This window comes from Platalea leucorodia, assembly GCF_965183815.1.
Source record: "Platalea leucorodia genome assembly, chromosome: 4".
NCBI lineage: Eukaryota > Metazoa > Chordata > Aves > Pelecaniformes > Threskiornithidae > Platalea > Platalea leucorodia.
The window spans coordinates 40,128,445-40,616,031 of record NC_138826.1 but is presented as its reverse complement, the minus strand read 5'-3'; the positions used below and the strand labels follow the sequence as shown (position 1 = coordinate 40,616,031).

The 487,587-nt window shown below is 39.7% G+C and overlaps 1 protein-coding gene across 4 annotated transcripts; it reads right to left on the bottom strand.

The window, feature by feature from the left end:
* Window positions 1–3,215: 3,215 nt before the first annotated feature.
* PCDH15 (protocadherin related 15) lies at window positions 3,216–383,385 on the bottom strand (the record flags this gene model as incomplete). Of its 4 annotated transcripts, none has more annotated exons than XM_082311053.1 (36): window positions 3,216–3,770; window positions 8,963–9,095; window positions 9,934–10,007; window positions 11,265–11,303; window positions 12,885–12,906; window positions 24,236–24,346; window positions 28,202–28,420; window positions 35,202–35,378; window positions 48,249–48,337; window positions 52,713–52,928; window positions 69,009–69,136; window positions 80,851–80,991; window positions 81,767–81,876; window positions 95,046–95,158; window positions 97,448–97,588; window positions 111,188–111,304; window positions 128,412–128,636; window positions 129,815–130,120; window positions 146,163–146,291; window positions 164,927–165,020; window positions 171,119–171,198; window positions 174,591–174,723; window positions 181,134–181,327; window positions 191,224–191,373; window positions 192,446–192,580; window positions 204,486–204,692; window positions 227,241–227,353; window positions 233,998–234,106; window positions 260,100–260,270; window positions 263,460–263,570; window positions 269,034–269,153; window positions 279,253–279,408; window positions 283,656–283,816; window positions 350,836–350,901; window positions 351,609–351,623; window positions 383,295–383,385. In XM_082311053.1, the coding sequence occupies 36 exons, from the start codon at window positions 383,383–383,385 to the stop codon at window positions 3,216–3,218; spliced, it is 5,151 nt and encodes a 1,716-aa protein (XP_082167179.1). The 4 variants fall into 4 exon arrangements, with proteins under 4 accessions (XP_082167179.1, XP_082167177.1, XP_082167180.1 ...); XM_082311051.1 differs by lacking the exon at window positions 351,609–351,623 and adding an exon at window positions 6,699–8,168; XM_082311052.1 differs by lacking the exon at window positions 3,216–3,770 and adding an exon at window positions 6,579–8,168.
* Between the last annotated feature and the right edge of the window lie 104,202 nt (window positions 383,386–487,587).

The following is a 487,587-nucleotide window of genomic DNA, read 5'->3' as shown; positions in this document are numbered from 1 at the left end:
CTCGGGCAAATCCTGGGTGCAAGCACTACCTACCATTAATGCATAAATATTTTAAGCTTCCTAACAGGTCCCCGACAGATCTGCGGGGCTTTCTTTGCAATCCTGTTCATAGTGGTATATAGTTAAACAAAGGGGGGGAAAAGGTTCTATTTTTCTCCCAATACTCCTTGTTCTGCTTCACAGTGAGCATTACACTGCCCTTCCACAGCCACAACGTTGGTCATTTGAACCTTGCTTATACTGAAAATGTAGCAGATGCCGTACTAAACCACAAAACTATCAGTGCCTGCTCAGAGGAGTGTACAAATTAAATCAATGTCAGGAGCAATGATTATCACCTTGATCGGTCAGCCGGTGAGTAGTTCTGCCACCCAGGGGAAAATGCTCATGCCTTGCATCAGCTTTACAAATTTCAGTGGTTAAATAGCTGTAAATGATATCCCAAGACCTGCATACTTTGTTCTACTTACTGTATCCACCAAAGCCATGCCAATACTTAACTTCCCAAAGGAAAAGCAGAAGTGAGCTTTTTTTACTGTACCAGTCTGTACTGTTATTGCTGCTGGTTCTGGCATCCACTGCCTGCTGACAGTCTAAAATCTGTATTAATTTACAGTATGGCATCCCCAGAAAATACAGACTTGAATTCTGTATTGATTTACAGTATTACATCCACAGACAATAAAAAAGAAAAAATACCCCCCCAAATCTTCAACACCTGTGAAAGATTTCATGAAGCCCTCTCTATGCCAACAGTATTCAAGATTTTGAAAGTCACTACAAGTTTAGCTAAAATCGAGTTAGATTTTAGATAAACCCCACCCACGGCTTAAAAAGTGAAATTTCTTATTTAATTTCTTATGCATATTGCATTGGGGGAAAAGTTCTGAGCACTTGGACAGCACAAAGGAGACAATATTGACGGGTTTTGCCTTTGATAAGCACACACAGCACTGCTGACCACCAGTGTAAGGCCTGACAATCCTTCACAGAGCTAGGGCTAAAGCTGGTACAGCTGTGAGTCTCTAGAAAAAGAAACAATTTTTTTTCCCCTCAGAAAATTGAGAGTAGCTGGGAGAAGACGTTTCTCTAAAAAGCATATGACCTTATCGAAGTATTTAGTAAGAACCAAACTGACAGATCTTGCAATAAAAATGATGTAGTGAAATAATAACAGTATCTTAAACAGGATTAAAATATAATATTTTACTAGGTATTTCAAAGAATAGATTTTTTTTTCTTCCATCATTCTTATCTATATGTTCAGACTCTAGCTAAACTCCAAACAGCTATTTTTTGTTACGTACCAAGTGCAAATATGCCAAGATAAAAGAGTTAGGAGAAAGAAATACCCGGTCTTTTTTTTTTTTTTTTTTTCCCCCTTGTGCAGTAGGCTACATTGTATTTCTCATGCCTAAAAACAAGCACCGTCTCTCAAAATATTTGGTCGTAAACCTCAGCTTGAAACGGAGGTATTTGACAGAAATGTCACATTTACATCAGCATAACATGCGAACAGCTTTTAAAGACAAACATTAAGAGGAATCTTGTGGTGGAGAACCTGTGCAAGGGGAAAACAAACACAATCACGGTAGCAGAAAGTCCATTTACTGCCAGGGCAGAACCAACAGCCATCGCCATCCAGATCTTGTGGTGAAAGCTCAACTATAGCAACAGGGAAAAAATGATGTCGACAACCATTTCCTTACTAATTGCACGTGTTTATCTGTTGACTCTTCCTATCTTTCGAGAGGTACCCATAATGTTCTCACAACTAGTTTGATCTTATCCTGAAAAAAAATTTTGCATAATACAGGACGCTTTTCTCATGTGAATACGTATCTTCTTTTTTTCTTTCCTATATCACATTAGAGAAAAGTACTTTGCTCTGTATTGCTAGCGTCTTTTAGGTATTGGTGATTACAAACAGTGCATTTCTCAGCTCCCTATTCAAGCTGTAACACAACACACTCACTCCTTTGAGGTACAAATAGAAATTATAAGCAGGTGCCAAAATTTAAGTAGTGCATTTTACAAGTAATGCTTACTTAAAGTTTTTGAAACAATTCTGTGTGTGTGTTCTGACACCCTTTGCCCTTCACAGATCCGTTCATGCATATTAGCCTTGTAAAATATTCACTTTTTATCCTCTTCACCATGATCCATTTGTCTTTTCAGCAGGTTTATGTTCAACACTATTGGAGTGGAATAGTGATTGTACCATTTAACCCAACAGATAGCTGGGCTGGAAAACGTATCCATCCTCTTCCTATTAATTACTCTTTAATGCCTATTTCCATCGCACAGACTCGTGTATCACCCTGGTTTATTTTGGAGGAATATAGCCATAGGATGACAATTATTGATGGAACATAAAAACTGGAGCTAAAGACCATATAAAGAAGAAAACAGAACTCATGTGGGAAGGGATGAAAAGATGAAAAATTGACTAGAAAAGAAAATTGGAATAAGCTAATTTACAAAAGAAAATGAACAAACCACGGCCAGGTAAGTCTGAATAAGATTAATTGCTACACGTTTCCTTCCTCTTTGCAATTTTTATCTTATTTAATCTTCTATTCCACTCTTCTATGTAACAGTGCTATACTCTTATAAACTCTGATTCCACTCTTACGTAAGTTTGCTAGCTGGGTGTTGAGCGAGATCCTCTGTTTGCATAAACTGGTATATCACTATCGACTTCGTATTGTTACTCAAATTTAAGCCAGCCGAGGATTTGCTCCATTGACTTTCATGGATTTATTTTTAATTTATTACTCTGAGTTCAGAATCAAGAGCTCTGGATATAAATCTTGAACATAAATAGACAATTTCCAAATCTAAACAGTATAGCCACAAGTACCATACAGAAAAACAAGCTAGGCAGGTATAGAACTGTCTGAAAAGTTAACCAAATGTTGCTGTGCATTTATTAGTAGTTTACTGTTTATTAAACAATAAATCAAGATCCAAAAAACCTAATTAATTGAAATGAAGTATTGTTTAGTGAAATGGGAGCCTGTCAAAAGAGTTGTTGGGGAGGACAATTAATTGGTACAAATATGAGTGCAAATTTTGTTTTTAAACTTTAAAGCGTGTTGTTTGTAGTATACAACGTATGTGCACAATACAAATTTCATACATTTTCCTCAGTGACAATAAAAAGCGCAGTTTATTATAAACTGAAGTAAAAATTAAAATAAAAAAAAATAAAATCACAGTTTTGTCATTGGTATGTGAAGGTTGTTCCAAGGGCCCATCCAGAGCTCCTCTTCATCTGACTGTGTGTGTTCACTGTGCGACTCCAAGGGCTCTTTGACATCCTCATTATCAACAACCGATTCTTGCTCTTCTGTGCTTTTCATTTTGGAGCCCCCTGGCTTTGTTACTATATTTTCGGCCCCTATAGTAGAGGAAGCAAATGAGACGCTGCAAGGTCTTGTGTTCATTTTATCACTAGAAGATGGTCCCTTTGACAATGTGTTCAGTGGGACATTCTCCTCATGTGTCACTGCAAGCTTGTCCAGCTTCTTGAATTGTTTCCCCAGCCTCACTGGAGATGTGACTTTTAAATTATTACCAAGGCAAACGCGACGGGTTCTGACAACAGAGCCATTCTGTGCAATGTAGATGTTACCGTTGATGTTGTTTTGAATATTCGGGTTATTAAGACGATTCCTCTGGCTGGAATCGGGAGCGCTGTCCTCTCCAGTGGAGCTGGTCTCATACTCTGGGTCAACTATCAACTTGATCCTTTTCTTTCTGGCCCACTGTTTGACAATAAATAGAAAGGTCATTAAATCTCAGCACTATTTCTTACAGTTTCCTGCCCTTTTTCTATCTGTTATCTAGATGCTCATATGAATTTTTATTAACTTGGTCTTTTGTACCTTGCCTTTTAGGTTGTACACAGACATTTCTTAATTGTTTTGATTACCACTGTGTGCCAGTTCGTGTGAACATGCAAACAATTCTTTGTACTAAAAAGTTAGAAGAAAGATAAACTCATTTTAGTTCGTGAACTGCATAATGCGAGTCAGAGTATATAAAAACCGTGATGTTTTTCTTCAGTTTGGAAAGTAGTGACAAATTTGTGGGTTTTGTTTTGGTTTTGGGTTTTTTTTTCCTAAAGATGCATTCAGCTGTGCTCCCATTAAGCCAAAGTGCACCTTCTTTGGAGAATTCTGAGGATGGAGACATTACTTTCTGAAAGAAAACTTCTGTAAATCACTACATTGTTAAGCCAGTCATATTTTGACAAAGCAGTATCTCAGTCTGTCTTACAAAGAGAGATGAAAACCAACTAGATTCATTACTCCTTCTAACAGAAACTGGAAGGCACTGATGATGAAGCCATTGTGTGAGCGATACTTCTAAGCAACGACTGTACTAATGGGTAAATGCTAGGAAGGCCTGAGAAGTTTTCTTCCAGAGTATTACTACATCGTAAATTCAGTGCAGAAATCGCACTGAGCAGATCTGTTTTACATGCAGAACACATCAAGCAGAGAAAGATCTGAGGACATACACAAGGGAAATTCTCAGGCATGATGTTGGCAAAATTGGCTGGTTAAAAAAAGAAAAGCTTGATATAAGGCTTTGTGCCAATTCCAATCTAGTGGGATCAGTGGAGATGCTTTGCTATTAAATGGAAGATGGTGGAGAAACAAGACTTCAGATTTTATATTATTTATACATCTTTTTAAAGAGTTAATGCAAACAATTTCCATGTTGCTGTGACTTTGTACTAATAGTGATTGCACAAAACCCATTACTTAATTTATAATTGATCTTTTTAAAATAAATGCCTCCTTGCAGTACACTGAAACAAGCTACTATCATTCTTGAATTAATAATGAAAACACTGTTATTTCACTCAGGCACCAGATACCATCACAGTTAACTCCCACTGCAATACATACACATGCACACAAGAAAAGCCAGTTTTTAGAGAAAGAAAATCATGCAAGGTACAAACAGGTGATGATTACTTTTAAGCTTTTGAGAAGTTACACTTTGTACACATTACTTAGAGGCCTACTGGTTTGTTCCTGATAAAGACATACAATTTTCTTCACACAGATATTTTCAGGTGGATGAAAAGACTGACTAGTTTAAATGGGATTTACGTTAAAACACCGTGTGCAGCTACAACTCTGTGCTATATGGGAATACAAAAAAAGTAGGTAAGTGATCATGAATCTAGTTCACATTTCAACTGGAATTAAAGACGATAGTTGAAAAGTTAGTATCACGCTTTGTAGCTCAACACCAATTGTCCTGCCAAGGTAACTCCACAGCAGGCTCAAGCATCTTAAGTATTCAAACATTTTTCTCTCCCTCATCTAACAGAGAATTCCTGGCAGAGCTTCGGTGCATATGCTAGAATTTGTACTGGCTTTAAAGCACTCACTCACAGGACTAATCCAATACTGGCTCAAAGCTTTAATTTTATTTAGGCTTCTTATGGCTTATCTGGATAAATCTAGTGGTTGAGAAACAGCTCTGTGGCTTTTGATACAAGGTAAATAAAGTACAGATAGCTTGTGTGTATACGAAGCTTGCATACTCTGTGTGCTGACAGCACAGGTAAGAGTTCCATGAGGAAGTACATCATGCAGAGGTTGAAAGTGATGGTTACCTTCTGCAACACTTTGTTGTTACGCATCTTTAACTTTTAAACAGATGTTTTAAAAAAAATATCACTGTACTGTTAAGTGGGAAGGGCAGACGTTGGAAAATGTAATCCATTTCCTTTTCTGACCAAGCTCCCTTTGTACACCTACCTCTGCATTCCTGTCTTGTACAGCACTGGTACTTGCAACCTGAATCCCATGATCCCAAAACAGTTTAATCCCAGCTCTGCTAGTAATACCCTGCAGTTTTGGGAGTGTTGCTTTGCTGCAATTTCAATTGTCCTCCCTGCAAACAGTGCTGATGTTTACAGCAGAGAACTCATTTGAAGATTAGCAAATGCTGTATGGTAGGGGAACATAAGGAACATAGGGGAACATGTATGACTTCTCAGTCTTTTCATCCTCATCATTATTCCTGTTCTTCACTGAATTCCATGTTTTGCCCCTTTTCCTTCCTGCAGTGTTCCATTCTGTGACAGACATAACCTGCATGAACATAGGGCCTTTAAGAGGTTTGTGCCATCAGGTTCATCAGGCTATCCATCACAGCTAATGAAAAATGCAATGTTACTTTGCTTCACAATGTGCATAATGCAAAAAGGATTAACTCTAAGAATCAGCATAATGCCTCTTTAACTACATTATTGAAATTAGCAGAGAAAAAGAAGTACTTCTTCCTGCCGTTGCTCGATGAAAATTAATCTTTCTATATCTACCACTAAGTATACCCGAGTAGTCTCTCAGAGGAATTATATTAGTTTGGTTTTCTACAGTTCTATCCTTAAGACAGCATATAGGGCTCAAATGCTGAAGCCATGAGCTTTGACATTTTCTTTTTGGCTGTCTCTAGTCACGTGTGTATTGCTTAGGAAAGACCACAGAGAAGGCACAGCAAACAAGATCAATCCTTACTGCAAAACGTCCACCTACTGTTGCTCCTTTTTAAAAGGATGTAGAATCACCAGTAGTCTCTGACTCGGTAACGGCAGTATCCAGGGTCTCATCTGACTGAGACTGACTGTTTTCCTGGGACATCTTTTTTCTTATTTTCTTTCTTTTCATGTTGGTGTCTGAACTTTGATTCTCAGTATCAGGGGAAGTAGCAGTTTTACCAGAAGTGGCACTAGCTGTGCTTTTTGTCCCTTCAGTACCTTTGGAAGTAACACTGATTTCACTTCCTAGGCAAGAAGATTCATTCTTACTGATAGTTTCCTCCCTCTCACTAGCATCTGTATCAACCTCTTCTGTGCTTTCATCCACGGTATCCTCACCATTAGTAGCTGATTTTCCTCTCTTGCCTTCTTCAGTAGGGGCAGTTTTTGCATTGGCAGATGTTTCAGAAACTGCCTTATTTGTGTTATCTGCCGTCTCATCGGGGCTTGCGCTGACTTGCTCCACATCCGCTTGTTCGTCTTCTTCTGACACCTCTTCTATTGTGTCTTCTATTTCAAGGCTGGCGGAGGAAGTTTTGCTCTTATGGCTGGATCCTGAAGTTTTCCGGTAGCTCGTGTCCCTGTCACTACCTGATGCGGTAGAGCTAATATTTGATTTCTGGCTGGACCGCCTCGCTCTGCCACGAGAGCTACCTCCCCTACTTTTTATACTGGACTTTTCAGAGCTTCTTTTACTGCTGGACTCACTAGTCCCTGATTTGCTGTACGAACTTTGTGTAGATGAGCTCTTTGACAGGCTACCATCTTCATCACTGTCAGAGTCTTCCTCATCATCATCCTCTTCAGATGAGTCCTCTTCCGATTCACTGCTAGAGCTGGATCCAGAGTCATCATCAGAATCCCCAAAATCGTGCTCAGTTTCTTCATCCGAGTCCACAGTACTTTCAGTGGCTTCATCCTGGTCCAGAGTTACTTTCAAGTAGTCTTTATCTTCTGACTCTGAACCAGAGCTACTACTCTTCATGGAGGACTCATCTGAGGTGTATTTTCTTCTCTTCCTTTTCTTCTTCTCATAATCACTATCCTCGTGTTCACTCTCTGCTGTGATATTTATTGAAACTCCTGATTTTGCTTCATCTCTTTCATATTCTTCCTCTCCTTTTCCTCTTGCATGCACTGAATCTTTGCTAATAGGCTCTTGGAATTTTCTGGAGACACTAATGCGTTTTAACACATGATTTAGTTTTCTCATCGAAGGTCTGTCATCTGTCGATTTCTGGAAGTAACTTCCCCTGATAATCATGCTTTTCTCACCCTCCACTTGGCGAGCTGACATCAACTTGGCATAACTGGAATCTTTCCTACCACCTTTCACTTTCTGCAGAATCATCGGGAATATCTTTGCTTTCTTCCATGGAGAACGAGCAGACTCAGTTCTTCCTACCGGTTTGTGAGCACTGACTACTACGCGACTTAAATGCATCACTGCTTTTAGTTTCCGTTTTCCCTGGCTGGTCCTATAGGGTCTTCCAGAACCATGTCTTAGATCCATCCCACCACCTAAAGGTCTACCTTGTATTTGATCCCCTGCTCTCTGGCTTATACCTCTGCTTGAAGGACCTCTGCCTTGACTCATCCCCTGCAAATTATGAAAATGGAACTTGATTACAATTTGAAAGATTGTTATTATGAAAACTCGAGCCCTAAAAGAAGTCAGTAGGAACAAACGCAACATTTTTTCCCAGCATCAAAACTAACTTACCTGGTTTAGAATAGCTTTTTATCAAAGTTATGGGGAAAATTTTACTTCTAGAATAGGCTGCAAGTGCAAGCAGCACTACCTACCTTACTCTGCAACAGGGAAAAATACTGGCTCAGAAATGTTACCTCTTCTCATGTAATTAAAACCCATGCGATGGATTAAAAGCCTAGTATTTCTCAAAGTTAGATTGAAAAAAAAAAAAAGGAACATTTACATCAACTTTCTTCTGGCTGCCACTGACATTTTAAAGTTTCTTTACATTCAGTTGTGAACTTTATGATAAATGAGTTTAGGTGACTGCTTTTCTCAGTGGAAAATCACCAGTTATAGGCTGAATATTAGTATTACCCTATTTGGTTAACAATGTAAAATGGAATTACCTAAGGCTACGTGGATTTTTCATTGAACAAGAAATCTACATTGAGGGAAAAATAGATGTGGCTATTAAAAGAAACTCTGCAATTTCTTTTTATTTCTAGAAAAAGGGAAAGAGGTGCTGACACAAAACTTTACTGGTCATCAGAAGGGCAAACAATGATTAGTATTGGAAGAGCTGCTTATTTGGTCTATACAGAACACAATATTCTAATCAACTACAAAATACCTTTGACAAGGTTTAATAGTCCTTCACCTTGTTGCAGAGATGGAATAAACACACCAGAGATGCTTACCTCTTCTGCTGTCGATCCATGCGGACTATAGTAGTAGCCACCATCATTCTCCACCACGACTTCCCCGTACTCATCGTACATCCCCGAAGGAGACAGCAATCGGCGGCGGCTCCCATACTGAGGCAGTTCATACCTGGCAAAAATACCGTCGCTTCTTCATAACGTGCACCAACATGTTCACGCATGTCTCCACACACAGCAACAAATGCACACACATCCCAAAAGGACAAGAATTTCTTTGCTCTCTTTTGTCTCTACCTTTGATTTTTTTTTTCCTTAGCAGTAACACAATCCAAACCCTCTTCCTATTGCAATTGGCTGTAAACCCGTTACAACTGGAGGGCGGCCCGCATTGCCAGGTCTCTGGGATCAGTCAAGAATCCCCCAAGTGCAATGACCTTCTTTCCAGGTACCTGATTTTTTGGGGTACCTTTTTTTAAATTGGGGGATGAAAGAGCAGGTTCCCTGGGATCGGTTCTGGAAATCCCTGCAAGCTTGTAAGAACAGCAATAATCCCTGAAGTGCTTGCAGTCAGACAGGCATTATCAGAACAAGGCAGGATGATGTTTTCTAGGTAAATGTAAAAGGCCAGACGCTGGCTGGGAACCGTGAGCAGAAAGTATCAGTCACTGAACTCAGGCTGGTGAGCCACAAAAGGGGAGGAGATGATGGAAATTAATTTCCAAGACAGCAGAAATATGCAAATAAAAAAAGTGAATACCAAACCAGCATGATAGATGGGGTATACACTCTGCAGCATAATAATTAGATTCTTAAAGAAGTAGGGAGTTATACAACGCCCCCTTAACTTCTAAAAAGAGTTTTGTTGTCAGCGCACACCTTCATGGACACAAAGATTAAAGCAATCCTGAGGTGAAGGAAAGTGTCCAGATTACATACTGTAATAATAAACATCACCAACCTGGAAAAGCAGCATGTTCAGAAATATATAGGAAAAAATGAAGATATACCCATGCTCATAACTGTAGTAATCTTGCCCATAGTATTCCTGCCCTGGATCAATTCCAGACTCCATACTTAACTCCTGTCAGAAGAGAAACACTGATTGAATGCAAACAGTTGTACACAGTAATGACTGATGAAAAAGGTGCAAAGAACAGTATCTTCAAGTGCAAACAAGCAAAATAAAAAATGATAATAATTTGAGGAACATTGACAACTGTCAAGAACCACAATGAGAAGCCATCAGGAGCTTTAAATGACTCCTTTCCTGGTGTATTCCCTGGGAGTAGCTGTTCTAAGTCAGCTAAACGCAGATGCTGTTCTGGTGTGGGACCCTGTCTCCCTTATCCTGTACAAAAACCTCATTCAGTAAACTGGACTCACAGCAAATACGCTGTCACTTCTTGCGCCTCTCTCAAAGGAAAAAGCTGCATTGAAAGATTAGGGCTATTTTACTTACAGTGTTTGTCAGGTCTCTTTTTTTTAATGTTTTCTTAACCATCAACAATCACGAGCAGCGTTCGACTAAGCTAAGTACTTGTCCGTATCCTACAAAAGCGCCAGCGTGTCCTTAAGCTTCTTTCACACACACTCTTTGGTATTAGGCTGCTCTGTGGAATACCTCTGAACTGCAGTATCGACACAGAGCACCAGGGCTTGCGTTTTGGCACAGGACTGCGTGTCATCTCTATCTTACAGCTTCCTAGAGGTTTTTCTCCGGTCCAATGAATTTAAAGTTGCGTCAGAGCATCTCGTCGTAATTCCTTATAATGACTGCAGAAACGATCACCATTCTGTACCACAAAAATACCATCAATAGCAATGTCTCACAAGAGCTGCATTTGCTCTATTGCTTATTTGGGAAACGGTATCGGGTCTAAAAGATTTGAAATAGAAAGTATTGGGTTTATAATCCAGAGCTGCCTTTGCGCTTCACAGCAGTGTGCTAATGCTTCCGTTACTTTGGCAGGCCAACTGCTTACTTCATCTCTAGGTACAACAATCAATTATCAGCTGACTGACATCTGAAAAAATAAGACTGCAGTTGGACAGCAAGAAAATTATTCTGTCTGTGACTCTGGACACGAAGCTAGGAGAGCTTTCAGTCTGTGTGTTGAAGTCCATGGGAACAACTGAAAGATGCTCAAGGGAAAAATACTAAGAGGCAGTATATTTAATTAAAACAACATAAACAGGGTAACAATGTCAGGACTTTCCTTTTCATCTAAAAGAGTCAGGGGGGGAAATATTACCTAAGACAGACAAGTTTTTATTAGGAACTTATGTAAAAGCCATTTTAGAAGCTGTAGAATAAATAAGAAATGAAAAATAGTGGTACCTCTGGTCTGAGAAGGGAAGGTCTCAGCAACTGCTGTTGCTACAAAAGAAAATTAGAAAGGAGTTAATTAGGCAGCAACGATTAAAGTGCAGGTCATTTGTGTTTGAGTTAAGATTGGAAAGAAATCCTAAGAACACAGGTCCTTCAGAGCCTTTTGTACGGCAGTCACCTGGATACTGCCGTACTCAGTGAGAAGTAGAACACTGATAAAGCACCTAATATAGTAAAATCACTTTACAGTCCACTATTTCTTTTGCCTAATATAAAATCAAATTCCCAGTTTATGTGGTGATCCTCTAAATTATTTAACTCAAGAACTTCCCTCAGAGCCCGAGAACTATTGTGTGGTGTATGTTGGAGGCAGCAGGGAGACAATGGCAGACAAAAAATTATCCACAACAGGTAGAAAGCAAATCTATGGGAATCTGCAGTAAAGTCTGTGATTCAGCTATTAAAAACCTGCAGTGATTTGATTTCTTACCCAAGCTTCTACTGCAATACCATTGCTTTAATTCTCTATCTATATTTATATACTTCTGTGGCTTTTAACCAAGTACCTCGCAACCACAGATATACTTTAATTCACAATACCAATAAGACAGTAAAGGATTATCTCAGTTGTTTTCTTTACAGCTTATGTTTGATTTCTTTCTGTATGTGGCCTGCAGGGAGAAAAGCATGCTGATGTGAAGGAAAAGACCCCGGGAGGCTGCATGGAGAGGACCGACAGGATGATATGGCTCCTCTCAGGTGTGTCACAGCTAAACATGAGTCATTTTTGGTAGTCATGTTGTTAATTACTCTGCAGCTCCAGTTTTCTGCAAATGACAGACCGATGCGCATCACTTGCTCTTTTGTAAATTAGGATCAGATTTACTCAGGAAAGTCAGCACCATTATCCCCACACTCCTCCCAAAACTTGGTGGCACTATTGCAGCCAAGTTTCTTGGCCAAAACCAAACCCTGAGAGACAGGGAAGTTCTGTATCTGAATTAAGAGACACAAATCATCTCTGCAAAGGGAGGAAAAAATCACAACAGAACAACAGAAAGCTTGCCGTTTGTAGAACACTCCTGAAGAAGGAGCAGTAGGCTCCAGACGCACACCTTAAGATTAGTAAAACCGATCCAACTCCCAGCAGTAAATATCAGCCTTTAGGATAGAAACATATTTTGGAGAACTTTCCAATTATTAAATGAGTTCATTCAGATTTCTGAAGGAAACTCTCCATGTTACTCATTGCTGGAGAAAAAGATGCTGCAAGAACGACAGACTACACTGAGTTGCAGAGAAGGTCTGTGTAGTGCAGTCCCAGGCCCATGACAGTGAGCCGCGGCAGATGATTAGACGTGCCGTAAGAAAGCACAGCAAGCACGGAGGGAAGTCCCTGGGAAAATGTTTTTGGCAGTTTGTTGAGCAGCAGCCTCCTAGCGTGGAGGTTACGTTTGTGCCACGATGGTTACTAGCCCCCAGTGAATCTATGCCTCGTGAACTTTTTGAACCACTTCATATTTCTGGCCTCTAAAACACCCAGTAGCAATGAGTTTCACAACATAGGCTGTATAGGAAAAGTATGTTGATGCGATTAATACTTTAAACATAATTGGGGAACAGCCTTACCTCTTGCTGTGCATATCCTCGCCTAGAAGTCAGAAAAAGAAAAAAAAAAAATTAGTACATTTCTGTGAGACTATATAAAGATGCATATAGCCATTCTTTCTGGAGAGAGGTGAAAAGATAATGTAATTAGAAATATTACTAGCAAGAAAAGAAATACATACCTACAATACAAAATATGTTTTTCTTTAGATTTGCTCTGGACATACGAATTATCGCATGAGAAAGGCTAGTGAATCTTTGGGATCTTTTCTTGCTTTAGATTGCAAATGAATGAGAAGAAATCCCCAATCCCCAAAAGCCAGAGAGCCAGTGCACCCAGTAGAACACAGCAAAGGGAAAGGGGATGAATGCTGTGTTTGGTTTTCCTTGTGTTCCCACAAGAGAGGTCCAGCCTAGTCACCTCCGAGGTCTCAGAGGCCATCTACAAAGAGACTCTTACTTCACGCATCTGCTTAAGCAGTGAAACAGTTTCTCTTCTACTTCTGGACTTTCTGTATCCATTCAGGACCTGCTAGAAATTGGCCTGGAGCTTCTATTACTAATTTCTTGTAACAACATTATTATTAAAATTACACATTCTCTAACATTTCCTGTGCAGGGGAGGAGTTAAATTATTTTTGCTATCTATGATTATTTTGCCACAGGCTTTGTGCTTTTGATCCTATTGGAAATTTTTTGTTGTTTTAATTCATTTTCTTGGAGCCATTCATATGCATGACAAATGCACTTATGTCTATCAAGCTCTCTATTTTCACATTTTGTGCCAGAAAATTAAGATGGTTTAGACGAAACTAGGGAACAGCAATTTAGGTCTTAGCATTATTATTAAAGATAAGCCTTGATTTTTTTTTTTTTTTTTTTTTTTTTTTTTTTTTTTTTTAAGAAGGAAAGGGTAAATGCTCAAAATTATGTTGAGCTTAACCCAGTACACAGACAGCAGTCTAGGGAAAGTCTTTAATTACACTTGAGTAAATAATAAAGAACAGAGTAGAAGTCCTTTTAATTCTTTAATATCATCATCTATAATAAAGTTTTCTATTAATATTCAGCACATGGAATTGATTATCAGCATTAAATTAATGCTGTTGCCCATATAATATAAAACTAATGAACAACTGAAATGAAGATTTATCATCAAAAGACGATCTGTGACTTTTGAAAGTGCACTTGAGGAACACTGTATTTAGTTTCCATATCGCCTACAACAATCTTCAGATAAAGAAGGTCTTGTGTTGCACAGAGGATAAGTAAGCCTATTATTCTTAATTGCTCTTGAGTAGTCGCTATATTGCAGATTAAAAGCGCAATGTAAGTAATTCTCATTCAATTTGGAATTCAACTTTCTTAAAAATAGCACCATGCTGTGTTTTGAGAAATGCTTATACTTCTCTTACAGTTTTGTGTGGCCATGATTAGAAGGAAAAAAACACCCCAAAAAACAAAGAATACCCATTCACTCAATACAGCACAAGGATCTATTCTGACAAAAAGGCAAAGGTCAAAACAACATCATTTGGTTCCAGGAAGGAATTAAAGCTCTCCACCGAGGGAGGAATTGCTTCTGGATAAACATTATCAGCCAGACTTCACTGCAGTCAGTCGGAGAGAAATCTTCAATGCAAAATGGGAAGCAAGGCCATAGTGCCTATGAGGATGTAGGATAATATGACAGCTAGTATACACTGCTGGTACTTAACATGAAAGATAAAACAAGAATGAAGTTACATGTACAAAATGTGCTGAACTTTCACAGGTCTGTATTGCTAACGCAGGTTAAGGGAACTGTGATTTGCCTAACGCAACAATTTTCGCAATTACCGGCATCCCAGCAGGCATTTGCTATTTCATACCTTATATCTGTTTTCATACTAAAAGCAAAAGCATCATAAAGCCCAAATACTACAGCTACTACTCAGAGGAGGCAATTGCTTATCAGTTTGCCCTGACTCTTAAAATGGAGGCTTCCTGCAGTTCATAACTGGAACTGAGGAGAAAGAATCTGGAAGGGAGATGAGTAATGATACGCTACTGCTCAATTTCAGCTTTGCGAACAGGTTTGCAAAGAAGCGCTCTCCACTGATGCAATCTCCGCTCCTGCTCAGAACTCAGTGAAGCTGCTGCTGAAAGGATGAGAGACATATCCAGGGTCACATCTGACCCTAATTAACCAAATCAGACAAACTGAAGAGGAGTCAATAAGCTTATATAGGCTCAACTTCTTACCAACTAATATATTGGTTGTAATACTTTGTAGTGCTGCAGAACTGCAGTAGCATCCAGACATCTCAACGGGACAGAGGATTAGGTTAAAAATACACACTACTGGTACAGTTTCTTTCCCGGTCTAATATAATGACTTTTTTAACAAAGCCTATTCAAAAAACCAGCAGGAGAACCAAGGCTGCATTCATTCCAGACAAAATGAAACTAGGTTTTGTAAACTTTCCAACTTAATAAAGGCTTCCAGAATGAGAAAGTAGGTGCTCCTCATTAGTGAGGAGCTGATTACCATGACCCCCACAGACTCTTCTGAGACTGATGAAACCAAATATTTAAAAAGGACCTCCTGTGTGGTGTCCATTCTTCCTGCTTAAGGAATGCCACAAATAATTGTAGCCAAATAAAACCTTTGGAGTTTACGCTGTGAATTACTAAACACCTACAGCTTTGCTGCGTGACACTATACACTACAAAATTAGGTCATATTTGTCTAATATTTCACTAGTGATGTAATGAACTTCACAAAAGCATCTGTTATGGGTCTACAAGCTCTAAAGTGGGATTTGGGTACTTAAATTCAAATCTCTGTCTTACGGGTTGATCCACCTTGAACATGCTTAGCACAATAATTTCTCATGCTCATCTCTGCACACTTTCCACTGTCCCGCTGTCTCCACGCCTGGACACACAGAAGCAAGTACACATGTCAGTCATCTTCCAATTCTGGCTCTTAAATCTTAAAAGTTTCTCTACCTACTAGCTGCTGAACTTTGACAATTTGCTGCTGGTGCTGCAGTAGTGCCACTCTTGGAGAATTTAGCATCATCGGCAGGTATTCTACATGCGTGCATCTCGTAAATTATACAAATTCTGTTACAGCAAAAATGCTATGATCGACAATCATTCCCCTCACACAATTAGCTACTATATGTCTTGCAACTAAAGTCTAGCCCCACAAGAGTTTTAAGCAAAGAAAAATTCTAATGTATCAGTGAAACTTGTAAGACCGAGTTCACGGAGTTTGGCTCTGGGACAAAGAAGAGAAACTACCTTCAGCAGTTTCTGACTGAAGTATCCGTACATGTCCTAACTGCAGATTTAAAAAAAAAAAGAAAAAAGAGAAAAAGCCAAGCACCACGGAAATGCTGAGTATCTCGAGACAGTCTGATAAATAATTAATTACCTTTTTGCTCAGAGTTCCAACATTTGATACTGAACTGGGTTTTTAGTTTTTCTTCATTATGTAATATTTGCCTTTCCCAATATGTTTTTTAAAATTGTCATTTTAAACAGGAATATTTTGAATTTTGGCACAAGACTGAAAGGAAATTTTCAAGTTGAACCAAACTAACATTCATTTAAATGCCCAAACTGCTTTTACTTACCATTTTTTTTTTTTTCAAAGGACAAGCTAATTTACTATAATTGATATATTTAATGTAAAGGTCTGATTTAGATGACTGTGAGCAAAAAAGTCAGTAAGTAAATCCATATTACATGGATTTTTACAAGTACTTGAAAAATCTTCAAATGGTGACACTAATCAGAGTGACTTTATTACAATTTAAGATAAGCGAGATGTTTCAGCTGTAAAGCTCATGGCATACTAGCATGAAAGTTGAAGAGAGACGCCAACAACATGCACATGCAAAATAAAAAACAAACAAACAAACAAACGCTTTGTACATTAAAGAAATTTACAAAATAACAACTTTTAACATGCAGTTACAATATAAAAAATGCAATGGAAGGCAGAACATAGGTAACAGGAGGGAAGACAGACAGGTTTACTGACAAATCAAGACAAACCCCTTCTTCTGACTTGAGATGCAAACGTGAGCTGAAAGAAAGCATGCCAGCATAGCAGAGCGCTGCGTCATCTCCCACGGAATAAGATGATGCATTACTGCAATAACTCCGGCTCACTATTGCTGAGCCTGCTTACTATCAGTACTTGCTTTCTTTGACATCCAATATTTGACAGCAAGATTCCTCCCAGGTGGTACATTTTATGGGCAAAGCAAGAGATTCCAATTACAGCTGCAGAAAAATCACTCTGCTTACTGATATTACCTACAGTGAAGGCTGCTTTACGTAAAGCAGCATGAAGCCCTCTGCCGTCTATGACTGATCCTTGGGTAAAAATGGACAGTTTTTCCCAAGAATTTTTGGTAAACAGACTGAGAACCAGCATCATAGAACAGTAAGATGTAGCTCTGAGAAAACAGCTTGTAGAATTGTTATACATTACAAATTTCCAAGTGAACAGGGAAGACAATGTCTCTCAATTTTGGGATTAGGACTGAATAAGTAGTGATACACAGCAGAGAAAGGGAAAAAGTCTGAATTTCTAGAGAGTCTGAGGCAGATACCATGTGCTGCATTAGAGTCATCTCACTCAAAACATTACATGCAGAAAACATCCAACTGTAAATATTACAGTGCTGTCGACTGAGATGGAAAGCGTTTCTCAAGCTCCTCCACAACACAGCTCAAGTTGCCATTCTGCTGGTTGTGCTCAGCCACAGCTTCTGGAGTTGGCAGCTCTGGTGTTGCAAACGGTTTGAGCTTAGAAACGTGCTTGGGCAGAACGTGGTTTTTGTCTATTTGGCTGTACATGTTGGCCACAGACTTTTCAATCGCTGCTAAATTCTGAATGTTTTTAAGAATACCTTTCAGCTCCCTACGGGGAGGAGGCTCTGGCACTGTGGCCGGTGGTGGTACAGCTGGCTGTCTGGCAGGGGATTTTGAATGCTTGGCAGGGGAGAGGTGCTGGGTGCTAAGAGGAGATGAAGAAGAAAGAGAAACTGTGGGCAGAGGCGGAGGATGCGGTGGCAACAGAGGGGGGGATGGAGGTGGTGGTGGAGGTGGCAGCAGTGGAGGTGGGGGTGGGGGAATTTTAGGTGGATCTGGAATGCTTTCTATAACTTCTTTGGTCTGAGGAGCTAGAAAACTTTGGCAAACTGATTTCTTTATCCTGAAAGATGGAGGAGTTGGTTTGTGAGTTGGTGGAGGAGAAAGTTCTTCAGGATAGTCGTGGTGAGTGACGATTACAGAGGGGACCGCGGAGGCCTCTGGTTCAACTACTTCAGCACAAGGTGTTGGAGAGGACAGAGGAGAAGAGCGAAGGCAAGGAGAAGCAACCACGCTTTTAGGAGACTGCTCTAGCACGTTCTCTCCTTCTTGGAAACAGATGCTGTGCGTTGGTGATCGGATGGATTTCACGTCAGGAGATTTCACTTGCTTCATTTCCTGCAAAGCCTGCTGCTCAAACTGTCTTGCCTTCTCTTTTACAGTTAGCTTGGGGCCACTTATATTTTGAAATAGTGGACTGCTAATGTCAACATTGCTATGTTGATTTTCAATTCCTTCATTCTCTGCTTTGAGCTTCTCCTGTTGCCACTGAATGGGGTCCATGATAACTGGCCTACTCAGAGAACCAGGCGCGTGCCTCTTGGTAACGTGAGTTGGTACTGTCCATGCACGGTGACTGCCTCCCAAAGAGGCATCTCTCAAGACTAGTCTTGAAGGAGAAAGAGTATCTAGAGTATCGTTTCTTTTCCGTAGAAACCCAGCAGCAGCGGGACTTTGAGTGACACCTTCCACATATAAGGGGTTTTGAGTAGTTAATGGGTTCTCATCAGATAAAAAAGTAATGTTACTTGAAGATTTGGGGAGATTATTTTTCAATGATCCATTGATATTAGATTGCTTGTGAGCCTCAATAGCACGGGAAGCAAAGCTGCTTATAACTCTCTGACGGTCTCCTTCTTCTAAGACTGACTTTTTTCCCCTGCTTTGTTGGAAATGGTAGAGAAGAAAAAGACTTGAAAGAAAAGAAGATAATCACATGTGAGGAAACATGCATGGACACAGATACTTATGAGAGAGAAAAAAAGAACTTATGATATGAATCAGAGCCATTAAATTACTTCTAGCAAACTACTACTATCCAACAGAAAATCACATTTACTAGACTACTGGGCAAGACATTTACTTTTACATCTTCTTTAGGGGAGAAGGACTTGAGAAGAAAGAAAAATCAAAAGAAGTTTTCAGCTACTCAGCAAGTTAAAAAATAAGTTAACCTAGAATCATAGAATCATAGAATCGTTAAGGTTGGAAAAGACCCTTAAGATCATCGAGTCCAACCGTTAACCTATCACTGCCAAGTCCACCACTAAACCATGTCCTCAAGCACCACGTCTACCTGTCTTTTAAATACCTCCAGGGATGGAGACTCAACCACTTCCCTGGGCAGCCTGTGCCAGTGCCTGAAAAAAACCTTGGATTTCAAAAGTATCAGTCAATACTGTACACCATCTCCCCAGTGACACAAAACATCAATGCTATGTAGCTATGCAATACAGTTTCTCTATGAGATAATACAGAATCATGATATGTATACTGTATGTATGTATAATTCTGTCTCCATCGTTCAAATGGCAGTGGCACTGTGCCATACTGCACACAGCCAACATAGAATATTCACAGGGGTTTTTACACTAAACCTATTCTATAATAATTGTGCATCAAAACTCTGCTATTCTATAAAACACATGTACGATTAGGCAGTATTTAAGTGTGCCTGCATTGCCTTCTAAGGACTGGCCATAGGTCACACACAAAATTAGAACTTGGCTCGAGCCAATGGTGAGCCTGAAACCGCGGCCCCAGGAGGAGTCAGAGGTGCACAGGGCACACCTGAAGTGTAGACCCGTAGGGTCTCTGCGAGGTGGCCAACGGGAGCTGAAGCCAGTCAGCTGAGATGCATATGGTACTCAGACCATTCTTCCGACACTGATTCTTAAAGAATTACCATGCTGGGCATTGTTTCTTGCATTTAAGATATACATACTGATGCAGAAATATCACTGTGTATAATTTCATTTCTGCACCATGTTAATCCAAATGAAAAACCCCTGCAGTTGCATTACATTGAATTTCTACCCCCAAAAGTCTCACCATTTCATGGAAATCATCTAGCACCTGAGTGCCTCATTAACCTACCTTTCTCAAGTATTTTTAATACCACAAAATTCTGAGCAGATTTTAAGATAAGCAGTATTTTAAAATCAACATCCCCAAACTGCCAGCTAGAAAAGTGTACCTTTAGAGCCCTATTTTAAATAATGCTTACTTGAGGCTGAAAAGAAACTTATTTCCCCCCAACGTGTGACAAATTTAAGATGTTGGCCAAGGTCAGACAGAGCTAAAACCAAAACCCTTATCCTTTCAACGAGATTACCCTCGTCAGCAATGAGGCCGAATCAAAATGCATTTCCATTGCTGCCATATACAAATTTATTGTAACTAAAAAGATGTGCTGTCTAGCACAGGGATTAAAAAAACCCCACCAAAAACAGTCTTAAAAAGGACACCTATGCTAAAAAGCTCTCTGAAATATTAATCTGTAGGACAGGCTATGGCGAGAATACGATGGTATAAGGGGACATTATGGTAGAAACAGGGTATAAAGATTGCATTCCACTTTTGTACAATTCACTTATAGCTTCACTACCTCTGCCTAATACTGGTACTCCACATTTTGAATGCCACACTTAAAACTTTCCTATTTTCTGCTGTTAAGCGATTGCAGCTAAAGTATAGCATGAGTACCAATGACTTCTGCACACACACACAAAAATCAAAAATACCATATAAAACTATTTTTAGTGCTTTTAAAAACTATTTAGTGCTATTTTAGAGCTGCCCAATATTTTCACAAAACCTTCTAAGTTAAAAATTCTAAGTCTTGCCTCTAACAAAATTGGAGTCATATTCTTTAGAATTTAGATAAAAAAGGGTTAGGCTTTATTAACAAAGGGAATAGGGGAAAAAATTACATTTTACGTGATTATGTGAATGCTGGAAGATGAAGTTTTAGACCTCTTGGTCAGATTGTTCCCTCTTTTTTGGTGCTGTTTTTTCCTATCTCAGAAAATACCAAATCTAAATTAATGGAAATGTAACCTCTGGTGGTTAAATATTCCCTAGCAAAACTGAAAAAGAAATTTAAATACCTAGATACTGGCTAGGAGTTAATTAAGAGATATTAAATCTCCTCTAAGTTATTTAATATGTAAAAGTCTCCTGAAGGCCTGTACTTAGTAATGAAACACACTTGCTTCTTAACTTTTGTTTCTTGTTTTGGCTAGGAGATCACCCACGCAGGGAAACTACAGCTTCCTAACGCTCACAGGGACCTGAGAGGACCGATGCGAAGAATCGCTGCCCAGAGTACAGGGATCACTCTCGCATTTGCAAATAACACCCAGCAAAGCCACAAAGGGTTATACCAGCGAACAAACTCTCCCCGAGCACTGCAGTTCTCCAAGAAACAGTATGCCTAAGGCTTGCCTTTGGGCAGAATATAACTGTATGAAAAATAATTGACTTCACACTAATAATAAACGAATTCTTTATTCTAAAGAAGCATACTTTGAGGTTGGTCAAGCACCCTCAGTCTATTTAGAGGCAAGAGAAAGAAATGATTCTGAACTTGAAGGAAACCCTCCAGCAGAAGGCTCATGCAAGATGACATAACCTTTCTGCTACTGGAATGGATTATTTCAAAAGCTTCTCAGTTCCTTCCTCGCTTCAGATGATGCCTCTCAGCGGTGAGGTCATCCTGCAATCTTTTTCTGTTTATGTATCAGTATTTTAATCAATGAGAAACATCAGCCCACCAGTTTGAAGCACGTTTCTGTAAAATGAAAGAAAAGTACCTGCCTTGCAAGGAATTGTAAATAGCAGATGAGGAAGATTTTGCTCGCATCGAATTGTGAGATCTTAAGTCCACAAACCGAAAGCAACACTACAGTGTTGGTTTTGTTTGGTTTTTTTTTTAAGGTAGTAGGACTATTTGGCTTTAGAAATAATACCATTCAAGTTCAGCAATCATACTTCGTCTCTACGTCCAAGAAAAGGATAAAGAAGCATAGAAGTATTGAAACTTCACAGTAAATGTCTTTCCTGTACTTGATCAATGGACAAATAAAATATGAGTTTCGGATTGCAAGGTTTAATGGGAATTACTGAAAGGAAAATTAACTACTGTTTCTACTAACTACAAATATTAAGACAATGAAATGAGCTTACTTACTGATGCCTACGTATCCAAAGACAGAGAAAAACGAAAATTATGAGATAAGGCAGATTTAAAACTGAAGAGCTTAGTTCCATTTCATTTGCTATAAACACCAAATTAAGAAAACAAGGCACAAGGCAGCACTGCAAATGAAAGATGACTGTCTTAGGACAACTAAAGACAGGAAACATTGTACTACAATTCATGAAAAAATGTTAATAAAAGGTATTTCCCAAAGAATAATTTCCTAAGCTATACCAGTACCTTGAAATCAAATATTTGACAGAAGAAAAAAAAAAAAGATCATTTGTAATTATTTTTATTGAAGCATGTTATTTTCTTTAAAATCCTAACGATTTCCATATATTTTATAAGGGTTTTTACTGTTTTATGTTTAATCAGTTCCTTAGCATGATGGATATGTGTACATCTTAGCTGTATGCAAAGACATCTGCGAGAAAATATTCCAAATATGACATCTTTATTGGTGCAATGAAAACTATTTTTAGTCAAAATGAACAGAAATCTAAGCCTCAAAGTCAATATTGCAAATGTGTAAATTTGCACCTATATGTTGCAGTACTAAAACATGAAAAAATCTGTGCAGGTAAAAACCCAGCACAATGAGCCTTGTTCTGGCTTTAGCATAAGGTATTCATCAGTACAAAACACAGATTCATTCACTCTGATAGCCAGTTCCCACAGATAATCAGCTTTATATCACCGCCAGTAAAAGCAGTAGCAGTGAGTCATTAATTTCAGTAGAAATTCAGGTAAATGCAAAAGAAAGAGGAATTTTATCCAGCAGGGCACCTCACTGTATGTGTAAGTGTACAGATGTGATCTCATGTGGTTCACAAGCAGAAGTGCTCACATTCAAAAATGCGACTATAAGCTACTGTCGAACATATATTTTTCCTCCCTTCCTGCCCAAGCAGTAACACTTCACAAGGGCAAAAGGCATGGGAGGAAACTCAGCAGTTAGGAGAAGCTATTCTTCCTTCAAGTATAGCTCCCCTATTTATACAGAAAAGCTCAAGCTCTGGAATTATTTCAAACGCAGAGAGTGCGCTCATATGGGCAAGAGTTAAAGCAGCAGTGATACGCTTTGTCATGCTCCCTTAACGTTTTATAAACTCAATCACAGCATCTGTAAAATTTCAACTTTCTCAGCAAAACAAATAATGATTGAAAATAGAGCAGAAGTTGACCAAAAAAATACCTGCCTCCAAACATATTATTAATGCTGTGCTCTTCAGCGTTACTTAGTTTTAAAATATAAACATAAACGAGTAAGTGTGGCAAGCTTATCAACAAAACCCTCCAGTGTGATAGAACTATTAATTGCCTATTCTCCACTGTAGTATTCTCATACTGAGAATTAAATTGTTGGAGTCCATAAACTTCAGATTTACAGAAGCATGAAAACATAGGCATCTTTGCACTATTATTATTTTACGAGCATATAATAGGTAAAAGATACATTCATTGAACTGCCAGTGGTTTCTCTATTTTGATAGTCCCTTTATCTTTAATTTCAATATTCAAATAGTTTCAAATTTAGAACAACCCCTCCCACTTTACCCAACAGAATATTTCTTATTACAGCACATGGGGACTTTGGGGCAGCAATGTCACTGAATGTGTTTAGTCAACAGCTTTGAAAAATGTGGCACGCTGGTCTGGATTTGCAAAGGCACTAAAGGAGCCCAGTCCTGGCTCACCCTGGTAGCAATGGCCTGCTGTAGGCTCTTGCTCTATAAAAAAACATCTGGTTATACTCTGCTTTTTGCCAACTTAAAACCTGTTGAAGATTCCCCCGTGCACTACAACAAATCCCCGTTAGCAGGTTAAGTTGTTTTTTCTCTCCTTAGTTGTCCTACTTATTTTCCGGATGTCTGAGAACCCCAAGCAGCTGGGAAAAGACCCCTTCATGAAGAAAAGACTTTTTGACATAGACTGCATGAAGCGATATCCCTGGAAAGTGAATCATGGCTGCAGTCACTAACAATGTTATTGATGTATCACAAGGAATACTCACATGGTGCTGTCACCAAGCTCTTCATAGAGGTTATTGGCAGTGGTGCTTGCTGGTTTGCCTGCTGGTAAAGCCATCTGGATTCTTGCAGTCTTTGCACATTCAGCCTGTCGCCTTTGGTAAGCCACGTAGGGAAGGAGAAATACTCATTAGAAACACTCTATACCCTAACATAAGCCAAGATGTAAAGTTTTCTATGCTTTTTTTCCTGCACTTTTCAAAACATCCCTGTGTTTTGTCTTCTTCAAAGAAATGTAGTAACAATAATCTTTTCCTGGCTTTTTCAGCTCTCCGTTACTTGTTCTCTCTTGGTGGAATCTCAGAGCTCCCCCTGGACAGAAACCTCCTGACGAGCCCTACGTCACTGCCGCGGCAGGTATTTCCCAGGAAATAATGTATGTAGCTAGCTTTGACGCTGCTCTCATTAGGAGGTTTATCTGTTCTGGCTGCCCAACACTACAGTGCAGAGAGTAAGCTCTTTGGTCAAGTGCTTCCTTCAAGTGCCAAGAAACTGTAATTTTAAACACAAAAAAAAGTCTCTGGCAAAGTTGAAGTTATCACTTACAATTCCTTTCTCATTAGAGTCGGCTGGGAATTCCTGTCTCAATGAACAGGTTTCCTGAAAAAACTATTTTCACTGTGAAACAAATTTCTGTTTTCTATGCAGAAAACAAAGCCTGTGGTCCCTCATGTGTGTAACTGAGGGAGTGCACTGAGGTGACATGAGTGATCTACCTCGCTTTGGTTTTGAGGATGGTCAATACCCGACCCTTTTTAGGGAAGTCTCTCTATGCGCTCTAGCCTGACACGCACTTGTTTGCTTGACGAATACCACACACATGGAAATACTTCCTTTTTTCTCTGCAGGAAAAAGGCGATGTCCTGAACCACTGTAGCTTTAACGTGTGCTAGCATGCAATAATAAAATGCACTGAGTAACCATATAAGTAACTTTTAACTTCACCATACAAGGTGTGCAGGAACAAGTTGGGGTATAGGAAGTAACTCTTACTGAATGTCAAGTACTCCCTTCTTCTTAAAAATAAAGACTGCTATGCTGTCAGTATTCCTATGCAATATGTTAGAAACAAAGCTGAAAATAAGTACTTACTCTTTGAATCTGTTTTGTTATGCAAAAAAAGATAAAGAGATGAAAAAGGCAGGTTAAATGAATTCTGTTTGCTACAATTGTCCTAAACAGTGAACCTAATAGGAGTAATAAACTAGATGCTACTTAATTATTCTACACATAAAATTACAGAATTAATGACATGTTTAAAGACTCATAATTTCCAGAGTTGAACAGTGTTTAGCTGCTATTTGTGATACTCTTGAAACAATTTTGCAATCAGCATAAACATGAATTACAGCGGGGAAAACTGCTTTGGGCTCACAGAAAACAACTCCCTGCCACACATACACACAAAGAGAAAAGAGTAAGACATGAATATAACTCGTAATATTTCTTTAACAGGTGGACTATTAGGGTGACATTTTTATAACTGTTTTTTCATTTTAACATGTTTCAAGAATGCTATAGAAAACATCTTCAACAGTGAAGAAGTATTATTTTTCATTTTATTTAGAAGATACCAGTCTTTGGTGATTAGCAAATAATATATTAGTTATGGTTACCTTATGGAATTGTACTGGATAGTGTATTTCAAAACCACTATTCAATAGAAAAGAATAATAATAGTTTCTGGCTTGTTTACAGTCATAAATGTAGGCACTGAGCTGCACTTTGGTAGTCATAATTTTATAAATTAAATGACTTTTCAGCAAGTATTATTTTTACAAAATTTAAGTAAGCTGATCACTGATCTGGAAAGCACTGAAAAATGGACCTATGGCACGTAAAAAGTTTTAACAGTGAGAAAATCTTAACATTTCCATTAAATGTGCTGTGAGTATGACAGTTACATTTATCCCGCTATAATCTCTACACTCAGTAGTAGACTGGAGCACCTACTTTGCCAGAATGTTATCAGGAAAAATACTGAAACTGCTTTTGAAAAGGAGAAAAAAGGCTGTAATGCAAAAACAAACCATAAGGCTCAGGATAGCTTTTGGTGTTGATATTAACACTAAAATTCCTTTTATTTTCTTTGGTACTCTTCAGTGATGTATTTTTCAGAAAAATATAGTTTATTCACATTGGACTGCTATGAATCCAACTCCAAGTCATACTTCCAGACAACAAAAATGTGATTTTTTTGATGAAATGAAGTTAGGCAGATTCCTTAAAGCTCTTAAAAGAGACAGATGATCTTTTGATAACCTAACAAATGTCAGGGAAAAATAGTGCTATTGGATTTCTTAAATAAACAGGCAATTCAGATAACAACAACAATATCAAACTCATTGTAGGTTGAACTGGTTCAGCAGTGTTTCACTGGAAGCAAATTTTATATACAATTTTGGGAGAAGTAAGGCAGCTTTGAGATGCACTGCCATCCCAATGGCGCAGAAGTTTGCCAAGCTCTTTCAAAGTGCTTTAAAATATGTATTCCTTTGGCCCAAATTGTTTGAGGAAACTCAGCTGTAAATATAATCCAAAGAATGTGCAGTAACCATCAAGAAATGGCTATCCTTGGATATTTTTCTGATGTCATTAAGGAGAGTGCTCTCAGGCAGGCCGCTATTTTTTCATGTAGGATACGCTTTTTAAATGATGACTAACATAGTGCTTTGCTAACTCCTAACTGCAGTGCAGAAAGGAAAAATGCACAGTTTAAATCTCACCTGGCATATTGTACCGCATTACATCTATCGCAGCGTTCAGATTGTAATTGCTGTAGTGTAATACATGTATATCAGCTCTTCCATGCCCTCTTCTCCCACAGACTGATGCAACGCTGCAGCGGGAGTCTGCAGAGGCACTAACACTTCATTGCCCTCAACACAATGAAGGGAGCAGATGCCAATGCATTTTTTGAAGAAACAAAAACAAACAAAAAAGAAAAGCAAACAAAAAATCCAGCAGGGCTCTGGGAACTCCTTCCTACATGGTCCTGTGGAGCACAGGTTTTCCATGATGAGGGTGTATCACATGCCAGCTAGTTCACCAATTTTTAAATGAAGACAGAAAGATATGGAGGTACAGACCAATACATACAGAAGTTGAATGTCGCCATTTACTGGGGAAGATGCACAGAATTATTTATATTTTGATTTTGTAAAGATTGGTAATGCTTTGAGTGCTCAGAGCATGCACGTGGAATTAGAAATCTTTCATGAGAAGAAATTAAATAAATAAATATGCAGCCTCTAAGACCAAATGCACTGATTTTAAATATGAGTGGACCTGAAAAGGCTTAGTTAAGAGGAACTTGTTAATGATGTTGATCCTTTAATTAGTCTATTAGCCTAATTACTTAAACCTCTTGAGTCTATGAGAGGTGAGTGGAAATATCAAGAAGGTTCTCTCTGGTATATTATGCTGCTTTAGTGCTAAAATGGCACAAAATCAATTCTTCATGAAACATTTGCAATTAAGAAGCGTACAGCTAGGGAAAAAATATAACTGTAAGTATTTTAGGATTTAAACAAAAGAAGCTGAGTCCTCTTATTTTGCTCGAGCTATACAATTTGATTTTTGATTCATTTATTGAAACAGCACCTTTTTCCTCCTTTTTTTTTTTTTTTTCTGGCATGGAATTCAGTTCTGAATCTACACTTGTGTTTCAAACATCTGGCTTTTAATCTTCTGTTTCGGCACATACTCTAAAACAGTTACTGCACCACAACTTTAGAAAGTATAGCAAGATGCACTTCCCGTGCATGTTCTCTTTTCATGCACAGCCCACATCAAGCGTTGATCAACTCTTGTGATGAGAGCGAAATTAAAAGTATTTCCCTGTATAATAATTTCCTTGCAATGAAGGATAATTTTCAAAACAGTGCGGCTAAGAAATGTAGCATCCCTACTACAACACTGCTACCACAAAAAGGAGGAGGAGTACTTACTGTCTGTAGCTGACCATAACTATTAAAATAGCTGGCATACAGCAAAGGATGATTATGACGGCCAGAGCAAGTAACGCGCCTTCCGTGTAGCCTACAGCTTGTGCCTGCTTTTTGACGTTCGCTACCACGTCTGGGGTGCGGATCTCCAGGATGCGTCCCCCCTGCCCCAGGTACGGCTGAAACTCTTTGTTGATATCCAGCAGTTTGCCATCCAGGAACCTTCAATGTCACAAAAGGAAACTATTACAGCCAAGTTCATTAACTGTGTTTGAAGTACTGCATAGTTGGGTTAATAACTGTGGTCTGATAAAGCAGATACCTCTTTTTTATGTGCTTAAGAATATTAGTAATTCCCTGTAATCCCTATGTTGGCGATAATTCCAATGTACTTAATACCAGAACACAGTTTAAACACTGAAAAGGAGAGGTGAGCTGAAGCTTATCCTCATTTCTAGGGGCAAAAAGTTCTCCATGCCATTGAGAGCAGCATGGCGAATGGCTTGCTTTGTCCTTTTTCCTTCGGTGGTCTGTTGCAGAGGTTTAACTAACCCTCCTGCACACATCCCTGAAGCCCACTCTGGCGTGAAGATCAACTTGATGCTGCTCTAAAAGCAGATAACTTTTAGAGGACTTTCCTCAGCTTCTTAGGGAAATTCTTTGGCTGGAGGGATAGCTTACAGTTTGTTCCCTTTTGACTTGCCTTTCAATATTGAAAAGAAAAGGGATTTGGAAAAACTATGCTTTTATTAATCTCCGCTCCCTTCCCCCGCAGCTGCATCAATTCTGAACCTCGTTCTTGTATCTGCTCTGTCTAGTTAGCTTCCAGGTCTCTGCTGTGTTCTTAGATTGTAGTGCTGGTATTACGTATTGAATTATTTCAGTAAGACCTTCCTCTTATAGCATGACTGTTTGATGGCAAGAGGAAAACACAGAGGGACAATGTTCGGATGAACTCATCTCCAGTGGGAGTGAACATCAGAGTAGCTGAAGGATGTGCCCTCTCAACGTTTGGCACAGCGCTGAGGGAGTTTATTCACTGGCTTCAGGCTACCTGACAGCATCCTCTCCATAACGGCAATTTTTGGGTGGAATCTGTAGCAACATTCCTGAGAGATGCAGGACAATTGTAACAAGGAAAACAGTAACATTTTAGAAAATGCTACATCATCTGTCCTCATTTCCTTAAAGTCAAATTGGAGGTCACAGAAGATGACAGATGGAGGTTACTGTAACCTGCCTCCTCTTTTCCTTTTTTTGTGAAGATGCGGGCCGTTTCTTCTGGAGTTTCACACCTCTTCTAAAAGCAAAAGCACTAAATGCTTACAATAAACTGTAATTTAAAATTCAAGGGTTCTTCAAACACTGCCAAATGCCAGAACAATCTTGACTAATATTACTAATTACAGGAACAATAGGCTATTTATACAGCTATCAGAAAAACACTGGCTTCAAGTAGGCCTATAAGGCACACTGTTAAGAGTTGGGTCCTAGGCAAAACTAGGGTATTGGCTAACCAAGAACCGCACACTGCTGTCACTGCTTGCAACCTACAGAAGTGTCCATCTTCCGTTTGTGCATCACCTACGAGAGGAACTTGGAATAACATAGTTACCAAGCAAAGGACTGGAACAGCCTCTGAAAAAGCAAATGCAGTGGAAGAAGTTCAGTTTCTGATCTCATAATTGGCAGTTTAAAGACAGGTAGCCAAATGTAAATCCTAATCAAATGACCTTATTTCCCATGTAATGGAAAATTTTCTATTGGATGACTTTTTGACAGCAAACAGTATATTTGTTAAAGAAATTTACTTCAGGAGTTTGAAAAAATATTTTGGCCAAGGCTTTAACTTGCAAAGGAAAACAAAAATTCTTGGATCCCTTTTGAAGTGAGGATTGACCGTCTCTCAAGCTGCCAAGTAGTAGGCTCCAGCTATAAAAATCAAAGTAGGAGGCACCCATTAGGATGGAGAAGGATCCTGCTGGCTCTTAGCTACAGCAGAACCCCAGACCCTCACGTGTACAGTGGTTCTCCTGGAGAAAGAAAGATGAGTGAAAAACACCGAGATTAAAAAAAAAACCAACAACAAAAAACAACAGCTAAAAAAATATTCTGAAAGGATTTCTGCATATAAACTCTGAATGTCTAAAGAAAGTCTGAAATAGCTTTTTTTTTCCTTAGCATGATCATGAGACAGAAATTACACTCCTGAAAGACCACTTCTTAAAGGCTGTTAATTTCTGACAATTGATTTCCTCTCAAATTAATTTACTGATAAACCCTCATAGCATTGTTTGGCCCTGGTTTTTTTTGAATTTTGGGGAGAATGCACTCTGATCTTTGTGCGTAACATATTAGCTGGATCTCATAACGTGCAGAACAATTCATCCTGAACAATGAAATGGTGCTGGTTTCATGATACTAACTTCAGAGAAGAGCAGTGGCTGCTCACTCGCAGACCCACACTCGCAAAAAGCAACCCAAGGCGTTTTGAAGAATAATTTCTCTTTGTATTAGTATGCTCTGCTGATATTCACAACCAATTCCTTGATTTCTTCTGCAAAACATTTTCTTGGAATTTGAGAAAAATCCCTTTTCACAGTTTAAAGACCTGCAATGATGATTCACAAGATATAAACCGAGTATAAACTGAGCTCTAATTCTTTTGTTGTACGCTAGATGTCACTGGTGCATGTTACACATCCTTGGAGTTGGCAAAAACATTCAAGTAGGACAGCATTAAACCTCTGGATAATTTTAACAATCTCCCAGTTAAAATTCTGTTAGCATTTTTCTTGACAAACCCTATTTTAACAGCTTCGTAACTCAACTGTGCACATTTACTCCATGATGAAACATGACACATTGTGCAAAAGATTCAGACAGGGTAAGCATTTTATTTTTAATGGTGGACGTTTTCCACTTAATATATATGCAGGAGAAATTTTCTGGATTCAACTGTTTTATATGCTCCAATAAATCAAACCCTCTTTCATATAAAAGATAAAAAAGGAGGCTGATCATTTCAGTCTGTAAAATTATCTAAGTGGCCTCAAAGCCTTTTAGGAGTTTGTGGTAGAGGGAGGAAATAACAAAGCACAGTTATATTCAGACCCATTTTTTTGTGTAACCAGACAGATTCCTGATTAATAAAGGTGCCAGGTAATCAGTCGTAACAGTCTTAAGGAAAAGTATGAATCTCTTGCTGCGTATCAGTCTTACAAAGTACAGGATAGGGAAAAATCGGCATGTCGTGAGAGACACATGGGTTTTCCCCAGCTGGCAGCGATGAACACAGCGCGGCTGTTACACCCATGACTTCTAAATCATGTCTTTGTTTTCCAGCCAAACGTTTTGCTTGACTGCAAATACGTGGGACTGGGCTACTCGTTTGTGACTTCTGGATGTGAGGCAGCCCATTCAAATTAGCCTGGTAGCGAGTATGGCACAGTCTGTGCATGTACTGTCATTGCGCACATCGGCATTAATCCAGCACATCCAGAGCACACTGCATTTCCTTGTCTCTCTTCATTTCATAAATGACTGTTGGACAGGACCTGATGTATTTGAGCGACATTTCCCAGAGGTGATTAGGGGAGCCTCAAACATTAGCTTTGGTTTAGTGAGGTTTACTTCTTGTAAAAATGCAGCTCTGTAGCTGGTCACAAGTGTGACTTTGCTCAGCTGCTGATGGGCATTAGCTGTCTTGACTATCCTTTCCTCCCAGCTCCAGTGTAAAGCCAAGCACCTTTGGGACCCCAGTGTTGCTCTGACTTGCGCCTGGCTGCCAGCACCAACCAGGATGAGTCACCAGTGGTATTTGTCTGTATCCCAGCAGCACTCCACTGGCGAAGGGGAACAGGTCGCTCTGCTCCACTCTGTCCTCAACTTACCTCCACATTCCTTAAAAGACCTTCGTAGATAATTGTGTTCAAACAGTGACAGGTTTAACATAAACTCTGTTAAAGTCAGGGCCTCCACTATGCTTTATAAGCAGAAACACAGCAGGGTGTTCCCAAAAAGCCCATTTAAAAAAAGCCACAGGTATCTTCCAATACCCGATAATTTTGTAAGTTGTGTTAAAATCACAACTGGCAGAATTCATGTGCTAAATCTGTGCTGTTGGTACAGTTCTCTCTTCTGTATACATCATGAAATTTTTGAACAATTGGACAATACTGTGGCTAAATGTTTATTCCTTATTGCTAATTAAGTTTTTAAAACAGGGGGCTCCATCTCTTTCTGACTTTCTAACCTTTCTCCCATCACATACAGTTTATTAAATGATCCTTTCTTCTACTGATCTCTTTTCTGCTAGGATCTGGAGCAGATTCCTGGCTGGCAGAAGGATGGTTGTGACTCTTGACAATCTCTTCCCAATGAAGGGACAACCATTGCTACTGTCTCCTGTGACTGGAGCAGGAAGAACATTGAGCTGTCACTCTAAAATCAAAACTCCAGGAAAGATGGTCACAGAAGGAATTGCTTGTTAGATTTGGATAAGTACCTGAGCTGAGCCAAATCTCTTGAGGTTCACCCACTTGGCTAGCAAAAACTTAGTTACTTCAGACGTCAAGCTACAAAACTCTCACTTCATTTGTCTCCTTACTTTAGTAAACTGACACTTACTCACCTCTACCCTAAAGCCACGAAAGCATTCCCCGGGATTTGGCTGATTTAAATATTTAAAAGCTTTTGAAGAGAGAAAAGAGAAGAGGGGGGGAAAAAAAAAAAGCTGAGTATGCAGGCACATGGAGCATTTTAATGAGGTTGCTTCTAAGCTGATACCCCATACATATGCAGACCAGGCAGATGAATAACCTTCCCTTCACTGCTTTTTTACCTATCTTTATTCTATTCTGTGTACTTCACTGGACACAAAAACATCCCTAAAAAGACATTCCTGTATTTTCAAAGGGCATCAAAATGAAGAGGAACACATTTTCTGACCACGAAGAGAGTCTGCATCAGAAAAAGATTCTTTTTATGGAGTTGAAAGAGCTAACTCTGGCAGTGGACAAGTGAACACAAACTCCCAGTGCATCACTGAGACCTAAAAAGACTGTACGACCATGGAGATATCTACAAACAAAAAGTGGTTCCTAGAAGGAAGGAGGCTGTATTGCCACCGCTCTGAAAGCTACCACTGCTAAACTGCATCTGATTTTTATATTCCTAGTTTAGAAAGTGATGCTGGAAGACTGGAGGGGGTTCAGAGAAAACTGTAGGTAATTAAAAGAATTAAAACATAGCCCAGAGTGCAGAGGTCAAGGAACTTTTCAAGAAAAAAAATTAAGAGGATGATGTGATCATAAGCCTAGACCTTGGTGGGAACCAGAAATTAAAAGCACCAATTGGATGCTTCAATCTAGCACCCAAAGTTATAATAAAACTCTATGACTGAATCTGGACAAATCAAAAAAAAAAAAGAAAAAAGGCCTAATTTTTTACTGTAAAAATATTTACTCTGCAATAACAATACAAAGGTTGTCGTTGATTGGATTTTCTTGAGTCGCTTTGCTGAAAGACACGCTCAAAGCAGAATTAATTTTGGGAGTGCCTATGGTCTTTATTATACTGGGTCAGACTGATCACAGTGATCTTTCCAACCTATAAACTCTGAATATATGCAGAGCTTTAGTATGCTATAATTCTGTACTAAATTAAGAGCTTGGGAGAACAAGCCCTTTTTCCATCACCGTCCACTGAGATGGCTCACAGCCATTTGCTTTTTAGGCTGCTGACTGACATGCTGCTTTATACCATCACGGAACAGTCTGGTCTAGTTTTCACCAAGATAAAAAGCAAACACAAAGGTGAAACGCATGCAAAAAAAACCTCAAAAGACAGCGGCTGCATTAGAAGAAGAGCCTGATTTGCATTTTCATTGTTTTGCATCATAAACAGAATGCTCAAACACAAAAATATAGTTTCTAACAAAATGATTCTACAGCCACATTGATACATCGGCAGCTGAATGGGTTGAGATACTAATTTTGTCTTCGAACCTACTTGCCGCTAGCGATGACTCAGAAAAACCATGTAAAGAGATTACCTTAATTTCATTTCCTTACCCATGTTATCTCTGGCTTCTCTTCTTATGCAGGCAGAGAGCAGAATTACCTCTGGCCTCCAAAGCAGTAGCGTGCCGGAGTGAGATCCCACCGGAGCTCTGCTAAGGTGCAAAAGCCCAGGCAGAGTGGCACCCTATCAAACCGCTCTGCTGCAGTGACCAGAGCTGGCCCATTCACTGGCAACATGCTGTGAGTATAATCAGTCAAGAAAAAGCTGTCTCTTACGCTTTATGCGACACTGGAATTTAACTGCTAATTTGGAAGTCGATTGAAAAGCCAAAACAATGTCAAATTATGAATATGAGTGGCCCGTCTACTGCTGTTCACCATCTCCTCTAGCAGCTGGTGGGATGGGCCCACGCAGATCTGTCCGCTCAGCCCACTGGGCACCTAAGCACTACTGATTTCCTGCATGTAGATATACACCTGGGTCGTGCCCTGTCTATGCTTCAGACTAGGTGCGCACCACCTCTCTTCCTTCCCCTTCCCTTTCTTCTCCTTCAATTTCCACAAAAAGGAAAAGAGATATGCTTTAAACGGAAACCGCAGAAAGCCTGAAAGTCAATGACTGGAGCACCAAAGCCCTTGCTTGGAGATCACATAGGAGTTTTGGTACATAGAAAGTAAATTCCTTCAGAGGAATTTAAACTGGAAGCTCCTTCACAGGGTGGACCAAATGCATTGCAAGCTCTCATGGTGACAGTGTCCAAATCACATGTACTGGGGCCGTTCAGCTCAAGGGAATGGACTGAATCTGGTAAAGCTGTGAACTCCCAAGCTGCACATCGGGTAGGTGTAAGGGCATGCACCAACTGCTTCATTAGATTTTTCCGTTCCTGTTGTGTTGAATCACTTGCTGAGAGAGACAGACCAACGGGCTTCCAAACAGTCCATAGAAACATAGGAAGAGCAACACATAATATACTTACTTAAAAAGTTCATTCCTCATTATAGCTCTATTTGTTTGCGGGTCGATTGCGTAGACCATGAGGTCAGACTTGGTGTAATCCTCTTCAGAGTACCCATCCCCAAACCTCCGCGCACCAATGGATTCCACCACGACCGTCGCACCGGGAATCTGATCTTGGACATAGCGTTCCAAAATCCTAAAGATGAGATGGAACCAGAAAGCTGCAGTGATTTATTTGTGCTGATTGAGACTGACAACAGCCCAAACAAGATACTAATAGACAAAACCCACAGGCTTAGAAGGATGGTAACCTTCAGAGCACTTTAAAAAAAATCTCTGCTCCAATATAACCTCTTAAATGCTGAACTCTGGGGAAAAGCTCAGCAGTGTTAGGAGAGGTCACTAGAAATAGTGTCCTTAAGTCTAGCTCTTTGTATTTATGACATCAGTTGAGTTTTAAATGGCTCATGGGAAACACCATCTATATTTCACAAAAAAACCCCTGTCATCCTTTTATTAAGCTATATGATTTCAGAACTCTTCAATTCCAGCCTTACACAGGGTGCATACAATAAATTTTCACCCACAGAAACAACTACTTCAACCATTTTCGGTGGGATATTTCATCTGGCCCTCCAATATAGCATCACATACCAGGTGCCAGAACACCTGCTACTCCAAAAGGCATGAGAAAGTTTTACAGCCATAAGAAAGTTGGAATATCGAGCTGACGCGTTTACCACAGGAAAAAAAGAAAATAAACTGCAGAAGTTCTACAAGCAGAAGAAAGATAGGTTGACAGAATTCAGTGGCAGCTATGCCTGAGATAACAAGGGCATAACAACTATAAACCAAAACCAATTGTTCTATTTTCCAAAGAGAAGGATTCATTACAAGCTGCCAGAGCAGAGGGTAGCACACTCTGCGAATATGTATATGAATTGCAATGTGTCAATACATGAGATAAATGCAATTCTGGGGAATTAAAATTTATTAGAGAAGATGACATTTACTGGTCACTTTATTAATTCTTGTCATGTGACCAATATTCTTTATTACTGAATATTCTTTTTTTTTTTTTTTTTGGACTACTGTCCGCAGGCATCTTAGTATGTGCTTTTGGAAGCCTTTGTTCTAAATTCAAAATCTGCTTATTTTTCTACAGTTTTCCATGCAGAACTGTTCATGGGAGAAGTCCTAACAAGTGATGTTACTCCTAAAATATTCAAAAAGGCAAAGGGAGAATGGCTGTTTGCAGAATGTCCCTCTGAACAAACAAAAAATACTTGTGCCTATGCCAGGCTGAAATGCCGTCAGCGTGCCTGCAGAAGCACCAAACCGATGGGGAAAGGACCTCACTGACCACCTGAAAAATTTGTGCACAGATAGCAAGCACACTTGTACCTCAGATATGGAGAGTTTATGGAAAGTCATAAGCATAACTCACTGCTGCTCTAACAAAATGCTTTAGAAAGGATGATACCTTAATAAAGTTTTAAAAAATATATTCTTTTCCTTCCTCCTTGTCTGGTCCGCTACTCTAGTGGGGCCCATGAAATTTGCTGAGTTCCTGTAGCAGTCTGCTTCTCTGTATCTGCTGCACTGTGCATCCAATGAAAAAAAGGAGGTTTAGAAGTATTACAGCTCAGGTGGATGACCTTCAAATTCTGTACGCAACGGGGAGAACTGGTACTCCCATCAAGACCGTAGCTGTGACCAGCAGTCAAGATGGTGGGGACCCCAATGCTGGCAAGAATGGATGGTGCCAGAATGAAAATGGAAAGCTGCTTACACAGTGTCATCAGAAGAACTTTAACTGTGGCTGTTGGGCAAGGACAGAATACATCTCAGAGAAAACGGGAAGAGCGTCTTTGCACACAGACTTGCTAACAGCGTGATGAGGTTTCCAAACCGGGAATGAGAAGGGTTCAGTTAAGGCCCACAGAGAACTTTATAAACAAAGGCATAAAAGTAAGTCTCATCAATACTAGATACAAGGGCAAAAAAGTATGGAGAAATAAACAAGAGAAGCTGGAAGGCTAAACACTCCATCAGAACTATGAGTTATGGGAAAACACAAGATTTTGTGGGCTAATTTATGTGATTGGAATATCAGATCAAAAAGCAATAGCTGAGTTAGGTGGCAAAAGCAAGGGAATGAAAGGGAACGTGCTGCCTGATATATCAAGGACGCACTACGGTGTGGAGGAAGACAAATCTCATAAAAAAGGACATCAATGACTTTAAGAAGTCACTTGTTGTTTTAAACAAAATCTTTTGCAGTTGCTGAGGCTACATTTTGCTGCTGTTTTTTTCCTGACACAAGATTTCCAAAGTACAGTAATGCTGTCAAAGCAGTATCACCATCTCATAATTTTTCAAGACCACTAATTCACATTTATCCATCCAGTTTCTCTGCTTTTTGTGTGAAAGCTTAGCGTGCCCTTAAAATAGAAGCTTTCCTATAAGATTTTGAAAAATCCAAGTCTGTCAGACCCCGGTCCTAGCCTGGCAGTGAATATACACTCTTAGTGCACAGCCATATTTGTAGGCAAAATAAAAATAGTAGATTGTCTGACACATTGCTAGTTGACCGGCGTCCTCTAAACAAGCACTCCTATTGCTTGCAGGTATAGTAAACTCTCCTCATCTCTGCTTCTGGCACGCACTTAACTGGCAGCTAGGGAGATAACCTGTCACAGGCACCTCAGTAACAATAATTCTGCCAGGTAAAACTTGACAGAACAAATCTGGGATATGCAGATTACTATAAAAAAACACCAAACATTATGTGAATGCAAGCGACTAAAAGAAACTGTAACAGTCTTTAGAATGGCGTTTTGCACAGGGATTCACATAGACCAAGTATGTAAAAGATTAACCTCTCTAATTAGTATACAATTATCTTCTGTTGCTGCAGGGGGGGATGCTTTTGTTTCCTTGCACAGAACTACTATTTCACCCAAGACAGAAATGGCCTGCAAGGTTGGAAGGTTATCACGTAGGTTCACTTCTAGCAAAATTGGTAACAACATTCCCTTTTCTCAGAAATTCCTGGCACGGCTTCTGCTGGAATTCATTGCCTGTGAAAATATCTTTGTCTAAAACATGATTAAAATTGAAGAACAACTAGCATACTACTTTGTGACTATGAGAAATAGGTACATTTTAGCCATTGCCTTTAACTGACATTGCAAGAAACAGCACAAAATATAGTGGAATGACAGCAATACTTAATCTGAAACACACAAATTGCATGTTTAGGTTGAAATATATCATAAAAATGCACCGAAGACAGAAAAGCAGCAATTAAAGAATGCACTTAAAAACAGGGCAGCTCCCCGTAGAGTTATTTTGAAAGTCATCCAGCTGAACTTGTGATGCCGAAAACACTGCAGTGTTCTAAAACTCTACGGAAAGTGGCCACCTGCTTGTAGTACAACTCACAAGAACCAATTTTTAAAATGCATACTTTAAGTAACAACAGCATCTGCCGTTCTACTGTATTTATCAGCAAAAGTTCACTTAAAATTAGTGTCACTTGTTAATGCAACAAGGGTAATTACCATCCTCCCAACAGCGGTGTAGTGAGAGGCAGAACCAGTAACTTAACAGGCGACGAGACTTTCCTACTGCTCTAACTCCATTTAGCTCTGCAGACGTAATGTAATGAACAGAAATGCCTCCCAGTGCATCTTCATTACCATTGCTTTCCAAACTCCCTTCAGTGCCACCAGTGAAATTAAATGAAGGACGAGAATTTTCGCTGTCATTGAGGACATAACGTGGCCCTAAATATCCTGAAAACTCAGAAATGATGCTTTTTCATCTTTAGATGCAAAAGAAATGGAAAGGCAAAAAAATACAGGTATGTTGATTTGTTGAGGTGTCCCTTGGCTGGTTGCATTCTGCTTCCCAGAACATTTCTGAAACCAGCAGACCAACACCCAAACTCTGAGATAAGGCACGACGTTCCTGGGCCGCACTCAGCGTTATGTCCATGAGCTGATACGCACACCTGAGGCATCATGCTGCATGGCAGGGCTGAGGTTGCTGCACCCCGCTACAGGCAGAGAAGACCCTGCTGAGCACAGGACTAAATTAAGGGGTGCACCCTGACTTCGCAACATCGTGCTGCTTTCTCCCCACAGCTACGTGAATCCGGCATGCCAGACACGGGAGAGATCCTGCTACTGGGAAAGACTCAAAGGACCACTTGGAAGCTTCTTTGGAAACTAACGTGAAAGTCCATACAAGTCAGTTAATTCACCTCAAAATATGAGATATGGAATCAGCCACATGAGACCCAGCAGCAATGGCAACTCAACTAGACTAATAGTCATCGGGTAAGACTTGGTAAGTCAGCAGCAAGGTTTAATGACCCTCTGTTGTCCCTGGTGGAGAAGATGCATGACACGGCCCGAAAGAGCACCGCAACGTTCCAGTAGTTTTATACCCTTGAGACGAATTGTTAAGTTGTATGCACATCCTCTGAATCAGCACACAAACAAAAGAAACAATTCAATTTGCAGAACATTTTAGATCCTCACCAGTACCTGAATTTAATTACTGCACAATTTTCTTAGCAGAAAATTCTATGGGAAAAAAATGTTTCCGTTCTCTAGTAATTTGATAGCCTGTTGTGTTTCTGGAGCACATAAAAATATTTTAAGAAATAAAGAAAAAAAAAAAAAAAAAGAATCCATTCTTTCTTTCAGGACTCTGAAATAACTGGTACCATAGACTTCGAGCTACAAGTGTTGAAGAGTAGATATCCTGCATAACTTTTGGCTCCTCCACTGAGAATTCTAGCTCCTCAAAATAACTTAGTAATAATAATGAATTTATATTCTAGGTATTTGAAAATGTAAGCACATTTGGCAACAAGTTGGCCAGGAGTGTTGATCTGCTGGAGGGTAGGAAGGCTCTACAGAGGGATCTGGACAGGCTGAACTGATGGGCCGAGGCCAAATATATGATGCTCAACAAGGCTCAGTGCCGCGTCCTGCACTTGGGTCACAACAACCCCATGCAATGCTACAGGCTGGGGGAGGAGTGGCTGGAGAGCTGCCTGGCAGAAAAGGACCTGGGGGTGTTGGTTGACAGCCACCTGAACATGAGCCAGCAGTGTGCCCAGGTGGCCAAGAAGGCCAATAGCATCCTGGCTTGCATCAGGAATAGTGTGGCCAGCACGACCAGGGAGGTGATCGTCCCCCTGTACTGGATGATCACTGGTGAGGCCGCACCTCGAGTACTGTGTTCAGTTTTGGGCCCCTCACTCCAAGAAGGACATGGAGGTGCTGGAGCGTGTCCAGAGGAGGGCAACAAAGCTGGTGAAGGGTCTAGAGCACAAGTCTTATGAGGAGCGGCTGAGGGAGCTGGGGTTGTTTAGTCTGGAGAAGAGGAGGCTGAGGGGAGACCTTATTGCTCTCTACAACTACCTGAAAGGAGGCTGTAGCGAGGTGGGGGTCGGTCTCTTGTCCCTAGTAACAAGCAATAGGACGAGAGGAAACGGCCTCAGGTTGCGCCAGGGGAGGTTTAGGTTGGATATTAGGAAAAACTTCTTCACTGAAAGGGTGGTCAGGCACTGGAACAGGCTGCCCAGGGAAGTGGTTGAGTCCCCATCCCTGGAGGCATTTAAAAGACGGGTAGATGTGGTGCTTAGGGAGATGGTTCAGTGGTGGACTTGGCAGTGCTAGGTTAACGGTTGGACTCGATGAGCTTAAGGGTCTTTTCCGACCTAAGTGATTCTATGATTCTAACAATGCACAGATGAGAGCATTCAGCTTTGCTGGTACACAGACTTTTCAAGTGTTTCATTTAACCCGGATACACTCTCTCAGTTTTGCTCAACTTCAGCCAAATTCTGGCTGTGTTGAGTTTTTGCAATGTTAATAATTGACAACTAAGCTGCTGGATTTTCAACTGTACTTTCACAAACAGAGAAGGACCAATTCCAGCCCCTCCTGTGCAGTCAGCGATAGCTTTGCAGGGGTGATGCCCTTGGGCCCCAGCCGCCTGCTCCCAGACACCTTATTACAACATCCATACAGCACGGGGAAGCTTATGCTACTTCTGTGGCCTCTGGAGAGGTGCCGAGCTGCTTTGGAGCTGCCAACACAACTCAAAAAACCCCTACTAGTCAGCTAAGTCAGCCTGCTTTGCACTGCAATGTAGAATAAAAAAGCCAGAACTGGGGTTTATTTCAAGTGTAAGACTATTCCTTCTTTATAAAATAGCCTTTTGCCAAAGATTATTTCTACTTCTATATCACACACAAGGCATCTAGCAGGAAAGAGCACCACTGAGCCAATTTACTCTGCATATATTAACATCTAAATTATTTAGAAAGCAACCAAGAGACAATGTCTTTATACATACTTACCCTAATCCTATAAAGGCATATTGGATTGCACACCATAAAGGAAATTTGCTTTCTTACATATCACTAAAGTTTCTTTTCTTCTTTTTGTGCTCATCATGTATAATCCTGTCCTCCAAAAAACCTACATGCACTCCAACTTTTTATTTCAGTATCATTTTTCCCAGTCGCAGAAAAAACATTACGCTACACTCACCCAAAGAGTAATACACAGAGGCATCTTGAGTTTGACCCAGAAGACATATCTTCAGATCTCAGCACAAAAGGGTTTTTACTGCAATAGTAAGCAATTTCAGAATAAAGCAGAAGTTTACAGCTTTATCTGAGAAGCCATGCACTGTATTACAGCGCTTCAGAGAAAATACATTAACAGAACAACATTTGGTATCATTGAGAGGAGGGGGGAGAAGGAGATCACTGAACCAGTGCTTCCAAGCTGACAGTGGAAGTAGCAAGTGGAAAAGCTGGAGCTGAATAAGCTTTGGTCTCTATTACCTAACTTAATAAAGGTAGCCTAATGTTACTAATCATCCTGATAACAGCGGAGGGAGGCTAAGATCAGCTAAGAAATGGAATGGGCTCAGTTAAACACTGTACAAAGCGAGAACTACAGGACATGCGCTCTCCAAGCAAAGCCAAATGTAGGGCGGATATGAAATATGATGCAGCCAGTTGGTGGCAAATGTCCCTCTAATCTCGTTATTTATTTATTTGCTAATTTTGCAATTTAATTTAGAATGACAATACAGGGCAAAGGAGTGAGAGGGGAAAAAGGCAGAGGGGAGGTGGACCAAAGGGCCAGGAGCAAAATGAACCCATATAACAGCGCCAGAGCGTGCTGAGGCAAAGAACAAGGCAGCTATAGCAGTACCTGTGGCTAACGAACATTTAATAATGGGGAGGAAAGTAAGTGCTAGCTGTGAAGAGTGCTTAATGGCAAGTTCACTGCCACCACCCCAATATGCAAGGAGTCCAGTCACCAGTCATTAGGCTTAATTCAGTAATTATGTGGCAAAAATCATAACGCAAGCAACAGAATGGTACTTCTCCTGTGGGAAAACTTAACGAGTCTGAGAGAGTTATATACTGCAACTACATCCAGCAGGAGAGACATGCTCATTTTCTACCAATTCATGGACTGAGGAGAAAAAAAACCACTGGCGCACTAAGGTTGAATATTTTAATACAGTCAAGAGTGCTTTCAGAGGCGCTGCATTTCTAAACAAGCCCCTCTAAGGGGGCCCATCCGAGGGGTAGCTGTGTCTGGCTTTACTAAACGTACCAAGAATGTTGGAATCACAGTGATGCCTCATAACATCTGATTTCATTATACACAGCCACATCTTGATAAATATGCTATGTTTCACAGGCATTCACTCATCCTCCCAATTACTGAACATGCCGCCATTCTAACAAAAAAGAAAGCAGGAACACAAAGAAATAAAATACAACGATATACACAAGTGCCACATAAAGCCCTCACATCAGCTGTCCCTTTTAAATGCCACCGACTGGCTTCTGCAACTGAGATTAGAAAACACCATTTGCTATATTGTCAACAGCAAACCACAACTGAAAGGAAATCATCCACATTCTGAAACGTTTCCCTAAAGAGAGGACTGTGCATTGCAGCTCCTAAATATAAAATATATTCTCTCATATACAATGATTATACATAAAATTATATATGATGTACAATGTACATGTGGTGTATATTATGATATATAATTTATAGGAATATATATTGCTATAATATATATTACAACACTTCTTTTAAGTGGACCACAGTTTCTATGCAACAAAGCAGAGCAGACACTCCTTTGAGAAATGATGGCAGTCAACTTTATATATGCAAACTATTAAGTTAGCGGGCTGAACATTCGTATTCCGAGACACTCACTCAGTATATCTCCGAGGATCAGCACTTGATTTTACATTTGGATTTTCTGCCAAAACACTGCCTGGTCACTTCTACATTGTGTTGGAGGTTTGAATGTGGATTTTCTTTAACCATGGAACTGCTTCATTTTCTTATGAGCATTAAGGTATTAAAGGATTGCAGCCTATAACAGGCCAAAATACACAGGAAAGAAAGTTCCCTGGAATTATCACATGTGCTATTTCCAGTAATTTTGTCTTGAAAAGTAGGGAATAACCTCTATTAAGATACACAAGATGCACATGAACATCCAGAAGACAGATAAAGTTGCTACTCAAGAACATCTGCACTAGAATTCCACCTCCAGAGGCAGGTCTGGCCAGGAGACTGCACTCACCTAAATTCCTCAGCCCAGGAGAATGAAAAATGCGAGAGCAACGCAGAGAGAAGGCAGGCTCAAAAGCCCACGCTATACAACTAGTACAAGCATTTTGGGACCTCTGCCTTTGCACTAATACAGGCACTGTGACTTGGCTGTTACGAAGTCAAAATATAAAAAAAGGGAATCACCACAAAGACCACACTGAAAATACAGGAGACATCACAAACTTCTTGATGTGGGAAGTCAAGATTTCAGTTTTTAAAAATTTATACTTATTACGTAATTTACTATTAAATAATAAAACAATTGTGTATTGTCATATCTATGCACATTTATCAGCAGTATGAGGTGATTCCATCAGATCTTCTTTTCCAATGAAAGATTTCTACACCACCATTAGGAGATGTTCTTCATATGGACGGAAAAGAAACCCTGTTCTTTCCAGGCTCATTTTTCACTACAGGGAGAAAAGCACAACACGGGAAACCTCATATGATTTTTGGAAGTGGGGAGACAATCCTCATATAGTTCTTTCACAACTCCAGAGCAGTCCAAGTGCAGCTAGATGTATTTTCTTTACTCACCTGATCGGCTCAGAAAGCACACACAATACAAGAAATATTAACATTGAAAATGATGCCCAAATGGTTTTGGCTAGCTCTAGTTCAGGAAAAAAGAGTTCCCTAAGCAGTATTATCTCTATTTTGTAGGGTTTGTAGGCTGTAGGGCAAAACCAGCCTTTTGAAGAGGAATGTCTATGGAATATTTCATCAAAGCACTCATTTTGAGCCACTCCATTATTCCATTTCAGAGAAAATGATTTGCCATCTATAGAAGCACGTACAGAGGAATTTAATTCACAAGACATTTCTATTACCTATGGGATGAGAGAAACACAGGTTTCTCTCGGTAACGTGACGTATCTGATTTTAGCTAGAGGTTTAAGTTGCAGTCACGTGAAAACCAAAGAACTAAATGCTCCAAGCGTGAAATTGGCTATTTTATTCTAGTTGAAATGCTGTTCCTTGCCCAACAAGTAAGCACTCACAAACACTGCCACGTTTAAAGAACAGTGTGTCATCTGCCTTCACCAAGTTTTCTGAAGAAGAGGAACATGCATTGAATTTTCCACTAAGCCTCACTCCGTTTTCTCTGTCATCTTCTGTAGCAGACATAAATGGACCTATCTGAACAGACATAATTAAAGTGGGTGAGAGAAATGGCAAATCTGACATTGATGTGCAGTCCAGAGGATATCAAAAGCTTGTTGATGAAATTAAAGCAGTTGGAGGAAAACTGAGGTGCTTACCGAATGACTGCAAAGGATCATGACACTATCAGAAATGTCAGCTGAAGACATACGCAGTGTATCCCTCAAAAAGCCCAAACTCCTAAGCCAAATAGATAGTGATGTTTTAAATCTTTCCTTCTGTGGTATGCTTCCTTTATTTGGACCATTAACCAACATACATCTCAAGGCTATGCTGAGTAAGCCTTCCCAGTGTGAAAGAACTGAACTAATTATATATTTCTTAATCTCTTGTATCTGCTCTCTAGTGAAAATTACAGGCAGCTGGGGAGAATCTGTTATAACTTATTCTCCAAAGTTGTTTAAATCACTATTTATTTCATTGTGAAAAATCACTATAATTTCAAAAATGACTCAACTACCCACTTCCCTAATATTACCCATGACCAAGTATTGCAATTGGTGGTTAAATGTTATATTTTCAGAGATTAATATTTACTGTCACTCCAGTGCCAAAATGAGAGGACAAAGAGACGAATAATCTCTGTAGTGACTTAGTTAATGATATAGTCTTTTCATCTGTTAATGAATTATACAAAGTGTTCTAATTTTATAAATTAGTGCATTATTTGAAATGGCTCAGAAAACTACTTGGGCAAAAGTACTTTAGCCTGAAAAGGTCTCCAAATTATTTGGTTTTCCCTTTGCCTGTGGTTATATCTTCTGTATAGTGCATAAAAAATCACAAATTCCTATTATTTTGGTTTTATGTCCTGCATGAATTATTAAAGACTTCATAAAAACAGGAAGATAGCATTCTTTTAAACTTCAGGAGGAAAATCCAATAAATTTGAGGATGGCAATGAAATAAATACATTTCCATGTGAAACACAAAAGTACACATATGCAAAATTATTTCTGAGACTTTTGCTCTGTGCAAATATTTTCAATAAGGGATGAGACAATTTCAAAACAAGCTAACGCAATCTCTTCCGGCAAAGGTTGTCCTTGAAAGCCTGTCCTTAGAAGTGAAATTCTTACGCTGTACTCGCTTGCTGGCTTCACAGTGCTCGTGAAGGTAAAGGCTTCCCAAGCTAATTTTGAGAATTCAAAACCTGGCCATGTTTTTTTATTTTCATACCCATTCAAAAGCTTCATTCACTGTGAAATATTTACACATCTGTCAGAGACTTCCATGCGCAAGGGCCAGAACAGCATGAAACAAGTTTTAAAAGATTCCAACCTGGCAGAAAAGAGATTTTGGGAGCATGGAGACTGAGGAACGTGGCTCTGGGCTGTTTTCCAAGCCTGTGGCAGGATATGCCAGCTATTCCTCTGGGCCCCGGAGGAGAAGAGTGAAGGTATGGTTATGGTACAATTTATTGCTGAGGTACTGAACACTGCTGAGACCTGCTGGGAGCTGGAAACAAGCTGCTCCAGTGTTTGCAAAAGGAGATTTTTGCAGGGATGGTGAAAGGGTGAGACGTGCCATGCCACCCGCTGCAGCATTCATGTGCTCAGTCCTACGACACATGTCATGCAGTTGACACTCTTCATTCAAGCCAGGCTTGTTCTACCCTGTTTTCAAACCACCTTCTGTAAGAGCCGTCTGTATTTTGCTGGTGGCTCCTTTGGCTCCAGGACAGTCCAAAACTGGGAGGATCTCAAACACAGCCTAAGTCCAGTTTAGTCATGTAAGTCTATTTACGTCATGTAGAAACACATGGTACAGAATATGTGTTCATCTTCTCCACTCAAGAAAACAGAAGCCCAGGAAGGCTACAAATTACTGTGCGAAGAAAAATTTGTGCAGTGCAGCATGCTGAGGTGAACTTGGAAGGCTTAGGAAAGCAGAAGCAAACTTTTCCTGTTACTGTCACTAAAAGATATATCGTTTTTCATCTCTCCAGCCAACACCAAGACCTGACACTTTTGCAAAGCTAGATCTTAAGTGTTAAGCAAGCAGACTCCTTTATTATTCTTAGCTCTAGGAAATGGAGTCCCTGTGAATCCAGACTATTGTCTGAACTACTTAGTGTTTCTGACCTTAGAATCTATCACAGCTAACTTACACCTGGCTCAAAAAAGAAAGAGGAAAGGGGAGCATGTCCTACAATCTCTGGAAACAAATCCGTCAATATTTTTTCCTAGCCTAATGAAGACATGAGCAGACATGAGAGACAACACACTTCTTTTTCAGTGAGTGATTATATCATCAACCCTAAGGTATTTCAATTTCTGTGGAGAAGTAAAGGTATGACAACAGTCGGGATGGAACAGACCTGTTGAAATCTGTGAAATGCCATTCATCACTGATTAAAGTGACAGAAGAGTACAAAGATTGTTTCTAAACTATTTCCTATAGTATTTTCTTCCCCATATTGTCTAATTCATGGTTATATGCCTAATGATGCAGAGTACAGAAAATCATCCTTGTCTTACAAAAACAAGCTAAAAGTGAAAACCTGACTCCTGGAAGTCGATGATATTGTGGGTATGAGTGCTATTAAAACATATTTTACCAAAAGGACTTTAGCTGGCTTCCAGTATGATAAAATACTTCGCTTTTATTGCAAAGCATTAATATTTCCAATTACCCGTCCCCCCATCACAACATTTTATACCTGCTAGGCCTGAATAATGACACTCTGTTACCAATTTTTTGTGATTAAAATTTTATGTAGTGATGCTAGTGGTATTAATTGTACCAGTATAAATGTTCGAAGTTCTGCTTTCCCTTGTAGCTACGTCACCCAAATAAAATCATAGTGAAGCAATACAGCTCACTGAGACACAATGCCTCAACTTTTGGAGATGTGCTTTATTTGTTTTACATCCTGGATTTTGACAGATGCAGGTTCTGTGCTCGGTGTTTGGAGGCTCCACTATGGTCTGTATTTGGGGCAGTTCTGAACCTAGTTTGAGCCTGCAAAGTGGGCAAATCTGCAAAGAACTGCTGTATCTCTGCCTTCTCCAGGAGAGGGTCAAAATGTGGATTTGGGGGGGCCAGTGCTGTCACTCAGCCAGTTGTGCTCCCCATCAACACACCTGCTTGCTCATTTTCAAGTCTTTTGGCAAAAAAGTAGATCATGGCATAAAGGAAGCACTCCTTGCTGAATCTAAACACAAAACCAGGGAATTGTCTGATATTTGTAGAGTAAATAAATTTATTACCCTATGAGTTGATCTTTGTTTTGTTCCACAAGGGTGGGAGGAACATTAGAGACGATGACTTGCATATCCAACTGATTGACCACAGAGACCTGGAAACAAAAGAGTGAAATTCAATTGGCACTCCCATGCATAGCATCCTCCCCATACAAAAAGAATGGAATAATTACTTTCCTGCTTTCACAGCCATGCCCTGATGTACGGATTTCTCATTTTAATTCCAAATAAGAGAGCTGGGAAATCGTGCTTTGCTTGGCAGCCAAAACCAATAAACAGTAGGTGAAGATTTAACCAGAACTGTAATTGCAGGACTGCATCAGAATTATAGATTTTTAAGGTGAGGACTACGAAACTTGTTCCTCATAGTTTAGACTTTACTTACAGAATCATGGATCTCCCACGTGCCATATTCAAAATCACTTATGAGCATTTTGGTATTTTTGATGACTTGACAGGAAAATCCAACCTTGGAAATATGCAGATTGCACTAATGTAAATGCAAATACCAGATTAATTCAACTAAATCGATGATAATATGTTAGAAAAATCACAAAGGAAATTGTTCATCTATTTTGAAGTCATCAGTGTAAGTTATTTTAATCTCCAATTTTTTTTTTTTTGCTTCTCCCTCTATATGGCATAAAACTGTGCATAACCACGTGCATTTTACAATTGCACTTTTATTTAAAAGAACAGGAAAAATGCCTCTTTAATACACTCAATACTCATGTGCTTTGTTTAAAAAAAAAAAAATTCCACGATTCCACGAAAGAACCGATTGACCTCAGAACAAATCTCTCGTATTAGCATTTTCTACTACAAAAGCAATGTAACTCTTCTGTTTCTCAATGGCAGGTTGGACAGTCAGGGTGCAGAAGGGACTACACATATGCATGAAATTCAGCAGATTTGGCAAACTCTGCTTCACATCTCCTGATCTAGTCTCCTCAAGCTATTTTTATCGCAAGAAAAGGCTGCCTTCCAGTAAAATGACTGCATGCTTTTTCCTCTCTTTTAAATATTTTTGCATTTTATAATAGCTGTCTCTTCACTAGCACAGCCAACCTCCCCTTAGGTTGTGAAAGGAACAGTTACTTCCCATACTGGTGGAGAAAATAAAACATTTCTTAAAACTTGGCTCATGTCCATATATGCACGACAGCAAACATTATACTCCAAACCACCTCCCTATGAGGATTCTGGAGGTTAATTTGGAAAAGTAGAACAATGTTAAACCCGATAAATTTAAAAATCAGAGTTAGCCGATTCAATTCTAAAAGACAAAACAACCCCTGTTTTTCAAAAGAGAAGTCTGAGCCCTGTAACACTTCAGCAGACATGCCATAATATACTTTCACATCAAACACTGATACACCAGCTTTGAAGCTTAATGCAACTTGAAATATTTAAATGTTCTTGAAATGTCATCAGATGCACTGATCAGCATGTACAGACTTCTGTGCAAGAAAAACAGAATTATAATGAACTCAAAATAAATTTTAGACTAAGATCATTGAAAGGAACTCTAAAGCAATACACAGTTTAATAGAATTAACTACATTAGCCAATTCAGGCAATGACTGTGCACCTAGGTACTGAGTACTGCATAAATGCAACACTTAAAAAAAGGCAATAGTTCTTCTGATAGTCAAGGAATCACAATTATGACTGCTTGTTCATATACAAAAATATGAACAAACACACATTCATGACAAGCTATGATAAAACAAGGGTGTTGAACAAAAATCAAGAAAAAGTTAAGGTTTCCACAGTAACATTAACTTGCTTACTACCCACATTTGTAAAGGCTTTAATTTTTCAATTATTAAAAATAGCATTAAGTTGAGGAACTAAGTCCAATTTAACTACATTGTAAGAAAAGCTGTGGGGAGAAACTGTTCCCTTCCACTTGAGGAGAGATGGAAACATGCTGGGAGCAGAGGTGGAAGGTGTGGGGAAACAAAGGCTCTTCCTGAGGCACCACTGTCACCACTCTCTGGAAGATTTTTGGGGCACAGTTACCAAAGCATCATCCGACCCACCGTTCCTTAGAAAGCTTCTGCTCCTTCCAGTCTACTGAGCAAAAATACAGCTAGGCCCTGTGACGCTAAACAGCAGGCACCAGCCTAAATTACAGGGCTGGAAGTCAGCATGTTCAGATGTCTCATGTCCCTAAGTATCTGAAGAATACATTGCTCAGAACTAGGAAAGTTCCATGTTAAATTAAGTAAGTAGCACAACAAACTGGAAGTTTGCAGCAGAGGCAGGGAAAGCATATAATTGTTGATAACCACTAGCCCGTTAATGATAATCCCTTTGATCCCAGTTTTCATTCACTAAGCATTTTCCAATTTTTAAACCAAGCAAGGCAGAGCCCACAACCAGTCTTGATCATTATATGGCACCAATGGATTCCTGGGAGTAGCTTATGCTGAGAGCTGAATGAGGAAGGGGCCTTGGGACCCCCCAAACCCCAACAAACATTTTATTAAAGATGATATAATCGCGAATATTCACTATCCACACTTACTTAGTACCTCTAAGTGCTTACTTGCAGTGAACTTATTTTAAAATGTAATTTCTTATTTCTTTTTTTTGTCTCACAGAGGCTAAAAAGGAGAATCACATGGAACCAAACTGTAGATCCACAGATATCTAACTTGAGCCATCCTGCCAGTCCCAGCCAGCAGGAGCAGACTGGGATCCTTCACACGGACCGTCCCCTACAGCATGAAGACATTTTACCAGTGGGTTTGGCAGTTTACGCGGCTCACAGAGCCGTGCCAGGGCTCTGAGGAAGCGTCCTGGCCCCAGTTCTGGAGGATACCTTGCTCTGCTCAGGTTCTTCACTGTACTGTCCCTCTGGTGTTGCCCCACCTCTTCTCTCTAGGCCTCCTCCCAATGCAATCTCATCTTCTTTCCCCACATCTTATTCTTTTGTACGTGAGTAATTAAATCAATTTCCCTTATCTATGTGCACTCCTTGAACTTGTATTGAAAGGAATTAACATCTCCCAGTCTGAGCACCTGACACCACAGTGACAGCAGGACAAATTCTGTTCAAATCATGAAGCCCAGGAACAGCTTAGTCTAGTTAGAAAGGATCTTCACGTATGGATCATGCCCAGTGCAAACCCAAACTTTCATGGTGGGATGGTGTCAGTCTATAATGGTATCAACAGCTACTCTAAGCTTTCATACCTTGCTCAAAAACACTGTACCAGAGTGCTCATCACTCACTCAGACAACCTAAAGATACCTCTATAAATTAATGAGACATACTTCACTTTCTAATTTTAATGTCGATACCCTCTGGCTATATTTTAATATACCATTACTGCATAAATTGCATGAGAATGCCCTATCATTTTGGGAGGTCAAGCATGAGGACATCAGACATTATGTTTATTTGCTGAATTCCTGCATAACTCAATATACCAAGTATTATGGCTATCATCTGTATCATTTGACAGTGTTCCCATGAACTAGATAATGCACTTCATCCCTATGACATTATGCTAATATTAATCCAATCCATCAAGTTATATAGGCTTTAAAGAAATTTAGCTTTGATGGTTTCTGTGACTGGACTAAGTCAATGTCCTTTACTCAGCACAAAAACATGAGCTCAAGGCCTAAAGCTGGTGCCGTTTTTGAAATGTGGCTTCCCTGAAAACTAAAGTACAGTCTCAGCCCAAAATTATTCCTTGCGCTTCCCTTCCAGACATGAGCAACAAAAACATGGCAACCTTGGCTTTCCCCAGTAAGTCAGCTGACTTCTAGCTTTCAGAGACTTTTTGCTCAGATAGTTGCCTGCACTGCAAGCCAGATACACCAGATCTAACTCTGACCCAGAACCTATGTACTCATGTTAACACAGAGTACAGCCCAAGTTAGGAAGCTTTCAGCTTGGCTTATTAACTGGGGTTTAATGCCATGCTAACTCCGCTTCACAGCTTTGATACGGGAGCTGGCTGCACCTTGCTGGCTCAGAGAACAGGTGGAGACGATCTGTAAGTGCTTGTGCCTGACCACGCAGATGTGACTTGCTTTATACTTGTAATGGACAAACCCAGTACTTTTATTCCTGCCATCTGGGTACAGAACATAACTTAGGTCCATGTTTAATGCAAACAATTAGAATCTAAATTGAACCATTAACAGTGGCTCATTGAATAAATAAAATATTGAACATCATGTCTAGCGTGGTAACTGAGATCAGTATCTCTGCCATGAAACATGTTTCATGTTTCACATGTTTCAGATGGTCATAAAAGCTTTTGTTTGTTTGTTTGTTTGTTTGTTTGTTTTTTTTTTTAAAAAAAAAAGCTTTAATTCAGTGACTTAAAAAGATTAAGCACACACAGTTTATGGCCTTCCTATAGGTCTGCCTGGAATTAAACTTTATGTAGTGTTTGAATTTCCTCAGGAATTATTCCATAAAGATAATGCCTGGCTCATACTTACAAGTACTTCTGCTTTGCTGCTCAGTCCTTTTCCATAATTGTCAGTTGCAATGACCTGAAACTTGAAATAGGATCTTCTCATATTTTTGAACAGCATAGCAGTTTTTATTAGCCCTGTGTAAGCTTCAATCACAAAACCTTCTTTACCATCCTTGATTGGAGGAATGATGAGTCTGTATTGCATGGCACTGAAATTCCCAGTGTCTTTATCATCAGCCTAATAGGAAAAAGAAAACAAGCAGAGGCAAATAAAGTAAATATGCATGCAAAGAATCATTAACCTTGTCCTTTAAATAAAGTTGCATATTGGTCCAGCAAATTTCTGCCACTGACGTTTAAAACATTAGATCCTGGAGAGCAGATATCGCTATTACTTTAAATGGTTCATTTAACTTTGCTGCATACAGTTTTGCTTTTCCAGTAATTTCTTTCTCCTGTGCTGGCACTAAACTGCTCAAAAAAACCCCCAAAACAAACAACAAAACCAAACAAAAAAAAAGAAAAAAAGAAAAAAAGAAGAAAAATATAAATGGGCTTTTCAAGTCTGCAACATACTAAACAGGTAAGAATAGTATAATTCTGAGACACCTCTACTGCCAAATTCTTGTTGACAAATATTGAATATCAAAGAAAAAAAAACTCAGCAATGCATTCACAAACTTGCACAACAAGAATGTCCTCCCTCTTCTTAGAGACATTCTGCACCCTCATTGATTGAGCACATGTATTTTTGGAGTAATTTTATCCTTTTTTATTTAAAAAAAAAACAAAAACAAAAAAGGATTGAGCGGCATTCCTGCAGTGCTGCACAATGGACCTGATGTACAGACCCAATGCAGGACACAAAGCTGCCCTGGCCTTCTCCCATTGCTGAGGTGCTGCAGAATTAGGATGCAGTCCTGGCAGCCCCAGGAACTATGTCATTTCACCTGCCTTGTGCCTGACAACCCTGCCTAGCCCCGTTCCGGCCTCTCCAGACCTACTCCTTTGCACAAATCATGCTCCTGTTCAAAAGGCAGTACCCATAGCCAGATGGGAGTGTTTTTGAGGACCCTTATAACGTTTTCAGGTGCTCCATCTAGGAAGGGGTCAGTGAGATGGTAGCTAATTACTGCCTGTACATTTGCCCACTCATTAGACTTGGGCACTGCCTCAGCATCTGGGACACTTCAGCATCTATTAGCAGGCTTTTATCAAAACATTGGCACGACTTTTTAAGCTTGTGGCTTCAGCTAATGTTGAAGAAAAAACACCCTTAACTTCAAAAAGGTGCTGGTCTTTGTGTAAAATCCATACCTCACCATGACTTAAAAACAAAAACAATAATCACAATCTAGTCAGGGTTTATGGCAGTGTGAAGAGCTGTTTACCATGACACACCACTGCTGTCTAAAAAAAGCATTATCTGTGCAAGGTCATTAAGCCTTCAACAGATGGCCGTTAATCATCATTAATTGCTTCCTCACCATCAGTGAACAAGATCTAGAAGGTGCAAACTTTTACTAACTCCTATTTTGTCTTTATTTTCTGATAATTTTCAGGCAATATCAGTGAGGAGATACAAGAAGCAAGTCTATGCAACATAGTGATTGCATTGTGCACCATCAAGAGATACCCATGCCAGACAAATGATCCCGGTACTCAAAACTGTATGTGCTTTCCATGCTACTCTGACTGCTATCAGACCAGATGGAATAGATATAACTATACAGCACTCGAGCAATAATATCTGGGCTGGTTTAGCTAGAGGTAGCAAACGTGTTTCACATAGCACACCGATGTGCTGCAGAGCTGCCCAGAAGATGAGCTCCCTTGATGACACTGGCTGCCACTCATCACAGAGACAGAACTGTTTAAAATGGTCCTTGCATCCTTTGTAAATGTTTTGGTTTTCTCTGAATTGACAAAGCTTTATCTAGCTTGGCTACGAAAAGCACAAATATGAAATGTGTTAAAGTGCTTTTGTTCTCTAGTTCTATAGCTTTTTTTAAGGCTTTTAAAATCAAGATTACTATGACTTTGGGTGATCTCAAACCCCTTTATTAGCATTTTTAGGAAAGATGGGGAAGGTTAAAAGCTTTCTGAAATTTACCCCTTTCTGTCAGTCAAAAGGTAAAGATATCGTTGAGCTTTTCCGGAGCACTCCTGCTATCCAACCGGCATGGGCTGTCCCCAGCAAACAACCCCAAAACATCACAGAGCCAGCAGACAGGAGTTTGACAGGTGGATTTTCAGGACTAGGCTCATTTTTGGCTTTCCTTTTGACAAGTAAATTGCTGAAGGAACAAATAAATGTGAAGGGATGCTATATGGCGCAAGGAAGTGGCTGTACCTAAAAATCAGGTCGATACACAAGTGCTAACAGTCATCACTATTTGAGACCTAAATGTCTGTGCTCAGCTCTGAGCTCAAGTCAGCCCTTTTAAGAAGTGCATAAATGCAATTTTAAGAATTGCACAACAGGATACCTTCATTCCTCCTGCAACTGTACCAACTTCAGTGACCTTATTGGACTCTCACTCCCACCATGGTTTCATCTGATGTATTCTCAAATTAGCATGTTGTGGTGGGTTGACCTTGGCCAGCTGCCCGAGGCCCACCCAGCCGCTCTCTCACCCCCTCCTCAACAGGATGGAGGTGAAAATAAGATAGAAAAAGCTCACGGGTTGAGATAAGGACAGCGAGCTTACTTATCAATCACTGTCATGGCAAAACAGACTCAACTTGAGGAAAACTAATTTACTTTACTGCCATATAACTAGATTTGGACAATAAGAAACAAAGACAAGAATTAAAACACCACCTCAGCTGTGCCTGGCCATGGGGCTGTTGGAACCATTAGTACCCGGCCCAGGGCAGCATCGGCCTCTCTTCACAGAGACCCCTCAGTGCCCACCTGGGCATGGGCGCCCTGTACACATCTGAAAATCAAATATTTCACTTCAAATACCTGTCCTTAACCAAATACAAAGGAAATCTTAAAATTACAACTAAAAGATTCCATGCGAGTACTATTACTACTAACATTACTCTTACTACTAACATTACTCTTACTACTAACATTACTCTTACTAAAGAAACATTTAAAACCAGCACGATAACAGAAATAAAACATCCTTGAAAATATGCAAACTATAGGTTACAGAGGCATTCAACAGAGCTTCTGTTGGTGCTTTTTGGATCAATTTTGGCTGTGTGTTCTAGGAGAGCTTTACATCCTCCATGTACTCAAAAAAGAGATCAGGAAGCCTCTGCCTGTAGTGGCAGGGGATAACATTTGGTACAACCCCTCCAGAAGACCACCTATGGGCTGCTCGAGAGACAAGAAGGAAACCTCTTTGAAAATTATTTCATGGTGATGCAGAGTGGCTATTAAAAATAATCACTTCTTTGCCTCATACCTAACAAATCACTGGGTGTGTGCATCTAAGACCAGGCAAGTACAAGTTGTACAACATAGCTCAGATTAAAGCCATGAACAACACAGAAAACATCAGTCTGGCAAAACCCACTGGCTTATCCTTACTCAACTTTGCATGTTGGTAATGGAGCTGGGGTGGAAAAAAAAAGTAATTCCTGTAATCCCGCACAGCATGTGTTTTGGCACATGAGGCATGCAGGCACAGGTAGTAGAGCACTATCTGATCTGGCTCCTGTGGGGTCTTCGGCGTAGCGAGACAGGATTTACAGCGACTGCCTGGCTAACTGTCAAAGGCTCTCTGGAGGTGCCCTGCAAGATGAGCACTACGCCCTTTCAATAAAAAGCCAATTTCTTTCTTAAAATGGATTTATTAGATTGGTTCAGCTGGGCCATAAGCCTATCTTTTTTCATATTAGCAAATTCTATCTCAATAGAAAGATACGACTTTAAATAGTAGTTTGTTTCAATAACAAAAGAAATCAATTTCACCTTCAGTATTTCACGCTTGTATATGTGTGCAACTACAGACAACAAAATTTGGATCCAAATTAGGGTATTAATATTGCAGGCACAGACATTAAATAAAGTCAGCCTTTCTGAACAAACATCACACTAGTGTAGTTGCTTAGAAGTAACGGTATGATAAGTCTTGCAGCTGAGTTTAATGCATGAAACCTCAGTGAAAGAGGCATTTTGAAATTATAAGCATTCAGCCTCTAAAATCCTGCAGTTCAGACGCCCAAAGCTGGTAGACAGGCTAGGAGCTAATTTTCAGAAGTTCTGAGAATTCAGTGGCACTCCAGAGAAACTGATGGCCTCAAAATCATTACAGTTCAGGCTATTTCCATCCCAGAAACCATCTACACGCAGATGAGCAAAGCCAGGTGCAAAACAGCCTGAGGAACTCAGAAGAATCATCAGATTCCAATTTCAAATATTTTAACTTCATTGTTTCCATTTCCCCCCTTTTCACCACTATTCATACTTTGATCAAACGTAACGACGCTCAGTGCAACGCTCAGCTTTGCAGGACCACCAGAGAGAGCTTGTGAGCTGCTGACATTAATGTAGCAACTTCTTTAATACAGAGTAAGGATGTTTGCTATTCTTGTAATTTGTCCTGAAGGTAAATATTTTTGACACTTCATTAGGAAGAGATATACGACATCTCAAGAGTTGCGTTATGACTGTCAAAGAAGAGAAAGAGCTATACTTAATCTTAATATTACAGCAGTATATCTTCCTTTTGTTATGTGCAAGAAATACAGATGTCTCCTAAATTCTGCTATGATTGAGTACTGATAAATATGTATGATTTTAGGAATTATCAGGCCAAATTCAACCCTCCTCTAACTGAGCGCAAGCTCAGGAACGGAGTGTTGTTGGCATCACCGTGCACTGCCTCCAGCCCTTACCCGTCCTCTCCCACGGTGGAAGAGGTGCAACTGCTGGGGTACTCCCTAACCCCACCACAAAAGCACATTACACCGTCCAGGTATCAGCTGAAATATGCTGCTCTAGGCTCTAACATTGAGGGTACTTACTACAAAGTCATTAACAGTTTTCTTTTTTGTAACTTTATTGGCAGCTCTCTCTCGGAGCAAAAAGACCAAAAAGCCAAGCGTTCTCGGTGACTACATCTCCCACACACGGACTGCCAGCACAACTCGCAGCAAGTCATCAGAAACGTTAACATTCTTGGCACCGCAGAGGCAGCAAAGAGACGGACACTGTCGGCACCGGGTTCATTCTCAGATAAGCGATGTCTAATTCAGGCCAGCACTGCAGCGGCAATGGGATGAAGGGTACAGCTGCTTTGCTGCCAACAAAAAGTGCTTTTAACACATCAGTTGCCTTAAAACAGAGAGGAAGCAGACGGGTACTTTGTTTTGGTTGGTTTTCAGCTTTAGGAGGACTGAGAGGGGAAAAAAGCATTAGCTCAAGTATGGAAATATATAGGACTCACTAGAGCTGAGTCAAGAGGCATGTCTAGAAGACAAGAGATGAAAATATATGAGCTGAAAACTAGGAGCAACAGAGATCCCTCTAGTGGTGCCTCTGTAACCAGTTACAGTTTGTCCTATGTTTTTTCTGGTGTAACTAATTAACACAAGACTTGGGTTGCATGTGAGCACTTCACACAGCAGCTGTCCCCTAAGGCCATCCAAGTATCTCACAGCTAAGAATTTGGTGGAAAGAAGTCTCTAAAGGACGGTAAGTTTGAGGAGCAGGTACCAGGAGATGCAAAGCTACAGAACTCTGAGGAAGTCTGGCAAAAACAAGCTGGTGATCGTGAGTTCAAAAGTGCTAGACACAGGTAACAGTATAGAAGAGCACAGCAGTGAAGAAATACAGAAAAAAAAGAGGAAAACTGCAATAGCTACAACAAACTTACTGGCTTAAGTGTCTGTAAATCACAAAGTAAAACCGCATCTAAAACAGTACAATGGCAGATGTAGCTTCAGAACTGAAAATATTCAACAATCTGTAAATTCCTACCGGCAAAAATGGTCTTGTTCTAAAAGCTGTTTTATGTGCCAGCAACTGATTGGCAACAGTTGAACCTGCCATCTGCTTAGTGGCACTAAGCTAGAAAGAAGAAAAACCAAACCAAAACAGCCCAGTCCCATTCATTTTACATGCCCTGTTAGCATCCTCAGGCTCATGATTAAGGGTGACCCTGCTAGGGAGACTGGAAAACATTTAAAATTAACAATTGCATTTAACTCAAAGCAGCTAGTTTGAATTTAGCTCACGCTGAGAATGATAAAAATTGTAATCATCTGACGATTATGCAATAGCTTCAGGACCTGTGGTTAATGAAGATTTTAATGCTCATCCCAAACAAGCCACCAAATATGTCATCCCACTGGCAATTTTGGTGACAGTATCAGAATGTTATTGCCACATGGCATTGCTTCTACAAGTCTCACCGGGTGAGGGGATGAGTGCCCTACCATAACACTGTGATTGTGCGGCCACGTGGTTGCGCCTCACGCTGCGATATTCCCTGCAGAAACGTGCAGATGTGAGAAACGTCAAATAATCACCTTTCATGAGGGCTGCATGGAGCCAAAGATAAATTAATTTACACTTTAAATGCATCATTTGTTAGGCATACTTACAAAGGTACTAGAATAAAGAGGAAAAGAATGGACTCTGCTAAGTATATTGCTGATCACTGCCCAGCCCACTCCGAGTAAAGCCCAGCTCCACGGAAACTTCTGAGAAATACAGGTAGTAAGGAAAACAAGTGAACGAGAATTGCTCACTTTTTCCTCCAATGGTGTCAAAAACCCAAAGTGTGGAAACATGGATCAATTTTGACAGGCTGTCTCATGGGAAAAAATGTTGAATAAGAGGTATTCCCAGACTTGTATTTTGAAAAAAAATTAGAAACATTGGTTTTTATAGCATTTTCCTGCTATGCCAATAGCAGTTAGTGCTCGATATACTAGGTTTATGCGTACGTGCTGCGAGGCAGTGCAGATCACGCGGTTGATCCTCCATGGGATGGGAATGATCCAGCATTGCATACACTCCAGGCATACTCACCCCTTCCAGCCCCTGCAGGAGGTACTTTACTCTGGAAGGCACATGCAGGACTAACAGTGTTAAAACTGTTAGAAAATAACATAGCAATTGAAATAATCTAATGTTACATTTAAAAAAAAAAAACATCACAAAGGGTAGTAGTTTTTCTGAATACTGCCAAAGGAAAACAATAGTACTGTTCTTTTACAGTAAAAAGTTTAGGAAGCCAACATATTATCTAGAGGTATGTTCTTTGAAAGAAATTACCTGTGTGCTTGGAATTACTGTAATATTATTCTTAGCAGGGCAAGCAGCTCCCTGTCAGAGGCCAGATGTTACAGCAGATGCGCGTTTGAGGCTGTGCTGCTGTCACTGCAGATAGGCTTCAAAGTAGATTTTTACTTCTACCAAGTATGTTTTCTCCCTACAGATTACTCTCTGCGATTCATAAATCATATTTTAACTAATAGAAGATTGTGACTGGCAAAGCAGTTCATTTTTACAAAGAAGGAACTTCTCTTGTATATATGCAAAAGTAAAATTACAGAAGGGAAAACTTTGTGTTTCAGAGCAGAAAGCTGTCTCAAGGTGCCAAGGGTTGAATCTCACTTTTACAGAACTTGCCACTGTGAAAATTTACCTATCACCCCAAGGAAAAAGGAAATACCAAAAGAAATCTAGAGGTTATAAGCATGAATATAAAATAACTGGAGATTTAACATGGATAAATGCATCTGGGCAAAAAAGTAATCCCAGTATTCTCTCTCTGTGTAACACATAACCATACCCAGGAATTTTAAACATTTATTCTATCAATTGCTTTAGACCAGTATGCAACCGCTAAGATAGATTGCTTTCAAGGATTATGGTTAAGTAAAGAGTAAATCCTGTTCCCCTGTGTGTCATTAGGGTAAAATCTTGTAGCATAAAATAGCTTTGTTTTATTTTGCTGCTCTGTATATTAAGATATTCGAACAGTAATAAAGGATGAAGTTACATTATGAAGCCTATCAGAAGGGGGCACAAAATACAGAAAAGGTCTGAAATGAAAATACGATCAACCGTATTGTAAGAATCGAGTTTTCTTCAGGTTGTAACTGCATTTCAGACTCCACTGGCTCCTATTATCATCATCAAACCTCTCTGCTGGCTTCATATTAGAGCCATTTCTATCAAATAAGGTCAGCCACTTTCAGAGACTTTGATTCACTGGCATTTATTTTGGCAAGCTTCCTTTTCTGCAAACATTTTCAGTACAAAAAATACCTTCATAAACTGAGGAGTAATTCCGAAAGAATCTCTCTCTACTAGAATCAGCATCACTGATATTTCCATTAAATGCATGTCAACAAACAAAACTAGAGAGATTAACACTGTAAAAGAAAATGTTTAAAAAGAGAGGGCTAATAACACACCATTATAGGGAAAAGTCAATTCCTGCTCGTAACTTCCCTAAAGATTGTGTTGATTTTGGTTTTGTTTTTATAGAGCAGATTGAAAATATTGTGTATGTGGCTAAAGGCAGTCTGGTTCTAATTCTGAGGGGAAAACCAGGAGTTATACGAAAATAACAGTGGCAAAGCAAAGCAACTAATTCTAATATAATGAAATGCAAAGCAAATCTCAAACCACAAAATTCATAAATTAGTAGTTATGAGTATTACATCTCTTTTTAATTAACATATCATAACAAAAAGCACGAAAAGGCCTTTAATCGTGGAAATGGGCTCTTATATATGTTGAAAATTCTGGGGGAAAAAAAAAAGAATTGCAGAAAAGGGGAGAGAACATAAAAGGTTATTATAACACAGTCCCCATCAGGACTGTCCAACACCTGAAACCTTTTTCTGAGCACGACCAGAACTGTAACTAAAGCGGTTATCCAGCCTGCTGTTCCAGCTGTCCCACCACTGCAGGCCCAGTGCAACGGCTGCAGAGTGCAAGGGAAACCCAGACAACCAGCAAGCAAGACGTCCTGCGGCTGTCCTACCACCACGGCTTCTGACCACCCTTTGGTCTTGCATCACATCATCAGCCTGGACTCAAGAGATCTCATCTGTGCGTTGTGTATCTTTGATAGGCTTTGGGGGAAATGAGTAGGCTTAAAAAGACGGCTGTGTGAAACTGCCTGTAGATTTGACATGCGATAATCAGCCTCAGCTATCGTTTCAAGAGAAATGGTATTTAACACAGCTCCGCGTTTCCTGCTGAGCTATTAGCAATATAAACATGGTCTTTAAGATGCAAGGACTAAAGCTTCGGTTAAAAAGTGCCATTTGAATGAATATATTCCTTTTTTTTTTTCTTAGAGACATTAGTACTTATCAGCTTTCACAGGACACTAGCCTTAAAACAATCATATTCATATAGAATAATTCATATGGCATATCATTAACCAAATTAATTCTAATTAAAAGAGACTTTTTGATAATGATTTGTGACATTCTTCTGAGCTCAAGCTTCCTTTTTATCTACTTATAGTAATCTTTCTAGAAACCTAGAGCAAGACAACACATTGCCCTATTCTAAGAGGATTTTATATTCAAATGAATATATTTAAGAGAGCGGTTGCTGCTGCCAGCAAAATTGCTGCACCTTATAAAGCTTGGAGAAGCAATCTATAGTATTTGGCTTAGTCACATACGTAACTGCTTTGATGACGAGAGAAGTGTTTATCCAGTATTTTATTGGCCTATTTGTCTCTAAATTCAATTTGTGTGTAAGATTATGTACTGAGTACTGGTTTTCTTCTCTCCCCGCATTTTCTTTGTGTTTGGCCCATGGCAGTTAGGTTATTTCTTATTCCCAGTGTGACTTACTAGGCTGTATAGCATAACCAGTGCCAAGACTGGGGTGCTTTACAAAATACTTTTCAAGAGGGGAAGAACTGTGCTTTGATGGGAGGGGTTAAATTTTGATCAAGCCACAGAGTACAAAATGATTTAAGCAATTGAAGTTAAACACAGAAATGTTAAGCAGTATATTTGTGATGAATTTATCTAAAAACGATTTACATAAATTGCTATATTAAAAATTAATGACTACAGCAAATCATTAAGTACTGTTAAAGAGGAACTGATTGTGTGTGTGGTTTTTTTTTTAATTTGAAAGCTGTAGCTTTTGCGTAGGGCAATAAAGCCTGTCATCTTATTTTTATATAAATTACACTCATCAAAAATGAGTCATTCTTATGTGCCAATAACATTGTACAAAGAAAGAGAGGTAGTTGAGAATAACCTATTAAATGCCAAACTGAGACAGAACTGGAGATCTGCCTACAGCTTACGGGAGTGTCAGCAGGACACTGATTACCTAGGGCAAAGCCTGAGCAGCAACTGCCCTGCACACACCCCTGCCTTCCTCTGGGAAAACGCAGGCGCACGGCCGGGAAGAGAGCTGCGGGCACTGTAACACATCCCTTGGCCTGGACAACTGCTGGAAAAGGCCAGTGTGGATCTTGGTGGGGTAGGGATCACCTGGAGGTGAGGATGTGGACATAAACACAAGCTGTTAATCCTATCCTGCAACATAAGCCTCTCTCGGTATTAACACCAACGCTGTTCTGACATTTCAGAGTATTTTTCTTTTCAAAATATTGCAAAACTAGATACATTTTTAAAAACTTAAAATAATGTTTACCTCTTGCTTAACATAACCCATATACTCTCTAAAATAAAGACACTGAATTTCAACCCAGATTGTAATAAAAATTTGGAACCTCCTTAGTATCTACACTGGTAAACACTGATAGTTTAATATTTCCTAGCTAACGTCTCTCAGCTCATCTTTTTTATTTCCTATTTGATGAAAAGGAAAAAACATATTAGGTTAAACTGCCACTAAATGATAACTGCTGGCAAGTGCCTGCCACTGTGATTATTATGCTTAACTAATTTGATTACAGCAATGGCAAATAAAAGCAGGCATACCCTGTAAATCACATCTAACTGCAGGAGCCATATCAATATCTAAATACCAGCCATGCCGATTACTGCAATTAACCCACACAACCATTGATCTTTTCCCATGATTATTGCACCAACAGCTACTGGACAAAGCAAACCTGTTTCCACAGGCCCACTCCAACCTCTTGGCAGACAACAGGAGCTGGGTTAAAGCACCGTGGTAAAGCAGCTCCACAGTGCCCATGAAGACCTGCCCGCTTGTAAAGCTGTCCCAGAGCTTCGGCAGACTGAGCTCTCTATCGGTGCAGCCATGCTACCATGGTCTCCCCCTGAGGTAGATATAGGTACCCAGATGATGAGTTGCTATCTCAGCTCAAGTTATTATGTACTTAAACCCCACCTTTGCTTTCAATAGAAATAAACTAGCAATGACCAGCTTCTTGCAATAAATCTGACCCTTATTTTCAACCAACAACATCTCCTTCTGCCACTCCAGAAAAAGGCATTTCTTGCTAACGGAACCAGTGCTGGTGTTTCCAAAATTAGGGCTTCCAGCAGCAGCAGCCTCTGCCAGCCTGCCAGAAGGCCCTTGTTGGGGAATTTTTATTGTAACCGTTGAGGCAAATTAAACACATGTTTGTGCTTAAAAATATAAAAATATAATTAATGAATGTGATTTATTTTCTCTGAAAGTCTGCTAAAATATGGTTAACTACTAAATTATGCTATAAAAGTTGAGTTATGCAAAACTTTTTGCTACTATATGAAGGCAATCAAATAGAGTGCCAAATGGTTGCCTGCCTTTAGTGCTTCCAACACTTGGGGCAAGTAGGTCACCTCAAAAAAGAGAACTTAGACGTATTTTATCACTTTCACATGAGAAAGTAAATGTAGGTGCTCATAATGTGAATTATCTTCATTCATGACTTAAATATACCTTTCCACGATCTAGCCCATCTTTATGGTACATAACAGTTACAAAATTGACGAAAGAGTCACGAGAAATAGATCACTGTTAATGGAGTTGCATTTCTATGATATAAAAGCAGAAGACTGATCCTATCTCACCTCTGATCAAGTGCTGGTTTTTTCCTTCTTATTCTCTCTTCACTGAATTGGGTTGTCCTCATTTCTCTTCTAATATGCCCTACTGTTTTACAGACTTCAGTTTATCCTCTCTCCCCTGTGCAATTTCTGAAGCATCTCATCTCGCTTAGAGAACCAAACCTTGACAACCACCTCTACACGTTGACAGCACAGTAAATGCCTGGTACAAAACAATGGTATGACTTACACTAGCCCTGTCCACAGGAGCAGGAGCTGACATAGGTCATTAGGAACACGGATATTCACATGAAGGGATATAAAAATAAGGGCCTTGGAGAGTAATGAGTAGGAGCTGGTATTAAACATACACACACACACACACACACAAAATGACTGACAAAGAAAAGATGGACTGTGAATTTTCAAACAAGTGACTTGACTATCCAAATCATCCACTAATAACAGAAGTCTTCGACTTTCAGGTTTTCAAGCAAAATCTGTCACATATAGATAAAAATCAAGAGAAAAAACAAAGAAGCTAGGAGTTAATCAACAGAGTCTTTGCTGTACCTCTAGAATGCCTAATTTTGTTTAATACAAGGAAAACACTGACTCAATTCAGAGTCCATGCTTTTTTCGGTAACAACAATCTTACACTTTAATTTAAAATAAACACTTTCTTCTTCCGTCAGGATAATGGAATGTACATAAGAAACCAATTTAAAAGTTAATGTAACTTCTACACATTTAGTACCTATTTATTGCCAGTATCTCCTTGAAGTACAGGGGAAAAAAAGGCAAGTTTGGGTCCTAGTGTGCAGGAAGTGTTGCATACTTTTCTACAACGGTGACTGTATGGCATTGCTGTGACAAATAAAGTGACACTATTCATAATTAGAAAATGTTGGTTCAATATGAGTCCGAATAACAATGATTTCAAGCACCTATGATATGCAGTTTTACATCTTCCAGTTGTAAAAATTTTTCTGCTAGTCAACATCATGTTCAAGGATCATCAAAGTTGTTGTCAGTGCCAGAAGAATGAGAATATGCTGAGAATATCAGTTTCTTTTCAAAATTACTCAGATGTCATGAAAAAATTTAGCAACTATTAATGAATACAGAAGATGAAAGCAAATGCATTTAAAACTCCTACTAAGGAGTTTTTTTATGAGAATAAAAATTTGAATAATAATAAAATATAAATCCTAATAACTTTTATTAGAATAAAAATGTGAATAATTTCTACAGTGCAAGCTATGCGTGTACTTTATTAATGTTCTTAAAAATTTCAACTTGGAAAACTACTCATTTAATTCTCCTTGCCCGAACTCTTCAAGAATTAATTTGATTAGTTCTTCTCAACACTAATTGTAATGGGTATCGTTATTTAACTAACAGAGCAATTACTTTTTTTTTCCTAAAGGACAGCAAATAAGCTAACTAGCACCGACTGCTGAAAATGCTTGGTGCTAGAACAATAAATTACAGCCTGATTTTCTGCAGCAAGCACTTCTTAACTGTTTCTAATTTTACTTTAACTAAGCACACAGTTATGTTTGAGGCCATCCACTAGTAACAACTTCTGTCTTACACCTTGTTCTATTTTGCCTGTCAGCAAAGTCGGGGAGAATTCTGTCATATGTTTTACCAGAAGAAGGTTAGAGACATAAAATGGTAATTTCTTGCGTGTCTTCCTTTGTGTCGTCCTTTTCTGTCCTCTAATCACCTTTCTTGAGTCAAATGTTTCTGAAGAGTAAAAGCAGATTCCCTTCTTCATCCCCGAATATCCCTTACCTGGATGCCTGCTCTTTTTCACATGTTTCTTATCCCCTTGACTGACACACACGAATATCTGTGCCTAAGAAATAAGGAATGCCTCTTTGAAAACCAGGTAGGATTTCACAGCCTGTTCAAATTCTGTATGATCAACTCAAAATGTAATTTTACGTTTGTGTCTTATGTTTCGTTTACTTTCACACACATAACACTTTATCTAAGTAACTCTGCTATTCACTATTCTTTATCTACTCCAGTATCTTTGTGCCGTTCTGTATCTTCAGCACTTCTAAAGTTCATGGATTTGACACGATTTTCTGCTTCCTATTTTTGAGTATGCCAGGGCTTCAGCAGCTATACAGTTCTAAGAAACAATAACTGGCAAAATGTCTGGAAAACCAGACATTAACAAAAACATTACCCCTGCCTTCAAAACTCTGCTCAATTATGGTCTCAGATTACCCTACCAGCAACACTACTGCAATTTCTTTCATTTGTGCATCTAGAATTTCCTTTTCATTGAATCAAGCAGACATCTGGTTATATGTCACTACCTATTTTGTAAGGAGCAGGAATCTGGTATACCTTAAAACTTCACTACAGAAGATGGAGAAAAAGAAATTTATAAGAGGAAATTTTGCAATTCATCTTCTGAATGCATTATTTCCAACACACGATGCTACTTTTTTGTTCACTTTGTAATTCCTTTATTCACATGCAAGTAAATCTTTAAAGTAAACACAGGCATTGCACATGCTAGATGACTTCTTTGGCTTCATTTACAAAGTCTGAACTGAGTCTTCACAGTTGATGAAGTAGTGGTAAATAAACATGCCTTTTCAACAAGCATTCTGGGCTAATCGCTCTTTCCAGTTACCAATGAACAGCTTTAATCTCCTCTCACTGTAATTCCTCCCTACACCTTCCGTGTCATTCAGGATTGCTACTTCTTACAACCACTCAGTGTTCTCCTAAGAATACTATGAGAGAAGTTGCACTGACTTTGATCTGCTGACTGATCTTACCTGATCTGGTTGCCCAAATTACCCTGCAGGTTGGGCACAGGTCTTTCCATCAGGCAACTTTGCATGCTGCCTGCTGAACAGCATCTCTTGCTATGCCAGGAACACACTTGGGGCAAAGCGGTATTAAGGCTCCTTCACAGTTTTGCAGTTGGGAGACTGGCAAGCACAAGCTCAGCCTTAGCAGCATCCCAGGGCAGCGTGTACGGTGAAATTCCCGACCAGCCCCATTCAGTAGGTCTGGCTCTACCTGCTATGGCCTCAAACACAATCTGCCTGCAGAGGAAGCTGGGAAGAATTGGCGTAGGGCAGATTTATACACTGTAATGTTCCCTTTCCAAGTTATGTTCAGTAAATTCTCAGCCGTATGTACTTGGACTGCTGTATGAGTTTCTAGAAAAGACCAAGATGGATACTCTGGGGACAAAAAATTGCCTATGATAAGCACTGTAGAAAAAAAATAAGAAAAAACAAATACTCTGAACTAGTACACAAAGTAAACAAATTTCATCTACAGAGGCTTCTATCCAACAGTCAATGCTTAACAACTTCCCCCTTTTCTGCCATTCCTGGACTTACTTTGGGAAGGACTGCCACGAAGTAAAAAAGCAATGGACAACTTTAATAAGCTCTGATATTCTCTATTTCATTCCTGGTGCTCTAAACACATCATGAGGCCAAAGTAAAACTCTTAGCAGGTCATATTTCTGTGCCCTTTCATGCATAAGCTAGAATCAGCAACTTCAAAGCTATTCCACTAATGCTTAAGGTGAAAAAAGATGCAGGAGGCCTGCTGAGGTAACAAAATAAAGGCAGAGGAAACAAGTGGACTTGGAAAGTCCTGGCAACTCCAGCTGTCTCTAGCACAAAAGACTGCATCACAAAGCATATTATATAAAACAAATAGCTTTTATTCTAAGCTATTTTTCTGTCTGAAGCTAATTACATTCTATATATTATATTTCCTTGAATTTTCTCTCTCTTTTAAAAAAAACCCAAAACCCACAAACCCTATGGATAGTCAATTTTACTCACAAATTGCATCACAGTGCACAGACCTGAAATTGCTTTGCTGACACGAAACAGAAACTGTTCTTTCCTTTTTAAAGCATAAACATGCTCCTGCCAAAGAAGCAGTCAGAAGAATTGAAGGTAAAAACTAGTGTTGAGCACAAAAGAATCCTCTAAATATTAACGTATCTAAAATGATAGCTACGATTCTTCAAATGAAAAATGAGCAAATAAATTCAATAGAAATAAAACCTGCAAAACTCTTCTAAGCTCAAAATCAACCTTGTGTCAGTTACTGCTGGAATACTGGGCCGATGCATGCCAATCATACACACACAAGTGGAAACCGTGACACTCATATTCATGCTCAAACACTGATTTTATAAGAAGAATTACCCATTCTGTGTTCACTATACTTGATTATAAAAAGAAATAAAATGCAAATTACTGCCAGTGTCTGAGGAGCTCAAGCAGTTTTAGGAGAAACACATTTCGTAACCTCCTGTGAAAAATCAAACCAGTGAGTAAATATTTTTCCACCGCAAGTGAATGTTATTTAAAATAAATTTCAGTCTTACCTTAACTTTAAGCACAGAAGAGAACATTTTGGCATCTTCAGACACTCCTCCAATGTACATTTTTTTGGTGAAGACAGGCACATGGTCATTTTCATCCTTCACTTCAATAAATACCTTGGCTGTATTACCTAAAAGGAGGAATGAAAAGTATACATAGAACATTTGGCAATAAATCTTTAGCACCTACTGGAGTTGAAACATTTACAGCCCAAACAGGTCATGTAAAATGAGTGCGTGGATAGCACTGTAAAAATAAATACATTAGAAATAATAGCACATTTGGTATGAAAAGTATGAACTTGAAGGAAGTAAAGAGATTTCATGTTTGTTTTTTTTTTGTACTCTACCTTTATTGTTTCTGCATTTGCCATGTTTTCTGAATGAATCTTGAGCTGACATTTTTACCTTTATAGAAAATGAATCCCATTATCTGTACGCCTGCACTTTGCTATTAGGGCTATCTGAATTTGCCTGTAAGCAAAAAGCTGCCATGGCTTTCTTTAGAAAGCAAGCTATTTGGGGAAAATATAAGAAAAGACCTGTAACTAATTTTTCAAATAAATAGAAAAGCACAAGTAAGAATATTGTACTTTAGTAACACGGATTTTGCTCACATTACATTCTCACAAGTGTTACAAAGAGGTAAGGAACAAGTGATGTATACTAGTAGTTATGTTGCAAATAGCAGCTTGCTTTGCCCACTTCACGTGGACAGCTTGCTTTATGTATTTTAATTATTACTAACTCCCATGCAAATACCTAATGCGCGATTCTGCCGTGGTGTCTGTAAACTCACAAATGTTCATGCAATAGCGTTGGCAGAAACATCCTCCAGGTGAACGACATGATGCTTTACATTGCAGGTCAATGCAGCGTTTTCTATGCCTGCTTGAGCCATAAAGCACAAACACCGGAGAGGTTTGACCACGCGTGTGCTAAGCAGCCTCAACACCTAATGAATTTACTGTGTTAACTGAATGCATGCCTAAGCTTGTCTTTCAGCATGAACCTGGCCTGGCCCACGGGAACTCAAGAACTTCCCCCCCAGAGGTTCAACACACCTTCAAACAAAATACAGCTGTTAATTTGTGTTTTATTAAAGTTACTGATCCACCCCATTGAACAATAATAAACATCCCTCTCCTTCTGCAAGGAAAAAACACCTAGAAAAAATTATGGACCTAATGCGAAAAAGATTCAACTGCGCAGTAATCTATACCAACATCTGTTTCTCTCTTTCAGAATTGTATAATCCAGAAAGATTGCTGGAAATGATGATATCCAGTTCATTAAAACCACATTTTCAAGTGATAAATTGCCTCGTTTCAGAGTTGGTTTTCCCAGCTTGTTTCACTGCCAGGGTAATTTAAATGTTGCACAGGTGCCATGCTGATCTGAGTTAGCTTCAAAACGCAGTCTCATTTAGAAAGAGCTTAGTAGTGGTATCTTTAGGGGACAAAAAAATTAAAACCCAGACTATTTCCTAGACTGCCAAAGTCACCAAAGATATTCTGTCTATCTGATGGTCCAACTGATGGGAAACAAATGAGGGCTTCATAAACTTAACTGAAATCTGAGAAAAACATCTAAAATGCCATCCAATGCATTAGTATGGAGAGAAGAAAAAAAGAGAAAGGAAAGAAAAAAAGGAAATTACATTTCCTCAGAGGAATAATCAATTATTCACCTCCCACACTGATCTGTGCAGATATGTTAAACAATTTGTAGGTGCTGTTATTTCATGGGGAAAATGACTTCATAACAAGCTCTTTTTTTACGGATGTGAAAAAAAAAAGCCATAATCCAACATCTGAACGTGTGTAATGTGGACATAATGGCCTATTTGTAATCATCTCTAGTTTGCTTATGTTCATTTTAAAAGAACGCTTCTTACCTTGACTACATTATTTATTACAGTGAAGAAAAATTTCTGTCAAAGAGGTATTGTGAGGTCCTATGAATAGTCAAATCTCGCTCTTGTTAAACCGGATCCTCAATGTTTCTGGCTGCAATGCTAAGTTACAGTCAGAAACTGCAGCCCTGTTGAGAAAGATGAGATTCCCAGGCAAGCTTTTTCACTGCAGCTACACCCTTCAGGGAAGAAGGCAATTGAAGCAGGATTACAGGCAATGTGTGTAAGTGACCTTGCCCTGCTGAGCAAACAGTTCTATCAGTGGCTGGCACCAGTTTACTGCTGTAGGGAAGATCCTCATAGTATCACGTTTGGTGCTGGTAGGACTAGGCATTTGCTAACCTGCACTAGCTCTCTCTAATGCAAATTAAACATCTTTGGCATAGTGCTTACTATCTTCATCGTTTCAAGCCCGTTTTGGTGAGGTGGCTTAGCCTTGTGCGAAGTTTGCTTTGCAATTTGCTCAAAAACATTTGTTTAATTTGCTGGTAGTTCTCTGAGCTGCCAAAATGCTGATTTGTTTAGTGATGGTTGAATGCTTTGAAAATGAGAAATGAAAGTTATTACATTAAGCACAAAGCAAATTAAATATCCTGCATGTATACAGACTAACATTAGCATCGTTAACATTAAATTAAACATATACCTTCATCTTATCTTACTGCCTGATTTTCATACACAGCTTATAGTTCATTCGTTCTGGCAGACAGAGGGGAACGTGGCATCTGTGAACTCCTCACTACCGTGTGCTTTTTATCCGATTCCAACCTACAGCTGGCCGTAGTGAACGACTCCCAGCCAGTTACAGAGCCTGCCTTGTTCCCACAACGGATAAGCCTAGAAGAAGCACACATTAAAATCTCTCATCAGAAACCGTGTCATGCGTGCGAAGGTCATGCCAGACCCTTCACCATGGGGATGTCTCCAGCCGCTCGGCTTGCTTCAGTCAGATACACCCTGCACGTGGGGCTCCGGTGCCCAGAGACACAGGGCACGGTGCTCCTACGCCCACCACCCCTGCGCCTCCCGTGCCCTGCCCGACTGAAAAGGCTGCCCAGCCTGAGCACGTTCTTACAGCGTCTGGTTCAGACTCTGGCATCAGACTCCTTTTTCCTTCATATTCCAAATTGTTAATGCTCATTCTAAATATTGTTTGAATGTGGCTCTAGCCCTCTTTTCTGGTACCCAAAGGGAGGAAACAGCGTTCACTATATAATGTGCACTGTTAGTTACTGATACCCTTTGGCAGGCAGGACAGTGAACACCAAAGGACACCAATATTTACACTCACCGTCCAGAAGGGAAATTTTGTATCCCCGTGTATGTAAACCCTTGCTTCTTTGGTATTCTACATCTGGAATCCAGCTCCAGTTACTTTCTTTTTCATGGATTCCAGGAGTTGAAACCAGAATTTACGCCTCCATGGTACTTCTCGTGAGACCTCATGCAATCAAAGCATAATTCTTATTACTCTGACTGAGCTACCTAAATCGCTGGCCAGGTGAAAGAAGAAAGGATCTTTCCCTGGACAAAGCAGCACAGGACTGCCAAGGTGGCCAAAAAGAGCAGAGAAGAAAATTGACTGAATGGTCCAACTGCGTTCCTTCAGCTGTAAGGGAAGTGCTTCTCTGCACACAAAGTATGCAGATAGGATGTGATAAGCAAACAGTGTCTTTAGTTTTACTGCATGTTTTTATTGCTAAGACACATTCATTGTCTGGATTTTTCACACCAATCAGTTCAGTCACGAAGGTCAGGTCAGCCTCCCAGACAATTTGCACCGCAAAGGAACTTCCTGCACCACGATCTCCTGCAAGGTCTCCTGTGTCCCATTTGCCTCCTCTCTTCCAGACCCCCCTGAGATGAGCTGCAGTGCACAGAGCACACAGAGCTGCAGCTGCTTGTAAGTTATCTCCAGCTTATAAGAACCAAACATATTGCATGCACTGCTCCAGCTAACTGATCGCTCCATAGACTAGAAGACAAGGCATTTGGATCTTTCAGCTTCTGTGGTTTGTTTAAGGAGAGTGAAAATATCCTGAAAGCTGCTCTAAAGGAAACCTGAGGATCCTCTGAAACGCAAAAACTAGTAGATCATAAATGACTAACACAGAAAACAAAAACAAAAACTCCAGGGAGCTGGTCAGAACTAGTGTGTACTAGCATTTCCAGAAGTTTTTCCCAAACGTGCTTGTTGAAAACTCACTGCTTATCTAAGTAGTGCTAATAATGTGCCTGATTCATGTGAGCCTGTAGTTTCTTGCCAGATTGCAGAAATTAAGTTGAACTAAAGCAGTGCTTTTTGAACGCTGGGACAGTGTCAACTATGCTTTGAGTGCTACCAGATTTGTTTTACATTATGCTTTCACCAATGATACTGCACTCGTCTTCTATAATATGCCAGACCAGCCATTGATACAGCTGCTCTTCATGCATCGAGAATTTTAACATAAAAAACCTGCGTCTAGCTTAAGCAGCGGCTGTTTGTTCTGCAGTAGGTAACAGCAGATTCTTGCCTTTTAAAAGTTCATTTTAATCAAACTGGGAATGAGAATTGTAATTCGTCAGGGTTCAATAGCACTTTGCTTTACTACTATCTTACAAGTCTGTCGAGCAGACTTTGTGCTTTGGCAGGTAAACGAAACTGAACTGCAGCTGCACTCAATCTCGCCTTACTAAATTTGGCAGAACCAAATAGGAATCAGCACCGAGTATTTTTCAGTGGCATTTTGATCTAAATCAGCATGTGCCCATAAAGCCTGAAGAAGCTTATCATATGCTGTAGCTGATCAAGAACAGTGCAAAAAGAAGCTTCGACGAGACGTAAACAGCTACGTATTTGGAACAGCACTGATCCAAGGTCTGATTTAAATAAATAGAAAACATCTTTTTCTACCAAATAATTAATTGAAAGGGAGCTCACGTTTTAAGCAGTCTCTCTAAAATACATTGCTTTGTTGCCCAGAGAAATTGGAAGTTTGTCCCAGTGCCTTTCAGGGAAACTACCCCAGAGCTGTGCGGCAGAGGAGACAGATTCGCAGCTCTTTAGGCTGTGCAGCATATTTTGTCCATCTGCCACGTCTCCCAGATTCAGGGACTGGCATGGCAGCCAACTTATAAAATACCATCAGCACGAACATGTTTCAAACTAAAAATGTAAGGCTACTTGAAAAGTCAATAATACAGGGATACAGAATTCATTTTCATATTTAATTTAGTAAAACTATCATTCCCAATTAGTACGGAGCAGTGGCAGAATTTTGCTTGCAAAACTAGTTTCATCCCTTGTCGCTTTCTGATTCCCAAAGGTTTATTTTGCGATTAGAAAACCCAAAACATTACAGGAGAGACAGAACTGTTCTTCTACCCTCTAACACCCACAGCAAAGCCCTGCCTCACAGCTGGGATTACAGCAGCAATTTGACAACAGAAATACTCCTCCTTGGGGCAGTGCCTCTGCATACACCTGAGGAATCGGTATGCACCACTTCTTGCTTGGGGCTGTGCCAAAGGTGAAAAATAGTTCTAACTGAATGAATAAAACATGTAAATAATAAATTCAAAGGAGCATTTTTGCTTAAAAATCTTTCGATACCAAAATAAAAACATCTCTACCAAGATCACATATTCACACCTGGCAGTGAATGTAATATTTAGCATGCTTGAATGAAATGAAAAGACATGGCAGTGTATTTCCCCCTTCAGCGGGTCTAACACTCTTCAGATACCTTACCTTTTGCCTGCTGAATTCTACTTCTAAGTTGATTTTTAATAAAAATTCATGCTACTCTGAATTCTGCAGCACCCATGAGAGTTTGAAGGGCTATCTTGTTTTAGTTCTTATCTGTAGCAGGCTGGATGCAAACACAAAGATGGCACTTGCAATTTCTAAAAAAGAAATCTGCTTATCAAGCCAGTGCAAGCACAACTGCAAAAACCAACAAATTCACTCTTTGCAGTGCTTCTCATCTCTTTTTAATTCCTCTTAAAAGACAGTAAAACCAACCACGTGGTTCTGTCATTATTCTTGCATCTCTAGGAATGTGAAACACGCACTTGCTGCTCTTCCTTTCCCTACTCTTTAATTAGAGCCAATGAAGTCAGCAAGAGTGCAAGCAAAAATAAAAAAGAGGATGTGGGAATGATGACAGTGGGACTACAAGTGATGCCAGAAGTTTCCTAATGAAGATGCAGGTGACGAGATCAGCGTTGCAGGGGAGAGTTCCACTGCATTTACAAGTCCACGACACGAGAAACCCCCTTTTCACCCCTGCCATGAGAACACGACTTACTTGGGACGCAGAGGCGTCTTACAGTCAGTCTTAGAGACAATCAAAACAAGACAAAATCTACAGTAGAGCAACCTGCAGTCAGAAATACTCCCTCTGGCCTCCCTCTCAACAACTGATTGAGCAAGAAGCTGTTAACGCAGATAACTTCTAATGAAGACAAACCTTCCACGCGGCACTGTGCCAACTGGTAACATCTTCGCCTGTAAGGTTGAATTTTTAAACAATCTGTTTGCATCCATGTCCATTTGCAGACAGACACCTGAACAGCCTGGAGGCTACCTTGCTGAGCAGCCACAGAGGACGGGTGAAGCTACGCACAGACGGCAATGATAAATCAAGATAAGAGAGCAAATGACAACTGCTGTCGGCAGCAGTTCAGTGAGCGAGAGCGCGGTGGCAGGCTGAAAGGGTCACATGTATGGAGCTGAGGAATGAAAAGATGCGCTCTTCTCAGATGCTGTAAACTGTGAACACTGGAAAACATGAGATTGAATCCTCCACTTCTGTACTCGGAGGAATCTGGAGGGCCCTTTTGTCAGTGGTGTTCAAAAGCAAACATATTCTGGTGCTCTTGTAAATACACCCTTCTCTCCAGATCGAAGTGGGAAGCCTTGGTCTCTCCCACCACAGTGCATGTTTCATCTCTCTGGCACAAGGACCAGATGCCCACTAATGCTTTGATTCTTAAAACTGGGACCATGTTTACTTTGGTGGTAAAACCCTCTCTTCACCCCTTCTTGTCTATACCACTCCACAGCTCTTTCTTACTGCAGCAGTTTTCTCTTCGCTGCTCCCTCTGGTTTCCCGTAAACCCCTCTGCTTCCCCCCGTCCCTTCCTTCCTTACCACAAGGTTATTGCTCTGACCGCATTTCTCCTGGGTATCAAACTGCAGGACAGTGAGATGCTGATGAAAACTTCACGAACAGCTGACAGTGCTCAAATGAGGTAAAAGATGATATTTCTCCTGTTCTTGTTCAAGAAGTACTTCTGGTTTAGTAAATGATTAATTGTACTGATACATTCCCTTCAGCTCACGAATTCACAACTCTTTCTGGAAGGAAGGAGCTGCCTGCTCTGTGACAGATTACAGAGCAGCACCTTCCAACTGCAGAACACATCCTGCCACACACAGTTTTGGGATGCTCCCCTTATGTATCAGTTTTTCTTTTTTTTATCTTATCCATTGAGGGAGAACTGAAAGCTTCTATTTGGAAGCTAATAATCACAATCCTAATTTGACCTACAGTATATTACTAGACTATGGTCTATTGTGATAGATAATCTAAGCAGCAAAGAGCAGACAGAAAAAAAACCCCAAGCTGCTAAATTTAACCGACTTGGAGAAGTCCATTAATACTGAAGGTCTTTCAGGGCTCAGCATCATCAGTTGCTGATTCCTCAAGCCAGAATTCCAACCTTTTAAATTCAGTATCATCAGAAAACCTAACTCTTCTTCCATTCAAATGAAGTAAAAATGCACTGCAGCTTCATATTATTTAAAGTTTCAGTTAAAGTAACTTATTTAAGGAGTTCGATTCCACTGAAAGTAAGAGTGTGATTTTGCATGATTTAGCATCATATTTTAAAAATCCAGTTTAAGTCACCAATTTTATGTTCTCATACTCCAAACAACATCTCAATTTACTTTCTCTCCTCATTTATTTATTCAGTTATTACTACGCTATCAGTTGGCACTAGCACTGAATGACAAGCTTAGTTACACTTAATGCAGTATCATCCACTTTTCCACTGCACAGATGAAAACTCTAACTCCTACTTCTACATAATTATCTTCCATAATACCATACAGTTAAAAACAATTCGGTACCTAGCTTCTGAGTTTCGTAAAATTCAGCACGGTTTTGTGGCTGAGCAGTTCATCAGCGCTGCGTTATCTAGCTCCAGAAGGGCTCATCATTGCAGCTCCAGAGTAGGTAATCAATTCACTGCCAACAAATTCCAGAATGGTTCACCGATTCAGTGGTATCTTAACACCGGAACGGGCAGCAATTCCTTGCCATTGAGTGTCAGAGCGGGGTATTAATTCAATGTCACATAACTCTAGAGAAGTGCATTCAGAGTCACCTATCTCCAAAGTGGTTCATCATGTCAATGTCACCAAAGTCCACAGTGGTGCAGTAATTCCATCTCATCTCCTTCCACTGTAGTTCATCGATTCAGTGCTCTGAAACTCTGAAGTAGTATTTAACCTGATTAAAACTCATCAAGAAAGAAAAAGGTGCCGAGAAAATGGAAAGACATACATCATACAAATGTAGGATTCAAACCTAGAGGTCAAGGGTTCTCCATTAAAAAGACATAAGTGATTTAGTTAGCCAGATACTTGTAAAGTATTTTAAAACTATACATCTACCAAATTCTTTAGCTATCCATCAAGCACAGTGCATATTCAAAGCCTAATACATGCTGTCATAGAGCAAGCGCATGTCTTCCTTTAAACTGGACCAGATTCAAACTCCAGTCATTATCAAACATCCCTGAATAAAATAATTCAGCCATCACCTTTCTAAAACCGCTGCCCAGTTGGGAGATCTGCTCTAGTGCAGACTACGAGTCGGAAGAGGGATACAGAGGCCACTGCCTCCCTGACCGGCGAGGTCTGCCCAAAGACCTCTGCTGGAACCTGCTGACTCCCACATCTGTTCATCAATGTCAGAGGAAGATTTGAAAAAAGCTGTACGCTGCACAGAAGCCTTATCTCCTCTCTGCGTATGGTCTGGCTGCATTTTACAGAATATAACCTTAACTGGACCTCTCCCAGACAGAAAGAAATGCAGTCAACTGGCACTAGCTCTCTCGTTCTCTCCCTCTCCAGACACATCATCGATGGTGGCTGTAACAGCACACAGAATCTTACATTGCTATTAATACAATTCAACTTCCAACCACTGAATAATCCCTACATGTTACACCACACACACGCTCAATTCTCTCTTAAGGAAGAAGAAATATCCATGATAATACACGCTCAGTTTCCAAAAATCTTCCACTGGTTACATGGGTAGCATTGGAAAGCCTGATGAATGTATTTTAACTGCCACTCCCTGTACAATGTATCAGCCTATCACCCCATTTTATGGCATGTTCCCAAATACTTAAGCCCATTAAGTCTAAGATCTTTAAGAACTTTAAAAACCTGTAAGCAAATTTTCATGAAGTACCGATTTCAGTATCACAAGCAGGTTCTACAGTAGTATCTTTATACAGAAGAAACACTTGCACCCTGTTTAAATTACTATTCCAAAAAATCTGAATTTTGATCTCTAATCTATACACAATGCTCTTAAGCATATGCACCGAACTGGCACTGAAATAAACTAGAAATGGGTTTCCTAATATTCACAGCTATTATTATATCCATCAGAACAATAATTAGAAGACTAATTATAGAAAAAGGACAGCAGAATCAGCCCAGTCAGTTAAAGGTGGCCCTTCCTTTGTAACCCTCAGACTATTAACTCTGTGGATCACAACCTGCAGCGTGGGAAAGACTCTGTCTGTCATGGAACAACTTTGTCACCTTTGACAATAACAGGGTGGCACTTTGGCTCTCTGCCTGCCAATGTGCCAGCTGAAGAGCCCAGAGTGAGCAGCAAAAGCAAAAAAGCTGACACAGCTCACTTCTCCCTGCAGCAAGGGAGAAAAAGGGATCACACTGTGCTCTAAGTCCTAATTTGCCCAGTGCTCTCTGTGCCTGGACATGGGCGCAATGAATTCTCTCTTACTCAGGGCAGGTGGAAAGGTGACAGTCTAACATGAGTGACAGATGAAAGACCGATGGAAATTTTTTTGCCCCTGGCTTGCCATGCAGACCTCCTTGGGAACAGAGATCAAAACAAAGTCCGTGGCAACACAATCCCTACAGCATCATACTGCCAGAAATGCTTTAATAGATGCATGTGAACTAAACTTGCTCATTATATTACCGGGAGCTTCCAAAAATTGTAAGAAGCTTTTATTACGCACGCACTTTGATAAGCGCCCACATCTCACTGACGTTTAGGAACAGTCTGGTACTGGCGTTTTGTTTATGGCGTCTCCCCCCGCCTTTCTGCCTGGATTAACAAGAAACTAAATATTGGTTATCTGCATAAAACTGAAGTCTGAAGTAAATTTGAACTCCATTTGTATTTCACGGTTTCAAGATAACAATATGATGTCCTTTTTTGAAGGAATTTCACACACACATCAATGAGCAGCAGACACCCAAAGCCTGGCCTCCTGGGGACTCCTCAGCTCACACAAAGGCGAATGCAATGAGATGGTACAGCAGCGCCTCTTGGACGGACATTTATAAATGAAAGAGGCTGAAGTTTTCCCCTCAACGTATTAGTTCATGAGGGTGTTTTTGGTAAGGATGAGCCTGCTTTTTTCCAGTGCTAAAGATTTGCTTCGTGATTAACACTGGTGGAAGTGCAGAGGAGAAAAAAGCTCCAGCCACCTGAGACAGATCTGGCTCACAGCTCATACTGGACTAAGTGCGGCTGCAGAACAAATGGCTTGAAATAATCTTGCATTCAATTTGAAATGAAAGAAGGTAATATTTTCATAGCCTTTAAACAAATGTTCAATTCCTCACTGTGCTTTTCTCAGTGCAACAGTCCACTGCCCTGGGCTTATTTTCATTGCATCCATGATGCTCCTCAGCTAGAGCAGGGAAAAACTGAGACTCACAGAGACCAAAGATACAGGGAAAAAACCATTGAGACAACAAACACAGTTTGTGTAAAAACATGTACCAAAATAGTTTTTGGCACAAGGTTTGGTTGTTTTTACTAGGGCCCAACTGTGGCCTAAGTAGGAGTTGCATAGGATGGGACAGGACACTAAGTGACCCAGATGTTTGAAAGCCAGACTTCCCAGATCTTCTCCTTACAGGGAGAATGATTAAAAAAAAAAAATAATCATCAAAAGACCTTCTGAATTACTTTTATTAGAAAAAGTAAACCATTAAGGGAAAAAGAAAACCTCCACCGTGAGACAGAGCCAAAGCAAAACAGTTTATAAACTCCTTTCTGCCTAGAGATGCTGCAAAGAACCTTCTTGTCTTTGCCACAGCAGGTCCTTGCCTCCAGTCTGCTCTCAGTCAGGGTTGCAATAAACTCCTCAGGGGTGCTGAAGGAGTCTTTTTCTTCCTGTCACCCTTGCTGTGTATCTGTTCCCCATTCCTCTCGGTAGCGTCCCAACGTTTGCTGCGATGTTACCAGCCCAGCAGGGAGGAAGCCTGTATTTGGGCTGTATAATGTGTTTACAAAAAAGTAACTGTGACTTTCCATCACAAAAAGCCCTAATTGCACTGAAAACGTTCAATTTGTGCCATCAGCTCTCTGTTTATATATAAACATGACTTTTCTCTGTATCAGTGAGACCTACAGCTGTGTAACATCGACATGATTTGTGAGGATTTAGCTCAAGACTGATCAGCTCCACGTATGGAAGGCAAGCAGAGAGATCCACAAATGCACTCTCTGCTGCTCACATACCATCATCATCGTCGTCGTATTTCTGACAACAAAACAAGGTCACTAGCTAGAGTGTGGTTATCAATATCCTGAAAAAATAACAATACGGATGTATATTAAAAAAAGATTTAAAAATAAGGATTTTTAAACTTACTTTTGGAAGGGACACGCAGATTGGATCGTACCACTTGTAAGGAGTCTGCTTGAACTCGAAGCTCATAACTTTTCACACTTTCATAATCCAGAGACTTTTTAACTGAGATCACGCCTGTTCTGTTATTAATAGCAAACACATCTGAAATCCAGCAAAAACAGAAGTAACTTTCTAAGACGCATGAACTTTTTTTTTTAATGCCCAAGCGCTTCTATTTTGGTGATAACACTATTCTCTGACACTGTCTTCAGAAACTCATTCCCATCCCTCCTTCAGGCCTCTAAAAGCCCAGGTAACTCCTCTTTGAAGCTGACTTCAAAGGAACACAGCAGCTGAATCTGACCTGGTACTGGAATAACCAACTAGAGGAGACGCTGGCAAGAGCAGACAAGACAAGCAGCCCACTCTCACAAAAAGGAGGATGGGACGGGGAATTCTTCCACATCCCTCCAAATAATTTAGTGTAATTTTGCTTAAAGATTTATTTCAAGGTGGATCACAGAGCACCCAAGAAGGATGCAAATGCAGGAACAATGTTTTGTTTAAATATCAGGCTCTAATCTAATGCTTGTGGCTACATCATGGCAAAGTCTATAATGCCTTAAAATAGAAGTCCACCTCCATCAAAGCTATTTATATTCTTATTTCAGTATGCCATGTATTCACATCAGGTGGCACCGATGTGAATTTTCACGTCAGTGAAAATATCATTGTATTTTAAATTTTATTGTAATTCTGCTAACTAATCTGATCTTCCGTTCATCTCTAAAGGCTTGATAACGGCAGTCCCTCCTGCTTGTACAGATGAGGTGGGATTTCACCTCAGCAGCTTTATTTCTAATCACTATTTCTTGAAGACTTCTGGTGCACACACTAGGCTCAGCATAACCACTAAGACCAAAATATTAGTACCTACCCTCTTCATTTCCTGCAACGATTGAATATACAATTGTCTGGTTCAAGGCGGCTGCTGTAACAACTGCGACCACAGTTCCTTTTGGTGCACTTTCACTCACCGGCGGGGGTCTGCAGAATTGAACAAAAGTATTTGTGTTATCTTCCAGTTGCCTGAACAGCAGATGACTGAAACTTATTCCTCAGGTTAGCAGTTTCATCCGTCTATTAGGCTGCCAAAGCAAGAGGATCTGTTATTACAGAAAGACATATTAAAAAAGCAAAAGTTTAACCTTCACCGCTGCAACTGCAAAAAATGGTAAGAAATCTAACTGACAAGAGGTGGCAATATACAGATACAATGGTTCTTTGATATGAGAAACAGAAAAGCAGGGAATAGTAAGTAGAAAATAACAGAAACACAAGAACCACCCCAGACTGATAGACTGCAAGTAACATTTAGAACATAATAGCTCTTTTAGAATACTCACCTCTACTAAGAAAACTCAGTAATCTATCAGAAATGCATGCAGGAAAGTTCATTCATGGGTAAACCTCTATCATTTAAACAGTAAGCACTTTAAAGGCACCTCCTCAGGAATTTCTGCTCTTCAGAAAGATCCAAAAATTTTCCTGCCAACCGATTTCGGTACTAAAAGCCAAGACACATCTTTTAAGCATTCAGTAAATTGTTTCTGATTCACTGAGCACTGATTCATGTAAAGAAAGAAAAAGATTACACTACTAACACATCGGTATCTCATGTTCTTTGTATCCTACAAACACTGAAAACTGAGCATCTCTCATTCAGCATAGTTTCATCATGTATAAACAATGAGTGTCCTCCTGAAACGCAGTAAAGAATTATTTCACGCTTTCTCTTCTATTGTTCAAATGTTATCTGTTCAGACAATGTGGTGAATAAAAAGAATTTTTGCACCCATCCATAAATGCAGATGCATCTTTATTAAAACTAGCATTATCCAGATATTTTCCATTTTAAAAAAATTGCACTCATTCAGTATATAATGAAATAAAAGACAGATGAGAATATATTGAGATAGGCTCCTAAATAGGAGTAGACTTTAAGGAGTACTTCAGTTGTGCACTGATCTTCAAAGTTCTGGACACAATCTACACCTGGTTTCATTTCAGAGAATATTTTATGACTTCCCTCTTTCATCCTCCAAGTATTTTTCAAATACTCCACCCCATACCATGTTTTCCCATTCCAGAAAGCTGGAACCCCAGGTTGCAACCCTAACTATTGAACCCAAACCTTTGCCATGACACACCAAGAGACCAATAATCTGCCCTTGATCTCTGTCTTATGAACATTTTCTTGGGCATGAATATTGGTTTGAACATCCTAGAAAAAGTTCTAGATAATGACACTGAATATACTGAACTGAGTTTAAAAATTTCAGTGGGTAAATTATTCATTATCACTTAAAAAAAGAAAAAAAGAAAAAAGAGAGCTGGGTAGTTTGGGTGACGATGCCTATTACATGACCTCCTGTCCTGGAGATGATGTACTTGCCTTCATGCTTCGCAGCTTTCTGCAGCAGCTGCTTGCTGCCTACATGAACGTTGGTCAGAAGTTTACCTATACTTCTGCCTCCTCGAGTTGCTATTCAGTCTGCCTTCACCCTGACCCTAGATTCTCTGACTGCTCCCTTACTTTGCCCTAAGGGTTATACTTCTTTTGCTCTTCCTGAGTTCTTGCTCTCAGCTTAATCGTTACGGCACTCCATTGCTTGGCCGCTCGTGCTCCAGATTATACCACCTGTAAAAAAGATGCCAAAGGCAAACCATATCCACGGCCCATAGGGCTAAGATGCACTCTTCCTTCCCTTCTTGTAACATCTTCCATTGCTTTACATACTTGTTTTAGTTTGCTTCCTGTGGAGGGCCCAGCCTCTCTTATATTAAACCACTGTATCTCACTTAGCATGGTGAGGTATCAATTCTCCTGAGCATATCTAGGCCTTCCACTGTACAAATAATGGGGAGAAAATACTGTTCCAGGCTGAGTCACACTGGATCATGTAAGAGCGACTGTACTGAAACACTGACCTTCCGATTTTTTCGCAGAAAAAGATGATGGTAAGTTCACTTTTACTCAAACACACATGCACAGACCAGATCACTCTGGCTCCCAACCTTCTGCCTCAAGTGTGCTATCAGCAACAGAAATAAAATTCATTATTGCTACCTGATTTATTAAGCTGCAAAACTAGTGCTATAAAATGCTTATTAATGTGCATTTTACAAATGCAAAGGTTAATGTCAGAGACAGGAAAAAAGGCTGTCAAGTCTGAAAGCATTTCAAGCTGTAGCTCTTTTGATGAGGTCAGAGATGCAGGCCAACGAGAAAATAAAGATCCTTTTTATGTTGCATTATATATTATGTTGTTTTCTTTTTCTTCTGAAGGCACATGATTTGAACAAAAAAACCTCATGATGGTGTATACACAAACCCCACATTTCATCTGAAGCACACTTTTGGTACATTCTTTTAATGGAAATGGCCCTAAAACTTCCCCTCTGACATAGCTGAATTCAATGAATTGACAAATCAATATCAATTAGCAAGTAGCTTTTGTGTTTGCTATGAGAGGCTATAGAGGGAGCAGACAGAAAACTGCCACAGTAATTGTATTGATTTCATTTGCCTGATTTAACTAAGGTGATCAGGTTCAACCGGAGCAATGCGGCAGCTGAATTAAAACATACAGCTGGTCTCTTAAGAACATTTTGCTGAATTGTAAAGAAGTGAACCAGCAAAAGACAATGGTATTCAGCTGACAATATACTGTTCTTTATCCTGTATACAAGCTCTAATAAGCTTTCTCTGGGGATAAGTTCATTATTTTCCAGTTTTTGAATGACTAAGATGTACAGCAGTGCTTTTTCTTTGTTTGGTTAGTTTTTTATTTTGTAAGTGGTAGGCATACTATTTAAAACCCTTTTAGGGGACACGCAAGGGCATTTTTATGCAATAATTTTGCATTACTGGATGATAAAGGCCAGTTATTTTTGTGAGAAGACGTGACGCTAGCAAAGCAGTGCAATCCAGTCCAAGCCACCCAGAGAAGGCTTAGAAAACTGACAACGTAGTGAAAGGGAAAGGTACTGCTGTGACTTCAACACATGATTAGGATTCAGAGCATCTGAAGGTATTTTTGTCTGATAATGTTTGCAACACCTTATTGAGCCTCTGAGTGCAACTGCCAATACAGTCATTACCCTGCCAGCCACAGGCTCTGACCGTACCTGACAGTACATTTCTGTCACTGCCACCTGCATGGGACTGGCACGCCACTGCCTCACAGTCCAGTGCTGACTTATTGGAAATGTTTTAAACGAAACGGTTACTTTCTGAGCTTCTGAACAAAACATCGTCTCAAATATGTGATTTCTAATATTCCCCTCCCAATACTTACATGCATGGGTATCCACATACATAGTCACATGCATTAACATGATAATCCACTTGCACCCCATAAATCTTAGGGTGAAACGGGATAAACAGCAATTAGCACACACTTTAGCCACCTCAGCTGCAACTCAATCTACCCATAGTCTTAATCTTTCCTCCTGAACACTTTCCTTTGCACAACCATCTTTTGACCATGACAAAATAAATATATTTCTATACCAATGTTTCATTCATTCACATGGGATTTTTCTGTAACCGTCACAGCAACGTGCAATTTAGGTTGGTCAATCTTCACTTAAATGTTTTCACAGCAATACTAAATGGTATTTCGTCAGCATCCAGGATGGGATGGATACCAGGAGAGGCCCCCATCGCTGTGGTGCCACGAAAAACCTGGAGGATCCCCAGACTCGGCGCGAAGCCACCCAACCTGCCCAACCCCTTCTTGACAAGCTGTGGTGGGAAAAGAGGGCACAAAGGCAGCAAAGTGTAAAAAGGAGCAGCCTCAATTGCTTTGTGCCATGCTAAGATCGGTATCCGATGGCCTCGGATTTGGGAAGAACAAAGTAATTCAAAATTGACAAAATAGATCTTTCATAACAAGTCTTCTCTCCCACTCTTCTGATTTCATTACCCCTGAACAAGTTTAAGATTTGCCTGTGTTTCTCTGAGGCCTCTATTGCATTGCTTACTGCTTCAGTATGAAACCGTGCCACAAAATGTGTTTGCCCCTCAGGAAAAAAAAAAAGCAACCCCAAACTAGAAGAACAACAGAATTAAAAATAAAGTCATTATTTATGCAGCAAAACACTGAAAAAGGATATAAATTGTAAAAGAATAATATCTTTTAATTTGCTATACCTTAGTTACCCATATCTTGATCAGAGGGGGAAATCAAGACTGAACACGTTCATATCCATTGCAGGGTGTAACTATTTTTAATGTCCACAGTGAAAGTTTAACTTTTCCTCTCTTCTTTTCTGCTTCTTTTTCCCTTTGCTAAACACGTCAGACTCTCATCCGTTTTTCAATTTGCCTGATATCCAATATGCTTTAAATTCACCATGAAACTCTACTATCTCCAAAAGCACGAACATGTGATTTAATCAAAAATTAAATTTAAAACCAGCAAACCCAATAATAAATTGGAAAATTGGTTTAGTACTGAAGTTTAATAGTGTGATGTGTATGTACTCTGTATTAGACACTTCAGTCAACTCTATTTTGTGGATTATATTTCAGTTCATGGAGGTCCATAAGCATACCTTGGAACTTAAAGATTTTATTTTTTTGTTTCATTACATTGCTAAGATTCTTAGCTCAACTTGATTGAAATGTCATTTGGACCTCTCCTGGTAAAATCGTCTCCCTACCTTCTCTCACATTACAGCTTCTTAAAATATTTTGGCCTTAGCTACTTTTAACTCTCAAGGGCATTTTACCTGAAGTTACTCCACCCTCCTCTACCTGAAACATGTTTCTGAGCAGCGTACCCATTCCTGCACAGACTCTTTTCATCCGACTCCTCGTGGGAAGTGATTTTGTTTGGCTTTTTGTCCGTCTGATGCTTTGCATTAAAGAGAAGCTATGTAAGCCATTAAAAACAACCGTATTTTTCTGGAGAAAAGTCAAGCGTAGACAGAGCACTGGTGTGTCTAAAATGAGGTGAGCTAACAGTGAAGTTCTATGGAAACTAAAATGGCTAATAAAAGCTCTACAAAGAGAAACACTTAAATTGCTCCGGCTATGCAGCTGAGTTTTTAAAATTGTGCAAAAAATGTACAAATTTCTAACTCGTGTAGCAAAACAAAATGTAAAGAAACAAGAAAACAAGCAGTAAACATCATGATGGCAGCCCTTTTAATCCTTTCATTTAGACTATCTTGGCTTCCTGTCCTTGCTCAGAAAAAGGACCTAGCCCCATTTTAGAGCAATAATTGATCATTTTCTCAAATTTTCAGTTTCCACTACGTGCATCTATAACAATCTGAACAGTTTGTCAGAGACAGCAATTCCTTTTTTCTGGAAAAGAATATTTTCTTCTTAATTAGATGTATTTTTCAAGCAGTTTATCTTTAAAGTGTCCTGAAAAGGATCATGTATTCCTTACTGTACTTAATATCCTCACTTTCTGTCTCAATTCTCAAATTGGTTCAAGACATTCTGACCTTTTCATGGTATTTATCTCTAAAACAGATGACAGGGGAGTCTGGACATTGTTACAGTGAGCCCCTGTCATAACCTATTATCTTTTAAACCAGATGTCAAATTTTGTTCCCATGAACTCTCTGTCATCAGGCATAATGCATTTGTGTTATCTCGCCAATCTTCCTAAATTAAAGCTAAGGACATGATGACGTGAAAATTTCTGTCAGGATTACTACAGAACCAAAAAAGAAAAAAAAAAAAAAAATCCCATCAAGCACAAGGTAGGACACATTCACATACCTGAATTGGTCAGATAGACTGATTGATGGGATAGCATAGGACTGATAGGATCAATTTGATATCAATTTGATCAATTCTAAGGATCAATTCTAAGACCAGGATAATGCCGTAGCTTTGCACTCTCATAATACACTGCCGAAAGCCGATAGGGTTTAATACCACCTTTGTGTATTATTTCTATTCCATATTCACATTCCCAGAGTGACTCAGTTCTACATTTCATCAAACTGCTTTCAGCTCTGATCCTCATCCGCCCCAAGAAGAGCAAGGCAGATTCCCTGCACAGACCTAGACCCTGTGCTTACCTCTTCTGGTATAACCAGGTAACACGCAGCTAGATTCATTTCACCATAATATTTCATTGGAAAAAAAACACTGTAAAATTAGAGTTGCCTTTTCATTTGGTAAAAAGAAGTAGAAGATTTTAATAAAATGCAATGTGGCACTATTAAAACAAAGAAAACCAGAAAAAAGGGTGATCCTTCTACTACACTATAATCATCTGCTAACTCGCTCACTAATTTTTCAATGGCAAACCATGTTTCAGTATCTGCTGTAGAAATAATTTAATTTCCTAATTTTTTTATAACCACATGCTAAAGTGCGCTTTTGCCTTTTTTATTACAAACTAAATAAGTTTGGTGGTTTTATTACAAACTAAATATGTTTTATGGTGGTGGAGAACACCACCATAAAACATTGATTCCAAAAGCAAAAATCACACATATTTTCCTCAACCCAAGCCACTGACATGTGAGGCAAATTAAAAACGCATGTTGGAACCTATGCGTCATCCCTCTACCTTCAGTTTGAGGAAAACACTGACTATTCCCCCCTGCCCCCCTCAGAAATGCTGCATCAAAAATGTTGCCCGTAGTATTTCACTCTTTCATGTTTTTCATTCATAAAATGTAAATGTAAATTCCATTATGGGAAAGGTGGGAGAAGCAGCAGTAAGACTTAAGATACCCTGGGAAAAGGATTACCGAAACGGATGCTCTAAATCTACCATCATTACACAAAATACTTTTGAGGGACAAAACTAAAACCTTGTGCGCTCCTGTTACAAGAAGGGGGAAAGGAGCCCCTAACTGAGCACTGCTTAAAATGGCAGTGAGCTCTAACAGGAAGGAAAAAAAGAAAACTCAAGTAAACAGAGGCTTAAAGAAACACAGCTCCTGAGCAGCCCGATGAAAAAACAGCTGGATGTAAGGTAGAAGTTTATAGCCTGCCACTTTGGCACATGGTTTCATTTAGGAAGCATCTTGATTCCCTGAATAATGCCATTTTACTTATAGGAAACAAGTTATGACTTCTCCAGTTACTTCTCAAAGCAACATGTCAGAGACAAATAAGTAAACCAGTAAGAAAATAGCTTTGGAAATCTCGCTGTTGCCTACATCCCTAAAATGTTCCCTTCCCCTCCAAATCACTGGTGTACATGGTTTGGGTTTTTTTTCCCTTGTTCTGCTCTTGGTTTGAACAAAGGACATTCTCAGTGCTGTCCTCATTTCTGTACAGAACTTATCACTCCTGATTTTTTTAAGACATGTATAGATGTCTCTGTTCCTCTCCCTGGAATAACTCATTTCTCTTAATACTTGCATTTTTCTCTCATGCACTGTAAAGAAGGATGACTGAATTAGTAGGATACTCATGGTAAGAAAAGCACAGCTGCTTCTAGGAGGCCTCAGACATTTGCAACATGGTGGATGCTGTTCTGTGCCAAATGGCACCTTTTTGAAGGAGGCGCTGAATTAGAGAGATTTCAAATATGAAATGCTACCCATACCCTCAGTGCCGCTGTGCAGGATTCCCCATTTCCTATTTGACAATAAGAATAACTGTTTGACTGAACAGCAGCAAACCAGAGAACTGGGAAAAGCCTCTTTGAATAACACTTCCAACTGACTCCTGATATGCCTCCCTAATTTTGTTTTGTGAAATCCTATGATACACAGCTATTTGCGTGGATGATATCTGCCTACAGCATTGATGGATTTAATTAAGTGGAAAACATTACATCGTATCTTCTACTGAGCGAGCAAGAGGTCCGTGTGTCACAAAATCTCACTTTTTAACCAGAACACATTTTCACAGTAGAGTGTTGTTGCTAGTAGAGAAATAAAATGCCACACTACATTTACATCAAGCAATAGCCTCAAATTTGCAACTTCACATATTTCCTCCTGAATTGGAACCAAACTTCAGACTACCATACAACTGGACACATCTTTTCAAACAGGTTGGGGACCTATAATGCAATACCAACAGAAGCTGAAAGTTTCCAGTATTTTCCTTTTTCTGCTATGAAATGGCTGAACACCTGTTTAATGTGCCCACAGGCAATAATTAGGAACCAATGACGCTGCTTTCGGTTAGCATTTCATTTCCTGCTACAGCAGCACATTGCTATTAGCAATGACCTTCTAGTTGCAGAGGATGTGGTATTTATTAATTAACAAAACAAGAAGAAGATCCCAACTCCCTTTGAACTTTTACTTTTTTAAAAAGAGAATGTACTCATAAAGAGGACAGGCTTGCTGAAAAAAAAAAAAAAAAATCTCTTGATAGTCATCTGAGGTTCACTTCACATCTGGTCTTCACTGTTCCGTAGTGCTACTAATTATGATCTGTTAATTAAGAAATGAAAGTGCTGCCATTACCTGTTTGGAAGAAATGGAAACTTCTGGATCAATTACTTGCTCTGGAGTTCAATCAAGAGGTGATCTGGGTGGAGCCGTCAGGACAAGAGAAATAATAGCTTGGGAAAGGAGCACTCGAAATAGCTGATCTGATTTTCCCAAGCAAGTGATTTATTGCCAGAGACGTGGCTGTTTTGCCAGCATGAAGCAGAATGAGATCAAAGTCAGCACTAAAAAACTTAATAAACTGTGTGAACGGCCACAGCCTGTTTTGGGCAGCGATGCAGAAAGTCTCACGTGCCATGTGCTGGCAACCCCTTTCTTCCTCAGCTTGCTGTGCCCAGCACCCCCAGGCCCTTGCTCTCCAGGCTGTCACTTCGGCTGGAGAGAGGCAGAGGAAGCGGCAGCTCAGGCCTTGCCCGTACACTGCTGACAACCGCCCCGTGCGCCAGGTTTGGCGCTTGTGCCTCCCTCTGCTGTCAGTGCTTTGGAGAACCAGCAAAATCCGACTGACTGCCAGCCACCCCACAGGGAGATGCAGCGAGAAGAGCATCAGCAGCAGTGTCCTTCCCTGGCAGCAGAAGGTCAAGTGGGCTCAGAGGGGGACTAGCCATCTACAATTAAATGTCTGCATGTTATAGGCCTTTGATTCTTTTTGATTTTTGCCTCTTCACACTTCGCGTTTTTGTGGAACAAGCAAACAATACTTGGTTTGGAAAGCACTTTATTTAGCAGGCACTGCTGCTGTCAGCTCTCTCAAAGTCATACTTAATATCCATGACAAGGACAGACAAGGATCCAAGTAGAGAAGGATCCACATTGCTAATGCAGTTAAACTCTGCGGCTTCAGAATGAAGATCCAGGGAAGGAGCACTGGGATAGCTGCAGTACCAGCTGAAGTGCAATGAAGGCAGTTGGCTCACGTCTAAGGATTCACCGCAGAGAGATCTGTGGGAGCTGCAGTGTATTGGTGTCCCCAGAAGATGGTCACGTGCAAGGAGCGCTAGGCATGGATCATCTGGCCCTTACAAACAATGCTACCAGCCTGCAAGCCCCTGGGGTGGCATCTTTACAAGCTGCTGGACCAGATCACGCAGACCTGCTGGCTAATGGTGCTCTGCTTCTAACAGGGTGTGCGTGCATGGAGGAGGAATGTCCTAAAGCATGCTGCACCCAGGCTGCTGGGATGCTTGGCCTTGACTTGCTAGTTCCCACCAGAAGAGCTGACTGGTTGCAGCAGATATCTTTCTGATCTACTTTAGCCGTCATCTATCTCAGTCATTAGGAAGGAACTGTACTTCATCACTCACTTGTCATAAAGCAACTGCTCCATGTTGTATTTTATGGTTCTCGGAGGTCTTGGCTTCCTTTTTCTGTTTTATATGTATAGCGCAGCAGCATTTAGCAGTCTGCAGTATAATTTACAACCCAAACAAAGAAGGTAGGGGACAAAAGTGACTAATTAATTTGCCCCAAATTATGGAATAATGCAGAGGGAGAGCCAGTGAGTAAAATGCAAATCTCTGGCTCTCATCTACTTGACTGCTGCCTCCTGTGGAAGTCACTTTAAGACATGGATAATAATCAATCAAAGACTCCCTTAGTATGAACAGGACTCCAAGCAGAGACCCTAATGTACTGGTGTACTTCTGACAGAGCAGAGAGCTGCCAGACCAACAGCTCAAGGCAGAGTTGCACTTTTATCTCCCTATCTGCCTAACGTGGCTATGCCTTTTTGATCATGCCATCTGGTCCCCTCTCTCCTATTTTTTGTATTTATTTCTGATTTGTAATACATGCTGCAACTGCGCAGGCAGCTTTATTCTACAAAACTGTCCAACTGTGACCTTTTTCTAAATACACAGAAATGGAGTTTGTAAAACAGCTAAAAAACAATGCTGGAATCATCCAGATTATGGTAATTATGCAAGCAAAGATCAATCAACTAATCCACTCTAAAGCCACTAATTCTCAATCCTTCAGAAATTCTAGTATCCACATCCAACAGTTCATAATTTTGCAAGCAGCACCATTACTCTGTGCTGACATTCACCCTAAAGCTATACTATGTCAACTGAAAATTAAGGTTATACGAAACCTGCCAGTTTCAGCTTGCATCACTGTCAAGAAACCAAATACAAAGTGCAGTTTGCAGAGTGTGACAATCCCTGAAAACCTTAGGAATCAAAATGAGTCCTCCTCCAAAATGTTTGAGAGAGTCTCAGAACTGAATCAGAAAGTTATAGGGTTGTTTTCATTTAATTTCTGACGTTGAAGAAAATGAGTAACTGCCTTTGCTGCCCTCCAAAGATTTTAAGAGGCTTTTTTACGATGGTGTACATCAAAGAATTTACCAAGAATGGAGTAGTGCTGTTTCTTTGGAAAGAGAAACTAGGCTATTCGGCTAATCCTGATGAGTTTGCAAGGAAAAGAAGATAACATGGGTTATTCAGTTGTCATCTAAGGGCATTAGGGGATATGAGCCACTTTTTACTGTAAGCTTTCTTCATTGTAGTGAAAAAAAGTTCCAATCTCCTGGGATAAAACTGGAGCTCAAGGTGGCCTCAGGAAGTGTGAGCTCAGTTCATTTTTCAGAAGGCAATGCAAACTCTGCCTGTGCTCCTGAAACTTAAAGTCTCTTCTCACAATCCTGCAAACAAAGACACCGTGTTGGCTGACACGAGAACTGCAAAATACCTCTTCTACATCGCAGAGTGCACCACACCGTGCTCCAAGCGCTCCTGAGGCTGGACTCGTTCTGGATTTGGCCTGAGTGGTCTAGCACTGTGGCTGCATTGTAGCCTCTCCCAAAACACACTGCTCAGGATCACGTTTGCCACCAGAGAAGATTCAAGGACAAGCTCCTTAAAGCTGAAGGTGATTTGGAATAAAGTTATAAAAGGAAACAAAGTGCATTACTAAGTATGCCCCTAGCAGTGAAGAGTCTCTTTAGAGAGTCGCCTGGCTGGCTCCTGAGGCTAGGTAAATTAGCTTTTGGAATTTACCCAAAATATGGAGTATCTTGGAAAGGTCTCATAGTATCATATCTTCATGTCCTTCTGTTAAACATAGCTACACGTTTGTTCTTTTTTTTTTTTTTTCCTCACAGCTACGCATATAGGACCTGTTCATTTTGTTCTTGAAAATAGTAACACAGAAGGTTAAGTCTATTACAGAAAGGCTTTAAAAATTATTCAGAAATCGCATGCACTGACATGATATCTGAAATTACAGTAACAAATGGAAACACTTTTATTTAAAGGACTACCTTTTGCTACATTACCTAAACTACACTTCATATATTTGAAGATATCTAATAAAATACAGGCAGCAGCAGGAATAATCTCTCACAAGAAAAATTCTTCAGCAAAGGATTATCATTTGCACTATCATTAAACGCAAAGTTTATAATTTACCACTATTCCTTCAGATTTCGTATTTGTTTCAAGATTAAATACAAAATTAGTAGAGGACTGGCAATATTTTGCTATTTTTCATTTCTTTAAGGTATTGCTTCAAAATGCTAATACTCTAACCATGAGGAAGACTAGAATGCACATCATGAATTTTTATCTAAACTCCTTAAAACAGCTGAGCAAGTCCTTTCATTAGGGTCTACTGAAGCCAATAACGTTACATTCAATTTCTGTTTTCTGATTTCCTGCAGTACTTTGTTTTGAAAAATATATGTACAAAAGCCATTATATTCTGATACTGATTATGTCGCTGCATTGGAATCAAGAGCACATATTGCAGCAAGGCTGTAACTTCTCGATATTGGGATGCTGGTTGCATTGATCCCATCACTTCCTATTATTATGTAGATGTCAAACTGTTTATGAACACATTCTCCGTAACTCTGTAACAAAATTTAACAAACTAATCAGCCTGTGCACCACTTTTTGGGTTTTTTTACTTAATTTTAAGAAAACGGGGTTGATTTTATTAAATTGTCAGAGGGTAAACTTTATCAAATCATGACTCTGTAGTAATAATAACTATCATCTGCACTTGTAATGTCAAAGAGGTCGAGTCTGAATTCTCTCATGTCCCACCTGAATGGTGTACAGGATCAAAACACACTCAAACAGATTGGAGGAAACTTAACCCAGAGCCCTGGCGATCCCAGCTACAATTTCAATGCACAAAATTTTTTGTTTATCCACATGACTGACATTTTCAACAGCTTCTGAGAGGATAATTTCAAACAAACCTCTCCTCACTATCACTGTCACCTACAGCCCAGATCTTTTCAGCTGGAGACAACCTGTTAAGACAGCAAAATTGCACCACTATCTGATATGATTAGGGAATGGCTGGCTGCCAAATAACTTGGCTAAGAAAAGGAAGCAACTCTAAAGTATTTTGCCACCCTCACTTTGTCAAACGGGAGTGCTGCAAAAAAAAGTCCTGCATGTAATTTCACACAGTCGTGCTTCTGGTGGACTTGAGCGCTGACTGCTCTCTCCTCAGAGCTGCATCCAATTTATTTCCTAAAGAAGAGTTAACATCAGTAAATATGTTATCAGCTCTAAGTACACAAGGTTTTCGGTGCTTTGATTCAAACCTTATTTTTGTGTCTTATTTCCTTCCGTGAGCCAAAGTGAACAGGTGAAGGTACAAAAGTTGAGGTATATGCAGGGGAAGCACTTCCACACTGAAAACAGAGTATTTTCGTAGCCCCCGCATCTCAGACTAGCATTCAAACAGGAACTTATTTCAACTTAAAAAGTAACAGTTGTAATGTGAATGAATAAATGCTTTACCTGTATTCATCCTGCGTAAACCGTGGAATTACTGAAGGCTGCAGTACAGCAATTTCTACGGTAGTGGTGTTGAACTTCACAGGATCCCCATCATCATACGCAATGACCACTAGCTATAAACAATACAGGAAATCACTCTCTTAGTATAGGCAAGAACATTTTTTATGTTGACTTGCAACAATACTTCTTGTATTTTCAAGGTCTAACAAGTCGGATGAGCTTTTCTTTCACTGCAAATCAGACATTGTATAAGAACAAAGCATAGAGGAAAAAAGTGACAGCCATCCACAAGTTAAACCATCTGATAGAAAATTTACAGAAACACAGTAAACTGGAATTCAAATACAACACTCTTCTACAAATACCTCTCCAAAACACATTGCTGGCTTCACGTACATTTCTCAGGGGATTCCCTTCACATCTAATCGCAGACTGTCCTTACTCAGAACTCCAGAATCAATTTCAACTTCTTTAACCGTATATAGTTCAATTGTACATTTATGCACTGGAACAATTTTTATTGAAAAACCACCTATAACCCCAATAAAACAGAAAAAGTTCCAGGTAAGAATTCTGTGTTGCTGACATTCGTATTTAAAATGAGGTCTGTTATCAAAACAAAAAAATTAACATTACCTCCCCTCCAAAAAAATCCTCTTAGGAAAGAGACCTTCAGTACGCTAAAACACGGACAAGACCAGAAGACCTTGTCCGAAGGCAGCCTATTATAAATCTTTTGCTTATCTGATCTTTACTCATGTCTGTATGTTTATTTAATCTGTGCTTGTCTGCTGGGACAAATAGGTTCACCCATTTTCAGCTTTCATATGAAGGTAAGCTATCTGCTAGCAAAAGGATGAGAGACCAGCCCACTGAAGATGGAGTAATTGACGGCTTTCCAGCTTCCTCTCTCTCTAAATTTGTCCTTATTTCAGAAGGTCACTGGATGGAGCAGGACAGCACCTCAATCTAGCAAAGGGGTTTCAACTCAATTCTGTGAGTCCAAACTATTATCAGAATTGGCTGCTGAAAAGACAGCTTAAAACAAAGGAAGGCATTTTTTTCAGCCAATGTATTAGGGAACTCACCAGTGCAAGACATCGTAATCGCAGAAAGTATGAGTATGTTAAAAATTGACTGGAAAAATTCACAGAAGATTCAGTGCAGATACAGGCCCAATGGTCTAGATGCAAATACCAACTTAAAATCTCCACATCACTGATTTCTAGAGTCTTTTCTGTACTTATTCCCTAAGCATCCATATTTTCTGAAAAGTAATGCTCTGCTAAATTTACCATTAGCCTGCCCTAACATAGAGCAGTCTTCGTATAGAAATGTAGCTCCGTGTCCATGTGCACGTCACCTGCGTGTTATGTATCACAGCTTCAGAAAACAGTCGCACAAAATAATTAATGAGAAGTAAAAATAAAAGTGCAACAACAGAAAAGCTACACTCTGGTGATGTTAACCAACAGATAATTCTCTGCCCCTTTGTGTTTTACTACGTTAGTTAAAAACTGAAAACAACTCAAATTAGCACTGTCCTAAGTTCCTAAAGCAGTGACAACATTTCAACGCTATTCTAGCTCACAGTAGCGCTTGACTGGACACTCAGAAGTGGAAAACAGCCGGCGGCTTTATTCCTTTTAATGGCAAAGTACGCAAATAAGCCTCTCTCTAATCCTCATTTCAAAAATAAATAACTGAAAGAAGAAACAAAACACACCTTAATGACCATACAGAAGGTGGGCAGTTTCCAAGTAGGGAAATTACATATAAACCCCCACATATTATAGATAATTTCTTTTTGTTTGTTTACTGACACACTTCAATTTTCATTTTTAACTAGCCCCTCTACTCATGGATTTAAGAGGGGAGATCTGTCCCAATGGTTTTGATTAAAATCATAACTTACTGCACACTAACTACACTTGAGACTCATCAGGAACAGTAACAACACAATAGTAATTTAAGTCTCCTCAAAGCCAATGCTTTTACATTACAGCACTTGTGCACAGGAAGTCCCAAACTCTTCGACTGCACAGTAACTTTCTTTACAAGATATCTCGCCATTCTTACAAAGTTCTCACAAAATTGCTACGCTGACAGCTGGCCCTGTTGAAAACAAAGAGATCAGCAAGGTAACTTAAAAACTGAGGTTTCCTTCAGCTGCCTCCCTGTTTCTTCTGCCCTCCTAACAGTAGCAATCACATCCATTCAAGATCTTTCTGAAATCAAAAAGGCATGAAACGTGCCAAGAAGAAATTAAGGAAGTAAAGAAACAAACAAAAATTTCACATCTGTCTATGCAATATAAAGCAACACAGAAAAACAGGAAGGTGAAAGGAATTCCACCAAATGCAGGCAACATTTACTGACAATATACAGCTATGAGTTCATACCTTAAACACTGTACTTGGCTCTTCATTTAGGTTTACTCGGGTTACTACACGTCCTGAGTTTTCTTCCACGTCAAAAATGCTGGCGCTGTAAGGAAACTGGACAACATCTACTTTGTATCGGACTCGACTTGCTGGTGTGCCCTGTAAGGCAAAACCAAAGCAACTTGCATATTTTTGTATTCTTATGCATCTCATGAAGTCAGTAAAGGATTAAAATGCAACATTGGTGAACAGACCATCACAAACAAAACTTGCAGTTTGCCTTCCTCGGAACTGGGCTTGTTACTAAGCATCCTCCCTGTCTCCCCCCAAAATGTCTTACAGTGACATCTGAGAGGTCCAGTAAGAAAAATGATCAGAGGTTTGGAAAGAAGGGAGCTGAAAAACCCACCTACTTAAACACAGACAGAAGCAGTGGTCTGTTTTAGAACTACTGAAATTTTTAAATAACAGAAGATGGGCATGGCTTAAGGTTGGCTAATATACCTTTCAAAAATATTTTAACATATTATAAAAACTCCTTTGAAGTTCAAGAAACTTCTAAATACTCTAAAAACCCCAACACTTACTCGGCTTGTCCTGAAAGTTACAGTGTCTTGTTGCTGAAGATGGGAAAATGTGTGTTATATTATTTTCTGAAAAGTCAGACTACAGTTCTGCATACAGGACAGACCAGCCTATGTGACATTCACACGCTTCTCTCTTAGAGGAAACAAAATGAAAACAGCACCAGGTTGCCTGGGCAAATTCATCATGCAGCCTAAATGGACTTTTTGACATACAAATCAAACAGCAGCATCTGAAGGTTTTACTTTTCACCAAAGCCGAGGGATGAAGAACTAATATATTTCAAAATCCTCATCTCTAAGAAGTAAAACACAGAGATTATAGGGCCTGCAGCGCCTCCAAACATATTCCAGCGCATGGTCTTTCTGTGGCTGAACTGCACAGGTCTAGCAATTTGGGCACAACCATCTAAAAGCTCGCATCCACGCCTTCCTCACTGAAGAGGCCAGCCTGCCCCGCTCTGCGGGGCTGAGACGGTCACAAGCACTTGTGTGAAGTGACCGGACACCCATGGCCCTCCCCACCTCTAACAGAGGGCTTCTGCCTCTCGGCAGGAGGCTGAGCACTACCAGTGCCACTTACTATTAGATATCAGGGCTGGCTCTAAGCACAATGTCAGAAAACATAAAGGAGAATATATTTGTCATATCAGTGGTAACAGAAAATGCAGTTTTGCAAATGGATTTTAAGCAGCCCCGTAACGAACCCTCCCCACTGTTCAAACCCCGTTTCAATGACAAGGAACAAGCACAGCCAGCCCACACATGTGTCACAAATTGCCTGCATATGCACCCCACAATACCAAAATAATAGAGGAATCAGAAGAGGCATTGCCAGAGGATAGAATAGATTAATTTTTCAGATCAGTAACTCAGCATTTTCTAACAGAGGGCTATTTACCTGATTTAATTGTTTCAACACTAACTGCCTAAATAAATAACATTTATTATGAAGAATGAAGTTTCTTAAAGTATCTATTATATTCCAATGATCTCATTTCAGCAGTCACCCTCCAGGGACCTTCAGAGGACGTGGAGTAACACCATGCCTGTAAGCACAGCCTAAGAGGCAGCTACTCCCACGTCAGAGAGATGGGAGGGCTCCAGCAGCTTGTGCTGACCTGTGCGATCTATCAAGTCCCGAAAAAAACAAAATGGCTGGCAATGCCTGTCCCTGGGATCTCCATAGTCCCACCGCTCCCTGGTAGCACCCCAGGCTCTGCTGCAACAGCCACTTTCCCATGTGCGCCTGGAGGAGCTTCTCTGGTAGCGGCAGGACAGTTCCCGGCACCCATCTAACCTGGCACCCAGCAGCCACTTCTGTCAGGCATCACCTTTTCGGATGAGACGAATTGTACCACTGACTGTTTACAAAGGATGTGGGGGAGACATCAAATTTTAACATTCTCAGTGAGTGCCTCTTCACTAGTATTGATAGTAATCCACTGTTTTCAAAGATTAAAAGGTTACTAAAGCAGAGAAGCCAGTATGAATATAAACTATGTACTAAAGAGCTGCAAGAAAAAGCGGCGTTAAAGAAGGGGTTTAAAGCAAATAACGGGTTTTTTTGCATACTGATGTCTGAATAACTATTTTTCAGTAGACCAAAGTCTGTGTTACCTGGATATGTAGACACTTGGGACGTTTCACAAAATTCTAACTAGGTTATTTGCTAAATATATTTAGGAGTAGATTCAGAGAAGCACTTAGAAACTCAGGTCCCGTCACCAGTATGATTTCAGTTTCTTAATGCCTCTGAGTCTAGACCTCAGATTCATTTTTGACCTTTACATTGTATTTAAACAGCCAAATATCAGAGCCCACAGTGTCATTAATAGCGAATTGGTAATTTTCATCTGTATTCAATGATGTGGTAGAAAGCAGCTTTGCTGTTATTGAGAATATATTCAATGTACCATGTCAGCTACTAACTACAAGGGAACAGGAAATTTACTTTTGTAAACAGCAATAGAAACAGCTGCAAAAGTGGTTTAAGCTCACTAAATCACATCAACATTTTGTTGATACAACAAAAGTGCACTGAAGTGCTCAGTCAAAATACATAGTCTAAACTAAAAGCTTTACTGGAATGGATTTAGCACAGGCATTTTACATCATGCTAATGCACGCTACAGAGCTGTATAACACGGTGTCAGATTTTGCCACATTAACTTCTGATGAGTAGTAGGACTATTCAATGATTAAACCATACTTCAATGTGAGAAAAGCAACTCTTCAGCGAAGAATATTTATTTGAATTACAAATTATAGGTAGCTTGTAAGAATTTAATTGGTGGTATCAATTTTACAGCTGTTAAAAGAACAAGAATACTTAAGTCTAACACTAAAAGAGTAAGACAGAGAACAAGGCAGCCAGGCCACCTCAGCCTTCCTCCCTGTGCACGTAACACCTTGCACATAAAGAGAAGCGAGCCAGGGCTGGATGCAACCGAGACATTCACAGAGTTTCTGGGGAGGCTTGCAGAGCTGCTCCTCTGGATGATCCGAACCGCAGCAGCGATGAGGCCATTGCCTCTTTGAGCCCTCCAAGGAAATCCAGCCCAGAAGGGTTTGTTAGCCAGTACACCGCCCCCGTGCCGCTGGCAAGCCAGCACCTTTAACAATTCAGAACTGGATCGGCCAGAGATGTTTTGGTGTTTAGTGAAGTAATATATGAAAGACCATGTTAATAGTTAAAAGTACTTCACGGGACCATGCACACTAATGAGTGCAAATCCTTGAAAACATGAGAAATTTCAGAGATCACAGCGTAACAGAGGTGATTATACAACTTTCCCCCTGGCATTCTCTGACTCAGTCATTTTTCTTCAACATTATAATTAAGAGGAAATTACCTGCTGAAATCCACTCTATTTGGTTTCAGAGTAATGGTCCTCACATTTGCTTGGAAGACTAAAAGCTATCATCATCATTAAACCTGCACACACTAGGTAATTTGTTATTAAATAAACAAAAATCTCATCAGGTTATTGTTCCTGATATAACTATCAAGTACACTTTTCTCCTGTCATTTCTGAAAATAACAAACCAAGAATTTATTTTTTATTTACTGCATTTTGGCACCAATGTAATTAGAAAAATCTCCAGAGAGATTTCCCAGGGAAATCTATTTAGAAGCAGGTTTTAATTATCTCAAATATTAATCATCTTTCCCCTCTGTTCTAAATTAATTTAGACGCATTCCTATGTCTACAGCAAAACTTGAATATAGCAGATAATATTCTCAAATAAACCATAGAGCAAGGATTGCACTTGGCAGGAACCATGTTCATTCTCTCAAACCGAAGTTTCCCTGAGAGTTCAAGACTAATAAGAAACCTAGATCTAAAGCTCATCCAGCTCCAATTATTTCTTTTATTGCTGCGTAATTCCTTAAGTTTCTATCTGCTCTGAGGAAATGACATTCATTTGTGACACAGCTGACAGGTATGAAAATGTCCCCAACATTTACGTTAGACGATCAGGCTGCACACGGAGGCCGAGGGCAAAGAGGCTGTGGAGGGTGCACAAGTGCACCGTCGAGATAACTCTCAACAGGCATAGATGGGTTGCAGAGAAGTTGTAATGCAATAAAGCCAGGAAAAATGGTGAGAAGTGGAACACAACAGTAACTTCTGTCTGTTTTCATGCATATTTTTGCAAGCAATTCAAAAGGAAGCTAGGAATCATTACTTCCACTACCTAAATGGGTAACAGAGATACAAAGCCAGAATGATTTGGCCCAGGAAAGAGCAGGAAAAAATGCATTTCACTTTCATTTGCAGTCTACTCCTGAAGATCCCAGATGGGCATCTGGTAAATGACCTGGATTTTACCACTAAAAGTACTAGTACGGAATAGTGGCATAATGAATACAGACTTACTTACCGAGTCTCTTTGTACTCAATGCCACTTTCTGACTGAAGTCAGAAAACTCTGGAGGGTGTTATAGATAAAATGTGAAACTGGTAAGGAGTTTAATAAATTATCTCCATCTGTAGATGTCAACACAAATCTGAATGATTTGCATTGTGAAGACTTCACTAAAGCAAATTTGGAAAGTTAATTCTATGAAAAACATTGCAAAGTGATGCTAAAACCAACATTTACAGGTTGCTGCACATGTTCTTTGTAACATGCTCAAAGTAAAGTAACCATTAAAGATGGGGCAGACCAGAGTAGGCGAATTATTTTGGTGGGTCTTATACCAGCTGTGGGTTGTGAATGGTGCACTCACGTATATTCACCCTAAATTTATTGATATAAACTCTAAAATTTGAAGGATTTTATTCTTTAGTATGCAACTCAACAAGAGGGCCTGACATTCTGAATTACCAAATCTGGAAATTCTGAATTATTAACGATAACAAGCTGAACACAAAAAAGAACATGAACTTGTAAAGCCATGAGATAAAATTACTTTAAGAACTCATTGAATTTGCAGCATGTTTCCCATATACAAATCTCCAGCAGAGACTATGAAATCCAACAGTAATAGTTTTTAAAAGATCAAGCCCTGGACTGCCTGAAAATGCTTTTATCTCCAATTAAATATTTGTGAAATCTCTTGTTAAATATCTGTTAGCATCTTACTTTTAGTGGGTGCCTGTAAAACAATGAGGACAATTACTCTCAATTTGACAAAAGGGCTCCATTGAACAGAAACCTTACAAGGTGTTGCGAGATTGGATAAACCATTAAATTGGATGTTCTGGAGCTCTGGAAGCTGGCTGCTCATTAAAATTAGTGTTCTGCATCTGTTTCTATTGACATTTCAAATCAACAAAATCAGAATATGTGGGGGAATTGACCACGGAAGAAATATTCCAGCTTTTACTGTGATAAAGCATACAAAAAAAAGGCATATAGAGGAAAAGCAAACACCTCGAGTTATATCAGTCCTGGGAATATTCACCTTCTGACAAACAAAGCAAGCAAACTAAGCATCTATCAAATAGCTCATGTTGCTCTCTTTTCAAAATATTTGGAGGCTTAAGAGCTTTGAGAACATAGACATAATCATCTGGCATCTTTCATCACCACGCCACTTCAATAAAGCAAAAACTGTTCACAACGAAGAAAACTCTTCTTCTGCTCTCCAAGGATGATCTCAGGTGTCCTTGAATAATTCAGTCTATGTACAGCCATCTGTACAGACCTGCTGAACATAATCATCGGTAGCCCCTTTGTCAGGCCAAAAAGCAACCACCATTCAAATCCCTCTACGCGTCATTGTCTCATTTAGAATACAGATTTGTAAACTCTGGTACACAACAGGAAATAAACCAGGTTTAAAGCTCTTTCTCATCACCAAAACCTTCCCAGCCTTGAGACTGATCAAGTTTGACCTCTAAAGTTTCAAAGCAAACTGTTGCTCTGCTGTGCATTTGGTTTGATCATTCCACAGAGCTACAAGAGTCCTTTTGCCTTCCTTTCTCTTGCTCCTGAAGTCACTGCCCCTGCCATTTTAATTCAGACTATACATTAGCTTGTGTAGGAAACAAAGATACTGTGCCTTTTTTTTGTGGCCATGTACCATACGGGTTAGCATTTATTTTTAATTTAAGTTAAATCAAAACCCAAGACCAAGAATGGAAAAGCAGCAAGAGGGAGGCAGTTTAAAAGCAACTTCAGCTGTGTCTCCGTACAGCTGCTGAGTGCAGACGTGGTGATGCACCCAGATGGCCCAAGTGGTGTCTAGGCACTGGTTCCATGTGTTTTCACTTGCCTCTCCTGAAGCATTTTAAGAAGCTCTCCTTTTGGGCAGGCCACTTGTCATTCTTTGAGAGCTAAGCTCTGAAACTGAGCACTGAGAGGGGAAATATTATAAACAGTCCTGAGGACTCTCTCAGCATCTGACCGACGTTAAGTTGAGGGATTTCCGCATCTATACCAACAGGCTTCAGACTTCTTCAGCTACAAAGGATCACCTATTTGCCCAAAGAATAGACGGCAATAGATGCTGGCTGGGGATACTAAAGACTGTGCTAATAAAATTCAGAAGTGTCAGTGAGAGAGTCAGACACTGGCTTTGTCCAGGCTTGGGGGACTCCATGTATCTCTGTAAAGACTTGACAGCATCTCTGAAAGAAACCAAAGCTGCGTACATTTGTGTTAGCTAAAGCAAAGCAGCACTTAAAAATAAATATTTTTCTATAGGATATTATCACATCTACCTTGGTTGCTAGAAGCATTTCTTTGGCACCTCCAGCAGAGATGCAGCGTTTCTGTGGTTTCCCAGCCACACAAAACCCTTGCAAAATTACGCACCTCACACAGGGTACCTGCTTGCACCTTTCACCATTTTTGACTTTGTCTTTGGGTCAGATCACTATCTTCAACACAAAAGAGTTGGTGGGGAAACTAAACTCAAATAGGGTCATTAGAGTTCTTCCAGGAAACAAAGCAAGGAGTTTAATAGTGGAAAATAATTAGGTTTCTCACTTAGTTTTTTCATATTTCTGCCTGGGATTACTCAGACACCCATTTACACTGTGTGTACAGCGAGTCAAACCCATTTGGGACTCACTGGAGCAACTTCGGCAACACAAATACAGCAAAGTCCATTTGAGTCACTCTGCACACCTGGTGCTTGGGAAGTCCAAGCGCGTTTTGGGCGCACAGCTTCACTGTGCAGGGGTCCAGACCTGCTCTGAACATGACGCTTGACTGTGACGTCCAACAGCCTAAACTAATCCACTCCTGGATACTAAGAAACCCCAGATAAATAGACAAAGTTCTTAAGCTCCAGCTGGACAACACTTCTGGAAAGAAACCTCAGGATGATACGTGAGGGAAACCCTCGACACACAACTGTGTCTGCTGTTTCCCACTTACACAGCGCAGCCTCCTAACACAGTGTTATCACCCTTTTAGCTCAGTTTGCACAGTGGCTGTGATGCCTCACCTGTCTGCTTCTTCACAACTTTTCTCAACTGGTCTAAAAGCTACCTCACTCTCTTCTTTCAGATCTCTACACAACAAAATATTTTGAATACGTGAGTACTTATACCTTAAGGGGATTATTCAAATGTTAAACAGAAAGTGTGCTCAGCTCTCTCAACAATTTCAATGGCAACGTTTGTAAAATTTAAGATTTTGGCTTTACTAAGGTATACTAGTTATTTAGAAAGAATTGAAGCTGTACTCAAGCTTTTCCTTGGCAGCCATATAACCATGGCTCTAGTCTATTACCATAATTCCCTCTGGCTCCCTCGGCCTGTTTTTGTTGCTTTCTGCTTAGTATTTTCATACCCTTTACATGTAGTGTGTCTGGAATTAGATGTAAGCTCTTCTGGGAAAGACAGGGTGAGCAACTATAGGATGTACTAAGTAATTTGAAAAGTCAGATACCATGTAACTATTTCAAAACTGTAGAAAAATATACTGTGGATTGTTCCAATAAACCGAAGGACAATATGTTGATTTAGGATATCCCATGAAACGCATGCAAATCAAAATTTACCAGATTTCAACTACCAGAACAGTATTTCAAATTAGAGTGTTTTTAACAAATGCAAAAGTAATTTCTGAAACATAATTCATATTCTCAGTCACTGCAAAAAAGTGAATTCAAACTGGAAGGGAAAGGAAACAGTGGTAAGAACTTAAACTGACATTTGCTCAAGACAGCCCTTCAAATCCTGCTCTGGCCTTTAGTGAAAAGCACTGGTTTCTATGTTTTAATTGACATTTCACTAAGGACCTGAAGGAATAACTATCAGAGATCTCTTGTACCTTCAGGCCAAGATTTTTTTGACCACTTGGAAATCCACAGGTCAAAATAAAAACATAACAAAATACCTACCTGGGAGCATTTGAATCTGGCACAGATAATTTTTGTTTTGAATTAGTAACTGTTAGGAGTAACCAGAAATCCATAGATTTTTGCAGCCGAACCAATCCTATTATTAACAGTTGCATTCTAATGATGGCTAAATGTTTTAGGCATCAGGTTTGTATAGTTAAATTAAGAAAATTACACATCTTCATCTTGACTCAGCCATTCATTCCTTCACACGTATACACATTCATACATGTAAGATACACTGAGTTGCAAACAATTTACTGCATGAAGATTTGATGGGGGAAGTTTTTTAAAGAAAAACAACAAGATAACGTGTAATGTACATTTCCAATAAATTAATCAAACAGTACTTCATTTAAGAGCAAAAGCTCAGTCTTATTCCTTGTGACTGTTTTTGGAAGCATATCGTAGTCACTCATGGCACTTCCATATCTATATGCTATAAGTTTCTAAATCACTTAGGAAATACACTGCTACTGTAAACCAGAAAACTCTATGCCACAAGTCCCTTCCAACCTCTCATCTTTCACCTACATTACTTTTTGTACCCATGCCACCCTCACTGACCATTTAATGCTTGCATTTATATTTATGACTTGGCCTTTAAAAGTCAAAAGCCACAGATAAATGATCTTGTCTCAGGAACATCACTGAATGAGCGCTTCCACAGTCAAGAAGTAACACAGTAGGTAAAATACCTGCACCCTGTGCTACAGATGATGATTTATTAAGGTTGACTTCAATGGTATGAAATTTTTTTCTGCCACTTACAGGCCCATCACTGCAGCTGTCACCTTTGCTGTTGAGGGACTAGGAGGAACAACAGGGCAACATCACAATAGCCCCAGTCCAGCAGCTCAAAGGGGGAACGGGCTGAGGACGGTGCCTATAGGGTGAAATGGAGAGCCAAACTCTACTGACACCATTCAACACCACCTTCCTGCCCCAAACCCACTCTCTGCTGTTGGAAAATTCAAATCTGCCTTATCTGCAGAGAAATCATATGCAGGTGCTGAGCGTTTCAATTTGGATTCTCATACCATCCATATTAATTTGACAATGCAGAGCAAAGTTGGGATTTGCTGAAGACAGTGGGCAGTCTCTGAAGAGCTGATTAGGTCTGAAAAGCTTCTATTGCAGATGATTAAAAAAATCTAGCTTGACTTTTATTCTGTTTTTTTATTCAGTTTAATGTTGACAGGGGAATAGTCTACATTACTTGTAAAATGACTACAGAAAAATTCAGGCTCAGATACTTCAAATTAGTTAGGCTCTTATTGGACCTGCCCTAATAATCATGCATAATTTAAAGCAAAAATTATTTTCTTAATAGATATATTTCTTTTCCTAAACTGACAAAAGAGATGTCTCAGTACTGTGCAAATAAGATTCCACCAGGTTAAAAAACCCAAAACAAACAACTAAAATATTGATGATGATAACCAAGAATATTCTTTCCCTTAAGGCAAGTTTAGAGGATGGTACTCTTGCTGAACAGAGAAAAAGTTGTGTGTTTTTAAAAAAAAATTCTGGTGAATTCATATGAAATACTTTGTGACACCACTTAACGTCAAAGCCAGCTCCAAATAAATACAGGTTTGCCAGTAGCACAAAATATCTAAACAGTTTGGCTCAGTCAGACAAAGAAACAAAGCCATTTATGCCTGATAGTAAGTAAAAACTATCAGCCATTAGTTTGAAATAAAGTACCACCTTTCAAAAACTATTTTAAAAGCTTTCCTCCATAGTTGGCTAACTTTTATGGCTATTGTATTCATTGAATGCCTAAGGGTAGCTTCATTTTTAAGTCTTCATAAAAATCAAAAGGCAACCATTGATTTTGAAGAACATTATCTTAACGTTACTGTCATATGCATTTATGCTTGTTATAATAGTAAGAAAAAGGATCCCACATTCAGTAATTTCAATCTCTCTCTCATGCATGTGCATTGATTTCTCCACAGAAGTAGAAGAGATCCCCTCATCTTTCAAATACAAACCACTCAAAACCATGTAAAAGAAATCCGTATAAATACATGAGAAAATCCTAAGAAAGCAATCTGGGAGACATGAGCACTTTAGGTTTTTATTCTGCCATTCTCATACCACCTAGAGATGGCCATTAGTACCCACTGTACAAAATAGCATGCAAGCTTATCCACGTCCAGTTATCTACACTTATCTGTTCAAGTGATAGTGACACGTTAGGAAAGAAGAGAGTTCAGAAGGGTTTGGTTTTTTTTTAAAATGAAAAAGTGAAATAACTTTGCATTAGGAAATGCTGATTCCACAGGACTAAGAATTATTATAAGTATATGCTAATCAGTTTCTGAGCTGTTTTGTTTCTTCCAGTATCTTAGTGATATCTGAGACACATTAAACCCTGGGATTACAAAATGGAGGTTATAGCAGAATGGGCAAATACTTTCTTGAGACGAAAATATCTTACTGTAGGGCAATAGATACTATTAAATAAAAGCTGCACAAAAACCAAGTTAAAAAGCGATTCCCTAGCACCAATGAATAATTTTTTTTTTTTTTTCTATCCTCACTAGCCCATTTATGTTGAAATTTCCACGGAATAGAAATGAATCTTCTTTCCCAGTTTCATTGATCCTTAACATCCTTTCCTGCAGACTTTTCTCAAAGGTCAGTACGATAAACCTGCTAGGAGCAAATACGTACTGGTGCAAGGGGTAGAGACAAGTCCATAGGACTGTGACTAATGAATGATATTTTAGATTTCTACTGCAGCAATCAAAAAATCACACAGTTTCAACAGTCATGGACAGCCAGTTTTCCCCACTCTCCACTGGCAGAACACTCTGAAGCGACTCACTTGTGATATGGGCAGAGTGTTGCCCTTTGAATTATTTGCTGCTAACTGCTGAGGATGAGAGCTCTTGAATGGAAATGGTGTTCCCTACCTCCCTGGTTCCCAAGTCATTCCTAGGCAGAGAATCTTCTCCAGCTAAGCAGCATCTGCTGAACTCCCTGAAGTGCTGAATGCAATCCCGACCCATTTATGTGAAGGCAAGGTTTTCTAATGTGGTGGTAGTACTCCAGTAATACAGTGTTTTATTCAGGAAGAAATGCTAGCAGAATAAGCTAACACCTTTGTGCAATATGTAGTGTAAACATAACCCTTGCAGGCCACCCAGAAACTTTGCCCACTTTGATCTCAGTTTCCTTTCTGTAATTGCCACGTTATTGTGCTTACATATGGAAGAATACGGCATTCATGAAACATGACACTAGAAGTAATTCACAGAGTAGAATCAAATAGTCTTAAATCAATTTCAAAATTGTTTTCTAGCAAATAAGTGTGAGATCTGAGCAATCAAGCTTACTTTGCCCTACAAATCACTGTTTTAAACAGTGACTAAGACGATGGTGGAGACCTAGGCCTGGTGCAACCCAGGGAACAGCAAAGGAGGTCAGACAAAAGCACTAGACTTCCACAGAGCAAAAAGGCAGTAGGAGCAAGAGTGTAGGTAGGCCACAAAAATATGAACGCTTACGAAGCCCTCTGAAGGGCTATAGCAGGGAGTTCTATATTTTAGACTTCTACAATGCTACCAGAGATATATCCCCTTGCTTAGGCATTACAGTTCAAAGTCCAGAAAAGGACCAGGTGATGCAGGTGCAAATCTGGTTAACCTTGCATGTCCTGCTGATCTTTACAGGTGCTGCAGCTTGTTACCTTTACAGCAACTTCCTGGCTTGGAAGACTTCCACGCACCTGCAGAGACGCCTCAAGTTTGTTAGGAGCTCTGGCCAGCCTCTTTCCTGGTAGTTAAGCTATTTTATATGAAAACAGAGCTGAAGGTTGGAATCCTTCAGTCAGTGGAAGGAAGGCAGCCTAGGCCTCTAACATCCCACGGAAAGGCTTTTCCTAGCAAGATTAATACAGCAAGATGCAAAGAGAGAACAGACATTACCACTACATCATCTTTCTCCTAGTTGCATGCTAAAAGCTATGAGTACACCCAGATGGGTCTTTGAAGGAGAGCGTAGGTGCCTGCCACAAAGAGAGAGGTCCTAGGCTATACATTTTTAAAAGCATCTCTAAAGCAAGACACTAGAAATTCCCACTTGCCTCTGCTGATCAGTCTAGTGCATACATGTGCAGACTATTCTGCTTTTAATTAAGCACATTTGTGATTAACGTGTTGGCTGGTTGGGACCCTATTCTAATGTGCCTGTGCTCTATGGAAGGAGCTTAACACACACTTCGGGCTCCATTCTGCAAGCAGAGCACTCAAAATCAGGCACCAACATTTCTTATACTCCCCTATTCATTACCTACTTGATGATACTACTGTCTTTCATATACTTTAAACAAACAATAGTCAAGATCTTCAGCTGTTATAAACTACCTTAAATGCCTCCAAGTTCAGTAACACCCCACTGATATGTATCACCTGCAGGGAATTTACTTACCTTTGCATGTTAGGACTTTTTACAAGGGGATAACAGGACTGTCCTTAGAGAAACAGTGCTTTAGCATTTCTGTCCTTGGGTAGTAAATAAATTACTATGTAGCATATTTAGCTAAGCTACAGTTGATTTGTGTCAAAGCACTGCCATCAGCTTTTAATGTGCATGGCACATTCTCTCTGAACTCTTGTCCCTGAGGATTATTCTCCTTAATATGCCAAACGCTAACAATTAAAAATTAAACCTGGCTGGCAGAACATCTTTGACTTTTATTGTCCTCAGTGTATCATCTGGTCACCAATGTTCATCAACCTCTGATTACAAAAACTGATATTACCCTTCAGAATAGCTAACAAATCAAAAATATGTGCCCAGTTCTGTCAATCAAGTGCTTCACCAGGGAACAGTGATAAAAGTCAGTGGCAGAAATACACTTTATCCCCAGAACAGGTGCACTCTCTTCAAATACTGCACATCCAATAGAGCTGGCTGGTGAGCTGTACGGTTCCACGTGACCCTGTGATGTCTCAAGACTGGAAATGCACAATGACTGCGAAATCAAGGAAGCGACAATCTTACAAAGTTGTGTTTTGTTTCCTCTTTAAGCTGCAGAGCTCTACCAAAGACAGGCATGGCTTCCTTTCCTGCCTATTCCTCTCATTCATCTACACTGTGAATAAAAAGCTTTCCAAAAATCTTCCTGACAGAAAGGAGCTGTATCATTGATTTGCCAGCTTCAGGAACAAGCATTGTAAATGCAACCTCTGTCCAGAACGACAAAGGACAGGCTGACATAAAAAATGTATGAGTTACTGCTCTGTGAAACTCATAATAATCACCTTTGCTGTGGAGAGAGTTAGGTCACTTATGAGGGTTAAAGATTTTTCCCTCCTGGGTGCAGAGTATTAATAGAACCTTTTTGCTTACCGGAGGATCTTGATCCTCAGCTGAAACGGTAGTGATAACAGTGCCCTTGACTGCATCAGGAGCCACCATTCCCCTGTAGAGCTTTTTGCTAAATACTGGAGAGTAATCGTTCATATCCTGCAAAACATAATTAAGAGTTTAGTTCTGAAGTTCAAACAAAATTACAGACACATTCACAATCGTTTTTTCCAAACTCTACCCAATCACTCCTTCCTCATTAGGAATCCTATTTGCCATTCACAGTCTCCCTCGGCTCTCAATTCCATTACCGCTGCACAAAACTAGCACACAAGGGGAAGGTGCCAAAGTTTCAAAAAAAATACTCATGTGAGACAGATCAACAGAAGAAACTTCTGCAGATAAACACACAGTCTCACAAGTAAACAGAGATTTCCATGACGCCCATTTCTCAAGCAGTGGGCCAACATGGCTTTGCTAATTTTCTAAAATGAATGAGCTGCTGCTGCTGCTTGACAGTGTTTGTGACCTCTAATATGCAATACATGAACGGAAAATATAACGTCAGATTAGTATGGACACCTCACGAGAGCTTAAGACAGTGTTCTTCAGACTGATGTGTACATTGTCAAAAAGAAGCTTCAAAGGCTTGAGTTAAGCCCAATCTCATGGATGTAGTAGTGTGTGTATGCACATATGTATACTTTCACACCTATATATGTGTGCGCAGCGCCATATATATATACACACACACACATTCGTGGGTACCTCCTTGTGTAAAAGATGTAAGCTCACCCAAACACGAGGCTGTGTGGGATTGTGCAAGCTGGCACTAAGGCAAATGCAGCAGTCAGTCGCCTGTGGCTCTCGGTGACCTAGTGCCGCATGCATCAGGAGCCGCGAACATTTAGGAACTCAATCGGCATCACAGGTTATTTAAAAAGGCATTCATTCTGACTGTCATAAGTTGTCAGAAAATAATTTTTTGTCAAAATTCTCTCACAGAGAGTTCCAGAAAATTTACCTGTATGTTCCTTTAAAAAGATGAAACGTACATCTCTAAATCACAATCTTTATTCTACTAATAAAACTGATTTCCTTTTTTTTCCACAGAGCCACCTCCCTAGCTTGAATTCTACCGAGAACAGATTTATTAACAGATTTATTCATTTTTGCATACTACTTCCATTGTTTTGCACATATGGGTAACACAGATTCTATTTTCTGTTTGTTTGTTTGTTTGGTTTTTTTTGTTTTTTTTTCTTTTTTTTCTTTTTTTCAGAACAAATAAGAAGCATCATATGCTATCAGCACACAAGAGTGACCTTACTGATCCACAAATGAGGAGCAGACTTTTTTCTCCTTAAAGCAGAATGTGTGCCTGAGCTATAAGGGAACACAGGTGCCCCCCATCTCTTAGGTAACCCACACAAACACAGCCACTCAAAAGTTTACGCAATGATGCCTCTACCTATTGTCACAGCTCTTCATGCTGCAAATGCAGTATGCTGATACTGGCTAGTACGCTATATTACACAACCATTTAAAACATTCTTCCATACCTCATCAGAGGAAATGACAGTATAATAAACATCTATCGATACAAAAAAAATTACTGTTACAAGTCCATGCAGTCATGCCTGAATAATTAATGCATTTTGTTCTGCTGAAAGGTCTGCAATTCAAGTCTTCAAGGCACTGGAAATGCTTTTTCTCTGATTTTCAGATTTTCAAAGATCATCTGGATCATCAAAAAGTGACTACTAGGCAATTCAAACTAGGAGAGCATGCAAATGAAAACACTTCGGAAAAACATTCAACTTCAAACAGATTAGCATTTCTGCATGGAATTCAGGAATTGAATCTTATAATTTCAATTTCTTGACCTGTTTGCAAGAAAATAATTTACATCATCAGAGAATTCAATACACAGGAGTATTTTACATGAACACTCTTGTTTCTCACGACTCTGCAAAGTGACATTGTGTTTGTAAAATAAGCTATCTGTCGTTCCATTTTGCTCCCAGAAACTCCACTCTGGAGCAATATATCGCTGTGGCAAAGAAACCAGCATCATACAAGCAATCTCACACTGTAAGACTCCATTCACAGCTATTCTACCTCAAAGAAAAGACAGGGAATTACTTTATTTGAAGTAGACACAAAGTAGCTATGAGTACAGAAATCCTAGGCATTTAGGGAGGGAATAGTAAAAATAATCTCCGGTATGATAGGAGAAATGTGATACAACACTACATGCATAGGTTATACAACTGTGTAAGTCAGGAACTGTTTTGGTTCGTAGAGCCTGAAAGTTTTCCAGTGGGATACAACCTTTTACAAACTGCATACACAGAGAAGACACCTTCTGTCCTATGAAGTCTCCATCTGAGGTAATGACCCAATATTATGCTTATAGCAACGCATTTTTTTGCAGCTTCTTCTTCTCATGATCTGGATGCTTAGGACCACCTCCATGAAGCAGGTTAAGTTTCTGGAATAACCCAGCCTTCTGTCTATATTTACTCATTTATTTTGAATCCATCTCTCTGTGCACCTGCAAATCCACAGCCATATCTGGTCTTTTTTCTTTGGCATAGCAGCAAGAGATCACACTCTGCTGTTTGCTCACTGCGGGGTGGGGAGAATCAGTGTCATGTTTTTTTATCTTTTGAATACCTTTATGTGACCTTAGCACCTGAAAATCTGTGACATGAGGTACTGGAAAGCGTAATCCTGTTTAAAGATGACACACTACATCCTCTGCTATAGAAAATGACTAAGTCATCCTACTTAACGTACCTAGTTTTCAAGACACATGGACCAGTACAAAATACACAGGAATACAAAGCAAAGCATAAAGTAGGACAGAAAGCCTTCTACCTCTCTAACTTATCTTTTCTCTAAGACAAGCTTTATGCATGACTGTGCCTCATAAACCTTAGCCGAGCTGACCGAATAGGCACCAAATGTTTCAGTCAGAACTAGACAGAACAGCACATGTGCTTTTCTTCCTGGCTCATCTCTTCCCGAATCCTAAAGCAGCCACTAATTTTTTTATAGCAGACTTCAAGCTTAAATGTTTCCACTTTTATCAAAATAAAGGTTCCCCATAAGAATCACCACAGGTCTTCTCATTATGCAGCTGCAGTAAGCGCACTTCAGAGAGAGCAAGACTGTCATTACAGACAGGTGATCAAGTCTCATCTCCTCATCGCAAATGTCTACGATGAATAACTGCTAGAAGCAGAATGGAGATTTTTGCAGGCAGAAGGTTTACAAGCAAAACATGCAGATGACATGGAATGGGGCTTTTTTTTTCTTGAAATGACTCTTCTGGGCAATTCCCAATAGAGTAAGTAGAGATTTTGCTAGAGACATGTTGGAGAAATTAATATATTATTCCCTCTTTCAACTGGTATAATTTCTCTTTATGTTTTATGGGCACTTAAAGGTACCAAAAAGGTCACAAAAAGAAATTATTGATTTTCTGGCAAAAAGCACCACCACAAAGGATGGAATACAGGCTAGATCTGATTGTTAGAGCACAGAAGGAAAGCGCACACTGTATTTTCTGCGAATAGCTCAAGAGATCATGGGCATGATCCACCCCATCCCACCCCCAAAACTTGTGCCCCTGTAGTCAAGGTCCCCAATTCAATCTTCTTCCATCAAAGTGGACTTAACAGTGAGTAGTGTTCAGCATTCCCTGACAGATGCAGAGAAACAGTTTTCAGGTTTTCATCACAGAGGGACTTTGGGCAAAAAGATAACATTTAGAGAAAGTACTGGGCTTCTGTCATTACTGGAGGCCAAAGATGTAGACAGACATGTTTTTGCACAGCTGAATAATTGAAGATTACTCTATACCTGATGGCTTCTGCTTAAAACACCACTAAACCTGAATTTGCATAGAAATGGATGCAGCATGTAAGTGCAATCCCTAACCACAGGTTAGGAATAGGGTAGTAACCTTCTACAAAGAAGTAGTGTAACCACCTTTTAAAACTGGGGCATAATCCTACACATGCTCTTGTGGCCAAACTGCAGCATCTTACAGCTGTTCACAGTTCATTGCTTTGATCACATAAATCCAGGCTGCTATTAACTATCAGGCACACACAAAAATATGTAAATGGAAAATACAGGTAATGAATTCTCTATATATCTCACTTTAAAATACTTGGGCTGTGTATTTTGACAGTAAGGTAATAGCAGCCACATATTAATATAGAAATACAGAACACCCTTTGTGTCACTGCTCATCTAGCTGCAGATTTATTATAGTTTTATACACCTTTGTTTACAAAACACAGTGAAAGTCACAGCATAAAAACCCCAAAGGTTTCCCCCTATCATAGATGCTCTTCATCTACCACTTTTTGTTTGGTTTTGTTTCACATTGCTCACACTGGGCAGCACATAAAAGCAGAACAGGACGCATCCTTACATCTTTCCCTTGCACAAAGATTAAGAATCAGGCATGAAAGAAGCCCAATATGGGCGAGATGCTCAAATATTATTGTTCTTGAGAATCCACATTAGTACCTTCAAAAGCAAATGAAGAGATTTAAGAGATTTCTTGATGCCAACTCATTTGTAAACTCAGACGTCACCCTTAGCACATGAATGATCCCGCTTCCTGACCCGCTTCCTTACCCTCTGAACAAGACACACCTCATTCACAAGATTTAAAGGGTTCTTATTTAGCAAAAGGTTTGTAGGAAACAAATACTGACCTGTCCGCAAAGATTATGAAAATGCTGAACAAAAATGTTGGTGAACTAAGACAGTCATCTAGGAATGCCAATGAAGAGAAACAAAGCATGGGGGAGGAAAGGCGTTAAAGAGCAAATCAATATGTAATTTAAAAATCATTAAGACGGTCACTAGCTGTAATGTACTAATACTAAACGAGGTGCTCCTAGACAGGTGGTGACTGCTGATGTGGGAGGGCAATGCACAACTGGAGCAAAAGAAAAATACCTGCAGTACAGTGTTCCCAGCATAAAATTAACCTGTAAACTTAAATGGACTTCAGAGACATTAATATATTTTTGATTTATGGGGACACCAAGAGACCTTTAGTGCTTGTACTCCACTAAGTTAACAATACAAGTGTTTAACATCTGGGTGAAGGAACCACCTCTTCTTCCTCATTCACTAATCTGGGAAACACACAAATTGGAATCAAATGTCTGCCTTCTTCCCTGCACCATCACTGCCCCTTAACTTCATCTGAAGTGCATACAGCTCAGGGTGCCCTGTGTGTGCAGCGCAGCACGGACAGCACAGATCCGCGTACCCGCAGGCAGTGAGCAGAGGCTACCCTAGCTCCGCCACTTTGGCAGGTCCTGGATCCTGGAGTCACCAGGATTTATGACAGTTTCTGTGATAAAGTGGAGCAGTCCCAGTGTTCCTCTCTGACTTCGCAGTGGCTCCCGCAGATCCACCTCCCAAAGGATGGAGAAGCGTGTATGAAATAAAATCCCGCACTTCAAAAACATAACCCGAGCAGCAAAGGTCAACTGCACCAGGAGTCGCTACGGCAGTTCCAGGATACGTCGAAAATCCTGCCCGAAGGAAGGAGCTGGATACACCGGGATTACAGCTCCTTCCTGCTGGTTGCTGAGAGTACGGCAGTTGTGATGAGCTCAGGACGTGGCTCCTTCTCACTCCACTGAACTACAGCTACAGCTCGTGACTGTTACCACATTTCAATTAATAAAATGCAACATTACAATGAGTGACAGACTTGTCTGATTTGAATATTACCACTAAGCTAAAGTTTTTCTAAAAAATAACAGATTTTTTTAAAAATGGGTTTTGGTAGAAATCTTGTTTTGTGAGAGAAAAATAAAGAGTAAAAACGTAGGTTAATTTTTCATCAGCTATCCCCACACAAACAGAAGCAACTCCAGATGACACTCCAATATATTTGATATATATATATTTACATGTATATACATATATTTATGTATACATATCTACATCTATCTCAGGCATAATAATTTGTGCAAATGCCCTTTTATCCTACAAAGGGAACCCTGTTACTGCACTGGAAAAATTGCTGCCTTTAGCCTGCAGTGCACTAGAGGGCAGCCCTACCAAATGGGAGCGAAGCCTCTCCTCCCCCAACACCCATAAAATTCAACGTGTTTTACCCTCTCCCAATTTCCTTCTTAGGAAAACAGGGCTATACTTTTTTACATCTAGTAATCTAGGCTTTGGGTTTTTTGGAGCTTATAAAATCAGTCTAATTTTTTAATTCCTGTTTTTTGTAGTATCTGACCTAATTATAATCAAGTATTGATTATTTATTAAAATGGCTGTAATTCCATGATAGTAAAATCTAATAATTAATCTGCTGAACAGTTCCAGAGGGAAAAATTCCTGTCAAAGAACACAAAAATCACAGTTTCTGTTGATTTATCTAGACTACTAAGAGAATCACACTGTTTAGAAGATTTTTACCATTATCAGCAGAGCATGTGTGTAGAGGTGCCTACCTGGGGAGCCTGCATTACAAATGCAATTTTGCACACAGCTTCCCTTTCTTCTTGCCTCTCTCCTGAACTGCTAAGCAGAAAGCATCTTACCATAAAGATTCTAAAAGTCTATGAGAAAATGTTTTACTCTCCTATTTCTGACCTGTTGACAAAATCGCCCATTAAAGTTTGTTAGCTTCTTAAATATTACATTTTCTTGGTTTGCAAATAGTTTCATAAAGCATTTGTAAGTACATCCATGTGTTTTTCCTAGCACTTTAGGACTGTGCTTTTTGATTATACCTGCTGATACCAAGGTTTCTAGTTAACTATATCTAAGTGGAAATCAACATTCCCTCACTATAAAAAAACAGCGTGACTGAACAGCGTCTGAGCTAATAAATGCATATTAGGCATTTACAGCTCCTTTTGCAGTCTGCTGGCTTTTATCACAAGTGTAATAAATAGGGAAAAAATGTATTTTTAAAAGCAATCCCTCCTTCCACTAATGTTAAATGTACATAATATAATCCCACAAAGGGAGAAAGTAAAAAGGTTTACTTCAAAGCATAGCATATGTCACATACTGAAATATTCAAACCTTCCCAATCTTTTTGTACAACTACAGATATGTATCTGTAATTTTCTGCTGTCATTTTGTTTTGAACATCTGCCACTTAAGTCTATGTGCACATTACCAGAGCTGGTGGCTTTCCATCTGAGCCGCCTCCAAGTGTTTAATAATCCCCTGCTGTTTGGGGACTTCCAAGGGCACATTTAACATTCCTCTACTATATCTGTGAAACTCTCTTCTACAGAAAGAAAAGGGGTGTTTTGTCTTGAAAATAATTATTCTTCCTGTACATTCTTTCACCATAGGAAGATGTCACTCAACGCTTTATTTAAAAAAAAAATCCAAGATATTTTATTACTAAATAAGCAGAATGAAAAAACCCTAAAGGCCACAAGATAGCATGGCCCTAAAGGCACCCGTAGTCCTTACCAGCCCGGACCAGCCTCACCTAGGGCCCCCCAACACCCTGCCCCTGCGCCCAGGACCCCATTTCATCCCAGTCGGGGCCCCCAGTCCTGTCCCAGTGATGCCATAGGATCCCAGCCCTGCTTCTGACCCCATCCCTTTTTGCTCCTGGCTGGACTCCCTGGACAGACCCCAGACTGGGTTCATGCCCTCACCATGTCTGGGGCTGTTGATGGAGGCTGTTGGTCTGCCCGCCTGGCTCTGTCCCCACGGGGACTGCGCCCAGTCAGGGAGGGCACTGCCCACACTGGGTCACCCTCGGCTCCTGGCTCATCCCTCCACGTGGAGCAGCCTCACTCACACTAACCTCTCACAATAACTTTCAATTTCTTCCTCTGTTAACTACCAGTTCATGAAAAAAACAGGAAAGTGGGAAGTGAACCCTTTGCAACAAGCACCCAAGGACCCCACAGATCTCTGACCTCTGCCACAAGGCCTTATCTTGCCGTTTAACAAACCATTTTTGGGCCCAAGTGCTTTCATTTTGATGCAACTGTGCTTTGCAATGGTTTCCTGAAGCTCTGCTTAGCCTTAAAGGAAATGTCAAGTGCAGGTTATCCCTCGGCAGAAACCTCTCCAGCATGGTGCTCATTGAAGTTCACACAGGAGGAGATCTTTGCTACCACCATTACATTTCAGCTACAGCATCTGTAAGTGCCATACTTTCTTACCATCCATTCCTCTGGTCCATGCTAACTGGTAATAGCCATCTAGTGCCCTCAGTTCTTTCTGTAATTTCTCAATTTCTGCAAATCCTCATTTGATTATATTTCTATTATTAAACTTAGTAAGTTTCCAAAGCCTTTCAATATGATGCTAATCAACCTTATTCAGAACAGTACAAATGTACAAATTTAATATTAAATATTAAAACGCAAATTTCATACACTCTCATGTCATAGTGATCTTAAATTACATGATAGTCTAAAAATAAGTTTTAAAGCTCTTCTGAAACAAGGTCTCGGGATTTGGAGTCACAGACTCAGCATTAAAACAATTGAAAATCTGAGCTGTGACTTCAGAAAACCATTCTCTCACAGGTGAGTTTATTTTTCTGAAAGAAAACCAGAATGTTATTTTTCAACTATAATCCCTTTACTAGAAGATTATCTTTTCTTTTCCTCTTCCCTTAAAGGTCCACCATGCCATGTACACAGATCTGTACTTTGAGCCAAGAGTTGACTGATATATATATATATATATATTTTCATGGATGCGTGCAAACTGTATCTACTCTTTCACTAAGAAAACACTCATGCAAGCTGAGAGGATACAACATTATTCTCCAGGTCTTAATAATAACAATCCCCTAAAGGACTACTGTAGGCAGTTAATATACTATCTAGAACTGGGACGATAACCAGGATCTTAAGATTTCAAGCAAGCTCTCATCCTTCAGCTAAAAGACTGGTATTATTAACTTAAATGAGCGATTTGTTGTAATTTACCCAGGTAATTCTGTGGAGTGGTTCACAGCAGCAGAATATTACACATCGAGGTATATCTAGCCTTTCAAATTGATTGCAAAGGGATTAGAAATGAGTAACTGTACAACGGCCTAAAATCATTGAGGTAAAATAATTCTTTTTGAGATACTTTCAATTTTGTTTCCTCTGCAATTTGTACTTTCATTTCATCAGTCAGTTTCTGTAATTTATACGAAGAAGGTGAGCACAGAACAATTTATACTCCCTAATGTATATGACAAAAATAATGGAAAAAAATCTACTTATCACTCATCTCACTGATTCTTAGCTTTAAAACTGTTTCTTTTACAAATGCAATAACAAGTTAATTTTATTATCAATAATCATATACGTGATGGAAGACTCCCGTGATTATTTCCATTTCGAATTACATACGTAAAAGAGTGCCTTCAAAGTCTGGACTCCTGAAAAATGCAGCTTTCGGGGGGTGGTGGTGGAGAGAACTCATTACATGGCATAAGATAGAAATACCTAATTTCACCAGATACTGGAATATCAAGAACTCGAAGTCCCTTCCCATTCTTTATGTAATCTGTGGGTCTCTTATAATAAACACATACCACCCTTAAAGGTATTCTCCTTTAATGCATCTCACCAGTATATTCATCCCCCAAGATACATACCTAAGTTTGCAAGCAACCCTTTATTTGTGATCCTACATTTTGATTTGCTAAGGTATCATTTCAATTTTATATTTACATTAAGTCCACTGAAGTAAGCCACTACTTGAAAATTACTCCTAGCTGTGCCACAAGTATTTGAAATATCTTTTAGATTTATGTATCAACAACAGTGACTAACATAAGAGGACTGAGGTTAGAGAATCAAGCAATGCTGGGTAACTTTGAGCAAGTTCAAAATCTTTGTGATGATGCTGACAAGATAATATGACAAACTGTATGAAGCGGCACTTTGAATTTTGTCTTTAATTGGTGCAGTGCTTCTTTACACAGGGTTCTTTGTTTGAAGCTATACAAAAGAGAGGCTTGTTAACATGGTATAACTGCCTCTTTTTTATATTTAGTGCTCAGCAAGCCCTAAAGTAGCTCATAACATAAATTAAGGGATAATATTCATAGTGCAATATATGAGGTAATAAATGACTAGCAGATGATTGAACAAATAAGTTGAGATTGAAAAAAGAAAAAAAAAAAATCTGTTTACTGGCACCATAGTCCAACACCATGCCCGTTATTCCATTAATGCCACGAGAAAAGAGATAAATAAGCAGTTACATTTTGGAGGCAACACAGCTCATTTTTTTTAACCTTCGTGTAAGTTATGTGCTGCTGCTGTGCTGGACCGCCCTGTTATTTTTTAAATGGGAAATGGTTTTCATTACATGTTAGAAAGGAAAGATTAACTTCATGGATGTAAATTTATTGAAAAAACATAACTTAAATTTTATTTTAGAAATATTAGAAACTGATGACATGTGTTTGACCTTAACTGATTCACTAACATCTTTTACCTTCCATGTATCCTTCGTTACCTGTATAATTTCTGGCAGAAAATCTTCATTATTATTATCATTAAATCTCACCATAACATGAAATCCGCCCCATAATGAAACAATGATGTATGATGAGCTCACCTGCTCATTAGAAACAAGACTTGAGTGAATTTCTAGTAAATACCTCCAGGAAGAGAAAGCAGTGGCAGCTACACCTATGCATGGCTATTTAAACATCTGGTGGAGCGGGGTTTGAACCAAAATGTCGTGTGTCGTGTCCCCCCCCCCAATGACAACCTGTGGATCCCTCTTCTCCCATTGTCTCCCAGGGATAATTTAAGCATTTTACAGAGACTAAAGCCGCTCACTCCCCAGCACTCTGCAGCAGTACAGTAAATGTGCTCTGTGAGAGGAGAGGGTCCTGCTGCAACATTTTATTCTACTGTCACAAATGCTGGGTTCCTGCATACTTTCTCCAAGACACCTTTATTTTCTTTGCTTTACGGTTGGCTCCAATCGTTTGGTTTGAAAGGGTGATTCATCCACAAACACGCAGCTTCTTCTAACCCTCCCACCCTACAAATTATATTACAAACAAATTATATTTCTCCTTGTTTTCATTCAAGGTTTAGGTTGTCAGAGAAAGAAAGGGAGCTTTCTTGTCTAAGCATGTTGGAGCTCTGCACTGCTATGGCATCATTATAACAAAGACCATGCCATTTGCTTCCAACTTGAATACGAAGGACAGCAAGAAGAGTCATGCTGATGAAGGACCATTCAGAGCAACCACGCCAGAGAGAAAGATTTAGCTGTTACATATTTTTGCATGGTTGATTTGTTTCCTTTATGCAAAGTTCCCAAGGAAGGGAAGACTTAGCATAGTGGTTATGAAAGATTCACATTCACCCCCAGAATAAGTACCAATCAATGCATATAATGCATCATCTAAAGCATATGTTGACTTCTAACTTCTCAATGGCATACTTCTCTTGAAAAACTAGTTTAACTATTGCAGTTAGTGTACTCTCTGATGATAGCAGTATATTTGTTGACGTTCATGGGTAAGGTCAGTTTTACTAAATCTGGAAATTCACTGTATAATGTGTGTAACAGTCCACTGGGATTAAGGCATGGTAGAAATTATACGAAATATTTGGTAGGTGGTCTTGTAATATTGCATTACTAGAAACATATAGATCTGTTTTTACTTATTCTTGTTGCTCTATCACTTTCAATCATCAGCCAGGGATAATGGCTTCATTACACTACATACTCTACCTGAAAAACTGAAAAGAAAACCAATCCCGGAACACAAAAGGAGGAGAAAAAGCTATTATAACAAACAAGAGAGAGACACAAAGAAATACAAAAATAATGCTGGTAATAATAATAAGAGGAGGTCACAGCATAAAATATGCAAGTACCTTACAGGCCCCATGATACAGAAATTCTTGTAATATGTATTTAGGAACACATTACTCATTTAACAGCAATATAAACTGGAAAAACGTTAGTCCTGTTTCTGTTAAAAAGCTCTATTACCATAGTAATTGTTTCCAAATGCTAAATCCTAAGAATAAGCACACCATTTGCACAGTAGTGATTTCGCTTCTTCCAATACTGGGAAACATTTATATTGTGAGAGGATGCTTGTGCATACTGCAATATGCGCTACAGGCACTCTTAGCAAACAGCCCTCAGATGCTGAGTGAATGCAAATCTCTGCCATTCTCATGGTGAGAGAAATTGTGCCTTGACAGTGGCAAACAAATAGCAGACAAATTGTTTCTTGGAGTTGCTAATGTTTTTATCCCTTAAACTAGGTTTTCAAGACTGATAAAATTTGCTATGTCTAACCTGTATAATTACATATATATAAAAAACCCAAATAAAACAAAAAGTTTCATGTTCTTGATTACAGATGAGATTACAATCATCAATTATTCTGGATGAACACTTGTGCAATCTCCCATGCCATCCCAAGACAAGATGACTCATTACTACTTTCGGGTTAAGGTGAAAAGTTATGAAAGCAGCGAGACGAATATGAGAACTGGGGAAAAAAAGAAAAATCTCAGACTGCTTGAGGTGGTTTGCATCTTTCTGGCAACAAGAAATCAATGCCACTTACACTATTCCTCTTCAGTAATACTAGAAATGATGCAACAATTTATTAATTTACCTTTGGCTTTCTTTGAAGAAAGAGTCATAAGACATCTATAAATGGCCATCTGGCCGCAGCAGTGGCCAATAATGTATTTCACTACTGACATGAAGGTAACAGATTAAGTTATTTTTTTCTGCAGTGAGTATTGTGCTATGCAATCTGTGTTTTGGTCAAGTTCAGGGAAGATTACTACAAACTCTTTGTAACTTGGCCTGCCAAAGGCTGAACGCGAGAGTCTAAAGAACATCACTGTGTGTATCTACCCTCCCCCAAGCCACAATGATCACTGTGATTATGGGTATACTGCACTGCTGCCCATTCAGTTTTATATCACATAAATGATATATGAAACCATCAGATGCTGTCCATCGTTGGTTAACGGAATCCTAGTACACAGTAAAAATTACAGCGCTTTCGGTTAAGAGCTGGACAGTGAAAAATGACAAATGTTAACAGAGCAGCACGAGCCCAAAAGGACTTGGAGACCTCTGTAGTACAAATAATGCTCTGAGAATTACAGGGACCGAATCCCTAATGGTTGCATGAATTCCCTGCTTGGACCCACTATTGCCTTAATGCTTACTTCTTGTTTTCTCTAGTTCGATTTTGTGTTATTAAAGATTGCAATTGGTACAACTGTTATGTTAGGGCCTACAGTGTATCTGCACTCGGTTTATTTCCCATTTGGGGTCACAAACACCATAATAAAATAATTACTCTAATATCATCTTCTAAATAAAGTAAAAGCACATTTACTACTAAGAAGAATCAGACACATCCAGTTCCTGGTGCCAGAGCAGGAGCAAAAGACAGGCTGAGCGGGAACAACTCCGGAGCCCCAGCAGAGGGATGTTCATCCCCACGCTGAAGCACCCTGTCCCTGAACACAGGCTCTGAGTTGGCAGATGGCCTGGCAGAAATCGTGAGTTTTAGAACCCCTTCAGTTCCCTGGGCAGACATCTTAATTGGTCAACAAAGAATTATAAATGACTCCAATGAAACACTGAACATGCTCATCAGGAGTTATCTACTTAGCTATGCCCTAAAGCAGCAGCTCGGACCACAGTTAAGATTGCAGAGGAATAAAAGCCTGGACTGGAATCAGGCAATACACTGTGCATGACGCTCTAGACTGCTACATGGCGGCGTCATTTACGCCATCATGCATTCAAGACCAAGGGCCAGATGTAAACACCCTCGCTGAGCTGCTGGACACAAATCAGTTCCCTCTGTCAGCTTACCAGGACGTGCTGACGCTGGCCCTGTAAAATGCGTGCACCACCTCTATCCTCAAGGGAACTTTAGTGCCTTGCCCTCTCTGCCCTGATCAGGACTTTTCACCCCCAGCAAAGGCACGTCAGCTCTCCCCCCTTCAAAACAAGGGGGAATATGAGTCCTTTCCATTAAGAACAAACCCAAATTGCATTGCAATGTGCTTTGTTACTTCTGTATTTCTTTTCACACCCGAGGCCTTCTCACTTGGCTCCCAAGACTCTGCACCGCTCTGTCTCCTCAATCACCCATTCAAAGTGTCCTTTTGTGGATCCTTCTCATCTCACACAGGGGCAGCACAAGGATCTGATCTCAATCTCCACCTCCCCCCCCCCCCCCCCCGCCCCCCGTAAATTTTGTATCTGGGAAGTTCATCTATAAGCTCAAATCAAACCATTCTTTCTATTTTAGACATCTCTTGTGACCAAGGTTCTAAATTTCTACCATCTGGCATATAACCCATTAATGATATCTGCCCAACAAAATGAGATATTAAAAATGTTTTTTCCACAAGCCCTCTGCCATTCTCTCAACTGCCACTGAAAATATAACTTTTCTACCTGTCACTCAAGGCTGGAACCTAAGCATCATCTTAATCTCAGCATATAATATTTCATCATAGAATCATAGAATATCAGGTTGGAAGGGACCTCGAGGATCATCTGGTCCAACCTTTCTAGGCAGGAGCACAATCTAGACGAGATGGCCCAGCACCATGTCCAGCTGAGTCTTAAACGTGTGCAGCGTAGCGGAGTCAACCACTTCCCCGGGGAGATTACTCCAATGACTGGCTGTTCTCATTGTGAAAAATGTACTTCTTGTGTCCCGTCGGAATCTCCCTGGGAGTCACTTGTACCCATTACCCCTTGTCCTCACCATGGGACTCCTCGTAAAAAGGGAGTCTCCATCTTCTTTGTAGCTCCCCTTTAAGTACTGGCACATAGTGACGAGATCACCTCTAAGCCTCCTCTTCTCAAGGCTGAACAAACCCAGCTCTCTCAGCCTACCCTCATACGGCAGCCTCCCAGACCCTCGATCACCTTGGTGGCCCTCCTCTGGACCCCCTCCAGCCTGTCCACATCTTTTTTGTATAACGGGGACCAGAACTGTACACAGTATTCCGGGTGCGGCCTGACAAGTGCCGAGTAGAGAGGGATAATGACTTTTTTTTATCTCTGCTGGTGATGCCCTTTTTGATGCAACCCAGCACCCTATTGGCCTGCTTGGCCGCAGCAGCACCCTGTTCGCTCACGTTGAGCTTCCTGTCCACCAGGACCCCCAGGTCCCTTTCCACGGAGCTGCTCTCTAGCCAGGTGGATCCCAGTCTGAGCTGCACTCCTGGATTATGTTTTCCCAGGTGCAAGACCTTACCCTTGTCCTTGTTAAACTTCGTAAGGTTCTGGTTAGCCCACTCTTCCAGCCTATCCAGATCTTCCTGCAGGGTGGCTCTCCCTTCCAGAGTGTCTACTTCTATTTAACCATGTGCACTGACCTGCTGCAAAAGTCAGCCTGTCACTGAGTATGATACTTAATCATTTCTTTGATTTATTTTCTTTCTCATTTAAAATATAAGCTGCTCGTCCTCACTTTCAGGCCCTATTGTGTCCCCAGCCTAATACCTTTTACTGCTGAAATTGTTACTCCTGGCTCCAGCCTAGCATTCCAGGCTCTTCCATACTGCCTTTCCAAATAAGTACCATCACACTCTCTTTTTGTTGCTCATGCATGGGAAGAGTTTCCAGCAAAACAAGAAACCTGTTTTTTCATCCTACTAAGCCCCTTCTTAAGTTCCTTATTCCCACACCTCCTCCTTTGACAGTGCACAAGCTGCTGTTTCATTAAGGCCACCGAGTTGAACTGTATCACCTCCCTGTACCCCGTCTCATTAATGAATACAATACAAATGCACGATCATACAGCTGGGTCAGCCCTATGAAGCAAACTACAGCTTTTTGCTGAATATAGTCCTATTTGAAAACAAGTACCTTTAAAAAACCCAAACAAACGCAAACACTTAATTCTTTCAAAAATTCACTGTCCTGGGAAGAAGTTTATTTTAGGAAAAACCAGGCTTGAGCAACTTCCTCCTCAAAAGTATAACAGAAAAGGCTCAGGGAATGATGTCAAAAGCTATGTTTTCTTTGCTTGACTGGGAAACTGCTGTGAAAGAGCATAGGCTATTAGGAAACAGGTGACCTGCATCTCACTCTGAGCAATTTTGCAGAGATGGAGACGTATTATAGAAGCCTTCTTACGTTGTCATCAAAGCTAATAATCGGAGACATTTACTGTCCCTAAAATAATTCTGAGCTCAGTAGAGACTGACAAACAGAATTACTCAAAATCATGTGGCAATTCATAGCATCTGCAGATACAGAGCAAGCTGAACCCAAGACTGATTCATATATGCTAAATACTTTCTGCAGACTTACATTTAAACTGAAGTTGCCAGATATGAAGTTCACATTTGTGAGCTATGCTTTTGTTCCTACTACAATTTTTGCTTCTTAGCTAAAATACGAGTAATTAAACTCTCTTCTCTCCCACAGCTCACTGTTCTTCACTGACAAAATCAACAAAAATGAAGCAACTGCGCAAAAGGACTTGACTGACTGGCTCCAGAACTGCACCTTTGTAAATGCAAGGAGGCAGGATTTCTAAATCATCTGAAATATCCTCTCCTCTTGGACATGAGTACATCAACCAAATTAAGATGGGTAAGTGCTAATGTTTCAGCTACAAACGCTTTTCATTTGTGGATCGTTACCAAACAGAATACCATTATCCCCATATTATTGGTGAGATAACTGAAAGCCAGAGATGATGCTGTAACTCACTGCATAAAAACGATTCATTGTGCAAGACCACTAAATAAGCCTGTTCCTTTGCAGCTCTGTATTTTCAAGCAGCAGAATCTGAAATATAGGATGTGGTGTGCCACATCAGCACTCAATACACCCGAATGGTTCATAAAATTACAATTTATGATAGCTTTAACTGAAACGTGATGGTGTCATTTTTGCAAACCATTCCATTAGGTACTTATTTCAACCTTTCAGGGATTCTAAAGGACTAAACGTTTATGTATGTGTCAGGTATTCTTGTACTTCATGAATCTGTGATCCAAGATTTAACCACGTAATTGCATATAGAAAAGTAATTACAGCTGTTATAAACTGTATGTTTAACTGAACAAGTTGCTGTCAGAAAAAGGCAGTAGCTTCATACAGCGAAAAAGCAGGAAAGCAGACATACTGCTGGCGTGCTCTGGTGTTTCATCAGGACACCTGTTAAGGGTTGATGAAGTATTTTGTAACAAATAGGAGAGGATGCTATCTACTGACAAGTTATTCCTCTTACCTTTACTCTCACTGTGACAGTAGCAAGACCAGGAGGCATAGTGCCCTTGCTATCGAAGGCTTCCACAAGAAAGGTGAAGGTTGCTTCTGTGTCAGAAAACGATTCATAATCCAAGGACTTCAAAAGCGATAACTCGCCTGTGTACTTGTTCAGTGCAAAATACTGTAGTGCTTCCTGGGTCCGTATTCGATAGTTAACATCAGAACCAAGATCAACATCCTTCGCCTACAGCATGCCACGCAGACAGAAAAAAAAGCGCTTAAAACCAAACAAAATCCATTTACACAAAAAATCCCTACTAGATTTAAAGAACATAAAAAAGCAAACTACTGCAAACAACTTTAGTTGCGTTATATTATTCTAATAGTATTGATGTACTTAATACTGTTGCACAAACACAAGGAAGACAAATCCGCTTAAGGTTATAAAATCCAGCGATACCCGCCACAGGAAACGAGCACAGTATTCTGGGCAAGAGCCGCGGGAAGCTCCGTCTGTTCTTGTTCTTTTCCCTGAGCACCTGCTATCGGCCACTGCCAGGGAGAGGACGCTGGGCTGAGCAGACGTTTGATCTCACCCCATACGGCAGCACGATGGTTTTATTTCATACCAGTATTTAGACAAAGAATATTAATCTTCATCAGGATAAGGAGTATTATGTGATTGCTTTAGCTGTAATTTGACATTAGATTTATCTGCAGTCAGGTTCAGCGAAAACCATTCTTGTTGAAATTGTCTCAGGACAGATTCTTCTCATTAAAGGATGCTGACCAAAACATCAGGAGGATATATAGACCGCTTGCGGGAAGTGAATCTCGGCTGCCTTTAGAGATCTAGCTCATCCTTGAACAATTAACTCTCACTTGTCTGAGCATCTTTTATAGTCAGTGAAGAGAAGACAACACCTCCAGGTGTTCCCTTCACTTTACTCCAACTATCTTAGATGATGATCTTGGTATTGGATGAATTGCTTCTGGAAGCAACTACTTATCTCCATTAACCATAATGTGAGGTTAGACATCCAGGTTTGACTTAACTGTCTAAATCAGTTGAGATAAAGCTCTCTTTTGCTACTAATGTAAACAGGTAGAAGCAATATGATGAGCCTTCAAAAGCACTTTAAATGTGTAAAACAACATTCCAAGAAACAACAATAGTAGTGTAGGTTTTGTTGTTTGTTTGTTTTTTACTGATTGCTCTTATTTCCAAACAAACCTCAGCTTCAAAGTATTTTTATGTACCTGTCTAAAGGTCACGCATTTTTCAGTCTGTTAAGTGTCATAACTTACCCCACTCCAGTTTGCAATCTTTTACTGCAGTCTCACTGACAAATTAAATCAGAACATTTTTAGTATTGCAGAACATTTACCATACATCATCTTCACTCTATAATGCTTTCTTACCTCTATTTGCAGGAAGACAGTGCCTGGTGGTAGGTTTTCTGGCACGCAGACAGCGTAGGAAGCGTTAGTAAAAACAGGGCTGTTGTCATCAATATCCAGCACCTTGATCGCTAAAGTTAGTGTTGAACGGCGAGGGTCCATAGCTCCGTCTGTTGCTTCAACAATAAGTTCATAATAGTCCCTTACTTCTCTGTTCAGTTTAACTGCTGTATAAATGCTACCATTTGATGTGATTCGAAAAAGATTGTTGAAGTTTGCCAAACTGTAATGAACTTGACCATTAACACCAGCATCTGGGTCTGTAGCCTAAAGAAGCAGAAAAAAAGAACCATGCTTTAATGCATATTTTAAATACCTACAAGGGACATAGCTACATGGGAGCAACAAGGTAAGCTAGGGTAATATTCAACAGGGTATTAATGCTTGTGTGGCTACTCAGCATTTCTTGTTTACAGCAGCTTGCCTCTCTCTGATATTTTCCTGAAGGTAAAATATCCCACAGAAAAAAATCTCTTAATTTGCAGTGACAAAAGGTAGGTTTACTGGATCCCAATAGGACTTCAGGAGAAATGACACATTTAGTTGCTCAGCCTTGGACAACCGTGCACATAAGCAGAAGACAACCTAGATGCTTTTAAAGCCAAGCCCTCAGATACTTCTAATGCTGAAGTGTCTTCACGGTTAGGTGGTGTCTGAGAATTTCTATTTTGATTTAGGTGTTTCATTGCTGCTCAAATCATTATGGAGTACATGCTTAGATGAAAGATTGATGCAGTCAGAAGATAGCTAGAATCGACACATTAGTTAGAAATTTTCATTTCACTTAACGTGTTTGTCACATTTAGTGATATTTTAATCACTGCTCTCTGAAGAACTACTTAACTTCCTATAGTTTATCATGTTTCTTCAAAACCAAATGTTATCACATTTCATCCTTATTCTTCTACACTCAGAAGAGGCATATGATTGCAATACAAAACTGTTTAGATTTTGTTCAGTTGGTATCTTTGTTCTCACATACTGAACTAAGTCTCAAATTTCAGTAGCAGCCAAATAATTCTTGCTGTTACATAACTGCCCTTATAGGGATGGACAAAATTCATATGTTTTTCCTAAAGCTACCATCCCCTCAACATAGTCTGAATGATGACCTGTTACATTTCCTCCTCTTAATTAAATTATGGCATGATGAATAAAGTTATGTAAATTAAACAACGGGCATTCTGTGAGCAAGGTATTTTCATTTATTTGACTTTATAAATGAGGCTACAGACATCTGGGAAGATCGCAAGAGATTTTCATGTTTTGTTACCAGAACAATTGTCAGGAAGTTTCCATGAATGTTTAATTCCGGTGAAGGTGTTCACTGTAAGACTTTGTAATGAAACCATTTATCTTCCTGAAAATCAATTAAAAGTTAATTAAAATTGTTAATAAGAAAAATTTCACTGTGCTTTCCCCCTGCGCTACATCAATGTGCTAAGAAGTGATGGCTACAACTTCATAATGACCAGTCTATGGATAACACATCCTTTTAATCGGCATCTTTCAACGTATGGTTGATTTACTTAGTTTACAATCAATTCTATTTCCTCTGTAGAAATAACTGAGTTGGGGCACAAAGACCTCCTAGATGACATACTGGAAAACCATCAGAAAGCTACTCAAGGAGAAAAGTTTAAAGTATACACTAACACTTAGCCCCACGGAAAGAAATGCAAAGCATTGCAAATGCAATGCTGGATAAGACACCAACAGCAAAATTCACCTTCATAAGACTTAATCTCCAACACACACATGAGGCCAGTCCTCATACTTAGCCTCTAAGTTAAGCCAAAGCCATATTATAGCAATTAAATTGATACTAAACACTCGGAGTTAAAAACCAAACAAAAAAACCCCACAAAAATATCAAACAGTAATCTGAAACACTACTACCATAGGAAACTGAGAATAAGCCAGGTAACATTTTTATTTAAGAGCAATTTGGAAGTCTGTTTCTGAATAGACAAACTTATTTTTTTAGGAAAGCAAATTAAAATTACTTTCAAATGTATGTCAGGCTTTGCAATTTGGTTCCTAAAAACATGACTATGTATGTTGTAAACTCATTTGTGTACATCCTTGGGCATAAACATCTTTTCCACATTCTGCAGGACCAATTTGTTTCCGTGCAGAGCAGCAGGCAAATCACCATTATTAAATCCAATTAAACTAACTGTTACAGTACTACCATCACACTAGTGAGAAGTCGACCAAAGACACGTGAAGAGAAGTGTTAGCTCTGTGCATTTTTACATATCTTAGTCCTGTGCTTCCACAGCACAGGGCAAATTCAAATTTCAGAAGGATGCTCTGACTGAAGCATCAAACAGAAGTTTGCTGTGCTTTGTCCACTAAAATTTCTACCATATGGATTCTCTCATTATTTATTAGATATATATAAAAAAAAAAAAATCATCTTTTCTCCAAGCTTCCTGTTCTATCTGTGGCATTACACCAGAGATGACTACTGCCTATTTACAAAGCCGTCATCCCATTGCTCAGGCAGCGCTTCGTGTTATCCATCTTTGATGAACAGCATGTAGAAGCAGAGCCACTGAGGAGAAGGGCAAAGCTGAGAAGTTACAACAGGTTGTACAAGCACTGTCCAACCTACCTACGGATGGCTTTGTGACCCCAAGAGGCTTGGAAAGGCCTGAATGTCATATGTGGTGGCTGCCAAGCCCATGCCAGGGCTACCTTCTCCTGCCCAGACTCCCCTCTCGCACAGCAGAGGGGCTTTTATATCCTGTAACAGCCCTTCCCCGTCCCTACACCTTTCCCTGCCCCACTGCGGTCTCCCCACAGGCTGCAGGGGAGTCTGCTCCGGCGCCTGAAGCTCCTCTTCCTCCTCAGTGCTTGAAGGGCTGTTCCTCACTGCTGGGAGGAGTTCTGCCCTTTCTTGATTCTGTTTCCCAGTGTCACCACCGGAGTCACTGAGGGGCTCAGCTGCAGCCTGTGGGGGCCACCGGAGCCCGCTGGAACTGGCTGGAACCAGCTGTGTCTGACCTCTCCCCGCAGAGACCCCTCAGCCCCGCCGCCAGCCCTGGGCAACCCGTACACATGCATATATGTCTAAAATTGAAGTGCATGTTTTTAAAGAATCAAAATGGATTTCACTGCGAAAAAAGCTTTATGAAAATGCTATTATTTTACCAAATTAGATTGCTTTTACAGTTCAAGATCTCCATTAATTAACATTTTATCAGTATAAACTTGAAAAGAGATAGTGTAGTCTTCATGGATATGAAAGAAAAAGAGTTTAATCTGTTTTCTAAAAGAATCCTATCTCAAGGGTATACAAAATTAACGCTTTCCACATGAAAATCACTGCACAGAGCCTCTTGGAGCCTGTGGGCAGCAGGTCCACGGAGAAGTCCTTGAAGGACTCGCTGGTGGCGGGCGCGGTTACCACCTGTTCCTGTTTGCAGCTATTGCTTTGTATCAAAATAGATGACTTCAAGTCATCCCAATTTATCCCCGCGCCCTGTCACTGACAGGTACAAGCTGGCATGCACATATCACAGGCCTCGACTGGAAGGCCAGGGAGGAGGAGGTCTGTACAACAAGGAGTTGGGCTTTCAGAAAGTCCTGCTTCAAAAATCATCCCTGCTTGAACATATTACTACCCTTAAAACAGGAGCCAGCAACATCCCAATAAATCTAATACGATTTGCTCATTACCAATGCTGAGCTGAATTACCTGGGTATACAGTTACCACAGGTGGAGAGAATCATAGAATCATTTAGGTTGGAAAAGACCTTTAAGATCATCGAGTCCAACCGTTAACCTAGCACTGCCAAGTCCACCACTAAACCATGCCCCTAAGCACCACGTCTACCTGTCTTTTAAATACCTCCAGGGATGGAGACTCAACCACTTCCCTGGGCAGCCTGTTCCAATGCTTGACTACCCTTTCAGTGAAGAGTTTTTTCCTAATATCCAACCTAAACCTCCCCTGGCACATTTCCTTTAGTCCTATCACTTGTTACTAGGGAGAAGAGATCAACCCCCACCTCGCTACAGCCTCCTTTCAGGTAGTTGTAGAGAGCAATAAGGTCTCCCCTCAGCCTCTTCTGCTCCAGACTAAACAACCCCAGCTCCCTCAGCCGCTCCTCATAAGACTTGTGCTCCAGACCCTTCACCAGCTTCGTTGCCCTCCTCTGGACACGCTCCAGCACCTCCATGTCCTTCTTGTAGTGAGGGGCCCAAAACTGAACACAGTACTCGAGGCGCAGCCTCACCAGTGATCATCCAGTACAGGGGGACGATCACTTCCCTAGTTCTGCTGGCCACACTATTCCTGATGCAAGCCAGGATGCTATTGGCCCTCTTGGCCACCTGGGCACACTGCTGGCTCATGTTCAGGCGGCTGTCAAGCAACATCCCCAGGTCCTTTTCCTCCAGACAGCTCTCCAGCCACTCCTCCCCAGGCCTATAGCACTGCATGGGGTTGTTGTGACCCCAGTGCAGGACCCGGCACTGAGCCCTGTTGAACCTCATAAAGGAACCAGTTCCTTTGTCTGTTTTCAGCTACAACAAGATACAAATCACGGATACTATTTTTCTCTGGGCTACACCAACATTATTAATAATTTCTTCTATTAGGTAAGGTCCATTAGGAGTAAAAAAGATCAAGACAAACACTGAGCACAAAATTGGCCAGATTTCTTTCTATTTCCCATAGTGCAGTCTCTGTCTCACCCTAGCTTCAAATCCCTACACATATGATCTTGCGTGTATGTGTAGGATAGTGCAGAACACATTTCCCCCCGCTACGATAAGCCAAAGCTGTCAAAGTTGAGGGCAGCACAAGTGATAATCCAGATTTCCAAAGATGATCACTCTCACTCATCCCCTGCCACAGTGGGATGTCAAGACCAGACAACTGAAGAAAGAACCTACTCATTTCTGCCTTGCTTTCCTGCTAGAAGATCTTTTTTATCACATCCACCTCTAACCCAAGTCCTCCTCCTTCCCCTCATCCCTACAGTTGTCGAAGGGAAGGAAAGTATCAGTTCAAGTGCCTGTAGAGGCAGAGCTGGGTAATAAGCAAGAGAGCGAAGGAGCCTCAGGCAGTGGCACGTCTTCACATGAGCACTACTGAAACACCTGAGTTCCCATCCATCACGTTACCCCCAAATCTGACACCACATTCTGGTGTTTGATCATTTGCAATCACATGCAATACGCTTGGCAAATCTGGATAGGAAACTAAGCTGATTTTGCTATTCTGGGTAAAAGAAAAATTCTGAACCATCCCTCTGCATGCTCAGAGGTTTTCCTCTGTTCTTACTGAAACTGGTTCAAGCAGCCTGTTAGGCAAATTTAGTACACCAGTGTTGCACAACTGAAGAGCTCATAAATTCACTTTAGTCAATGTGGCCTAACCAAAAGGGATTTTGTCAGGATGGAGGAGCCTGCTTTACATAGGTCTAAGGTAATTTATTTCTTTAAACGGAGAGCATCTGAAGGGGTATAAATTAGACTTAAAAAAAGAAAAGAAACAAAACAATCCCTTGCTGACTGGCTCCTCTTGCCAAGGCTGCAAGAGATGCAGAAAGATGAGATGCCTGTTTCTACCTCTCCCATCTCATTATGTTTATTCAGAATTAGGATAAGCATGTTCCTCTGAAGAGTCTCTAGTAAACACTGCTCTTGTTCTAGTAACTCCTCAGGTCTACACGACTACTCTCATTTTCATCTCTCATGGGGCTAACTTATAAAGTACTGCATGATAAAATGAACCTGGAAACCTAGGAATATAAATGAATCATCACTTTATTTCCTGGAAAATACACCCCACATTTACTGGAGATGCCGTAATCTATAAGGTGATAGCCTTTATCTATTGTGGTACCTTTAAATTTGCATTACCAACTATGCTTCAGCATTACTAAGAAACCCTCATGAATATGAACCAACAGTGTTCCAGAGTAACAAATGATCTTCCTCTGTCTCAAACAGCTTGAAAATACAATTCTGGGAGATCTGAATTACCAAAATATCTCTTGAAGGATCATTAACTGTGAAATATAATGACAAGTGCTTAAATGTCAACAATATTAATTATACCATTATAATTCTTTTCAAAAGTAACCTCCTACTAATATCGACAACTTTTGTTCACAATGGGTAACAATAGGACTTAAGCAGGTTAATTGAGGGTTTATGCTTGGATTGCTAGAGCTGGAAAGGAGTAAAATAAGGCAGTGTGTCATTATTCATACTTGTCTATAAAGCAGAGGCAAACATGACAGGTATCTCTTCGTTAAAGCTGCAAGCTGAAACACTTCTTAGGGACCACTTTGCCACCAACCCAACTTCCTCCAGATTAATTTTTCCTTCAGGTACAGAAGTTCCCCATGATCCACACCCACCCCAACAAAAGCTCCTGATCTCTGACAGCCTCTTCAGTATTCCAGCAAACACTGCAGCTTGAGGGAGGGATGGAAATTATGCTGGAGGATACAAAGGATGCTGTTGGTGGGAGATGGGTTATTGTTTTCATGGATGATAACATGATTTTTTAATTATTATTATGGGCTTAAGGGGTTTATTATTACGGGTTTAATTTTTTATTATTAGGGGTTTAAAAGATTCCCAAGCCCTGCAATTGTGTCAAATAGCAAATCAAGTGTGGGTGGGAGTGCTAAATTGGATTTCGTACTTGTTTTTCAGGGAGATTACTGTTTGTGCTCATAGGACAAAACTAACATCTCCCAGATGCAGTAAGAGGCCACAGATATTTGAAATGCTTCTGACCTCCTGGTATTTATTTAGAAATATTTTAAGGGGGAAAATCAGTCATCCATGGAATTTTTCTTCTTCCCTATATTTCAGAAAGGCTTTTCTTCTCTTTCTTTTCACCTGCTTTTACACAGTCTTTAAGTTCTCTATTTCATTCATTATGTGCTCTAAGCAAAGGAAAGGATTAGAAGGTACCAACAGTTTTGAAAGATTTCTGTCAGCTGAACTCAAAATAATGTCAAAAGAAGTAAGGAAGCAAGGAAATACTTTTGTCCTCCCAGTGTTGTCAGCAGTTTCGCACACACTTTTCTCTTGTTTCACAGAGAGTTAGCAGTTAAGATTAATAAATCATGCTCCTAAACATACATGGCATCGCTGTACACCCATTACAGATAGTTGCAATACTCCCTTGCAGCCCAAAAACCTACAAGAGTTCATTTCTGCAGCACTTCCTACAAAACTGACATGTAAATTATATTATTCACATAAAGAAAAAAAAAATTCTTTTACAGACTTGCAGGATTAGAGGACTGCAGGCTTAGTACAAGTTTCAGAGAAGGAACGATATAAAGCTTTTATTCTGTGTTCATGCTCAACCAAAAGTATATAGAAGGCTTTTTAACTTGCTTGATTCTGCTGTATCATTTCTGATGTGCCACAAAAAACTTAACGTTACACTGCAAGAAGTGACGGAGGCTTAGTTACAATGTGTAATAAATCTTAAATGTTCTGAATTATTGGCTGCAAAAAAATGACTTGCTGAAAAAAGATGATATAAAGAATATACAGTAAAATTGGACATTGTAATATCAGGGGGTAAATTCAGTGATCTGTCACTAGCTGGGGCAGTCCAATTGGGTGTAGGTGGTCTAAAAATATTGGAGAGGCAAAAATGAAACTCAGAGGCAGCACCCTCCAGTTTTGGCTATCTTGAAATGTCAAGGCAACTCTTACTTCTTAAGAGAACAAACTGATGCCCTACACGCACATGCTTTTGGAAAACACTACAGGTTTTGTGTATATCCTCCTTTTCAAAAGAAAAAGTATCTTATTGAACTACCAAATCATACCAGCTTATCATTTTTCTCATAAACTACACTTAGAGTAATTTGTTAGGGTAAAAATAGCACATGGTAAATTTTCAAATACTGACATATTTTAGCCATTATACAAGATGGGAAAATGTTTGATAATTACTTTCATAGTCAATGCTAATTCCAGTGCATCTGGAGGGTTAGTTCGGAAACCAATTAAATGTGACTCTAAATAAAACTACACAGCAAGAACAGTTAAACGCTACAAGCAAATATAAATTAAAATAAATGAAAATCGGAAAGCTCATGGCTGCAAAAACATCATTTAATGGACTGGTGAACCTCCTACAAAAGTTAATCACATTGTAACACTTAAAAATAGACAAGCTTTCTTTAGTCTGGCATGCAACCAAATCCTAAATTTAGAGACTTGCACTGCCTGTTTTTACTTGAAAGATGTAGAAATTAGAAAGATACTTAGAAATTTTGCTTTTATGAGGAGTATGTTCTTTGGCAATGATATGATCAAGCAATTCAGAGATTAAACCAATGAATGTACATACTAGCAAAAGTAAAACCCAAAGCTTTCTGAATCACAGATGAAATATATTTATATTGCTTAAAATCTCCTCATTTAGCTGGGGCCCCAAACATTTCTCTAATACATTAATCCATTTTAAAGTTATTTTTGTCATTTCTCTAGACTGCTGGCTCTCCTCGTAAGCCCATCTAATTAGAGAACATTAGAATTAGAACCCAAGCTGGAACATAACAGCCAACGTTTGGATTTGACACTACTTATCTCACTGGTCAGACTCTTAAAACACTCTTGGTTGTGTTCTGTTGTCTTCTCTTGTTCACAGAAGAATACTTAAAGGAAATTCATTTTCTTATATCAATTACAGATATCGAGGCCACAAGGTTTGAGTATTAGAAAAAAGTTAGACACCTGACATGTATCACAAGAAAACTCCCCAACTTCTACCAGGCAGTCTTCAAAAAAGGAATCACTAATCTAGACAATTGTTCAAGTCACAGAAGAACATCTATAATGAGAGACTGCAGTCAAAAGTTAGCAGGCCTAATATAAACCACTCTAATTTGTAAGCTCAGGATAACCATAATTTCTTATCCCAGTGACAGAAATCTGAACAGCCAAATCTAAACAAACAGAACCAGCCATCAAAATACTAAATGGGCATGTATTAGAGAGATGAAACCACTGATTCAGAAGATTTAGTATGGCATCAGACTGAAATTGATGAAAGGGCTTAAAAACACACTGGGATGCAAGGTGTCAGGCAGACAAAAACAAGAATGCCTTTCATACAAAAGCCCCTGGACTCTCAATGATCAACTGCTGAGAAAGTGAAAATGGTTGAAATGCTTCTCTGATAACAAGCATCAAAATTTCCACTGCATTAAAGCACAAATGTTATTACTCTGAAGACAAGAGATGTAAATTAATGCACAAATATAATATCGGAAACAGGAAAGACAAGAGCGCAGCTTTTGAAATCCATTTAGTTTAAGAAGTCACCCCATTTACCACATGGTATGGTTGGTGAGGAGCATTTTAAACCTATTTGATCTGTGTCTTAAGCTCATCTAAGTTCAACGAACTGCTGTAAAGCTGAGGGAGTGTGGCTGCAGCCACATGCTGCGAAATACCTTCCAGGAATTATACAACCCTTTAGGGGTGTCAGCAGAAAGAAGCTAATCCTGCCTAGCACTGCCGGTCTAAGATGGAAAAAAATTGCACAAATCTATGACCACATCTATTTCTTCTCATGCCACAGGTTTGGACTTGAAACTGTGACATCGATCTTGTTCAAGAGGCTGAAGGAATTTGCTTGTTAACAAACAGGTGAAAATCCAGCTAGAAGCACATGGGGTGACGACATCGACTTCAGCTACGGCTGTCATTTCATTTCTTCTCACTGCCTAAGTAGAGAAGCAGCTTTTAATAATTATTATGACAGCTAATTATAAACTCTTATGAGACTATAAGAGGAAAGAAAGATAAAATAAAGTGAAAATATATAGTGAACACTATTGATAGAAGTTACCATTTCCTGTATTTTTCATCCTTCTTACACATTGCCCTTCCAGGTCAGAAAGAAGATATTCCCCAAGACTTATCATTTTAAGGAAAGAAAGGAGCATAACACTTAGCTTAAACCAAAAGCAAATCCCAGCACCTCTTCTGTACACAACTTTAAGCACCATTCAGCCAAGCTGACATGAGCATGCCCATCATGCACGTGCAAAAGATTAAAGGCAGACTCTGGGGATGCAGTGATTCAGAAAAGCTACAATTCTTTCACCTTGATCAGGTATTAGAGGCTGACAAACCTGATATGGGCTGGGCAAGAAGCTAGAACAAAAGCACTTGCAACAGGACCTGAGCACATCCATGCCCTATTGGAAATACTCGCCCCTCTGCACGTCTTGTCTGACATGAAACTATGAAAGTCTTTATGTCACCAGCATCTCTATGAGAATCTTAAGAGAGACGGTGCTGAAAGCCTTACTAAAGGTCTCTCTAACTTATGATGCAGACAACTTTCTTAACAAGCATGCAAGGAAATGAAACCACAAAGGTCCTATCAAAATGACCTCGTGATGATGCAGTTGCTTATAAGAAACTACATGGAAGTTACAGAAATGAGCACCAACAGAAGCTCAAGAATAACAGTTATGAGCTACTTTGCACAGGAAAGTCCCACCTCATTCCTATACACACAAACACTGCATAGTCATACCACTAAATGGTAACAGATATATTGGTGATATAGATGCACACATTGCAACCACATACAAAAGTCTCAGTTTCCTCTAGTTGTGATCCATCTGCCATGTTATGATTCTCCGATTTTAGATTCTGATTAATTTTTTATGGATTCTGACTTTAAAACCCTAGCTGTTCATATTGTCTTTACATCTATCAGATGAATTGGAAATACATTGTTAGGTAATGTATTATGCAGTGAGCAGTAGTCATGGACTCACTCTGGGTATTTGAGAGTTACTTCAGAGGCCGTGATTTTACTCTTCCCCAAAGGCTTAATTCCTTTCCCTCATAGACCATCCTCTCCTGCCAATAAATCTCCCTTTTTCTCATCTTGTCCTTTGCCCTCCACCTCTAGTTTTCCTATAAGTTGACCTGAGAATTTAATTTCGGAAGCTGGTACTTTTAACACAGGTAAGGTGTAATCTACGGTGCAGGTTGTGGGAAATCATACACTGTTCTACGGGCCTTCATGCAGAAAACATGACAATGGTAATTTAGGGAAAGTGAGATTCCTTTCTAGACTTTTTACAACAAAATCTTGTAATGTAATACCTCATCAGCATTTGAAGCCGTTTTCCTGTATAGAGAAACACAGAATCATGTAGTTGTAAGGGATGTCCAGAGGTCACTTAGTCCAACATGAAAAGCCTTACCGACATTTGTGAAATTTAAACTGGGCTTTAAATCATGAGACTTGCAAGGTTTACCACCTTACGAATTTAAATAAAAATAGAAGCTTGTAAGAATTCACTGATATTCACAGACAGAAAGCTCTGTTAGGGAACTGGCATCATAATTACATTTCATTAGCATTCAAAAGTGACAGTTTGCTTCTTTACACAATGCATTTAAAATACTTCTATACCATTAAAAGAAAATATCTAGAATCAGTAGACTGGTGCCATACAGGCTGTCTGTGTCGCACTTGCTTGTCTTACAGTTTTGCCCTACTTTGATCTGTAGTGGACAGATGTTATTGGATATCTACCACAGGTATGAATTTACATTCATTACATAAATAGAAAAGTAAAATGCTTCCATTGTACAGTGCAATCAAAGAAAGTCCTCCAAAGCTCGCTTTTCCAATAAGTTGAATAGCTCCATCCTAAAGAGCAACTTACTTTCTTTAAGTGTTTCTTTTCTCATTTAAAAAAAGCAGCAGAAGACAGCGGTATCACACATGCTGTCTGCAAACCCCTTTCATTATTGAGCTTATTTATACTGTCTCCGTTTTAGGGAAGATCTAAGGTCCAGTGTTACTTGAACATCTGATTAGGGGTTGGTTTGTCCACTGCCATGTAATTCTTTATCCATATTTTCCTTCTTATTTCCTTTCATGTCCCTATCTCCCCTTGATACCAACACGTTCATGTTGGAGATTTCAAACAGTGCTGATTGGTGACACAAAAAATATGCCTACAATAAACAAACGATGGCAGTGTGTGAATGAATCTGGGTAAATATAAGAACCAGATGAATAAAAACTTCAGTTGAGTGATTTGTTTCCTCTCCTGGGCCCCATCAGGTCAACCACTTCTTATTAAATCACAGGCTGCATTTTTAAGGTCTAACACAAAGTACTCGGGACTGTGTTTCGCTGAACAAGAATGTGAACCTATTTGCAGATTTTGCAGTCAGTGGATTGATCCCCACCTAAATTTCATTCCACGTTTTTACCTCCTATGTACCTGCTATTGATAAACAGTAAACCGTACAACGCAAATCACTCAGATGCCCTATCTTCAGCAAGACCTCAGCTGTTTTAGACTGCAACAGACAATAAGGTGCCTGAATTTCATTTTCAAGTTTCCCATTTGAAGCTTTTGGTTTCCTGTTGGTCCTTTGTAGAGCACTTCATTCAGCAATTCTCCTCCTGTCTTGCTGGGGGATCCCCATGATCAGACATGAAAGAACAGCAGGGAATCTAATACACCTCCGACTGCCCCAATTTAGACAACACTGTGTAAAGTAAAAGGGATTTGAAATACATCCGCTACACTTCCAGCATTATCCTTTCTAGCTTTTGTTCTTTTAATCTTCAGAACGCTCCTCAAATCCCCACAGGCAGCACTCCTATGCCAGTGCCTTCAGGAACTCCAGCTGGCAGACAAAGAGCCATCCGAGTGGCAGAGAGCGAGAGCAATTCAGAGTGCGAACACTGCCTCCCTGCCCCTAACAAGCCCTCCCCTCTTCGACAGAACATCTTTCGCTGCTCTTGTTCTGCGTCTCCTTTGGAAACAAATTCCCAAACGTTACCTAAGCCCTTATGGGAATCCCTTTTTAAGTCCAACTTTCCCGCTGAAAACAAAGCAGAGCACAGAAATCTCTTGTCTGTGGCAGGAGTTATTCATGGGGGCATTTGTCTTCATTGTTTTATACCCCAAATTGCTTATAACCTTACCTGTATTAGGGGAGAGGGGACAAAAGGAGGGTGTGAATGCGATTCATCACTTGTTTAGAACAGATGAGCAGAGAAGAGACATGAAGTTTTGCAGTCTCAGGAGAGGAAAGAAAGAGAAAGTCCGTATAGAAAGTCAAGAATGGGAAAAACATTTCAATAGCTGTTCACATGTTATCACATGTTAGAAACTGTCTACTATTTCTGACGTTTTAATACAGGTACTCATAAATGTTACCGCTTTACCTTTCTACTTATTGACATCATAGAATATATCCCCACTTACCAGCATTACTATCATGTCAACTAGCAATTACGTAATAAATACAATAAAATAATGGATTTCACTATAAAAAACATTCAGATAATAAGCCGATTAGAAACAAAATAAACTCAGTTGGGAGGGAACTCTGGAGGTTGTCTGGTCAATCCTTCAGCATCCCAGTCATCGCTTATGTCTTATTTCCTTAAACAGCCCATAATTTTATCATCTTCTACTGTGGGTAGTGCTTTCCTCCCCCAGACTGACACTGGGCTCAGGCAGCTGAGGATCCTGATACCAAACCTTACTAGAAAAAAAACTGAAGCGTCATCGAAGTAGTTGAGCACCTTCTCCATATCTTTCATCACTAGGTCCGCTGCCTCAATGAGCAGCAGGGCCCATATCTTCTTGGGTCTTAAGATAAAAATCTCTTGCTGTATTTTTCCCCATGCAAAATGGGAAGCCAACATTCAAAAGGGAAAGGGATACCACAAAACCTGTTTATTATTTTTTCAGTCATCTATATTACTGCTTACTCTGGTGGATTTCAGGTTTCGGTTTGAAATTAATATAGTAAAAGATATTCTGAAAAGCAAACTTGCCAGTCAGCGGGTTAATTCTTGGTAGTGAAAACACATATACGCAGTAAAGGCTATGTTCTTTTACAAGCATATTTTCATCTAAAATAGGCCTTTATATTTTAACCATGTTACAGTTTCTATACAAAATGTATTCCCATAGAAACCTCTCCTATACCTACTGTGGTTCTAATGTACTGTTAAGCACAACACCACAACAAAAGACATTTCAGTTTTTAAAGAAGAATATCCTCCAACAACATAGCTACACCTAAATGTTCATCATTCTTATTTCAATAATCTCACCAAAGCCAGAAAAAAATTCCAAATGCCCAGATCACTCTTTTCTATACTATCTATTTGCATTTGTGAATATGAACAGTAGAAACTACATCCAGTATTTGTGCTATGAAGAGAAAGCTTTTTCCATCCAAAGGCTGGGAATTAGGACTGGTGATAAACACAACAATGAATGATATAACCAATTTCTGTCATTCCACAACTGGGAATAACCTATCACAAGGCTTGATTAAATATTTTCATTTCAACACAACTTAGAAATCATACTAATTTACAAGATAGAGAGGTTCTGTTGCAATAACTTGTTTTATTTTATAGTTCCATCTAAGCAAAAAATAGACCCAATCTAGTATTTGAGAAGATTATTGTACCTTGAGGGCACCCAGCAAAACATAAAATGGATTTTAAAGATATTTGGTAGTGATTTGAAATATCATGTCCACACATTTTAGGATGCAAAATGAAAAATGACCACATAAGATGAACACAATGACAAAAACTAAAACAATAACTTATCGATTTATGGAAACTGATTTAATTGCAGGGATCCTAATTTCTATATGTCCAAGGATTCAAAACAGCCTTTGATGTGGCTGATATTTCTAGTGTAACAAAATTAAGCTTTCAGAAAACTGTAATCTTCATCAATGCCGACAAAAGTTATTTCCCTTGAAAATTACACCTGAGCTTGGACAGCTTCAGAGCAGTACCCACCTTTAACGATACCAGGCTATACAGCAAGCAGAGCATAGACATATATAGAACCACTTCAGTCTAAGTGCAAATGAAACTGTACTGAAGAAGCCTACAAAACCTGAAGTACAACTTGAATGAAATCAAACTTCGTGAATAGGTAACTAAATTGGAAGGAAACACAAACCTAACCCAAAGAAGCATTTTTTCAATTTATAAATACCAGAAAGCAACTGAAGTGAAATTGACTCAAAAAGAACACAAAATTAACAAGAAAGATGATAGATGACAAACATTGATGGATGTCTTACTGAATAATATAAATTTGGAAAGAAACATGGTCATTATGGCTATATGCTACCCAATATGGTTCCCATGCTACCCAAAATGTCCTATTCTTTCTGAAGGTGCTGCTAATACAGCAGTTAAGGAGCTCCCATTTTATCACAGAATCATAGAATGGTTTGGGTTGCAAGGGACCTTAAAGACCATCTGGTTCCAACCCCCTGCCATGGGCAAGAGATACCTTCTACCAGACGAGGTTGCTCAAAGCCCCATCCAACCTGGCCTTGAACACTTCCAGGGATGGGGCATCCACAACTTCTCTGGGCAACCTGTTCCAGTGCCTCACCACCCTCACAGTAAAGAACTATTTCCTAGTGATATGATTGCTACTGGAAAGAAAGGCAGATTTTTTGCTGAAATTGCTGAAAAACCCTGCTTCCAAATTCATCTTTTACCTACAGCTCGTATTACATCCAGCCTTTGTGCTAACCGATCACTGAAGGAAATATGAAACATTATATTCAACTGCTAGTTTAAAAAAAAACAATTCGTACTTTCTTCTTTCACTTGATGCTAGGAAAAACTGACTTTGCCAAAAAAAGCTCTGTATGTTTCAAGTGACTGAATCTGCATTCCGTAGTCCAGAAGACCCATATATGTCATAAAAATTTACACAGCTTCAAATCACTTAAATTACCAATACCCCAAGCACAATCTATTTTTATGCCAGGTAATCAATTATTTCAGTCAATAGTTTAACTGTTTTTCCCCTTAGTGGCCTTAAAATTTTCTATACATGTGACAATTTTATATACATACGAGTCACTTGTTCAGTATGTTAGAAAAATATTTTAAAAGAAATCAGTAAGAGTATAAAAACATGGTGACAATGTTGTACCGCTGTAAATCTGTTATAAGCAAGCTTTTACAGTGGTGTGTCTTCAAAAATAGTTTTTTGATGTGCTATTTTTAAATGAAAAAGCCTTTTAAGCTATTAAGCACAGAGAAGAAGAAAATCAGTTCTGCACTTTTAAGCCCAAAAGATGACTTTGTTAACAAAAATGCATCTGACAATAGACAGTTTACATTTAAACCCGAGATGTTTTGATGTGAGTTTGTCTAACGTACAAGTATTTTGTGCTCTTTCTTAATAATCTGGACGGTTTGGGTAATAAAATAAACAATTTATCTCTGCACAGTTAATAACTTACCCTTACTTGACCAACAAAAGCATTGGCTTCCTCTTCCTGTACAGACAGGTTTTTAGGTAGAAACATATCAAAAACTGGTCCGTTGTCATTCACATCCGTCACCACTATATTAACAGTAGCAGTTGAGGTCTACAGAGAAAGATAACATTATGAATAAATTATCTTTATTTTACAATTTCACAGATGACAACTGATCAGCAACCTTACTGCTATGTATTAGTCCCATCCAGTACAGAATCACAGTTAAACAGGTTATCAATTTTTTTTCATGTGTTTTTGTGAAACAGGAAGCATTATTCATTTGAAGAGTTTATTTTTACCCTTCTTGTCTTATAAGACAAAACAGGCTCAAGACTGAATAGTGTATTACAGATGATTGAAGGACTTCAGACGTCTTTTTTCTTAAACAGTATTTTAAGGATTTAAGATCTTTCATCCTGAGTGGGGAAAAAAGCTAGATATATCAAAATTTGCCAGAACTATAAATTTAGAAAGAAATTACTGATTTTACTAATCAAAATATGCTACTGTGATGATTAGCCAGCCTCTTAGCTGGCACAATCATGCGACCACAGCTCCATGGTGAGCTCAGCCAGCCTCAGCTCAGAGATCTCTGTATCATCCTTCACCCACATCACACTGACGTGCTATTAAGCATTAGCACATCAGCCTTAACATACAGAGAGGTGCCTAGTGGGAACAGCATAATTAACTATATTTAACACACAAAATTTCAACAAAACACGTCTGTGCTCCCTACTGAAATTCTCTATCGAAATAAAAGCAATTAGAGAGTGCAATATTTCGTTTGCAGATCTTCACAGCTTGAGTCAGATCCCTCTTCACTGGTCCTATATACTGAGTGGTTCAGACACAAAACACCACATTATTGTATTTAATACATTATTATAATTAACACATTATTGTATTTTAAATCAATTCAACAAATGCTAACACCTTTGCTATCAGAGATACTTTTATTCCGTTCAAAATTCAAATCCAGCACAGCAGCAAGTACCATTGCAAACTGTAGCTTCAGGTTTATTACAGTTTAAGATCATACAGCTAACATCAGCTAACACTAGCTACTTCATGCAGTTAGTTATTTCAGAATATGCTTAAGCATTGGCATCTCTTCTCTGTTTCTCATGTTAAACAGTTTCACATTGAGATGAAATACCTCAGTTTGAGCCTCATGAACTTAAACATTGCGGCACGAGCAACAAAAACATGTCTTTGTTCTACACCCTGTAAATATAACTACAAAAGAGCTGAGGCTAATAACGCAAATTCCTGTGGCCAGTGACGCAGGTTGCAAAGAGAAGGAACGAACGGTACTCTTCATCCACTAGGGAAAAGAGAAGCACTGCTGGGCAAAAAGCATGGTAAGGAAGATTGAAATTATACACTAGGAAAGCCTTTTATTGCAAGAACAGAGAAGCACAGGCACAGAGTGCAGGGAGGCTACAGCATTTTCCCCAGGAGCAAGACGCATTAGTGTCTGGCATGACCGATAGCGGTGTAAACCGACGCTGATGCTGTGGTGGAGCAGTGGATGGGCAGGCTAACCTGGTATAACAACGCGGTGTCATTAGTCTATGAATGCTTCCTTCAGTGTTTCACTGAGCTCATGTGAAAAGAAAATAAAATTATCTTATTCTATAAATACAGCCTGTTAGACAAGTATATTAAGGGAAATAGATGCTAGAAAGAAACACGTGTCAAGTCTAACACTGATGCCTTATTGCTGCAGATTGCTAATGCTGGTTGTCCAGAGCCTGTTTTATACTGTTCCCACAGCGACAGTAATATTTGTAATGATGTCTATGCTGCAGCCACTGCTACTGTAAAGTACAGTGTAAATCAAACACAGTGTATTAAATCAGCTTTCCTGTGCTGTACGTAGATGCCTTCTGATACTGAAGTACTTTATGTCAAGCTACATAGGAGGAAATCCATACGACATTACAGTCACAGCAATTACACAGTGCAGATGTAACCCCTGAAAAAGTCCCTTGCTTTAGGCACAAGACTAACCAACCTGTTAGAAACTGGCACCTCACAGGTTTCATAAAGAAACCTGTAACCAACCTCCCTTAAAAACCAAAAAAAGTCTGAATGTAAACCTGCATCTTTGTATGCCTTTTCTGAAACGTCTTCTGGTGCGGTACTTTCCATGTAACAAACCTCAAGCAGTTTTACACCCTCATAAGTTGCTGCAGTAACTGCCCACAATAAATACACAGTATCATCTAATTTTTATTGAGGGGCAAGCTCCTTGTATCTGCCACATGGGAAAAGCACTTGCAAAGGACAACTAATGTACTCACTATCTTAATAGTATTTGGTCATGCTTTCATTACTGCGTTGCCAGTTCAATCAGATAACTTACTCTCTGCAGGAGAGATCCTGTAACAGGTCACTCTCCTTCACCTTCCAAATCCTCAGACTTGGCAAGTGGCCCAGTCACTGGTATTGAAGTCAGCTGCCTCTTTTCACAGCTATAAATCCAGATGGTGCTTTTGCACAGTGTCCCATGTATTCACTGAGGTGCCACCTCTACTAGCAGGCTTCCTTAGCAATCCCTCTTGACACTGGCACAGCAAAGAGCAGATCCCAAATACACACAAGTGGCATAAATAACATCCATGCGCAACAGAGCACTGTCAGAGTGAGAGTTTTTCTACAGTTTTTGTATGGAGGCAAATGCAGAAAACAGATCGGTTCCACAATAAGCACCATACAATAACTATTTAATACTTTAAAAGTAACAAAATTCTGTCTTTGGAAGAAGGGGCGGGCAACTCGGGAAGACTACAAGGATACTGTTAGGTTAATGCAGGGAGAAAATCAGAAGGGCGAAGGCACAGCTAGAACTTAAACTGGCCACCACCATCAAAGATAACAAAAAATGTTTTTACAAATATATCAGCAACACAAGGAGGGCCAGGGAGAATCTCCCTCCTTTGTTGGATGCAGAGGGAAACATTGCCACAAAGGATGAGGAGAAGGCCGAGGTACTTAATGCCTTCTTTGCCTCAGTCTTTAATAGTCAGACTGGTCACCCTCAGGGTATTCAGGCCCCTGAGCTGGGAGATGGGAAGCAGAATGAAGCCCCAATAATCTAAGAGGTAACAGTTAGCGACCTGCTCCTCCACCTGGATGCCCGCAAGTCCATGGGGCCACATGGGATCCATCCGAGGACACTGAGGGAGCTGGCGGAGGAGCTGGCCAAGCCACTCTCCATCATTTATCAGCAGTCCTGGTCAACCGGGGAGGTCCCAGATGATTGGAAGTTAGCAAATGTGACGCCCCTCTACAAGAAGGGTCAGAAGGAGGATCCGGGGAACTACAGGCCTGTCAGCCTGACCTCAGTGCAAGGAAAGGTCATGGAGCAGGTCATCTTGAGTGCCATTATGCAGCAAGTGCGGGACAACCTGGGGATCAGGCTCAGCCAGCATGGGTTTATGAAAGGGAGGTCCTACTTCACTAACCTGGTCTCCTCCTATGGCAAGGTGACCCGCTTAGTGGATGAGGGGAAGGCTGTGGATGTTGTCTACTTGGACTTTAGTAAGGCCTTTGACACCGTCTCCCACAGCATTCTCCTGGAGAAACTAGCTGCTCACGGCTTGGATAAGTGCAGTCTGCGCTGGGTTAAAAACTGGCTGGACGGCCGAGCCCAGAGAGTGGTGGTGAATGGAGTCAAATCCAGTTGGCAGCTGGTCATGAGTGGTGTTCCCCAGGGCTCAGTGTTTGGGCTGGTCCTGTTTAATATCTTTATTGATGATCTGGATGAGGGGATTGAGTGCACCCTCAGTAAGTTTGCAGACAACACCAAGCTGGGCGGAAGTTTTGATCTGCCTGAAGGTACAAAGGCCCTACAGAGGGACCTGGACAGGCTAGATCGATGGACCAAGGCCAAATATATGATGCTCAACAAGGCTCAGCGCCATGTCCTGTACTTGGGTCACAACAACCCCATGCAACGCTACAGGCCTGGGGAGGAGTGGCTGGAGAGCTGCCTGGCTGAAAAGGAGCTGGGGGTGTTGGTTGACAGACGCCTGAACATGAGCCAGCAGTGTGCTCAGGTGGCCAAGAGGGCCAATGGCATCCTGGTTTGCATCAGGAATAGTGGGGCCAGCAGGACCAGGGAGGTGATAGTGCCCCTGTACTCGGCACTGGTGAGGCCGCACCTCGAGTACTGTGTTCAGTTTTGGGCCCCTCACTCCAAGAAGGACATTGAGGTGCTGGAGTGTGTCCAGAGGAGGGCAACGAAGCTGGTGAAGGGTCTAGAGAAGAAGTCTTACGAGGAGCGGCTGAGGGAGCTGGGGTTGTTTAGTCTGGAGCAGAGGAGGCTGAGGGGAGACCTTATTGCTCTCTACAACTACCTGAAAGGAGGCTGTAGCGAGGTGGGGGTCGGTCTCTTCTCCCTAGTAACAAGTGATAGGACAAACAAAATGGGCTCAAGTTGTGCCAGGGGAGATTTGGATTAGACATTAGGAAAAATTTCTTCATGGAGAGAGTGGTTAGACATTGGAACAGGCTGCCCAGGGAAGTTGTACAATCACAGTCCCTGGAAGTATTCAAAAAACGTGTGGATGTGGTGCTTAGGGACATGGTTTAGAGGTGGACCAGGCATTTAGGCTAACAGGTAGGACTCAATGATCTCAGAGGTCCTTTCCAACCTTAACAATTCTATGATTCTATGAAATACAGAATTATTTTGAAACAAACAAACAAAAAGATGCTTTCAGGCTGGCCTCTTATATTTGCTTATGTTCAGTTATTTGTTTCTGAAACTACCATTCCCATATTCAATTTATATAAAGAAAACGTACTTTACAATTTATGCATCATTGTCAACACAAAACACACTCCAGAACGTTTGCTCTGATGTGCAATGCACACTGAATGTAAATCAATCTTTCAAAGCTAACTTGATTCCACAGAACACAGGGTAATAAAAACTCTTAGATTTAATAAACTTAGAGAAATATGGCACAAAAAACATCGGCTTAAGACAGTGAGTAATTCTCATTTTCAAAAGAAAGTATTTCTTTTCCATTCAAGAGAATTTTAACAGGATGTGTCTGATAATCTGTGGTGTGTTTACTTCTGATGATGCTGAATCAATCCACAGCAGCTCCCAGAACAGTCGCCAACACTCGCCTTTGCATCTGATCACTTCCGAATCAAGTGCTGAAAGTAAAATTACTGTTGTGAACTACTTACAGGTCTGACTTTTGTACCTAAGTGCATGCCAGTTGAGGGGGGGGCTCACATACTTGTTTTAGATAAATATAGCAAAACGTTATGAGGAACTCTTATGAGCACTTCTCCTAAATGACAATGTTTGTCTAAACCCAAGCAATTCTCTGCTCTGGAAGCATGCTATTAAGAACATGACCTTGCAGCAATACTTTTATGTCTTGAAAAAGGGAACTTTTCTTCTCTTCAAGCCTTCCTGAAATCCAATCATTCAGAAGGACCTTGGCCAGCTGAGAAATGGGCCAACAGGAACCCTATGAAATTCAGCAAGGCCAAATGCCCATTCCTGCCCCTGGGAAGGGCAAGCCCCTCGCAGGGACCTGGGCCAGGGCCTGCCCAGACGGGAGCAGCTCTGCGGGAAAGTGCCGGCAAACAGAGCAGGAGCAGCTGTGTGCCCTGGCAGCAACGCAGGCCACCACCTTATGGGCTGTATGGACAGGGGACCAGCCTGGAGATCCAAGGAAGGGATTAGCCCCTCTGCTCAGCCCTCAGAAGACCATACCTAGATACCTAGATAGTGTCAGGAGAGAAAACAGGTGTAAACTGAAACGAGAGAGGTTCAGAGTAGACATACGGAATAGCTTCTCCCCATGAGGACAAAAATGAGAGCATTTCAGCACAATGAAGCACAAGTGTTTTCTATACACTGTGCTTTAGCTTGTCTTCACACTGTGGACAGGTACTGGGAACCTGTTCTCACCAATCCCTGGATAAGAAACAAAGAATCAAGTTTTTGATGCCTTTATATCATTACAGAGGGGTTACCTGAAAAATGCAATAAATCAGCTACCAGCCTGACTTGTCTATGTGAAGGGTGAAAGCTTTCTTGAGTTATTCTATAGGTTATTCTGTAATGTAGGGTAGGACTTGTCATTGGTGCTGAGGGATTCCAGGTCAGACTAAACCCCCAGGCTAAGAAGAACTGGAAAAATTAAAGAGTTTTTGCTTAGCTTAGTTTTGCAAGAAAAAAAAGAGTTTGTGGGGATTTTATAAGAAGGAAGAGGGGGAGGCAGGAGAAGAGACATTTGGAATTGTTTCCCAACTCTTCTGTTGTCTAAGAACTTTAGTATTTTTCAAATTGATAGCAATACTTTTGCTCATCTTAAGCATCCTACCTTACCTGCCAGCCAACACAGCCACACAAGATAGTGCTCCACTTGTTATTGAGTCTCAAGCCATGCTTAAACTTTCACTTACGAATTAAAAAAGCAATATTTTTGCAAAGGAACAGTATTTTATTGAGACGCCAAACAGGAAAATTGTTTTATAAAATGAAGTTTTCTGTTCTTCCTAAACTTCCAAGGGTACTGAAATAAGACCCTGTAATAAGACCAACATTTCAAATATACCCTCATTTTTATATTAGTCACAATTTAGCAAACTATCAAAAGTGGATGAATTCAGTGGCATGATCACCAAGGGAAGCATTCAAAACAATCTCTGGCTTAGCAGCAATGCCCCTGCGCTTTCTTCCTTTAAATCAGTAACAACAAACTCTGAAACTGAGAAAGAATACGGGAATACTCAAAAATCTTGTCATTTCACCTGAACACAGGAAACATTTGTTATCCCGCTGATGGAGCAATGCCAACCTTTTACATGAAGTGGTAGTCAGTCGGTTACCTGTATTTCTTTGAGATGCATAGAGCAGCAGTTCTGCCATTAGTGTCAGAAACTGCTATAATCAAAGATTATTAAATAAAATTAACATTTTTATATCCCCATTAGATGGCTCCAAAGATTTGCTTAAGCTCTCTGCAAGCCACAGCTTAAGACCGACGTGCTATTCTGAAATAGCCTTTATTAGACAACTAGAATAAATTACAGTGGCTTATTCAGAACTGCAGCACTGAGCAGTATTGGTAACATCATGATCGTCTGTCCTGTGGATAATGTAAAAAGTCACCAGCAACACTAAAATCACATTGACTAAATAATCATTGCTTAGAAGTTACGTTCAGGGCTAGCCATAACCTCTTTCCAGTCTGTCACTGGAACAGAAAATAAGAAAGCAAGTAGACTGTGGGTCATACCCTCTCCTACAGCAGCCAAGTAACTATTTGGCACACTAGTCAACAGGCGAGAAGGACCCCAGGTAGTGAATGCATGCTTTGGGGATAAAAAGTGCACTGGAGAGAGGATAAAAGTAAGCACACTGAGAAAGAGTCACTATATTTTGCGTGAAGCTCAGTTTCTTGTACCTTCAGACAAGCCTGTAATTTCTTATTACCATTTTCAACTGCAGGTAGCAGTGACTGCCTGAGATCGCTCCCACTGTCACATAAACGGCACTTCATTTTCTATGTCACTAGCTTGAATTCTTCCACCAAGGAAACCTCCAGCACACAGAGAGGTGGTGATGATTTATAGCTTTGCACAAGTCAACACATCAAAATTTTTAAGTCAGCGATGAAGAGCATGAGGAGCTTCCAATTGGGTGTTCATTTACTTCTGCAAAGCCAGCTTTCTTGTCTTCTTGGGCAGGGGGGCAGGGTTGTGTGTGTGTGTGAAGATAGCTGTATTGCACACCTCATAGCCTCAAGATTAAAAAGAAGATTTAATTTCTCTTCATTCAATGGTTCTCATACTTCAAGTGCTGTAACATGTATCTGGAACCTACATCCCAAGCTCCCTACAACATTACTGTCTGCTAGTCTTGTACCACTGCAAGGTGACCCGAGTATGGCAGACTAAAACTAAGGCAATGCTTCCAACTACCAGCAGCATGAAGCAGATTTTTCCTTGCAAAGCTCGGGGAAAACAAATAGAGAAAAAGATGATGTTTGAAGAAAAGTTGTTTGAAGAAAAATCAGTTGCAGATAGAATCCTTTAATTCTGCCACTTGATTGTATACATGCTATTTTGTTCATTACATACTTCAGAATGAAAACAGAGTACCACAAATTTCTTAAGGGATCATGAAAAGTTGTAGTGTTTTGTAGAGAATCCTAAAAGAGACAGTAAAATAGCACACACTCATGAAACAGAGCTGCTGTTTTTGCTAAAGCTCTTGACATATGTTTAATTACCACTAAAAGTCTTTAAACAAACTTGAGTGGTTCCCCAAAGCAATGAGAGAGAGACCTAATTCACAATTGGTTTTGTGTATCAACTGAATGGATACTCCTCATGCAAATACCAAGATAATACAGTAAGGATACCTAAAAAACTGCCTTGGCTATTTGAAAACTAGGCATTTCTACAAAAGATTTGTCAAGTATGGTTTCAAAAGGAGTGTTGAAGCTATTACTGGCAATTCACACAGGGGCAAAAAGTAGTACAGCCTCATATCAGGCAGTTCCTCTTTATTACTGAAGCAAACCATGTTTACTTCTCTTTTATAATAAGCATAAGTCAAACAAAAGATCAACAGCTGCAATTTATAGCTTTCTTAGGGCCACTAAAATAGTTCTTACGTATATAATTCTTTCCTCAGCAATTAACGTAACATTTACATCGCCTCCACAAATATCTTTTGTCCTAAGTATGCCAGGCCCTGATAAATGTTATGGATGACAATTTTGAAGGAAATTTAACTTGTGACTTATTTTATTTGTACCCTGCCATTTAAATTGAAGTTGGAAATTGATGAGAGCATTCTATGCCTTGGAGAAGAAACATTCTTAGCTCTGATGTCAAGCAAGTTTATTAATTCAGACAAACTCTAAGACAAACGCTATCATCTCTAGATATCACTGGTTTGCAAATAATAATATCTGAGGCAAAGCCCAAGGCCTTAATTGATCGAAAAAGAAACTGTGAACAATGCTTCTGATCTACATATCAGGACTTATCTATATTCAATTCAAGATGACTATGCTTAAATTATGATATCTAAAATAATAGCTATTCTTTACCAAAGAGAGGAAACAGCTGCTCAGATCTTAAGATACTGGGTGTGATAAGGACCAGGATAAAATATACATCAACTGTGTAACAGGTAAATTGCCATGCTGTCCAAGCTCAGTGCTCTAGGGGAGTGACAGCCTGAAGAGTAATGGTGCTAATGGGAATCTAATCATAATTGGTAATGGAGGATGACAATGAAGTGCCAAAGTCAGAATAAGTGATGGGTAAATATGGACAACTGCTTATGGCCTTGTTCACTGACCTTTTTGAATGTACAGAAGCTGCATAACCACAACAAACAACATCCACCAGCCCATGGGGAAGGGGAAGCATGTTATTCTTTTCCGGTCTGTTCCTAGTAGCAAGGCTGCAAGCCTCAGGTATTTTCAAACCTTGTTTCCTTCCAGTGTAGGGCATAAGAACTTTAAAAGCATTATCTACCGACCCTCTACACCTCTCCAAGTTATAAAGAAGAAATGGCCAGCTAGACTACAAAGAAATTTAGGAGAGAGAAGAAACTGAGGCAGAAGGGAAAGACAAGGCTGGAGTTTGTCAATAATGATACTAATGAAAAAAAAGATCAGAAAAAGCTTGAGGAGGAGACAAAGAGAAGAGCTGTCAAACACACAAAAATAAATCCCCAAAGGAAACCCTCCAAAACCAAAACCTAATACATCCAAAACGAAAATATAAAAGGTGAGAACTTCAGCAGGAAAGGAAAAGAAAACCATGTACATTCAAGAAATGCCCTTGACAAATGCATGGGACTGACAGGATAGGTCTCCACTGTTATGCCAATCGCCAGCCATGTAACAGCCAGGGCTCCAACCTGTGTGTCTATTTGTGGAAGAGAAAGAGTACTGATCTTCTGTCCAAGGAGCTGAAAAGCATCTCAATATCACAGGAAAGAAACATTACTGTTTCTATGGGATGAACCAGCAGTAGCTGGTAGCTTATATCCCAAGCTATATAGCTCAGGCTAAACAACCTAAATTTAGAGCATACTGTGGGCTACACATCACCTACCATATTTGGAGGCTAACGTACAAAGTTGGCTACATTTGTCATGCAGCCTGGCAGAGACAAAGCTGTGGAAAAATGGGCCCACATCTACACTAAGAGCTCAGGATTCAGTGTCTTTATCACAAATGGATAAAGCTGCAGCATCTCTACGAATGTCTTTATATCATAAGCCAAACCTGAGAACTTCAAAACAGGTGAGGAATGTGGGCTGCCAGAGCCTTCAGTTGCAATTCTCCTAGCCTTCTTGCATGGGCTATCTATTTACTTACAACCGGAGACTTCACTGCTGTTCTAAAAAGAACAGAAGTTTCTGCTAATCCGCAAAATCTGTCTGAAAAGCACGCTCAGCTACGAAGGGGTTCAGGGCAAGGAGCTTTAAGAGCTGTGTCTGCTCTTGAGCTCTCTAACTTTGCACATACAGTACTAGCTGAAAAACAGTCTGCCCGACCTATGTTTTCCAGTCTCACTGGAATTCATGACCATGGTATTTACCGTCATGACTATGCTATTACTGTATACACACAATAACAGTAATGTATACTCAATGTTACGCTATACATTATTGTTATTGCAAACTTTGCTGCAAGATCTATTTTAACATGGTTCTACTTAAGCTTATTTGTTTTGGGATACAAAATGCTTCAATAATCCTTGGTGCGGACCTGTTTCTCACCTTAAAATAATCAAAGTTGTCTTTCAAAATGGAGTTACAAACTGCTCAAAATCTTTGATTGAAAACTGTGATCAATCTCTTTCTTTATGAGGATTACTTAAATCACCCCTTCCCTGTTAGCATTTGAAATCAAAGCCTTTATGGGGAATATTACCCACGCAATGCAAGCAGACAAGTCGCAATTGCACCGGGAAGTCTGAGAGTCTCCTAAAGCTTATCCTAATCAAAGAGCTGATGCACAGAGAAAACACTTCTCTCACAGAAGAGGAAATCTGGCCGGACAAATTCTTCTCATGCAAACTGAACTTTACAGATCAGCGGAAATTTTTAAGGCTTTCTCATATGAAGTACATAACTTGTCAGGAAAACAGTAACAGGCAGTGTTTCTCTTCAGTTACAGTTTGCATTGTTGAAAAGAAAAATCATTTGAGGAGTTCTTTAGAGGAGGAAGTACAAAATCATTTATCTGTTTATATTGTTCCTTTTCATATATTTAAGAACTGTTCCTTCCCACTGCACCCATACATCAAAATAAATGGGCTACATTAAGGTAGTATTAAAGTTCCGCAGCATGAACAGATTCCATTGATGTTTTTTTTTTTGGCAACCTTGTTTTACTGATTACAAAAAGGTCAGTTAAGTAGAAACCTTTTTCAATACAAGCCTTTTTGTATGCAAAATCTCTGTTCGATGAGTATTTACTGAAAGAGGCATGCATGTTTTATTCTTGACAGTTAATGGAACTGATGTGGAGCAGATACAGGTAATATTTACAGGAGTGACAGAAAATTTACTGTAATTAATTAATTCTCCGTATGCTATTCAAATAGTAAATCTTTGTCTAAATTACCTTGATCTAGTGCTACCTGTTTGCTCTAAGGAACGTAATTAATTCAAGTGTCATGGGAGACAGATGGTCTAAATTATTAATGGTCTTCTAAGATGACTGAAATAACCAAGTCTAACTTACATGATGAAACACAGTGCACTGAAATAAGGCTACTTATGGCTCACTCAGTGGCTGAAACACCCACTTGAAACATTGGCCTGCTCTGATCAAGAACGAGAGAGTAAGGAGGAATATGGCATGGTATCTGTGTTTACACAAAGCACTCCAGCGTGCCTCAAGGCCCCTGGGACTGAGAGACTGTTAGGCTGCCCCGCTGCGACACATCTTTGTCTAGGATTGAGAATACAACCGTATTTATTCTACTTTCATTTACAGCCTGTGGCAATTATTCAACTAGACCATCAGGTGAGCAAACACTAGTTCTCAATGGTTGGTCCTTCTGAGGGCATTGCTGTGGCAGGGGCTACCATGACTTTCTACAAACACCATACTTCTGCATGCTGTAGCCAGGAATACGTTTTTCAGTGTTTCTAAATTCTAAGCCCTACTGATTTAAGCTCCTGTACTGAGTACAGTGCAAACCCATGAATATTTTAGCCACACTTAAAGGTTAAACATTGCAGTGCCTCACTTTTATGCATCAGACATCAGAGTGCAATCTGGAATCCAGTGCTAGGTACCCGAAACCACATATAGACAGCACGAAAAAGACTTAAAATGTCTTCAAAAATGCCAATTCAATCCCTGCATTCGGCACCCAGCTGCTCTGGGCCAGCCCAGACCACCAAGAAAACAGTTCTCTCTCAGATGCCTTTCTAAGGGTCGCCTGATGGTGCCTCTATCTCCTCGGGAAACATGGCCCCAAACCAGTTTTGGGGGCTGCAATGCTAAAATGATTCTGATTTTTTCATGAAGTGTTCATTGCAGAAGAAATGGGCACAGTCCGAGATTAACCAGCAAGATCCTGGATTCATGGCTTTCAGAGAAACCCTCCCAGAGCAAGGCTGCCTCTGATCTTTCCTATCCAGTGAATCTCTGAACAGCAGAACTTCAAAAGAAGAGGTGGACAACAGCTATTTCTGGACTACCAAAGTAGTTTAGTGGCCTGGTCGTTAAGACACACTCCGGGAAAACAGGTTAAGTAAACGTTGAGTCTTCTAAGACATACAAGAGAATCTGAACCCCCATTGGTATTTGCTGGGTACCACAAAGTGAGCGTGACAAGGGACATCAATGCTGTTGCTCTCCTTCAGCCATATTAAAAAGGAAGGCTGTAGCTGCCTGGGAAGTTGAGAACACCCCCGGGATGACTGACAATTTTTAAGAATACCTAATTACTAACTCCCAAATGGCTTTGTAAACTAGGCACTGAGCTGCTCTGTTTTGCCAAGTCTTGGGCAGAAACACATTTCTGAAGTGCTGGGTGAATATTTTCAGGACGAGACATTTGTATTTGGAGGTTTGAATTCTGCTTAAATCACACAATACACAGTAAGACAATACAATGGAGCTTCCTGTTTTATCTATATAAATGAACTGACACATGCACACTCGCACAAGCCAAAAATAAATAGCAGAGAAGGCTTTTTCTTTCTTCTAACAAGTTATGCATATTTATTTCTAACTTCTCCCTCTGAAATGCAAAGACATGAATTCTTGCCTTGAAATCCCATCCAAACATACCACAATTTGTGAAAACAATTCGAGCTTGATACAGTTTTTTATTTGCACGTCATTCTTCTGCCAGTCTACAGCTAAGTCTCATTACTAGGAAAATAAAAAATATTTTCCTGACTACTCAATTAATACTTAAATACTTAATTAAATACTTAATACTTAATACTTAATACTTAAATACTTAAATTAAATACTTAATTGTTTGTTGTGTTGTATTGTTAACAGTGACGGGTGGTAGGTCGTGTTATTCCAAGGTCAGAGAAAAACCACAAGCCTGTTAATGCTCCAGGTTATAAATCAGAACAACAATAACTTGGGAAGCATAGTCAAGCATTTTAAACAACCAAGAGCATTATAAGGCATGCAAAAGTGATGAAACGGTGTCAGCCAGGCCACACCGCTAAATGGAAAGCCGTATTGCTTGGTGAAGGCATAAGTAAGTCTGTATTAATTTTGATGGAATAAGCAGTCCCCAAAAGTCAAAAGGCGTCAACATGACTGTCACCACACAACATTAGGCAGTTAAATAAGCCTCAGGGCTTAGAATACAGAAACCTCAGCTACTTAGTACCATAGCAACATTGTTAAAAGTCTTTTAGACTCTTTATTAATGACATAGAAAAAGAAGCAGGGAAAAAAATACCATTAAAACACCAAAAATTTAAGGTGTGCAGGACCACAGACTTTTCAAGCGCAAAAACGTGTTCAATGGACTTCATAGATGATGATGGGGAACAGTTAGTTTTGACTAGAGAACACTCCAGATAAAAAGGAGGGCTGGTACCGTATTGCATACTGTGTACTAGTCCAATATCCCATGGGGTTTACAGCAGAGTGGAGCAGGCAGGGCACACAGCTGCTGGGGGCAGAGCTGCAGCCCCTAGAAGGTCAGGAATCCAGTAGCTTGTGGGTTTAGAAAGGTAATGGTTCGTACCACCATGATTATGGGAAAGGCACCCGGAGGAAATATTGCTCCCCAAGAGACTGGTGCTGGGGCTGCAGTACCCCAAGCAGAAGTGTGATCCTGTGCGGGAAGAGTCCTGCTGCCCCACGTGTTGACCTCCAAACTCCTGGAGATACCAGAAGTGGAAAGATCCATTTTGGCATGTCTCCCTGGGCCAAAGATGACCCTGTCAGGGCTGGAGATGGCAATCAGTGTGTGAACTGGACCAGTGTTAAAGGTAGGAAAGATAATGAATCTTTCTGGCCCTTTCTTTCTGTTTGCCTCAGGTGAGCCGATCCCAGAGACAGCTGAGTCAATACTGAAATACAGGCTTCACCTAGTTAACGAGCCTTACTTATCTCTATGGAGAAAAACATTCTTAGTTTTATGAGAACCATGTTGAACAGACAACAGAGTCTTCACCTTGAGACAGCCAACTTTTAAAGCAGCATGGGATAAATTTCTTTCTGAAAGCTTCAACAATTTCAAAGCATAGCAACATTTCCCATCTGAAGTATTCCATCTAAAATGCAGTATTTTATACACTATTATTTAAAAATTAAATGAGCTGAACTTATGCCCCTTTGAAATCTATGTTATAATAGCTAATAATCTTTGTTCACAACAGAATTTAGCTGAAAAATATTATCGGTATTGAAACATCTTGAGTACTGTTCACAATTTCTGAAGCAAATTCACTGGCTGAAATTACAAAGACTGAACTTTCTCAGATAAGTATGAAACATCAATAAAAATGTTTTATTTTTTCCACTATGTAAGGGTACTAACATGGCTTTTCATGCATCTTTATATTTGAAGGCTATGAATTAAATAACCTGCTCCACAGTTAAATTGTCAGTGCAACCATAGCTGATCATGCTTGAGGACAGGCTCAAACTACATCACCTCTTGAAATCCCCTGCAACCTGAATTATCCTGTGATCTTGTGACTGTTATTCATACATCCTAACCACAAAAATGTACAGATGCCAAATTTTCATGTTGTAACTGACAAGGAAAGTTCTAGTTAAAAAAAAAAAAAAAAAAAAAATCAACAACTACCCCCTCCCCCCGAACACACTAATAAAGCCTTTTCCCTTTAAATTCCTTTCAAATTTTAAAGAAACAAGCAAATACAGAAAAGGTTGTACAGAATATAAAAGATTACTCTAAGTATATTTGACACTAATGGGTACTTTCAAACAGCCCACTGTTGGATGGAAGGAAACCAATTTTTATATGTTACTAGCTAAAATATGTTAATGTCATTTAAATTAAGTTGCACCTGCCTGTGGAATTAACTTTGTGATTTTAGAGAAACTGAAACAAGTTCTTCAGTCAGATAACCGGTTTTCTGTAGGCACTAATAGAATCATTTAAAAAAGCAAACCTTGATGAGAAGCAGCAGGTGAATTAAGCTTGGGGAGAAGCAGTTTTGTAATTGTAAGAATAATTTTTTTCCTAAGGAGACATAGAATCATTAAGGTTGGAAAAGACCCTTAAGATCATCGAGTCCAACCATTAACCCATCACTGCCAAGTCCACCACTAAACCATGTCCTCGACATCATTGCTTTCTGATGTAAACTAGTTAAAAAGAAAAGGTCCTCCATGAAATTTCACTGACTTTTTGAAACAAGCGTTCAGGTGCTTAGAACAGTTTGTCATGTTACCACCTAGCAACTTTAAATGAGTCTCTGACCCAGGAGGAGCCTGCCAAATAGTAGAGAGTAAGTCCAGAAGAGCTGCAAACCAAAGAAATTCTGCAAAGACACAAGGAAACCTTGAAAATTAGTCAAAACCACTGTTTCCTGGCATGGAGATTTAATGGGCTGAGCTGCCTTGTTTCATCTATTTGTTTGTAAAATAAAAGCCAAGAGACTTATACAGTCTCATTTGTGATACCAGCAAGCCCAGCCAACTCCTAACCCTTTCGTTTCATGTACTGTCACCTGAAGCTTAGGGTGCAAGAGCAGTCAAGTCAGCTTGTCAAGTAAGCCACGCTGCTGGACAATTTTAAGACGAAAGGTGCCCCACCACTGGCAGAAAGTATCATAACAGAAGAAAACAGCTACAGCCAGGTAAGAGAGTGATGAAGACCCTAAACCAAGCAGCAGTAAAGAGAACACACACAAGCTAAAAAGTGTGACCACATTTCACTGTGAGAACAATTAACACACACCTGCAGATACAAAATTTCCAGGAAAAAAACATATGGTATTGAGGAAGGAAAGCAGATAATGAGATAGCAGGGGAGTGGAGTTTTTTTTTTTTAAGTGTACGTTGTTGTTATAGCAACAACACCATAACACCACCATCCATCAAGAGCATTCAGTACCAGAGAGTCAAGCAACCTGCTGTTGTTTTGCTCGTCTTTCTGCTTGTGAAGTGACTGCTGTACTAGTAAGAACTGTTATGCCTACTGAGAAATGATGAGGTTTATGCCAGCGTTGGGAAATCATAAATACCTTTCATTGATGTTACAACAGTTCTTTGGGCTCTAATTATTTGATTTCCTTGTGGGATACTTTTGATATTTTCTCTTAAAAAAAAAAAACAACCAAAAAAACCCCCAAAAAAACAAAAAAACAAAACAACACAAAACCCCCCCTAAAAAAAATCCTTGAAATTTGCATATCATTACAGTTCCTTTGGAGAATGCCACTATTCTTATTTGTATTATCACACCCTGTCTTCACTGGGCTAGGCGATGCATGAAGAACAAAAGGACAGTCCATTCCTCCAACAACATGGCTGCTACTTGCTCCAGCTTGGCTACTGAACTGCTCACAGACTTAAGTATCAATGACTTCTGTTGCAACGCATAGGCTGCCCTACACCAGTGCAGTTCAGAGACAGTACTAGTGAAGCCCTCCACAGTTTATTTTTGGTGGTTTTTACACAGTTGAGCTTCAAAAGCCATATCTCACCTTATGTACAACTATTTTATGTGAAGCAGCATGCTGTGATTAACCAGTTATCTATTAAAAAAAGCAACTATTATCTTCTGAGTGTTAAAATGGATCAGACGTCCAGTTAAGTTCCAGGACAAAGAGAATGAATCTCTAGATGAAAGGAAGAAGAAGTATCTTTTCAGTAGCCTTTCTATGCCCCAGATAGTATATGAGCAGCATAACATAGCCTGAAACAGAACAGAAGTCTTATTTAAATCTTCAGATTTCCCAGCTGGAAGTTAGAGATTACAACAATTGAACTCGTAGCTAACCAGAAAGGAGAGTAGTTCACAAGTAACAAAATTACAAATATTAAGATGAATTACTGACGATAACTGTAACCAGATCTTTAATGGAAAAGGTGTAGGCTCTGTTGTAGTTACTCCATATTGCAAAAAATTCTGAGTAAATACTGAGCAGGAACGCAAATCTTACAAGCTGAGGAAGCTAAAATAGGGAAAAGAGCATGCCAGAGAGATAATACATAAGATTTTCTTCTGCTGCGGTGAAGACTGGCTGAGCAAGGGTCCAAACCACAGAGCTTTCATGATCGCTCCTTAGCAAACTGTCAAAGATTTCAGTGTTTCAATCTCAAAGGTGAACACTGCCTCCTACAATAGCTCAGATAATGCAGATATGTTATTTTACATCTGCCCTTATATACTGTAATTTGAAGGTCAGATACTTAGAGACTTTTCTTCCATCTGTGCTATTATTCCATGGCACAAGTCCATAGCAGAACTGCAGCACTCCCATGTACCTTGCACAATCCAACTGCAGTAAATTCTCCCTGTTGGGATCGCTGCAAACTTTTAGAAGACCTAATTACATTGCCTCTGCTTGATAAATAAATATATATGCTTCAACAGCCCTCCATTTTTTATTATGAAAATTCAAAATAGCAATTTTCTTATACTAAACACAAATGTGAGCAATATTTTGTTCGTTTGATTGCAGGGTCACTGCATGCCTGATCCATGCAAACATAGAAGACTTGGAAATACCTCCTGATAAAAAAGTTTTATTTTTTAAGAGAAGTGGCATGGGCACTTCTTCAGATTTTTCCTCATAGCTTAAAAAAATTGAAGCTGAATAGTGCTTTCATCTGCCAATTCTGAAAAAAGTTCAATGCATTTGACTAGATAAAGTACAAATCTATAACATAGCTGCCTACATAACTGATCTTTAGGAGAAGGTAAGAAGGAAGACTGGTTATTTAATAGCACAGAGAAGAAATAGTAAGAAGATGCACACATCTGAATAACGCAAAACCATGACTGCATTTGTTGAAGAATAACAAAAAGGCAGAGGTAGCAGCAAAGTCACTTTGTTTCAGTATGAAAGGACATTACCCCAGCGATATTCAGGCTTTATCTGCACAAACCTTTTTGAGATAAAGGAAAATTGTTGCAGATTAGAGATATATTTGATCAAGACCCATATAAAAGATATTACAATTAGACTACTTAAAGTGCCTAACTACATAGCGTAATAGCCCATTTTCTTAAAACTTTCACAGGAAACTCACCCCATCTGGTCTGCCATCCGAGGCTGTAACAATCAGAATATAGCGATCAGTGCTTTCTCTGTCCAAGGGCTTTCCTAAGGCTAGCAGTCCAGAACTAGTAATAAAACAAAAACAAAAAACGTTATCACAACAGTTTTAAGATATCTGCAAGCACTTTTGTTCCACTACTTTGCGTAACACAAATGTTTCCCTTTGAGCAAGTTAATAAGCTTCTAGGCTTTATTACAACCAAAAGCATGCTTTGTATAGGTAAAGGCTAATAAAAACGATGAGCCAATTTCTAACCCTTTCCGCTTCGATACATGTATAATTTAGGATTAAAATAACAACCTAGTGATCTACACGATTATACAAAAGATAGACCTACACTGAACACAAGACCCTCATTAGTTAGAAAGCTGCATGCTATAATAAATGAGAAGAGAGAAACACAAGCAGTCCATTAATCACAGAGGAGTCCTGATAGCCCTGATAGGATTGCAGCAGTAAACTCTGGGAATACAACATGCACAGTCTTAAGTATGAGGCTCCGTAGAGTTTTATAGGGAAAGGCTACTAACTTGCATGTTGCGTGACTGCACTAAAAGTGCTGCAATGAGCTAATGCCCTTTCAGTGCAAGCACAGATATACCATATTCCCCAATAACAAAATATTAACATAGGCACAAATGTTGTGGAAAATGAATCGGGATATTGTGATTATTGATGCCCATTTAAAAAAAAGATGACGAATGAAGGGCTATTTGGAAGCCACATACACAAAAAATAAAACAAAATTTTACAAAAATGCTGTTTGAAAGCATTGCAAATTCCTATAGCTGCTGACAAATAAAACGACCTAGATTTTGTCTCTAGGACGATCCAATTTCCTCATGCAGACGTCTGGAAGCTACCTGGAGGTGTGCTGTAGCAACTCAGAGACAAGATCCCACCGTGGGCTCATTACTTTTATATTAGGAAGCATCAGAAACCGTTGAGTTGACAATCCTGTCAATCCTTAAGCAAGCTAAACTCTGCTTAACTGAACTGGCACAAGCAGTACTTCCGTGACCAGCGCTAAAGCTCTGCATTTCATTTACAGGATTTTGGTGTCTACTGGAACATGGTCAAGTGTGTAACAAATTGAGATCTCTGTTAAATACCACCCAATCCAATCTATTTAATAAATATACACGAACAAACATGGAGCCGGGATGACATTTATCCTCTTGTTGCAGGCTGAACAGCTCCTCCCCTCAAACTCCACCAAATGTGTCACAGTCAGCTTGTAACATTTTAAGGAAAGTGTAACAACACATGATTTTGCAGTGCAAAATCCACATGGGCTGGGTTCTTGCTATGCTGTGACTTTTCATGTGTTATTCCATTTTTAATGAACATATCGGACATGAGCATTTGTCAGGTGCAACTATAAATTTTACTGGTTGAACCTACATTTTATGTTATATTTTATGTTCTATACCTAGAACCTGAACAGCTACTTGTTCAGAAAGAGGTTTTATTAAAACAACCAACAAAAGCCAAAGCCAAACCAAAAAGTATCACCAAACTATGAGGTCTCATTAACTGTACTTCTCCAAAACGCTTGGGTGTAAATAATCTGTACCTAATGATGTTTTTTCCCTAGACTATAAATTTCTGCAGAGTTTCTGCTGTGATTCTTTACTCTCAGAGAAGACCTCAACAAACTGGTTCCAGGCCAAGACTTTTTCCACCATTGTTTTCAGCAGAGACAAATACCAACACTTACTGGCAAGCTGTTAGTGCAAGCAGTTTCTTCAAATAAATACTACAGAAATAGGTGGAAAAAGTGAGTGGGAGCATAGCTCTCCCCTAGGACTGAAAGGTCAGTAGGTAAAATAATATCCAAGCTCAGTAATCAAAGAAAAGAATATTTCAGGAGATGCTACGTTCAATCTGCTTCATTGCTACACAACTAAAACATAGGCACGTGTCATGTTTAGCTTCGTCAAAAAAAGGAAAACCTAGCAACTTCCTAACTTGTACCTAAAATACTTTTTGGAGGTTGGTAAAAAGCAACGGGACACAGGAACATTGCGTGCAGCTTTGTAACCCAGTAAATATGGAGCTGACATGTCTTGTGCCAAGCTACAACAGGGCCTCAGGACCTGTCACGTTTCTTTGCATGGACTTGCCTTGGCCTGCTCAGAGGTTGGTTTTACCTTTAAACAGCAATTATCTAATGGGCAGGTACCTGACACCAATGTTGTTTCAGCTTTTGCTTATTTTTCTACAATTTTGTAGCGTGATGCCTATTTTTATATACATTTTTTGTAACTAATAGGTAGCTATAATGTGGTTATTGTATGGAGACTGTACTACGTATGGAGCAATACAGGCATGGGCTCTAGCGTAGTGAAAGTTCAGGCAGAGGATGACACCAGAGCCCCTGGGCTAGAAACACCTCACCAGTGGCCTACTGCCGATAAAGAAACACAACCTGAGGAGCTGCCCAAAACCAGTTTGGGATCACAAAGAGAATAATAAACAAGTACCCACATATGTAAAGCACACCACATGCAGTAAGTTCAGATGTAAGCTAGACTTGCATACAGATGGGGGAAAAAAAAGTGTGGTACAGAGCGTATTAACAAACATAAAACGACTTGAAATGGATCCTAGGGTGAGGACAATCAAACCCTCAGCATCATACTCCTCCTCCCCGGGCAGGACTTCAGATGCTGAAAGACTCAGCATAGACCCCTGCTCCAGAGGAAATTACTGCCCTGAGGGCCCAAAGGGAAAGTGGAAGGGTAAAGTGTAACACCAGAGCGAGGGAAAGACCTTAGAAAGTTTGCGTACATATTTATATATGTTTTTCTCTATACGGTCATACATCTAGTAATCTAAATATATGTAGCTATATATAGCTATAATAATATATCACTATATAAAAATATATATAGCTATATACCATTGAAATACGTGTATATATACGTCTATATGATTATACATATATAAATGTTAGAATTATACATATACCTAATAAATTACATCATACATTGTATATTTACATATATACACATACTAAAACATACATATATATGCAATTTTAGCTATTTGCATTAGTGTCATAACTGGACAACTAATAATCGTTTGATTAGACTATTAAGACTTTAATTAGGCTAACAGTAAATTCTTAGCTTTGCATACCTACATGGCCCACAAAAAGGCAATGAGTGAAAAGGTGGGATTTCCAGCAACCTATCCTGCAATTTGTGTGCGTATCTCATTTTTGCTTCCAGTCTCATGTACGGTCTTCTGCTAAGGAATATTCAACTGAGCTCAATTAACGTTATTGTTATATTACTAAAGGCCATTTAATTTTTAAACTAAACTTTTTATAATTTATAAAGAGCAGATGTTGAAACAGTAGTGACGCTTCTGAGAAAGGCATTAACTTTCTTTGAGGGCTGTAGGAAAGTCAGATGTATTATTAACTGACACGAAATGCTAAGCCATGCTCTTTAACAATTCTCTTATTTCCAAGTGTTTTCGCAAATCAATTAGCTATCATAATAGATCATACGTATTTTTCAGCATTGGTTCAAGACACTGCAATAAAATTTGAACAGATGAATTTTTTTTGAAAGGAACAGTGAATAAAACATAAAACACTTATGTGGTAAAGTATTAAAAAAAAAAAACAACGTGGCGCTAAGAATAAAATATTGACAACAAATACTGCTTTACTAACACTGACCTTTAGCTGCATGTATCCATTTAAATTTGTTATTAACATGTTTACACTATCATACCACCTTTTTTATCTCCTCCTTCCTACGGCTTGAACAATTGCAATCTACTGTCTCCATTTCAACAGATGAACATCGTTCAAGAGACAGGCTAATTTATAAAAACTCTCATGTTTTACTCGAGGATTCAGACGTACTCGCACTCATTTAATACTCCAGCTTTTAATCATCACTTTCCCTGGGGAACATAAGGATGTACCGAATTACTACAGATCGTGCTCAGGTTGTATTGCCAAAGAAGAAAAAAAACAAAACCATCTCACAATCCTGAGATTGAGGATAAAAGAGATCCAGTAGGTAGATGTAAAAACTGGTAATATTCAGTACTCATGCCACCAGTTAGGGAATTACATAGGGATTAACTGACATGCTCCAGGATGCAAGAAAATAATCCAGATGAGAAAAAGGAAGAGAGAGAAGCATGTTCATGGTCTCTGCCTTGGCCTTGAAGTCTCTAAAAATGTATTTATGTAACATTGAGATAAATTCCTGTAGCCTTAATATGCCACTCACATTAACTATATGCTTTGTTTAATATTAATCCTACTTTAATCTATCAAGACATTTCAGCATCCAGAAAAAACATGCAAAAGACTGAAGAAAACTTTGCGCAAACAATTTCCAAGAAAACAGATGCAAGGAGAGCAGGAAGGAGAAAACACTTCAGAGAGTCCTCCTTTTTACCAAGAGGCAACAGATCAAAAACACAAACACACGCTTGAGTTTGTGCTGAAACCCTCAATGTGCTCAGATCCATGTAGGACGGATGCAAGGCCGGGGGGTGTGTGTTGGGGGGGTGTCAGGCTGCCCCGGAGGCCTGGTGGGGACAGAGGACTCCCTGCCACCCCTGATGGGCCCTGGGAGGTGACACCTGCAACTGGTGCAACCCTGCCCTTGGACACATCGGGGTGTGCTGTGCCTGCAGCCTTCAGAGAGCATGCCAGAGATTTCTTATTTGTCTTCAGACTGAATTCGCAGCTGTGAATTCACATGCCACCTTTAATGGCTTGGCTTCTGTGTATCGCCACACTGTTTACATCCAAAGCTGGACAATACAGGAGCTGCCTAGGATCTGACTTCTAGAATACTTTCAACGCCATGGGCTTGGCAGTCCAGAAGCTGACCTGAATTTGCACACTTTTTTAAATGTTTTTCTAGCATGGGGAACTATCAGGATTTTTATGGTGCGATGTGAACAGCGCTGTGATAAGCATGAACTATACAAAACAACTACCCACTGAGTAACCCCCCCTTTGGAGCATCTCTCATGTAGCCAGGCACGCTCCTCATCATTCAAGTTCTAAAGGTCACAGAGCAGTAGGTCAGACCAAATTTCTCTATGTTAAGGGGAGGCTTGCTAGCATTGCTTGTGCAGAAAAATCTACAAATCTGTGCTGGAATTATGACTCCTAGTGCTCCCTCTGAGCTGATGAACAAAGCACACCTTCCCTGATTTGCACTGAAAACGTCAGCCCTAAGCAATGAATAAAACCAACAGCCCAACATCATCTCCTGCTCTTGCCACCTCAGTGAAACAAACAGTCTTCTCTTTCTAAGCTGTCCCTTTCCCTGCCTGACAAGTCTCTATTACTAGAGGGCTCATCAGTCTTGGTGGATAACAGCATCAGCATCTCTTGGGATCTTCAAGGCTTTTTTTCACATTGTTTCATAAGTGATTTGATTCTCCATATATGGGAGATTTATCATGGTGAGTAACCTAGAGCTTACTCAGAATATACAGACCTGTTTCAGTACAATCTCTCCCTCACACCAAATTAGAACAATTTTTTTGCAATTATACCCACACCATCAACAAATAAGCCCCAGGTTACTTTTGTCCCACCATCTATCATGGGAAAAGTCAGCTCACTACCCTCCCTTCTTCCTTCAAAGAAAAAAAAGATACTTTGGAGTGTAAATAACAGCTGCTTGGGTAAAATAAAGAAGGGAGTGGTGGGACAGGCACAGACCTACCTGGTGCTTGTAATTTCATAATGTACCCTCTCTTCCTAACTCTAAGTTGGTATTCATTTTAAGGAAAAGAGATTTTAAAACAATGCTCAAAAGACTTTCCACTACAGACTAAAATGCTTGAAGGCAGGAAACTAAAGCAAAAATTGTCCCTGTCATTATTCAAGAGCTGACAAGTGTAAGGTTTTTAATTAATCCGTGGTCACTCTTTTAAATGGAATGTTTCCACCTCAATGAGTTTTACCTACTGAAGTGTTTAAAAAATAAATAGTCCCCTGTGAAAAATTCCAGAGTGCAATATCGTTCACAGAGCTCTCATTAACATCTAAGAGCCAATCTAAGGAACACCTGAATATGTCTGATTACAAGTCGTCTTTTGCTCTCAGCCCACATATTCACTTGACTGAAAAGTTACAAGTCTATTTTCTAAGGGTTTCCCACTTACCTTTGAGAGAGATTAAAAACTTGTTGAGGATCTCCATTCTGAATGAGGTATCTTATAGGGTCACCCTCTCTATCAAAAGCCTTTAGGAAAAAAAGAGGATAAAATGAAGTCAGTTACAAAGCTTTCTTTTCTTCCCTTCAATTTATGAACTGGAAAATTAACCCCTGAAGTTCTATTAAAGTTATCTACAGGAATCACACTAACCTCCCTATTTCTAAGGCAACAGTGGTAATTACAGACGGGCTACTTAAAATAAAGCTGTAGCACATCAGAATTCTTATCCTACAGAGAAATGACAATATCTTGAATACAGACTTTCAAATTACTACTACACATAAACAGACAGCATCACAAGTATGAAATTCAGGCTTTATTCAGTTTGTCTCCTTTGTTCCTATTCTTTATTTCTACTTCTTATCCAGATTCTTCTTTCTGTTAGTTTACCAGAATCCCAATCCTTTTGCTGATGCTCCATTGAGCAGCGTAGACATTGCAGCACTCACCCTCCACCACAATTTGCTTTTGCGAGGATGAAGATCAGGATGAGACCTTCAGAAGGACTATTAACAGCACCAAAACAAGTATATTCCACCTACTAGATGATAAAACAGTTTTTCAGAAGTTGAGTAAACTACTTTTGAAGTTAAACTTCGGCTAATCTATTTCTAAAAATGGCCATGTAATTGTTACTTTTTTGTCAAGTGGACACACACCCTTTCCCCAAAAAGACTATCGGGCGCTTTTGAGAGAAAATACTGTCTACCGAACTGTCTCACAGTTACAACTATTTAGCATTCAAAATCTAAAGTGATTAAGCATGTCAGCAAAAACAATGAAAACACTGCTGTGAGAATTGTGGGAAGGCCAACCCTCAAGTTCAAAGAAGGGCAGATAGGATTTAATAGGAGACAGGTCAAAATTAAAAAGAAGATAAGGAGAGAGTATTTTTGTGTTTCTCATCTTTCAACAACCATCCCTTTTCTTATCTATTTTCCATAACCATTGCCTGTAGACCACACTCAAGAACTGTGTACCTTTGGGCCGACCGTCTAAAAAGCAGTTCTTAAGACAACATCAAAACACTTGTTAAATATTTGAGGTCTGGTAATATTCCATATTACCTATGGAACATGAGCAACACCTTCAACTACTGTTAAAATTCCACCAAAAAAAAAAAAAATGACGACTAATTGCCAACTTTCTGTTTGCCTGGAAAAGACAGCACAGATTTCATAAGCTTAAATACTCAGTTTATGAATGATTAAAATGCCCTGGCCAATTTTACACAGGGAATAAAAAAAGATGAAGAGAGAAATATACTCCACATAATAGAAGTCCTTTAATACAGATGGGTGTATTAATGCAGAATGAGGCAGTTGAACTAGCACTATAAAGACAAGGCATCCACATTTCAGGTCCAGGACCACCAGCCCTACAAGAGATACAGTCTTTGACTAATCCCCTAGAGATGAAGCCAAACATATTTGTGATTTAACAATTAAGTATTTTTCATAAACAGAAATTGTCTAGCTGAATTCAAGGCATGCATAGCATACTGGTAATATAAGATAAATCTACATTGCAGTAACAATAAGTAGAAGAGAACATTTTCTATGCGTTTCCAAAGTCTTAAAACTAACTGATGCATTTCACTCTTTCCCAAACACAGTAACTGGTTGTTTCTGGGGATCTTGGGCATGTAGCAAGAGAACAAACACTGTTTTATCACCAAAATGCTCACCAGCATCCTGGCTAGGAGGAGAGTAGCTGGCACGACCAGTTTGCATCTTCCCTGCCCTGCCTGGCACAGGCGCTCTCTCTCCCAGATTTACTCAGCATAGGTTACCAAGGATCATTTGAAAAGGAAAGCAAAATCTAGGTAAAATGTTTGGAGTTTAGTGAAACATTAAAGCAGACAGATTATTCCAACAACCTTCTAGCCACATTTAAATTGCGTAAAATCCTTAAATACTAAAACCTGCTAATAGCTTTTCTGCCCCCAAAGACCACCCAGGCCTTCAGCCATATATTCCAGCACCTGACAAGTAAACGCAAAGGTTTGTTTCTCAGCGTGCACCTGGCTCCCGTAACTCTCTGGGGTTTCCAAAACCAAGCATCTCCCCATCAGCGAGGAGAACGCTCCTGAACAGCCTGGCTCTTCAATTCTGAACTCACTGCAGGCATTAAAGACATGCTAGAAGTTGATTTTCAGCACTGAGCTAAATGAGTCATCCTCCCTCAGCACAGGTGACTGTATCAGCTTAACCATCCATAATAATCTTAATCTTTCATCAGCAAATGATTTTAATAGAAACTTACCCATTCACCTGCATCAGTGACTCAATTAGAGTTCCTTTATTTCACACACTTTGGTTTAGATTATTCTTTTTCCGTGCATTTACTGAATGTGCAAAACACACAGAGCCACACACTTCAGCTCATATGAATTGACCTAATTCCACTTAGTTCAGACTTCAACAGAGCTACACTGACTTAAAGCAGATAAGGCTATTGCTCTCTATGGCTTCTGTTTAGCTCAGGTATCTCCAGTCTTCTTCCTTTGAATGGCTTTATACAAAGTCTGAATAACGCTGTCGTGTTTGCAGGAGAGAGAGAACTGCACTCGAGTGCATGCTGTACTGAGTTTATTGCTTTAGACTTGAGGCCGTAATTATGTCATAAGAATATTAAGTTCCTGATCCACCCCAAAAAATCATCTAAAGAGTTGTAATTTATCTACCTATTTTGCACAGCTGGCTTTCAAGACATGTGGACAGAAGACAATGCAGCAAAAGCTTAGGGAACAGTAAATAAGCTAGGAGAAAGCTGATACATTAACCATGCAGCACCACACAGAGAAGCAACCTGGGTCTGCAAAGTATGTCAATGCAGCATTATTTATAAGGAGTACTGGACTAATGTGCTTTCACTGCTCCCACTTGCAGAGCTATATTGGGTGGTCAGTTAGTACCGGGACCTCTGCTTTTTGTTAGCCTGTTAACAGCAGTTGTTACACACACCAAGGGGAGTAAATATCTTCAGATGCTTTTCAAAAATGCCAGGCTAAAGAAGGCTGAGTGCCAAAAATCTCACTGAAATTCCACGTGAATGAGGTGCAGAAGTTCCTAAGCTCCTCTGATTTGCTGGCAAACATATAGAGAGAGATTCTAACATAAGAAATCACAGGCCTTTCACGTTTTGAGCCATTCGTGAAATTTTTTTCTCATGTGCTTTAGTCCCATATGCAACCTACAGTACCTTTTAGCACATTTAACACAAAAAAGAAGTTACAGAAATACCCCAAGTAAGCACTTTTCCTATATGATCCATGTAAAAGGGGGTATTTATTACAATTAAATGATTTTCAATCCCTATAAACTGTCCTTTTGCCCCATATGCAAGGACTGGGTTGTGCATGGCATGGACACAAACAGAAGGAATGTGGTAAAGGCTTACAGGGAAGTATCTGTACCTGCAGGTTTAACAAAACGGCTCCAATTCTCATGGCCTCACTGACTTCAAGGCTGTACATCAGCTGGGGAAAGCGGGGAGGGCTCTGGTTGTTGGGCGGAAGGACCTCAATGTAAACAGTAGTAATAGAGCTCCTGCAAGGCAAGGGGGGGGGGGAAAAGTCGTCAAAGCTAGTCAAAATCAATAAATCAACAAACACAAGGCAACCAACAATGTCTATTTTACACACTGTGTGTTCTCTAGCTCTAACAACCTCCCTTTGCTCCTTTAAAAGCTTCAGGCCATATTTTTCATTCTGCATCAAAAATAAAGCAGGCTGGCACATTAACAGAAGAAAAGCTAAATAATTTCTTTAAAAGTAGCCCAAGTGTTCTTTGAAAAACAAAACAATAAGATATCAGTGCACACTCCACATAAAAAGATGAGTCATAATTCCCTAGTGATGCTGTGTCCTCTAGAAGAGGATGACAAATTCTGAGATGGTAACTGCTCCTGCCATGCACAATATCCACCCCTGGAGCATCCCTGCTGTTGTTTGGTTTGCTACCTTTCTTTGGAAGAAAGAGAATAGAAATTGTTGACGGAGATAATAATGCTGGAAGACTAATGTACATAACTCTATAATAGGCTGCATCAATACTGTGGTTCACACAGATAAACCCAAGCCCACTTCAGACAGGTCAGCCATGGCAATACAGGAGGCTACAAAACCCACCAAGGAAACCTGGCAAACCCTCCGACTAACCCAAGTACTCAGCAAAAAGCAGTCCAGTTTGCAAGTTAAAAGCTCTTCTGGAAATACCAACATCCACTACAGACCCTGCAAAGACCATGCTGTACACACACTTGCTATTCCACTGCTCCAAAAGTCTCCCTGAAGTTGAAAGAGATTTAAAATTTGGCCTAAAGTGACCTTTCTCTTGCATCTTTGCTCAGTTACCCTGTCTGCCTTCTCTCCTGAACATTAAATCTGTACCCCTGCCCCAGAACAAACTCCCGTGGAGACCAAGTGTTACACTGCACGTGCAGATTTCCTCCCCATAAGCCCTTTGACAAATTGGTAAATCTCAAGCTTTAGGCCTGAAGGAACGAAACCACTTCAGGACAAAGGCAGATGTCCCAAATTTTTGGAGGGGTGGGGAGGCAAGGGGAGAAGAAAAACACGCACGCACAATGAGCTTGCAGGGCTAGCACACTCAGAGCATTTTTAGAGACTCCTACCAGAAATTGCCAGATATATTTTAGTTGAAACAGCTACCGTGTTAACTGATAGAGATCGTTAAACACCAAAACAATACGTCACTGATTGATATTTTTAATTAGCTGTACAGGATTCTGACCGAGCACAGTCACCGCTGTATTACAGATGCTTCCCACCGCCCTCTGCCAGCAGCTTTTGTAACTCTGTGCCACTGATTAGAGCTAGGCAGACCATCGCTGCAACATTGACAGACAGCTACATTTTACGGGCTGTGTCACGCAGCGGCTCTGACCACGCACCAAGATAAAACTATGAACACCTCTGTCCAGAAAGACAAGTCCCACCCATAGGTAAGTGCAGCAGAAGGAGCTCTGTCCCTAGGGGCACATCCACACACGCAGCCTGCACTCCATAGCCCATGAGGAAGGGATTAAACCCAGCCCGGTGCGTCCCACCTTTCACAGCTCAGCCACACATTTTGGCCAGCTTGGAGCACATACTGAGAGCTGCTTCACCGCTGCCTGCTTCAAACAGGAGACAGTCACACTCGCCAGCTGTATTGCACTTGCACAGGGTGCCCGTGCCCAGGAGCAGCAGCAGGGGGCTCAGGGGTCTCTGTGAGGAGAGGCTGGGGCTGCCCCAGCTGGTTCCAACAGCCCCTCCACCAGGCACAGCTGAGCCCCTCAGCCCCGATGGTGGTGCCTCTGGGGAAACGGATTTAAGAAAGGGGAAAAACACCAAACAGGAGAAAGATGAGGAAAAAAGTGTGAGAAACAGCTCTCCAAGCACCAAGGAGGAAGGAGGAGCTCCAGGCACCGGAGCAGAGATTCCCCTGCAGCCCCTGGGGCAACTTCAGTGGGGCAGGGAAAGGTGTAAGGAGGAAGGAACACCAGAGCGGGGCTGTTATGGACTGACTGTCACCCCATTCCCCACCCCCTGCGCCGCTCAGAGGTAGATGAGTTGGGAATGAAGGAGTGAAGTTGAGCCTGGGAAAAAAAGGGAGTTGGTAGAGGTTGTTGTTTCATTTTTTGTCTTTATTTCTCACCATCTAAACCCTTTTTAATTGGCAATTGCCTGTAACAGTAATCAGTAAGTGACCTCCCTGCCTTTATCTCAACCCACAAGCTTTCTCACCTTATTTTCTCCCCTGTCCTGTTGAGGAGGGAGAGTGAGAGAGCGGCCAAGGGTCAACCCACCACCTATATATTAAGAATATGTACAAGTTGACTCTAACGAGCCTTAAATGTTCAACTGCTCCACCGCTAGCCATGTCATGACAGCCTAGCAAACATCCATCTGTGCCCCAAAACCCTGGCTACCAGCTAGCCCAGGGCAATCCCAAGCTTCCCCCGGACAGTGATGCTGCGGATGCTGCCTTGCCACAGCCGTGTCTCTCTGGAGCAAGTGCTGGATTCACGTCTATCTACAAATACAGGAGATGAGGATCTTACTGCTTTGAACATAATAGCCAGGTCCTTATTTGATTTAGTCAAACGATAACAAGTGCATAACTTGCACTGAAATGCATCAGTGAATGACAGAGCCTTCCCATCTGTCATATCCTTGGCCATTTAAAGAAGCTGAATTTGCAGATTACTGACTCAATGGATATAAACAAAACCAGCGTAATCAGGGGAAGATGGACAATTACAAGTGAAGTCGATCATTCAGTGTAGATTACCTCCTCATAAAGTACAGTCAGTTTCCTGTCTTCTTGTCTATTTCAAAATACTCCCTTATATCCCACTAATCTTTCTGAATTGATGTTCCACACTTACATTGTTAGAGTAAAAAAAATACCATCACCAAATGCTCAACAGCAGACACAATGAATTAGCAGACAAAATATGACTTGAGCACTGGGGTTGCATATTTTCTTGGGATAGCTGCTGCCTGTGTATGATATACACATACAAATAGTTGCAGTTTAGTATGCATTTTTCTTCCACTGCTGAGTATTTAATAAAAATATATTGTTCCGTATAGTTTTTTTTCCTGATCCTGCTACATCTTAATAATACCCAAGCTAATTTATTGTCTATCAAGCTCTAAAAGAAAAAAAAAAAAAAAAGGTTTCTGCTCACCACACTAGTAAGTAAATTTTCTTCAAATCTTTAAGATCAGATCACTAAAGTAGAGCACTAGTAGTCTGCAAACTAAAAGCACTATAATATTACACAGCTACTTTTTTTCATTTCCATTCCATTTTTGATTAGGGCTTTGCATTTTAACCCACTCATTTTCTGTGTGTTATATACAGCCCATTTAAGCAGCTGGCAAAATCTACTTTGGCATGGGAAAGGAAAGGAGACAGATCTGAGCCTTCCAGTAACTGCAGTTGGTGGTGTAACACTGCAGGGACAGGTGAATACACTGAGAACAGAACAGAGCTCAGGAACTGAACAGTGCTCACAAACTCACATCAGCATGGAAACACAGCTTTTACGCTGCTCCAGCTAAATGATAATGCAAGGAAAGCACGGTCAACAAGTCACTGAGACTGTGTCCCTGTCTCTGCTTTAACTCTGTGTGCTTTCCACACACAACTATATTATAAAATGTATAATGAATATATTTATATATATGTGGACCGATATATCTTTGGTGAAACGATCTCTGCATATGCAAGTCAAAGAGAAAGTGTACTCTTCCACTACATATTTCAATAATCTCATGATCAAGTACTTTCTAGATTGGACCTGATCTGGCAAATCGCTGTTATCGCTAAGTGAAATGCTTCCACTGTACAAGAATCTGAGGTCAATGGTGAAAAGGCTAAGGTCTGAAATGAAATTGTTTGATTTTACAAATGTTCTTCTCATTTTTTTCAATAATAGAAACTGCTAATCACTATCTGCTTAACTATAACTCCAGTTCTAAAAAGCTAAATGTCATCTTTGAACTTTTATACTTTGTAGAAACTTAAATATACTTAAAGTACATAAGTGTACTTAAATATACCTCAATAACTTACATTCATGATGCTTGCTATAGATGGAAAGTTCAATAATACTCAACAAAATATCTTGTTTTATGCACAGTCACCCGCCAAGAATTTAATGTGGGATCCTATGCAAAAAAACCACCCAGAATGCACTTCAATTTAAATTTGTGCTCGCAAAGCTACAGAGCTACAGCTCCTGAGCCAGGTTTAGTAGTTTGGTCTTGCTTTGTGCATAAGCAAGGGGATAACTGAAACCCAGCCAGTTTACACATGACTACAGGTAGCCTGGTATGTCCTGCAGCAGAACCCAGATTTGGGAAAAAACACTTTAATATTTAAAATTACATCAAAATCCTTTACTTATTTATTTTACAGGGCACACACCTTCCTGCCTGCACAGATGTGTAATGGCTGGCTAGACCTAGCCCATTCCTAGAAGTCTCAAGTACTGGTTACTGCCTCCACCAAGGCAACGTGAACCACCTAACACAACATGGCAACTTCGCATTAGAAGGAGCAAGAAATTCATACAACCCCAACTGCGAGGTACTAACCACCTCGCAGCCAGAAGGAAGGAACTAAGGAGATGCAAAAGAGCAGTCTTAAAGACCTCAGAGCTGTAGCTCACATGAGCTCTCCCTGGCTTTTCTCTGCATAAAATGATAGGAGGCTGCTTCAAGCACCACCAGCCCATTTCTGGTTTTCCAGCCTTACAGAAAGAACATCAGCAAGGCAGAGAAATCTTTTTATCCAAATGTCCCTTACCAGACAGTAAGAGCTGTCAGCATTCTTTCTCCATGGCACCTCGCTGAAGCTCCAGTTGCCCTCCCCCTGATTTTTCAACCTTCACAGACACAGAAAAAACAGCTCTCGGCCCCAAATACACCTCAGGTCAAGGCCAGGCTGGCCCCAGGACCACCCACCCCAGCTACGGGAATACTGCCTAGACGGAGCGGTTTTTTGAACACAACATTAAAAGCTATGAAGCAAATTACATGCTGCAATTCCATAAAAGTGGAGACAAGCAGAAATTACAAGAAAGGAGAGCTTTTCCACTTTTGAAGATTATTGCAATAAAGACATTTTAGAGGAGGAAGCACGTGCTCCCAACATACATCATCAGAAGTATATATTTTTGGACAATACAAAGATTTCTCAAACATAAAAGGAGCTGATAGCAATCAAAGCTGTATTGTAGGGGCTACTGTTGTTGGGGCCACACGGCTAGATTCTGAAGCTCTCTGAAGTGGCATTATTGCTTTTTCTCCTCCACTTTAATACTATGCTAGTACTACACAAAAGTAAGTGCATAATGGTCCACAATCTTCTCCTCAGCACTAACAGCCTACTATCAGCTACCCTAAGGGAGAGCTCATCAAGAAAGCAAGCCACAAAAGGAAAGGAGAAGAAAATTCAACCAGAATATTGTGTTATCAGATACTCGTTTTATGAACAATCTAACAATCTGAATACTTCAGTGACTGGAAAATGTAGTTATAAAATATGTGCAGAACAGTATGAGCTACTTTCTTGGAGACACGATAGAAGCAGCAGGTCCTGAAGAAAAGCCAATGACTGAAATTCCACTTTTGTGTTATCTTTCCTTCTTACATTCCCCATTTGAGGAAAAGAGAAAAGGTTGGGGGAGATTTAAATGCTGGAAACTACTGTTCCTCTCTCTCATCCTCTTTGGACAATGAGGTTGTCACATTATCAATACCAGGCCCAGAACATGAGAGCCACTTTTATGCACCCTCCCACACCTTCAAGAAAGCAGGACTCAATATCTTTATTTTTCTGAGAGCATCCTATTCTATCCATACTAAATTTACAGGCTGCTCTTCTCTATCAGCTGGTGGAGAAAAGAAATCATTCTGCTGGTGAGAATTTAGATCTCAGTGGGAGCGCTGCTCACCATTGGCACAGTTTGTCAGGTATGGCCACAGCATGCCAAGTCGGGGATGACCTTGCATACCCTATACCTGGAGAGAAGGTCTCCAGCTCAGCAACCAGACTATTTCTGATCCTTTCTGCATCACAGCAAGCTGCGTTCTGAATAAAAAGCACCTCCCTTCTCACTTGCTTTCTTCCTTACACTCCTTCATTTCAATTTCTTGTAACAAATGGGCATGCACAATGACAGCACAACATGGCAACTTTTGAAAAATAGACCATTACAAGCAAATGAAATAATGAAAACTGTACTGTAAGGAAAACACAAATAAGGAGCAAAAAGTGAAAGACTTCTAATACGACACTTTTCCAAAATGTGGTCCTTACACCAAACAGAACACATTGAATTGTATTCCAGTGCGGAGTTTAGACATAAGGGTGTGCCACACTTCTTACGCGCTGCTAAGCACTGATTAAAAAATTAGTTTCGTTGTAAGATGAATTACCTTCTTTGCGCAGGAGGAGCACTATCAGATGCTTTGACAGTGAGCGCGTAGGATCGCCCCACTGACAATACAACTCCTGGAGCAATGGTGATAAGGCCTGTTCGGTCATTGATGATGAAGTCTCCCTGATCCCCAGCCAAAATTTCATATACTATCTGTCCATTGGGTCCCTCGTCCGCATCTACAGCGGTGAGCTGCAATTCAAAACCAGAATGTCAGCACGCATGGTTCAGTGTTGTAGTTTAATAGTTTCTTATAAGGCAACTCGGTAGGGGTAGAGGAAGCAGAGATGACGGAAAACTTGAACACCTGTAACATATGCCGTAATTTCTAATTACTGTACAACAAGGATACAATTTAAATGAAGGATAATAGATGTCAAAACATCATGAAGCAGAGAAAAACTGCTTACCTAAGATTGCAAGCAAATTATTTTAAGATACAAATTAAGAAAACTCATTAAAACCAAGTTTACTCTCTGTGGATTGGCATTTGTAACACTTCCTATAAAAGGGGGGGGTGGGGAGATACTTATTGTGTCATAAATCTAGCAAGAGGATCATATTTAATTACTGAAAGTTCCCATCCCTCTCTATACTCCTGAAAGTGACAGCCTTGTTACTGCCAGAAATTCTAATACCCAGGTCTTGCATTACAAGCCCTCGTTGCGTGGAACTGGAGAACAACGTTTGCATTACTCACGTGTGCACGTACCGTAAAGGAAGCCGAGTGGAAGGGAAACGGCAGCTGTTCCCATATGAATACACAGGTAGGAGGCACAACCACGCACATTACTGACGCGCAAGGCCCATTTCACAAGGCAACATGACACCACCTACCTGAAAGGCTGTGCTTGAGGGGGCAATCTCAGAGCCATGCAATAAATGCAGCTGAGCATGTACTTCTGTACTTTGTTGCCTCTACACTCTCTCTCTACTGGGACTGTGATTACTCTCGCATGTAGCATTTCTTCTATATAATTGTACAGTTTTGATTCGCAGCAGGACAAAAACCTAACGCCTAATATTTTAGACCCCAGTTAAAATGATGAACATGAGTTTGTTACCAATGAAATGAGGGGGTTCTTATCTTGCTCCTGGGAAAGGCAACAGGTTTATCCCACTTCTGTAGTGTGCCACGCTAAATCAAACATTTACACACAGGGCCAGAAAATATAGCTCAGTAATCTTATTTGTTTGCTTTTAGACAAAAGTGTCAAGTACCAATGACTCTGACTGCCAGGCCATAGAGCAAATAACTAGCAATCTGAGATGTCAAATCAGACCCCTGCCGTAACACAGTCAGAAATACGCATCCGTGCCTCAGTCATGCCAGTTGACAGCCCCATGTCCTAGCTAAGCTCTTTCACCTCTCCTCTCCCTTTACACATATATAGAATATAGAAGTTATTCTACATACAACATATAATCACACAGCAAACTGCTCACAGTGCCTATCACTTGACCTGTATTACCATGATAAAAATTGCAACTTAATTATCACCATATTCAAGAAACAAAAAGGAGCACAGCATTCTGTTACGTTTAGGGTTGAGTCACCCAAGTACCACCAAACTACGCCAGTACCTCTGGACTTTCTAAGGTGAATTTTTTCTTCCCGTAGGGGTTAGTTTGCTGATACACACACAGTTTTCTCAATCGGCTCTTAATTTTGTATGACTATGTATTACCTCAAACAGTGCAGGGGATGACATAAAGCTGTATGAGCAGTACTTGAACATCTAGGAGGCCACAGCCGCAGCAGGCAGCGACAGCTCTGCCTGTGCACCCAGCTACCCGGTACCAACAGCGGTGGAGTGGAAATGACAGAGAATGATGGCACAGCGGGCTCCTGCTGCTCCCAGCTGCAGGCGAGCAGTTTGAGGTGGGAAATGGTAAGGGGCACCAGCAGGCACAGCAGCAGAGCTCCCACCCCACCCCGGGATGTACAAAGCAGTAACAAATCCCAGCCTCAGAAATGATTCCCTGCAGGGCTCCTAAAGTGAGAATGAAAAAAAAGAATAGACACGTAGCTTCTTGAAAGGTCTCTGGTGGCCGATCTGCTTTGGCTTTCTTGACACAAACACTCATGCCAGTGGGCAGCACTGCACATAGGATTGCAAGTCCAGGGTCTAAGGGTAACACACGATGACACAAAACCGTAGCGACGATGGTGAAGCCGACAGCAGGATCAACAGACGTTGTCTCAGCCAGGGCCAGGCAACACAGCAGGCTAAACGTCTGCCTGCCAGACACCCTCTTCTCATCCCTGTGACACTCTCAAAGCTGGCAGCAGTGCAGACAGGTAGAGGAACTCATTTAAGTCTCTGCTACATTAGGATATAATGTAGTCTATTAATCAATATAGCATCACACTCAACGTTCAGCAGGCCACAGCCTTTCAGAGCACTGCCTACAACTTTCAAACCACCGTTGCCCAAGGATAGCTAAAGAACTGGAAGAGGAGAAACCAAACTTTGCAATTAGAGCAAGAAGGGAAATGAATTATAAAACCCAAAGCTGTCATATTCAAGTTAATCATGTTTGCATACATTAAACACCAAGGGGAATATGTGAAAAACTCAGGGATCTAGGTGCTTTAAAGGATAATCTCGATTCTTTATACACATAGGCTCAGTGAAATATGAAATTGCATATGAAAAGTCAAAAACTTGCTCAAAACCAAGAACTAAGCCCACAATAGCTTAAACAGAATAAATTAATTGAAATGCTAAAAGATAAGTGATTAGGTGTATTAACGGAAGCGGGGTTTACCTTCTTTGTTACGAGTGCAAGCTATTACTGCTGTTGGGGACTAAGCTACTTTATGGAGGACCAACTATTTTTAACATGGAATAGGTTGTACACAGTATTCATCAACTGAAAAGCACGTTAGTTACTTTTCTCCTGAAGTAATCCATGTTCTGCTGCTTTCACACACAGCACAGCGACCCAAAGCAAATTTCCAACACAGAAGTATTTAACTTTATCTAAACTGATTTTCATTTCTTTGTCATAGATGCTTCCCTCCAACAATGCAAACTGATCGCTGCTGGGACTTGAATAAGCAAATCTTCTTAATTCATCCTCCTGTAGTATTTTGAGACATACACAGGATAAACACTTGAAATACCTCAAAAAATCATGAAACACAGATAATCTCCCTCTTAGAAGTTTAAAAAACCAAATTAATATCCATGTGTTGTTTTTGGAGAACAAATCTCATTCTATGTTTTGTTTTGAAATTCTGAAAAAGTCATCCTATGAAGACTGCACTTTTGGAACGTGCTTCACATTCCATCCATATGATGTCCTGATACACCAATATATTAACTTGCAACGGTCAGAGTTAACACACCAAAACTCAGCATATAAAACAGACTTTCTGCACCCTTTCAGGGTTTAAAGCTCAAAAACCTCTCAAATGCTGTTTCTTCAATCACTCATTCTATAGTTTCTACACACAACTGCCTACGTTCATTAACCTTGCAAAGAGAAACTATCAAACTAAGTGACATAGTTAAGAAAAGTGCTGTAATAACCTTCTCTACTGAACTTCAAAAGTAATGCACACAAAAAGATAAATAAAGGCTTTATGCAAAATACAAGGTCCTAAGTATTTAATGACAGGATTTGGAACAAGGCCAGTTTTTACTGTGACGACATGAAAAAGGAAATTAATTGACTACACAAGTACATAGATTAATAAGGTTAATTAAACTTACAAATACTGAATGCCTGAAAAGATAAGTGATTTGAATAACGTTTTGGGGGCAAAACCAGGAATCAAACCCAGAATTAAACAGAATTAAAATTTAACAGCTGCCATAATATATGATTCTATAAATTCCATCTCCATCTGTCCCAGACCGATAGAGCTTTGTAGTTAACAAGATTTGAGAAACACGGTCTAAAACATACAGAAAGAAGTCCAAAACAAGATTTATTTTACTTTCCTAAGAAAGTTTTTGCATCCAGCAGTATCAGCTTCATTACATTAACATTTAATGGATTGAAAGTTTTGCAAAACAGGTGCACATACTACTGCAGCAATAAGTGGTTTTCTTGGAAGGAAAAGGAGACTTACAGCTTACAAAGACACATTCTTGGCCACTATATAAGCTCTGTTCAGACTCACTTTACACTTGAAGGGAACTGGACTTCAACATTTGACCTGCAACCTTTCCGCAGCAACACTTTCAGGGACCTGGCCCTGACCAGATCGAGTGATTACCAACCTTTCCAGTAGCCCTACATTTTTCAACAAATGAAATGCTCAGCAACGTTGGTCTGACTCATACCGACCTAAAGCAAATCCTGCAGAAACCGTGAGCCATGCCAGTTCAGCTCCCAACGGCTTTCCTTGAAATGAGTGTTCCAGTCAGGCGAGTGCAAGGCTCCAGAGCCACATTCAGTACACATTTATGTTGTATAACAGTGTCAAGGAAACAGTACAGTTGCTCTCTGGAGCAGCACACTGGTGAAAAACGCTGGGCTGCCAGAACATAGATGGCAACTATACACCCTCCTCATCCTTCTAGGGCTCAGCAGTACAACTCAGCCATTAGTTGCAATAGGAAAAGCAGTAATGAGTTTCTATGTGTCAGGGGTGAACAGGACTGTGATGGAGATATTCCTAGACTTGAGCTAACAAAATATAACACTAACATAGAGTAGGTCAAAATATTTTCTCAATATCTTCCTTCAGACATTTCATTAAGTCTCTATCCATTATATTTTTACTTGAGTATATAAGTGTATTTACTGAGAAATGCAAACATAACCCAGTTTTGTTTTCTGCTAATAATGTTTACTCTGCAGTTGGAAATTAATATGCTGATGGACTGAAGGCAAAGGGTTGAAAATAAATAAAACCTTAAGTGAGGTTTGGAGATGACTTTTACAAACATTTCCTCTAAATTGTTCTGTGGCTTTATAGCAAGATGCATGTTTAAGAGCTGTAAACCATGAGCATATGCCAAGCTGCAAATACCCAAACATGTTTCTAATAAATAATTTAGTATGTGTCCATATGCAAGGATGGCTTAAGTCACATGTGCATATGTGCAGGGAATGAAAAGAAACTGTTTAAAAGAGACAAAGTGATCCACCACTGAGAAGCCGCATTTGAGGTAATGGCAAAACAGTCCCAGAGGAGGCGTTCATTTAATGGCTCTAAATAAAATTTGTCCTCCTGTACAACTGAAAGTACTGTTACTGCTCAAGACTAATTCTACTGTGAGCAAGAGATAAGTGATAGAAACTTTACTGCCTGCAGTTTTACCATGTTTTATCTTTTTGCTTTCATTTCTGACCTTCAGCACAATGGCCGTTTATGCCGCGACGTGTGAAATAAAGCGCTCTGCGTAACCAGGATCTGGGGCAGAACCTCCAAATTAACTCGCACTGCTGATCTTAGGCAGAATTGTTTCAGCTCACACAAGGTGAACAGGTAATGCGCTAGTCCACTGCATAGCTTATTCTCCATTTTCAATCACAAAGTTACCTAATTGTTCTTACAAGAGAGCCCTTGAACATGGGTCATACCTCTGCAACAGGAAACGAGGCAGAAATTAAGATACACAGATAAATTAAAACAGGTTATTTTGGTATCATAAATTTAAAGCAGAGTAAGAACAGCACATAATTCTTAAGGCCAGTTCAGGAGTTTTTCTGTAAAGAGAAAACACACAAAATCTCTTCATAGGCCAATGAAGTCTTTGACCTTCAGGCAAATTTACACAAAGGTTTAGGTGGGTAACGTTTTTTGCCATCCTCTGTCCCTTCTCAGCTCTCTCATTTTCTTGCTCAATATGCTCTGTGCCCTGCATAGTTTATGCTGTATACAGAAATGAGAGATGCCTAAAGAAACAGAGTGGATTTAAATTACTTATATGAAATATTATTGCATTATGGCTGCACACTCCAACCATCAATGCGGAACTAGTTTAAATATCTGAACCACAAGAAGAAAGTATTGATAGAAAAGTGGAAAACAGGACAGCAAAATTATAATAATATAAAAAAGATGGAATTAAGTACTTCAATAGGTTTAATATTAATCAGTCTTTCCAGTGATAATTATTATTTACCACACATTTAACTGTTTTAAATGACAGATTTCTCAATCAGCTATTGTCTCTCTCTGGAAGCACAATAAAATACCTATAAAAGCAGAAGGAAAGATCAGGTAAGAAATTCTCAAGCTGAAAGGGACAGAATATACAGACATTTACACTTAACTGAGAAAATACTCTCCTCAAACAAGGGCTCAAACAATCTCACAAGTACTCAGAGTAGACAATTGAAATAAAATCTTCCCAAACCAATTATGTTTTCAACACCCCAATGGTACTGCCATAGCCCCTGCCCAAGAAGTCTGGGAGCAGAGATTTCATGCTCCACTCTGCATCCTCAGAAAGTGGAGGGAGGTCATCCCCATAAAGGGGACAAGCTCCTCTATCATGATACCCTCCGCCTTTCTGAAAAATACACAAGCAGCCATGCAAAGCTGCACCTAACACGTAACAACTGGAAGGCAAAAGGTAGATTACCCACCACCACCAGGCTCCCAGATGATACCAATGCAACTCGGTAGCACACAAATTTGTTTCCACTGTTTTGCTCACTTCTCTTAAAGACTATAGGGAAAGGAGGAAAATGCGTTGCTCTAAACACCCAGGGCTGGGAGGATTGGGGGGGGAAAAAAAAAATTTCACTAGTAATGAATTTTTTTTCCTGCTATTTGTGGTTATTTTCAAGCAAAGCCTAAGGATTTTTTAATTTACTTTTTTTGTTTTTTTAAGAGTGTACCAGGCAGCAAACACAATCTAAACTATTAACTAAGATGGTTGAGTTTTTTTTTCCAAGAGTAAAATCAAAACAATTTCCCACAAAATGGGACAACAAGCAAGTACAAACTGGGGTTATTTGTACCTTTTCATGCAACTGCACTCAGCAGAAAAAGAAAAAAAAAAAAAAATCTTAATCCCTTACTACCCTCAGGATAAAAAAAGCAAAGTGGCTACTACATGAGAGCACTTACACTGCCATACCAGAAATTCACATTTTTGTAGAAAGATGACATGCTTCATAAAAGAAATACTTTCTTGATCATCTCTGAAAATAAGTCTGAATAGAGAGTTAAGTGAAAGCCAGTGCTTATGTGTAAATGATCACGAGATCATGCAGATTCGCTCAGGTCAGTGTTCTTTTTCTAACCTACTTTCTCTGATTAGAGAAAGTAGTTTTTACAGACTGATCATATCTGACCTGGGTCATTTTCCTCTGGCAACTATCACAGCTGATCGTCATCTCACAGCAGAGAATCTCAAATGATTCTTAAACCAATGATGAGATAGGGTTACAACATGAGTTAGCTCCAAATATCGAGAACAAGCTAAGTATATCGTCAAAATCACTGTATTAGCAGGTTTGGTTTTGTTTGTCTGTTTGTTTGTTTTTTTAAAAAAGGTCTGCTTTCCATTTGAGAAGGTATTTATAAAGCAGAAGCAAATAGTGATCAGGCAGCACAAATCCACCTTCCCGGCCATAGGAAACCCATGGGTATTTGTGGCACCACAGACTCAGTGGCTACTCGTAACTCCACAAGACAAATCCCATTTCTCACACTCCTGTAACACTGACTGACAGACTCGGTGCCTGCAGCCCGAGCAAAACAAGGTAAGCAACTTCCCAAATACCCCAGCAACCTGAAATCATTACTACTGGCATTACCACAATATGCAGGCATCTTAAGATGACTCAGCTTTTTTTTTTACATTAGTTAGTTTATAAACTCAGATCATCTGGCAATGTAAAATTAGTTGAAAAACAACCCCTTTCCCAAAACAGCCAGAATTTTCTACCCTCCACCTCTGACCACATTATGAACTCACACAGTCTGAAAGGAACCACGTGTTGACCTTGCAGATGGAAGTGTAGAGGAGGGGAAAAAACTCACTCTCAGAACTCTTATATTTTCCAAACTAATTTTAATTTTTAGCAAAGGCAAGTTTAAAGCCTGACTTCCCCACTACTCATTTCCAACTTCACAATTTAATTCTAGAAGGGGCCAGATCTACTTCAGGCATTAGCTAAGTTCAAATGCTCTGCACAATATTTACGTCTAAACTTTTCCTCTTACCGTTTCTGCCCTCGTGCTTTTTCGTCCTTGCGATGTTTCTAATCTGCGTAATTTCATTGATCTGATCGATGCTCTTTATACAAGCAGTCACACAGCATCAGTGTGGGAAGGCAAAAGGTAACTGCTGCGACGGGCAGTGGAGGAGCAGGAACATAACAGTCTCTCAGACCAAACGGTCTCACAAAGAAATAATTTGTGTCTCCTCTAAGCTAATTCTGGTGGCACAGGTTAACACAGATGGCCTTACAGAGCCGCCCTCTTGCTTTTTCCCAGAAGGAACAATTTACTAAGGAATTCATACTCCTGCTCTTTGCACGCTTCCAGGGTCTGAAAATATTTGCAGTTGAAACACCAGAAAGTATAAACCCTCAGAACAGCACATTCCCTTTGAACACACAAATACTTTAGCACCACAGCTGTTTTAGAAAAGCACAGGAGCTGCTCTACTTCATTCCAAGTATCATAAACTCAGGCAGGTCAGAGCATCCTTAAGGCCAACTTTGGGTACTGAAACCAGTCGTTTCATACATGCTGCAATCTCATTTAGCAACATCTTCTGCCTCATGTTTCCTGGCCCATGCACCTCCAAGAGGATAAACCATTTAGATACTCAGATACTTTAAATTCATAGCACACTACTTTGCCTGATGCCCTGCAAAACAAAGGCCGTGTGATAACTCTAATGATTTATTTTTGGACTAGAAGGCTTATGCTTTAGGGGAAAAAAAAAAAACTTGATTTAAATTTTTTCAGCACTGTAGGTATCTCTGTACCTTAAATATCAAGTGAATGTATTGTACTCGCAAAATCCACATGTTTATGCAGGGAGTTAGGCATTTACGAGATGTTGCAAATACAGCTCCTGATGTCATACCCTATGTCCAGCTCCTGAGCTCTACCTGCCTTTTGCTCATTCAGGACAACAGTATTGGGTCTCTCCTCCCCCACCCCCACCCCCAGCCTTGTGCATAGCTTGAAGGAACTTAATTACGTTTAAAACTTTTATCTTTCCTTCAAATCTTGCTGAAAATATCCCCATGGCTCTCACTGATGCTTTTTAAGCACTTATAGCCCAGACTGATAAACAGACGTGAATAACATTAACGAAGATCGGAAGACAGCAAATGCAGCAAGTCAATACAGCTCAAGTAGGGCATATGCCACAGCAGACACTGAACTCTCTCTTAATACTGTTAAATCACTGCTACCTTCAAATGCTTAATTCCTGATTATTTTTCAGAAAATAGTATTTTATTACTTAAGTCAGCTGATGAATTTTTTTTGTTCCCAATACTCCCACTGCCTTCTACTATCCTTGAATGCCGACCTCCACTAACAGCATCTGGTCTCCTCATCCATCTAGACGGGAAGTGCTCAGGAGCATGGCTGAGATCTTAGAAGAATTACCACCCAAAAAAGCCTTTTTCCATTAACTTCAGCGCAACCAGGATTCACCTCCAGTCTTCACTGAAACGTAAATCAGTGCTTGCAAACTTTAATTAAAACCGCTTCTCTCTCTGGGCCCGTGTTCAACGCTCATTTGCTCTACAAACAAACGACTCTAGGCTTCTGTAAAAACCAAAAGGGTTTATGATGTGGTAAAACATTTCTAGTTATGTGCCACTGAACTGTTTACCTGTTCTCCCAAAATATTTTATTTCAATATCCTACAATACAGGAGAATATTTTTTTTCTTTTGAGGTTTTTCAGATGAAAAGGTTTTGTAAAACTTCAGAGGAAGAAGCTGCAGTGCAGCTATACATCTGAGACAGGCCTGTCATTTAGTATTAGCAACTTTTTAATAGCTATATAACTAATGAAGTGGATGGAGATACACAAACTTCATTTCTAGCTGTTTTCAGTGCATTTCCAACTTGTATTAACCAGACCATGTACCGCTAACAAAAAGTGAGTTAACAAAGCTAATAAAAAGACCTGAAATTACCTTTATAACGCCTTCCCCAGGCCTCATATCTGTATAAATCTTGACATTGTAGGATATATTGGAGAAGGTTGGAGAATTATCATTTGCATCAATCACCAGGATATTGACTGTCACTGGGACACTTTCCTGTACACCATCAGAAGCTGTCATCTTCAGGGTAAAAAAAAAAAAGCAGAACAGTAACATATTTTAATAGTGTGTTCTTAATGCAATTCCAACTATGAGAAAATACAGTATGACAACTAAAAATCAGCATTTTGTTTTTCATTTTTGTCTGCAGTTACAATTACAGGAGGCTTTAGCTGAGCTTGAGCCTGCAGTGTGCAAGACTCAGGGCAAAAGCAAAATGAAACTGCCTTTAAAACATACTGTGTCAGATTAGCATGAAAAATGAGAGGGAATAACTGCTTCCCAGGGTTGAGGCAGGGATCTCAGCTGCAGTCCATGGCTGGAAGGGCAGAGCCCATCCCCAGCTGCACTGAACACCCTCAAGGAGCAGGGGCTGGCCACAGCAGCTCACAAACCTGTCTAACACACCTGGGCATGACCACACACAGGAGCTGCTACACATATGTTAAACCTCAAAGGCAGCATTTTACGGTGGGACTTAAAGAGCTAGGGGCCTTCTTACTCCATAGAGTTCAATCTGAGCTCTCCTTTCAAATGCTAAACGGACAGAAAATATGGAGGCATTGATTGGGAGCCCCTGCAGAAGAACGGGGTTTCCCTACAGCACATTTGCAAATTGCTTTACGGCTGTTAAGATGTGTACTCACAGACTGGGAAATGCCTGAGGGAGTGTTAAGATCAAGTGGAAAGGCCATTACAGGTGTCACGTTCCTAGCTCAAGGGCCGAGAAAAGAAAAGGCAAAGGTGGCCTCAAAGGCCCTGCCGGGTACAAAAGAGAAGAGTCAGACTGTGTCATGGGAGGGTGGTGAGGAGCAGGATACAAACCTGGGACCATGGAGATGATGCTGGTAGGGGGATCTAAAATGAAATTTTGCTATCAAACCAAACACATACATTTTGGAAGAGCACACTACCCCAGTTACCAAATCCCTCCACCCACCCACCCACCCCACCTGGTATTGCTGCTGCTCATCCTTCAGTGTTTTTTCTTCTTCTGTGGCATTTTAATGATCTACAATGATATTACAACTAACGATTTTTCAACACTTGCTCTGAACAATGCCTGATGTGCTTTCAAGTGTATTTAGCTTACCGAGAAGGTGTAAAGCTGCTGGACTTCTCTGTCAACAGGCTGCAGCAGGGTGAGGTAGCGGGTGATGCCACTCTGAGTCACAGTGAAAAACGTATTGTAATCGTTCAGAAAGAGATGGAGCTGGGGATCCTTTGTCTTTAAACACGATTAAAAAAAGAACATTTTATTATCAGTTCATATATACCATTAAGTTTCCAATTACTCAATGCAAGCGTTTGTTTTAGTTGAAACCTAAATAAGCAGAAAGTACAAATACTGTGACTAACTGAATCTACAAAACTGTAAAAAAAAAGTAAAAAATAACACTTCTGATCTAAAAATCTAATCTTGATGAAAAAATGTATTAAAAATACACTTTCACCTACAGAGTAAGTAAACCCAATGGTAAACAAATACCTGTAATCTGCTAGCTTTAAATGATTTTTTTTTTCATTAAAACAATAATTTTTAAGCCAAATATAACTTACCAATATAAGAAACCAGATTCAAGCATTTGTCTTCAACCATATTAAAAACAAACAAAACTTATTTTGATTAATGGAGCAATGAAACAGTGGAGTTGATGCAATGAAAAAACATAATCATGTGTTAAAGCATATTGCTAAATAGATACTGTTCAGAGATTCTTCTTTATGTCTTGAAAAGAATCAAAATATATTGATGCAGAATTATGAACCTCTCAGTTGATCAGGTGAAAACCATAGTAAAGCAACTGTGGTATAATTTTCAACTGGAAGTAATATTTTAAGGTAAAAAGGAGAAAACAAACAAACAAGTCAAGGCATTGTAAATTTATTACTCGTGACTTCCCTAGGTAGTCCGCTGGGAACGCAGATTTCAGGTCTGGATGGCTCCACGTGCAACTGGGTGAGCACCAAGAGTGGTGCTGCAGTTCTAATGCTGCACGCAAAACCATGCAACAACATAAAGATAGGGCAATGCCTCATGAGATACCCTGAACAACCACTCAGGAATTCATCCTTCCATTTCCATCCACTCTCCTAGCATGGTTGGCAGATTATAAAGAGTACAGGGAACAAGAACGAAATCTTCCCTGGGGAAAAAGACTGAAATTAATTTGGGGCAAACAGAATCTCAGCTAACAGAAAGGGGGAGGAATGTTTCTGCCACAAACAGAATCAGAAGTTATTACTGTATTCACAGGGAATAGAGCAGATTAATTAAAGTCCAGAACCTCAAGCCAGTTCCTTCCAGTGTGAATTTACCAGATGGATACAAAGCTGCAAAATGGACTTCCTACCCTTAGTCCCTACCCTGCAGTCTGCTGGATGCCAGCACAGAGCCAGCAAAAAAGGTGTTTAAGCTCTGTACGGCCTGGTGCTTCTGAAAAGCCCCACAAATTAAGGCACTTTTCTGGGATGTCTGTGTTGTTGAAATGACAGAAACATGAATCGTGACCAGGATGAAATATCTCAACATCTCCCCCCATCTCTTTAAAGATGCTACTGCGTTATGAACTGATTAGACTGCAAGGGTCACTCTATATTACAGTTAAATTTTAAAATAAACCACATTACCTTTTATTGCCTACAGCATTTCAACAAACATTTCTGTGTCCTTGTATGTAATCTGGTTAATTTAACCTGACTTAATGTGCTACTCTCTGTCATTAGTTATTCAGTTTACTTCTGTTATATGAGGCGAGGTTACAAAAGAGGAATGCAAACGTGATCGGGCAAAACACAAAAGGCTGGGAGATGAGTCCTATAAAAACCGTTTTGAACTGCCCCAAATAACGTGTAGATGAGGAATCAGAGGACTAGTACCATGAATAAAACATAACAGAAAATCCAGTGGCTGCACAAGGCATAACTTGAAAAGTATTTTTACCAGCTACTCTCCAACATAATTCTACAGAACCCGCCCCATACAGAGTAGGACACGCAACACGGTCAGAAATAGCTGAATTCAATTATCCAAAAAGTGGCATTACGTTGTTGTTCTCTGAAGATTTTCTCAACCTGAATCCAAAACGCTTCTAGAAGGTTAACTCCTACCCTGTCATTATTACCGTTCCTACATAATTGAAAAAACAGACCACTGGAAAGTTCACCAATCCTTACAGTACAGCAGGCATAAACACTTGAGCTAACTCTAACATGCACTAAGTGTCATAACGAACAACTACGAGGACAGATTACTACAACAGAAGGAGAAAGAGAAACTTATTTTAGCAATCCAAAATACTCTAAAGCACACATTTTGGAAGGCTAAGATTATACTATTTAAATGAGAAACCATTTCAGTTGCCGAAAGCTACGTGAAAGAAATATCAAAGTGTTCCAAATGAGTGGTTTCCTATTGCCTAAAGCTTTGCTGCAACTATGCCAGCTTTCAGTAAAATTAAAATTCATTTTACAGCTAGCAATGCAAACGACAATCTCTTTTTTCCATGAAAAATTACAGGAGGTAATTGCCAATAATTGTTCACTTTGTAGACACTACAAAGTCAGTCAAAAATTTTATTTACAAAAACCCTGGTTAGTTGTTACAGTTCTTGCTTGTCATGCCATTTTGAACACTAATAAACAGTCTTTTTTTTCCTAATTTGTTCTTGAGAAAAACCAACAACGGAGGTCCCATACACTTCCGAAGTAATCTATCCTATTCCTTAACTATTCTTGTATTAGAAATTTTATCCTAATGTGTAAGTTAAATTGCCTTTACTGCAATCAATACCTATTTCTACTACCTTCCATGAATATCAGACCTACAAAGCAATTTATTTTCTTAATCTTGGCATTGTTACGCTTTTACATTTTTATCACATTTTATGCTGAAAGAAAGTCTGCTCGACTTAACTGTGAACATTTTATGTGGCAGATACTGTGAGAGAGTACGATTATGGGAAACAACCCATCTATGTTGCCAACACTATTTCCAATACTTGAATTTTTTTTAACGATTATTTTATTTTGGGGCCTCGACTTAAGCCTTGCGATTTCTGACTACATTAGTGAGTCATGTACACTACCTTGTCTCTGATAAATTGTTTAGCATATATATTTAAGTAGAAAACTATCAGAATCCCCACAAACGAGTATACATGCAACCTGCAAGGACCATTTCAAGCATGCAGTTCAAACCTGATATGGTTTACATACTTCAAACTGACCAGTAGGTACTTTTTAAATTAAAAAAATACTTTTTTGTAATACTTAAGATTTCTATAAAGACGTATAATTATTTAATGAACATAAAGCAATCACAACGTAACCACGGTACAACTTTATGCCCTAAACGAATCTGGTCCAATGTGCTTAAAGGGGTCTTTGCAGGCTTCACAAAACAAGTGACAGTCCCAGTCTCAAACACCGAGAGGGCAGAAGAAACTGAAGGAGGACAGGGGGAAATAAATAAATAAATCACACGATTAAAACTAAAAGTAATTTTGCAAACATAATACCCAATACCTACGGGAATGGCACCTGGTGCAAGCTACAAAGAAAAGCACATGATACAAAATGAATACAAGTAAAGAAACACAAACCCGATGCTGATGGACATCATAAAAGCAGTACATTCGGGGGAAAAATGGTTACAGACAAAAATACAATAAAATGAGATGCAGAAAGAGCTCCAGTGCACTCTTAATAAACAAAGCCTGGGTTTGAATTTTTTCTGCTTGAAAATCTCTGGAGAAGTTCCTGAAAGTTTGAAAACCTGTGCGGATATTAATCTTACATTTCTGCTGCTCCTTTCCTCCCACAAGGGCTTACAAGCTCTTCCTAAATTGTAGTTTTCTACAGTTTACTAAGATTAAACCAAAATTATATGATATTGTCAAGAATGAGCTGACAATGACACATATTCTGTATGTGTTTCAACATCCCCAAAGACTTTTTGGAGGGAATATATTTGGCTGTTAAATTTGCCAGGGTAGCCAGAACAAGCTCCAAAAGTATCAGAACTGCTTAGGCTTCCTGATTGCTGGCACAAGCTTGTCTCCAAAAAGCTGTAACGATAACAACGATAATTTAATGACACATCTTGGTTTTCCAACATTCTTCATGTGGAGGATGATCAGCACTGAAACGCCCACGGAAGAGAGTTGTTTTGTTGAAGAGATGTTTCCAGCATTTGCCCTACTCGTTTCTGGGTGAAAGCAGAAGATCTTTTCCACTCATGTCTTTCATTGAAAAAAATCTGAGATTCACGGTCTTGCAGAGGTGAAGCAAGTAAGATTCTCAGTCCCACTGACAAAGGGTTTGCAATCAGACTGTGTTGGCACTGACCTCGTTGCTTTTCTCTAACTTGTGTGAGATGAATTCTGCAGGGCCTGATGAGATGGTCCTCCACATTCACAATAGCTTGGATGGAACAGACAAGGTAGACACAGCATCTGGAGTGAACTTCCTGCATCTTTAACATTACCATTAGATATCAGCACAGCTTCCTGAGAAGTCTGCGTGATGGCTTTAGTCGTAGAACTGCTTAGATCAACAGAACCCAAGGAGAAGAACAAATCAAGTCTAAATTCTGAGCAACTGAAAAACTAGGGGAGGTAAACCAGTCTGAGAAGACTTTGCCCAGGACACCCTATGAATAGTTTTTTCTCCTTAAACATTTTTTTCTTTAAAGTGAGTTCATTTAAAAAATATTTAATTGTACAACTCAAAATAATAACAAAAAAGCTCTTCACCATTTACGTCATCTCCACTTCGGAGGAAAAGATGTCAAAAGACTAATGAAAGAACCAGGATGGATGCTGAGCAGTGCTTTAATTCTGAATTCTTTCCATCACCACCAAAACCTCTCCAGCCCTTGCACAGAGCAAGGGTTGAGGCACAAGCATGACTATAAAGTTGGGCACTAAAAAGCGCTGCAACGCTTTTTAAACTTTTTCAAGTTGAGGTGCAAAGGGCCATGCCCCTCCCTGAATCAAAAGCTGACAGAAAAGTTCTGAAAAAAAACATCTTCTGTTCCTCATTCAAGTGAGCCACTCCTGGGAGGGGGCAAGAAACAAATGCCAGCATCTTCAGCACTTCCACTAATTAGCAGTAGCATTTGTTTAAAACAGGGCAGATACAGAGAGAAAACAAATTCCTTGAGGACTCCAAGGAACTCAAAGACAGAAAGAATAGCTTCAGAAGGCAGAAAATGTTAGATATTCATCCTATACAAATAAAGGAAGAAATACAATGCTACAGTAGTGATTCAGTGTTAAGATTTTTATTTTTCCTTCTAAAGCAGAAAGATTCAGAAAAGAAAACAAGCCTATCTTTATAAATCCTAAGAAAGAGAAGCAGCCTTTTTGCTTTGCCTTTCCCTTTTGTTTGTTTTAATAATGATATTAATGGACTGTTACATTTGGGAAGACTATTTCCTGAATTATTATTCTGTAATGTGACTATTAGAGTGTCACAGAAGTGCTGTACAGGGATAGCAGTGTTATGAGAACTCTCCTCTCGAGAGAATACCAGCTGCAAAACAAATTCAAACAATAACAGTGAAAGATATAAGCAATCGGGCAAATATTAGAGAAAAACGCTTCAATATTTAAAATGCTTCAGTATTCCCAGACTAAAAAAAAAAAAAAAAAAAAAAAATCCATTAATTGTTCTTATCTGCATATGTCATTGAAAATCCATAACCTGCATTTGTAGTTACATTTAAAAGTTATTTTATCCATTATTTGTTCTGTCCTCTCGGGCTGCTACTGAGATGCCTTTATGCAAAATAATAACTTTTTAAAATTTCTCACAAGTTCTCTGGAAACACGGATGTTGAGCAACCATCTACTTAGTTTAACTTCATCTTCATAGACAATGGAAGCATAAACCAAGAAACTGGTCTGGCATCATATTTCACTGCCCAGGGATGCTGCACTGGGCTGTAGGCATCTGCAGAAGCATCAGGGTTCCTGCACAGGTCCTTTTCTGAATGTGTGCTGGGACATGTTAAATGCTTTTGAACACATCCTGCCACACCTTATAAACATGACATCAATTCTGTGTTCTAATGAGCAATGCACAAATTACCTTACACCCCGAGTTTATTCGTCCGATTATTAGTTTATTTACTGCATGTGGTATCAATAAACACCTTGGTAATTGAGTAGTATGTAACAGATATGAACGCTGATTAGCTTCTGTCAAATTGGAAGTTGAATTCTGCTGGTTTTTGTTTGGGTTGGTTTGGTTTTTTGGTGGTGTGGGGTTGTTTTTTGTTTTTTGTTGTTTTTTTTTTTAAGAGACATTTGACAAGATTGGGCATACAAGGCAGTGAAGTGGTTACTGTGTAACTTTTTCACCAACCCTAACCACCAGAGTAGAAGAAATTAGTAGTCTCCCATGGAAGCAAGAGAGTAAGGAAGCAAGTGGCTTGGGAAGCCTTATGTAAACAGCAATCAGATCATACTGTTTAAATTCCTCATCTCAGCTTTGGTTTACTCAGGTCTTAAGGTAATCGTGTGGCTTAATTTAATTTATGCCATTTAAACAGACCACTTAATTATATCAGCACTTGGCAGTGCTGCTCAAGTTAAAGGTCTGTTTGCAATGTCACATCTATAAATTAGTTTTTGGAAGGTTTATAGCAGGACCCTATTATAATTCCCACAAGGTTTAAATTTAGAATGTGTTTTGTTTTTTTTCTTAAGATACACAGTTAGGATGACCACTTTCTCCATGCATTTACCTGAGGACAGGGAGTTATTTTAATATGAAATATAATCTCAACTGATTTGTCCATTAGAAGACTGAATACATTAAGTTTAGCCAGTGTCAGTATTGGGAACTACCACGCACAGGAACGTAGAGGATCTATGTCTTCTCATCAGCAATCCCTACTTACTAGATACATTAACTTACTAAGATACAATGAAGCCATCAGAACATTAAGACCTGCAAAAGTTAATAAGCATTACCTGTGCTTACTAACCCACCCTGAGCTACCATCTAGTCCCAGCAAGAAGGTACCTGTCATTTTAGTTTGGCCATTTTACGTATGAGTTATATGCAGTTGCTGCACTCCCAGCCTTACTCTGCTGGAAGTGTCATGCCCACAACAGGTTATAAGCACTATAGGAATCACTGATGTGTGTTAACACACAGGCAGTTAAATCTGATTCTCTCCTCCCTCACATCCATGTTACACCTGCATCGTTTCATCGAATTGGAAAGAGCTTAAGCATCAACAAAACATGCAAGAGAAGACTGATACAGTCATAGCATCTGGCACCAGGTTCCCTGAGTAGTTCAGGTTGCTGAGACAGAGCAACCCTTCCCTCCCCCCCGTATCTCCCAGGCTTGGTAACGAGCACTTACGGCCGTGCTGCTGGTCCTTATCCCCCCATACCTAAGGGCAGTGGCCTTGCAGGTACAGAGCCATCCTAGCAGCAAGGAGAAGGACAGAACATGAGGGCCACCGGCCAGATTCCACCACAGCCCATCTGCCCTGGCACACAGCATTGCATTCCAGCAGGGCCAGAGATCTTCAATATTTTGTCCTCACTTTGGGGGGATGGGGTGGGGTGTCAAAATTAAGTCTTTAAGCCACATCGTTTCCCAGTCTAGAAATCCTTAGCAGTTATCCATCATGCAACACTGAAATATTACACTTTTTCAATAATACACAAAAATAAATCAGTGGAAAACTTTTGGCTCCATCTCATTTTGTGTCATGTGGCTGAATTCGATTTTCACTAACTTAACCAAACTCCTGTTATTCATTATCCAATGAAAATAAAAACATGATGTAAAACAACCAAGTGTTAAGTTCACTAGGAAATACTCTTGGGCCCTTGAATGGTCATTTCCTGTGGGCATGAAATTTCAGGTCTATTTGTACTGAGACACATAAATATTTAACAACTTCTGATCAGCTGCCTAAAGCAGCTCATGTTCAAGAATGATAAACTTGTTTTTCATCACCTTTGGACACAGATTAAGTTATGTTAATGCTCTCAATTGAAATATCTGCTGCAGATTGGACAGATTTTTTTATTAGTAGTGATGCAGTTAAAACTACAAATATTTGGGCCACACCTATGTTGAAATTTGTAGTGCAGGCAAACACAAGTATATTAATGAATCAGCCTATTCAATATCCAAATACTGAGGTAACTTCACGGGAACATGCTGATGCACTACACAGAAGGCACAACAGTAAAATGGGGAGCCCTATGGTCAAACTGCTTGTGAAGAATTTCAGAGCGCCCCTCAAAACTTGAGGCATTGAACTTGTACTGACAAAATCAGTAACAGAAAGCACTTTCGGTGAGGAACACAAATACCAGGATTACATTACAAACCTCATGAAGTAGTTCATATTAAAGGAACAAATTGCTCTTCTATGCAGAAATTTCTGAAATTAAATATTTGCAGTTTGAGAGTATACAAACTTCATGTGTTGTACTAACTACCTAGTAGTTACATGATTCATTCAAAGAGCCAGCCCAAATTCAGGATTGAACAGTTCATTTTCAGTCTTGTATATGATCTAACATGTAGTTACAACAAAGAACCTTGTAGTATCAAATCTGCCTTTGACATCTTGTGGGTAGAGCTGTACAACTGCCAGGGAAAGGTTAATCAGAGCACTATTACCTACAACCTGAAAAACCTCTGGTGGTTAATGAAGTCCAAAGTCTTTCTCTCATCCCTTTAGTGTAACAATATCACCTACTAGGAAACAGGAGAGAGTCCCACAAAACCACCAGCATGGAAAACTGTCACATAAATTTAAGTGTGTGAACTAGGACACTGAATTATCTTTAATTAAAACAGTTGTTTCAAATTATTTCAAGCACAACGGATTCAGCCTCTCCCTCACCAGCCATGCTGCGTGACTTCTTTTACCACTGTGAACTTTGCATGCACAGTAGGATTTTCCTAGGTCATTGCAGCTACAAAGCCTTGAGGGCAAATACTTCAGTCCCTGGAACATCGGTGGACTGCAAGATAGAGAAACACCAGCAGCACATTGTGAATTAACACTGAGATTTTTCTGTACTATTTTCGTCCGTCCATCGCCCAAACTGGCAGTGTAGCAACCCAGGCAGAAACGGTTCACAACAAGCTCTCCAGCTTGCCAAAAACCCTATTCTGAGTTTCAGACCATACCTATCAGTCTCACAGACCGAATTGCTCGGTTTCAGCCTTCCACTCTTCAGGTGATTAACAGCCTCTCTTTCTATTTTTGTAAAGTTAATATGCAGTCACAGGTGTTATAAGGTAGGCATAAATAGTGCCCTAAAATTCCAGATTTCTGTAACAGATATGCACCAAGGCATATTTGACCCAAAGGGTTTTACTAGTACTTTCATGAAGGTGTAGATAAAACAAAATAGACAGTAATTTGCTCAGGGTAAAAACATCTAAAATATCCCCATATTTTTTTGTTTAATACACATAAGGATCACAGAACTAAAAGCAGTGTTCCGAGAAAAATCTCTCAAATTAGTAGCTTAAAAAGGACTTAGAACTGTGGACGCTAACTCATACGATTTGATTTCTGTTGTGTTTGGGCACACATCACACTAATAGATTCTACGCAACACAATCAGACAATGTATTGTAAATATAAACACATACCTGATGCCTGCACACCTTTCTTATTCCTATATTAAGCAACCTACAAGGTCCCATTAATTTGATCAAACAAGAAAACTGCTTTGCTTTTTACAAAAGCGATGCTGAACAAGAGTATTTAAGTAATACAAATCAGCAATGCCTGCTGATGACTGCCACCAGCACTTATTCCATACCTTTTATCCAGCCCCTAAGAACGCCATCTCCAACAGCCATTTCTAATAGCCTTCCAACCAATTTTTATGAATGCCCATAAATTGACTGAGATATTTTAATGGACAGGAAGGAGATATTCATTCAAAAATGATCAGAGGGATGGAACACCTCTGCTATGAGGCAAGGCTGAAAGAGCTGGGGGTGTTCAGCCTGGAGAAGAGAAGGCTGCAGGGAGACCTTATTGCGGCCTTTCACTACTTAAAGGGGGCCTACAAGAAAGATGGGGACAAGCTTTTTAGCAGGGCCAATAGCGGTAGGACAAGGGGCAATGGTTTTAAACTAAAAGAGGGTAGATTCAGACTAGATATAAGAAAGAAATCTTGTACAATGAGGGTGGTGACACACTGGAACAGGTTGCCCAGAGAGGTGGTAGATGCCCCATCCGTGGAAACATTGAAGGCCAGGCTGGATGGGGCTCTGAGCAACCTGATCTAGTTGAAGATGTCCCTGCCAGTTGCAGGGGGGATGGACTAGGTGACCTTTAAAGGTCCCTTCCATCCCAAAGCATTCTATGATTCTACAAGAGTTTGGGCTTTAAAATAGCTTCTTAGGACAATAGAAGCATAGAATCATAAAACATCCTGAGTTGGAAGGGACCCACAAAGATCATTGAGTCCAACTCCTGTCCCTGCACAGGACAACCCCAAAGTTCACACCATACGTCTGAGGGTGTTGTCCAAATGCTTCTTAAATGTTGTCAGGCTTGGTGCCGTGACTACCTCCCTGGGGAGTCTGTTCCAGTGCTCCACGATGCTCTGGGTGAAGAACCTTTTCCTAATGTCCAACCTAAACCTCCCCTGGCAGATCTTCCTGCTGTTCCCTCCAGTCCTATCATTGGTCACCAGGGAGAAGAGATCAGCACCTGCCCCTCCTCCTTCCCTTGTGAGGAAGCTGTAGACCGTGATGAGGTCTCCCCTCAGCCTCCTCTTCTCCAGGCTGAACAGAGATCAAGTGACTTCAGCCGCTCCTCGTACGGCTTCCCCTCTAAACCCTTCACCATCTTTGTGGCTCTCCTCTGGACACTCTCTCGTAGCTTCGTATCCTTTTTGCACTGTGGCGCCCAAAACTACACACAGCACTCAAGATGAGGCCGCACCACCGCAGAGTAGAGCGGGACAATATCACCTCCGTCGATGGGCTGGCAATACAGTGCTTGATGCACCCCAGGACACCGTTGGCCCTCCTGGGTGCGAGGGCACACTGTTGGCTCACGTTCAGCTCGCCGTTGACCAGAACCCCCAGATCCCTCTCCGCGGGGCTGCTCTCCAGCCTCTCATTCCCCAGTCTGTACGTACATCCAGGGCTGCCCTGTCCCAGGTGCAAAATCTGGCACTTGCCCTTGTTGAACTTCATACGGTTGGTGATTGCCCAGCTCTCTAATTTGTCTAGACGTCTCTGCTAATAAACCACTCTAATGCAGACAATGATGTCGAAAGCATCTTCCAGTGACAATGGCCTCTTGTGTTTCTCAAAAATAATTAATTTGCCTATGTCAAAAGCAAACCTTTCAAAAACAGAAGACTGTTTTCAGACTATCAGGTTAAGAACTTTATTAAAGAGTATTGGCATATACTATAACCTACGCCTACAACCTAGCTTTCCTTACCTATCTGGAGATAGCGAGAAAAGAAGAACAGAAATAAAAAAGAACAAAGAGGACAACTAGAGAGACAACAGTAATTAGAGGAAAAAGAAACGTTATCAAAAAACACGTAACAGCCTTAGTGAGAACAGAAGAAACGTTAGCCCTAGAGGCATGGTACTGTTACTACTTGGTTACTAATCTTTTGAAGATGCTCAATTTTTACTATGAGTAATGTTACTATCAAAATCCAGGCAGACCAAAGAATGGATTGAACTTTTAGCTTCCTGCCCTCCTATTCCTCCTCTTCCTGGTTTGTGCAAGCTACTACTTCCTTCCACTTTGAGCTTCTCTCTCCCTGTTCCCCATGCTGTGTGGCAGGTTCATCCCTCTCACAAAATGCTTTTTTTTTTCCTCTTCACACTAAGCATTCATCATTTCTAACAGAACACAGTCTTAAGGTGAGCTGAGTAAAATATAGATTAGTTTTTCAGTTCAGACACACTTTCAAATCTATTTGAACTCAGAACAAAAACAAAAAAGAAACCCTAACAATGGTATTAAGATTTTTTTTTATTTATTGATCAAACCAGCTTTGTCTCAATAAAAAATATGAAAAAAGAAAGAACTCTGAAAATAATAAAAATGTAAACACCAGTATGACATTGTAAAAGAACAAGAAACATACCTCCTCCACATCATTGTCCAATACTACGATTTGTAGTGGAGAAGTCAGATTCTGGTTATCAGAGATGGTCGTTCCCACTGGGGAGGATTCGAGGATGAAGCCCTCATACGTAGATCTTGTGAAATAAGGCTTCTGATTGTTCTCATCAAGGACTTCAATATGCAGATTGGCAAAGGCAGGAAGAGGATGGCCGTTGTCTTGTTCAGCCTAAAAAAATACCTCATTTGTCAAAGGCTCTCAGCCAAGTAAAAGTACGAACAGTTACTAACTGGTGGTGGCTTCTATTTAAGAATTGCAATCCAGTTATAAAAACAAATAACAACGTATAGATCACCCTGTTATGAAACTTCGCATCAGGAAAAAAAGAAACACCAAACAAAAATTAGCCAGGATATAAGAGCAAAAAGAGTTTCAGTCACAATAACCTTTTAAGTAGCCACAATAAAACTCAAAGCTATACAGCACACATGAAAACATAGTTCCTTAAACTATCAGTATTGAGAGTTTTGGAAAAATCTTTGAAGGATGAAAGAAAAGTGGAAACTGCTGATTGTACAACAGAACCTACACCCACACCACCAGCAACAGAGCTGAAACCAAAAGATGACAACAGTACACATGGACATATGGTACTTGCTACAGATTACTGGAAGAGCATATTGCCCTGGATATGACTCTTTCTCCCTCTCGCCCAAAACCCATCTTTCTAGTGTTAGATGAGTGGGATTTTAATTTTGGGTTTGCCTGTTTTTGAATGTCAAGCAACATTCTTTACTTCAATTAATAACCCCCACTTTTCAATGGCAGTGCCTCACCCACCAAGATTTACTCACCGATACAGTTTCACCTGATTCATTCTTATTTTCAAACTTCCTAAACATAAAAGCACTAATTGCCCTTTCCAGTGTGCTAATCCAATATAAATGTATGATGCTTTCTTTTTTTTTCATTTACTACCTATGACTAATTAAAGTAAATAAACAAGGGAAGTAGAAGACAACAAGTAATTTGTTCTTTAATTTATAAAGAACAAACCAGTTCTAATTATAGTCCTGCACACGTCTCTGTAGCAAGACAATAGTAGGGTATTGTAAGACAGTTTCCTACTCCTATGGCTTCATTGCCAAAATCTGTAAGCACACAGACCCTGGGACTGCGACCGTAGTGTGCTATTACCTTTCTGCAGACGTGGGAAGTGCATTGTGCAATAAACGTCTCGGGTGTAAAAATATTTCAGAAGAGAGAGAACAGTACCTAAATTATTGTTGTTAACAGTAGTTTTTGTTTGCAGAGATTTGATTTTCGTTCTGGTATTTCCTTCATTTCAAAACAGATAATTCCTCATTTTTCAAATCCAACATCTGAGGAGCTTTCTTCTGGAAACATGCCATTTTGATTTCATCAACTAGTTATTTTTAATTTCTTCTTTAGACACATTTTTTTGTCTGCAAAATGTTCACTCTGCTTTGCTTTGTTTACCAAGCAACAATAGTATGCTGTTGAAGATAAAAACTTCCATTTCAAGTAAAGAGAAGTATAAACATCAAAATTGTTAGGGTGTTCAAAGTAGGTGATGTCACCTTTAGTAATTCGTAAGAAACTCATTAAAACATTTAGTTCTTAAGAAAAATGTATTTTCCTCTTTAAAATACATCAGCATTACTCTTGACCAAGAGATGGGCAACAGTGATAGTGGCACAGATTTAAAAGCAACCACCAACCTATCTGCTTGTACGTGGCTGTTTTCTGACTCACGAGGATAAGGTCAGATCTAGCAAGTGGATGTACGTAAGCATGTGCTAGTATCTGAAATTAATAAGGCTTTTCCTAGGAGATTAATTTTTATTAATGAGAAATCTCTCTTGAAGGAATTGGGAGTTCTACTGGTTAATTCACTGGCACATTAAGATTTCAGTAACCAGGGTGCGGGACGCAACATATTTATCTACTGCTGCTCTTATGTGCTTCTCAGGATACAGGATACTGCCAGTGACCAAACCCATAATTGCCTCAAATAATTACTACCATATTAAGTATGAATATCTTTTTTTCAGCCAGCTTCAATTATTCATATTCAAATAAAACACATAACAGGAAAATAGTACACAGAGCTCCAGTCCACCCGAGGAGAGTGATGCTTCTGGGTGATCCCAACCAGTTTTAAAGAGATTTGCATTAGCTCAGAAAGTTTGCCTTCACACCGGTTGTTGTAAGAGAATCACGTATATTAGTTTTATCAGCATTTAGTTAGAAACCTTGCAATTGCACTCAGTTTCATTCAACAGAGCAGCACTCAAGCATCCCTGGGGAAATCCTGGTCCTGTGGAAGTTAACAGCAATGTATTTCAAACCTGATACAGTAGTAGCTGGCAATAGCATTGAAGACTGCATAAGTGACTCCCAAATGCTGAATATAATTTACAGAAGTGAGATTTACTTTGACGTTGATGCTCCACTGAATGAAAATAAACTTCATGTGCAAAAATGAACATCACCAAAATTACTTGGAAGTACCCTGGCTACTGACGTGGTAGGATGAAACTTCAAAAACGTCCTGATATAGAGAGTTTCTGCCCAAGTTAATATACTGAAAGCATGGGGGGGGGGGGGGGGAAACAACCAAAAACCAACAAAAAAACCAACCAACCAAACAAAAAACCCTCAGAAAAAATATTGCTCTCTGAGCAACAAATACATACTGATACAATTCTATTTTATAAGCAGATCTATGGCTGAGCTTCATTAAATACTCTGTTCTGTTTCAAGAAAAATAGGCCTCTTCACAGTAAAAAGCTTACACACAACTGCTACAAGTTTCTTTGTAACAAACCTTGGTGTTCCTTGCAACTGCTTAGAAGGGATTCTAAAAAAAAGGAAAACGCAAATAACAGAGGGTCCCAATCTTCTCAACAGCTTGAACTGCCACAATAACGGCCTCGCTTTAAGGCATAAGTGAGCACAGACCTCGTCCCGGGCTAAAAGAGGAAATATTCATCTATGCAGGGTGTTTACTACATCATCACCACAGCACTGCAGTGTCTTTCTGAAGGAAGAGACAGTCCTCTACATTACATACGGTGAAATACAAAGAAGGATGTGTGCTCCTAAGATTGGACTTAAAATTTTAGGCTCTGGAGACCAAAATTACAATGAAAAGGACTCCTTCCTCAGTGGGCACTTCAACTTTGCAGGTGCTTTCCTTTTTGCTCACCAGGTTGGGTACACTGGTCAAAATAATTGACTTTGGCCTCCCCATTTGAGAACTGGACAGAATCAGGCAGCTAATCCTTCAGAAAGTCAGGCAGCTAGTCCTTCAGAAAGTCACAGTGCTTCCCAACTGCTTGTTGCCAGCAACAAGCGTTACTTGCGGCACCAGGACACAACTCAACTTCCCTCTTTCACTTCCTTAGCAAGTGCACAACTGCAAGGCTACCATGTGAAAATCACCCCATCCAGCTCACTTCTTTTGCTATTTAATTAAGTTCTGTTTCCAAAGACACCTATATTTATGAGAAAAAAAAAAAAAAAAAAAAAAAAGGCAAGCTTTGCAGATGACACCAAGCTGAGTGGTGCAGTTACACTTGAGGGATGGGATGCCACCCAGAGGGACCTGGACAAGTTGGAGAAATGGGCTCGTGTGAACCTCATGAGTTTCAACAAGGACAAGTGCAAGGTCCTGCACCTGGGTTGGGGCAATCCCTGGTATCAATACAGGCTGGGGGATGAAGGGAGTGAGAGCAGCCCTGAGGAGGACTTGGGGGTACTGACAGACGAAAAGCTGGACAGGAGCCGGCAATGTGCGCTCACAGCCCAGAAGGCCAACCGTATCCTGGGCTGCATCAAAAGAAGTGTGGCCAGCAGGTCGAGGGAGGTGATTCTGCCCCTCTACTCTGCTCTGGTGAGACCCTATCTGCAGTACTGCGTCCAGCTCTGAAGTCCTCAGCACAGGAAGGACATGGACCTGTTGGAGCGGGTCCAGTGGAGGGCCACAAAAATGATCAGAGGGATGGAGCACCTCTGCTATGAGGAAAGGCTGAAAGAGCTGGGGGTGTTCAGCCTGGAGAAGAGAAGGCTGCAGGGAGACCTTATTGCGGCCTTTCACTACTTAAAGGGGGCCTACAAGAAAGATGGGGACAGGCTTTTTAGCAGGGCCAATAGCGGTAGGACAAGGGGCAATGGTTTTAAACTAAAAGAGGGTAGATTCAGACTAGATATAAGGAAGAAATCTTGTACAATGAGGGTGGTGACACACTGGAACGGGTTGCCCAGAGAGGTGGTAGATGCCCCATCCGTGGAAACATTGAAGGCCAGGCTGGATGGGGCTCTGAGCAACCTGATCTAGTTGAAGATGTCCCTGCCAGTTGCAGGGGGGATGGACTAGATGACCTTTAAAGGTCTCTTCCATCCCAAAGCATTCTGTGATTCTAGGAAATCACCATTGAAAGTGCCTCCTTTCCAGAACTAATCCAGAAATTCCTGTATCAGGGTAGGACTGGAAATCCCCAAAGCATCAGAACTTGGCTGTTGGGGTTAGGTGCTCAGGCACAGGAGGTGAGACAGGTATGAATGCATTCCTTGTGTGCCCTATCCACCCAGCTCGTCACCAGCACCAAATAGCAAGCCCCAGTGCCAGCCTCGGGACCTGAAATTACTCTTCAAGGGCCAGGCAGAATTACGTACAGCAACATCTGAGCCCTTTGCATTTGACCTGTATTTCCTACTCGAAAAGAATGTCCTTTACAACAGCAGAAGAAAGTAAAGCAAAACACTTCTGGTAAGAAAGCGGGAAGTGCTTTAAAAACAAAAAAGTGCTGAAATTATAACCCACTCCCAGTGTACCTTCCTTTAATGCTTCTTCAGTAGATTTGTCAAATTTCTGCTTTTCTAATCCAACCTATGTACTTGTGGGACTGTCATTAAAACCCACTTTTAATCAGTTTTACAGACTAGTGCTATCACTTTACATTGAAACTGATCTGACCAATAGAAAAGATAAAACACAATCTCCATAGAGAAAAGTAGCTATTTTCTGCCTTAGAGTACACAGTCACATGTTAAAAAAACCCAGCCCTGATATTCATAAGAGCAGAAAGACAAATATAAGCTTTTCCTCTCTTTGAAAAGATTTAGCTGAAAGCTGGAAGGGAGAACAAATTATTGTTCATTTCCTTACAAGGCCTCTTCCAGAGTTGTTCTGTTTTAATCCTCTGGAAAACACAAATAACTGCTCGTTTTCCTTCTGGTCTTTACACATAATGAGGGGTCAAAGCACATGAAAAACTAAAGAAGAAATTAGTAAGATGCTGGTTACAAATATTCACTTTCAAACAACAATTTTTTTTTTTTTTTTTTTAAGAAATCATTTTCTCTAACAGCCACTTCTTTTTGCTTTTGTTTGATACAGGGAGTGTCATATAAAGTATGAGAAATTGATTTGTTTTCATATGTTATATAAACATATTACCAGAAGCAATGCTTGGCTAGGAGCAGTTCTTGTACCTTTGATGCATAACCTTCATAATTCTCCAAAAATATACAATACCTGTAATATTGTCAATTTTTACTGCATTTCCCTTGTCCTTAACTTTTCTTGGGTTTTTTGGGGGGGATGGTGTTTTTGTTTTGTTTTTAAAGAGATAAATTAATATATACGTTCTTCCAGACATTCAGTGCTGTTAGTGAGAAGTTTTTCCTCATAGCGGCCCGTTAAACGCTAGCTTGGGCTTGGTGGCTATGGGTTGAGCATCTCTGCTTCCTAACACATATTTTGGAGCACAAAGAATAAACAATTTGCATTTCTTTCAGAAAGCAAGCCACTGATATTTAAGACACAAAGCATTCTGGTTCTAGTTCCCAAAAGAACACGCTTTGCTGTCAAAACAACGAATGATCTTTCAAATAAACCCAGGGATATTATATGAACTTAAATGGACTCCACAGCTCTCGGTGAAAAGAGCAGTCTGCAGTGAAGCTGGCTAGATGGTTCAGGTTCAAGATACACAGTCATAAGGAGGCACTAATAGAGCAAAAAAGAACAAGTGTGCAATGAAGCCTTCATCACAGTGACACACGTGGTGATGAAGACTTTAGACTTTCACATTGTTATGAATACTACCTATGGGAGAAGAGCAGATGCCTTCACACTACCCTCAAGATACACAAGGAAAGAAGCACAGAATTTTATTCTGGCAACTACTGCTTTAGTTAAGTAGTTGAGCGCACCGAAGGAAAAAAAAAGGACAAAACAATGTGAAATGTGTTAATTCTCAAATCAAAAGTGTTTAGCTACATTTATTATGTAATCTGCCATGGAAAAGTGTATGTAAGCTGCTGCTTGAGCAGTTTAAGTGCAGTGTTGAACATTTGCATGCAGTTTGCAGAATGCTTATATTTGTAGCGGCCAACACATAATTTTATCCTTACAGAAGACGACTAGAGATGATGTGAAACCAGTCTCACTAGAGAGATTGTACAAGGAGCAAAGAGCAATTGACTGGGTTACCAGCTTGAAGAAACGTTCTATACAGAAACAACACGAAGTTCACTTACTCAAAGCATTAGACAAAACAGTTCCCCAAAAGAAAGCAGAAATGAAAGTAATGTGATAAACTCCCTAAATCTTCAGGAAAATAAACAAAAATATGGAATTTTCTTTCCTGTCGACCTAGCAGGGATCTGTTTGGTAAGATAAATGAACCTTTTACAACACAACCCCCAGATGGACACTGGTGCGTAGGCAAGACTCTCTGGTGCTCCTGTTGCACCATCTCTGCTCACTGCCACTGGACGAGGGCAAAGCACAGGAGCGCTGAACAGACCCACGGTGGGGATGCCTGGACAGTCTGGGGGGGTACAGCTGCTGAGGAATGCTGTGGGCAAAGAAGACTTAGAAGGCTACCAGCATTATTCAGAGCTGGAAGCACCCGTCTTCTCCATCCCACATGCTCCAGGTTCACAACGTCACCTCCCACTGCGCAAAGCAGTATAGTCTTGTCTCAGAGAAACATCTAATAAAAAGCAAAACACAGTCACCTCTGCTTAAACTCAGGGTTCCTATTTATCCATGGATTCACAGAACGCAACTTTTGCGCTGCACCCTTGTATAACACTTCAGGAATACTTAGTCTAGAAAATTCTGTCATAAGATGCATGCAAACCAAACAGTCTGCAGTTTATCTAAGACACTTGCATGTTGCTGCTCCTCCACAGGACCTGAGAGTTGATCTCCCCAGTGAATTTTAATAGGCTAATTAGAAAAAACCAAAACAAGCAAAACCACAAGACAATAAACAACTCAACAAAAACCCGAACAACTCCTAACAACCCTGGTGATTACGGCTCAAGTATCCAGCAGAGCAGCCAGACACACACTGCACAACTTTATCTAACCTGCCATACAGAAGATACATTTTCTCTTTCCAGCTTTGATTCTGTTTTACCTTGCCAGTCCCTCACTTCTACGCCTGCATCCTCTCCAGCCACCAGCCTAAAGCAATGCAGCAGGTCCCTGTCTCTCTGTTTCAGCTGTTATTTCTGAGCACTGTTAATTCACAGCTTTGACCTCCTGGGAAGATGGCTGCCACCTCTTCCAACCCAGCTAAAACTTACCTCAGCATCATCCCTTCCACCACACATTCAAAACCTACTTACAAAGACAGAAGCAGCATTGTAGAAATACTACCTTGTCTGTTCCCAGGCTCTGCCCATTACGCTTTTAAAGATCTTGCTCAGCATCCAGTGAAGGTAATGGGGGCGTATGTTAAATTTAGATTATCATAATTCAAAACATTCAGCTCAAGATCCTTTAAAATGGATTTCTGCCAGGCTTTGCCAACTATGACTACCATAATGCTGGGGTCAACAAATACCTGACATCCGATCACTGTTGCATATAGGAAACTGTTGCCTATAGTTCAATAACAGACTGTGCTGAATGAACAGATTCTCAAAAACCCTAGTTGCTACATGGAAGGCAGCACAATTTTACTTTCACATCCTTAGGGTTACAGTAAGATACGATTACATTTGCTATCTGTCAGTCCTACAATGAAATAGCCTGGCTTTCTTTTCTGTTCTTTAGGACTTCAGTACTCATACAGGCATCTTAACTTACATGGCTGGTAAAGAGGAAAGGCTATGAGACAGATCCACGCAAATAACTTCAAAGTACAGAGCTGAGCGTAGGTGAAATACATGGGCCTAAATCCAGAGCTCTAGCTCTCAGTCTCCCTGCTCAGCTGCTGCGTAGCACCGACAGAGTTTGGATTCCAGGATGTCCCGTTTTCTTTTCTTCATGTAATGCCTTTCAGCATGTTTCTGCATATGGAGAGAAGTGCTCCTCTGGCCAAAGCAACCTTTACCCCTCATCCAGGCCTGATGTGAGTCCAGAGAAGGTGCGTTACTTCCCTGTAACTACATTTCTTCAAGACACACTGTTTTATGGTAAAAATTGCAAGGTACATATCTGCAAGCACCATCAGCTGGTGCATTTTGGGCAGTAGTACCATTGGTAATGGCCATCTTTCACACCCGCTCTTCAGAGGCAGTTTGAGCGTCAATATAAAAGAAAACCAGGCTTCTTTCTCTCCACCCTCCAATCCCAACAGGAGGTGAGCAAGTGGAGCTGAGGGAAAAGTGATGCATGGGGATAAACATGAACTTAACACATCTTATAAACAGTTGGGACGTAAGCAACTTTTTTCTCCTTCAGGTGACAGGCCACATGTACACGCAGTGTGGGAGAGTGGAAGTGAGACCTGCAAACCGATCTACAAGAAGGTCTCAGAGACTTAAGGAAAGCAAAGGTAGGTGGATGCTTCCTCCAGAGGCAGCAGATCTGCAGGCACAAGAGCACAGTGCTGATGAATGGTGCTGCAGGCGCTGCCCAGCGTGAACCACCCCTGGTAAACTGCAGGAGGGGTCTGAGCAAAGGGGCTCACACTGGAAGCAGATTTCTTTGTTGGCTATTTAACAACATCATTTCACATAGTCTGCAATTGTAGCAGCAACCAACCTGAGAAGAAACTGCGGAGAACTCTGAAGTATTTCAACAGCACCCATGATGAAGGTGAGGAGCTCCTCCCTCCTCCAAAAGATCTCATCTAGTCAATACAACAAGATTACATTTGCCCATCACCTAGCACTTGGACAGAACTGACATTGCTCAGAAGGGACAAGATTTCTGTAGGGCAGAGGGGAAAAGTGAATGAATTTTACAAGAAATCCTGTTGGAATGAAATTTTGGATAGGTTACCTTGAAATATCTCCCCTAAAGACCATTATACAGCAGATTGATTTACAAAGGCTTGCATTTCATTTATCTTCCTGGCTGAAGTGATGGCTACGTTAAATAGCTATTTAAGAAAATATAGGAACACTCCTGGGAGCAGACTGGGATCTCATCTTTGCTGCTTTAAATATTTCCTCACAAGGGTCATTCCTTGCTTGGTGTAAAACTCAAGCTTCAAGAAACTTAAGTTCAGAAATCTTTCTTCTTCCTGTTGCATGCAACCTTTATCAGACGTGAAAGTCTCTCAAATTCCCTCCTGAAAATGCCCACTGTAGCACATGTACACACATGCAATCTTCAGAGCCAGGAAAAAACTCACCACACTGGCAAAAGGGAATATGAGCATATTCTACGCAGCTGCACTAAGTATTCCCATATTCCTTTGTTGTTCTGTGTTTTTCTTGATTTGCTGGTAAATCTGGCACACACAACCACCCACATAACAGCAGGTTTCTGACAATTATTAAAATTCATATATTGCCTTTCTGATCCAGTTAAAATAGACATGCTCTGTTTGCCACAATGATGAAAACACTAGAAATAGCATCTAAAATAAAAACAGAACTTATCACAGACCTCCTGACCCAAAAAAATGAAGGTAGGTTATCACCATCTAAGAAATAACTGGGCCAATAATGTCTGAAATCTAAAAAAAAGTGCAAAACTAAAAGAATAAATACTAGTGGTGAAAATAGTCTAGTTTACACCAATACCAGCCCTAAGAATTTTTCTTGGAACCTATGCAACCAATCGGTCCATTAAAATGAACTTTTTCATGCACTACTTGACCAAAGAGTTTGCTGAAATTAGTGCCACCAGTCTTTTCTTCTTCACAACCAAAGTTTTTTGAATTGCAGTTAGGTCCTAAAGTCATTTACTCTGTGCTATCACAATCCTCTCAATTCCCCGAGCAACTTAATACTTTTATGCAACAAAATGAATTTTAGACATTGTTCTCCTTGTGCTTCTGTAGCCTAAGCCTGCTATACCTACACTGACCAGGTTAGCTTCTGGGTATTGCTTCTTTCAAAATGTGATCAAATCATTGCTTTTTCCCCGCATGACACAGCATGCAAAATGCTAAGTCACAAAAATGTACTTGAACTTACTTTTGTTATCACTCATGAAATATTCAGAATTAGATGAAAAATTTCTTTGATGGATAAACATAGCTTTGAATTTTTATTCTATGGCTAGACTGATTTTTTTACAACATTCGAAAATCATGGCTGACTTGGAAATAATTGCATAAAATAACTCTGCGTCTTTTATTTCTTCCAATTCAATGATAATCATACCTATATACCCCAAACACACAACTGTTTAGTTTAAGACTGAGATAATGCCTGCAAAATATCTGCACCATTGTGCATCCAATTCCATGGGAAAAAAAAAAAAAATTGCCACTGCATCCTAGATATTTAAATGTTCACATGAGGCAAACAAAAAAATAGAATGCTCTTTGAGTAAGATTCACAATATATCTAAAAATTGACCTTTGGCTTTTCTGAAAGGTAAACGAGCATGTTCTTTTGCTATTGGAAGTTAATGTTGGGTTTAGAATTGATGCATCCATTTAAGTATGCTGTAAAAAGAATTACACTAAACTTTACCGCCAGAAAACACCAACCTAAGCAAGACAGAGAGAACCCCTAGTAGGCTACTAGAGACTTCCTCATAGAGACCAAGGAGAGAGCCACTGCCTGGCTGACAACAATCTTTGTGCATCCTGTAAATTATGTCATTTTTTCGGTCCGGTTACCTTTTCACAAGCATCCCAGTGAAAACCATAAATGTTATAAATTCGTCTGTGCTTCCCCTGCCATTGATGATACCCTAGCATTTCAAGAGATACAGTAAAAGAAGTAAGGAAAAGCCTCTGGCAAACACATTTGATAGCTCACTGAAGGAAATGTAGTACTGGAAAACTGCAGGTAGGTCACTTCAGATTTTCTAGTCAATACAAGAACAAGGAAAGAACCTGGGAACTTCAGACACTCAAACTTAATCTTGACTTCAAGCAGCAAAGAAGATGGAAACATTATATAGTATTTAAACCAATGTCATTAAAAATGGAGCAGCCAGCACAGACACAGAGAAGAAAGGTCAGGTCTGACAAAGTTGATTCTTTTAAGTGCATAACTGAATTGGGAGATAAAGGTGAAAGTAGGGACATAATTTATCTAGATTTAGGGTAAGATTTAGGATTGTATATCACACACTGGATTAATTTACAAGGTCAGAAAGTACAGCATAACGAAAGAACTACTGAAATGGATTAAAAATTGGCTTAAGGACAAGAAGCACAGAGTATCTTTAGAACATAGAAGAAATTTGACTTTAACGTCAGTGAAGCTTGTGATGTGGCAGTGAAATGAAATTGGCACATAATGTGTCTAGACACTATGCTTAAAAAAAACCAAGCCCAAAACATACATTTTTTTCTTCATGTATCAAGGGTGACTTCAGTATCAGTAAGGTTTATGATGCTGTAGTGCAGTGAAGAGTAATACTTACAGCTGCCCACCTTTCCAAATAATGAAACTCTTTCTTCTTCCTTTCAGTTAAAGAAAATGCCAACTATGAAGTCATTATGCTAAGTTTTAAGTGACAGATGTTTAAGTTTTAAATGAAAAAAATGTCTGTTTACTACAGAAAGGAAATACAGCTATTTCTGTAAATAAAAGACATTACAGAACTTACCATTTATGGATTTTAATATTTTCATTGCTCTGTGAGTGGTGACACACAATTTAGGGTCAATCTTAACTTCAATCTTAGCAATCTTAACACAGTCACTGGTCTTTCTAATGTGTATCTGCGAGAGTGCTCTAAAGGCAAGGAAAAACATTTACCATGCTGAGATGCTGCTAAACATGGGAAAACCTGGCTATTTTCAATATGTATGGGATAATTTTGGAGAAAGACTGATATGAAAAAAACATTTTATTGATGTATAGGAAAGGGTTTGGTTTCCCTGCACCCTTCTTTTTCGCTCCTTATTCACAAACACAAAACTTGTCTCTGCACTCAGATTTTCAATTCTACATCAACTCTCAGCACTCTATTACATATAAGATAGAAAAAAAGGCCGCCCCAAAGAGAACAGAAATTTCCAAACTATTTGGACTCCATACACTTTTGTGACAGTGATAAGCCAAGAGAAGTAATTGAATACTGAGTTCACATAAGGGATGAATATTTGAAAAGCCAATTCAAAAAGCAGTTATTGTACTTAATACCTACAGAAGATGCACAGCAGTTCAACCGAACTAATGATTTTGAAGATTTCATCATTGTCAGGAAATGGATTGAGCAACTATTTAATGAAAATACATTTCTTCCATTCTTTTTCTAATCTGTCACCATGAGTACAAAAACACCCTCATTTCTTCAGTTCATATTCTATTTTGAGGCAGAGCAATCACCCTGTTTCCCATTATAGCTGATACATCTCTACTGTTGCAAAAGAACATTAGAGGAGACTATCTTCAGTTGCATTTCAAAAGAGAGAGACAAAAACAAAGCCGTTCCAGAACAAGGGTAAAATATTTTTGGAAAACCATACTTGTCACAGGCTCTATATTTTATTTTCTACTTTGTAGTTGGAGAAATTTGAGAGAAAACACCAATATTTAGGAAGATGAGCAGCTTTTTAACATATAGGCTACTTTCTAGAGACCTAGTCAATAGCAATCACCATGAAGTCTTCTCAAAGTTCTCAACTGCTGCAGCCCAGATGTGTACTTCAAACTAATAAGTCTTTATCATGTTGATTAAACTAAATAAATGGGGCATTACTCTTCACGCTGAAATCCCTATTTGCACAATTTTAAAATTCAGCTGAGCAAAGAATAAGCACAAATCCTCTTAAATGCAGGAAAATATATTCTTTAAGATATACTGGAAGAGGGAAAATTAGAGCTACCCTAAACAAAGATAACAAATAAAGGTCAACACATGCACAGAGCCAAAAGATCAAAAGAGGATGAGAAGAGTTGGAGGCTGACATTATTACAAAAACCTACCAACCATTGCAAATATGAAGTTTCTGAAGTGATAAAAAAAGTTAGATAATTCAGGACTTTTTAAGTCCCAAAAAACATGGGCTTTTGACCATTTCTGTAACAGCAGTCCAGGATTTCCAGTCTAGTGAGCCTCAATTGATGCACATCTTCTCATAGCCTGCTAGCATTGTGTTTTCTTTTGGTGTTTTCTGAAACTCATAATAAAAGAACATCATAAGAAGAATTGTACTAGTTCAGACCAATAATCCATCCAGTGCAAAACCACAGTTGCAGCTGCAGCCAAAGACAGAAGCCTAGAGAAGAACATAAGCAGCTCAGATTTCCCTGGCTTTCTCTTTATATCAATAGATTTTTCTTCCATAAGCCAGCTCTGCCTCCCCTTGCGCTCATGTTAACTTTCAGTCCCACATCACTGTCTGTCAAAGCAGACAAACAATGTTAGATGAAGAACAACCTTATTTTGTCTGTTTTAAACTTGCCACCTCCTTGTTTCATTTCACAACTCCTAGCTCTTGCATGGCAGGAGACAGTGAACTATTGATTCCTCTTCACTCTCAGAATTGTGACACTATATTTTACGGGTGCCTATTGTATCTTTTTCCTTCCCCACCTGATATGAACCTGCTTCAGTTCTGCTCTCTCCTTTTTGTGATAGAGATCAGAGCTGTGCACTGTGGTCAAGACACACGTACAGCCTGGATCTGTACAGTACCGCAGTGATTTTTCCTCTGTTCTCTATTTTTCCTTCTGATTTCTAATGTTCAGTTTGCTTTGCTTTTTTTTTTTTTCCCCTGACAGCCACAGATCACCGAGCCAACCTTCACACTCCATTATCAGTTACAATGCCAACATCTCATTCCTAAGTTAAGCCAGAACCCATCATTTTGTGTAGAAGCTCAGGATGATCTTTTCTCACTTGTATCACTTTATTTTTAAGCTATGCATAATTTTATCAGCCATTTTATCACCCACTCATTTGATCTCACAAAGTCCTTCTGCAATTCTACAGTCAATCCTCATCTTTACTACCAGAATGCTAGGCGGGCGGCAACAGCATCTATGCCAACTCGCTGATCAACCTAGCAAGGAGATGACAACCAACAAGCTAGTGAGGAAGTGGTGGACCCAGGCTGGCCACCAAAGCCTCCAGGGTTATATGAGCAGGAGGGACCCCATAATCATTAAAGCAGGGCTGAAGGGGGATCAGCCTCATATGCACATAAATAATGGAATGTCAACAGGGCAGCATTATAGGTAATGCTCTCATAGCCTTTCTGTGAAGTCAGCATGACCATATGCCCCCCCCCGCCCCGAAGTGTCTGTATACTAATGCACACAGCATAGGAGCATACTTTGGTTTAACTCAGGGATCTGCTTGGCAGCCTTGGAAAGAAGCAGGAGAGCTGGTTGACTTTCAGAAATCACCTTCTCCAAGTCCAAAAATGATCCATCTTGACAAGCAGGAAATCAAGGAAAGTTAGCAACAGGCCTGTGTGGACAGGCAAGGAGCTCCTGACAAAACTCAAACATAAAAAGGAAGCCTACAAGAACTGGAACTAGGGAAAGGTGATGCAGGAGGACTACAGAAACACTGTCTGAGCATGCAGGTTAGAGTTAACATGCAGGTTTAGAAAAGCCAAAGCCCACCTGGAACTGAATGGCAACAAGAAAGGCTTCTACAGGTACATCAGCAACAAAAGGAAGACTAGGGAAAATGTAGGCCTGCTGCTGGTTGGGACAGGGCGACAGGGGACATGGAAAAGGCCGTGATACTCAATGTCATCATCTTCTCAGTCTCTGCAGGTAAGACCTGACTTCAGTAATCTCCATCCTTGAGACCCACAGAAAAGTCTGGAGCAAGGAAGACAGAGGAGGATCAGGTTAGGGATATATTTAAACCCACTGGGCATACATGAATCCAGGGGACCTGATGGGATGCACTCACACGTGCTAAGGGAGCTGGTCAATGTCACTGCAAGACCCCTCTCTACTACATTGGAAAGGTTTGTGGCAAATTAAGAGAGGTTCCAGAGGTCCGAAAGAAAACAAACGTCACTTCTGTCTTCAGGAAGGACAAGATGGAAGATCCAGGGAACTACAGAACTGTCAACCTCACCTCAATGCCAGGGAAGGTCATGATGGAGCAAATCATACTGCAAACCACTTATAAACATATGAAGGACAAGGAGGAAATTAGGAGTCGTCAGTGTGGGTTTATGCAGGGCAATTCATGCTCGACCACCCTGATAGGCCTCTACAATGAGATGAATGGCTTGGTGGTATGGGGAGAGCAGTGGATATTATTCATCTTGACATGAGTAATGCTTTTGACACTGTCTCCATATGATCTCATAGACAACTGGTGAAGTATGGACTAGACAGATGGACAATGAGGTGGATTGAAAACTGGCTGAATTGCTGGGTACACAGTGTTCTGGTCCCACAGCACAAAGCCCAGCTGCAGGCCGGTGCACCAAGGGGTCGATAGTGGTGCCACCACTGTTTAATATCTTTATTAATGACCCAGTTGATGGGACCAAATGCACTCTTAATAAGTTTGCAGGCAATACAAAACTGGGAGAAGCGGCTGATTTGCCAGATGGGTGCACTGCTATTCAGAGGGACCTTGTCAGGCTGTAGAAATGGGCAGATGGGAGTCTCATGTAGTTCAAAAAAAGGAAAATGCCAAGTCCTGTACCTGGGGAGAGATAACCCCAGGCACCAATACACATTAGGGGCCAACCAGCTTGAAAGCAGCTTTTCAGCGCAGGACATGGGGGCTCTGGTGGATGAATTGAACAAAATGCCCTTGCAGCAAACCTGTGCTGCATTAGGAAAAGCGTTGCCAGTGCGTCCAGTGCTAATTAGCACTGGTGAGACACATCTGGAGTGCTGGGATCAGTTCTGGGCGCAAAAAAAAAAATTAAAATAAAATAAAATAAAATACAAGTTACTGCATTTAAATGTAAGAAGCAGCTCTCTTAATCTAAGAGTAGTTAAACACTGAACCAGGTGGCCCAGAGGGGCTGCGGAGTCTCCAGCCTTGGAGATACTCAACACTCACCCCACCCCTAACCTGAGCAGTGGGGTTGGACTGGACAATCTCCAGAGATGCCTGTCAATCTCAGCAATTTTATGATTCTATAATAGCTCAGGATCAAAATAAGCTTTTATATTTCAGTATTTCAGCTTTTGAGGTCATTCCCAAGTTTCTTAAAAAGCAAAGGGCACCAGCCTAGTGCTGTGCTCAATGACCTACCTGTTCTTCAAAAGTGATCATTTAGCCTTGCACTCTGCACCTGCTAGTGGCTGGCAAAGCATCCTCACTGAGTCTCCCTGTACTTCCAATCTGAACAGAGAACAGTCTTTTTTCAATTAACAGATCATAAAAACCATGGCATATATATACTTTACTTTCTGCCTTCAATGTGCACATTTGTCCACAGTTTGGTCCTAAGACTGTTGCAGAAGCTATGCCTTCTTTTCCTGTAATGCAGAAAGCTTCAAACAGCCTTGAAAGCAATAGACAGGACAGATCAATGAAGTTCCCAACAGGAACAGAGAAACCAATTAACGTCCAGCACGAGCAGTAGGAGAGCATCACTTTCTGTCATTTCTGCTGAGATCTGTATCAGGGAAAATTGTGCATGTTGCAAAGGCCTTAACTATACCGGAATGGCCAATACACGTACTGGGAGCATCTCTCTGATCCAAAGCACCTCCACCAGAAAGGAAAAGTGGCCTTTCCAGCTCCCAGGTGGCTTCTTGGGATGGGCACACAAATTCACGCCATGCCAGTATCTTAGAATCACAGGATCATTTAGGTTGGAAAAGACCTTTGAGATCATCAAGTCCAACCGTAAAACTAACACTGCCAAGTCCACCACTAAACCATGTCCCTAAGCACCACGTCTACACATCTTTTAAATACGTCCAGGGATGGGGACTCAACCACTCAACGTGTTCCAGTCCTTGATAACCCTTCTGGTGAAGAAATTTCTCCTAATATCCAATCTATCACAACAGTATTCATGTAATCAAACGCATGCACCAGTAGATGATACTTTATATTTGTAGCCAAGCTTCACACAGTCTTCCTTCATTAACGTGGAATTTGGTCTGGCTAATCCTCAGTCTCAGTCTCTACACGCATACTCAAAGCAAGTACAACTGATTTATTAAAACCTCCTGTGCCTAGTCACAGCCTACATAAATGCCACAGCCAATTCGGCAGGGGGAAGCCTTCTAAAAATTGGAAATCACACTCCATTCAAAGATTCAAGCCTGAATAGTAAACGGTAGATATTATTGCTGGAACAGTTCAACATCACTTCTTGCAGAATGGGACCCCAAACCAATTTTCTTTTAACATTGGAATTTCAAACAGTCTGTTCAACTCTGACACATGGCATTGACCTTCTGTTACCACAAGGAAACGCAATCCCACTACAGAATTGTTTCTATGGTATTATCTGCCACGAGGTTAATGCTAGTCTGACTGAAACACCACCTGGGCATAACAGATTTTTGAGATAGGTATGTAAGATACGGAAAATACCGTGTAAGGATATTCTTCAAAATATTCTGCACAGCTGCAGCACAGTGTTGAAGTACACTTCTGTTACCAACACTGTTGGGAAGGCACCAAAAAACCCAAGCAAATGTGACACACAGCAATTCTGTTTGTAAGAGTCTCTTCCCTAAGAGCTGTAAAACTCCCAGATCCAAGGAAAAGTCTTATTAAAAAGTCAGGCTACAAATGTTATTTGAAGCTCACTGAGATGTCCAATTTACATGAATCTTTCCCAATTTCCCAATGGCACAAATACAATCAAATACAACCGACAGTGGTTTAAAAAGTAACCATACAGGTTCTATGAAAACCTACTCTAAAACTACATTATAAATTTAATTTCCCCAGTACACAAGTGTCCACATGAGACTAACAAAACATTCCTCTATTTTTCCACCTTGTAATATTCAAAGTATTTTTAGTCATTAATACAAGTATCCCCCGTCATTAAAAATCAAAAATCAATTCTTGCAAGAGAAATAAAATTCCTATCCTGATTCTGCATGCATTTTCTTTACAATGGAGGAAAATTTGAGGTATTGCTCGTTCTAGGTAAATAATGTAGACTAGAGAGATACAACCATAAAGTGAAAAGGTATGCCTATGCTTTATTAGCCTCAATATAATTCCAGTCTTTTTTTTCTGTTGCAACTCCTACAGGTTTTATAGCAATCCTGAGTGAACAAAATCCTCAATTCTTCCTTATTTACTGGATACCGACCCATTGCAATATTGATGTGTTGGAGAACCACAGCTGACTTCTGGCATATATTATCAACTGGTTATGCAACAGGTGCTAAGAAAACACTTTCCCTACCTCCTGTATTACTATCATGTTTTTAGTAGGACCACCTCAGGTCTTAACAGAGTTGACAAAATTTCTGTAATCGTAGTAAATAACACAGCTATTTGTTTACTTAGAGGAGGATCATTTTTTGCTTTACGAGACACTGAAATAATCTAAGAAGTCATGACGTTTTCAAGTATTTTATAAAGCAAAAACTCTTTATGATTTGCTAGTGACAATTTCTCCCCCAAAGCTCCACATACGCATTCTTTGGGCCGGATTGACAGACCTTGTGGTAGTGTAGCTCCTCATCCTCAGCCTACTCCAAAAGCCACGCCGCAAGTCCCTATGAACTAAATTACCACTCGGCATGAGTAATTTTATCAAAATCTGGTCTCTTACAGGTGTGGTAAATTCCTCTGTAGTGTAGCATTTCCATTCATTAGTATTTCATTGACGGTGTAAGCACATCTAGCCTTCAGTAGTCCATCCGCTTTGCAAATTGATTTTAATAGAACTGTCAGGTTAGATTTTGTCTGATTGATAAATAACCGATGTTCAAATAGGAAAGGATCAAAGGCCATCAATTTGATTAATTTTCCAATTTGTTTCATGATATACATGCTTCAAAAAAATATAAAAACTCACTGACACTTTTCAGAGCTAGTAACAAGAACATAGTCTCATGTCTACAGTGTAATGGTCATGTTTTTTCCCCGAAAGGTGATCAAAGGTGCTGCCATTTTCTTTAAGCAGCTGTATCCCCTTCTACAAGCAAAGAGGTATCAGAGGTGAAGGACTATTGAGGACTAAACAGATTACATGCCTTCCTGTTACAAATCATTGTCCTCCAGAAGAAAGATAGCTACCGTAGTGACAATGCTAAGGAAATGTAGTTTTAATAGGTTTATTATTTTATTGAGAATCTCAGGAGATGTTTCAGCAAGGTTGCAGATCAATGATGTAATTTTTAGCCTTTGAGGTTGCTGAAAGCATGCTCCCTCTCACTGTAGCTTTGGTTTGATTTCTCTAGCAACTACCTTCTGTAAAGCAGGACTGTCTGCAGCATTTCTTACCAAGAAGTTTAGCTCTTTCTATTGTCTACCTATCTGAGAATTCACCATTTATCAGCAATGCAGTTTTTATACCACAGAAGACTGCACCAATTTCCTGTCCGCCTTCTTTCACGCATTCCAATATTCATGTATTGACTTAACCACCTTTTCCATTTCACTGTTTTCCATAATATTTTGGCAGGGAAAAAAATTGATCTCCTGATATCAGAGGGAATATTTTAAAGATCAAGTTTAGTGAGTCCTGCAAAAAAAGCATATTTTCTGTTTAAAGGGAAACATCACACTTTGCACCCCTCCAGATAACATAGAATCAGATTCAACAACTTCAACACCACAAAGACTGCAAACTTGACAACGTGCAAAACAAGAATCTGAAGATTTGGTATAAGCCTGAGACATTATACGAGTTCAAAAGGTCCCTGAACGACACACCATTAAAACTTTTATTATTCTAGCAGGTGGCATATTATCATTCTTACAGACTGATAATTTTCCTTATTATCCCCTTGACTGCACATATAACACAGCAATATGAACCTAATAATGCCTATAAACATTTCCATTAACAACAGAGCTTGCTATTTAGGCACACAGAATGTGGTACCAGACCGGTGTAATTGATTTTTTTAATTGATGTATTGTGCTACTGTATATGGCTGCTGAATTTTGACAACAACAACGAAACCAAACAAAGCACTACAGGGCTTTAACCCGCAACTTCTTAGCATATTTATTTAGATATTAACCCACCTAAGTTTCTTCATCTGTCCCAGTGACAGCGCAATGCACAACAGGAAGTAAGCTCAAAAATAGATTATTATAAAAGAATCCAATCACAAATTGTTTCACTCTAAGCATATACAAGCTTTGTACTTCGATCTGCACGCAATCAACTGAGGTAGGAAATTAACAGAAGTATTTAAAAAGGTGCTGAGTTATTCAAAATTCCTGTAAGCTGCAATTTTACTTCCTCTTCTGTCATACTCTAACCAGTTATATTCCTCGGAAGATATAGAAAGGACCTGTATATTAATAAACTTATTACCATCTTCCCAGAGAAACTGCTGCCCTCTCTGAGATGCACAGAAGGAGCCTGCAAATCTGTCCCTAACTCTCCTGTGCATAATAAATGCTCAGAGTTAGTATAAAAAAAGAAGAATTCCTACAAGTTACACAGGTATTAGCCACAGTCAGCTTTCGCGTGGCCATGCACAGGCACAGTCAGGGACCCAGGTCACTCTGTCACATCATATTTGTGTATGTTCCTTCACCCCTCCTTATTTCGAGAGCAGAAGTGTGTACCATTGCTCCCCCTACTCCCAAATGCTTGAAAGATTGAGCTTTGCTTCTGCTTTGAAGGAAAAAGAACAAAATCCTACTCACATTTTCCCTGAGGAACGATAGCAAGCATTTTGGTCTGACTGCATGACAGGCCAAAAGCATCAAGGCTGGGAGCTAGCAAAACTATGGCACATGATTTCAAAGAGGTTTGTAGGCTGGTATAGAAGGTGCTGCTCTTGCCAAAGGGACTGCCTGCTGCCACTGCCACCATTAACACCCCCCAAAAAATTAGAGGGGTAGGAGAGGCAAATAAATAATTCTTACCGTATGAGTGCAACCCTTGTATTTAGAAGTAGATTAAATAATACTAACGATCAGCAAGAGCTTTATGACACTCCTGTGTAAAAACATGCTGTAGTTTGGAAAGCTCACTCTTTATTCTACATGAAATACACTGATAAATACACAAGTGATTACTACTTCAAAATAGACTACTGTGATTCCTTTCTTTTATGTGCTCATCTGCTTACCAATAAATACAGCAAAACCTATACAATTTTCTGTGTCATTAGACAACAGCTTTAGGGACAACTACAGACTCTCTCCAAAAGAACCAAATGTAATTCTGCTCTATTCTCATTAGAGACTGTCTTTTCTGAACTGACTTTTGCAGTCCGTTCCCGCAAATTTCACCTGCAGGAAAGCTTACAGATTTGTACAATTTTGCTGAAAGTAAAATTAACAGCTTATTACATTTAACAAGTTTAGCAATTAAACATTGATATCATCACTGCCTATTCTTTTCCTCTTAATCCTCAAATTGGCAAAGAAAGCAGCAAATACTGAAAATATTTTATACTTGCAAAACTGGGACTCAGTAACCAGATGAAGATACATTTTGAGATTTTCTGTAAAGACACACTCTTCACAACTAACTGATACGTGCTTTGATCACTTGGCTCAGTTAAGAAGAACTGCAGACTGTTATCAAGTCAAGACTGTAAAATTAAGGACAAAGCAATATGTACAAAAGAGGAGGGAAGCCAACTCTCTTCATCAATGGTAGGATTTGAAAAGACCAACCCCACATAAGTGCTTTATGTCTTTTCCCAGCAATAGGAGCTGAATGAGATCAGCACTGGTTATGTTTCAGAAGTAAGCAAGCTTCCTTTTTTTTTGAATCATCCCTGAACAAAAAAAACCCAAAAAAACCCCAAAACAACAACAACAAAAAAAACCCAAAAACAACCAAAACACAGACAAACAAACAAACCAACCCCAAAAAACACCATGGAAAAATTACTACAACATGTGGAAATGACTTTTTGTTCTCTTTGCTCCCAATATTCAGTACTCAGACAATTATTTGTATCTATATGATTCTCTAGCATGGGTTGTGAACTGGAGAAAACATGAAATATAAAACAAATGCATTCTCAGGACAACTGAGGTTGTAAAAAGCAAATGCACAAGTGGTACTTAGTTTGTTCATACGATATCAACATAACAAAGTGTTAGAACTCTACCACGATTCATTCCCTTTTCAAAAATACTTCACACCCTTCTTCCCCGTGATTGTTCTAAATGATGCCCAACAGGCTAAAAAATAAAAAAGAAAAATGCAGGAAAGACAAGCAAGCCCACGCCATATTTTCTCTAGAGCTTTTTGTTACTAAGCAGTTTTCAAAAGCATATGGAAATATGAATTCAGCCAAAATTACCTTAATAACCAAGTCAAACTTCTGGTGTAAATCCCTATTTATTGGCTTTAGGAGTGTGAGTACAGCTGTTGTGAGATTCATATGGAAATACTGTGGATAATCCTCAGGAGTACCTGTAAAAGAGACATTGAGGTTTGAACAAATGGTGTTTCTGACAGATTTAGTTAAATAATATATTTATTTTACTCATCAGTCATCAAAGGAACAAAAACTAATCCTGCTATTATAAGGATAAAATATTGCATCATGTGTACATGGAGCTTAAGGATACTTACTAACATTATGCATTTAGTATTTTCATTATTTCCTTACTCTCCCTAACCATGAATATTCTTCTCAACCGGGAATCCCTAAGCACTTGATAACAACAGGAGCCCAAACACACCTGCAGCTCGTGGAAATTCTGCTTCTCGGCTTCCAGGAGATGTGTATAAATCTAATCAGATAAGAGGACATATGGAGAAACGAGCTTGCACTGCAAACCATCTTCCACTTGTATCCACCACATTCCTGAAACCCATCCTGCTAAACACATACCACTGAGATTTTCGCTCTCCAGGTTCGAAGTACGTTTCCCCTGAAGTGTCACTGGACATATGTTGACATTAGTCACAAAGCAGAGAACACTATGAACCCCTTTTTGAGCATACCATTTAAACACAGAAAATACACAATGAGGTGATGTGACAAAGATGTTACCACTAAGTTTATGATAGCCATGTTATTCTCCACAGACAATGCCCTGACATCTGCAATTTAAAATGCTCATTTTAAATACCTCAGTTCTTGTAGCCCTCTGTTGCACCTATGGGCAAGTTCTTTCATGCATTATTCATAACACATACATAAGTAATAACAACAGATACGTTATTTTAGAAATCCTCCTAAGAAATGAAGTTTCTCATCAGGAAGGAAGCACCAGATGAAACCTCATCTGTGTCTAACAGCTTCCATTTATTGTCAGCAGCAGACTCATGGCTGTGAGTTTTCAGGATACTCTCCAAACCCAGTTAAAACAGCAGCAGTCAGAACCTGAACAGATTTGCGAACCCATGGAGATCCAGCAAGGGCTATGCAAAGGATGGAAACAGCCGTGACCTTGCTGTGCCTGGCCCCTGGGCTGGCCAGCAAGGCAGCTGCAGCCCAAAAACTGCTACAGTGATTTCGAGACACATGATTCTCAAAGAAAGTACACAAAAAAGTAGCGACGGTGGAACATTAATTGCCAGGGCAGGATGAAGCAATAAGCATATGGGACACTGTTCAGCAACAGCCTGTCACCTATCAGGGAACAGAGGCTATATAATTTTTTTTTCTAAAAGACAAAGGGGTGTTCTCTCCTCATTTGCACGGCAGAAAACTGTATCTGCCTTCTCTAGCTTCTGTGTCTCATCCCAGTTTGTTTTGGTTTAACTGTCTGACTTTCCCTGAGCCAGCCTGACTCAGGTGCGGAGATGTGAGAGCACAAATCTGAACAGAGCAGGGCTCAGAAAGCCAAAATGTTTAGAAACAGCATGAATCCTGGCATCTCACACCTTATCAGTATTACTAAAAGTATCTGAAGAAACCAAAATACAAATTACAAGTCTAAGATCTCGAGTCATTTTAGGTGTAGCAGCTGAGAGGCAGAAAGCACTCCTGGCTGATGGTATAAATGCCCCAGTAAGTCCTCTGAGCTTATGAGTTACAATATCTTAAAGCAGCCATGAGAGCAGGACAAATATTGCCATGTCAATACAGTATAACAGGGCATAAGATTCAACACAAAGATGACCGCTTTTCTGATAAACGATGCTATTATTTGTTCACCTTTCAAGTGGCATGATTAGAAACTGCTTTTAGAAAGTCAGTAGCTATCCCAGGAGATAGATTACTGTCCAAACTCATGTGCGATACTTTAATTTGCAACTCATCATATGACAACCATTTGCTATACTGTGTGTATATTGTGCATATATATAGTGTCTGTATGTGTGTGCATTGTGCATGTATATATATATATATATAAACACACACTGTACATATTCTGCACATATCTCTGTATACATGTATGCCATACAGCCAGAGAGCAATAATAGGAAGAACCACTATGGATTATTTTTTCTATTACATCACCAACATAAATGCAGAGTTTCTAGCTCCAAGTCCTCCCTCCCCTTCCCCCCCCCCCCCCCCCCTTTTAATTTCAACTCCTAATGAACTGATCTAATTTTTTTAAGAGCACCAGGCGTCCAGCAGGAGCTCCAGGCTTTTGGCAGATAACAGATTGCTGTAGTCTTAGGAGGCTGCACAAGGGCTGATGCTGAAGCTCAGAAAAAAAATCAAGGAATGAAGGACTAAATGCAAAAGTAAAAAACAAGACTTTCCCTGAAGGAGAACAAATACATAGGGGAGGATGGAGACGGCTGTAAGAGGCACAAAGTGATCTACAGCAGGGAAGATGAAGCTAATATTGTGTAAGGATGCCAGGAAAGAATCCAAGAAAAACAAACAAACAGGTAAAGGAGGAAAAGACAGCAAGGAGGACGATCAGGAAAGTAAAGATTAGAGTATAATAGAGCTGGATTGCCTGAATCCTAACTGATGATGCCTGCTCAGCTGCTGCCTACCACAGGAAGAGTCCAAACTCCAGGATACTTTAAATTCTGAATGTAAAGTTTTCCAGGAACAGATACACCTGCGTCCACATACACAAAAATATTCATATTTTGACACAGCAAACCGACGCTCAGTCCACACTGTTGCCTGATCTGCTTCCAGAAAGGAGGAATTTCCTTCTGCAACTGTAACTATGTGTCTTCAAAACGTGTCGTCTGCGTATTACAGACAAGCACCACTGGCCAAAGAACTGTTCACACCACCCCTACACTGCCAGTCTCTCACCAGTCCAACCTGCAAGAAGATGTAACCCAGGAAAAGCAAAGAGGTCTAAAGCTCTGTGCATGAGCTCTGAGTCTCCTGTCTCCAGAAATTCATCTGGTCTGTGTGTTTGGAGAGGTCTAGGGTATGAAAAGGTGGTGAGCCGGCATGCACTGGCGGATCCATAAGCACCCTTGAGAAAGGAGGACAGCACACAAAGGGTGGCACGGGGTTTCTTTTCCCTATTTTAGCATGTGGAGATGAGATTGCACCATCCGCACCAAAAATGAGCACTGAGTGCTCACCAGACCTCTGGTTACACTCTTTTGGCCCAGGAGACAGAAGCAGCAAGCTGACAGCCCAGGAGGGAACATCATCTCTTCTGCCTTGATGATCTTACAGCAGAGGGGAATGTCCACAAGGTGAAGAGCACTCTTCGGTTTCCTTTTCTTGGACCCAGAGGAGGGCTTTTGTGGGGCATGTTGCCTGCCAGGCAAATGCATCAGGGAGCTCACAGGACTGGAGAGAAATCCCCAAAAGTGTTGCTGTGGTTTTTGGCTCTTCATTTAAATATCAAACAAATAGAACATTTAATTGTTCAAAACTGGCAGCAGAAATCACAGAGACAGTTCCAGGGTCAAAACCAGAAGCTGATGTTTTAAAGGAAAAATTGACTTTTCCCAAGAACCAGCTCCAGAGAAAAGAAAACCTTAAAATTACTAATAAAAATAGCTAAGGGAAAACCTTCAAACAGGGCTGAGCAGTAAATACAAGAGTAGCACAGGGCTGTGATGCAGTTAGCGCTAAGGAAAAAAATAGGGTGAGACTGCAGACGAGAGAAGGTGAGCTGGCTTCTACCGCCTTTTTATTGCACACACACTGCAAGCAAAGGAAGGGGGCTTGCTTACACACTTGCGTATGCCAGACACTATATGTGGGTCTATTGCAATGACCCAAATATATTAACATTCCTGAAAGTCAAGGATTGGAAAAATTAGTGCATGAAAAAAAATTTCCAAACATCACATTTCCAAATGTGAAGATATTGGGTATAAGAAATGAAATATAACGGTATGGCCCCAGTGCAATCCTCTTCTCTGAAGTACTTTACCGTACTTTGGAAGGTAGTTCTTTCATCATGTACTTTAGCCAATACTTTAAGTAGAAGACAAGAATCCCAGTAGTGCTAAGCTGTAACTAGTTCTCTAATCTTAATATGACCCTCAAGAATATTTAAGACCTAATCTTCTGTCATTTTATCAGTACCAGTCCATAACTACTTGAACAAGTACATTCAGACATCTTGATATATCCTTTGAGAAGACTGTACTCAGAGGTCAGAATGAGAAAGAAAGCAGAAAATAATGGGCTAATAACACACCTGGAAATATTTCTTCATTTCTCAAGTGCCTTACCCTCAAGTTACTTTTGTCTTCAGCGCTGCTATGCTCATATGAATTTGCAACAAGACTCCCACGGGCATTTATTGTTACCTCATTGAGTAAGTCTAACTCCTTTTCAATGAACTGCAGGGGAACCTGTTGTTGTTGGAATTGGAGAGGTTCACTCGTACCCTCCTCATGGGAAAGATCACTAGATTTGGTGAAAGCAGCACTGAGGCGTCTACCTGAACACTTGAAAGGCTAGTTAGCTTGAAAGCATGACAGGCAGAGATCTTTATGGGCACTCAAGGATGAGGTTATAAGCCACATCAAGTAGAAGTGAGTTATCACTGCAGTGATACTGGGCTTCGTTAAAAGAAACATGTCTTCACAGTAGATCCTAAAGATACTAAGAGAGATGCGCAAACTGCATATATAACATCCATAGTGCCCAAAGCATATGCCAGGACTTGGCATGTACAGGTGTGCAGTGGGAGGAAGAAAGCAGGGTAAAAAAAGAACCAAATTAGAACTCAGTCAAATCAAACAAAATTCAAAATCTTTCTCATATTTGGTAAGTAGCTTATTCTCTCATTCTATGGGCATAGATCAGACCTTCCAGTGTTTAAAAAAAGACATATCTAAAGATATAAAGAAGAACTAAGTTTAGATCTAAAGCAAGGGAAAAGTCCATATAACAAGAAATATTTGCAAGGCCTTTTTCCTGTGAAACTATTTAATATTGCCTGAGGTAAAGGCTGAAATACAAATAGCACTGCATAGTGGCAAAGATGAAGACAGACTTAAAATCTAAGAAGAAATGCTTTTGAAGACCATGGAAAAAAAAAAGAAAGAAAAAAAAAAAGAAAAAATAAAGGAGAGCCTTTCCATTGAAAAATCCCCCCAAATCAAACCAAGTTGCTATAATACATCTTTCTGAACTAATTCTTTGAGGTCAAAACAGTCATTCAAACATTAAAAATATCGCAGGTTAGTGGAACACCATTTTTATTAAGTTCACTCCTGAAGAACTTGGCAAGTTACACAACGTTAAAAAAAATGGACTAAATGTTGCATTAGGGCATAACTGTCAATAGGAGATTTATAAATAAGCCAAGTCAATTTATAAGTAAACCAAGCCAATTTTCAAACATAAAAACACCTAGTGTATTTACAAATTTCCTTACAAAACAGTTTTGCTGGAAAAAGACTAGTTGACAGCAATGCATCCCTTGGTCTGCCAGATTTGAATCCAGTTGCAGCCTGAAGGAATCTAGCTTGCTTCACAGCTATCCAAACAAAACCTGATTTCTTTTCTTAGAGGACGCTGAGGTCTGCCGTGCTGAGGCTGGTCTGCCACGGCCACGTCCCTTGCCACGGTCCTGGGAGTAGAGCCTTGGAAATGCCTTAAGACCAGTCTGTTGGCACCGAGCGGGTTCAGGCTCCTGTGTTTTGCACACAGAGCTCAGGACCTGCACATTCAATACAACGGTACCTGGTACAGTAGCGATTCATTTGTATGCTCTTAAGATAGCTCTTAAAATGACAGACATATCAAACCATCAAACCTACTATTTTTCCCTTTTCACAACAAAACTATAATATACATAAGCATTTTTTTTTTGTTTGTGACAAGCAAAACTACACAATCTGCTTATTAAAATCTTTACTTCCACCTCTCCATGGGTGAGAAAGCCGTGTAGCTGCAGTTTAACACAGCAAACATGAAAAAGATGCGATTCCACAAAACACACAATTTGCAATTCCCGCACTAGTCACAGGGCACAGAAATTACTACAACATCAGCCTCTGTACTTCGGGAAGAGCGGGGCAGGTGGAGGACTGCAACTGCAAACCACTGCCCTAGGCCGTTCCATTATCAAATCATACAAGCTAAGCAATTGGAAACAAATGCCAAACACAGGAAAGTAGCAGCCAAAAGAAAAACCCGCAGTAGAATACAAGAAAACCCCCAACAAAGTGGGTATTCTTTGAACTCTTTCTAGAACTGCATTCCTCTCTGGCCAGAAACAGTACAGTCAACTAAAACACTAAATTACAAAGGAAAGCACGCAAGCTCACAGGCAGCAAACTTAAAGGTGGATGCAGTAAGACCCTTTAAGTTGCTCTGTGCCAGAAGAGTTTTGGAAGGAAACCTGCTCTAATTACCTTTCTTGAGCCTCTTTTATTGTGCCTTTGCACCTGTGAATGAGAAATGCATTGCAGCATAGCTACGAGCACAGACAAGTGTCTCTCCTTTCGCTTGCTGTGTTGCTCCATTCGCTAAACCAAACAATTCTATATCTAATCTGAATAAATAATAATAAATAATACAACCATCTGAAATAAGCTTCTAAATTGCAATTAAATGTAAATAGGTAGAACAATTATTTCAAACATCCCGCTAACCACAATATGAATTTTTATTAGGTTTCCACTCTCACAGTCAATCTTTCTCAGGCTGGTCATAATAAAGCGACTGATTGTGAGCGATAGCAAGAGTAGCAGACACCAACCAACTAGGATGGAATAGAGGATGCCCGGTCGATCAGAAGGAGGCTGGATGTTTCGGTCCTGATCTATGGCTTGTATGGGTGGAGTGACACTGATGGGATTCACACGTGCCTGAAATGAAAAATCAGACAGATTTGAAACAGAAAAATTAGAAAGCCGGTAGGCAGATCTTTATGTTTAACACAAAAACACCCCACTGAAAAGGATATTTGCTGAAATTGCAGGAGAAAAAATACCTCATATTTAAGAATAGCTACAGCACATCCCTTTTGAAATCAAAATTAAGTAGGGAACAAATATATTTCTACCGTAATCTCCTTTCTTTTACATAGATTTTATACTATAATAGTATCCTCAAGGAAAGGAAGCTTGCAAATGTTCAAGCAAATGCTTGACTATGCTGCTATAAATAGTCCCTTGAATCAGACATTTCAGACATCATCATAGCAGTGAAATACAGCAAATGCTTTAAAAAAGGAAATAAAAACAAATTGAATTTGAGAATCATTAGGAGCTAGAGTGGCTGTGATACATGAATACATACTGCAAAAGAAATTCAAGCTAAGGTACAGACATTTCAAGGATAGGTACATTTGAAAAGTTTGGATGGACATTGCAATAATTCACACCATTATTCCAAAGTGGAGTGATCTTGCATGCCGAACATAGAAACAGGAAGCTAGAAAAAGCATTTGCAGGCTTTCATCTTGTTCAGTATTTGTATGCCCAATTCTTTACCCACCAACTTAATAACATTCCTGTACCTACTAAGAGCACTTAGCCCTCACTGTTGCTTTGAATATTTTCTAAAGTTTTCCTACACCAATACACTCTCCAGTGGCAACACCAGAGCTGCCATTCCCAGCTCTAAGAGAACAGTTTCAGTAACCTTGGCTGCTTCATCAACTAGAAATATAGCTACCCGACAAATGTAGGTGCACCAGTCTTTTCCTCCCCTTGGAACTTTTATTTGTGTGGCCAAAATGTTTAATAACCTCTATAGAAAACCAGACGCCTTTTTTACACATACAACTACTCCTGGCAGCCTTTGCTTTGGAACGCTCTAACGCTCCATGTTCTGCAAGAGGGAACTTGAAATTTAGCGTAGGAACAGGAATGAGACAAGTCCACACTCGGCCGAGTTTTGGCACAGCCTTTAAAAATTCTCCTGCTGAGATCTGGAAGAAAGCTGCAAGAGCTTCAGCGACGCCTGTCAATAAATCTAGAGAGAAAAGAGGCGAGCCAAGAGGAGGAGAACAAGACAGGATTGGATGCAAGGCACTTTGCAAGAGGGGAGAGTTAATACCCCCTCCTGTAATTTTGGATACATAGGCATATGGTCATCTGCAATAACACAAGCTATTCTGCCTGTAGTTTGCCCACCCAGAAATAATTTCCTACAGGTTACTGAGGTCCCACGAGGCTTTTCCAGGCTCATGAGCCAGGGCTTGCAGCCACGCGTGGCTATACAGCTCTCGGCTTTGGGTGCGGAGCATCTGCCTACCAACACGGGACTAATACCTCCTCACTCTGCCTCCCTGCTCATGGTTTTTTCCATGGGTCCCAACGAGCAGGCGAGGTCCTTTGTCACACATCTGTTTCCACTTTTGACTCTTTAAAAAATTAAACTCTTAAAAGTGTAATGAGGAAGACGAGCTCAAAATAGGCATAAAGAAAGAGAGAAGAAGATATATTTGACATACGTTTGAATTTTTAAAATGCTTTAGGACTGCATAAAAGTTACATGCCAAGAGATAAGATTATGCATAAAACTGTCCAAGACTAAAATCCTATTTTTAAATTTACAGATCAACTGAAGCACACTCAGACAAATCTACATTATAATTAAAAACATACCCACAACAAAAACAGTCTCATTTGCTAAGGCTGGCTAGGTTTTAAACTCGCCATTACAATATTGCAGGCCAAGCTGAAACATCCAAGTCTATGCTAGAGTAACAGCGATGGATCTAGCCTTGTCAATAATGAGCTGTCAGCTGTACCTGACCGCCAAAACTAGACTAAAATAATAACTGTTGGATATATAACTCAGATAGCAAGGACACGTGCTTTACTTTCCAATTCAAGAAGCTTGAGAGCAGCACTTAGAAAAACTGCATTTGAAATTAAACAAGCTCTACTTGAACAACAGATATTTTATCCCACGCTGCCACCATTACACTGACTCCTCAGAACCCAGGCAATCAATCGAATTGAAGCAAGTTGCATAAGAAAACAAAAGTATAAGAAAACTAAAAATGAAATGTGAAATCCACTACATTTTTATGCCATATAAGGTGTTTTTCTAAGTACTGTACACACCCTGAAATGGGCTGCTCATAAACTAGAAGATATCATGCAACAAGATCAGTTGCAATCCACTGAAATGTTCAGGGATAATTTAAAGCTGTTCTAAATTAAACAGGCTCATGTGCCTTGAAGCAAAGCTAAAGGTACTTTTATATTGTTTTAATACTCCATAGATAATGCAAGTATCTTTTTCATTTAAAGTTAAATTAGAACTATGAAAACATAACTGCACAAAGAAACAGCCATTAAGTATGTTAATAAATTTGTAAAAGCATGTGTAGGATCATTTCAGAAGGTGTATATATGCTTTTTATGAAAAATAATTATTTTAAAAATTTGTAGTCAAAACATGCTTTGATCAATAGCAGTAATAACTATGGTTATTACACGGGGATATTTCTTTCTTTCCTGAGCACTTTAAAATGTAAAAGGCAGGAACGGGTGCTCACAACATTCCCCACGTCCCACTTCATGGTGCTGCTCGGCAGCAACACTGTCAGGGCTCACGGGGCCTGAGGCAGCTCCCCAGAGCCCATCTTGCTGGGACGCGGCCCCAGTCCTGCCTCCAAAACTGTTCTGCATATCACGGTTAGCAGTTGTGGCTAGAACCCAGCAGACCACAATGATTCAACACCCACTGCCACCCTCACCAGGAGGATGGTGGAAAAGATGAGGCTTTGCTCAGCCCTTTGAGAGAGAGGACACAGTCACATACAGCTAGAAGGTGGCTCCTGACTTAAAGCAGAGGAGGTAGTGCCTCCTCGCAGCTCTGCAGAGTGGACAAAGTTACAAAATGGGGTCTGTGACAGCCACCGTTGTGTATTAGATCCAACATCCTTGGCAAAAGACAAAAAAAATCGCTATCACTATCGTTCTCAGCCTCAAAGGAGAGCTTCATAAAAAGATGGAAGCTCATTAAAAGGAAGGGAAAACAGATTACTGAGAGAGTGAAATGTTTGTGGGGCCCACGACTGCTTAAGGACACTCAGTTGGAGCCAAAGAAAAAGCACGTGGGGCTTTTATTGAGACAGGCTTGAGAAAGGGCAAGGCAAGTCAGCAGGGCTCTGCAGTGGGGCAAGGAAAGTTACTCAGACTGAACAGAGAGCCTTCAAAAACCAGCCACTACCAAGGGAAGAACATAAAAGGGTTCACAAGCTCTGGCAGAAGCAGGTGATTAAAACACAAACAAACAAGGAGATCCTGTCGGTTCTAGGGTAAAATATGCAGTAATTTATTTACTTTTCCCCATCAGGGAAGAGATCTCTCAGTTATTGGTTTTGGTATTAGTAGACTTCCAGGTGCTTCAGTATAGCAGAATACACCATCAGGCAAGCCAAACAAAAGAACCCAAACTGCAACTTGCTAACATCATCACAAGTATTAATAAATTTTAAAAAATAAATCCTTCTTCAAAAAGAACTGTGACAGGAAGCCTGCCAGGGAGTCTGCAGGGCCAAGAGATGATCAAGGCAAAAAACCAACCAACCAACCAAACAAAAAAACCAATCTCAGTGAGAATAATGTAGCAGCACAAACCCTAATTTTTTTTCTTTCCTTTGTGTTCACCATGCCAGGACTCTGATGGGTCCCCATGCCAGGACTCTGATGGGTCCCCATGCCAGCACCTTCTCCATGCGGAATGCCTAGCACGTCCCGCAAAAAAATCATAGCATTCAGAGACATTATGGACTGAACAAGCCAAATGAAGAGTAGATATGAGGCCAAGAGCAGATGGGTTTCTAAAGGAAGGCGAATCGTATGAACTTGCTGTGCTATGGAACTTCCTGCTTAAAAGTACTTTGGTACTTGAGGAACAGCAGGTGGCAAACATAATACCAAAAGTAAAAGGGTCCCAGGGTGACCAGGGGAATACCACCACGAAGCCTGAGGCTTGTACCAGGACAAATTAGCAGATGATATAATAACAGTCTGAGCAAATACATAAATAAATACAATACACCAGGGAAAGTCTGGTTTCCTGCAAAGGGAAATCCAGGAGTCACCAGCACATGGATATCACAGAGCCGTTTGATACAGCGCATGTAGACTTCCAACCAACTTTGACAAGCTCCGTTACAAAATACTCATATGGAAATTTGGCCTCAACAGAAAACGAGCAAAGAGCTGTGTATCCAGAAACAGTTAGGTTAAGAAACATGAGGCAGAGCAGGAGTAAGCTTTCAGTTCGTGCAGGGAGAGAGGAGAGATGCACAGGGATCTGTGCTAGCACCGGAGCTGCTCGGCTCACTCCTACATGACCGCAGAAATGTCGGGGAGAGCACAGTAAGAATTACAGATGATACTCAATTATTCAGAGTAGAGACGATGAGGGTCACCTGCAAAAGACTGCAGTTTTAAGCACTGAAGGGCGCATACTTAAGTGCCTCAAGTTTTTTTCACATTTTCCTTCTACATATTCAGTCCTTTTATGAAAGGCCACCAACCAAAACTCTCAGTACTCTTACAAAGACAAATCTTCTCAGCTATGTTTGCGAGAACGATAAATCAAAATGATCCTCCTTTTCAATGAAATCAAACAAGACTTGACTGCTTAGGGGCTGTGAGGACAGAGCACTGGGAATCTTTCCCTCAGCTCTTTTCAACAGAAAGATCTCTCATAATTCATTATGAAATGATCAGTGACTAATAAAATGTTTATTCACAAATGTCATAAAACAGTGCCATTTGCCTACCCCAGTCATCAAACAACACACACTTCAAAAAGCAGCATCATTGAGTTTCTGTCATGGGAAAAATGACTGGAAATCATCTGAAGTTACTGCTAGAAAATCAAAAGGGCTAGAAAAGAAAAAAACCACAACAGCAAATATTCATTCAAATGCTTTGTCTTAATGCATTTAGTGTAGCCAGAAAACACTGATATTAATTTGCTATGTTCTTTTTATGTCTTGCTCTTTGACCTGTGTGGTTAGTCAAAATTTGGCTGCAAATTGTTTCTGTTTAGAAGAGAAACCGATAACAGAGCCAGGTCTGTTCTAAACAATTATTCAGTAGAAAGGCAAAAGCCACGTTTCCCTGGAGAGGAGAGAAATTGAGCTTCCAGACACCAGTACTCCTGCTTACATCTTTGACGTACTTCAACCACAAAAACTCTTTTTGCTTTTATTCAGGAACTGACTACTACCACCATAGCTGAGCCCGTCTCTGATGTTTCCTTCTCCGCCTGCTTTTCTGTTTCGGCATACACACCTTCATAATGCAGTGAAACTCTTTCAGTTGATATCTCTATTGCAAATGGTGACATGTGGCTAGAATACAGATGTCTAAGTAAGATAATAACATGAAAATAAATACGATAAAATAATAATGACTGGCAGAAGTGTCCCTACTTTTTTTTACCTGAAACATACCTTAAAAAAATCTAAAGCGAAAGCAAGTCATTGGCTAGTCCCAAAACTTGCAAAGGAAGCGATAAACCTCTGCATGCATTCATGCAAGTGTGTCTTAAGTTCCTACTAAGGACAGTGAGGAAAAAGAACAACTGATTTTTTAAAATTATTTATTAATATGGAGCTTAATAAATTTAGGATTGCAGTTGCATTCAATAATCCAAACAGTATCTCTAGGCATCTGCATAAAAACATGTATTTCTTTTTCACCGTCACATGGTGACTGCAATACAGCATGGAACAATTAAAAGGAAATTTACAACTGAGATGCAGAATATGCATTTTGTGCTTTCAAGCATAATAAACCAAAAGTGACTATTTTTAAAGTTACATATTTTCCAAAGATTTTGCATGGACATTATTTGACTTAAAACATTTTAAGATGTCCATGATTGCCAGACTTTCAATAAAAAGATATGTAAAATGTCATAAGTGTTAAACATAATAACTCAATTATTTGATTAGAAACAGAAACTGAGGGTTTTTGTCTTCTTATACAGACACTTTTGATTGATTGTTCAAATGACTACCATCTGCCTCCTCCTCCTTCTTTAGTTATAACTCCACTCACCATCCTCCTCCCCTGAGATTCTTCTCATCCGCTTTTTGGGGGTAAAACATCGCTTCTCAGCACTGCACAAAGTCTTTGGAAGATATAAGCTTGGACCTTGCATCTCTGCTAGTGGTTTAAAACCAGCATGTTGCCAAAAAACCCCACAGAGGGTCATTTTTGATAAATAATAATTAATAATCAAGATAAAGAAAAGCAAGAGAAGAGCAACTTCAGGGAACTCATTTACCTGAATAAAGTACCTTCCTTTCTTTGCACGTTCACCCGGAGCTCATCTTCCTGATTTTTAAAGCCATGCAGGTCAGAAACACCCTACTTGAAGTTAATGAAATAAAAACCGGTTCAATCTCTTAGGAGTGAGAGCTGAACGTAATGCTGCATACCCACAGTTTTACCCAGATACCTCCCCAGAATACAGCAACTTCATACATTATTGAACAGTAGCTTTTATGTGACTTAAAACCTCTTAGGTCTATAACTCAGTTCTCCCTGTATCTAACACTGTTCTCCCAACATTGTCTGTTTGTTACTATATAATCACATGTTAAGAGTCACGAAATACCAGAACCTAACTGCAAGACTGAACAACAATTCAGGATTTCAAATTAGCTACCCATGCTGTATCACATACAGCGCTATGCTGAATTCAAGTTGCCACGGGCTCATTCAAGGCACTGATTCTAATAAGTACTAAGCATTAAATGAGAAAAGAAAAAAGCACTGATTGGTATTTGCTATGAGTAACAAGTTTAGAGAGTTGTGTTTTGGTGGGGTTTGTTTGTTTGGGTTTTTTTTGGTTTTGTGTTTTTTTTTTTTTTTTTTTTTTTTTTTTTTTTAAGAGAGGGGACCATAACAATTGTTGCACAGCTGATACCGAGGATAGCTCTGCTTTAAAAAAAAAAAAAAAAAAAAAAAATCCATATCTTTCTCATGGTCTACCTGAGATGCAAAGCTAAATTTGCCAATTTGCCAACCATATCTATTTATGGAGAAGTTCTTCCTCTAGGGAAGACAAAAAGGATAAAGGAGGAAATTACACAGTTTTAGAGTGAGAACAACAACATGCTTTTCTGCACAGAGCTCTTTTTTTTTTTTTTTTTTTTTTGCTTATTACCACAAAAATGACTGTGTTCTGAGAAACTGAAATACAGTTAACCTTACTGAACTAGGACACTGCCTGGTTTTGAGCAGTTAATTTATTAATAAGAACTGTTTTTTATATAATTGACAACAACAGACCATGAACCCAACAACAGACCATGAACCAGCCATAGGTTCACAAACTGGAGTGATGCTGCTCTGATGATTCATGACCACTTCAGCTCCCACCTGCCTGCCCTGAGACACTCCTGGGAGTCAGTGGTCAGGGCCACTACGCAGGCAGTAATCATTAGCAACTGCTGTAAAAGATAAAACTATATGAAAAGGAGGAGTTGCAAACTTTGGTTTAGACTCACCAAGGTGAGCTTCCCACCCATAGTGCTCCTTTGTCTATTAGCCTGCATGAAATCCACTAACAGAGGGACAAAAATCTACATCTTTAGAATTTGTTATTGTATTCAAACATGACGAGACATTTTCTACCCACTAATTCACATGGAAGACTAAGTTATTAAGACATACATAAAGACTGCTAAAAAAATAAAAAAAAAGGAACATCATGAAAATATGCATTACTAATGTTGACCAAAATAAGATACACCACAGTGCCTTGAGCAACAATCCACCAAAAAAAGGAAAGTTCACTTACATTAATATTTCAATCTGCCAGTTTGTGGTGGCATTTCTTAGGCAGACACACAGTTAACTGACCTTTACCCAATATATGCATTACTAACATGGCTGTGAAAACCTGTCCTAAATCAGTCTTACCAAATAAATTGATATTCTTCTAAAATAATTTCCTAAGTCATAGTATTCCCTGTGTTACCTGTTCAATTGTCCTAGAAGCTCTAAGGCACTTGTATACACATGTACGATCTGTTCCATGGAGGTATGCAAGACATTTATAAGATGATTAATGCTGAACAGTTAAGCATTTTCTGTAAGTAGCTCAATAAATTGTCTAATATTGAAAAATCTGAAACATCTCCCCAGGCATTTTTCTCTGAGAACATAAGAACATATATTCAATTGTGAAAAGAGCATACCTAACTCCTAAATACTAGCTTATTCTAATTTGTTCAGATTCAGCAGATTATAATATTCATTAATTTGGGGGGAGGTTAAGAAAGGTACTTTTTCACATGGTAGCAATTAAGTATTTTGATCCGCATCAGCTCAACCGACAGCATAGCAAGAGACTGCTTCCAACACTAGAAGACTGATGACATTATGTCACTCAATTGGCAACAGATTACAAAAAGTCATCTTTTTCCCTACATTTCCAAGTACTTCTCCCTTTTTCTTCTTCTCAAGTCTTCACATTTACTAAAATGTCACAGTGGCGACCCTCTCCCGCCTCCCTACCCCACAGCCCCATCAGCACCGGCATCCCCCATCAATAACTGGGAGCAAACCCAATTGTCTTGTCCTCCCATTTTCCCAGCTGCCAGCAATCCCCGCTTCCCTGCTGCTGCTTCCAGACAATCACTCCACGACGCCTCATGCTGCCTTCATGTTAAGTGGCACGCACTGACACCTCCAAAGAACACCAGCATTTTTATTGACTGGTAGCACCGAGTGCAGTGTAACTATAAAAATCGAGGCTGGGGACTTGTATGCTTAAGAACTCCCCTCTTTCCCCAAGCGGTGGGCCTGAATCTGTACAACTATCCAAATTTCTAGCCAAGGACACAAGGAACTGAATTCTGCACCTATTAAGTGGCTCAATGATTTTCAAGGAAATAAGACCAGCGTTCCCTGCCCCTCTGTTGTTGGGTTAAAATATATAAAAGGAGTCTGGCAAACTGGATTAAATCTCTGAAACACACAGGCTATTTCTTGCATTTGACAATTTATAGTCTCTACTGTTTTGAACAAAACTAAGGAAGATGCACATAATGCCTTACAACATCCAAACTGTATGAACATAAAGATGCAGCATTCTTTTCTTTTCCCATATGTTTTTGTGTGTATCATGTTATTTTCTAGGAAGTGCTGAGAATTGTAGAGTGTTTCAGAATGATAACTTTTACTCACAACATGAAATATTCCAATATTCCAAGAAAACAATGCATTGCATTTAACCATCAGTTTCTCTTGGGTTTCTCTCACAGCTGAAAGCAATATAGATACATGTATTTTATCAGAACAGGGTGGTCAATATTAGCGCAATTAGTTAACACAAGACATTTCATGCTAGCATTTTAAACCCTGAAAAGCTATTTTTTCAGCTTTCCCAGTTAGGAAGCCGTACCTGTGCCCAGCGGACTTCAAATAAAGCCTGGAGGCATTCAACGCACATCACACTCATAGCTTAGTTGATGAATTTACCAATCAAGACAGCAGAATACTCATCTCTATGCAAACAAGGGTGAGAAGCTTTTTGCTGGATAGAAAATATTAGTAAGGCAACATATATTACCCCTTCAAAGGGAGCCCTACAATATTAAACCAAGAAAGTTTTTGATGAATTGATGAATCATTATGGTTACACTGGTTCTCCTTGTGCTTTCTTGAGAAACATGTGAGATTAGAATACAAGCTGTAAATTGGAAATTAGCTATGTTATATCCATGCTGTGCAGAAATGCATACGCTATTGCCAACACACAGTACTAAAACAGCAGGAAGAATTACAAAACCATTCCAACATCATTTCTTGCTGCTGCTTCAGATGCTTTGCCAGTACAACAAGGGCTGTGACAAAACACTAATGAACACAAATCCATCATAAAGTACTTGCATGTCAGTAAAATGCAGAAAATATTTCAAGAGTTATCCAACCACAAGTGGAGTAAATCCAAAAAGCAAGAAACACCCTAGAAAAGTATATTCAACTGAAGATACTACCAAAACCTTGCCATTAGTCAGATTGAGGATGTCATGTCAAATCTCCTATTTGCAGGATCTCACCATCCTCCCTCTCTTTTTGCCTTCCCATTGATAGCTACAAGCGCCTACCGATGCTCCCTTTGATCAGTGAGCAAACACAGGGAGAGGCAGTGCCTCGCGTCAGGAGTCTGCAGAATTTCCTATGCTACTCTTTGAGGGGTAATGAGATACAAAGATGTACAGGAATACAGGGTGAATAGGATTTTCTGAACCTCCTCTTTGAAACAATACAGAACACCAAACTTTTGGGCTAAGATCTCAACTGAAAGCCAATACAAAGAGAGAGGAAGAAAACCCCAAGCACAGGTTTAAAACACACTGTGAAGCTCAAAGAGAACGGAGAGTAAATCCTTTGCAGAAAATAGTTCTGATCAAATTGTCACAGGAGCCAAACAGGTTTACATAGCAACAATTCTGTGCCTCAGAAACTGCTCCCCCAAGAAAGGGCAAACCTACATGAGGAAACCAACCCTGTCAAAACCTACGTTGCTCAGCTCTAGAGATTTGCAGCCAACTCACCTAATTGATACTTCTTTCTTGTTTGCAACACTGTACATACATGAGAAGGTTCACGCTCTGTAAAATAATACTTCTTAGCACCAGATGATGTTGCAGAGTCCAATCAGACTGTGTGAAATGTCCACACTCGATATGAAAATGAAATATGAGCAGCACTGAGCAGCATTCCTGGAGATTAGCTTTGCTGTGTAGCACTTGGGCGAAAGGGCACTTTTATCAATACCATTAGTAAAACAGGAACTGTGTTATAACAGTCCATCCAGGAGAATCTAACTATTAACAGTAGATAGTAAAATAGGTATTATGAAATGATTGTTAAAAATTGTTCAGTTCAAACATATATATAAGCAGAAACTAATTACAATGGGGGGGTTGATCTGCAAGTTTAAAATAAATCTAACTTTTCTATTTATTTAAAGACGTTTACTTGCATATCTAAAAGCCACTGATAAAAAGCAACAGCAGATAATTTATGCAGTTGACATATCTGAACCAACCTCTCATGTCTTCTCTGGGGGTACAAAAAGTGTTTTACTAACTGATGGGAAAAACTAAGACATGAGATTGATTATTAAAGAGAGACCTGCTTTCTAAATTCAGCACCATAATTGTCAAATAGCTTTTCAGCACCTTATTTAGTTGTTCAATATAATCCACGGCTGCTGTGTTCTTAGTTTTCTGTTGTGTCCAATGTTTATGCAGTTTACTAAAATCAAAACTGTAAAATTCAAATATCCTGACAGATCATGTTGTTAACAGAGTAAGCTGTCAAAAAACACAATTCCTTTCATTTATTTGTAAAAACAAGCTGTCTTTGAGGGGGAAAAAAATATTTTTAAAGAGCAGCAAGATAGCATAATGAATCAGAGCAAAGAGGAAAATAGGGACTATTTTTATCAATGATGTCTTCCAAGAACAGCAGGTCCAAAAAAGAACTGAATTTCATCAGGATCTGATTACAGTGTTTACTAAATTGCTTTTCTGTATCTGACATGCTTTATAAGAAATGTCTCCAACAGAGAATCTGTGCTGGAGACTAAATGAAATGCATTATGCAATGGGCCTCCTGCCTTGGCACGCAGGTATAACCTCCTGTGCAATTCAGACAAAAGCAAGAATTCAATTTGGAGGTTTTACTTGTTCGAATGTGATGACTGTGATTAAAGAACAATAAACATTTTCTTTTTGACATTTCACTTTTTTCCATACAAACTATGAAGTCTATTTCCTTGATTATCTTTCAAATTCTTGATGGTAGGTTTATTTTGATGATTTCTGTTCAGGATTCAGAATGATGCAAGTGAACAGCTGCAGAAAAGCAAGTTGTAAAACCCAAGACAAACACACCTACTTCTGCTTAACACAGATTCACAAAAAATAGAAGTTATTTAAAGATCATTTTAACACTTCACCGGACTAACTTAAATATATTTTTTTCTCGGAGTAACTTCATTAAAAAAAAATTGTTTTCTTTTAAATGTATATTTCTCTCAGAGGGTAAAAAGGAACACAGTTGTCAGCTGTGTCAACAGTTGCTAATTTCAGCCAAGTTTGCAAACATTTAATCTTACTTGACACTGTTAAGGAGAAGAGGCTGATGGCTTCTCTATGCCTTTAGAAAAATTAGCCACAATATAATATACTAGAAAAGGCATGAAAGGTTATGATCAAAGGAATGACCAAAAGCAGGGCATAGCCTGAATACATACAGGCTCTGGCTTAGCAAGTATCTTGCAGCCTGAAAAAAATGACAAAGAAGAAATATGCGAAAAGTCTATAAAACTGCATGTTACGGAGAGCGTGCATAGGATCAACTGCTCACCACCTCTTGCAAACCAGCAGCTCGGGAACATCTAAACAAATTACCTGGTGGAAGCCTCAAAATGCGCAGAACAAGGATCTTCACCCAAATACAGTCACACTGTGGTGCTCCTTGCTACGGACACTGTAGGTGCTAAAAGTTTACCTTGACTTAAAAAACAGGCAGGTTCATAACACAAATAAAACCCATATCTACTATCAGTTTTTAAGACAACGCTTCTAATTGTGACATGGGAGAACCCTTTGGGGAAATATAACAAGTATCACTGGTGGGACATTTCTTATGTTAATTTGAAACTAGACAAAAAAACCCCATAATTAAACACTAACTCATTTAAAATTCCAAAAAAGGTAAACATAGAAATGAATAGGTCGGTATTTCACCCAGATCCTTTGTCTCTTGATTGATTAATTTTACACATAGATTTTATTAAGACAATGTTGTTGGTCTGGGTTTTTTTTCTCCACATTTAGTATCTTCCTTCAGAGATCTTTGCTTTGCTAGAGCCATCTTCTCACCTGGAGGAACAAGCAAGCTCAAAAGTCTCAAAGGAGAGGAAATTTCAGAAATACTGAATCTGCAGTCAAGCAGTGTTCCCATTGGTCAGGTTAATACAGGAGTTTAACATTTGGGGTTAGCAAAACACCACTAAGCACCACTCAGCTTTTTGAAGAAACATTTATGTTTTCTTTACTGTTGTGGTGTTTTGTTTGTTTGTTTGTTTGTTTGTTTGGTGGGGGGGGGGGGGTGTACTTGCAACTAAATGGGCACTTTTCTAGTTCAGGCATGGGAATGTCAGCTCTAACTACCAAACACCTGACTTTATTCAAACTGTATCCACCACTGCCCTTTTCTCATTAAAGTTTGTCATCCTGTCAAGAGATAATTTTAGGTAGAGATTTTGTGCCCAGAATCAGCTACAAATTCTATATCACCATTATTATAACCACTTTATTACACTGCTTTAATGGTAACATTAACAGTGGCATGAATGCCACTTAGATTGAAGGTTAAAGGAAAAATCAGTTTTCCTAGGTGTATTTCGGATGCTTTAATTTCCAATAAATTTGTGCAGTTATGCAGATAGATCATATGTGTGCATGTACACACACAATCTGCAAGGCTCACTTCATCCATAAGTTCATCCTCGCATCTTTTTACAGTATAGTAAAATTTTACACTTATATTTAAATGCTTCTTTTCTCAAATCCCAATACTCTTCAAGAACAAAAAGCAGGAATTATTTACAAAGCAAACCCCTACCTATCTAGCCATATGAGCTGCTTTAAACTTGTACAGTGCTGTACAGCCAGAGGTATTGATGCAGAGCCAAATGCAGACTAACCACGTTTTCCCGTTTCCGAAAAGGGTGTTCCAGCTTACCATGAATTTCCTCATGCTCTAGAGGAAAGACTGCTAGGATTTAAGCAAGGTTTCCTACAGAAGCATTATCAATTGCACAGACCGGAGGCAGATATAATCATACTGGTAATGGTGATGATGGGCTGCCCCCTCCCTATCCTATGCTGCATCACGCAGCCCATGTCTGGAGGCAGGGAAATGCTCTTCGGCATGGCACAACACGTTCTCTCTGCCTTCTTCACATTTTAGACAGGGGGTCAGGGCACTGGGGAGAAGCTGAGCTGCTGGGCTGGGATAGCAATGCTCCTTTGGCTGCTCCCTCCCCAGTGCGATCCCAATGTGGACATCACAGCTGGGAAGGCTGCTGGCCCCTCAAGGGCAAACACTGCCTTCGGAACACAACAACAAAAAGTAGAACGGGGGGCACATCTGTACCGCAGACTGCAGTGGACCAAGGAGACTCCCAAGTTAGCCTTAAAGGACCAGGGACAACCAAAAAACCAGGTAGAGCAGCCCAAGGTGAGCTCTCAGCTGCCATACCTACGTTGCTAGCAAGAGCCGTGCTGTGAATGCCAAGCCTGGAGAGGAAGTCTGCGCCAGATCACGGGCTGTTGAGTGTGGAATGCCACACAATTGCCGATGAGAAGGTGACAGCAAATCCTGCTGCCCCGTTTCTGAGTGGGGCCACAAGACTTTGTGGTGATCAAATGGGAAGCAGCGCTCAGAGTACCTCCCGCAGCCTCCAAGGGTTAACACTTCCGCCCCAGAGAGGAAGCTCCTCTGCTACTTTATCTCCCATTACCTGCAAGTGTACTTGCACATATCTGCAAAACCTTAACTGATGAATCATTATTTGATTAACTGAAAAACTAATATAATCTGCACCTTCTGCATTTGTGACAACAAGCTGAAAAGAGGAATCTTTCTTCCTGACCCTTAACGAACAGCTAGTTTATAGTTTAACGGGATAGCCTAGCTATTGAAATGATAATTATCTCTACAAGGATCAGCGTTATGCCATAGATGAGAATTTTTCTGAAGTTCGCTGATGAAGCATCACTGCAGAAGTATTTTGTCTAAATGTCAACATTTAAAACCTTTAAATGTTTCTAAATGACATTTAAGGATCAAATAAATTAATGTATATGCTTCCTCTTTGACAATAGCTCCGCTTCACACCATAACAAACACGGTTTTATGAAACAGAAAACAGACGTGCATATTGTGAAAGTGGCTTTTTGGTCATGGCAAATATCCAAGACAGCAATTAAATCACAGAAGTAGTTGATTGTATATTCAAGATGCAGACCGAAGCTCAGAACGAGACAGGGATGGTACTTTCTCAGGTACTCCTTCCTCTCCTGAAGCTCTAGTTTTTGAGGAGAGAAAGGCTCAATCTCTTCATATCTGAAATCCCTTCATATCTGAAATCCCTTAATGGCATCACAGAGAGCAAGACAGTTTCAAACCTCAGGTTGTGGGATATCTCACAAACATGAGGAGTCACATTTTTCTACTGTCCTCACATAATTATTTTTGTAAGCTGTGCGATCTCACACATTATGCTAAATCCTTCTTTATTACGAGGTAGGTGGGTTTTTTTTTCTTCTTCTTTCTAACAAACTTCAAAATGAAAACTGGAGAATGAACAAAGAATACAATAGGATGAAACAGCAAGATCTTTTCAACTAAGACTAGGGTGTTTGGCAGTTTTTGTACTTCGTTAATTGAACAGGTTTTTGGCATTGGTTCTGCCACACAACAAGAAGGTGGTTTATGCTAGTGAACCTGTACTACTGCACATGTCAAACCCACCCAGGAACCCTGGCAATCTCTCAGACGTTTTATGCATTTGGTTTATGTGGCTGATGTCCCAGACCAAAGTTTGAATCAAAGCAGATCATCTTCATTTCTAAAAGGAAATTACTTCTAAGTACAGCTCCACAGTTACTTCTTCCAAGCAAAATCAGGACCGTTTTTCTTCTTAGCTTCTGACAAAGCCATAAGAATTGAATATTTTCCCATTAGTGCTCCCAATAAGTTACTAACCATGATGATAAATATCAGGCAATTAATGGAACATTTCCATATTTGGAAAACAGAAGAAAATTATGTATAAGATAAAATCAGTCATTTTTTCCAGTTTATTCCCCCCTTACTCTTGATAATTAAAGGAATCAGATTTGAGATTAACTTTCTGAAGTTTCCCTTTACAGCTTGATAAATACCTAGCAAATGTGCCTGTTTTCAACATCAGCCAAATATCCAGCCCAGACTTGGTCTCTGGTGAACTACCAGAGTTCCTGCTCCTCCTGCGCCAGCAAGGGAGCCCCAGAGCCACTGTGCATCATGGGTCACTCGATAACCCAGTCCCAGCAATAAACAAAAGGTGTTTCTCTCACCCCAAACACAACTTCAAAGATGATCTGCAATGATACTTTTCTTTTCCTATTTCATTTTTTACTATATATTGTCCAAAATTTTCAGTCTCAGTTTTCAGTCAAGCGTGATCCTCTTTCCCTTAAAACCTCCACTTGCATTTTAAGAAAGATTATTAGTAGTGAAAACCTAAAGCATGTAAATCATGCTCAACCGATTCTCTTTTCACACTATAAAAAAAAGTCCACGTGTCTTCCTGTTCTGTCTTTTAATGAAATTCACTATTCTTCCTGCCTTTTCTGGTATGTACCAAACATACGAGGCAAGATCTCCACCACAGTAATCCCACATTTAAAGCAAGTTTCCTGTACTCAGAGCAAACTGTGACATATCACTATACTCCCACCCATAGACATCAACTCTATTTCTGAAATGCAACTTGGTTAAAATCACCAGCAGGAAAGTATCTTTCAGACTATACCCACTTATTCTGCAGCCTTGCTATAATTTTCTCAACCAGAAACAGCATTTTCAATAACTGAAACACCTCATTTCTTTAAACATTCATCACATTTTATAAGTTAAAAGCATGGTTTTGTTTGTTCTTGAAGTGAAAAGCAGCCAACTTAACTTCTCCTCTATCTGAAAAACATCTATATTTAAAACCACAAGTTAGTCTTAGATACTGAACAGCGACTGCCCTGCCTGATCAATATATCAAGCAAGTGAAGTGCTTGCTTGCCTGCCTGCTAAGAGAGATTATAGAAAACAATTCTCAGGTTCACGTATGCACATATTAAAGTTACTGACAATTTTACCGACAGTTCTTTTTAATTAGCCATGCCATCTTGGTATACTCCCAAATACATAGAAATTAATTGCCTGTAATATCGCATCTTTGTAATTTTAACCTTTTCATGCCTCGCTACTTTTCAGTGACATTTCCTTTAAAAAAAAAAAAAAAAAAGGCTCTACTTATCAAGAGATTGCATATGGAAGACAGACAATCAATCACAAAACCGGAAAATATAGGGAAAAATCATAGTGGAAGACTTAAAACACCTTTTATGACTCCTTATCATGCACTAGCAGATAATCAATAGCTTATAAAAGCTGTCCATTTTGACTTTGCTGAAAGAGTCATTTCCATAGAGTTAATTCAAAATCACCGATATCAAGTTATAAAGAAGCCTATGCTAGTAAATCTACTGTGAACGCTACTGTTTGTTTAACATTGTCCATTACCTTGAACTTCATATCAATCCGGTGACCTCTGTATGGCTGCAATTAGAGTGAAGAGTGAAAAAATGCAAATGAAAAGTTCATCCACAAACTTTAAAGGGGAAACTGCACCCAAGAGAGGATTTTATCATTGCTTTTGAATTGCTCTCCGACTTCCAAAGCAATTCAAGATTGCCTATCAGTTCATCATGCATCTATGCTTAAATTTAATTAGAAAAATTGCTATCTGCTGCTCAACTATATTGCAAATAACTTGGCCATAACAATTTGCCTTTTTCAATAAAAAAATACACCGACAACTGCATATGTGTCATGGAAATCAATCTTCATTTTCCCTTTCCTAATCTGAGTTGCAGGTTTTACCTAAATTGCCAGTGAAAAATTAATACCTGAAAAATGGGTCATTTTGCTCATCTTTCAGCCAGTGGAAAAGGGACTATTCAAAGCCTCAGACATGAGAGAGATTCTTTTCTAATTTACTGAACAAGCAACAACCCAAGAATGTATAGATACAACCCTGATTTTTAAAGCATTTCTCTGGTTAGCTCTTCTAGTATGGCTGAAATGACACCATTGCCCTGCCTACCAAATAATTTTTGGCTAGTAAATACACAGGAACTCATTCATCTTAACAGCTCAACAGCTCACAGCACATGCTCTCCTTCAAAGATTTTAGTCTAATTAACACCAATTGTCAGGCTTTTCTAAATAAATATTCTAAGATACAATATACAGATAAGAAAGTGCATAAACATTTTAGTAGCAAATAATGATTTGCCAGTGCTATTTCGTCTAACATTTGCTCAGAAACAGGAGCATTTGTGAAGAAAAGGCAAAATGATTATGGCGTTAAATATGAGAATGAGTTCATACAGAAAGCTGGACAACACATGCATACAGTTAACAGCCTAGACTATAATGTATGCGGGGGCGGGCTGATTTTCTGCGCTCTGGAGCTACTACATTCATTAGAGAATGGCTGCAGAAATGTTAAGCAAAATACAAGCTTTTACCTTTAATCGTTTGTTGTATAGACTGTATAGAAACTCTGAAATAACAGCTTTTAGAAGTTGATCTTCTCAGCTAAACATTTATTTAAAACCAAAGCATGCTTAAGCTTATTTCTCTTTCCTATCAAGCCCTGAAACCATGAGATACAAAGAATGCATGGGCTCATTATTAGTGAATGTAAGAGAGATCCTCAGGCTACATGAACGTAGTTAAAGTCAAAGATGAACACAGCACAGTTAATAAGGAATTTGCTGTGTTCCCATGTATTGATTACTGAGAAATGCACATCTGAATTCAAAGCTAAGATCAGTTTCTAACATAGGAAGAGCTAAAGAAACAGATGGAGGGAAAAAACAACAGAAAACTTCTACACAAGAAAGAGACAGAGCCTACCTACTGGGCTAGGCAGCAAGACGTGTCTCTATAAACAGCCAACCTATTTTCCTAGAGCACCCCGGCATATCTCTAATTTCAGCCTGCTTCCTTACATGTTGGAAGGTTTTATTAAAGTTGATTTAACCACACATGTTCACTTCAACTCAGACTAAATTTTTAATTTGCCAAATTATGAAGACTGTGTGTTGCAGTGCCACAAAAATCTTACTTAGCATCTCTAGCTCAGGTTGAACTAGCAAGTTACTCTCAAACCTCAGGGAAGGTTATTTGCTCCTAGTTTGCATAGTAGATACCTGGATAAAATGTCTTCTGTAGGTACACATTTCCTGCAGCAAAAAAAATAGAAATAAAAATAAAAAACTAAAAAAAACCTGAATATTTTGATGAACTTTATTCTTTAACTAATACCTGCCATTATAACTAAGATGGGGAGATGTTCCTAAAACTTTCAGACACTTTTCCATACAGTTAGCTATGTCTCATTAATCTGGGATTTGTTTATTTGTTTGCAGCAAGCTTTATATTAACATCTCTCTATAAGAAAACGTCCAGGAGCTTTTCTGTTTGGAAGGAATTGGGATTTGTACAGATATCAAGGAACTGTAACAAAATTACTTTGGAAAGAATTGTTAAGTGGTTGTCACCCTCAAGCCCAGAGGTACTGAAAAAACCAGCACGTCCTCTGCAATGTTAATTAGCTATCAATAATAAGCATAGAACTGATTTGTACAGAGCTGATTAAATGTGGTTACTTACAGAAGTGTCCTGTGTTCCCAACACCACCCCCACCCACTGATCCAAATTATTTCAGTCCGCCGCCAAACTCCTTTTTTCTTCTCCACTGCAATAAAACTAGCCTTTCCTGTACTGCTGTAGCATCAGTTCCCTCTGACGGCATTTCCATTTCTCACACCCAGAGAACAACCCATTTCCTCCACATCCCACCGTCTCCCTACTGCAATAGGTGATGGTGCCCCGAAGGTACCATAAAGGGTCAGTTCCCAACTCCCCAAACAATGAATGCAAATAGCTGCCAAACAGCAATACACCAGGGAAGGCGGTATGAAAGTTAGTTTACTGCAGCCTCTACAGTATGTCACCATATGATGCTGAGCTAGAACGCTGCAAGGGAATGGGCTTGGAGAAAAAGTGTTGTCATTGCCCTTAGAGTTTCAGCAAGAAATGAAAAGATAAAATGCGAGTTTTAAAAAGCACCTGTCATTTTTGACTTAACTATCCGTCTGATGCAAAACACATTTTTCACTGCAAACTGGGAACTCTGCAAGTGACTCTGGATTCCAAGATGTACTTTCTGTCAAGATATATCGAGAATTTGATGAATTTACTGTATAGCCACAATTCTTAATATTATGATGGCTTATTATGCTTTGCATATATGAAAGTCAATGAACTTCTTTGCCCCTTGCATGAATTATTCAAAACCTTGCTCATGGGGGGCGGGGAGAAGCTTGTTGAAGAGATCAGAAAAGACTGCGCAGTTTAAACTACAGAATATATAATGACCTAACTTTGCAATAAAAAAAAAAAAATATTGTAACTCTTGATTTCTGTGACAGTAGAGCAAAACTGTTCATTTCACCTTACCATCAAAAGTCTGTAGTTTCCACAGTATCAAAACTATGCGTTACAGGATGCGCACAGTGCTCTTCAGGGAGGCCTCGCTCCCTGACTGATCGGGCAAGGTTTTAGTCAGCAGGATTACACCACCACCTCTTAAAAGTTCAGTTTTCTTCCCCTGAATCCAAACTAATCTAACTAAACAGGTCCTTCTTGCTAACAAAAGCTTGAGGGCTTCTAAGGGCAGTTCCTGCTCTTCAATGTCTTTTTTTTACCCCCCTCAACCACAGTGTTCTTTGGAGGGGTTTTTTTTTTTTCCCCCTTTCATCTAGCAGTCCTCTGCTCAGACCCATCTCCTTGAGTCTCTCCTCAACAGGGCAGCTGAGCCCACAGACTTTGTAAGGTCCCTGCTGACACAACTCATAAGGATACTGAGGATAATTAGTACAAAAATAAATACTTTCCATGTAGAAAAAATACATCAGTGGTGCATTAATAAGCAACGTCTCATAATGCAGCTAGCTGTTTAAAGTGTTGAATCTTGAATTAGTATAAAGAAAGCCTCGCAGGTGTCATGGAGTATATTAGTGTTCCTGTGGACTGATAATTACCCTACGGAACCTGATAATGAATCCGTTTGTTGCAAAACTAGTCCAGCAACTGATTAAATAAACCTAATCTATATTTTACTGCTAACTGGCTTTTCTTCCTTGCATGATGATGGAAAAAATTGAGTATAGAAACAGACAAAACCTTCACAAAAAGTGAGCATGACAGGAACAGACTGAAGGGGAAAGAGGGAGGAGACATTATCTTTCCAATGTTATGAGACATTCATGAGGTTATTTTTTTTTAACTCTATTCGATGACTTGCACATCCTGATAATAAATGCTAATTTACTGAAGTCTTCCTGAGACAATGGGAAAAAAACCCACTTACCAGATTTGATCAGACACAGAAACACTAAGGTAAATACAAAACTATGTAACAACGACGACAACAACAACAACAAAACAATCAACAAACAACACAGGTTTTCTTGGAAACTGAAATTTATCTAACAACAGTAAATTCGTTCCCAGAAAGCAGGATGGCAACAACTAGAGAACACACAGAGAAGTATACGGAGCAATTAACAGACACAGGAGGTTCATACACACATCCTTTCATCTAGCAAAGACATTGTTTTTTCTTTTGTTACAAAGCAATATATTTGGCTTGTGGAACTTGAATTTTTGAAAGGTTTATGCTAGCTCATTGTCAGACAACACTGAAGCTGTACTTTGCATTCCCCTGAAGGAAATGAAGTGAAAGGATTTGCACGTGTATTCTGAAACAGAACTTCAAACAATGACTTTGAATGCTGTCTTATCGTGGGCTTTCGTGTCTTTTCTGCAAGATAGTAATTTTTGCAATGATTATTAGAGGACTCAAAACTCAGTAGATTTATTTCTTTTCCCTCCTGGACTGGGAACTTTTAAAGCCATTTACTCCATCACTGTCAGGGGCACTGAATCAGACTCAACAGGTAGCACTTCACAAGCAAATTACTGCCCAGGGAAGCAATACATAATCTAAGGTGTGGATTACAGGCTCTTAACTTAGCTCTGTGTCCGGGCTTCAGCAGTGGTGAGGCAGTTTAGCCCTCACTTACCACTCCCCTACCACAGGATTAAGCATTCAGAATAGCTCCTGTGCTATAAAAACATCCAAAGTTTGTTCACTCCGAACTAGGAATTTCTGCCTCCTCTACAAAGTTGCAAAAGCACCTCACGAGCATTTGATATCAGAGACACTAATGTTTATATGACCTTAGCTGTAATCCTAGGCCTAATAAGGCCATCACGGCAATTAATTATGGTAGCTCACTGGTGGCAGTGCAAAAGTGACAGTCACAAAACCAGGCAATCACCAAGGAAGAACGTCGCACCTTGTGGCAAAGCTCTGGCAGTTACAGGCAGCCCCCGGCTGACCGAGAAGGTACTGTCACAACATTTCATTCTATATGCACACCCAGAGAGGACCATCAGATAACCTTTGGCTCTGCTTGAAAGATCTGCAGCTTTGGGGGAATTTACACTGCTTCTGCAAATGGCAGAAATACAAAACAGGTTTTTACAAGTGTATAAACAGTAATTATACAGCACTCTGCCAGGCCTGGAGCAGATTTAATAATACTCTCAGAAGGCATAGTGTAAACTTTGATATTGTTCTTCAGGAAAATAAATTGCTTCTCTGGTAACAGAGAGATCCATTAATTTTGCTGGCCTCTTCCATCTCCACCGGCCAAAGACCATAAACAAAGCACACGCTGTATGGATTCTTCATTGCCAACGTATCCAACTGCTTTAGAGCATCTAAGGGAAAGAAGCTTGGAAAGGAAATACGATTTTTACCTCAGCAAATTCACGGATAGAGGCAAACTAAAGATAAGTAATTGTGCAAGACTGAACAAAAACATTATTCTTACCAGTTACATTGAATTCTTTACTTTAGGGGTTAGCTGAGTAGGCATCTTGCCCCGTAAAGCAGGACTTCTTTATCAAGCTACTGCTTCTGAATAATTCATACTTTGATGCTCTTTGTTCTAGATTCATTAATATTCCTTCTCATGTTCATTGAAAAATTAAAAAGCAAATAAAACAAATGACAACATTGGACTAAAAATAGTCCTTTAGCCTAGGTAGTGGCTATGATTAAAAAGACTTCAGCAAACAACATTCCATTCTATTTGATACACCCACTGGAAGATTCAACACCTACAGTGTAGTAAAGATTAATCTTTTAAAAAAACAACTGGTGCAAGAAACTTCACATAAATCACTCTGAGGCGTATATTGGTCACTATCAGCTTCTATATAACCTGACATCGTAGTTATAGTCTTACAGCATTACAGACTCAGAGGGGTCTTGTCTATGTGGTGCAACACAAAGGTTTCGCATCATGCAGAAATCTCCAGCCTATCTCTGAATGAGGTGCTCTGCCCAGGCTGCTTTGCCAGATCAGAGCATCGCATGAATCCACTGTCAGCTCCCAGCTAGTCCAGACAGCTCAAGCTTCTCTCCATTTATTATACTGCTGTTTGCAGGACAAATGTAATACAGATGTTTACTAGCTGAACTTTTTTAGGTACCATCCATATCTTCTAAATGAATTAGAATTTAGAAGTCAAGTAAATATTCGAGGTACCGAGGTAAAACTTTGAGTTCAAACATCCTTCTTCCACTTACGTTCATCAAAACAGCTGCAGTGCTACAAACAGATAAACAGCAAATAGCTGGTAGTTTATCACCTGAACCGGTTTCTCATTTCATAAATCAGATTTCTCAAGGTGCAGCATGATGCAATAATGCCAAAAATCAAAGAAAAAAGCCGACACCTGAACAGACTGTAGCTTATGAAGCTGAATGAACACATTTTGCAACTCAGCACCTAATTACTAGTCAGATTTTTCCCAGTCTGGACACCCTCCTTGGCGGACACCCCTTTGTCGCCAGCGCAGCATATGTGCCTGACCAAGGGCAGGAATGAAGACAGAGCTAGATTCCTTCCATCTGAGAGCACTGTATCAAGAAAATTATGACTTGCATTATACCTTAAGATAACCAGACAAAAAACAAGGTAATGACCAAACACCAGTTATTCATAATTTCTGCCTCCCCTGCTTCTGTAATGGGAACCCTATCAGATCTGTGCAGATAAAATGGGGTCATACTCTGTCATCCTCCACAGTTTGGGTACCCCAGTAACCCTGATGAAGCCACATAGTCAGCTGGGGAGTAACTTGTGTTTGCCCAGTTAACTTAAAATGACACTGAGCCCAAGCCAAATTAATGTAAAGTTGAAAATAAAAGGGTTTATTCACAAAGTCCAAAACAGACAACACAAAGGGTTATCAAATACCAAGGTGTAGAAGTGAGAGAGACATGCGTAAATCAATATAATAAGGTTAAATCTGGAATGTCTCTCCCCTACCCTCTCCCAACTGATTTGCTGCTGTCAAAAGCTGCATATCTTAAGGCTCCAGTCTTGCTACACCTTACAAATCAGGCTGCAGTTGTTAGGAAGAGCTTCTCCGGTAGAGAGAAACACCACCTCCTTTGGGGGTGCACACGCCCTATAAGCCCCGGTCTTCCTCGAGAAGCTTGCCAAGGGGTGCGGACTGACTTATACCACCTCCCTGAAACTTGTTCTAGCCCTGCCTTGTCCAGAAGGCACACTAACCACACATCTTGATTACAATAAGCCTTATGTCACCTCCTTGAGATTGTACTGGTTGTTAAACCAAAGCCTGTACATTTAATCTGTGCAGAAGCAATCGATCAACTGCTGTATATTAGACCCAATGTCAGCTGTTCCTAAAATAGGTAAAACAACTGTGAGATTTTGAAACTTGCTGAGAGTATTGTCTGAATCAACAAAGCAAGGTGGCGGCAGTGCTTGGTGACCCTGCTCAAGCATATTTGCAGTGGCACTCTGAGGCCAGACAAAGCAGGAAACTGTAACGTGTGGGTTGGCAAAAGACTACAAGGCATAGGATGGCAAGACGCATAAGGCAGAGAAAAGCAAGAACCTCCACACTTACAGCCTCAACCTCCCCCGTCTCCTGGTCGGAGGAAGCAGGACAGAGAGTGTGCCCTGCAAAGAACAAGGGAAGTCATAATCTTAATGTCAAGACTCAATGTTATCTTAATGTCAATGTCAACGGGGTGGGGTAATACCTAGTGATTCAATTGGTTCTTCCTTTTTATATTCTTAAATACATGAATCAAAGGTCATATATCAACATCAATTAAGAAATTCATTTTTCTGTTTCACCCACCAGAGATGCACATCTCCATTATGCCAAGCAGCAGTTCTCCTGTGAGGAAGGGGAGTTGGCACTACCTTGCATCAAGAAATGATAAAGCTCTCAGCTCTTCTTTTTGTGATTCATTGTGCATGTTTCCAGTGTGAAAGGAGCCTTACACTGACCGTTATCCCTATCCTAACTAATGTATGAACTGACATACTTAGTACAAGCATCTACACGGGATAAACACACCTTGCTCTTTAGTACCTCTTGATTGAAACCAGATGTAGCAACAAATAATCTTTTCAAGGACTAGTGACTAATGCTTCCTTTTCCAAAGAAAAAAATCTTTCTCCTAAGGTCTGTAACAATCCTGAATGGAATAACATGTCAAGTCCCTTTCTCCAAAGTGCTTCTTCAGGCTATTTTGAGAGCAAAACCTGGACAGATCAGGAAAAAGAATTCCACAATTTACCAAATTTCAGCAAGACTTAACCCTTGTACTGAATGAGCAGTTTGCCATTGTATCAAAGCAAGAATTTTACCATCTATTCCTACACATATCTTACCTTGGTTTTCTTTTCTTTAGCACAAAAAACATGGCATAAAGCATACATGACCTTCTAGTTACAGTTCTCAATTGCACCCACAGAAAAAGATAACAGTTGCTTGCAGAACAAACGTATAAAACTCGCAAAAAATCAAGAGGACTTACAGGATCAGTCAGTTCTGGCAAGCTTGCTTGGTAGGTGAGAGGTCTACAGTCACGAGTATTATTCACCAAGACACAAGGAAGAAACATTGGTCCCAAATCGTCCCCATCGAGCACGTCTACTGTCAAGGTGGTTGTACTTGTCCTTCGCTCATTAAGATTTTGGGCTCGGTCCTGTGGAGCAAACGAATTACATTTGGTGAAACTTTCTGAATTCAGAATCTACAAAAAAGTTTAAAGTTAAAGCTAAGGGCAAAACATGTAAGCACCATAATCATCCAGGTTCTAGGAAATAGCTAATTACAGAAACTTCAGCCTCAGAGCTACAGCCTTTAATTTCATAAAGGCTCAGAAATACAATTAAGAGGTAAAAGTTTACCTTTTGAATTAAGAAATACTGAGAGACATCTATCACTCAGAAATAATAAAGTTTTGAGAAATTAATTCTCGGGAAATGTCTAAAATGAAGATACATGTCTTGTTTAATCTATAAAAATGCAGCGTATTTGTATAAGATAAAAAGTCCCTCGTGCCTTACTTAGAATCTGAAATATACTCTTATGCTGCCTTGTGTAGCTCTACCAAATCCTATCTATAAGTAAGAGGCCTTTCATTTATAGAAATGGAAAGCATAAGCAGTAACAACTTCTTTTCTAATTAGCAGTAGAGAGGCCCTGGACTGTAATGCTTGATCCACCTCTGCACACCACAATTTAAGGAAGACTTAGCACCTCCTTTCCCCCTGCAAAAAAAAGCCCAAAAAAACCCAAAAACCAACCAACCAACCAACCAACAGCCAGAGGACAGCAATAAGATTGATCTAAGGTCTCCAAACGGCTCCATGTGGAAAGCTGATTTGTCTGCAGAATGAGTTATACTGCTCATGTTTTAAAGGTTGAAGAACACTTCTGAGCACAATAAAGCCACTACAATGTTGCATCCCAAAAAAGTCTCCATATGCTGCATGACAGGCTCTTTTCAATGTATCACGATTTGGCCTTTTTTTTTTTTTTTTTTTTTTTTTTTTTTTTTTTTTTAAATCTCTGGTTACACAAGACACCGTTGAGTATTGCAAGTCCTTTATTGTCTCCTTTTTTCCTTTCCAGATGGTATAGAATAAAGCTACACTTTCCTGAATTGTGGGAACCACTTGGATTACTTTTATACACTGAACAACATACACACTAGCAACAGTTCAACTTTTCTTTCTTCTTTTGTTATCAAGAAACAGCATGACTATCCAATTTTTTTTTTTTTTTTTAAACAGTCAAAAATATTTCCATTTTCACAGAGGGACTGTTGTGATAGCTTGCAGAGGGAATATGAGCCATTAACTAAGTCTTGCCCTCCTATCCTAGGTTAACATTGACAGAAAAGAAAAAAGTGATTTCCCCCCCCCCCAGTATTTATGCTGTTTAATATCATCATCTGTGTAAGACGAATAGGTCATGGCTCTAAATGAGATTGGATACATATTTTTTTTTTCCTACTTTGCAGTCCACTCAGTTCTTGGAACCGCTTTATGTTTAGATTTACTAAATATGGGAATTTCTGCATTCAGTGTCCTTCATGGTCAACAATGAAAAACAATACCAGTTACAAGGAGCAGCCTTCACCATGAACTAAACTTTTTTACATTCCCCCAATATGCGCCTTTGAGTAATACTGGATCAAAGCACAGACACAGAGTAATTAATTTCATGTAGTATCTTCAGGATGCAAGAACAATAAACTATCACTGCTAATGTAATCAGTGGAATAGAAGTATGATTGCATAGTACATACAATAGAGAGAATTAAATGCAGCCTGCGATATTTTGTAAAATAAAAAAAATAAACGGGTGCATAAGGCAAACTCCTAAAAAAGCAGGGCTATAGAGCTTAATTAGAGCCTTTCTTTGAGATCTAGTTTCTCATCTGTGAGCACTCAAAACTTCAGTGAGCTCAGTTCCCATTTGGGTATGTTTGAAAAAACACACAGCCTAGCAAGACATTTCAATCATTCAAGCTGCCCCATTATCCATAAACATGATACAGAAGCTACCAGCACAGCTCTAGTCCCAAACCCAGTACCGCAAAGGTGACAGTTTACTGTGCAAGGACGTATATTGAAAGGAACGACCAAATTAATATGAGATTGCTTTGTAGTACTGCCACCATGCATCCCAAGCTGTGCCTTCACCAGTTGCTCTTGCAGTGTGACAGGCTTTCCTCCTCATGTGAGGTGTTCGCACTGTTGCATGCCATTCCTTTCTCTTGAAAAACATGACCTGCTCAACTACCCCAGCTACTTTTCTAGCAGCACAGTGTCTCCTGAAACTCACAGCTCTGACATCAAAGGAAAAGAGCTGTGAATACGCAGTGGTGATCTGTGGAATAAATTATTGATAAAACAACAAGGCAAATAAGTTCTGAGCCTTCCCATATTCCTGTTCAAGAGATCAGCAAGTTATGTTACCCAGGTAAAATGACTTGTTCTAACAGCCAAGAAGCATCTTTTAGATATATCTAAGTGCAAAAAGCATTGAGACACCCCTGGAGCCTATCTTCTGTTGGGGGAACACTGAACATGCCACAAAGTACGTAGGAAAGTGGATTACTGTAAAACGTTATCATACAATCTATCTACAATTCTGTATCAGAAAGATGACAGTAATATAAATGCGTTAATTCAGGAGCAAGCTATCTAAAGTTGCTTCAGAGTATTCTCATTTTCCCACAAATGAAGCAGTATCACAACAGAGGTAAACAGTGGAAAAGTTTTTATTTCAGCTATTACCAGATGGACAAAAAGGGAAAAAAGCTTTCACAGCCCTCAAGGGCACTAAAAAACTTCTCTGATGACAGATATATTAGATATAGTTTAAACATCACTTTTCTTCTCTGTATGCATTATTCACTGCCAGCCACTCTGTGAAAACCTCTACATAAGCTTGCAATATGACTTGAAAGAAAAATGACCTCTTTATAGAAAAATGCATTTCAAACCTGAAGAACATAACTAAATTGTATCCATTAAACTCATTTGAGATCAAATTAGCATCGCTAGATTTGTTAGAAAATGAACACTTAGTGACACTAGAATGCACTTTTCTGCATGGGCTGTACTTCAAATTTGCAACTTCTTCCTTGTGCCAAAAAGGTTGCCTTGTTACACACTCTGAGCAAGCTTTTTTAACCAGTAATAATATGTCTAAGCTTTCAATGACCTAGACAAATCTTAAATAAGATCCTCAGGAGAAGAGTATTATCAGACCTGGTATTTCAGTGAGATTTCTCCTTTCCTTGGAAAAATCTAAACCTGCAAACTAAAACCCCTCCTAAATCAGTGGCATAAACGCCCATTAAGAGATCTATACTTACATTTGCTTGAACAATGACAAAATAACGTGTCTTTTCTTCATAATTTAGTCTTTCCCGTAGAACTACTGCTCCGGACAAAGTTAGAGGAATATCAAAGGTCCTGTTGGAAGTCTGCAGAAGTTAAAACAGTACAAGAAAATTGAACATGCTGCAAAGTTAAAACACGTTTCAGATAGGCCACGATGAGGTGATTGATTGGATGGCATACCAAAACTGCATATGCTTTCCAGATCAGAGATTTTGAAGTTTTCTATGTTTTCTCCCCACCCAGTTTACTCCATAAGAACCCCACAATAAATAATCTGTACATAACAGAATTCTCTGATTCTTTGCGTACACATTATTACTTCCAACCACAAACTGAAGGCTAACTACCCCGCTGCTTGCAGATTTGCAATGCTGAATTTGCAGTAGCGTGTTCAGAAAAGCTTTCCCTGTTTGTCAGCTGAGAGTTCAGGTCTTCAGTTTCTACAGTTTGGCTTGCCTTCATCTATTTTTTCTCACTATTGTAGAAAGTATCATGTATTAGAGATTAAGAAATCCACATCATTGCACTTATCTCTTTATCCTGGCTTTCATGAGGGCAACGAAGCAGTAAACACACAGAGAGGGCAATGAAGTAGTAAACACGCAGAGAACATCAATGCTAGACACTTAGGTGCCAGTTCACAGTGGCAGTTATGCACACGTTCATACACTAGTAAATTCAGATTCCAGGGTAAATCAGGATGGGTAAATCAGGTGAAATTCAATTTGTCCTGCACATTTGCTTAAATTGATTCAGACTGCAAAGGTATGGCATTAAATGGCAGGAGGGTACTGCTGGGGTGCACACACCTTTAAAGGATTCACTTTGACTAACGACCCATTTTGGGAGGAGGATTACTGGCACAGACAAACGTTTCGGATGTGAGATTTGGTTCTGGTTCTATTATCAAATTAATCACATTTAAAAAAAAAAAATCTTTCCATGCTTCAATCTATGTAGAATATAGTTGACATTTAAGTAGGTTGAACACGTAATAGCAATACAATATTCCAAAATCTCTCCACAGAAAACACTGCAGAGGCACAGAGTACTATTCTTTCCTCAGATAACATAACAAGGCCTTTTTTCCCTCTAAAAGTTGAAACATCTGCTTATATTGCAGGGGTTTTTTTCAGCAAATAAATGATAATGATTGTTAAATTCACCATGTTGCAGATATTTCTGGTGTGCAGGAAAACAGGATTGGGAAGTGCATCACAGACTCGGCTAAATAACTGGAGACACTCTTTGCTTGTGTCTGAGCTTGGCACTCATCTTTTTGGATAAATAATACATAGTTCCCACTGAAAAAAAAATTGATTACAATATTTATACTGAGGCAAAACAGGAAATTAGAACAGACTCTTACTGTTGGAAGAAGGAAGAACCTAGTAGGGTTAGGTTCACTGCTTTTGCCCCCCCGCTTCCTTTCTTTTAATGGTATTTGGACAAACAAGCAAGCAGGTTGCGACCTATGCAACTAATGGGTAGTATCTTTGACTGCCATACAAGATGATGCCATGTGCGCACATGCACACCTACGTGTGCAGCTTCTAATTCGCAAGGAAGATTCTCGTAACTGCTTTAGCCCATTTATCTCTGATTTAAAAGGCCAGAACCAGCTGGAAAAGACTCTGCAGCTGAGAATCAGCCAAGGCACTCTCAAGATAACTGCCTTTTCTGTGGCAGATCTTGGCATGAGGATGCACTTAAGAGGAACTGCACAACCTAAACTGTTAGGAAGGATTAGCACAATTTCAGCAGAAAACTTTACCCTCTTCCCAAACTGCTTATATCTGGAGTCCCCTCGTGCTCCAACACAGCACAGAAATGAAGTCGTTCAGTGGCGATGCAAAGCTTAACTTCCAGACCTAAGTTTGTGCCACAGCTCCTGAAGGGTACCCACATCAGATCAAGCCTCTGATCCCTCTGCAAACGCCACTTATTTCTACTGCAACCCACACTGTAATGAAGCCCCAAGGCAATTAGAAGATGTGCACAACACCATCGCATCTCAGTTGCATTTCCATCCAATACTGAAATGAGCCAGTGCACGCTGGAAGTCAGGAATATCAAGACACTGCTTTGCCACCTGCATACACCAAGAGAACAAAACTGGTTCTCCTTTCACTTCAAAACAGAGACAACAAAATGCTTTTGTACAGCAGTCTTCATAACTTAGAACATTTGTTGGCCCATAGTCTTGAATATGGGCCAGCAAATTTAAAACAGGGAAAGCCATCAGGATAACAATTCAATTTAATCCCCAGAGAGATGATAGGTGAAAAATCAGTATAGCAAAAGCATTATGCATATTCCCTAACTTCAGATAAACTCAAAATGTTTAATTTTGAATCCTCACCAAATACAATGCAACGAATCTCAGTAAAATCAGCTAGTAAGGAGGGAGTCCAGAACTTGTTCTGAGGATGCATTTATCTTAATAACCTTCAGGTATAAATAGAGCCCCCTGAGATTTAAAAATCCACTCTGCATTAGGAGACACAATCTTTTTGGCAAGTTAATTGACTTGATCCTTAGCTTTTAACAGCTAAGAAAAGACTTATAGCATTCCTTTACATGATAGTTAGAGCCTAGCCCTACGTCAAGTATGATTTGCATTTAATTTTTCTACTTGGCTTTTATATATCTTCCCAATTGAACCACAAAATAATTAAGTTAAATTGAATTTCTAGAATAACACCTCTTGTTTTTACAGGGTTTTTTTTCAAATGCCTAAATTACTCTCCAATTAAACTTATGAGCTATAATCAGTCTGCGTTTTCTAAGGCAGGAGACTGTCATTGGTGCCAAACAACACTGCGGGCATCTTCATCACACAACAGAGGTGGATCCTAGAAGTCGAAAAGTAGATATATTTTGCACTAAGCTGTACACATCATTTTTGAGCATGGTATAATCGTTTTCCAGGTTCAGGAAGAAAATCCACTTGTAGCAGATACTATGCAGTAACTTTCTGGCAAGTTGACAGCTGAGATGAAGCAGCTTACAATGATGAGAAGTCATCTCTGTCAAGCACATGCACAAAACGCATCACTAGGTAAAGCAATATTATGTGCATAAAGGCTATCTACAGATGAAAGAATCAGATTTATCTAATCTGGAATACAAAAGTAGTAAGGCAAAGATGCAATAAAGCAACTAACTACTCCAAAGTAGTTGTTCCAGCCAGGGAAATCCCTCAACAAGAACGTTTCACTGAGTAACATAGGAAAAGTTTTAGGAAAAGTTTTTTTAACTCTTCCTATGGCAAAACAACAGCCCAAACCACTTAGGGATGCTATAATGTCCTTCCTTAGTGGTTAGACAAAACCCTATGCTGAACTTGAGGCTACTGCGGTTGTGGGAGATGCTTTTAGAATGATTTCCCAGGATGCCTTTGAGCAATATAATGCTATGACTTAAGAGTAAATTAAATACAAAGCAGCTCTTTATTTCACCGTGGCACAATACACTAACAGAAATAATATGTTAAGGGGTTTGGATTTTTTTATTTATTATTGTTTTCAGTATACCAACATATTCAATGTATGCTAAAATGTTTCATTTTTTTTTTAAAAACACTTCCAATTTTCTGAAGTTATCTGGAAGAAGCATTTTCTGAAAGAGGCATTTTCTCAGTGCCAACATTTTTCATAGTCTTTAGAGAAACAGAAGAAATTATTTGAGCTGTTTCTGTTAAGTACTATAAGGGTAAGAAAAAAGAGTGGAGAGAAAAATTCAAAAGGTTGGGCTTTTTTTGTGAATTTGAAACTGCTTGTCCACTCCTGTCACTCCTTCCTGCCTTCTATTTACTTTTCAAATATTTGTGGTACCGGAATAGCATTTATTTATAACACTTCTGTTATCAAACAGTTAAAAGATGATGTTAGCGTAACATTTTAGTATTCACTGTTTCTGTAAAAAATCCTTGCTTTTGTTTATAATGTTTAGGAGAGAAACTCTTCAGTCATACATATTGTCAGTACAGAGAACAGCCGAGAACGTAACATGATGAACTCGCACATCGTGCGCTAGTAATTTTACTCATTTAAGCAGTCTCACTGAAGTAAGTGTCATAACTCAAGGGACTGCTTAAGTCTGTGCAATCAATTTAAACTCTAAGATATGACTGCAAACATTTAAAAAACAAAATCATTCCCAATATACATAACATATAAATTCAGAAAATTCACTATCTCCCAAAAACCTAAGATCACAGTTCCACTTTTGTCAAAAAGACATTGCCTCTTTGCAAAACAACGCTCCCCACAAAAGATTGTGGCTTAAAGTGCTACAAAGTTTCTCAAGAAACCATCTCTGTCCTAGTAATATGTATATAGTAAGTCAATATTATGCCTCAGCATGCAGCTATGCAAAAATCAACAATTACCCCAGTGAAAAGTAAAAAAGTAGGCACTTTTATCATTAGATCACACTGAATTATTCCTTGATACTGTCACTATTCTACAAAATTCTACCTCCTAAAAAGTGTAAGCGCTAGCTGTAATTCAGTAGATACTTAAACTCTTGTTGTCTTCAAAGGAAATAGGACTGAAGCCTTTACGAGGTGTACAGCTTAAATGGTGCAAATTGAATTAGAACTTGTGTGCCTACACTTCTAATTAAACTGAAAATCAGATTGCTGTTTTCCCATAAAACTATTTCTGCTCAAATTCCCCTTAAGTAAAAGTAGGGAATTTCATTGAGAAGTTACTAAATCTATATACTATATATTTTCCCCCCACACTTTAACATCTATGTCATCTTTGGGATGAATACATAATCAGGTTAGCCTGCTTAACAAATTATCACATCAGCTGATCCACAGTAACTGTGCTCTTAGCCCATGGCAAAAGATAGCTTGGTTTGCAAAAAAAGATTGGTAAAATTACTTTGAATTTGCTACGAAAACGCATACGGGCACTTCGTACAAATCTCCCATGTGCAAAACCTTGTTATAACAGAGAAATTCACACATCTGACCCTAAAGAGTATTTATTTTAACACTTTAAGCTTTTTGTCTCTAAAAGTATGTGTTTGCAAAGATAATAGGTAGGGATCACTAGTGTTTTATTTTTATAATATAGATCCCTCTTTTTTTAAAACAGTGATCTTTAAATATAAATAGCTCCATGAGAAAAGCCAGAATGTCTCTTTTGAGAGTAACTTAGCCATGCCTATGAATATTTCTTAGCTGTGAATCTATTAGGTATAAATGTGTAGGAGTAAATACAACTACCTATCATGGACTGAAAAGGCATGCCAAAACCAAGATGAAGTGTGTGAACAACACTGGAGAAGACGGGGGATTATTAATGATTGATACTGAAGTAATCCAGCTGCTAACAGCATGGCAATGAAAGGGAAGGTTAATTCAGCTGTGTTTACATGGCAAGCAAGGCTCACAGGCAGAGAGGATATTCTATATCACAAAGGAAAGAATTTCTTTATGAAGTCAAACAGTAAGCACTTGTTCATTTGCTGCTTCAAGGTGTATATAGATACACACACCTGAATGGAAAAAAAAAGCTAAATGCACTTACCTTATCATTAGGATTGTACTGGATGACATATTCTATCTGGCCGTTCGGACCGTCATCAATGTCAGTAGCACCATTGTTTCCAGAAAATCCTGTAAAGATGGTTGTTCCAACTGGAGTTAACTGCAACAACAGAGACGGACAGATACCCATTAAAACCTTAAGGTATACAAGAAACAATTAAAGAACTGTTTGCAAAGCTTCCCCCCCTCCTCATAACTGTGGTCTATAATGCAAGGTTGACATTCTCTCCTCTCCTTTGTTCGCCCCGGAACCTCATGTACAAGCAACTATTTAGACACAATGTATTTTAACTGATGCCAAGCGTCACATAGAGAGTGAAACCAATTTCCATTTTTATTCCACAGAGCATTTGCATCAGGACAGAACCCCATTTGTATTAAAAAAGCTGAAGATGAAAAAAAAAAAAAGTCTTCGAAATGAAAGAGTTCATGAAATAAACATAAATAGATTAAAAAAATAAAAGCTACTTTTTCAGACTCAGGAAGGAAAATGCAGATGAGCTGCAAAAGTAAACAGAACTTATTTAACAGTGTCTTCATAACAATGTGAATAGCACCAGATAAATATTATTACATGCAAACACAGACACCCAGAGAACTTTATGGCTTTAAACAAACACAAGAATGATGCTGTTTCTCCAATGTTTTGTTGGCAGCAATTGAATACCCATAAAATTATATTTTGAAAATGAATCAATTCATAATTATCCTAGCGTAGATAAATAGCATGAAATCAAGACCCATTGATATCAAGGACAGAAGTCCAACTGACTTCTTGGGAGTTATCATTTCTGAATTTTAATATTCAGAAAACTTTGTGAGTAATCAACCCGAAAGAGAAAAACAAATGAACAAACAGTTCTGGATTCAACAGAGACATTGCTCCTAGCCATGCTTCCTGCTGCTGCTATCATCACACCCAAATTTTTGGCCCTTGAATTCACAGACACGCACTGACCCCTCTTCTTTTGTCCAAATTTTACATTAAGTTGTTGGACATCTTTATAGGGTCTAAAAAAGGTTTGAAATGCTGTAAAAAGAGAAGGTGGCAAAGGACAAAGAGCCATTCAAACATTTGTTGCAAATGTGGATGCTATTTCACATTCGTATTTTATAGTTCACAACATAAAGCAAATAATTAACTGCCCATTTCCTCCTATAGTCATAGTTCCTGGTCTTGTTTTATTTATAAAGCTGCTAATTACTTTAAGAGTGTAATGGCTGACAGAGTTCTCTGACAAGTATTTTCAGGGCTGAGAATACTGAGTCTTTGAAATAAAAAACACCAATTCGAAGCCTTTTTTTATGATACAGGTGGGGTTTAATTTACAATACTTATTCACATTATCTACACTTACGCCACAATAACTATGTATGCTTATGTTTTGCTACAAACTTGACTTGCTTACTATTGGTATAGATAGCAGAAGCGTCACATGGGGGTGTCGGAAGTTGACTGCTCCCTCGTGCCTACTAATTGCAAGATCATTACCTCGCAGAGAGCCTCCGCCTTGTACCTCTGGTACAGCAGCAGCCTTTCAATAATTCAGGAGAGCAATCATCTCAGAAAGATGAGCCTTGCCTGACAGTATAAAGTCAGAGTCAACTGTCATAAACCAAGGAGGATAACTTACTGGTTAATGACAAAGTGCACGCGTAGGGGAGAAGGGGTTTTCTCATGTTTTTGTAAGCAGATTGAAGAACAAAGCAACCTGAAAATAAAATCTGGGAAATTTACAGGAGGGTTTGTAGTTTCTTTTCCCCCACGAATGGCAGGCTGCCCGCGGCCGGCCGCCAGCCACCCTCCCAGGTGCCCTCTCACCCCCTCCCTCCTCAACAGCACAGGGGAGGAAAATCAGATGAACCCGCTCGAGGGTCGAGGCGGGGAGATCACCTACCCATTACCCTCACAGGCAGAACAGGCTCGACTTGGGGAAAATTAGTTTAACATACTGCCAATTCAAAATACATTTGGACGGTGACAAACAAAGACAATACAGCACCTTCCCCTATCCCAACCCTTTTCCGAAGGCTCAGCTTCACTCCTTCACTCTGGACTCCTCTCCTCCTCACAATTTTTTCCTCACTCCTCGCTGCTGCACAGCATTTTCCCCTTTCTTAAATCCATTTACCTGAGCCACCACCGGCCTGGCTGAGGGGCTGGGCTGTGCCCTGTGCTGGGGCCCTTGGAACCAGCTGGAACCGGCTGTGCCCGGCCCGGGGCAGCCCCAGACCCTCCTCACAGAGGCCCTTGAGCCCCCACCTGGGCACAGGCACCCAGTGCAACACTAAATAAAATCGTTTGACCAATTAATCATTGGTTAAATGATACAGTCTCATTAGTGGAAAGAGCTGGGCATTCCACTGGCTTGTCAGGGGTTGGCACGCGATGGAAGTCTCTCATACTTCTGCTGTCAAAACAAAAACGCCTTAGTGCTCCCAAACGAAGCAGAGAGGAGCAGCTTTGAAGACATCACCTGTGAAACAGGCTGGAAAGCAGGGCAGGGAACATGCTGTCAAACACCATGCTCATTAACTGCGCCGCTCCGTTAGGCTGCCTACCCGTTTCTCAGAAGGAGTGCTCCCTGCTCAACACCTGCAGGCAGCTGTCACACCAGCGTGCTCTCAGGAGAGGGAGAAGCTACCACTGGAAATCAAACGACAGATCTCTATTAAAAAAGTCCTGTCACCTCAGAACAGCTCCAGAGCTGAGACACCCAAGGAGGTGTTGGTACCGCTCCCCTAGCCGGCCGCTGTAACGCCATGTCCTGCAAAGGGACAGGGCAGAGCTCCAGCGCCACGTCCCAGACGTCGAGACTGCCCTAACCGGGTACCTCCACGGCTGCCAAGAGGCGGAAGAAGGGCTGGACCTGCACAAGTGCTCACAGCTGAGGGATGCCAAGAGCTCTGTTGCTTTTCAGAAGCACGTAAATGCTTGGTTTCCACTGAATTCAGCCAGCAGCTCTGCTCGGCAATAGTTATTTGCTCTGTTTCATCCAACCTGTACTGGGGTCCTGACAAGGTACAGATAAATGATGACTAACATAAAAAGGCTCCAGCACTGTAAAGCACATCATTAAGTGATAACAAAGGAGACAGTTGTAATAAGGAAATAGCAGTAAACACCAGAATTACAATTGCATGCAGTAAAAGTCAAAAGCTAAAGTCTTGGATTTAGTGTATTACATCCAAAATAACTGACTGCAGACCTTCATGAACCTAATACGCAGGTTTCTATGTTATCTACATTTTCTTTTATGCAATACAAATGATGTTAGAAAGGACACTGAAAAAAATCCCCTGCCACTCCCTCTTCCTGAAAGTTAGGAAAAAATTAACTCCTTTCACTCAACTTCCCAGTCTGCCCAAGATCTCACATTAGAGATTACTGCAGCCTTTGGAAAAATTCATATGAGCTCTTAATTAAATGCCTCAAACTCCACTTCTAATCATTTGAGAGAGGCACTCAGCATTCAAAGCTACACAATATTTTCACACTGAGATCTCAACATTGCAAGGATTTACCATTAGCCAGCAATATCTCTTCTACCCACAATTTGTGAGGGCTTTCTGACAGACTGCTATCACCATTCATTTTGCTGTTGGAACAATAAGAAGAAACTCAGTTCACCTTATGAAATGTAACTATACACACACACACACACAGAGTTATCAACGTGAATAATCCCACTGTTCTTGTTTAAATAAAGATTACTTATTTTGTGAACAGCCCGTGAGGAACTGCATTCCTAGGAAGAAAGACAAGTAACATAGGAATTAAAGACCTATTTTGCTAGCAAATATTACGGAAGTATCTAAAACACATATCCAAAAGCTAAAAGAGCAAGCTGAAAAGACTGGGTTCGATCTCGCACAGACATAAAATGGGCATGCTATTTCAATACATGCGTGTGCAAGCAGAACAAACTGGCTCATCAGATTTTTGGCATTGGCAAAAAGCAGAATGTCAAGATGGTTTTGTATTGTATACTATATAATATATATAATTTCTCAAACCAGTGATCAAATTAATTCTTAAGTAGATGCACATGCTCTCTAGACAGCAAAGACTTATCTAGAGCTCAAACCACCCCATGTCATTCCTATGTCAACCTGTAAGAGAGAGATTCTGCACAGCACCCATTTTCCCCAGTTTCCAACTCAGTTCATTCTCTGAAAAGTCTTCCACCACCAAGTCTTCTGGCAGTCAGAGGTGGTGGAAATACGTCCACAGAGGGGTTCCCAGCTCCTTTGTTTTGCAGTCTTTCAGAAGGACCCAAAAACGGCTCCAGAAAGCATTGCTTCAGCTATCTCTAGAGCCCCACTTGTCTCCTTCCCGTTAGACTGCCTACTTCAGAGAATACCTTGGAGAGGAACTTTGTTTCTCCTTATTAAACTTTAGTATCTCCTACAGGAAGGGACTGAAGTTATGTAGTAAACTGACTGACCATTCTGAGTGTCTTACCTTATGCAAGATAAAACGTTAGGAATTGTAAAGAAAAACTTATATGAGCGTTAGCGACAGTTTGAGGATAATAATCTGTGTGGGAATTCAACGTGGTGAAAAAGAACCATGATGACAAGAAACAAGCAAGATTTCAAAAGAATGCAATTAAAAAATAGAGAGGAAATGCACACAATGAATCTTATTCTTCCACAGTCAACATCCGTAATGCTTAAAAATTTCCTTCAACATGATTTATGTCTATTAGAAGTCAGATGCAGACAGGAACGTTGAACACTTCCATAAAACATTTTGAAAATAAATTTTCTTATTATTGCCTATTTACAAAGTTAAAAATGAATAATTTTTCACAGTGGCCCTAAACAGCAGAGCAAAGTAATATTTACAGTTAATCATTCTGAGCTAATATTCTTTTGATGATGTCTACCTGCAGAGATTAATTATTTCAATACCACAAGGAAAAAGATATGAATAATTACACCAGAAGCAATGAAAATTCAGCACAAGTTATAACTCTCAACAGCCCAAAGCCAAAGTTTTAAGACGACTGAAGTTCAAGAAACACACTCATTTTGCAAAGGATTCCCATCTCTGCCAACTCTAAAATTTTGGTTTGCAAACAGAAAATTCTCATCAGCTATAAGGTTATATATGTTTAATAAAGCAACACTGACTTCAAACAGTATCCTAGTAAATCCACTACCATTTCCAAAAAAACCCTGTTATTAAATGCTCCTGAGCTTACCAATACCTCTGTAGCACTTGGGTAAGGCTCATGTGAAAAATTAATTAAAAAAAAAAAAAAAAATCAGTCTTATAAAACCCAGGCAATGCAACCTAGAATTAGTGTATTACACAAGATAAAATGTATTTTTATACATTGTATAAAATAATAATATAAAATAATTGTATCTTGTATTACACAAGATAAAATTCATTAAGATAAGTTGTGTTTAACACAAAACACAGACAACCACAATTCTGCCTTAGTAGTACAAGACTTTTGTTTCTAGCCCCTGTATTAGGTTATATGTATTTAAAACCGTTGTGGCAATACTATAGATCTGCCTGTAGAGTGTTAAGCAAGTTGTATAATTCTTCTGAATTTCAACCTAACTAAAGAACTTTGTTTTAATATACTGCAATAACTCGTATCTTTAAGTCACTAATATGCATGGTCAAATTTAGCCCCAGGCTAATGTCATTTTGCCAGGATTTTTTTCTAAATTAATAATGATGTGATATCTTCATTTGAATAAAAATATAAAACACACAAAACAAAGGAAATAACCCTGCAGCGTATTTCTAATTATCATAAAAATGTTAACATCAACCTTAACTCATTTTTATTTTTATGAGGCGATTCATAATGCTGTGGATAGCAGTTGGATTTGCTTTTGGCTGAGACACTTACATACTTTGTCTTGAAAAAGCATAAGGAAGGGAAAAGGGAAACTTGCTCCTAAATGGTAGCACCCCTCTAAAGGGCTTCCGCGCCTGTGCTGCACTAAGCTCTTGGTGAGGCCAGAGCCTGCTATAATATAGACAAAAAACCTGAAACCCCACGCTCCTTACAGAGCAGCGGCACTGGGCCAGTTGTGACATGGAAGAAAAGAGTCCGTGTCTGTCCTAGTGCGCGCACGGGCTCCGTGGTGCGGCACGCACAGTAGCGGGCAGCCCAAGAGTGACGATCAGCTCAGTTACCTCAGGTGTCAGAACAGCACTACTTGGGAGTTGTCTGAATTATGTTCCAAATCTGTTTCATAACCCAGACAACTATAAAAAGTCAATAGCTTAATTACAAACTCATTTTCTTGACTGTAGCTTATGCACAAAATGCCAGTTAATTTTAAGCAGATGGCTATTTTGTGCCTGTATGAGCCCCCTATGACTACTGAAGACCAGAGACAATGGAGACTGTTTACACATACATATACACACAAGTGTGCACCTAAATTTATATATGTACACACATACAAATGCAGGGTGTTTCCTTTGCTTGTCCCCACTCCTCCCCTCCCCCCCAAAAAAGCAGGGTGGGTTTTTTCCTATTAACTAACTCTAATTAGCTATTTCATTTATAAATGCTCAGGTGATAACACTTTGCTTAAAAAGCAGGTAGCTATGTTAGGGAAACAGACATATTTAAAGTATACTTTAAAGTAAGAAGCTGAACTTTAAAACCCAATTTTAACTATAACTTAATATGAATACCTGCACTGCCACTCTAAGCTAAGCCACCAAGTCAAACAAACATTACAGGCTCCATCAATGAGATGGTACGAGAACAATCATACTGCAGCTACATATGCAAAGTCCATACTTTTAATAGACTAATTAACATCTGAAAAAAGTATTTCCTCAATAAACACATAATGATAATTTTTACACTTAAATGCAAAAGATATGTTTTCAAACCACACATGCACTGGAGGGGAACATTAACTTCTCCGCACACTTTAGTTCTGGAACGCCTTACCCAAGGGTATTCTATACGTTCAAGTGTGTGAATGACAGAAGAAAACACTTAAATCCCTAAGGATCATTTGACAATACACAAAATAGAGCCATGTATACATCTATCTATGTATAGAGATTTCCCAGGATTTTTAGGATCCAGATGAAGATATTTGAAGCAATACAGTGAGAAATTATGGTATTTCTCATCTCAATACCTGAGATGAGACCTGACATGATGAAAAAAGGCTTTAAAACACCTTGAGTAAGGAAGGAAGGGACCAGGGCCTTTTCATAAGAGAGACCACATAGTTATTGGACTAATACTTGCACATATTTGGAAGGATTTGGGAAGTTTGCCTTAAGGCATGGAATTTTGCTCTTTTCATGCTCACGCACTTGAGGGGGAACTTAGAGGTAGGAGAAGGGAGACCAACGGGAGCATTACCACTCAGAAATACTGAGGCTATCAGCAAATAGGTGTTAATGATAAAGTCCTCTATTCCTAAACTGAAGGATGGCTTTAAAAATCAAGTAAATGCTACCATGGTATTTCTGAACTCACAGCCATGCAACTTCTGATGCTGTGACGGATGCCTGTGACAACATGAAAGAGTTTGATACAGATTAGTCAATAGTTCGTGTAATAAGAATTTTAATATATATATGTTCACAAGGCAGCTAAGAAAGAAAAAAAAAATGATCAATTACATACACTGCCTTTGGTCTAACATATTTTACAGCTACAAGTGACTGGAGCTTGGGTGAGCTCATCAGGAAAGCATGTTCATGTTTCCCAATCCTTATGCTCTTCCTTGAGCATCTGCAAGGGCCACTAACAGAGAAAATACACTGGATTAGGGGAGTTTTTGGTCTTAGTACAGACATCCTCCTTTTCTAACCTATCAAGTATAACAATTGACATATGTTTTGGTGCTCATTCTAAGCCGCCTGGAAAACTATGGGCTTAATTTTAAACCATGCCTTTTTATGTGCAAATGGAAAGGACACATGTGAAACTAGGATTTATTTTGGTATTACGATTACCCTCGGCTTCTTTTACAAATTAATTCTAGTATGTTGCAGACAGTTCAAATATAAAGAATATTTCACATAAAATAATAAAATCTACTTGCCCTTTGATTTGCTTTATGTTACTTATGTAAGAGAAAAGTTTCTGGACTTTTTAGTTTACAACCAAACTAAAAACAGAAGACCAGAGGCAATCAAAAAATCACCACAAAACCCTCATTCCAGTGCATTCCTCTAGTTAAATTCACTAGAGGCAGTGCCAATTACTAGAAGAATAAGCTATCATTAAAAAATGTAATCACTCACTAAAACCTTTGAGAAAGTCTGAGATGCTTTGCGAACTTTTTTTTTTGTTAGTTAATGAGAGCATTAACCCACTGGGTACTGCTGAAGGGCACAGCGGTGCCATGTCAGAAGCTATAAGCATAACAGTGATAAAATGAAAACAAAGAAGCTAATTAAATCAGGACTGCAACTGGTGGAAAGAACAACATTGCATTTTGCCCAATAGTAATACAAATAAATGATTGCACATACTTGCAACATTGCTAAATTTCTTAATATAAATAATTTTAAATGGTGCATTTTTCACTCTGTCTTTTGGACTTCTTTCTAATTATGGAAAATCCTTGCTTTCTTAGTGTTAAAGCACTGACATACTGCCTTCAGTTTTACTGCAAAAATTAAGCAGGTCTTGGAAGTGATCGGGGACCTGCCTCACAGCCCGTACAGGCACTTCAGACTAATGTTTATGTTGTCTTTACTCAAGACCAGAAGCACTTCTGCAACAGGTCTGCAAAAACATAGAAATTACAATTCCCATGCAAAGGCCAACTTGAAACAATTTAAAAGCATAAGGAGGACTTTTCTGGTACTCATACAGATGGTAGTTTGTAACCTCCAAATTCTGGTGGTAAGAAACATCGGTAAAGGGATTGCCAAAAATCTGTCTGTAGGAAAACAATCTCAATTTAAAAGGCGCCACCAGTCAGGAGACCACTAAGTTTGAAAAACCTGTATATCCTTATCTCAACTTCAGCTCTCTACTCAAACATAACATGGGGTTGGGTTTTTTTTCCCTCCATACTTTTGGCTTAATTAGGCCTAAACCCATCAACCAACTCCCCGACTCCTCTCCTGGGGCCTATGAGACCTCCTGCACATCGCTCGGCTGCACTCTCGGTCACTTCCAGCAATGCAGTGACAGTAACAGAATACGCAGGCTCGCTGAAAAGCTGAATCTCCCAAACACACAAACTATGAAAGTTTTTTTGGAACAGCAAATCAGTTCTACTAAAAAAAAAAAAAAAAAAAAAAATCAAAACAACATGAAAGCAGTCACGCTCTTTCACAAAACAAAACCCACCCAACATGGACACAACGCACGCTGCATATTTACCGGTTTTATTTTCTTAAATGCAACTGTAATTCTTCACGTCTTTACCTGCAGAAGACTGACTCATCTTTCCATTCTCCTCTTAGTTTCAGTCTGGCCATTTCTACTTCTACATGTAAGCTCCCACTTCCACTTCTTATTAACTAAAGCCCCAGGATACTAATTTCCTGAAAATACAGATCCTTTGTACTGGTTATTAGCAGATTATTCAGTCCCTAATAGAATAAAAATACCTAACTGTAACGTGAAATGAAGTTGTACCAGCTCAAGAAACAAATAAAATTTTTCCTTCAAATAACATGGAGAAATCCAAGCCACTGCTCTTTATTCCATAAAAAGATAAAGCAAAATAATTCCATTCACAGACATCATTTAAAAAAAGAGAAACAACAATAAACCAAAACTGCGCTTTGTCAAGCTGCAATATTGTCAATAAAACCTTTTGAACTATTTGCTTTACATTTGTTTTTCATAAATACATTTGTTTTACTTACAGGTTTGTTGATACAACTGCATAATGCAGTGAAACATTTTGTAAATTTAACAGAAATTAATGCTTCAGTCCTTGAGACGTAGCTTCAGATTCTAGTGTCTTCTGCAATATTACAAGCATCCTGATGAAAAGTGTGCTTGTCTTCGTATTCATTAAGAAAAAGGAAGAACAGCTTACATGCTAAAAACTGAAGTATGCTGTCTGTGCTGTGTTTTTCCAAAGCAACACAAATGGAACTGATTTTAAAACAACTGAATGTACTGGGTTTTCAAATGAGAAGTGAAAGAACTGAAAGCTGCCATTTAGCAATGACACCACACAAAAGAGAAAGAGGAAAAAAGGTAAGTGATTCTGACCTCATTTACTGCCACGTAGTATCGCTGCTGCTGGAACCGAGGCGAGTTATCGTTCCTGTCTCTCACCACGATCCGTACTTCATGGTTGATAATGGTGCCAACCTTTTTGTTAACACACTGGACTTGCACCACAATGGATTGTATGGACACTGGCGGCTGTAAGCGAAAACACATTTTTGTAATACGTAGTCAAAATCTGAACTAACAGTTACATTTTCCACTGATGTTAATATTGCTCAGGTTCGCTTACAGCCCATCAGCCTGCCTGTGTTATGTTTAATGCTCTATGTCTGGACTAAAAAGCTTCTGTGAGAGTGTCCCAACTACAACTCATGCTGGCGATATTTTAAGTAGACATACACATCTCAAAGCTGTATTTTGCAGACCGAACTTTGCCAGCTGTATGTGCTAACACAGAAATAAGAATTCCTAGCACTACTAGCCCTTCACACTTCCCTTGAGGACAACAACACAAAGCACATCTTTTGAACATCTTCTGGTTATTGAAAGATATCTAGAAAATGTCACACATTTTAACCTTTGGTTTATTAATATTGGAATTGAAAGGTCAAGTCAGAAATAAATTCAATATGCTACCACTTACATTTACCAAGTAATACAGAAACAACTTGGTCACCTTTAAGTGTAGACAATCCAAAGCCCTATTGTTTTTACTCCAGTGAACGTCATAATATTCAAATAAAAAACCTCCCAAACTTGATGAATGGATAAAGATAAGCTGGAAAGGCTATTACTACTTACCTGAGTTAATAAAACAATTCTAAGAAGAATGAAAGAAAAGGCAGCTTTGGGTGAAATGGAAATTCAGAACGACTGCTATGGAAATAGAGCATTCCAGCCCAACTTCTGCCCACAATGTTCACACCATGGCAAGTGCCAATTTACATATCTGAAGCAACAGTCTGGCATATAAAATATTGACAGCAAGTCCATTTTGATTTTGTATCTAATGCTCAGCAGAGAGCAAGCAAGCATGGGAAGGGACAAAATGAATAAATTTATATTTATTAACCTCAAAGTCTTCAAGAGAATAAACAACTCAAGAACGTAATTTAAAGATGCCTGTGCCATACTATTCTGTACAGTGAATGCAAACAGGTTTTTGTACTGAGATTCTGAGACTTAAAATTATACCATAATTATATATCTACATAATTATGCTTTCACTCATTCTAAATGCTACAGTTTGATTGATTGATTGATTTTTTTCCCAGTTTCACTATAATGGATTTTAGAACCATATGGCTTTCTTTACCCTTTGGACTTTGGCACTAACCAGTTTTTAAAGAGTCAGCAGACTTGGTGAAAGAAGGGGGCTTTATGGTGGTGTTGAGATCTTACATGAAATATCTACTCTTCCCTACACATTTTACCCTCAACTTTCTCTGCAATGAAAAGCACGAGCTTTTAACTAGAAGTCCATTCTCTTTGCTGTAAAAATCTGCAGACATGCTATGATGTGGTTCTACTTTTATCAATGGACCTTCTAACACAGGTAGGAACACCAAATATCATCTGTAACTTAAATTAAGCCTCTAACATTATAATCTCCATTTATTTTTCAAGCTGGCATTCTTCGCAAAAGATCCAAGAATTTTTCGGCCACCTTTAATAAATTGCAAACGCTACTGAGTTTATCTAGATTTATTAGCAATGTCCAAGAAAAACATAATTAGTTGTAATGATAGATATGTAAATACACAACGATCTGGATTTGGTCTTTTTCACAAGAACATGGGAAAATAGTTCATGGCCTTTGGTAAAAGATGAGAGAGTACAGGACCAATATTACTTTCACATACATCCAATTTCTGCTAGGTTAGTCCCTAGATTTAAAATCAGGTGTTTAAACAAACACTCATCAATCTAGGCATATATAGACAATAAATGTAAATACATAATGGCACAATGTAACAAACTGTTTATGATACTGGGGACAAATTCTCCCGACACCTTTTAGCAGTTCCTTTCACCTTCAGTTCTGAATTATCGCTATTCATCCTAAGTACTTAAAGTTTTGGAAGAAAAGTCTGGAATTTTCTTTTTATCTGATTTTGTTTGGAAAACATACTGTCATTCTTAGTAAAATCAATCATTGGAATCTAATAAGATTTTCTTTCAAGAAAAGTAATAAAAAAGAACAGGATCAGGCTAACTGAATCAGCAGGGAGTTAAGAAGTGGGCACATTGGAGACAAAAATGGGAAGAGTATCCAAATATATTGAATGCAATCTTATATGTACCATTTGTGAATCAGAGAGTACAATTTCTGCTCTGTAATAAAAAATTGAATTTTAAGGTTCAACTTAATAAACCCCCAAATTTTATTGGTACTACTAAGTTTCACATGGTTTTAACTTGAAAGATGAGAAAAATAGTTTACTACTACTGTTATTTAAAAAAAAAAAAAAAGGAACCGCACACTCTTGAATGATTTTGTATTTTAGGGGTTAGTATAGCTCTAGTTCTTGAAGGCTGGAAACAGCCATTAGGCAAGAGCCATATTAACCAAGTCCATGACAGACATCTCACATTTTTACTGAATCAGTGGGGTTTTTCAGGGTTGCTTTCATTTTCTTTGGCTTGTGACTTACAGCAATTGAGACCACAGAAGACAGCTACAGTGGGGCTCACACCCAAAATCTCAAATTACCTTAAATCTCAGATTTTCTTTTCATATCCCCAGTAAACTTAAATAAACACTAATGAGTAATTTTACCCAGCACTACAATCCTAGGGATAAGAAGTGTTACAGTTCATAGTAAAAAAAAAAAAAAAAAAAAGAGGAAACACCCCCTTAAATACCAATGTAAACCCACTGATATGACCTCTATATAATTAAGAAAACGTATACCCTCCACTTGTTTCCTTGTGACTTGAGTCTACTTCCAAAGAACATCGCTCTAAAGTGTCCGTATATATTCATAATAAAGTAAAGCATTTGTGAGCTTAGTTAGACTGATACTAGTATTGGAAATCAAATCATTTGACAAGGTTGTTTTGGTAAAGCATCTAGTTAGATTCAGGTAAAGCAGCTCAGATAAACGATCCTGTAGAGAGAAAAGTGTCACTAAAAAAGGCTTTAAAAAAAGTATTAGTACTGATCTAACAGGAATTAATTTTGTTGCCTAATGCCATATGGATATGCAGACTTGCGTGGGGTGAAGAATTGACCCTACAGTTCCTAGAGTGGTTCTTAAGTCTCACCTCCCATTGGGGGCTCTTGCTTTTTGCTCTGACTTAAAATAAAACTGAAAAGCCAAACATGTTCAAGCACCTGCATGTCTCCTCAAAGGCAGACAGCTGTTTGGCACTTGAGGAAATGCCGACGCACCAAAAAGGCTTTTGCTACCGTGTCCCTTCTGCCGTGGTTTGTGCTGCATACCTTTGCTTCACATATGAAAGCGGTTTGTGAATTAAAACTAAATTAAGAACAGCTGAATTCAATTAACTCTTTTAAACTAAAAATGGAAATGAAGAAAAATTTGCATGTTTTTTCTGGTACTTATCAATATATCTCAAAACACATAGAAAAGACAAATCAATCAATCAAGCTAATACAAAACGAACTTTCACACAGTCTAAGGAGAAGTCCTGATCTTTAAACCACTCTATGTTGATTACATTCACTTCTGAGTCAATTTTCCTTTCAGATTCTGATGAACTGCAAAAATGCTATAACACTCTGAGAAAATATCTCTATTTTTAGAGCGTTTCTCTTCAATGAAATTAGCATAGATGAGAACACTCCTATTTATTTTGTGCTTTTAATCTTTCTTTTCATGAAAATCAAACTTAGCCTGACAGTATTTCTTTAATGCTCTTAGGAATGAGCACAACACAAAAATTTTACGCTGCCTTAAAAAAAAAAGAATCTAAACTAGTAAATTCTCAATTGAATACGTCAAGCTTTATAAGTGAATGGTAATATTCACAACTCCTTTGCTGTCCTCTCACATCTCATAAGGCAATGTACACAGTTAGAGCAGGCTTTTAATAAGTGTCACGGGACATGGGGTGAGCAGCACTTCTCCTTCCAGACAAAAGCAGCAAACCACAATAAAAATGTTTTTAATTCAGTTAGCAAGTCAAGGTTGGGTTGATATATATTTCTGCCAGCCCACATATCTATTTTTTCACTTTTTATTGTTGTGTTTGTCCACATATTTGTTGTGCAGAAACAGTCAAGTTTCTGCATGCTCCCAATAAGTCCTAATAAAGAATCAAATTAACTCTGTTCGCATCCATCTGGGGACAAAAGATAGATGCAGCTATTATATTCTAGCAGGTCTTGTGTTTACAGTCTTTCTATGAGCACACACAGATTCAGAAATGAATGTCTATGGGGAGAAAAGAAAACAAACAGTAAACCCCGGACTTACATCTCTGTCCAGAATTCGGCCAGTGCTATTTAGGTATAACCTCTGGCTGATCGGATCGAGGATCACCCAGTAATCGACGTTGTCCTTTAAGGAGAGTTCAATGGTGGGGTCCGGCCCTCCTGCGGTCCCTTTGATCAGCATATTGTCAACCAGGATAGTGCCTGCAAAAACAATAAACACACGAGGGAGAAATTTATATGTGCATCTACATTTTTATGTATTTTCATAACAACTGCAGCATTAAGAATACTACTTTCTAACTAGATTTTCTGGTATTTTATGTTTTGAGTGATGTTTAAAAAGTTTTTCATCTGTAATGAAAAACTGCCTCTGACACTGTAGCTATTTCAGACAATACTAGAAGAAGTACTTGCAATGCACAATAATGTAAGTTGACAATAAGATAATATATAGGTATCTATTTAACATTATGAGTTTTTTCTCCATTGAGTAATCATCACCCAATCTCACCTCAAAGAAACAACAGCACTGAAATAACTAAAACTGGAATAAATTTTCTACAGCAAGAGTGACACATCAAGGTGAGGGGGAAAAAAAGAACAGTTACATAAAGCTCTCCAGGAAAAAAAAGAGGTTTTATGCCTTGGGTTGCTCTGCAACAGGAAACTAACCTGCAGCATAAAGAAATGAAAACTATATCTACCAAGACAAAGGTAGTACTTAATTAGGACCAGCCATCTATTCAACATATAACATGCTTTTTTTCTTTTCTTGTCCCATCCCATCAGATAAGAGTCTTGCCTAACAGCTCTATTAGTCAGTTCACAGTACCCACGTTGTACATACTTTCCCGTGTAAAACACTCCAACTTACTTTCCAAATGCCAAGCATGACTGACTACCCTAAACATTGCACTCTGGTGCCTCAGATTTGCATGCACTGTATTTATAAACACTTCTCTAAGATTTCATTTTTCTGAAAAATTAACACTACCCAGTTTTCTTCACACTGAAATATTAAAAGAAATGATCTTTAAGTTCATCGACAGTTATGAAGAAAATCTGTGAAAGTCACTAGCTACAGAACATTTCAATTAGTTAAAAACATTTATCACATAACCTCCTGTATGAAGGCCCAAATAATTTATTCCAAAGCGGAGAGTAAAGTTTCTCTACTCATTCAATTTATAACAGCAGCAACTCTGTATAAATATATTCATCTGGGGGGGGAGCAGTTCCGAGTTGGGCCAATGCTTTTTCTGGATAAAACAGTAAAACTAATTACTGGTCTTAGCCACCGGAAACTGGTTTACAGTCCTATTGAGGAAAACACCACAGTAAGTTTTTTTTCAATCGTTTTATTTTGAAACTAGTTTGTATAACCCAACAGAGATGATGGGAAGAAATACTGGCAACCATCCGTAACTTTGCACCAAAGACTGGTTTCACATTAGAGGAGCAATACCCTTTTAGCCACATGAGAAACACAGTTGCTACCCATGTGTTTTACAGCTATCAGCACAATTTCTTGTGTAATACCGTCAGTACGATTATACTCTGACCCAGTAGCTTGGAACTGGCATACAACTTTTGGGAGACCACCACTAGTTTTAATGTAAAGAGGATTTCACCAGGAAAAACAAGCCAATTACCAACCCTGTGACAGTTCAAAGTGTTTATATCTAGTCACCAATTTCTCTAAAATCTATAAAATCCCCCAGCTTCTGTGTATTGCCCTCATTATTGTGCCTCGATGATGATGCAAAGAAAGGTCAGCAATCCAAATTTGAAGTCATCTGAACAAAAGGTGCCCTCAGAAAAGCCTCCTTGAAAAAGCAAAACAAAACAAAAAAATACAAAAAAACCAACAAGATAACACCACAGTCACCCTATCGCCTTCAGTTCTTTTAATTCCTCCAGTCTTCTTGTTCAGACCTGACCTGAAGGCCAAGTCCAAGTTCTGGCTACATCTTCACCAGCACTAATCCCAATAGAAGACTCTACACCTCCCTTTGAATGACTCTCAAAGGAAATAAAAATCTGCGGTTTCCACCTGTAAACGGCACAGCAGTAGGCATTTCAGCAAGGGCCACCTGCACATAGCAAATCTATAAAATGTGCTTATAGAAAATATTACATGTACAAATTCTTGCTGGGAAAAGAAGGAGCTTAAGGGATGGAAGAATTGCGGCAATTAAAGTAACCAGATGACACGGAAAAGGGAATAGGAGAAGCTTGTGAAAGTAGTGGAAAAATATACTGCAACAGATGATTAGGAAATAGGGGAAGGAAAAAGCACCAACAGCTTCTGTCTTCTCTCCCATGTTGAAGTCTAATAAGTCCATGAGGAGCAAAGGAGCATCACAGCACAAGTTACCAGGACACAGAGCTACCACATCTGCCCACCAATACAATGTTTTCAGATACTTAAGCAATTGTGACATATAATTTATTTTATTTCTCTCCTCAGAAAATTGTTAAAAAAAAAAAAAAAAAAAAAAAGATTTTCCTATAATGAAAACTGGTCCCTGGTTTCTACAAAACTCAAGATTATGACTCTAATCTAACACTAGTAGGTCCTGATTGAAGTGACAGTAGCAAAGAGAAATTACTTTCAGACTTCGCAGTCGGACTGCCTGTAGAGAAATCCAGTGTATGCAACGCTAAAGGAATTAGACCGATAATCGTGGCAGAGCTCTGACTGCTAATAAAATAGTCTGCGGGGCTGTGCCCCTGTGAAGGTAGTGATTACCCTTCCATAAAACACACACAAGTAATCAGAGGAAAAAATACATACCTCAAAGGCACCTATAAATTCCTCATGGGACAGTGTGCATTTGGAAATGGCAAGACACAAGGGCCTTAATATCAGAAGCACTTTCCGTATGTTAAGGATTGTGCTCCAGTTCAGTTACAAGCAAAAAAAGAAGCATAATTTTAAACTGCAACATCTCCATAAAGAGGAAAGTGCCGCAAAACAAGTCAACAGTGGTTTTAGCAGTGTCCTTACGGTGGCATACACCAAATATTTTACTACCTGGCATTTACAGGCAGCTTTGGTTCAGTATAGGCTACGAACACCATGGTTTGTTGTTCTTTGTCCAAGGAGGCTTTGTCCTCCCTTGCCTAGTTTCTAGAAGACCAACTTCTGCCAAACTCGGCCTTCTGCAAGGGCTAAAGAGCTCAAACAACTTTAATTTTTAATGAACCTGAGAATAAATGATTACAATTACATACTTTTAAAAAAATATTTAATCAACTTAAAATCTTGATGTGATGACTGATTTTGTACAGTCTCTAGTAAACCACTGCTACTTAACTGGCCTCACTGCTTTGAATTCTGCATCTCATTCGACTTTTCTCTGCTGCACTCTATAATAGCTATCTGCTTGATTTAACAAAGCACTTCTATTTGGTTTGTTTTGATACAGTGACTCTTTTGGTCTTAAAAATGGACTGGTTTTTCTCCAGATATTCATGAGGCACTCATACTCTGTTTTCAAGAGACGGCAGTTTGCAAAGAAGCCTTTTAATAGCCATCCTTCAAGTATTCTTCTTCTAATTTACAAAGAATCTGACATTGGGGTCTTCCCCCCCCCCCCCTTTTAGATATCTATCATTTTGTTCCTTACATCCTGCCTCTGTCCTGGGCCTAAAATGCTAGGGAGGTAACCTACGAACAATAAAGCTGAATACATGCAGTTCAATGCGACTGCATCAACAGTTTATCCATTAACTCTCCATACACGTGAGCACAAAAGCACACATATCCCTCGATATTTGCAATGCACTAATACTGTACGCTCAGCCCATTTGCTTTTGTAATTTTTTTTGCACAAACAGAAGCTCCAATAATGCTCTAGCTGAAGTGAAATCTTTTACCCTGTTATAGAAGTTACATACCTTCTCCTGCAATTACATTGCAAGTTCAATTTTACAGTATTGGGGAGGATGAGGGGTTGGTCAAAGTCTGCTGAGGGCACCTGAACAGGATGCTGCCACTCACGGTGAGGAGAGAGGTGGTCCATGGAGATTCATATTTCATGTATCCAACTTCTGGGAAGTTACACTCAAACGTCCAAATGTTTAATAGCGTTTCAACACTATTCCTTGCATTTCTGCCCTGTGTGCAGAAGTCATTGAAAAGGACATCTGGGACTAGAATTAGTGATATTTTTCCTGGCTAATTAAAAAAAAAAAAAAAAAAAAAGAAGAAAGACTGATGTGAAGGTTAAATTGCACATCAACACAAGTAGATTTTAAGAAGAGCTTTTCATCTTGTGTGGAGACCACAATTTGGCTGATTTTCCACCTTCACCGAAGCCTGATGATGACCGAGATGTCTTGTGGAAAGACCATAGAGATTCTCAAGGGATTAAGACAGAATAAGCCTCAAGGAATCAAAGTCAAGCAAGTTGTTGGCTAAAAAAGAACAAAAAAGCCAGAAACCAACAGACTGTACAAGAGAGGAAAGACCTGTTATTTTCAGGTGTAATACTATTTTTATGAAAGTAATGACATATACTCAGAAATGTTTTCTGAGTTTGTTGGGAATTATTCAACAAGTAGCTACAAAACGAGACAACAAAAATAAAAATTACAAAGCACTGTAAACATTATTACAATAGTTCTGCACTAGACTATTCCTTTGTGAGGAATCCAGAAGCCGAAAAACCTTTATTAGACTGAAATAATAGGGAAGGGTTTGTTTTTACAGATCGACCTCCATGATAGAAGGTGACCACAGAAAGGTGATCTTTCTATGGGAAGGGCATTACAAGGGACTCAGGTGCAAAAACCATGAAATACGAAATTTGCAGTTTATGCTCTACTAAAGACAGCAGACCTGCACTGCTCAGTGAGGACTCACTTATTAAATGATTTAACACATCTTGGGATTATTTTAGTTGAATGTTTCAGCAGAGCCCTGTTTTAAGAGTCAGTGAATTACAACTGGTCTGGGAATAACCCTTATGCCGGCACATGAATCAGAAAACAGTATCTGGTAGAGCGAAACCCGCAGCACTTTACTTTTAGGAGTTAAGAGGCATTCACATCAGTTGCCTAATTGCAAGGATTACAAAACAAGGGGGTTGTTTACTTCTACAAATAATATTTCAAATTCAAAAATTACACTCACAGCTGGAGGAAAGCATCGTATTTTTCCTACTTGAGGCAATAACTAAAAAGACAAAAGAGAGCCAGGGTTTCTCTTTCTGCAGTTGCCGAGCTCGAGGCATGTGGAGCACGTCCCACCTCCCCAGTAACACTACCAAAGGGTTGCACCAGGCAAAGGCTCAACTTTGTGCCTGACATCATGGATGGTCAGTCCCAGTGACATTGAAGAGATATACCTAAATGCGACCAATTAAGCTGTATTTCTGCAGAAATACAAAATCCAAATTGGACAGACCTTACCCTCAACGAGGCTCTTGTAAACAACATCAACAGCATGTAGCCTTCCACATGCTCAGTACTAGATGGGCTGTTTTCAGCTTCAGCTGTGTTCAGTGCAGAAAACTGTGAGATCCCAGAAGCACCTGAGCACCTACAAGCTACAGGGCTGAAGCTGAAGCCTGAAGGGAAGTGTGTCTGAAGCCAAGGCAGAAGTATAATAGCCCTCCAAAGTTTTCATCAGCCAAATGTACTTATCCTTTCTTTGAAAACAGTCTAAAACTTGTTATTCTTATTTTCCAAGTTGATGAAAAGAAAAAACCACCTACAACAGCATGATTAACATCCAATATTGCCAAATGACATTAGCAGCTACTTCAGCTGTATAATGTACAAAAAGGCTAAAGATAATAAAACAATCATATTCTGCTGTTCACACAGAACATATTTTTCATTTCAGCATATTAATCAAGTCTGTATAACAAGTCCAAATAACAATTCAGAGAATTTACATTAAACATAGACTGTGTTTCCTACCCTGGAACACCAACTATGAATTTTTTATGGTATCCATCTGGAAGAAGCAACTTTAGGAAAGAATCAGGTATCTGGCGCACTGTGCCACAGAGACACGGTACATTACGTGAGCAACATGACATATTCACTTATGGGAAAGGAGGTAAATCTCCAAAAAGACAAGTGAAAAGAAAAATTAGTACGCACACACAAACACACGCACTGAGCTGCAGTGAGGGCAAGTACCAATAGCTGTCAATAGATGGAAGGAAACTCATCACTTCTGCACTCTGAAGCAGTGGGGTTTTTTCACGCCTGGTCTGTTAAAAAATGAAAACCAACCAAGCAAGGATAGCACGAATAGGGAGCCTAAAGAAATGAGAAACTCCTGCTTTGCAAAGAGCCATTGAAGTTAGCTCCTCTGGACAGCAGCAGGCTGACAAGCTCAGACTTGGTGGTGGTGACAGTGAGCAGCAGCTGGGCTGATGTCCAGGTGGGGACATATGCTGGAGCTGGGAAACCCAATGTCAGACAGACCAAGTGGTTATAAACCTTCTGCCAAAGGGCGAACAACGTTCCCACTGGTGCCTCTGCACTTGCATCTTCTGCTGGTCAAGTTTAAGAAACAAAAGCTGGCAGAGGGAGGTCAGAGATTCAGGAAGGTCTCCACATGCCAGTCCCACCTCTGTCTGCTCAGGACCATTAAGAACGTGCTGCAGAACCAGGGTTCCACCTGCACACACCCGACAATGTTTACATAGCATGCAATACGCCAGGTTTCTTGCAGACAGGGCAAATTAAAAAACTACCTGTATCTCTGTGCTGCTCTCCTCTGCCTGCCACTGATTGTAAAGCAATTTGAAAATGGGGATTATTTTCCTACAGAAAGGCATTAGATGGATCAGTTGAAATGGTAGTTGCTTTTTTTGATATTCTACGGAGTCTTCATAGTTAAACCTGGATCATAAACTTATTTTTCTACATTTGAAGCTGTAGCATAGGATGGATTAAATAGCAATAAATTAGAAGTTAATGGAAAATGAAAACCTTATTGCAGAAGTAAATTCTCAACATTATGAACAAACTTTGACCAGTGCTGCAGGTTCATACACAAAACCAGGATAAGTCTACAAAGCCACCTCCTGGATTACGTATTTCCCGTTCTCCGTCCTCATCATCAGTAGGGATCTCTGAGATGTTTCCAAGGTTGTTTCAAGATTTTTTCCTGCCGTCCTGGCCCATCTTCTCCTCTCCTGCTCTGTGTGCGATCACAGCCTCCAAGCAATTATAGAGCATAGCAAAATCCAGCCCGTTATTTTGGCCAAACTAGGTGTTTAACAAGTTCAAGCTTAAGGCTCTTATTCCTAGTCCTCCCACGTGGACCTTACACCTTCCCACCTTGAGCCACTTTAAGAATTTGTGTACTGTGGGGAGAAGGTCTGTCCTTAAGGCATTGTACAGTACCAGTTTGTGTCCATTGTAAGTGAAGGTGACCCATTTTCTTGTTTCAGTGCTTCCCAGCCAGCACGAAGACAGAGACCTAGCACTAATGACTCCTGCTCCAGGCTGAAATGATGCAGCAAGATGATGGAAGATGTTTCAGAGGCAGCTCCCGATTGAGGAAAGGCAGAAGCACCAGGACCACCGTCAATTCAGAGCATATGTACGCCTGCCCTGCAGGATGAAGAATCATGGTCCTTCCTCCCCACCTTCCCTCCACATTCACAGATAATAGGACCAGAGTCCCATAAAGCCATAGAGGAAGCACCTCGGTACTTCACACACACGGCTCATATGTGACTTTGAAAAATCTGACCCACAGCATTTACACTCTACAAATAAGGATGAAAAGAAACTAGAAGAGGAAAGCATGGTGGTCAAATGCTAACTACTAAATTCACTAAATATTCAGTACTTGCTTTCCTAGGTGTATAAACCTAGATTAATATTTTTGTTAATTCCCCCTCCCTTTTAAGAGGATGATCAAGAGGTGAATAGATAAAGAGTGACTGTGGAAAGACAGAGATGGATGCCCAGGAGAAAGCAGAAAGCAAAGAGGAAGCAGTGAAGCAGAGAGTTTGGGTCACATTGCAGCACTGAGAGGAGCAGAGATTTAAAAAAGCCAGAGGACAGAGCAGGGATACAGGAAAAAATAATTCAGGCTGTAGAGACTATACTGTCCTAACACAAATACCGCTACGGACTGGGGAGGCCAGTGGTCTGGCTGGGGACAAAATTTACAAGTTTACTAAGTCTTGAGTCATATGTTATTCTGCACAAAGCCCCATCCTGTAAAATTATGACAGCAAAGGAGCATCTCGGATGAAACCAAGCACCCCATCCTTCCTTGCGTAGTTAGAGAAAAAACTGAAAACAATGAATACTAAAGGCTTAAAACAGGACAATATGAAAACAGTTTTTCAGAAATCCTTTTTCAAAAACTACTTTAATGCTCAGGGTTGCCGCAGTGGGATAATTGCTTGGGTCACAGAAAGGTCCTCCTGTTCCTCCTTTAATGTTTCACTGGGGGAAGGTCACCACCAGGCCTCACGCTGAGGCCACTGACATTGCTCTTGTATTCTCTTCCTGCAAGTGTTTCTGACAGAAAGCCTCCTGGTGCTGAGAAACCTAAATTAAGTAGGTAAAGCATACCAGTTTCCAAGGACTGACTCAAGTTCGTTGATTTTTGATATACCATTATTTTATTTCTCCACGCCTCAACAGAACCCAGTACTTCTACTGAAAGATTAACTATACTTGTTGGATCTCAACAGCCTACATTTCTCCACCATACCGCGACAAACTACACAGAGCAAAATCCAGAGTCCTACTCCCAAATATTATAGCAACGATCTAAGGCAAATTAGAAAGAGAAGTAGCTCCCTCCCCAGAGTACCGGAGCCATGGCTATACTGGCTGCTTCCTACCCCTCCTCCAGCAGCCACATTTATGAGACCTTAAACGAAAAAGTTAGCAGAAGGACCCCTTATGTAAGGCCTTTCCAACATTTCATTTCTCTTTCTGTACCCAGCTCAGCCAAGTCACTGACAGTGGCACACCTCCATCACCCTGCTTCCCTCCAAAGCTTTCCGCTTCTCACATTTTGCCCTCCCTTTCACTCAGCACTGGGGTCAGGAGCCAACGTCATTCAACAGAGCCTCTAAACATCAAAGGCGGCTTTTCACGACATTTAGCAGTATTTTTGCAACATAGTACCACAGGAATGTCTTTATCGGACCAGACTACAGTCTGCAAGTCCTTTACTAGGTGTCTGACAATACTGTGCATTGCAAGCGGCAAAGCAAAACAAGGCTAAAGGAGACAGGTGAGAGAACAGAATGTCCTTCCCCTACAAGGGATCATTTTTTCTCTTTCAGTCTTCAGAAACTCCTGGTAAAATTTTCTACTTTCCTTAACAGATCTTTTCTGAACCCATTCTAACTCTGAATGGTACAGAAAGCAAATGCAATGACTCTCATCAAAATGCATCTAAAGGTTTATATTGAATTGCTTTAAAAATCCAACCCTTATAAATCATAATTTGCCAAGGATTGCTTTTAAGATGGAAAAACTTCAGTGATACTTCATTAGATTTTTTTTTTTTTAAATAAATATAATTGCATTTGCAAAAACCTGTAAAAGATCAGACCACAGACCCATGTACCCAGTGGCCTGGTTCCAGCAGAAGCCAAGAGGCAACGCTCAGGACAGAGCAGAGCAAGAAAGTGATAGCGTTTCCCAAAAGCACCTTCCCAGACTCCAGCAAATCACAGTGCTGGCAAGAGACTGTCCGGATGTCTACAACAGCCTTGGGTGGACTTTTCTTTCAAAAAATCCATCAGCCCCCCACTTTTGCAAGGCATTCCACAGATAAACCCTGTGGTCTGCCTCTTTTGTTTTAAACTCATGACCTGCTAAATTCTTTGACATCCTCCAATACCTTCACTGAATGCTAGTCATAATTTGACACATATCCCTAACTTCTTTCAGTCTGACTAAAGGATCCTCAAGAATCCAGCTGTTCCTTAAGGCCAGTTGTCCTTTATCTTTGATCATCGTGGTTGCCCTTCTCTAGCTTTATTCTATTCTCTTTGAAATTATTTGACTATAACTACACACGGTGTTCCAAGGCATAAATTTATCTAGTGGCAAAATGCTCTGAAATGCAAAATGATCTTTACCTAATAATTTGTAACATCTTATTTAGAACTGTATTTTCCTTTTAGGTATTCTGCTAAAAGCACTTAGTTTTTAGTTGGTTTTTTTTTTGTTTTGTTTTAAATACAAATCCTTAATAAACCTAAGCGCTCACTGCAGTGGTAATAGCCACTTCAAAGCCCGTTATTTCACACAGGAAGCTAGGACCAACTTTTCTCCCCATGAGGATCATTTTTCATTTATCCACATTACATTTCTCATCTGCCATTCTCTCTCCTAGTCACTCAATATTAATGTTTCTGCATACTCCTCTGCCCCGCCTTTTTTTTTTTTTTTTTTTTAATTAGTCTGGACAACCTAGCTGTCCAAACCAATCACTTTACTTCTGGAAAACTTATACATATGCTGAAGAAAACAGGTCTTAGCACATAATTCTTGCAAGAATCCAGCAGTGACCTTACTGTGAAAATCAACCATTCTGATTTTGGGTTTGGGGTTTCTTTGGTTATCGATGCAAGAAACCTGCCTCTCATTGCACGACACTTTCCTTCTTTAAAGAGGCTTTGCTAAAGAAACTCACCAAACTACCTCTAGAAATCAAGTTTACCTATATCTCCCTCCGCCACATACTCCTTGGCTCCAGATCTCCGTTGTCCCCAGGCTTACTGGCCTTACAAGCAAAAAAGAAAGTTGAGGCATTTACAAACCACACAGGCTCTTCTTCAAAAGCTTTTAAAAGCTTATGACTGCATACATTGAGAAGGCATCAATCCTATTTTGCTCGGGGGACTATTTCTAAATAGCTAACTACACATACGTTCAAAACATACTGGCCTGCTAACTGGAAAAAACCCTAATGATCTGACCTCTCTCCAAGTCAGCAGGCATGGATACGCAGAGCAGCAGAAGTTCTCTGAACAACAGGAGTGGAGGTCAGGGTTGATGGCTGTGGGGCAGCTGGGAGGACCCCCCCAGGGGTCCAGGGGCTTTTATAGCAGCCTCCCCAGCCCCCAGGCCGACTGCTCACCTGCCAAGTAGGCTGTTGAGTCTCTGGCAACCCCACAAGGGTAAAATGTCTACTGAAATAAAATTCTGGAAGACCTTGAATTGTGGGATTCCTCTTTTATTTTGGCAAATAGGACCAGAAATGGCTTGCTAAGGTTGACATAAGATTCTCCATTCTCTATACAAAAAGCTGCCAATTCTTGAAAAAAATGTTCCCAGATCAGTGCTCTCATACCAGACAACATGTCCAGACACAAAGACCATTAACAAAAACGTTACCTTCTAAAGTACCCACACATACAATGCAAAGGCTATCAAGACAACAAGCACACAGGCTAAAATTTCTGAGAACATTTAAAAAAAAAAAACATTATTCTTTTACCAGACAGCACAGAAATAATAAACATACACACACAGTACAGCCAGCGGTGAGATAAAAAATCTTCGGGCTATTCCAGCAAACACTTTGTTTCTTGTCTCACTTCCCAGAAGACCCTGGCAACAGCAATTCTTGAAAGGTGATTTAGATTTTTAAGATGCAGCACACAGCAACAAAAAGGATATGTATAAATAGGAAGAATGCAACCACTTTGAGTTAGGCTTTCAGGGATGAAGCTATTTGGAATTAGTGAAACTCAAGTTACGCATCCTTTGATAAAGGAAGCCCATTAGCACCATTAAGTTTCCACATAAGTTTTTACTGTACCTAGACAAACTCCTTTGTGAGAAATAAAAAAAACAGCACGGGAATTATCCCTGCATTTCATTGGGGCAGATGATGAGGGAAAATACTTTCAAAATGACTAAAGGTGATGTAAAGAGGGAAAACAATCCTGTACAGCAGAAACAAGAGCAAACACAATGTCCTCGCCTAAAAGCAAAGCAGAGGAACACATGAACTAGTCAGAGATTAGAAAGACAAGCCAGACAGGGAAAATGGAGGGCTGACGGTAGCCCTGGATTCAGGAACTGGAGTAAGAGCCAGACATCCCAGCTCCTCACCTAAACCCAGGAAAGAGCATGAGGCTTCTAAGAAGAGGAGACCTTCAGCACTGGATGTCTTTAGGAAGACATCAGACAAACTTTCATCAGAAAAAACAAAAACAAAACAAAAAAAAAAACCCAAACAAACCAAAAAACCCACACACTCTTGGAGCCAGAGGAACGGACTGACAGTTCTTTATTCTACGATCCCGTTATTTTGAGAGACAGAGCAGAAAAATCAGCAAGTTTTACTTCCATTCACACATTGGGCCTCGTCCTGAATTTGGCCCAGTTTATGAAAGCCACAACTGGGAAGTTATTCTCTGCCTTACCTCTGCTCAGAGATGAGGGAGAACCAGTACAGGGAAACCTTAGAGCACAAGGGGCCAGGGCAACATGAAACTTTACACAATTCCAGGTTATGGAATGACGATGTTCTGCCACAATTCGCAAGCTAGAAATTACCCCAAAGTAACGAACATTTCTTGCCACGGTACCTGATTCTACAAACTAGCTTTCACACTGGCAGTTATCACTTCTGTAAGTAAGCTTATTACACCTTGCAGTGTTGAAAACTCGTGATTTTATTTTGGTACTTTGGGAAAAAATATGTATATTAACAAAGTTTGTGTATATTCCCAGCCAGAACTGAGCTCCTGGGAACACCAATTCTCTGATTATGTGCATAGATTATTAAGTTCGGTACCTGCAAACAAAATGATTTGCATTTAAAAGGAGTCATGTTCCCAGGGATATCCAAGCCTTCCCATTTAAATATATTATCACAAAACCAATCTCATTTCTATTTCAGACCTGTTTTATTTTATTGAGACCATATTAATAAACATTAATAAATGTTGTATTGACTCTTCATCTACCAAGTAGGTACGAAGCCAGGACAAAGCAAAAACAATTTTAGCTGTGTGACTGCAGAGGCATTAGTGGAAGCCCAGGACACACATACCAGCTATTTTCTAGCGCAACACATTTCAGATTTAATTTACTATGTCTGTGCAATATGGTCAAGCTCCACATAACTAGGACAGACCCACACATCCCAGGCACAGTGAAGCCACCATGCGCACACAGCTGAGTTCCAATTTTATGCCGTGTGCCTGGGCAGGCGCAGCATCTAGGAGTCCAGTCACAGTTTCTACCCGCACACCATTTCTGGGAGGCAACATGTTTTGTACAGCGAATGGAATCAGTGGCACCTGCAGTCAGCAGAAAGACACATTTTCTCATGACCTTTGCACGGGACTGCAAAGATCACCTGCAAAACACTCCTCTCTGGTACCTTCCTTCTCCAAACCTACGAACAGACATCCTCACCTGCAAGCACACTGCAGTTTCCATCGCCCATTTTTTTGTTCATCTAACCCAAAACTGTGATGTTGCATTCAACCCCAAAGTCCAAGCGCTTTCCTTTAAATTTATGTTCACCTTCTTTAACTTTGGGCTTTCTCTTCCCAAACCCTTCCTCAAGTTAACAGGTTCTGTTCTCTTTTCTTGAATACACTCAAACTACATCTGCAACCTGTCATACTAAGTGCAAATGTGCCAGATTTTAAAATCGGAAGCTAAAACCAGCAGCACTTAAGCACTGACCAGTCCTTAAATGAGACAAAAGTATGCATGTATGGGTTAAAAGAAATACAACTTCCAAAGATACTTCTGCTGAAAGCTGAAAAGTGTTCCTGAATTAACTTAGTGCCAACTGCAATGGCTTTTTTTTTTTGAGGCAACCACAGACCATGTGTGATAAAGTTTGTATTTGCAGTCCTTCCGTTTCCTCTCGAGATCCCCAACTGATAATTTTCTGATAACACTATTTTTAAGTTCCTGGAAATATTCTCTGTCAGGTTTGACAAATGCTGCTGCAATACAAACAGGTTTTCATCAGAGATCTGCCTCGTTTTTTACTTTCTTGGTTGCTGGGAACACGAGACCAGGCTCTCGGTGCCTACGTGCACCATGAACACAGAGGAGCCTGAGCTGACACCTGTGGTGTCACCTTGCACCAGCTCAAATGCCAAACTTGACCCAAAAACTCCCCCCGGAGCATGGGGAGCTCCAGGGTGAGCCTGTGGCTCCTGAGCTCCAGGGCGGGGTGACCAGCGGGAAGGGCTGCTCACCTGAAAAGCCTGGGCTCTTCAGGCTTTTAGGTTCCTCCTCCAGGTCCCCAAAACTCAATGTAGGGGGAAACAACCAAGTTGGAGCAATTACAATTTCCTGGCTCTTTCCGTACGGGTAAGCCTCAGGATCTTGGAAGATGCATGTGAAGCAAAGGTCCTCCGGTTCCTCCTCCTTGAGCAATACTTGCTACCTAGGCATCAGCTGCTTTATGCACAAGATGCATGTGAATTGGAGAGACTGGTTGTTCTGTTTCATTTATATTTTTCTGAGAGGATACTGTATTTCTATTTCCATTCTACAGAAAATAGAAAAAATATCTAATTTTCTTTCTGATTCCAGAAAAATTACTTATTTGGAATTACAGATTTTTATCACTCAGAAAACGCCAAGCTTTGGCTAGGTTAGCCTCTCAAAATAGAAACCGATATTTCAAAATTAACCTAAAACACATCTCTGAAATTAGGCAAATAGGGCGGGACTTGAGCTCTCTATACAGGCAAGCAAGATTGATAATAAGGAGGCAGATGTGTGTGTTGGGGGATGTCTCTGACCAGTGAAATTCTAATGCAACCTATTTTATCAAAATGAGCGTTTCAGCATGCAACCCACAGAGACTGAGCGCAGGGCAGCTAACCGTTCCTCACATTTCCTCAGGAAAGCCGCATATTCAGGTGATCTGTTTTAGAGTTCTTGGGCACATTTCAAAGTGTGCCAGATCACGAATATATATTAAAAACTGGTTTTGTAAATCTTGTTTGCTTTCCAATTCCTTTAGCCATTACTCAAGCAAATCAACATCACGGTTTAATGGTTCTCTGTTTAGAAAAGTCTAATTTACACTTTAAACACTCGAGGACTTATAAATAATGAAACAGATCAAGCATTTATTTGGGAACACCGTGATCAGGCAATGGCCATTGAAGGTATGAATTAAATGACTTGAATGTTTTCACCTTAATTTGGAGCCATCCTAGGGCCTGTTTGCATACCATTCTGAGAAGAGCAGCAGGAGCCTGTAACACTCCGGTCTGAAGTTGAATTATTAAAATTATAAAAGGCCTACCTAAACATTGCTTATGGCTATCTGCATAATTTTTTTTAATACTTCCTAGGCATCTACTGTGCACTGTAATAACTGCACGTATTTGTTTTCTCCTTCTAAAAAAGGCAAAAAAGGACAACTTACTGATGCTTACACATCCTCTCTATCTACTCATGCTACTTTCTGCAGGGAAGTATCCTGAGGAAAAAAAAATGAGCATTGCCGGCAAACCTGGATTTTCTTGGTGCATCCCATTCAATAACAAACGTGGAGCAATTAAAGCCATGTTTTTCCAAAATCTTGCCCCAACATGACTGCTCAGGTTGAGTTTGGCTCTAGTCTCCCAACTGCAGATGTTGGAAAGCCACAGACATGGCAACTTGAGCCTCGAGAAAGGGAAAAAAAAAATGAGTGTGTGGGAAATGCAGGGAAAAGCCACCACTGAACATCATCCACGTAGAAAAATATATCGCAGACCTAGATTTGGATACGAGTCTTGTTAAACAATAATTCAGTCTTACTGTACTCTATTGCTACAATGTCTGTCCTATTTTCAGAGGCAAAAAGAACCCTTAAGGTATGGAATGGAGCACTAAAGATCAAGTGCATAATGGACTTCCTAACAGATAGAGAAAAATCCATAATTTCTTAGAAATTTCTTCTCTCTTTAGAAAGACAAAACCAGGAGATGTAATTTTTCAGAGAATGAAGGGACTTATGATGCCTCAGCAGCGGCAACTGGAGGACAAACTACCCCAACTGACAAATGCTAGGAGAGCCCAATAACAGGACAGAAGAAAAGGAGATCCTGCTTTTGAAATTTATTTTTGCTGATCTGTAATAGTCTGTTTTTTGGAGGAATGGTGCATTTTTTATTTAAATAGCCTAAGCTTTCTATGCATTACTGCCTAGCATTTCTCTTCTGTGAGGACAGGGACAGCATTCTGCTTCGTGGGGAGAGAGAAATCCTTTTTTTCCCCTGTGAACTGCTTTATTACAGAAATAAAAAGCATAAGAAAAGGACCTTATTAAGAAACCTAAAAGACCATTTGTAATCTACATTTGTGCATAAACTTCCATAAATCAAGTTGATGGCAAGGAATCACAATTTCAAAAAACTGACAAGAGAGTGGTTAAGAAAGAGAGTCACACCACCAGTTTTGGAGTAGAATACAGAATCAAGCAATTCAGATAGCAAGCAGAAAGAGCGACAGATTACAATGGACAGACTGATAAAAATATCAGTCTAACATCCTTCCATACTGTTTTATTCTCATTGTACTAAAACACACAAAATTACGTCACTGGTACCAACTCTAAAACTAAGAAAACGAGAAATACTTGGCACTACATAAAATCAGAGGGGTCATCTCCAAGCAGGACCTTACAGTGGGCATCTGCTACCGACCCCCAAATCACGATGATAAAGCCGATGAAGCAATATTTGGGACACTAAGGAAAGCTTCTGGTCAACAGAACCTGGTTCTCATGGGTGACTTCAACTACCCAGACATTTGCTGGAAGAACAATACAGCAGCTCGCATGTCATCCATCAAGCTCTGGGAATGCGTAGAGGACTGTTTCCTCTTACAAATGTTAGATGTGCCAACCGGGAAGGAGGCACTACTGGACCTGCTATTCACAAACCAAGAAAACCTGCTTTGTAATATCTCTGTCAGTACCAACCTTGGCTGCAGTGATCACAATATTGTGGAGTTCAGGACCCGTCTGAGCATGCTGAAGGTTAGCACCAAGACAAGGGTTCTAGATTTTAGAAGAGCAAACTTCAGCTTGCTCAGAGCTCAGTTGTGAGAGATTCCATGGGAAGCTTCCATGGAGGATAAAGGAGCCAGTGAGTGCTCGGAGTTCTTCAAGAATGCTCTCAGAAGCACAAAACCAGTTTATCCCCTATAAAAGAAAAGGAAGTAAGCGGAGCAAGAGGCCCCCTTGGCTCAACCACGAGCTCCCGGGTCTGCTTAAAACCAAGAGAGATGCGTACCAGAGATGGAGAAGTGGAAGATTGTCCACTGAGAACTACAAGGGTGTTGCCAGAGTGTGCAGAGGTGCAGTTGGAAAGGCAAAAGCTCAACTTGAATTGGAACTGGCCAGAGATGTCAAAAATAACAAGAAAGGGTTCTTCCGGTATGTAAGTTGCAAGCAGAAACAGAAGGAAAACATAGGTCCACTGTTAAACAATAGAGGTGAATCAGTCACCAACAATGCTGAAAAGGCAGAGGTTCTCAACACCTTCTTCACCTTTGTCTTTACCAACATTGTTGGATCCCAGGTGTTGGGAACAAAAATCCAGGAGGATCCAAACATAGACAGCGAAGGAGGAGTTAGTATGTGAATTATTACAGGAGCTTGACGCCTAACAAATCGATGGGCCCTGACGCCATCCACCCGAGGGTGTTGAGAGCTGGCTCATGTCATTGCAGGGCCACTCTCTATAATCTTTGAGAAGTCATGGAGATTGGGGGATGTCCCAGAGGACTGGAGGAAGGCAAATGTTACCCCTATCTACAAGAAGGGCTCAAGGGAGGATCCGGGTAATTATAGGCCCATCAGTCTCACTTCAATCCCCGGGAAAGTCATGGAACAGATCCTCCTGGGGGACATCACGAGTCAAATGAGGCACGTGACTGGGAAAAGCCAACATGGCTTCACAAAAGGCAGATCGTGCCTGACAAATCTGGTAGCCTTCTATGATAAAGTGACCTGCTCAGTTGACATGGGGCAAGTGGTTGACGTTGTCTACCTGGACTTCTCCAAGGCTTTCGATATGGTTCCCCACAGCCGCCTCCTGGAGAAATCGATGCTTTATGGCCTGGACAAGTGGTCTGTGCAGTGGGGGAGGAATTGGCTGATGGGCCGCACCCAAAGGGGGGTGGTAAACGGCTCTTTTTCAAACTGGCAACCCATCACAAGTGGGGTCCCCCAGGGATCGATATTGGGCCCAATGCTATTCAATACCTTCATAAGCGATCTGGATAACGGGATCAAGTGTAGCCTGATGAAGTTCACAGATGACACCAAATTGAGTGCGGAAGTAGACACTCTGGAAGGGAGAGCCACCCTGCAGGAAGATCTGGATAGGCTGGAAGAGTGGGCTAACCAGAACCTTATGAAGTTTAACAAGGACAAGGGTAAGGTCTTGCACCTGGGAAAACATAATCCAGGAGTGCAGCTCAGACTGGGATCCACCTGGCTAGAGAGCAGCTCCGTGGAAAGGGTCCTGGGCGTCCTGGTGGGCAGGAAGCTCAACATGAGTGTTGCTCAACAGGGTGCTACTGCGGCCAAGCAGGCCAATAGGGTGCTGGGTTGCATCAAAAAGGGCATCACCAGCAGAGATAAAGAAGTCATGATCCCTCTCTACTCGGCGCTTGTCAGGCCACACCCGGAATACTGTGTACAGTTCTGGTCCCCGTTATACAAAAAAGATGTGGACAGGCTGGAGGGGGTCCAGAGGAGGGCCACCAAGGTGATCACGGGTCTGGGAGGCTGCCGTATGAGGGTAGGCTGAGAGAGCTGGGTTTGTTCAGCCTTGAGAAGAGGAGGCTTAGAGGTGATCTCGTCACCATGTACCAGTACTTAAAGGGGAGCTACAAAGAAGATGGAGACTCCCTTTTTACGAGGAGTCCCATGGTGAGGACAAGGGGTAACGGGTACAAGTGACTCCCAGGGAGATTCCGACGGGACACGAGAAGTACGTTTTTCACAATGAGAACAGCCAGTCATTGGAGTAATCTCCCCGGGGAAGTGGTTGACTCCGCTACGCTGCACACGTTTAAGACTCAGCTGGACATGGTGCTGGGCCATCTCGTCTAGATTGTGCTCTTGCCTAGAAAGGTTGGATCAAATGATCCTTGAGGTCTCTTCCAACCTGGTATTCTATGATACATCCTGCCTAGAAGCAATTTTTTTTTCCTCTTTGAGGATATTCAAAAGCAAGTTCTAAGCTGTTTTGTTGCTTCTGCAACCAAGCATAGGATTTGAGTTATGAAGAAGCCAAAATCCTTAATGCCACTAAAATGTTACGTTTATTGTGGGGGAAAAAGCCAAACCTGTTAAAACCACACTATTCCCCAGAGACAGTCACTTATTTCACATTTCCCTGACTTGGGTGTCAGGGAAGCAGCAAGGACATATCCAGCTTACAAGTGTAACATGGGGATCAGATTTTTAACCTCTTTGTCACTTACCTTGCAAATGATGATTGATTCCCCTCCCCCCCCCCAACCTGCTCTTTCTTCAAAGGGAAATCGCACTCACTAAAAGGCTGTCTGAATCAGTCTTAGCATAAAGAAAAAGTCACCGCGTGAACTGAAAACAAGCATTTGGAAGAGGCTGCTAGAGAGCTCATGGCATTTGATTTTGCTTAAAATCTGAAAGCTCTCTTAAAAAAAAAAGAAAAGCCGAGTTAGAATAAAATATTAGATTCGTGATTAACTAAGTTTTTGCCGTTCTGTTGTATGCCCTACAGAAATGAAAACTTTGGGCATTTGCTTTACCAAGCAGTTGCAGCAAATCCTTAAAGAAAACGAAAAAACCTCAGCATGTAATGCAGTTAAAAAAAAAAAACAAAAAAACACTGAAATGATAAAACATATGATTATATACATGCACAACTGGTACCACCTGACTTGAGCTTCAGCCAAGCTTCTTGCTATAATACTGCTGGGAACCTCACAATGTTTAACCATCTGAGATTATGTCTTAATAAAACAAGGGTGTTGTCTTAAGACAGTAATTTTTCACAACAAAACCAGCTGAAAATAAACCTCTTGCTCCTTTATAAAGACTCTTGCACCTTTTAATAGTTCTAGATTATCTTTTTCAGAGCAAGAATTTGAAATGAAGCAAAGTGTTGAATCATATCAGGGATGTGCCGTTTGTCACCTTGTGAAAATTTGCCCATGTGCACGCTGCTGAATAAAACACAATTCACACATGTTCAGAACAGGACTTGGGAATTTAGTAACTACACTATTAGAAAATGCCATCATCTCTGAGCACACCGGTACCTCATCCCACTCCTCACAGCAGCTTGCTCACGTGCCAGCCCCAAACACAGCAGCACATCATCCATTTCCCCATATTCCCTGCTTGGGATTGCAGCTGGAAGTCTCCAGGGTCTAAACTGGGATTATAAAATGACCACGAGAACAGAGCTTCTCTAGGAATGAAAACCAGACAGAATATGGGATGCAACTGTGTAGGCCAAGTCCAGGAGGGAAGCAAGAAAAGTCTGAGCCTGTTAGTGTACAAAATCCTTCCACCAGAAGGCTAAAGGCAGGATTTCCACATCTCACCATTTCTCTGCCGCCAGGACGCTCCTGTGAAACCTAACCACAAAATATTCACCTCATCCCTCTGCTACTGCCAGCCCACACCGAGGAAGCCTCAGTCATGCGATTGCTGGCTCCTGCGCAGCAGATCTATACGTTCCACCTGGATGACAAGCAATCACGCTGTGCAAATGCTGCCTCACGGTGCAATGTTTAGTATCTTTTTCAGCACACACACACAAAAAAATCCTTATGAAACAGTCACACCTGATAGTTTTGAGGTTTGTTGTTTTTTTTTTCTTTTTTTTTTTTCATAAATTTTTTGACAATTCATGTCCAAGGTTTTCATGTGCTCTACTGATGGATTCAGCTAACAAGATGGCTGAAGCAATCAACTTAACTGGGACCATTTAATAAAGTATTGCTCAAAGTCATGGTGTTACTCAAGTTTCAGTGGTAGCTTAAAATGCGTGTGACGGAAGTTAAAAATCAAATTTTCAGAATGTTGAATTTTTTTTTAAAATAAGCAGGTGTATGCGTACAATAGGGAAAATACAGCAGTCAGGTGTGCAAAGATGTAACAAGATGATGGTAATGGTTCCGCTCACATAGCTCTGGCATCCCTGTACAGGTACTGTGCAAACGTACCAAAACAAAGCATAGGAAGAAAAAGCCCAGAAAGCAAATCGAGTGAAAATGCAGGAAAACTAAAGTTAGTGGGTTTGGATGATCTACTTAGACCTGTACACAAGTGGTTTAAACACCTCCTGGTCTCATCCCCAGCTACTTCTGTTGCACGTGAGTCCTATCTGCCTAAGTTAGAAGAACAAAGAATGTCAAAAAAAACCTCTTTAAGATGAAGCCTTTTCATTAGGCCTTGAGAGGCACAATGGAGAAATACCTGTAACTGAATATTAGAAGATCCCTGTCTCTGGATGGAAGATACATAGATAACACCAGTTAAAGGCTCTACTGTAACATAAACATGAAAAAATTACTGTAACTTTTTGTTTTCAAATAAAAAGCAATTTTCAGAGTTATCATGTGCCCAGCGTTGGAGAGAATATTTTCATCACTCATTCTACAATGAAAAATGTAAAATTCTACCACCAAAGCGTAAAACAAACAAACAAGAGTATTGAATAATTGTCTGGCTTGTTTGCTCAGCGCAGGGGAAAAAAAGTTGAAATCCATGGGTAAAAGAAGTACAAATGCACTTTTTTGAAAGCGGAAACAACGCATTGCTTTAACCTGCACAGGCATGGCATAATAGTATGTGTTATTACCACTGAATTAACTGCTAGCTTCTCTTTAAACTTTGTAAAGTGTTTGACTGGAGTGACATACGTAATAAATAGCCTTATACAACTCAGTACTAGAAAATAACTGTTGGCATCGCACATTTAGCAAATGTGGCAAAGAATATCCCTTTCAAAGGACGGAGTTCTGAGTATGACAAAAAAATGAAATTTCTATACTAAAAGATACGCATGCATATATTTTTCAGAATAAATACAATAAAAGAGTAATTCTATATTGGTTTGACTTTTAGAGCGCAGAGGTCTCACAGAAGAAGGGTATCACATATCAGGACTTCACACTGAGATGGTATCTGGATTGTAACATCCTTTCAGGCAAGCAGGCTGCAGAACACTAACAAACGCTCAGCTGCTGAAAGGCTTGGAGAGAGGAAAGCAGCCGGATGCTTTGATGCTCTCTCATCCCAACAGAGATATTCAATGTAGAGTTCCTAGCACTCCACTTTTTTTCCTCCTATTGCAAAATTTCCTGTATTTTAATAGTCCAGAAGAACAAGTATTTCTACAGCTTTATACAGTTATTACACACATTTCAAGGAAAATCATGTGAATCTTTGTGAGCATAATTTCACTCGTGATTTCAACATGAACAACAGTTTATTGCTGTCAACAATATAGGTCTGAGATACTAACAAATAATAGTAAAAAAAGTTTAATTCTACTTCTGAGAGATTAATACTGTAAGAGTGTAATTATATTTACATATAGAGTAGAGCCACAGCAGTATTCTGACCTAACACCTGGAAGTGAACAATTTAGTGTCCTCTCTCAATATTTTCCCAGCCCTTACTACGATATGTCCTTCCCCAGGTCCCCCCTCAGACACACTCCTTTCCTGCAGAATAAATACAGCAAGAGAGAAATACGAAAAATAATCCCTTTCTGTTCTGTAAATCACCAAACTTTTCTTTATACTAACCCGCAGCTTGCGTTTTGACCAGATCTCAAATGAAAATTGGGCACGTGAAATCAATGTCCCTCCACTCTCAGATTCCCCCATGATAACTTCAAAACTCCTTGGTCTCTTTTAACCAAGTGCAAAACACAGCTGGAAATCTCAAATACTCTTCATAGGGGTGCTGCGAGAAATGAGGGATTTGGGTTGAGGAGACCATCTCCCCTGTGGAGGCCAAGCCTGGCTACGGCAACCAGAACACCCAGCTTGGGAGCCCGTCTCACACCTTGCCTTCCTGTGGCAGGGTACAAGAGGAGATAAAATTAACGACAAAGGGCAAATACGTACAGAACAACCTGTACTTGTGGCAGATCTCATGCCAGAAAGATAACCTGTCAAAAGAACATACCTACACAGCATGTATTCCTATTAAGGCCCAAATACTTTGGGCCAAATGGGTAACACATTTAATACAACTTTTTTCAGAAGATCTACAAGAGAAGAGACAGCGGGTACAGAATTAACACTTCTTGAAAGTAGAACCAGCCTCAGTGTGGAAGCATTCACACAGGCCATCAAGCCCGCAGAATATGAACAGTAATTGGCAACTGCTACGGCTTTTACATGATTATTGTTTTGCATCCAATCTAATTATCATCTTGCACAGTTTATTGTTAGTGTTTGCTGATAAAGGTTGGTTTGGCAGCCCTTAGAATCTGTTAATACTACAAGCCTGAGGAAATCGGACTTTCAGCACGCACTCATTTTCTTTGTGTTCTCACAATATTTGTTCTGAACCATGAAAACAGAAGCATCTACATTTTCCAACTTCTTTTTTTAAACAAAAATAACACAAAACAAAATAAGAGCTTCCAATGGAAGAAAAAAAATCTCAGAAACCTAATATTTTCTGATGTTTTCTCACACACAGCATGCTTTTATCTTTACACCAAGCATTTCCAGCAACACACTGTAGGACCAAATTATTTGCGCAGCTGAGTATTTCTTTCAGCGGTATTTCTCGGTTTGTGTCTTTCGTGAACACATTCTGCAATCTCTTCCTTTCTTTTCACAGAAATACTAAACAGCAGAGTATGTAAGCAGATTTCAAAGCTAATTGAAAATAGGAACATAGAGCCTAACAATATTAAATCAAAAAACCTGTCAAGTTTAGCAACAGATCATTTGCGTCTCCTTTATTTTGTTGTACAAGTTTCTTGTTTGCATAGAAAAAAACAAAATAGATGTCAACTTGCTTTGTAAATGGCTGATATCCAATGAGGATGAAAATAAGTATCTCAAATGCTAATGAAGCATCAGCAATGTTTATTTGCCAAGCAAATTACTGGAAGGCAAGTCACTCTGACACTAGCAAGAGGGAGGAAAAGCATTAAGAACTGACCCACTTTCTAACCTTCCCACATAAGCTTAGTATTTTTTTTTTACTATATTAAACAGCGCCATAGCACAGACCTGAGCACTAGAGACCAATAGTCAGTGCTGGTAAATGGTTACTACCGTCTCCAGGATATTTTTGGCCCTGGCCAGCTAGGCCTTGCGCAAACAACAGCCGGGCACAGCTTGGGAGGTGCCAGTACTCAGGCTTGGATGCACGTACTGGCTTTGGAGGCCAAGGGAGCGTAATTGTACAGACATGGTCAGACCATGCCAGTTGGCTTCAGGGCCACAGAAAAGGCTCTTGTGCTGCTTAACTCACCAGTATAGATGTGCCTACAGAGGCTCAAAACTAATAACACTCCACGTGTAAGCAACTAATTTAAAACTTTGGCTTCATCACTCGAATTGCTTCCAGGTCTCATCACTCAGTCACTGATGACCAAAGTGAGTACCCAGCATCATGTGCTGGAATCGTTATCTATATAATTCTCCTCCCCATTTTCTCTAGCTTTCAAAGGCAAGGCTTGAAGCAACATGGGAGTAAAGTTATAAGGTTTTAAATCAAGTTTAGGCTTGACTTTATTCTCAGACCTGGATCCAGCTGTAACTGCATTAGTGTAGAGATCTCCAACCCAAGAGAGATGCAGAGATGGTAAGTGGACACAGAACAGGACAGCTCTGTCCCACACATCTTCTATGAGCAGCACTTTTATTATCCAAATAAGTCCAGCAATTCACTAACTAGTGCAGAAACTGCTCCAAAATCAGTTCTTCCTCTAAGAGGGAAGCATAGCTGCGCTGTACAAGGAGCTGCAAACAGTACTGCAGTAGAATCCTTAGTTACTCCAAATCTTAAGCTTGCAGATTTTTCACAGGAAGCAGACCAAAAGCATTCAAAGGCTGCTTGCTACAAATGGAAAGTATCTAAAAACCAGAAGATACGGTCCATAATTACAAAATGAGATATTCCTTAGAGTGCATTGCTTCTGAAAAATATTCAGAAATCATTGTGGACAAGCTACTCAGTTTGCCCTCTCAACGAGTAAATCAAAACTGATTTGTCACGATACCAAGATAAAAGACAGAAGAAACAGGAATGTCAGTTTAACGCTGCGCACAGCATTAGTTAGCCTCAAACTGCAAGAGTGACTGTGGTTCCCCTGTCCGCTTGTTAAGAAACTGATAAATGGGAAAGGATTCAGTGAAGAAAAACAAACCCCAATGTTAGTGCATAATAATATACTAATACCTCACAAGAATGCACTGGAAGATCTGAATCCGTCTGACTATGGGAAAGACAAACAAGAACATATATCTGATCCCTCCGTATGAGCATTGCCAATAGGTGGAAGTATCAGTTACACACAGTAGAGTTAGAGGAGAACAGTATGTTCAAATGCTAAAAACATATCATTAAGGAACCAAAAGAGAGGGCAACTAAACATTGAAATTAATCACTAAGGTTAATCAAAGTGTAAGGTAATAAGTGTAATGCCATTAAATCAAATGGAATAAATAGATATTATTCCTTACAGTATTTTTCCCCCAATTATATACTTATTACTGTACCCTGCAACACATAGGTAAATGTTAATTTAGTAGCCTATAGTACATCACAAGAGATATTTTTAAGGTCCATTTTGACTCTGAACTATATGAACTTATAGGAAACAAATATACAGCTTACTACCTAAACATGTAACAGTGTTGACAGAAAGATCCCTTCTTTCATTACGTCCATTAAAGTGTCTCTGTTATTCACTTGTTGAAATGAGTCGCAGACCACCAGAAGACTTTTTGCTGCTACATTTTCTTATAAGTTACCAGGGCTTTCAACAACCACAGCCACCTGTTACTTCTGCAAATCCAGAAATAACAGATCAGATGTTACAGTGAAGAATTCTGAAAAAAATTACACTGGGGTCAAAGGCGTTACTCCAGACGAATGTTCCTATATTCAAAGGATGAGGATGTTTACTTCAATTACCTGGTGTTTTTGTGGTTTTGGTTTTTTATATTTAAGTAAAGTAAAGCCATTTCATGTAGCTAACAACACACTGAGACAGACAATTCATGAGGTAATATAAAACGATCTTCACAGGCCGTTTAGATTTGATCATCCTGAAACCTTTTGAGCAATTTCATTCAAACCATAATTTAGTAACAGCACTAGGACCAGGAGCTACAGATCTACGAGACCGCATTCATACGAGTGAATGGTGAGGGGGAGCTGAGGGCCGGCATATTTTATTTCCCATTTATAGCTTAACCCCCTCATAAACTGCTAACCAAAAACAAATGTAGAGAGCTGTTTGGAGTAATGAGATACCTGACATAGCATCATTATTACTATATTCTGCTTTCCAAAATTCATTTTTTACACCAAGCACAATCTACTAGCTTTGACATAAACTAAAATGTAGTAGTTTGTTTTTTTTTTTTTTTTTTTTTAAATATTGGAGTCAGCAATTTATGAATACCTATCCAATATAACAAAAAAAGTACTTCTTTCCACTGTCCTTTCTTATCAGAATAATTTCTTAGAGCTACTTGCCATTTACATCTTTTGAGTTCTAGTCTGACTTCGAACAAACAAAACTGAGAAATAATGTCGAGCAGCAGCGTTCGCAGTGGCACCAGCTTGCTCTGTTTGACACCCACACACAGCTCCCAGCGAGACACGCATCAGGCATTCAGGGAGCGTTCCTTGAGCCAATGCACAAATTCCTTCCCCTGAACTGCAAATAAACCATTTGTCCTTTTAGGGCACGGGGGGTGGGGGGGGTGGGGGTGGGGGGTGGGTTATAAGGCACCGGCAGGCCACAGCCAAGCCTGGGGCAGTGATGGCCTGACGGCAACAGTAGCCCCAAGCCCAGCCCTGGGAAGGGCAGGAAGCCTGGGGAATCTGCCCCAAGAAAACCCTGGGGAAGGAGCCGGTGGCAACCCAGACTACTTTTGCAGTTAGAAACGATACGCTGACCAAGCACTGCGTTGATGACATTTACTACAGTAACAGTATCATAAATCTATAATCCTTTTTCTCAATAAACTGTACTGTTGTACAGTATATTAAACTACCTCCTAATAAACTGTACTGCTTCCCCTCTTACCTACTTCCCAGGCACATAAAATAAACATCTACAAATGGAAGTAATTTTTAAAATGAAGCACATTTTTTTCTGAGAAGAAAAAGATAACAATATACTCAGTCATAAATTTTATTCTTACAAGACTGCCCCCTTCCCCTCAGTTTTTTTTTTCCTGCAGCATCATTACCATGTCATCTGAATGAATTTGCCCACCCCTGAGCAGTTGGCACTGAATATTCAGTGCCAGTTTCCATTTTGACATGTTGTTACAAAAGATACTCTGTTTAATTTTTTCTCAGTTTGCATAAGACTATCCTTGAAGAGGTCAGAGCATCCCAAGGGAAAGCCAGTATCATTTGAGAGGCACAATAACAGCTGATTACGTGGACGAATAAACAATGTTAGAAGTAATTCTTCATGGACATTCAAACCCTTTAGGGTTTTTTGTTTGTTTGTTTGTTTGTTTTTTTCTTTTTATTATAGAGAGTACTGTCATTTCCAGTATATTCCTGCAATAAAATAGAGGCTTAAAAATTAACTGGTATTCTGCCTAGATGACTATGACTGAAAAAAAAAAAACCACTCCATTATGGGAAATTAAGAACTGACCTCAAGGACTAGGCAGAGCTGCAGTCAATATGAAGCGTTAACTTTGTTTCAACCCTTCTTGCTTAGCTTTTAAGAAAAACTGTATTTTGAAATCTTGCTTTAACCCCAAAAGTATTTCTTCTCAGTCGTTCAAAACTCAAGAGTAAAATCTGACTAGTACAACCATTCCTACCATTTTTCTTCTTTGGTGTGTGGTTCTCTGGCCATGCACATTTCTCTTTAGCCATCTTCGATGGCCAGCAGCCACACTGTTTTGTTTCTGTTCCACTTCAGCTTCCAGTCCAGGCACTGCAGAGACGGTCTGCACATATGGAGGCAGGAAAGGGCTGCTTTCCTACAGAGTCAGTCAGGACAGACAACCCATGTACTGCTGCATCAGCTGCAGTACTGGGACCTGGCAGCAGCTTGGAGAACAACTCTGGAGAAGAAATCACTGCCCCTATACACCCACATTTAGCAAAAGGAGCTAGAAACAGAAAATTTTCTCACGCAAATAGTTTTGCCTCTTCTATCTCCAAGCTGAAGATGAAAAGACTATTTGATTGTGTCACTCCTAGTTTTGCTGCTGTTCACCCTAACGCCAGTACTTAGAGCTTCCTTCTTTACATTCGCTTACATAGACATCATCGAGCTCTTGTGCCTTAGTTTTAAGCCATCGTCTTCACCATTCCCAGTTATGGCCAAGTTGGTGGGATCCAGGGGTTACACACACGCTGGATTGAGGGAGCGGACAGCAGGAGGGAGTCTCTGCAGAGAACAGCACTGCCCTGCCAACAGAGGTATGCAGCTCCCTGGCTGGGATTCACAGGTATCCAGCAGCAGGTCCCTGATTGCTCCTGGCCCCTTCACGGGCTCCCACCATGGCTGTCAGCCACGGACCTCTTGGTCAAAATGACTGCTAATGCCCTGCTGCGCTCCACCTCATCTTCTCACATCACTGGCTAGTCCGATTAATTACAGTATTCACAATCCACACTTAGCTACTGACCTCTGCATTTTTAATGCAAATTTAATGCTGAAAACTGTTTTAATGGAAGTGCAAATGAAACCAAACCACAATATTCAAACTGAGCATTTAACTCCCCCCTAAACAATTCAGCTGTGTGCCTTTAACAAAGACTTAATGACAGCATTTCCAGTTCAGACCACAAGTGAACAACTGAATAGTAGTAGCTGCAAATAAAAAACGTGTTTCAGTTTAAACATTCATAAACCCTGTTGCTGGTGACAGATACCTGTCATATTCCAAATGGGGTTAGGAACAAATTTTATTGCACATAAGATATATCAAGATCTTGACTCCAAAACATTTTAGTAGTAATGGAAGGCAATCATGCCTCCAGCTTGGAAAGACATGTATAAAGACATCATTTAGAACAATACAGTCAACTTGATTTTCAGAAGAGAGTGCAATGGGATGTGACAAAAAACTGCCAAAAACACCCAAGCAGACTTTTCAGTGCACTGGATGCAATACTTCAAAAAAATTCAAATAAATATTGAATAATAAAAACATCTTGGTAGTTGAGTAGAACCTGGAATGTGCCATGAATAGCTATTTACCTAATGGACATTTGGGGATTTGGGCAGAAAATTGATCCCACAATCAGAAGTCTGGCAGAAAAGCTCTCAATCAGCTCTGCAAAGCTCTGCAAAGCTGAAAGAACTTGCTTGACTTAGAACTGACCTGAAAAGCACATTCAGGAATGAGATGAGAATAATCGACATTTATGCAAATAAATTTACGTGACCTGATTTGACTGAATGGCATATGGAGGAAGTAATGATATAGTTTATTCCTGATAATCACATTGTCCGAGAACTCTGTTAGAGGAAACTGAAGGAAGGGGTATGCCTGAATATGTTAATTTAAATGAACAGAGTCACTGATACGATGTTACCTCATGGGGGCATATACCATAAAAACCACACACATGCAATTAAGGCTGAAGCAGAAGCACTCAAATGACTCCCGAGCCATTTATTAGAACGAGAAGAAAGATACAGTAAAGGAAAAAAGGAGATTTGGTGGTGGTAGCACTCTGAAGCCTGTTGGAGTGGCCAACTCTGTTACCTGGGTGAATTCCACCGGGCTTGGTACGAGATGGTTATCTCTAAGTGGCAATTTGGTTTTTGCAATCATTAAGAGAACATGAAAAGCGAGACGTTAAATTAAGAGACACTTTTTTGGCTGTTTACCTAGATCCACAGGCATCAATTGCTATTGTCCAGAACAGACAAAGCAAAGCGTTATTTCCTGTTTATATGAAAAAAGCCAGAATTTTTAACCTCCACAGAGGCATGCAAAAAATTGATTCAAATTCTAACCTAGATGACACACAAATTAATCAAAAGCACTTATATCAAGTCATTCTTCAAGCCACGAAACAGCTCAATTCAAACTCTCATCAGGTGGTTTTACTGACTGTAAAGGGGTGTTTTCCAGTCACTGCCATGTGTCAGAGGTACCAATTCATCAGCATAAACAGTTTCAGTGTTAAACTATATAGGCAGAGTTAAAATTGTGGAGTTTGTTTTGTTGGGGTTTTATTTGTTTGGTTTTGTTGTAAACATAGTGGCAGCCAAACCAGGAAAAAAAAAAAAAAAAAAACCAAAACAAAAACCACCAGCCTCCACAGTAATTCTGGTCAGTCTACAAACAATATGGAAGGTGAGGGGGGAAGGAGGGAAGTTTGTTTTTGAATCTCAAAATAAGAACTTCTCATGCTGGCTGTTGAAAGTTTGCTTTGGTTTCTGGTTTCTTTGGTGTTGTTTTTGGTTTGGTTTTGTTGTTTGGTTTGTTTTGTTTTTTTTTTTTTCCTTCAATGCAAGGGCAAAAGCAACAAACAAGTTAGTTTCAGATTTTGCATCACTTTCAAATTGAGAAGTTGGAAAATTCTTTCAATACTATATAAAAAGCTCAGTTGGGATTTTGTTTTTGGACAAAACAGTTGTCAAATTCTACCCACACATATAAAAAAAATATTATTCACAGGAAAATCATGTAATTCTCCCTGTCACTCTTAATCACACTACGTCTGTGATAGCAGCACTTGCAAAGACATCTTTGCTACTGCCTGCCACAGACTCCCCAGGGAAACTTTCCTCCCAAATGCTTTATACAGCTCTGGTTCTTTTGCTTAGGTAAAAATACTTACAATAACCTCCAACAGGAATAATTTATCCTGCCTATTTTAAAAGCTTCTGTCTTATTTGCTGTGGAGTTAACTGGCCTGTTTAATTGAAGCTGCTAAATCAGATAGAGACAATCCCCATGGGTTAAAGAATTTCCCATGTCAGCAATTACTGTAGTACCCACCAAAATGCTCCACGATAAATCAGAGAAGATTTGGCTCCATGCTCAGCTACAGGCAAAGCGAAAAGAAAATGCACTCGCAGAGAGCAGCTTTTTCAGTGAAGACTCAGTCCAACTCAAGACAAGCAATTCCACCGGCAATTCAACAAATGAAGTCTGCTTTCTCTGCAGATGGCTTTCTTTTGAGTCACTTTAACCGAGTTACACCAAAAATGCAATAGTAAGCCTACAAAGATGCTCTTTTTCCATGAAGTCCTTTGGCAGCAGCAGGCTGGCATGCAGATGTGGTTATCCATGCTCCTGTTACATAGGATGAAGCAACCTTACTATGGGAATGACCTGAACACAACCAAGACATACCATGGCTTTTCAAGTAATATTATAAACCACAGCAGCTGTGATCTTAAGTTTGTAGATGAGCAATATACCAGCCAGCTGCTCTTCTATCCTAATTGAGACTTTTTCCATTAAGAAACAAAAAAAAAAAATCTTCCTCATTTCTGCCTCTCTGTCCAGCTTGCCAGATACCCTTGCTCATTGTGAACGGCTTTCACAAATGTCCAGATAAAATCCCTTCTGTCCCTTCTTCAGGTCCGACCGCTCCGTCAACAACATTTTTTAGTATGTAACAAACAGTTCCAAGAGGATAACTTACTTGATGCCCTTTACTATTGTCTTTTTACAGTATTTTCTCAAAGCATATGGTTCTCCTATTTTAATTTTTTTTTTTCCCTGCAGCCTGCTCTCCCTATGCCCAAGTACATTTACCTAAAACTTCCCCCGTTGTCTTGTGATATAGAACAAGGGAAAAAACCTAACTTTTTTTTTTCCCCAAACACAAACACAGATGCTGCACATACCTTTCTTTCTCTGCCCTGACCCATTCTTCACAAACATAAAGGTTCAGCAGCATCTTTCTCATCCATCAGATACCTACCTCAGAGAAGTTATGAAAGTGAACACAGGCAACGTCCTTTTATATTCAGAGAAGCAAAAAGGAACAGCTAACGTTTCAAATTCAAAAAGCATATTAAAAGGCGACAAGCCTTTTGTATGGGCCACCATTTGGCACATGCCCCTGCCTGCCTGGCCATGCCATGCCCACAGCGAGTTAAACCCTACGTGCGTTTGCCCGTAGGTGCAGAGCGAGGGGGCCAGGGCCAGGCAGGCCTATTGCCTCTCCTTACAGACCCAAGTTCACTCTTCTAACCCATCCATATCACATTATTTTAATTGAGGTATCTCAGAGGAGTCAGTCTTTGCTTAGACACCTTTAATGTATTTATTAGGAATCGACACATGAAACAGGTCCATAGTAAGGACTGAAAAATCCATACTTAGAGCTAGGAAGCAATGCACTATTTTCATAACCTTATTTTTGTTCAAGTGCATGGGTACTCACCTTGTAAAAGGCAAAATACATACCGATAGGCATTACCTCAGGACTTGTATAGTACTAGAATAACGTGGCCAGAGCTTACTGCATGTAAATGCCTGCCAATAAGAAGCTGTAAGGTGTACAGAGAACCTTTTCTGTCCTGGTAGTGACTGCACCGATGCCCAATAAATGCAGTTATTTTAGCCGTTGGAAAACTCCTAGACAGTAAAGAATATGAAAACTTCACATAAATTACATTATTTCACCAGAGTGGTTAAGCTAATGATTTCAACTACATACTCTTTGTGAAGTTAAAAGATACTGTATATACTTACATAGTTTACACATTTAACAAGCAGCTAACAACCAATTGCTCATTGTCTATTCAGAGCTTAAAATTAACTGCCCAGCTGTGGCAGTTAACCACATTGTCCATTAAGATAGAAGGGTGGTTGTTTTTATTCAACAAACAGTTCCTTTTCATTGTAAGGAGAAGGGAAAAAGGAAGTTTGCCAGAAGCATGAATTTTACCATAGTGTAAAGAAGCGACTAGCAGGTGGTTCTGGGGCACAATTATGCTAGATTTATACATTTATCTTGGAGTAATCCTGAGTCCTGGCTATGGCAGCTATGATTATTTGGCTTTATCTTGTTATTGCTAGAAACTTTCTGCAACGTGCCCATTCATTTCCAGCAGAAATTTACCATACATACTTTGATGCATTACAACTGCTCCTACTTACAGTTTTATTTTAGTACATTTTCATCCTCTGAGAGTTTGCATTTATGTTCCTTCCTGAATATATATAAAAAAAAAAAATCCATCCCAGCAGTGGCCAACTTAAACTTTTTTTTTTTTTTTTTTTTTTTTTAAATTTATTTTTCTAGCCAAGTAGAGTTTACCCTCTATTTCTTCCTGCTTCCTTCCTTCTCCAACTCCAAGGAGGCTGCAGATTTTTTTGCTGGTCCATTGAACAGATCTAACTGAGCAGTCAGCTTCTACTTACCTCAAAGCCTCCCCCTTCTTTACAGCAAGGTCCTGTAGCTGGCCCAGGGCAGGGTCAGACACATGTACCCCACCGGCTCCTGAGGCTCCTTTGCACAGTCAGGTTATGGCCAGGTCAAACATATCTGTCCCAACAGCCTTTCTTCAAAAGCACTTGATAGTGAATATTAGGGGAATATCTGACTCATTTACTAGGTGCAGAGGGAAACGCTTTGCTGTACTTTCAAGGCTCCTACAATCATCAGTTTAGAAAAAAATCTAGAGCCAGCAAGTGCAGCTGGGCCATCATATTACAGGGATCTTAAAAAGGGCCTAGATATACATTTTTCCATGACTTCGATTCCTTTTTTGAGCTTGCTTACATTTTGAACACTTTGGGGCAGCAGGTGTCACAGTTTGATGAGGCACTACAGACATGTTTTGCTTGCTTAATCATGCAACCTAGTAATTGCACACAATAGCTCCTCGTTCTCCTGCTAGGAAAAACAGTTAAAGCTTTTCCTACCATTTATTACCTTACAGACCTAAGTGACTATTTGCTTCTATAAGGATACCATTAAAGAGTTCATTAAAGTCACTATTAAAATGCGGCATATTGACAGTTACCACCCGAATCGGGCACCATGCCTTGCTCAGGAGGCCACCGGGACGGCTTCTCCATCTCGCTGCTGCAAGACGCAGGCTCTCACAGCACCCACGGCTTCACTTGCCGTGTTGTGCTGCCATTTACCAGCTCTACATGGGCTAGCCACAGCCTGCCCCCACTTACTGCATCTTCTGTCGTCTCCCAGCTGGCAGGTAGGGCACAAATATTCAACTTTTCCTTTTCAGGCATGACACTGTAGCGTATGGAGACACTAGTGTATTTGTTGCCTTATCTTCCTTTTATAAATCCATGCTTTCTTTAGGGCTTCACTGGAAACAACCCACCTTGTTACTCCCATCTCATTTGCTCTTGCTGTAAGAATCAATTCTCTACCTTCTAACAAGTTTCTGATGCGTCTGTTACAACAGTAATTTCAGATGTCCAAAGTACACAGATTTCAGTATGCTGCTGTAGTTTCTAAGACTTCAAGCATTAGTATAAAAATCTGCATATTTGGTCTTGGTCTCGTTGCTCAGCTGGCCTAATTGGAATAAAATCTTACTTCCCAAGGCTTACTTCTTCATTGTTTTCTACCTGAAGTTAATCAAATTCTACCCTATCCCTGTATAAGAAGGCTGAGTTTCAATGATTTCCTCCACAGAAGATGAATTCCCTCAAACTGCTCATTTGTCAAAACCACTCATTCCTCAAATTTCCTACAGACTTCTAACTTTAAATGGCATTTTGGCTTAAATGAAATCCATCTGAAATGGCGACTATTAAAAGGAGCCATGAAACACCATGAAAACCTGGAAGCACTGCTAAGCATGTTATTTACCTCCTGGTTACTTACCTCGTTTTATTTCTGAAAACAGACTTAAATGAAAACATACCATGTTCAGTCTTTACATAATATCAACTCATCATGTAATACATGCTGGCCAATGAACGTACATGGCAATTTTACATGGCTGAGAAAGAAAGGCGGTTTTACCCTACTCTCCGGAAGCTTAATGTATCTGAAATGCGTGACTACCAGCCTGCTCAATTTTATCACCTCTTTTTCAGACTTTTTCCACTAGAGCAACAGCAGAGAGATGCAGAGCCTGGAGACGTTCACGCTATTTCAGGCCCCTCATCCCCTTTTATTAGGGTAACACTTGGATCAAGGAGCTCAGACAGGGTGCGCAAAGGAGTATTACACACAGCTTTTCCTTCCTTTTCTAATTCTACTGTCTTTTACTATGCCACAAAGTCCAAGTCTTATCACTGAATATACTTGGGCAATGTGGCTCTTTCCACAGCAGCTGCCTCGCTGATTTTTTTGCGAGTTCATTTTGACAGCAATTTTGAAGATCACACAGGTAATAGCTCATTCTGGTGTGCTCTGCACCCAACGATAATAACGCATCTCTCAGTTTGCTGGAAGAATATTTACCAGACAAATCTTGGACAATGCATCATGGCTTCAAAGAAAGTAATTCCTAGTTCTCACTCTGCCAGTAATGATGGGTAGGTCACACAAGGGTAGTGCTCTCAGACTTGAACCTAAATCCTCTGTGCTGCAACCGGCCCACTCCATTTTCTCTAACAACAGGGGATTAGCTAAGAAGCTTGTAAATCAAAAATTCATCATGAGATGGAGCCAGCTTTTAGAACAACAATAAATGGCAGGCATTCTTCCACACTGCATGAGGGCTGGGCTCCGGATGCCCTTTCACCTTGCAATCCTATAATACTGCTGGCTAAGTACTAGCACTTAGGGAAGAAGTTTGGTCACTGCCCTAAGCAGTACAGACAGCAACTCCAAAGTTGTTATTCTCACAACCAAAACTTCAAACGATTTTTAAATACTTCTACAGAGAATATTCTCAATCTTCTCTCCTTTTAACACTCCTGTGCTCCTGCCAGGAAAAAAAAAAAAAACTTCATACTGGATCCAATTAAGATGCAATCAATTTTAACTGGATGTGTTCTGAGAAGGCATAAATATTTCTCATAAAGGAAGTTAGTAAATTTGATTGATATAGATTAATACAGAGAAAGTGAACTATATTATGAACAACTGGAAATTAACTTTGTCCTTGCAAGCTCGAGATAATACCAAAGGTCTCTTGGCCTTCAAGTATACACAAATCAAAGAGGAAGAGGAGTTTTTCAAACAGGGCAAAAAGATCCACTTAGCACAGCAGGAATTTAAATGCTGGTATGCTAACAGCTTGCTACATTTCCGTACTAATGACCTGCCAACTTCGCATTTCAAAACACAGCTCTAAGTCAGAAAATATCCTATTCTGTATTCATGCCTTTGTTGCACATTTCAGTCCAAGTCCTCTGCTCCCCCCCCCCCCCCCCATTACCATTATTATTTTATTTTAACATCAGTTGTGCTACATACATTTTTCTTTACTAGCATTGGTACCCTCCACACACAGTGCTTATGAAGTTCTCTTCCTTTCTATTCCGGCTATTGGCAATTGTTGCTCGTTCGGCCAGCGAGTGAGACCACAATCCAGAGTCTGCTAACCCAAATCAGGAGTTTTTACTTGCCTCCAGTTGGAAATGAACTGAATGAACATCACAGGAGACAGACCAGTTACTTGCCATTAACCAGTACACTTTAGTACATGTTGTCCCCACGTACATCCATACACAAAGCTGCTCGTCCCTTCCCCGATGACTGGGTAGTTCTCTCTTAAATACCCACAGAAGATGCACCCTCAAACCTCATCTCTCCTCCAGCGCAGCGTGGCATACTACGCAGCAGAAGGAAGAGTACATCTTCTGCTCAAAGCAGTAGTAATGACCTATTAAGGCTTTGAGAAAGGCACAAGACTTGATAAAGGGATGAGTCAACATCTACACTGCAAATGCATAGAAAGGAGCACTGCCCCACCCTGCTACCAGTCAGGCGGACTCCAGAAGAAACGTGCTCCAGCAATCACCAGGGTTCACTTTGCTGTTGCCAAACAGGCTTTAGCACAGGTGGAAATCCACCTACACTGGAAATAAACCATATGGAAGACTTCTAAAGAGGCTGATTAACATCAGGATCACAAAGACATTAAAGCACTAGAAGATGAGGCATTTGGAAGACCCCTCTCCTTGGTGAGATGAAAATCTACCACCACCTTCAAGAGAAACCTAAATCTCTGTCGCTCTGGCTAACACAGTAGCAATAAGGAATGTCACTTCCAAAGTAACGAAAGAAATGGAGAGGAGTCTTCTGCAGGTTATATAGTCAGCACACACTAATACAGATACACACATACTGGGGTGGGTAACTAACTTAATACAAATATGCTGGGCTCCAAGCAAACCATTTCCACTCAGGCATCAGATCTTGGAATTGCAACTGATTCTATGAAAGCACCAGTCCAGCATTTAACAGCTGTCAAATAAAAAAAAAAAAAGGAGAAATCATTAGGAAATAAACAAACAAACAAAAACAACCAACCACACCTCATACATTTTGCCATTATATACTCTTCAGCAGCCCTTCACCTGTGACACTGTTTGTAGTTCTACCTACCACACAGTGACGGACCGTTCTGCAGGCTTCCTCTGGGCAGAACTGGGTTTTCCCACTCCCGCAGATGGGATACCCTGGCAGATGGCCCCTGGCATCAGGCACTGTGGCTGTTCAGTTCTCTCTCCTTCCCATCAACTATAACATCACTGTAGATTACTAGTTGCAATCAGTAGTTTAAGTTGATAAGTGAGATGAAGCAAGGCCTCACCAGAGGGGAATGATGACAATCACAGCTATGTTTTCATCCTACTGACTGAGCAGCCTTAACTACTCCTTTCGCTGAGTTACATCTGCAGTTTAAAGTGAGAGGGGATGCATCTCACTTTGATTTATTTGGGCAGCAACAATCCGGATATCTGCACAGGAGCAGGCCGCCCCAGGCTGCTTCTGCAGTCAGTGGAGACCTCATTCATATGGACAGTGGTGTCCATGGCACACTATATCTATTTATTTACCTTTCCCATATCTTCGGCATGTCATCTTCCCTCTGTACTTCAAGAATCTGAAGATTTTTAATATACATGGCTATTGATTTTTTCCCACACTTCTAACAATCTCCATTAGCCAGTTCTAATTCAGCTGCATCTTTCACTGACAAGGGATGACCAGAAAGAGGACAGGGCTGCCACACTTGGTTAGCTGCTTTTGTTTTCTTTGGCTTTGCATCCCTTTTGGTGTCAGACCTGTGTTTTCATCTCGCTTGAGAGGACAACGCAATTCTTTAAACCATTTGTCAAACTACTGCTAAGGTTTTCCTATCTTAGTCATGATGCTGTTCACAAAAAAATTGTTGTAAGGGCATATTTAAGTTACTTAAAAAGATATATAGGCGTAAGACTGTTTACATTGACTGCCACAAAATTCTAACGCCAAACATCTCTCTATGACCATAACCTTAAAATTGACTTCACCTTAATCTTTAAATAGAAACATAGTAATGTGAGGAAGTATCTGCTCTGGCAGAAGCCACTGATTGCACATCTCAGCCCAGTAAGGGAGCGACTGGAAATTTGAAGAGACTTGTCCCTTTTTGGCAATATGTGGGCCTCAACATCCCACCATGCTTTTGCTGGTGAGGTAAACCATGTTTGATCTAAGTTAACTTTGACTTGTGAACTTGTGCCAACACTCAACATCAGCAAGCCTTCAACGACTGCTGGTAGCAAAGCAAGATCAGTCTTCCCTTGGGTACCTGTTATCAGCAACAGAATAACAGGCACTTCTCATCAAAACAGTAAGATGTATTTTCCACTTAAAATTAAGAGGTTACACAGGCATGTAACCCCTCAAGGCAGCAATCAGCTAAAAAAAACAAAACGAACTTGGATCAGGCAAAGCAGACAAAGAAAAACACTCCAGCAAATGGAAGCCATTGAACGCTAATGGAGATGAAGAAACTAATGCGAGACAGAGGGAACGCTTCCCAACACGGACAAGAGAAAAAAAAAAAAAAGACCCCAGGAGAAACCTGTGAGTAACCAAGTTAAACCCTTGAAAGCAGCTCTGAGATCTTGCTTTGTTATGTTTTATAGAAAGCAAAAAATCCAAAGCCTGGTATTACTTAACATCTCTGTCCACAAGACAGAAAAGTCAGAAGCACTTATTAAATATACATCCATTTTTTAGCAGAAAAAGGCAATTTAATCACAAGATGCTGATGAAACACTTCTTATTTATATTGTAACAGAGGACAATGTCAAACAAGTGTTGACATTTTTGTGCCTCTGGTCCCAGCATGTGGATGTGGAGGTGTTCTGGAAGAGCTGAGTGCTCCCATCATTTGGCAATAATCCTGAAACACAGAGAAAGCAAGCATTGTGCCATTCTTTAAACCTGGTAAATATACACGTCAGCTGAACGTTGATCCCAGGAAAAACAATGCAAGCACACATATGAGATTCAATGCATGCTACAGGAATAGACTACAATTATGCCTATTAACATGGTCTTATGGAAAGCACCAATAACCAACTTTGTATTATTTTTAACTAAGTTACAAGCCTGGACAACAAAAGGAGTGCAACTTACTAAGTTTAAACTTCCCTTGCCTCGTACCACCTAAGCTGATTACAAAACTATGAAAATAAACCGGATGAAAGTTAAGTGGATTAAGAGCTACTTAGCTGAGAGGTCTCAAAATGCAACCAGGAGGAAATCACTGCATTAGCCAATTGTAAACACACAGGTCCAAGTCTGGAAACATTTTGGAAATGCAGAGTGTCCTGACCAGGAAGGGCCTGGCCACCATGAAGATGCTGCAGAGCCCCTTAGGTACCTCATTCCTTTTGAGACAAAAACAGTTGCAGACTTTGAGTGTACCCAGGACAAATATCACATAGGCTCATGCTATGCCCATTTTTCCTCCAGCATCTGCCTGCAATCACTACTAGAGACACGACATTGTCCAAAAGGGCTGATGCAGTCTGTCACTGCATAACCAAGGGGATAAGGAGGATGCCAGCAGGGTTCTGTTACCGCTGTATTTGGTATTAGCACAGCCAAGTGGGAACACTGGGTCCATAGTCCTGTGGTCCATAACTCACAGAATGAAATTAATGTGAGTCCTTCAAAAGGAGTCAGAGAAAAGACCAGATCAATGACCAAACCAGAGAACTTTTGGTATCGTAAGAAATGCTTTAAAACTCCCTCTTTCAATTTCATCAAACAGAGATTGAGGAATGACCTGATCAGACTTGTGCTGCCTTAAGGCACCAGGCCAGAAACCGCTTTCACTATGCAGAGCAACAGTCCAACAAGACTGCATTCGCACCATGGGAACAAGGAAGGCGTATTTTCTTTTAGAAGTGGAATATTTAACTTTTTAAGCAGTTTACCAACAATGTGAATGGATTGTTCATTAACAGAAACGTTGTTAGATGATGACTGGAAAACTGAAACCTGCGCTGTGAGAGGATATTCACATACCCTGAGAGACAGGACGGTTACAGCAACTTCATAATCTATTCATCCAGCTTTAGCGCTTTTTGATTTTCCAGTTTTCAGTCTCATCCTTGCACTCATCTAACAGTAAGGTTTATATTTTGACTTGAGCTGGAAGAGCGTTCTCCTTAGCTAATACCCTGATGTCTTTGATGGGATGAAGCAGGAAAGGGCGAGAGGCTTATCTCGACTCAGCTTTTTCTTTCTTCTACTTTTCTGTGGGTTTAACCTAACAGATAGCAGTCATGTACAAAACATTAGACTGACATCTAGAACTCATAAAATACATGAAGCTATTCCACAGTTGTCACATTGCTCATCCTGCTTAAATGCTTATTAGAGCTAACAGAAATGGTACAAAAAGTTTCAAGGCTATGCCCAGCTGCGGAATGAAAAGGACAGTGCAAATCGGTACTGAAGTGAGAGTAAGTATGTGCTTTCAATGTATTTTAATGTTTACCAACGCAGCATACACAAGACATGAGATACTTAACAAGGCAGAAGACAAAAGAAGAACTAGCAGCTAAAAGCAAGATGAAATAATGGCCCAGACCGCTCCGACTTCTGCTTAAATTGGCTGTACAGAGAGTATTCTTTACCAAGGGATGAACAGATCATTTGAACACCATTTGCAGGCCACAGAAACAGCACTCACTTCAATCTCTTCTCGGACAAATGGATAATTATTCCATAAATACACTAAAAAAGAAACGTAGCCCTTGGTTATATGAAATTAAGTCATAAACTACCTTTCACCCAGAACAAGTAGGTTTACCACTTCTGATTTACACATTTCTCCACAACCCCAGGAACCAAACTCTTACCAGCTCAGTGCAAGCCCGGAGCAGATCTTCCCTTGGCATCAGGGGAAGCACAGCCACCTCCAGCCATGAGCTCAAGTGAGGATCAACCTGTCAGTTTTATAATGATCTTTTTCAGACTGTTTCACTCTTCTTACTTATAACTGGCACACAAACATAATCTTTTAATTTGAGATATTTACATCTGACACCTACCAGGCATGTTTGCAGATATACAACTATCCAAGCTGAAAACTAACATAGATCTTGCCACAGATTATAAAGAAATAAAAGAAAAACAAGGCAGCACATTTTTAAAATTAAGGTATCTTTTTTTCCAACTATGCCACACCACATTTCAATAGTAAAAAAAAACAAACTAACCAAACAAACAAAACAAAAACAAAACAAAACAAAACAAAACAAAACAAACAAAAAAACCCACACCCTAACTTCAATGTATTGCCAGTTGGGCAAAATTGCCCTTGGAAAAAAGCAACTACCATTTCTCATCTGAATAAAGGATTAATGAAATGAAATCTCTTATTCAGTTTAAAAATAATGAGGCATCAATATATGTAGCTGCTTCAGCTCTATATCAATTAACAGTTCATGGGGATAAAGTTATTTTTTTTCCTGTCTCCTCCAATATTTGTCTTTTTCAATACAATTGATACTAAAAATCAAAACAACCTACAACCTCATAACCACCCAATTCTTTGTCTGTTTACAAACAGCTAAAATGTACTAACTCAAGTTGTACTTAGCATTACTCAACTGTTAGTACAACTTACCAGTTATGTTTTTTGAAGTCTCAGCTTCAAACAGGTATCAACTGTGCCCAAATACGAGGAGGACTTGGGAAGGTTTGGAGCAGAAGCCTGGCATAAGCAAAGGAAGCACAAAGAGCAGCAATGCAGCAGCTCACACAGCGACTAGCACTGCAAATTGGGTAGTAAGAGGTGCTTTTCATGTTTAGGTCTGTACAGTCACCTGCGAGCTCGAGTCACTCCTGGGGCAGCACTGCTGCTCTTGACTATAACGGATTCAGCTGAATAACCTGAGATCCTTCTAAATGTACCTAATCTTAAAACTACTCAAAATCCCCAGGTGATAGAGAGAAACTTTTGCATGAAGAACCTGGATTTCAAGGAAGCATGGCAGTCATACTGAACAAGTTATAAAACCCACAGAAGGTATCTTTAATCTCATTACCTCACACCGAAAGAGCTCCAGTTCACGCAGTTTGAACGAGTACTGTAAAACACAAGCAGGCAAAACCCCATGCAATGCTATTAACATACAGTTTTATCATCTATTTCCTCTCTACCCCTCCGTGTTGAGCGAGTGAGGCCCAATAAAGCATATATAGTTTGAATTAACTATGAAAAACATGTCCTGATAATACAACTCCCATGCTGGCATTTACTGGTGCTCTGGAACTGTTTGTAATCTTGTATTCTAACCACTATCAATTATCATAAAAAGGTTGAAGTCTTCACCTACTGTCTGATAAATAATGCATAAGAGAGCTTTCAACAACAGGCAAGAAATATCATTTCCAGATCTTTAACACTTAATATATAACAAGCAGTAGTCTCTAGGGACCTGAACAAAGCATGTTCTCCAGTTGCAGAGTCTGGTCAAAGAAAGGTACTCTTTAAGCGCCTTTTACAGAGCTTACCATTATCCTTAAGGCAGCTGAAAACCTATGCTTTACCATGAGATGCTGTTAATAAAAAAACTGAAATAGCAGAAAATAGTTAGAACTAGTATCCTATGATATTCCAGTGGGGGTGGGGAAAAAATTATCAACATCTCAATAAACTGAAAGCTCTGTAAGGATGGTTAATGCATGCACTGTTTAAACATGCATTCTTCTTATGGAAATATGTTTTGCAGTCTACTGTTATCGGGCTTTTTTTTTTTGTTTGGTTTTTTTTTTTTTTGTTTTTTTTTTGTTTTAAATAACCACAGCAGTATCCCTCAGGCCCACCTTCAAGCTACACTACAAAAGAAGAGGAGCACATCCTTCTCTTTGAGCTCCTCTCAGCCACAGATGCTTAAAAGCAGGAGCACTCTGTGGGAGAAGTAGGGGTAGCAAACACACATGTTGACAACACACCTTAAAGATAAATAGTTTCTCAACCCTGAGATTAATTAAGTGCCTGGAGGGGCGTCTCGGAGTCCCTGTTGACTGAGGGACTACACTTCCAAAAGCAACATTGTTTTGTGATGCTTCAATAGGAGCATTAATGCTTAATGAAAGCATGAAAAACTCCATATGGTAGCCTTGCAAATTTAACATGTTAATACATAACAAGCTGATGATACTGATGTTCTTGAGCTGTACTTGAAAAAGTTTTAATAACGTGGGGCAGTCATCCCTAAGCACCTTGTGCCAAACACACAGGCAGCGCTGAAGCAGGCAATCCCTTCCAGCAGCCTGCAGCAGGCGCAGAAGTATGAGGAGTCCTGCTAAAACACACAGCCTGTGGCTACCGAGCACAAAAATGCACCTATGATCTGACAGCTTTTGCTGCACATGCAGGTTTACAGAAAAACGCAGATGCTTTTGCATTCATAGTCTAGCAAAAATCCAATGTAACATTAGTTAAATGTTGTGGAAAAGACACAAATTTTTCTTCTTTCAAGGCCCTTCTGCAAGGGCCTTGCTTTCACAAGAGAAGTGAGAGAAATTAACTGCAATGTGCATTCCTTCACGGACAAACGAAGGCAAGGACAAGAGGCTAATGGCTTCAAGGACTCTTCCCTTTGGATAGATGAACACTAACATCCTATTAAGGGTGTAAGGTCCTATGGAGAAACAGTCTTGAAATTGTGAAAGCAGACTTAAAATATGTTCTAAATATGACAAGAAAAAAGGCAGAAAAATCCTTTAATAAAGTATGCAAAGCCAAAACTACTGACAAATGGACTTTTACTTATCGGATTTAGAAAACAAAACAAAAAACCAAAACTCTTTCTTTCCCACAGAAAAGTGCAAGTGGGAACACATGAGCATGTGGAACATCACACCATAAACATTAACCATTTGGTCATGGTTTTTGTGTTTTTTTTTTTTTTCCTTCCTTCCTTTAGTGGGCAACTTCTTACTATCAGATAAGATATAGTTAATAAAAAACTCATTCAATTCTAACCCTGAAAGACAAATATTTCAAATTTTGCTTCAAATGAATTGCTAGAAGATCTAGAAACAGAGTCAGGGTTCTTGTTCTCAACACACAGCTGCAGGAGGTCTGACACCTGTACTTCACGGCTTACCTAGCAAAGCCCAATCCTGTTTTACTTGGAAGACCTCTTCAGCCCAAACCAAAGATGAAGAAAATGTACACATCAGTGCATACATCACACTGAATAGTCCAAGCTATTCAACAGCCGTGCCGGAGAAAGGCAAGCTCTGGAGTAAAAGATTTTGTAATTCTTGCAGACCATTCAATCAATCACAGTTTATCCCCACTCCTGAAGTACATTGCTAAGATTATCTTATTCCACTAAACCTAGAAAAATTAAATTGCATGAGTCATTTAACAAGGTGTTTAAAAATCCTGCAGAGTGCACCACAAGAAAACAGACCTGTTCCCTTTGATTGCTCCTCTCTGTCGATAAAACTTTACATCTATTTGCTTATTGCAGGAAAGTGTGCCTGTCACCACCCAAAGAAACTGCCACGCAATACAGAGAAGAAATACACAACAAGCGTAACTGACTGTCTTTGGTAAAAATACTCTGATAGAGTGACTAGATGCTTCTCGAGATAAGCAAGCTGCAGCTTTCAATCCTCAGAGCAGAGAAAACTATTTGGAATTAAGTAAAACTGTGTTACAAAAACCTGAAACGGGCTCCAAAGCAACACCATTCAGATCCCAGCCACAGACAACAGTCTGAACAGGGTCTGAAACCTATGCAACGTAATTCACACAGGTAAGCAGGATAAATCCCAAAGAGACATGTCTTCCTCTTCTTGTTTAGCATAACATGACACCATGTGGAGAAGGAGACCCAACTCGTTATTGTCACAGTAAGCTGAACAGAAAGCTCCAGGGAAAAGCTCGCTGTGCTGCACGTTCACCTGCCTCACAGAGACACTTCAGTTGTGGTGATACAGAATCACTCCTATAGACTCCAGAGATTGCACAGGAATCAGAGGAGGCTTCTTTCATTGTCATTAACAACAAGGAACACGCTCACTAATGGAGTTTGTACCCACTCAAGATAAAAGGCTGATCTCTTCTGCAAAGCAGCCTTGAAGACAGCTGTGAGGCACTCCAAGTTGCAGTGACCTGATTGGGAGGATCAAGGTTTGCCTAAAAGCTGTTGTAGCCAAATGATTTCCAGCCACCAGGGTTGAAATTAGAATTTTATATTACAAGACCAAAGAAGGATAAATTCTGACACTTACTAATATATCTTATTAATAAAGCTGCTTCATATCCTACGTTGCAAAATAGCAGAAGAGTGAACTGACATCTGCAGACTTCCCCTATGCGTAGGTGATGTAAACTAGGTGCTCTTTCAACCAATAATTTCCGGTTTCTTATAGAAACCACCAGATGAAATTGTGTCTCATGCTAAGCAGGAGAACAGACTAGATGTGTGGGTTTTTACTGCAATGGATGGCATCACTAAAAATGATGAGCCTCAAACCACATCTCCGACAAATCGCTCTGTCTGATCCTTATCCCTTAAACAGCAGTGGTGTTCATTCTGCAACGACTTTCTTGCTCATCCACAATTGTGCACATAACCTGACTTTTTTTAAACTATAATTTCTGTTCTAGAAAGTCATAGACTGCTGTCACATCTGGTACGGAGCAGTATATTCTTTTTACCTAGATTGTATTTACTGGCATGCTTATACTTTTTCTCACATACTATTGAAATCAGGTCCCAAATCACTTCTGTTCCTTAAAATAGTATGTTATGTTTGTTATTGCTCAGCCAATACATATGCCAATATATTTTCCAATGATATATTATTGCCAAGCTTCAAAGATCTATTAAAATCCTCATAAACTCATCCATGATTTCATGCATCAGCTGTTTCACTATTGTGGGATGAAAATTATCTGCTTTTCTTCCTGCTTCTCCTGGTCCTCCTGCTTTAAAGGACACACAGCTCACTGATTTTCATTCAGCCTAAATGCAGTCACTTCCATTGCTTCCATACCTTTTCATCAGCTGTCCTGCCCTTGCCCTCAATTTCAGCATGGTCCTCCTTAATTACAACCCAGACAATGTGTGTATTTAGGTTTGAGGCAATATCCAAGACCATCTTTAACCTTTACTCTCTCCCTAAAGCACAGCTATCTCACTTCATTTATACTTTTTCTTCTCTTTGCTGAAAAAATATTATTCTTTTTAATATATATTTTGATGTCCGAGTCAACTAGATTTTGATAGTTCTCACTTCCTGATGTCTTGGCCAAAGCCTTCCTTTTTGACTGACCCCTTTCTCCACTTCCCATCTACATCCCAAGTGTTTTTCAAGAAATTAATTTACGTAGCTGGTTCATTTTTAGCATGTTAAGTTAATAAGATAAAATCTTATTTATTTCGTAAAATAGCACTACTTAAAGAGCAAAAAAATTAAAAATCAAAGTGATTAAACATTGACCTATGAATTTAAATTCAATTGAAGAGCTATACTGACATTCATAATCCTGAACCCTTTCAAATACCAGCTCTCCTACACTGTGATAAAGAACATCCCAGACACTCAACTCTGCTTGTCCCATCCCTTTTGATATTGCAGTTTACTATCCAGTTCAAATAAAACAAAGCGTCCTGAATTTATAATGATTTTTGCCTGGAGGCTGCTGATCCCAGATACCTACAGCACGTATCATTCTGAATCTCATGTGGATGTCCTGCATTAATATAGCAACATCCCAAATATGTAGAAAAATATGCATATAGAGGGCTCAGGTTCTTGACTAATTCCCCAAAGCTTTTCTGAGCAGCATTAAATGAATAAACAAGAACTTGAATAAAATGTTATAGAAAATGGTTTTGAGTTAGGGCTAAAAGAGAGAGTGCCATCTTGCCTCTGTTAACCACCATTTGCAATTGCAAGGCTTCCAGTCCATCAGAATGGTTTTTATTAAAAGAACCATCCTCAACTATGCTTTAAATGACAAAACAGCATTTATGTTCAAAGTGATTTAAGAATAACTGCACTTGGTAATTTTTTTTATTACCTTGAAAACTCATCATCCAACAAGGTAGATGTTACTGAAATTCCAAAGGAGTGCTGGCAGTCCTCTTTTGGTAACTTTTGCTCCCATTTTCTTTTCTAAAGCTGTAATTCCTGTCTAGCTAAGAATAACGAGCCATAAATCAGAAGTTGAGAGAGTTATACAAATCAAATCAGCAGGAGCTAATCCAATGCAAGATGTCAGGTAAAGTCGACTGCACCTTTTTTATTTCAACCTAAGTGTCAAACTGACAGTCCAACAGGACATCACAACACCCTCTGTGACCCCCAAGCAAGTGCTTAATCTCATAGACAAAACACTTCCCCCTCCCCTGGGGATGGAGCTGCACACAGCATCATCACAGAAGATCGGTCCTAGGACTGCAACGATCTTTAATAAGAGTTATTTTAGCAGCAATTATCTTGCTCTTTTTCTTTTTGATTCAGTACTTCAACTCTCATCTGCCTCAGGAGTAAAAAATTATTCGCTCTGATTTGTAATGAAGGGCAAAGATGAACTATTTCCCCCTGTCCCCTACAATCCAGAGCATAAGATTCTGGGGACATCCAGAGAAGTCTGACAGCCACAAGGTGTGTAACATTCAAAGCTACCGCACAGAACATCCAAAGGTTCACCTGAGACACCCCTGGTCATTTAACATATAAGAAGCTTGTCTCTCTAAGTAAGATCTCGATCCAGAGATTTTCAAGATAGCTTAGATAAAACAGGAGATACTATATTCAGAGATATTTACAGAAACTGAAGTTTAATACATCTCAATATTATACCAATTTCAATCTTAACAAATCAGGAACAATGAGGAGGAAAAAATGAGTATGACTTCCTTACAGCTGTTGGTAAAAGAGGAAAGTAAATAGCAATCAGACAATGAACACAGCATCTCTCATTTATGTTTCTTTTCCTTAATGATCAACATAGGAGACTCTAGAACATTATGCCCCCAAAAGATGCAAACAATTCAAATAAATTTGCATTACCAACAAACCATCCTGCTTGCTAATAAGGCAGTTTTTAATGTATGCCCAGAATCACAGAATAAGGAAATTTTGAAGGCATCGCTGGAGGCCATCTAGTTAGTCCCTGCTCAAAACAGGGACAACTTCAGAAAGCAGGAGTAACCTTAATTTCAGCTTCAGCAATTCATAACTTTTTCCAGTGTTTGCTTTAGCTTTCAGTCTAACAGAAATAAAACTTATCCATAGGCTACTGGGGGGAAAAAAAAAAAACCACAACAAAACACCAAACAAAAAACAAACGGTCCAGAAAACTAATTCCTCGCAGCACATACACAGGGTTCACATCTTGTCAAGAGCCCATATTACCAAACAAGTTTCCAAATCTCATACTTAAGAAAAGGTCCAGTGATAAAAGGGTAATAAATATTCTTCACAAGACTAAGCATAAAAAAAATGTTAATGTCTTAAAACACTGTAGCCACTGAATTCCCTAAGAAAAGGGACAAAACCCTTTTTGGGTGTTTCCTCTTTCATGGATGAACCCTTCCAGAAAGAGGAAGCGTGTCTCCACAATCTATACAGTCTTTAAATGGTAAAGACAATTATATCAATTACACATTCACATCATCATACACCCGCAAATATTTTGGCTCCATAAATCAAGACATTTCCCAAAAAACCTACACAGCTGGTGAACAGCCTTGGTTTATACCAGCTAGAGACTTGGTACTACTGTTTTTTATAGCCCGAAGGCAACGTTATAGATGAAACTGAGAGCTGTCCATCTGGCTTCTGTGCCTAACGCTCTTGAAAAGCTAACGAAACCCAGGTACCACCACAGTCTGTAAGGCGTGCCTGGTTTGAGTTCAACAGCTCGTCTTTCATGCTTCCAGAGTCATGACTGTTTCACTACAAAATGAAAGGGAGTTGTGGCATAAATATGGCATTGCACCAAACTGCACTGAAGAATAAATCCATAAAGAAAAAAAAAAAATTGAAGTAGAAAAAGTAGTGGAATGCAAAGAGAAACTGGAGTACTAGTACCTGTTCGGTTTCTTTTTTCTTACTTGTATTTTAAAATGAATAAACTAGACTTAATTTTTTGCAGAAATCCACATGCATATTTAGTAAAGAACTGAAAAAAACACGACTTCAGCTGTATTTCTTCAAATTTCTGCTATTTTAAACACACACAAGTAGCACCTCTAAAGCAGAGTGCAAAATTATAAGGAAGAGCGCAGCAATATAAACACTAGTGTACTTACAGCATTTTGGGAAATGGAAAAAGGAAGTGAACCTGAATTAATGCATTAAAAATAACAGCTCAGAAAAAGGAAAATATAGCTGACGGGGAGGATAAAAGGAAAATAGATCTCCATTGATTTAAGGTTTGATTTTTTTTTTTTTTAAGAAGTGACAAACAATCGTAAAGTCAGATGAAACCCGCTAAACATTTCCTTGAGAAAGGCAAATTTCATCTTTGAAATTTCTATCGCTTTAAAGCAATAGAATTAAACCACAGAATAATTAGAAGGAAAAGAAAGAAAAAAAACCAACCCTGGGAGCTACACAATGCAAAAAGGGAATCAAAGCAAGGGATGAATAATGATCTCTGGTAAACTGAATAGAGAAGAGATTAAGGCAAAGCCAGAACTGAATTCCCCAGGGGTCTCTGCTCTGTGGGGCAAGCAGAGTTAATTCTGGAAACAGAAATTGATAAAAAGTGACCTTTGACACATAGATATGGGGAGCAACCTACGGGCTCCGAAACTTAGAAAGAAATTCGGACGTTCAACGGTTCCTTGCAGAGAGAAAGCATAATTCACAAAAGGATTCCCAAAGGGGCCTAATAAGATTTTTGCTTTTAAAAGGCAAAAGACACAAGAGGGATTAAGAAGAGTCAGTGAACAGGTGAAAATGCAAGGAGGAGGGAGGAACCGAAGTGATGGGGACTACCTACCAGGAACAATCGGAGAGGGGCTGGACGAGCACATGAGCTACGTCTCAGGCTGCCACGTTCGCCAGAGCTGCACCCTCTCACCCCACTGGGTGGAATTATGGAAAGCCCTGAATGCATAAAACAGAGGCTGGGGAGCTGCTTGTGAAGGGTAATAGCACCAGTAATCAAAAAAAAGCAAAAAGAACAGACAAGAAAAACTGTCAAAACACACAGACATGCTTGAAAAGTCAGGTGGTTCTCTCAGCTGCCAGTTTCCTCAGGGATGCCCTTTTCAAAAACTATTAATTCCTTATGTGGAAGATAATTTATCACAGAATTGCTCTTTTAAACTTCACCTTGTTGTGACAGTGACAAAATAATAGGCCCAACACAAATGCTCAGTAGTGCATTTCAGAAGCAATATTTGCCAGATTTTTCATTGGTCTCATAAACCATCCTGAAAAATAAAACTTAATGCCTGGCAGCAGCCATGTATAATTATTCTTCTGAAAAGAACTAATATACATTTGGGCTGATTTAGAACTTGGCATAAAATAATTACATAAAGAAAAAAAATTTATGCCCTACCAGCCTCACACTCTGCAGAAGTTTGGCGTCATCTTTATTCTGAATGCATTCAGTACTGCAGCCTCGGCCCCTCCACTACGGTACCACAAACAACAATAAAACACCTGGTTTATACGCAAAAGAGCTGTCCCGAGGGGCAGTGAATCAAGCCGGGTCTTAAAACAGCGCAGGCTCATGATGAAAAACAGCATAAAAGCAATTCAGAGTTCAGAGCTGACAGCAGCCTTACTCCCTCAGCAAATACTTGATCAAAAATATCTTGCCCCTTCAGACCACACAGTTGACCACTGCTCCTCAAAACAGCTACAGAAGAAAGGACGGGCTTATCAGAGGAAGAAAATTATCCCCAGGAATGTGCTAATGGTATAAATTAGAGGCAGATACCCAGAAGGCCGAGACTTGATTATCTATTTTAATCAGGCTGTATTTTCCTAAACAGTTGTGTCAGTAGGATGAAAAGTAGAATACCATAGTAATGATGAAAACCCGTAAGTGAATAAAGGAGAAAAAAAAATACCTTAGCCGTGGAGGATAACATTTGGCTTAACATGACTTTGAAAATCTAAAAGGATACAAGGAGTTTTCCCATGAGACTATGCAACGAAATAAACCAACAAATGTAATTTATGTTTGAGCCAAACAAAGCTTTGAAATCCATCATTTATTGAATTATTTTATTGTTACAAGCACTCTGCTGTTCAAGACAAGGAAAAACTTAAGTGTTATTCTTATTAGCGTTTCAAAGTTGGAATAAAGCTAAAATTACTGATGTTTTCAGAGCAACCTGCTTAAAAATACAGAGAATATGAGTGAGAAAAATATACCCTGAGTTGCTGTACACTTATCTGTCTTTTCAAGATCAAAGCAAAAGAAATGGAATTAAAAGAAGCTGGGGCATGACTATTTAGAAGGCTCCCCCCCGCCTTTTTTTCCTTTTCTTTTTTTTTAAGGTACGAAGGCTTATGAAAGCATTGAGAACAGCTCATTACTCACCTGGTCCAGTTTCTACCAGTAGCTCTTTCAGGCATGTGTTGAAGAATGACAGATGCAAAGCCCCACCTTCTCATTCAGGTGTGAAAAAATATTGGGGTTTTATCATCATTTTAAATGAAAATTTAGTTGATGTTTCCTTAGAAGCAGGCAAATTTTCAAAAACATGCCTCGCTTATAGAAAACCTCTCAGAAAAGTAATGGGAATTTTGTTTTGGGGTATAGAGTTTCGAAGGTACTCGGGCACCTCCTGAAGGAGATACAATGACTCAATTTCTCATTTACTGCATTTTCTATAGGTTCTGTATATTCAGTTGTGCTAAAGAGTGAAGCAGGGAGGGTAACTCTACCTGGACACTATCCTCTACATCATGCTGAGTTGCTTGGACAGCAAGCAGAGAAGACTATGTCCACCTTGCTAAGAGCAACTGAACATGCTGAGCTTGCCATCCACAGGGTGGGTGGCAAGAAGAAACCATGTCAGTTGGGGCTCCCTGGGAGAAGCAAGGGAAGCAGGCCTGCAAGCACCCTAACCTTAAGCCCTGCACACAATTAGAAGATTTTCTGGATTGTTCAAGAAAGGCCTGGGCACAATTATTTTTTTGTCCAAATCTGGGATGCCAGCCAAAAATGAATACTGTTGGAAAGGCCATATGCTGTGGTTACTGCAATGGACTTGCTTGCAAACCTTTCGCCTTCCCTCTTTCAGCAGCTCCACAGTCCTTTTGCTTAGTGAGCTATCATTTTTATTTTAGTTTTGTGCATTTTAATAGAACACCGCATTTTCAAAGAAGGTAAGGTGGGGAATTCTTTTGACACAGAAGAGAAAGAAATGAGACTGATTTGGGATGCCATCACACTGTTAAACACATCACCTGGGGCTCACTGGACTTTGAAAAGAACTGAAGCGGCTCAGACCCCTGACCATCACCAAAACGAAGTAGGCTTACAAACCTAACACGCGCAACCTTTCAAAAAGCTTTTTAGATACCTATGCACAAACGTAGGTTCCGCTAAATGACGTTGGCTCTCTATACTTACGTATTCTGGGATGCAGCCAAATCAGAGACGCCCACGCTAAGATTGAACTGAACATACCATAAATCCAGCTCCAGCTTACAGTGCTGTGCAGATCCACTGCTTCAGTCCAAGCAAGCGCAGCCAGCTTTGTCTGCAGGCCTCCTTACAGGCTTCCAGCAGCAGCTTGCCAGTCTGAACAGCATTTCACATGGGGCAATGTTCCTTCCAAACCTATGCCGCAGACAGAATTTCCTGGTATCAGGCTCCATAACAATACATGCATAAAACCAGAGAAAAACTCACTGTGCTCTTTGAAGGCATATCATAAGGATTCCTAAAAATAAGAGATAGTAAAATAGTTTAAAAGGCACTGAATATCTTACCTATCTTTACTACCATGGAAACAAGATTTAAAACCAACTGTTCAAATTAATATTTTAAGAAACTTATTATATGCAACCAAAATATGTATTTTCATAGATTAGAGAGAATTTTTACTACAGCTCTGCAACAGCCAGATCATTTTCTCATTCAAATAAGTTACCTGGGGTAGGTGGGGAACTGAGCTTAGGATAAAAATACATTTAAAAAATTATGAACAATGCTAATTAAACTATGACAGTTATTTTAAAAACAAACAAATCCTCAGCTACAAGAGTTGTATTCAGAAAAAAAAAAAAAATTGGTAAAACATATTTTACTAAATTACTCTCTTTCCACAAGCGCTCCTACACAAATACTGTCTCTATAGCTGGAAATAATACTCACAATTGGCTATCTAACAATCTTTAAGACTGAAGTCCTCTACACACAAAAATGTTACAGCACCAACACGTGTTGTCAACTTCTTTACAGCCTGACAGGAACTTACTAAGACTTAATCGTACAGCTTGTTTCTTTCTATCAAAACATTTAAGAAAAGATGACTACTTCAGCATTGACATGATGTGAGTGAAATACCGAATCACATCCTCCAACTAGTAGTCATTTAAATTCAAAGTATTACAGATTATTTACCATTTGTACAACGGTACGGCAAACATGTCCTACCACAAATTCATGCCCTCTGTTTCTATGCCAGAAGCGTACTCATCTCCAGTCCCATTCTCTGCTGTTCCTGACTGGGCTCTCCACATGGACCTGGACCTGCTCCATCACCTTGCTCTGCCTGCAACTGTTGATTGACTCTGTTACTACCACCCCTGCTCTGCCCACCCTGCTCAGGTCCTGTAGGACTGCATCCTGGTCAGTGGGGACACTGCCCCACCAGTGTTGGGGTCACTCCAGCTGAGCCCCACCACACTGCTCGCTGATACAAACACTAACAATATCTAACAGTTTTACTACATCTAACAAGCTACTTAATGGGATATAGTAAAATAGGAGCGTCACTGACAGACATGACGTGAAACAGAAGAGGAGCCCATTGATGAGCATACCCCTACCTTCAGAACAGACCTCACTCTCAAGGGTTTCCCCTGGTCATCATCTCTCCTGGTATGTGCAATTGATGGCTTGTCCCAAGCCACCATCAGAATTTGAGCACATGATTAATTCCAACTCAATCAAGTGAATGCTTCCTGCGGAGCGAAAATACTTCTTGACAGTATTAGCAAAAAGATGAGATAATAGCTGCAGTGTCTGACAAGTCCAAATCCATCTTAGTTCACACGGATAGGAAAAAAAAAATCAACTTATGCTTTACATTGGATCAGTTGTAAATATTGCAATTCAAAAGTATACAGAAATAAGTAACAAGCTATTAGCATACACAGGACTGAGTTGAACAAGAGGTGAATTTTGTGCGAGCTGAGTCAGTTCAGCTCAACAGAGCCCGAGTGGATAAGAACAGATGAATCTGGGATCGAGTAGCTCAAGCGCAAAGGAACCCGCAGAGCCAGGGCTTTGAGGAACAAGAGCACCTGCCCAATAAAGAGCTCAAAAGAACTAAATGAAGAAAAAGGAACAGATTCTGAGCTGCAGGGTAGGAGCCGTATCATTTGACACCGAGCACACGTAAAAGGCCGTGCCCTAAAAGGCAAAAGAAGATCCATTTGCTCTGACATCAGTGGCAGACCTTTGCCAGTGGCCTAAGAGGAGACCCGAGATTTCCATGGTAGTCGCTATATTCACATTGCCAAGGGCAGGACCAGCTGGGACATTCAGAACAGACCCAGATTTGATCTTTCCTAGAAGGTGGCTGAGGCAGGCTCACCCATATCTATGAGCCCTATATTCCTGCTCTGGACTCTGCTCCATATTTTGTGAAACTCAGCAAAAATGTTTCTCTCCTCACCCCCTGCTACCAGATGCTTAAATCTATTCCTGGCTCTGCCACTTGTTTGTCTTGGCATTCACATAAATGCCACCGATTCCCACATCAGGGTAAGAGAGTTGCTCATAGAACAGGCAGCGAAGAATATAAAACAACAATGGCTGACTTGTTGGTGGGTAGTGTAACACTAATAGCGATCCATTACAATGACAGTGACATGCTCTAGGGAAGAGATTTTCTTCCCGATGAGCAGCGTGCCAAATGTAAATCGTGTTTCCACAAGAGGAAAGGTTTCATAAAAGGAGAACTTGGCAAGAATTAATTTTAAGTCGTGCCAGTAAAAGCAGTATCGCTTGGTGAAAATAAGGCAGATTTTAGCCATGACAAAAGGAGGTGAAATATGCAGCTCAACGTGTAGTTTGTGGAAAACAACATTCTGTATTCAAAACCATGCCATGGAAAGAAATTCTGCTTATGTTTTGAACGCACTGTGAACAAAGATTTCAAAACAAGTTTCTTTCAAAGTTCACCGGTGCCCCCTCTTTGCTTGCAAGGAATAGAAAAATAGAGTTCTCTATGTTAATCTCCTGTGGGTATACGTCTTAGTTAATAAACAGTAACTCCAAAAATAAAGCAATACTTTATACATAATAATACACTTACAAAGCGCAACATAACAGTTCTGGCAATTACTACCAGTGGATTGAACACAACAGTCACCTCCCACTGCCCGGAGGAAAACTGATTTTAAGCAGGCTTAAAGTTAAAATGTATTAAATACTCCTATCCTTGTACTGCTTTACTGGAACCGTAAAGGAGAAGACAGTCAAAGAATATTGCTAGTAAAATGACATTCAATGTTTCAAAATTATATGAAATAAATAAATTCTGAAATATACAGTTCTTTATTTGCAAAGGTGAACTGACAACTCAGGAGTATGAATGGATCGAGTATCAGAATTTGAATAATTTATTCTGAATTCTCAAACTGTCAAAGATGAGCTGTTCACTCTGAGGAGAATTTCCACTAAAAAAAAGTAAATCTCAAAACATTTTGAAAAGGCCTCAGCATTACAGAGCATAATAATTATTCACAAAAAAAAAAAAAAAAAAAAAAACCTACCACAAAATGTAGTTCAATTCCCAATTTCCGTCATTTTTAACATCAATACTAGGGAAGACCTGTGGTCTTGCCTGATCCGCTAATTACTCCTACTTCAATATTTAGAGAACAAAACTCAATAGCTTGCAGCTGAATTAGTGCCTGTGGGTACATCGAGACAGTTGCACGTTGTCTGCACAAGATTTCAGCAGAAACAACTTGAGCCAAGATATGACACCTGAACACGCACGCAAATAACGCAACGAAAAACGAAATAGCTTGGATGACTACGGGCAAGTCTTAAGAACTTACAGAGGTAGGTGAGAGAGTTAATGATGAAAAATAAGGGGAAAAAAACCCCTCATCCTTGAAGGTAATTTAAGGACATCTATTTCACCTCCCCCCAAGAGCACCAATACCAGGTTAGGATACTTTTCTACGCAGCTGACAGCACAAAAACATTTTAAATAATTCCAATTCTATCACTTACTAACTGTATTTTCTACCCTTAAGAATAAATTAATCAGTTTCTAAAAGGACGACTTCTGTTCTCCCCTACTTCCACCCCAAATTATCTCCTGCTTTCTGGCACTTTGATTTTTTTCTTAAAAGACATAATTAAAAAAAAAAAAAATTACTGAAAAAGGAGAATGGTAGAGATCTTTAACAAAAACTCTGCTTAAATACTGGCTACTGCTGATGTCTATGCTTATGAATAGAAGTGGAATAATAAGCTCATGCATTTTACAGCTTCTTCAGTCTGTACACATTTGTCCTCCATGAAAAATACGTGAGTGTGAATTTAAATCTGTGGTATAAAAATAGCATTAGACACCAAATTGATTCATGACTTTTCAATGAAATCGTTAATATCAAAATCCTAAGAACGTATAATTTCAGAATGGAAATGAACAAACAGGCTTGAATGAAACAAAAATAATTTCCATAAATTTAGGCCTCTTTTCCCATCTCATGAATTTATAAACTAAATCAAATTGTCAGCTAAGAAGTGATACTTTCTTGCACGAGTTTACGTTTTGATTTAAACAAGTCAGCTAGTTGAGCACCAACATTTTTGAGCCAGCTGCTAACATGAAGAACAGGAGGAAAACCACAAATACAAGTTACAAAAAAAAATATTCCATATTCTATCTTGTTGAAGACATTTATTAGCTGAGTATAAGAGAATTTTCTAACTTCTAGTTCTTACACTTACCCTTCATCTGCTCAACTCTAAGCCTTCTTACCTGACAAGAACAGCAGCTATATTCTTCCAGGCAATTTACCCTTTCTTGAAATATAAATTTGTTATGCTCTGATAATATTCCTGTTGTTGCATTTAATAATGATTCTTGGGACAGCTGACTAAGACCAAATAAGCCTTAGTCTTAATTGGCTGTATCTCTGAATACAAAAGAAGGAAATTTCCATCTCTGGCAACCACGTATGCAAGTCATGACAGAGGGATAGTCTGAAAGTACATTATTAAGCTCTGGTATATTGGCCAATTTTCCTCCATTATGGAGAAATTTGAGGACAGGACTTGGGACCAGAGCATTCAGAAAATCCTCAAGGGTGAAGTTCTGCCAGAAGAATAACAAAGTCAGCTATAATTGGGTCTCTCTTGATACTCTTGCACTTGCACCCCGCTGCACACTTCCCACCTCAAAGCCAAGGAGCACAGCAGTAGTCAGTAAGTCCCTTTCTGATGCTCTTGCTGAAACCTTCCTGGATTGTACACTGTTCCCAGGGGATCTCTATGGCCCAAACTAACCCCTTTCTCCAAGTCTAACCAACACACTCTTAAATGGCACAAGAATGCCCTGAATGATCCAGAATTAGAGCCAGTACTTGCCTGGGCTGTGACCACCAAGCTGTGGGCTTTCTTTTCGGGTGGCCTCAGGATCCAACTGTATCTTCAGAGCCACATCTAGACTCCATCAGAGACAACTCATGCAACAGTTGTTCGTTGGGATGATTTAGAGAAGCATCAATAGGAAACACCCGGGCTCCCAAATCAGTCCAGGTGTGGGAAGATGGGGTTGAACTATACAGCGCTTTGCAACGTGGTAAATTCAGTCTTCAGCCCTTGGTAGCAGCCCTAGCACTGTGCAGCCATGTGGCACACACAAATCAATGCAAGTCCACTCCCCGTGTTAAAATTTGTCCAAAACATTCTGAAAGGGTAGCTTCTTCTGATAGAAGTTACTTAAGTTGGCAGATATTAGATCTAATGTATCACCTTTCTTCCTACATAAAAACACAAAGCCAGAATAAACTCCATACCATGTGCCCTAATTTAACAAAATGTTATTATGTGCCTGGGCCTGATCCAGATCAGATCTGTATTGCTAGCTAATCTAATGTTGCACAGAGCCAGTATTAATGATCACGGAATAGCATCAGCGCACACAAATTCAGCAAAAGACTACTGATGCTCAATGCTACAATCATATTAGCCATCTAGACTGCATCGGTAGCTAACTGACATTGCTAGACTGAACTGCAATCCTCAGCTGACCCCAGTACCTAGACTTAAACATTCTCAGATGTATACACGGGACCTGAGAAAGCAGCAGTATCTGTACAATAAGAGCAATCCGTTTTACAATTGAAGAAAAGCTGGTGGTTTAGAAGCAAAGTTGATTGAATTCCTCTTTCCCTTGGACAGCAAGATAGTATTTCATTCAAAGATTTATTTATTGGCTGCAATACTTTAACTTACACTATCGTATATACACACAACATATCACATCTCCATTGCTACAGAAACCAGATTCCAAATTGTTGAGGATATATTTGAAAAGGAATACTTTCCACAGCTGGTGAAAAATGCTCACAAATACTTTAGGAAGCTGTAAGATTGTCTAGAGACATGAGAAAAATCTGCGTATGGACACATAGGCATATAGACAATTGCATAACTTAGACTGGAGATCAACTGAAGCAGTTTCTCCCTGGAAACATTTCACAGGAACAATAACATATAAACTAATAATTTGTTGTTTTGTGGTTTGTTTTTTTTTTTTTTCATTATAGAAATGTAATTGTTAACTGCTACAAGAGAAATCGTGCACTAAGCGAAAGTTAAATGCAGAGTCCTCAAACTGCACTTACGGGGAAACTAAGAAAAATAAATACAAAATTACAGTACATTACAGCTTGGTCTCTTTTTCCCTATCCACATCCACACAAACATCCCAGACTTGAGAGACATTTTTCTCAGAATCACTTGAAATAGTAAAACTAAAACTACTTTTCTTTCATAATGCTATATAAAGCCGATTTTTGAACGATAAGAAGTAATAGGTGAAAATACGTTGTTTTAAAGTTAAAGACTGAGAGGCTCATAAAGACAGTAAACTATAACTTACAAGAATATATAACTTTATAAATTTTAACACCTCTATGCAACATGCTAACATCTGTACAGCTTAAAAGAAAATCAAGTCCTCCCTCCTGCAGCAAGAAACTCAGAGCTAAAGCTGAAAGCTCTGCTCTATTTTAGTCCTGTTAATCCCCGTGACATAGCTTTAAGTCTTGTTTAGGTGCTGAGTACACAAGGCTGTCTTCAGCTCATCATAGAATGCTTTGGGATGGAAGGGACCTTTAAAGGTCATCTAGTCCATCCCCCCTGCAACTGGCAGAGACAACTTCAACTAGATCAGGTTGCTTTTTTCATCTGATTTGTAACTCCCTGCCCCCCCCCACGTCAACTGACTCATCTCATTCCTGGTAAACAGAGAGCTACTGCAGACAGTGCAACAAGTCAAAGGAGTGAGCCTTACGCATAATATAAAGACTTACCAGGCCTACAGATACGTGAACCTGCATGCTCCACAAGGAAACCTTCTATGGAAGCAGCTATTTCACCAGGCTTAGACTGCTTCCTTCCACTGGTAATGTCTCTGGGACAGCATGCTACGCTACCATGAGATGGGTGTTACCTCCCTTCCTTCCCACTGCTTCTTTTCCTAACAAGAAGGGGAAAACAGGAGCTTGGGATGCACGGTTTTACTTGTCAGCATGCAAAATAAATGTGAGCTTTTAATTAGATGCACATGACTTCACAAAATTTTACAGAATAGTCTTCTAACTTATCTTAGTTTGTATTTTCACCATACACGCATAAAGGGAGTTACAGGGACACATAGGACGCTAGCAAGTTTAAACTCTTTTACGCATTTTACACATCTCATCTCAGCCTGCTCTCCCTGCTAAGGCTTTACAGGGCCAAACGCCAAGATTAATTGCTGCAGATTTTAGTTCCGCTAATTAGAACACAGCAACTCTTAGGATGTAAAATAACAGAACACTTTCCACAATTAAATCTGAGTATTTGTTGAAAAAATGCACTGGGTTTCAATAACCCAAACACCTCGAGTAGACTTAAAGTGGACTTTTGAATGTTTAAAAAACCCATTAAATGGTATTTAAAACAATTACATAGCCTTGGTGGCATGTTCAAAATCCAACTGCAAAACCAAAAAATTCTCAGATAAAAGAATTTCAAAACAGCAATAATACCAGAGACATGATTTCTGTAGGAAAGATGTATTTGAAGAAATTAAGATGTTGAAGCACCTTCTCATCCTTCAAGTCATTAATTTGTCCTTTTTCAGAAACAGAAGGGAAAAGTAGGAAAAGACCATAGAGCCACAACTCTTAAGAAATGCTATTCTCAATACACCTGTGTTCAACCACAGCAACGTTCCAAAGCAGAAAATGGTATTTTTACTAAATCAATTTCTCCCCTAAGCCAAAATGTCTTCAGGCAGCCAGACTGGAATCAGCACACGATCCACACAGGAGATGGATAGGAGGACCCTTAATCTTTAAGGCTCATTAGTTCAATTCCAGCCCACACGGGTAGTCACTGAAAATTGTATTAAGTAATGGCTGTTCAGAAGCCATCATGCACAGTCCATAGGAAATGTATTAGTACACTTAAGCCCGTCTCAGAAGAGAGGCTACAGATTTTGTGCCTCTAGGGACACAATCCCTGCGTCAATTCTTCAATCCCTGTCAATTGCCCCTGAAAAACAAGTTAAAATAGTTTGGTATGGCATGGAAATTTGCAGTGACATTGTCAATGTGCTTTAGTAATCAGATCCATTCCTCCAGCGTTACATACAATTAAACTGAAAATAAATTCCTCCAATAGTACCAGGGGAGAAAAACAAACAAACAAAAACCAAAAAAACCCACCAAAACAACAACAAAACCACAGCTTGGGTTCCTGCATATTCATGCCCTATTTCCCATTTAATCCCCCACCGCAGGGAGTTATTGATGGGGATTTGTAGAGTGATCACACATCCTCTGCCTCCCCAGGAAGTGAGGCTGACAAGAAATTGCTGCCAAGATAGCAGGAAGATGAAAAGATATAAAAATAATACCAAACCCATCTACAGCCATGAAAGCTCATTCCCCTACTTACCTGTGTTTGCATAAATACCAAACATCCCCAGTGACGATTATGGAGATTTATGCACAGAGAGGAGAGAGAGATCATGTAATTTGTGGGGACGGTCCAACTATTCATTAGCACTCTATACCATTGTTAAGCGCGGGGAGGGAGAAACAAAAAAGTAAAAATAAAATCAAAAGCAGAACAACATTTACTGATTTACCTAGCATAGGCAAGAACAGAAACAAAACATTCATAACTACAGAGTTTTTGTTATGAAAGCATTACTAAGACACACTAGTTCATATTCTTCTTCACATTAGGGTACATCTTTTAGAGTTACACTGATCTCTGTGTTGACACCCGACCGGCATACCGACTATTAGCTATATATACAACTTACACCCAAACCAAGTATCTGTTAAAATTTGCATAGTACTTGCCCGTATTCTATTCACTTTGTAGCTATCCCAAAATAAAACACGTAAAGGCAAATATCAAGCAGCAGGTGACAGAGGTACAGCTATTCTGTCTGTGCACCCCCATTGTACGCGAGGTCACCCAACATCCTGCCAAGAAGCCTGCAACACTGCAGCCTGCTCGCTCCCTCACCCCAACCTCCGCATTTTGTTCCAAATTCTATTTTAATCAGTCATATCTACCAGATCTCAATTTTACCTCTTTTAGAAGTCATTTCCCAATAGTCTACTTTCCATGAAAACCCCTTTTTAAAGATTCAAAGCCTTTTAGCATTTCAGTATGCTGCTCTGAAGGAAAAAAGCACAGGCAGCTCTTCATGAAGGGCCCCAAGCACTTGGGGTGCAGTTGCAATGAAAAAGTTGGAAGTATGAATAAGTCTCATTCGTTCAGTCTTTTACAAAAAGTTAAAACCAAGTTCAAATTCAGTAATGAAAAAAATCCGTGAGTCAAAATAACTCTCTGCCTATAAAAAAAAAACCCTGTACATCTAGAAGAATTAAATTCTGCTGTTAATATGATCTCAAGTACTATCACCCATTCAGTTAAACAAAGGAAAAATGAAAAAATAGTTCACGTATAACTTAAGAAATGTAAAATTCACCCCTTCTAGGATTCTTCACAGGAACACACCTATAATCTAACATAGTATCGTACCTAAATTACTTGATATAAAGACATATTAATCCAGTGGTGGGAAATGGTCAAATCCTAACATCTATGCTGATCTCACAAGGAGATCTTGAAAGGACAGACGTGGTAACTGTGTGTCTGAGTATAAAAAAAAGGAATAGTTATTTTGCAAAATATTTTTATTCCCTGAGATTTGCTGGTCTCCAGTCTTTTTGTGAATTAAAAATGACTGAACTCAGTACGCTTAGAAGCGACATTCACTACAGTGGAACTAAAGATATAACTCTAAAGAGCAGGATTTTCTGTTTATTCAGTTGCCAGAACAGGACGAATATGTGCACTGGGTGAAACGAAACATCACACAGAGGTGTTAACTCAGTTATTGTTTTGAGATCTTCATTCTAAAACCTTAGAAGAGACAGTCCAACATCAACAACAGAACTTTGAAAGCTCCAGTGCAGTGCAAGGAATTAAAATAACCTGATTAGATTTCATACTTTAAGTGACCTAGAGACATATTTGTATATACTAGAACATAAATAGGCAAATTCTTTCTCCACATCTATTGGCAATTCCAATACAAAGTTTGTTTGGTCATTGGAAATGTTGTATAACATACAATCTGCCTATCATCCAAATGTCTATCGCTACAGCTTCGCTATCACTTTTAACAACTATATAGTGCCAATTTTGAGACTGAATGGCAAATGATGTGAAATAATTTTTGATAAACTATTCTAGTAAATTCTCACACAGAGTAAATACACTCTCCCCATTGATTCTGGTATTGATATCCATGATTTTCACTTTCAGGCTGCATGCTCTATAACACAGCAATGTCCAATCCTTGTACCAAAGCTCCCAACGTATCAAAAACCTGTATTAAAACATTTTCTTACCACAACACACCGCTTCAGCTGGCCTTCCTTATTACCCTTTATATCCTCCGTTTATTCTCTTGTCAAGATTTTTACAAAGGTTTTTTGGTGACAGAGCTATTTTGACTAATTTATAACCCCTTACCATTTATACATATTCATCTTCTAATGCATAGGAAGGATGAAAGGCTACAGGAGATGAGCTCTGGTAACCAAACCATTTCTACTGAATGTAACAGGAGTCATTCTATAAATTTAACTGAGGCCCTACTGGTGATGAATCAGCTCTGAGTCTGCTTCTTTCACTCATCATTTCAAGCTGTAGCTGTAGTGTAAAACATGTAAGGAAATCAGCCCAGGGCAGTGCTGTAGAGCACAGATTGATACCGTAGCCAAAGCAAAGTGTCACACAAATGAAAGTGCACTCATCAGGATAAAATAGTGGCTTGCCTAGAAATAAAATATCAGTATATTAAAAGAGCGTAACTAACAATAGTGTATTAATGTTTTGCAACACTGATGGCATAGCCAGACACTACTTACAAGCATATTCTGTAGGCATGTGAGCATCACCACAAGACAAGGCCAAATAAATAAATAAATAAATAAATAAAATGGGTGCAGTTGCATGCAGGAAGCATCCAAGTAACAAAGCGTTACGTGATCAGTTAAGTTTTCTAATTCCCCAATATATACGTATGTGTGCACGTCAGCGCACAGGTGCGTACTCACACACATTCAGCTGCAACAATACCCATCATTCAGCATGGATCCAAATTCAACTCTAGCAAGCTAAAGCATTTGCCCTGAACCTGAAGACATCTGGAAGCACACACAGAGCTGGAAAACAAAATCTGCTGGTAGCTGCTCCGCATCCTTTGCTGTGACTATTTTTCTATTTTAAAAATATCTACATTCTGTTTCAGCAAGACTCGCAGAAAAACAATTATCTAATATGAAGTACACGAGTAGTAACATCGACTCAACCACTGAGCCTCTACACTGTACTGAGATTTCACCTTCATTGATTTCAGTCACACATGGTTGTGGGAAGGATACAACTTACCACTTCAACAAAGACAGCGAAAGGTTTAAGGACATTTCAACTCAAGAACTGGCTTCCCAGGAGATCCATTTACTTAATACATATTGTGACTTACAGATGAGGCGTGTCGCTTCCATTAACTACAATGCGAATTGAAGTTTCTACTTCCAATTTGACTTCTTTAATGGGGAGTTAATGGTTCATAAGAATTCATAGCGAAATAGACAAATTAAATCATTGCAGACACATGCAAAGCCTTTAGAAAATTCACACCTCTCCCCACCATACTCAATTTAACCATCTTTCTTGCAGGACCAGTTACATTTGAACAGAAACGTTAACTTTCTAGTTTTTAGCAACACTGAATCAAGCACTAAAAAGCTAAGAAATAAAGTTTATTATGCCACTCAATTAGAGAGCTGCAAGCTTTTTATTCTCTAAATTTTTTGTTTACATTTCAAACGATTCTGTGGTCAGCATCTAGCCTTGGTTTCGGCTGTTGTTCCCACCACGTTCTCCAGACAAGCAACTCGAGTGCTGCTAGCACATAAGGATACAGCACTGTAAAACATGCCAGTACTACCTATCAATACTACTTGATGCCTTCCCGAAAAGGTGACACGGATACAATTATTTCATAAGCATCAAATCCAAGACTCCTTCTATAGTACATGCATTATTGAATTTTTCACGACAAAGGAAAAAAAACACAGTATTAATTCTGGACCCTTGAACTACCTAGGTACCACATAATACTAAACAATTGTAATGGTAGTTAACTAATATTACAGCACAGATTACACACACAAGTTCTGCTATTAAAGAGTAAGACCTATCATGGATGTTGTGATAACACACCATTGAAACACTCTGAAAGAAAAAAAAAAAAAAAAGACTTATTTTTTTTCACTTGATATAAGCATGATATAAACATGATCCAGCTTTCTACTGAAATTAATATTGCACTGTATAAGTTACTTTTATGGCACTCAGGCTGCATTACAAAAAAACAAAACAAACAGAAAAGAGTCCTGCTTAGTGCGTGGACACAATTACCAGGGGAATTTCATTTTGCTGAGACCAAGCATCATTTTTTTAGTTTCAGCAGACATGATTGCAAGAAAAAAAATCAGCACTGGAGGAAGAAAACAGCTTGTTTTCAAAAGCCTCTCCAGTACCAACTAACAGTTCTTCAGCACATATCAATAATTGGTTTTTTGGTTCTCCTACCAGTAAAACCTGCAGAGTCTTATCCATCTGACCTCGAGCAACTACAACAGCAAGCAGTTCCCCCAAGGATAACAGCAGAGAGGTTCCACCAGCATGACCTGGACTTTGTTCACCGTTTCAAGCACCCACATATGATATATCATAACCACATGCAGCCCAGAACTGTGCCTAGTTTACAAGGTTAAAAAAAATTATCACAAAATAAAAATCAAGGAAAACTAGTAACTTAATATCAGCAGTTAACAGCCACCTGTGCAAAGCATTGACTAACGGGGTAAAGCACTTCACATTACAGCATGCTGCATAAATGCAATGCTAAGACTACAGATTAACAATTTGAGAACAGTATGATTTGACAGGAGAATAAGAAAAAAAAAAAAAAAGGCCATTCATTTTCTTTTGAAGTTTCCATGATTATAGTCATGGAAAACTCGCACATATGCAAGCAAGTTTTGCCATTTCAGAGGTGTCCATAAACTCATGTTATTAAACCTCGAGCAAAACAACAAGCAGCCTTCTAAAAGCTGCATGTGAAACCCAGAAAACAGCAATATTAATAGTCCCGTGAAGCTTCAGAGAAAGAAGGTTTCAGCTTTACCTAACCACACCACCAAGAAAAACAAAGACTGACCAGAATTTTGTCCTCCAGTAACATCATACTGACATAAGAAGTCAAGATGGTAAAAAAAAATAAGCTGGCATATTAGCAACAGGGGAGCTAAACTACTGTTGTATTACAAATAATTGTGGTCTAAATGCTTGTTAAAACTAAATGCATATTCACAAGAGCCATCTGGAGTTGAAGACCAATGTCATCAAAACATAAAATTTTCAAGAAGAATGACCCCTCTTCAGCATTTTGGATCACCGTCACTTCTCCACCCACAACCCTCGTTAACAGGTTTTCAGAGACCAGTCCTCAAAGTCGAAATACAGGGGTCCTCACTGCTGAGCCGGACACCCCACTCCCCCACAAGCGCCTCTACACCCTGACCAGCTAACGTGGGGTAACCGACGGGGTGTCGCGGAAAACCGAGGTGCACTCACCGTTCCGACTTTCTTCGTCAATAGGAACTATTGTGGCGGGAGGACCTGTTCTGGCCAATTTGCAATCTATAAAGATGAAAAGAGAAGTTATTTCTAATTCCAGAAGAAGGATCTGGGGGTTTTGTTGCTGTTTTTTAAAACAAGTCAGCATATTCAGCATACTGAAGACAAGTATTCACTTAAATATGGTGTATATAAGAGCTACAACTGTTAGCTAAGCTACACTCAGAGAGGATCAAAATCTGAGCTGTTTTCTTATCCCTTGCCCAGATAACCTTTATAAAGCAAAGAAGAATCTGATGACAAAGGATTTAACATCTCAGATGCTGATCCATATTTAAAACAAACACTTAAACAGCAAGAACTTAATACGGTTTGTTCTGTTATCTCTTACGTGAGCCCTCCTTTCCGTGTCATGAACACACACACACCCCCCGAAGCGTTGTCACATACCACCACAATACAGTTTGATGGCTACGCTATGAATCTGTTTGTGTCTTGCTCTAAAGATACCACCAGGGATCTCGGTGAAGCAGAAGTCCTTCAGGACAGGGATAATACGATGGTAATTTAACCCAAAGAAATAACAGAGGAATGATTAAAGGGTATAAATTGTAATTAAAGCTTCACAACAGAAACAAACATAATTTGAATTTAATTGCAACAAAAGGATCTAATTAAAGAGAGTGAACAGAATTTTAATAATGTTCTAAGGAAAATAAAAATCAAAAACAGACGAGCAATGTTCAGGAAGTTACATTTTGCCATCTTACCCTCATATTGCCAGTCTGGAGTCAAAAGTTTAGAGTCATCAATGGAAGCAGAGCAGAATAACGAAAGAAAATAAGTAAGATTTTGTTGGTTTACTCAAAAGATAGGTTCAAAGACAAAGCAGTACATGCAGAGCTAGCAAATGCATAGGTGTAGTCTTAAAATATATAAAAGCATGTATACTACATGTGATGACTGTGCTTCGTGAACAATTTGGTTTTTCTACATTAAATAGTAGAAAAATATTACCTCTTTAAAGCACACAAATAAAAGTTAATTAAGAAGCACTTTTCATTTTCAAAGAGCCGCACAGTACCACTGAAACAGCGTGATAAGAGACAAGCATTCTCCTTCCCATTTCACCATGGAAAACTGTATATGATATTACAGTCTACATTTTTAAAGATATTTAGATGCTCCTTTGATCCTCCTGACACAGCCCCAGCCACGTGGATGGCTACACTCCATTTGTAAGAAATGACAGCTTCTAACTGGTTTCTCACCAAGGAAAGAAATGCTGGAGTATCACTGTTTGTTTTTTGGTTTTTTGTTTTGTTTTGGGTTTTTTGTTTGTTTGTTTGTTTGTTTTTTTGAGAGGTCTAAACATTTGCCACAAAAATCCCAACAGAACATCATCTGTAAATTAAACACAAGAGCAAGCCGAGGTAAAATGCTATTTCCCAGCTTCAAGTAAAAATTACACATTCACTGACTTCCGAAGAATTGCACTGCAGCTAATTACAGACTATAATTACCCCAGCACAGACAAGACATATGAAGGAAGATCAAAACAGCGAAGCATTTATTCAGATCTCTGTTTAGGTGAAGCCCCTGAAGGACATCTCCGTGGCACGGTAATTTCCTCTAGCAACAGCTTTGCTATTCAGCTGATGAGTTCAGCTGCAAGACCAAACTTCTAAACGTCGAGGGTAACGAGTGATAGCACGGCATTCCTTGAGGCTGCTAATATTCATGAACAGCCTGACCAACACCTGAATTAATACTAACAGCCACGCTGTAATCATTTTTTTTTTTTTTTTTTAAAACAAAGAGGCAAACCTTGCTCTGAAGGTAAAATACAGAGAGTTTGCGCGGGTACCTGCTCACTCTCCTTCTATCAGTGACACTGCTTGTGAAGTTTCACGAACCCACTTGGTTTGCTGTCCTAAGCAGTCTAAATAAAATTGTTTAATGAACAAATTCTCAGTACTTTTTCCTTTTATTCTTATATGCTCTGTTTTGATACATAAAAATTGAATATTTTCTGTTGATAATTTTAAAGCTTTTTGTTTTGAAGGCATTAACAGAGCAAACAGACCACCTGAAAAACTACACCCTTCATTTCATTGTAGTTTCCTATAGACATATCCTGTGGGAAGATAAGCAATGTTTGCATACCTACATGAAATAAGAATATAGTTTTTTCCTGCTCTTATTTTTTTCAGTGGATGCTATAAAAATATCAGGAACATAACAGACACAGCTCTAACTTTTTCCAGAGACATGTGTTATAACTTTCTACAAGTTTAGGATTTGGATAACTGAATCACCCTTCAACAAACTCTTCATTAGGGCAACGAAGCTCACTGATACAAACTTGTACTGAGTCTTTGTTTTCATGAATGGTCCTGCTATTTGCCATTGAACAGCAATCACCACACACGCAGCCGAAAAGAAATCCAAAGCAGGGGCAATTTTTAATTCTAAAAATTGCATATGCCTTACCAAAAGAATAATAATGATTTTTTTGAAAACTGAATGAGCTTGCTTCCCCATCATCTATGTTTCCATGATGATGTTTTCTCCTTGTTGGGTGCCTCAATGAAAAGTTCACTCAAATCAGGCCAACCTCTAGTTCTACTCTTCAATAAGAAAATCACCAAAATTACAAGTCAATTACATGTCAGCAGCCTTTTCACAGGATTGCTTTTCCATCAAACACATCAGGATTTCCAGAATTATAATCAAGGCAGTTATTCGGTATGTTCAAAATCAATGTTCAGCATTGAAATCTGGATATAGTCTCAGAGAAAAGGCAGACTATACAGTTAAGTTCAGTGATAAGGATTTATTGCAGGTGTGAGCAGGTGAAGCAATAAAATTTATCATGAGATAAATTTCAATGAGAAGAAGAGATTAGAGCAATAGCCAAAACTATTTCTACAGCTGGGGGAGAAAAAAAAAATAAACAGGATGTGTAGTAGAAATCTTGCTGTGGACTACCCTCATGGCACCAATAAAAAATTTCTGAAGAAACATGTAGCTTTATTGCTTAGATAAGAGTTTACAGATTATTTCATATAATTTCAACCACGTCAGTACTAGCCTAATATCAGATTGCTTTTTAAGATGTCTGTCACCCTTCCCTCCCCTTCTCAAAGACTGAACCTAATAATGCCACAGCCTTATTTAGTTTCACATTCATCACCACACACTGAACAGATAAATTTAAAATTGTAGTCTTACATAAATTTCCAATTGAAAGGGAGACAATAATTTTAATTAAAAACCTCAAAGACAAGTTACATGTTGTAAATCATGGGTAGTACCTTTTTTTTTTTCCCCCTTGCAAAACACAATCAATAAACAGCAGCAGCAATAAGACCTCAATAAGAAATAAGCTCAAGCACTGTTGTATCACCAGGCACCAGCGAGACCTGGTGGGAAATATTGGATACATGAAAAAGAACATCTTCAGACATAGCCAGGTGCACAGTAGGGTTATTCCCATCATCAGGAGGATGGAGAATCCATCCTATAAAGATGACAGAGGCTTGAATTATTTAGTCTAGGAAAATGAAAGCTCTCTAGAAATACACTTGGGTAAATATCAAGGAGGAAAAATGAGTTACTTGAACTAAAGAGCAATACCAGCACAAAGAACACCGAGTACAAAGGAGAAATAGCTGCATGCTGCCCACAAATTTAAAAAGTACATTTCCAGCCTGAACCTTTTTTTTTTTTTCTTTTTTTTTTTTTTTTTGTGAGACTGGCAAAGAAGGTAGATCCTGGAACACTATTCCACAGCAGGAACAGCACAAAAATGCAATTTCAGCATTTTTGAAACATACCTTTATTTCCTTATGAAAAGGATTACATGAAATGCTCCTCAGCGATATTATGAGACGGGGCTTAGTTTTTCTCAAGTTTTATTGAAACGTTCCTCAACAGAAATTATTTCAGCAGTAACAGATTGCTTTATTTAACACAAACAAGCACAGATAATTGCAGCACGAAAGGTGACTTATGAAGGAAATATTTACACAAGACTTTACTTTCCTGTTCTTTCATTTTAAAGTGCCCTATGTCTGATTGTGGGCCTCAGTATAAAACTATTAGATATTTAACTATTCCAATTTCACACTACAGATTATTACCAGAATACTGACATGCACCTAACTAACAATTCACATTTTTAATAAAGCTACTGCAACTGTTAAGACAGGACGGTTTCTTTCCGTCACATAGTTTCTTTGAAAAGAGGCCCCATGCCCCACCAAGCAGCAGCCAGCGAGCAGCAGCAGGAACAGCGCGCAGGCAGAGGCCGTCTGGCTTGTCTTACCGATGGAAGGAACCACCGCTCTGCCGGGCGCAGGGAGAGGCGATACACCGAACCATGGCTTGTTTGTTCTACATTTATTTGTTCTAACTGTCTCAACAAAAACCAAGTTGTCCTTGAAATTCCCGGACATAATGGAGTAGTCATGGAAGTCAAATCACGCTAAACTGAACACACTTTAAGAAAGGCAGAAAAGGCACTACATAAATGAGCTTCCCTATCTACAGTTTTCACGATATGTTTTCTGCCTAAGCAGCAGCACTGGTAAATGTAATCATGATTAACAGAACAGGCAGTAGGCATCAGGCAAATAAAACTTAGTAAATAAACCAATAAGCTATGAAGGCTTTCCTAAAAGCTTACAGAAAAGCATTTTTGTTCCTGTCATTAACTTCACTGTTTCATCTAACTAGTGCACTTGCGTTACAATTATACGATCAAGGCAAAGGCAGATAAATAAAGAGCCTGTCTCCTTGGGAGCAAACTGAAAAATCTATTTAACAAACTCTTCATGGAACAGTTACATGGCTCAGATCCATTTGGTTTCTGATAACTAATTTTCATTATTTTAATTTCTAATTATTTTTAATGAGATGGCTCAGAGGAAACCCTCAATCATTGTTCTAGGTAAGATGCTCAGCAAGGTCAAACAGCCTGAGCCGAAACAAACATAACAACGTGAATAATCCTGTACTCTGCCAACAGGGAGCCCCTGATCACCGTCCTTTCACCTCATCCTTGCCCCCTCAAAGCCACTTCCTATGCAAGGGTTACATTACTTAAAGGACTTCTCGCTGTTTCAGCTTCACAGCTAAAGTAAACAGAAACAGCTATAAAAATGAAAACAAGTGTTATTGAATTAGCTAATAAGAAACTTCAAGTGTGGGGAGCTGACATGCAACACCAAGAACTCTAAAGACACTTGAATGGAGACAGTCCTGCGACGAGCCAGGGGTTAACCTGCCTGACGGCCAAAGGCCCCTTCCCACCACCGCTCCCCCACAGGTGTGGGGGTTTGCAGTTAACAGCAGTGTGCTTTGCCCTCCTGAACTCTCTTCTCCTCATTCCCACCAGCTGTCCAAAAGGCCAACTGCATCCTCACAGCCCCTCTCTGGCAAGTTCCTCCACAAACCTCTTTCAAAGGACCTTACAAACCGGTCTCCTACTGCCTTTGCGAGTATCTCCTTAATACCACTTCCTATAAGCCCCACATTCATACACTTGCAAAGACAGCTGTAGCCTCACACACCTGTCTGACAATGAAGACACGAAGTTAGTGAAAGGGTTAAAGCCAAGATAGACAAAGCCACTGCATCAAAATGCCTCCTGAAAAGCCTAGGGGCAAGGAGTATATTTCAATACCTTAGTCATTTAACTAAACAAAAGAAAGGCCTTTGTGATTTAGGGAGTAGTTAGAATGGTTATAAAATAAGGGGGCTCCGGGATAATCCCATCTCAGACAACTGGGCCTTGGGAGAACAAATACATGGAAGACAGAGGGTCACAAAAGAATGACAACAGCCTTGAAGGACACCATTTACGTGATCCTAGGACTGAGTTTGCGCAGAAGCAAAGGTCAATCAGCGAACACAGTGAAGAAGACTACGAGCCTTCATCTGAAGACCCCAAAGACCACCTGAAGACCACCACGGGAGACGACTGTGCATGCGGATCGGACATTTGCATATGTTAATAAGTTCCAGGAAATCTCATGTTTATGTAAATGATTTCTCAGAAATCCTGTGAATATGTAGGATTTTATAGTATATAATCTCTGAAATTCCACCAAATCGGTGGAGCACTTATGGTGGAGAATCCCCAGTGCTGCCCAGCGCTGCAGTAAAGGATACCTGCTTAATAGTAACTTCGTTGCTATTGAGTTTCATTTCAGGGACCCTCCGAATACTCCGTTTCTCCCTTGGGGGGATTCAGACTGTGAGGAGAAGCATCCGTGAATTTTTGTATCATTAGAAGTAGCCGCAGTGATCAAGAATTGCCTAGAACACCCCTCTACTAAACGTAATTACTTGGAAACCCAAGATACCCATTCAGGCTTCATATATCCCTGAATTCCAGCTAAGTAAAACATTTGAATATAGTTGGGAGCAGTGTCTGAAGTTAGCTGTTCTGATCATTAAATCATAGGACTGCAAGGCATGCAATCGCATCAGCTGCTTTCAAGTTTAATAATGAAAATGGCTTGCCCCACAAAGCCTTATAAATTTAAGTGATTATAACAAAAAAAAAAAAGTCTCCCACAACACTTGAGAGGGAATTTGTGCTCCTAGTAACAGAGCACAAGTTTAAGAAAAGTGCAGTAACTTAGTCCTACCACATCAAAGACAGAAAGAATTTTACACTCATTTAAAAGAGTGAGCTGCGCTGCAGGGAGCACAGCCCGCTGGAAAACAAACAGCCAGCCTGAACCTTTCTGGGGACATTATTCTGTGAAATAACTGTCAGCTCCTCCTAAGCGCTCCTGAAATTAAAACTGAAAAAAAATCCACTTCGATATGCTAATCACCAACTCTTCTTCCAGCTGCTTCAGAAACACCCAATTATTACTCTAAGTTATTTTACATTTCATCTTGTATTCAATTTTGCTTTTATATATTCAGATAAGTAGCTTTGTTTGTTTTTATTTAAACAAACAGTCTTAGGGAGTACAACAGGCAATCTCAAAAAAAATGACTCGGCTCCTAGCAGATACGCAGCCTGATTTAAAAGACTTCTTATTTAATAAAATTCTACTCACTAACTGCTGAAGTAAATTATTTTATTTGTTGGCAGAATAAAATTTCATTCTTTAATTCACCACTGGAACAAAGATCACACTCTAAACTTTATCAGTAGTTGTAGAAGGCTCCATTACTCTTCAGCATCAGTCTTGCTTACATAGGGCTTCTCCCCGAGTCAGAAAAATCACACCACACAACTACTCTGTATTTATGTTTCAGCCACTTTTGTTGTATTAATGAAGTTCAGAATGTTAAACTTAACAATTACTCAGTATTTGCCTGTACACTTAATCCAAGCCGAAAACATTGTGAAAGGTGATGTGCGTCACACTGACAACAGCTTCCCTGTAAAGCTGTGAACTCAAAGGACGGAATTAAGGCCTGACAACTCTGACACACTGAATTAAAGCCATATTTGTTCAACAAGAAATACTCAAACCTATCTTCAAGCACAGCCTACAAAAGCAATATTCCAAGAATACAGTATTAACTCTTGTTTTTTTTTTCTGTCATTTGTCCAAACCCTTCCTGAATCCATGAAAGCGTGTAGCATCTACAGCATCTTAAAGCAAGCTTAATTTGAACCTAGTCGCTACTTGTTCACATGGTACCACTTCATCATGGTGTACGAAGAAACAGTATCCAACCACTCCCTACTGACCCTCTATGACTTCAATAAACCATTTTATTACCCCTAAATATTGCAGCAAACAATAATTTAAAGTGAGTTCAGGATTCTGATCCACTTCAATGACTATACGCTATGAATAACAAAAATGGTAACATGGGAAATTTAGTATTAAAATTGGTTGCCATCTTTAAACAAAGTCATTTGTGGCCGATCGCAACTCTGGAGCCTCTAGGCAAAGAGCCCTGCTGATGCCTCGGGAATCACCATCAATTGCACCGAGATAATTTTTAAGCCATATGTGCAAATGTAACAGTAAGGAATGTTAACAACAGATAGGAGCAGTCAACCCCTCTTTAAAACTAACGTAGATGAGCACAAGCAATAGTTTTCAGGCTAACACCACATCGTACTACATTTTATCAGAAATACCGTGGCAGTTTAAGATGTCACTGTCTCCTGACTGAAGGAAAAGTCATCTCTGCTGCTGACCTGCAGAGGACATCTACATTTGAACTAAGCCAGCTCATTTTGCCCTTAAGTCCACGAGGTGACCATGTGCGCCCTTTTAATTTGGCTCAACTGTTTGAATAATAGCAGCTGACGACAAAGCAGTAACAAATGACTGGCAAGTGAGATGGGAAGCTCTGACACCTTGATCCACTCCCCCAGTTTCTGAAGAGACTGTCTGACCATAGCCTAACACACAAATGATTTCTCTGAACATTGGGATTACAGGCCCAGCTGCCTACATGTGCTCCGCACCAGAGACACTAAAGCCACTTTATTTGCTATACATGTGATTACAGAGAAAACCTTGCAAAGTTCAACACCAAATGCTGGGAAGCCAGCCTCTAGAAGAATGAAGCACTGGCAAGTCATTCGGTACTACAAAAATCCTGACACAGCAAGCAAACCAAAAGTATTTTCCAGAACCAAAGGAGTGGGAGCAGAGTTAGAGAAAAGCCTAAATGAGCAGAGGAGAGTTTTCTAGTACCGAAAACGGAGCTAAAAGTCTAGATTTTTAAAGTTTCGTTTCTTCCCCTCTGCATTTATATGCGTTTTAATTTTGCTCTAGTGAGAATAAAACAAAGCAAACACTCAACATTCAGCAGCGCTCCTTAGTTCAGTGAGAGCAGGAAGCATTAAGCAGCAGTCTTAATTTCAAGCATACTCTTTTCTTCAACTCTGACTCTTTCCATCGGTGTTGAGAAAGAAAGAAAAAAGAGCTTGCGAAAAAGGGTTGGGGAAGTCAAAGTATTTAAAGCCTTTTTTCCCCATTTCTTTTGCACTGTTAAGCACATAAAATACTTAGAGATATACAGCGAGAACCACTAAGTCCACTCCTCAAATCTGGGTCACTGATAATACTGTGACCATTTTAAGTAAGAAATTAATGAGAAGTCATTAATAAAAAAAAAAAAGACACATGATTTCTGCCTGATCTGACTGGAAATTAAAGACAGTTTGGGCATGCACCACACGAAAGATGTACGATGGAACACAGTCAAAACACCTGCACCGATTGATTTACTAAAATGTTGCCAGAACAGCAAGGGCCACAAGGGCAGATTCTGAATCGCTGGGGTGGTTGGACAGAGTACAAGCTACTGAGAAAGCCTGTTTCAAGACAACTAAGTGTCCACAAAACAGAATATCAATGAATACATTGAAACCTCAAGCCCACGGATTTTATAGATTGAAATTGGGAGTTGGTGATATGCAGGGCAAGTGATAGTGTGTTCTCTGCTTTATTTAAATTGGAGATGCAGGAACTGAAATTCTAACAGACTATGGCATTGACTGAGGTTAAAGCACCTCACAGTTAAATCTGCTGGAAAATGTATTTCTGTTTTCAGATGCACTTTATTCTCAGAAATGCCCCAATTGCTCATTAAGGGAAGAGTCCTTTGAAAGACCTTATACTTACCTCCACATTTTGTACTTCCACCGCTCATTCATCGGGGAACACTCACAGAAAAACCCCATGAAAGAGTCTCTCTAAACATCTTCATTTGCAGAACAAGGTTCCTAATAAAGAGCTACATAGAACCATACATTTAAATTGAGTAACTAAGCAACCCAATTTAAGGGGAAAATGTCCTGCCTTGTTTCCTGTGTAACTGAATTCAGAACTACAGCTGTGCAATTTAGGATAAGCTTGGCATAACCTTTACATTAGCAGGCTTGTACTACAATTGCTCTGTATTGAAAATAGCATAAGAAGGGCTTTCACAGACTATTTTCAGCTCTTCCTGACAGAAATCTCTAATTGTAGAAACTGGGAAGGAACGACAGCAAACTTGACTTTGATTCAAACACATTTGCGATACTTCTTAAACCTACACTGAATTTCTGTGCTTTGCTTCAGAGTGGCTCACTTAAGCACACTCTAAAATTCATAGCTCAGAAATTCAAAGACTCAAGTGAAAGATGATCCAAATGTTAAAATCTGACTGCAGCTGAATTTGGGTTTGGTTTTGTTTTTAACTGGACAAAAAGTGAGGTTGATGGATAACCAAGTACAAAAAGGAAATAAATCAAATAAAGAGCATTATTGTAAGCTCTCGTTCCCACAGCCACAGAAAACATGCTTTTATACGGAATGTGCAACCTGAACAGCCGATCCATTTTGTAGCTTTATTTTTCCATTCTTCCAACTCTTTTTTTACAGATATAGTATCTACAAAGGGTTTGGTATGTGAAAATTGCCCTGCAAGTGCTGTGGATTGCTATTTTACTTTTACAGCTTTAGAAAAATGCAGTACCATCCGTCTTTCGGGCAATATTCTTTTAGATTGAAATAACTTTCCATTTTACAAGCAGTTTTGGAGTTGACAGAGTCTTTAAAATCATACTTGTGCCTGAAAACACTGTAAAATACATAAAAATATCATACTATGCCAAGTAGCACCTAAAATTGCTATTACCAAAAGTAATTTTTAAGACCATTAAAATGCAATGGATAACTCCAGAATAGCTGTAATATCTTCAGAAGTGCTTAAACGGCAAAAGTTGACTAAACCAGCTTTTAACCATTACTATGCACTGAGCATTAAAATTTCATGCTGTCTTCAATATTTTTGAAATCACATTTTCCCTATTTCCCTATTACCCATGCGATGCATTTAAGACAAAAATTTCATACAGGAGGATGAAAAAATATTTAATATTTGGAATTAAACTGAATCCAGGTACTATAAGCAAATTCTAAAGTCACAGCAATTTTAACTGCTATATAAAAACAGACACTTAACCACTAGTATAAGCAACTTAGAAAGAGCAGTTGGAAATACTTGTAAGCTTTCACATTGTTGCAACGTCTTTACATGCAAATAAAAAGGGATTAGCATTTATTAACTGAAACATAGGAGAGGAGACAGCTAAACTGCCTATAGATGAGCTAATAGTATTTAGCCTTCTCCTGTTCCTAAAGGGTAGATTTGTGACTTTTAGACTTGAGGCTCAACATTGATTTCAGTGGCAATGAACATTACATTTAATTATCAGGCTTCTCATCTTCCCCTGAACAGTTTTTTTCCCATTTCAGTCTAGGATTCTTTACGTACACAACAGACATGGAAAATATAAGTTTGTCTTCCAGAGAACTGATTGAGATTAGCTGAGACAAAAGAAAGAAGCACTAAAAGGATGTTTAAAATTAAATTTAGAAAAAAACCTTCATGAAATTTTGCTATATACACAGGAATATTTTCATTTTTAAAGCAAATCTAAAATTTTAGAATATTACATTACTGTATGTGAATACCATTGAACCATATACTTGAGACTATGGTTTCACTGACTTTCTTTAAAAAGCAGTGCTTTATAGACTAGAAAAAAAGTTACATTGACGTGAAACCTCAAACTTCCTTTGGATTTTTAAGATTATAACGCCCCCCTCCCCATCCTAAACATCAGCAACATTCACATGTTATTAAGCAAAAAATGAAAGTCAAGTTGTCAGAGTCTACCTTCTGTGGTAGAACAAGAAGCTCTTTTGCTCCTCTGAAGTCACCTCTCCCACACTGAGAACTAGCTGCTGTAAATATTTAAATAGTTCAAGAAAATTCCAGTTGGTACCAGATGTGCCGAATCTACAGCAGGTAACCCACACCCACCTCCACCGAAAACAGGCTGCACAAATTAACCTGCCAGTTCTAGGACTGTTTATGTTTCAGGTAATTAGCTAGCAATTTTGTGAACATCTACATATTGTACCTATAAATATCTTTCTCATGACATCTCTAATGAAGTCAATGTTGATCAACATCTTCCTGTAATTTAATCAAGACATCAAGCAGCAGTGACAGAAGGTGAGGAAGTCACTTTGCTGCTCAGTAAAGCAATATCCCGCTGCGCTCTTCACAGAAATGAAGGGAAGCAAGACAACTCCTTGCCTTAAAAGACACCCTACTCTTTCAGCTCCTTGAGTACTCACTCAAATGCTGCTAAAATTAGCTAGTCAAAATAGACTTCCACAACTGCATCTTAATTATAACAGCACAGTACAAATCTTCTCCCTCTCTCTCCATGGCAAACGCAACCCTGTTCTGGGAGGACAAGCTACCACATCCTACGGTCACAGGACTCCACCAGATTTTCTAGCACATACCAGAGCATCCCCTACTCCATCCCTGCAGAATCAACCATCTGCATGACTGAGGACTGACCTGGGCGTTTTTACATTTAAAATACAAACCCTAATAATGTGTCTTGACTAAATCACGATTTAATTACCATGGAACACTCTCTTGAAGTAAGACAGTCACTGTGCTTTGGTTTTGAAAGCAGAAATGTTTAGATATTTCAAGTAGAAGACATTGTATCCAATATCAATGATGAAAAAAGCCCAAAAAGGCCATAAAAGTGTCAAAATCTGTTTTTGAAGCATATTTCCAAGCAAACGTGTAGTAGCAGAATACAAGAAATGGCACGTAATGAACTTAGTACTTACAATCAAGTTCCTGTGGCTTCATAAAGCTAACCTATTTTGCACAGAGGATGTTGACACCTATTCACAGATGCAAAAATTAATTAGCCAAGGATCTAGAAAATGCTGCCCCCACAGTCTGGGTGAAAATGTAGAGAGCTGTGAGAGGAAAGTAGGCACAGAAGTCACAGACAGAAGGCCCTTTCTCAAAAAGAAAAAAAAAAAAAAAGTTAAGGCATCTAAGATATTATGCAACCCTTAAATGCCACCTGACTGAGTCACATCCATTTGCTTGTTCCTCATCCATGAAAAATGCACAGTAATAAGACTTCACTGAAAGTGTCATCCTTTAAAGGATCTGTTTAATAAATTATGGTCCAATGGATTCAATAATTGAAGTCTGAACTGCTTTCTTCCCATCATAGATCTAGCTTGTATCTAAACAGCCTGAACCTGAGTTAATTATAAAAGCAATAAGGACTTTAATGTTGAATAGCTACAAAGAGTTATTTGTTTTTCTTCTGGTTAGACGCACGCTTTTGATACCTACTTTGTTGAGCAAAACCTGATATATTTAATAATTAAAATTGTTCCCATCTACAATGATAATCATACCCGTTCTTATACAAGCTGTACTTTGTCTTCCTGGTCCCACAATTTATTATTTACGTTTTCAGGTAAATCCACCACAATTTGACTGAAAAATATTCAGGGTGGGGGTGGAAGACAAAGCTCATGTGCAAAGTTAGTACTTTCTTCGTTATTTCTTCAAAATATGTTTTAGAAAAAACCTTTTCATGGAAAGCGTGAAGGTGTAACTTAGGCCTCTTTTTTGAAGCATTTCTTTAATAAGGAAACTACAGTCCAAGATGAAAGTACGTATCTATGGCATCATCTGTTACTCCTGCCAGAATTTCCTTGTACATGTGTTTGGAAAGCTTGGGCACTATTAACTCAAAAACGGTCTGGTAAATGCAAAATAGTTACAGCCTTTGTTTGTCTTTGAACCAATTTAAGATTTATTTTGATAAATATAAGGTTTTTGGTATCTCCCCTGTAAGCAACTACGGGAGGAAAGAAGCATGGGATGAGACAAAGGACTGTTTGACTTGGCACCCTTCAGCAGATGGTGGTCGCTAGCACCCATCTGGAGAGGATTCCCAAAACACGGTGTTAAAGCCAAGCAAAGCAGCTGATGTCGGTGCATGGGCTCTCCAAGCTCTAAACACTAAAAACTTCTTTCAGAAACTTACACACTTTAGACAGGGTGATTTTTTGTACGTGTATTTTTTTTTTTTTTAATAACACTAGTGAAAATGAAGTCAAAGCATGGTACATCTGCTGTCTGAAACCTTTATCATCAAACAACAAATAAATTGCAAAAAGACAGTCGATACATTTCTGCTACATTGAAAAAGACATTTCATATCCCTTGCAATATGACTCCAAACCCTCAAAATATTTATTTCTCAATTTTTACCTACTTAGAAAACAGTTTCAAAAATAAACACCTTATAGGACATACTGATTACCATCAAAATCTCTCTCTGTCTATCACTAATCTCTGGGAGAGTTGAAGACATAGAAAAAATATCTTTTCCTAAAACAGACACAATGGTGGTACCTTTGTACTTCCCAAGATACCAATACCAAAGAAGTATCATAAAAACAGATAACAAATCTACTGCTCCCAGTGCTAATAATGAATATAGGTGAATTAACATAATTTACATATAAGCAAGTTCAGCTTCTTATTGCAAAGACTATCAAAATTTCAAAAAAAAAGAAGAGGATATTTGATGGCAGAAATTAAGATTGATCATCTGTTCTTGTAAAGATACAGCTCTCCTCTGTGTTTCGGTTCCTATGGAATACTAGAAGTGCCAAAGGAATATCAGCTTCTGCTCATCAGTGATCCTTCTTTCCCCTTCAAATACATACGTACACACAAACGCTTCTTAAAACAGCATTTGACTAGAAAGGATAAGTATTAGGTAGGTGTACTTGATAAGTCAGTCCAATCCAAGTGCATATTCAGGGAAGTTTTACATCAGCAAGGGTTGGCAGCACAGAGAATATGTTTTTTCGTAAATTACAAAAAAATAGGAATAACTTGGACACACGGGCTACCTGGAGGCCATCAGCAGGAGGACAGAACTGATGCCTCCAAGCTGGTCTCCATTTCACCTCTATAGCTGGAAATACAGTGATACAGGGGAGCTTTCAAATTCTTCTTGTAAGGTTTCCACCTATGAGATAACATTGAAAATAATCCTGCAGATGAGACAGCAATTGCACAGGCCTTTTTGTAGGTTTTAAATGCATTCTTAGTGTTCAGTAGTGCCAAAGACTATTACCCTCCTAATCCCATTTAACCTTTTTTTTTTATTTTATCTAGCATGCAGGCACTGATAAAGTAGCACACCTGACACAAAAGTACTCGGCTTCTACTCCGTATCCAGGCTGACTGTAATGGAGAGGTTGATTAATTTTGTATTAGCCAGATGCACAATTGAAAATAAATCCCAAGCCATTGATTACACTGGAAGAACAAGCAGATAAGGCATTTTCTTTTCATACCTCTAGTATTTAATTATACAAAGGTTCTACCCACAAGGACCATAAGCAAACAGCTGAGCACAGCTATGGGACTTCTTTATTATTATTTTCCATGTATGATTGTTTATGTTCTTTAAGTACAAAACCAAAATTCATTTTATAAGATTCTGGTTCATTATGGGTTTATTTCTGGATAATGAAGAAAACACTCGTTTATCTGAAGCCATTCACTCAGTTTATCTTTCCGTGTCAGTATGTTCATAACTATTTTAATTATCAGACAACAATAGGTTCACTAATGATATGGAGCTGAGTGAAGACCATGCCTGTAAATGTCTGGCTTTATCTGCAGTTTGTATACTGAGACATTTAAAATACAGTAGTCTCCATCACTTTTCTTGGAGCACCCAGAAAGTTATTAGCCAAGCAGAGACTCTCATCACCTGTTAATCACTACCTCCTTAGCAGAATAAAAAGACGAAGGCTTGAAGACAAAACAAAACTGCTAAGCCCCCGGAGCTGTAAAACCACTAGCCGGTGCCACTATACCCCTTGGTGTTATTAACTAAACAGATAAAATTGTAGATATGAGGAGCAATTGACTTGCGCAGCATCCCAGAGGCAAGCTTCTGTGTCTTCCTGATTAGCTTCATTCAATTATGTCTTCTTAATTGCTCACATGCTAAAGCTCATTAAATGAAAAACAATATTGCTTCCTGCAGGTTGTGCACTTGAGATTTGAAAAATGGACACCACTGGTGTACCTTTCAGATACTGCCAGAGAGATTTCAAAGAGCAGTTACAGCCTATCTAAAGCAAAGTAGACTGCTATTTTTTGTGGTTGTAGGATCCTCAATCTCATTGTGAGCTCAGGCACAGATTATTTCTCATTTTCTTCTAAACTACTGGTAAATTTTCACTTTAAAAATCATTCAACTTCCCCTCCAGCCCCCCCAACAACCAAAATTTTAGAGTTAAAATTATGAGCTGCTGTGTTAACCTTAACAGCACCAGAAAACAAAACAAATCTTCGGGCCTGTCTTTAGCTTTGTAGCGTTAACCTGTAACTAATGCAGCCCAAAAACATGAAATACCACAACTTCATAGAGCTACACTTTACAGCTTTTTCAGTCCTCTGGTGAATTCAAGCTCCTCCTTCATTATCTGTTCATCCAGAAATTATTCCAGAGCATTTCTGAACAAAAACTCTAATATTCCCAAACCACATTGCTTGTCTACCTAACAACATAGTATCTTCTGCAAAAATCATGCTGCTTCTACATATGCAAAGAAGAGTCAGGTTTTTTGGTGGGTGTGGGATTTTTTTTTTGCTTGCCTTTTTTTTTTCCCCCATAGAAAACATACAAATAACTCCATGTTGATGCTCCTAAACCTATCTATATCAAATGAAAGCATCAACTTCACATACCGTATCATTATGCTTAGCAGGAATTGCAGATGCCCCATTTGATTGAACTGGAATAGATTTCCTATCAGGACAAACATACTTTGTGAGCATCTCATAAGAAATACATCTTACAGAACTTGGAATTTTAGTGAAGAACCACCTGTAAACAAAATCTCTATTAACAAAGACCGTAAAGTAACATCTTTGATTAATGCCTGTTACTGAAATAAATTTAAGGCTGTGAAAATTTGCTACAGTTGCATATGTTTTATCAGATATATGGCATGTTCAAGTACAAATGATGTATAAGTGCACTTTTTTCTTTCCCTCCCCAAAAATCCAACCCAAAACCAACTAGTAATGGGCCAATGGAACAGATAGCTCACAAAATGTACCTACACATGAAAAACTTCAAACTTCCTCCTCTTATTTACAAAACTGTACTTACCAAATGACATGGTGTTTACAATATTTTAAAAAAAAAAAAAAAAATCATACTATTTTTTCCACTTCAGCAACTCCTGTACTGTAGCCAAGCAGGAAAAAGGGCTCAAATAAACTTTAAAATGCTTCTCAGGAGGGAAGCATCACAAATATCTCTCCAGAGCCTCTTACCAGAAAATTCCCCATCTGCATTGATAAATACTTCTTCTGTTTTATATTTAGCATGAGACACTTTATAAAAAACTTCAAATTGTTAGAAAGCTAATAAAGAACAGTGCCTGGATTTTTTCAATTAGTTTTGCAACAAAAAGCAGTAAAGGAAAACTTGGAAGAACAAAAAAAAAGCGCTGAAGAAAGGGAAACGGAGCTGAAGTTTCCGACTTGTGTATCTGAAACTGCACATCAAACAAAATGGGCTATAGCAATGGCTCAAAAAGCCCTTTAGCACCTCTTACGATAATTTTGAAGCCGAACTTTGGAGAAAATCATAACACAGGCTTGAAGATACTGGTTTTCCTCTTTATACATCTAAAAACCTCGAGACAAAACACCAGATACCATGGAATTAGAGGTAATAATAGTGGTACAAATCTTGTGCTAAATTCTAAAGTAGCCATCCTGACGTGCTACAGGGCACTGCTCCCCCCATCTTCTGACAAGTGGGACTCATTTCATTTTCGAGGGGATTCATTTCTCTGCACTGAGTACTGAGTGCTCACAGCATGAGGGCACGAACCCCACTCACATCACACGACCACTGATGTTGCGTGACCCTGTTCACAGACCAGGCCAACATTGCAAGCAAGATTTATTTGGAGCTCCCCAATTTACACAGTCAGGTGTCCTACTGTTCATCACTATTATTGCCAAATAAACAGAGAAGCAATTTAAGGAAATTTTTGAAAGGTGTCATTTACTGCAACTTCATCTAATAGTAGCCATTATCACAGAATCATATTAATACTATAATGATTCATGTGGCAGAATCCCAGCCACTTTGGGGGGGGGGGGGAAGTCTGATAAGTCAAGAATTATTTGCAAAGACGATGAGAAAGAACAATATAGTCACCATAAACTCATAACAATGTAAGACATCAACTGCTCTGTCATCCAGTATCATTAGCAGCTATACCATGTGGAAGAAAAATAGTCCACTCTCTTTTCCTTTGATTTTTTTTTTCTGAAATCTCTCAAAACTTACTATGCTTTTGGTGTGAGGTTTTTTGAGTAATTAATTTTTGTGCTGTGTTATCCATTTGTAACCAAAAAAAAAGCCCAGCTATTTCTCAAGAAACATGATCAGTCTGTATTGGTTCATTATTCGCAAATAAAACAACAAAACTGCCATCTCCAGCAACGTTAGGCAACAACAGATGCCTTGTTTTAAGCTTGGACCATCCGGAGGTTCGGAGGAAACTTTTAATGAGGGAGGCCCCGAGCTGCTTACAACCGTGTGTTCCTCTTTAGGCCCTAACAAATAAGCCTGTACAAACAACTCTGTTTTGAAATAAGGCATGAAATTAGTCTCATGCCAGACTTGCACAGCAGGTCAAATAATTAACTCCTGTCCCATTATATATCCTTTAAATCAGGGAACCACTTGGCAATAACAGAATTATATGTAGCCGCTCAAACCAATGACGTTCCAAAACAAGGTGATACCACTAAACGGAAAACTACCACTAAACGGAAAACTCTTCTTGTCAGTATAATTGAGTAAATACAAACAGCTCATTTGAGCAAATAAAGAGGAAAAATAATTATTTTGGCGATAACTTGTTTTTCTCAACAGATAGTACCACAGAGCAGCATTTGACCTATTTTAAGGGACAAATAAATCAAGTGTTTAATGTTGCATCAATAGTGCAGGCAAAATAATCAGTAGCTTAAAAATCAGTGACTAAAAGCATGATTCTACAGTACAGAATCAAGCAAAGCAAACAATGCAAGTAAACTATTTACTGCTCTGCAGGAACACGTTTAAAAATACCTAACAGTTTGCAATATCTTGACTAGAAACCCCTTTTAGATATTTCTAAAATGAGAAGCGATACTGTTTATCGCTACTGAATTCAAAAAAGAAAACTGAAATGGCATTGTAGGTAAACACACTCAAAATCATACCACAACATCCATCCTTCTCTGAAAATCAGTTTTCTAGGATAATTTGGACTAGATCTGTTCAGCCTTCAATTGCAGAGAAATCCCATTTATCTACAAATCCAATTTGAGAATACAATTTCTCTCCCTTGCTTCCTTTTTCACCTCCTCAGCCCTTTACTTTGCAATCAGGCTTAACTAGGTGCATCACAATAATTTGATATTATTTAAATATTTGATTTCTGCTCATTGTAGCCTACATACATAAACTATTCCTCTCTGCACCAATTTAAGGCTTGCCATGCCTCAATCCACAGTCTAATAAATACTGCAGTAAAGGACAGACTACTTTTTTTTTTTTTTTTTTAAACTGAACTCAGTAAGACCCTTGGACTTTTTTTTTTTTTTTAATCTATCTATTTCTTTCTTCTGTTTACTCAAAAGTTTTCCTTTCACCATCTACAGAAGAATTCTTATCTTTCTACAGAGATTCCCTAGAAGAGATGAGAGAGAAGGTATTGGCCTGGGAGGAAACCCAGCGATCACGTCCGTACACACGGGCAAAAGTCTTCGAGACAAAAATCTTTCTGAGTCCATTCTATCTGCTCTAAACATCACATATTAACATCATCCTCTTACCTGTCACAGAAGTCAAAGGCATTTATTCACCTAGCACTATAGGCCAGAGTGGCAAACTGCAGTTACTTCAAAAAACACAGCAATATTTGTGGAAAAGGGGAGGAGGGTGTTTGGTTTGGGGTTTTTCTGGTGGTTGTTTTTGGTTTTAGGTTCAAAACCCCAGACATTTCCTCACCACAGGCATTCCATATAAATCCCTAGCAATTGACTGAGTTTACATGAGCTTTAGTCAAGAAAAACACCATCTATATTTAATGATAGACAACAGCTGAACAGTAATGATCCCCTAATCTGGAAATGATTACTGTAAAATGAATGCATTAAAATGAGCTGTGAACTCATACTTTACAATTATTGCCCAAACACATGACTCTGCTCCCACTACACACACTAAAGCAGAGATACTGTTGCCTGGAGCACGAACTCAGACCCTACAGAAGTTCAGACCTTCTGGAAATGCTGAAAAACCTGGACCCCTATTTAAAGCCTTCCTAAGTAGGAGTCCATACTTACCAAGTAATCAACACAGAAAGTCAACATCTCCTCTGAAAAAAGATTTCACGCTTCATTTTTTTCAGAACAACTTAGTTACAGTACTACTGGTCCTTTTCTGTACTAATTACTTAAAACTTCATACTTATTGCTATTGTGATTGAACAGTGGGTTATTGCAAGGACACCTCCAATTACATCTTTGCCACATAACAGAACAGAAAAGTTATGCCTGTTATTGATGCAGTTAAGAATGCCACTCCTGATATGTAAATTAATTGAACTGAAGCAAAACTGGGCATTCAAAGCGATTCAAAACCAAATCTGTAATTCACAATGCACAGAACCTGTGCTCTAAAGGACATAGCTATGAGTCAGTTCTTGTCATGTGAAAATCAAATCATAATAAAATCAAGTTTTGATCAAGCTGAAGTTCCTGTGCGTTGGTTTTTTTTTTTGTTTTGTTTTGTTTTTCCCTCATCAAAAACAGATTAAACTGAAGCATAGTAGCAACAGGGAGGTAGTTTCTATCACAGTTTATTTGTCAACATATGGCAGTCTCATATAAGCATTCAGAAAATAGTTCTTACTGCTGGACTGAGTGAGATGAGAAAAAATGAGATGGGAGTTTGGAATGTAACACGACAGGGCAGGGACAGTGATATAGGAGCAGAAGGAATATGCAGCTTGCCAAGCTAGCAACGAAGTTCAGTGGCAGAACAGGGAACCCCAAAAGATAAGGGAGACGTGGTTATAATGCACAAAAATGGGTATTTACAGAAGACTAAGCATGAAAGAATATGCGCACCAGAATTTCCAGCCAGCAGGAAGAAGGGAAAGTCTGGAGAAAGAGGAAGGAGCAAATGGGTGTTTCTCCCCGCTCCCTGGCTTTAAAAAGGCTTCAAAAGGGTAAATTCATGGATTCTGGAAACTTATGTTTCTGCTCAGAAAATATCTCTCTGTTTCAGCTCATACCTCATCCTGTTCTTCACATGTCCAGTGGCTGCAATGAAGTCTACAATAGAGGACACTCCAACTTAACAGCTCCGATTCCTCTCCCCAGACCTATTGCTTCATCTTAAGCAAATGCTTGTAGAAAGGGTTAGTCTGAAAACAAGCTTCAGTAAAGAAAAAAAAAAACAACAAACTTGTGCTATGAATACTGTGTATGAATACTTCTAAGCCATCATTTAGGTACATAACTCAACTAATCATGCAGTGGAAAACTTATTGGAACCCGTCTATGTTTGCAGGCCACCTATAATCTTCCTCAACCCTGAATAGCTCAAAGCTTCTGTGTTGACGCAAATAGTCTGCTGCAGTCATACTTCTTACTGTAAAAGAGATTACCAGCCTCCCATGTCAACATGACGCGCCCAGGAATTCCCAGTTCCAAACCCTTTGCTACATATACAATATGTGAATACAAAAAAGTCAGCAAAATATTTCCAATAAAAATAAAAATTGAGTTGGCAGTATAAATGGCAGACCACAAGCAGGAATAACCTGGCACTAAGGGACATATGTAGATTTTATATGCTGTCAATTTGTAATATACGTCTGTTCTTTTTTGGGAGGTCAGACTAATCTAGTTATTCCTCTTCAAAAACAATTTCAAAGTCTGATTTCTACAAAGTAATTTCAATAAATAGCCAAGTTAAAATATTTACATTTGTTCTTATTAAGGGCCTCCTAATAAAGAAATATAGTCAATTAGTATGAGCTATCTTACTACTAGATCTAGTGGCCTACTGATCTGCAAATGTGTTTATTCCAGAAAACTGGAATTTCCAGAAAACTAGAATAAAATGAAACAAGCAGGTTCTGCTGATCCAGCGGGAGGCATTGCAGCAATTCAGCAGGTAATGGAGAGATGGATATACTGGATTAGTGCAGATAGAGTTTATCTTGTGGGGAACAATGTCGGAACACATGCAACTACACAAAAACCACAAAACTAAGGGTTGTTTGGAGTAGTGTTTTGAATAATTAGCTTGGCAGCATCCCATCTACAGCCAGTAGATTCTGTTTAGATTGAAATTAAGAAAGTGAATGCATGCAGGAGCACCTCGGCAGTTAATTCAAGTCCAGAGGGAAAGATGTCAGCAGAGTTAAACCAAGCTCTGCGCAGGAAAGATGGTTGCCTTCAATGTCTTTATGCTACTTAGAACAGAGATGCAAAATGCACATGTGTATGCACACTTCACGTTAATGCATGCATGTTTGCAATTAGATTCAAAATATTCATGACTGAAGAGCTTTACTACAGAATAAACACACAGAGCAGTTACAGTATAATCCTCTGTACCCAGCAATACACATGAATCCTACCTCATCCCCCCCAAATTAAGGGGGAAATCTACCACATCTGAGAAAGCAATGTCCTGTTCACACTGTGTCAGTGCACTATGTCTCTTAGCTAAAAGGAATTCATTTCAATGGAAGTGGTAAATATGTTCTCTGAAATCTGGACATGAGGTGGAGATCACAGATACAGTATTCTAGAAAACTGTACTTCCTTACTCCAATTCTATGTCAAAACACTGACTAAATTATCAAACAAATTTACACAGACATCTCTCTCCACTGAAGAATCCTTCAAACGTTACCATTAAAGCACAAGAACAACCAGTACAGGGGTTAGCTCTGCTCAACACACATGCTCTATGGCTGTAAACCAACAAATGAACACATAGACACAACCGTTGCTGATTTTTAGGATCTCAGCCCAGTATTGTTATAGTTTACTCTATGAAAGTCCCGATGCCCAAGCCACTCTGACAGAGGGGACACAAGCTGTGCCAATGCCCTTTCACAAGGGTTTCTGCTTTCCCTGCACCAGGCCTTCCCTTCCCAGATGTGAATCTCGCCTTAGAAAGGGCACCTGTCCCTTGGAGGAAAAGCGTCAGCTCAGTATTCACAGCTTTCCCACACCAAGGGATAGCTCAGGTCGGTCAAGTCCTCGGTGACTCAAAGAACATCGATGCTTGCAATCCAGGCGATCCCACACACAACACCTTGTGTGCCGAAGAGTAAGGCTGAGCAGAAAGAACTTGGTAGGCCAGTGCCTCGAAGAGGCTCGTTCCTAGGTAGATCCCAATCTCAGGTTGTTCCAAGGATGTTGGGATCTGGGATTTGTTGCTTCTCAACAAGTGGCTTCCTGCCTCATCCATCCCAGCACCATCACAGGGAGCACACAGGGTACTCGGTCACTTCTGCCAGGAGATTGAGGGCTGAAATTTGCACATTAACCAAGACGAACCTTGTTTCTGATGCCCACAATTCATGAATTTAACTCGTCTCTTGCCAAAGGTAAATTGATCTTCTGCGGACTCAAAGCATTGCTAGTGGCGCTTCAAGACATCCCATCAGTTAGACTTTGAAGAACTAAACCCTTCAGAGGAACTAATGGCTGAACTACAATTCAAAGACATCACGGACAGCTCTTTTCCCTTTAGGATCACTGCAGAGCCAAGTGCCAGAGCTCCCAACCAAAAGCAGAGAGTTTTCATAAAGCAATCAAACAAATTACTTGTGTTCTGAAGAACAGAGGCTTTCCCAGGCAGCCCTTAGGCAAGCACCTGTTTGCATTTCTCTTCTTTCACTGGATATGTACAGTATAGGGCTCAGGGAATGATAAATGGGCTACATGTATTCAAATATGCATTTTCCTGAGTTAATTTCCTACCCAACAGTAATATATCAAGATCTGAAACTATTTTATTTTTAAAGTAGCCTCTTAAAGTGATTTGTGAGGCCCTTTAGTTATTCAATTTTTGTAGCATAAGACTCCATTAGACTGAATAAAAGACAGTAACTAATACAGGGGGCCCCCATGCAGCAAAAAAACAGCTGAAGGAGCTTTTGCCTGAACAACCCGGGTGGCAAAAATGAATTGCACAGTTGTGTTTTTCACAGGGAAATCCTTATTTAAAAAGCAATCTCCCATTCAGGGTAAAAACCATTTAAAGGGCTATTCCTTACAACCTGATTAAAAAAAAAAAATAATCTGTTTAACCCTTATGAAGCGAAATACATATTTGGATAAGTAAACCTCCTACTTGGCCTCGATTTTATTTCATTTCAGATACCAGTACTAACTATAGATAGGTTTAATTTCAATCAGTTCAATGCTTTCTAAGTGTTGAAGTTGGCAAGAGCTGTGTTTCTTCCTGCCTGGCCCACGTGCCTTGCAAAATCTGAGTTTCAGTTTAAGAATTCAATGAGGATACAGTTTTACATTACGCCTAACCTGGAAGCTGCTATTACGTCCTTCCAGACTCGGTATTGTCCTCCTCTGCTGCAGATCTAGCAGTTATACAGCTGCAGGGTGAGTCGGCTCAGCTTACTGAGCCAATGGAAAATAAACCCAGCAAGCTCTAGTTGCTCAAGTGGTTGTTTGTTTTTTTAATATGCAAAAGGAGCCAGGAGTAAGAGTTTCTGTTCTTTTGATGCAGAGGCCAAAAACCTTAATGTTACTATAAATGAGGCCTGCCTTTAGTCTACTTTTAAACCAGCCATCCCCACTTCTACACACCTTTCTCTCAGTGGCAGGAGGAAAAACAGCAGAGTGGTGCAGCAGGAGATTGTTCTCAAGCAGCTCCTTTAGCACAGCCAGGCAGATGGTCAGGCTTACCTGGCAATCTGCTACCTTGGGCAGCTTCCCACACAGCCAGCTTTGCATCCAAAGTAAAAAAAGAAGTAGGTGCTTTAATGTTCAACAGAACCCTACTGTACATAACATGATACGAGATATTTTCAATACCGAGCAATCACACTTTTCCAGCAATTCCCACTGAAGTCAGTTATTTCCTCAACTTCTCCCTACTGTACATTTTACCCCAAACAAGACTCTCTCCCCCCCCCAAAATCCATGTTGATTCAGCCCTTCAAGGGCCTTCATTAGCTTAAGGACAAAAAGCAGTATCTACTATCTTATATTTCAACCAAAATGAGATTTATTTTTTTTTAATTTTTTTCCCCTCCATCTACATAAAACTTAGACTGCAAAGAAAATGCTAACATGTATTCTTTCAAGCTTCCTAAGCATGAAATTTTTGTCCTGCGGGGGCACTTCTGCTACCAAGTCCTATACTCTGACAAAATATCCAACTAGCAGGTTGGAATGAAACAAAACCCACTGAGCCGTCAGTGAAAAATACATATTCCACAGTGCAGATGCCAATGGCACATCTCCTGTTCAACAGACTAGTCAAAAGTAAGGAAATGAGTCAAACTCAAAGATTAGAAGATAACATCATACTGCTTTGGTGCCAAGTCCGAATTCAGCCATGCATTTGGGGAAAAAAGAAAAAAAAAAAAAAAAGTTAAAAAAGTCTCTCTCAGTATCCTCCTGGACAAAATGTCCAGCATACAGCTGGATAAACACATAATGCAATGGGTGTGCAGCAGGCTGACGGGTCGGGCCCAAAGGCTTATAGTAAATGGGGTTACATTGGGCTGGCGACCAGTCACTAGTGGGGTTCCGCAGGGATCCATCTTGGGGCCCGTGCCCTTCAATGTCTTCATAAATGACTTGGATGCAGGACTTAAAGGTTTGTTATCAAAGTCTGCTGATGACACAAAATTGGGAGGAGCTGTTGACACTCTCGAGGGCAGAGAGGCCCTGCAGAGAGATCTAGGCAAATTCGAGAGCTGGGCAATCACCAACCATATGAAGTTTAACAAGGGCAAGTGCCAGATTTTGCACCTGGGACGGGGCAGCCCTGGATGTACGTACAGACTGGGGAATGAGAGGCTGGAGAGCAGCCCCGTGGAGAGGGATCTGGGGGTTCTGGTCAACGGCGAGCTGAACGTGAGCCAACAGTGTGCCCCGGCAGCCAAGAGGGCCAACCGTGTCCTGGGGTGCATCAAGCACTGTATTGCCAGCCGGTCGAGGGAGGTGATTGTCCCGCTCTACTCTGCGCTGGTGCGGCCTCATCTTGAGTACTGTGAGTAGTTTTGGGTGCCACAGTGCAAAAAGGATACGAAGCTACTAGAGAGTGTCCAGAGGAGAGCCACAAAGATGGTGAAGGGTTTAGAGGGGAAGCCATACGAGGAGCGGCTGAAGTCACTTGATCTCTGTTCAGCCTGGAGAAGAGGAGGCTGAGGGGAGACCTCATCACGGTCTACAGCTTCCTCACAAGGGAAGGAGGAGGGGCAGGTGCTGATCTCTTCTCCCTGGTGACCAATGATAGGACTGGAGGGAACAGCAGGAAGATCTGCCAGGGAAGGTTTAGGTTGGATATTAGGAAAAGGTTCTTCACCCAGAGCGTCGTGGAGCACTGGAACAAGCTCACCAGGGAGGTAGTCACGGCACCAAGCCTGACAACATTTAAGAAGCATTTGGACAACACCCTCAGACGTATGGTGTGAACTTTGGGGTTGTCCTGTGCAGGGACAGGAGTTGGACTCAATGATCCTTGTGGGTCCCTTCCAACTCAGGACATTCTAGGATTCTATGATTTCTACTTTACCATGTATTATAAAGTAAGTACTAGTTTCATACCAAATGCAAGTGGAATTCAAGCATTGACTTTGTTGGATGTTACATGATAGGGTGGTATAACAATCCCCTGGGGTCAGCTGAGATGTAGGGAGACAGGTGAGAACGATGTCAAGATGCACAGGGGAATACAGGCAGCCTCTGCAAGCCCAGCCTTTCCTCTCCCACCCCTCGAGAACTCCCTAAAACACAATCCAAATTTGCACCTGCATTACGAGATAACATAAGGACTGAGATGGTATCATCTCCAAGTGTATTAATTGAGGACTTTTGTCAGTATTGTTGTTTTACAGCTAATAATCTTCAAGTGAAACATAAGGGACTTCTCAAACCTTTTATTCGTGTATAAAAAAAAAGGGCAAAACAAGTCAACTTCAGGCTAAAAGCAGCCTCAACAAATTACTATCTTCAAAAAGCCTTCAAAGATATCATTATATTAAACAGATCACTACAATTCACAGTCTCATTAAACACTTCTGAAAATCTTAGTAACGGAATCATTGCAACTTTTGTTGGTGCATCTTCAGGTTCGGTTTTGGTTTTCTCTTGTTTTCAAACAGTGATCAGAATTATTTTTGCCTTTCTTTCATCTTTTAAGAGTAAAGAGTAAATTACTGGTACTCCCAAGTTTGCAGCTATATCCTTCATGATTGGTATACACTAAGTCCAAATGCTGAAGACTATTACATGCTAATTGTCAAATGATTATTTTTGCTGGATCGGTTTGGTGTAGCATGAAAGTGCACACAGACAGCTTTTAAGTTCTGCAGCCTTCTCTACTGACCAAAAGATTGCTGCTAAAGTGTGTCTTCTAGTCATATACATTGGATTAAAGGGGGGGGGGGGGGAAGGAAAGGAATTGGATCCTGGGTTTCTACCTTTCTCCTCACTGCTTCTTTTAGCTTGAGAGTTTGCCTCTGAATTTAATAGACTAGCACTGAAAAAAAGTAAAGAGATTGTAGCTGACCTAATTTCACATATTGCAGGGCTATAACTGACATTTCTACTTTTACTTAAGCGAAAATATTACTGGGGGGGAGAGCAAACTAGGGGCAGCAGAAATCATAAAACCAGATTTCTTCATAAAAAAAACCAACAACAAAAAAGCCAAAAAAAATCCCCAAAACCCAACAAAACCCCACATTACTCATCCACCCACAGTCTTACATTTATTCTGGCATACCATATGATTGAGCAAAAGAATAATACAAAGAAATCATTGGAAGAAAACACTGAATGGGTTCATCAACAGTACATTGAGACTAACGTGATAACTCTTCAAACAAAAGAATAGGGTTTTTTAATAATTTCGAGGAGGTGTTTTTTAATACAAAAGGACTACAAGTAGATGTAAAGTACTTGCATTTCTTCAATAGATTTTACATACCCCCCCCACAGGAAATAATTAAAATGGAAAGGCTGGATTAGTATGAAAATTTTAAGTATGACCTGAAGAGAGCTGGCTAAAATGAGACGACAAGCAGACTTGGTTCAGATGGGTACTTTGTCCTGAAAGGTGATAAGAGTTCTCTACAAATGAGTAGTAATGTATGACTGAAATTTCAGCTCACTGAAAACTTGGAACAAGCAATACAGGACAGAAATTTATTAGTGGCACAAATGGAAACAAAACTTGAGCACAAATTTGACGTTGCTTTGCATGTCACTTCGACACCACTGACAAAAACACTGCTATAAAAAAAAAAAAATCCCTAAAGGCCCATGCTTATCAGTTACAGATGATGATAGAAAAAGACAGAATTGTATTAAATTAAAGCACAACCGCCAGCCACCAATGCACAAAATACACTTTACTGAGTGAAGTAACTCCAATAGACACAGCAAAGCACAGCTAGCATGGTAAAGAACTGTCAGGATGTCACCCGCACACAGAATACAAATGCCGGCAACCACATTCAAGAGAGGGATTTAGGCGAAAGAGGGGCATAGCAGAACTACCAGGATTACAGGGGAAGGAGAATCTATTTTGCAAGGGCAGCCTACAGAAACATGTTTGTTTAGTTGCATGACCAAAAACCAAAAGGGGGAATTATTGCTCTCTAAACGTTCCTTTGGCTGGAGAGCAGAAACACCAGTGATGGAAACACATTACCTGAACTGAAAGATTACGCAGGCACAATCAGCTAGCCATGAATAAATTGTCTCATTTCTACCAGACAATGGCATTGAGCCAAATGAACAAATTGGATTCTGGGGAAGCTTTCTAATAAGCATGGGAAGAAAGCAGCCTAACCATTCCCAAGACAGTCCTTGATAAAATTTTTAAGGCTACTTTATAACATCATTAATTGCCGTGGCTGGGGAAGATTTGATGACTCAGGAGGTCGAGCAAAAACATCTGAAATAGAGAAAATATGAGCTAATGGAGCAAAACGCAGTAATAGAGGCATGCAACTAACTAAATGTGCACAGCTAGAACCATGAAAACAGATCACTTGCATGCTAGATGCAAAGAAATAGGTTATAATTTCTGCCATAATTGATTTCTCCTGTTTGTATTCATGATTGTTCTGCTGTTAAAATAACTACACTGTTTTTAAATTGCAATTGCTAAAAGAATGCATTTTTATATGTTATATGCTAGGTTATGAATTTTGTTATTGCAAATTAGAACAACTCTACCAGTCCCAGGCATGCCAAAGTACTTCTCTGCAATGATGCAAGTACAGAACAGTTTTCTATTTAGCTGCAAGAAATACATTTCAAAGTAATTGTTTTTATAAGCATTGCATCATTAGCTGGGTGGCATCTGTTGAGTAACCAGTACCCCACCCTGGATTAAATTAATTTCCATATAATTTTTTCTCTATTATAGCATTATGGTATTTATACGAAGTACCTTGAAGACATCAGAAGTACTTTTCACTAAACTTACCCTTTCCTGAACACAGCGGGGGCGGGGGGGAGGGGCACGTATCAGTTTATTCTCAAGTTTGTATGAGGGTGCTGTATGTTCATAAAGCAACAGCATTTCTGAACTTTTCCCCCAGTAAAGTATCAATACTCTTGGCCATATGCATCAGATTTATATTCATTGAAAAGCAAAGCCCCTTCTCTTCAGACTATGTAAGAGAACATTATCATTAAGGATAAAAACAAGTTTGGGTTCTGTGCTAAAAAACTGGCATGAGCCAGGACAAAAAAAACCCACCCAAACAAAACAACAACAACAAAAAACCGAAACAAACAAAAAAAAAACCACCACCAAAACCCACAAAAAAAAAAAAAAAAAAAAAAAAAAAAAAAAAAAAACAGAAGGAATATCACGATGTGGCCACACTAGCAGGGATTATTGTAAACTTGTCTGAAACACTGGCTTAGACAGAAAACACGAAATTTCAAGAACCTAAGTTAACGCACTAAAAGAAAGTCTGTAAAACCCTGATACTGTCTGAATACTGTCTCCGAAGTTGTAGATATTTGGAGTAGATATATTGCTGAGTCATCCACGAGATTTAGACCTGACTTAAAATTTTTGTATTTTCAGGTCTTCTCCGTTTCGTAGTGACACAACTGAAAGTTTTATTGGCAAGTTTTCATAGAATTATTGCAAGCATTCAATATAAGAAGCAAATAAAAAGTCAAACTGGTGCAAGGCAACTTAAAAACCAAAAAGAAATCTAATTAGCTGAGTTTCTGCTGCCATTGCTATCTGTCAGTGATGCAATTTTCACCTGCTCACAATAATTCCTGACAGAGAGTGAAAAAATTGCACAGATTCTCTCTTACCACACAACACCATCAGGCAACAAACAGTTATATGAACAACAGATCACTAACTGCAGCTACATGTTTACAGCCTTTTTAAGTAATGAAGTTGCTAGACATTTTCAGTCACACCGTCATTAATGAATGATAGTTTTATATACAACTGTGGACAAAGATCTTCCCCTTCCTCTAAATCACCTGTAACAAAAAGGTACAATCTGCATACTTTTTGAGATGAGGACATTAATTAACATAGAAGTTTGTCATATAAGAAGTAGAAAGGAACAAAAATTGAAACCTGAGGAATCTGTTTTCCTATTCTAAAATATCAAACTGTCTACTACTATACTTTCTGGGGCATCCGTGCCATGTGTTTTGCACACTTCAGCATCATTCAATTGTAACCAGAAATCGGTATTCAACTCATATTCACAATGTTATTTTGATCAAAGATGTCTTTTTGGATGAATGCTATGATGTTGCCTGTGTGAGTACAAACAAGATCACAGTAAAAAGTATTGCAGTCTATTTTCAGCCTACCACGAATGCTCTTTTTTCATGACCCCAGAACAGCTGTAGCCTGGTGCAGCCCTATCATGCTGCTTCCCTCCCCTCCCCCTAATGCCATTGCTCTCCAGCATCCGCTTCCTCCCATGCTGCTAAACACGCCAGGGAACATCCTGCTGCCATGCAGTCTCTCCTCAAATCTAGCATCTTGCTGCTCAAAGAGCACTTAACAACCATCACCAAGTCCAACACTGCAAGCATAACAGCCCCATACCTCCACTATAATAAATGATTAAAAAGCAAGCTAATTGTATCCAAGCATAGATCAAGTATCTGAAATACGAGCAGCTCATACACTTTACTTCAGTGTCAAGAATGACAGCTATAATGACAGTGTATAAAAATGGATAAAATGAAACTAGTTTTCTTGTATATTATGCACATCAAATACAATGTAGGGTTGGGGCTGGGGGACGGAAAGGAATAAAAGGACGTTTGGAGAACAATTAATAGAGTAAGAAAAATATACTTTCTACTTGATAATAAAAAAAAAAACCACCTAAGCAAAATTCAAGTAGGATTGAATACATCTCACAAAAGCAAAACTAGTATACTTCATAACTGCCAAAATAGAGGTTTCTAAAAGAAAACCCAGCTGCAAGAGTAAGTCATAAATATGTACTATTACAGCTTACCTACACGGAAGGCATAAGTGCCACTTATAATGAGCAACTTCATTACAGACATTCTGAAACCCTACTCAGTTTTTACTTATCCCTCTCACTATTCTTAAGAGTACTTAAGAACAAGTCTATCAAACTCACCTCTTCAACCTTTTAAAGAAAGTTCAAAAGGATAAATCATTATCAGTTATCTAGGTCTGTAATTTTATATTACTATAGATAACTGGCAGACACATTTCTGGTATTTCTTAATTAAATTCAACAAAGATGCTATAAGGATGAACATGAGCTATTGGTACCACATTTCAGGATTTCTGACGTATTGTTTCTCTAGAAGACCCTCATTGTGGATCTTTTCTCAAGTTTTTGGTCAGACATGTACACAGTCCATTAATAATTCTCTCTCAAACTCCTATTCCAAGTGCTGTAACTGTCGATTTACAAATAAAGCAAGGTAAAGTATTTGTTCAATGAATAAGAGGAAACAAATTTTAATGCTAGAGTCCAATACTGAATAATCATAACTTAAGATTTTATCTTGCCTGGTAAATCAACAGCTTTGTGAAATATAATCACTGGAAGATGCTTAAAATCATGAAACATACCCAGATCTTTCCTTATTGTAAGCTCTCTTTCCTACCAAGTATCAAACTACTTTTTCAAGTAACAATTCGGGGGGGGGGGGGGGGGGGGGGTGGAATTAAAATGAAATCACAGAACCATCCCACCCCTCCCACAGCTACGCCCCCACAGCAAAAACCTTACCTTCATCATTCTGGGCCAAACAACCTGCTAAGATAGTAGCAACTGCAGTCCCTACAGCTAACCATTTCCAGAGACAAAACCGCTGTAACATTTTTTGTCAAGCTTCACTCAAGGCAGATCTGAAAAAGAAAGATTTGATACATGCATTAGTCAACCAACCTACACAACGGTGAGTGATTACAAACTATTTCACAGGTAACTATGTGCGTGTAACTACATAGGGCATATACAGCCTATAAGAGTGACATTGTCTCTGTTAAAACAAGCAAGGTTAATCCCATTAGCAGCAACGCATACCTACATACTTGTTAGCTTGATAATCACGTACACACAGGCCTCCAAGTTAAAAAAAAAAAAAAAAGCAAGTTTTCTTGCTTAAATCAGGCCTAATTTCCATAATTTCAATAAAATAAAGTATTTATGTCAGCCTTATGCTTTAAAAGCACTTTGAAGAAATGACCGTATCCGAGAAATTCTGCTTATTAAAACTGGTGTTCAACTGCAAAAGTCAGCAGGGACCCAGTATTCAAACACATAGCCCAGCAGAACCTCTCCCAGCAAAAATATGAGTGAACCCCATAGATAGCCGCCTTTAATGAGACAGACTGTTGGTTCATGCCCAGCAAAGGAGGAAAAACAAAAGCCCCACACGTACAAAAAACCCCAGGAGAATAAACTGGCCAAGACATGTCTGAATGAACTTCAGAGCATATTTAGAGTGCGTAACATTGGAAAGTTACCTAAAACTCTGTTTTATTGCTCCAATAAAGAGAATTAACATATTTCTGTAGCCCAGAACTGAATTATTTAAAAATACTCCTTCACATTTAAAACCATTGTGACAAATACAATGGACTTCCTAGCAACAGAAGCATGAAATGGAGAGAGACTTACAGCAGTATAAAAACAAGCTATTGTATAAAAAGGGTTTAAGTGCTGTCAATTTTCCCAAGCAAAGCACTTGACTCAGATTTCATTGCCACTTTCTGCTTATAACTTTCTATTGTGGTTACAAAACTGCTGTATTTTATTCCAAGTCAAACAAACAGACTATTATCCCCCACTTAACAGCCTCAGCATTAACACCATCTGATCCTCTGTCAGCAAGACATTATTGAAGATGTGCTATCATTTTCCTTCCACAAACCAAGCTTATAGAAAACACAAATGTATGGACAGCATCTAATTCACACAACACACACACAAAAAGTATCTACCTCGGGCATAAAAACATCCTTTTAGATCACTCTCAAGAGTTATCCGAGCCACAAGGAAGCAGGGTTTCCACTAACAGAAATAGGTGATAGTTTCATTCAGTACTGGACAAGCCAAGAATTTCTCTAAGACCTGAATTTATTCCAAATCATATCATCTTGCAAAACAGTTTGGTTAATATGAAGGAAACAGTGCTATGATATAAACTGTTCCTCTTCAAAAAAAAAAAACAAAACCCAAAATGAGTATGTGTCAAGAGTTTTGGAGGAAAAAACAGGGGTTTTTTTCAAATGGATAAGGAAAGCGAGCAGTGAAATTTAATAAATCACACTGAGTGGCCCATATTTACTTAAAGTTCCTAGGTGGTTGACACTGTATATATTTAGCCTGCTTCCAGGGCAACTCACATGGGTGGGATCTATTAGGCTCCCTCACACAGCAAGCAGGGCTCGCTCTTTCTTTGCAAAGACGTGGATCACAGTTGACATTTTGCCTTCCAGTGGATTTTAATACCAACATTCACTATTCCAAACAATGCTGTAAAAATAAAGGGGAGTAGCGAAACCATTTAAAATCCTACGCACACACACACACTGCTCCACTTCTCATTCGGGGGTTAGAGATGAAGACAGGCTTTTCCTATCTCCATCTTCATTCAAGTAGGACTCTTCCCACCCTGTTCAGCAGCAGCAGGTCACTGCAAGCGGTTAGTTGCAATAGGCAGCAGTTTCAGGAAGAACTTAAATATTATACGTCCAACAAGGAGGCAGCCTGTGTCTAACTGAAGCAGCAGAGCAGATCTCACGGGACTGTTCATTTTCATTTCAGCGAGACAAACGTCAGTTTTGTCAACAGCTCAAGGTTACAGGAATTAATGAAATTAAAGCCATGCAATAGTATCATACAAATAGAACCATACAAAAGCACCCACCTTCCTCCTCTCTCCTCCTCCTCTTCCACTGGCACTTCTACAACAGTTTCTGCCCCTAACTCCAGCAGAGACAGCTCAAATGAGAATTTCAGACTCTTCCTAAAGGGCCTATTTATTCCTATACATTTGAGGAGACCAGAGTTGTTACCAAAGATCCCACTATCCATAAGAAAATACTATTTAAAAGCTTGCTACACAGTATGAAAAGGAAGCTTCAAGCTCATCACGCATGTTACCAATAACTTGACAAGTGTATTACCCACAGAGAAAAAGAGCAGCTAGTTCTTTCTTGGGAGGGTTGGGGGGAGCCCTCCTTAAAGAACACACTCTGGAAGTCTGCCAAAAAATGAGAGTTGCTCAAAAAATGGCTTTTTCCTCCCTTCTACTTACCAAAATGCTCATTTGATTATTGTCACCTGAATTTCCACTTAGCCAATTCAGAAGTCATTCTGGATTTTGGAACGGCACCTTCAAAGAACAGAAATTACTTCCACCAAAATATATTCTAGTTGACTACTTTTAAATAAAGGCTGAGTGTCTCCCCATTGCCCAAATGGATTCAAATGAATCCATTGGACTACCTAGGAACTTTTGAGGATGTGGACTTCTCAATATTTCACCATTTTTTCCTCTCACATGAAGAGGAGAGCCTAAAAGAATTGGCCTTGGTTGCTTTTTCCGTTCAAGCAGACAGCGTTATTACATTAGATAGCATTTGCTGTCAAGTGCTTCCAACCTTTTACACCTCAAAAAACAGAAACAAGTGGTTCAGGAGACTATCTTAGTTTCTTCAGGTCAGCCTAAGAAAAACCACATCCATATGCAATTACATGTGTTATAAGACCTAGAAAGCAATGCACATACACACTTCAGAAGCCTCTGATATTTCATTTTACAACTTTGGAAAAAAATCCAGATCTCCAATCACGATGTTCTATTTTAGAAAGTTATTCAGAGCTCAGCTGACATCCTTGAGTTGAGTCTGCTCTGGAGAGATTTTTAGGACAGAATCTTGGCAGATTTATTTTTGATTTTGATGAAATGTCAAGTTAACCACGAGGGTAGCAACACTGCTGCTCTAAGAATAAGCATCTCTATATGCAACTGTAATACAACAGAACAAAAGTTGGCCCCCCTTTTTCCTCCAATTTGTACCAGAAAAAAACTGGTATGAAGTATAGAAAGCAAGTATATTCTTAAGTTCAACAGATTCTGCTAGCTTGGAAATAGCTCACAACAAACCACAAGTTACTACAAAGTCCCCAAAGGTAGACAATCTATCAGAAATGCAGTGTTGAACTCTACATGCACATTCTGACAGGGCAAAGGACAATTATGAATTGATGACAGAAGGAAGATCTGTAAAGTAAGAACATACAGTATGTCTACAAGACTCGGTGTTTTCCTGGAAAATATTCTGATGTTGCTACAGCAGAATTTTAAAGTTTGATGTTACCATGGGCAACAAGAAGTTATACACTCAAGCACAAAAAACTTAAAATGAAAAATAAAAGAATTAAAAGTTTAGGCAAATTTCACTTCCTGGCATGTCTGCATTTAAAAAAAGAAAAAAGTTTCAATAATGTTCTCTCCAGAACGCTCCCTGTTTGACAGTACAGCTGTACTAAGAAACAAAAATACGCACAGATTTTCCCAGAGGAGCAGCGGCAGCAGCCGATCACTGGAGATGTTTACAGCTCGACTGCAGCAAACTGGCGTAATCACACTCCAAGGAGCAATCATGTCTCCTCATCTCACTTCTGGCCATTTTTTTTGGTTTGTTTTTGTGGTTTGTTTTTGTTTTTTTTTTTTTCCTTTTCTCCCCCCCTCACCAGTGTAGCTACCAAATCAGCCAAAATGCCAACTAGTTATCAAGACATCTATATAAGAGGCACTTCGACAAATTTTAAGAGGGGATAAAAGCAAATTTAAAAAAAAAAAAAAAATCAAATATGAGTTATCACATCCAAGCACCTTGAATATATTTAAGGCCCAATGATATTACAGTAACCTTAAATACTTGTTTACTTTAAGATCAGGTGTTATTACAGTACTTAAAATGTTGCATTCATTTGAAGCTGAACAGGAAACAAGGACTCAGTCAAAAATAAACAGCCATGCATGGCTGGGGTAAAAATATTTTAAAATACCCACACAGAATTGTCCTCAGTATGGAAATAAAAACTGAAGTTATAAGAAGTTTTTCAAAATCGGGTACGTGCTAACACAGTCTCACGCCACATGTTGAATGGAACCGATTCTTTATAAAAGTTAACTTCTCAGAGAAAGATAGGCAAGGGAGAAAAAAAAAAAAAAAATGAGAGTCATTGACATGGTTAGGAGAAGATAACAGAGAATGAAAAACTAGTGTACAAATACCCAAACCCTTGCACACATTGTCCACATTGGTGTCTGATAAAACTCCTAACCCAAAACTACAGCTTAAATTGCAGCAGAACATGGCGTTTCAGTAAACACTTGAAACAATTCAATTTGAATCAGGAAAAAAAAAAAAAAAAATCTAAATTTTGGACTCAAGTTTCCAGCAAGCCAGAGGCCATTGGCTTATTGAGAACATAACTGACCTACACACACCTGATTTCTTACAAAATGTGGAATATAATAGTGCCACACCACATAAGCAGTCACATACCAACAACTTCTCTAGAGTGTTCTCTCACCGTTAGCAGCAAATCTGAAAACAACTTTGAGGCAAACACTCTATCAGGGCTTCAAACCCACTGTAAGAGTAGAAAGTGCATACTTAAAAAGAAATCATTAAGTACACATTAATTCAGTAGACATGTAAAAAATATTTGCCATTTAATATATATGTCAAAAACAATAGCTCCTGTGAAACTGCCATGGTTGGATGAATAATACAGCATTTTAAAAAATTATTAAATACCCATTTATACATATGCTATTAGTTTACAGAACCAGCCAGAACTCCTTCAAGCATCAGAAGTTACACATTTTGCTTAGTGGTGTTGCTCTTGGTATATTACAATCTTTAGAAGTATACATATCTTTAAAAGTCTAATGTAACTGAATTGTTTAACCACAGGAAAAATTATAGTGGACAGTTTTATTATAAGGCTCATCTGTATTATTACTGATCAGATGAACTCTTTTAAAGATTGTAGACACAAACCCAGGGAGTCTCTGAAGTGCAAATGCTTATTCTAGAGAACTGGTGCCATAATAAATATGGAATGTCAGTAGAAACCGGGGGCAGGGGGGGAAGTCTCTTACAGTAGCCAAAAAGGATATGAATTTGCTTTACAGTCTGACAGTGTTCCTGGCTTGGTTAAAGCTACAGTCCATTAAACTATATGTCCCAAATGTTTTATTTTTGTTGCTGAAACAATTATGTTGAACTGTCAACATAAGAAAAAAAACTTCTAAAATATTATTTAAACACAAGAACAGGCAGAAAAAAACCAAACACCTCTGGTTTGTCTCAACACCATTCTTAACTAATGCCACTTCATATGGTAGGCAGTTACATCTGGCTTAACATATGCCCTAATCCAGTTAGGCACAGCAGAGCGCCTACCCGTTTAGTTTTAGCTGTTCTTAGCGCCACACAAACCAAACGTGGCACGGCACCGCGCCACTTACACTAGCAAGCAGACGGGACACGTGCAGCAGGAGTCGGTGCTGGAACCTGACATCCACGCTGAGTATCTCAGCGGGGGGTGGTGGTGGTGGTGTATGCTTACTTCTGATTAGCTGGGTCCCGAGCCCAAATCACTGGTGAAGCACATCTGGACCACATCAGCTGGAAAGCCACAGTGCTAGAAAACACCCTGACTTTAGGCTTAACCAGGGGAAAAAAAAAAAAAAAAAAAAAAAGAAAAAAAGGTCACAAGCTCAGGGACCACTCAAGCTAGTTGGAGGCACCTTGGAAGGCTAAATGCCAGCCCGCAAGCTGCCATGCCCAATCGCTGCGCTTCCCAGGCGGCTGCTGAGCCCAGCTCACAGCACCTACTTATGCCCAAGAGAAGAGCCAGTGAAGGAAGACTTCACCTTTGAATTAAAGCCACGTAAGCAATTTATGGCTCTAATGCAGCAGCAAGTGTGAATAACTCCATGTACTGAAGTCAAATATCAGTTTAAATGCTTTCCTGAAGAATTTAAGCATAAGCAAATATTTGGCTGAACTGGGGCTATAGTGAATAATATACAGTGCAAATACAACCCTTTCTCCAATTTTGGGTGTTCCAAAAAACAGACCACTACTACAGTTTTTATTTTACTAGCACTGCTTGAGCACTTCATCTGTAAATATTTCAACCTATAGACTTTTGGACTTACTCAACCCCTATTATACTAGCTATAGGGCTTTCATGCTATAGAATCAGCATAACTGGTATGGATTTTGTTACTCTCCTTGGATAAAAACTTACAGTGATATGAAGTTTGTTTTGCTTTTTTGTTGTTGTTGGGGTTTTTTTGTTTGTTTTTTGTTCTTTTTTTTGGTTTTTGTTTTTTGGGTTTTTTTTTAAAGGTCAAATTTCAAGATCAAACATGCTCACAACTTCATTCCCTTTTCACAGCTGCCGGATCTGTTCTTATGGATCTATTCCACATAAACAAACATGTTAAAGATAAAGTAGCATTGATGCTGCATTTATGGCTCTTCTGTTCTGTGCTTACCAAGGTCTCGAGTTTTTAGCCTTAATTGGAGAGACCGTTTTTAGAAAGCAAATACACAGGAACTTAAGAAAAATCCAATTGCAATTTATATGAAGAACTGAAAATATTTTCATCTGCAAGTTAAAATTCCTCAGCATATTCTCTGCATCTGTGTTCAATTCATACATTCCTCCTTGCCCATATTGTTCTAAGGACTGCCAGTTTTAATTATTTCCGTGCCCCACTATTTACACCTATCCTTTTCTGTGCCTTTCTTACAGAAATGACCACTTTTCCATGAGATGCACAGCCACCGCCACAGCAGGGTATTTCAAAGCTAAAGCACAGCATCAGTAACAGTGAGCTACTTGCCTCTGCCTTAGCTCAAAAATAATTTAAGAATTCAGTGATAGCACTTCATCTAGATACAGCTGACCTTGTACCTAGATGTGAAAGATGCAATTTAAAAGGAAACAATTAAAGAGTCATTTGTACTTCAATGCAGAAATTCCTAAGTTTATTTCAATACTTCATACCCCAAAACAAAGTAACTGGTATTTTCCTGCACTCCATCAATAACAAAGTCCTTTATTTTCCATCTCTATATAGCAAGGGTAGCAAACATGCATATGGCCCAATTCACAGTAGGTGACATCTTGAGAGCACTTTTCCGATCCCCTTGCCAGCAGAACATACTATAAATGCACTATATTAACACTCGATGTAGCATGCTGCTAATTTCCACAGAAAAGAGAGAAGATTGCTAAGTATATGTAGGTTTGCACAGAGAAATGTCAACTATACTACCAAAAATAGAAAAAAGCTTTTATAGAATAATTGAGGTAGGGACGGAGAAGGATTTCTGTTTCCTGCTTCCATCGCTAGTTGCGACTGTTTGACTTTTTTGTATTTTTAAAACGTAATCCAGCTATGAGATGGATTAACAACATTATAGCCTCTTAATCATGGGTGGGTAAACAGGGTAGCCAATGCATTCCTGTCTACAAATCCAATTTTTCACTGCAGATGCATTTTTTTTTTTTTTTTTTTTTTCCCAGTTTCCCAACCCTCTGCATCGGCTTAACCTATAAAACACTGTTCTCACAGAAGGCTTCGAGTGCTTAATCAAAAAAAGTTTTTAAGTTTGGGCTGCATCACACTGTACACGTGCAACTCCTACTTTGCAGACAGCGGCTCTAGAAAGAGAAGAGGGGAAAGATATCCTAAAACTGCTTACATCAATGCCAGAAGACTTAGTTTAAAAAGTAACATTAACTGCTTAACATAAAAACATTAAAAGAAATACATTCTATATTAGTCAGAAGTAGTTAAGTTAGTTCTTCAATAACCTTTGTCTTTACAAAATATGCACACAAAGCTTAAATTATACCTTAAAGTGCAGGCTATTTTGCTGGTTAATGATGAAAATACAGTTTCATATAAAAGTACCAAGTAAAAGATCAGTTTCATTGCTTTTACTGCAAGACAAGTATTGGATGATATCCCAGAAACCTCTCAATTTCTCCCTTGCCAGAGCCGTTTCTCTCCAAGGATCATTCATCGGGCTTACTTAATACAGAGGAGCAAATCAGAGGTTTTCTTAAAGTGAAAACTAAGGAAGATCTTGGTATCACTGCAGTGGAAAGAATGCTGGATTTTTGAAATCTCTGTGTACTTTGAAAATTCAGGGTTTTCCCAGCTCCTGACAGCTAAAAGATTCTCAAAGAAGTGAAACGCATGAATTGCAAGGAGCAAAAGCACACTCAGACACACAACTCTTACCTTGTGCTGGTGGGAAGCTAAATGAACATTACCACCCACAGGTTAAGGAACTGGGCTTTGGCCAGGAGAGAGCTGCTGTCACAAATGACCGCAAATAGCAAAAAGAGCTAAAAGCGGTGAGGCTGGAAGGCAGCCAGCTCGCTGCTCCACCACCGGCCAGGGGGCAGGAGGGACATGCTGCTGCCCAGCTTCAAGAAGGACCTTCAGTCTCCAGCTGCAGCTACTGTCATGCACATACCGAGCCCTTGTCAGGAGCGTACAACAAGTAATTGTACTATACGGTACCCTTAAAAAAAGATGACCCAGTTAAAATGGTTCACTCTGAGCACCATTAGACAAATTCAATTTCTGGGTTTAGATATCGGTTCATCTTTCCCAAGATGACTGATTCTTTAAAGTTGATCCTACCTTTCAATACTCACGTTAAAGTCAAAACATCCAAACCTACCCAGCTCTCTCCTTAACTTTCCCACTCCTGCTTCCTGCTAGACCAGGCAGACACCACCATAGGCATGAGTCTCTCTGATGCCAGGAACTGTTCTGTCAAGAGTCGCTCTTGAGTGCTCTTCATAGGAAACCAGTAACTGTCTTGATATCTTTAGGCTTTAAAACTGACATTCATTACAGCAATGGAAATGTCCAAAACTACGTTAAGTGAATTTATTTTTTTGTAAAAAATATTACATTGTCTCAAGTAGAATTTATATGCCACAGCTTCTCTTCTCTGAGAGAATTTTTATTTAAATTTTGTAAAATAAATACATCAAACTTGTCAAAGCAAAGTCTACCTTTCTAGAAAAATGACTGTTTCTACCTGCCTGTTAGTCAGCACACGTCAAAAGTAGTATAAACACATCCTGGAGTAATTACAGGTTTTTTTATTAGCTCTGTTAAAATTGTTCAATGCAATGACATTTCAGAATTAACATGCATACACATAAACACACACGTGCACGCACACACACTTAGCAGACATTATATTCAGACACTTCAGTGTCAAGTTGAAGATTGCGTTATTACACATTACTGCGCCAGACGCTTTAAAAATAGTCCTAGCTTTTGAAGTTAGGACAGCTTACAAATAGGAAGGCTGATTAAACCAAATAACTATGAGAGTTGTTGAATGCCTGCACTCCAAGTTACAGACTACATAACAGTAAAGAAAGTTTAGAAGGTTTAGAGGTGTCTTGTGTTGTAATTTGTTTCTCTGGAAATACGAATTTTCCACTTAACACTCTAAAGCAGTTTGTTCTTCAACTACCTGTAATTACTATTTATAACAAACCTTGACGAAGAAACCGACCAAGAGCAGCCCTGGAGAGTTATCTGTAGCCCCATTTCTAATGTTGCTCCTAACAATCATGTTCCTAGACAGATCCCTGTGGAGATAGCACAGCTCAACAGGCTGTATCATGCTAGAAGTTTCGTTCTGATCACAGAGAGTAAAACCAAGGTCCTCCACTGCTGCTGCTTGTTGGAGTAACTCCATTCCCTTTCATATTGCTGAGCAGGGCACTCAGCTACACACTCTCCTACCTGAGACACATCTATAGGCAGGTGCTGGTAGCAGTGGGACAACAGCATTATAAAGTCCTCTAAAAGCTAATGCACATGCCGTTATTGTACAAAGGATTCGGTTCAGCCTGCCTCCCTTCACACCCTTAGGATTATAAGTGCCTGCTTCTCCTCATTTCTCAGTAAATCTCAGGCACCTCTTCTCTCACCAGTGCCCATCTGCTATTAACCTCCAATAAACCAGTGACACTCCAAGTATGGCTTTTATCCTCCAGCCACAGCTGACTACGGGAGAGAGTCCCTTTCTAAACTCTCCAGAGACCTGACTCCTTATAACTTAAGCTATTTAACAAAGAATTGACGTTTCTTTTCTAGGAGAGTGCAGTAGATAGCAAATTTCACGTTTATCAGTTCCTTGTTTACTATGTCACTCAATGCATTATCAGTTACCATATTCTGCTACAAATTTATCATCACTTAAATCAACAAATTATTTAACCCATAGGCCAAGTACACAAGCAGGCTTCAAGACATTAAACAACCTCATATATTCAATTACGTAATGTTACATTTAGACCTCTCTTATACATCACCACAGTTTTGTTGGGATGCCTTGTCAGTCTGAACAGTTGGATTTGAGAGTCTGCTAATCACGTCACATGCAAGATCGCCATTATTTTAACCACATACCCACTATTAATTACCCATCCTATATTTCAAGCCCTGCAGAGCGTTAGTTTTGCCTACGCTCGCTAGGCCCGCCCTTCAGTTTCCTTCTGCTCCCATCTAGCAGCCATCCAAAACCAAAGGAGTCCTGCCTCATCTTCCTCCACCTCCTTCACTCTGTCAGGTGCTAGTTCTGCACGTCAAACCTGCTTTTCATCACCACTCCTATACAGCCCCTTCCAAACCTCCAGCTCTGGTCCATGTTCTCTCGTGCGCCCCTCTACTCTCCAAGCTTTTCCATATCTGACATCATGCCTATCAATCCTCAAGTACTCTTTCATTCCTCTGCTCCATGATTTTCCTTCTCAATATTTTTGGGGGATCTTACCTTTAAAAATCCCTCTTATCACTTCTTAATAGGCATTAAGAGCATAATTAAATGTGATTACTTGTTTTGATTATACTTTGATTGCTTTCTCAGCTTGTTGGCCATGAGGGAAAGGAGGCAGTTAAGTATTTGCTCATGTTTTCACATATTTGTTTTTTCCCCTTCTAAGTCTTTACAGAAGCTGCAATCACTTCCCTCTCTATATTTGCACATCTCTGTCTAGCCCTATCACCTTCTAAACTTCCTCATCACTCCAATCGCCCGTTAGCCCTTGGGCAAGCACATATATCCATCTCCAGAACCCCTATTTCTCCAGATACCCGTACACCTCAGTACTGTATCATCAAGCCCCAACACTCCGCATTTCACTTCCTAGATTTCCTGGATTTTGCATATTCCTGCTTTCCTTAAACCAAAGAACAGACAGTTCTCTCACATGCCCAGGTTTCTCTGGCTACTCTGAGACACTTCGTCTCCGCATCTTTCAAGTGAATCCTTCTCTTCCAACCTTCAAGAATTTGAAAAGTGCTTATGCGCACTAATGAATAGAGTAATTGATCCTGCATTTATCAGCTTCTTTGTTCAACTGCATCTGTCGGTGATTCACACGTTGCAGAGTTGGGGGGTCTGTGCTGATGTATTGGGACATTCTGATGTGCACAGGGCACTCATTCAGGGACAGCTGGGGACAGAGAGCCTACCAAAGCTGCTGTGTGCCTTCAATGGGGAAAGAGGAAAGATTCTTGCATTTCTTTAAGAAACACAATGTTGTCCATTGAAGAGCATTGCACCTTGCCACAACGTTATGCAACAGAGACAATAACACCCTGTCACAGGCAACTTTGAGGTGGACAGAACAAAACACAGCCATGTGGGAAGTGATGCAAAATGAGGACCTTGCTGCAGCATTTCAAATTACTCCAGCAAATTTCTGTAGTCTAAATGCAGCACATACCTTGGAATAGGCTAAGCATTTTTGTTAAACACAAGACATCTAACAGTTTATTTAGATACTTAACTCATAGTTACTGTATTAGTGATTATTTCCAGAAGACAAAGAAGTTAAGCCAAAACTGGTTTACAAATACTTATCTTTAACCAACTATCGAAATATTAAAGTAAAAGTAAGATATTTAAAAGAAACCCAAGAGCACTACATACTACCAACAAAACAGCTTTCACAGCTTCTGTTTTAACAGCCCAGCAGTAATGCATCAGTTAGAGGAATACTTAAAAACAGGGCTATGTTATTCTCAAATTTCAAAAGATGTCAAAGTAAATAAGATTGTTTCAACAATTTCCTGTAACATCTCATAAAGAAAAAAACATCACTTGACAGTCTTTAAACTAACAGTATCCTTACACCCACACAGGGTCATCTAGCCCCACTGGTTTATCTCTGACTGAGGCCAGCTGTGGGAGAATGGGCAAAAGCAAACAAGTAAATGCATTCTGAGATGCAGGCAGCATTCAAGATGTGGACAGCCCATACATGTCAACAGGTGCCCGATAAAGTTCTCTCCCTCTCCTACTCACTCCCAGCATCCTACTTGACATCTTCATCGTTACTGAGCTGACATTTCCATAAATTCCATGAAAATTGGCATTTAGAAGTCATTAAGCTGAGCTGGTAAAGTTGAATAGAGTCTGGAAACAGCCAGTAGAACTTTGACAGTCACTGACCTCCACAGAGCATATAAATGAGTCAACAGATACCTACTAGGGTATTATCACAAGTTCAGTCATGTGATAATAAACCAAGCTTTAGAAACTAGGGGTGAAGATACCCCTTTTACCTGGAATGATGTAACTTGACCAAAGGTTCAGCAGCAGTGGCCTCTATCTAAAAACTTGCTGACCCTCACAAGCAGATGATGACATGCGAGCAGACTAGTACCCAAGTCACTTATGTGAAAGAAAATATATACACAAGTTCGTGATGGACAGCTAGGCAATGGCTTGCCTTATTCAAGGAACAGCAAGTAATGCCAATCCATCTCAGAAACTGCTCTGAACACAACACAAAGTAATTTTACTACCTAGGAATCTGCAACAGTGAACATGAAAGACGCCAGTGCAACTGTTGATATTTCCAAACAGCAGGCGGCTCAGAACTGGTAACACAGAAAGCAGAGAGTCCTATTCATTGCTGAAGTCAGATGACAATAAGGAAAGGGGAACGAACTCAAGAGTCCTGATTTTTGGTACAGGCAAGAGAGTGGGATTCTGAACGTGGTCCTGAGGCAGTTACTTTGAAGCAAGAGGAAGATGCATTCATACAATATCTGCAGAGGAATTACGGCTAAATAGTGCCAAATGAAGTGATATACCCACTACCGGTGCCTTGTTCCTCCTTGCACAGTATCCTGAGGCTGTCAGGATGATAAGGTACAAAAAAAGACCCCAGCAGCAAGAATATAAAAACAGAATTACAGAAAACATTCATCCTAAAGATAAAATTAGAGGACAGTTTTCATTTAGTATCAGAAGAGAAATACCTTTCAATGCAGGCAAATATTTGATGAGATCGGCAGCATTCCTGGGATTGAGGGATGCTTTCATGCTCCTCCTCCAGTTTTCTTCTTTAGTTATTTTGAAGGTGGGGTTTTTTTTTTTTCCTTGTTTTTGGTTTTTGGTTGGTTGGTTGGGGTTTTTTTTAGGATGGTCTTGTATCAAAGTGTGTAAAGAGAGACATGGCTCTGGTATGCTTTAGAACAGAAAGTAGTCATAGCGTATGAGATTAGCTGTCCAAGATGAAATGTTGAACTACAGGCAACAACATTTTCATCAGACAAATTTAGTTGTAAATACAATAGCAAACTAAGAGATAACAGACCAGATGAGCTGGCCCACACGGTTTACTACTGGTGGAGGAAGGAGGTGTAGGTGTCGGTACTGGAGTCAGTGGAGTAGCATGGAATAAAGAAGTACCAACTGTGAAAGTCTGCCAACTCCACAGAGTTCAGCTATGGTTACTACCAACTGCAGAAGACTGTGAGCAGCTCTGTGAGGATTTAAATGCACTTAGTACCTGAGCAATAGCTTGGGAAATGAATTTCTATTTGCATAAAAATGCACATTGGGACAAATAAGATATTCATGTATGCAAATAGGGATTCTGAATTTGTCAGCTATTATTTAGCTATTCTTCCCTCAGAGAAGGCAGTATAGATAGCTGCTGTAGTGTAATGGGTACCGAGCTAAAGTAAACAAAATGCTTGGGAGCATTAGAAGAGATAGAAATAGGACATAAATTATAATGACATTATAAAGGACAAGAGAAAACCCCCTAGAGCATTAAACACTGGTTTTGCTGCCATGATTTCAGAAAGAGACACCAGAGAAGGAAAAGGTCTCAGGAAGGACAGCTCAGCTGTCTTTAAGACACTGTGGGACCTAACCCGTCTTTCTCAAACAGAACAAGAAACCCAAAAAAACAACCCTCACCTCTGAGAAAGAAGCCCAAGGATTACCTATCACAAGAAAAAGACAAGACAGATATCAGCTGAAATGTTAGTTACCAAAACTGCCATAGTAACAAATTTTCCACTGGACGCTGTAATATTTCTATACTACAGGAATACAGACGGAAATAAAAGCAAGAATAAATACAACAAAATCTTTTTCACATGAACTAAACATTTGGGCTTGTTCAGGAAGTCATCAGGATAGGGAGAGCAACTGATTCTACTCCCAGTTACCTTTCCAAACAGTAATATTTTTCACTATGCAGGTTAAGGTAAGGATATTCTATGCTTCAGGGCTTTTGCAAACTGCCTGCAGGAGTCAAGAGAGAATACCCATGCAGTGCCATATAGCTCACCTCAGGCCATGGTTCAGGGGCGCTTTTTACTTTCTGCAAAACATGTAATAACAGTCAGAGGAATATATGCTGAACATAAGATTAATGGCTTAATTCAGTTGCCAATTCATATGTTTGAAATTCCTTTTTTTTCCCCCCAGCTGTGTTTTATAAATTTAGTAAAGCTTATAAACCCATAGATGAAGTGCGAGTTTCTCACACGTTTCTACACTTACTCCAAGCTAAAGAAACTGCTTGGAATATGGAATTTTCTTCACCTTACCTCTTTTGCTTTACTTGCATCACTTTGGCCCTCAGCACACAAAAGAGGAGAGAGAATGTACCATACCTGAGCATAAGGCAGACAAGCTTTTTGGGAAACCTGGGCTCAAATCCAGCTATTTCAACAGTATGCTAATTCAGACCAGCTGTAGTTTGGTAACATGACTCCAAGCGAAAACACATCCCAAAGAGGCTTTCTGATACCTCTTTCTCCCTCACACAGTATTTCAAAGTAATGTGATCTCAAACCACAGCTTTTATTCTACAAAACAAATATTTAATTACACAATCTGACCACTCTCCTCTGTTTCCATTCAAAGAAAAAAAGTACCATTTTCATATCTGAATCTCTTACTGTAGTGTAATACTGCAAAGCTGGAGGAGAAATGGGTTTCCAGCCTAAGAAAGGAGGAGTTAAAATCCACTAAATGAAATACAGCAGAAAAAGTCAAAAGAAATAATCCACACTTTCATTTACTTAGTTTTCAATAAGCGAAGGCAATACTGTGAGACTATTTTCTTTTTTGAAATGCATAATTCAATTTAAAGCTGTTTCCTGCTGGAAAATTATACATGGTTTTTGCAGTCCACACCGACAACAGAAATCCAATATCTCAAGAAGCTGAAATCGGGGTTATGTCATGTTCCTGCAGACAGTTGCACCTACCAGAGCCCCTAAGTTTGCACAATTCCATTATCACACAATAATGAGAAATTATAGAGCCAGAAGGTCCCAGGTAGCAGGACTGCCTTCTAGGCACAAACTGTCCTACCGCGCTGATGTATACCTGCTCCCCAGGCAGCATTTCTGACTTCGTGTAGTACGTGGCTCCAACTCCACAGAGACCACTCTGTCATTTTCTCCCCAAAACAAGTATTGGAGTAAGATGATGACATTTTTGTCTGCTCTCCTTTCCAGGGTAGATTTCCTATTTTTGCTACTGTACAGTGTTTTTTCCAAAGGGGATCCCTCAGCAGTGCCGAGCAGCAGATCTCTTAACGGCAGACTTCTGAAGGCCAGAGCATCGCTATCTGCAATATATTGCAGATTAGGAGCTAGCTCCTAATTTGCACAACTGTGATGTGAAGTATTCCTCCCCAAGGGAGAAAATTGGAAAAATCTCCTTCGAGACAAAATATCATTATACAAATAAGAAGTTTTGTCTTAGAGGCAAGCCATCAAAATCAAGGCAAAATCTATATGGATGTAGTACTACAGAGACCCTTGAGAAATTATACAAAATAGGATCCATGACGGAAGCACTGAAACTTGTCCCGAGAATACAGTCACCCTTAGGTGGTACAACTAGAGGACGATCACAGTAATGACATGAATGCTGCTATACAGCCTTACCCCATTTTTGAAGCTTAAATCATCAGTGCTCTCTCATAAATTGCATCTTGAAGGCATTAGGTGGTTTTAAACTTGTTGAGATCAGATTTTTTTAAAGAAACAGTTTCAATAATGTAATTGCATTGATGGTGTTAAGTAACTATGCCACTATATGCCAGGACTTCATTTTTTGCCATCCCCCTTTGAAAGGCAGAGGGGAAGAGAAAGAAATCAAAATAAGAATGAAAGCAAAAATGCTTTGAACTCAACACTGAAAAAAGGTCATGAAGACCCAGCTTTGGCTAAACCTCACAGGTCACTTATGGGGAACCTACTCAGATCAAAAGGCAGCAACTCTTCAAAATATCCACCGATAAGCAGACTTATCCTAGACCTTACATACACAGTTAACTTACGTAGCTATAAATCACTTTAGAGCTGGCACTCTCAAACATGACTCTAAAACATATTATCCTTTTATTGAAATTAATCTCTTGAGACATCTTTATAGAGAGCCTTCTACACTCCTGCAGTTTTCAAGTGTTTTCAAAGTTCTGTTCAACTTCTCAAATCTTTTATGCATGCACCATTTACCCAATGCTTTAATCATCGTTTATACCTTTCTCAGAACAAATGCAGAGAGGCAAAAATGCAAATATATATATTTTTAGGTATCACTGACTATGCAATCATAAATACTATGTATATCTGAAAACACATCTGATGCTGGCAGATTGCAAAATCTGGTTCAGCAGATGTCCCATCAGGAAAACCTCAGAGGACTGAAAAGTTATGCAAGTGTATGTTGGTTTACTGTGCTATAGTCCTCTTGCAGGATCTTTTAGAAATAAAATCCTATTGGTTTTGTTTTGTGCCCTTCAACATAAATCTCTCTTTTAAACAAACACTCACAGGGCAAGGTCTTTCCCCAACTGAAAGACTATCTACTGTTGCAATCTTTACTACATTTGAATATGAAGTGAACTATTATTCAGAAGACATCCTAGTCTTCTACTATTATTATGTATAGGCATTGGATTAATACCCATTCCAAATCACTGAGTTTTATAATGACAGACAGAGGAAATTCATCTATGCAACACAGCTGCTCTTCGGAACTGTGCTTTACTTTCAGTGTCATCATAATTCCTTAGAAAAATAATTTGTGATTGAACTGATTTTTAAAATACACATTTTAAAATTTTCTTTTTCATCCTGGTTTCCCCCCAAACATAAGTATTCCTCGAAGTCTGCTGAAGAACAGACTTTTAGTAAGAAAAAAATATTAACCACTATTTGAATAATAGGTTTTCAGAAGTACTCTGTTTGTGAGATTTTACCAGCCTTAATCCTAATTGGAAGTTTAATGAGATACATAATTTTCAAATTCATTAGGAACACAAAATGACCCAAGAGTGGACTACTTTATTTCTTAACGGCTGCTCTACATTTTTCCTTTTAACTCGAATTAATAGTTATACTTCTAAACTCTTGAAAGGGGAAAGGATGGAATCAGTGCTCAAAGAGCAAGCATTGTATTTTGGGGGAAGTATCTTGCATTCTTTATAGCGAAACCAGACTTTCAATCACTTCAAATTCAGAACTGGGCTTAGGTAAGGAACTACCAGCATCGTTCTACAAGAATAATATTTACAGGGTACAAAATTCAGAGAATTAACCTGCTTAACACAGCCAAAGGAGCTCAAGAGCACAGAAGTTTCCCAACGCTATCTGCTGAACTCATCACATCTTACCTCCTCATTTGCCACCAAAAAACTGAATCCTGGTCCCATCTGTTTCAACTGTAATCAATTAATATTCATTTCTCCCTTTCCTTTCTGTTCCCTCAAGCTGAATTTCATAGAAACAGGTCTTTATTAAAAGATTATTGTTCCTCTTTGAGGATCACTAACACAGAAGGCCTCCGATACCAATCCAATTAGCAGAAGTTAAGGAGATCTGCCACTGTACTAACCAGACGGATCCAAGTGAAGTCACATTATTGTTAGGAAAATTAGAAACCAGGGCACAGAAAAACATTTTTAAGGTAAAGGAAATAGCAGCTCAGACAAGCTCAGGAAGCTGGGCTTGTCATTGGAGTGAATTCGCAAGAGATTAAAGGGGACAAGCTACACTCCAACCAAACAACTGGTTGACAGCGTATTTAGGATATAAACAGAAAAGGTCTTCTCTAAATAGATCAGATCTTTAATGCTTTGGAAGGCATTGTTTACAGGCTCTGCCATGTAATAAATTGATTTAACAAAATGTCAAGATGGAGGGAGGAGGCAAGCAACAGGAGTTGAATTCCTCCCAGAAGAACATAAACTATATAACTGTACTGAAAAAGGCAGCTGAAGGATTTAGTGATCTGCTGGAGTATTTAATGAAATTATTCTCCTGAGCATAGTCTTTATGAGCTGGATCATTACTATCTCTCCCCCAATAACTCACTCCCTTCTCATTATGCAAAAAAACTTCACATAAATACCTTCATACTCATCATTTCAATCATTTGTGCAACTGGAAGACTGCTGTTTAAAACTCATCTTACACTTCCATTTACCCAGCATAATCTGGTTTAAAAATCTCTAAAATCCAAATCTGAGCTTCCCAAAAGACAGAGCATAATTTTGTTTTGTGGCAGGACATCAAGTCCGCTCTTATTACACAAGTTTTGCATAATCTTTGAAGTTAATTAAATGTCCAATCTGACCATGACTTTTGCATTATACACTAAATGCAGTTCACCATTAACAAACATAACCATAACAAACAGCTGAACTGTAAGATACACAATAAAAAGGTGGTATCCCTGAAGAACAATTTAAACTGAATTCTTACTTCAGAGGAGGTAAGGAAAAAAAAAAATACATATTTTAGCATCAACTGGCTAATTCAAATTTTCTTCTACATATAAGAGCCTCTTAATTTTTAAAAAAGTTTATAATAAAGCAAAATTATTGGCTTTACTTTTGAAAATCGTTTACTTTACCTATGTTTGAATTGTCATTTCAACATACCCCAAAACATGATCACTGCAGATTTTTATCTTGCTTATCTGCAATTTCACTGAGGTCAGAAGAGACTGGAATAAGCAGTTAGCAGGGGTCAGGCTTGATTAAAATCTCCTGAGCTTGACCATTTACCACCCAGCGCACACTGCTGATGAACTCAAAATACACATTTGTAAGGTTTATGTACAAAGTTTCTTGGGACCACAGCAGGTATCTCATGACACAAATGGACCACACACCCAAAATCCAGGAGGAAGGAAAGAGGCGGTGTCTATCTGGAAGGGAACAGCAAAGCATACGTGACAGCTTTCAGTGCTGCTGAAGTGGCACGCTTCCCACATCTGACGTACTGGGTACCATTTCACCATGTGCCTTCAATTCTCCAAGGCCCTTCTGAAAATAGGATTTTGAAGTAATTAAAAGAAATTTATTTTCTAAAGCAGTCCTTCGATACAAGCTGAATACAAAAGCCACCAGTGTGGCCACGTACACAGACACTTATGGATGCTCTTTCACCCAGCACCTGATGTCCACCACTGCATCACACTTGTCAAATATCCGGCAAGAGATACTGTCCCTGTTTCATCCCTGATTTTTAGCCGTAACTGCCTCTCAGTACCATTCATGCAATACGTGAAAGGAAACAGCAAGCTGCAAGTGAATGGATGGAAGATTCGCCAACTATGCCAAGAAAGCAGAGGCTGCATGAACCTCTGCTAGCTCACTTGCCAGGAGGTACAGAACCAACACTGAGTCAACAGGGGCTTCACAGACACATTAAGAAAGGCTGAAGTAAAAGAAGTGGTAACAACATGATTGTAACAAGTATCCTTCCTCTGGTTCCACTGAAAAAGGCAACACAAAAAGCACACTTATTTAATACAGCAAATCCTCTTAGTACGAGTATGGAACTACTAGAAACGGTTCAGGGATTACAAACAGAAGAGGCAAAGGATTCATAAGATCATACACGGGAGGAAAGCTAGGCTTATCCTGTATTTGACAAAATGCAGACTGCACTGAAGAAAACTTATTGTTCCTGTTTTAAAATTAAGTCCCTCTGTTATCATCTTTCCTTTTCCTGCTTTATTCTTTTCCCAGTTAAATGATCTCAAAGGAAAAGGATGCTACCCACACTTTTACTCTTCAAATCCATATAAAATATAATAAAAATATTCAAGAGCATGAAGAGCACTTCAGCATGCATTACTTGTCAAATTTCAGAATTAAAAACACTGGAAAAAACAATTGTTCAGCACAACACCAAGAAACACAACAGATTTAAACAGTTCAATACTACTTATTGCAAAAATCTGTGAAATTCTGTTTTGTGATTGAGTAGACTTTTACAGTGTCTTGCCAATGTGAACACTTTGTATTGCTGGAAATAAGATGCCTGGTTTAGTTTACAGTAGAAAATGGCTACATCTTAAAAGGCATTACAAGTGAAGACACTAGAACATAAGTTTTGTGCAAAGACAGAAAAGATACATGCCAATGCACTGATATAAGCAATTCTGGCCTCAAGTACAAGGGACTTAAGTTTGAAGGCAATAGACAGTCTTCCTTGAGTAAAGGTTTCAAAACATAACCTTTCCACTAAGGGAGCTGACAAATACATAAGTACAACCTGAGAATCCTGATTTTTGGAGGAGAGGACAGGTGAGGTCCATAGAAAAAAACATGCCATTTCAGCTACAGTAAGGAATTTCTTTCACTCATAGTTTTCATGTTATCATTCTGTTGGTATTAAAATACGTCTTAACGTACAAAAATGACAAAGTCTGCAAATCAGCTTTCTTGGACAATGTCACAAGGCAAAGACTTGGATCAAAAGAAATTTCACCTGGGAAGAAGTAATGGGACTACATCAACCTTCTCAAGAATCTGGGAACCTCAAGATCCCTCAGGCTGACAGCTGGAGGAGTACTTACTGATGAGGATGCTCTGGCTCAGCTCAGCTCCATGCCTTCCTGCAGGGCAACTACCCACAGGGGGGAACTAGCATTTGTAGATGAGACACAGAACTGACACTCTGATTACTTGTGACCTGCAAAAGTTGGATGGCACTTTCCACTTTAAAAAAAATCAGTCAGCGTCCAATTCAGCATCACATTTCAATTCTCTACCTTCTTCTTTGAGAACAGCGACCTGTGTAGGTAAAACTGATTATGTGTCAGTGGCAACCAGAAAAGGTCTTGATGCTTAATTCAGCAGTCATGGGATAGTATTTTTTTTTTGTTTTAAGAACAAAATCCTTCACTGTATTCACAACATACAGGCAAAGTATTGCTACAGAAGAGCAGATGAAGGAAAGACATCAATTTGTAACATTTCAAAAATTGCTAGCCTTCAAAACAAATCTAACAGGTTCCTGAAGATTTTTTCACTTTTTTGAAGTATTTTCTTTGTAGAAGAATTAGATAAGCCCTGATAGAGTGTAAATACTTTCAGCATATGATTAAGAAGCACCTTGCAGTTCACTGCATATCTATATTGAAAATGTGGGAGGGTAAACCCAGGTGTTTTGAGATCTTTCTGCATTGACATATTTGTCTTTATAGATGGCAGTTCCCTAAGTTAAATCCATGGTCTTAGAGTTGAACAGCATTAGTAGATAAAAGTTTACCAATGTTAGTTTTTCAGAACATAAAATCAGAACAAAATCCACCCTGCACCTTTGCCTTCTGTGTTCTCCTTCCTCCCCCCCAATACACTTGGGGGGAAATACTAAGCACAGGGCAGTCAAACAGAACACAGTAAAGAAACAGATGTAGACAACTATCATTTAGTTTTTAGAGTAGCTAACAAACACCACTATCAATCCTACAATAGGATAAGCAGCAATACCCTTTTTCTTACATTCATAAGAGAACAAGTTTTCATTATGGCTATGTAAACATTGACCAAAAAAAGAAACCACCTTTGAAGAATTAAAGTACCTATCAAATTTTTTTTCACCCTTATGAAGACAAAAGGTTATCAGTCTAAACAAAGGTATGCCTTATCAAGCACAGCTGCTTTATCTCCAAAGAAGAAGATCAATAGGAAAACCCCATAGCAGCTACTTTCATGCGATGATGCCTCAGTGCTTGCATTGGAAGAGATGGGAACAATCTACCCTTGCTCCTCTTCACCTTCAGTCATGATTATACACCTCCATCACATCCTTGTTCTGCCATTCCTCGTCCAGGCTGAGAGTCCTAGCCTACTTAATTATTCTTCACAGAGAGATTATTTGTATGTCTGAAATTAGACCTCTGCTGAATTTGGCCTGGATTTCATGAAATCTTAGCAATGGAGGAAAAAAAAAAAGGGGGGGGGGGGGACACTAATTCCAAGGGAAAACGAACAAAATGCTTTTCTACATCCTGTGTTTCAGTGGAGAAACTGAAGAGTCCTTTTATAAAACCCAAACATTCAGGAAAAAGAGAAACTGGCAACACATCATCATTGCTGCTTAAACACAGGGGAAAAACGCACATCCCAGCCATCACGTGAACTATGGGGCAACACAGCTGCAGGTCAGAACGAGGACTAGACTCATATCTTCCACCTCTGTGAACACTGTGCCTCTAAAGAGGAAAAAAAAGCCAAAACCAAACAAAAACCAAACCACAGAACAATTTCCATTAGTGGTTTGCTATCAGTTGAACATTCATAGTTTCATTTTATCAGCTGTACAGTCTTTGCTGCTACACTGATGTGTCAAACGGTAATCAGGAAAGAAACAATGCATCACATCTTGAAAAAATCTCTACCCAGCTATGGAAAAAGCACCCGTATTTTTTGCTAGTTGTAGCTCTTCTGTGATCCTACGAGTGTGACTTTTAACTCAGGTCAGGAGTCAGTTATTACATTCTTGTCTACTCCCATGACCCAGCCCTGTTTAAACACCAGCTCATTTCTCTTGCCTGCACCCTTTCATCTCTTCCATTAACTCACCTCTCTAACCTTTCCCTGATAAATCATTCTCAATTTACTCTAATCTTCAAGTAGCGTAGACAGTACCCTAGCTTTCGGAGACAGAGATGGGACAAGATGCTCATCTCTTCCCTACCCACCAGGAAAGGTCATTAATAGCAACAGAAATGCAGAGGAAAAAACAACTACTATGTATTATGTCTACATCTAATAGTTTCAAACAGCTGTTGAGCTAGATCTCTTTATCAGGCTTATATATCACCGGAATGCAATGATAGGAAAAGATTTTGTGTAGAAAGACTTGCATGTCACCTTATAACAGTGAAAGACCATTAGGGTATTCCTCAACGGATACCAATCATTTGTCTCTCTACAGAGGGGTCATTTTAACACCTGTGTTCCCAAACAAGAGCAGGAATCCCTTGATACCCCGCTTATAGGAAGCACATAGTCAGGGTTGCATGCAAATGCAATTGAGACTGGCTTCCATAAAACAAACACTAAAAAACAGGCAGAGAGCATAAAAAGAGAGGAACAAAATACTGTGTCAGATTTGTACGTGGATCTGCAGAAGCAGCTGATGATTATAATTCATTCGTATGCCAACCTGAAGGCAGGCAATTAAGACACCTTCAAATCCATGCTGAAGCTAAGCTTTTGCCACCACCGTTACTCCTCAGGTCTGATTTCTGAAAAAAAGTTGCCCTCAGAGAACAATATACAAAATAGAGTGACCGTGCTCTTTTACCATATCCCTCCTCTTCTTCAGATTAATTTGCTTTAACAAGAGATGATAAATGCAAAAGCCATGCAGAAGGTTAGGTGACAAAGCAATACTCTTGGGAGGCAAAGTAGTGTATTTTATATATACCGGTGAGGAAAAAAGGTACTTTTAAAATCAACATTTAATAAAGCAGAACAACTGCATTTCATAAAGCAAATCCAAAGTTCTGCTGCACAGACATATGGCACATAATAAAATGGAAATTGGTCAGAGCTGCTGAAATATCATAGCATAAATGAAATTATTTTCTAACAGAATAGTTAGCTACTGGGAACACTTCCTGACTTTGTGTACCAATTACTGCTTAATTACTGTCAGGCCGCCACACTTCCCAAAGTAACACCAGAAGGTAATTTATAACACCGGTAAATGAAACGTCTGTTACGTCAATAACAAGAAGCATAACTGTTTGTTAGAAACTTGTTTTTAATTCAATAGATAACAGCCAGGAAAACAACATGATTGATACTGTTAGTTACTAAATTAATCATCTAGCATAATCTAATAATATTTAATAATAGAAAGATTATTTAATTCTTATGGATGAGAGAAGTACTGGAAGAAAGATTCTTCTCCTTGATTACAGAGCTGTAGAAGGGCAATGTATTATGGCATTAGTAGCTGCTTCATTACCTGTTTGCTGCTGGGCAGATAAAACAGTCAACTGACAGAAGCAGAGATCTGCTAGCTTTAAGAGCACAGGCCTCCCAAGTATTTGGGGGGGGGGGGATCATTTCACTGCAATCACACAAACGTATAGAAGAAGTGTTTCTACAAGCCAGTGGTTTCCAATGGTTTGAGTCCCCCCTTCCCGACAGTCTGAAGTCCCCTGAATAAATCAGGTTTCCCATGAATTTCTGCCTCGGAATAATTTTGCAATAAAAGAGTAGTTTATTTCCTAGGGACAACAAAAGCTAGCAAAACTTCAGAATTCCAGCATTTATGTAAGCAAACTCGCTTTGGGAAAAACAACAGTATTTGGAATACTTGACTCATCAATACTTGATCATTGATTCTCAAATGCTTTTCAGAACTATTTTCTCTGGTTCTGCTACTCTCTTGCACCTCATAGTAGGATACACCCCATTTCCTACCTGAAGTGAAAGAAAATTAAAATTTGCTGAACACTAGAGCAGAACCAGAGAAAAACTCCTCATCCATTTCTACTCTTGAGCTGTCCACTGCAAAGCCCCAGGCTACAAGGACAGTCTAGCATTTAAGGAAAAATGTCTTCATTTTGTTCCTCGGATGATTTTAAGCACATGTGATAAATACGGAAAACAGCTTCCCAACCACATATTCTAAGAAGGAAGAAAATCATGGCACAAGAGGAAGAAACTTCAGTAAATGGGTTAATTATCTCCAAATTAGGGATTCTGAAACAAGAGCCACAAGGGACAGGGTCCTCCTCCCTACAGGCTGAATCATTGCAAACTGGGTCCTATGATCCATAAAGCCCATCGTTGTAAAAGCGACCTGACGTGAACCTCTAGATCCATTAGTATTTTACCCAAAGTCTTTAATGACATGGAATAAGTCCCAAAATAAATAAAGCACAAGTCTGCAACTGTCAGCAAAACATGTTCAGTGTAGTTCTGGCTGCATATGCACTACCTTTTATATACATATATACACACACACACACAAGTCCCCAGCCAAATTTGCATCATCAGCATATAGAGGAGAATCCCTCAATGCTCACTTTCAAGATCACTCAGCATCTTGAAAACTGTTTAATAGTCTCTTTTGATGGTCTGATCTATATGATTTGAAATTTTAAAATCCAAACTCATAACCTAACAGATAATAGCCAAGAACAACTTTGAACAGGACATTTGATCAAGGCAATAAGAAAGATATTATAGCAAATTGGGAATTCTGATTCTCTAAAAGCAAGTACAAGCATTTCCAAAACAGTTTTCTCCGTATACTTTTACTGGTTAAGTCATCAGAATCCCTTCAAATTCTTCATTCAGGATGTTTCTTTCCTCTTTAAAATAACTTTCATAGTAGTGCAAAACAGAAGATATTTATCATAACCAGTGTCTCTTGTAATACTAATCGACCAGTGCCTAAACTTCACTATTTAATTCTCATTGTTCATGTACAACCGGGTTCAGTTGAAAGCGTTTAAGCCTTGCAGTTTCACATGATCATACACGAAGGCACTGAGGTATCAAAAGTGGAAGGTGTTATAGGCAATTTAGCTTTTAATTAATCTAAACTTGGAAGTAAAATTATGATATGCAATTTAATTTTATGTTTTAATCAGTCTCTTAATATAGGATTTTAATCTCCAGAAGCACGCACTCACATTTGGAAGGGTGCAATATAAGGCTCATCTAAGCTCTCCACATCACTTGAAAACAGGCCCTGAATTTTAATTAAACCAAGAACAACAGGTCAAACTAAGCTCTGCACTAGTGAGAATTAAGGGAAAATCCCAAAACTTTGCCTCACTTAAAACAAAGAAACTTCGTTTTCCCCAAAATCGTATGAAACAACAGTAGAAACTAAAACCTTCATCATAGACAGCACTTAACAATGCTAAAAAGAAAAAAAAAAAAAAAAAAAAGAAAAAGAAGAAAGGACAAGAAGTATTGCAACATTGCAACCTGCTTGGAAAACCATTTTCAGTACGAAGGTCCACGACAGATTTTCCACAGGAGGAACAAGCCCTGACAAACTATTCTGCCACAGGTCAGTGTGCAATCTAAACAGAAAAATGAGCTGAAAACATGTACAGACATAGATGGCATCAATAGTGAAAACTGGAAAGTGTAATGCTCTGGCCTTGCTATTGGGCTACATTTGTTACCTGACCTTCTCAAGCGAGATGTCTGCTGCTGAGATTTCTTTTAACTGATCACATTCGCTCCACTTTGGTGACTGGACAGTCATCATTAACACACTGAGAGTGAGAAGAGAGGTTAACGGTCAAAACACTCAAGAACAGAGTCTTTTACTCAGAATTGTAGAGAATCAGAAGTTGCATCTCCACCTGTCCCCAACAAGAATTGGCTTCCTCTGCGCCACAAGTACTTTCTTGTGTCATTTAAGCACATAGTCACATACAATTGAAAGTTTGCTGCACAGTATCAAGTAAACATCTCCATCCTGGGAGAAATTTTAGATGTGCAAAACAAATCAAGAAATCCTCCCACAAAGTTTTATACACAGTTCAACAATATATACCAGTATAAACAAGAAACAAAAGCTCAAACATTTGGAATTCCACGTGTCCAATATGCAGCAAGTTTTTCTACTGAAATGAATGCCAGAAAAATAAAAAAACTCTGAAGATTTTAATCATCAAGATGATTAAAAAGGTTTTATTTCAGAGTCAACTTGCCTAGGTTTGCAACTGATGGACACCAAGCAACACAAACAGAACCTGTAACACGTTACAGTTCACAAGGTGCAAAAGCTCCTCTCCCTGAAAACTCAAGGTAAGTTCAGATCTACAGTGTTTGTTACTCATCAGCTTTCAGGGGGACAGGGACACCAGCAACATCATCTAATTTAAGTAAACCCAAAAGCAAATGGTCCATCCATACACAATTTTATACAAAGCACGTCAGCTAGGTGCTGCCTTCAGGCTCTCGACAGGATGCCAAAGTGGTCCACGGTGGCACGCAGTAAATAAAACTGTCAGAACAAGAAAAATGAATAGTTGGGAGTGTGAAAAAAATTTTAATTGAACTTGACCTGTACATCAATTTAGCCTCTGGGGCAAACTAAAATTACTTGGCTCTTACTACCCTAGAAACATCCAAATCACTGTCCAGTGTGATTTGTGTTCCAGGCTGAATCATCCGAACCAATTAAGAAAATGTAACTCACCGACTTTGTTCTAAACCACCATCACCCCGGCCCACCTGATACAGTAACACTGCTTTGAATCTCTGCGGACACAATGAGCGACGACAAGAGAAGCATTCACACAATCTGCTCAAAAACTTAGTAGCTCTCTCCTCGTCTCACAAAAACCATGGAGATAAAGGATCTGCCATTGCTCTCTGATACCACACACTGGTAAAATACTGTAAAGCTTGCAACAGTAGAATAACCTTATTCAACGAAGTGGGAGTAAATAGAAAAAAAGATTCTGGACTCTGCAATCTATGTTTATGAAAAAAATCCAGAGTAGCAACAATAAACAATTCAGAGTAGTATTACTCAATCTGAGTTAGAAACACACATTTCTACAGTTTCGAATTGCTAGGAATTTAAAAGGTGACTTTCAGGCTCAAGTAATAACACCAGAACTACCATTCAGGCTTTCCCTAAGCAACACATACAGCTGGAAGGTGAACACACTGCTGAATTTCTTTACTTGCAAATCTATCTCAGAGGTAAGTAGACACTCAATGACAGACCTGAAAGAAATTGTGAAACAAATATCCCTCTTCTGTATTCACAGTTATTTCCCACTAGATGTTTGCAAATAATTTCTCCAAACTAGTCTTAAGCAATAAGGATTAACAGCTCCCATTAGTCAACAGCAATTGATCATAATTAATAGGCAGTAGTTCTTCAAAGAACGATCTTGCACTTACACAAGTTATAGTTTTAATCCAGCCTTTCTCAAGATCAGATTCCCTTTACCTTCCCCGTACAATGCTTATTCTATAGCTGCAGTCAACACTTCACCCTTCTAAGCATATTTAATTTTGCCCTTTTTCTGCCTCCCTTCCTTTTTACCCCACACCGGGAACTGCAGAACCAAGTACACTGAAATACGTGTCTTTGGTAACAGTGAACTTCGCTTGTTTTCCTATCTAGCTCATGGATAGCATACTAAAAATTCAGAAGTTAAAAAAAAAAAAAAAATCAAGTTTTTACACTGCAAGGCAGAAACCTAATGTTAATTTGACAAGTAACAAATACAGTCTTACAGGACAGCCACAAAAGCATTTATGAGATCTTAACCATTGACAACCTTGGAGAGAGGCAGAGACACTGGACACACAGATTTCCTTTGAGCAGCTAGTGAATATTACATTGTCCAATGCAGAAACATTAACAAACGTCATGAGAAAGTCTACCTTTAGAACAGGTTTTACTGATCAGCAGGTAGGGAAAACGCAAGAGGCTTTCTTCTCACAGTGGTACAAGAACCACATCAACATGATCCTTCAAACATCTGACACCCAAGAAGCATCGGTTGGGTCCAATTACATGGTACAGGTGGCTCTTGCATCTTCCCAAGGAGCAACCTACTGGCCAAAGACCAGGAAGCTGCCTAAAGTAATATCGCTCCCCCAAAAAATGATTTGCAAAACTAAATGCCCTGCTTCTAACCATTTTGCTTTGAATTCTGGCCACGACTCATTCCAAAAGCAGTGGAAAAGTCAACAATTTAGACACATCTCAATCTAGCCTCAAAGATAAGGGAATGGAGGTGACAACTGTCACACTGGAAGATGATGATCTGTGAAAGTTAGATCTTTGCACAATTTTTATTGCTCTTTTCAAAAGCTGATGATTCAGAAAGAACTGGCAGGAAAGACTGGATACTCAGCAAATGTGGCTTTGCTTATTTTCATCATAAAGATTGGCGGTAATCATGTTTGTAACAGTGTGACCAACTCCTTCCCCAGGAACAGATCACATCACCCTTCCTGGCCATGCTCTGTAACATTCAATATACATTCAATTGTCCAGTGGTAAGAAAATCTGCAGTATGGGGTGTCACAAGGCAGCCAAATCCATCCATTTTCTTTGTAATTCTGGTGGTACTTATGCAAGTATGCAAGGGAAAACAGCCAAGTAAAGCTCAAATGAAAAATAAAGCGTGGGCAAAGGAGAAAAGTTGAGTAGCTTCATATGAGACACATCTGCCCTTTGTGGTCTCTTTTCACTTGGAGAGAATTGTGCTCTGCCTACCAGCAGCAGTGACCACAGGGACACAGCCTCCAGCCAGTTAATCCAGTCCCATCTAGGTCTGATCACGGTGATCCGCATGGCCTTCACACTCAAACCCCGTAGCAAACTGCAGTTGTGAATTAAGACGAAGACCACGAAGCCCAGCAAGCCCCAGGTGAGCTACTAAGAAAGACTGGTACTTCTAAGTACATTACTCAGCTGCTCTGTGCAGGAGAACAACTATTTCATTCTGTGTTCACTTAATGACAATTATCTCAAACTTCAACCACCAGAACAGGTTGCACACAGCCTCTCCCCTCAGACCTCCAACTGCCAGAAAACAGCAGTAAAAGTGTCTAAACTAAAGGAGACTCTACTAGAGTCACTGAATTGGGCTTTCTTGGAAGGTTTTGTGTGTGGAATGGTGCTTCTGTGGAGAAAAAGGAATTAAGACTTACAGGCATTAAGAGAAAAATGCAGGTCTTCTCTCTCTCCTCCACCAGAATCAGTAACCATGTACCATGTCAAACTTTTCCTTACACAGGATTAGCTTTATGCCAAATGATTCCTTTACTCTCCCCCTCAAAAAGCTTATTCCATAGGTTCTGCTGCAATTCAGAGAGAGATGTGCAGAGCCGAGTGCTTGTAGCATGACATACAACAGGCCAAAGTCTTTTCCTTCAGTTTGTTAATATTGTAAAAAGAGGCTTCTATTTTAACTTTTTATTCTCATTGGTAACCTCCCCAGTACTAAGGAAGTTCCCATTACAAATTTCATGGTTTGTAACTAACGGTTACCTGCAGATATCAGAGAGAATTGTTGTGGCTTTGTGTTAGAACATTATCATAGTGAGGCTGGTGTTACTTTGGGCTTTCCACCATCTTTCAGAACAGGAAGCATATTAACATAAATTCCACAAGGAAAACAACATTCTACATTTTTTTTGCCTATAAGCTTTCAAGTTGTCACTTAGTTACACCAAAACAGTCCAGTTCTACTGAAGATTCAAATTAATTCTGCAATCATTTGTTTTTTTAAATAAGCCAACATATAAGAGGAACAATCCACTTGTAGTTGATGATTGTATGACTAGATAGATATTTGTAATAATGTATTTCAAGAGTATGACAAATAGCCTTCAGTAATTTAGTCAACAAAATTCTTCCATTTGATATCCCTTCTGAGAAATTATGAAACAAATGCTAAACCGATCTTGGCAAGCTGTTCATTATCTACTCCTAAACATGTATTCAACATAATTTAAAAAAATGCTTAACTAACCAACATTCAAAAGTAAAAACACTGCCTGGATATGTATTATCATCCAACTCTGTGTTATTTTTCCCCTCTAAATCAAGGCTCAGTTTGCAATTCAATATTGTGTTCAATTTATCACTTCCCTAGTGTCCCACGTAAAGAACAGAAGCAAGACAACACAGACCACACAAATAACCTCTTCCAAAACAAATCAAATTTTAAAACTCTTCTTACATACACTGTGCTCTGCCATCACACAAAAAGAAAACCTCTCTTGAAATGAGGGCATGAGGGGAACTTGTTTGCAAGCATGGCTAAGAATGCAGTTACACTTCTGAGCACGGACCATCAGCTAAGGGGTGGTCATACGGAAACACTGTAGCTATCGGACACAAATCCTTTTACAAGTCACTAGGAAAAAAACAGCAGCGTTATTTGACATTTATAAAGACATGAACACGATTCTATCCACATACTTTTAGAAACGCATCCTCACCACATTTCTTTCAGGGCCCAGAGCGCACTAATTGGCCTCACTGTCCCTTATCAGGCTCATCCAGGCTTCCCCACTGCCCCAGGCCCTCAGACCTGCCATGCTGTAGGGTGCCAGCCTCCAGCCCTATGGGGGGTGCAGGGCCCCACCCGACCCAGGACGTGCCCCATCCCCACAGAGGAGCCGGACGATCTGGCCTCAGGGCTGCCCCGCTCCCTGGCTGCGGTGCTGGGACGGACCCCAGTCGGCAGGGCCCCGCCACCCCCAGCCAGCTGCTGGCCCTCATGGCACCCCGACAATTGCATTTCTCATCTAAATCCTTTTTTCATCTCATAAAAATATACCCCACCCCCAACACACAAAAAACAGAATTAATTAAAAAAAAATCAAATCCAAAACTTATTGCTACTGATTAAACCTGTAATGTCATACACATGTCATTAAATCAGCTTCCTCACCCCATGCTTCCAGGTACAGCAACACTGGCACTCCTGACTGCGCAGCCAGAAGCACCTTCCTGAACCCACCAAAAGCCAATATGCCAATGTTTGTTTTACACTGGGCCCACTCCCATGACTCTCACATTTTAATGCCACACGCAACATTTCGCTCCCATCATGCACAACACAGGCAATTTTATTTAACTAAGCAATGCCCACAGTAACTCCAACTAGCTCTGGCTCAAGCATGAGATGTTTTAAAAATACTTCTAGTTAGGAATAGTTTCAAAGCAACAGGAAATTTATAACATCCCCTCCTAATTTATTTCAATGGTTGATTACCTTCAGTAAAATATTTACAGCTTGTTTACAAGTCGAACTTTAACTATTTTGACTTCCAGCCATTATATTTTGTTACACATTTGACTGCAAGAATAAAGGCCCTCTAGCACCAAAAACTGTTTCCAAATAAAAATAATTAATTTTTAATAGATCTGTCCCTATTAGAAGTATTAGCATCAGAAGAGAATTTACTGGAGTCTACAAAATACATTTGCATTTTTTGTTTTGGTATTCTAGTTCACAGTCTGCAATAGAAGCCGGCTCTGGTTTTCCCCCTCACAGTTTACATGCTGCTACCAAGCGAGATGGCCAATACAGCTTCACTCTACAAACGCTGCCTAGGCCAAAACCCCCTCACAAGGCGATGGGTACAGGGGCGCTTGGCCACCCAGCAGCTGAGCTGAGCTCTACCCAAGGGCAGCAAGAAGGAAGACAAATCAGCCTGGATCAAAAATGTCACGCTACACGTTATTAATTTTTCTCTTTTTTTTCTTATTAATCTTCTTTCTCCTTGTGTAAAGTGCATTGGTGTTATATAGCACTTATTTTAAAAACTTTAGTATTAAAATGTATTTTTTTTCATCTCAGTTTTAAACTTCAGAGACTCTATACAAGGGCTACAATACTGTGAAAGTCACAGGCGTACACACAGGGAGCTTCCAATATGCAATTTACCCACTCCATTTGGTTCTTTACCCTTCTTACATGCACAAACCATCCAATTTAGATGGCCCAACTTCCAGTTTCTCCCCGTCTCAAAAGACTGATGATGAGTTTGGCAAACAAGGGTTGCAGCAAAACCACTCAATCTTCCTAATTATTTTAATTTTACAACATATTTCACCTGGAGGACATTTAACAGATCCTGAAATAGTTCAGACATTGCCACCAGAGCTGCTTGAAACCAGCCCAAGCAGATAAATTACAGGCAATCAGTGATTATAACCAGGCACTTCGCACTTCCAGTAATAAAAGCTAGGTTCCCCCGACTTCCATTAGAGATTACCAAGAGAGATTGTAACAGCCACCAGAATTCAGCTCTTCAGTAATTATGGTCCAGGAATTAACAGAAATAATATGGTTAAGGTTAATTTGCAGGAGGGATAAGGGGTAGAAAACCAACGCATAGTTTTCAGCAGTATCCATCTTAGTAATACGAGCTAAAAATACATTCCTGGCTCTGTTGTACATTGATACAGGGATCCACAGTGAAGCCATAGAAAGATGTTACTATCTCCTCTGGCATCAAAGCTACCAATCTTTAGATCATCCAAATGAACTATCAGTTTATTTGTCTCCCTCCAGTGCTTTGAAGGAACACATTCAGAAATGCAGAACTTCCATTCTGACCAGCTAAAGCAAAACCAGATCAAAGAGCAATGCACAGAACAGGGGGGACCCATAGGCTACTCTTTGTTGGTTTTGGGGGCACCAGATAAAGAACAAAGATTTCATCTAGCCTTTACCTTGCCCTACAAGAGCCACCAAGGTGCGGCTGAAGACACAAGGTGCTGAAGAAGGAGCTGCTCAGTGCAGAAAGTATCATGAACACTGCAGGAACGATGGGGGGAACACAAAGCTTTGATGCAGATAAAGAGAGAAGAAAGGGGAACTGTCCTCTCGGCAGCTATAACCCGCTGCTCAAGACTCCTAGTTTTCTTTACTCTATATATTCCACCTAACACACTGTTACTGTGTATTTAGTAACTACTGACATGCACAAGTTATTTGCTTCATAGACACACATCAGGCTACCAGTAAAAATATTTCATCAAACATTCATGTCCAGGAGCATTTTCATTGAAACTGGTTCAGCCTATGTCATTAGTCATATGAATTGCAGATGTCTGCTACTATGATCCAGTTTTGCCCAAACATACATAGAATAGCAAAATACATTCAAAGAAGCTCCCAAGAGAGGGAGAACATCTCACATGTTTTAATTCTGCATCTCAAAGTACAATACTAGAGAAAAAAAAATAGAAAGAAAACTTAACACAGTCATATTCAGTATAAATCCAAAAGCTGGAAGCTTGAAGGGGGGAAGAATCAAAAAAGCTTTCTTTTCAGAAAGATGGAACAATTCTGAGTATCCAGGGGCCTGTAGTGGAAACGAGCTATTTTCTGGGTTTCCCCAAACAAAACACAACACCAAGCAATCCAAAGTGCAAGATAACAGAGATTAAGGTCAGGCATATCATAAGGTTATGTTTTCTCAAGTTTTTTTTGTAGCTTTGCAATCAATCACATAACTCCTCACCTTGTGGAATAAACAAAATTTTCCTTGTTAAGCCTTCAAGTCAAGTGAATGAATCTGAAACACCTCCCTTGCACTGAAACCAAACAAACTGTTGCCAAAGCAGCTCCTGCAATCTGGGTTGCTACTATAGGGGTATATTCTCCACCAAGGTGCAGGAGTCTTGAAGAGGAGGAGTATAAGGAAAAGGGAATACAACTCCCTTGGTGAGCATTAACAAGCAGGGACAGCAAAGAGATAGGTCACAACTTTAGAGAAACCACTACCATCATACAATGCTCAGGGTCTTCAAGATTATCTAGGCTGTCTGAATGCATCTCCAGTTAAGCAGCTTATGAATATAAACAACTAAACACTGTCACAAAAACACCGAATCAAACCCAAAGGCTGCAAGAAAAGTAAAACCACTGAAAGTAATAAATGTATTTGTTGCCAGGAATCTGTCTCTCCCTCACAAAAAGTTACAAGTATATATTAATTGTAAACAGTATATTTTACACTTCAAAGATGTGAAAATGACACTGTTTTTCAGGTCATGGATGTTCTTGTATCTTCACCAGGGTAAACACTCATTAGGGCGATTACACAGAAATACTCCCCCCTGCCCGAAGTTCTTGACTGCAATGCAAGAAAGTGTACACATGCATAATACTAAGAACCAGAGACACACAAAAAAACACTGTAAAAGGTTAATCCTTTCCATTTAGTCTCCAGTTTCAACCATTTCCCCCATACCATGCATCTTCTATATTTCTCCATTTTGCTATCATGAGAATCACTGAGAGATGAGAGAGACTATTCATATGGCATTTTCGACCAGCAAAATTCAAAGAAAAAGCTTTCTCTTGGCAGAAAATGTTTGCGGATTTTATATGTTTAGATGACAGTCTGTATTTGAAGAGCTCTTTTAACTAAATAATCACAGCTCTAAAACTTTTATGTTTAGGTTGGTTGAGTTTTCCCCATCTGTAAAAAGAAGACCTTCAAAAGCATGAATTCTTCCTCGCTTTATTTGCAAGTACCACTACATGTAATATATCACAGCACATTAACTGAAAATGTGATGATATATAAAATAGCTGATGTTTTGGGTTTTCTAATTAAATGCGAATTACAAGCTCGTGTAATACAAAAAGCCAAGAACAGAGATATAAGAGAGGAACAGATCTTATCCCCTTCCACAAGCAGCAATCCATTTCACATGCAAACTATTGTCCTTCTGGAAGAGATGTGCTTTTGATGAACAGAAAAAAAGGATCACTTCCTGGCGTTCTTAACAGCCAAGGTCTCCTACACTGCAATGAGCATATTATGTACTTGCTCACTTCAAGCATTATCACCGGTTAATTTGTGTACCACCTACAGAAACAGCAAACAAGCCCTCAGAAACACCTCTTAGGAGCGTGGGTTATACATTTTCTTTTACAAAAATGAACAGAAGTTTGGACTTCTCCATCTAACTCTGCTCTTTCCTTGGTGCAGTCAACAAAATCAGGGATGCTCAAAAATACAATTGTTCCTCTTGTCACATGCACATGTCCAATCTACACACTTCTGGTTTTCACATTGTGTTTACAGCCTCACGCAAGTCCCAATTTACCTCATTAGAGAACCATATTTCAAGGCACATTTTTTGTCATAAACCTAAAGTAGGCACATTTGATGCTCCATTTTCAAATCAGTGGCAAGTATTTGGCGGGGAAAACAGAGAAATCTTAAGTTGCAGAAACACCCAAGAGAGTAACAAATATTGTAAGCAAAACAAAAGGCATAAACCAACTTGTCTGAAGCATTAGTGACTGGACCTGTGTTGCTGCAGATATGCTAGCACTGAAGTAGACAGCTCAGAAAATTCTGGCTTGGATATGCACACACAAGGCCACAGTCCTGGCTCTAAGGAACAGTTCAGTGCACCCAAATTAAGAAGCAAATCCCAACAGCAAAATGTGTCACATCACAGACAATGAAGGACAACGCTTGCAAGCCTTCCCCTTCTCGTAACCAGAAGTACCACATAAACAGCCATCACCCCACGCTTTCCTGTTCTCGCTATTGATTACCGATCCTCCCCAAAACGACGATGGATGCGTGTGGTAGTACTATTCTTGAGTTTGTCCAGCAGCCTCTAAGTTCCCAAATTTCAACATTTCAGATCAACTTGTAAAGTCTACATACAGACTCTCCCTGAAAAGAGCAAGGACTGGCAAAGTCTCCAAAACTTCCTGTAAAAAATATGCCTGAAAGCAGCATCTGTAAGGCTCTAAGGTGCATCTTAGCTTCAGAGAAATCTGATAGAAGAGCAGTAGCGTGAAAACTCAATTTACAGGAACAATCTTATGCACAGCAGAGTCCTGGGCATGCCCAAGGAACACCAGGTATTTAAAAGCCACAATTTCCAGGCTGTCCAGCCCACAACACAGCTCACCACATGACGTTCCATATGCAGGAAGCAGAAGTGCCACTTGTAAGAGCTGCCTGCTCTTCCTTTGGCCCCTTTGGAGAAGAAGTCATCCAGGCTGCAAACAAGCCTAATGACCAAGAGCCCACAGTGTCTTTTCCATGTAAGAGAGAAAAATAAAACCAATCCTGAGCTGAGCAGCTCTCCACCTTCATCATTCTGCCCTGTTCGCCTGAAGTTGCTATGATAAGACCTAAGCTCTTGCCTTCCCACTCTTGTCTGAACACAGGTCTGGCCCAGCTAGTTCCCAGCTCTTTCTGCAGCTGCAGTGACCTGCAGTTCTAAATCCTGGAGGCAATGGAGCAATTAAAAGCGGGGAAAAAACACAAACACCTAGGGAAATATTAGGTAATGAGAAAGGTCACTGAAGAAACAAAAGAGCCAAGTGCGCCCACATGTTGAGGCAATGATCAGCACAGCAGCTCTTCAGCTACAGGTGCCTCCTTATCACTATGAAAAGACAGTACTTACGCTCCACTGAGTTCTGCAGCCACAAACCGCACCATCCAGAACAGGACAAAAGATGACCTCTTAAAGTCATCTAAGAATACGTTGTTATTAATATCACTCAACCCAGCTACTGCATTTCAACAGTCTATTAAAAAACGCTCAGAAGAAAAGGACCATCAAGGGTTTGGGCTTTGCATCTTTAAAAGAACAGTATACTAAGGAGGCTAACTAACACGGTGAAAACCCCAACTACTTGAAGCCAAGGGTTAAATACATCAAGCTGCCCATCTGCTGACTTTGACAATATTGATCCTAATGCAAAATTATTAAGTAAAAGGCAAACGAATAAAAATGTGTGATAACTGGAAGACAATACCTTAAAATTCAATCTAAAAGAACAGGACAAACAGATCAGTTCATTAAATTTCACATCCTTCTCAAAACTGTTTTCTTATTAATATGACTAATAAAGTTTGGCTAGACAAAAGCAATAATTCGTGCATGAAAAATGGAAAGTATAAACACTTATGTGGAGAAATAAGGGCAAACACACACACACTTAAGCCCACAAGAGCAAAATAAAGCTTACTCTTCACAGTAAGAATATTAATTCTGAATTAATTTATTGTATTTTTTTAATATGCATGGCAGCTTTAGGCTAACATTTATGATACCTGAAGACAAAACCAGGTATATCAACTACTCAAGGCTATGTGTTGAGAGTCTGCTTAGAACACAGATTAAACCTTTGGTAAACGGTGATAAATCAGCAGATGGTACAATGTGTCCTGGTTTCAGCTGGAAGTAGCCAAGTATTTTTTCACTTTCAAAGCAAAGTAGTCATGCACAAACCCAGCCCAACTTCAGTTGCCCATGACCCCCCCCCCCCCCCCCAAGGTACTTTCAGGGCTCTTAGACCAAGCTGGGAACAAACACTGCCATCACCTGCTCTGCTTACAGGCATAGTCCCGTGCTTCTACCACAACATTGTGGTGAGTTTATAAACATATGCATATGCTATACTGAACAGATTGCACTTCCTTCAGAACATGATGCAGTATTTTAGACAAACAAAGGCTATATATACAGATTTTTCTGCTATTACCTTGTCATCTCTTGCTAGTCATATTGGTAGTTGCAGGTTTGAAAACTACTTATAGGAAACATTTTGATGTGAGTTCACGCATATATTATCTAAGACTCACCTAATTACCTACACGAATTCTTGCAACTCTCTCTTTTAATAAACCCATATTTCCAACAGTCTCCTACGATGTTCTTTGAGAAAACTTCAGAACTATATTGCCGAATTACATTGCCATACTTTCAGGTAATTTATACACATACAGGTGGCACAGAGGTGTATGTGCTACTATTTCATTTCCAAAGAGTTTGGCATTTCTAAGACTTAAATTACTTTTAGTTAACACTACCACAGATGCAAAAATTAAAAGCCCTAAGAAGGTTTTAATACAGAAACTAGTAACTTACCACATTTCAGACTGGTATCAGATATAGTTAAGAATACAAAGAATTAACTACCAGTCAATGCCTCTCCAGCTTGTCTTCATACGTCTCCCCACCTCCAGCAGGACGGGACAAAGCGTAAGCAAGAGTGAGAGAACTCGGGGGTTGAGATAAAGATGTTTTATCAGGTGAAGGAAAGAGAGAAGAAGAAACAAACCAAACGCCGCAAAGCAAGGGAACTCACCTAACGCCAACCGCCGCCCCACAGGCAGAGGACGCCACCTCAGCAGTAGCTCCCTCCCGCTCTTTATGACTGCTGAGCATGACGTCATAGAGAACGGAACACGCCATTGGCCGGCTGGGGCCGGCTGCCCCGCCCGCCCCCTACTGGCCGCGCAGGTGTAATGGTCTGAGGCCCCGCCTCAGCCGCCCTCGCTTGAGCTGCAGAGGCGGAGGTAACGCCAGACCGGCGCGGGCCCCCGCGCACAAACGTCACCGACAGAGCAGCCGAAGTGCTCACCAACAGCGTCACAGCGCTCGAACTACCAGCACACCTACGAACCATAAGTGATATTTTCTTATAAACAGAAGGCTTAAACACCGGATATTGGCAGGTACCTGTGAAGAACCATAGGCTGTGAGAAACATCCGAACGTAAAAGGGCCATTTTGAAATGCATCTCTTTCTCGCCAATCCTCCTTACCCACATCAGGCTCTATGTCACTTGTTCAGAACAGCAAAGATAGTTTCAAGGCTTAAGAAAAACAGGATGGAGGTACTGTCAGTTGAAGTGTATTTTCTTGCATGTTACACCCACTGTCTTAGTGTCCTCATCATGTTCAATTTAAGTCGCGCTGCCTTTTCAAGGAACTGAAGTAACCACATTGCCATTGCAACACCTGAAGCCGTCAGGCCTGAAAAATCTTTGAAAGCAGCTACTTCTACATCTGACAACACTGTGAGGCCAAAGGAGGTTACAGACATAAAATTAGACTACTGGTAACAGAAACACCACCTGGCCCTGTGTGTACACACCTGCATGCTTGTGTGCGTAACGTATATGTGTATGCACAGGTATAAAATATGTGTGTACACAAAGAAAATAGTCACTGCAGTCAGCAAGGTCTCTGCTATTGATTCAATTTGTAATCGAATGAGACCCTGATAGCCTCTGGACTTCCCTTCACCAATATGTAAAATACAAGTAGAAATGCCCATAAAACTTGCACACATACAGATGTTCTCAGTAAGGCCTCTCTCAACAGTACTCACCTATACAGAGGTGAAGCCTGAGGACCAGAGGCTTCTCCAGCCCCCGACCCAACGCAGGGAGAGAAAAGTTTCACCAATCCCAAATACAAAAGTTCCAGCCATTATCATTGTAAAAGTACCATCAAAGCTGCATCTTTCTCCCTCAGATATGGGGGAAAAAAACTAAAGTATCAGCTAAGACTAGAGAAAATACTTGTTGAAGGATGCAGTGATCTGGCTTTAAACCAAATTTTTTATTAATTAAACGGTAAGCAGAAAAAGCAGTAGTCAGAGACCCACTTTATCTCTTAATTTTTCTACATTGTTTGTACAAGCGCTCTGTAAAGTAACATCCTCAAACCTGCTCCGATACCCAAGTTTTACAATACCTACATGAGATAGGCACATCAAGAACTGAAGAAAAAGTATCTTTTAATTGCTCCTGCAGTTCTCCAATTAAAAAAACAAATTAAATATGCTTGTAATTGACATAAAAAAAGGTTTGGAAACAATCTCATTTTTCTCATTAAAAGTGGAATCTATACTGCTTTGAAGTTTGTGCTATAGTATTTCAGGTTGGGAGGGGAGATACTGAAAACAGTTTGCTGTTTCCTTTTTTTTTTTTTAAACCAGTTTCTTAAGCAACATTTATAAATTTAAATGCAAATTAAGCTAGGCTGTTATATCATCTTTACATTTCTATACAAAATTCTGACTACTAAATGCTAGAATAACAAATAATACAGCAGATCTTAAGAGCTCAAGAAAGAAAACAAATAATTCATACCTACATTCCAAGTAGTCTGCAGCCAGAAATCTTACTCTCCCCATAAAAAAAGAGAATCTGAGCAACTCCAAATCAGGTAAACATAGCAGTGTTTAAAACTTCACTCGGGGGGGGGCGGAATCTACATTCCCCAGTTTTCTCACGCACACATACAAAATCAAAAGTCAAAATGTCTTTTTAAAGGCTACCACTTCTTTCTCCTATCCTGCCCATTACAGTCACTTAGCAAACCCCACACTTGACCAGAAACCAAACCTTCCAGAGTTTAAAAAAAAAATTTTTACATTTCCTCATAGCGGCAGGAATTCGGGTTTCCCAGTTTCTGACTCTGACTTTAAAAAGCATTCTTGCAATGTTCAAAGAAGTCACAACGAAACTCTCCCTTCTTCAATACTAAATATGCAGTCCTATCGAGCCTTACACACCACACATCAGGGGGTTTGGGTTTTTTGGGGGGGAGGAGGAGAGTGTAGCTGCCACAGATGCATATCATTCCCCCACTTCAGGTAATTAGACCACACTCAGTCACAGGTGCAGGTATCTTCTCACATGGCTCAGCAGGTTCATCTCCAAGAGATACAAATTCACCCTTCAGGTCTGCTTATTTTATTCACTGGTCAGTCCCTTCCTAAGAGCAGTCTGAGATTCAGTACTGCATTTGCTACCAGGTGATTACAGAATTTCTGCACACATTCAAATGGCTCTAGATTTAATGTGGCTGAGAAGCAACTATGCTTGTAGTATGAAATACGGATTTTTTTTTTTTTTATAAAGTATGCAAGTTTTTAAAAAAAATTTTAAAACCTGCAGAAACTGACGAAGAAAGTTTGATTAGGAACCAGAAGAATCAACTCTCAGCAGACAAAAACAAACAAATTGTCTGTCCAAAAAATGGAGGGATGTCTGTGAAATACAGAACTTTAATGCTGCTTTGGCAGCATTAAAAGGCATGGAGGGCAACTTTACCTTTAAATTCACCCTCTGGTTCGTCTCTAAAGTCTTTTAAACCATCTTGTTGGTTTTATATCTAGAAGACAAGATAATCACTATGACAAATAGCAACATTTGAGTTTTCAAGATTAATTCATTCATAAGCACATCACCTGTCTGCCACTTCACTCCCACATTAAGTCTGAGACCTTGAAGTGCTTGAATTTAAGTGAGGCCTTGTTATACCCTTGTATACAGCTCCTGCTTCACTCTCAAACACTCTGTGGCAAAAGGCAGAGGGAACAATTTTCATCTTTTCCCTCAGCCACACTTACTATGTAAAAAACCCAAGTATTGCCTGTTTGTCTCTGTTGTGTATTTCTGGCCTAATCCATGCTGGAAAACATTGCCAGAGGTCAACAGATGCATTCTTCTGCCAGTACAGCTCATACATTTATTCCAATGGAAAGCATGAACAAAGCAATTTTATCTAGATTTCCCAAATACACCTACATAATACCCATGCAGCAGTTTCTAGTTTTCTTAGCTAACTGCTGCTGAGGTTTTCATGGGAATCAGGTCCATTCTCTAACAACAATGAGTTCTGGAAATTTTAGACTTTCATGAACATGCTGGTATTTGCTTTATTGGTGTTTCTGAGTAACCAAGTATTAGAAATGCTTAGAAGCAGCTGGTGGATCTTAAGAGCTCAGAAACCAGAGAAGAGCACCAAAAGAGTCCTTACCAGAACCCAGAGGCAATTTTGGTTTTATTTTGAATTTGTCAGTGCATGACTTAGAATTGTTGAGTTTCCTAGAGGTTAAAAATTCTGCAAAACAACACAAGAACACAAAGCAGGATTTGCAGACTGTAAATGCCAAAACTATAAATCTTGAAAACCTGTAATTTGTTTCTTTCTAGCCTTTGAGAATTAATGGGACTATTAAATGCAATATATCAAGAATGAGAAAAGTTTAAGCCTTCATTAAGTTATGGAACAACTGATTAAGCAATATTGCCCATGTCACTCTATAGACAAAAACTGCCTGTGCAGTCTTCCTAGAAATAGTCATATATAGAGACTGTTGTCATTCACATAGCATAGCTAGGTTTTAAGACATGTTTCCACATCAGTGCCTAAGATCAAGACAATAGCAGCCTATTAAATGACTGTATTTAAAAAAAAAACTCCAAAATGGGAAAGTTTTAAAAACTTATGATTAACCTAGCATACTTGTAAACAATCTAAAGCTAAATGCAACTGTATCACCACCTACTGGGCAATGATCAACGGGGGCTTAGGGCCGGATTAGTCAAGAAAAATTGAAGGTGATATTTTGTGATGAAGACTCTGACAGTCTCTAAGCAGATGGATTATGATGTGCAATTTATGTCAGCATCAACCAGTCATGATATGGAAATGCAGTCAGAAAACCCCTGATATTTTGAAAAGGCAATATCAGGAGTGAAATTAATGGCACTACAATGATTGGGCTCACTTAGAGCTCCAAAGCACTTTGCAGCAACAACTCCAATAATCACACTGGAAACAGCTGAGCACCACCTGAAGCTCTGCACTGCACCATCACACTGCATCTAATACATCTGGTGAAGCATCAAGACCTGCCTGTCTTCAGGAACCGCCCCATGCCTTTGCAAATTTGCTTTCACAGAGAATATACAGAATTACAAACCAAAATAGCCCCAGGCAAAGAAAACACTGAGTGACCTCACGAGGCATCCCCAGGGCACTGCAGGTGTCATCACTCTCAGTAGCTAGAAAGGACTGAGATAGGAAGGGAGCTAATCTTCCTTACCCAGTTTTTCAAGTCTTGTGCTAATAACAGGCTACAAAGAGACCCGGTGGATGAGAGAATTCAAGAATTTACAAATCACCTACTGTAAATACTCCATAGAACACACAGCCATCCCTTACAGTACGTTCATCCCTCATGAAAAGAGATCTTTGAGCATCCAGTCCAAAATTAGTAGGTACTCGACTGATCAGTGGTCTCAGAAACCCAAAAATAAACACATGCTTCCACGCCCCTAGATCTTCAACAAAAATTACTAGCTGACAAATCAAGATTTACTCAAATACCTGTTTCATATGTGGCATCAACACCTGACCATAAAAAGCCCAAACAAAAAAAACCAAAAAAAACCAAACCAAACCAGTAACAGAACACATAAAACATTCCATTTATTACCCACAGGTTGGGTAAAAGATCCAAAAGATATGCAAGCTTTCTCATTTCAAAAAGAAAATCACTCCAGCAAAAGCAAGCATTCACAGGGTTTATCCCCCCCCCCCCCCCCCCCATCTCCTTTTAAATGCAAACCTCACTGTCTGAGAAACGTGCCAGGAGAAGTGAGCTTGCTTTTGTGACCCGAGTGTGCAGAGCAAGGGGAACGATGGCTTCTTGAGGTACTATTTGAATACTAATCACAATTAGGGGGAAGATAAGTGCATCTTTACCCAGTGGGAGGATTCACAACTGCAGGCATGGTATATGATTAGCAACTGTGATATACTGCACTTACCACAGTGCTCATTTTTGGAAATAAAAAAAAAAAAATTAAAAAAATTGTTAAATGTAAATCTGAATTAAAGTAGCAAAGGAAGGCGCCTCTGTGCTGGAATTTAAACATTACATTACTATGAATGTAGCCAACTCACATGTAGAAACCCAGAGGTATGACTGTAGCTAACCGACCACCAAGAGCAGACTTCAGAGAGACAGGACGGGGAACACAAGGTAGATGGTATAGGAGATCTGTAATACTTAATTGGAAGTGCAATTTGCACTCAAAGCAAGCCATGAAAAATAGCTTCGCTATAAATAGGAGTCTACTGTATATTGCATGAACTGCACACAGCACTGAAATCCTGAAAGGAAGCAATAGCTGTTGTTTGAGCTGAAAACCATCTCAGGGAGAGAACCTGGGCTGTGCAGAGCAAAAGGAAGAGAAGGGAAAACAAGATAAAGGGATAGGTAGCATCGGTGCTGCCATGCTTGCTGTAACCCTTCTCATTCTCATCTTGGGAGAGAGGCAGATTAAGTTCACCAAAATAATTTTCATGCAAATCAGAAACCACATGGAACAGTAAACAGTAAAGAGAGCATTAAAGAACAGAAGCATTTCCAAATGAGCTTCTCGCAGATTGCTGCATAAACCTAACAGGTATATAACAAGGATTTAACAACCCACTTCTTCCCCTCTAAGTCACAAAGCCACTTGGCAACATCCGTATAGAAGATTTACTCCGTAACTTCATGTAAATAGAGAACATGGTGATCTGAACAACACCTATTGCCTTAAAAATATATATCAAAATTTCTCAGAAGCTACAGGGCATGAAATTGCAATGGGGCTATCTGAAAGCAGGACGTAAGACCACAGAACACCTCATTTTTCTAGGCAGGAAAACAAAACTATTTGAAAGGAATCCTCAAGCTGTAAGACAAAATTATTTCTGATCTAATTTGAAGGATTACCTAAAAACCTAATAATCTCCGATTTTAATTAGATAAATGGCATACTCAGATTGATTAAGCTTGTCATGTACAGCAAGAGTACACATTCCTCTTCTCTATAAGAAGAGAGAAACAAGAATGCTCAACTGGAACATTCTTCCATTGTGAAATACCAGTTAGTCAAAGCTAAACAGCCTATGGGTAGTGCATTTTTAATACATGGATACCATTAAAGTATTTTAAATTGGCCTGAAAAGGTGTTTTTGCAAAGCACTGAATTATCTTCCGTACATTTAAAAAAACCTCTTCCTTTTCCAACCCCCATTTCCAGCTAGCACTGTTTCCCCATTCCACACATACAGACAGGCTGAAAGCATGACTTGCCACTACAGGTTATTGCTTCAAGAAGATATTGCCATGCTGCATCTCATTCATCAGCATGTCTTGCTAATTTTAGTAAGGAGCAAGCAAGCAAGCAACTGTGGGAACAACAATAAATGAAAACCATCCACTTAGCTGTCACCTTGACCGATTCCAGTTTCCACTCAACTCTTACCACCTCAAATATTCTCATCTTCCCCAGGCACTTCCTCAGAAATACAAATGCCAGATCCTCCCCTGAGCTGCCTGCAGGAGCGTTCCCATCCTCAGCAGCTTTGGAGAACACGGGCGAAAGAAGGAAAAAGTAGGCACATCAGTGCCAGCCATGGATATGTACACGTTCTTCTAAAGCCATCATAAGAATACGCGTTATTTTCATTAAAATTCTGAAAATAACAAAAAATATACAAAAAAAGACTTTCAGTCTGTACGGTTTATGGACTTAATGCTGCTACCACCCCCTATAAATATCCATGCACGTGACTCCAGGCTATTTCTTTACCAATGAGGGAAAGTTCTCTGATGAAATCACTACACAAACATGGCAGATGTGTACAAAACATTATCCTTCCAGTTGAAAGCTCATACACGTAACCAAGGAAATATTCCCATTCCTCTGACGGATGAGTATGTAGTTTCATTTCAAAAACCTTAAGAATCCAAAAAGAAAAAGAAGTAACATATCAAAAATGCTGAGATGCAAGAGAAAGAATCATACCGTGAGTTACATTAGCACTACTCAGAGTTTGGATGAGAGATGACAGTATGCTGGGAGACAGAAGCCTTTAACATTATGCCTAATGCCATAAAGACTGAGAAAACCTTTGCTTTCAAAGTGAAGGATTGCTATTTCTATTGAAAGGCCAGAGGCTCTATAAAACTTCAGGATCAGCAACCTGTAGTTACTCCTCGGCAAATTTTTAATTTATTGACGTTGAAAACAATGGCACAGGACTCCTTAAAAAATTAAGACATATCCAGTCACATCTGCCCTGGATGAGTGTGATTCTTCAGTTTGCTTGCCTGGGTTAGACAAAATGTCAATAGCTGCAGTAACAAAAAGTTACTTTGGGAGCAATGCCTTATCTCTTGAGTACAGTAAGTGGAATGATTCGCAGTAGCGTAATAGCTTTGAAATGCTCTTGGGGCCAGTCACTTATCCTAGACCTATCCTTCAAACAGCAACAACAGAAGCCCTCAACCTCTTCCCCCTCCCCAAAACCCTAAAAAACCTTAAGGATAATACATGCAGTAACAGTCTTGCAAGAATTAGAGTACTTACAACAGAAGAAACTACATTTCAGGGTACATATTATAAGACGTAATTTTAAATCAATACTATACTAAAAGTATGCTAATAACTTATGTTAATGTAAAACATCTGAGCAAAAAACTCTGCATCTCTTCTCTACAAGTACTTATGAAATACTATTACTATTCTTGTTATGAGAAGAAAGCTGGGGTTTTATTCTTAAATTTAGTTGGCCTCTCAAAAACTTGCTAAAGCACCAGTTTTTCTACATTTGTTTTACAAAATATTGATCACTGAATATGACTAATTAACTGTAGTCCAGAAATTTATATCAAGTGTATGGCATGTAAGAAAAAAAAACCTGCAATTTTTTTGGCTTTTCCTTTCCCATAAGCTCATACTTATTCCTACATATTCTCAACCCCTCAATATCACTAAAAATCATTGTGTTGTATTTCAAGGAATTTACGTCTATTTAATGATATTTTAATATATAGTAATTGAGCAAAAGGGGAGTATTTTTTTTAAGAAGTAGCAGGAATTGCTCCAAAATCATCTTCTGGAGAGCAACAGATGTTACGCTACTTCCCATAACCCACATTTTGCAAGAAATACAGTTTTCCTGGAATTTTATAGGGCTTATTAGTACCAACATGCAGAATGCAACACTCCTCTTTCCCAAGCTCCTGCCACAAAATATGACCAATTTCTTTCTTGCAATTGTGACATAAAACCAATACTGATAATAAAGTTCTCCTTCCACCAAACAGAAAGAACACTGCAGTTCCCAAATTCTTCCCGAGAGACAGAACAGGGCAAGAGGTCCAAGCACCAGATGAAGAAACTGTTAGAAGGACCGAATAAGAAGCAGTGATCACATGGCACTAAACAGTCAAAAAAAGCAGTGGACATATCACATTTTTCGAGAGAGAGACAGGTACAACAATGAATGGTTTTATACTTTTTCTGATCCCCTGGAGAAGCTATTCTCTAAGGCATGAGCAAACCCAAATGTTTTATGTAGCTTCTTTCTTATTTCAGCCAGGTTGTATATAAAGGAAAATGAATTTATACACATAAAAATACCATATTTTACAAAACATTTGCTATTTCTGAAAAGTTATATATCTAACATTTTAACTCTAATGCTTAGAAATCACTAGAGTACTCGAAGTCAGCTGATTTGGGTCAACAGCACAGATGTATTTCAAACCCATTTCAGCACAAAAAAAAACCCAACCAGTTACCCACAGACAAGAGTAAATACATAAGCTTCTATTATACATATTAGACACTCAACATTAAACATTGAATTTTCTTTCCACTTCTCATATTAACAAAGCCAACACATTCCAAGAAATTGCATTAAAAGAATAATGTATTGCTCCATAACATAGCATGAACTCTATGGCTTTCCTGTCATTTTCAAAACAGGTTATGAAACAAAATCATTCAAATTAAGGGAAATTCCCACCTAGCTTCCAGCAGCCACACAGAGCCAAATGCTGTGCAGCTCTCCTCCTAACACTCTTGTGGAGGAATAAAATGCATTCATCTGGCCCAGCCTGCTTTTGTGTTTATTCACAGGTTTTACTTCTCTTTCTCCCCCTCATCGTCCTCTATATCCTCACCCTCCTCCAACATGCTTATCTTTGCATATTCTTCCCATTCCTTTCACATCCATTGCCCTTCCCTTCATGTTCTCCTGGTTTTGTTCAATCCAAATCCTTGCACAGTTCTCTTCAAGGAAATATGAAAAACAAAAACAAAACAAAAACACACACACACAAAAAAACCCCAAACCAAAAAACCTGATCCTTTTCTCAAGTTGCAGCTTCCTGATAAAAAGGATTTGAGGTCATAGCTAAGAGAAACTAAGGACTTTCTGAAAAGCAAGCACACCAAGTCCATGGAAAATGAGCACACCAAGTCCATGGAAAATGCACTACGTCTGTCCAGTACTTGCAATGTCACCTACAGACCAAAGTGATCTTCATCAATCCACTGTTTCATATCCAATCTGATCAAAACTCTGAAAAACCACTGGACTGCATTAAGATGTCATATTGCCTAATGAACCTAGTCTGAGATACTGAGGAGCTGATCTGGACTCTGCACAGAACAGTTCCAGAAGCTCTGACTTATGAGACAGCCAGAGATAAGATTTCTACATTCATACTGCTGGAGGCCTCATCATTTTTTGACACATTATATTTCAAGGTACTGTTAATTCCCTCCAGTTATTCAGGGAGAAATGGTGTAGCACTGCAGTAATTCCACCCAGTCTTTCCTAAAAGATGCAATGGACGGAGATCCTGATCCCCCAGAGTTTGCTTTCCGAGAGATGGATCTGCCATCTTTTAGCTCCCTTTGCCACTGTAGAAGAGCACAGTGAGAATCACAGCAGAGATGCCAACATGATGATGGCAACTCCCTATATACCTCTGCTGTACAGCTAACACAAAAATATCCCTGCTCCTGGAAGAAAAGGAGCTCTCTAAAGCACAACATAGACAAAGCAGTGCTGGCAAAATGGGGGGAAAAAGTGCTTCTAAAGATCATTTGAAGTGCCATCCCCTCCTCCTGTTGAAAATGCATAGTATCCTGTTCAGCTCACACACACAGATGATCTCACTCTTCACGAAGTTCATGTGAGTAAGTAGCCCCACTCATGATAATCTCCTTGCTTCTAGCACCAGGAAGAGGGTTTGGCCACATTCTCACCTCCAGACTGCAAGAGTATAATTCTGAAGAACAACTGGGGGACAGCCCTAAAGGCTCATTAATTACCAGATGCAGCCTGCATTTCAAACGCAAGGCCATTGACTCTGGTCTTCCCATTAGCTGTAGCTACTTCCAGTAGCTTCTCGGCTCCAATCATTGGAAAAACTAACGAATCACGCTTGAGCTGCAGTAAAGATCACTTCCAGATCAGTTATGGCAAGCATTAAATGCTAAAGAATTGCAGACAAAGCCCCCCCCCCAATCCAGGTGGCCTGGCTGAAGAAAATGTTTTCAGAGAAAACTAGGCAAAGCAAGTTCTACCACTGGAAAGAACAAATCTCTTCCAACCTGGTACAGCGATATTCTGTCTATCCAAGTGCCTTTCAGTGCTCCAAAAACATTTATTCAGTCGTTGGAAATAAAAAGATACACACGTATCCCAAAGCAGCCCAGTAATATGACAACATATTTGGGGAATATTCGGGTAAGTAACAGCAACTGCCTTATTAGATGGAGTCAAGAGTGTCTACTGTGGTTTTGGCAGAGCAGTATTGAATGTGCAAGTCTTAACTAGCCTGTTATGACCTATAGTTCAGAAACACCTCCTTCTACACAAACTAATATTTTCAAAAAATGTTACTGGAGTTGGTCTTACAGTGCTTTGAAAAAAATGTTCATTGGATTTCTCCAGAATAAATAAAAAGAACTGTTAGTAAAGATGCTTTTTTCAACTCCTAGCATCTTAGAGGACATACCCTTAGCCAGCTTTCAATATAAGGTTATTCTGAATAACTCCGAAATCTGACTGTAAAGTATAGAGTATTGAATAAACTCCCTCCAAATATTAAAATAAAAGGAAGCCTTTCTCAGACGAATAATCCATACGGATTCAGTGATCCAGAATCAGAAAAATGTCACTCTGCCACCTCTCTAAAATAACAGGGAAAGCATTCATTAGCTGGACTTACTATTACGATGATGCAGTTCATTAAGTACGCTGCTTTCTTCATTCGTACAGGAAACTGTTTATAATTCTGCTGGACGTGCTCAAGCTTCCCTTTCACTAGGGTTGGAAATGAAAGAAACTTCCAGATAATGAAAGCCAAACATCTGGCACATTCAGAAAACACTTGCATCCTAATGATGGTGGGAGAAGTAATATCTCTCATCAGTTCATTTCATAACAATCACGTAGGTTGTGTGGTGAGATAGTAACTACAGAAACCTTTCTTTACCCCCCCATCAGGCACTCAGATTTGTCTCATTTTCTGTGCATATCTACTGACATCCCAGATGTTTGCGAACTAGAAACCAAAGACTACATCAGCACTGCTACAACTTAACTAATTTTGCATTCCTGCAAAGTCTGCTGAAGTTAAGTCCCATTTTTCAGGGGTTATATGTAAACGTTTGCCCTAAGAAAGAAACCAAGAGTCTGACTTCCGATCCAAGTGCCACTTCAAATCGTGCAAAGCAAGAGTTAGACATTTGCTTGTGCTACCAGTGATGCTCAAGCTTCACACACATGTGCACAAGCCACAGCAGAGACTCTGGCGCTACCTGCCCCTCAGAAAGCACTCAGTGCTCTCCACAGTGCGGCCAGTAATGTTGTGAAACCTGTTAAAAGCGCCAGTAAGTGGTGTCTGGGAAAGGCGTGACTGCACCTAGGGCAGGAACAAGGGCAGGAGCTGCCCCAGGGGATATTGAAGGCAGTCCCAGGGGGATACTGAAGGCAACCTGCAGAAAACGCTATAAACCCTGCACCCACACAGGGTGGTTCAGGTGCCAGCGAGCTGAAGGCACTCAAGTTCTCCTTCAGCTCTGCTACAGGTGGTACGGCCAAGCCAGGGCCCACAACTCACAGTGATCCCACATGAATATCAAGGAGCCGGTGCATTCAACCCAGGGGGGTAAAGCCAGTCCCCCTCAGCAAGGCTATTAAGACCCAGACCAGGATCTAAAAGAGAGTGTTGCTGCTGAAGAGGGGTGCAGACAGACATTGACAACATGCCTGGGATGCAACGCCCACTAAGACGAAGAGCAATCCCACTCCAAAGAGGGTGACCATCCCTACCAGGGAGAATAGCTCTTTGAATTGGGCAGGGAGGCCTTGATGGGAAGAACAAGCAGCTCCAAGTGTCCCTCAGTATAAGGAGTACCAGCAGACACTGCTGATACCCATGCTCACAGCAAACATGATGCTAGTTTGAATTTATTGAGAGGTAGCCATCTTCATAAGCCTTCCAAGAAAAGACCATGGGGAAAAAGGAACGTTGAGGGCTTTCTCCCACATTTAGGCTAGCAGAGAGGAAGAGCAACAGGGACAGGAACTGGAAAGGTTCACCTGAGAGCAAGCAAGCACACATGCACCTTTGGGGCCTCATTACTGCCTTCTTACATCATTTAGATATGTGCAGTGCCTGGAAATCGCCACAGCTGACCCAGCTCCTATTGCAGTACAAGACAATCCTTTTGAAGGCCTCTAACTCTTCTTGTGGCACGGCACAGAGGCTGTCCTGGGGGAGGATGCAGGCGTAACACAGTGGCTGTGGCAACTATTCAAGGCACAGGCTGGAGAACAAAACATCCATTTGCAGGGCGTCTCACAGACCCCACTGTGCAAATCTCAACTGAGAGCAAAAATACCAGGCAGGCAGCAATCCAGTTAATGCAACACTACTCTGTCTGCCTTTATTTAACAGTGGGTCTAAAAACCAATTGCAAATGAACAGAGCAGTTTCATATAATACAGAGGGGGCAAACAGCTTTTAACTGGGGTCAAAGCTATCTGAACAGAGACATCTCCAAGGTATACTACACAGAAGTGTTTTGCATTGAGCTAAGTCAATGTCCGTAGGGAAAAAGAAAGAAGTTACACCAAAAGAAAAGCAACAGGTTCACCCATAGGATGGTTTGTGTTGCATTCTCAGGTCTCTAATGTTGATCCAAGGCCAAAACAGTGCTAGGCCTTGGATCAATCAATCATCTTTCCTCTGGAGAGCTCTGTAAGCACTAGCAGCAGCCTTGGCACGTCTAGTGTGCAACTCATCAGCTGAAACAAGTGTAATAATAACCATGGTCTACCACGGCTCATAAATTGCAATGTGGACTCCACTTTCCAGCTGATGCTGGGAAATCTGGGAGATTCTAAGCTATTAAATTTTAAGTTACAAGGCCATAATTTCTTACCCTGCTCCCTACCTTTAAGGAAAGCATTGCCTGTGGTGTGTTCAACATTCAAGTAAGTCAGAACCATCCAGGAATAAAGAACAGGAGTCAAGGTTAAAAGAGAAGCACGTCTTCCTTACTTGTTTACAGGTACACTTGGGATAAGCAAGTATACTAGACTTTTGGCTGCATTTCAAGCAGAATGTGTAGCATAAACATTCACTTGCAGAAGCAACACCAAGGCCCACCTTAGCTATTTAGAAAACAAACTGGACGCTGCATGGGACTGAAGGGTCACGACAGTACAAATTAAACAAGGCTCTAATGGTCCAGCAGAAGCAGACTAGTGCATTCACGTCTCACTTCCGCCAGGCACAGCGGGGCACTTTGTTTCAAGCTAGCACAAACTCCACTAGATCTGAAAAAGAGAGGGTTGTCAATGCAAGCAACCACATCGCTTCATCGGCTTACCATCCTTCTCACACCCCCTCACTCGTTAGTTTGCTGTAAAGTATGTTATACAGAGTATCTCACGTGTTGAGGTCTCACAACATTCATCATTTGGGCAAGTAGCAGCTCTTGCGTTTTGCTCAGGACAGATGAATCTTCTGCATGCATGCACAGATGCCCTGGCAAGGATGAATCAATTCAACATTGCACGAGATGTCTAGTAGCTATACTCCAGGCCCACCTTAGGAAGAGTCAACTCCACCACAAACAACAGCTTGGTGGCCACTTCACTACATATTTGGTTCAGAAGTACAGAAAGAGAGAGAGGACTTTATCTAGCTTATTTACTATGAGGTTCATGACTTCAGAGGTAGGTCAGGTATACTGTAATTCACCTGTTTTCGTGACTGCAGACCAGAATGGTAAGCTATCCAACACGCTGTCCACTCAGCAAGAACAGCCCCAAACAGTTTTTTAACCGATTTACAAAGAATCTAGGCCAGCATGGCGTAGTGAGCTTATCTGGTTAACAGTGATTTCAAAGGTGCAGCACTACACTCCCTGGTCAGGATGTGCCAAAGCATGCAGAAAACTGAACTTGAGATACAGAAGGGGGCGAATATAGAGTTATTCTCAATATGCAGTATTTCTAAAGCAAATGCTCGGTAGGTTGAACAGGGAACTTCTAAAATAGAGTCCCCAAAGCATCAAGTGTGCTGGAAACTCATTACAAAACTGTTAAAGGAAGGATACGGTGTGAAAGTACATCACCAAATTAAAATTAAGTGTCGGTTATTTATGAACCAAGGCCGTAAATTTATGGACCAAGAACAGCTCTATATCCCATCATCAGCTTCTGACCTGTTGTGTCAAACAGCAGCTGTTTTATTTGGCTGTTCCCTGGTCTATGAGAGCTGTGATTATGACTGTACTCAAGGTGGGAGTACAGTGACTTCTCCAATTTTTACCGTCTGCTAACTTGTAATCAAAGTCTGCTTCCCCAAGACCAGCAGAGTAGCAGGTCCAGCATGCACTTTCACAGCTCAAAACCATGGAAGCACTTTGTAATGACACTAGAAGAGTACTAACACCAGTAAACCCCCCTCCCTAAACCTTCCCCCCTGCCAAGCTCTTCCACAAGACAGAAATCCCATGGCTGGGATTCAGTGAATGTGCACAACCTACAGACTGCAGCTATATCAGGAACTGTCACTTGAGGAACCTAAATTCTTCTGCAATCTAGAAGCATCCTGACCTCAGTACATTCAGAAGCAAACTGTAACAAACCATATTTGTCCCAGTGGATCATCAGAAATTACATTTCCAAATCCTCAGGTGTGATTTCGTTGTCACAATCCTGCTCTACTCTTTCCTCACGTATTTGATCTAAGATAGCGTGAGTGCTTAAAAATAAGAAGAGTATTTATTTAATTTATAACCTCAAGTGTGCTGGTATGCTGGGAAGGAAAAGAGTACTACTAAGCAATAGTAATTTTTTGGAAATGCAAAAGGTGTTGTAGCATCTCAAATGTCACATAGAAAGTAAGATTCAGTTTACACAGCTTCAAAGCCAAATCACCAGTGATACTCAAAGACTGAACAATTTCAGTAAAAAAAAGTCATAGCAGAATTTCACTTTACAAAAGGTGTATGATATCAAAAACCACTATAAAATTTCAAGAGATATTCTGTGCTTTAATAGAGCTTACAATTATTTCTGTATATTGTGATACAAAGGTTTTATTCTTAAAAGCCTGGATTTTGGTCTGGATTTTTGCACTGAAACCTTGCAGATATTTCTCCATCAAACCAAGTTATATCTATCTGTGCATCAACTTGCTGGCAATTTAGCTGATGGGTACTGCTCAGCAAAAGAGAAGGTCTACTCAGCAAAGTGGAACTTAGATTAAAACAAACTGGGCACCACCAAAACAAGGACTGGGGCAAAGACATACTGACTGCTGAAACACATACCCTGAATACCCAAAGACTAGACAGTAGTTACTACATACATACGCACACACATTACATATGTGTCTGTATATATACAGAAAGCAAGCGTGCACTCAGTTAAGTTACAAGCACAACAGTAGTGTGTCTGTAAAACCAGGCCACTTGGAAGCACTAAAGCAAAGATTTGAAGAAAATCTTGTCTTCGATGGACTTCAGGCTCTGAATTATTGCAAAGGACAAGCTTCAGGTTTGATTATGTCTGCTAGCTTTCCGGCATAACTGCATCGTAACTACAAAACAGGATGATGTATATCCAGTTTGTGATCACCCTGTGTTGGAGAAAATAAAATCTGAAATATCTTCTCTACAGATGGAACAGAAAACAGCACCGGCAGCGTTTGAAGGAATGCCTTTTGAGGAACGCTTCTGCTTCGTCAGGACAAAGCTAACAATTTTCACATCCACTGTGGTCTCTAGATTAAATAACCACTCTTTGATTATTCAGCTTATTACAACAAAGCACAGTAGCCACAGTTAATGACAGGGTTGAAACGCTGATGCTGTTACCATGTCTGGTCTAATTTTGGGCAGAGTTCTTCCATTAACTGTGGCTGGTTCTCTTGGGTTGCAAATTGCTGCTAGTAGAAAATAACTGTGTACAAACACCAGGAGCCTGGGTAACAAAACAGAGGAACCATTGGTGCAACCAGCTAACTTCATCTTATTATTTCTCCAGACATGAGCAGAGAAGATACTCTCCAAAGGGTTTGCTATTTGAGACAGAGATATAAAGCCAGAAGAGCACCATATGTTAAACTTCAATATCGGTTTTGATCAAAATCACTCTGGGAAGAGCTGATCCAGTCAAATTGCATTTGACTGCAGTAATGCCATAAACCTTGAAGCAACACATAGATTGCTGTAGTGTTCTTAAGAGAAGTAAGAACTATACAGAAACTGTGTCACTATTGGAGCATTTAATTTTCCAGATACAAAGAGCAAAGAATACTAAAAGCAGTGTAATCTGTATGCTCTCATACACGATTGATTCAGTGGATAACCTTTATATCTATAAGAAATAAGGTTAATTCATACTCTATTTTGAGAGAGTTCACTCACAGAAAACTGGATTTGAATGGTAATAAGCTCATTAAACAAAATGGAAGAACAAAAGAAAACAGATTTGTAATTAAGGGTTATCAGCATTTGTTTTGAAAAAAGAAATTAAGGGAACTAACTAGAAAAATCAACTGAATTGAGGAGCTCAGCTATCTGAATACGAAGGAGGCCTAGAAATCTTCAAAACCCAGGTATCAAACTCTTCAGTATTCCAAGGAAGGAAGAGGGAGAGAAAGACGTTCAAGAAGAAAGACTCGCTGTTTTATTCTGTATGAATGCACACCTAACAGTTAACTACCTCTAACATTAGAAGGCTTTCAATGAAAACATACGGATTTTTAAAAAGCCTAAAACCAGACACAATGAAGAGGCCAAGGAAAGAAAAAATAGTAAGAATTCATATAACAAAATCTCAGGAAGATCTCAAAGTCCAAACACAGTATTTTCCTGGTTATTATAGCTTTATAAAGATTGTTGGGTGCTCTAAGTAGGGAAGGATCAGGAAAAGAAAAATTTGGGTGCCTGTGCAGCGAGAAGGGTATTTTGGGAAGGATAATCTAAGGACCAAAGGAAATTTTTTAGCTTATTTTTATTAAGGGCATTAATGTTTACTATGGTATGAGAGGAAGGGGGTGAATGGTAAAGGAAAAAAAAAATAAGATACACAAGGGTACAAAAGAGGAAACGATAAAGGGAAATAACTTTAGGAGCCATTAAACAGTCAAACACAGCGTTTTGAAAAAAAGGGCACACAAAATTGAACATTACTGAGACATTTCTTTTAACTAGGATACTGCATGCAATTGAAGAGTAGGAAATAAATTATTCATGGTTAAAGAAAACGAGAAGAATTTTCTACAAGCCTATAAAACTTACTTCAGTGGCACACACAGCAAGTACACTTCCCTTCAAATTTCCTTCTAAAGACATAAAAGCACTGGAAAATGTGACCAAATTTATTACGGGTTTAACACAAGGTAGCTTGTGACAGACTAACCTAAGAGATTACTTCAACAGATAACATTCTCCAAATGCCGTAGATCTCATTAATCTGGATTTTAGCAGAGTATTCAGCAGTGTCACATGGGAAACTGTTAGTTAAGCCGCAACTAGCAGAGGAATTTTGAGGTAGGCGAGCATCTGGTCCAAGGGGAGACAACAACAGAAGTCCTGAAAACTTAAGTGATTATTAGAGGGTCTTAAAAATCAGTCTTGGAACTGATCTTATTAAACATTTCAACCAATAACTCTGTTGCTAGTACTAGGAACAGGTTGATATCACATAATACAGCGGGGATACAGATATAGGAAGAGAGGACATAGATGTTACACAGAAATAACTGGATGCTCTGAAGAACTGAAGTAACAGAAACAGGACAGAATTCAGTAAGGCAGAACTCAAGGTCATGTACTGAGGGAGTACAGTAAGTTTCATGGTATGCAGTGCACTTCCCGGTGAAAACTGCAAAGGAGGAGGAGCAGGGAGTTTTAGTTAATTACAACATAATTATAAACCATGAATGTGATCCAGGTGCGAGAAGGCAAATGCGACACTTGGATCCAGAACAGACATATTTCCAATAAGAATGAGAAAGCAATGGTATCACTGAACAAAACACTGGTAACGCGTAAAAATGAATGTCAAATACCATTTTGATCACCATGTTAAAAGATGAACGTCAGATAAAAGAGGTACTCAAAAAGACAGCAAAGACACTGGAAAAAAAAAGACTGCATTTACTCTGGAAATCAGGAGAAGGATCTCAGTGTCAGGAGCTCCGGCTTTCCGAGGGAGCACCAGGGACAGAAGAACAAGAAACCTAGCCATACCCTTGTTTTCAGATGGGGCTCGATAAGTACGCCAGCGACGGTATGCTATTAAGGCTGCAGTACTAAGAACCACAGTTGGAGATACAGATGGTCGTTTCCAATCTGAAGCTCCTAATACATATTTAAAATTATGAACTTAGAGCCGATGGTGCCAAAACTGGCTACAAATGTCAGCATCACCGTATCTCAGCCCTGAAAGTTCAATATCAATATTAAACTACACAAATACCTTTCACAAGTCCATTCTTTGTGAAAATTTGTTTTTTTCTTCTCTTTTTTTTTAAGATAGTGCTTGTGGATAATGGGCATTCATAGACAGAAAATGATTAATACGCACAATTTAAGAAGCAGAAATGAAGTTTAAAACTGGACATCTGAAAGCAAAGCCTGCACCACATGAGGAATCAATTCTAACTTTTTACCTTTAACCCTTACAACAACTTAGCTGTACAGACAGCAAGTAAAGACCAGAATCCAGCACGGTCACTTAATTTTATTTTTAATCTTAACAGCTTAAATTTAATTCATTTCATGCTATTTGAAAGTGTTTGTGAGCAAATGTTTCTTCAGCATAAAGACCCATCTACTATTCCTAAAAAAGATGTTATCATCAGAGAATCCCATACACCAGTAAATCAGTAAGCTCATACAAAAAAGAAAAAAAAAAAGGTAAAAAGAACTTTTTTTTTTCTTTTAAAAGAAAAAAAGCCTCTAACAACCCTCCCCACCTTTCCAAAGAACATTAAAAACTTCATACCACAATTTTACAGGCGACTGCCTTTCTGGCAAAGCTATTGCACCTGAGCAAATACGACACAAGGTGACAATACAATTATTCCAACCAGTGATGTAGCACAAGTAGAAAACCATAAAGAAGACATCAAGCCCCAAACTTCTTTGCAGTCTGCATATTCACTCTCCAAGGGTAAGGTGTGAAACACAGCAACTGGGGCTAACTTTCTTGCTTCAGCAGCTCGCTACAACAGCTGAGAGAGGAGCACTTCGTCCTTAAGTGGAGCAGTTCTCTCATTAAATTGCACTCTTATTTCATAGGGTTGTAACTGCAAAGCTGTGTGGATTATGTTCCTGAAACCTGAGTAATAACACTGATAGATAAAATGCATCAAATAGCCTCTTGCTAACCATTCTTCTGCCTCCCCAGGAAAAGAAAACCAAAAGCAATAGTTACATTCAGATAAGAGTAACTGAGAATTCATACACAAAGTCTCAAGCTCTCTAAAGCAAGACTCAGTCCTGTGAAAGTCGACAATGCATAAATATTAATATTATTAATTATTTACTATATCTCCTGTACTATTAGCTTACCAGCTCCACCAATCAGCTGACTTTATAAGAAGTAACGAAATGTGGACCTAGAGTTAACCTTACACAGGGACCTGTTATCCTCCTGTAACAATATAGCACTTCAAATATAGCCTTCCTTCTTAGGTATAAATACACACATACACACTGGCACACATCCATTTTGTCTTCAAATGATACCTAAAGTACAAGAAACTTGTTTGTAATTCTCCATATGAAATGGAATACAATAATCAATAAAATTTATCTTTTTTTTTTTACCTAAAGGAGTGTCTTTAGATTGACAGTAGTATTGCAACGAACACTGAGCAAGGAAAATGCAGAAATCCAAGAACAGTGATTACTAAAATAATACCAAGCAGCCAAAGTAACACACAAGAAATCAATAAAACAAAATTGCCACGCAGTAAGAAGAGTTAAATAGGAAAGGTATTCAAGGTACGACGAAAAAAAAGTTGACTTTTTTAAAAAATTAAGGTTAACTGTGGTATGAGAAAAAGGGGATGGAGACGACAGAGGCTAACACAAAGAACTAACAGAACAGTTACTATTGCACCGAGTTTAGAGGCGTATCAACAAATTAGCCAGGTACAAGCCCCTAAGTTTATTAAGCCTCAACTCTAAAAAAAATAGCCAAAACGCTGCTTGGCGCGTTAGCCTGCTACGAGCGCTTCTCTGAACATAAATTCCTCTGAGGAAGAGAACAGTTGTGGAAGCTATACTTTGCAACAAACCTTAATTTCAGTACAAATAGTTGGAAAGCAAGTGTTAAGATCTTTTCTATTTCACTGCAGGGCAACCACACTGATGTGAAAGAGGCAGACTTCAGTTTCAGAAAGCACATTCTGCCTAAATCAAAAACTATTTTTTTTTTTTTACTGACTCCCTCCACTCTAAATCAAATGGAACGAGGGGTTAAACCACAGCACATGGTGACACCATTTTTCTAAACAGATTAATAAACTATTAGTTCTGGGGGCAATTCTACCTTGACTTCATTCCAAGGGAAAGAAAAAAACAAGAAGAAAACCTAGCTTGACTTAGTAGTTCAAACTTTGCTGCTTTGGGTCATGCAGCAAGTTACCCCCCCACGTCTATACACAGAGTACCAACACAACAACTGCTTGCCACTCTCTACTTGCAAAATAAACTCGATAAAACAGAGAGCAATAGCGATTCCCATGCAACGCACGCATCCGGCATAGAAATAATCGAAGGAATAGTAACGACATGAAAAATACCTTGGCATATCAGACCCGGAGGCAGGCAGTCATCCTCCACCTTCTGCTCCGCATCCCCCCGGCCCGGCTGCCCGAGACGGCGGGCTCCGGCGGGGAGGTGCCCGCCCTCTGCCTGCCGCCCGGCGCAGCGCGAGCCGGAGCCGGAGCCGGAGCCGGAGCCGGAGCCGGAGCCGGAGCCCAGCCGAGCGGAGCGATCGCTGCGCGGCGCTGGCGGCAGGCGCCGGGCGGGCGAGGGGGCGGCGGCGGGGGCTCCCCCCAGCGCTCCGGCCGCGGGGCCCCCGGGGGCGGGTGCGGGCCCCGGTCCCGGTCCCTTCTGTCAGTGCCGGGCGCTCCCCTGCCCCGGCAGCCCTTCCCGGCAGCTGGGTGGCGGCTCTGTCCGCCTTCTCAGCGGCGAGGAGCACAGCGGCTTACGCTTGTTTGTAAGATCATTTGACAGGACGGGAGTAATCCCTTTAAAGCCCTTCTCAACGCAACAATGCTGCCAGTTAAGTCTACGTTACCCGAAATAAAGGTGCCCGACGCGACTGGCTAAAACGTAAGACGGGAGCATGTTTTGGAAAATATTTCCATCTTTTATTTAACTTCATTAAACAGCATTCATTGAAACTCCCATTTGCAAAAAAGCCTGCACAGACTTAAAATGCAAATCATGTGAGACTGCACAGGCATCTGATCAAGTTTATTAAAAGTTGAATGATTAATAAGAACAGGTGGGATTTCACACCGAGCATCGATCCTCTCCAGAGCCTACACCTGTAAGGAGTCAAGCCAGCCTGCCTGAATTTGGGCTTAGCTTTAAACAGTAGCACCTATGGCTGCGAGTTTCAGCACAAGCAAGGGAAGTGTAATTACTGAACCTGCTGCGAAGTGGAGAAAAGGCTATGACAGTGTTTTGGACCTTCTTGGCGAGGGACGGGCACCAGCTAAATGTGACTAGTCTGGAAAGGAAAGCCGGTAGTTATCTTCTAAAAGGCTTTTGTGGCCAAAGTGAAAGAACTTCAGAAGTTCTGGGCCCATTTCCTACTGTATTGTTGTCCCTATTCCAAAAAAGTGCCATTTTTTCAAAGTAAGAGTAGTTTTTTTGTCAGGGTACAGGGCAAGACTAGATAGGAGCTCACAACAAAAGATTTATATGAAATAATACCACAGCACATCAGTTACTTGAAAACCTCTGCTGGGACTAAAATTCTTCACCAGTTCTTAAAAACATATACGGCATCAACTTGCAAAACTGTCAAATGCTACTGGTTCTTATACACAAACCCTACTCACCAACAAGACTTACCCAATTCGACTTCAAATCTTAATTTCTTTCAAAAGAAACTCACAAAACCATAATTGAGTGTCATCAGAATGATCATTTTCTTTGTCCTAGATTATTGATTATTGATACCTGTACACAGAAAATGTGAAAAAAATAATATATAATAAGAAGAACTGGGGTGGGGGGGTGGGGGGGTGTGTGTGTAAACCAGGGCAATTACTCTTTCCCAGTGGAGGTATGTGTATTTAGTTTGTTCTACTATCCAGTCACAAGCTTTAGCTTTCCCGTGAGACACACCTGTCGATAGCATAAGCCACAAACACACACTTCTGTAACAGTATTCAGTGCTCACGTTCTCAAAACGCCAAGACCAGCTCCCAGTACATCACAGTACAGGATCTTTGAGCCAGAATTTTGCTTTCCCCAACAACAAAAGAATTCCTACAGGCGGAAAGGACTACCCAAGAGAAACTGCCGCAGAGTGAGAGAAAAGATTTCTTGCTTCAGTGCAGACATGTCCATTAAATATTTAATATGTTACAAGAATGTTATTGTTGTTAGTTTCAAATTTTCTCAGAACGTTATCAAAAGGAACTAATTCACCTTATGGTCTAAAATACTCGAGTGCTTCACATAAGGAAGTTATTTTGGAGGCGTGAAAATCTGACAAAAATAAGGATGACGGACTTGAAAGGTGCTCATTAATTTCTTTACGTCTGTGAGGATCCTGTATCTCACCAATGAATATGTTCAAAACATATCCAGGGTCATCATTTTGCAGAGGATTTTCCCTGCAATCAATTCAGGAGCATGCCGAACTCTTGTTGAAATGCATTCACACAGTTATACTGCAGCACGGAGAAGATAAAAGTACAATATTGCCAGACTCAGAGGTGTATTTTTCTGCACTCAGGGATAAGGTGTCTCGGAAATAAATTCTGCTTTTGTAAAAAGCAGGAACTAAGGTCCCATTAGAGCCTTGCTTAACCTTATCCCCACCTACCATTTCCTGGAGGGGGCACCTGTCCTAGGAATGCAAGTTCAACCCACCACTGTCCAAGATAGACAGATCTTCTAACTTACTGCAAAACTGTTGCACAGCTCTGATTCTGCTCACAGTTATATGTGGATGCAACAGGTTCCCCCGTTTAGCCTTCTAAAATATATACTTGTATAAAGTTACTTTCTGTCTTCCAGCTATTTTAAACACTTTACATGACATGAAGATCATTGGAAATTATGGAGCTTGTCCTCCCAAAACACATTTCTGGGCATACGAAGGAGAATCAGTCAGCCTGGATTTGCCAAAGCTAAACCATGCCTGACCAACCTGACTCTGATAAAATTATAGAAATAATAAAGTGATAAAAAGTGGATGAGGGGACAGCAGCTGTCATTTCCCTTGACTTTCTCAAGACTTTCAGCACTCTCTTCCACAATATTTTTGTATGCAAGTGAGGATGGCACAGTCTAAATGGATGAACAATTAAAAAATAGGTGAACTAAAAAACTGGTTGAATGATGGAGCGCAGATATGGCAGGAGGAGAGACAACAGGCGTAAGCTGTAAAGACAGGTTTGGACTGGATATAAGGAATAACTTTTCCCCTCGAGCAGAGGCAAGCAGTGCAGCAGGTTGCCAGTGAGGCTGTGCAGTCTCCATCCTTGGAGGTTTTGAGGACCTGACTGGACAAAGCCCTGAAGAGCCTGGTCTGACCCCAGAGCTGGCCATGGTCTGAGCAGGAGGGTGGACCACAGACCTCCCGAGGTCCCTTCCAACATAAATTTTCTATCATTCCTAGTCTTGCCTCCACATAAGTTACAAACTCACATAAGCACGCAGCAATTTCTGTCATTACTGAGTACTTGTGAGTATAGTCCTGCGAGGAGCAGGGAGCTGGACTTGATGATCCTTATGGGTCCCTTCCAACTTGAGATATTCTGTGATTCTATAGTTGAGAAATAGTAGCTACTACTTAGGAAACAAACATTGGATCAAGTCCTGAAGTTACCAACATACATATTTCCAGTTAAAAGGAAGACCATAACTGTACAAACCAGTTAAAAATATTCACGATTTTAAGATTTTGTGTAGTTTAGTTGAGGCAAACGAAACTACTCGCAGCTTTCCACTGTACAGGTGTCTGTATGTTTTGTATCGTAAGGAGCAAGGTGAGCAACGTAAGCAGGCTGTTGAAATTACACTAGACAAAATACAACATCATTTTATTTATGACGTGATGCAACACAGTTACTATCTTCCTGAAAAGCAGAAAGTTTGCTGCTCTAGAAGGCAGAAAATGCAGATGGCAACTCAATAACTGTGATCGAGCTGATTTCAGGGAGGGAGCACAATTAAAAATTGCTCCTGGCTTAGTTCTTGTATTTTCGATTTAGTTGGTTTGAATCTGCAGTAAAAGATTTGGCTGTGCTATAATTCCCTCCAAACAGGAGTTTATAACGAAATGCCGCCCGCCTCTTAACTACAGTAATACTAGTAGGCCCATTATAACGCACCACCAGGCATTCAAAAAAGACCATCCTTCTTCCATGTGAAGAGATTTGAAGTAGTAGGTGGTAAAAAAACTAAACACAATTTGCACAGAGGCACATCACAAACATCTTAACTGATTCTGCTCATGCCTTTTTCAGTATTTTTGTCACCAAGAGGCAAGGTGTAAAGAAACACGATCACAGCCGACCATAGAAGGAATTGGGAAGGCTGGAACGTGTTCTGCAGAGACCCGCAATCTGCCCATCTGTTCACAGAGAGGGATTACATCAAATCCCATTGAGCTTTCATAGTCACAAATCCAGGGGGAGCGGTAATTGGTTTACTGAAGTTTGTTAGATTCATAATTTTATCACAAATTCGTCTCAAGGCAAGTTCATTCACAGTATTAATTTTTCTCCCTTTTCAACGGCTCATTTGTTCTGTAGCACTATAAATATTATGTGAATGAAAATCACAGGAAATGGCTATTCTGCGCTCCAGTGCTTTATTAAAAGATATCTGTTTCCCCCCCAAAAAATCACAAAGCTAATTATATCTGCATTTACACAGCTCCTTTCAGGAAGATTATCTAAGACTCTTTATAGAACATCAAATTACAAACCCACAGCACTGACTATATGCAAACAATCAGATATATTCCATATGCAGCTGTGAAGACTGCCATAAACATTTATATTCATGCCGGTTCATCTGTGCTAGGATTAACGGAGTGAGAAAAGCTGGCCAAGGACACCTATTTAAAGAACCAGGAGGTTTAAGTAGATGGAACCAGCACAGTAACTTCTCATCTAAAGTACAGCACAGCTAATGACTGTGTAACCTGTAATTCTTACTGCAAAGGCAACATTTTGGGCACAATCCCACCTTGTCCTGCCAAGGAAATAGTGCTTGATGGGTCAGGAGCCCTTTTGGTGCAGGTCCTCAGATGCTTGCACAAAACTATCAGGAAAAGGACTCTGCAAAAAGACGTGGGGGCTTTGCACAGAGCAGGATTCAGCCAAAGTACATGTGCCTGCAGCCTGGTATGGATGAGACCCTGTTTCCTAAGAGCTGCGAGGCTTCTTGGGGAGGAGTGGAAGGAAGAGCCCCCAATGCGACGCAGCAGAACATGGCCGGGCTGGCAGTCCTGAACTGAAACAAGATTTCAGGGAAATACATGGAATTTTTAATGCCTAAATCAAAACTGCAGAGTTGAAATCCTCCTCTGCCACATAGTAACTCTGTGCTGCTGGAAGACCACAGGTGCTGCTGCATTTTGACCTTCACATTTCCCAGCTGTCTCAAGCTCCACCTCTGTGCAGACTCAGAACTGTCTTAGTCCCAGCAAGGCTGAGAAATGCAACATTTCCCACCTTAAGCAAAGTGAAATCCAGAGACTAAGGGCTCAGATGTATAGGCTACAGAGAAGGGATGGCCTTCATCATGCCTATCATCTGCCACATTAAGAATTAAACCAAACTCAAGCCTTTCAAGACCAGAAGAAAACAAGAAGATACCCCTTCTGTTTTGCAGGAAATGGCTCTAAGCACCAGCATAGTCACAATTCTGGCAGAGACACTGCTCACCTCTGCTGCTGAATCCCTGCCAGCAAAGCAGGTTTTACTGGGCTGCAAAGCCAGATTAGTAGATAACTCCTCTGTAGCCTGGTGATCAGGCTGTTTAATGTAAAATGCAGAGAAAGTCCCGGGACAGAATCCCCTTCTGCTGGCATGTTTTAAACAGAAAATGTGAGCTCTGCCTAACCCTTGGAAGAAAGAGGATAAAAACCTATCCCCAAAGCAGCAATCCAGTGGGTGGGCACAAAGCTCTCCTTTCAACAGCCCTGACAGAGAGGATGCCGCCCTGGTACACTCATCCTCTCTGGGGTCACTCTGTTGTGGCACCTGGTGTCATGTTTACAATGGACAGCGTAGCGTAGCAAAGAGACTCCGGAGCAGAGCAGGCTGCCCAGGGCTAACTGCAGGCAGCTTCTCAGGTGTGAGGTTTATAAAATCAGGCATGGTGCCATCTTAGCACAGCTATGTGCTTTTAGGGCCAGCACGTCCTAGCAAGCCCTGCTATCTCATGCAGGATCCGCGTTAGGATCCAGGGACCCAAGAAGATGCAGATGTGTTGTTAAAGTTAACTTAATATTTGAATGGGACAGAGGAATGTAGCAAATACAGCAAATATATATATACACACACACACACACACACGTGTAAGTATATAAATACAAATATAAAAAATATGCATAGAGATATATACACACACACACATATATATTAAAAAGTGCCTAGTAAATGTGTACATTTTACTTGGTGGCATAAGAGTTTAGCAGCTCTTGAAGCTTGGAAGCACCCCTTTTGACCATTTTAAGCCTACCCACGTTTGGAACACCAAACAAGATCCAAGCACTTCAAGCACAGGACAGTGCCAAACTACTGAAGTCACAGTCAAACAATAAACAGAAATTATAATTCTCTCTCTGAATGTAATGGCTGAGAGAGGTGTGCCTGAAGAGCTCTCCTTGGTAACACACTAGTGACAACCCACTGTAACATCCAAATGCCACGGTCTTGTCCCAGAAACATCTCTGCAGTTCAGATGCCTAGGCCCTTCAGTTACCGCCAACAAGCAGGCAAAAAAATACCAGCTTTGGAAACAGTTTTCTTCTGTGAACAACTGTTCACCAAAGCATGACACCAACAGCCACGCAACCACACGACGATGGCCTGGCTTCCACTCACTACAACAACGAGGATGTAAGCCCCTGAGCTACAGATAAAGACCATTGTAATCCTGTCCCACTTGAACCCAGCTTGGTTGGGGTTGCATTCTGCTGCCTTCTCACTAGGTGAGCTGACAGTAGGCAGCAGGGGAAACAGACAAAAAAAACCCACTTAAATTACTTGTTCATCCTTCAGCAATGAAAGGACAGAGAAATGCATCACAGAAAATGAAATGCTCTTTGTAGGAAAGGGGTATTTTATATCCAAATATCAGTTCTTATGAGAGATCTGACATCTCCTCAACTAGCAATTTTTGAAAATCTGTTATCCTGCCTCGGAGATTTCCCTAATTGCTCCAGCAATAAACCAAAAATTACATTAGGACTTTTTGGCATATTTGTTTCTCTCTCTGGTATCTTCTCCCATGCTCTGTTCACTGTTTCCAGCTGCCACACGCAATGCATTTAGTTGATTATTGGCTTTTCGCTACCTGAGAACTTATTCTTCAAATGGTTATTCTTTCTATATTGCTCAGAACTAAATTTTTTGAAAGGTGAAAGGCTCTCTTTGGAGAGACTGCTTTACAGCCCTGCTCGAACATCAGAAAGCACTACAACATAGCATACTATACATACAGTACAATATACAGTGAATTTACTTTCAGTAAACTACTACACAATGGTTTATATTATTCTTGTTTTCACAGTTCACCACACACAACCCTGATCAGCAATTACTATATAAAGATTAAAAAAAAAAAAAAAAAAAAAAAAAGACTACTTTTTGCTATCCAACCTGCGTTGATTTTCTCCCAGGACACAGTGGCAACCTCCGTTCTGGCATTGACACTTCTGGTTGGATCTCATATGAATTCCACTTCAAACAAGAACTGCTTTATTTCAGTAGTCCTATATACCATATACCTGCAAGTTAACTGAGGACTGTAAGTCAACTGCACGCTAGTTCCTTGTCAGTCAAGGCTAATTCCCACAGATTAGAGAAGGAAATCCTTACACTCTCCCAGGTCCTAAACGCTACCATCAGAGAACATTTTGTTTCATCCTAAATCATCTTCTTAGAAAAAAAAGTCCAAAACCAGAATCACCCATTCATTATTACTATCTGCACCAAAAATATCAGAGGACATGAACTAAGACCAATCTCTGACTGTGAATTAGTTCCCAGACCACCTACTACCAACATCATGTGTGTTTACCCTGATTAACGCATGTTAATCATGCAGTTACTTGTTGTCAGTAACAAACCCACAACCGCAAATCCCTCTCCTCTCCTCTGCTCTGCTGGTGTCCTTATGCAACTGCTCTCCAAGGAATGCTGAGCAATGTTACTCTGAACAGAAGGTTTTGAAACTCTGTGAAAAATGGCCAGAGACAGAAAATCTAGGTCATTCTCTTGTTCTTCACCACAAAATGAAGATTTTCCCTAAATTCAGAGGTGTATTTGCCATCCTGATTCCTTAATGTCTCTAGGTGAAGGCTTGTTCCCAAAGCCTGTGGGCATCACTGGGCAGGGGTATCCATTCCCTTACTTGAACAGAAGCCTGAGCTCTCCCTTTTAGATTTTGTCCATACCTTCTCCATTTCTTCACCTACTTCAGTTCTTCCCCTTCTCCCAGTCTGTTTCTCCCTCAGAAGACACAGAAGTCTTAAATTATCATGGAGAGCTTCCAAGAAAAAGATGACAGCAAAAAAGTGCTCCTTTGCCGACCTTAAATACACAGAAACTGTAAAGAGCCCATCAAACACACCTGCCAGAGAACCGGCAGGAGAGAAGAATTACCCACTTTGCTCCAAACCCTCTTTTTCTCAGTGCCAGATCAAGGGCGAGTTTCAATGCACTTTTATCAGCCTTTCAAAAAAGCACCAACTGGCATGACTCTGAGGCTTCTCTTTTGGTTCCACCTCCGGATCAGAGTGTTTTGATTTACATTTTCTTCTCTGAGTAAGCATGAATATTTAGGATGAGGGTCTTAAAATATAACCGGGAGTTCACAGTTCTACAATTCTGAGTCTCTACTAATATTAGGCTCTAGACTTTGCCATCAGTTCAATACAACAGCAGCATTGCCATTTTTTACGACACTGAGGCACGTACAAGAAGTGAGCAGGGAGCAAATAATTACCTTTCTAGTGCCAATGAGCTTATTGTGCACCTGGGCTTGAGCGGATTGACTTGAGCTAAGATGAGCAGAAAGGATGCAGGCATTCTGGCTCCTCCACACTGCCCATAGCAAATCACAGAGCACCGAATTTCCAGGTTGTTGTGGTTTAACCCCAGCAACCAACTAAGCACCACACAGCCACTTGCTCACTTCCCGCACCCCAGTGGGATGGGGGAGAGAACTGGAAAGGTGAAAGTCAGAAAACTCATGAATTAAGAACAGTTTAATAATTGAAGTAAAACGAAATAGAGGAGGAGGAGGAGGAGTAATAATAATAATAATATACAAAGCAATTGATAGACTATACAATTGCTCACCACCCACCAACCGATGCCCAGCCAGTCCCCGAGCAGTGATCACTGCCCCCTGGCCAACTCCCCCCAGCTTTATATACTGAGCATGACGCCATATGGTACAGAATAGCCCTTTGGCCAGTCTGGCTCAGCCCCCCTGGCTGTGCCCCTCCCAGCTTCTTGTGCACCAGGCAGAACAAGGGAAGCTGAAAAGTCCTTGACCAGTGTGAGCACTACTTAGCAACAACCAAAACATCAGTGTGTTACCAACATTATTCTCATACTGAATCCAAAACACAGCACTATACCAGCTACTAGGAAGAAAAATCAACTCTATCCCAGCTGAAACCAGGACACAGGTTTTCTGATTCTCTTCTAAAGTTGGCAGTATTTGCTACTTAAAGTGCTCTGCATAGCTGGTATTTATTTACTGTTGAAAATTCTTGATTGTTTGGATATACACCATGCAGTAGAAGAAATGTATTATGTGTATATAAAATATTTTTCTTCACATTTCTTATCCAGTTGAGGAAGGAAGATTGTAACCACTCAATGCCTTCAACTTCACCTCTTAGAATCATTGCTATGTTAATGCATTATGTGATAGACTTTGAGCAAGGGTCAAGTAGCTCTTCGAAGTAGGAACATTGTGCAGTATTGTGAAAGTTAATGGAAACATATTTAAAGTATATTGAAAAGAACAAAGGTGGGTTAAGAACACCTTTAAGTATTCCCCAAATTCATTTTTATGTTGATTCAGGTCTTAGAGAAAATAAGATAAAATATTTCAGAGGAACCTGAGTTTTTTTTAAAGTATTATACAGAAAAGAATGATATGATTAACATTCTAGTTTAAAGTCTTTTGCAGATAACCCCCTTATCCCCTTTCCATCTCCATGTGTTGCTCTGCACCCCATTCCTAATTTTTATGCTGAAGTATTCCGGAGCTGGATGAAATGCCTCCAGAGAAAAGCACAGCAGTAAGCACCGTTGTTGTTTGACTAAATCAAATGACTGTTAGGAACAACCACTTCTACAGTTAAGAAAAATTTGTCTCCAGGTATATGCTGAGCCTAGCAAAGGAATAAGAGGAAGGCAGGTTCTCCTTATGCTTTGGTGGTTTTCTGGCTGAAACCCTAATATCTGCAACCGTTACACAGGTTGTGCTAACAGAGAATAACTGTTCAGAAACATCCTTCTTAGGCCCTCTTAGATGAGACAACAAAAGGAAGGAAGGAACTTGGGCCGATGGTCTACCAGCAGTGCTAGTTTTCATCATCCATTTGCCCTTATTTTTGCTTTCTCTCATGTCACCGTATGTATGAAGCCACTTCTACAAAACCTCTTTCAGCTGCTGAGGTCTCAGCAGTCACACCCTGAATTCAGTGGAATCCACTTCTACCCTGCTGTCATTTCTCTCCTTATCTCTCCACTGGTACTGTACTTCCCAAACACTATCATGCAATAATCAGCTTTTCCAAAACTTACACAATTTCCAAGCTTGACTGTCAGCTGTCTGTTAGCTTTTCTACATCCATGCTTTTCCACAGACAAATACACGCTATCCTTCAGAGCATGCTGTTCACATGTATTTCATTCCTGGTGCACTTCCACCTCTTGTGACTCATATCCACTGGGCAGAAGTATCTACAGAGACTAAACTATCACAAGTCTGCCAGCACCCCGAAGCAGCCCCATATCTGACTGAGGGAGGTCAGGGATCCCGCATCCCTTTTTTCAGCACAGATTCCAGGTGTTTTGACACTCTGGGGAAACAGATACAGAGAGCTCATCCTGAAGAGTTATGACTGCTGGGTAGGAGACTCAGATTTACTCCTAGAATCAACATCACACTTCATTCCCTTCTACTGACCCCAGACTGAATCAGATGGGATCCTGATATAAAGGAAGTAATGCTCACAGTCTAGCTTGGTGAAAATATTCTGTTCGAAAATGGACTTCTAGGAGCACATGAAGTCATTAGTATGCAGCTGCTCTGCAGCTCTCAGAAATGGAAACAGTTCAGTAAGAAACCAGAGGGACTGCTGAGCTCTGACCAACCTCTGTCTTGTCCCCAATGTTCACCACTAGCTACCTTCTAACAGCAGCAGAAAACTTTAGAAGACCATTTTCAACCACATGTTGAAAAATATCCAGGGAAAAAAAAAAAAGAAGAAAAATAAAAAGGAAAAACAACCCAGCAGCGAATGATCCCACGTATATCGTTTACTACCTGTTGGTGTTCAGGCTTTTCACTGCCTGAGATCTGATCTTGCTACCTGAACAGCGCAAAGAAAAGACGTGCTTGGTGTTGGATGCCAGGTTCAAGTGTGCAGCTGATTCAGGATGCCTCCTGTCCCACCTCCTTCCTCTCCAAATAAAAAAATTAACGGGGAGAGTAAGGAATAACCCATGAGTAGGCCATGCCCTGAGGACAAGGTGAATCAAGGCTGAAAACAGTGCTCTTGCAGAAACCAGGACCTGCATTTCCTAAGGGATACATAGAGGGAGACGAGGGCGCTGGAAAGGCTTATGGTCCCTAGTACCTCCCGCTCAACCAGTCTGAGTATATGCCCCAGGTAAATCTAATAACAATCTTGGAATGGAGTTAGCCCAGGGCACAGTGGTAATCATTTTAATGCCCTCAATACGCAGTTCAAAACAGAGGAATTTATCTAAATAATTTACTTGCTAGACTTGGTTGTATCTATAATGGCCATGACATTAGCAGGTCAACATCAAACACAGAATAGTAAAACCGGCTCAGCTATGAAAGAATACAGATGATCCTGCAAATTTCTCTGCTGCTCTGCTCATCTATTACACGTTGTGTCTGATAGCAGATTAAGAATAATGACAAATCATATTCAATAAACTCAAAATGTGAAACACTTGAACTATTTTGCATTCTTGCTGATAATTATAACTGATCTCAAATATCAGATTGTTACCAATCTTCATATAATGAGACAGCAGCTCATTAATGAAGAAAAAATTAGATTTTGTTTGCATTGTACTGAATTATAATTATCTGGAAATAAATACTCTATTGTTATACATTCAGAAGCAAACATAATTTTGACGCAAAATCGACATCTTAAACCCCATTTCTTACCTCGCAGCCTTTTGGCTAAAATGTCACATCTACCTTTTTGAATCACAGAGGTACTTTTAATTGTCAAATAGAAGCATTAGCATCCAAGTGAATTTTCTCATCTGAGATCATTCTGTGATCTATACCTAATTATTATTTTCAAGAGAGAACAGCACTTTATTTTATGATTTATACAAGTTGGATATCCAACATTTGCATTCAGTGCAACTAAACTTTATTCATTTTAAATCAGAATAATATTAGGAAGAGAAGATCCTGCTGAGTATAACTTGATACAAATAAGAAGTCATGCTTATATAAAGGAAGTATGAACATAGATCCATTCATGATAGAGGCCCTCATTTCTAAGTATCCGCACACTTTCTGTAAGGGAGAGGGGAGAAATATTTGCATTTCTTCAAAAACAACAAAAAACTCTCACAATAGCAAGAGGCATACGAGCCTTTTCTTTGCAAAGCAACATGTTAGCTGGTTTTGCCTGGGGACATTTATTTATACTGGGGAGATATTTTGGTAATTCAGAAAAAAATGTAACCACCTCTCCACCCAAATTCACTTTCAGGTTAAGATGAGTAATGAAAAATTTCAATCGGGAAGTGAATTTTCAGGATGATAAGCACTGAAGTAGTACACTTTCACTAAAGATCTCCATATAATTTTGACTATAGCAGAACTTACATTATATCATGTGTTATTTTAAGCTGTTAAACTTGATTATGACAGCCTTCTTTTTTTTCTGTGAAGTGCCACATCCCCATTCTAAAACATGACATGACAAAAGGCAGGTTTTTCCTCCTGTCCCCTTGCCCCTGGGAATTACCTTCATCACAGTGGCACCCATGAGCACACTTTAAACGGAGACCTTCCTTCTTACACACACGGCTAAGTACCTCTGCAACAGTTGCTGTCATTACAGGTAGCTAACTTCTGTTCAGCACAGAAAAAGGAAAGAAGTGTTTTCTTTCCCTTGCAAGAGCAATCAACCTTGCCCACCGATGATATGCTGCCTTACTGGCTCCACCAAAAACTTTGGCTGTTTTGACCGCATGATTTATATTACCTATTGCCAGTTAACTTGCTCATAGCTTTGCTGTTCATTACCTGGAACCCATCAAATTTTCTCCCACAGTGCTGTTTTATGGACCACTCGGTTTCACAAATCACAGACAGTCATAGTGAAGAATGAAAGTTGACTTTTTCCCCCCCCTAGAGAATAACAAGTTCTCTTTGGGAGGATTCAAAACTTCTGCCTTCACAACATAAAATACTGGTGATCAAAACAGACAGAAATGGTATCCGGCAAAGTAAAATGAGATCAAAATCAGGACACAAATAGCTTGCCACGACTGGAAAACAGTAAGTCACCGTGAGCCTGGGGGTGGGGTGGGGGTGGGTGGGTGTACATGTATATATCCCCTGAGACCTGACCAAGACTCTCACGTTGACTCCTCTGCTTTGTTCAAGGACCAGCTGAAAGTCGGCAGAAATTGAGTCTCTCTTCTTTTGCCAGTGTCTTGTATGTATGTACCATTTTTTTAGGTCCTGACACACAATGGGAATTGGTTTATGAAATCTGATGTGCAAACAGCTTGGCACTCTCCCCACTCCCCACTGCCATCCTCTCCAAATGAAAAGAAAAGAAAAGAAAACAAACCCCTAAGAAATCCTTCATGTTCACAAAAAAATGCAGCATCCCCATGTAGAGATCTTGAAACAATCCTTTTAGGACCATTAACTTTCAATCTACATCTTTCAATTTGGTCCAAAAATAACACTTGTGAATCTGAGACACTGTGTAAAAATAGTCATAGCAATACTACTACTACTACTACTGAGGACAGAGGTCTTTTTAAACCATGAACAAAAGTTGGTTTTCCTCTAAAATTAACTTGTGAAGAATAAGAGCATTTTGTAATACTTACGTTCATTGTTTACTTCCTCTATTCAGCTTTCTGGATGCTATTTATAAGAGGAAAGAATGAGTCACTGTCTTGTCTTGGGATGAGCCCTCGGGTATAGTTATATGTAAATCATACAAGCTGGCACAGATAGGAACTTGTGGGCAGGTGGTTTTTGGGATACAATGACAGCAACATCTACCGAGTAACAATGAAATCTCTATTCTGAGATTACATACAATATGAGAAAGAAATACGCTTAAGAACAGGAAAAACAGAGTCAGTCTTGATAAGATAGTGCCCTTCCAAGAGAAAGGCACCCTGATAACCCTCTCGAGGACTTGAGAAAGGACCACGAGTGGCTCTGTGGCTGCTGAAGTTTTGCTAAGACAGCATTTTAACTTGGGAATTTTATTTCCCTACAGCCACTAAATGCTCACTCTTTTGAGAAAAGCTATATGGCCTAGAGAAAATTAATGCCTGGTGCTGAAAATTTCCCAAAGATTGTCTCTATTTCAGAGCTCATTTAGCTTTACCTCCCAGGAGGCCATGAGACAAGCAATTGTGCCTCAGCTTTTAGGACCACCTTCAGCATCAAATAAGCCTGGGGCCTTAGGGCAGGGATAAGCTGTGGCCAGGATGGGTTGGGTGGGGGGTTTCAAGAAGGCTTAAAAAAAGGCTAGATCATGGGGAAAATCTCATTTGTACAAATGCCTGACAAATCACTGTCACGAATGTAAATACAGAGTCCAGATTCCAAGATACATTATACACCGAAACATTAATAGAAACAGATAGGTTTCTGATTTATAATTATTGCTGCTTTCTTGAAAAGTTGCAGCTTTGAAGACCTTGCAAAGACTCACAGAAGATAAAAAGGAGACATAAACTATGTAGTTATTTACGCCATATATTTACTTACAAAAGTAGTAAATTCTGTGTACCTTGAGCAGAGAGCCAAAAAAAGCACACAGACACTTCTACGTGCAGAAACCCTGAATACACTGCCTTTTTCTTTTGGCCAAAACCCAACTCTGCAATGGGTGGCCCCGTTACTTTTGACCTTCACTTTTAGGGCGGCACCCTCTGTACCGGTCCAGCCTCTCAGTCCCGAATTTCAGAGCTCTTCTAATCTGCACCAGCCCAGAGCAGACCCGACAGTTTGCGCAGCCATCACCTGATGCAACCTTAGGGACACTTAAAATTAATGACAGCTCCAAAGGAGATGCTCGCAATTCACATCATGTGTTTCTTTAGTCACTTAGCACAAAGACAACGCCTATTTTTCTTAAATCTGAACAGTGTTTTAGAAGAATCTGGAGGTATTTAGTACTCCGCATTTTCGGAGGCTGGTTAATAAGGATCAGCAGAATAGACTCAGCAGGCTGGAAAGGAACTGCAGAATTTAATTTTCCTCACTTCTCTTCACATACAAACCAGAAAGCATTAATATCCCACACAGACTCGGGGATTACAGACAGTAGCAGGGCAAATTTCTTCCTTTGCTTTTATGTTCAATACAAAAGACTTCAGAAGCTTCAGCACTGATTCTAAAACATACTGAAAAAACCCCATGTACATGGTACAGATTACTGAAGAGTCCCTTGTACAAAGAAACTTTATCTGCGTTTTAGAATAACTTTCCTTTGCACAATACAACCCTGAAATTGCTGCAGGACATCACAGCCACAAAAACCTTTTACATGGACCTTCTGCACCAAGTCATTTGCTAATGTCTCCTGTTAACTGATCTAAGCCTGGCCTCAATCTTCTTTTAATGAAAGAGAAGGAAGAGGATACTTTAATAGCTATTATTAGCTCTTAGTACCTGTCTGGAGAAAACAAAAACCAGAGCCTTTAATTCCCCAGGCTTTCTTGCAGGCCCAGTGAGACGCTTTTCAAGAAAATCAACATATGTAAAAAAATTCACAACGCGTGAAAAACAATGTGGTGTACGGTGATTCCTTCACTTCACTATCTGCACTGGAGAAGAACCTCAGATGAACATAAAAAAATAAAAATTGTGCGATTATTTAACATTTACACTTAGAAAACAAAATTTTAACTGCTGTAACTTTACCTGAGGCTCTGGGACAGCTACCTGGTTTTTGCTACTGCAGGTTTTTTGCACCAGCTTAAAAATCTACATGCAACATGAGCACCTTTTTGTTGTCCATAATCTACACATGATGCAATTAATGCTCTTACCTTACTACAGGCTAAAATGTTGCATTTGCTTCCAGAATTAAGAGTTTCACAGTCATCAGTTCCTTCAGGGCAGACAAGATGTAAATTCTGTCGACAGACAAATTGTTGTACTCAGCACGATATTGGTTTTGGAGCACAGGATAGGTTTCATGCAGTTTATCAAAGACAAGTAAAGAAGCCAATGCCAGGGATAGGACCAAGGACCTCTACTCATCCTGCAGCAGAAAACGGCCCACAGAATGAATGCTGCAAATGCTCAGAAATGAAGAAAATCTGCTTTCGTTTCCAAAAATGAACGTTGATTTCCTTATGTCTGTATTTTTGTAAATAAGCAAGGAATCTGTTTTTTTTTTTTTTTTTAGTAATTAGCGAAAACAAGCTTTTAGGTCAAATATTTGCTAAAAGATGGCTTAAAAGATTTGATGAATGTGAAAAACGGTAACATATGTGATTGCTTCCCTAACTGGATAACTTGATAATTAACTATTATAGGCTAATTGATATATACTTAAATGGATTACACGCTTAAAGTTCAGACTGTGTTGGTTAGATAAACTAGTTACATGCACTTCAAGTACAGTACGGATTGTGATTTCAACTTGATTTTACTCTCATATTCATTATGCAGCCTGAATAATTTAGAGAAAGAGTGATTCACAGCTAAATTCACAAAGAATTTTGAAATATGTAGGAATGCATGTATTTTAAGATCTAAAGAGATCTAAAGAGACCTAAAGAGAGGAAAAAAAAAACCTGCAACATTTTTGTGCAATGTTAATTTAGGTTCACTTTTCCCAAGTTCATTTGCAATAAGTTACTAAACCCCTACTTTTATATTTGCCTAATTAAACAATGGCAAATGAGAAAATAAAGGACTTTTCCACAAGCAATCCTTCAGTCTCAAGAGAGGGGCATTATTTTTACAAAAATAGTTTATTCCTGGAGGAAAAATAAGTTTTCTAAATATATTAATACCTACTGCTTATAGCTTACACCATGAATTATAAACATCAACAATTTTCATCTGTCTGTCTCTTGGTAAAACACTAATTAAAACCGGACTCTGGAATAGGGCTGGCTGTATCTTACTGTCTCAGAATTTTCAATGTCTTTTACATTACTGAAAGCTTCTGAGGGGAAGGAGTGCTACTGTTTTCCCCAAAATAATTTCTAAACTAACCCCCCATATCCCCCCAAAAGGAGAATTTATATAAGAACAAATACAAAAACCTTACTTTATCCAAGTCCTCTAAACTCTTCTCATTTCCATATCCAAATTCATATAGGCAGCAATACAAAGATGTATGTCCTACGATTTTCATGTCATATTTGTTCTCTACACTCCCTTCCTGATGTCACACCATATATGCCTTCACGTGCGGTTCTCAATAACACAGTTTAAATGCTAAGGGTTTATTGTTATCTATAATAAACTATAAATGTATTTATAATACAAGAAACTTGTTTCTCACTTTTTACTAAAACAATTACTGTCCTTTTTGCTGTAGCACTTACAGTAATATTAACTCAGTATTTTCACTAGTAAACTTGTTTACCTATGATTGTTAGAATACCACAACACGCACAGCAGGTACATTGATTTAATTGCCTTTGATATTTAATAGCATTTGTTTGTGTTCATTGGTATTGAGGGTATTTTTGTAGCTGAAGTTGCTTCACAAATAAATCAAAACGCAAAAACATGGAACAATACAAGACAAACTACAAAAATGTGTTTTGTTCACACATTTCTGTTGATGACACATAAAGCACTCTTTTAAAGGAAGTCTCCATCTACCCACTCTGATTTGCAAAGAAGTCTTCCCTCTGATATCTGGGAAAAATAATAAACTTCATAGTGTGGCAAGAAAATTAATAAATCAGGTTCAGTTTGTAGAAGAAACACTTCCATGATTTAAGAAATATTGCAAAATACCATTTCTGTAGCCCTTCCCATTTAAGGCAAATAAACTTTTATTATCTCAATGAATTGCCAGAAAAAGGAGTCCTCTATGTTATGTTTCTCTAATCCACTTGTCTCATTTTAAGGAAACGCAGCCTTGAGATTCATCCAGAAAGCACCAAGCCACCACAGAAAATCACAGAGCGCCAGCGTCCAGCTCCAAACATCAAACTCCCTTTCACAATATGACATGAGTTCTGTATCTAAACAAACTCAATCCAAAGTGGGCCTCTAATAAAGTATGCTGCAGTATACTGGTGTTGAGCTTATGCATGTGAGGAAAGGCAGGTTTGAAACACAACTGAACAAACAAACAAGGGAAAAAAAGAAAAATCCCTGCAGAGCATAGCCAAACTTCCAGGCAGACAACTGTCCAAATTCCCTTACCAGAAAGCTGCTTTATAAACATTAACATTTCCTCACTCTGGAGGAAGTTCTTCAACTTCAAGCTCTGTGGGTCTTCAACAACAGCAAAGAAAATCTGAACACCTACTAGGATGTCTTCACTAGCACTACGTGCTTACTGCAGGTGTTGGAGTGTTTTTAACATGGACAGTTCTATGTAAACTCCCCTGCACTTTAGCTTCTCAGTTTTACACTTCTAGACACTGAAAAGAATTTCTGCTTCTATTCTATCTTTAATATCAACATTCACTGCAATAGTTTTCTCCTTTTTTCACAATCAAAAAAAGTCAGGAGATTGAAATACTATATGCTGGGATGAAAAGAAAAATACCAAAAGAGCATTTTACTAATTCTTGCCTTTACCTCCTTATGAAGCTTGCTGAGACGGTAGCAGTTGCATTTTCAGTCCTTCAAAAAAAAAAAAAGAAAAAAAAGCTTTTGCTTCCCCCTCCCCCCCTATTTTTTTCCAGTATTTCAGAGAGTAAACACTAAAGGTCAATTTACTGCACCTTACATGTTATGGTTTTCTTCCTGAACAAAGGTAAGAAAAGCAAGTGTGTAACCACCATGATGAGGCTTGCTGCAATAGTAGCTAATGGAAGGAAACTTACTGATCAGAGAAAGAATGATTCTTGTGGTCAGCAAACCAAAATACCATAAATTAGATGCACAGTGTGGCCTAATACGTTCTCCCTCCCACTCCTTTCTGCAACAGATGCCTTTCAGGGACCTCAGGGGTCTCTAGTCCAAAGCCCCTGCTCAGGGCAGGGTCCCCATCCGCACCAGGAACCTAGGCTCCACTCCAAGCAATCCTAAAAGCTTCCAATGATGAACACCCAGTGCCTAACTGTCCTCATGGTGAACTGAGTGGGGGTTTTTTCTCCTCAGATCCAGTAGGATCCTCCGTGTTTCAATTTACGACCATACAGACTCCTAATGGAGGTTCTTGCAAATCTGTATGCTAACAAATAGCTGCCATCATCTGTTAACCTCTAGTGTACATTACTTAAGGTAATGGTTAGATTTCTATTAATGAAACCTTGACATTACCTCTGTTTTATCTTACAAATGACATCCACACCCGTGGTCTCAAAACACAAGACAAAAGTTAATACCATTCCGCTGAGACAGGAACATGTATCATCCCTGTTTTTCAGTGGTGAAAATGAAACTCACTGTAATTAAGTGGGTGGGAGAAAATGATCTTTAGCAATCACCTGCAAAATTCAGAACAGACATGAGACCTATGAGCTGCCTGTGCATTAGCCTGGTGTGCTATTGTAGCCTACATTAAAATGAGAAGCTAATTCTAGCATGCAAGCATGAAGATGACTGCATTCTTTGCAAACCAAGTTGCTTCCAGATCCTTTTATCCAACACCACCAGCTGCCTTAAAATGGCAAATGTTAGAGCATTTCCTAAATGCATTTACAGATATTTATAAAAGCAAGTGTAAATGGAGGTACACATGGCACATGACCACATACTAGTCCTAAAAGAAGACTGAGCTTTTGTAATGAACGGAGTTAAAAATAGAAAATTTCCATGACTGATATTAGTTATTTCTGGGAGACAATGCTGCCAGTTGCCAGTGGGTGAAAGCCAAATTGTAATGTGCATTTTTTGCTACTTGCAAAACTTAAGAGGTGACAAGGAACAGCTGTAAGCTAGAAAAGGGGAGAAAGCAAATAGAGAAAGCAAACATTGTGAAATTAGGCAATACAAGAAACCTAAGGTAATACACAACAAATTGACTTGAACGCTTGCTTATTCCATCCCAAGTCAGGCTTTCTTTCACCTGTTTCAATATGTAGTCCCTACAGCACACTTCCCCCGAGAACCATTTTCATACGGGAACACCTAAAACAATCATTCTAAATAAAACATGTCCTGCCTTGTTTGTGCATCACTTAGTTTCATATACTTCAGGGAAAATTACACCAGTAGAGTCACCCTGCCAGGTGACAGCTTGCCAGTGAAAATAATTGGCCTCGTGCTTTGAGGTACGCAGAGTCTCAGGCACACGGTACTACATCATGTGTTAATAGGTAAGGCTAACAATCAAGTCAGTCTAATGCTGTCAGACCTCCAGGTCAAAATATTACCATTCCTACTGAAACAGAAGATTTGGAGTTGAATGCTAAGTAATACATTTATTATGATAAAATGCATTTATTGTGATTTATTGTATGCATGAAAAAGGCTGACTCTTGATGCTAGCTTTCATGCTTACACTATTTTGTCCTAGGGCTGACAAATGTTTTCAAGCCACACAGAGTTTAAGGATGGGGTAAAGAGATCTGACTGTCTTTACACGTATGTGCATACAAAAACTATACAAAAGTTAGTATAAAGTGCAACTTCATTTTAAAAAGATCCCCCAAATTTTCTCAATATTTTAAAAATATAAGCTGTGTTGTATATTAATGCATACCGCATATCATTCTGGTTTTCAAAACACTTCCCAGTAATGTGTCCTGAAGCAAATGCTACAGTGTAAATAAATAAAAAGATCTGCATTTTTTCCAGCCATGCAGCAGTTCACGCACAATTTTTTTTTACATTTTGCAGTAAGTATTTAAGAATCAACAGTGGCAGAGTCATAATAAGAGCAATTAGCAAGCAGGTCGCCTGGTGCTAGATTATTAACATATTCACATGCAGTAAAAATACCCAATACTTACGGATATACTAACAGCTTGCAGGCAACCTATTGCTAAGTATGCAAACCCAAATAAGGAGACAGAATTCAGAAACAGCATTATCTAGACAGCAAAATAAAGGGATTCAGCTAAAAGGCAGCTTGAAGGTGAAAATCAGCTGACTATGATGCTTAGCAGTTCTTCCAAGCAGAGATATCAACATCTGCTTAGACAAGGAGATTAGGCTGATTTTCCAGAAGGTATTTGAGAAAGACAACAGCTGCCAAAGTCCTATAATTTATCCATCATCTATCGATGCGAAGACCTTCCCTTTTATTTCACAGCAGCTCAGTTTCTCTTGGAGCCTTTGGTTAGTAACCGCACCCAATGCTTTTTGAAATTAAGCCACATTTCTTTGTCCACAGACTTGATGACAGCTCCCAAGAACTGAAATATGGTTGCAAGGAAGGACTCACCTTCAAAAAACGAGTTTGGCAACCTGCTCAAACTTCTGCATAATGATACAGATGCAAAATATTCATTCTGGTTTCCTATTCTGGCCTTATTTCCTCAGTCTGACTCCTTTTATGCCTCTATTACTCATCTTACAAGCTCTGTGGCCAGCTTTTTCCACCTGGCGTGCTTGCAAAAGAATTTATTAGCTCTCATGCCTTCTTCAAATTGTTCTTCCAATTCTTCCTTGGCATGCCTTACTGTTTAATCTGCCAGGTATTGATCTTTTCTATTTTCTTCGCTTGGACACAGCCTCAGCTTTCTGAAGACCTCCTGTATTTCTCGCAACTATCCATTCTCTGCCTGTAGCCAGGGAAGATTCCTTTTGGATTTTCTCATCTCTTTTGATAGTTAGCATGTTCAGAACATCCCATATGATGCCTTCACATTGTATCCATGCCATCTGCAAGAATTTAAATTGAGGATTGTTTCTTACAACTTTCCATATAAAGTTGCTCCCTTTTATTAAATTAAACACAACAGTAGCATATATACATACACATATATATTTGTCTTTGGTTATTTCTGTAAGCCACTTTTCTGGTTTCAGCTATGGAAGAACCCTTGCATTTTTTTGTATCTGTTTTTACACATACTTAGTGGAGTTCTTGTTTCTCTTCAGAAAGCTCAGCTTTTATTTCTTCTGAACATCTGATAGAAACAAGATTCATCACTGATGCCATTACATTTGTATGAAAATAGATTGCTTTAGACTTAGAAGATACATAGTCAGTAGATGCGCAATACAGGGAAGAAAAGCTGCATTCAGATTATATACAATGTTTTTAATGGACTGTACTAGCACTATTGAAAAACCTTTGAAAGTCCAGACTCTCCCGTCTAGCATTTGCATTCGTGATCATTATGGAGATAGTAAAAATAATGTATTTAGGCCAATAGCTTAGTAAATTAAAGAACATAAGAAACCTTTGTGTGTTTGCAGGATGTTGCTTCTTAGTAATGAATTTGTATTTTTTGATGGACAACGTATGAACACAAATAAGGAATAAATAAGGATTAAAAGCTTCTTTTCAACCTGCTGTCAGTAGCTGAGGTTTACCTAACCAAATTTAAGTAACAAAGACTAAAATCTCAACCAACTTTGAAGAGATTTATAGAAGAGATCTTTTCATTCTTAGGATCTCCCATTTCTACTTCAGTCCAGGCTCACAATATGTTTCCATTTCTATTTATCCACAGTTCTCCTGCTTATATACATAGCAATTGGGAAAGAGGAACAACTGCCTGTCATTTCAAAAGTTACATCAAATAGCATATTATGTGGTTCAACATGTCTATGTTGACCCATGGTCAACTAGAGCACATTGCAGTTGTCGATGAGTACAAATTCATGGAGGAAAGGTAAGTTTCTGCTGTCTCACCCAGACACAATCATTCCTTTCCATCCCCAAACTGATCACTTGGATCTACAGGTAACCAGTGACACCTTGTTGCAGGGCAGACGAGCCAATGAACCATATAACTAAGTGAGAAGCGTAGGCCCCCTTATGCTCATCAGTGTGTGAACGCAGCAAAAGGTATTTCATGGCTCTGAGTCTTACACAGTATAAAAAACAAGACTTAATGGAAGCACATGCCAAAGAGGGCAACTTGCTAAGATTTGAAATTTCCAATCCCAATTTGCCATGTCCTCTCAAGGTGTCAATTTAGTCCAACTCAACAAGAGTTTGCTCTCCACATCTGTTTAATTCTGGGCCTCCCAGTTGTTCCCATCAGTGTGATGATTGCCAACTGCAGTGCTGGCGGAAGCCCAGTTAGGAACAAGGTAACAACAATCACACCTCATTTTTCATAATTATCCAAAGTGCTACACAAGGATAACAAGTTCTCACCATTATAAAGATCTCAATGACTGAAAGCAGTAACTTAGAAACTTCACATTCAATTATTTTATTTTCATAAAGTAAAATTAACATTAGAAAACTATTCAGATATGGAGGTTTTATAATTTTTTAAAATGAAAGTTATAAAATTAAAGTGAAATTACAACACAAAGGCAATTAAGGGAAGTAACTTAGCTAAAATAATATCAGATCTTCACTGACTGAGAATTTAAACGACGTGTTAGTCAAAGACAATATTGAAAAATAGAACCATCTTGTACCTTATTCAAAATGATCAGCATCATCCACAAGAGCCAAATCTTTAAAAGGTCACTTTAAAAACTGGATAGTTATGCTGTAAACGTAAAAGTTCAGATTATTCAAAGAAAACAAGGAACACTCATGTGCTATTGAATATTTTGGGAAAAAAATATTTTAGTGTTCTGTACTTTCCTATGAGAGCTTATGAAAGCAGACTAACCCTTTTCTTTTTTGCATTTTTATAACCCTTACCCTGTTTGTAAATGGCTAGGCTTAATTAAATGCAGAGCTGCTTAAGTGGTGGAGTGTTTCGATGGATAGATTTATCATATTCTCTGCCATTAGTCCAGTACTAGACTAGTTGTATTTGGTCTCTAGCAAAGTATCCCAATGAGGTAACTCTCAGACTATACATTAGTTGACAAAAAGTGAATCTTCCTAGCTAAACTACTCATCATATACTCATTGACCTCCTCTAGAGCAACCATAGGTATTTCTTAATCGCAGAAAGTGCTGAAAGGGCCAAAGATCAGAAATGTGATACAGGCACATTAGAAATGACAAGCACAGAAAATTTCATCAAGTTGATAAAGACGTGTCCTTAAACAGCCAAGCAATACAAATCACCTACCACACAGCACATCAATCTGCATCTTCTACTACGGGCTTCAGTTTCACACGTGAAGATTTGTCAATAATACAGTTTTGCCTCCCAAGTTGATTATATGTATTGCTTTCACTCTCTGACTCCAGCTCATCTCCTCATCACCGCTGCTAATTGTTTTTCATGCCCAATACACATAGGCAGAGTTTCTTCTCCTCATCTTATCCCAGTCCTTGTCATCTCCACATGACTTTCTCTGAGTAGTGAGGCAACTAACTCTCATCAATCCACTTCTCACTTTTCAGCAGCTTCTTTTCTGTTTGACCCCACTGCAAGGTGCTTTAAGACGATTTCAGACACCTGTGGATGTGTCTTCTCATAGTCATTATTCCCCAAAACTTGAATCAAGGTGTTTGCGCTTTGCTGTACCACTGTAATATGATAATGCCATTCTGAAATGCTCAGGCCCAATCCATAGGAGTCCAAGTGTGGTCTTGCAGAGTGTGTTTTACACTGCCAGGATAATGTTCCATCATTTATTGCCTTATCTCATGGTATACAGCTCAAAGGTATTGTTTGTTTTATCACTGCTAGAGGAAAGAAGAGCGCACAGATAGCTTTAGCTGTGCTTTTCAGTTATTATCCCAAGTGGACTTTTTTTTTTTTTTTTTGATGTGCAGCATTCTCTTTTGTATTACTGGATTTATGATGATTAAATCTTCCTACACAGAGCAGTAGAAACTTGGCCCAAAAGCTCAGATTATACAGATCTTTTTAAACATGCTCTCTTACTGTTACTTTCTATTTGTACCTCTGTCAATTAAGTATCAACATAAAATTTATGTCACTTTGAAACTAGGCATGATATCAAGTCATTCAAAAAGAGAAGCAGCCAGAGGCATCCCTGGTGAGATGGTGTTCTACCACTGCTAAGTATGTCCCAGTTTAATCAAAAGAAGTCCTTCATCATTTCATTACTATACTTTTTATCTTGCACTACTTCACAATGTTCAGTCCTTGATACTTTCGCAAATGAATTTCTAATCACTATAACAGCTTTCCCACCTATCACACTGTACAGGCATCAAGCTTTGAGTTACTGTGTTCCTTGCTTTAATCCCAATCTTCTACCGAACAAATCCCCTCATTTTTCAAATTACAATCATCTTATAAATTCTACTGATAACAACATGTTCATTGCCCTACAAGACAAAAGATAAATTTAAGCTATTGCTTGAAGATGCTTGGTAAAGATTCAGAACTTGTATACACTACATTTATTTGCATCAATTGCTAATTGCTCTATTAAACCATAAATGGAGAAACAGCCACAGGAGCTCAGAGGAGAGCTCTGCCTAGCTGTGCTCTGTCTGCTGGGCACCCACAGCACGAACCCGGGGAAGAGAGTAAGAACAGGAAAGCACACAGGGGTTCCTCCTAGGAATAATCTCCAGTGACTTGCTATTAAGACTTCCAGAAGCTGAGGTTATATTCTCACCATTCCTGGCCCGTGATGGATTTTCCCTTCATGACGCCATCCAGACACTTTCTGAAGTCCAACCTGAACAGCACCTTTCAAGGCAAGGAGCTCTGCAACATTAACTACACACATGGGAGGAGTGACTTTCTCTTGTTTATTTTCACCCTGGCATCTTATCTTGTAGGTTCACTGCGTGCTCCCTAACTCTTCTGTATTCAGGATTTTAGGGTTCTCTGTCATATAGCTTTCAGTTTTCACTTTTCCACATTCAAGGGTGCCAGCCTCTGCTGTCATTCCTTGTAAGCCCTTCCACACTTTTGATCATCTTTGTTGCCATTGCTCTCTACCTTCAACAGGTCTTCAATAACTCCCTTTGAGTTGAACGAACAAAACTGTACTATGTACACAGCTGACTGCCATTATGCTTTCTGTTCTTTTTCCAGTAAGTCCAACATTTAATTTTAGTTTCTTGACTGTCAAAGGACACTTAACCATAATTTTTAGCTAAAACAAAAATACTCATCTTAATTCTCATGTTATTTCAGGGCAGCAGCAGTTCACTGTTTTATCTGCCCAGGATACCATGGCATTCACTGTTTCCTCACACAGATGCCCATGACTAAAAATTTCTTCTGCAATTACTATCCTAAAAGATTTAGTATTGACAACGAACTTCAGAGGAGCAGAAGATCCTGTGGGAATCCACAGGTAACCATCCTGTGCCCTGAAAACTATTATTCTTACCCTCTATTTGTCTTTTAACAACCGCTTTGTGTCCTTGAGAACCTCCCCCTCCATCCCACAGCAGCATGCCACACCTCTGGAATTCCCAAATCCTGGTCTGTTTTCTCCACTGGTTGTGGCCGCTTCTTCCAGAGACACTTGTCTTTACATTGCAAACCATTTCTGATACACTTGATGTCTAACTTTGTTCTTTCTTATTGAAGTATATGTACAGCAAAAAGGCAACTCCATACTAATACCGCAATTAGACCACTTGTGTGCTACCATGTATCATTGCCAGGTTGCATCCCCCATTATCCCTCCATCTCCCTTCTTCTTCGGCAATGTCTTCTTCTATAACTTGAACATTTGGCTGTTCTTGGCCAAATACTTCAATCACCTTTTAACATACTATGCTTTCCCTTCAGGACACAAAAATGTTTTTCTTGTAAAATCCTGCTTTATCTGCTTTACCCACCTCTGCTTTCTCAATTTCACAGATTACTATGAAAGGCAGGGAGGACTTGACACGTCTTTGGTGCCAAGGGCCAAACCCATTGTTTGGTTATCAGCAGGACTGAGCTCTTTGAATGAGTATTAATAGGTTGGGACTCCTCTGCTGACCATCAGGATCCATTGCCCTTTTACTGCCTTCTAGCTAGATTTTAATTAACTACTTCAAAATGTATTTTCTTCTCACAGTCTCCTGTTTTCTTTGCTAACTTTTCCCATCTGTAGAGACATCTGACTGCACCTCATTTATCTTTTCATCTTCCTTCAGAATTAATATTCATAAATCAGAAATCAAACCTGTAATAACTCATTTCCATTACAATGAATACAGCCCTTTTATATTTGTCCTTCTCACCCACATGCCTGTATTTCTTACTTCCTCTTTTCTTCCTGTACTTGATTTCATCCCTTGAAACACAGTTTTAAAACTATGCCTGTTCTTGCGTAAGTTTTGTGATTTCTGATGTAAGCCATCTTACTGTCACGTAAGTGGTGTCTCCAAATCTGTCCCAGGCTCCAACAAAGTCAACCCCTCTCTCCCCTCACACGCTACCTTTCGTAGGTATGTTAAGGTTTGCAGCCTGTTTTGCTCCTCTCTCTACTCCCTAGTCCCTAAGAGGAGCTTTCCGAGAACCGCTCCACCTCCTCCTCCACACCAAGAGCTGGTAGCAAAAAAAACCCTGGCAATTTTAAGCTAGTATAGAATCATAATTTGCACACTGAGAGCACCAAGAAGCCAAACAAAGCTAAAAATCAGACCATTTTGATAACTACACCTGATGGCGAGCTCTAGTTTCTTTTTTTTTGGCTGTGTATTGCTGTCTGCATCAAACCTCCTCACTATATGGAAACGGATTTTTTTTTTTTCTTTCCAGTGAACATGGAAATGTCTCCTATTTAGAAGACTGTAGAATAAAACAAACAACTAGCCGTGTAGCCCTTTATAAATCTAGTGGAAAACTATAGGCACTCAGCAAATAAATAAAATATCATATAAATAAGATTAAAAAAGTGCTTTAAAAATTGCTACTATTTCCCTCAAAATAGAAACTATCCATCCTAAACAGCCACGGAACATATATAACCCTTGCTATTATTTCAGTGCTCGGTATTTGTTACAGTCTTATCAAAACATCTACTCCCAAGAAAAAAACCTCCTCCACAGCTTCAAAGAGAGGATAAATACATTTGAAAAGCAAAATCAAGGGTCATAAGCTGCCTAGAATAGTCTCCTAGTATATGCTTCCTTCCACTTTCTACGACGGTATAAGCTGTGCAAGGAGTATTTGCCTCTCTACCCACCAGCATACTACCAATAGCATGACTAAAATGAAAGTGTGTATAGCTCTAACGGGCCTATCACCAGCATGATATAATGGACTTAAAAAGCCTTCCCACATTTTTTTTTTTTTTTTGGTCAAATAATGGAAATTCAGCACAGAATAAATTAGATGTTCTACTTACAAAATAAAAATTAGGCCCTCTTTATACATTAACAGGGTAAGATTTTGTCATTAAACATTTTCCTATATCCAGAGTACAAAAGTATACCCTAGGCTGAACATAACTGTGGAAGTACTATAAAATCATGATTTGCTGAAGTGATGCTTTTTTCTTTTAATTAAAACAGAATTACATAAATGAACCCTTCCATCTGATATCCCAAACGATTTAATCATCTAAAAAAAGAAACCTGAATACTATAATTATTTGCTTTCAGGGGGTCAGAAGTCCAAAAATGGATGTGGAAGCTATGCAAAACCTGTGAGAGAAGAGCTGTGAGATTTAAAGCTGCATTTGCCAGGCTTCGTTATCCCCAGCAGAGCACTACAAATCCAGGGCAGAGGCAGTAGTACACACCGTAGTCGAGGGGAGGTAGACACAACACTTAGGGAGGTAACAGATGAGCATGTTGTGGGGTACTCCTGATTAATTTAGCCTGCCTGAGTGATACAGTGCTCTGCTGCTATAAATAAACCCATCTTTTGCCACAATAAACTTATACAAATTTGTACATATTTCTACCAGTTGCTACAGGGCTGTCTCGGACACACGTGGCATCCACAGGTCGTCAATCGCAGTACTCATGACTTTCCTTCAACTTCTCTGAAACTCGAGGTTGAGCCTTCTTCAGGTCTGCTCTCAGACACAAGGAGGAAGATGGAAACTGGGAGGTGTAGGAAATCTGCATTCTCCACAGTGTTGCTCCCAGCATGTAACCTGTTTCTGAAAGGGAAGCCCAAGGGTTTTTTCAAATCTCTGGTTTTTGAAAGAAATAGCAGAAGTGGTGATGTAGACTCTTAATCCTAGGAAAGGCAAAATATAGCCATAACAAGCCAAAAAGTACTTATAGTGCTATAAGCAAACCTGCAGCTGTATTTTATTTTCATTCAAACAACTGGTAACCACAGTTAGGCTAAAAGGAGGGGAGGACTAGAGAGTTTGAGGCAAAAATCGCAGCATAAAAACTACCACTGCACTAAGCAATATAAAAACCACTAAGACAATAAAGCAACAGAAGCCAGTGCCATCTCAGGGCTAACAGCTAAAGGGAAAAAAAAAAAGGCCAGAGTTTATATTTCTCTTTTACATCTGGAGAGTTTGGGATTAAATATATTGTTAAGGCAAAGATTTGTGATGCCACCAAGGAAGCATTAATCTATTTTTCAATGTTTAGAAGAATATGCAGAAGTGTCACAATATCTTGGCATTTTTAAACACCCATTAATGTTCAATTCTGCAAAAGTGTAGCTGTTTCCAATTCTGTTTGTTTGTCCGGAACTGGTAAATGCATTGTTATCCATCAGCAAAACTGCTGCTTTCAACAGTGAGTTAAAACCAAAATATACTGAACAAATGCAATCATCACATAAAAATATGCATTTCACGGTATTTATCAATGCACTGATCTTATTTTAACTCCAAAATAAAAGCTGTGTTTTCGTATTTACATATGGATGTTTTCCAAGGACCATGCTTCCCCCTGTACTTTCACAAGAGAATACAGACAGTGGGAAAGCTGCTTTCCACCGCCATTCCCACAGGAAAGCATTACTTGAGAATTTTCACCAAGCCAGCACAAAACTGCCAGTCACCAAAAAGCGAAGAAAGAAAGCTTTTTCCTGATGCGTCCTTTTTTTTTAGTGTCCACGGGAAAGCTTCTACGTTGATCAAACACTTCTCAACGTATCTTTAGAAGTCTTAGGTTCTATTATTTACATTATTTTTTCTTTTGTGTGTTAAAGATGATGTGTTAGAATGGATCCTATCTTTACTCAATCTACTTCAATTTCCTTTGCAATGTAAGCAAAGAAGTCCATTAGCTGAAGACCCTGGCTCACTGGAGTGAATAAAACTGGCTCACATCAGATAAAAATCACAAGAAAGGGAAACACAAGTATTTAAAAAAATATGTATCTGTCAACACCAAAACTCTGATTTGACTTTCATGCAGGATACCTGTCTTTCCTATTTCTCAAATCGGTTGCAAACTCTCTCGCTTTGATTGCAGCTTCAAAGAGAAATTTGGTATTTATTCTCTGAGGAAGGAAAACTGTATCGTGCCTCTTTGATGTCTTGTTACATAACTTAAAAAGCCAACTTTATGGGGGTAAAATTAAATAATATCATCAGCAGCAATCTATTTACCAAAAGAAAAGAGTTTATTAGCAGTGAGCAATATTTGAGCTGGATTGAGCATGAAAGTGGGTAAGCCTTGGTTTATACAAAATTAAAATATCAAAGAATGCACTTAGGATTTTTCTTAGAGGAAGAGTTTGGTAGATATGACTTTCTTGCCATTTCTTTCATCGATATTGAACTCCATAATGTGAACCTTACTTAGCGTAGGACCGAACTTTTGTCTCCGTAAGACCCAGACGTATGTAAAATGGAGCAATAATGTGCTTTTTAGTGTGGTAGAATATAAAATAAAGCACCAAATAATGAGCTCTTCTGATGTGTTGCCTACATTTTGCAGTTAATGATCACAGCTTATGCCTACTCACGTATTTTACAAACATAGCGAGCAAGATCAATAGAGGAGGAAAAAAAAAAAAGGCAGCTAAAGGTCTGCTCACTTTGTAAAATGAAGCTCATGAGTGAAAAGCTCAGACTGAAATCAGCTTTCGGTGAACCGCAACAGGAGAGCCTCCAAGAAACAAACCCCTAACTCTAACCTTTGCCTGAGCAGATCATGTGCTGCACGGTCTCTCTGGAGTATGAAAGGTCCCTGGCATACAATATAGAATTTCAAAACTGTAAACAGAGATTAGGAAGGAAATCCCCACATTTATATCTAAAAAGAAGAAACGCTAAGTAGTGTTTTAAAAGATACAAAGTTTAACCCAGTTCATGAAAGGTTCTCCTGCCTGCCTGATTTCCACTGGTTTGATTCACATAGCCAGGCTCTTCCTCTAGGGACCTCGGGGAGGGGTTGGGGGGAATAGGTTGCTTAGTATGTTAAGCCATAGCGAGAGTTAAATTTTAAAAAAGCCTAACCTACCATCAGGAAATAATTTTCTTTTTTTAAATAGTGAGAGAGATAAGGGAAAACCTCCAGATAAATATTGCTTTCATAATCAGTATTGGACCAGGAAGATAAGCATGTTAAATATATCATGGTTATCAGTTCTATATTAGGACTGTAATATATACTGGGCAGGGAGTTTGCTTTCGGAAAGACAGCACAGGTCAATGGATCAGACCTAGTACAGGCCAAGGCCTCCAACAACAATAATCCTGGCACGTTTTGTTCTTTAGGTCTTTACTGAACACGAGGTTGCTCTGTCTGCCTCCACCCGCCACCTCAGACTGCCGTGGCTGCTCCAGTTCCTCAGTCATAAAAGGGTGGCACCCTGATCCCTCATTTGTTTCTCCCCCCATACCAACACGTGCACAGATTCATCACCCCACACTAGAAAAAGCAATTCGTTATTTCCAAAAAGGCAAACCCCTGCTTTTCTCCTGCATGAGGTGGTTTGGTTTGTCTTTTAAACATGGCAGCCACCCCATCTGTCACCTGGTTTTCCCCCGAAATGCTAATTGTGAAAGTTTGGACAAATTCAGCCAGAATGAAAGGGGAACGTCGAGAGAGCCAGCACAGAATGCTGCTGTAATTTAATCCGTATTCCAATATGTTCTCAGGTGTTCAACATGAAAAATGAAAATAAAATACTCACTAACAATAATAAATTAGAGAACTTAACGTTAGCCTACAGGAAATTGTTCCTTGTAATTTCTAGTAAAGAATTACTAAGCACACTAAATGTCAACATCAAGAAACAATTTTCTTGATTTACTGAAACTATAAAGTTGGCTACATGTAGTTCAAGAAGGAGTTTTTTGGTTTTTTCCTTCCTTCTTTAACCTACGTAAAGTAATTGTCATTAGTAGGACTTCATGGCTTTTACTGGTGAAGAGTGGGTCTGAAATAGTTCATTAATTAAAACTCAGCTTTCTGTTTGAGGCTTTAAATTTTCATTGCATCTTGGAAATGCTAGGTAGATTGACATACAATGAATTTAGAAAACATTAGGGCAAGCGAACAAAGTCAGTGAGAGGGAAGCAATTGGGACAGGAGAGAAGAGGAGCCGACATAATTCAACCCTCTTCTTTCATGAACAAACCTGGGGACTAAGTTAAATATTCATCTGCAGGACAGGTGTATAAAGAGCAAAATTACACTGTCCCATCTTCAGCTGCAGAGAAAAAAAAAATATCATTTTTGTGCTCATTTATATACCAGCCTTTCTGCTAAGACTTTAAGGTATTATTTATAATGGGAATATATGATAAGCAGAGCATAGTCTTCACCTAAAGACCATTAAGAGCTTAAAAAATCTGGGTCACAGTGAGCTGTCAAAACGTAACAAATAGCCGTTTGTATTGCCCTGAATGTTGCAATTATGATTAGCAATGCTTTGTTTTTAAATAGTGTTTTCCAAACAAGAACAATGTAATTTCTGACATTGCAGGAACTGCGAAAACTGAGGTCCAGAGAAATGCTGTGATGTGCAGAGTCCCTGCAGTGGGCCAGTGCTGGCAGAGCCAGCAACTGAAACCAGTCCAAAGTGCTGTCTAGTTGCTCCTACTGCCCCATCCATTAATAATCACCTGAAATAATTAATCCTGCTGGCACTTCTTAAAGCTTCTTGGTCTGAAAAACAACGGCTATGTAATTCAAGATGAAACATGGTAAGAAGTAGGTTTTTGCCAACTCGCAAAATAAATGTTCTACTTCAAGAAAGAATTATTTTAAACAATACAGTTCCTGAACTACATTTTATTGTACAAAGACAGGCACATGGTATGAGAAAAATGTTTGGAAAAAATATACCATAGGCACAAGACATTTTGTTACATCTCTCATAACTGTTCCTGCTGCATTCAGCTTTTTTTTTTTAAAGTAACTAAAACAATACAAAAAGAAACTCAAAATCTAAAAAAAAAAACCACAAATGAAACTTGCCCTCTAAAAACTACATGTCCTTGCTGACTGCCTCATAATAATTACTGAAAGAAATGTTCTGCTGTGGAGAAATACAGAGGTTCTTTCATATCCATCACAAACAACATACTTTGTGGTTCACAGGTGCAAAAATGAATAGACTGAATACATATTAAATTCTAATGCCAATGAATTGTGCAGTACAGAATTACAGTCACAGTTTTTTGAGTTCTATATTAAATTGAGAGAGTCAGAAGATTCACTCCAAGGAGTACGCTGAATGTATTTGTCACTTGTCAGTAGAACTACAAGCTCTTTTCCCTCCTCCTTTTTTTTTTTTTTGGCAAAGTCACTAATGTTCATGCACAAAATAAGCTATTTAACTTCTTTAAGTATTTTAATTTATTTAAAATTGTTACTCTGCTCGAATAGCTGGGATCACCTTGGGGTTGAAACACATGATTCTTGGTTTATTGGCATATATGTAGCTGTGTAATCAAGGAGGCAGGGAAAGCAATAGGACAGAGATGTTAACGGCCCAAACAAAATGCTCCAGCAAACCAACCAAAACAGGAGGATGGGTTGGGCTGAAATAACGTCACCACTTAATCAACTCTATGGGTTTATTAGGAATTGCTCTAACAGTCAGAGATAACCAGACTCGCTGACACCTCCTACCCCCTTCTGTGCAGATCTTCTTCAAATGAAGACAACTACTTGCGATGTCACCGTCTCATTACATTAAAAGCTCTGACAAAGACTATTTCTTAACCAACATCTAAGGATGCTGTCATTATCCCATGACTTTGTTTATACTGGTAATTAAACACACTAAATACATTCAACAGCCTAAACCTAGTAATAAGCATGGAACCAATATACAAACTCCCTTGCTCGTGCTGTTCCTTTTTATCTCCCCTCACAGGCCTCCTGCCTTCCAGCAACAGCTTTTCCATCTTCATTCAAAGAAACTTTCAAGACTTTGATTTGAGGAAGTTCAGAAGACAGCCTAAGCTGATGAAGCTTTAGCTTCTTTCAGATACTTCTGCCTGCAAAATCTGAATGCTTAAGACTTCTCGGATTCTCCCTAAGTATGAATATTCACATTTAAATTCTTTTTTACTTTGCTGGAGGAAGATATCTAAGTTGGGATGGTTATAACGCTGTATGCCAAGCCACCAAAGTACATCTGTAAAACAAGAGTGGCAAAAGGTATATATAAAAAAAGCAACCTAGTTCAGCACATGCATTTCTATACCTACTCCCATTCTTCCTTGGGTCATATACTTGTAGCCTCTCTCCTGTTCATTTATATACTGAGAAGGAATTCTAAACAGCATAATGAAATAAAACGGAAAGGACTATAACCTCTACAATGCTCTGAATTTGGCCAATCCTTTTTTAAAGCTTTTCCTTAAAAAACAATTTTTGCTATTTCTCTGCTTAAACTTGAGATTCCAAAATTCAGAGAAAAAAAAAAAAAAAACTACTAAAGAAATAATTTTAAAAAAAGGCCAGTAAAGGACTAGTTTGTATCTCAACTGCCAAAGCACACAGCAAGGGTCCTAGAAAACGTGTATCATATCTCAGTACTTGTCTCTCCCATTGCTATCCCTTGATTTGAGACAGTCTGCAGAAAACATTGCTTTGTGCATTTGAGCACTACTCATCTCTGGAGGTATGTTTAGACAAACTGATATGCAGTAAAAACCTCTTGCTAGTCTAAAACTCTGAACACCACCTTGTCTTCCCCAGCTTCCCAGTAACACAAAGACAATTCTGCACTCATCCTTCCAGGCTTTGAAGGAAATTCAAAGACACTGTAGGGTGGATAGAAGAATAATATTCAGGACATTCATGAACTGTAGCAGGAGAGTATAACAGGCTGCCCCAGAGGCTTCTGTGGAAAGATTTTGGGGAGACAACAACCCTCAGGCCCTCCCGGCAGTGCACTGGGGGTGTGGGTGGGGAGATGAGCAGGAGGATCTTGCTTGCAGAGGAGCCATAGGCAGGAACAGCTGATAAAGACCTTGGACGAACTCATCCTCGAACTGCTCCGTTTGCCCGTCCTTATTCCCATAACTGCCAGAGAGCAAAAAGCGCTCAATCGCCTTTCAGTCACGCTCTCCGATTTATCTGGATATGAGGCCATGGAAACGGTTGTATGAGCACTGCTCTGCACATCATGTGCAAATAGCAAAGGAGAAACCCCGGTGGCTCTGCATTAGTGCATCGCATTGGACTTTGCACACACCCCAGCCCATCTGTTCCTGCAAAACAGTGCAGCCAGAGCACATCACTGTTTCTCATTACATAAATGCACTCCTCTGATTTCCACTCAAATGCAGGCTTAATTCCGTTTTACTGTTCTTCTGATCCTAACAATCTGTCCTCATATCTTCCCTCTCCTCAGCTGCATGAATCTTCAGTATCTAACTAGCAATAGAACAGTATTTGAGAAACACCTTGCCGTGTTGTCCCAGTCCTCTTTGCTATAGCAAGACTTAAACTGTATTTGTATACTACCACCACCAAGCCGGTGCCACTGAGCTTGAGTGAAGATATGACATCTTTCCATTTCAATTTAATACCGAATGCTTTTAAGGAATGGTTGTTCAGCATTGCATGTCTTTTTCATGCCATGTAAGGAAATGATTATATGTCTGATTTATACCTTGAAACTACACACTTTCTTAAATTTCTGAATACACTATGCTGTTTCTATAACAAATCTATAACAAATAGCTCTTAATGGAGAACACCTGAATGGAGGATACCTGAATGGACCAGTTTCTGCCACGTTGTACTTCCAAATTTTTGTTGCCACCTGTAGACAACCTGGTGTTACTACTGTGTACCACCGGTAGTTTTCTTGGTGCAGGAGACCCTAACACTTCCAAGACAATGAACAGAAATGCAGCAGCAGATGGCTGTATCCCTTCTAAGCTACCTGCTTCACGTAACAGCCATTCAGTGTGAGAAGTAACTTTGAAGAGCTATGAAAATATCCAGCCCCAAACTAGAACACATCTGCATCTGCAGCTCTCCACAGCCTGGGATTTCTGCACACTTTCACAGTTGAGGCTGGCCTCAACATTTGCAGTTAGCAGCACCTGAAAAAAAGGTTGCAGAATGAATTGTCCAAGTAAATAGTCTGGAAATATCTGTGATATTTTCATCCTAGAGATATTGCTAGCCCAGTCTTACAATCCAAGACGACCTCAAAGGTTTCACCCAGCTGCCCCTCATTTCCTGCTAAGCCGGCTGCACTGCATAGCCCCTTCAGAGCTGCTGCTGTTGAAAGCACACAGGAACAAGTGATGGATGCCACAAGGCCTGAGTCTCCAAAACCGCGCAGTCCCTGAACTGACCAAAATCCAGCAAGATTTTTTTCTGAGCTCAACAGGAGATAGAACCTCTCACCTTGCTGCTTTGCTGCTAGTAAGTATCGTGCTTCTCTGGAGAAAGCAACTCTGATCTTTGGTTACCAACAGCAGAACACCCACTGTCATGCAGCGGGGCAGGCTGGGCTCTCTGCTATGTCCAACAGTGTCCAGCAGCTCTTGGGCGCTCCGGAGACAACTGGCCCGAGGGCAGGCAGTGTGCAGACAGGGTACTGATGGCAAACAGCCTCCTGGGCTCTGTAGAACCTTGAGGGGAACCTCGAAGTACCTCGACCACCTGCTGTTCTATCTCTGGGAGCTTAGGCAAGGCTGCTCCACCATGCCTGCATGAACCCTGCGAGCATGGGCATTTCTGCTAAATTCCTACAGCATTAAAAAGTAAAGCCTTTCCTTAAAAAATGAAACAAAGCAAAAAAACGCAAACATTTGCACAGCATCACATGAAAGCGGGCAGGAATGATGCACTGTGCTATTCAAATGCTGGACTTTCTTATCAAAACTCTGCCAAATGCAACTTGAAGCACTTTGAGCTGCTGCTGGGGCTACTGAGAGCAGGGAAAGCATGCACCCAGGCCTGTTCTCCCAGAGCAGGGGCCACTTAAAGATTGCCTAATTGCAGGAAATACCCAATTCCAGTTTGGTAATCTCCACTGATTTGTTAACGACCATAAAAGTTACCAGTGTTGCAAGTACTAAGTGATCACAGCCAAGGCATTGAACACAGGAGCAGCAACTGGGGAGAGAAATCAGTGAGTGCTGCATTCATTGGAGCCACACACAAAGGAGGGACTAAATCACAGAGCAGAAAAGCTGGCTCATGAGAAAATCAACCTTGCTAGAATTCTGCTCCCTAAATGGTAAAAAATAAAACTCTCTTTGATTCTAGACAAATCAATTCAGCCAATACTCGGCTCCGAGAAATTTCTCCAAGTACTTGAGTCATTCAAGTAGTCTAAGGATTACCTGGGTCTCCATCACGATAAACAATCCAGTAGCATTTTTAAATACCAATCAAAGAGAACTGATAGAAAAGCAGACCTTTAAAACGGTAAATGAAAGAAAAAGAGGTTATTGAGATATAATCCCAGCTCCAATACTGGGAGCTTTTTTATTTCTGACTATACAACTGCTGAGAATAAATGAGAGCCCAAGCAAATGTCCTGATACCTGCAAGCACTCTGTACCCACCTAGCTGAACATTTACCAGCTAATCTAGGCTTCTGGTCACACCTGCCGGGTTGTTATTTCTGGCTATGATAGGGACACCACCCCTCCCCTTGCCTACAGATTCTCTGCAACGGATCTTGAATAACCTCAACTGAGATGTGGCAACTTGCATATTTACCTATTAATTAGAGCCTTAAGCAGCAACAACAAAACAAAAAAAGCATCAATGGCCAAGTGAGCTAGGCACTACTGGAGCTATTCAGCGCTCTGTTTTCATATTAAACAAAGACTCAGTAAGGAATTACAGTTCCAAGAGGCAAGGAATTTAGGAGAACTATACTTTCTTGATGCATTTTATTTCAATGCATAAATACATATGTATATATGAAATTACAAAGCTTTCTTTTGTAAACCCTAGATGAGCGTATGTCAAGAAACTGATAAATGAAGACATAGGTGCTGCGCGTCATTCCAAGGCATCTATTACATTCTGTCAAGGTACACAGCAATGTCCTTTTCTCTATTATAGGCACTTGCGTAGTCAGTATCTATGCAAGGGTACATGTACACGTGTAACATACAAATAGGCAGTGTTGGGACAGTACTGACAAGGTATCAGCTTGTGGCAACTGCAGCAATGGCTTTGTAATGGACCTACTTCAGAAAATGGGCCACGAACAGCCAGTCGCTACTTTGCAGCTGCGTGGTAAAGTTCTTCATGAACTGAGTGATCAGCGAAGGTAACTGCTTTACTCTACCTCTGTTGTATCTTTTAATGAAAACATTAGGATTCATACTACCCTGTCATTATGTACAGGCATGCAGAGAGGGAGTTGTATAGGAAAGCCATCTGCAGGTACAATTAATGTTAAGAGCAATATATTTGTGGGAAAGGTACCTCAATTGAGACAATTACCTGGGGAAAATGAGAACAAAATTAGACCTTCCTCTGTTACCTGCAAAAATAAGTTCTGATCCAAAAATCAAATAGACTGCAATTAACAGATACTAGCTGTTTTGTCCCGCTCTGGCTTAAAGTCAATGTGTTATTGGTCGACCCTTTCACGTTGATGCTAACGCATAACAAGATTATCCACCTCTCAATATTTACCCTTGGAAAACTTGAGTATAATTGTGCAGCAATAGAAAAACCCAAGACATTTCTCGCCAAATTTTGGGATGGTCATCATTTGGATGAAGGCAGCGCGTTCCTAACTGACAACGGGAAGCCCAGGGATGCAAATGGGGCTTCAAGGAGGCAACATAAAACGGTACCAGAATTCGGGAGCTGATCTTCCCTGGTACTGTAAGTGCACGAAGTCAGGCAACTGAGAAGCTGACAGAAGAGTATGCCAGTCGAGCATCTTCCAACAGCAGCTGCTAAGGAAAAGACCTGGCATAAGGGAAGACACTGAAGAAAGGAAGGAAAATTCTCCCAAAGGGTCTACTACTCATGAGCACAGACCTCTCTCCTGTATCTGCCTGCATCCTAAATGTACCCATCTAACCTTTCTATCTTTTCATACTGTTATTACCTACAGTTATTTGGAGTAATTCTCCCTAGGTATTTTACACTTTCCTTACACTAATTTCTGTGACCATAAGCTCCTGCAAGAAGGCAAATGCTTCAGTGCTCCTTCCTTGTTTAAAACTCACCAATCTCATCAATAATAAACCATTTTGCTGTAAGTGACGATTTGCAATGGCTTATATGCGCTTCAAGACTTTGATACCAAGACAGACAAATTCTTCTGTGATACACCAAATCCCCAATCAACTGGAAAATTAAGAAGAAGAATGCAAAGCTGCAGATCTATGTAGATTCATTTTCCATATCCATCATCCACAGCCAAGTTTCAAAAACTGCTAACTAATTCTGGGCACCGAGGCACCAAGCACTGGTGAACAGAACCAGCTCTAGTTATCTCTGTGGCTTTACTTGTGCCACTGTACAACTGTGATAGCTGCCAAGATTTCTCTCCTTTAGGGAGTATAATTTAGGAACAAATTCACTTTGGGGAGGAATGGCCCAGTGCTGACATACAATTCAACTAAAGCTCGAATTGCAGAGTCTATAAAACTATCTATAACTGCATCTTGAACAGGGAAAATAAATTTATGGATGTACACAGGGGAGACAAATCATGGAGATAAGTATCATATATAAATCTACAGAGACTACATAATTACTGCATCAGAGATCCATGATTAATCTTATTCTTCTGTTCAGGATAGAGATACTGATACATCAAGAGTGTCTCTACAAGAGTGCTACAGTACAGGTCAGACACAATTCTGAAGTGACTGTCCTCACCGTCCCCGCTTTACAGCACACCGGTGTGCATTGCGGAGAGGTCTGGGAGCACAAAAACTGGATTCCCGGAGGATGAAACTATGAAATCCAGGAATGACAAGGCCGTCCCAACTGCTGAGGGACAGCTACTTCAGGGGACCAGGCTAGAGCCAGTCTGCACAAAATCTCTTGTACATGTTGGGTGGATGTCAGGCCCCCAGCACTAACTTTTTCACCCTACAGCGCGCTTTAGTCAATGCAAAAAATCCCCCAGCAGGCTCCTCGCTGTTCATTTGCACAGCAGCAGCCCCTGTGCCAGCACAGGGCTCTGCCAAAGGCTGCTCTTCCCTGGGTCTGGCCCTTCTTGGCCAGGGGAGGACACTGACATTGCTCCAACCAGCTTTAATTTGCTTCACTTCAAAGATAAAACACAATGTCTTAAAAAACATCTCATGGAAGCACACTTGGAGAAGTACAGAATAGTGTTTTCCTCAATAAAGCACAAAGCCAGGAAGCGCTGCCATTTCCTTAATTGGCTAAGCAATGGGATTACAGGCATCTCTGCTGAGCGATACACATGACAACTGCCAGGGAATACAGGGTGAAAGAGCTAAATATGAATTTATATTAATTTCTCAGATTGATACCAAGCACCAGTGGGTGCAGCAAAGCTGAAACTGAAATGTTGCCATATTTTAAAGACAACATTTCTATTTTCAGCTGGGTTTCTCCAAGAAGCAAGGTTTGCATAATCATACCATACAACTGCCTTTTTGTCCTTCCCCAAAAAATCTTTGAGAGCAGTATCAAAGCTATCAAGATGCAAACACTTCATGAAAGCAGGTAGCCAGATAGAGGAGAGCAATTCCCGAACATCCCTACAAGGGGACGTGCTGCAGGTTACACTTTGTGTTCATTAAATATAAGGAAAGTCCACTGAAGAGACAGTCGTTCCGACTCTCCGGGAGAGGGAAATGCCCTGCGAGGGCACCCAGAGCCCAACTGGGACACATGAAGCCATAAGGACACTGGGCCTCACCCGTTCTGTTACTAAGAGCAAGACTTTTAGGTTCAGAAGTATTTCTGCAGTTCATCTCTAAAGATGATCTCCCCTTGAAAATGCTTTTAACAAGAAAATATTAAAAAGGGATACATGGACAAACATTTGATGCACTGATAACTTTATGCTATGTCTCATCACCTGTAATAAAGCAGGTAGGCTCTTAGAGAGGAATGTCATATAGTTGCTTTTGTACTCACATAAAAGCTGGCACTGCCAGTCACTATATTAAAACCTGAACTTCTCCCCCTGTAAATATCTTTTCCCTTCCTAGTGAGTGTGGAAAACAGCATTTAGCTCTAGGAGCATCTATGCAGTTATTTTAAAACATCATATGTGCCAGCACATAGCAGCACAAGCCAGAGACAGTCATTGCTGCAACCTTATTTTTCCTTAGTCTAATTTCATTTGCAAGACCTCTAGAGGGCAGTGAATAAAAGAAAATAAAGTACCAGAAATAGCCATAAATGTTAAATACAAATTTAAAAATTGGGATCTCATCTAATTACTTCCTTGTATTGAAAACCTTCCAGGTAATTCTATGGATTAATGGATTACTGCAATGGGATTTTTCCAAGCCCAAATCCTATGCTTTCTGGCAGATTGCATCGACAGACTTTACAGCAGAGCGCTTCTCCAGTGATTCACTTTTTTCAAACAGAAATCATTTTCTTGCATATAAACTAAAATATGCAGCAGGCTGTCTGACTTCCATGGTGCTCATGGGCAAACAAGATTTTTCTTTTTCCCATAGAAAGTCACACTAAGCCAAGAAAAAGGGAAAATACAGTTGAGCAAAGCTGACCTGTTTACCCAATATAAAACAGTATAACATTAATGTTCAAGTTAATATCAAAAGAGCCAGGACCTACAGCAAAAGGCAGCCTCTTAAATAATTCCTCTTCGGTTTTCACGCATGTACTGGACGCAGAATCAGGCATACTGCTAATAACTTCGTTATACATTTGACTGTGGCATATACAATTAACCCATTACTGATGGAATATGTAAGCTCTAGGATAAAACTTAAATTAAGCACGGCAGACAAAAACATTACAGTAGATACAATATGCTTTGCCTTATCTTGCACAGTAAGAGTATCAATCAATACAGCACCAGCCCATACAATTATATAATTTCAGCTATGCTTTAGTAACTTCTTATGACTTTGTAAACCTTGTGCAATTCTGAAATTGGTTATGCAATTACCACAGGCAGAGCTGTCCACACCTTAAGTTAATGCCCTGTTTATTTCTGGAATGCAGAATAGATCTGCAAATGCATCTAAAAACCCCAGAAACTGAGCGCACAACAAAATAACACTTGAAAATTTCTGTGCTAAAATGTGATGCCAGGGCTCTCTGAAGGTACTAACGTACTCAAAGGCCCCATGGCCTGCAGCCGCTGGGGTGCGGAACAGTGAGCTGCCCCGGCCCCTGCAGTGAGCCACCGGTCCTTTCTGTGCCCTGACACTTGCTGAATGCAAACCCCCTCCAAAAAAACAGAGAAACCAAGAACAGCAAGCCAGCAATGCATTATCGTTCTTTCTAGACTCCTAGGTGATTCACTGCCGTTATAAATTGTCAC